Source organism: Eubalaena glacialis, chromosome 11 (assembly GCF_028564815.1).
Source record: "Eubalaena glacialis isolate mEubGla1 chromosome 11, mEubGla1.1.hap2.+ XY, whole genome shotgun sequence".
NCBI lineage: Eukaryota > Metazoa > Chordata > Mammalia > Artiodactyla > Balaenidae > Eubalaena > Eubalaena glacialis.
Window position 1 is genome coordinate 2,021,496 of NC_083726.1, and position 576,716 is coordinate 2,598,211.

Consider the following 576,716-nt stretch of genomic DNA (forward strand, 5'->3'; position numbering starts at 1 on the left):
CTCTTCCTTCCTGGCAGCCCTGAGCACAGTCGTTTCCTAACGACATGAGTTAATGATGATGATAATAAGGAAGCTTCCAGTGAGTCCAGCCTGCTGTGGTCTGTTTTGTTCTCTTATCAGATTTCCATTTGCTCTCTTGCTTCCTTACCTTACCAGGCTCTGTTCCATAGTGGCCTTGCTCCAGTTTGGGAAGGATGGGTCCTGTGGGACAGGAAGCCGGTGGGCCCTCGTGCAGCCACCGCACACACCAGACCCACATGGAGGTCCTCAGCCTCCCGGCACCATCCACCCACCACCAAGTGCCGCGGGCCACCATCCATCTCTGGTAGCCGGCTGCCACCTAGAAACTGCTTCTAACCGCTGCTGCTCTGGCCCTGCCAGATGGGTGGAATGAAAGGGAAAACCCAGGGCAGCGCCTCTTGGGCCCTGGCAAAAGGACCCTCCAAGTTCAGATGTGTCCACAGATGCAGACTCCCTCCAAAGAAAGCAGAGGACAGATGAGAAACAAGGGAAATGCACAAGGTTTGGTGTGCATTTAAGTTGCACAAGGCTTGACTCCCCCCCTCCCTCCCTCCATCCTCCCTCAGTCCCTCCCTTCTTCTTTTTCTCCCTCCCTCCCCCTCCGCCTCATCCCCCCTCCCTCCTAGGTCCTTCCCCTTTTCCAATCACCCTCCTCCTTTCCCAAACCCCTGGGAGAACCTAAGTGTCAGAGGTCCCAGGTCCTGGAGGCCCCCCAAGATGCAGGCTCCAGGACACACCGCCACCTCTCCTCTCTCCCTGCCTGTTCTGTGGGGTCCTGTTTACAGAATGGAGCAGGGTGTGGCCCTCCCAGATGCTCTCCATCAGCTTAGGTGGAGGTGAAGCCCTGAGATCTTTCCCTTCTGCATCTGGCTGCTGTGAGCAGTGAAGGCTGCCTTCCTTCGTGGGCTGGGAAACCCACCGACTTGACATCCTGTGTGATGCCGGCTCTCCAGACACTGGGACCACATCCTCGGGTGGTCTCCAAAGAACATGCACATAAGCATTAGCCTCAGGACCTCTTTAAAATGCTGTGGCCAAGAGACAGTTCCAAACCCTTCTGTGTTCCCATTCTTCTCTGAGAACCTACCAGATCCCCACAAAGACCCTCCAGGCCCGAGACCCCTCTGTGCTCATCTTCCTCTTGTGGGACCCCCTCCCCACTGTTCCTTCAGCACATCATGTACACATCACCTCACTTGCTCCCCCCGACCCCTGCCTGGGCTCTGTCTGTCTGCACCCTCAGCCCTCCTGGTTTGGGTTCAAGGGCTACCTTTTGGGGTGGGGGGCTTTGATTATTCCATCTAAAATGGCACGCGACCCCACCCCCATGCTCCCCTCCCCTTTCCTGCCTGAGCTTCTCCCCAGCACCAGCCCCTGTCTGCCTCTCCATGTGCTGCCGTCTCCTCCCGCTGGGCTCAGCTCCAGGACCCGGTGGGGATGCTCGTCTGGTCCGGAATCTCCGGGCCTGGAACAGCCACGTGCGCAGGAAAGTGTGCTGAGGAAATGAATGAACAAAGGAGTGAAATAATGAAAACACACCTTTGGCCCAAAAAAGGAGGATCCAGAAAGTGGCTCATCCTTGGTCTAAAGTCTTGGAACCCAGACGCCAGCCTTGTACCGTATCTGGAGACGGCTTCTGCAAAGCAAAATATCAGTGGAGGCTGTGCTGGGCTCCGGCTGCGGGAGAAGCCCTGCGGGTCAAACGTCCCCATGCTCACAGGGACCTTCTATCCGGTTCATAAATTTAGTCAACAGCAGAGTTTCTGAAAGAGTATAAAGTAGAAATAAAGCTCCCTCCGGACAGAAGAGCCATGGTAAAAATGAAACACTCTTCCTCTTGGGCCTTTTATGAGGAGGGAGACAGAGGTCCTGCCGCCATCTATCCCAAATCAGAGCTGCGATCCTAAATCACTGTTGCGGGCTAGACCAACGTGAGCTGTATTATTCCAATGTGCTTCTCAACGAAATGCAAAATATGCCATCATCATTATTCTAATGTCATTGGGGGCCTCTTGGTCAAGTGAAGATATTTCAAATGCTGCATTTCCAAGTCTAAACTGGCTACACAGTATTTAGGTGACTCCACAAAAGAATTGCCAAGCCATGAATCAGAGGCGCGGCACCCGAAGGCTTTTTATACCCAGACAGGCCTGAAAAAAAAGGGGATAAATTTTCATTCTTTTCACTTACTCCATCATCCTCTCCATCTTGAGTGCTGCGCTTGGGTGTCCCTGATGCTGTCCCCAGGCCAGGTTTCTGCTGCGAGCCTTGTCCCTGTGCCATTAATAATCACCAAGGTCGCTTGCACGGCAAGGGTACGCTCACTGCCTTCCTGAGCTCCCTGGGGCCCACGACCCAGCTGCAACTTGTTTCCTCTTCGGAGAGCTGGAGAGACACTTGATCTCATTTCATGTGCTCCCTGAATGAGCCCCAAGGTCTCCAAGGCAGAGATCCACAGACTCTGGCCTGCCTCTGCCTGTTTGTGTGAATAAAGCTTTATTGGCATGTGCCCCACCCCCATCTGTCCCTCATTATCTACGGCTGCTTTTGAGCCGGTTGCAAAGGAGGACTTGTGGTCCTCAGAGTTGACGATGCTCACTCTCGGGTCTCTAAGGACACGTGTATGGCTCCTGCTTAAGTTTCCCCAGTGACACAGTGGAGACTTGGGGGAAGGTGCCACAATTCCTCACTCCTTGCTCCGAATGTCCTAGGTCTTTGCCTGGGAGGCTCTTCCAGAGGAAACTATTCGTCTTCAGGCCCAGGACACATGTCCCCCAGACATGAAGGATTTTCTGATACTGTCCCTGTGAGCCACCTCCTTTCCCTCCACTTTCCAGAGCCCCCCAACCCCCCCACCCCACCCACACTGCCAGCTCCTGGGCTGGAGCCCACTGTGCCTGGCCCCTTTCAGGGGTGCACCATTCAAGAATGACGGTAGGATGGTACCCAGCACCCACAGGGAGGTTGTGTCCTCTGCTTCCTTCCCTCCCATCCAGTCCTGTTCCTCCACTCTCTCCAGCTTCTCCTGGGATCACATCCCACTCGGATGTTCAAGGTCTGTCCCAGAAGTGCCCAGAGCCCAGAAAGCCACAGACTGGGTTTATCCAGCGGTCGCCAAGCTTGCCCAAAGCCACTGTGGCTGGAAACATTTTTATAGGTTTGGTTGTATGATGTTTCAGCCCTGGGAGACCCCAAGAACAACTTCTGGATTTCCTTGGAAAGCGGGGACCCAGAGGAACCCCGTCTGGGTGGGGACGATGTCCCAACAGGTAGAGGGCTTTCTGAACGGGTGCCCTGTGTGGCAGGGGCAGGAGGGAGAGAGAGCAGGGGCAGGAGGAGGGGGAGTCTGGAGCAGGAGGCAGGACTGGGGAGTGGGAACTGGTCCCTCAGCCCCTCCCTCCTGCTGCTTTCTGTCACCTGTGCTCCCAGCAAGGGGTATTCCAGCTACACACTCACCCTTAAAATGTGCGTGCTGAGTTTTGGGGGAAAACTCTAAATCAGGAAAAATCAGTTTCTAAGGCTGCACAGAGACTTGCTGAGTTATAGGAATGCAGAGGGAAGGGTGAGCTCTGAGCCTGCCCCTTGCAGGGGAGGGGGCCCAGGAGTGGCCCCAGGACAGTGAAAGGGCTTCTGGGTGGGAGACGAGGAGGAGAAGCCGGTGGGGAGTGCTGGTGGCCAATAGTTCCCACCTTGTAGGGGAACCCTGGCTGTGCTGATAGCCAACAAGGAATTAACAAGCACCCACTTCTCCCCAGGAGCTCAGTCCCCCAGGATGCGGCTTTTGGCAAGCCCCATGTGGGCCCTTGACTGTCATCTGACCTTGATGTGCTGACCCCTGTTTTAACCCCTCTATTTGCTTTTAGGTCCTCAGAAGCAAACAAATAAACAACCTTCCCCCCCCACCCAAAAAAAAGAAAACACCAGAAAACCTGGCAACAATGTAAACAAATTCTGAACCAAAAGTAACTCTAGAATATGTGAGAGGAATTTTCACAATTTTCTTTTAAAATAAGAGAGACATATAGACTGCCCATTTTATTTATTTCATACTGAAAATTGCTGGTAGAAATAACACAAAATAAATGTGGCAAAGAATAAAACTTCACACAGTAGAATGGACTGTAATCATTTTCACAAAATTTAATTAAGAAAATTTGATCTGTGTGGAAATAATGCACTTAAGGAGCAAAGGCAGTGTTTATCTTTGGTATAATTGGCATAATCTTGTATGGTCAAGCTGATTGTTGAACTAGATATTTGTTATAAAATTGATACCAAAACACCTGATACCCACAAAATTAATTTCGGTAAAATAAAAATGAAGACAAAACTAGCTATATGAATTATGAAAAAAATAATCAAGGAATTATAGTAGATGGAAACATTCTGTTTTTTTAAAATCAAACTTGGCTAATTAATATTTTATTTTACTTTATTTTTTTAACATTTTTATTGGAGTATAATTGCTTTACAATGGTGTGTTAGTTTCTGCTTTATAACAAAGTGAATCAGCTATACATATACATATATCCCCATATCTCTTCCCTCTTACGTCTCCCTCCCTCCCACCCTTCCTATCCCACCCCTTTAGGTGGTCACAAAACACCGAGCTGATCTCCCTGTGCTATGCGGCTGCTTCCCACTAGCTATCTATTTTACATTTGGTAGTGTATATACGTCCATGCCACTCTCTCATTTTGTCCCAGCTTACCCTTCCCGCTCTCCGTGTCCTCAAGTCCATTCTCTAGTAGGTCTGCATCTTTATTCCCGTCCTGCCCCTAGGTTCTTCATAACCATTTTTTTTTTTTTAGATTCCATATATATGTGTTAGCATACGGTATTTGTTTTTCTCTTTCTGACTTACTTCACTCTGTATGACAGAATCTAGGTCCATCCACCTCACTACAAATAACTCAATTTCGTTTCTTTTTATGGCTGAGAGGAGGAAACATTCTGTTTGACAAACTTTGATCAATAGTTGTAATTCTATTTTTAATATTTATATTTATTAAAATTGACTCAAATACCCATATGGGTTTAAAATATCCTCTTCCTGTAAGATAGTCTTCCATCTATTCATCCACTCATCAATCCATCCACCCACCCATCCATCCATCCACCCACCCACCCACTCACCCATCCATCCATCCATCCACCCACCCACCCACCCATCCATCCATCCACCCATCATCCATTCACCATCCACCCACCCAATCACTCATCCACACATTCATCCATGCAGTTTTTTATCCATCCAATCATCTCACTGCCCATCATCCATTGATCCAGCCAGCTATCCATTCATTCAATCCTTAATTCATTCCACAAAGTTTGAAGTCATTTAGAGGAAAATACGTAATCAGTAAAATAATCGGTATGTTAGAATATGGGAAAATACCATCGGAATCAGAGCTCAGACCAGTGGACAGATGGGAAAGAAGCACTTTAGGTCTTGGGTCCTGGAACAGCACCAAATTGGAGCCATGTATTCAGCTCTGAACTTCTTGGTGGAAAAAGCAAAGACAGCCAGTTACGTATCCTTACTGTCTACTAGGAGAAAATGCATTAGTGTGTCAAGGAAAGTAGACCCTTGCTTGGCATTCAGATCCGTGATCACATTTCCATTTGTGATGCCTCCCTGGGGCAATCATCGAGCAGATAATACCTTTGAGCACCCCCTTGGGCCATGCAAGTGTGGTCCCTCTGCAGCCGTGGTAGGCACCCTCTCAGTATGGAAAGATGTGAGGACACGTCAGAGCAGGAGGAGCAACCTGTGGGCTCTTTAGATCTGCTCTCCAGAGCTCAAAATGATGAAGTTATATGTCTTTGTAAAAGGCAGTCATTCAGACTCTCCAGTCCCTGAGAGCAATCTTTTCAACAATGAGTTTGAATTAGTGAGATGAGGTCAGATTGCTAAAAACTATCCCTGTCCCTGGACCCTCACTCTGGTTATCTCCTTAAATCATGGTTTAATTGATGAGTGAATGATACCAGGTGTAGTGGGTAGGACGGTGCCCCTGCCCCAAAATATGTCTACCTAGAACCCTGGAATGTGATCTTATTTGGAAAAAGGGTCTTTCAGACATCATGACATTAAAGATCTCAAGATGGGATCATCCTGGGGTTTCCAGGTGGGCCTGAATCCGTGGAAGGCTTCCTATGGGACAGAAGAGGAAACACAGAGGGAGGAGAAGCCTCACAACGTGAAGTCGTGAGGTTGGAGGAAGGGATTGGAGGGATGCCCGATAAGGACCAGAGGTACCAGGTCACCTGTAGCACCAGAGGCTGGAGACACAGCAGAGGCTCCGTCAGGGTCTCCAGAGGGAACAGCTCTGCCGACACCTTGACCATGGCCTTCCGGCTTCCAGAACTGCAGTTTGTGGTCATTGGTTATGGAAACCCCAGGAAACAAATACACCATGTTTCAGGTACTTGTTTAGTTAACATCCCTTTAGGTGGAAGATGGATGCCCTTGGATTTGGAATGCCAGCTAGTGTCAAAGAAGTCTACAAAACAATAAATATTTTATCTAATGGACTCACAATCTCTGTGAGATTTTCTTCTTCCCCCAAGCCCACCTACCTTAAAATAAGGATGGTGGACTTAGGCAAAGAACGATAAACTGTCTCTTCCAATGCCTTGGACCAAAAGCTGATGATATGTCCCCATCTACTAAGCAATGTAGAAGGTTTGTTGTATGCCAAGCCCTTGGTGTGGTGTCAGTGTTGGGGGATGAGGGCACAGGGGTGATTAGGGAGGGGATGAGGCTGAGAGTAAAGGAGGAGTTTGCTCAGCAGGGAGGGGGTGATCAAGTCCTCAGGCTGGTCTGGATCTGGATTAGAGCGGGGGTGGCAGGTGTGTCAACATGGGAACCTCTAAGGTAGAGACAGTGTTGGGATTAAAGGGACCACCTTTTCCTGGATAATTTTCGGTGAGTCTTGAAATTCCTGAGATTTAAGATAAAAACTGTCTGAGCCTCAGACTTAAGAACACACCTCCCCTGCCTCTTCCTCGTCCTTACAAGGCAGGCACCCTTTTCTCCTGCCTGAAGATGTTCTCTCCCCCAGCACCCAGAGCGCTGCCTGGTCGGCCTTCATCCAATTATCTCACTGCCACTTGATGGGTCTCCCTGAGCTTCCTTTTCTGGAACCATCAACTTTTGTTGCTAAAATTACACTTGGCTATGCTGAACTTGGTTCAATTATAATTCTCACTTCTGAAGATTTATTTCCTACAAAAAAGCTGCTCCAAAGCAACGGGGAACGATTTCTGCTCCCTCTTGTTGCTGCCTGCTAGAGATGCCTGGTCCCCCCTTGAGATGGGGGCACGGCCTCCTCTCGGCCCGGCCAGGCTACCTCGTCTTCCAGGAGCTTCTAGTGGGCACACAGGGACCTCCTCAGACCCTTTCAATGGAACCTATAAAATAATAGATACTTTATCCAATGGGCTCACTATCTCTGTTATTTATTACATGTTATTTATTATATATTATACTTATTTGTTTCTTTTACTCCCAATCCTCTGACTATAAAAACAGCAGGACTGGGTAGAGTGAATTAACGAGCTCCAGAACTCAGGGGATGATTGGAAGCTGTATGCAGATAAATAATTGCATCATCCTGTTACTGAACCAAATTTGATTCTGCTCGCCTACACGCCATAAATCCTATCTATTGACACTGGGTTGTGGTGAAAGAAAGTGTGGTGTTTAGTGTAGGTGCCAGATAAGGGGTCCAGACAGCTAGTGCTCAAAAAACTTGAACTCCCAGATGAGTTTCAGGAAAGCATTTTTAAAGGCCAGGTGAGGGAGGGAAGTTGAAAGGTGTGTGATTAGCTCTTGTACAATTCTCTGATCGGTTCCTGGTGAGATAACAGGGTGGGGTCACAGGGGTTAACATCATCAACCCTCAGGGTCCAGCCGGTCTGGGGTCTACATGCTCACAGTCATCATGCAGTTAACTTCTTTCATTTTGTGGGGGTTTTAACATCTGTAAAACAACATCAGGAAGGTGCATCCAATACTGTTATCTAGGTACTTCAGGGAGGAACTAAAGATTCTGTGACTGCCATATGGCTGATTCACTGTTTAAATTGTTACCAGCTCTCCTGGCCCAACTGATACATCCTTTCAATCCTTAATTCTTGAGTCAGCCTTTTGTGACTCAGGGGAGGCCTTTCTACAAACAAGAGGCAGGCAGAGGACATGGGGGGAGGGGTGTGTGGTGGGAAGACCCCCACGGGGTCCTTTTCTGTTACAATTCCACCTTCCCCAATGACCCTGTGACTATGGCTGAGTCCCAGAGACCCTCCTAGTGTCATGTACCCATCACCTTCAGGACTTACTTCAGCTTCCACACAGGTGTGGTTGTGTTTTGCCCAGAGGAGGGATTAGTGGTTTGGTTACCTCTCAAGATCAAGGTCATGAGATTAGGGATTTAACCCAAGCCTGTCCAACCAGGAGCCTAGCCCGGCACCATGGGGCCCCACAGCAGAAAGTCCTGGTTGGATATTTCGCAGAGTCACCCGCTAAAGAGACACCATGGAGCAGGCTTATTGCCCTAAGACGTGTGTGAATCCCAACACACAGACCCCTTTGTGAGAGGCTGCCACAAACAGGAGTATTTTAAAACTCCAAGTGATATCATATGATATTTGATGATATCACTTATATGTGGAATCTTAAAAGAATGGCACAAATGAACTTATTTACAAAACAGAAATAGACCCACAGACATAGGAAACAAATTTATGGTTACCAGAGGGGAAAGGGGGGATAAATCAGGAGTTTGGTATTAACATATACACACAATTATATATAAAATAGGCAAACAATAAGGACCTACTGTATAGCACAGGGAACTGTACTCAGTATTTTATAATAACCTATAAGGGAAAATAATCTGAAAAAGAATACACACACACACACACACACACACACACACACACACATAAAACTGAATCACTGTGCTGTACACCCAAAACTAATACAACCTTGTAAATCAACTATACCTCAATAAAAAAGTAAACAAAACAAAACAAAAAAACTCCAAGACATACCACGATTTAAAAAATCACCTGAATTCATCACTTGCTTGTTTAAAAAATAGATAACACCTGCTAACACATCCAAACTCATGTCCTGGGGCCAAACTCATGTAACAGTTTTTCCTCTACCCTTCTGAGTTCTTGACTGAGACCCCCTGTGATCAAAAGCTGATTAACAAGAGAAAAACAGAAGTTCATTCACACATACCTCATGCACACATGGGAGAGACCCAGGGAAACTGAGTAACTGCCCGAAACGGCGCTTATAAATCATCTTGAGCTACAGACAAAAGAGCTATTGTGGCGGGTGAACAGTGAGGCGAGGTACCAAGAAAAGCACCGCCAGCAAGGATGTGCTCACTGCACAGATTCAAGGAGGGCCTTGTCCGTGGATGAGAGACTCCTGTGATTCCGAGCCGCGGTCCTCTTCCTGGTGCAGCGGAAGAGCCCCTCGCACGCGGGCATTTCAGACCTTCTCCTGCCCACATCTGCTGTTGCTGAAAATAATCAGCTCACAATCATTCTTATGTCAGAGGCATAAAATACTCTGCTCCCTTCAGCACGTTGGTTGAGTTCGTTCTGCAGGACAGAGCTGGGAGCAGACCCTGCACCCCAGAGGGCTTCAAGCCTGGGAAGCCCCCCTGCCCTGTGCCTGTATTTCATCCTCTCCTCTTGAAGCCAGAAACTGGCCAAAAACCACCGTCTTAATTTGGCCATCTTCCTTGAATGGCACTGTTATCTTTTCTCCTTATTCACCAGCCCGGGTTAGGGGAACTCCCCTTCTGAGACTCACGCCTCCATCTTTGAGCTCTGTCACCAAGGAAAATATTTGCCCATGACCTGTGATGAGCTGGGAGACGTTGGCCGGCCACCAGCGATTGGGGAACACAGTGGCCTTGGAGGGAAGCAGGGACCAGGAGGGACCTCGCTGGGCTGCGCTGGCTCACAGGCTCCCTAGACGCAGTCCTACCTTCCCGAAGCCCTTTGGGGGCTCATTCAACTCACTGAAGGAGGGCTCCTCCCAGCTCTGTGCTCCTAGAGGTAGGTTCCAGGCCATCTGCAGAGATTTCCTCTTGTGGGGCTGACAAGGCAGAGCAAGGAGAAAGGCCTCACCATCAGAATGCCCAGGTCTGCATATACGAATAAAAAGGAACTTTTGGTTCTGTTTTGACAATAGGAAATACATTTACTATTTTCTAATTCATTACACTTAGTCTAGGTTTTTGCTCGTTTGCCTGTTGTTTTTTTTTTTTTTCCTACCAATATTTCCTTATATCTGTTCCTTCTAAAAGTTGCCAAAATTGTACTCAGGCTTGAATTTTTACTCATGGAAACTACAGAACATTTGAGGTTTCTAATATAGTAGCGATCCCTAACTATCTGAATATGAAGATACTTCTTAATTTCAAAAAATATTACAGATTTGTTACAGGATATAATATATAGCACAGGGAATGTAGTCAATATTTTATAATACCTTTGTATGGGGTATAATCTATAAAAATATCAAATTACTATGTTGTATACCTGAAAGCAACATAATATTGTAAATCAACTGTACTTCAATAAGAAAGAGAGAAAAGAAAGAAAGAAGAAAGAAAGAAAGAAAGAAAGAAAGGAAAGAAAGAAAGAAAGAAAGAAAGAAAGGAAGGAAGGAAGGAAGGAAGGAAGGAAGGAAGGAAGGAAGGAAGGAAGGAAGGAAGGAAGGAAGGAAGGAAGAAAGAAAGAAAGAAAGAAAGAAAGAAAGAAAGAAAGAAAGAAAGAAAGAAAGAAAGAAAGAAAGAAAGAAAGGAAAGGAGAAGGAAACAACACGCAGGTCAAGTCCAGCCTCTGCATCAAGCTAAGTGCCCTCAGCAGATACTTATTCCTAATCTTAAAATCGCTCACTTCCAAAGGCAGGTGACAACTGGACCTTCCTCACAGGCTGAGACTTAAACAGGATCAAGCATCTCAGTCTCCGGCCTACAGACAGGGCTCAGGAAGTGCTGGGGCCTCTCTGCTGCCTATCCTGCCTGGGCTCTCTCTGCTCTCCCCTGCTTGATGGATGCGGCCCTTAGAGGCTGTTTATTAATTTGCTGGACTGGGTCACCTCCCCTCCATGCCCCTCCCCTGCAGGTTCCACCAGAAACCCCACCTCGGTCCTGGGCCTCTCTGGCTGGATCCCCTGGTCCCCCTCCTCTGCCCTGCCCTGAATAGAGGGCTCCGCAGCTGGGGTTTCAGAGCCAGCTCCGACTCAGCCGTCTGGAAGTGAGCTGCCCTTTTCTTGGTCCTGGTTCAAGGACTTTATCTCTGTCACAGTCCCACTAAGTGCTCCAGAGTGCATGATGCCTTCATGAGCTCACCCGTGGACAGTCCACTGTCCACCAGGGCCATGTCAGAGGGAGGGAGTGCCACTCCCAGGCAGGGGTGAGAGGTTCCCCTATGATGTCAGGCTGTGCGCTTGGCACTTTCTCCCCTCCTGACGGTGGCCCAACTGCAGGCTGGAGTCACCTAACTGTTCACAGAGCCAAGTCAGGAGCAGGGCCTGCTTTCTGCTTGTTAGGAAGCTGCTGTTTTCAACATTGATCCTCAGATGAATGCCTTTTGGGGACACTGGCATGAGATTCATCTGAGGTGTTGACTGAATAAAATGCACAACCTAGAAGTTGAGAGTTATGTTTTACTTGGTGGACAAAACTGAGGATTTAAGCCTGGGACACAGCATCTCAGATCACTCTGAGGAACTGCCCCAAAGAGGTCAGGGAGGAGCCAGGATCTATAGGAGTTTCTGCAATAAAGGGCAGGTAGTTGGAACATCAAAAGATTATTGTTTATTAAAGAAAACCAGACATCTCAAGTTAAGGAATTTCACACTTTTCTATGTACGGGAAGATGGAAGAGTCTGGGCTTATTGAAATCATTCCTTTGATGTGCACCTCAGCTTCTAGGGCTGGTATCCCGTGCTTTCCCATCCTGAGGTCTCTCAGGGCTCACCATCAAGATGGCTGTAGTGGCTGAGGGCTGCAACATCCTTCGTTTACTGTTATGGCAGGCGGCATTCTTAGTCCACAGAAGAACAAGAGGATTTGTGTCTGGCGTGGACGCTGGCAGCTTTGCGAGGCTGGAGTTTAATTTGACTTGAACTGTGAATAGAGACAAGTCTAGTCTGTAAAGAGAGAAAGCAACTGCACATGGACTCTCTCCTTTTCCCCGATAAAATCCTAATTTCTACCTCATGTGCTCACAACCCTGTGTGTGCATGTGTGCGTGTGTGTGTGTGTGTGTGTGAAGACTGTGTGTGCCAGGTTCTAGTCAGTTCTCCAAGTAATGGCGAACAGTACAACAAAGTTCCAAGTCAAGTGGCAGCTTTGGAGGGTGAAGATGGAGGATGGAGCTTTGGAGAAAAGGGCAATTTTTATATCAATGGTTGCATTTGTGAATCTTTAGGCAAATCACCGCAGAGACAAATGAACTCATTTGAAAGTCCCCTCTCTTCTTGGTCTTCCTTAAGAGTAAAACTCATTGGAGCCTGGGTACCAGTACTCTAGACATTGTAAACTTGATGTTGAATATGCAGAAGGAAAAACAATCAGCTCTGGCTCCTTAGTGGCTTAGACAGGTGTGCAGAGCTGTGGGGTTTGTAATTCACAGCTATTAAATTCTTTAGAAAGGTGATAAGAACTTTCTCTTGGGGCAAGGAAGTATGACAGAAGATGAAGAGAAGTGTAAAAACTATCGTGTATGGGGGGGCTTTGAGACAGTTTTGTAATGCTAAGTGATGCATAGCTATCAGCCTGGAATTCACACCTAATCAACTCAACAATTAATTGGATACACTGTGCGTGCCTTCAGGGGATTATCAGAGTGGGAAGATAAAGGGGGAGGGGGGCAAACTGGGAAGATCTCTGGGCTTTAGTCCCAATGTTAAGGGACAGAAAGAACATATTTTTTAATGCAAAATATATTCTTTATATTGGCCATAAAACCACTTGGTGTAAAAACATAAATTCAGATGTCAAATTGCATTAAAAAAAGAAAGCCTTGCCCTGTCCACAGAGACAGCGACCCAACTGATTGGATAAACAGTTGCATTAAAATAGCTCAAGCTGCCACTCGAAGCTCGGGGTGTGTGTGTGGTGGGAGGGGGGTCCACACTCCCACCAACTTCCCAGCCCCACCACCACTGTCTATCTCTCTCTGCAGCCTGGGCACCAAGGATGAGATCAAAGACCTTCCACCCAGAGCAGATCTTGCTGCTTGAATCTGTGCTGGTGTCATCCCTGCGAAGTTTCTAACTACAGAGGGAAATTATGTCTCTCTCGATTTATCTGGTAAATAATCATGCTCTGACTTGAGATATATTTTGAATTTCATGCTTCCTTCTCAGAAAAATCTCAATCCAATATGTTAACTGTGGGAGAATGCCACCAGATGCATAACTTAAATGTTTCAATTTTTAACCTGAAGTTTCTGGATAAACAGAAGGATTTTGAATGTGCTATCATTCTTTGTTTAAACAGAACCAGCTTGTTAAAATATGGAGTAGAGAGGTGATATATTCTCTCAGACAATTTTGAAAGTGGTTTATAATGAAGACAGAGAAGAGGATCTTTAATTTTTATATCAGTTTCTCTCAGAAGACATCATGAAAAATACTTGAGTTCCTGCTACTTTGCCATATCTCAAATTTGGGGGAGGCGCGGCAGGCCTGATGCTGACCTTTTGGGGACCTGAAGCAAGAACACAAAAAGGGCACCCACACTGTGTGTCCGAATATCTGAGTTAAGAATCTGTTAAAGGCGTTCTGTTCTAAACTCCAACTTAGATGAATATGTCATCATGATGACCTGGAAGTTAAGGGTTGAATTTAGAATTCTCAGATACCCAAGATCCTCGTGTGGGAACATGGCCACAGGTGGAAAAGCAGTCTGTGGCCTGGGTGCTGGCCTGTGACCATTCTGCCCACTTCATTGGGCAGAATTCTGGGTCCTGGGCAGCAGGACATGGGGTAGGAGGAGGGATACGCAGGCTCTGGGTAACGATGCCCATGGGGGGTTGCAGCCAAGCAGGGCTGGGGAGTGGGGTGCCCCTGAAGTTCCTGGTCTAGTGGGAGAGCTGGAATGACCTGCCTCTGGTTGCCCTAAAAGGAAAAGAAATGGTCATGGTCACACGGGGTGAACATCTCATTCAGGGCAGGTCATGACTGGGTTGGGTCCATGGCTCTTGACCTGAGAGAAACTCCTTTATTACCAACATTCTCAAGAGGGGGAGGGGTGTGGGGAGACCTAACTCTCTGTGTGGACCTTTGCAACAACTCATTTATGAAAGAAACTAGTGGGGGTAATATCTGATTATTATTGAATACAACTTTGAACAGCAAACAGACATGAGAAAAACCTTTTGAACAAATTCTAGTAGAATTCTGAATCATTTACTCAAATTTATAAAGAGAAACTTTTTATATACTAGCATCCATGAGGAAGAAAGGGGTTCCTGATACTTAGCCAGAAATTCCCCTAAAAGATTGGGTTGGGATGGATTTGTGAGGCTCCGAACATGACTCTTCCAGGTGGTGGGAATCCACCCACAGCAGCTGTGCCAAGCGTCCTCGTGTGAACGTCCCGGCCCCCATCTCTGTGTAGCTCTGAGGATGGGTTTTTTGGAAGTATGATTGCGGCATTAAAGGGTATAAACTCTTTTAACTCTCTTCCCATATATTACCAAATTGCTTTGGAGAGAGGCAATTCTAGTTGATATTTCCACCAGCAGGGAAGAATATAGCTATTTCACTCAACCCTCCATCAAATATTATGTTTCTAAATTGCCAATTTGAAAGATGAAAAAAAGTCCCATAATTGTTCCCATTTGCATTTTAAATTACTTGTGAGGCTGAGCATTTTTCATATGTTGGGTACTTCTTCTGTGACTTTTCTGTTCAACTCATTTGTCTCCTTAGTGGTAGATAAGCCCCCATCTCCCCATGAAATGCTGGGGATATTAAGCCTTTGCCATCTTTGATGCTAATGTTTTTCTTAATAAGCTCTGTGTTTTAATGACAGAAGGAAGACAAAATGTTACTTTATGACAATAAATATTAATGAGTTAAACTCTCTGATTAAATGACAAAGACTAGCAGATTAGAGTAAAATGTAAAGTACACTTACAGAGAACATACATAAAACAATGGTAATTTAATGTTAGTTATTATAAAGAAAATGTTACCATGTGTTGGCCTTTAATGACTGCATGAATCATGGGGTACTTCTTGGGGAAGCCTTTTTTGATTGAACTTCCTTCTCATAAATGCTTGTACTACCTCTTAGTTCGTATTGATGGCACTTTTATGAAGCATTTACCCTCACATGCTTGATGCCTGTTTTCCATCCTGTTGTAAGTCCCTAAAAGTAGAGCAAGTGTTGTTTGCTCCTGGATTCCTGCATCTGTGATGGGGCCTGGCACTTGTGTGCTCAGTCAGAAATTGGTCACTGACGGACTCTAAATGCACGATCTCAGTTAATTCTTAAAACAGCTCTGCAAATAGCTATTATTGCTACCAAGGTACAAGTGAAGGACCCGGCTCTGAGAGGGTAAGTGATTTTCCTAAGGTCGTGCATATCCCAAGGGATGCAGCCAGAATGGAAGCTCCCATTCGACTGATGGCAAAACACTGTCACTGCAATGGGAAGTTTGGAGATAAAACAACAGGAAAGATTCATTGAGCAGAAGCAAAGGGAAAAAAAGGAAGGCTGGTCATATGAATATAAAATAAAGGTCAGCAAATCAAATCTACAATGAAGTATCACCTCACACCCGTCAGAATGGCCATCATCAAAAAGTCTACAAACAATAAATGCTGGAGAGGGTGTGGAGAAAAAGGAACCCATCAACATTGTTGGTGGGAGTGTAAGTTGGCGTAGCCACCATGGATAACAGAATGGAGGTTCCTTAAAAAACTAAACATAGAGTTACCATATGATCTGGCAATCCCACTCCTGGGCATATATCCAGAGAAAACTCTAATTCAAAAAGACACACGCTCCCCAATGTTCGCAGCAGTACTATTTACAATAGCCAAGACGTGGAAGCAACCTAAACGTCTATTGACAGGGGAGTGAATAAAGAAGATGTGGTATATATATACAATGGAATATTTTTCAGCCACAATCATGTAGTGGACAAGGAGGGTTGCTGTGTCGATAAGAGGACATGATATCGCTCAGTGAGGATGGATCTGTTGAATATTTTATACTAAATACCAACAACTCAATACACAACCAAACCCTTTTAGAAATACAGATATAGGTGAGCAGAAACCCATTCATAGGAGATTATGTGTCAAATAGAGAATGTATAAATGAAAGACCTCATAAGTTTGAATAGTCTTCCTAAAATGTTGCATTAATGCATTTTTATCAAACGTAGTATCATACAAAATTATTGGTTCATCCTTTTATGCTGCTATGAGACATTTGCAAAGTAGTGATTATATGTTAGACCACAACAATAATATCAGTTAATTCTAATGCATTAAACTAGAAATTAATTTAAAAATTTCTCACACAGAGTATATTGCTCATAAACTTTAAAAAAAAAAAACTTCCATAAAAATGAGTCTTGAATCCAAAGACACATAAAACTAACCAGAGAAGGCCAATGGGGCTGGGCTCTCAGAACCACAAATGAGCCCCCAGTGTGAAGCTGATGGTAGGAGGTGCCCACAACGTATGCTCAGTGCGAAGCTGGAAAAACCCTTACGATTGGCTTTTCCTCTTTGAAAATCTTTCCTCCCTCTAATTTGGCTTCTGTGCACACTTCTAGCATCTCACAGAGTGAGAACTACATTCCCAAGTACCATCCCTCTGCTGGGGTGATTTCCTTCCTCCTTCTCTGATGTGCTGGTGGCAGGTGGGGGCTTGGCCTCTGTCCTCAGCTGGAACTTAACCCCATCCAGGAAGCTCCCCTGCCCCAGGGCCAGCCTGGGGAAGGCTCGTCGCATCACTGCCGGAGCAGAAACACTGTGGACAACTTACTCTTAGAGCCACAATCCTCACAGCAAGTAGTTCTTTCTTGATTTCAATCCCTCCTGAAGGAAGTTCCTTGACAGCACAGATCTTGACATTTCTGAAACCCCAGAGCCTCGCAGAGGATGGCCACGAAAGGACTGATTGAATGGACAGATTAACCAACTAACCAATGAATTGTCTTTGAGATTTAATAGTTAAAGAAAAACATCACAACATATAGCAAAGACTATTGGGGACGTACAGTTTCAGCTCCAACGTGTAAAGACCTTGGACGTCAGCATTCTCATCCTTACAAGAACAAACTGGAAAATTGGAAAATCTTTTTAAGACCCATCAGAGAATGACGGTCACAGGGCAAACCTTCCAACACAACACTTTGAGAGAAAGGCATATCCGAGAAATGCAGCTAAGACCCACTTACCTGGAGCAGAAGGCCCTGAGCCATAGACAGGTAGGAATATTTACACGGTCGTTTGAGCGAATTCCTGGAGGATGAGTGTGGTCTAGCATGAGAGCGAGAAACTCCTGGGGGTCGTGTGTTTGGGGGACCCCACACCTTTGAGGTTTTTCCCTGCAGGAACCTCACCAGGTTCTCACAGTGGGGCTCAGAGGAGGATCCTTGTGGCTGTGACTGGGGAAGGAGGAAAATCCTTGTGAAATATGCCCACAACATTCTCTGTACAAATACCTACTCTCCAGGGAGGACTCTGCCAGGGGCAGCTCTGAATTTTGGTCCCGGCTGGAGAAAAGCATCCTCACTCTAGCCCCATCCAGCCTTCCTGCCTGACCTGAGGGGGAACCATGGCACAGAGCTTCAAGGAAACAGCTTGGGATGCTTTGTGTCCGTGGAGGAGGGAGAGAAACACTTGGGAAGAACACAGCCAGGATCCACTGCTCCAGCTTCCTGGGCCGCCATAACAAGGTGCCACAAACTTGGTGTCTTCCAAAATCAGAAATCTGTTCTCTCTCTGAAATCAAGGTGTGGACAGGGCCATGCTGCCCTAAGAGTCTGTAGGGTAGGGTCGTTCCTTGTCTTTTCCAGCTTCTGGTGGTTCCAGGCTGCCCTCAGTGTCTCATTTTATAAGGCTTATCCCTGCCTCCATTGTCACATGTCTTCTCTGTGTGACTGTGTCCTTTCCTCTCATAAGGACACACCATTGGATTCAGGATCCATCTAGGTAATCCAGGAGATACCATCTGGAGATCTGTAACTTAATCACACCTGCAAAGGCCTTTTTTCCAAATGAGGTCACGTTCACAAGTTTTGAGGGTTAGGATGTGAACATATCTTGTGGGGTCACCATTCAACGATGGACACTCACCAAAAGGCTGAGACTTAATTAGAATGTTACAGAACATTCTCTGTACCCCACACCCTACCTCCATGGTAACGGGGCTCTGGTATAATGACAGTGAATTATTCAGTATAATTACAGCTAAAGGTGCTGCAGGGCACAGACCCTTCTGAGGAGGAGCGGTAGGCACAAGGTCAAAGGGTTACTGAGGCAGAACCCAGGACCCCGGATGAGCAGGAATCCTCCTGTACCTGCAGCCGCCCAAAGGCTCGGCTCAGATTAACACAAACACGCAGCAACTATTGTGCTACACAGCATGCTCAGCTTTCAACAAATTACAAGGGAGACCAAAAGGCAGGCGCAGAGGGGAGACCACGGGGGGACACAGGGAGAAGACGACTGTCCACCGCCAGGAAGAGAGGCCTCCGGAGAAACCAGCCCTGCTGACACCTTGATCTTGGACATCTAGCCTCCAGGACTGGGAGGGAATAAACCTCTGTTATTTAAGCTGCCTGGGCTGTAGGGCTCTGTGAATGCCACCCGAGCTGCCTGACGCACGTGGCCAGTCAGTGCACATGGTCTCCAGCCTCGCCGCTGTGGTCAGGGGTGGGGACATGACCCACATAGGGGGTTTTTGAAGCCATTTGGGAAGAAGAAGCTCCTGTCCCCATAGATTCTGGAGCAGGCAGCGTCTAGGGTGGGGCAGCTGGTGGCCAGTAGCATCACTCGTGGAGGAAGGCTGCCTGAGTGGGGTGAGTGCAGGGACATGGAAATAGTCCACTCCGAAGGCTGGCGTGTCCAGGTCCAGCTGTGGGGGCCATGGGTTGCCCCTGGGGTCCCTTAGGCAGGGGATGCTCTGTTGTCGGGGGCTGCAGCCTGGACCCCGTGTGTGTGCAGCACCCCCGGCCTCCTGGGGCCTGGGGCACAGTGTGGGGGTGGCCCTCCTGGGGGAGTTGGTTCAGGTTCACATCCCAACAAACTCCTCGCCCCGGAAGTGTGGGCAGCGTGATGGGAACACGGGCCGACACGCGTGATGTGACTCTCCAGCTCTGTCTTGCTTTTCTTAAGCAAGTGGCCTGATTTTTGTAGAACACGGCTTTTCCCTGGAGGGTAAAGAGAGTGGATTTCTGGAGCTTGGAACGGCAATAGTCGTTAAGTGAACCTGCTTCCCCTTAGGACATCTTCCTGCTTTGTTCTGAAAGTGACAAGAGCAGCCCGGCTGAGCATGGGTCCCGGGCCTGGAGAAGGACACAGTTTCTGGGATCTGCTAGGTTCTCCATGGATCCCTCTAAAACTAATTTCTGTCCTATCATAATATTTACTTCATCAGGATAAGCTCTTCAATTTTCCCATCATTTCAACGGGATGTTATGGCAAGACAGACTTGCCAGAGAAAATTAAATCTCGTGGGGCATGTTTTGGGGAGGTGAGGGAGGTAAGAATGATAAATGTGCATGAGAGTAGACACTGGTGAAGTGATTAAAAACTCATTCATTAAGAATTGCTAATCATGGGAGGCTAAAAAAACCACCCGGGACTGTACAGATTTCAAGTCAGGGGAGAAATTTATTAGAGGGAAAGATGGTCTTAGAAATTTATAAAAATGTGAAATCAGAGGCTGCTGGTGGTCCAGTGAGGCCGACCACGGTGGGTGGGGCTGGGGTGGGGCTAGGGGTGCCCTGTTTGAGCACGGGGTGCTGGGGGAGCCGAGGGAGGCCTCCGCCCCAGGACTCAGCTCCAGCCCACGGGGGCCGTGCCATCTACACCGCTGAGCCGGGGGTGCCGTTCATCGGGAACTCACTTTGTGCCCCACCGGAAGCCTGTGCAAAACTTCCCTTAACTCTCTGCAGCCTCAGAGATCTCAGCCTCTCAGAGCTGCTCAGAGAGGTCGCCGGCCGCTCCCTGACCCAGCTGCACAGCCCGCCCTCTCCGCCCACATCCCCTCCTGACACTAGGTCCCTGGAAGGACGCACCATGGTCTTTTCTGCCTGTGCATGGAGGAAACTTGTTGCTATTCAATTAGCAGCATTTTACTACCTGTGAGTAAAAGAAACATGCTGAGAATAGGGTTTTAGGTCACTATTTGTGATATAGAGAGGTTTCGTTTTCACGTGGTTTCCTTTGAACTTCAACCCCTTATAAGACACATTTGTCCCTGCTTTAGGCAATGTTTACGGAGCACCAAACAGGCGCTGGGCATCGTGGTGATGGACGATGGTATTCAGGGAAAATACAAAAGCAAAACCAAACCACAGCCCCTGCAGGGTCCCTACTCACAGCCCAGGGGCAAGACAGAGACTGTCAGTCTTTCCTCCTTCCTTTCTCTCTGCCTGTCTGTCTCCACGCAGGTGTGAGGCCGAGGGGGACATTTATAACGGGCGCATCCGATCCATCTTTGATGCGGCTCTTGAATTAAACGCCGTCCAAAGGACACGGCCCCACCTGTGAGGTGTTCTCGTCAAAAAGTAAGGCAGAGGCTGACCGTGCTCCGATGACTAGCTTACAGGAAACACAGGGATAGAGGGGCATCTTCCGGAAAGCAGGAGGAGGAGGATGGGTGTTGGAGCCAGGCTCGTCTGGCAGCTTACGACTGATTACGAGACATCGGATGAAGCTGCTTCCTTTGGAATCTGAAGCCTCAGGTGTAAGGTGGCAGGGGGTGGGCTTACCTTAGAAAGCCACAATCTGTGAATTTATTCAATACATCTGTCTGAGTGCCTGCTGTGAGCCAGCAGGTTCTAGGGACTAGGGATATGGCCGTGAACCAAACAGGGACCAGCCCTGCCCCTGATATCTGACCTCCTGGTGGGAGAAGAATCAATGCAGGGGAGTCCTGGGAGCCAGGGGGCTGGGTCAGAACTTCTATTGTGATGTCACACTGTGGGTGTGGAAGGATGTGACACGGGTCGGCCGTCTGCCAAGCGACCCCGTCTGAGGATGGGCCCCACGGAGGTCACCCCTGTTGACAGGCTCCCGAGGACGTGTTTCCAAAGTGGAGGAACTGACCAGACACCATCTGCAGAGAGTTAATTTAGTAAATTATGGGCCATCATTTGATGGAATATTATGCAGGCATTCGAAGCTATAATTACAAAAAAAGCACAAAGCCACATAAAAATGTGTATGGTGCAAAGTTGCATGCGTGCTGTGATTGTAACTGAGTGAAAACTCTGTGTGTGTGTGTGTGTGTGTGTGTGTGTGTGTGTGTATACACGTCTTGAGAGGGGGCATGCAGACAGAACAGTGCTTGTCCCGGGCTTTGCCCTGTGGGGTGAGCTGCACCCCCTATCACTCGAGGCCTTCCTACCAGGTGAACCCTGAGATGCCTGCCCCTGCCTTTATCCAAGCCAGGCTCCCAACTGCCCTTCACCTTGGAGCTATACGATGAACTTCCAGTCAAGGTACTTCTGTTTATATCAGACAGAGCCAGATTCCACTGCTACACCAAGGACCCTGCTGCCCGCGGTGGCTGGCACAGGGGCGGGGGGTCGAGGAGGTGGCCCACTGTGGACCCGTCTTCACCGAGGTGGCTCCAGGGTGACGGGGACTCCTGGCTGGGCAGCAGCAGGACAGCAGGTGAGCCGGTGTCTTGCGTTCTCTGGCCGAGGCAGCACACGTGGAAACATCAGGGTGTCACATGTGTGGCTCCGTGGGACCCTGAACCCAGAGATGGCTTCCAGTGGAAACAGATCCATGGAAGCAGAGAGGGAGGAAAATACCAAATTACCAAGAAAAACCCTTTTGCCCGAAGTCCGAAAATGAAAGCATTCTAGGTATGGAAAACAGGTGCTTTGTAAAAGAGCTGGAAGGCTACGCTTTCACCCAAGGCTAACCTGGCCCGAGATCAGCAGCGAGCAGACAGCAGAGGAGGAGGAAAGATCAGACTTAGGATCCAGGCCGCCCGGCACCCCACGTCCCCTGCTGCATCCTAGGGGCCTTCTGCCTGCCAAGGGGACACTCGCTTTTGGGGGGCGAAGGAAACGCAACCCAAAGGTGGTGCCAGATGGAGACACAACGCTGAGCGCCAGAAGATGGGCAACCAGTGCCCGGAGTCTGTATTCCAGCCATTGCCTGGTTTATATTCCACGGCTACGACTCAGAAACGCCTCTGCCTCCGGACACTTGGCCGTGGAAACAATTGGAGTAAAATAGATCATGAGCCACAGGGCTGGGGGGACCCAGCTGCTAGAGACAGCTGTCCTCGCTGAAACGTGGGCCTCCGTCTGCACCCAGAGGGGATGTGCCCAGAGAAGAAGCCCCCAGACTCAACACAAGCCCTTAGTAAGGGGAGGCCAGGTTCCCAGTTGCATTCCTACCACTATAAACACCCACGTGCCTCGTGTCTGAGAGCACCTGCTTTGGAGTTACCTGGGCCTGGCTTAGAATCCGAGCTCCATCAGTTACCTTGCACGTTTCCTGAGCTTGAGTGAAATACTGAGCCCCCCAGGTCCAGCTTCCTCATCCGTAACAGGGTTGAGGAGAAGCGTGAACAGGAGGGTGACGTGCCCAGCTTCTCAGCACCAGGGACAGAGTGGCAGTCAATTGGCACGCTGTCCCTACCTGTAGGACACAGACCAGCGGCTCTCCTCCAAGCCAGACTCGCTTCTTGTCCCCACGTGTCCTTTCTCATCCTTCCTCTTTTGCTGACCATCACCATGGTTGTCCACCCTCCAGGCATGACCATCTGGCATTGCCTTCCATGCTGCCTCCGTTCCGGGTCCCGCATACTGTGGTCTACGTGGTCAGGTGCTGCGTGGATGCCCGCAGGCCCCTTTCCTTTCTGATGCATGCTCTTCTGTGCCTGTGGCTGGTGTCTGCAGCCCTGTGGGGACTGTCCTTGGGCTCTGGGCACTGTGTCACCTGCACACTCAAAGGGCCAGACGTGCCTGGGACATGGTGACCTGGCCTCTGCCCCCTTCACCGAGTACCCTAAGCCTGACCGACTTGTGTGGGGTGGGAAGGCCCACACCCTGTCTGGGTCAGGACATCTCAGAGGTGTGGCTTACATTCAGAAAGCGCCACCAAGCCTCAGGCGGGAGATGCCCTCATGGCCTTTTGCCTGAAATCACATCTCTGCCAGGTTTCCTCCTCTTCCCACCCTGTATCCTCCAGGCCCCAGCCGCTCCCAGCAACTCTTCCTTATTACTGCACAGCCCTGACACAGGCATCCTGGTTGCAGGGTCTGTTGGGGAGCCGAGCTGAGACAGCAGTCTTGTGGCTCTGCCCGCTTCCTTCAGGCTCACTGCCCTGCTCTGGGCAGATGACTCTCCACACGCACAGGCTATACCACCAGCTTCCCGGGGACTCCTTGTCTTGGTCTACCCTCCGCACTCACCTGCCTGGCACCTGCCCTTCCACGCCCAGCTCTGATGACCCATCCATCCAGCAAGTCTTTCCTGGATCCCCACTGATGCTGTGCTGAGACCAAAATGGGCGAGGCTGGCGAGATCCCTGTGGCTTGGAGCTTATTCTTGGTTATTTATTTTACTTTATCACTCCTTTATCTGGAAATCTCCATTTGACTTGTTATCAACTGAACTAAGACCAGATTCTTCATTCGGCACGCAAAGCCTCAGTATCTGTCGGTGAACGAAATATTGTGACCTCAGCACAGAGTCGAGCTTTCAATAAGTATTGCATGAATGAGCAAATGGATGGAATTAGAGTCAGAAATCCCTCTCAATGCACTTCTCCACCTTCATTCACTTCCTTACCCTGGACTCAATGGGTCTTTTTCTCTTTTCTTTTTTTTTAAATTTAATTGAAGTATAGTTGACTTACAATATTGTGTTAATTTCTGCTGGACAGCAAGGTGACTCATTTCTACATACACACATTCTTTTCCATATTCTTTTCCACCATATGGCTTATCACAGGATATGGAATATAGTTCCCTGGGCTCTCCAACAGGCCTCTGCATCACCTCCTCTCCTGCCCCCCATTTATAACCCTGGATTGTACTGAAGCTGACTGTTCATTTACTGTGCCCAGCTGGTCTCAGCTTTCTTACCTCTGGCTCTAGGTTCTGCTAAGAACGATTTCCTTCCCTCCCCTCTCCACCTGCTTTTTTTTATCTCCTTCCTGGTCCCAGGTGTGGATCCCATAAGGTTCTCTCTGGCTCCCTGGTAAAGCCGGCCTTGCTGTGTCCTTCAGTTCCCTGGCTGCATCCCCAGGCTTCCCTCCTCCACTCTCTTGCTCATCCTCAGGATCCAGCCCTGTGGTCTCCTTTCTGTCCCTCTAACACCCTGCCAGGCGTCTGTGCAGTCACCCCCTCTGCCTAGATCACCCCGTGGCCTTCCTCTTGCTCTGTGTTCACTTGGTATCTCAGCTCAGGATCACAACTCAGGGAGTCCTCCATACCCCCTGGGCTGGGGCAGAGCCCCTGTCACAACTGCTCGTAGCAAAGATCCCAAGTCTCAGGTGTGCATGTGATCAGTTTGTAAGTGTCTGCTTTTTACAGTCGTCCCTAAACTGCACGACGGGTGCATCTCCCCCTTTCAGCTGCCACGATACTCAGAGTACTGAGCCCAGCACTGGCGGCATGTGAGAGACCAAGAATGTGTTGTTGATTGAACAAATGAATGACTGAAATCAGGCTGGGGTATCTCTCAGCTCTGCACCGACAACTCCATCCTCACGGCCTCTGTTTGAGCTTGTGGTATCCTGCCCTTCCCTGTGTGTAGACGGCTGGCCCTATTCGAGTTCATCTACCTCATTGATATATACATATCATACATATATATACACACACATATACATAAATAAACATATATACATATATGTGCATATATGTATGTATCCATATACATCTACATACATAAAATACATGTAAACATATAAATTATATAATAATTTATATGTATTATATGTTTATATATGTTTATGTGTATTATATGTTTATATGTATTTATATATGTAAATATATACATATAAATTATATATGTTTATATGCATTTTTATATGTATATATATGTATACAGATACATATATACACACATAGATACATACAGCAGTAATGTAGATGAGCTCAACAGGTGTGCTTATGTATATGCATATATATTTCTTTAATAGGTGGAGGGAGAATATATATACACACACACCTATTTGAGGATATACATGTATATTTTTTTCCTTCCACCTGTTAAGTGAATATATATATATATATATATATATATATTTCCAGGTTTATATAATATATATCCAGGTATCACAGCCAAACAAGAGTAGTGTCCCTATGAAAGCTTTCATAAACCGAAACAGCGTAAAGCAAAGAAGCACTTACTTGAGGGCCTGTCTTGCTCACAGACGCACAAAACGAACGGAGATGAAGCACAGATGCTCACAGACGCAGTTCACAGCTCTGGCAGCTGATGCTGGGATGCCGAGCGTGGTTCCCGAGAAGGAGCTTGACGGGGCGGCTCTCACTGCTCAGGTGGCGCTGCCTCTGTAATGCTCACTGCAAAACAAACACTGACGCTGTTGCCACTTTTTGTCTTTTTTCATGAAAGTGAAAATCTTTGGATTTCTTTTGGTTAGCGAAACAGGCACTAATGTAGGTCTTTCGTAAAAGTGAAGTAGGGTAAAGCGAACTTTTGAAAAGTGGGAGATACCTGTCTCTGTGTATAAATCTATACATATATACATAAAGACAATAAACCTACTATATGATATGTAAGTATATGGACATATGCATTCTCCCCCCACTCCTAAAGAATCTCTGATGACCCCCTCCATTTACTAGTTCAAATGACAATGTCTTTTCCACCTGTTCAGTGTGGGCTGTGCTTGGTGACTTCCTTCTAATGAGGACAGTGTGAAAAGCTGGGAAAAGTAACTACAGTGGGGAAACCTGACAAGCGCACGTCAGCCAGGTGATTAAGGTCAGCCTCACAGAGATCAGTCACGCTGACAGCACGTGTCCTGATGTGATGGTGTCATCGAGGTTCTGTACCTCTCTGGTCTTCAAACCCAAAACCCATAACCGCAGTTTAACCGTGGGAAAAACGTCAGACAAATCCGGACTGAGGGACATTCTACAAAATGCCTGGCCGGTGTTCCTCAAACTGTTAAGTTAGGGTCGTCAAAAACAAGAAAACTCCAAAAACCAGTCCCAGTGTAGAGGAGTCTGAGTGGAGTGAATGTCACGCTGCATCCTGGACGGGACCCTGAGCTAGAAAAGGACGTTAGAGTAAAACAAATGACAGCCGAGCATGGACTTTAGTTAACCACGATCTATCAATCCTGGCTGCTTACTTGTGACTGATGTGCCACAGTAATGTTAACAATAGGGGAAACTGAGTGTGGGTGTGTATGGGAACTCAATGGGCTATTTTTGCAACCTTCCTCTAAATTCTAAAATAAAAAGTCTATTTAGGAACATCCGGTTTCAACCACGACAAGGAAAGCTTGGAAGTTGTCACTCTCCTCTTTATATTAAGCCAAAAAAAGCTGAACAAAATGAAAACCAACGACTTTCCATGAGCCATCAGAGAGTGGAGGTGGCAGGACAAACCGTCGCCCAAAATCTGCAGGAAAAAAAGACAAAAAGAAACATGGCTGAGGTCAGTTTATTTGGAGCAGGAGCCGCTAGAGCTGCAAATTGATAGCAAGACTCAAAGACTGATTTTGACAAATGCTAGAAGCTGCATGTGGACGAGTCCTGAGGCTTCAGCCCTAGGGGGCCCCACATTTCATGGGCTTTACTGTAGGGATCCCAGTAGGTCCACACAGTGAGGGACCAAGAAAAATCTCCCAGTAGCTCCTGCGGTGGGAGGGGGAAAGTAACCCTGCTGAAATAATTCAGAGTATTTTCCATAACACTTCCGACCCTGTAAGGAAACAGCTTTAGCGGAGACTTCTCTCACTTGGACTGAAGGGGGAATTGTGATTATCCAGCTCCAGCCCCCGTTGCCCTCTTGCATCATCCAAGAGGAGGAAGGAAGCTAAGAAACCCTTGTGAGGGTCACAGCTCAGGACACAGCCCCACTAAAAGACTGGGATTTTGAATTAAGACCAGACTCTTCCCTCTTCCCACACCTCACACCCCATCAATAGGACTCCATCATAATAACAGAGGATTATGGTAAAAGAGCTGAAATGTAGAGGCTCATAGTAAGAAGGAGTTCTTAGGGAAACCCAGAGACATCAGGGGAGGCAAAAGCAAGGACATTACAGGAATTTGAAGCCTCTGGTACCCAGAGCTGCAGTGAACATTAAATATAGCCCAACTCCTAGCCAGATTAACATAACACCAACTAAAGGCTTTTCATCTCAGTTTCTACCCAATATACTATGCCCAGATTGCAGCAAAAAATTACAAGGCATGTGAAAGGCAGGGAAAAACACCATCTTAAGAGAACAAATAAGGACTTCCCTGGTGGTTCAGTGGTTAAGAATCCACCTGCCAATGCAGGGGACACAGGTTCGAGCCCTGGTCCAGGAAGATCCCACATGCTGTAGAGCAGCTAAGCCCGTGCACCACAACTACTGAGCCTGTGCTCTAGAGCCTGTGAGCCACAACTACTGAAGCCCATGTGCCTAGAGCCCATGATCCGCAACAAGAGAAGCCACTGCAATGAGAAGCCTGCACACCATAATGAAGAGTAGCCCCCGCTCGCTGCAACTAGAGAAAGCCCGCATGCAACAACGAAGATCCACTGCAGCCCCAAATAAATAAATTTATTTTTAAAAAAAGAGAGAGACCAAGTAAGCTGCAGAATACAGCACAGATTTTGAAATTATCAGGTAGGGAATTTAAAATCATCATGATTAATATGTTAAGGGCTCTAATGAAAAAAAGCTGTCACAGGTAAGAACAGATGAGTAAACTAAGCAAAGAGGTGGAAACTACAAGACAGAATCAAAAGGAAATGCTAGGAAGGTCATTCATTTTTTCTGAGGTATAATTGACATACAATATTATGTCAGTTTCAGGTTATGATACAACAACTCGACATCTGTATATACTGCAAAATGATTGCCACAATGTCTAGTTAACATCCACCACCTCACATAATTACAGAATTATTTTTCCTGTGATGAGGACTTTTAAGATTTACTGTCTTAGGAACATTTAAATATGTAACACGGTATTATTACCTATAGTTCCCAAGGAAGGACATCTTTCATCCTGTAACAGAAATAAAGAATGACTCTGGTGGACTCACAAGTAGACTGCTGAGAAAAGAATCAGTGAGTTTGAAGATATGTCAATAGAAACTTCCCAAACTGAAATGCAAAAGAAAAAAATAATGAATTAAAAATGGGGGGGGGGGTGGGCAAGGAAGAATATCCAAGAACTGTGAGACAATAAAACAATTATAACATATACTTAATGGGATAACAGAAGGAGAAGAAAGGAGCAAAAGGAATATTTAAAGTACTAATGGCTAAGAATTTCCCAAAATTAAGAACAGACACAAAACCATAGATCTGAGAAAAGCAGGATAAATACTAAAAAAACTATACTTAGGCATATCATATTTGAACTGCAGAAATTCAAAGACGAAAGAGAGTATCTTGAAAGAAGCCAAAAGAAAAACAACATCACCCCTAGGGGAACCAGGGTAAGAATCCCATGGGACAGCGCTTCAGAAACCACGAGAGTAAGAAGAGGTGGAACAAAATATTGAACGTGCTGAAAGGAAAAAATACCAACCTAAAATTCCATATCCAGTGAGTTATCTTTCAAAAGTGAAATGGAAATAAGGATTTTCTCAGACAAACAAACAAAAAACAAAACAAAAAAACCTGGATGAATTCGCAGCTAGCAGACCTGCCTTGCAAGAAACCTTAGGACTTCTTCAGGAAGAAGGAGAATGATGTAGGTCATAAACTCAGATCCACGTAAAGAAAGGAAGTGCACCAGAAAATGTATAAATAAAGGTAAAATAACTTAAATGTTTTTCTTGTTTTTCATTGATCTAAAAGATAACCATTGAAAGCAGTACCAGTAATGATGTATTGGGTAACTATAGCATGTGGATACATGAAATGAAGGACAGCAGTGTTATAAGGGGCAGGAAGGATGAATTAGAAACACTCGGTTATAAGGTACCTGTGGTACATTTGAAGCAGTATAGGGTTATTTGAAAGTAGACTAGGATTCATTGTAAATGCATCTTGAAAACACTAGGAAAAGCACTATAAAATTTAAAATAAGGATTATGATTCATATGCTAAGAAAGGAGAGAAAATTGAGTCATATGAAATGCTCAAGTGAAACCAGAGAAGGCAGAAAAAGGGGAAGAAAGAAAACAAAATACAACGAATAGGAAAGAGCTATAAACATGGTAGATATTAATTCAACTATATCAATAATCACTTTAAATGTGAACAGTCTAAAGACATCAATCCAAAGACAGAGATTGTCATAGTGGATTAAAAACATAAGGTCCAGCTATATGTCATCTGTGAGAAACCCACTTTACATATAAAGGCACAGATAGATTAAAAGGATGGAGAAAGATATACCATATCAGCACTAGTCCAAAGAAAGCCAGAGTAGCTATATTAATTTTAGACAGGACAGACCTCAGACAAAGAATGCTTTCAGGCATGAAGAGGGGCATTACATAATGATAAATAAGTCAATTATCCAAGAAGATATAACAATCCTTAATTTGCACACACCTAAAAACAGAATGTCAAAATACGTGAGGCAACAGCTGATTGAACTTAAAGGAGAAGTAGACAAATCCACCATGACAGTGGGAGACTTTAACACGGTCTCTAGTAACTGGTAGATCCAGCAGGCAGGAGATCAGTAAGAAGAGTTGACATGAACGTCTCCATCAACCTGCTTGATCGAACTGACATCTACAGAACAGTCCATCCAGGAACAGCATGGTTACACATCGTTCTTAAGCTCAAATGGAACATTCACCAAGAAAGACCACATTCTGGGTCATAAAACACACCTTAACAAATTGAAAGTAATAGAGATAATACAAAGTATACTTTCAGACCGCAGTGGAATTAACATAGAAATCGAAACCAGGAATTAAAAGCTGCCATATCTCAAAATATTTGGAGATTGAACATCACCCTCCTAAATAACACATAGGTCAAAGAACTCTCAATGGAAATTAAAATAATATATTTTAAACTAAGTGAAAATTCAACTGATCAAAGTTTGAGAGATACAGCAAAAGAAGTGCTTAGAGGGAAATTTTTAGCATTAAATGCAAACATGAGTAAAGAAGAAAGATTTAAAATCAATTATTTAAGCTTCCACCTCAGACTAAAGGAAGGAAGAGCAAATTATGCCTAAAGGAAGCAGATGAGAAGAAATAATAAAAACTATACAGAAAACAATGAAACTGAAAACAGGAAAACAATAGACCACCCAAACCAAAAACTGGTTCTTAAAAGAGATCAAGAAAATTGATAAAACTCTAGCCAGGCTAATTAAAGAGAAAGGTGTGTGTGGAGGGGAGACACAAAGTTTTAAAATCAGAAATGTAAAAGAGGTCATCATTATTGATACCATGGACAATAAAAGGATACTAAGAGAATACTATGAATAACCCTAGGTCCACAAATTTAACACCTTAGATGAAATGGACAATTTCTTTACAGAGAAAATCCACCAAAACTCATAGAAGTGTCAAAAGTTCAGAAAAACACAGAAGTAAAACCAATGAACCACTGAAGTAGTAATTAGTAAAAATTTATTGTGCACACACCAAAAAGACAGTTTGTAAACAGGGGCGACTCCAAACAAAACATGGAGTGAGGCTCACAGGTATATTATTATAAAGCAACTTACATAGTCTGAGGCAATTTGTGTTTATTCTTTGCAGGATTGGTACCAATATTAGAATTTCGTTAAATGAAAGGGAATTGGTTAGTGGTTACCTCATGTCAATTTTGGGAAACTATTAAGTTTTGCTTATGATTTTCAGAGGCATAAGCAAGAAGTGACCCAGATCAAGTTAACCTAACTCGTCTTGCAAAATAAGCTAAATTAAGCTTTGCTTGTATAAATAACTAAGCTGATTTTGCCTGTTCAGGGAGTTTTCAAGCCTGGTCTCCTTTTGTGTTTGATATTAACAGAAGGAAAAATAGATGATTGGAATGGTCTATATCTATTAAAACTTTGAATCAATAATTAACAGTCTTCCATTACAGAAAATGTCAGGCTCAGATGGATACCCTGATGAATTCTACCAAACATTTCAGTAATAATTTACACCGATTCTCTCCCATCTCTTCTAGAAATTAGGAGAAAAGGGAATAATTCCTTAAGTAATTCTATAAGGCCCACATTACCCAAACACCAAAACCAGACAAGACATTACAAGAAAGAAAAACTTCAGGCCAATATCACTCATGACCATTGATGCAAAAAACCTCAACAATATATTAGCAAGTTGAATCCAACTATGTATAAAATAGATTATACACCATGACCAAGTGGGGTTTGTCTCAGGCATGCAAAGTTGGTTCAACTTTTGAAAAAGTCAGTTAATGTAATCTATCACATCTACAGTGTAAAAAAGAAAAATCATATGTTCATATCAATTATGCAGAAAAAGCATTGGATAATTTGATAATATCAATCTGTGATAAAAACTCTCAGAAACCTAGGAGCAGAGGGGAACTTTCTCAACTTGATAAAGACTATCTATGAAAACTCTACAGCTAATATCATACTTAATGGTGAGAAACTAGATGCTTTCCCCCTAAGATGGGGAACAAAGTAAAGATGTCTTCTCTCAAACTCCTATTAAACATCTTTCTGGAAGTCTTAGCTAGTGCAAGAAGGCAAGACTGGGGAAGGGGGAATATACAGATGGGGAAGGGGGAATATACAGATTGGGAAGAAATAAAAATTTGTTCACAGATGACATGATTATCTACGTAAATTCCGAAGAGTAAACGTAATAACATCTAGAACTAGTGTACGATTATAGCAGGCTGCAGTATACTAGGTTAATATACAAAAGCCAACTGATTTCTTATGTACCGGCTATGAACAATTGAAATTTGAAATTAATAAAATCAATATCGTTTAATAACATATCTCCCCCCAAAAGAACCCCGAAATGATACAGTTAGGTACAAACTAAACAGAATATGTACAGGGTCTATAGACAATAAACCACAAAACTCTGAAGAGAGAAGGCAAAATCCTAAATAAATGGACAGATATTCTATGTTCATGAGTTGGAAGACTCAATATTTTTTTAAATGTCAGCTCTTTCCAATTTCATCTGTTGATTCAATGCTACCCCCATAAAAATCCCTGGAAGCTATTTTGTAGATATTGACAAAGTGATCCTAAAGTTTATATAGAAAGGCAAAAGAGCTAGAATAGCCAACACAATAGTGATGAAAGCAAACTTGGAGGACACACGCTAGCTGATTTCAAGACTCATTATAAAATGATCAGGATGGCATGGCCTTGGTGAGAGGATAGACACAGATCGATGGAAAAAGAATAGAGAATCCAGAAAAGACCCACAAAAGGTAGTCAACTGATCCTTGAGAAAAGAGCAAAGGCAATTCAATGCAGAAAGGATAGTCTTTTTAACTGATGATGCTGTAAAAAACGCAATACAAAACAAAACTAGACACATACCTTATACCTTTCACAAAAATTAACTAAATATGAATCATAAATCTAGAGATAAAATGCAAAACTACCAAACTTCTAGAAGGAAACATAGGAATCAAGGTGACCTTGAGTTTAGTGATGAGACTTAAGCTACAACAAGCTAACCTGATCCATGAAGGAAAAAAATAAGTTGAACTTTATTAAAATGATAAACTTCTGTTCTGCAAAGGACTAGTATAAGAAGATGAAAAGACAAGTCATGGGCTGGGAGAAAATATTTGTAAAAACATCTCTTATAAAGGAACTGCATGCAAAATACGCAAAGAACTCTTAGAATGTAACAATAAGAAAACAACCCAACTGAAAAATGGGAAAGAGGTTTGAACAGACACCGCACCTAAAAAAGCTGTATAATAATATAGCTTATATAATTTCCTTCTATCATAAGGAACGAAGCATATGAAAAAGTGCTCAACGTAATTTGCATTCATGGAGTTGCAAATTAAAACAATAATGAGATACAAATACAGCCCGTTGTAATGGCTATAGCACACACACACACACACAAACAAGTGATACTAAGTGCTGGTGAGGATGCTGAACAACAGGAAATCTCATTCGTGGCTGGCGGGGATGCAAAATGGGACAGCCAATTTGGAAAACAGTTAAGAAGTTTCTTACAAAACTAATTACGTCTTACCGTACAATCCAGCCATCATACTTAGTGGTATTTACTCAATTGATTTGAAGACTTGTGTCTGCACAGAAACCTGCACATGAATGTTTATAGCAGCTTTACTCATAATCACCCAAAACTGTAAGCAACCAAGACGTCCCTCCATAGATGAATGGATAAAAAACCCATAGTGTGTCCAGACAATGGAATACCATTAAGTAAAAAAACAAATGAGCTATGAAGCCAAGAAAAACAGGGGTCAACCTCAAAAACATAATACTAAGTGTAGGAAGCCAGCCTGAAAAACCAGCACACTATGTAATACCAATTATATGATATTCTGAAATAGGCAAAATTATAGAGGCAGTAAATAGATCAGTGGTGGCCAGGATTTCAGGAGGAGTGGGGAGAGACTTGAATAGATGAAACACAGGGGTTTTTTAGGGTTGTGAAACTCTTCTGTAGGACAGCTGCTGTGTGCATGATAAATTATCTGTATAATATGTATAAATGTATGATGGATGAAAGATTCTGTGAATAGATGATATGATGCATCTGTCAAAACTCATAGCATTTTACAGCACAAAGAGTGAACCTTAATGTATGCAAATTTGAGAAATCATTTAGGACATTTTGAGATCCCAGGAAGGCGTACGCAATGCGAGAAGTGAAGATAACCGTATTGCAAATGGTGAAATGACCTCACTGCTCTGGATGGGGGGAGGTGCTGACCTAAGTAGCCTCGGACACGAGCAGAGTCTATAAAGGCAAGAGGGTCCACACAGGAGCCACGTTCCAGTTGATGGAGTCCCCAGGGGGAATGGCTGACATTCTGAGACTCCTGTACATGCAATTCTGCTATTGGACAAGTTAGTAAATGGGTAGCAGATGGCGGGAGCCAGGTTTGTCACTGTTGGAGTGGAAATTCACAGATAAACAAGGAAGGAGACTAGAAATATTCTCATGCTGATGGAATAGAGTTGGAGAATCGATACAAAGTCACATTTAACTCAATATAAATACAGATGGTTACAGACAGAAATATTTGTCACTATGTGTGCACATAGGTACATAGGTTGGTGTACAAACATATATTTCCTTGCTCTGTCAGCTCTTGAGAGACTTACAGAAATGGCAGTCCAGCAGCAGTGAGCACACTGTGAGGCCAGATCTTGGTTTCTGACACTATTTCCCAATAAAAGGACCCGGGCTTCTTGGAGAAATGCCTGCTCCAAGTCTAGGGCTGGGGAAGAAATTATATGACTATACAGTGCCTGTAGCAGTAAGTGAAGAAGTGTTAACAAACCAAACAAACCCCAAACCAAAAGTGCATTGATGCAAAAATGCAAAAAAAAAGGCAAAAAAGGGCATTTCAGAGGGACACAGAAGCTAACAGAAATTGCTCGCAAAGCCCAAAGGTGGAATAATTTGAGCAAAAAAAATGAATAAATTCATATTAGATCATAATCCAAAGTATAAAATAAATATCCAAGTTTATACCCACAGGAATAAGTGATTATAAATTCAATAAATGGGGGAGAAGAGACAGACCTCCCATGTAGAAGAGTTCCTCATACTTTATGTAGACCCTCCACCCTCAAAGAGGGGGCATAACTGCACCCCCCTCCCCGAAGTGTGGTGTCCACCTCTTTCTTCTGAAGAGGACAGGAGAAAGGGGAGGGGGAGGTGGAAACTGTACAGAGAAGGAAGATGACAAGCACCGCAGCCAGATCAAGGTCAAGGTCGACAGACAGACATCACATTGATAGCATGGACCCTTCATGGGATGGGGTGAGAAGGGCCTGGAGGTGTGGGCAGGGAATGTCGCCAACCCCGGGAAGGTGCCGCCACCCTGTGGGGCCTCCCTGGAAGAGTGGGAGGTGCAGGCCGGGATGGTCATCTGGGCGGACCGCCTCCAGGGCTGGGAGTCAATGCCCAGCCCCTCCCGCCTGACACCAGCCATGGAGTGATGACCACCAGAGGGTCTCAGACCTCGACCCTCATGGGTGCCTGGCTCCTCGAGGTCCTCTTAATTAAGTAAGGAAAAGATGCTCGTGATGGACAGATGAGAACCTGCAGGGACACGGAAAGGGAAGCATGGTCCCACGAGATGGATTTTAATGCAGTCCAAGTTTAAAGAAAAATGGGAGCACGTCACCCTCTCTTTAAGCTTTAGACCATCTCTGGAACATCGTCGCACTTTAGGGGACCTTCCTCCATGGTCTCCACCATAAGCAGCTGTGTGGCACTACCCAGACCAATGGGAGGAGACACCGAGATCTGATGGGTGCCGATTTGGCCCATTACTAGAGCTCACCACGGGCCAGGCACTGTCGTGAGCACTTGACAATGACGGGCTTTTACTTCCCTGTGGAACAAGCATTTGCTGCCATTTATCAAATGAGGAAACTGAGGCACAGGAAGGTTAACTTGCCCAAGGTCACACAGCTAATCAGGAGCAGAGCTGGGACCCCAACCCAGGAGGGCTGGCCCCAGAGCTAGCTCTTTAACCAGTGAACGCCACTGCCTTGGCTGATTTGGGGATTAAGAGCAGGTCCCTGTCTTGATGGATCATCTGACTACTTCCTGCAGATAAAGAGGCGGGATTGTTAAAACAAAGCGCATGGGCGTAGTCAGTTGTACGAAAGCATTCGGATGTCCAGGAAGCAGAAGCATCGTAAGGACGCCGGTGTTCTCATCACTGTTCCAGCTGTCATCCTTCTGCTGCGTGAGTGTGTGGTCCCCACACCTCTGGTCAGCAGCCCCTGCTGCTCTGAGATCCAGCCTTGCGTCACGTGGAGGACACACCTCCCAGGGGCCTCTCCAGCCTGGACTGAGCACAGCATAGATGCTGATCAAGGCTGGCTCCCAGGGACCGGGGACCCCTCTGGTCTTCCTGAGCTCTCCTTGTTGAGGTCCAAGACGCTGCCACTGACCCTGGTGTACCCCACCCCCTTCTCCCCTCTGGGTCCATGGTTCTCCCAGCCTCCCCATCCGCCTCCCCATTTTCTCCAATTTGGAATAATGACTGAATTTCCCTACAGAGCAATGCACTTAACGCATGAGCCATTTTGACATGGCTTCCACAGGCGCTGACCCTAATATTCATTCTTTCATTGATTCAGTAACTGCCTACCCTGTGCCTGGCCCAGTCCTAGGCTCCAGGAATTCATTCATGGATGAAACAGGCAAAACTCCTAACCTATGTGCTACATAAATAAAATGCCAGGTCAGGGAAAACATAGTGTAGAGAGAATCAACAACCAAAGAACAGGGAGAGTGGTGCTCAGCCTGCAGATCCTGGGGTCATGCAGGGCTGTCAAGGCTGGGCTGCATTTGGTGCTGTGCTGAGCTTCCTGGCCGCAAAAGCAAAAATGGAAGCAAGATGACTGCACAACGTGCATTCCCCGTGGGCAAAACGACCAAACCTGCTTCTCATCTTCCCTCTCTATTCATGTCTGGCTGATTCCCAAAAGGAATTTGACGCTATAAAAGAAACAGAGAAGGAGGCTTACTGGGGCCAGATCCTGTAGGGCCTGAGTCTATGTTGGGGCTTTTGGAAGAAATGCAGTGAGCACTGGGGAGCTGTGGAAAGATGCCAGATCAGCCCAGAGGACATCTTCAGTTAGTTGGTTTGATATTTCTTCTAATATTAAGTGAATTTGAACAAGTTGCATTTCTTCTTTGAGCCAGCATTTCTATAACAATGAAATAAACATCTCTACTTTAAAGGTTGCTTTATTTAATGAATTACTGTATTTGAGAGTACTTTTTAAATTGTCAAGTGTTAGAAAAATGATGATGATAGCACTTCTATTATTTTTATCTTTGAAGTGGAGAAAGTGGATGAGATGAGGGTTTGGGGGAGATGGAAGCAGGAGACGGGGTGGGGTAATCAACGCCCACCAGGTGCACCTGCAAGGAACTTTCACCTGAGCCTTTTCTGACAAGCACCCACCTCCCACTGCCATCCCAGGAATGAGGCAGAGGAGAGGGCAGAGCGGGACAGGAGACCTAGCAGCCACCACCAGGTGGTGTGCTGGTTAGCTACTACTGCGTAACAAACCACCCTGAATTTGGTGGTGTCAACCACAGACGGTTTTATGACGCTCATGACTTCCGCAGGTCAGCCTTTTGCACAGGCTCAGCAGGGAAGGTTAACCTCTGCCTCGTGATGTGGGAGCCTCAGCTGAGAAGATGGGAAGGGCTGGGGTGTCTCGAAGGTTGGGCTCAGCTGGGACCGGTGACCAGACCTCTTTCATGTGGCCTCTCCACATGGCCCGGGCCTTTCCCAGTGTGGTGGCCAGGTCCCCGAGAGGAATCAGAACAAGAAAGCAGGTTTGGATGTCAGGTACAAGATAGCTCTTCCCGGGTCATATCATAAAGTGACTGCAGTATCGCCTCCTGGTAGCCTGTCTGCAGCTCCCGAGGGTGACCAGGTGCTCTAGCTGCTCCTAAGCCTCTTCCCCACAGTCAATCCCCTAGTTTCTTCCAGGAGCTGAGCTGCTTCCGGGAAGAGGGGCCGAGGCGAGAGCTGCCATCTCCCTTCCCCACGTCTGTCCTTCTAACCCTCCTTCCGGCTGCCTAGAGGATTGTAGGGTGGAATCACATGCCTCATTAGGAAATGCCGCCTTTAATTAGTGATGGCTCCTCTCAAACTTTTCTTTGGGGTTGCCACTTGCATCCCCAAACAGAAAGATGCTTTTCTTAAATTTAATTTTTATTTTATATTGGAGTATAATTGATTTACAATGTTGTGTTAGTTTCAGGTGTACAGCAAAGTGATTCAGTTATACATATACATGTATCCATTCTTTTATAGATTCTTTTCCCGTATAGGTGATTACAGAATATTGAGTAGAATTCCCTGTGCTGTACAGTAGGTCCTTATTAGTTATCTATTTTACATATAGTAGTGTGCATATGTTAATCCCAAACTCCTAATTTATCCCTCCCCCCAGACCTCTCCCCTTTGGTAACCATAAGTTTGTTTTCGAAGTCTGTGAGTGAAAGATGCTTTTTGTTTCACAGAACAGATAGAAACAATGTTAAGTTCATAGTGACACCAATTCCAAGGAGTGCTTTGAAAACCTCTGGTACTAAAATATATTGTTTCCAAGCTATTGACATGAATGCCTGGAAGGTGAAAAAATAAGGCTGCAGAATCTGAAGACTTCTGTCCTTCCCATGGGGCGCAGCGCGGGTGACATCACTTCCCTTAAAGTTTCCAGAACGCAGCAGAGACCTTGGATTCCTCATCAGCAAGAGAAATGTGTCTGGGGTGGCGGGTAGTCCCCACTCGCCCCTGCAGAGCTGGGGTCAGGCAGGCCGGTGGGGTTGAACCACTGCTCTGCGCAGGGTCCCGAATCCTGGTACTTCCTGGGCCTCCGGGTCCCTCCTCCACTAGGTCTGTTGGATCCCAGGCTTGCTTTCTTGCTCCCAAGAATCTCTCCTGGGTGTCTGATGCCCAGAGACTCTAGGGTGCATGCCTCCTGGAGCTCCTTCTGCATAATGTCAGGTACACAGAGAATGAAGCCCCAGTGACTGTGTTCTTCTCACAGTACAGGCCTCGGAGAGGTGCTCTCCCCAACAGCACTTAGCTCTGTGACCCCCCAGGCCCTGAGCCAGGGGTGTTGTCTTCCCGGGACCCACAGCTGTCCCACTACACTGGGACATCAGGATGCTGATGACAGCCTGGGGGCGCTGAGATGGGTGGTGGGGGACATCTCCTGCATCCACAGCCCTCCAGATATAAGGGGACCATCTTGTTCTCTTCTATTGGTTGCATTTGTGAAATTCAAACCTAGTGTTTTGACCTCCCATGAGATCTGAACCCTCAGTCCTAAGTTAGTCAACAGCCATATTTTGGAGAATTTCTGGCTGAGCTAATTAGTGCATTGTCTCTTCACCCGTTTCCTCTGCTGGAGAAGCAGGAGGCCTGAAAAGCATATTTAACCAAATGGATTTTTTTTTTTCTCTCGGAGCCATTGAAGCTCTAGTCCTGCTGCAGGCACAGAACTTCCTATTTATATGACAAATAGGCCTGCTTCCAGCCTCGGAAAAAACCGGCTTATTGACTCTTTCATCTTGCGGAAACATCATATGCTGCTCTGCTCAGGGATGTGGGAGAGGCACTGGGGATGCATTTGGGGTGACGCCTAAGGCTCTCTGATAAGGCAGGAGAGGACCCCACCTGGGCCCAAGCCTCCCGCAGGGCCCCCGCGGGGACCCACCACCTTGTAGCTAATGCAGCTCACGTGTGGGTGTGGACCCTGGGGAGCTGAGCTTCAGGCCAAGGGGAGCCGCTTACCCGAGCCTGGCCCCGGAACGTATTGGGCACCTAAATTTGGGGAAGATGCCTAATCTCGCTGAGGTCAGTTTCTGAGACTGAGCAGGACCCTGTGGGGGATGGATTCCAGCCTCCAATGACCTTCCCTGAGTTCCAAAGGGCAGATTCAAACAGTTGCTAATCAGGGAAGGGAGGGGATGCAGAGACAAGGAAGGAGCAGTCAGGAAACACTAGTGCAGCCTTGGGCCTCGTCCTGGTTCTGCCTCAAGAGATACACATAAGAGTATCTTTAAGCTCTTCTGCAGAGCTAAAACCCCCCAACAAATGGAAGATGTTCACATTCTTCATTCCAGGGAAGATCACAGTTTGATAACCTAGAGAAGCTCATCAGGAGACACCTGAGGCCAGACGAAAGGAGTGCAGGCCCTGCGCACACCCTGATCCTTATCGGCAACCCCGCCCTTGAACCATTGCTGTAAAACTCCTCAGCAAATCCTCTCAGGTTGGGACACAGTTTTTCAGGGAACGAACCCCCTGTGTCCCCCTTTGCCTGGCAAAGCAATAAAGCTATTCTTTTCTACTTCACCCAAAATTCTGTCTCTGAGATTCAATTCGGCACCGGTGCACAGAGGCCAAGTTTTCAGCATCATTTCCTCATTCATAAAATGGGATTTTCTTTCTCATCCAGGAGCCAGGATGAAGTGACACAGCACTTCCCACGGGACCCCCGAGTGAGATGGTCACTCGGAAACTGCGAGACTGAGACAAGATCAGATGCACGCAAAAGACTAGATCACAGAGATTCATTGTAATTCCCCCTGTTCCAGGAACACCGGGGCCTTCGGGGGCAGCTTTGGAGACGATGGGGTGTGGAGGAGCTCCAGGGCGTGGGGACAGACCTGCCAACCCCGTGGGCACTGACTCCCTGGCAGACATGACCTTGTGCCTCTCAGGTCCCCGAAGGCCAGTGCTGTTTGTTTTTCCACTTGTAAAATGAGGCTAATGACCCTGCTTGCTGAGAAGTCGTGGAGATTAGGGATGTGTTTGTGAAGCTTCTACGGGTCTCCCTCCCATGCAGCACCTCTGGGGGCCGTCTGGAGGCCTTGAACTCCAAGTCCCTGGGGCCCCAGGAAGCTTCGGTGCAGACAGGAGCCTGGGGTTAGGAACTGTGAAGATCTTAATTTAAATGTAGATTTTTGATTTTCTGCTCTTGCCTAGTTTGGAATACTAATTAGAGCAAGTGCTCGGCTAATTTAAAATGCCGCACATTTGCAGATTTGACATTTTATTTCTCTCTCCCCGCCCCGCTCTTTCTCTCTCTTTTGAGTTGAAAGAAATTTTTCTCCTTCAGTCATGTTGAAAGCCTAAAGTAAAACTCAAATTGCCCCTTTCTGAAATCTAACATCACAGGGCTTCAGTAAAAGGGGTCGCAGGAGTCGATGTCTGCAAGCTCCCGGGGTCACACCTTGAGGTCAGCGTTCCCAGATTTCGTAGAACCTGGGGACGCCCCGCCACACTTCCGGGCGACCGGAAAGCATCCGCACACACAGCGGGCGGAGGGTGTCAGGCGTCTCAGGAAAGGACTGCCGGGAGATACACAAGACATGGTGAGAAAGTGTCTGTTTGTTAAAAACAGAGGAAAAAGAAAAAGAGAATGTTAGCCAACAGCCGGGCCGGCATGGATCACCCTCTCCGCCCCACCTCTCTCTCTCCTTGTTTTACTCCTATTTGGGAAAAAGAGACACCCCCTTTTCTTTCTTGAGTGACGCCCTCCACATCTCAGGTGGTTAAATGCTCAGCCGTCTGCGGTCTATTTTTAGGCCTTTCACTCTTCAGGCAGTTCGGAAGGCATCTTGGCACATGTAGGGTGCGAAGGCGGCATCCAACTGGTTTTTCCTGTAAAGACCGGTCATCCCAGCTCCCTTTGGGGAACGAGTCATCATCCCCTCATTTCTTTGTAATCTTTTCTTCGTCCCGTGTCAAGCAGGCAGGTTTGGGAGCTGCGGATGCTGTTCCATGAATGTCTCCTATTCTTCCCTCGTGGTTCACGCTTTTATCTATAGCAGGTTTGTGATGAATGCAGGCTGCTATCTGGTAGGCAGGCTCCCCCTCGCAGGTCTTTGTTTACATACTTAAAAATATTAGGATATGCTTTTGTATCCCTAATAAACGTAGGAATAATCTTATCACATTTTCGCAATAATCTCTACGGAGTTGTTTTGATTGGAGTTACATTAGATACGCAAATTAACGTAGAACAAATAATATCCACTGTTTTCTTCTTATTCCACAGCTCCGTTTAGTCAAATCACCTTTACTCCTTTCAATGAAGACGTGTCCTTTCCTTCACTTAAGAACTGCTAACTTCTAATCAGTATGTTTCTCACGTCTCTTACGAATACTCCGTTTTCCCTGGCCTTTATCTAACTTCATTAAGAGACTTGTCACAGTAAAGGGACCAGAAAGACACCTCAGCTGGGCTCGGCTGCTGGCGGAGAGCCACCTCGTGTGCTGGAAGGCCGGAGAGGAGGCTTCCAGCTTGGGGTGTCAGCCCTCTGCCTCCTCATTTTCGCTGCTTCTGATTCTGTTGACTTTGCCTCCCCCGGGGGTCAGCCCTGACCTCCGGCCGCTGCCCGCGTGCAGGAGGCTGGACGGGGTGGGGTTTGCGGGTGATTTCCCACGGAAGGTTTTCTGCATCCGGGTCCTGCGGCCGTGGCCCCCATCACGGGCCCCTCCCCACGGCCACTGCGATAGAATTCGACCCCCCCCCCGGGGTGCGGGTCCAGGTGACCCCCCCGGAAGTGTGGTGACTTCACAGTGCGGAGGGTGCCTGCAGCGGAAATCTGCACTCTCAGAGCGGGGTGGGACGTGTGAATGTGGATTGGGAAAGGAAATCAACAAATGTCTACAACATCCGGAAAAACTGGAACAGGGGACGTCAAGTTAGAGAAGCGCACGATGGGGGAGCCCGGAGGATGCTGACAGAAAGCCACTGCGCTGCTACTGGGGAGGACGGCCTGATGTCCCTGAGGGTCAGCGGGCAGGGCTGGGGTAGGGGGGAAGCTGGGCCTGTGATGGGAGAGGAAGGGCACACGGGGCCGGCTCACATTCTTACCCTCTACCCTGACCCCGCGCGGCGGCCTGCAGTGCACCGCTGCACGGTGGGGACGGGCTGTGATGGTGCAGCCTAAGAAAAGATAAGGCGTGAGAGCCCGAGGTACCACGAGAATACTCGGGGGAACCCGCCTCAGCTTTGGGGGACAGAGAAAGTGCCCCGGGAGACAGCCTCGCAGGTGTCTCTGGATCCGCACAGGGCATCCACAAGACACAGGCCGGGGCGTCCAGGGCAGAGGGCCTGCTTGTGCGCAGGGACGAGAGGGGTGCTTGGAGGATTTGGGCGGTGGAGGAGGGGTGCAAAGGGGGAGCTGGGGCAATGAGGGCGGGGGATGGGGGCAGTCACTCTTCCTTGGGGAACTCTCTCTTTATGCCCTGATGCCAAGAACGGAATGTTCTCCTCCCCACCCGCTGGCCTTTTACCTGAAGAAATTAAGAACTTCACCTCAGAAAGCAGTTCTGACCCCATCCCCAGACCTTTGTCATGTACACTGTGTGTCTATCTCTGTGTGTTTGCTTTTACGATAAATTCTAATTTAATGAACGAATGTACTCCGTGCATCTCCTGCTTTTGAACATTTGTTGGGATTTTTGTAGCATCAACTAAGATAAGTTTTGCAGTGTCCCTGAATTATTGGAAATAATATAGAGTCTATATTTTGCTGGTATTATTTTGTTTCATAATTGCATTATTCCAATGTTTCGAAGCTTCATCAATTTTCTCCATTCTGTTAGCATTTTCTCCATTCTGTTAGCATTCTCCATGCTAAAGATTGAGAGAGAGAGAGATTCAAGAAATTCAACAGGGCTTTACTAAATGCTCGGAGTTTCTTTCATTTCCTTCAGGTCTTTCCAGGAGTCGTAGACTTTTATTTCCATCTTATTTTGCTTAGCCTGTGGGGGATTACAATACAGCTGCAATGTGGAATTAAGATATTAACAAGGTGCATTGACACCTTATCCCATTTAATTCTATTTAAATTGAAATATGCAGCATTAAAAATTAACATGGCCAAATCCATGCTTTATTTGCTTTTGTCCAATAACTCTTGGAGGATAATGAACGATTACATCCTGATGTTGTTTTGGGTTATTTGCGTGTGGAGTGACTCCTAATGCCAACTCCACAGGTTCAGGGCACCGTCCTCTCCGAGACACCCTTACTTCAGATGGCAGCTGCAATGCTGGCTCCCTGGCCTCACTTCTCACGGGCAGGCTGCAAATTGGGGGTCTCCACGGACTTCCCTGGGTTTGCTAAATCCCTAGAACCATGCAGAGAACGCAGGAAAGCGCTAATACCTGAGTTTATAGTTTTATTATAGCAAGAGGACACAAGTGAGAGCTAGCTGAAGGAAGGATGCTCAGCAGGGTCTGGGAGGGTGCCACACCTCCCAGAAGCTTCCATGGTCCCTAGAGTCACCTTTTCCTCCAGGTACATCCTTGGGTGACAACACACAGGACATTGCCAACCAGGTAAGCTCATCTGAGTTTCAGTGTTCAGAGTTTTGACTCGGGGTTTCATCATGTAAGTGAGGTTGACTGAATCACTGGCCAGGAGGTTAAACTCAATCTACAGCCCCATCTCCTCCCCAGAGGTGGGGAGGCTGGGCTGAAACCTTGTGGCTCAAAGCTCCAGCGCTCCAATCCCATGGCTGGTGTTTCGGGCGAGGCTAGCCCCCGTCCTGAGTCACCTCCATCACATAGGCCATCTGCGGGCCCAGGGACATCATCTCATGAGAATAAACTCGGACGTGGTCCAAGGCCCACCGTGAGTAACACAGACACTCTACCATTCTGGAAATTCCAAAGATTTAGAGGTTCCCTCTCAGGAAGAGGGGACAAAGGCCAGCCATGTTCTGTATAATACGGTGTGCTGCAAATTGCTTCCTTCTGTTTGAGCCTGACCTTAGAGGTTTAAGTCTGTCTCTTATAAGAAAAGGTGAAACTTTTCACATTTAATGCTGTCAGTGAGGCCTCCAGTTTCCATTCGGCATCTGTCTTGTGCTTCCAAGGGCAGGAGGGGTCCCGTGTGCTGTGGGCAGTTGGCGTAAAGCCTTGGTCCGCTCACTGACCACGGGGCAGGGGGCAGAATTTCCCTCTCAGTTTTATGATCTTTTGAGAGTCTTCCTCTCTCTACCCTGCTCTTACAACTTAATTTGTGGGCTATGCTCATCTCATTTCGTTGCTATTCTGGAAATTTCCATCCTGCACATTATAGGCAGTTGCAGTCTGTGATGGGGGTAGGTAGGATGTTGGGGAGTGTGAATTTCATCTCTGCCACTAACCAGCTGTGTGTGTGTACGTGTACACGTGTGTGCAAGTGTATGATGTGAGCCAGGGCATCCCCTCTGCACCTCTGGTTCCGCCATCTCCATCAGGGATGACATCCTGGTGGCCCCTCCGTGAACGGTCGCTGTGCGCTGGGCTCCCGTGTGGTGTCTGGTGCCCTCCAGCCCTGTATCCTCATGTCACAGATAAGGCTGTGGCTCAAAGGTCAGAATATGCTCAGGGTGACACGAAGGGGGGTCTGGCCTGCACCCCTTCTGTCCAGGGTGCCCGAATGCAGGGTGGCCCCTCCTAGCCTGTAAGAAACAGCCTTCCTTGATAAACACAATTCCATGTTCTCCAAGGCCACAGATCCCCAGAAGTCTGAGTTGAGGAGCTCCAGGGGGCGGCCAGGAAGACCCGCCTGCCCCGTGAGTACCCCGATTCCCACCCAGGCATCTTCTTTGTTCCCCTCCTGCCCGCCTCCCGCCCAGGACACTCGGCGCTCTGATCACAGGGCCGCTCAGACACCAGCCTCTGAAACTTCCCCTGTTCTCAGCACAGCTGAGCCAGTCTGGAATTTTCCAAAAGGCCTTTGCTGAGATCTAAGGGAAAGATCGAAGGGAAAGAAACAAGAAAGAAACAAGCACAGAAGCACAGGTGGCCCATAAATAGACCAGCCCCCAGCAGCCGGATTTCTGGTCCTCAGCCCTGTGGCCTTGGAGCCCCGCATGCCGACCCCCTGGATACCCCCCTGGCACGGGCACCCCGCTCACTCTGGCCCCCGGCTTTGAGGTGGGCACCCACGCCTGCCCACGGAAGGGACAGGCCCGCTCCCTTGAACCTCTCTGTGATCCTGGTGAAGACCTGGAGGGTCGTGCTTGCTATTTTGAGGATGGTGGGGGTCTGGGAACTGACTGAGGCTAGCACCTCCCCTCCCCCACCTCAGGGACCCGTCTGACCTCAGGAGAACCCCTCTGCACCACAGCACACGCCTGGGGAGGGGCCCGCCAGGTCCTGCAGTGACAGGCCCAGGTCAGAGGGCATCCCTTCCCGCCGCCCTGGGAACCAGGCAGCAGGAGGCAGGGGTTCCCCGTGCATGAGGCTGGGAGCTCTTCAGTGTCTCCAGCCCTTTCTTTGGACTGTTCCCCATGCCCGCAGCTGCCTCTGAGCAGGACACCCGGCCCCTTCCCAGCTCCTCTGATGAGGGCAAAGGACACTCAGCTAGGGTGGAGACCCCACCCCGGGGCCCACAGGGGGCCTCTGCTGAGCCTGGAGCTCGGCCCACCCCATGCTGACTTGTCCTTCCAGGGCGCTCTGAGCCACCTGCCTGCTGTCTCCACAGGGACGACAAGTGGGCCCATGGAGACCCTGTAGCAGGTGGGGGAGCCTCACTCTCGGCGTCAAAGGCAAGCGCCAGTGGGAAGAAAAGCCCACTCCCAAGAGCGTGCTGTCCACCCACCTGCGTTAGAGTGACAATGGGATCAGTGCTCGCCAGCCCTCGTCCCCCTGCTGGGAGCTGTGCTTGGCTCACAGCTCAGAAACCCCAGCTCAGAAGAATCCATCCATAAAAACCAGCAAGCACTCAGCTGCTTTCCAACCAAAAGCCAAGTCCTCTAGAATTGAGATAAACAGGAAAAGCATTTTCCAGAAGAAGCCCTGTGAAATAGCTCACCTTCATCCATCCATCCATCCATCCATCCATCCATCCATCCATGCATCCATCTGTCTCTCTCTCCCTCTATCCATTTATATATGCGCACATACATATATCCATACATCCGCAATCTCTCTCCCTTCTTTCCTCCTTCTCTCCCCCATCCACTCATCTCTCTCTCTCATCCATTCATCCATCCACAATCCTTCCCTCCTCCTTTCCTCCACCCACTGATCCATACACCCCCCCATATTTATTGGACTCCCTTTTGATGACTTCTCTCTGTCTACCCTACTATGGCCACTATGACTGACTGGCAGGTGGTACCTGAGATTCCAATATTGGATTGTTGTTACTCTTGCTAAAATTTCTCATCTCTCTTAAAAGGAAATGCTTCCAACAGAGACTTTCAGGGTGATTAAATTTAGGAGGGTAAAGCCGACACCCTCCATGGCCTCCTTAACAGTTACACAGAGCTCCTTGTCTCCAGGGAGCTCCCCAGGGATGAGGGGTCCAGGCAGGACAGTGCCCACCTCACCAGAGGAAGGAGGCGTGATTGATGTAAGTCAGTCCGGCTCATTTCATCTCTCCTGGCCACGGGTTGGTCTTTGCAGGGAGCATGGCCTTGTTCTGGCTGAGATATGGGAGGAAATGTGTGTGTGTGTGTGGGGGTGCTTCCCTTCTGGAATAAAGACAGAGCAGCCTGAGAAGAAAGGCTTTGTCTGTCCTTCTTCCTGACAGATACATGCCTGGAGGCAAAGAGCCATCTTGCAAACACCTGCTGTAGATGGTGGGATGCAAAGAGGAAAAGAGTTTGGGGTGGTGATGCCACTTTTGAGCTGCTGCACCAGCCCTGGACCGCCCACCCCAGGGTCTAAAATTTCCTTATTTCTTTAAGACAGTGTTGGCCAGGCAGCCTGTTATTTGACCTGAATGCCTTCCTAACAGATACAGAAGAGAAAAAGAGGCTTAGAGGGGTGCCTTTGCCACTGAGGTGGGGCGTTTAGGTAACTTTTGCAGAAGAAAGCTGACAGCACTGTGAGGGACTGGGGGCCTTGACCTCTGAGGGGCGTTGGTGGGACTGGGGGTGCTCAGCTTATAAAAGAAGCCATCACTCTGCACCCTGGAGAGAAGGGGGCCTTCAGAGTCAAACAGACTGAGTTTGCATCAGCATCTCCTTCTCCCTGAGAGACCCCGGGGGAGCGGTTAATCTCTCCAAATCCAGTGTCTTCATCTCTAAATGGGAATAACCGTGCTTTGAGCCAAATAACACGCTGGGTGTCTCTGAAATGAGAGCCTCTGAAGTGGCAGTTTTTCTCTCCTAAGGTTGCTGAGGTGGTGAGGGCACAGGGGAGATGACAGCCACTTTCAGACATGCAAGGGTCTGTCCCCTTTGCCGAGGACGAAGGATATATTCTGTGCAGCTGACTGTGGGGAAGAGACACAGCTTTGACAGATGGAAGCGTCAGGACAACAGGTTCTGATTAATATAAAAAGAACGCTGTGACTTTTGGAACAGTTCAGATGTGCTGGGCTGCCAGCAGGCTCCCGGTCCATGGGTGACTTTGAGCAGAAGGTGACTGTCCACTTGTCAAGGCTCATTGGGAGGCTTCGTGGATGGGGGGGGGGGGAAGGATGCTGGCTTTGGAGATGGCCGAGGGCTAGGACAGCCCCAGGAAGCCAGGATGCTGGGAATGGAGGGAAGATGGCAGATGGTCCAAGATGCACCTTGCTGCTGTCCTTGGTACACGTCCTGGGATTGTGCCTGGAGATGAAGTCCTCACTTCTCAAGGCACCCAAAGCTTCCTGCTGTGACATGAACTTGTCTTCTCTCTGGATTTTCCTCCCATCACAACTTCCACCCTCTATGTTCCAGACAAAACAAATTGAGGCTCCCTAATTCCCCACCAGACCAGGGACCCCTTAGTGGTCTCCAGGGAACTCAGCACAAGCATCTCCGCACAGGAAAGAAGGGGTGTTTCCAGGCTCACGTGCCACCGCATCAGGGGCAGGACCCACATCTCGGACCTCTTTGTGTTGTGGGCGTACATCCAGGGCAGGTGTCATTATCTGGGTTTGCCACCCGGCAGGGATCTAGGCTCTGTGTGAAGAAGCTCTCCTATAACCCAGAAGTACAATACTAATTTCTGTTTTCATCCCCCAAAGCCTTATTTTAAGTAAACCTTTTAAGTGGATTAAACCCATAGCAAATAATCATCAGCACCTTTTTATTTTTAACAGGTTCATTTGGGCTTCATAGATGCTGGATGTTCAGGATATTAGCAATGTTCTTCCCCTTCTTCATGGCTCTGAGGTTCCCCATAAGGACAGCCCTTGAATAGGAACCTCCGCGTGGGGCTTGTGGTCAGGACACCACCCAGGCTGTTGTGAAGCTTTATGTTGGGATCCAGGGGCAAAAGGCTTGACCCTTGGGGGGAGGAACAGGGATTGAGGACTGGTCAGCAAACGTGGGATGTCAGTCGACTAATATCTGGTCTTGGATCCCAGACTTGGGGAGATATGGGAGGAGGAGGAGGCCTGCCCTGCTTTGAGTCTGGGCTGTTTAGGTCAGCTGGACCCTCACAAGCAAAGTCCTCTTATCTCACGACGTCCAACTTACCTTCTCCAGGACGAGGGATTTCAGGTGGGAGATTGGGGCCAAAGCCTTGGGTGGATAAAGTGTTGGGCTCTTGCTAATCTTGTCTCTCTACACCTATGAGATACACCTGAGCTTGGAGCTCAGGGGACCTTGGCTCCATCTCTGGTTCTGCCACTCGGAGAATGACTAACAGCACTACAAGAATGTCCACGTGTGAGGCTGTGCAGAGCTCAGAGTCTGCAGGTGGCTCTTCTCTTCCAGCAGAAGCACCTGTGGCCCCCTAGTCCTTCCTTTCCCTTTGTTTTGTTTGGAGCTCTCCACATCTCAGTGGCTTAGCGAATGGTCCTCTCCCAAGCCTTATCCCCTCCCACGACACAGGCATGCGGCCCCAAGGCCCTGGGGGTGTCTACTTGGTTGCATCAGCTTTTCCAGGCTCCCTGCAGACCATCCTATCCCACCCCCTCCCATCCCATCCCCTCTCTTCTCTCTGCCACTCCTCATTCCCTCTTTTACCAATCCAGACATAACTTCTACACTTGAAGCTACTGCAGAGATGGGATTTTGCCTGCTGCTTTCCACTTAACACTATATCATGATATTTTCCAGTCTCTTTGTAGTCCTTGTAATTAATATTTAATGACACAAAAATAGTCACGAGGAGACACACATGCAAAAAAAAACAAAAAATGAATCTAGACACTGACCTTATACCTTTCACAAATTTAACTCAAAAATAGATCATAGAGTTCAGTGTAAAATGCAAATTATTAAATTCCTAGACGATAACATAGGAGAAAATCTAAGTGACCTTGGCTTTAGTAATGAGTTTTCAGATATAACACCAAAAGCATGATCCATGAAAGAAAAGATGAATTGAGCTTCATTAAAATTAAAAACTTTAGCTTTTCACAAGACACTGCTAAGAGAACAGAAAGACAGGCCACCAACTGGGAGACAATATTTGCAAACACGTATCTGATGAAGGACCTGCAAGTCCCAAATCTACAAAGAACTATTAAAACTCAAGAATCAGAAAAGAATCCAATTAAAATGTGGGTAGAAGGTTTGAAGAGAAACCTCACAAGAGACAATATTCAGGTGCAAATAAGCACATTGCTGTAGGGAATTGTAAGTTAAAACAAGGAGATGCCACTGCACACCTGTGAGAATGGTGAAAATGCAGACACTGACAGCACTCCACCCTGGCGTGCTCCTGGAGCTACAGGAACTCAGGCATTGCCAAAGGGAATGCAAAATGGCGCAGCCTCCTTGGCAGACACTCTGGAGGTTCTTGGAAAGCGAAACAAACTCTAACCATGTGATCCAGCAGTCGGACTCCTTGTTATTTACTCACGTGAGTTGAAAGTTATGTACACACAAAAAACCACACACTTCTGTTTACAGCAGCTTTGTCCATAATTGTCCAAATTTGGAAGCAACCAAGGTGTCCCTCAGTAGATGGATGGATAAATAAACTGTGGTCCACCCAGACAATGGAATATTCTTCAGCACTAAAAAGAAATGAGCCATCAAACCATGGAAAGACCTGGAGGAGACTGAAATGCATATGGCTAAGTGTAAGAAGCCCACCTGAAAAGGCTACAGACTGTATGCTTCCAACCCTATGACGGTTTGGAAAAGGCAAACTATGGAAACAGTAAAAAGATCAGTGGTTATCAGGGGTCGGGGTGGGGAGAGATGAATAGGCAGAGCACGGGTTTTTAGGGCAGTGAAACTACTCTGTATGATACTGTAATGGTGGATACACGTCATTATACATTTGTCCAAACCTATAGAATTTATAACACAAAGAGTGAACCCTATTGTAAACTATGGATTTTTAGTCAACAGTTATGTATCAATATTTGTTCAACTATAAGAAATTCATCACACTAAGACAATAAGTTAATAATAAGGGAAAGTGTGTGTGTGTGTGTAAAATATATAGGAACTCTCTGTACTTTCTGTTCAATTGTTCTGTAAACCTAAAACTGCTCTCAGAGATAAAATGTATTTATTTTAAAGAGTATATTCACAAAAGAAGAAACATAATTTACTTAGTTCATTTAAAGTTTAGTGAGTGGATTTATGACATTGATACACATTACTGGTTGTGAAGGAGGCTGCTGGTTGCCCCCAACACCCATTCTTTCTCTCTTCTCTCATAATGGTGGCCCCCCCATTTTAGGTGGGTGCAAGGTTGCCCAAAATAAGACCTTTTTCCCAGCCTCCCTTACAGCTAGATGTGGCTGTAAGACAAGGTTTTAGCCAAACAGTGGCCAAGGGTGTGTGTGTAACCCCTTAAAGGGAAGTGTACCTAATCTTTCTTTTTCTTCCTTCTGGCTGGTGGGAATGCAGACATGATGGCTGTAGCAGGTGCAGCCATTTTGTACCATGATGTGAACCTGGAAATGGAGGTCATGTGTCCTGGAATAAGGAGTGGCTCGCACCATGGGCCGTGTACACTGCACCCTTTCTCACATGAGAGAGTAAGGAACCCCTGTCTGTGTAGGACGCTCCACCCAGCTGGGTGTGTCGGAGGTGTGCATGGACACTCATAAGAGAGCAAACGAGTATTTTCATGTAAAGCTTCCCTTTGTTGGCCACAGCCATTAGGAATGAGACTGGCCAGAGAAAATGTGGCATAAATTGAAAGAACATTGACTAGCATCACAAAAAAAGCTGAAGTGAGCGTGAAAAATGTGCTATGATGGAGGGCCTGGGCTCCGGTGTGGGGGGGGCTGCCCCTGGGGAGTGAGCCCCGTGTGTCCTGCCTCAAGGGCTGTGTGGTAACTGCAGGCTGGTGAGGCCCAGGGATCAGCTGGGCCTCTGCAGTGACAGTCACTCTCAGAGAACACACTGCATATGTATGTACACATATACTGCTTTTCAAATATTTCCATAGAAGCTTATACAAATTTCAAAAACACAAATGAAGCTAGTAGGTATTTCTTTCACAAGGAGCATTTTTCATGTTTCCTGAAACATCAGGTTTCATGGCACCAGGGTTTATGAAATGTGGGCACCACCGTCGTTTCCCGAATTCTGTTCCTGTTATTTACGACACAATCCCCACCCATACCCACACCCCTGGGCACAGAGTTCACTTTGTCTGTTGGTTGGAATAACCTGAATTCAGTGAGTTTTGGGGGAGAGAGACGATTGGATCAACACATGGGAGCATCCTTGAGACAGAGTTCAGTCTGGAAGGCCCGTGGGGTCTCCTCTCATCCCCCAGAGGCTGGACCACTTTCTGCCCAGCATGGTCTCCAGGCAGGAGTCCCAGAGCCGTGGCAGGAAGGGCTCCAGGGCGTCTCCAGGCCCAGCCTCAGAGCTCACACGCCCTCACTGCCACTGGTTCTACAGATCAGAGAAGTCACGGGCAGCCCAGAGCCAGGGTGGGACTCCAACTCCTCGTGTGATGCTCTCCGCCTGTATCCTTGTGCCCCTGGGGGTGGGTGACAGTCTCTCTCCCTCACTTCAAGGCAGAGCCAGGAGGGACGTGTGGCTGCCTGAGGCCACGTGGCTCAGCGGTGCAGGCCGCATGTGGCTCTGCAGTTTGGTCCTCAGCCTGTGCATCTCCTGCTGCAGGGCTGGCAGCTGCCGTGGGTGATGCCTTGTAAACAGGAGGTTTTAAGAGCTCTGGATGCGGACACCTGGGAGTGAGAGGCTGTCGCTGTGTGGCTTCAGGTGGGAACGACCTGAGTGGCTGCTTCACCGCCAGAGCCGCGGTTTCCTTTGTGGGTCAGGGGAGCGGCTGGTATGGACGACCCCCGGGACCCCTCAAGGTCGGGGCTGCTGTGAGCCTCCGTCCCTCGGCCCACAGCTGTAGCTGATCTTGACGGGGATAAATTGACCTCTGCAGGAGCTCTTGTCCCGGAGCCCTGTCTCCATCATTAGGAAGGTCCTTTTGTTCCTGTTGTCAGGGAAAGCTCTTCAATCACGTGGCACAGTGCCCGGGGGTGCTCCTGTGCTGGGGAGGCTGCAGGGGGCCAGGCTGACCCTTCTTCTCCCCTCCTCAGCCTTTCTCGCGCACGCGTCCCCCAACTACGCATGTTCCCCACTGGGGGCCGAGACCTGATGGCGCCCCCTCCGCACAGACCCTTCTGGGCTCCACATTCCTGGGCGATGCTTCTCAGGTGCCCTGGACATGGCCCAGGCTCCCCTGTCCGGTCTGGGGATGACACAGTACCGCAGCGGGGATGCTAACTTCACTGCTCTCTGCCCGGTTGACTCAGAGTCCCCTCGGAAGCCCTGGTACTGTCACCCTGTCCTCACTCCTAAAATCCTGGAAGGCAGCCTGGAGTAGGTGAGACCTGGACATGAAGCTGGAGCTGGATGGGTTCCGGTGGGCATGTGCTGGCGGCATGGCCTCGGGGAACGACCTAACCTCCCTGATGTGCACTTTCCTCCCGTGTAAAGTCGGAACCTCGATGCGGTGAGGATGGAGTTAGAGATGGCGGTGATGCTGGGCAGTGCCCCGCACACAGTAGGTGCTTAGCCAGTGTCCGTTCCCGTCCTTCCCTCCCTGGGCTCGTCTTATTCCTGGACCTTGAACCACATCTTCATGACTGATATTGTTGACCTTGTGGTTCGACATAGGAAGCAGGCGGAGCTGAGCAGACAAGAGTCGGTTTAGATTCCTTTGCAAGTTTTCCCACGTGCTGCATCTCCTTTGTGTAAGGAAAGTAGGGGATCTGTTCTTTTCTCTCTGCCTGTCTTTCTTCTCCGTCTCTGTTGGTCTTTTTTTAACCTGTGTTGAGCCCCCTTCTCAATACTGGAGGACCTAGGATTGTTTCTTAGAGGCAGAGCTCAGAAAATGGCACCACCCACAACACACACGAGTCAGCCAAGACGCCCCACCCTGACCCTCTACACCCCGGTGTCTCCGTGCCAACTGGTCAGGCCTTGAGGGCCAGATGCTGTTGGTCCTGCCAGTTGCCTCGCTTAGGTGTGAGAGGCAGCATGGGCACCGGGTGTATTTTTAGGAACGAGGGCTGATTGGATACAGTCTCAATGTTAGGGAATCGTAACGCCAGACTGTCTAAGAATACCCTGCCTGAGACGTGATCTCCATAAACAGAGGAGTTAACTTAGCCTGTGATCTAGTTATTCTGTCCTGGTTGCTGGTCTCTCGAGTGTTTATTAAATGAGTGGTCAGGCCCTTGGGGTCTGAGAGCAGGGAGTCTGAGAGCTTGGATGATGGGCCCGAGTTCTGGGCTTGACTCTTAGCTGTGTGACCTCCGGAAAGTGACCAAACCTCTCTGCCCCAGCCCCCCCATTTGGAGCGGGAGGATAATTAAGCAGTCACTTCGTAACTTGGAATGCCTTACTGTTTGCATAGTGTCTAAAACACAGCCACACACAGTAGAGCTTCAGCACTGTTTGCCCATAAATGTCAGTAGTTAGTAAAGCATCAGCTCTGTGGATGGAGAATGTCGAGTTCATGCAGGACTCTGGTAGTCGCTTTGAGGAAGACCAGTGCCCGTGGACCAGGACCAGGAAGAATGGGGAGGAGATGATAACAGTTGTCATTTTTGCAGCTACCAGGGGACAGACACACTTGACACTAGCACGTCACTCAAAGGCTGGGTTGGCTGGTCTAGCGATTTCCTCTTAAAGATGAAGGACTTGCCCTCAGGAGTTAGGGGTCTCGCCGAGGTCACATCACTGATACATGAAAAGCTTGAATGCGTGTTTTTTCTGGGGTACCAGGCTTTAGTCTGGGGTGCAGAAAACCTGCTTGTTAAAGGGACACACAGCCCCGGAGTGCCCCACTATTGATTTGGAAGAGTGTGTGTTTGCTGTTGCAGCAAAGATGGAGATGAAGATGCAGCCACACACAGAAGAGGCCTTTGTGTACCAGTCACATTTCCCCAGGAGCAGAGTCTGGGCCGAGACTGGAGATGCACAGAGCGGAGGGAGAACGGCTACACCGTAGAGGGCAGAGACAGCTGGGGGGAGAGGCGGTAACCAGGTAACCAGCAGGACCCGGGACGTGATGGAAAACTGCCCCCACACGAGGGTCAAGGGCAGGCCAGGGTATTCACACCTCCACGCCCACCAGCGTTGGCCCAGGGCTGGCCCCAGGATTGCAGGGAGGGGTCAGGCGTGTTAGTTGCTGGTACTTGCCCCTGTCAAGCAGTGGGAGATGGGCTCTGCAGTCTGAGGGCAACCTCCCTCCCAAAGACGCAGGTACCAGCTGGTGGGAGTTGGCTGGCAGCATATGTAGACCGTGGAGAGGCCTCGGGGTGTCTGCTGTCTATTGACTCAGGGCACGCTCCCTAGCAGGGCGTGATCAGGCCCACTCTGCAGACCCACCTGTGAAACCAGAGGTCGATAGAAGGGAGACTTTGGAGCCCAGTCTCAGAAGGACAGAGTGCGAAGATGCTTCTACTTCCTGGAATTTAGTTTAACTAACGCCTTGGTTTTTATTCTTCATCAGAAGCCAAATCCTGAAGACCCACATCTGATCCATTGACTCTGCCATTGTAGAGGAATCTCTCAAGCTGGGCTTGTGCCAGACGTCATGACTTGCTTCTGAAACATTGTACACCAGAGAGAATCAGTCGAGGGCTGCATACTAAGCCTGGGGCCAGTTGTCTCTATCTCTGGGGCTTGGTCATCTGGATCACGAAGGGGGCCTTCAGGTTCGGTCCAGATCTGGAGTCCCAGCATCCCAGGGGTGTCACCTCCTGTGCTATCCCTCTCCACCCATCTCTCCATGGACCCTGTGGAACATGGTGCACAACGAAGTGATCGCCCTGGCCACACGGCATTGCCACTGCCTGGCCATCTCCTCCAGGTTCGTCTCTGTGACCTCAGGACCCAGCACTGACCCGAGTATACAGTAGGTGCTTTCTAGATGCTTAGTGAACAAATGCCACAAGTGTTCTTGTCCTAGAAACCCAGAGCGCTTACACGTTTCTCTAGTGATTTCATACCTCTGGTCTCCCCTCTACTCTGTGCTTCTTGAGGACAGAGTGGGCTCAGGGACCTCAGTGACCATGGCTGGGGCTGGTGCAGGGCTGGGTGGACCCCTCCTTCTCCCTGGCAGCCCCCGAAGGTCAGCAGCCCCTGATGGTCAGCCACTGGAAGGTCAGCTGCAACAAGATTTCCCTTTCACAGCTCTCAGGAACAGCTCTTGGAAGATTCCAGGGTTTGAGAATGCACTTTCCTTTCCTGTGCCTCACACTTGAACTCCGTCTTCAGCACCCATGACTCAGCCTCACCTGGCCTTACTGACTCTCCAAGGACTGTGAGGCATATTCACAATTTCCCAGAGCAAGTCTGTGCTTCCTGCTGCAGTGCAGGACCATGGAGAGTGTGGTGTCCACACTCAGGCCTTGTTCATGGAGCCCCTGCCAGATGAAACTGCTGACCCAGGACCACAGGACTCTGCCTGCCAAGGACACAGGGGTGGGCAAGACCCTTAAGACACCTGGTTTAGCATCCTCCCCACCTCCAGCAGGTAGGCTGCCGAACCCTGTTCACCTGCTGCTTCAGGGTCACTCAGACAAAGATCTTTGCCCTGTATCTTCCATCCCTTGTGGCCAGGGGTCAAAGGTGAGCACAAGAGCCGTGATGGAAACACCCAAGGTCCTCCCAATAAATATTCGAGAGTTTCCAAGGAACCCAGTATCTCCAGTAGCATTGTGTGTCTCCTAAGCTCTCGGATAATATGAAAGATGATCTCAGAGGACATTTTCCTCATATTATCAGGTGACGCGTGGACCTAACCCAGGTAGATCGGATGAGTCTCTTTGTCTTCTGAAGGGTGGGAGTAGGGAGGAAGGTTCTGCCTGAAATGAATTTGGGTGGAAAAGAGCAGACTGGAAGCTGCATAAGCCACTGCTCAGTGGTGGCCCAGGCAGGACACATACCCTAGTTTCCATTCCCATCCCCAAGACCTCTGTGACGGTGCATGAGACTAACCCTTGCTCCCCACTCCTGTTAAACGCCAAACTCTGATTTTTAGAAGGAGGACTTGGCCTTGGGGGCAATCCTGTTGGTAGGCTTGCTATTTTTACAAGGTTCACCCTATTCTTAGTTACTTTTAAAAATAAAAATTTCAACAGCTTTTCCTTCCCCTGTAACATTTCTGCCACAACCAAAGATCTTAATGAACTGTGCATTCAATTACAGGAAGGAGGGGACCAGATGAGTGGGTGGGACCAGCAAGACTGTGGTGAAAAAACTCCCGAGGAGAGACGTGTGCATTTATAGGAGATGGCTGTCACCACGGAGAAGTCTGCGCCTCGGGAAGGCATGTGAAAGCAGCCAGCTTGTTGTCAGCCCTGACGGTTTCGGTAAAAATGGTTCCCAAAGAGAATAGACCTATTTCTGGGGAGAAAAACACCTCTTCTTACCCCAGCCTTATAGAGGCAACTCTCAAGCTGGGAGGGGGGGTGATAAACATACCTCAGCTCTTCGGTGGGTCTGGACAAATCAGGAAAGACAGCAGGGGTGACTTGGCTTTCTGCAGCCACCGTGGAGGTCCAACGGGCAGCACTGTCCTGGGAACAGTGGCTGCTCTCACCATCCTGCAGTGTCATCTTGCAATTAGGAGGACAGCTCCTGATGGCTTCCTTTCATCATTACAGTGATTCCTTGACCAAGCTGGTTGTCTCTTCCAAGTCTCATTTCCCTCATTTGCAATCAAAGTGATGATCCTTGCCTGCTGACATCACTCACTCCTTCATTCCTTCACTGTAGCCAATTGAGGTCCCTGAAAGCAGACCCTGCGATGGAGTTTGGCACGTGGGTGTTCACGCAGTGCCCTTGGGGACTGCGTGGGGCAGGGAGAGGCGTGGTTGACCCCAAGGGTGACTTTTGAAGGCTGTGTGGGATGGTGCTCCCGGAAGCTGGCGACACGTCCTTCCTTGAAGGGGTCCTGGCGGCACATCCCAGGGTCTGCCGTGCCTATTCACCCTTTACGCAGTTTGTTTCGGGAGCTTGTACAGCAGCAGTGCTGGAGGGAGGTGCTCATGTGGAGGATGCGGCAGTGACCCTGGCGTGACCTCAGCCCCTGTGGGGCAAAGACCACCCACCCGGGAGTGTGATGAGGGGGATGAGTGAGGACCAGGCTCCACTGCCCACGTGCAGAGGGATGAGGACAATGCTGTACCCTGGGGGGCAGGCGGACAGAGGGCCGGTCATAGGCAGAGGCGCGTTCTCAGAGAGAAGCACGAGGCTGCAGGGAGCTGGCCAAGGTACTGACAGCCATCTTTTTTTTTTTTAAAAAAAAGAAGGATATTTATTTTACTTTTTTTTTTTAAAGGAATTCTTTTGTTTTTATTATTTATTTATTTATGGCTGTGTTGGGTCTTCGTTTCTGTGCGAGGGCTTTCTCTAGTTGCGGCAACCGGGGGCCACTCTTCATCACGGTGCACGGGGCTCTCACTATCGCGGCCTCTCTTGTTGCGGAGCACAGGCTCCAGACGCGCAGGCTCAGTAGTTGTGGCTCACGGGCCTAGTTGCTCCGCGGCATGTGGGATCTTCCCAGACCAGGGCTCGAACCCGTGTCCCCTGCATTGGCAGGCAGATTCTCAACCACTGCACCACCAGACAACCATCTTAATTCAACGCGTTGACCGTGAGCTTCCGAGGGCGGACACCACACCTGGCTCCCCACAGGCCTCTCAGCTCGTGTGAAGATGAGCCATCCAGTGGAACCAGGGAGGGAGGAAAGGATAGGTGACGAGCACAGTGGATAACCCAGATGCCAACAGGGGAGTGGAGGCTGGCACACAGGCTGGCACCGGGAGGGCCTCGGGGGTCCCACAGTTGCCTCCTCCCGTCCTCACGCCAGCCGGCTGAGGGTGTGGGGGGCTCTGCTGGCCCACATTTCAGATAGGACACTGAGGCTGGTCTCGTGGCTGCAAAGCAGGGCAAGCAAGGCTCTGACTCTGCTTCGGGCTCCCTCTAGTCTAAGCTTCTAGGGTTTCCTGACTTGGAGAGAGTAGGTCACAGCATCTTCTGGGTCCTCGTCAAAGCCTGGGATTTGAGGATTCCCGGCCCGGGTCAAGTTGTGGAAGCTGGCCCCATCCCTGTCCAGCCCTCTTTCAGCTCCCAAGGACCTGTCTCCCGGTCTGCGGACCCCGCTTCTTACTCGCCTGGCTCGGCCGCCCTGCCCATGTCTCCGCAGGCCCCATGTTTGCTCCACGCCAGGCCTCCTGCAGCCCCCAGCCCAGCCCTGCCACTTCCCACCCTTCGTGGTCCCACCTGAGCCACGAGCCCTCAACTGAACGGTGGGGCTGCAGCCTCTCATTGGGCAGAAAGGACTCAAGGGGAGTATTTCGGGAAGTAGGTGCTTGAGCCAGTTTGAGCACAGCCAGCGTGATGAAATCACAACCAACAGAGCATCGCTTCTGAGCGTTCTTTAAGACATTGTTTGATGACTAAATAGGGAGATTTGTGGTTGATGAACGGGGTGTCTGGGTGCGTTTGTCAGCCGGCAGCAGCGTTTTGGAGAGAAACGGCATAGCCCTGAGCTAAGCATCCTGGTGTCACCCTCCAAAGCTGGTGGGCTGGGAAGGTCCCCTAAATTCGCTGGCCTCCCTGGCAGGAAAGTGGCCAGCCCCTGGTGGTGGCATGCACGTTTGCATGAACATGGGGAGTGCCTGCCCTGCGCCCTTATGGAACTCCTGTTCTAGAACATTCCAACCCTCCCTCTCTCCCCTCCACCCACCACTGCCTTCCGTCCACACAGTCCAGAGCCAGACCCAGGGGTGTTTCTGAGAGGGGCCCTGGGAGAAATCTGGGGGACCTTCGCCACAAATGGGGGCAGCCTCAGGGATCCCACTTGAGAACCTTCTTTCCTCTGGTGCTCCTGCGTGCCTAGGGCAGGGGGTACCCGCCCATCTGAGCTTGAGGGTGGGCCCAGGTCCGTCCTGCCAGCACCACTGCCCACCATGGCCCCACGTCCAGGCGGAGCAAGGGGGCAGGAGGTCACCCTCCCCTCAGCTTGTCATCAGGTCCCCATTACGAGGCTCATTCATGTGTGTTAATAAAAAAATGGAGGAAGGAAGGGGAGTCCCGGGGAGACAGGCACAGCCAGCCGCGTGGCGGGACGGGTCGGGGGAAGAGCTGGGGCCGCCCCGTGCCTCCCCGTGGCCTCCCAGCTGCTGAGCACAGACCACTGTTTCAGGGGTTTTTCCAGGTCAAGGAGGGACCACAGGGTCCTGGGCAAGATCTGAGGCAAGTCAGTGGAAATGGGCCGGGGTGGGCGGGGCTGGTGCAGGTAACCCCCTTTCAGTCACTGTCTCACCTCTGCCTCACCTGAGCATTTGAGGGAGTGTTCCCTCCTGTCACACCTTCACCCAGGTGTGTCCCCCAGCAGCATCCATGCTCAGATGGGCAGCCCGGGCTGTGGCTGGCTGAGCCTCCTGTGCACAGCTCACGGGACCTCTCAGACCTCCTTCCTGTGCCCAGGGCTGGTCTCACCTCCCCACCTCCCCAAGGCCCTCCGCCCTGCATGGTGGTGACCTGGGGGGAGTAGCACCCCTCTTTTGAGGAGTTTGCATTCCGGTTGGAAAGACGAGCCCCCCCACCTCCCCCCTCTCTCTCCCTGTCTCTCTCCCTCCCTCCCTCTTTCTCTCCTCCTCTCACTCTCTCCCCGTCTCTCTCTCTACACACCCCAGAGCCATCATCACCTGAGGTAATTGCAGCTGTAAGATGAGGCTGCCCGAGGCCAAACCACATAAGAGAACGAGAGGCCTATCAGACGCTTCTTTCTGCATGCGCCCACCTTCTGCATCTCAGGGTGCAGCATGCCCTCCCCCTCTGCCTGCCCCCACCCCAGCCCGGCCCAGCAGCAGGGACCCCAGCATGGGAAGCTGCGTCCCTCTCTCACCAGTACCTCGTGGGGTAAATGTCCAACTGCAGCCCTCCAGGGCCTGTATCCCCAGCACATCCTGCATGAGGGGCTCCATAGATGTCTGTGGGTGTGTGATGGGTGACTTGGGCCGGCTCTGCCCCTGTGGTCCGGGCACTGGTGTCCCTCTCCTAGGGGTACAGCTAAGTCGCCACAGGTACAGGCTGGGAGGAGGGATTTTCTTTCCTCTGTGCAGGTGCTGTTTGCTGGCCTGAGGTTGGTCTGGAGAAGACAGAACCCAAATTCAGAGAGATGGGAAAGACCCCTCCCCTCCCCTCTCCCGCCCTGTCCCACCAGCCCAGACCCCCAGCCGGAGTCCAGGTGCTGAGGGTGAGGCCCGAGACAGAGTCCGCAAAGCTCCCGCAAGAGCGAGGGGCGGTGCTGGCCTCCTGGGGACAAGGGAGCGGAGAGCGGTCAGTGGGGTCTGCACAGCCTGGGCCTGGCTGGCCTCTGTCAGCGCTGCACCCCGTCCCTGTCCTGGCTGAGCATCAGAGGCCAGGACAAGAGAAGCCCTTTGAACCCGGGCCTGACGAATCTGCCCATGCCTATGTGGGCCATGAAGACCGTTCCCAGCCCGGTCTGCCCAGCCAGGCCCCTTCCTCTCTGTCTCCTTGGAGGGTGCACGCCACTGCGTTTTATTAGCTTGGCCTCAAAAATAAGTGACGCCTGTCGCAGCGCTGCCTGCTTCCTTTGTGGTAGAGAAAAGTGCTCAGAAGGCAGGGAGCCAATGATGGTGCTTTGCTTCTGGGGGGCTCTGCCCACTTCCTGTGCGGTGACGAGAGCGGGGCCCAGCTGGGGTGCGTGTCGGGCCGGAGAGCCATGGGGACGGTAGGCCGTGCCCCGGTGCGGCCTGCACGAGGCCCAGAGCTGTGGATGAGGAGCTCTGTTAACCTCCGGCCTGGGGGCCCACGCCCTGCTGCTCCTCTCGGCGCGTGGCCTCGGCAAGGCAGGGGCCGTCCTTTAAACTTGCACATTCCCTCCCCTGGAACTGTGCGCAGGCAAGGGTTAATGAGGGTGGGGGGCCGGGGCCGACCGGGGCCACTGGCATCCTCCCTGAGGGCCCATGGGTACCTGACGTCCAGACCAGGACGGGGAAGGCCTTGCCCAAGGTCCACACACCCCGGGGAGTGGGGGACACCAGCCCAGCTGGGAGGTCCCGCCGCCCAGCATCCCTCTGCCCAGGTGGGCAGCCCTGGGTTCTGATTCCAGTGAGAGGGCCGCACTTTGTTCCCTTCTCTGCAGATTCAGCTCACGGAGGCCAAGGATGGAGAGGGCGCCGGGGGCGGGGGGTCTCCCGAGTCCCTGTGCCCCCAGGAGCAGTGAGGATGCTGAGGGGAGGCCCCACCCCCATCGAGGGGAGTGGTAGCCCCAGAATGAAATCCAGCAACCTTGGGTTGGTTTAAATAGATGAATGGGACAGAGCTGTGACCGGTTACCAAGGGCAACCATGACATTTTGGGGACGTCGTTACTTGGAGAGGGTGACTGCTTGGGGAAGAAGTGAGCCTGCTGTCACTTCAGGGGGAGGGAGAGGCAGCCTGGGCCGCAGGGCCAAGCACAGGGCCGAGTGTTTGGGCCCCGGAGGCCACCCGGCTCAGCTCAGAAAGGGTCGTCAGGTGCTTCCCAGATGCACACGGCTCTGCACCAGGCTGGGCACCTCCCCTTCAGCTGCCTCCTCTGGGCCTTGGGGATCTCCGTTGTGCCCGTGAGTGGAGCCTTTTCCCTGGAAGCCACGCTGATCCCGCAACCCTGGCCTCTCGGCAGGGTGTGGCCCTGTGGCCAGGGAAGTCACCCCTCTGGGCTACTCTTTCATCCTGTGCATCCCTGGGAGAAACACAGGGGTGCATTCCTGAGTGGGGGGTCAGGGTCCCAGGCACTCACGTGTAACTTCCTTCCACCCCCGGGGGCTGATTGAGCCCTGACTGCATGCAGCCCCACCCCTCGGGACCACGTGTCAGGAAGAGACAGACAGGCAGATTCTGTGGCTTGGGCCCCCACGGGTGGGTGGCTGGGTCCCCAGGGCACCTAGCAGAGATGGGAGCATGAGATGGGCCAGGGCTTCCAGCTGCCCTGGATGGAGAGTGGGATTCCCGGATGTGAAAAGACATGGGAAGGTTCTCGAGGGCATCACAGTGAGAGACCAGCGTGAGGAGGCCCAGAGCTTGGAAGGAGCACGTGTGAGGATGAGACCCACGTCCGTGCCTCTCAGATGTGTCACCCCCCCTGCCCCGGGGCCTTGGACGCTGCCGCTGTCACCGTTCCTAGACCCCTAGGTCTCTGACTGTCCCAACCTCTCCCAGAATGACAAGACCCCTGGCACAGCCGCCTCCGGGAAGGTCGAGCCTGGCTCCCAGGACTTTGGATACAATGTTGAACACAAGGGCCCCCCGCCCCCTGGAGGGCTGGGGTTCGGGTCACAGGGGGTATGGGGTGTGGCCTCCTCAGCAGCTCCCAGAGGCAGAGTCAGCCTAAGCCAGACCCCGGCCAAGGAAGCGATGGGTGGGCTCCTCTGTGCCCTCGAAGACGTCGGCCACCAGGTGGTTCCTCCAGGCCGTCCCGAGAGCCTGCATGGCCAGTGCCCAGCTGGGTTTCCCCGGGAAGCTGGCCTCGCTCCCACTGAGTCCCTGGCGCCCGTCTTCCTCTCCCTCTGCCCTGCCTGTGTCTCTCCCTCACTCTCCCTGCCCTGGGCTCACCTCTCCCTCCAGAGCCTGAGAGCGTGCTCTTGGCCGGAGGCTGCTCCCTCAGGAGCCTGGGTGTGAACTGCGCCTGGGGTGGGGACCGGTGATGGAGGTGGATGGGAGGAGTGTGCTGGGGTCAGAGGGGCATAGGCGAGGCCTCCCTCAGTGCCACCATCAGCCAGTCTCCTGTGAGAAGGGACCAAGGTGGTCCCAGGACCTGAGAGTGGGCGTCCAAATACCTCCAATTGCCTGGTGCGTATCTACCTGCGTGTCTTGTCAGCACCTCAGACTCAGGTCCCGACTGAACTCGCGGTACCGGTCAGCAGCCTGTTAGGAACTGGGCCGCACAGCAGGAGGTGAGTGGTGGGCAAGTGAGAGAAGCTTCATCTGCCGTTCCCCATCACTCCCCATCACTCGCATTACCGCCTGAACCATCCCCCGCCCCCACCATCCGTGGAAAAATTGTCTTCCAGGAAACTGGTCCCTGGTGCCAAAAGGGTTGGGGACCGCCGCGCTAAACGGCTGAGAAGTGGAAGAGCCTTGGATGCTTTAGAGCCGCGATGCAGCAGGAGGTGATGGAGGTGAGAAGGCTCTCAGCCAGGGCGGCCAGAGGCAGCTGGAGTCACGATCTGCAAAGCTGGGCCATCGTGCGTGCCTGTGAGATACCTCATCCATCACATACATCACACATCACCTGTCATCCCCTGGGAGGCCCGGGGCGTCACCAGGACAGCTGAAGAAGGGAAGGAGGCTAAAAGGGGAAACAGGGAGTGTCAGCAGGAGGGGCAGGAGTGGGGAGAGTTTGATGGAGTGAAAAATCATCTGAAGGCAGAGGGTTCAGGAGAAGAGGGGCACGAGTGTGCACCTTGCAGTGTGGGAGGGGGAGTGTAAGCCAGGGCACCCCCAGATTCTCCTCCAAATGCTTCTGGAATTCACCCAGTTCCTGCATTATCGTGTCTGTCCCATTAACAATTGGGAATCTTAAAACGTTAGGCTAAGGAGACACTTCACAGAGCTCATTGCACTTCTGAGTGACAGGCATCAGCCCCAGGCTCCAGCTGGTGGCTGTCAGAGCCCCAGCTCCACCCTGGCATGGAGAAACAGCCCAGATGAGAATTAGCAGAAAAAGACTTTGGTCGTGGTGATGATTCTCTGAATGTTTATTAACATAGGCAAAGGGACTCTGATCCCTTTGTGCTTTAATGTTTTTGAACTTTCACTCGTAAGGTTTGACCTTTAGAATTTAATTCCTCCCTTAGGATAATCATAATTGTGAGAAAGTTTATATTTGCAGGTCCTGTCTTTCTATGTTTTTGGCATTTTGTGATGGAGTTTCTATGTCTCTATTTCACATTTTATTATTGAAATACCTTTAATTCCACTGCAGAACCTCTGGTGGGTTGTATTGGATAACATCGCAGGACATAATTGGGGATAGTGTATCAGCTACATACTGCTGGATAACCAACAACCTCGCAGTTTAGCAGCTTAAAACAAAATATCTTCGTTACTGTACAGGTTCTGTGAGTTGGAAATCCAGGTGTGGCTGGGATGGATCTCCAGGCTCAGGACTCTGGTGAAGTTACTTACACTGTTGGCCATGACTATGGTCTCATCTGAAGGCTGGACTGGGCCAGGGTCTATTCCCAGCTCTCTCACACGGTCAAAGGACAGATTCAGTTCCTCGGGGCTGTGGGGTGGTGGTGCCTACTCTCCCCTAGTTGTCCCGTGAAGGTCTCCCTCAGTTCTTTGCCACGTGGGTCTCTGCTTAGGGCAGCTTGGAGTGAGTAAGGGAGAAAAGAGGAGGTTCCCAGGATGGAAGATGGTCTTTTCACAGAATAACCCCACAGAAGTGATGTCCTGTCCCCTCTAGACAGGTTAGAGAGAGGTCATTAGTCCGGCACGCACTCATAGGAGGGGGTCACATGAGCACCAGAAGGTGGGGCTCATTGGAAGACATCTCAGAAGCTGACCACCTCAAGTGGGAATGGACTAAAGGATGCGTTTACAGTTTGGGGCAGCCTTTGCATAGATTTAGTTGAATCATCTTCTGCACAATTTCAGGGACTTCTGGGGGAAAATCCACACTGACTATGAGTAGCCCCAGGGGGTTATAAGAAGCCAGAGGCTGGCTCTGTGGGAGTGGTTTATAGATATGGTAGTAGGAACATCCTGGTGGACACTGTTGGCTGGAGATAGGCTGGTGGAAGTTCTAAAAGGTTAAAAGGAACCAAAAAGCTGAGGATGTTGAGGGTAATGTTTATTCCCACTTCCAATGTTTCCTTCCTGTCCTTCACCCTCTCCTTCTAGGGGACCCACCTGGTGGGTGAGTTTGGAAGGAGAACTGAGGCATCTCCTCCAGTTATCAAGGGCTAAGCAGAAAATCACTCAACACTTATCAGCTCAAAACCATAGCAATTATTCACTTTCTCTCATGGCTTCTTTTAGCCAGGAATCCTGGAAAGGCATGGCTGGGTGGTTCTCACTGGGAATCTCTTTGACAGTTGCAGTCACGTGTTGGAAGGGTCTGCTCTCATCTGATGGCTCGAAGGGGGCTGAAGGATTTACATCCAATGTGACTGCATCATGTGGGAGCCCCTGGTGCTTCTAGAACTTGAGCTGAGCTCCTGGGTGGGAGCAGGTTGGCTGCAGTGCTGGGAGCCGGGCATTAGGGCAGAAACGGGCTCTTCCCATGGGGCCTGCTGCTCTGTGGGCAAGAGATCAGGTCACCCCACAGGGGACAGATGTATTATAACTGACAATAATGCTCAAAGGAGTGAAGTTGAGGGCTGGTTCCATCCTGTGTGTGTACACATGTGTGTTTGTGTGTGCATGCACGTGTTTGAGCACACATGCATGGTCACAGAAGGCTTTTTTGAGAGCGCAATACTTAAGCCATGACGTGAACATGAGCGGCTAGCCAAGGGAGGAGGGGGGTGGAAGAATATTCCAGAAAGGGTCTGTGTGCCCAGGGGAAAGCCTTGCAGCAGTGAGCTGGGCAGACTCCCTTGGAGCTGGGCACTGGCCACGTGTGCCAGAGGGAAGGGAGTGGGGCACAGCTGTTGAGGGTCCTGCATTGCAGTGGCTAGATCCCAAGGACCACGAGGAAGTCCCATGGATTCTAAGCCAGGAAAGGAGAGGGTGACCCCAGCAGGTAGGAGAACCATCGGTCCAGGTGTGTCCTGGTGAGGCAGGTATGGGTGCTGCGGCTGGGTCGGGGGCCCTGAGGTTGTGGGCTGGAGAGACAGGAGGCTGTGTGTGGGGAGGGTCTGCTTTTGGGGTCTGGGGTCTCCAGCACTGCCAAGTCCTGGGATGTGTCAAGGGCTGTGTGTGTGGGTTCTGCGGGGGGAAGGAAGATGTGGTGGAGGCAGGCAGGGGACGGGTCTGAGCAGCCACATGTGGGGCCTGAGGTTGCTTGAGGGGGGGCGGGTTTGGTGTGGGGAGGGCTGCCCGCGGGGCTGAAAGGCCTTCCAGACGGGGGAGTGGAAGGTGGGCAACACAGGGAGACCCGACGTCTGTGTAGATGACTGTTACCAGGGTTGATTTTGACCAGTAGACACACAGCCTTGACTGAAGTGAGCGTGGAAATTAGAGACCTTCGCTCATTAAGGGTGAGAAGGAAAAGAATGTGGGCTGGGACTCCGGATCCTCCCTGGCTTCGTTACTGCGAGTGTAGACGGACAGTGGTGGTTTCCTCACCACACACTGCCAGTGCCGCACTTTATTCGGAGTCAAGTCTCCTCTATTTAAATCAAAGTCCAAATAGGAAAACTGGCCTTTCAAACAGTGGTATTAGTGGTCATTATCTGCTCTGCAAAAGGATTCACAGCTCAGGTTCCAAAATAGAGGCTGTTTTACAGCACTTACTGGCTTTGGTTCACAGAGATTTATATGCACAGACGTGTGGACACACAGGCAGTGGGGCCTCGGGCACCCCCAGCTGAACACCTCTGACCTCAGAGGAGCTGGAAGCAGAGTCCCTTTAGGGAACAGTCCCACCCCCAGGACTGGTCACTCATCCTGACAAATACATGCAATCCCGTCCACCTGGACTTCTACCCAAGGAGAGATCTGTTTCCAAAATCCCTGGCAGAGGAGTGGTGATGCCAAATCAAATCTCTCTTTTCAAAGACAGTGTTCCATTCTACTAAGCCTGACCTTGGTCACCCCACAGTGGTCCGACAAAAGGTTTCTGCAAAATTACATAATGGCAGCTAAATACGAAATCCTGAATAGGAAACCCAACTATTTTATCTCTAGGAAGAAAAGAGATGAGTTGCAGCGAGGAAGAAATAGACAAGATTCCCAAAAGGGAACTAAAGAGCTTGGCTCTACATGCAGGAAAGGAGCCGGCAGTCCACTCTCCCCGTGGAGCATGGGGAGGGAGCCCTGGGCCAGGCTGTCTAAGGAAAGGTCACATCAAGATGACATCAGGCCCTCTGTAGAGGCTGTGCCTTCCTTCCAATGGGCATCCCTTCAACATCAGCCCCCTCCGGGGGGCTTTGCTTCCTTCCAGAGCCGACATTGTGAGTCAGGGGAGGTGGTGTGTTGTCCTGGGGCTGCTGTAACAAAAGACCACAAACCAGGTGTCTAAAAAGTCAGACATCCACTGTCTCACGGTTCTGGAGGCCAGAAGTCCAACATCAAGGTGTTGGCAGGGCTGCGTGTCCGCTGGGGGCTCAAGGAAAGAATCCTTCCTTGTCGATTCCGGTGGCTCCTGGCTTTCCTGGGCTCGTGGAGTATCACCCTGATCCCTGCTGCCCTCCTCTGCGTGTGTCTATCCTGTACATCTCATGACACACATCATTTGCTCTAAGATCCCTGATCCATGATGATCTCATCTTGAGATTGTTAACCTAATCACGTCTGCAAAGATCCTTTTTTCAAGCAAAGTCGCATTCACAGTTTCCAGAGATTGGTAGGTAGACATATCTTTTGGGAGACCACCATTCAACCTATTACATATAGTGAATGTTATGATATGTGTCCCCCCAAATTCATGTGTTGAAATCCCAAACCTCAGTACCTCAGAATATAATCATTTTGGAGATAAGGTCTTTAAAAAGGTGATCAAGTTAAAATGAGGCCAGTGGGGTGGGTCATTAATCCAAGATGAGTCATGTCCTTAGAAGAAAAGGGAGAGACACCAGAATGTGAACAAAGAGAAAAGGCCATGTGAGGACACAGTGAGAAGGCGGCCAAGGAGAGAGGCCTCAGGAGAAACCAACCCTGCCGACATCTTGATCTTAGACTTCCAGCCTCCAGAACCATGAGAGACCAAGTTTCTGTTGTTAAGCCATACACTATGGTATTTTGTATGGTTGCCCTAGCAAATGAATGCAGTGACCTAGCCCTTTTGGGGGATCCATTATATGCCAGCTATCCTGTTCTCTGCATTAAAAATCGATGCAGTGGGAGAAAGCCCAGACCCTGAGGTCAGACACAGGCTCCAGTGGGTGGATTCCAAACTGGCCACATGATTTTGGGCAAGTTGCTTCATTGATTTAAGTGTCAGTGATCTTATCTGTATGAAGGAGACACTAGTACCCACCCTGCAGCCTTATTACAAAGAGTCAACACAAAAATCTCGCTTGTGCCTGACACCTGGTACAAACTCAGTGACTAATAATTGCTGTTATAGTTGTTTCCAGAGCATTGTCACAGTTAATCCTTGCGATTCTGGGGAACAGCTCTCTCCTAGGTGAGGAGAGGGTGGCCCGCTCATGTGAGGCCACTTGCTCAAGGTCAAATGCTCTGCGGGCAACAGGGCAGGGACGAGAATCTCCATTTGGTTCCTAGAATCTGATGGTTTTTCTCCCCTGATATTGGTCTCAATGACCAAGTGTCCACCACTGCTCATGAGTGTTCTCAACGAGGGTAATAATATGAACACAGATGTGGAATAAGGTGAAAGTGAAGTTTATTCGTGGAATGAGGTTTGAAAAGAAATTTATTTTTTTCAAGGAAGAGAATGATAATTTTGCTTGTCTCTGAGAACACATAGTATATTGATTCTTCTGATATCCTCTCAAAGGGTTTCCATCTTTTCGTGTAGAGAAGAGATATTCCATAGATGAAAAGTGGGGATTATTTATCCTGAGTATCAGGTGATTGGCAGCCAAAAAAAAAAAAAAAAAAATATCATTGATTTGATAGAAAAGAATCCTATTTGCATAGGAAGGTTCAGATGAGCCAATTACTAATAAGACAGACACTTTTTTAAATTAAAACTTTCCTTCTAATTGAAGATTTGGCATTAGAATGCAGAAACAGGCATTTGAATTACATACAAATCATGAAACCACTTTCAGTTTCTTATATAATGCCACAAATGCCTGGAAATATCAAAGGAAACACTAAATTGCCATTGTATAAATTTATATTTGAAATTAATTTCAGAATTACACAAAATTGATTCATATAAAGAGTTAAATCTTTTTAGAAAAATTGCTCTACAAAAATTGCCAACTGTTTCTAAATCTTTTTAGAAAAATTGCTCTACAAGAATTGCCAACTGTAGATGTACTAAAATTTATATTTCAGACTAATTTATCAGAAATTTATCAGTGTTGTCATAGCCTATAAATACTTGTAACAGCTTCAGTAACTATTGCACTAACACAAAAATCTTTCGCAAAAGTAAAAGTTATCAAAAATTATTTGTAATCTTCCATTTGCCAAGAACAATTGACATCATTTTCAGTTACATTGGTGAAAAGTTGCTGAAAGTATTGGTTTTGGTGACCTAATAAATATATTTGCAGTCAGAAAAATAATTTTATGATGAATCAAGACATTGTATTAATAAAGTATCATTATTTATTATCTTACATAAAATTGAGTCCCAAATATTATTATTTTGCAATTTTGTAAGTTTCTCTTGTTACTTGTGTGTCACTTGTATCCCTATTACACCCTAGAGGTAATACAATATTTTAAAGAATAAAGCTTTACATTTTAGGATCATTATCAGCACTTGTTTCCTGCCTTTTGAACGAGAGACAACAAATTTTGCATTTTTCACAGGCCTGACAAATTATGTATTTGACCTTGATCATAAGATCACCCTGGAGATAAGATTCTCCCCTCATCACTGCCTGCCCTGCACATGTCTCCCACCCTGACGGCAGGGTGGGAGGGCAGCCCCCGTGTCTGTCCCAGGCACCCCCTGCCTTCCCCAGCTGACTCTGCTCACAGAGCTCATCCACCTCCCTGGTCTCCCCAGGCCCCCTGGGAGCTCCTGGGGGGTGGGGCTGGAGGTCGCTGTGGACAGCACACCAAGACTCTGCAGAGGGACTCGGCGACTTGCCCAGGGTCTCCGTGGGGTTTGCCTTGGTTCTGCTGCTCCAGCCTCAGAGCCAGGCCTCATCCACTTGGCATCACACTGGCCCCAAGCAGGTAGGGGTCCCCGTGTACCTGGCAATCCCAGTGGGAGTGACAGAGGCTCAGGTGCTGTCTCTGCTGCCCTGTGACCTGGGCAATCCACCACCATCCCGGCCTCAGTTTCGAGACCAGTGAAGGGGGTATTTTCATCAGCTGATCTTCAAAGGTGTGCAGCGATTCAAAGTGAATTCAGGTATGAATGGGCTTGGGAGCTTGAAAGCTGTTTTCATGGAAGAGGGGTTCTCTCAAGGCCTCTAACCCCAGTTTGCAAGAATCCCAGAGAGAATCCACGATATCTTAGCAAAGAAGGAAAAAAGACGGGACACGGAGAAGCCCATCTAAGAATCCGTTAAGCTTTGACGACTGCAAAGAACTGTGTGTATCTGAACTGCTGATGAATACTGTCTATTTCTACTCCTTATGTAAGTCTAAAAGGATGCGGCAGAATCTGCTGAGTATATCAAAGACCCATTTTTAATTCATGGTGGGCTGGAGAAATAAAACGTACTTTTTTGAGAAAGAAATCTACAAGAAGTTTTTGGAAGCCAACCAGCTTAATAAACACAGCCTCTAAGTAAATAGCATAAAGAATTTATGAGAATCGCTTTCTGCATTTATGTATAGCCAGTTGCACGGGGTCCAGCAAATCACAGCTTCCCATTCTTTCCAGGACGCGTGGTCTGTTTCTCACCCTGCATGGCCCAAAGTGGCCCAACTGTGAGAAGCCATCGTGAGAGATGATGTTTGTTTAACATGGAGAGTGTTGGCATTGCTGTGTCTGCAGGCTGAACCCCCAGGGGCGAGAGCAAGGGAAGAATTGCCGATGACTCAGGTTGGGGCTTTAGAGCCTGTTCTGGGTGGCAGCACACTCGCGGGCTCTGGGCACATGGGAGACGCGGGGTCTGCTTGGGGCTCAGCAATTCTCTGATGGCCTGATTCATCCTCTGTGCTCCCACCGCCCACAGCTGCTTCACAGCCTCGCCAGATGCTGAGATGCTGACCACCCCCATTGCACACCCTCCCCAGACCTGCCTGAACTCCAGGTTTCAGGAGCAGGAACTCCGTGTTCTGGGGGCAATTGATGGTCTCAGGTACTGCTAAGCATCCCCCCTCCCTGCTAGACTCAGGTAGGGACAAGGTACGAGAGTAGATAGAGCCCCTGGGGCTACTCTCATGGGCCCCACGGTCACTCACGGTCTGGTTGGTTTCCCTCGTCCTGCCTGGGAGTGAGGAGGTTGGATGCAGGAGAAGACATTGGAGGTGGCCTTGGGAAGACAGACGGTGGGAGCGCCCCGTGAAGAAGGGGGGCGTCCCCCTGTTGGGCTGGCTGGTGCTGAGGCCTGAACTTGCCTGAGGGCTGGGGAGGGCTCATGGGCTGCAGGCGGCAAGAGCGCCAGGATGTCAACAGTGTTTCTTTAAAAAAATTTTTTTTTATTGTAGTAAAATACACAGAACATAAAATTTTCCATCTTAACAATTTTCAAGTTCACAGCTCAGCGGCTTTAAGCACATTCACATTGCTGTGTGACCATCACCACCGCCCGTCTCCAGGACGCTTTCATTGTCTCTGATGGAAACTCTATCCCCAGGAAACATTCACTCCCCGTCCCTCTCCCGAGCAGCAGGGCTGAAGGGGCCAAGCGGCCCTGGTGGGTCTGGGGTATGGGGTCTGGTCCTGGGCCCGGGGCGGGTTGAGCTGGGCGGGGTCTCTGGCCGTCCTGGTGGCTGGAGGAGAAGGGTCTTGGCTTCCCCGCCACCCTGGTCCCCGGGCTGCCAGTACCATGGATGGTGCCAGGAACCAAAAAGGAAAATAAATAAGCCTGTGTTCATTTCAAGCCCCATTACAAGCACATTAAAAACGAATCGATACTGGCCTTGTCACTTGGAGAGGAGCGAGCTGGGCCCAGGAGGCCTCTCATCTTGGCTCTTCCAGTGTCCAGTAAACACAGTGACAAGATGCCCGAGGCCAGGACTCGGCCCTCTGCTTTCTGTGCCTTGGGACACCCGCTGCCGGCTTCCGCTCCCTCCCTGCCTTCCCCAGACCCTGGGCTGTGGGCACAGCCAGGGACGCCCCCAGGGAGCAGGGCCAGCCCCCGGGCAGAGTCCACTCAGACTCTCACGCAAAGGGAACGCTCCTCCATCCACAGGTGGGGGAGAGAGGGCACGAGGGGCCCTGCAACCCACTGCTGTCAGCCCCCAAGTCTCCGCCAGATTCCAGAAAGCGCCCCAGGGAGGGCAGCCTCACGGATGCCAGCGGGGCACACTTACCTGCTGTCCTGGGTCCCCAGCAGGGCTCCCCTTGGGTCCCAGTCACTGGTGTGGGGAGATGGCTACGGGGCCAGCTTCACGGGCTCAGGCACTGGACATGCTCCCCGATGGGTGGGCAGGCTGGCTCTGCTCCGGGGGAGCGTTGGTGCTGCCGTAGCCACCACAGCCCCAGGGGATGCAGGCGAGGTCCCATCTCATCTGCAGCTACTGCGCAGACCGCTGGCTGACCCAGGCCTGGGAGAGCGGTAAAGGGGCCCGAGCGCCCAGCTGACGGGGTGACGGCAGCTAAGTGGGGAACACCCTGGACGTGACCTCAGAGGGCTCCCCAAAAATGAGATCCAATGGGGCCAGGTGGGAAAGGGGCCCCCAAGGATGGCAGAGGTGGAAGGGCACTGGTGCCTCCTGGTTCCCTGCAGCTCTCCTCCCTGGGGGCCGGCCTGGCGCTGGGGACCTGGCTTCCTTCAGGGCCCTGTGTGCAGCCCACGGAGGGCAGCCACTGGCCTGATGGCTCAGGGTGGCTGCAGGGGCCAGAGGACCCTCCCAGGTGGGGTGATGGTAGAGGGGGCACACACCTGCACCTCAGGGCCCCATCTAACGCTGGGCTCCGAGCTAGAGCCCCAAGGGGAGGGGCGGGCAGCAGACCTGGGCCTCCAGCGGGAAGGGTAGATGCAGCCAGAAGCTGGGACAGAGACCGAGACTGTGGCTGGGGGACTGGGCAGGACTGGGAAGGCCACACTCTGGGCAGTGAGAGCTGGCCCCGGGGACGGGACGCAGGGTTCTCACTGCAGGTGGGAGGCTGTGGTCCAAAGGAGTCCCGGCGTCCAGAAGAACAGGAGGCGCTGGCTGTCTTTCCTCTGAGTCAGCAGGTGTGTGTGTGTGTGCGTGTGTGCGTGCACGTGTGTGTGTCTGTGTGTGTGTGCGTGTGTGTGTGACTCATCCACACCTCATCTGCAGTGTTTGGATCCAACTCCGCCCCCAGGCGCTTCTTCCCACTGCAATGATGGGCCTCCTCTCACCAGCTGCCCCCATGTCGTCCTGGACCCAAGCTTGCCTGTGCTCCTGTTACAATCGCCAGGACTCACAGAGTGACCGTTTCCTGGGCTCTTACTCTGTGAGGGGCAGTGCCCACAGAATAACCTTACAAGGTCAGTACTGTCGACTCCCCTGCCATTTTACAGATCAAAATACCCAACTGAAGAGACCCCCGTAAGGCCACATGCGTGGAGGGCACAGACTTGAATCCAGGCCCGGTCACTCAGAGCCTGGACGCAGGCGTGGAGGCACCACCTCTCACCCCTGACGTGAGGCCCTGGGAACACTGCAAACCAAGTGGCCACGGTGGGAGGGCCTTCTTGCGGGACAGGCCTGGGCAGCGGGCACTTGGCGATGCCAAGGGCTGGGTGTGGTCTGCAGAGGGCGCCGGGGCTTGTCCTGGGGCGCAGAGAAGGGCTTGGAGGACAGCTGGGGTGCGCAGCTCAACTCAGCTCACGTCAACAGACGCTGGCTGGCTCCAGCTCGGCCCCAGAGCCAGGAGCAAGGCCTGGTTCCTGGACAGTGGAGGTGGGCACAGAGGCTGGGGGCTCCGAGCTGGACACCTGTCTGGGCGGTGACTGGCTTAGGTGACATTCAGGCCCCTTCCAGCCTGGAATGTTTTAGGACAACGCAGAGCTTCCCTATCTCCTGGAGAGGCCAGAGGGACCATGGGCAGGCTGCTGTTTCCAGAAGCCTGGGGACCAGATCAGTAAGTGCTGGACGTGGTGGAGCATGGAGTGTGGTGGGCGGGCTGGGGGCGGGACGCATAGGGGCCAAGGCGTCCAGCGTCTTCTGGCCTCAGCCATTCGCCCGTTGTCCCTCGTCTGCTTCCTCTCCTGGACCTGGTGGGGCTTCAGGCATGGACACCAGTGGCAACCCTACCAGCAAATGACAGCAGCTCAGCAACGTCAAGGCAGGAGGCATTTGGTTAAACCAAAGGGAGAAAAAAATCAATGTTCCAATACTGCCTCTTGAAGCGATCTCTTGAAGCTGATTCAAAAATAATATTTTCTGACATTCAGAGGGGGCAGCTCACATTTCCCGAGCACGTCTCCCTATCACTTTCAAGCCTCAGGACAATCTCGCTGCAAAGTAGCCTCACTTGACGGAGGAAGAAATGAAAACACGAGAGGGTAAGTAGCTCATTGGGCACAGCAACTCCTCCTGCACCAGGAAGGGCCGAGCTCACGCTGGGCTGGGTGGATGTGTGTGTCCCGTTCCCACCCCCAGAGCTGTCCCAGCCTCTGCCTGCCTGCCTCTGTCCTGGTGTCGGGAGCGCACAGGGTCTGCTTGATGAGGGTCCTGTGCCTGCCACGGGGGAAGGGCTGATGCTGCAGCTGGAGTCCTCAGCCAGGCTGCCCGTTGGATTCCTTTCTGCTTGGGGACATCAGTCTTCGTTCTACTCAGGCTTTCAACTGATTGGATGAGGCCCACCCACATCTGGGAGGGCCTCTGCTTCTGCTTCATGAAAATCCAATTTAAATGTTAATCTTATCTGAAAAAGCATCCTCCCAGTAACATCCAGAAATGTTTGACCAAACGTCTGGGCACGGTGGCCCCAGTCCTGTTGATATAAATCTAGCCATCCCCCCTTACCTGGCCTAGGCCCCCTGTCTCTCGGGGGCCCCGCTTCTGTCCTTTTGCCCTAACACCAGCCCTGTTTTGACTTCCATGCACCGAGATGCCCTGGAACGGTGCCAGAGGCAGCATGGAGGTTTCTCCCGGACAGCAGCTCGCCCCCTCGACTTGTGGGTGCTGGCTTGGTGCCCCTCATGGAGGCTGGGCTGGGAGGGGGCTGTGCACCTACTTACCGTCCATGGACACATGTTGCTTTGTGCTGTGTGCGCCCTTCTCCCCCCCAGAAGAGACTGGGTCACGGCTGTGCCCACCTTAGCCCTTTGCCGTCCCTGCCGCTGCCTCCACTACAGCCGCCCACTTCCTCTGCTGACCCCAGCGGCTCACAGCTCCTCCCACACCGAGACCCCCACTCCAGCCCCCACCCATCACTGGACGCGGCCTGGTGTGGAGTGGAGAGGCCCACCGTGCCTTCCAAGCCTTTCTGAGTGGCCTTGAGCCGGGGCACCCGTGTCCCCCCTGTGACTGCTGCAAGGTCGAGAGCGAGGGGTGGCTGCCCGGTCGTCCAGATCCGCTCTCAGGGGAGGGAGGGCTTTGCCTCACTGTTGCCAGCAGGGCGGGGTCCTCCTGGTCCTGCTTAAATGACCGGTCGCAGAAGCCCGCTTTGGAGCATCGATGATTAAAGTTGGATCCAGGCTCCAGGCAGAAGGCAGGCCAGCCTGCAACCCTGGGCACCTACCCTCCCCGAAACCTGATTCAGCAGGACAAAAAGTCTGGCCAGTTCACCCACCGAGTGGCTGGTCACCGGCCTCCCCTGATGTCCGAGCTGGGGGCGGGGCATGGCCCTGCCAAGGCCCTCCCAGGAGCGTGTCCCTGGTCCCCTGAGCAGCCTGCCTCCAATGCCCGGGCCACCTGCTCCCCCTCCACTTCCGAGGGCGGTGTGCCCACCACGTGCCCAGGCTGTGTCATCGGGAAAGCTTCTGCTCGGTCCAGTGGACCAGGAGCCCAGACAACGTGGGATCTGCCAGAACACCGGGCTCCTCGGAGCTCGACGGAGGGAGCAGAAGGTGGTATTAACTGAGGTGGGCCCAGACTCTGGTTCCAGCAGCCCCATCCCGGCCCGTCTCGTCCTGCCAATTAGTCAATGAACTACAACCTGCGGGACGCCGGGCGCCGCTGGCCGCCGACACCAGGGATGGATGTACCGGAAGAGAGAACATATTCCCATCAGCCTGGCGGGCGTCACGTCCGCTCCTGTGAGCAGGCTGTTTGGACGCACACGCGATGCTTCCCACGCCGAGCCTGATGCTGGTGGCTCCACAGGGCAGGGCACGGACGGCTGGACAGCCAGTGGGGCTCGCATGCACTCTGTCCCTGCTGGTTGAGTTGAGATGACCAGTGATCACCCTGCTGGGGCAGCTCCCCTTCTCTAGCCAGACTCCAGGGCAGGAGGGTGGACCCAGCAAAGGGAGCTGAGGGGTGGAGCAAGGAAGTGCCAGCAAGGAGGGGGGTGAGGACGCACCAAGGTGGCCTGTGGAGTGAGTGGGCAGGCAGGGCAGGGGGTGTCCTCTTCTGTAGAACAAGGGCTCAGAGCTGGGCCACAGGACGTGGATTTAGGGGCGTGCAGGATTCAAGCTGACGTCCAGTGCTGTGTCCACAGTGGACATCGCCCCTGGATGACCTGCAGGCCAGCTCTTGCCTCTCTTCCCTCTGACCCAGTTTCTGGGTCCTCTGGTGGCTTTGCAGAGCAACCTCAGGCTCGGCACCTCCTGGTGTGTCCATCCTGGATTCTGCTCTGTGACTGTTTTTTTTTCTCAATTTAGTCATAAAGTAAGGCACCCTGGAGAAACTGGAACCCTAGTGCTTTGCTGGCAGAATTATGAAATGGTGCAGCCACTCTGGAAAATGGTATGGTGTTTCCCCAAAAACTTAAAAACAGAATTACCATATTCGATCTGCAGTCTCACTTCTAGGGAGACACCCTAAAGCACTGAAAGCAAGAACGTGAGCTGACATTAGTACACTGATGTTCATTATTCACAATCACCCGAAGATGGAGACACCCAGGGTCCACTGATGGATGGATGGATGGATAAACGAAATGTGGTCCATCCATACAAGCGAATATTATTCAGCCTTCAAAAAGAAGGAAATTCTGACACAGGCTACATCATGGATGAACCTTGAGGACATTATGCTAAGTGACATAAGCCAAGCAAAAGGACAAATACTGTATAACTGCACTCATATGAGGGCCCTAGAGGAGTCAAATTCACAGAGACAGAAAGTATACGGTGGGGGCCATGGGCTGGGGGAGGGGGATGGGGAGTGAGTGTTTAATGGGAACAGAGTCTCAGTTTGGGACGATGCAAAGGTTTTGGAGGTGATGGTGGGGATGGTTGCACAACCATGTGAAAGTTCTTAATGCCATTGAACTGTACACTGAAAAGTGGTTGAAACGGTAAATTTTATGTTATGTATATTTTACCACAATAAAAATGCAGTAACATGACAACAAAATATACCTGGGATGCCCAGCCCCGAGTTCAGCCTGGGTTGATGTGGTTACTTCCTTCGGCCACTTCATTCAGCAGAGCCGGTGTCTGTCTGGAGCTGACCCTGAAGACAAACATTTCGTCCCATTCAGTCTATATATGTCCCCGGCTCAGATCTGGAACCCCTGACGCATTATAGAAACCACCCAGTGATACGTCTAAACAGTACATCTATTGCTAAAATTATGCCTCTGAGAGAGAGATTTCTTCATGTGTAATCCCCACCGTCTAAAATTATGTTTTCATCTACAATTAAGGACAAGAATTTATTTTTTACACTTAAATAATTTTCTTAAAAATCACACATTTCCTTTCTTTTCTCATGTAAGCCCAATATTTTTGCCTGTGAACAGATGGTTTGGAGAATTTCATAAATGACTTCTCCCTCTTTCTGACACACGTTCTTCTGTTTTTGGAAGCCCCCAGTGAAAATGGCCAGCCGAAGTCAGGACAAAATTTGTGTTGTGCTGAAAGAGGTCTGAGACAAAAAGCCGGGTATCTGTAAACGAAGAGACAATTTTCCCCACCCAATAAAATCTAAAGTAAAAAAGACGGGGATTAATTTGGCAGAAATACTGTTAAGTGTAGCATGAAAATGGGAGTCTTTGGGAAGTTTTCAGAGTTAAATGAGACAAGCTAGGATCAATGGTGAAAGATGAATCTGGGTGCATCACCAAGGCTGCAGAGCCAGGACAGGAAGGCAGAGCCTAATTAATTAGCCACCTGAATGGAGAGCGAAGCTGGCCAGAGACCTAGAGAACAGAGCCGAGGAGACCAAAGGACACTGCTGAATGATAGGTCCCTGAAGAGAAGAGCCCAGAAGTCTTCCAAGGTCTCACGTCAAACCCAGAAATGGTGCACAGGGATAAATAACACGTCTTTAATAATGCTAGAAAGACAATAAGAACCTGCCTTCAGATGGGCCATCAATTGTGACCAGATGGTGGTTGGAATCCACAAATATTTCACTCTTCCACCTGCTCCCTTCATAGCATCCTCTTCGACGAGTCCCAGGAAGGTGGGTTTGCCTCCAGATTTTGTCATTAGCTTCAGGTCGAGTTGCTTCATTTGATTCACGGGCCATTACCAGGCAGCTGGCTGTGGATGGCCGTGGTTCCCGGTGGGTCGTGGCCGGAGGAGCCCCTTGGGCCAAACTGCCTGTTCTCTGTACCCCACCAGGCCTGCCTCGCTGCTCCGGCGGGGAGGAGAGAATCCTGCCTGTCTTGTGTCCTTTGCTCTCCTCCACCCAGGACAGAGGGACAGACTCTACTTGCCTTGAGTCTGAGAGGACGTCTTTCTGTGCAGAGCTACGCCCTGGCTGCTGAAGGAAATTATTTTCTCTTGTTTCATCTGCAGAGAAAGCTGGTCTCTTCGTTCATTAGTTCATCTGTTTGCTCACTTGTCCATTCACTGTCTGTCAATATTCACTAAGCCCCCACGATGCTGCGGAGCCCACCAGCCACACGCTACTGATAAAGCAAAGAGCTTCGCGGGACCCCTACTCCCACTGAGCCTACAAATTGCCCCGTCATGTTTGTCTAACAACCTCATTAAAAACACCCGGCACCTACTGTGTCCAATATCGTATGTCAGGAACAGAGGGGATGTTGAGGGGATGAGAGGCAGGAGGGATCCAGCCCAAGGCGGATGCAGACTTGAAGAGGGGTTCACGGAGACCACGCTTCTTGGAGTGGGGAGGAACCTCAGGAGTCACCTCCACATTTCAGAGCCTGGACCCCAGGGGAGGCGAGGGATGCGCTTGAGATTTCTCTGCTAATGAGCATCGGAGCCGGGGAATGGACCCAGCATTTCTGAGGCTTCTGAGTGTCACCTTCCCCAGGCACAGGCACCTGGGGTCAGGATGACCTCTGCAGAGGCCACTGGCGGGAGGGTCTGGGGGGTGGAAACTGCAGGACCAGAATCCAGGTGGAGGAGTCTCACAGGTGGGGGTCCTGGACGGGGTGCATGTAGGGCGACGGCAGGGCGGAGGGTGGGCAGGAGCGGAGGTCGTCACCTGTCCTGCAGGCCCTACTCCTCTGTAACACCCCCCTCTCCACCCCCCCACTGAATTTCCAGAGACTTTGGGCCAGCAGAGCCCCAAGAACAAAGCCTTCAGTGCCCAGACCCTCCGCGGCTCCCTGCACAGAGCACTCACCTGTCTGTGTGCTTTTCTTTCTTTTCTGGATAATTGTTGGGGTAGCAGGACACTGCTGTGGGGTGAGCAGGCGTGCTCTAGTGCAATCCTTTTGACACACCTTCCTGTCCCCATTTTAGGAAGCAGGAGACCAGGCGAAGGCTCTGAGACATCCCAGTGTAGTTGATGAGCCCAGGTCCCTTCCCATCACCCATGCTGAGGACCTGCCCTCCTTCCCTCCTGCCTGCTTGGAGCAGCCTGTCCATCAAATCCACCTGCTGCTTCCCTGGAGCTGCCACTGGAGGGAAAGGTCTGGAAGACGCATTAAAGAACCTGGTTCTCCAGCCCCGGGCACCCCGAGGGAACATCCAGCCCTGAAACAGCTCTCTGGTCGTTGGCCAGTTTGGGACAGTCCCTCTGGGGGTCTGGGAAGAACGTGCTTGTGTACCTGAAGGCTGGGTGCTGGGTGGAGACAGAGACCCTGCTCATCTGTCCCTTGGGATGTATTTTCTGGCTGGTCCAGGGGGAAGGGTCACCGCCTGGATCTTGGCACAATATGCTAATGTTTTATTTAAATCGGGAGGAGCTGATTTGCATGTGGCAATGTTTCCGTATTCCACGGAGATCTCCTGTGCCTTCGAGTCCTCTCTTCCCCTCTCTGCTCCTCTCTAATTTCAAGGCTGTTGCTCCTTCTGCAGAATTTATTAGCTGCCTCAAGGATGATAAAGAAATCAGTTTATTACACCGTCTTAAATAAGACAAACTTAACCTTGGGGAGCGTGGGGGCAAGGGGAGGCGGATGGACCCTTGTCTCCCAGGAGCTGCTGGCTCCCTCCAGGAGGGCAGCTCCCAGTTCCTTCCCGGGGACCCTGGGGACAGGGCAAGGGGGACATGCAGAGCAAGCGCCTGGCTCACTGGTAGGGATGGGGCCGTGGGCCCTCACAAGGCCCTGAGCCTGTGAGGTCATTGCTTTCTTGCCTAGAAAGGTCCTTCCGAACGTCAGAGTGGGGGTTCAAGTTCTAAATACCTGGTTAAAGGACTTAACCCAGGGGTGGAGACTCCAGGGCTTTCAGGTTTCTCCTGGGCATCCTAAATCAGTGAGGGGGCCCGAGGGGACCTTGGAGAACAGGACACGACACACACGCCTATCCAGGCAGTGTACCAGGGGCCATATCAGAATCCAAGGCCACTGGAGGCCAGATGCCAATTTCTGCTCGAAATCGCTTACTCTCAATGCCCTCTGGTTTTCAGGAGCTGGTTTCTGGGTTGGCTGAAGCATGTGGGCCATTTGCAGCCTGGGGCTGGTGCTCTGGGCTGACCTGGGGGTGGTGGTGGCGGCCACGTCCTTGCAGTGGTTCCATCCACAGCCTTGCCTGGAGGCCAGTCAGGGAGATGCCTGGACGGGCAGCGGTGTAGCAGCCGTGGACCAGCACCACCCCCTTCCCTTTGGGAAGAGCTTGCCTTCAGCCTCAGGAAGTGTGGTCGTCGATGACCTGGCCTCCTGCTTCAGCACCTGCAGGATCCTGCTCAGCCTGGCGCTGAGGCTGTAGGCAACCAGAGCTGAGCGAGTGCTGGGCTCCAGAGCCCCAGAGCTTGGCCTCTGCCCAATGCTGGATGGCCCCAAGGTGTCCCAGGGTTCTTTGCTCTGCAGCTCCCATGGGTGAGCCAGGACCCCCAGGTCTGCATCACAGCCTGAAACCTTTCCTGCTCAGATCTACCTTCTGCTGCCCATCACTCACCAGCATCTCCCCCCAACCCCCCACAATCAGCCCTTGTACTCCCAAGTCTGCTCTGGCGTCTCCTTTCCGGAGGACCCCCAGGCCCCTCAGGGTCCCCACCTCACCCAACACTGGAAGCATCACTTGAGAGAAGACCATGGAGATGTCCCACTCTGTGTTTGTCAGGTGTCTGCCCCCTCCAGGAACAAGATTGGAGCAGTTCACCTTCCCAGCTGAGTTTGCAGCCTGGATGGGAGAGGACATAAAGGACCACTTCACAATGTAGGGTGTCAGGTAGTGTGAAGACCTATGGGGAAAATCCATATCATAAGGAGGACAGAGAGATGCGATGGAGGGAGTGTCTGTGTTGTATGTGGTGGTGGGGAAAGATTCTTTGGTAAAGTGGATTCTTGAAGTGACTTTAATGTTTGGTTAATAAGGTGATGGTGGTGGGTTGGGGGAGATGAGTGAGGGAGGAAGGGAACATGGGGCCTCTGTGCTCTGGATGCAGACAGTGACCTAGACTTGAGGATGCCCCCAGGCATGGGATGCAATGCAGAGCCCTTGGTGTGACAGCACCATGAAGAGCCCTGGACCAGCCCGGAGGACCAGGATAAGCCAGTTCTAAAAAAGATGAACTAGCTTCAGATGAACTGGCCTATGACCCCGTCCCCACAACCCACCCCTAAGAACCACAGCTACAGATGGAATTCAAGGGAAGACAGACAATTTCTCTTAAGGTGGGCAGAGAAGAACCCAGACCCCACCTGAGCAAGAGGAAGAAGGGAAATGCATGGGAAATGAGCAAACTCATGGAACAAAGTACAAAAATGGCCATAGAAGACCCTGATCTGCAGCTCAGCTAACCCCGTGAGCCAAAAACAATTCTCCAGAGGTCTTCTGCTCTATAGAAGACCTTATTAAGAGAGATCTTTAATGATAATTAAAAAACATAACTAAGAGCTAAAAGACCAGTTGATGAAACAAATGTGAAGGATGGAAGGAAGAGGACAGAGCTGAGAAAAAAAAAAGAAACAAAAAAGAAACAGAAGCTCAATCAACACCAACAGAGAGCCAATAAGTAAATTAGAAGTGACAAGGAACAGAATGAACTTGGCTCCACTGGAATTACTGACATTAGGAAAAGCTTGAGATAATCACAGCAACATGGAAGAAAAATACAGAGAGGACAATTAAGCAGTTAATAATACAAGTGGAGGACAAGTGAGTAATTGTTGCCCCTGTAACAGAGAGAACAACTAATGTGAAGGGGGTGTATTTAAAGGGAATACTAGAGAGGAAAAAACAAAACAAAACCAAGAAAAACCTTCCCTGTAGTGAATAAACAGAAGATATTACCAGAAAATCTGATTCAGAAATAGCTCAAGATGTATCTTGATTAGATTATTGGATCTTGGAGATAATAAAATAATCCTTTGGATGTGTAAGCTGAAAAAACAAACAAACTCAATCACCCACAAGATGGAAATATCAGGCTGATGTCAGGCTTCTCCTCAACAGTAGGCTCAGGTGTGGTGGGGGAAGCAGTTCAGGATCAGAGAGGCAAATTTTGGGGTCTCTGTGCTTCCAAGGGCTCACCTGTCCCCACCCTGGGCTCAAACCAGAGAACAGTGTCTGCAGCATTTTAAGGGGAAACAATTGTGACCTGAGAGTTTTGTCATTTAAATGTAGAATTTTATATCTAACTTTTGTTATTTAAATATAAATATAGGAGTCAGACATTCTCAAGCATGAAAGATCACCAATGAGCACTTCTTGAAAAAATATATAAATACATAATCTGGGCAAATTAAGAGATGGAAAACGAAGACAACAAATTCAACACTGAACTTCAACTCAGAAGAACAAAGGTCACTTATATCCTGAGGGGGAAAAAATATATTGACTAAAAATTTTATACCCAGCTAAATCGCCTTTCAGTATCCAATCAACCTGCAGACCTTCTCCAGCCTGAAGGAACTTAGGAGATAGGCTTTTTGAGCTCTTTTCAAAAATGAAACAGCCCAAAAAATGCCTCATTAGAGAATCAAAATAAATAACTAGGTTGTGAAGACACGGGTTTCTAAGGCCTGACAGTGAGCATTGAGTCCTTTAAAAATTAGGACAAAATGAAAATTATTGTGTGAGTTATCATCCCAGAACAAAACTTACCTTTATAAACCTTGACAGTTTAAAAATGAAAGTTAACAGGGTTGGAAAAAATCTGGAAATCCAACGGTGAGGGGGACTGGGTGGCCAGAATGTTTGATTCCTCATCTTCCACTGGGAGGGGTCACAAAATAAAATGAAAATATGTTAAGGAAAAATAAGGTCAACCTAAAGTTTTCATGTTATTATTTTCCCTCATCTCAGAGGAAAACTTAGAATAATGATGCTGGAGGTCAGGAAACACACATTATATTTGCAAAGTCTATGATGTCACTCTAAACAGAAATAGAGGAAGGCTGGTTTTGCTGCTCAGGGCAGCTCACCTGGGGAGGGTACCTGGGCCTGGATCTCACAGCATCTTCAGCCCATCACTCGGGGTCTGTTGGCACATGGCAACTCCCTCTAAGCCACTATCCTCCTTGTTCAGGTTGTTTTGGACACGGCGTGAAAGACAGCTGGAGCCAAATACATTAGCCCATCTTCAGCTCAGCAAGCTAGGAGGATGAGGGGCCTTTGGCTCAGCCAGGTCCCCTGCTCTCCACCTGCTTGTCCACACCTGGGAGACACAGCACCTGGGCCTCCAGGTGGGCGAGAGAGGGACAGAGAGCCAGGGGGCACAATGAAGAGGAGAGTCACACCCCCTTAATTGCAGGGCTTGTCACTTACCATCATCTCCCTGCCTAGACTGCCAGCTCCCCGAGGCCAGGAGCTCCTTCCTCCTCTGACAGCTTCATCCCCCACCCACGGCCAAGTGCAGAGCAAGTGCTCAGGGTCTGGTAGTAGCAGGAATGGATGGATTTAATTTGGTTACGCCTGCTAGGTACAGGCCCCCCAGTTCCCCTCTCCAATAAGCAATCCTCCCGGGTCCCGAGTGCCTGTCGGAAACCTCAGCCCCTCACAATTAAATTGCTTTCATTTCCCTTTATGAACTGAAGCCTGTTTAAATGACCTGAATTTCCATGCGTTCGAGAGGCAGTTTTCTGGGGGGCCTTTCCCCTCACGTTTTCCTCCCTCTCCTGGGTTAAAGAAAACATCAGGAAAATGACAATGTAAGTGCTATATGCCACTCGGAACAGCTCAGGTTGCCTTGGAAAAGGGGGGAAATGGGAGCTTCCAGAGCATTTGCTCCCAATAAAACTGCTGAAGCAAGGTCAAACATTTCCACGAGGAGATAAAATGTTAATAAATGGCGGCCGTTGTCCCACATTTCTGAATTTATGCAGTACATCTATATGGCAGTGTTCTCTACTTGGTTAAATTCAGTGAGTAATTTCTGACTGTATTCATTGCCAGAGGATATATTTCTTTAGAGTTAAATATCACTAGCTGTGCATTTTGATATGAGAAATACAGTCTGCAATTTATAACCGACAAGATCATCAGTGAATCTCGGGCTGTGCTGAGAAGCAGGGCACAAGAAATGTACGCAGGCTCCAGAGTGTTTATTTTAGAATTCATTTGGGAGGAAACATCATTTCCAATTCGGCTGTCAAGTCCTAATCCGGGACTGCTCCTTCCATCAGCAGACGTCCAAGCCTTCAGATGAGGGGTGCAGGGACCTCTGACGGGCCCTGCCCCCATCCAGCTCTCCACTCATCTGACGGGGACCTCACGGCTGAGCAGCGTTCTGAGCAGGTGAGGTGTGATGACCTAAAGCCCCGGAAGTGGACAGGTGAGGAGAGGCAGCGGGGAGCTGGGGGCCACAGGGTAGCTCTGGGGCCAGGCCCTGAGCTCATGCGGGAACTAAGGTCTACTCCAGGCCCTTCTCAGGCGGGGACCTGAGCCTCAAGGGGAAGGGGGTGATGCCCTGGGTGTGTGAGTTCTGGGCTGTGCTGAGAGCTACAGGGGCTGGAGACCAGGGCTCCGGAGAGGCACAGGGAACCAGAGCTGCAGGAACTGGTCCTCTGAGCAGCTGAAGGCACCCTCTTTCTGCCCCCCCACCTCCCTCCCTTTCCCTCTCCCTCCCCCTTTCTCCCTCCTTCTCTCCTCCCTCCATCCCCCCACATCCTTTCCCTCCAGGCCACACCCGGGACTGGGGGCTGGGATGCAGCAGTCCCTGCTGTCTGGTCACAGGTTTTGGGAATCTGACACACCAGCGACTTTCCTTCATCTGTCCTTTCTCCCTTTGCTGTAAGTGTTCACGAGCCAGGATGCTCTGTAGAAGCCTAAGCCAGTCCATAACTGTAAACCTGCCCTCCTATGAGGCAGGAGCACATGGGGCCCCGGGGAAACAAGTAGACTCTGCAGCTTCATGGTGCCACCCAGGCCAGCCTGCTGAAATGCAGTGGCTTTGGAGCCACTGTGCCACCACCTGTTCCCTGTGTGACCCTGGGCAGGTGTCCTAACCTCTCTGAGCTCCAGCACCCCTCAATGGCAACATGGGGATGATACCCCCAACCTGGGAGACTTGCTGTGGGAGTCAAGCCGATTGTCTGGGACACAGCACGTACCCGGTGGTGGGCGTGGGAAGCTGTCTGGGTGCCGGTGGCCTCTGGCAGTGACCCAGTCTGTGTCTGTCCCCTGATCGTCAGGGATGCCCCCAGCTGCTGCCCTCAGTGGGCCCCGGGCCTGCCTACCAGAGGGCTAAGGATGTCCTCACCGCCCACACTGGGGTGATGGTGTGGTAGCTTCCATCCAGTGACTCACTAATTCTGCACTCATGGTGTGACGTCCGTTTTATTATTTTAAGTTTTCCTCCCTGTGAGAGGGCGGGTCACACCCCCAGGGACACCGGCTTGTGCAGTCACAGGTGACCGTGAGTCCCTCTGAGGGCAGCATCCCTGTGGCTGGGCGAGAGGTCCACCGGCTGCCTACCTTCATGACACCGAGATACCATCTGGCTCCAAGCTCACCCCAATGCATGCTGTTTGAAAATAGCACAATTCTGAAGCCTTCTGACAAATTTTATGGGTTTTCCTCCCTTGTTAATTTATGGAAAAATAGCTCTTAACCATTTATCCACAAAAGGGCGGCCTGAGCCATGGCTGTAAAAATCCGCTGGCAGGACAGCTTCTCCCTTTTCAGGAAATGACTGTGTATTAAATGCAGACACCCTGGTAAGAGGGCTCTTCCCTATTATAACGCGTCAGGGAGTTCCCCTCCTTCTTTCCGAGGGAGCCGGGAACATCTCAGAACCTGTGGGCAGAGACCACGCATGGATGCTGTTGCCCTGACCTGGCTGCTCCCCAATCTGACTCACTTTGGGCCTGGAACGCAGAGCCCCGAGTTGGGCTGGGACCGGCCACAGTCACCTGTGTCTACATCTCCTCTGTGGGTCCCCCATCCAGTTCAGCAACGGCCGTTGCCTGGTGTGGGGAGACACCACAGGACACAGAGGCACCTCCAACGCTCTCTCTGTCCACCAGGCTAAGCTGCGGAGGAGCTCTCCGTGGATCTCTGCTACCTCACATCCACCCTATAAAGTGAGGGTGAAACGGGCAAAAAGTGAGGGATCTACCTTGTGACAGTCTGGAGCAGGGACGCGGGGACCTTGCTCGGTAAATCACAAGGGTCACGATGGACCTCACTCCCATCCTCCTTTTGCAGCCCTCACAGGCCACCTGCGCCTCCCCTTTTCCCTCTCAAGCTGAATTATGGGCCTGAATAAAAACTCGGGGTTTACCTAGATACCTGGAGACAGTGCAAGTGGGAACACCTGGAAGTAAGAAACATATACGGGACACTGGCTTGAGAATGCCCCGGAGAAGGCAGAGTGGGGCTGCTGTCCGCAGCGGAGGAACGTAACTGAGACCCGGGATGCTGACTGTCTTCCCAAGTCACCCAGAGGGCAGATGGCGGAGCTGAGCCTGGAGCCCGCTGGTCCTCAGGCTCCCTGGGCAGGTGGACAGAGGGAGACAGAGCGAAGGATGTGGGGGGAGAGGGGGGGAGCTGGCACAGCCTCTCTCTCCCGCCCTGCTCTGCCCAGCCTCTCCGCGGGACCCTTGGCTAGAGGCACGGGCAGCCACCTGGACTGGGGTGAGAGCTCCCCGTTAGGACGGCCGAATCGGGGTTCCCGGAAGTTCCCAAGGTCAGAGGGCGCTCACTGTGTGCCGGGCCCTTTCTGTGTTGTGTGGGACAGAAAGCCCAGGAGATGGTTCCTGTGATTTCCTCACCTCACGACGGAGCCCAGAGTCCAGAGTAGCCAGGACGCCTGTCCACAGCGGCCCAGCCAGGGGGGCAGGGTGGGGGTCCACCTTGAAGCCCCTCTCATCTCCTGGACTGGCCCCTCTTCCTTCTTCCTGAGCCAAACTGGCTGAGCCATCAGGGCCCAGGGAGAAAGAGCCAGGGCCCACCTTCCCGGCCGGGCCTCAGTTTCCCCAGCTGTCAGTGGACACAGAGCGCCCTGTCGGCAAAGGGCTGGTTACAACATGTGAGGTCAGGCCCAATTTCGCCAGTGTCACTGAAAACCACTTCCTCTCTGAGTCTCTGCCAGGGCTGCAGAGCTGGCAGGGTGACAGTCCTGAACGGCCGCTGGTCATCCCTGCGGGTGCCGGGAAGCAGCAGCCAGGGAAGAAATCCTGCCGAGATATGCAGAGAGACCTGACCCTGGGCGCTGCGGAGCCTGCAGCAGCTGGACCCCGACTTCCTGGGTGGATGGAGGGGCCGTGTGCAGCCTGCGTGGTCCACAGCCTCTCCGGGCCCTTCTTCAGCCAAGAGAGGTCCTGGTTGTGAGGGGCGAGGGACAGAGGGAGTTCTGACCTGGTCCCACATGGACCCAAGTCCCTCCCTGTCAGGATCCTTCCCCTCAAAGGGCGCAGGAGATGGATTGAGGTGACGATGCTGGGGGATTTTACAAAGATGAAATTCTATTTTAATTTTTGATTCCTCTCAAAACGTCTTCCTGTCAAAATAGCTGTATTAAGAGACACACAAAAATCCCAGGGATGCCACGCTGGGGCGTGGCGGGAAGTGGGTGAAGAGAAAAGCCACATGAGCTGCCTGGGGTCCCCGCGGGTGTGGGCTGGGAGAAGGATGCACAGAAAGCCCGGTGTCCTCCGAGGCTGAAAGTCCACTGAACATCAGAAGACTCGGGGCCTCAGCCCTCCTGTCCTCCCTTTATATCCGATGTGAGGGGTGACCAGGGCCCCTCGGTAAGTCTGCAAAGGTTGCAGGATGTGGGAGGGAAGATGCTGAACCTCGGGTGACCCCTGATAAGGTAATTGCTTGCCATACGAATCCCAAGGGGCAGTGATTAGAAGTGCATCTGGGGAAGGCAAGCTTTTTAGGCTTAAACAGACACAGAGAGAGAAATTCAGGGAGTGTGAGTAGCGGGCCAGAGGCTCTGTGGTCCCTCCTCCCCCAGGCTGCTGAGCTGGGCTGAGCGGATATGCGTGATCTGCAAATGTGCCGGTGGGTCCTGGCGAGGGCTCAGGGTCGGGTGTCGCCTGCCAGCAGCTCCCGGGATAAAGTGACTTGAAGTGGATTTATCTGGAGGGGAGGGATGCTCACTTGCCCCCCGCCCCCATCTGCCCGGCCTGCTCTCCTCCCCAGCGCCTGGCCCTGGGGCACTCACGTCATTTCTTAGGGGTATTTTTCCCTCCAATCATAAAAGTATTTTGTGCACATTGGAGAAATGAGAAAAGTTAAAAGAAAATAATACCTAATCCAGTCACTTAAGAAAACCTACCATGTTTGGTGGGGGGGGTATATTTCCTTCTAGACCTTTTCTTTGTACCTAAAGAATAAAATGAAAGAGTGGCTGGGCCCTGGGCCAGGGCTTGTTCTCAGCACTTTGCATGCAGGGCTTTCTTGCTCCCATCAGCAGCCCCAGAAGCAGGTGTTACTATTTTACACATAAGAAAGCAGAGGTCAGGCTGTTACCTGGCTGCCAGGGCTGCTGACTGAGGGATGTGTTGAGACTACAATCCAGGCTCCTAGCTCCAGAGATTCCCCCAAACGATCGCTCTGCTGGTCCCCCGCCCCAGAACCTCCCCATGACATGAGCACCTGTGTTCGTCCTTACAAGGAGACCACAACTAAAGATCTGTGTTCTGCTTTGTCGTTTAGCGAGGCCTGGAAACAACACTTGGTAGATGTGTTTATGACGCGGGTGCACACAGGACAGTCTACTATCTCTCCCTGTGTGGGATTTAGGGTCTTATGATCAGTACATCTACCCTGTGGACTTGGTCTCACACCTTTTGGGATCTCAGGTTACGTACCAGCCGGGGAGCTCCGTGGTCTGGGGACAGCCGTGCTCTTGTCTATTGAGTGGGGTGCGTTCATTGTGGCTGCATCGCGGGGTCCATGGAGTGGTGTGGTCGGCAGCGTCCTTCTCCCTGTTCTGCACACGAATCTCAGACTCCATCACCCCATGTTGATGCAACTGCCGAGTCACGGAGCCCCGAGTCAGACCCAGGTCTACCTGGCTGCCAAGCCCATGTCCCTCCCACCAGACAGAGGTGCCTCCCACTCATCCACCCATTCATTCATTCATCCATTCATTCATTCATCCACCCATTCATTCATTCATCCATTCGCTGGTACCATGGCAACACCTCTTTTGTCCAGGAGCTGAACTTGGCGTGGAGTGAATACCAGTGCATGAGATGAGCAAGGCTCCCTGCACTCGGGGAGCTTATATTCCTGTGTGTGTGAGTGTGGTGTGTATGGTGTGCGGTGTGTGTGTGTAACCACAGACAATAAGCTAGTAAGTAAGTGTATAAACAAGATCAGCCCTGAGTACATGAGGTGGGAGCAGAGAAGCGGCGCACTATGGGGGGACACCTGGAGAGGAAGTTGGGGTCCAGGAAGACCCCCCCAGAGAGGGTTATGTAAGTTGAAGACCCCTCATTCCAGGAAACACGTTCAAAGGGTGTCGATGACTTCATGGCCGGTGGCTCCTATCCAGGAGCAGGGGCTGGGGACGGGTGTCTTCCTCCCTGGTACCCAGTGACCCCGGGCAGGTGCGCATGGACACAGATGGATGGAGGAGTGAACTCCACAGCAGACTTCTCAGGCTCCGCTGATCACAGAGGCCTGCGTGGGCACTGGTGGAGCCCTGGGCACTTCTGGGGAGCCTCTGGTGAAGTCAGGGGTGCAGAAATCCCAGCCAACCCCCGAGGCGACCGCCAGAGGCAGACCCACCCTCAGTTGCACGCAGGACAGACAGCTGTTTGGGGCCAGGCCGGCCTCCTGACACCCAGGCCACGCAGGCAAGGGCCCTGGCGGTCTGCAGGAGACCCCATCTCTGGGTGCCAGCGGGCCCAGACCGAGGTGGGCCGCCCGCCCTCTGCCCTGCCAGCCAGGCTGCAAATCAAGGCTGGCAGGTGGGAGCTGGTTGGGCTGCTGTGCTGAGGGTCCTGGCTGGGGGGTGGCCATGGGGCGTGGGAGTCCTTGTCCCCAGAGGGCAGGGGTGAAGGGGGCCACACCTGGGGCTTGACTCGCCTGCAGGTTCCTACCTGAGGGTCAGCAAGCACGAGGCGTGCCCAGGGTCGGCTGGACCCTGTTGCTCCCTCACCACGGGGGGACCAGGGGCCCCTGGAGGGCACATCCGCAGGGTTCAGTATCAGGACACCAGCCTGGGGCACAGACTTCAGGAAAGACCCCCGAACTCCCACCCGTGGCTGTCACTTCCACGCAAATCCACAGTGGGTCACACCATGTGAGCCGTGGGTACCCTGACGGTGCCCAGAGGCCTCTGCATCTCCCCACTCGGGGGCCGGTCTCCCTTTCCCAATGTGGAGTTCCATGAAGCGTGGTCTTGGCTCCTCCTGGCTGTTCCCTCGGACCCTCCTCAAGAGCTCACCTGGGTGGGCTGCCGCCACCTGCGGGGCTGGCACAGGACTGACACAGGCTCTCCAGAGGCTGCAGCTGAGCAAAGACGGGAGAAGATGCTCCTGTGGGCCCCTTGGCCATGTCCATGAAGATCCTCTTCACCTCCCCCAGCCCAGTCATCTCCCCAAACCTCCACCTCACGGGCTGCCTCCTGAATGTCAGGCGCTCTAGACACAAATCTCGGCATTTTTCTTGGCACGTTCCTCTCTCTCCCTGCTCCCCAGTATCCAGTTAACCAGCCCGGCTTGCTGATTTCCTGACTGTAACTAAAACCCTCATCCCTTCATCCCCAGTTTCACCCCCTCAGTCAGAGCCACCACCGTGTCTGCCCGGCACGTCTGCAGGTGAACCCCTGACTACGCTGGTCGCTGCTTGCCTTTCTCCCGTGGCCTCTCCTTTGTGGTCAGCTCGGGTACCACAGACTGGGCGGCTTAAACAATGCAATTTACTTCTCAAGGTTCTGAAGGCTGGGGTCCAAGACCCCCATCCGCGCTCCAGCCTCTCTGGCCATCTCTCACTTCCTAAACAGGGCGCTCTGTCCTGCCCCAGGGCATTGGCACCAGCTGTTCGCTCTGAAACACCTCCTACATCTCCACTATTCAACTTGAAGGGCTCATGGGAACTTAGTGCCTTTTCCCCAGGGATCTTCCCTGACCTCCTCAATGTCCCCTGAATTACATACAGTCATCTCAGCTCACATCAACTCACTAGACTCAAAAGCATGCAGTGTGTATAAAGAGAAGACAAACCTTCCTCAGCCAGGTTCTCTGCCAGGAGCTCCATCCCAGCCATCCGGACTCAGGACAAAAGTGTGGCTTCGCACCTGCTGCAAGGGGATGGGAGGGAGATGGTCCCATGTGTCAGAATATAGCAGGAAAACTTTGATCTGTGCATCACAATCACTGCAAAAAACAAAGAGCCACGTTCCTTCATTGCCTATTTACTTAATAAATTACTCATCAAATGTTTAATGAGCACCCACTAAGTACAGAACTCTTTGCTATGTGCTGCAAACTCGACACTGCGTGAAGACAGGACCTGGGATTTCCCTTCTGGTGATGGTGGGCTGAGCAACTTGGTGGTACAACCCCTTGAAGACAACAAAACAGCTTTTTAAAATAGAAACCACAACCCATTAAGAGACACAAAAAGTCAACAAGATACTGAGGAATTTCAAGAGAGAAGAATTCATACTTGGAGTAAGTCCCACTTGGTTGTGGTGTATAATTCTTTTTATTCATTGTTGGATTCCAACTGCTAGTATTTTGTTGAGGATATTTGCGTCTATGCTCATTAGAGGCATTGGTCTGTAGTTTTCCTTCTTTTATAATGTCTTCAACTAGCTTTGATGTTAAGGAATTGCTGACCTCATAGAATGAGACAGGAAGTGTTTCCTTGGCTTCTAGTGTCTGGCAGGGATGTAAAGAATTGGTATCATTTCCTTCTTAAATGTTTACTAGCGAACCACCTGAACCTGGTGCTTTCTTTTTTTGGAATGTTATTAATTATTTGATTCAATTTCCTTAATGGACATGAGCCATTCCATTTATCTGTTCCGTTATGGATGTTTTTGTAGTTCGTGTCTTTGAAGGAATTGGTCCATTTCATTTAAGTTACCAAATTTTGGGTATAGAGTTGTTCACAGGATTCCTTTATCTTCCTTTTAATGTCCATGAGATCAGGAATGATGGCTTCTCTTTCATTTCTGATATCAGTAATTTACATCTTCTCCCTTATTTTCTTGGTTTAGACCTGCTAGAGGTTTTCCATTTTAGTGATCTTTTTAAAGAAACTATTTTTGGTTTCATTGGTTTTTCTTCGTTGTTTTCCAGTTTTCAACTTTCATTGATTTCTGCTCTAATTTTTATTATTTATTTATTTGCCTGCTTGCTTCAGGGTTCAATTGATCTTTTGTCTCCAGTTTTCTAAGGTTGAAGCATAGATTATTAGCTTCAGATTTTTCTTCTTTTTCAACATATTCATTAAATGCTATAAATTGCCCTCTAAGCACTGCTTTCACTGCTTTCCACAAATTTTGATGTTTTATGTTTATTAAATAAACTTTAAAAATCTTAGAAGGGTTTTAGGTTTATAGGAATATTGCAAAGGTACAGAGTTCCCATAGATCCTGTTTCCCTTATTATTAGCATCTCACATTAATGTGGTACCTTTATTACCACTAATAAAGCAGTATCGATAGAGTATTATTATCTAAAATCCATATTTTATGCAGATTTTCTTAGTTGTTAAGCAATGTCCTTTTTCTGTTCTAGGAACAGAAAAATGAGTTGTCATGTCCCCTTGGGTTCCTCTTGGGTGTGGCAGTTATTCACACTTCCCTTGTTTTTGATAATCTGGACAGTTTTGAAGAATACTGTCAGGTCTTTTATAGAAAGCCCTTTGATTTATTGTATTTTCATTTTCATTTAGTTCACTTTAACTTCTCTTGAGACTTCTTATTTGACCCATGTGTTATTTAGATGTTGTGTTGTTTAATCTGAAAATAATATGGGATTTTTCAGTCACTTTCCTGCTATTTATTTCTAGTTTAATATTATTGTGGTCTGAGAACACCCTCTGTCAGATTTCTATTTTTAAAAATGTATTAGGTTGTGTTTAATGGCCTAGAATGTGGTTTGTCTTGGTGACTGTTCCATGAAAACTTGGGAACAAATATGTATTGGGCTGTTGTTGGATACAATAGTCTGTAAATGTCAATCAAATCAAGCTCATGGGTAGGATACTCAGTTCAACTGTGTCCTCACCATTGATTGGATCTATCTATTACTAACAGAAGAGTGTTGAAGTCTCCAACTGTCGTAGTGAATTTATCTGTTTCTCCTTGCAGTTCTATCAGTTTTTACCTTGTGTATTTTGATTCTCTGTTGTTAGGTGCATATGTGTTTAGGCTTGCTATGTGTTTGTGGAAAATTGACCCCTTTATCATGATGTCATACCCCTCTTTATCCCTGATAATTCTCCTTGTTCTAAAGTCATCTCTGTCTGAAATTATATGGTTATTCCAGCTTTCTTCTGATTAGTGTTAGTTTGATATATCTTTCCCCAAACCTTTAATTTATTTTTCTGGTTAAGGCAATATTTTATTTTATTTTTATTTTTATTATTTTTATTTATTTATTTTTACAGTAGGTCCTTATTGGTTATCTATTTTAGATATAGCAGTGTGTACATGTCAATCCCAACCCCTTACTTTTAACCTCTCTGGGCCTTTATAGTTAAAATGAGTTTCTTGTAGACAACATATAGTTGGGTCTTTTTTTTTTTTAACCCACTATGACTCTCTCCCTGTCTTTAAATTGGGGTGTTTAGACGGTTCCAATTTAAAGTGATTATTGATGTAGTTGGATTCATATATACCATGTTTGGAATTATTTTCTACCTGTTGCATTTGTTTTTAGTTTCTTTTTTCACTCGTCTTTTTCTGCCTTTTCAGGTTTTAATTGAGCATTTTATATGATTGAACTTTATGTCCTCTCTTAGCATATCAATTGTACTCTTTTTAGTAGTTGTCCTAGATTTCTCAATATATAGTTAAATATTTGAAGTCCACCTTCATTAATGCTACACTACTCCACACACAGTGTGGTTATATTCCTAATCTTCCTTCCCATCATTTATGATATTGCTGTCATTTATATTAATTATCTATATGCTATATTATCCAATACATTGTTATTATTTCAAGAAAATAGTTATCATTTAGATCAGTGAAGAAAAAAAAATAAAAGACTTTTACCTTCATTCATTCTTTCTCTTTCTTCTTTTCTAATATATGCATTTGATGCCATAAATTTTCCTCTAAGCATTTAGAAATATTAAAAATTTTTTCTTTAGACTTGTTTGATCCATATATTATTTAGCAGTGTGTTGTTTACTCCAAATATTTTGAGATTTTCCAGGTAGCATTATGCTATTGATTTCAAGCTTAATTCCACTGTGGTGTGCAAGAATGTTTTCTATGATTTATATTCTTTTAAATTTGTTAAGGTGTGTTTTATGGTCCAGAATGTCTATCTTGGTTAATGTCCCATGTGAGCTTGAGAAGAGTATGATGTATTCTGCTGTTGTTGGGTGAAGTATTCTATAAATGTCAATTAGATCCAGTTGATAGATAGTGCTGTTCAGTTCAACTATGTCCTTTCTGATTTTGTGCCTGCGGGACCTACCAATTATGATAGAGGGGTATTGAAGTCTCTAACTCTAGTAGTGGATTTGTCTATTTCTCCTTGTAGTTCTATCAGTTTTTGCCTCACATATTCTGACATGGTCATTAGGTATATACATATTAAAGATTCTTAAGTATTTGTGGATAATTGATCTCTTTATCATTATGTAAAACCTCTCCTTATTCCTGACACTTTCTCCTATTCTGAAGTCTGTTTTGTCTAAAACTAATATAGCCACCTAAGCTTTCTTTTGATAATTATTATCCTGGTATACCTTTCTCCATTCCTTGACTTTTAATATATGTGTGTCTTTATATTTAAAATGGGTTTCTTATATATAATATGTAGTTGGATCTTTTTATAAAATCCACTCTGACAGTATCTGCCTTTTAATTTGTTTATTTAGACTGTTCACATTTAAAGTGATGATTGATATAGTTGGATTAATATCTACCATGTATAACACGGTTTTCTATTCATCACATTTGTCAGTTGTTTCCATTTTTTAAAATCCCCCCGCTTTTTCCACCTTCTCTGGTTTCAACTGACTATTTGATTATTCTATTTTCTGTCCTTTGTTAGCATATCAATTACATTTCTTTTAAAAAATTTAGTGGTTTTCTTAGAGTTTAGAATATACATTTACAACTAATCTAAGGCCACCTTCAAACTACATTATGTTATCACTTCACATGTCGTATAGGTTCCTTATAACAGAGTGTTCTGAATTCTTCCCTCCCATTTTTCATAACATTGCTGTCATTCATTTCATTTATTCATATGTTATAATCACTCAGTACATTGTTGCTATTATGAATTTGAACAGTTATTTCTTAAATAAATTAAGAATAAGAAAAATAAAGGATTTTCTCTTACCGTCATTCTTTCTCTCATGCTCTTCATTTATGTAGATCTGAATTTCTGACTTGTATAAGTCTTCTCTCTGAAGAATACCTTTTGCATTTCTTTTTTTTTTTTTTTAATTAATTAATTAATTAATTAATTTTTGGCTGTGTTGGGTCTTCGTTTCTGTGCGAGGGCTTTCTCTAGTTGTGGCGAGCGGGGGCCACTCTTCATCGCAGTGTGTGGGCCTCTCATTATCGCGGCCTCTCTTGTTGCGGAGCACAGGCTCCAGACACGCAGGCTCAGTAATTGTGGCTCACGGGCCTAGTTGCTCCGTGGCATGTGGGATCTTCCCAGACCAGGGCTCGAACCCGTGTCCCCTGCATTGGCAGGCAGATTCTCAACCACTGCGCCACCAGGGAAGCCCCTGCATTTCTTGAAGGGCAGGTTTTCTGTTGAAAAATCCCCTCATTTTTTGTTTTTTGAGGAAGTATTTCTCCTTCACAGTGTAAAGGTAACTGTGCTGAATGCAAAAATCTAGGTTGGTTGATTCTGCTTTCAACACCATGAATATTTGACTCCAATCTCTTCTTACATGCATGGTTTCTGATGAGAAGTCTGAGGTAATTCTTATCTTTGCTCCTCAAAATGGCAAGGTTTTTTTCCTCTGGTTTCTTTCAAGATTTTCTCTTTGTCTTTGCTTTCCTGCAGTTTGAATATAATATGCATATGTGCAGATTTTTAGTATTTATCCTGCTTGGTATTCTCTAAGCTTCCTGGATTTGTGGTTTGGTGTCTGTTATTAACTTTGCAAAATTCTTAGCCATCATTACTTCAAATATTTCATATTCTCCAGCATCTCTGTTTCTTATCATTCTGCTATTCCCATTACACATATCCAGCTCCTTTTGTAATAGTTTCACATTTCTTGGATATTCTGTTCCCTTTTTTTTTTTTTCATACACTTTTTCTCTTCCTAATTCAGTTTTTGAGTTTTTATTGACACATTTTTCAAGAACCTCTATTCTTTCTTTGTCTGTGTCTGTTCTATTGTGATAGCCCATCAAAGGCATTTCTTTATTTTGGTTAACATATTTCTGATTCATGTCAGTTCTCTCTGATTCTTTCTCAGACTTTCCATCTCTTTAATTAAATTGCCCATCTGTTCTTGAATGTTGTCTCCTTTTTCCATTAGAGCCTTTAACATATTAATCATAGGTATTTAAAATTCCTAGTCTGGTAATCCCAACATCTGTGTTATATTTGAGTTTGGTTTTGATGCTTAACTTTGTGTCTTCAGACTGTGTTTTTGCCTTGGCTTTTCGCAAGACTTTCATTTTTTTTTTGTTTTTTTTCTGAAAGCTGGGCGTGATGTATCTGGGAACAGGAACAGAGGACATCAATCTTTACTGTAAGTTTTTATGTTGCTCTGCCTTCGTGTGGTCCCTCCTGATGTGCCAGATCTTCTGGTTTCTTTGCTTGTTGTTTCCCCTCCTGTTGTCTTGGGTTTACCTAAGAACTCCTTGTTAAACAGAGTCTGTACTTTGCAGCTCGTTCTATTGTAACCCCTGCTATCATATGGGAGCCCTGTTGGTGGTAAGGTGTCAGGTAGGAGCAGTGTTCTATGGTCTTATGATTAAATTTCAGGTTTTATTATTGGGTCTGAATTCTTGAGCTATGACCCTCAGAAGTGTTTTTAGTCTTTTTTATTCTTGCCTTAGTGAGACAAGAGGGCTAGAAGTCAGATAAGGCTCTGGTAAAGCGGTTTCTCTTGAGGGCAGGCTTTGTTACAGAAACAGAACCTACTGGGTCTGTTTGGTTACTTTGCCCCTGTCCTTCCCTGATGCATAATATTTCTTTGATCTTCAGATCTTCAGTCTGAGACCCAGCTGGAGCTCCTGGCAGTAAAGTCTACAAAAGACTGGGCCCCCAGCAAGTCCACACTCAGCCTCCAGAGATTCTTCAGTCACTGTTTAAGTGTCCTGCCAATTCCTGGTCCTTCTGGCTTCTGCTCCCAGGAAGCTGATCTCAGCTGCAATTCTCTGCATCCCCTGTGTGTCTCTTCAGTTTGCCCTGGGACCTCAATTCTCTGATGGAGATTTTGATTTGATTGATTGCTTTTCAGTTTGCTCAGTTTTTTTTGTGTTGTGAAGACAGGAGTGATGACCTCCAAGCTCTTTTTATGTTGGAGATGAAGTTGGAAGTCTCTCCATGTATTTACAAAGGCACAATGTGTAATCACAGCAGCCCAGCAGGTGCTTCCCTACAGCCCCCTGGTAGGAGGAGAGAGATGCTCATGACTGGTCCCAGGTTTCTTACTGGTGACGTGCCTTCCACCCTCCTTCCTTCTTGGCCTGACAGAGGAATGAGGACAGAATACAATGAACACTGAAGCAAATGGTGTAGCTCACAGGCTGATTATAATATTGGTGCTGTTGGTAAATCTTTCTCTGGGCATAATTCTATCCCAGTGGTTCCTCAGCTAAGCAAGCATCAGCCCTAATTAAAAGCCTGCAGGATCTGTCTGACTGTGTCTGAATGTGACCTAACAGGTGTGATGGGAAGTGGAAGGAGTTAGGATCTCTCCCCAAGGTCAACCAGACCTGCTCAGCAGGAGGACTGCTTGTGGGCACGAGGGGAAGGAAGACACCGTGGCCAAGTGCTGTGACTTCTGTCTGAGTGGTGGCTTGTGATTGGTGCTGCCCTTCTGGCAGGCCTCATGTGGGTCCCCCCCCTTAGCTCCTGGCTGCCCCCCTGCTCCCATGTCCAGGGTGTCATGGTCCCTAACCCGCACTGCTGCCTACAGCCTCTGTACAGGACACCTGCCCTCCACCCTAATTTGTGCATGGCAGTCAGGGCGATCTTTAAGAGGAAAGATTGGCTACCGCTATCTCAAACCTCCAAGAACCTCCCACATTCCTGAACCGGAATCCAAGCTCCCTCCCTCGTTGGGTTGCTGAGGCCTCGCTCATTTCACCTGCCTTCCTGTGTTCCAACCACACGGCCTCCCTGCCTCACCTTAAACCCTCCAAGCTCTCTGCCCCTGACATTTTCCCAGCCCGGCCCTCTGCCTGAGCAGCCTTCCCTCGGCCTCTGTGCTCCTGTCCCCTGGTCTATGCTGCTCTCTGCTCCCACGTCCCTCCCCAGAGCCTCCCTCCTGGCCACCGCATCCTCACCAACCTGGACGCTCTCAGCCTTCCCCCTGCTGGGCCTCATGCAGAAGGAAAGCATCCACATTTATCACATATTTCAAGAGACAGCAGTAAAGCCAGCCTGGGCCCTCAGGTAGGGGCCCTGAGTCATACCTGTTCCCTGTATACGTGTTTACTTGTTTTCTTTATTGTCTCTTTCTCTTTTCTTTCAGCAAATAAATATCTATCTTGCTCACCTCTGTGTTCTCAGCACCTAAAGTGTCTCTGACCCTCTGCAGACCTTCAGAACCTATTTATTGAATAAAAGAATGAAGCTGGCGATGCTGCTGTCCTTTAGGGTGGCTGAAACCCAACAAGGGACAAGACCCTGTGGGTCGGGGTGGGCCCTGGGGACGGTGGTGCCCCACGCTCCCTGTAGGGACTTCCACAACTCTCTCCGGAGGGCACAGTGGAGGCTGTCTTCAAATCCCCGTGCAGAGAAGGCAGGAGAAAAAGACCAGATTCTGGGTGGGGGCAGGAGAGTGAGGGAGGATGTTAAGCCAATAAAAAAACCCTTTTACATTTGCTGCTGTAAAACTTTATAGAGATTTCTCAACACACGACATGAATAATAACCATGCTTTCTTTTCAGTAATTGCCAAACCAACAAGCCTGTGAGGCCCTTTGCGGGCAGGATAATCCCTGGGCAACAGCCCTGGGCAGGAGGCGCCCGCAGAAGGCACTCAGTGTCCAGGCGGGCCTGGGAATCAGGCAGCCGCTTTCAGAGGGAGCCAGCTGGGCATCCGCCCACACCGGCCCTCTCGGCAGGCCCGACTGCCTGGCCCACAGCAACCTCCGGCGGCAGGGGTGGAATTGTTCCAGTCTGTTCCAGAACCTTCTCTCCCCCAGTCTGACTGGGGTGACTGGGGGTGGATCTGTGATGATCTCATGCCCTGTATAGGGCTCGATTCTCCCACCATTGGTGGGGGTGGGAGGTGGCGAGCCCCTCCCAACTCTGGGCCTCGATCTCTCAGCTGGTGAAGGAGGGAGAGGACCCGGCAGCTTAGCTCAGGGAACTCAGTCCACACAGGGAGCCCCAGCCCGGCAGAGGTGAGCACGGCCCGCTGAGCAGGAAGCTGGGGTCTGGGCCTGGGGTGGGGATGGTCAGAGAGCAGGGGGCTAGGATCGGAGCCGGGAGAAAAGATGCTCCTCTGTCCTCCCTCCTTCCCTTATGAGCTCCCTCCCTCTCGCCACAAATTAGATGGTTCCTTAGAATTTCTCTAGATCAGGCTCACTATACAAAGAGAGCAAATTTAAGTGTCTCTTCTCCCCTTCATCCTATTTCCATTTTCAGTTCCTGAAATGTCACAGGTTGTCTCTCCCCGGCGCCCACGCTCTATGGCAGCCTATCACACAGGTAATAATTTATGCTGTGACACCCAGGTGTGGGCTCGTGGGTCTGATGCCCGGGCTGCAGGGCTGGCAGCGCATCTACACCTGCAGAGCTCCCTCCCCGCAATCCTTCCACCCAGGCTGCAGCTCACCTGACAGTTGACGAGGCAGCGTCTGGGAGGAGACCAACATGTTCACTTTCATGGGTGTCCTGCCCACAGGCCAAGGCTTCTTCCACGGCCCATGCAGGCAGACAGGGCAGGCGCCCTTCTCCCTGACAGCCTGGGGTTCAGAGTATGTGTGTGTGTGTGTGTGCGCGCGCGTGCACGAGTACGCACGTGTATACGTGTGGGGTATGTGTGTGCATGTGTGTGGGGGGTATGTGTGTACATGTGTGTAAGTAGATGTGTGTGCATGAGTGACTGAATGTCTATGTATGGGTGGATGTATATTTGTGTATGTGTGCATGTAGGTGACTGTGTGCATGTGTACATATATGTGTGAGCATATATATCTGCATGTATGTGTGGGCACGTATGCATGTGTGTTTGTGCACATGCACACAGATGTTTGTTATGTGCATATATATGAGTGTGTATGAGCATGCATGTGTGTGGCATGTACATTTGTACGAATGTTTGTGTGTATATGTGTGCATATGTGCATTGCTGAGTATGTGTGCACATGTACATGCATGAGTTTACATATCTGTGTGTGCACATATACACTGTGTCTGTGTATGTGTACATATCTGTGAGTGTGTGTGCACACGTCTCAGAAGAGAAAGGAAAGGCAGCCACACCTGGGAGGCTCATCCCGGTGGTTACCTCACAGGCAAGCCTCCCATGCGCAGCACCTGCACCAACAAACCCTCGCCCTGTCATTGTCCCCGGGGCCTCCTTCCTGGCACCGTCCCCGCCCGGGGGCCTGGGGTCTCCCCGCCCAGGGCTGGCCCTCCTTCCTAGGTCCTCGGAGTGGTCCATCTGCCTTTCGAGCTGGCTCCTGAGGCAGCATGCCCTCGCCTAGCATCTCTGCCGCCCAGGGTCTCTGGAACCTGCAAGTCCAGTGGCCCCTGGGGTGGCCCCGCCCCAGCCTACCCTCTCATGGGCCCAGAGCCCGGGAGCCTGTGCTCGTCAGCATCGCAGAGACATGGGCCCAGGCGTGGTCATCTCGCCGTCTGAGTTAGGCTGTGAGCTCCCTGGTGATGGGGGGGCTGCTGCCTTGTGCTTCTTGGCCCCCCTCCCCACCCCATCTGCAGGAAAACCCTTCAGAAACGTGGACTCGCCTGCTTGGCTGAAGACTCGGGCAGTACTGGACGCAGGTCCTTTCTCGCATCCGTATTCCATGTGGCCCCAGCTGGAGCTGTTCCCAATGTCAGAGAAGGGCATCTGTGCTGCCCAGCCCCCAGGGAGCGGCTGCACGCACACCACGGCTGGCTCTCCAGAACGTGTGGCCGCCCTCTGTGGACAGGACCCTGAGCGGGCCCAGGCTCCCTGTGTGAAGCCGGGCAGTGGGAGGCCCTTGGAGGCATTGCACCCGCCTGTCACTGCCTCCTCTTCCCCAGGCCTCAGACCTGAACCCACATGGAGGCCCAGCCCAGGTGCCGCGATTTCCTGGTGAGCCTGCAAATGGCAAACACCCACTTCTGGGGCTTTTTGTGACGGGCTCATTTCACCGAGAGGGGCGTTTTCAAGGCTCCTCCTTGTGGCAGCCTGTGTCGGTCCCTCCTTCCTGTACGTGGCTGAATAACGTTCCTTCGTCTGGATCGACCACGTTCTGCTCAGCCATTCTTCCATGGATGGACACGTGGGCTGTTTCATCTTCCGGCAGCCGTGCACCTGTGTCTGCATGTTTGTGTTTCACTATTATTTCAAGTCACAAGGAGCACACGTGTTCATGAGCCTCAGGAAGAACACCAGCTTCTTACAGACCCACTCAGTCTGTCCCCACCAGCTTTAAATCTGCGAAATTGGGCACCAGCTCTGCAGTTTCCCGCCCACAATGTCTCAAAAACCCCCAAACCAGAGACCACCCCGAGGCTGCAGCAGGGCGATGGTCCCTCCTTCTCTGTGATGTACGACATGCAGGTGAATTTCCCGCCCGTCCCAGTTTCTGTCACTTCTGTTCTCGTGTGTTCTCACCTCATGCTTGTGAGAGAATGTGGTTAAAAGCAGACTCATTGCAGGGCATCGCACAGGAGACTGGGGAGGCACTTCATCATCTGCCCGTGACAGATGGATAGGAGCTAATTTCCTTCCCTGTGTTCTGACAAAGCGCCCGGCTCACAACATCTCTCTTATTTGTCAAAGGGAAGAACAATGGGGCTGCGTGCCACCCCCTTCGTGCGGGATCCAGCCCACTTTGTCGGATTCGGCATGAGCCTCATTTTCATTACCCATGCATGTGTTCTGATAAAATATTCATGCGGGTCACCTCCCCAGCAGACTTCAACGATGCTGCATGGAGCAGAGAGGAGGGCACTGCCAAATACATAAACACTGCATGGGCACAGCGTACATGAGAAACCGCCGAGACACAGGAAATCAAGGCCAGAATTCATCTTTCACGCCGCTTAAAGGCACAAGCCACAGAGAGCATCGTCCTTCGTCGCCATGGGCCGGGGACGCCCCGTTCTCGACATCACCGTCTGCAACTAAGATAACAACCAGCATCCCGAGGTACGCCCCTGCCCAACTCAAGGCCTGGGGTCTTGGAAAAGGCAGGCTGCACATCGGCTCCAGGAGGCTGGGGGAGGGGGGTCACCACCTTGTTTCAGGTCCACGCTGTGTGTCTGGAACCGTGGTCTCAGGTGCCAGGCACGCGGAGCTGTTTCCTCCTGCACAGAGATCTAGAGGGGTTACAAGGCCACTGGCTCTCGGTTTTGGAGGGCTCTCTCCCTGGCAGCTTCCCCTCAACTTCTCCCTTCCTGTGCACTCTGCACTCTCTCCCCCCCGCCCCCGCCCCGAGAAAGTCAGAACGGAGCACCCACACCCTGAGGCTTCCGTTCCTTCCTCTTCCTCTCAGCGCGTGTACCTCATGAATCTGTCTCTGCTCTCATTGCCTCTGAGCCCAGACCTCTCACCACTGAGCTTTGCAAGCAGGCCCTTTTAACTAACCAAAGATGGCATGAGAGAGCAGCCCACGTGGTATCCATGGCTTAGAGTGTATTCTCTGCAAAGGTAACTGGGAGGTCAGAGGACCACACGTTTATTCAACAGGGAGCTCCTGAGCGCTTGGCACGGGGAAGGGCTGAGCTTGGCACCCCGGGTACCTAACAACAAACAAGACACCATCCCAGTGGCAGAGGGGCTCATATTCCAGTGGGAGGGGATCCTCTGTGTCTGGGGTATGATGGAGAAGGTGAGGACATGAAGGAAAGACACATAAAATCCGATGAGAGGAGAAAGAATGCACCTGTGTTGGGGATATTTAAACTGGGTTTTGAGGGATGAATAGAAGTTCATCAGGTAGCGTCTGTAGCATCTTCAAAGGCTCAGAGACACACAGCAGGACAAGAAGTTCAGTGCTTTGCAGGTGGTCGCTGGAGAGGCTGCAGGCAGGTGTGTCTGGAGGGAGGGTGCACGAGAGATGAGGTTTGAGAGATGGGCGAGTATTGATAATTATGTGGTTTGTGAATAACGGAAAATCATTTTAAGTTTCTAAACAGAATGTGACGTGGTCATATTGATTTTTAAAAATTCATTTATTTATTTTTTTGGCCACGCAGCATGCGTGATCTTAGCTCCCCAACCAGGGATCGAAACTATGTCCCCTGAAGTGGAAACGTAGCGTCTTAACTACTGGACTGCCGGGGAAGTCCCTGTATTGATGTTTTAGAAGAGTTGATTTGGTAGAAGCCTTGAGGCTTCTCCGGGACGATGCACTAGCAGTGGACCATCAGTGACCTCGGAGAAGGGTTTCCCTGGGCCCTGTTTCAGAATCATCGCCTCTGGAAACGTGTAAATCCACCGCGGCTGTTTGCCCAACATGCTCCTCCAGGCTGCACACCAGACAGAGGGTCTGGACTGCGCTTGGAGACCCCGCAAGGCAAAGCACACACCGTGTCCCAGAGCCCCCCACCCAAGGATCCCTCAGCCCCCTGAGAGGCGATCAGAAGGGCAGCACCTGCAGGTGACTCTTACCTGGTTAAAGGCACATGGTGGTGACCCGCTGATGCCTTTTCTCTCCCCTCTTTCTGTCCTTCTTCCTAGTTCTCCTGCCTCTGTGTCCAGATTTCTTCAGGGGCAGGTAAGAGAAAAGCGACTTAAACCAGATTAAACCAGACTCTCGGGTCTCAAGGTAAACAAATTTGGGGGCTCAAAACCCTTCTGTCCCTCTGCCCACCCTCTCCCCCATCTCTGCTCCTTTTGCACATTTCCATGGTCCTCCTGGGAGATAGCTGGGCCTCCTCCAAGCTAGACAACAAGGCAGCAAGCAGAGCTGAGCTTTCACCTTCACCTTTTTGCAGCCAGAGAGGAAAGACAACCCTCTCTGAGATCCAGTTTGGAAAAACCCTAGAGAAGATGTCCGACCTGCATCATGTGCCCACCCACTGGACTCTAGGGTCTCAGGATCGAGGTCCTGGAAGAGTCCTGTCTGGACAGTTTGCAGAGAATAGAGTCACTGAGTCTCTTAGTGTGAGTGTGTGTGCATGTGTGTGTGTGTGTGTGTGTGTGTGTATGTCTGTGTATATGTATGTGTGCATGTGTGTATGTGTATATGTGCATGTGTGTATTTTATGTATGTATGTGTGTATGTATGTGTCTCTGTGTGTCTGTGTATATCTATGTGTATGTATGTATGTGTGTGTATGTCTGTGTATACGTATGTGTGCATGTGTGTATGTTTTTATGTGCGTATGTGTATTTTATGTATGTATGTGTGTATGTATGTGTCTCTGTGTGTCTGTGTGTATGTCTGTATATACGTGTGTGTGTATGTCTGTGTATATGTATGTGTGCATGTGTGTATGTGTATATGTGCATATGTGTATTTTATGTATGTATGTGTCTCTGTGTGTCTGTGTGTATCTATGTGTATGTCTATATATGTGTGTGTGTGTCTGTGTATATGTATGTGTGCATGTGTGTATGTGTATATGTGTGTATGTGTATTTTATGTATGTATGTGTCTCTGTGTGTCTGTGTGTATGTGTATGTCTGTATGTGTGTGTGTGTATGTCTGTGTATACGTATGTGTGTATGTGTGTATGTGTATATGTGCATATGTGTATTTTATGTATGTATGTATGTGTGTATGTATGTGTCTCTGTGTGTCTGTGTGTATCTATGTGTATGTCTGTATACGTGTGTGTGTGTGTGTGTGCAGGGGACAAAGCCCTGGCCATCCTCACTGGGAGCCAGGCATTCAGATGTCTGTACCTCATGCTAATTTCAGCTCATCCACCATCAGCTGTGAACTACACGCAGCTAAAACAGGGCAGCAAGGCGTTTGGCAAACTTGCTTGGACTCGGGGCAGCAGGCTGGGCGTGCTGGGTCCTGCTGGGTCATAGACCCTCCGAGTCCTGATGCTTGCATGAGGAGTGGGCAGACCCTGGGGCCCCTGGGGTAACGTGCACCTCTGGGATTTTCCAGGAAGTTCACAGACTTTCTCCAACACACTCTGGTCATACTGGTGTTGTCATAAAGTTAACGAGAACAGGGAGAGAATGAAAGGATCTTTGATTTATTTTATTTTTTTCCAATTTGTAAAATCATGCCCTCTGAGAGCACGTTGCCTCCAGGCTCGAGCACAGAATTTAAAAACATTCAATTAAAAAACTCAGAGCAGGCTTTTCTGGGGCTGCGGTGAGCAGAGCTGCTCTGGAGGCAGCCCTGCCAGGGCAGGTGGAAACCAGCCTTGGTGGAGCTGCGGGCTGGCCCGGCTGCGCGGGGTCCACGGGGCCAGATGCGCAAGCTCTCAGGCGGGCAGAGCTGCAGTGCACAGCCGCGCGAGGTGGCCGCCTTGGGTCAGGGCTGATTGGAGGCTGGCGAACAGTCAGACTACACAGCCAAGGGTTTGTAAACAGACAGGCAGACAAGGTTTGCTGCTAGTGGGCATGAAGGTCTGGGAGTGCCTCCTTGTCCAGGAAGGCCTCCCTGCAGCTTTGTCTCGTCTGCTCTCCTGGTGCTGGGCTGGGTCAGGAGTAGTCGAGACAGCACCCAGGTGGCCGTGATTTCAGGCTCAATGAGCAGGTCTCCTGCAAGATGAAGCACCACTGCTGATCTGCAGAGGAGTTCTTGATGTCTTCATCCTCATCCAAGAAGTTCTCTTTAACAGCTGAGGATTCCCCTTCATTCTGGGTGGCATCCTTGTTGTAGCTGAATTAAGACACCTGCCCCAAATTCAAATGTTCGGTCCTAACTCCCAGAACCTCCAAATGTGACCTTACTTGAATATAGGGTCCTTGCAGATGTCATTGGTTAAGATGAGGTCAGTAGGGTGGGCTCTGAACCAGTGTGACCCGTGTCCTTATAAAAAGGGGAAATTTGGACACAGAGACATGCACTCAGGGAGAATGCCATGGGCTGAGGCTACAGAAGCGGCAATTCAAGTGATGTTTCTAAAGGCCAAGGACCACCAGAGACGGCCAGCAAACCAGCAGAAGCTGGGAGAAGGGCCTGGAGCTGATTCCCCTCTCAGCCCTCAGAAGGGACCAATCCTGCCAATACCTTGATCTCAGGCCTCCAGAGCAGTGGGAATAAATGCAGGTGGTTTAAGCCACTCAGTCTAGTGCTTTGTTATGATAGTCCTGGGAACCTAACACAGTCATAAGCAAAAGAGTGGGCACCTCCCATGTGCCAGGCAATTTTCACAAGCGCCACCTGCCCCAGCAGGAAAGGAATTTATCCACCTTCTCCAGAGAACGTGGAGTCTGACAGGTGCTGAAAATGAAAAGTCTCACTGAGGGTGGAGACGGGAGTCTGCAAGGTTTTCGGCCCCTGGAGCCGAGGATCCTTTGCTCTGCCCTCCTCAAAGCCAAGCTGCTGCCTGCAGGGGGACCCAGGACCCGGGCAAGAGAGGCCACCAACAGCCTGGCTGGTGGGTGTTTCCTTACGTTTGCTCTTTTTCCAGCAAAACTCATCCTTTTTAGGTGTGCGGATCTATAGATTCTAAAAAAAAAGAACACAGAGATGTAACCACTACTACAACCGAGATATGGAACATTCTATCACCCAAAAACTGCCCTCAAGCCCTTTGCGGTCAGCCCTCACCTAAACCCCAGGCTGTAGCAACCACTGACCTATTTTTGTCCCTATAGTTTTGCGTTTTCTGGGACGTCATACGAGAGAATCATACAGCTTGCATCCCTTTGAGTTTGGCTTCTTTCATTCACAATAATGCTTTGGGAGTCACCTGTGTTATCGCAGGTACCAGTAGTTTGTTCCATTTTTGTGTCTCAGTAGTATTCCCCTATGTTTGTTCACCAGTTGAGGGACATCTGAGTTGCTTCTGATGTTTGGCTATTTTGAATAATGCTGCTATGAATATTGCATACATATTTATGTACAAACATATAATTTCCTTTCCCCTGGGTAACTACCAAAGACTGGAACCATTCGGTAGTGTGAAAAGTGTCTATTTCAGTTTTATAAAATCCATCAAGCTAGTTCCTAAAGTGACAGTGCCATCTTGTTTACCCCCAGTTGCTCCATTGTCACCGACATTTGGTTTTATCTGTGTTTTTGTTTCTAGTCACTGTTGGATGTGCGGTTGGTATCTCATCTTGAGGTCAGTTTGCATTTCCCTAATGACTAATAATGCTGGGTATCTTTTCACATGCTTATTAACCATGTGTTATCTCTTCTTTGGTGAACTTTCTGTTCAAATGTTGAGCCCATTTTCCATTGGGTTTTTCTTAGTATTGTTACTGAGTTGTAGGAATTCTTTATATATACTGGACACAAGTTCTTTATCAGATATTTGATCTGCAAATATTTTCTTCCAGTATGTGGCCTGTCTTTTCATTGCCTTAGAGGTGTCTTTTGAAGGACAGAAGTTTTTAATACTGATGAAGTTCAATTTTCTTAATGGATTGTGCTTTTGGCATCATATCTAACAAAACTGTGGTCAATCAGGTGTGTGTCTCCCTTTGTTGGGGGAGACCCACAGTCTCCTCAGGGGTCCTGCTCATGATTTTAGGGGTCTTTCCCTTAAGCCCTGGCCCCATCGAGTACCCTCCCAAGGCCCCTGGTAGGACGCGTGACTTCTGCCTCCAGAAGTCTTAGATGGACCAGAATCGCACTTGGATTGAAGCATGTGCCTTCCTCTGAATGGGCGTTTACTGCCCATTCTCTTGAGGAGTTATACACTTAACTCATCAGTATAAATTACCAGCGGCTATGCAGTAGCTCAAATGTCACAAATAATAGAGTGTCGGTGACTTAAAAATGTGCCCAATTAGAAAGCAGACTGTCTCCCACTGCTTAAGACTGAGGAGAAAATTTAAGTACAAATATGAAATAGTCTTTTAACGTTAAGCCCAAACTTTGCATGTTCAAATACAAAAAAACGAGCACTTGATTCCCTTCGCCTTGCAGTTTGCATTTGGCTGAGAGCAGCCGTGTTTCTGCAAAGTTTGCCTTCCTTGTCTGCTGAGTCTGACCTGGCTCTCCCTGGAGAGACAGGCTCCTATGGACCACTTGATCAGAGTTAATCCCACCGGGCCTGTCTCGTGCCCTTGTTTTTAAGCGAGCAGAGCAAGCCCCACACTCACAGAATGTAGAAAGCTCCATGCTGGTCACCAGCCTCTAGGGCAGTTTTCCCAGGGAAAGTGATGGTCCTGGAACCAGGTGTTTGGGACAGCTGAGGTCCAGGTTATTGTGGCCAAATGACTCATGTTGCATGAGAGCCGGGGGGTAGATAGAGGGCATGGAGAGAGAGAGAGATTTTCTGGTTTCAGCCTAGTCGGAGGCCGGTCGGTGGATCAAGTTGTCTGCGGTCCATGGTCCTGGAATACTCTTCCTGCAGGCAGGTAATGTCGACTGAAAAACAATGCACAACCTAAAAGTTGCAAATTGTGTATCATTCGGTGGAATTTCTGAGGACTTAAGCTTGGGACGCAGCCTCTCAGATAGCTGTGAGGAACTGCTCTGAAGAGGTCAGGAAGGAGTCAGGATACATGGGAGTTTTTGCAAAAAAACCCAGGTAATCAGAGCATCAAAAGAGCACTGTTAATTAAAAAAAAAAAAAACAACAGACATCTCAGTTAATGAATTTAGCATTTTTCTAGGTATGGGAAGATGCAAGAGCCTGGGCTCATTGAAATCATTCCTTTGATGCTCACCTTAACCATCCAGGAGCCAGCATCCTGTGCTTTCCCATCCTGGGATCCCTCAGGGCTCGCCACCGGGGCAGCAGCAGTGGCAGAGGGCTGATGGCTGCAGCATCCTTTGTTTACAGATATGGCAGACGACGTTTTTCATCCACAGTAATTATGACCATAGGTCGTTACCCTGTCTGGGGAGGGGGCAGAACACACTTAAGTAAAAACCTGCAGCGCGCCCCCCCTCACTTACCTATTTCGGCCTGAAGTCCTCTTTTTTCATCCCACTCAATGAAAACGCAGTAGCCTGTGTCCCTGGCACCCACTGCCCCCCCTCTTCCTCGTGAGCAGGCTTGGCCGCTCTGACCTTACGTGGCCTTGGCAGCTACCTGTTGCTCTGCAGTTGCCGGGTCCTCTGACACTGTCAACCCCATGCCGGTCTCCGTCTGAGAGTCTCCCTCATCAGATGCCTCGGCGGACCCTGCCTCGGATGCCACAGAAGCCACCACACCCGGGAGGCTGCGGATCAATGCCTGGGCCGTGAGCTCTTCTCGACGCTGCCTGTCCTAGGTCTTTGAACAGACGGGGCCTCGAGTAAACGAGGCCTCTTTGGTGGTAGCAGATCCCTTTCTTGCGGTCACATCTTTCTTCTGCCCTGAGAGATATGTCCCCATGGCTCCCTTTCCACGTCCAGGAAGCCTGAGCTGTCACATTTCTAACCTGCCGTTGGAGTTCCCTTTGTCCTCCTCTTGCAGGAGGATCGTGAGCGGTGGTGAGCGTCTCCTGCTTCTCACTTGCTTTTGATGTGGGGACTCAGAATGTGCTCTCTCCTCCTCCAGCTTCTGCTGTTCAGTTCTCCACTGGCAGATGAGCATTCAGGAGCCTGGGGTCTGGGCGGACCATCCAGGGTTCTCACAAGGCTTGCTCTCCTTCCGCTGGCTGGGCTGGGAGCCACACGTACCCCGAGACTGGCCTTGGCACCTGCAGGAAGACTGCAGGGCTCCTCTCTCCCCCCATGCTCCTGGGCCCGTGCACATGGATCACGCCACACCTGCAGCCCACGCACGGAGCAAATGTGTCACCGTGAGCCCCCTCCAACCCATCGGGCGGTAACACACTGCTTGTCATAGTTGTCCCCACATCTGCAAGCGAGGGCTCAGTTTTGTGGGTCCTGTTCTCTGGGGGGGGGGTCGTCCCTGGGATCCGCCCTCTAAGTTTCCACCTCTCTTTCTCTGTTGATTTCTTTCATCAGAGAAAGCATTTCAGTCCTTCTTGCAACAAAATACTCCCCGTTTCGGTCCCATCTTTAAGAGACCTAAATGTGGTGTAGCTCCTTCATACTGTCAAGTTTTCCTCTTGGGGGTGGGGTCCCTCTCTTCCTTCAGAACCTGACACTCACCCTACTTTCTCTCTGACACCCAGAGCTCAACCCTTCCTCGGCTCACCTGGACACCCTGGCAGTTCCTTGATCTGCCCCCCAAGCTTCTTCCCGGTTCTGAGGCATCAGATCTGTACATCTAAGGCTTCCTGTTGTGGGGTTTGGACTAACGGTGAACTATATCCCTAGTGCAATAGCCACCTCCCCTCCCCCGGCAATTCCTCTTCATCCCATTCATGAACACACCCACCAGGCTTTCACAATTCCAATCCAGAAGCTGCTTGAGGTGGTGCTGTAGAGAACACGTCCAGGCGTCTGTGGTTGTGCTAAGACATCATTCCATCCCCTCTTTGGCTCCGGATGCTTTTCAAAACAAGATGAAGAGGGGTGGGATTGAGGCAGATATCTTGTGTCCCCTCATGCAACTTCTTACAGCCTAGAGGCTCCAGCCTCACTCATTAGTTCTCTGTAACCCAAACACCACACAGCCGCCATTGTGTCTCCAGGTCAGCAGGTCCTGAAGACAAAGGTCCTGTGTCAGGACCTTCAGGCAGGTCCTGAATCTCAGTCCGTCTGAGATGCGTCTCTCAGGACCTCACTCTGTGCCCCTCAGTCGCCTGACCACTTACACAGAAGATCCTGCAACCCAGGCTGTGGAGATGCTGTGTCCGTGCAGGTGAGGGTCAGCCATCGAGGCCAGGAGACCAGGGCTCACGGCGGCCAGTGCGGTGGAGAGACCTCAGTCAGTTTCCAGTCCCCTCCCTCCGCCCCAGCCACACCAGAAGTCACGGCCACCCCACTCTTCCTCTGCTTTCTCAATGCCAGTCTAGTTGTCAAGGATAATGACCAAGGTCTCCTGGAAAATGTACTGCATGTAGGGGTTTGGGGGGGAAACTTAACTGAGTGTCTTTCTCTTGATAAATCCGAAACCAATCGAGGGATAATCAAGGGATGCTTTTTCTAGAGTCTTACCAGTGTGGGGAGAGCCTGTCACTGTGAGCAGAGCACAGGCAGGAGAGGAGGGCAAAGGTCTTTCACCAGGAGGACCTGGAGAGCAGAGAGGGCAGGCCCCACAGAGCACAGTTTTGCACCTGGACCTTGCCCTTGGGAGCACAGCTCATGGGAGGTCCAGATGCCCCCACCCCACCCACTGGACAGGCAGTCATCCTGGCAGAGAGGGTTGGGAGGCAGGCTCCTGAGGGATGCTGGCGGAAGCTTCCTGAGGAAATGTGGAAGTTCCCCACAAGCAAACTCTGCGCTGGGGTCCAGGGAACCCTCGACTCTGTCCTAAGCTCTGAGCAGCCCTTTTTCCCACCAAGATCCCTTGGTTCCAGAAAGGGACACAGTCATCGCTCCCTTGGAATCCTTCCCCTTTTATCTCCTCCATCCCTCACTGTCATCCCCGGTTAACACTCCCTCCTGCCAGCGTCCGCTTCCAATGAAGGATCAGAGAGAGAAGACGTCTGCATCATTTGATGAATGTGTTTGGTCCAGGAAGTGTTTGGGGTCTGGTTTTGAGAAGCTATGGAGAATCGGGGGCAGTTCTATCCAGGGCTCCCTTAGTAAAGAGGTGGAGGGGGGCTGGGGCAGCCTGGCTGGAGTCCCGAGGGGGCTGTTTGCTGAATCTGCTCCCTTTCAGCAATCAGGTCAAGAGAAAACCAGACTGTGTGCCCTACCATCCCCAGTGGGGGTGATGAGATGAAACCTCGATGTACTAAATGTCAAGGTATTTTCAACAGGAAGTCTGTGTTGTGTCTGAGATACCAATGGGATGGTCATCCATTCTTTAAACAAAAATTAAATGAGAGAATAACAAAAACAGCAAGAACCACAAAGATGGTGATGATGGTGGTGATGATGGTGATGATGATGATTGCATTGCATACTCACCACATACCAGGCACGAGGCTCACTCAACTCCTTTGTCCTGAAGGCAAGGGACTCACACACCCAGAGGCACCAGGTGGTCGGGGTTAGCAGCAGCAGGGCTGCCATTGGAGCCTTGCTGCATGCAGTCCTAACACAGGACTCTTCACATCTCATCCCAAAGACTCGGATTCTTGAGACAAGAAGGCTGTCGGCATTCCTTCCCAGTTCTCATCCAGGAGTTCCGCGTTTGCCTGTGAATCATTTATGAATAACCAGTGGGGCGTCTCATCACAAACGCTCCACCACATTGGGCTCTGCCCAGAGCTGCAGATGCCACCTCCCGAAGTGGCACAAACAAACAATTATCGAGGTCTTACAAGATATTGCACTCAAAATTGTCTGTCAGACTTGGGAATTTCACTTCTCTGTTTTGCAAGATCATTTCAGTATGCACTGCAATTGGATTCTACTTTGGTTTGTAGTATCACTGAGATGTAATAAGGTTAGAAATGATTGCTGAAAACATTCGTCATTGAGTCTTTTGAAACAAGTACCGCATTTGGGGGAAAATAAAAAGGTTGAAATGCATATAATAAATTTGCAGTCAGAGTTGGCCGAGGACTGAGTGCTGAGTTGCAGGGCTGGCAGGCAGATGCTCTCCACATCCGGGGTTTCCAGGACCTTCCATCCTTCACTCGTGGGGAATACTCACCTCCTTCTTGGTGGCATGTCTTGCATTCATCAGGGAGCCTGGCCTGGAGTTGGGAGGCTGAGTAGAAGGTGTGGGCTGGGGAGAAAGGGTGTGGACTTTTAGGATAAGTCAGGCTTGGGCACAAATCCCACCTCCTTTGCTGGCTAAATGTGTGGATTTTGGACCTCAGCTTCACCTCGCAAAATGGGGGAATGGAACATAACCCTTGGGTCATTGCAAACATTTGAACAGACAGGGAATCTAAGAGTCCTACCTGTTTTGAGATGAGGATTCCCCTTGTCTGGGTGAGCTGCAGACCCTCACCAGCTCAGGACCACCCCACAGACTGGGTCTTCATTCAGATCACACTCAGGTTAACCCCACACCTGGCCATCCTTGAGGGGTTAGTGAGGCCCCAGCAACACAATGTATCAGAAGGATGCTAAGGGGCTAATGTAAGAAGAAAAAAATCCTCATTTTTTCCCCAAAAGATTAATTGTTTACTCATGAAGAACTAAATTTCATATTCAGAAAACCTACACCTGCATCTTGGCTCATTAATTTCTTATTGGCTTGAACTCTATGAAATTGTTATTTGTGTAGGTCCAAAAATAGTTGAATATTGGCAATTTCAGACAGTTCAACTTGATAGCCCTGTGGCTTCAGCCAAATCACCTAGCTTTTCAATGGCCCAGTGTCTGCCTGTTCAGCAGACATCCCAGATAGTTGTGAAAACCAACCCCAAGGGTGGACGATGGGTGCACACTTGTCAAATCTGAACCCTCGTTATAACATGTGAGGCCGTGTTCTGGGTGGACCATGGTGAAAGGAGTTTCCTTCCATGGCAAGAATAGCTAGAAATTGTATACAAGCCTACATCATCCTTTTGGCTGAAAATTTTAAAAAAGGACAAGACAAAGAATGTGTTTTCCAACTTGAAATTTCAGACAGAAGGTTTTCCTTCTCTCATAGGACATCACTTCTGAACATATGTGAGACCACAGCAAGGCACCATACAAGAGTTTGGCTCTTACTTTGGAAGATGACCTCCCTCGGTGCTGGTCCAGATGTTGTACAGTGAGGCTGCCTCTGCTTTGAAAGACAGTGGAAAGATACCATCTGGGGATGGATTTTCCTCCAGCTGGACTCGACTTGCAGATAAGGAAATCTCCCTGTATCCACCACCCGCACCAGTGCAGACTGGCATGGACTCTAGCCTTGGGTTCACATGGTGTGTGTGGTCAGACTGTGGGTTCGTGTTAAATTTGCAGTCAAAGAATCCTCCTGGGCCACCAACAGCATAGCTGCTGAAAAGAGACGAGGCCCCATCACATGGGAAGCAAGTGTTAATTGTAGTTTCCAGACTCAAGCTTAAAACTTTACATCCATTCCTGTTTAGTGTCCACTTTTCCAAACTGGCCCTTTGCTCCAGCTCTTTGAGGTCATTTTTGTTCTCATCTGTCACCAGGCAATGCACATTCACCCTTTCTCCTGCACGTTGGATCAGAATGCAATATGTATCATCTTCTTTACCAGCCATTAACTCGTCATCCATTTAATTCTCTGTTCATGCAAAAATATTTAGTAAGCAAAATTTCAGACAATATTATTAAGAATTTTCCATGGCAGGTTTGGGCTCTGTTTAGCTATCTGTGCCTTTAGATATGATTGTGTAATTGGGTTGAATTCACCCAATTGCCCACTTTCCGCATCTGTACATAAGAAATGTGTGTGGGTTGGGTGGTTGATTTTATTTGTCCCAGAGTTAAAGCATTCTAGGATTTAATGAAGAATCGAGTGTTCCTTTATTTTCCCCCATTTTATGACAATACTCAAGCACGCTTCAGTGTTCCACGAACATAAAGGTCTGTTATTATTAAAATCACTTTAATTATAGCAGCAATTTCCTGTTTATTACACTGTGATTGCACGGAGGGCATGATCACACCTCCCCCTGGTGTGTCTCAGATTCCGCTATCTGACTGCACGACTGTTGGGTTCTACTCGACATCCAAGGAAGGCATCCAAGGAAGCCTGTCTTCCTGAGTCTCGTTTTCCCTCTGGGTGATGACTATGACTGATTTCAGAATCCATCAGAGGGCCAGGCACGTGTGAACATCCTTGGACGAGGGGATGCCTTTGAGCTGTGGTCCAGCCCACTTCTGTCCGCAGAGGTTTGCTGGTCTGACTTCCGTTCCTCAGTGAGGACTCCAGCACAGCAGCTCTTCTCTCCTACGATGCACACAGGTTTTCCACCCCTCCTGGCTGACACTGCCCACTGGGCCACCTGCCCTCCAGCATCTGAGCAGAAAATGACCTCACGTCCAGTACAAAGACATGCCCCTCTGATGAAATAACTTCAAAAAGCCCCGTTTCTGAGCTCCACTGTCAAGGACAAGATGCAATAGTATTGTCATCTGTCCTCAGCATTGAGCTCCAGCTGGTCACATGCTGTCACCACCTGAGGAAGCAGAGGTCAGGGGGGCTGGACATGCAGGCCCCATGGGGAGGGAGCACAGCATATGGGACATGCCATCTTCCACATGCAGGAAGGCAGGAGGGCGGTCTCCAGAGAGAGGGGGCAGAGCAGAACCCGAGAGCTGGAGGATGGTGGCACCCGCGCCAGCAAAAGGACATCTGGGCATCTGAGCTCAGACTGCAGGGGAAGGCGCCCAGGATTTCAAAGGGGGATGTGGTGGGGGAGATCTGGGTGCTGGACAAGGGGCCCAAAAGCGTCTCTCCTCTCCCCATCGCTCTGTGTGGGGTCTGCACCTGAGGGTAACATGTGTCATTCCAGAAGCTTCGAGGTTCTTTAATTTCTCAGCTCTCTCGACCCACCCCCAGGAGAATACAACGCCCTAGCCTCCCTGGACGGGAATGCAGAGTGTAGTCAGCTGCTGGGCTCGTGGCCGACCAGCCGGGGCAGGACTCCTGAGCGGGGTGTGGACATCTCAGTTGAGTAGGGTGTCTTGCTGAAGCTCCAGGCCGAGCAGCCCCTGGGTGAGACCAGGCCCTGTGAGACCAGGGGCTTGGACAAAGTCGCAGTTCTCTGGCTGGCCCCCCTTTGTTCTTTCCTGCAGCCCCTGCCCACAACAGCCCCTCTTTCACTATCTTTGGGAACAAGCACAGATGTCACACATTCCTGGTGGCCTCTCCTGAACACCGGCTGGCCCCTCCTCCTCTCAGCTTCATGGCCCCTGGGACCCCAGCCTCACTCTGTCATGGCCCTCCTGAGCAGTTGTGATCACTCTTCCTGGCCTGTAACCCCCTCAGTGCCCCCCACCCGAGGGCAGGACTGTCCTTGTCATCTCCATTTCACAGGTGCCCAGTGCAAGGCCGGGTCAGAGATAGGGCCAAATCTTTACTGAATTGATCATTCCATCTCACTCCTGCTGTTGGAAGGGCAAAGGGCAGGCTGTCTGAAAGCCTGGGCTGAGTCCTGGCTGGGACCTCAGCAAGACCCAGTGTCTGTGGACATCAGAGTCTTCCTCTGTCATCCGTGGTGACTGATGACACCTTCAGTGCCAACTGGCACAGCTGTGTGGGCGGCAATGAGCCAGGGTCTGAAAGCTCTTTATGAAGAGCTGGCATCGCCTGATTTTTTATCCGTGGTTTAGAACACAAGCTGCCATCTCTTGTGTGATGTGGCCTTGCTCTGGGGTCCCTGGGGTCTGGCCCCAGGCCTGCAGGACACTGCTCCATGTGCTGTGTGCTCTCTCACTGGCAATGCCATCAGTGTGTCCTGAGGACGGGTGTGCCCTGGTCTTCGTGGAGCTGCCCCAACACACAGGTGTCCCCACAGCCCCCAGGAAGCCATACCACCTGGGACAGCCTAGTGTGGACACAGATAGGACATGGGCCCTCGGGTTACCTGGGAGGAGTTTGAATCCAGCTCGTCCACCACAAGCCCTGGGGTCCTCAGGCCACTGAGCCTCCATGGGCCTCAGCAGGAAGCAGACAAAACTGAAGGAGGGTCATTTCTGCAGCCTGGCAGGATTCTGGATGTGTCTGCATAGATCCCCACGCATTACAGGCATCAACGTGTGCTACACATCCACCCCCACTTGGGAAATCTGTCCTGTGTGGGATGTACACACTACAACACACCCAGGATGTGCAAAGCCAGATCCTCAGGCTTATCGCTCCCAACATCCTCTCCCAGCCCCACACAGGAAATACTCCACTTCCACCTGCCCTCCCAGAGGGCACCTGCCCCTGATGCATTTGCCTAGAGTGTTAGAACAACAGCTGTAGCTGCATTTATGGGGCACTTCCATCCACACACTTAACTCATGGGACCCTTAAATCAGCCACTTCAACCTGATACGAAGCACCTGTGTTGTAAGTGGGGAATCGAAGCCTGGGGGGGCATTGGTGGTTGAAGGGACACAGCCAGGGGTTGATGGAGATGGTGCTGGACCCAGGTCTTGCACGAGTTAAAACCCCACACTCTCAGCCTCTGGACCCACCCGAACACTGTGTGTCTTAGAACAGCCCTCCACCATGATGGCGAAGGTCCCTTGGATGGACTGGCTCAACGGGCAGCCCTCTGCGGGGCTCCCATGATGATACCATCAGAGGTACCGGGGCTGGAGACAGTGGGAGACTCCGGGCTGGCCATCAAGACAGCTTGTCCCGGGGAAGTGGCCAACATGGTAGAGTAGGAAGACCTGGAGCTCACCTCCTCCCAGGAGCACACCAAGATTGCAAGTATTTACAGAGCAACTATCCATGAGAGCGACCTGAAGACTAACAGAAAAGACCTTCTACAGCTTATGATGTAAAAAGGAACCATGACGAGATGGATAGGAGGAGCCAAGATGTAGTGTAGTCAAGATCTATACCTATACGCCCCAAATGGGAGGATAATTGTAATTGCAGAGGCTCTCCCCAAGGATCAAGGGTGTCTGAGCCCCACATCAGCCTCCCCAGGTTAGGGGTCTTGCACTGGGAAGATGAGCCCCCAGAACATTTGACTTTGAAACCTAGTAGAGCCTACTTCCAGGAGAACCAGTGGGCTGTGGGAAATAGAGACTCCACTCTTAAAGGGCACACACAGATCTCACACATTCCTGGACCCAGGGTAGAAGCAGTAATTTGATGGGAGCCTGGGCCAGCCTCACATGCTGGCCTTGAGGGCCTCCCAGCTCCCAGAGAGGCAGGAGCCAACTGTGCTCAGCCCGGGGACATAGATGCTAGCAGCAGTCATTTTTGGGAAAGCATCCCACCATGAGGAACTGGTGCTGGCACGTGCCATTTTGGATCCTCCTCTAGCTTATTAGCACAAGGACCTGGCCCTGCCCACCAGACTCTCAGCATCAGTCTCAAGATGCCCCAGGCCAGGCAGCTAGCTGGGCAGGGGCACGACTCCACCCACCAGCAGGCCAGTGGCCATAGGATCCTCTAAGGTCCCAGCAGTGCTGGACCTGGTCTCACCCACCAGTGGGTAGATACCAGCCATGGGACCACCTGGGACACAGCCAGCTGTATCAGGACTCAGTGCCCTTATCAGCAGGCTGGCATCAGACCTAGAACCACCTGGGCTCTGGCCCAGCCCACCTGAAGGTTGACACCAACTCTGGGACCACCAGGGCCCTACAACCAGAGATCCTGGGACCCAGATCCACCTACCAGTGGATGGCACTAGCCCCAGGATCCCCAGAGCCCCCACAGGTAGCTGCTGTAGGACTGGCCTTGGCCACCAGTGGGTTGGTTCTAGCCCTGGGACCACTGCAGCCAGCCAGGTCAAGACCTGGCGCACCCACCAGCATGCCAGCACCACCCTGGGACAGCCTGGGTTCTGGCCCCACCCAACAGCAGACCAATACCAGCCCTGAGACACCTTTAGTTCCTCAGCCAGTCATGTTAGGATACAACCCCACTCACCAGTGGGCCCTCACCAGCTCCAGGTAATGCCTGATCCTTCACCCAACCATATCAAGAACTGACCCCACCCATCAACAAGCTGATACCAGCCCCAGGAACCCCTCCCTCTCTGGGGCTATGGCAACACTGATCAACAGGCCAACACTAGCTCCAGGACACCCTGCTCCACAGCCAGACACCCCAGGACCCAGGTCCTCAACCAGTGGGCCAGCATTAGCCCCAGGGTCCCCTGGTACTCTGTAGCCAATGACCTTGTGACTTGGCCACATCCATTAGGAGCCAGCAGCCTCTGCACAAAGGAGGGACCAGGGGTCAGCCAGGTCTACCAGTGTCCACACAGTAGTCAGCTCACCATAACAGAAGGACTCACACAGCTCACATGGAGGGTACCCCTAAAGCATATAGCTGTAGTGAACATAAGCAAATGTGCTTCTGGGCCACATGTTATGTCTCCTACATAAAGCCACTTCTCTAAGATTGGGAAATGTAACCAACTGACCAAATACATAGAAATGAAAACAGTGAATTAGGCAAAATGAGGCAACAGAGAAACATGTTACAAAAGAAGGAACAAGATAAAACTCCAGAAGAAGAACTGAATGAAGTGGAGATAAGCAATCTACCTGATAAAGAGTTCAAGGTGATGATCCTAAAGATGCTTAAAGAACTCAGGAGAAGAATGGATGAACACAATGAAGTTAACAAGGAGCCAGAAGATATAAAGAAGAATCAAACAGAGCTGAATAATACAATGCAAAAAAATGAGATAAAAATACACTAGAAGGAATCAGCAGTAGATTAGATGATACAGAGAAATGGATTGGTGAACTAGGCCCATCTGTTTTTTTTTTTTTTAAGTTTCCCTCTTGCTTATGCTATTTTTTTATAGTATTTTTAAAAATTAATTATTTATTTATTTTTGGCTGTGTTGGGTCTTCGCTGCTGCACACGGGCTCCCTCTAGTTGCAGCGAGCGGGGGTTACTCTTCGTTGTGGTGCATGGACCTCTCATCGCAGCAGCTTCTCTTGTTGCAGAGCACAGGCTCTAGGTGCATGGGCTTCAGTAGTTGTGGCATGTGGGCTCAGCAGCTGTGGCTTGCGGGCTCTAGAGCACAGGCTCAGTAGTTGTAGTGCACGGGCTTAGTTGCTCTGCGGCATGTGGGATCTTCCTGGACCAGGGCTCAAACCTGTGTCCCCTGCATTGGCAGGCAGATTCTTAACCACCGCACCACCAGGGAAGACAAAGTAGTGGAAATAACTGTCTCTAGGAGACAGAGTAGTGGAAATAACAAGATGAACAGAAAAAAAGAAAAAAAGAATTAAAAAATGAGGACAGTTTAAGAAACCTCTTAGACAATATCAAGTGTACTAACATTCACATTATAGGGGTCCCAGAAGGAGAAGAGAAAAAGATAGGGGCAAAGAACATATGTGAAGACATAATGGCTGAAAACTTCCCTAACCTGGGAAAGGAAACAGACATCCAGGTCTAGGAAGCACAGAAAGTCCAAACAAGGGGAACCCAAAGAGGACCACACAAAGACACATTGTAATTAAAATGGCAAAAATCAAAGGCAAAGAGAAAATGTTAAAGGCAGCAAGGGAAAACCAAGAAGTTACATACAAGGCAATTTCCATAAGGCTATCAGCTGACTTTTCATCAGAAACTGCAGGACAGAAAGGAGTGACACAATATATTTGAAGTGATGAAAGGAAAATACCTACCACCAAGAATACTCTACCCAGCAAGGCTTTCATTCATATTTGAAGGAGAAATCAGAAGTTCTACAGACAAGTAAAGGCTAAGAGTTGAGCACCATGAAACCAACTTTACAGGAAATGTTAAAAGGACTTCTCTTAGCAAAAAGGGAAAGGCCACAATTAGAGATATAAAAAATACAAAAGGAAAAATCTCTTTTGTAAAGGCAAATATACAGTAAAAGTAGTAGATAAATTACTTATAAAACTAGTAGAAAGGTTAAAAGACAAAAGTAGTTAAATCAGCTATATCAGCAATAAGTAGTTAGGGGATACAGAAAATAAAAAGGTGTAAAGTAGGATGTCAAAAACAGTAAATATGAGCAGGGGTTTAATAAGAAGTGTTGTTAAAATGCTTTTGTTTGGTTTTTTTCACTATTGTTTCTTTAATGAATTGCTAAATTCATAATGATTAATAATAATGATAAGAGTAAAAATAACATCTGCCATCTAAGGGGAACTTTGACTATGTTCCTGGCACATAGGTGAAGTGAATACATTCAATATTCACAATAATCTTGTAAGATAAAAACTTCTACAACCATTTCAGAGATGAGCAAACTAAACTAAGAATGGCAAGCAATTTGCCCAAGATCACATTCTTAGTACATGGTATAGCCAGGAGTTAAACGCAGGTCTTTTAGGACTCTTTCCAATACACTCCATTACCTACCATGGAAAATAATTTCATTGTTAGCCTGAACCTGGCATTTCTAGGAAAAATAAATGTTCTGCAGAGAAAGTTATTCATTCTAAGGCCAAAATATTTATTTAAATCATCTTGTTTATGTGAAGCTATCTTTACTTAACTCTAGAGAGATAATCAAAGAGTTGTAGAAGTTCAAAATGCATTTGCACTTAAGAGATCAGCAGCTTAAAATAATCATATATGTATGTATATATATTTGTATATAGCTAATCTATGTATCTATGTATTTAGCTCTATATATGTATATAGATATACAAACATCACAGTAACAACAAACCAAAAATCTAAAATAGATACACAAAAAAGAGAAAGGAATCCAGATATAACATCAAAGATACTTATCAAGTCACAATGGAAGAGAGCAAAAGAAGGGAACAAAAAAGACCTACAAAAACAACCCCAAAACTACTCACAAAATGATAAAAATTAGATAACTATTAATAATTACTTTTAATGTAAATGGACTGAATGTCCCAATCAAAAGACATAATGTGCCTAAATAGCTACAAAAACAAGACTCATATACATGCTGCCTACAATAGACTCATTTTAGTTCTAAAGACACACACAGTCTGAAAGTGAGGGGATGGAAAAAGGTATTGCATTCAAAAGGATATAAAAAAATAAGCTGGGGTAGCAATACTTATATCAGACAAAGATTGTAACAAGTGACAAAGATGGGCATTATATAATGATAAAGGGATCAATCCAACAAGAAGATATAATAATTTTAAATATATATGCACCCAACATAAGAACACCTAAATACACAAGCAAGTATCAACAGACATAAAGGGAAAAATGACAGAGACACAATAATAGTAGGGGACTTTCACACTCCACTTACATCAATGGACAGATCATCCAGACAGAAAATCAATAAGGAAACAATGGCCTTAAATGACCCATTAGGCCAAATGGGCTTAATAGATAGATATGGAACATTCCATCCAAAAGCAGCAGAATACACATTCTTTTCAAGTGCACATGGAACATTCTCCAGGACAGATCACATAGTAGACCATAAAACATGTCTCAGTAAACTTAAGAAAATTGAAATCATGTCAAGTTTCTTTTCTGATCACAATGCTATGAGATTAGAAATCAATTGAAAGAAAAAAAAAACAGAAAAAAAACAGAAACATGTAGAGGCTAAACAATATGCTACTAAACAACCAATGGGTCACTGAAGAAATCAAAGAGGATATCAAAAAATACCCAGATGTGACAGGGTGAGAGAGTGTCATGGACATATATACACTACCAAATGTAAAATAGATAACTAGTGGGAAGCAGCCGCATAGCACAGGGAGATCAGCTCTGTGCTTTGTGACCACCTAGAGGGGTGGGATAGGGAGGGTGGGAGGGAGGGAGATGCAAGAGGGAAGAGATATGGCAACATATGTATATGTGTAACTGATTCACTTTGTTGTAAAGCAGAAGCTAGCACACCATTGTAAAGCAATTATACTTCAATAAAGATGTTTAAAAAAAAAAAAAAATACCCAGAGACAAATGAAAATGAAAACACAATGACCCAAAAATCTATGGGACACATCAAAAACAGTTCTAAGAAGAAGTTTATAGAGATACAAACTTACCTCAGGAAACAAGAAAAATCTCAACTAAAGAACCTAACCTTATACCTAAAGGAACTAGAAAAAGAAGAACATACAAAACTTAAAGTTAGTTGAAGGAAAGAAATATTAAGGTTCAGAAGAGAAATCAATGAAATAGAGACTAAAAAAAAAAAAATGGAAAAGATCAATGAAACTAAGAGCTAGTTCTTTGAAATGATAAACAAAATTGATAAATCTTTAGACAGACTCATTATGAAAGAAAGAGAAAGGGCCCAAATCAATAAAATCAGAAATGAAAAAGGAGAAGTTACAACCAACACCACAGAAAATCATAGAATCATAAAAAATTACTATGAACAATTATACACCAACAACATGGACAACTTAGAGGAAATGGACAAATTTCTAGAAATGTATGATGTCCCAAGACTGAACCAGGAAGAAATAGAAAATATGAACAGACAAATTACTAGTAAGGAAATTGAATCAGTAAGTAAAAACACAAAAACACAAAAAAACAAAAAACTTCTAACAAACGTTAAGTCCAGGACTGGATGGCTTCAGAGGTGAATTCTACCAAACATTTAGAGAAGAGTTAACACTTATCCTTCTCAAAATATTCCACAAAGTTGTATTGGAAGGAATGATTCTGAACTCACTTTATGAGGCCAGCATCAGCTTGATACCAAACCGACAAAAAGAAATCACACAAAAAAGAGCAAATTATAGAACAATATAACTGATAAACATAGATGCTAAAATCCTCAACAAAATATTAGCAAACTGAATTCAACAATACATGCATCATACACCATGGTCATGTGGGATTTATCAGTAATGCAAGGATAGTTCAATAACTGCAAATCAATCAATGTGATATACAACATTAACAAATTGAAGAATAAAATCATATGATCATCTCAGTAGATGGGAAAAGATTTTGCCATAATCCAACCTCATTTATGATTAAAAAAACTCTCAACAAAGTGGGTTTATAAGGACATATTTCAATGTAAAAGGCCATATATGACAGGCCCACAGCTAACATCACACTCAATGTTGAAAAGCTGAAAGCATTTCCCCTAAAATCAGGAACAAGAGAAGGATGTGCACTCTTGCTGCTTTTATTCAACATAGTATTGGAAGTATATATACAATACAATTTTACTCAGGCCTTAAAAAAGAATGAAATCTTGCCATTTATGACAACATGGATGGATCTAGAGGGAATGATGCTAAGTGAGACAAGTCAGACAGAGAAAGACAAATACTGTAGGATTTCACTTATATGTGGAATCTAAAAAACAAAACAAAATAACAAAGAAAACTAAACAAAAAGGGAGTCATCAATACAGAGAAGAAACAGGTGGTTGCCAGTTGGAAGGGGAGGAGAGAAACAGTTGAGGGACATTGAGAGGTACAAACTTTCAGTTACAAAATAAATGAGTCACAGATATGAAATGTAGTGTGTGGGGAATGTAGCCAATAATTATGTAAAATCTTTTATGGTGACAGATGACAACCTGACTTAGGGTGATCATTTTGAAATGTATAGAAATATTGAATCACTATGTTGTGTACCAGGAACTAACATAGTGTTGTAAGTTAGTTACACCCTACAAAAATACAAACTGACAGAAAAAAAGAGATGAGATTTGTGGCTGCTGTAGGCATGGAGAGGACTAATGGAACCTAGATGCAGGTGGTCAAAAGGTACAAACTTTAGTTTGAAGATAAATAAATGCTAGGGATGGAAGTTGCAACATGATAAATGCAATTAACACTGCTGTACATTATCTATGAAAGCTGTTAAGAGTAAATCCTGAGGGTTCTCATCATAAGGAAAAACATTTTTTTCTGTTTCTTTAATGTTGTGTCTATGTAAGATGATAGATGTTTGGTAAACCTATTATGGTAATTATTTCACTATATGCGCAAGTCAAATCATTATACTGTTTATCTTAAACTTATACAGTGCTGTATGTCAATGATATTTCAATAAAACTGAAAAAAAGGCAGCTGGCCCCAGAGTGGAGAATGGATTCTGTGGGCTGGGATCCCAGCTGGGGCAGAGGACTGGCATATCCTTGTGAGTCATGGCAGCCGGTTCCTGGAGGTGGTGTTTCAAGAAACCAAGGCACAAACTGCGTGGAATTGTTGATGGAGTCGGGATTCTGGAGGTCACTTCCTCCACATGCCATTGGTCAGCTAAGTCATGAGCATCAGCACAGTTTCAAGGAGATGGGAGTCAGTTTCCCATGTTGATTGACCAGCAGCATGTCAGCAGGGGAGGAACCGAGGGCAGCCAGTTCTGGAGACCACCTACAGCACCTGGTGATGAGGAGGGTGTTACTGAGGCAGATCAGGGGCCACTCTTCTCAGTTCATCACTTACTTTAGCTTACTTCATCCTCCCAACACCACCCTTAGCACCAGGGCCCTTCACTCAATGATGACTCAGCATGGAATCTGTAATCACATTGCCCTGAATGCTCACTTGAGGATGTCCTCACCCTCCTTCAGGTTACCTTGTGTAGCTCCACATTTCCTGGGTAGAAGAGAATTCCCTAGGCTCCTGGAAGATGTGAGGATGTGCAAGCTGTAAGTGTCTCCGACAGGCTGGAGAAGTTTGAGGTCCAATTGTGTGGCAGCCTCCCATTGCAGACACACAGTAGGTTCATGGCCATTAAGCAAACGAGATGGGAGGACGTCCCACCTCTTCCGGGAGCCAGCCTACCGAAAGAGCAGGTGCAACGGGACGCTTCTTGGAATTAAACATAGAATTAGCGAGCTGTTATTCCTGCCTTAATGACAAGGGCAGGCAACTCAACCGAGTGGTAGTTAGCGCTGACTGTTCTGCCGTTCAGTAATAATATCTTAGAATTTACAAAAATAACTGAAAGGGGGGAGTTGCCCACGTGAATTAAACATGCTTTGGCGAGTCTGGAGCTCTCCCTGGAAGTTGGGTGAGAAACACGCTCCAACATTTCGGTGGCCGGTGCAGAAATGCACAACGTAGGGACGACACTGTGGAATTCCACTGGGATGTTTTCTTGCCACAGTGCTAGCTGTCACGTGGGGGGTGCGTGCTGGCACAGGCTTCCCTGTGACAGATGGTCGATGGCTGTCCTGAACACTCACCCAGCACGTTCATCCTGATAAAGCATTTTGGATGTTCATGAACGCACTTTACAGGATCATTGTGAGATGCCTGTTTGGATCCTGAATACTTTGTACAACCCCAAATGGTTGTTTTTCAAGAAACATGCAAATGGGCTATGTTCTCTCTCAGCTGGTCATCTGGGTACATTGGAAAAGATGTCAAAGGGACAGGTTCCTTGGAAAGGGAGCAGCTCAACAGCAAGACAGCGTCAGACTGGGTGCTGGCACATCCTCTTCTCTTTATTGGGCCCAGATCTCTACTCCTTCATCCTCACCTTTTGACCTTGGCAGGGATTTGTCCTCTCTGACCCCCTGTGTCTGAATCTTTAAAGTAGGATAATGCCATCTGCCTTGAAGTGTTGTTGGAGAGATCAGATGAGATTACAAACAAGAAATGTCTGATGCTTTCAGTATTCAAAAACAGTAAAAATCATTAATACAGGAGCCAAATTGTCCATCCAAGACTCCAAGGGTTTCTCAGAGGCAACAGCACGCAGGAGCAGACCCCAGCTGTTTGCCTGATTTTTTGCTCATTTCCATGGGAAAGACATAAAATATGATGTGGAGTGGAGGTGAGGAGGGGCTTTATATAATTCAAGTGTGTGATGGGAAATCCACACCATGGGAATGTTTATTATCCCCGTGCACATTGCAGTCCTGAATGCAAAGTTATCAAGAGGAAATGCAAATCAAAACTACCATGAGGTGTCACCTCACACCAGTCAGAATGGCCATCATCAAAAATCTACAAACAATAAATGCTGGAGAGGGTGTGGAGAAAAGGGAACCCTCTTGCGCTGTTGGTGGGAATGTAAATTGATACAGCCACTATGGAGAACAGTATGGAGGTTCCTTAAAAAACTAAAAATAGAATTACCATATGACCCAGCAAGCCCACTACTGGGCATATACCCTGAGAAAACCGTAATTCAAAAAGAGTCATGTACCACAATGTTCATTGCAGCACTATTTACAATAGCCAGGACATGGAAGCAACCTAAGTGTCCATTGAGAGATGAATGGATAAAGAAGATGTGGCACATATATACAATGGAATATTACTCAGCCATAAAAAGAAGCGAAATTGAGTTATTTGTAATGAGGTGGATGGACCTAGAGTCTGTCATACAGAGTGAAGTAAGTCAGAAAGAGAAAAACAAATACCGTATGCTAACGCATATATATGGAATCTAAAAAAAAAATGGTTCTGAAGAACCTAGGGGCAGGACAGGAATAAAGATGAAGACGTAAAGAATGGACTTGAGGACACGGGGAGGGGGAAGGGGAAGCTGGGATGAAGTGAGAGAGTGGCATGAACATATATACACGACCAAATGTAAAATAGATAGCTAGTGGGAAGCAGCCGCATAGCACAGGGAGATCAGCTTGGTGCTTTGTGACCACCTAGAGGGGTGGGATAGGGAGGGTGGGAGGGAGACGCAAGAGGGAGGAGATATGGGGACATATGTGTATGTATAGCTGACTCACTTTGTTATAAAGCAGAAACTAACACACCATTGTAAAGCAATTATACTCCAATAAAGATGTTAAATAAATAAATAAAAGACAAAAAAAGACGATAATAACACTCATCATCATTTAACAATATCTTTTAGGCATTGAGTGATATTTGTACAGGCTTATGATGACCCCATGGGCAAGGCGCTGCAGCACCACTAACCCACTTTACATGTGCCTGGAAACTCAAGTTCAGACCAACATCTCAGGCGTCACGGTCGGCAGACCCCAACTCAAAAGGCTTTTGGACCCCAGGCTGCACTCCTTCTGCACCAGCTCGACAGGTGCCCAGAGCTGGAGGCACTGCTGTTTCCTCCCCCAACAGGTCCTACTATGTGCTGCGAGCATGGGCAGATGACCATTCAGCTGCTGTCCTGTGGTCCCCTCAGCATTGTTTGGACGGTCAAGCTCATGACCACAACAGCCTGAACCAGAAGATGTGGGTTGTTCCATGAGGAACATTCCCAAACCCCATGTGTGGTCATTTCAGTGTTCAGACCAGCAAAAGGACAGGATAGCAGCTTGGAGCCCCTTGAACTTGGCCCCCGTGAGGCTTGGCTTGGAGGACCCACTTGTCCACTCTTGTGGGGACAGAGACAGGAGCAGGTGAGGACACAGAAGGTTATAGGATCCCAACTTCAAAGGGTTTCCATGAAGCAACGCTCCCTGTACATCAAGAAATCATTTAATGCCCTCCATTAAGGAGGGAAGTAGCAGATTTTTTTTTCCTGCTTCCTTCAACAAAGATAACCAAATGCTTTATTGTTGGACCATGTTGGAGTTAGCCTTTTTTGCATTACAACGCACCTAAAAACTCAATGTTTTAAGACAACGACCATGTATTTACTCCTAGTTCTGAGGGTTCACAATTTAGGTGGGGCTCAGCAGGCAGGTCTCCTGGTCCTGGCTGGTGAACACATGTGTCTGTGGTCAGCTGACAGCCGATGGCCTCACTCAGGGGACTGTGGGCCAGAGGGACGTGAATGGCTGGGCCACGTGTCTCTTGTCCCCCTGCAGGCCAGGTGGAGCTTTCCCGTGTGGTGGTCGCAGGTTTCCAAAGGCAAGAATGGAAGTGTGCATGGCTTCATGCGACCGAGGTCAGGATCTGCATATCTCTTCATTGGCCAAAGCACGTCCCAAGGCCAACTCAAATTTCAGGGCTAAGAGGAAGGGAGGAAGTTGCAGCCTTCGGGCACTACCGCAAACTGACACAGAAAGTGAGTTACGCAAGCCGAACTCAGTCTTGCGTGAAAGAAAAATCAAAACTAAACTAAATTTCCCTTTAAAGATGCCTTAGCACACATGTTCATGAAACACGAAACACTAAAGCTAAATCGAACATTATCTGACATTGAAGAAGGTACCTGGTGTGGCCTGAACTCTGTGTCTCAGTTTTCTCCCACATTCCATAACATGATCAGGTTTTATTCGTTTCTTGCACTATGGATTCAAACACAGCTTCAACCCAAGTTTAATCCAATCTCTATATTTAAATCTGAAAGCTCCTGCCAGCTGAATTGCATGTTTTTATAGAATTAAGCTTAAAACCAGGGAGTGATGGGGTGGGGGTGGGGGAGAATGTTTCCATGGAAACGGCACACAACACCCCTCATACGAGTCAGATCTGTGCAGTGTTGGGTTTGGAATAAGTGGGCGTTAATGGTTCGGGGAGGACCCTGGCTAAGATACACAGCACCCATCCCAGTGACTCAAGGATTTTATGGAACAATACCTTGCAGTTGCAGGATTCCCACGTACTATAAGGGGAAAGAAGCCAGGTGCTAAGAGCTGAGGTAATTATCCTCCAGAGACGAACTACACGTTCTGAAAGGCAGTCATTGGAGGCCAGGAAGGGGGTGGGACTAAGATTTCTCTTCCCTGAGAAACAGGAGAACCACAGAGGGAGCTGGCGAATGTGTGCCCAGCGGGGATGCCTGTTGCCAGTTTTTCTCAGAATTTGCAACCCATGAGCCAGGCAGGAATGTTCCATAACACCTGTCTTGCACCTCCCTGGCCCCCAGGACCCCCATTCCACCTGGGAGATGGTTTGAAAAGTTGATGACTCAACACCTTATATTCCCTCTGTCATATCGACGCCTTCTCCAAGGGGCGTCCCGCCACTGGCTCAAATTCCAACGTCTGTTTTCTTAGATGCTTGCACATTCTTTAGTCCATTCACTCAGGAACTTTTCAGACTGCGCTGATGGGGTTGAGAGAGACAGAGGGTGTTACGATCCCGTCCTTGCTCTCTGGTTCCGTGGGTCCCGCCCTCTCGGGACTGAGTCCTCCTGCCCCTCACTGCAGACTTACCACGTGCTGTGCACTTGTCCCTTTGTTGCTCTGTCCTCTTCCCTAGGGACGTCCTCACCTACACTTGGTCCTCGGGCTTGTCCCCAGACCTGCCCCTCGGGAAATGTGTCCCAGATATTTGCTGAAGGAGCAAAGGGCCCTCCCCATTAGGGACGGCGAGCCTCCTTATCCCAAGCGACCAGAAGATGATCATGTGACGTGTGTTTAAGGCCATGCTGTCAGGGTGACTTCACACTTGGTCCCATACTCCCTGGCTCCATGTTCAGTGTCTTTTCCAGCTTCTAAGACAGTGACCGTCATGTGTCAGCTTGTTGGAGAAAAGTCCTAGAGTTTGGATGAAATTTCTGCCTTTCCTCCCTGCCTTGAATTTCTGCAGGGTTGCAGTGACGTCTTGGCTCCCCAGAGAGCAAATTTGCTGTCCCCCCAGTGGGCAGTCCCCTGAGAAGGCCAAAGCCATGCCAGACTGAGGCCCTGCCTGGTCACGGTGAAGAGGAAGCTGGTGTGAGAAGCGAGGCTGCATGCACACCCGCTGTGACAAAGCGCGGTGTCACTTGGAGCCCCTGCGAACATTTGTCTCCGGGTTTCCCCAATCAGCTGCTGTTGGAAAGCAAAGCGGAGAAACCCAGGAGAAAACCGGCTTCTGTTAACCCAGGAAGCACGCGGGGGCCATGGTAAAAATAGCCCTGACGCCCCCGTAGCCACCACCAAGACATCGCGGGCCCACGTGCCCAGGGTGGAGAAATAGCACAGGTTTGCCGCTGCAAGGAAATGAGCAGATCTGTGGAGTTAAGTCGATGGTAAAGCTTCTTTGTAAATGCAACTTGTTTGTTTATTTTAAGAGGTTTTGCCTTCAGCAAAGTCACTGCCGCGGAGCGGATGATGACGAGGCTGGTGTGTGTCGCCTCTCGGAGCAGATGCAGAGCGCCTGCGTTTCTGGCCCGCGATTCCCAGCTCCGAGGCCCAGGCATGGCTGGCTCCGCGGCAGTGTGTCCTCAACCGGGAAGGCAGCGGACGCCTGTCCGTGAGGTCCCTAGCCTCCCTGCTTAGTCTCCCTGCGTGACGAGCTGCGGGGGCCATGTCTGCCTCGGCCTCTGTGTGCGTCCCGCGGTGGCCTCTGGAACAGACACCCCATCGTCTTCGCATAACAACCGCCCACGCGATTCCAGATCAGCCTCGGCTTCGGCTTGGGAGACCCTCTTTGCCTCCATGAGAACGACGTCATCCCTTGGACAACATCAGGGGGTGGGAAGTGGAGTCGGGGTCCTGTGAGGACAAAAGGGCGGCCCCTCCTTCTCTCCTCCCCTCTTCCTTCCCCATCTGTCTAACGAGCCTCCTGCCTTCTAGCTGCTGCTGCGATGCTGGAACCACCTCAGGGAAGGACTCACATCCTTGCGGTCACAGGGTCAATAAAAAGGAGGGAGGGACAGAGTTTGCTGGATGCGGGTGTGGCCGCCTTGCTCGTGAATCGGAGATGAGGTGCGAAAGCCAGAGGGGAGCTGATGACATCCCAGGAGTTTGGCCTAAGAGATGGAGAGAACATTTTCCCGTTTTCAGAGGTGGGGCAGACAAGGAGAAGCAGCTTCTGAGGAGAAATCAAGAGCTTGGAGTCACACGTGTAACAGTTGAGATGCTCATGAAACCTTCAAGTCTGCAGAGTGCTCGGTTGGTTGTGAACTTGAGGAAGGAAGGAAGAGAGGAAGGAAGGCAGGAAGGAAGGAGGGAAGGAAGGAAGGAAGGAAGGAAGGAGGGAGGGAGGGAGGAAGGAAGAAAGGAAGGAAGACGAGCCCAGAGATGCAAATTCGGAATCTCTGCAGATAGACAGTTCTTAAAAGCCTGTGACTGGATAAGACGGCCGGGGAGGGGGTGAGTGTCCACAGAGGAGAGGGCGTGGGGGGCTGGGCCTGGGACACCCACATTTCAGGTCACAGATTGAGGATGAAGTAGGATGGGGCAGGATGAGGAGGAAGCAACTAAGGAAGCAGGGTGCCTGGAGGCCAAGAGGAGGGGGTGTTGAGAAGGAGCCAGGGAAGGACAGGGTGTTTCCTGAGAGAGGGAGCGATGGAGGCCGGAGACCACGGACAGCAGGACAGCTATGCCAAGTTCTGGCAGGAGCTCTGCTCCGGGATGGTGGCAGGGATGGTGTCCGATGCGTCTTGACTCTCCCCTGAGGAGAGGTTGTAACCTGTGCACAGAGAGTGCCTAGCAAGCACTTGTTATCTCAAAAAATGAACAGAGGGCTTCCCTGGTGGCGCAGTGGTTAAGAATCCTCCTGCCAATGCAGGGGACATGGGTTCGAGCCCTGGTCCGGGAAGATCCCACATGCCGCGGAGCAACGAAGCCCGTGCATCACAGCTACTGAGCCTGCGCTGTAGAGCCCGTGCGCCACAACTACTGAGCCCGTGTGCCACAACTACTGAAGCCCGTGCACTTAGAGCCCGTTCTCTACAAGAGAAGCCACCGCGATGAGAAGCCTGCGCACCACAATGAAGAGTAGCCCCCGCTCGCCGCAACTAGAGAAAGCCCACGCGCAGCAACAAAGACCCAACACAGCCAAAAATAAATAAATAAAATAATAATAATAAAAAAAAGAACAGAACACACTTGACCAGGGGGGTGGGGAGCCTGACCACGTCCTGCAGAATGGGGAGCCCAGCTGCATTGAGGGGGGCCCTTCCTGTCCCGGGAGCCCCGGAGCACAGCTGGCGGAAGGGACGGGAGGCCTGGCTCGGGCAGGCGCTGGAGGACAGGCTGAGGTGTGTGGGTCCGGAGAGAGGACCGGATGGGGGCTCCAGCTCCTGGGAAGAGGGGGTCGGCCCTCAGCGGCGATGGGAAGAGCCCCTCCGTCCCTGTCTTCACTTGCAGGCATTCGCCAGGGTCAGGATATCCCCGAATGGAGGAGGCCAAGAGGGGAGGGCCCCAGCCGCCCTTCAGGAGCTTTTGATGGGGAAAGGGGATACCTGAGAGGTAGCAAAGCGGCAGTGATGTCCCTGTGGCGTCAGAGGCACTGCCAGCTCTCTGGGCTCCAGGTCCCTTCCAGAAGCAGTAGTTAAATATTTGTATTTAAAACGATAAGAAAATTTCCCAGGCCCTTCCGCATCCACGGGGTAGGTGGTGTGTGAACAAAGGGCGGTTTTGCACACTCACAAGCCCCTGGTCCAACAGGCCTCCTGACATGTCCAGGTCACATTGTGCCTCCCAGAAAGATCTGGTGACGCCCCAGCGCTTCCTGCCGCCCTTGCGGGAGCCCAGAGCTCCTCGTGTCCCCTCAAGTGCGTGTGTGGGGAACGGCGAAGGTCAGAGCGACTGAGGCAGAGAGAAGGGTTCCTTTCCTGCCTCGGGAGCCTGGCCGAGGGTGAGCCAGGGAGCCGGCAGAATTGAGAATTTTTGCTTTAGGCATTTTCGCTTGCTTCTGAGCCACGGTTGTTCAAATCGTTCTGTTCTATGTGATATGTTTTTCGAATATAAGCACGATTCCTGGAAAAGTTTATGTTACTGAAAGGCACAACCTCATGGAAATCGGTGGTTTCTCTGTCCCACAGGAAGTCTTTGGCCTGATGTTCTGCCCCCCACTTGCCAAAGTCACAGAGGCCCTTCTTCCTGGGGTTGGGGCCTCTTAGCCCGGTTCCCAGCCTGCACCATGTGGGAGGCAGGGAAGTGACTGTCCCTGGGCTGTGCTGCCGGTGCTGGGGGGCTTCCTGAGTGACCCCATCACTCCGCACCCAGCTGTGCGGCCAGGTGTTGCTGGTGCCGTCATCCCACTCAGGAGGAGACAGGCTTGGACCAGGGCGGCCGGCCCGAGGCCACGCACTGACCAGCCCCAAGCCATCTTCAGCACGAGGTTTCTTCTTATTCAGTAACGAAAGAGAAAAGGTGCGCTCGCTTTGCTCTGGCCTTCTTCCTGATTATTTAGACTTTATTTCTTGCACGTGAAGGGTGTATAAAAATTGCATCCAGCTTTCCTGTTGGTCCTGCCCAGCTGCAAGCATCTCCGAGGAGAGGCCAAGGAGCAGAGCCCGAGCTGGGAGGGAGCCCACAGGTTCTGTGCCAACCTGACCCATTTCGATGGCGTCCTGGCCCTTGGGAGTGGTCCAGGGTAGACTCCCTGACCTCCCAGTCTTCCCAAGACTGGCCTTGCTGTCTCCAGGGCATGGAGAGGGTTCCAGTGGGCAGAGCCTGCCCAGCCACGGTGATGGGAGCAGGTGAGCTCTTATTTTCAGTCTCCCTCTTTTTAAATTATTAATTTTGAAATAATTTCAAACTTAGAGAAAGGTCAGTTTAAAGAGAGCCCTGTTGTACCCCCTTTTATGCAGTTTCCCCAATACACAATATTGTGCCTTATTGCTTCATCTTCTGCACTCGATTTACATTATTATTATTTTTGTTGTTGCTGTTTGAACCTTTTGAGGGTAAGTCACATTTCCTCCTTGATACTTCAGTGTGGGTTTCCAAAGAATGGGGACATGCTCTCAAATAATCACAACATGGGTGTCATATTAAAAAATGTATCAGTGGTTAAATTATCTAATACGTAGCCCACATTCTAATTTCACCCATTGTCCCGCTACTGTCTTTTATAGCATCTTTTTCTGGTTCTGAATCCAACCCAGGGTCCCATTTAGTTGCATTTAGTTGTCATATCTCTTTAGACTCCTTTCATCCAGAACATTTGTCAACTGAAAAAAAATGCACACCGTGAGAGTTGTGGGTTAAGTTTTATTTGGGGCAAAATGAGGACTCTAGCCCAGGAGACAGCATCTCAGAAAGCTCTGAGGGACTGCTCCAAACAGGGGAGGGGAGGTCAGTATATAAGCAATTTTGGTGATGGGGGAGTACATGCAGCCCAGCACAGAAGGTTCTGCTAGGATCATGAAGGTTACTTCTAGTCACGAGGAGCAGACGTCACCATGAAGGGTTCTAGTGCTTTCCTAGATATGACGAGATGCAAGAATTGGGCTCATAAAATCTTCTCCTGAAAATATCTAACTATCTGAAGACCTGTTCTGCCAGTTTTTCCCAGAGCACAGAGCGCCTCCTTCCTGATCTCCACCCTGAACTCCTTTCCGGGGGTGTGGAAAGTCAGCAGCTGCAGCGGCTCAGGATTTGATCCTTGTAGAGGTAGCTGGCGAGTGCCAGTACGTAAGCTGGCACATTCCTCAGCTTTCCTTTGTCTTCCTCCTAAAAGGGGCCCGGGGTTCCTGGAGAAAGATGACTCAGGAGCTGCGGCTGGAAGGTGCCCTGCTGAGCTGTGAACATCTTGTGCCAGAAACTAAGGAGGTGCTCACAGGTGCAACAGGGGCAGGTGAAAGGACAGAGGCTCTGGCTCAGAGGAGCATCCACTGGCCAAATTGGGGACAATCTGGACATCAAAACATGGAAAAAGTTGTGGATTAATGCCCATAAAATAAAGCAAGACCCCATGAGTCCATACTTACAAAATATATATAAATACATACAAGCAATCCACATATAAATTAATAACTGAATAAATAGAGGAGAATTGGGCTTTCCTGCGTGGAATGCCCACTAATAAACACCCAAGGAAGGAGGAAACTAGAAAATGTCATTTGCAGTCATCAGTAGTAACAACTGATTCAGGCAAACTCTCCGTGATTCCAAAGTCTGGGAGACAGAGTAATATGTGTTGAGGAACAGGATATTTCAAAAAATAATAATCTCCCTACAGATTAATTACTAATTTCAAAATGAAAACTAATAACTATACAGTGGAGAATCCAGGCCACCTTTTAACCAAGTGCTCAAAATTAATATGGAGATTAGGGGCAAACACACATGTGTGCCCGCTGTGGTTCCCTAAGAAAGCCAGAGGTCACTTCTGCACTATTTCAGCCCAAGAAGTGTAAACCAAATCTAATCACTGGAAAATAGCAAACAAACCAAAATTCAGGGACGTTTTATAAAGTAACTGATGTGCATTCTTCAAAAATATGTGTAAAAGCACTGCTGAGTCATAGGATTTAAAAAGCAACATGTCCATGGAAGCAACCTAAATGTCCATCGACAGATGAATGGATAAAGGAGACATGGTACATATATACAATGGAATACTCTTCAGCCATAAAAAAGAATGAAATAGTGATATTTGCAGCAACTTGGATGGACCTACAGATTATCATACCAGGTGAAGTAAGTCAGAGAAAGACAGATACCATATGAGATCACTTATATGTGGAATCTAAAATATGACACAAATGAACTTATTTACAAAGCAGAAACAGACTCACAGACATAGAGAACAAATTTATGGTTACCAAAGGGAAAGGGGTTGGGGGAGGAATAAATTAGGAGTTTGGGATTAACAGATACAAACTACTATATATAAAAGAGATTAACAACAAGGTCCTACTGTATAGCACAGGGAACTATATTCAATATCCTGTAATAAACCATAGTGGAAAAGAATATATATATGTGTATAACCGAGTCACTTTGCTGTACACCAGAAACTAACACAACATTGAAAATCAACTATACTTCTATAAACAAACAAACAAAAAAACATGTCCAGCTCAGATGGTGAAAGACAGGTGTTTCATGCACTCTCCAGGCAGCATCGAATCGCTTTTTCAAGAACGTTCTACAGTTGGGTTAACCTAATTCCACATCTTTCTAAGGACGATGTCTAGGACACTCAATTAAAACAAACCCAAACTCCAAGATCACCACCCAGATTCCTCTGTGTCTATATTTTAGAGCTCCCTGCAGGCAGCAAGAGCTAGCGAATGGATCTCCAGGGATGTATCAGAGGATAAGTTAAATTGTGTTGCAGTAAAAAACAACCATGGGATCCGATGACAGTTTGCTTATTTACTGGTTCTGATTAATTTGGCAGAGGCTCTGCTTTCTTGAGTCTGGACCACATTGAGCTCAGCCTCCTCTGCTGCCCTGGTGGGGCAGGGGTGGGAGCGGTTAATTTAGAGAACGACACATCTGTAGCAAGTGCACCTGTCACCTCCAGGTACAGCCCATCGGTCCCATCCAGACACCCGTGCCACTTCATTGCCAGGGGCTGGGGGCACAGTCTGTCCTGGGTCTGGGCGGGTAAGGATGCTTGGACACTGGTGAGCGTGAATGCCGCCTGCCCCAGGGTTAAGGAAAGGAGATGAGGAAACTCTGCATCATCAGGTGTCCCCAGGATCTTCTCCTCCGGGGACCGTCAGGATCAAGGCACAGGTCAACAATGTGGATGCCTTGTGGAAAGTAAAGCACATTCTGCAGAATTAGCCACAGACACTGGTGACCCACAGGCAGGAAGGATGCTACCTTCCTTCACGAGAAGGACTTTACAGGAACGTTCATTTACATGTGTCTGTCCTGGTTCTTTACCACCATCCAATACCATCATTTCCCACAGGAAAAATCTAGGTGTTTTTCTTATACAAAAATTTCTTCCTTGGTACCCAGAGCTGATTGGACCCATAGTAGGTACACAATAAATACATGTTAAATTGCAATATTTAAGCTTTGCCACTCACAGCATGAGGCTTAATAACGTTTTAGAGGAAACTCTAGGTGATATTTTGTTGTGTTTGCATGTGATTCCAGTTTAGAAAAAGTAAACACACTGCAGGGGAAGGTTTTTTTTTTCTTTTTTTAATAGGGAAAAAAAAATTCTCTTCTTATCATTTGCCTTAACTGTCATTCTAAACTTCTGAGAAATATGCAGGCCTTTTATCTCATTCAGGACAGAACTGTCCCCGAACTAAGCATTTGGGGATAGGGGTTGTTTACCAAGAATTGTTGAGCATCTTAACAAACCACATTTGCATTTGGGGAATCTTCCAGTGACAAGCAATCCCTGAATGCGGGAAGCACAGGGAAGTGTCTTGGTGACATGGGTCCACAGCACACGGCTGCCTTCCCGCCCACTGGGGGGGTCACGGTCACTGTCGAGGTGCAATGAAAGCGGGAACATCATGTTAGCAGGAGGGGATGGCAGGAACCAGCAGAGGTTCCCAGGCTCCAGCTCTGACTCAGTGAACGTGCCTACTCCTGGTTAATTGTGGGGACGAATTGTTCTAACCAGAGGCCCGGGGACTTCGCAGAGTGTAGGGTTCAGACCACGCGGGGTCCTGGATCTGAGTGCGGGGCTGGCACAGTGGGGCCTGGGGACATCAGGGTGTCCTGACAACTGAGGGTTCCTTCCCCAAAGTGCCATCAGCCACGTTGCTCATGAGCAGAGAAACCAAAGAGCTGAGGACCTGGTTCCTCTCCCTCATGGTCACATTTGCATTTGAGGGAATGTAGATTAAGGCCAACTAGACAAGAGCACAGGTAGGCACCTGAGGAACCATCCACTAAGAGACGACGATGGTCTGGGCCAGGCTGTGCAGAGGGTGGACAGAGGCAGGGACGGCCAAGATCTCTGTTCAGTCACTAAGTAAATATACACTTAGTGCCTGCAGTGGGTACCATCCTTGCCCTGTTCTCTGATAACCACTTGGAGAGAACTTATGGAGAAAGATAGAGTCTTAAGGATGCATGGGGTGGGTGCATCCGTAAGTGATGGGGGGTGGTGTCTCCGTAAGTGACATTTAAGATGTGACTTGAAGGCAAACAGAGGTAGTCCAGGCAGAGGGTTAGGAGGTGGTGGTTGAGTTGCCCAGACAGAGACCAGCCACGCGGAGCCCCCATCACCACCACCCCTGGTGAAGGAGGCGCTGTCCACGTGGCCGGTGCTGACTCCGCCCATCCTGGGGGCTCCGGGTGGCAGCAGGCTGCAGGGGTGACCCGGCAGCCCTCCGGCCACACCCACACCCTCCTGTAGGATGTTACCTGGGGGATGGGAGGACAACGGCACACACCCAGGAACTGGGCTGGCACTCACCGCGAGGCCACTGTGTTCCCTGATGGGCACAAAGCAGCCTCCCAGGACACCAATGGAGATGAGGTCCCTCTGTGACTATGACAAAGTGAGACCAAAAAGGAGGCTACGCCCAAACCACATCTAAGCACAGACACAACGAGGCCACCAGGCAGAGCACAGACCCAGCACCTCTTCTCCCAGCCCAGCTGTGCAGTTAAAATTTAACACAGTTTGAACACTCCCCCAATGTCACCCACGAAGCCCAAACCCCATCAGTCCTCGTGGACACCCTCTAACTGAGCCCCCCGGTCCCCGTGCCTCCTTCCCACAATGAGCAAGGGATCCACCCTCGCCACTGCAGGGGCCTGGGGCCCGGGACGTGGCAGCACAGACATCCGGCCCGTTTGCCCTGAGCACATCCACGTCCGCGAGGGCTGGGATAGCTCTGAAGGAACCAGCTCGTTTCCGAGGGTACAGGTTCAGAGCATCACTTCTGCTCCTAACCCTCAGGCCCGCCAAGGCCACGGCTGGTTCACCAAGCAAACACCTGCCAGGCTGAGCGGTCAGAGCACGTGGCCATTCCCACCAGCCCTTCCCGCTCCCCCGGCCCTGCTGCAAGTGTGTGGACTGTGCAGGGCTTCCCCGGGTCCCGCGTGTGCTCCACAAAACCCGCTGACTCTCCTGCACTCAGGACGCAGTAGATGCAGTGACCATCCACGTGTCTGCGCTGCCCTCTCTGAGGGGCAGATGGCCCTGCCCGGTGACTGCCAGGGGGTTCCCGTGATGTGCCTGGCCAAAGGTGCGTGTCATTCTGCACAGATGCCATAAAAGCCAGTGCACGGCTGTCCTGGCTTCCTATCCGTATGCTCTCAGACGGTGGCAGGGATGTTGCGATGGAGACCCCGTCAGGCTGGGTGTCTTGGCGTCTGTGAGAAATAAGGTCCATCCAGCCTGTGATGGGCGTGCGCTGGGAGCAGGAAGTGCACACCTTGCAAAGATGCTGGTATTTTTAGATTGTGAGTGACACAGCTGCCTTGGAGGCTTCTATTTCTACCAATACGATCCGGCCCCAAACAGGAAAACAACCAGATGAGGTCTGTGATTTGGGAGGATTACGTGGGCTCCTAGTGCATCATCCAGGTGACGTACGTATCAGGAGAGTGACAGTGGGAGTGAGGAGAAGTCAGGGGACGAAGAGCGGGTGGGCCCGTATCTGACTGATAAGGAATGATTGCTCCCAGCTGGGTTGGAGGGGCTGCAGTGGAGGAGCCGGGGACGGTTCCCAGGTTTCTGCACGGGCAGCTCGATGGAGAGGCTTAATGGTCAGAGTAAGTGGTCAGGGCCGCGGCCAGGAGGCGTCCACTTCTGTGTGTGTGGACTTTCAGCCCTGAGCACACACTGGTGCCAACGCTGAGGTGGGAAGGAAATGAAGAATGAAATGATCAGAGTCATTCTTCCGCATTGCATTCAGGGTCGGCGGGAAAAACAGCCCAGAGGAGACGTCCGTGCAGACACAGGACAGACACTGGCTGCCGGGGCTGTGGGGTCTGGCCAGGACAGTCTGCGTCCACAGGGCAGGTCTTCGAGAAGGTCAGGCCGGAGCCCTCTGCAAGGTTTCTTCCCCGTCAGGGAATCCTCTGCTCTGCTCTTAAGATCTTTTGACTGATTAGGTCAGGCCCACCCGGGTTATCTGGGATGATTACACAGACAGACAGGGATTTTAACCACGTCTGCAGGACCCTTGCTCTCTGTGTGGCTCTACCTCCTGAGGCCGAGTTCAGAAACTCAGGGAGGACACCGAGCTCACCACGTTTCCATCTCTCAGGGTCACGGCCGCACCCTGGCTTCCAGAGCCTGGCGCCGTGGAGTTATATATGTATGCAAAGCAGTTGACGTGCACATTTTTTTTTTTGAATTTTATTTTATTTATTTATTTTATACAGCAGGTTCTTATTAGTTATCTATTTTATACATATTAGTGTACTGATGTCAATCCCAATCTCGCAATTCATCCCACCACCATCACCCCCTGCCACTTTCCCCCCTTGGTGTCCATACATTTGATTTATGGTGGGAGAATAAGGCAGATATCTGCTTAAATTTTGATTAATTCAAAAATGTTTCCTGCTATATGGTGTTAGATGAGGGTCACATGCCATTTTTATATCGTTTTCCTTTTCTGGTCTCCACTCCAATCGTGTTCTAAAAGCGTGCAGATACTCACACAGCACTTTTCCATGGCAGAGTGGCACTCCCGGCAGCGGTAGGAGATTGAACTGGACCACAGATGCACCACCTTACCCTGACAAATTCTCACAGAGTCACCAAGGCTCCCTCCATGAGCATCAGGACAAGGGCCCCGTGGCTGCAGGTGGAAGACGTTGTTCCTCCACGGCCAGGTGGGCACCTGCAGGACCAGTAGTGATTCTGGGCTTGCTCTACGATCCACAGGTTCAGAGACCCCACTTCTTGCAACCCTCCATGGATTCTTCCTCATGTGAGACTCGTATTGCCGGAAAGCTGAAGGTTTCATCAAATAGGATGAAACAGACACACCATATGCTAACAACATCCCTGCCGAGGCTGTGTTTCTCTGGTGATGGTCCAGAGGGTAAATCTGACTTTGTATCACCTCAAGGTTCATGCCCTGCTTCTCCTCCCAGGATCAGGACTTTACCAACTCAGATGGGTCCCTATGGGATAGCGCTGACGTTTCCCGGCTAAAATTAGTTGCTAGTCTTTGTTCAGCCACTAAAAACATATCATGATTGGCCCCTAACTGGCCAGCAAGGCACAGGGCATAGAATCTGAAGAAAAAGAGAGCTCCAGTCTCCAGGGAGCCCCGCTTCCTCTCGGCCTTGCCTGGGGCGAGGGTGCTGCCGTCAGCAAGTCAGTGCTGGATCACGTGCCAGGAAGCGTGAGGAGCTCCCGTCCACCCCCTGTGCCCGTGATTGGCCATCAGTCTACTCGGGGCACCATGGCCATGCTGTGACTTGGCTTTCAGCCTCCGTCTCACCCTCTTTCAGTAGAAGCTGAAAAGCTCACATCCACACTTCTGCCGCTTGGCTCCCTCACCTGGAGTTGGAGGAATGGGGGCCATTGTCCTTCTGCTTCACCTCTGACAAGGGAAACCATGTGATGGAAAGGTCGGCAGCGGCCGTGATGGCCAGAGCTGGCCTTCCCGAGTCTGGCCCATCCTCAGGGATGTGGGAGGCAGGCTGGTGGTGGCTGGCGGTACGTGCTGGCTGCAGCTCCCACCCTGCTCCTCCAGCTGACCTGCCAGGCCCCACCTTAGCCCACGAGGGGGGCAGTGTCCTCCCCGCCCACACCTGCAGCTCTGAACTCACAACTGGCCCCCCCCCCCAGATCTCCCGGCAGACACAAAGGGGTGCACGGCGCTTCTGCGCTCACCGTCTGAACACCGCTTAATTAAGGCACACTGGAGGAGGTTGGGTGGTTTTTAAGCCCTGGGTGCTCAGGGTGACCGCCCAGTACAGACCACACCTCCGAAAGCTCAGAGCACAGTGGCTGACTCCATTCAGGACCAAAGAGGCAGAGGCACTGCCTTAAAGCAAGGTCTCAATTATGGCCGATTATTCCAGAAACGAGGCCTCATTCCCCAGGGCACACAATCCACAATGAATGAAAAGCCCGCACGTTCTTGGGGAGGCCCTGCAGGGCTGCTGCAGTGATTAGATAAGGATCTTTTGTAATCGGCCCTGTCATTCTTTGTTCTCGGAAATGATTTTAAAGCCTTTCTTCTCAGTCGGAGGAGCTCTTCCCCGTTTATCCTTCTTCCCACAGATCACCAGTCCACTGCCTGAAAGCTTTCCTTCGTAGCCGGTGCAGGGTTACCCCAGGCCGCGTTCCCCCGCAATGTTTCTAGCCCGGGATTCTGGAGGTGCACGCTAGCCCGGTCCTGAAGCGAGGCTTCCAAATCCTCTTCTAGATTACAGATGTGCTGTGCACACGTCCCTGGGAATTACTGAACTATAAATATCGCCTAAGGGCTGACAACATATCCTGATGGGTTTGGCCAATGCAATTTAGGGAGGGCAGGAGGAACAGGCATTTGAGATTTGATACCAAGGCTGAGAGATTAGGGGACAAAGATCTGGCAGGGGGGCTGCCCACAGAGGGGGATAGCAGATGGGGACACTTATTTCCCGTGAGCGTCTGGCAGGTGCACAGGGCTTGTTACAGCTCTTGCAGGGTCCTTGCACTCTGTGAGTTCATCCCCTTCAGCTTCCAGCACACCAGGTGCCCACCTCTCAGATGATCAGGGCATGCTGAGTGCCTCAGGACCGCGGTGTGAGCACAGGTTCTGCGTCCCTCCTGCTGCCCAGCTGTTCCCACTGCAACAGGAGCCTTGCTCCTGACAGAGGAGAGATCTTCCTGCACAAAAGGTCAGCTGAGCTCCCAGACACATCAGGGTTTAAAAAATGTAATAGCATCCCAGTAAGAAAGTAGGCGACAAAGAGCAGGTCGAAGACCCACGTCCGGACAGAGACCACTGCAGCTGATAGGATGCTTCTGCAAGCGGCCCCTGACCCTTCCGGACCCTGGAGTCCGGGTGCAGGGCTGTGCTTTTCGGCACAGGCACTGACAACAAAAAGGCCCCCAGGGACCCCTCTGGGGAACTTGTTTTATAGTCTAGGAATAGAACAGTAGAGAAGGAAAAAGGAGAAAGCACTTAGCAGCCCCCTGCGGGGCTCTCCGTGTGAATGATGTGTCACAGCCACCAGCACTGAGCAACCACCCACGCTGCCCTCCAGGTGGAAGAAGCTGCAAGTCGGGGCCTTGGAGACAAGCCTCTGGGCACAGCAGCCCTAGCCACCCATACACTACTCCCTTGTCCCGCACGTTCGCCTTATCGGTCAAGTTCAGTGGTGCCCAAAACTGGCTGTTCCTCAGAATCCCTGCAGACACTTCTTAAAAACACAGGTTCATAGGTCCCATTATAGGTTGAATTGTACCCCCTAGGATTCATGTATCGAAGTCCTATCTCCCAGGACCTCAAAATGTGATCTTATTTGGAAATAGACTCATTGCAGATGTAATTAGTTAGGATGAGGTCACACTGGTGTAGGGTGGGCCCTTAATCTAATTTGCCTGTTGTCTTTATAAAAAGGGGAAATTTGGACACAGAGATGCACAGAAGGAAGTCCACGTGAGCAGACAGAGGCAGAAGGTGGCCATCTACAAGCCCTGTGAGAGCCCTCAAAAGGAACCAACGCTGATAACACCTTAATCTTGGACTTCTGGCCTCTAGAACTGTGAGAAAATAAATGTCTGTGGTTTAAGTCCCCCAGTCTGTGGCACTTTGCTATGGCAGCCCCAGCAAATCAGGGTCAAATAGCAAGGGTCCTGGACTCATCTATTCAACAGCCATGGAGCAATGGTTATGGACATTTGGACAAGTCCCATGGACAGGATGCAGAGCTCTTGGGACTTGAATGCATGTGTGGATCACCTGGGGATGCTGATAACATGCAGATGCTGGTCCAGCAGGTCTGGGGACTGAGATTCTGTACGTCTACAAGCTCTCACATGACTCTGATGCTGCCGGTCTGTGCACCTCATCTTGGATAGCAAGGAATCAGTGTTTGAAGGTGCCTGGTCCATCAGATGCCTGGTCCATACAAATGCATGGTCCATCTAGATGCTTGGTCTATCCACAGTTGTGGTTCATCCAAGTGTGTGGTCCATCCAGATACCTGGTCCATCCAAATGCCTTGTCCATCCAAATTCTGGTCCATCCAGATGCCTGGTCCATTCAGATGCTTGGTGCATCCAAATGCAATAGCCATCCAAATGCCTGGTGCATCCAAATTTGTGGTCCATCCAAGTGTGTGGTCCATCCAGATGACTGGTCCATTCAGATGCCTGGTGCATCCAAATGCATGGAATCCCACCCCCACCCCACCCATGCTAAAGCTGAGCAGGTCCTCCAGGGGTGCATGCCCACTTCCCTCCCTATGTAGACTCTGAAGGTGAGGCATAGAGAAGTCAGGGGCTTTCTACACTCGCACCTCCAGCTACTGGGAGAGCTGGGATCTGCAAGGCTTCCTCTCCATTCCTGGTCCCGTTATCCTTAGGCACATCCCGGGTACCTGGGCCTTGGTTAAATGGTGTGTGGAATAAAAAGTGGAAACACAACTCTCTCCTAAAGAGTTCACAACCCAGTTTGGAAGACTCGAAGCTAGTTAAAGAGAAGTGGATGATAGAGGCAATCAAGCACTAAATTGAACTCAATTATCATGAAGGCCATTCATTTAATCAGCCTTTCCAGGGCTAGCCCAGACCCCCGGCCTCCCGCATAGGTGGACCTGTCATGTGGGAAAACTGGAGCTGCCTCACATCTGTCCCCATCCCTGAGCTGCTTCTGGCTTCCTCAGGAAGGGGGTGTCATACTTTTCTGTGGCACCCCCCCAGGGCTGGCACAGCACTGGCTAGTTTTTCCCACCTCCAGGAGCTCACCTATCTCTTCCGGGGGCTTTGGCGACATCCCATTTAATTCTAGATGGAGACAGTAGAGGGTAGTGGTCAAGGTCACGGCTCTGCAGCAAACTGGAGCCTCCATGTTCAAGCTGGAGCCTCAATTTTCTCATCTGTGAAATGGGAATATCAGTACCACTTCCCTCCTGGGGTTCTTGGGCAGATAAGAAGAACCCCCAACAGAGAGAAGGTGGCCATAAATATTAGCTCTGATCAAGTTTTTGTTTCATTTGTTATGAGTCTGTTTTTATTACAAAGTGTTACATCCATCCCACTTAAAAATTGATGCATGTGCACACCCAATATATCTGGTAAAAGTATAATAAAACAAACAGCAATGCACCTGCCATCAAGGTGGAAACACTGAGCAACACCAGTGACCTTCCTGTGGATGTCTGTCAAGGGCAAACACCACTGTGGATCTCAGATTTACTATGAGTTTTACTTTTTTCCATGATATTTTCCTCTACTTGGGGTTATCCCTAAAAGGTATATTGTGAAGTTTTCAATTTGGGAACTTTATTTACATGGCATCATTTCTCCCTATAGTCTTACCCCATGCTGTGTTTTTGAGACTCACCCTAGGTTTCTATTCCTTTTCACTGATGGATGCATCCCATTGCTGACCACACCACGATCTAGTCCTTACTTGCTGGACTGTAGCCCCTTTTTTGTCATTACACACAATGGAACTATAAACAGTCTTGCCCACACTTTCCCCACCCTAAACCCAGCGTTCATGTACAAATGATCCTCTCCGGGCTGTGCCCAGGAGTGGAATCACTGATCACAGGAAAGGCACATCTGCAGCACACTTTTGGGTAACAAATTTTGTTTTCCAGTATAATTTTACCAATTTACGTGTCCCACCAGCAGTGGGTGAATATTCCCATTCTCACCAACACTTGGTATTGTCTGTCTTTTTCATTTTAATCTTGTCTGTCTTTTAATCAGTCTGGTGGGTGAAACCAATCTTAATGTGATTTTAATTTGCATTCCTGTATTAATAATGAGTTTGACCATCATTTAAAATGTTTATTAACTATTAATGTTTTCTATTTTGTAAAAGGTGTTTTTACATATTGTCTCCAGTTTTCATTGGTTGGCATTTCTTTTTCTTATGGGTTTATAAGAGATTGCTATTCTGGATATGAATCCTCCCTAAATTAAATACATTATAAATATCTTATTGCATTTTTGTGGCTATTCCCTTACTTTTTAATGATGCCATTTCTTAAACAAAGGTCTTTGCTTCTAAGATGATTTACGGTTATTGCTTTTGTGTCTTGTTTAAGCAATCCAAGGATTCCTATAATGTTGTCTTTTAAAATATTTATAACTATGCTTCTCACTTTTAATTCTTTAAACAATCTATAATTGATGCTTTTAACATTGTAAAGTAGGATGCAATTTCTTTCTTTCTTTCTTTCTTTTTTGCCCATGTGGATAAATGGTTGTCCTGAATCACACACTGAATATGTTTTCCCTTTCTTGCTGAGCTGCAGCACTGTCCTTTGCTTTACCCTTTCTTTGGGTTCTGTATTCTGTCCCATAAGTCTCTTTCTTCTGTCCTTGCACCAACACCCCGCTGCAATCGTGAACGTGGATTTATGAATCTAGATGTTGGCTTCAGGAGCATCTTGGCTGGTCTTGGTCCTTTGCTCTTCCACATAAATGTTAGAATTATCTTGTCAGTTTCTACAGAGATCAGCACTGGAATTTTCATTGGATCTCTAACTCAGTGTATGGAGATTTGACATCTTTAAATATTGAATCTTCCTCACCATAAATATGAAACACATTTCAATGTATTTCTGTTTTTCAATAAAGATGTGTAATTTTCCTCATATGAGGTTTTACACATATTTTACTAATTTCTCCCTATGCACCTTATGTCATTGTTGTTATAAAAATCTTTAAAAGTGACATTTCAAACATTGATGATTAATAGCAAAGTAATTGTGTTTTTATATTTCTTAATCTTATATCTAGTGCTTTACTAAATGCATTCTAATTTTAATCAATTTTTTGGAGAATGTATCAAGGATTCTATTTATATACTCTAATACCTACAAATAATGACAATATTTCCCTTTCCATTTTCTTATACATTTTACCTTATTTTATGAGGCTATCTAGAACCGCTCATATACAAATAGTGGTATAGGACTTATTCCTTCTTATTCATGATTTTCTTTTATTTTTAAAAAATTTTTATTGGAGCACAGTTGATTTACAATGTTGTGTTAGTTTCAGGTGTACAGCAAAGTGAATCAGTTATACATATACATGTATCCACTCTGTTTTAGATTCTTTTCCCATATAGGCCATTACAGAGTATTGAGTAGCGTTCCCTGTGCTATACAGTTGGCCTTTATTATCTATTTTATATATAGTAGTGTGCGTATTTCAATCTCAATCTCCCAATTTATCTCCCCCCATTCATGATTTTAAATGAAATATTTCTGCATTGTATTATGAAGTAGCAGTCGTCCTGCAAGCCTTTGATGGATTCCTGTGCCGAGGGTTTGCCTATTACCTCTCAGCTAAAGAGCCTGCCCTCTGAACCCTGCCCTGGGATGCCACAGCCGAGCGTCTGTGAGTTAAATCTCCCAGACTCCCCTGCCAGCTGGCTTCTAATTAGGTTCTGCTCTTGGGAAGATCTGATGGGAGATAGAAGCAGAAGGAGGGGAGAAGAGACTTCTTCCTGTCTCCAGACCCCGTCAGCATTGCTCCTGGAGCAGAAATCCAGATCCTAGAGCTCGGCATCCGTCTCTCTGCGTGCTCCCAGCACCAGCCCCTCTAGGACCCTTGAGATGAGCCATCACTAGTTAGCCGCCCCCTGAGAACCAGCTGTGTGACCCCAGTGTGAGGGCTGAGCACCAGCCATTCAGTGTGTGTGTGTGCGTGTGTGTGTGTGTGTGTAGGGGGATGACTTTCTGAGCCACTAGATTCATCCCCAGCTGTGATGTGAGTTTCTGCAGTTGTCAATATTATTATATTTGAGTTGGCTCAGCCCAGTGGTGATAACTGCTCCTGGAATATATTGCCTTGGGGTACCTCATTAAAAAAAATATAGGCCTTCCATGAAGCAACAACCCCTGTATTAAATTCTCTCAGTTTAAAATACCTAGTACAGTTTTTGTATTCTGACTAGATACTAATTTATCGAATCACCTTTATTAAGTAAGAAAATATTTTTAGTCTTAGTTTTTACCAGGATTGATGTCAAATTTCATTCCTTAATAAATATGAATGAATGTCAATAATGTCATGATTTCCTCCTTACTTGTGTTAAGTTACATTTGAGTATCCAGATCATACTAGTCTTGTAGAATGTGTTTTCCTAACCTCTGACAGATTTTTAGGTTTGGAAACATCTTTTCATTGGAAGTTTGCCAGTGTCCCCCTCTTAAAGGAACAAGTTTTTTTTTTTTTTGATAAACTTTTTTTTTTATTATCAAGTTAATTTCATTAATGTATCAGAGATCTGAAAAGAGATTGAGATATGAAATCCATTTTAAGAGACCGGGAGAGTAAGTGGATGAGAGAATTACAATGACAGTGCCTGGCAGGGTCCACAGGAAGTTAGCGGTCAGCAAGACTGTGTGTTTTCTCCAGGTCCATCTACCTCTGCATTATACTTAGAATAACACATTTATTTGAAATATATACAACTACTTTATGGCCTTTTGAGTGGCCAGTTTTTGTAAATGTTCCAGGTGTGTGTAAGAAGCCTGTGAACTCTGGGTCAGTGTGGCATGTGGTCTCCACCCCTTGTAGGCTCACTTGGTGGTTAGGCTCTTTTCCATCTTGACCTCCTCTTCACTGCTGACCTTTTCTGTCCCCATAACAGGTGTGTTGACATCACCAACAACCATAGTGTATTTGTCAATTCCTCCTTGAGGTTAGTTTTTATAAATATTGAAGCAATTTCTGTAGGTGCCTAAGTTTAGAACACTTGTACCTCTCTCGCTGATGGAAGACGTGCCAGCGTGACCTCTTTATCCTATAACTGTGTTCAAGTGTGTGTTTTGTATCAACCCAGCTGCCCCAGCTTTCTCTCAGCAAACATATGCTGGGTATGTATCTTTCCTTCTGTCTTTTCACCTTCACCAGTTGTTTCCTTTTGTTTCAATTTTGTATCTAGTTTAAAGCATGTAATCGTATCTTTTGTCATGCATTTTAGCAATGTTTACATTTTAAACATTTGATTTTCTTCATTCAAATTTCTTGGGATAATTGATACAAAGGGATTCATTACTGCCATCTTATTTTGTGTTTCCTACTTGCCTAAATGTTCTGTTTCTTAGTTTCTCTTTTCTTATCTTCTTTTATGTTAGCTTAGTCTTCTCTTTCCATGATTTCCCATCTAAAGTATTCAGTTACATTAAGAGGTTACCCTGCCTAATAATCATTATCAATAGGAAAGGTAATCAATAACTTGACCCTTTATGAGTAACAGGAAGGCATTTGACCACTCTAACCCCAAAGCCTCACCCCAACCCTACCTAAAAGTTACTTTTCAGTGTTTTTAATAGACCAGGTATTATTATTTTTAAATCTAATAACTTATATATTATTATTAATCTCACAAATTCTGTATTATTATTATTTGTTCACAGTTATTCACATTTCACCAGTGTGGTCAGCATTTATTCTTGCATCATGTTCTTCTTCCACATTTCATCAGTGTTTTTGCCAAAACTTCTTCTTATATCTCATGTTTTTATTCTGGGGTCATTTTCCTTCTTTCTGAAGTACATCTTTTAGAAGTTCTTTTGCTGAGGATCTGTTGATATTTTTCTTCTGAAAACGTTTTATTACCCTCTTGTATTTTTATTGGTTATAGAATTCTATGCTAACATGACTTTTTCTTTAACATCTTGAGTATGTTATTACACAACTATTCTATGGTTGCTATTTAGGGATCTGCTGTCAATATAATTGTTAATCTTTTCTGGGTGATCTGTCTTTCCTCTGTAGAGGATTTTAAGGACTTTGTGTTTTATGCAGTTTCACTACAATGAATCTAGGTGTAATTTCCATTTCATGTATCCTTCTGGTTGTGTGTTTTGCTTTTTGTATCTGTGGATTCATGCCTTTCCTCAGTTCCTCAGAAAAAACATCAGCCATTATCATGTTGTTATTTTCTTTCCTCCTTGCTCCAGTCTCTTTGCTGGAATTCTGATTGCATGTACATGAGATTTTCTTGTTTTATTTTCTGTGTTTCTTCACCTTTGTCATGTGTTTCATCTCATCTTTCTCTTTGCTGCATTTTGGTTATTTTATCTGATCTGTCTTCCAGTTCTTTGATTTATTTTTTAACTGTATATAATCTGCTGTGTAACTGAGTTATTGTACTGCTCATTTTAGCCACTATGTTTTTGTTTTTGTTTTTGTTTTTTTGACCTTCCAATTCTTTATTCACTTTATTAGGGTATAATTCACATATCATAAAATTCACCATTTTAATCCATTTTCTTTTTCAGGCTTGCTTACATTTATTCCACACGTCCTGATCATCTGAAATGGTACCACTCTATAAAGGAAGGTGCTTTGATTCAAACTTGTTCCATTGACATAAAGCATGGGGGGGAGGGGGGAGCAGGGAATAAAATAAGAAACCTTAACCAGAAATGGAATCACCATAAAGCTAAAGGAAGCTTCAGCTTTGGGGTCTTCAGTTGCAGGGGTCATTTCCAGGCCCTGGGGATGGGCAGCCCAGCAATGTATGCCCAGGGTCATCTTCATTCTTTTTTTTTTTTTTTTAAATCTTTATTGGAGTATAATTGCTTTACAATGGTGTGTTAGTTTCTGCTTTATAACAAAGTGAATCAGTTATACATATACATACGTCCACATATCTCTTCCCTCTTGCATCTCCCTCCTTCCCACCCTCCCTATCCCACCCCTCTAGGTGCTCACAAAGCACCGAGCTGATCTCCCTGTGCTGTGCAGCTGCTTCCCACTAGCTATCTATTTTACGTTTGGTAGTGTATTCATGTCCATGCCACTCTCTCACTTTGTCCCAGCTTACCCTTCCCCCTCCCCACATCTTCAAGTCCATTCTCTAGTAGGTCTGTGTCTTTATTCCCGTCTTGCCCCTAGGTTCTTCATGACCATTTTTTTTTTTTTTTTAGATTCCATATATATGTGTTAGCATACGGTATTTGTTTTTCTCTTTCTGACTTACTTCACTCTGTATGACAGACTCTAGGTCCATCCACCTCACTACAAATAACTCAATTTCATTTCTTTTTATGGCTGAGTAATATTCCATTATATATATGTGCCACATCTTCTTTATCCATTCATCTGTTGATGGACACTTAGGTTGCTTCCATGTCCTGGCTATTGCAAATAGAGGTGCAATAATTTCCAGAAGTTTTATTACTTCTTTATGAAATCTGGTCATTTATGTAGTCTATCCCTTCTTACTCAGTTTTTTTTTTTTTTTGAACAAGGCTCTTTATTTATTTGGCTGTGCTGTGCAACATGTGGGATCTTAGTTCCCCAACTAGGAATCGAACTGGTGCCCTCTGCATTGGGAGCATGGAGTCTTAACCCCTGGACTACCAGCAAAGTCCCCCTTCTTGCTCATTTTCTTATGTCATATTTTAATTTTTGAAATTTTCATATAGAACTATTTTACATTCTTCTCCTAACGGTTAAATGTCAAACCTCTCCCTTTTTTCATGCTGCCTCTTATTTCTGGTGGCTTCTTCTTTGTGTTGTGGGTAAATTTTATTCTATATTATTTTTAGTTAAATTTTGTTTCACCTTCATGTTTGGCTGAATTTAACCTATGGTCATTCTGAGAGATCTGCATTGAGGATGTATTTATCCAGAAAAAAAAAAATTGTATTGTTACTACCAGGTACCAGAGGAACTAGCAACCTAAAATCTCTTTAATTCCTCAGCCAGAGTCTGCAACTGTGGAGGTAAAGTGAAACATCAGAGTCCTGTGAGAGCAGGTTGGTAATTATAAGTAATCGATAGAGACAATTGTTACTGGCACTATGTTTTTCTACCTGGGACTGTATCAGAGAAGACAGAGTCCATGACCACTTCCCTTGGGCTTCAGGTAAATTCCATCCCACCCTTTTTCAGGGAACATACCTCCCAAGAACCTGGCTTCATATGGAAACTACAGCTTAGCTCCAATAGCAAGCAGGGGAAGCATCCTAGTCCTGACACCCCCAAGCTGCCATTGACCCCCCCAGATTCTAGCTTCTTGATATCAGCTGCTCCTCCAGAGCAACACTGGCTTGATGGTTGCAGCATGTTCTTCTACCAACCTTTGTGGTTTTGACATGTTCTTACTTATTTCTTCTCCATAGGTAATCTCAATTTATTTTTCTGAACCTGGACAAACATTTACCCAGAATCTGGGAGATTTCTGTGTCTGAGGGTGTCTCAGAAGACCCACTCCTCCAAGCTGCTCTGAATATGTCTTCATATTTCAGATGCAATGGAGGCAACGTAGATGGTGAAGAGCCTTGTGGTCAGGAGCTGGGTGAGACATCTTCACAATGTCATTTGGTAAAGATCGGAACCTGGGCCTGACAGTGGACTTTTCTCAGCTTTGTATCTTCATGTCTAAAATGGGGCTGGTAATAATCTATTAGGAAACCCATTGTAGGGGTTAAATGAGATCATGTATATCAAGTTCAGGGGACAGTATCTTGCACACAGTTTTGTCCCAAGTCTTGTTGGGAGGATACATGATGATGTCAATAACTGCAGTGTCCCCTCCATGAAAGCTCATCTAAGGTCTCTCTCCCTTCTTGACTGAACCAGGTCCTCTACTGTTGTCCACACTCTGTTCTTTCCAAAATGGCGGTAATTAAACATCACATGTGTGGTCACAGGCCAGTCACTGCAGGCACTTTTTTTGTTTGTTTCCAGTGTCCAGCCCCTGGAACAGGGTGAGGGTTTGACTAGGGAATGAATGAGTGAAAGTAAGAGCACACAGGGATCTCCTAACAATCACGCTCATGTTTACATAATACGGGGTGATTTGTTGCACTAAGCGGGGTGACTAATAGACACTCAGTAAAGTCTCTTGATGCCTTGTATGCACTAGAAGATGGTCCCCAGACAATGGTGGTTCTTGTGCTTTGTTGAAGATGCAGACTTCGAGCTGATGGCAGGGACTGCTCACCACCCACCCAGAGGCCCCTTGCTCCCCTACACCCTGTGTTTAAGCCCCTCGTGGATGGCCAGGACTTCCCTCCCTGGTGCTGACACGACTCTGTACTTTGGTCCGAAGTAAGAAGCATCCTCACCTACCTACCAGGGCGTGTCCTCAAAATAAGCTGGGATCTGACTTCCTGGTCCTTCAAGGAGATTTGAACTCTGATCTTGGGTTACATGCATCAAATATACCCTCAGTTAGGAAAAAAAAAAGCGTGGTCTGTGATTTTTAAAATGTCTTTAGTACAGGTTGTATTAATGTGGGATTTAAAGAAGATGGGTGGATGCTGAGTAGCAATCCTGAAGTAATAATTCCCTCAATTTATTTTTCAGGAACCAAAATTAGAGACAAATGTGTCCCCAGTCTCCTTTCTGGAAGCAAAGCCTCCTCAAACCAGCTATGTTTAATTTAGATAAAAAGTTATTATCACTCTTAAGTCCTTGGGGTTTCTTGTGCACCTGTAGCTCCTGTTACTTTGATTCATTCCTCCTTGGAATTCATTCGGATCCTAGAGGTATCTTGTTTTCAAGGTTTGTTTCTATGTACTGGTTTGTTTGTATAACTTCAACAAAGATTTGCAGGGCACCCGGGGAGGGGAGGCATGGTGTTGTGTGCTTGGGGTACAGAAAGGCATGAGGCGGGGTGTCCAGGATCCAGGTCAGGGGAGGGGGGACATGGCAGGGGACTCTGGCCCAACTCTCAGGCGTGTGGTTAGCAGATTTCAGGCGCTATAGGGATATGGAAGAGGTGCGGTTGAGACTGTCTAGATGGACTTCATAGAGGAAATATGATCAAAACTAAGTCATGGAGGTTGAACAAGAGCGAAGGAGACAAACCCAGAAGGAAGGGAACACCAAGCAGGAGGAACGTCAAGGAAGAGTCACATAGGCAACACATGAGCAGAGAACAAAGGATTTATCCTTCAAATCAGAATGTGTTCCAGATCAAGGGAGACACTGTAAGTCACTGGCTGGGACCACGGGCGTGAGTGAGAGTGGCCCAGGCAAACTGGGCACCTGGCCACTGTGTGTGGAGGAGCCCACCGCAACCTGGCAAAACGCACATGGCGCAGGGAGCTGTCTGGTCCCGGCATTTTGTCCCTGGCTTTCCACGCAGGTCAGGTCAGGTCTGTGCACACTGAGGTAGGACCACACCCTTTCTTGGGGCTAGGCTCCCCTGCATCTGCCCGCAAGCTGGGTCTGGACGGCCCCACCAGGATGCAGATTCTCCTACATGGATGAGGGCCAAAGCAACTTCTCATTTTTAACTACTCACCCTCTTTTCCATCCATCTAGTGCCCGTTGCTCTCTGCATTGCACTAATTCCCATGAGATTTTAATAAAAATGCTTGAGCATCCATTTACTCACAATTCTTTTGAATAAGAGATTCACCTAATATTTGGAGTAACAGTGACTGTGTGGGCAGAGGTGGAGCAGGGGACCTAGTGGAAAGAGCATCGGTACCGAGACCCCTGGAATCTAGTCCCACTCGCAGTCTGGAGGGGGCAGCTCTCTGATGCTTTTAAAGATCCTTCTCTTCACCGTCCAATTTATTTCTCGTTCTGTGGTGAGGACAGCATTGCTGGGCCATCAGGGGACTTAGCGGGAATGCCAGGTGGGATGGAGTGATAAACCACTCCTGTAAATCAATCTCTTGAAGCTTTAAGATTGCTTTTTCAACTTAATCCCAAGGAATTTCAGGTCAAAGCTCCCTTTAATGTGAGCTAGAACAGGGTCCAGGTGCCTCAGGTCCAGGGCATACGTTTCTTATCAATTTTACTGATATAAAATATGGTGGCACAGAATTAGCAAATAGTAATGCACTACACAGTTTCCTTTATTGTAAATTCCACGCAGCCAATTGATTCTCATGGAATGCTTTCACTGATTTTTGCTGGTCTTGTATGAGGAGCCAGCCTACAGTTGCAGCTGATGAAAGGGTGTAGCTCCAGGAGGAATGTTGGCTGATATTTTCATTTGCATTAATTAGTAATACATAAGGTAAAAGTGAGACAACTAAGACCACTGGCCAATGACTCAAGTGATCCCTTTCTGAAGTGGATGACCATTTTCAGGTACTGGTGGGCTCTTTCTTTGTCTTCTATGCTATACAACATGCAGCAGCTAGTACCACACATACTTTTTTATTCCTCTATACCGTGGGCTGTCTCTCTTCACTTTACCTCTAGACAGTCCACAAAACAACAAACCAAGCCCTGATCTGTGGCATTTGTCTATTTCCATGGTGTGAATATTCCCACCATGGCAGATTTCAAGCTACAAACATGACTCCCTTGAACGTGGGGTTTGGAAGCAATGCTTAGCCCACATCATTAGAGGACGTTTCCACCGCACAGGAAAAGCAGATGTAAATAAGAGATCAGAAGTGAAAATCACAGTGAGATATAGTGAAGCAATTAAGAGGTGCTGAGTTTTAAGTATATATTGTCCTTATTTTAATTTATTTGATAGTAAATTTGCATAGTATAATTCTTAATAATGCCTATTGTATTAGCTTCCTAGAGCTGTCTAAACAAATGACTACAAACTGGGAGGCTTAAAACAACAGACTTTGATTCGCTCATAGTTCTGGAGACCAGAAGTCTGAAATCAGGGTGTCGGCGGGGCCACACCCCCTCTGACGGGAGGAATCCTGCCTTGTTCCTTCCAGCTTCTGGAGCTGCAGATGGTTTTGGCCGTGGCTGATCACTCCATCTCTGCCTTCATCTTCACATGGCCTCCGCTTCTGGGTGTCTGAGTCTCAGATCTCCTCTGCCTTTCTCTTATAAGGACACCTGTCTCTTATACCTCTCACCTCCCCCAAATCCAACACGACCTCATCTCAGGAAGCCTTAACTTAATTACGTCTGCCAAGACCCCTTTTCTAAACCAGCAAATTCACATGAACAAGTTCTGAGGGGTCACAGTTCAACCCACTTCACCTAAATTTAAGCAACCATCTCATAACACACCTGAAAAATTAACAATCTTCTCTTGCAAGCTGGTGTGAGCCAGCCCTGGCACACTCCCGGGAAGGATGCCCCTTTCCATCACACTTTCAGAGGAAATAAAACAAAGCCCATTTCTCCATTTATTTGATCAGCTAGTTACTAGACCCCCCCACCAGGTTCCCACTAGGTGCAGGGTGTGGCAGGGGAGAAGGCTGGAGGCCCATCACCCCCAGTTCTGCTCCATGATGGCCCTGCAGGATCTGGCGGGAGCAGGTGGTGGCCACTGTCCTCCAGGGAGGAGGTGGATGGAGCAAGTGGGCTCGAAGGACTCCCCCACCTGCGACACATGGGTCAGAGCCCAGAAAGCAGGCAGGGGCCCCGGAGGGAGGCTCATTCCACCTAACGGCTGCATCTGGGCTGCATCTCTGGAGCATCGCTGCTCTTTGATCTTGAAGCTGGGCAAGCTGGTGACGGATCCAAAGGGCAACACTGGGAGGAAAGTTGAACCGTGAGGGCCAGACTTCCCTGCAGCCGGCCTTTAGGGCAGTTGCTGAATGGGGGGCCGTCCGAGCCTCGGGCAGCCTGGCTCCTCAAACGCTCCCTGTGCTGACAGCGATGGGCTCCAGCGCCTGAGTCATTGCTGTTGAGAAACTGTGGGAAAATCAGGGAAATTGTCCAACCCGGTGACATTTTTCCTTAACAGGGAAATCAGTGACAACAATGCTCTGCCAATGTCTGACAAAGGAAAGCAGGTAGGGAGCCGGAGGGGACATGGTCCCGCGTGGTGGGGAGTTCCTGCTGCAGGACAGGCTGGGACGCAGGTGAGGGCTGGCCCTGCACCTTGCTTTCCTCTCCTGTCAGCTTCTGCTGCACTAACTCCTTCCAGGGGGCACCCGCGGATTAAATGAGGGGATGGCTGTGAAGGAATATCACGAGTATAACACACCCTGAAAGGTCAGGGTGATTGAATCTGCCAGACACCAGAAATGAGAGGACCAGTTTTGTTAGAGCTGGTCCCGGCCTGGGTCAGAAGCTCCAAAGTCTTGCATCCTGGCTGGTGGCTGGGTGCTCCCAGAAAGCTCTGCTCTGTGTGTCACTCATCCTACCAGGTGGCCCAGCCCTTCCCATGGCACTGACAGGATTCCAAGAGAGAGCAGAAAGCATGGGTGCCCTTTCCCAGACTCTGATTACACCACGTTAGCTGATGTCCACTGGATGTGGGCGTCACGTGGGTGGTCTCAGAGTCAGAGTGGGAGATGCTGAGGAAGTCACAGCCGAGGGCACGGAGGGAGGACACTCCTCATGGGGCCATCGGTGTAACCCAGCTTCCTCCCCACACAGGAGGGGTGGTAGTAACACCTTATTCACAAGGTTGTTGTTGAAGATGAAATAAGTGAACACATGCCGCATCTGAGTAAGCACCACTCACTTTCCAACACCAAGGAGGGGCTAGAGCCAAGGTCTTCCGTTTCCAAATTTTCTGCCCTTTCCACCAAGAAAAACCCATTTTCTGTCAAAACGCATTGCTTGATCCCAAAAACCCATGAATGCTCTGCCCTGAGCCCACAGCCACCCACACCTGGTGCCCTTCCATCCAGGATGTGGGATGCCCAGCTAAGCTCCGGTTGAGTCCAACACTCAGAGCTACTGAAACAGCAACTCCTCAACACGAACGTCCATTTCCTTCTCACAACTGGTTTTGGATAGAGAATCATTGAGTCTCCTCCTGTTGTCTCTCATTATTTGATGGGCTAAATCACCCTTGATTTGTAGCACTAAGGACGTTCTCGCCCAATTCCCAGGTACTTGGTTATCATTGACCAAACAAAGTGAGGTCATTTTTCAATGTGATTCCTTGGCATTTTGAGTTTGTCTGATTGTCTGGTGTGTGTGTGTGATTTCTAAAGGAACTGACAGCTTTTCACTAGATTATCTCCCTAAAAGCCATCATCTAATAAACACTCGTTAAAGACCTGCTACGTGCAAGCTGGGGTGTGAGGAACTGATGGGGCCTGGGCCCTGCCCCCACCCCTGACCTCACAGTGTGTACGTGCCATGTGGGGAAAGTGTGCCTGTGATCGCCACTTTGCCTTAGAATGGCAGCCCAATTAAGTGGAATTTGGAGTGAACTCAGGACCAGGCTTTCCAAAGACCTCTCTCTCTCCACTACATAGAGCTGTTGGATTGAGATCAGCAAAGACAGGTTTGATGAGCCTAACGGGTCCGTTTGCAGAGGGCTTTCCATGCTGGGCTACTGAGTGCATATCGCGTGTCATGAGAGAGGGAGCCTTGTTTGGGAGGAGGGTGTTGAGTTGCAGGAGGCCTGACCCTTGCTCTTGGGTGGTTCACTCGGAAGTCTTCTAGAAGCAGGGGTACGGCCACAGTGATCCATCAGGAGCGCGCCTTACCTGTAGGGCTGAAGGCACAAGTCAGGGGCTCTGATTTAATTTTAGCACCTCTGGCCAATGTGGCTCTTACTGTGGGTTGACAGCACTGGCTGAGAAATTGGCCTGGATCTCACCAAGGCCAGTCCTGGTCCAAGTCATGTGTCTCCTGCTAGAATCCAAGGAGCGGTCCTCACCGAACGCAGAGCTTCTCGGGCTGTCTCAGTCCCCCACCTGAGGTCCTCTGTCAACAAGGTAAAGTGTTAATAAATAGGTGATAAATGTAAAGCAAGTCCCAGAGCCTTGATAATAAGGTTTCGTAATCTAACAAGTTTTTTTTTTTTTTTTTTTTTTTTTTTTTACATGAACATTTATGTTTAATACCAAGATCTGTGAAGTCCCCCCAAAGGGAACTCTTCTTTAGAATGTTTATTAAAGACAAGGAAATTCAACTTTAGACAGTAGCTTTGTACTCTGAAGAGTAAGAAATCCATAATACGATCACATTGAAGTCCCTTCAGAAGCGTTCTTCCATTTGACATTTAAAATGCTTTTTATGTCCATGAACGTCATTTTTGGGAAAAAATGGACATTTTCTGCCATATATCTATAGAGCTTGTTAAAGAGCAAATACATGTTAAAAAGTGTGTTTGAATTTCCAGGATGTTAATTCAAGCTGGTTAACATCTTTCTTTGCTTACTTCTTTTTTTTTAAACATCTTTATTGAAGTATAATTGCTTTACTCTAACAAGTTTTAATCTCACGTCTCTGAGAGACGTAATCTCTGTCTTAGGAGCTGCTAGATATTTTTGCCATGATTTATCTATTGATTTTCTTAAAGAAATTGCTCTCAAATGTGTTCGTGCTTCAGAAAAGCCACAGACACAAAAATACCATCTTTATTATAACACATCATTTTATTTCCTACCACATGAGAAAGAGTCAAGGCAGAAATTTTTATTGTCCAGTTATTTTTACATTCAAATAAATTGCAAATCAGCCTGTCAGGACAGTGTGTCCTGTCTTAAGTATTTAGCTCATTCTTATGGGAAACAGTGAGCCAGATGTGCTTGGGAACACTTGGAAACACGCCTCTCACTTGGCCTCAGGACAACACCTGGTAGTTTTCCATTCTGCCATCTTCTTGAACCAGGTCAGACTCAGGACCAGGAAGCTGGCAGCCAAGGCTGGATGCAAAGGCTCTGAGTCAGTCCTTGGGATGCTGGGAATGGACCCAAACCAGAGAGCTGCCCTCAGCTCTTCCCTCTTCCTCCACTTCTAGCTCAAGTTTCTCCCCATGATGGACGTGGATATCCAAGGTCAGGGTGCCCCGGGAGCTCCCAGGATGAGCCTGGGTGGCAGCCAGGACGCCCTGGAGAGCCTGAAGATTTGCTGTGTCTTGCAGATGCTGAGAAATGACTTAGAAAGAGAAGGATGGGAGAGGGCAGGGGGCACCCTGAGTAGAGGAGCCTGGGGAAATAAAGACATGGAGGGCTGCATGGAAGGAAAGCCAGCACCAGAGTCAGATGGTACAAGGGGAGCAGGTTGAGGCTATGTCATAATAATGGGAGCATCTACCTTGGGCCTCATGCCGGCATGGTTCAAATCACACTGTCCGAGTTGCTGATCCCTGGCGCCATGATGTGGGGAGGCTGCTGTCCCATTTACTGAGTCACAGGGCCACTCTGCAGTGCACCCGGACACAGTGCCCAGCTACTAGCAGAGCCAAGATTGGAGCCCAAGTGGTTCAGTTCTGGAGCCAAGTACTTTCCTACAGTTGTCTGCCAGGAGGGGGGTCAGTGGGAAAGCAGCTGGGACAGTACTGGGGCACTTAGCAGCTCTCAGACCAGCTCCCCACCACTCTGTCTTCCCATATGGCCCCATCTTGACTGGTGGGGCCACCACCAACCCGGGCCGGGAAACTACTCTGGGGTCTTCTCCTCCCTAACTGGGCCCCTCCTTCCCAACGCAATGACCACCAAGTTCTGCTACATGTATCCGAGGTCCGCCTCAGCCCTTCCAGCCCCACTGCCCAGATCCTGGCTTCGTTGTCAGAGGGCTCTTGTGAGGATAACACAAATCAGTTCACGAGCAGAGCCTGGCATAGGGCACGCTCTCACTTGACGTCCGGTGTCAGGGTAGATATGCCATGTGTCTACTGTGCCCTTTCATTTCCTCCTGTCCCACCACTGGCCTGTATTCCCAGCCTCTCTTGTGATTAGTGGACTGCATGATTGAGTGCTGGCCAGTTTTTAGGACTGACCCCCCAAAACATTCTTGTGATCTGTGCTCCTTGCCTTTTCCCCCTTTTGCCAGCCAGATGAAAAGAATCCAGCAGAGAACATTGAGGCCCTAGGATGCTGGTGTCTCAAGAAGAAAGGACCCTGGACCCACCAGTCTCTGCATGGAGACCCTCCAGCCATCCCCACCAACCCACCATGGACCGGGGCATGATGGACCACCTGTACTATGACACAGCATCACTAGAAGTACACATGACATTAGTAGCATCATTATCATCATCTTTTTTACATTTTTAATGTAAATATTTATTTCTTTCATTAGAAAAAATAATGCATTAAAATGAAATGCATACATATTTGTGAAAAGTTTGGATTTTGCATTGAGGTGCTCTGGGATAATGGATTAGTGCATTGAGAAAAAAAGAGAGTTATGATTTTACTTCTCTATAAACACCCAAATTAATTCTGGTTATGTTAGAATTAATGATAAATATGAAAATCTACAATAGCACCTTTGTCAAAAACCAATTGACAAAATACATGTGGGTTTATGCCTGGTCTCTATTCTGTTCCACTGCTCTATTCATCTCTACTCGAGACTGTATCACATTATCTTGATTCCTGTAGCTTTATATTAAATTTTGAAATAAGGTAGTGTAAATCCCCCAAATGTGTTCTTTTTCAAAATTTCACTGGCTATAGTAGACCTGTACATTTCTACATATATTTTGGCTTCAACCTGTCAATTTCTGTTAAAAAACATTTCTCGAGATGTTGATTGGGATTACTTTCAATTTATAGATCAATTAGAGGGAGTTTTCATTTCAACAATGTTTGCTGATTTTTCTAGATATATTATCATTAGGGCTTTTAATTTAATTTAGTTTTCATCAGGTAAACTCTGTATGATCTGATTCAGTTGACATTTATTGTGACTAGTTTTATGACCCTCCATCAGGCCTGTTTTGGCAAATGTGTCATGTGCACTTGAAAAGAAAGTGTGTTTTGCAGTTGTTGGGTGTAAGTTCTACAAATATCATCTAGGTCCAGGGGATTAATTGTGCTGTTCAGGTCCTCTTTGTCTTCACTGTGTGTTTGGTCTTATTCTTCTATCAATTGCTGAGAGAGGGTGTTAGTTTCCAACTATTGTTATGGAGTAGTATTTTTCTCTCTTTCATTCTCTCAATTTTTGCCTCATTTATTTTGAAACTCTGTCATTAGATGCATGCACATCTGATTTTGGTTTGTGTTTTTTAACGTCTTAATGAATTTTCCCAATTTTCACTATGAAATGACCCTCTTCATCTCTATAACACCCCTCTCTTTGAAGTCTGCCCTGCCTGATATTAAAATGGCCTCACAAGTGTCTTTTGCTTATTGCTTGCATGTCATGTCTTTTTCTATCCTTTTACTTTCATCCTAACTGTGTATTTTCATTTAGAACATCGCTCTTGTAGACAGCTTATGCATATCTTACGATTTTTATATAGTCTGACAGACTTTGATTTATGATTGGAGTGTTTGATCCATTTACATTTAATGTAACTGTAGATGTGTTTGGGTTGTGTGCACCATCTTGCTCTTTGTTTTCTACCTCCCCCTGCTCTTTGCTTCTTGGTTCTCTCTTTCCTGTTTTCTTTGCTTTAGTCAAGTTTTTTTTTTTTTTTTTTTTTGTATTCTATACTATGCCGTAAATTGGCTTTTTATCATATCTCTTTTTTCCTCTCTCACTGCTTTCTCTAGAGATTGCAATACTCATCTTTAATTTATCATAGTTTATCTGAATTAAAATTATTCAAGAGCCTTCTATTCAGCCTGCTTACCTACTGTGTTCTTGTTGTTGTATATATTACTTGCATATATGATATAAACATCAAAATACATCATTATGTGTTTGCTTTAAATGCTCATTTCTTTAAAGGATTTATGAGAATAAAAGAAACAGTCTTTTTATATCCATCCAGTTAAATTTGGATATTACTCTGTATTTCCCTTTTTGTCCAGCATTGAACATGTCCAAGTTCTGACAACGTCTTAAAACAGTTGGCTTTATAATTATCTAGATATTTATCTTTACAATTGGTCTAAAGTTTATAATAAATTTATTGATGGGAAGATTAGTCCAGCATCAGGTTCTTCACCATTACCAGAAGCCAAAAGTCATATAATCTATTACAGTATGAATCACCTTAAAGTGTCTATACAGTTTTAACTGCCACAATATTTACATTTCTGCTTCTGAAGGGCACATGTGCTAGCTTGAACAATGTTAGTTACAGCCTTTTCTATAACAACTTTATTGAGATATAATTCACGTGACAAAAAGATCACTCCTTTAAAATCCACAATTCAGTGGATTTTAGTATATTCCCAGAGGTGTGTAACCATCACCGTTATCTTCTTTAGAGCATTTTCATCACCTCCAAAATAACTTTGTACTCGTTAGCCATCACTCAGCCTTCTCTCCTGACACCAGCCTCTGATGACCACTATACCTACTCACTGTGCAGATTTGCATATTCTGGACATTTCATATAAATGGAGTTATATAAAGTGTGGCCTTTTGTGACTGTCTTCTTTACTTAGTATAATGTATTCAAGATTCATCCATGTTGTAGCAAGTATGACTGCTTCATTCCTTTTCATGGCTAAATGCTATTCCATTGTGTGGACAGAATGCAGCCAATCCAGGGAACATCAGCAAACCCACGTACGTGATCACCTGCTCTGGCAGCTCCTCCAGCCCAGCTTTTAGGTGTAATAAAGCTGTCATTTCCATTCCAGCCATCTGAATCCCGAACCTCTCTCTAACTTGAGTCACAACAAGGGTGGGGATAATAGGGTGTATTTGATAGGACCCTTCTCCCCGACATGAAGTCCTGATGGTAACATGATAGCATCAATCAAATCTGAAAGGTGGGTTCTTGGATTTACATTGTACAATTTACAGTAATTTTCTATATGATGGAAACATTTTTTACCAAAATTATTTTAGCAGACTTGACTGTGAAAAGGAAATATTACAAGCACATTAAGAAATATCCCATTTAATTGTGTTAATACAATTTAAAAATTCAGCTTGTGGATTTATAGCTCCGTGAAGGGTGAGGAAAGTAAAGAAATACACGAGACTAGACATGGCAAATTTATTCTGCAGAATAATGCTGGTTTCCTTCCACTGGAAAATCAAAGCTAAGGTCACATTGACATTCTTGAAGCCTGGGTGGTATGCGTCCATTATCAAAGTGTGTGTCACAGAACTGAGATAATTTGGTGCTGATCCACACAAACTAGGAAGGAAAAGATATTGATTTGTAGGACTGTCAATATTTTCTCCCTATAAAGGAAGAGGAATTGAGCCGATTGTAAATAAATCCTCACACTTCTCAAACAAGCCACTGAAAGATGGGTCCTCTGAGTCTGATGTAACAGTCCAGGGGAGGAGGAGCAGAGCAGGGCAGCCATGCTTCTGCTGGACTCGGGGAAGGGTCAAACCTGGCTACAGACACCACTGTGTTGGGACCACGTGACCTGCGAGTGCCCCTGGATGGAGTTCTGAGCTTGTCCCTTGGCCAAGAGCAAATGGGCACAAAAATCCCAAAAGGGCAGAGGAAGGACTGGGCTGGGTGGGCCAGCTCCTTCCCGCTGTGACCACTGGCACTCAGCTCTGGGAGATGACGCCCCAGTACCCATCCCTATGGGGAGGCTATGACCTGAGTCATCATGTCTGATGGCCCAAAGTTCATATGCTCCTAAGAACATTCTATCTTGGGCCAAGAGTGGAAGAACTGAAATGTGAGCAAACCAGGGCACCTCTGTCTCTTCATACCTCCCAACACAACAAATTAACAGGCCTCTTCTCTCTCTTTTTTATTCCACAGTGGAATTCACTTTCTTCTTATTGTCAGAATTTTTTTTTTTAGGGGGGAAAAGGCATTACTGGTGCCCTAACACTAAAAATGTATAAATGCAGTTTCCAAAATTTCATTCTAAGACTTTCTTTTTCCATTTAATTTATTTTTTGTATATGGTGTGAAGTGAGAGCTCAGCTTTATTTTCTTCTATCTGGATGATAAGCCATCATTTTTACACTGACTTAAAGGACTTTCTTGGTTTTATATTAAATTCCTCAAAATATTGTGTTCTATTTCTGAATCTCCTTCTAGTCTGCTCACCTCTCTGTGTGTCTATTTTTAGGCCATTTCAGATTTTTAGTAATGATAATGGTTTTGTAGCAGCCATCTGTTGTGTGGAGGGCTTTCTCATTATTTTTTGTCATATAGTCTCTTAGCTAACTGTGGACATTTATTGTGCCATGAGATCTTTATAATTATTGTATTCTATTTTTTTTTTTAAAGAGAGTTTGAAATATGTACCTGTTCATTCTTGTTATCATTCATTCACCAATGTTTATGGGGCTCTCATTGGTTGCAGGCCTTCTTCAGACTCTGGGGTTCAGGTTGGGAGGAGACAGACAGTCCTGGTGGAGCTCACATCACAGTTGGAAAGAAGAAGGACCAGGGCAATGAGTGCAATGTGCATCACATTAAAATTCCGAGAGCAATAAAGCGGGGAAGAAGCCATGAAGGGATGAGTTTGTCCTCCATCGTGAGCCCTAAAGATGGTCCTAAACTCCAGAAAGGAGGGGCCTCATAAAGGGCCACAGGGCCCACTCGGCCCACCCAGGCCTGGCAATCACAAATTAGGGTGAGCAGGTGTGTTAGTTCACCAGGGCTGCCAAAACAAAGTGAAATGAATGGGTGGCTTAGAACAACAAAAATGTCTGGTTCCACAGTTCTGGGCACTAGAAGTCTAAAATCAAGATGTTGGGACTTCCCTGGTGGCCCAGTGGTTAGGAATCCACCTGCCAATGCAGGGGACACGGGTTCGAGCCCTGGTCCAGGAAGATCCCACATGGCACGGAGCAACCAAGCCCCTGTGCCACAACTACTGAGCCTGCGCTCTAGAGCCTGCAAGCCACAACTACTGAGCCCACGTGCCACAACTACTGAAGCCCACCGCCTAGAGCCCCATGCTCTGCAACAATAGAAGCCACTGCAATGAGAAGCCCGCGCACCTCAACAAAGAGTAGCCCCCAGTCGCCACAATTAGAGAAAATCTGCATGCAGCAATGAAGACCCAAAACAGCCAAAAAACAACAACAACAAAGAAACAAAATCAAGGTGTCGGGAGGACCCCACGACCTCTGAAACCTGTAGGGCTTCAGGACCTTTCCTGCCTCTTCCTAGCTTCCAGTGCTGCCGACAATCGTAGGTGTGTTTTGGCTCACACATGCATCCCTGCAATCCTCCATCCTCACCATCATCCCCCGTGTGTGTGTCTGTGTCCGAATTTCCCCCTTTTATCAGGACACAGTCCTATTGGATTAGGGTTCACCCTGATGAGCTCATTGTAATTTGGTTCCCTCTGTAAAGACACTGTTTCCAAATGTGGCACATTGAGCAGTGCTTGCGGTTAGGACTTCAACATACATTTTTGGGACAGAAAATTCAACCCCCAACAGTAGGGCATTGTATGGCATGCAGAATTCATCTGATTTTCGAATATAGAGTCTTGCCTGTGTAAAATGACAGGAAGGTCCCCTCCTTACCCCTTGGAGGTCTGCATATCCCAGGGTATCTTGTTCTGTCTCAAGATCAGTGTCGGGGCCTGGAGAGGCCACACCTGCAGACTCCAGACACTTCCCACTGTGTCCACATAATAACGCCCAAGACCTGCTGTCCACTCACATCTCCATATTCAGTAAAGTTATTTTCCCCTTCTACCTTCTTTGGATTTACCTTGTTCTTTTCCTCATTTTTTCAGGAGGACATTGCAGTCAGTAATTTTAACATTTTTCCCTTGTCAAAAATGTTCACGTGAAGGTATAAATTTCCTCCCAAGTCCTGCTGTAACACCACCACACAGGTTGTGATAAGTAACACTTTCATTACTTTTTAGCTTCGAATATGTTCTTTTTTCCATTCGTATATCTCCTTTCACCCACAAATCATTTAGAAATGCATTTTTATCAAGCTGTCGTCAGACAAGATGATCTGTATGATATTGATCTTCTAGTAGTTTTGAGACTTCCCAGTGACTGGGAACACGGTTGAGGTTTGTAACTTCCGTGGCTCCTGGAGAAGATGACTTTTACTCGACTGTAAAAGGACTGAGCAGGTGTGGCTCAGTCCTTTACTTTGATCGGCACCCTCATTACGCCCTTCCCAGATTCTGCGTCGGGGTTGGCAGACTCTTACTGTAAAGGGCAGACAGAAATATTTCCAGCCTCCTGTCCATGTGGTCTCTGTCACGGCTACTTCACTTTTTCATTACATATGGGCAACCATATGTAAATGAGGGTAGCCGTGCTCCAATAAAACTTTATTTAGAACAACAGGCTTCTTCTGTGTCCTTAGGAATGGTCAGTCTGCTTGATCTGTTACCTAGCTAGTGGTGCATTCAAATCAACCATGATGGGGCATGTGTGTGTTTCAGAATTTCCTGTAACTCCACACAGATCTCCTGTAACTATTTCAAGGCTATATTATGAAGTGCATAGTGGTTCAGGTTTATTGTTTTATTCTCCTGAATTGGTCCTTCAATCATCGTCAAGCAGCCTTCTTTATTCATAATAATGGTTTTAGCCTTAAGGCTTGTTTTATATGATATCAATATAGTTACTCTAGCTCATTCTGGGATTTATTTTTCATTTTTATGTTTGGCCTGGAGTGGTTTATTTCTGTGTCCACACTGTAGACCTTTTAGTGTCTCAGGTGCATTTCAGGCACTTGTGAACAGCATACGTGGACACCTGCTTTGGGGTGTGTTTTTTTACTTAGGACTTTATATTGTGAGTTCAACCCTTTTGCATGAATTTAAATGATTGAACTATTGGAATTCATGTCTATCTTTCTAGTCTATGTTTTCTGTTTGCCATGGTTTTCTTTAGTTTCTTAATTTTATCTTCTCTTTTCTCTGTGTTGGTTTTATTGAATTGTCTCATTTCCTTCTGTTTTGTTTACAATTTAAAAGTTATACAGGGACTTCCCTGCTGGTCCACTGATTAAGACTTTGCCTTCTAGTGCAGGGGGTGTGGGTTCGATCCCTGGTTGGGGAGCTAGGATCCCACATGCCACACAGCCAAGGAACCAAAGCATAAAACAGAAGCAATGTTGTAACAAATTCAATAAAGAGTTTGAAAATTGTCCACATCAAAACAAAGAAATTAAAAACAATAAAAATAAAAAAATAAAAGTTATATATTTTATTTTTTAAAAAATGCAATGGTTATTCTTAACATTATACCACTCTCAGGCTTAGTAAAGTCCAAAGTTAAGCAGCGTCTCTTCCCTCCTCCAAAAGTACAGGGATGTTAGATAACGTTGACCGTGACCCCACATCACTACTTTCACCTTTGGTGAAAGATGAGCCATCTGCCGGGACGGGGTCACACCCCTGCTTCCACTCCAGCCGCATCCCCTCCTTCGGGTCATTCGCCCTCTCAGGCCACTCCTGACTCATCTTTGCAAAGGAGACTGATCAAGCCAGATCAAAGAGGTATTTGCTTTTACACAAAGGTTACAGTCTCCAGTAGAAACAGGTGCCAGGAGCTTCCACGAGTGCGAAGCCCCTTCCCCTGCTTCTTTCTGGGAGTGAGGCTGGGCCGGATGAGGGTGGGTCCAGCCCCACCCTGAGCACTGGCAGAGCCCCACAGGGGCAGGCCCCAGGCATGATGACACAGCACCACACGCCATCCCTTCTCTCCCAAGAAAGTTGTGGGAAGTGAAACATCTCCCCAGGTTGCCTTCCTGAAGTCCTAACAAGCTGACACAGATGTGCAGGTTCCTGGTGCTCTGTCACCATTTGCTGAGATCTTGGCTGGCCTTTGAATTTGCCCTCAGGCACCCACGGATGCGCAGCCTTGGGAGCAGGTGGGCAGTGGGGAGGCCTGTTTGCTCTCAGGCCCGGCAACCTCTACACTCCACTCCCATAATTAGATGTGAAAGGAAACGGTGATATGACATTTTCCCCATTTGAACCCCGTCAGAGAGAGAGGGCGAGCCAGGAACTTTGATGTGGGGGATGAAACACAGTGTAGGAATGCAAATCCAGGAAGGTGTGTGGTTTTTAATGGGAGATGCATTTCCCTCCACGTGCTCGGCATCCTGGGTCACAGAAGGATGCCTGTGGTGAGGGGAGCCCTGTACTGCACTGGCTTCTTCCCACGTGCCCTCCCTCGGCTCCCTGCCCAGCCTGAATCTCCCTCCCCCGTGGGGCATCGCTCGTCCCAGCCAGGCGAACCCTGCTAACCTCCTGCACACTTATCCCACGCCCCCTTATAATAATAATCTCCCCTTTCTACTTTACTCCACACTCAGCAAAGTGCCCTTCCAGCCACAGCTCCATCAGGTAACAAGGACAGAGTTTCCCCTGCCTTCCTCCCAGTTGAGGGTTTGTGGCATATTCAGAAATTGACCCCGATTCTGTCCCCCACCCACGCTGTACCCACGCTGTCAGTCACTCTCCACGCTTCCCCTGGGGGCAGACCAAGCAGGTGGACACCTGCAGCGGCCAACAGGACTTCCTCAGTCGAGGCCTCCAGACCTTGAAGGATGCTTCCAACTGGACCTGCCTGCCCTTGGTCCTCTGCTCTGTCATGAGAGCATCTTGGGCTGCAGGCCCCCCTGGAGGATGGGGAACATGTGGGGCAGAGCCCCCCGAAAGGCCAAGCCAGGACCGGATGACTCAGACCTGTGGGAAATCGTTTGTGTGTGCTGTTCTCTGCCACAGGGTTTGGGGGGCTCTGTTACAGGATTTGAATTGTCCCTTCGGCAGGTCTCAGAATGGGCGTGGCATTTTTCTGTTTCCAAGTCCTGCCTTTCTACTTTCTTGCCTCTGCTCAGGGAATGCGACCTCATTTAAATGTCAGAGTCACACACAGAGAGGAAAGGTGACCGAGGGAGGACCCGACATGCAGGGTGACTGGCATCTGTCATGTTCTGGCTTTCCCGGAGTCTGCACCCTGTTTCCTTTCTGTATGGGGGGGTGTTCAAATTCAAGAGTCAGAAGATGGAGCTGGGGGTGGGGGTGGTTGGGAGACCTCCTGGTTGGGCGTGATGGTCTGGAACTTAGGAGTGGGTGTTGAGCAGTGGTTGAGGGTGCACATGTAATCGGGTACCACCTTGGAAACTCTTGGGTCGCATCTACTACAGCTGCACACACATTCCAATCACCTGGCGGCCTCCCTCTCGTGTACACACTCACCAGAAATGTATCCATGTCTCCACCATGAAACATGGACCCACATGTTCTTAGCAGCACTCTTGACAATTATAAAACCTGGAAACCACTCACACTCTCATCCTCAGTAGACATGATGTAGCCGTACAATGGGGTACAGCACAGCAGTGAGAATCAACAACCTACAGCCAGGCCCCAAGGGCAACAACACAGACAAATCTGCACGGGTAGTCCTGAGTGAAGCCAGCCAGACTAACAAAATATGTCCTGCGTCCTCACACTGTATAAAACTCAGAAACAGGGCATGTGCTGAGTCAGAAGTCAGGACAATGGATGCCCTTGTAGGGGCAGTTCCTGGAAGGGCCTAAGGGTCGCTTCTCAGATGTTGTCAATTTTCTGTTTCTTTGACCTGGATGTTGTTGACATGGGTGGTCTGCCTATGAAAATTCTTACAGGGGGTCCCTTACACTGTGTGCACTTTTTTTGTGTATATGTTATATAGCAATTTGAAGTTAAAAAAAAGAAGTGCCAAGCTTGGAATCAGAGAGCTGGGGTTCAAAAGCCATTGCCACCACTACCTTCTTTCCTGGCAAGACCGAGCAAGTCAGCTTTATGTGAACCCGTGGACCAATAGACCACCGGGTGTCTGGGGGACTAAAGGAGACAGAGAACAGAGCGGTTTCTGGCAGGTGTGTGGTGCCTGCAAACCACTGTGGGCTGTTTTCATTGTTGTTATTACTTGTTTTTGTAATTTAAAGGAAGCACATCTGGAAAACCTACCCTCAAAGTAGGCTTGAGGTGTGGAAACAAGTCAGTAATGTAGAATAACCTTCTAAGCGTTCAGAGAGCCCTAGATGATGCAAGATGGCAGAAGGGATTGATTGAGGGCTACCTGCCACTCTTGGGAGGAGACCAGAGCCCCCATGGCCTTGGGAGGCTGGTGTAACCACACAAGCATCTCTTGTGACGCCACAATGCTGGGCCTCGGAGTCCTGGCATCGGCCACGAGTGAGGCAGGCCCGTGAAGAACTATAACAGAAAAGTTTCCAAATCACAGAATATCTCTTTCCCGTAGTTGCTTAATCGAAGAGGCTGAACTTGGACCTGGCGGAAGGCATCTTTACGGCTGAGTTAGATGGCGCCGCTGTGCGCGGGGCCTGGGCGGCGGTTCTGCCATCCGTCAAGGAGTCCAGGCCGGGGCCCTGCCAATGACTCGGTGAGCGAAATCAAATGGGAGTGGGTGCCTTCAGAGAGAGGCGTCTATTATGGCCCCCACGCTGTAAAGGACGGGGGAGGCCGGGCACGTAAATTAGTTGTAAAGACCAAACCAAGCACTCAACTTTTAATTTAATCTCGTATTTATCTGGCTTTATGGCTGAACGCGGTGCTTTTTCAAGAATATGGTTATTTCTGCCATAACATTGCAACTGCAGGGATGAAATGTGGGCGTTTGGAGCCAGGATGCCGAGGAGGGGTGATGCAGAGCCGAGGCTGGATGCAGTCGGGCCCAGGTATGCTCCAGCCCCTCAGGATGAAGCCCAGGGCATCTAGAAAGAAATGTACTTTCTATTAAATCACCTTCCTGACCCAGGGTGGGAGGAAGGGGGGGATAACTGAGTGTGTTCCAGGTGTAGCCCACTTTATGGATTATCTCATTTGATATTTTGAACAGCAAGATTGTTAGTGCAAGGATGTTGATTTCAGGTTTTTAGGTTTTAGTACTGTGGGGGTTTTTTTTTGGTGAGGAAAGAGTTAATTAAAAACAAAAAAAACAGAGCCCCAAATCCAGGAGAATATCCCTTAGACATGATCTTGCCAAAAATTAGCACCCAGGGTTCTTCTTTCTGTGAGAGGCATGGTCAGAGCCGCTGCTGAGCTTCAAAGTGCTGTGACATTTCCTAAAGACTCCAAGTCACAGGACGGGTCTCCCCCCAACCCCGGCTGCTTTGCTGATCCTCAGCTGATGTCTGTGTCTTCCTGCTTTGCACTCCTAGCAATTTATGCTCAACTTCTTATAGACGTTTGACCCACGTTGAGGTCTATGGAGCCTCATTCCTGGTGTCCCACCACCCCACCCCCTGACTGCCTGCCTCCTGCTTCCCCCGGTTCAGTTTGTGGAATCATCACGCACCTGTGCTCACAAATGGGAATTCAGAAACCCTGGGGCCTGCTTTCTCATTCAGCTGCCTCGTCCTGCACAACCTACCTCCCGTCTTCTGGGCCGTGTTCTTCCCTCCTCCCCACTCCCAAGGCCATTGTGAGTGCCGGCTCTGTCACCAGGAGTAATGCCAACAGTTGCCAGCTGGTCTCTCTGCCTGACGCGCCTCCACGAAGACAAGGACGTCTGACCTCAGTGGTGCCCCGTGTGAGGTCCTGCACCTGCTCTGGCTGTGGCTTCAGGTTCTTGTCACTCTTCTGTGCGAAGTCAACCCTGCACCCTCCCAGCCTCAGGGTCCACCTACCCACGTTTTGTTGACATGTTTATAATCCCAGGTTGCCCGGCAATCCCAGACCTCCATGCTTTCACACATGCTGTTTCTGTTCCATGAAATATCCTTTCCATGATGACTCCTTAAACACCTGGTTATCTGTCTAAACCTAACCCTGACCCTGACCCAGTGGATTCAGGTAATCCCTCCTCCCTCTCCAGTTTGTGTGATGGTTGTCAGGTCAGCCTCCAGAGATGGCCCCTGAGCTCCTACAGAGCGGGGATGTGCTTGCCTAGCTCTGTCTTCCTGACACTGAGCTCAGCTCTGCTCACCAGCCAACTAGTAAATGAATGAATGAATGAACGAGCAAAAGTAAGTTTGTTTTCCTTCCATGCTTTTTAACTTCATCTCTACCACCAACCGGACTCTGAGGTTCTTGGAAACCACTGTAGGTTTCCACGGGCACGCTAAGCCCATGGAATGGATGTGTTAAGGACCCCTGGTTTATTTTGCCACTGCTAAGACCCCCATTCACAGCATCTCATGTTCACGCATGCAACCAGGAATTGGGTTCTGATGGGTACTTCCAGTCCCCAGCCTCTAGAATCACAACTGGCCCATGATGCACCTGGAATTAATGAAAAATGAAAAAGTGAATGGATGGGTAAATACATAAGTGAAAGATTTCCTGGAAAGGCTGGGGTTCTTGGAGGGAGGGTGTGAATCTACAAAGTAAAGCAAATGAAACTAAACTTACACAACTGCATTCGCCTCTAATAATTAGTGATGTTGAGCATCTTTTCATGTGCCTCTTGGCCATTCGTATGTCTTCTTTGGAGAAATATCTATTTAGGTCTTCTGCCCATTTTTTGATTGGGTTGTTTATTTTTTTTTTGACACTGAGCTGCCTTAGATATCATCTCACACCAGTCAGAATGGCCATCATCAAAAAATCTACAAACAATAAATGCTGGAGAGGGTTTGGAGAAAAGGGAACCCTCCTACAGTGTTGGTGGGAATGTAAATTGGTACAACCCCTGTGGAGAACAGTATGGATGTTCCTTAAAAAACTAAAAACAGAGCTACCATATGATCCTGCAGTCCCACTCCGGGACATATATCTGGAGAAAACCATGGTTCAAAAGTACACATGCACCCCAATGTTCACTGCCGCACTCTTTACAATAGCCAAGCCATGGAAGCAACCTAAGTATCCATCGCTTTGTGACCACCTAGAGGGGTGGGATAGGGAGGGTGGGAGGGAGGGAGATGCAAGAGGGAAGAGATATGGGAACATATGTATATGTATAACTGATTCACTTTGTTATAAAGCAGAAACTAACACACCATTGTAAAGCAATTATACTCCAATAAAGATGTTTAAAAAAAAAAAAAAAGAAGATATGGTACATATATACAATGGAATATTACTCAGCCATTAAAAAGAATGAAATAATGCCATTTGCAGCAACATGGATGAACCTGGAGATTATCATACTAAGTGAAGTAAGTCAAATATAATATGATATCGATTATATGTGGAATCTTAAAAAAATGATACAAATGAACTTATTTACAAAACAGAAACAGACTCACAGACTTAGAAAACAAACTTATGGTTACCAAAGGGGAAAGGTTGTGGGGGGAGGGATAAATTGGGAGTTTGGGATTAACATATATACACTACTATATATAAAATAGACAACCAACAAGGACCTACTGTATAGCACAGGGAACTCTGCTCAGTATTCTGTAATAACCTAAAAGGGAAAAGAATTTGAAAAAGAATAGATATATGTATAGCTGAATCACTTTGCTGTACACATGAAACTAACACAACATAGTAAATCAACTATAGTCCAATGTAAAATAAAAATTAAACTAAATAAACTTACACAAATACAGAAGGAAATGCTGTCATCAACTGTCAAGAGAAATGATGGGGAAATAGATGGAGAGTATGACGTCATCAATGAAGCAACGGAAGTGAAGTGCTTGGGGTTGTTCAGAAATAAAGCACTAATGAAAGAGTCATTAAAAACAGAGCTAGAGAGAAAAGCAGAGATTAAGAATTTAGAACATCTGTCACATACAGTTGTGGTTGTCATACCCCTCCCTGAAGCAGGGAAGACTCATAAATTGACAAGAAGCCTAATTCCCAACACACAATGGTTGATGATGGTCCCAGAACTGAAGCTCATTGAGAAGTGTCTTATCCTTACAGAGTACTAGGTGTGGACTTAAAACCAACACCCTGGTCTCCAGACACCCAGTCCCCTGCACGATCTGATACATCAGTGGTTCCCAAATAGTGATCAGCTGACCTGCTGGGCTGGACTCATCCAGGAGGGCTCTGAAGCATCTGATTCTCAGCCCAGGTTCTGAGTCCGGTGATCTGTGATTGGGTCAGAATCCATCTGCTTCTAATGGTATCTCACCTCCCTCCTTCTTCTCCATCTATCTATCTATCTATCTATCTATCTATCTATCTATCTATCTATCTATTATCTACCTATCAATAAATCAATCAATTGATCTCTATCTCTATTATCTATCTATCTATCTATTATCTACCTATCTATCAATAAATCAATCAATTGATCTCTATCTCTATTATCTATCTATCTAATCTTTCTATTTAGATCTATCTATCCATCTACCTATCTCTAACTCTATTATCTACCTAATCTATCTACCTATATCTACCTTCTATATCTAATATTCATCCATCTGCATATGTATTTTTATGTCTGCCCATCTTTCCACTGGTCTCTCCATCTTAAAAGGACAGCGATTTTTAAAAATTTGTTGTAAAAATGACACAAGCTTACTATAAGACCATCAAGTGACTCAGAGCTGACAGAAGAAAAAGTAAAGATTCCACAATTCTCAGAACCCAGAAATAACCACAGATAATATTTGGAGAAGGTTATTCTAGACTTATCTCTATGAATATATAAAGATGGAAGGATGCATTGATAGACTGGCAGGTAAATGCATAAGCCGGATGAAATGGGCTCATGAAATGAAAATGGCTCTGACCCATCAGTTTTTAATAAAAGACATATTTTACTTGGAGAAGAAGTGTGGCGTCAGGGTTAAGAGTACAGGCTCGGAGCAAGACAGACTGTGCTCAGATTCTGGTGCTACCACTTACCTCCAGATGAACAAGTAAGTCTTCCCAAGTTTCCTCCTCTGTAAAATGGAGATAATAATAGTATATTCCTCATGGTTGTGGGGAGTAAAAGAATTAATATTAATATATGGAGGTGCTTCAAATAGTGCTGAGCATACAATAAGCAGTATACATAGTAGATATGAATTAATGGAAGGGAAGTCCAGTTGATGAAAATTTAAAATTTCCAAAGAGATTTATTACAAATAACTCAATAGAGTCTGTCATACAGAGTGAAGTAAGTCAGAAAGAGAAAAACAAATACCATATGCTAACACATACATATGGAATCTAAAAAAAAAAAAAAAAAAGCTTATGAAGAACCTAGGGGCAAGCAAGACGGGAATAAAGACACAGACCCAGTAGAGAATGGACTTGAGAATACGGGGAGGGGGAAGGGTAAGCTGGGACAAAGTGAGAGAGTGGCATGGACATATATACACTACCAAACGTAAAATAGATAGCTAGTGGGAAGCAGCCGCATAGCACAGGGAGATCAGCTCGGTGCTTTGTGACCACCTAGAGGGGTGGGATAGGGAGAGTGGGAGGGATGGAGACGCAAGAGGGAAGAGATATGGGGACATATGTATATGTATAACTGATTCACTTTGTTATAAAGCAGAAACTAACACACCATTGTAAAGCAATTATACTCCAATAAAGATGTTTAAAAAAAAAAAGATTTATTCATGAGAGTTTCAAAAATGTGTACACATTTTAGTACAAAATGACTACTAAATGTGTTAGGATATTAGAGTTATTGTGTATTTTATCACAGCTTAAATTGAGATATAATTGACATGCCATAAAAAGCATTCATTTAGAGTGTACAAATCAATGGTTTTATTATATCCACAAAGCAGCAGAGACTTCACCATCATCTAATTTTAGGACATTCCCATCACCTCAGAGAGAACCCTGCACCTAGTAACTCTGTTTTATCCTCCGTTTCCTCCAGCCCCAGCTCCTGATGACCACAAATGTATTTTCTGTCTCTACAGATTTGCTTATTCTGGACATTTGATATAAATGAAATCATACAAATATGTGGTCTTTTGTGACTGGTTTCTTTTACTTAGGGTAATATTTTCAAGGTTCAGCCAACTTGTGTCAGTACTTCATTATTTTTATGGCCAAATAGTATCCATTGTATGAATACACCACATTTTGTTTAACCACTCATCAGTTGATGGACGCTTGGGATATTTTCACCTTTTGTCATTATGAATAATTCTGTTGTGAACATTTGTGTACAAGTTTTCATGTGGATGTGTGTTTTCATTCCTCTTGGATGGATATATATATATATATATATATATATATATATATATATATATATAGAGAGAGAGAGAGAGAGAGAGAGAGAGAGAGAGAGGAATTGCTGGATTATGTGGTAATTCTATGTTTAATATTTTGAGAAACAGCCAAACTGTTTTCCAGTGTCTGCACCATTTTATATTCCTGCTCATAATACAGGAGGGTTCCTATTTCTCCACATCTTCACCAACCCTTGTTAATGTTTATCTTTTTAATAATAGCCTTCCTTGCGGGTATGAAGTGTTATCTCATTGTGGTTTTGATTTGCATTTCCCTAATATCTAATGGTATTTATTACCTTTTCATGTGCTTATTGGCTATTTGTATATCTTCATTAAAGAAATGTCTATTTACACCCTTTGACTATTTTAAAATAGCATATATAGGAGTTGTAATAGTTCTTTATCTATTTTGGATACAAGTCCATTATCAGATATATAATTTGCAAATATTTTCTCCCATTCTAAGGATATTTTCGCTTTCTTGACAGTATTATTTGAAGTATAAAAGTTTTAAATTTTGTTAAAGTACAATTTACCTATTTTTTTGTTTCATTGCTTATGCTTTTGGAGTCATATCTAAGAAACCATTCCCTAAGCAAAGATCACAAAGATTTACACTTATGTTTTCCTCTAATAATTTTATAATTTGAGCTCTTACATTTAGATCTATGATTCATTTTTAGTTAATGTTTGCATACAGTATGAATTAGAGGTTCAACTTTATTCTTGCCTGTGGCTGTCCAGTAGTCTCATCACCATCTGTTGAAAAGACCATTCTTTCCCCCATTGAAAGAACACCCTTGTTGAAAAACAATCATTGTGTATTTTTACATATGAGTTTGAAATTTATATGGTAGTAATTACTCTCTGCCATCAAAGTAAAAGAATGAGCACAATTACACTTCGCTCGTATTTCTATTATGCAATTATTTTACTTTGTTTGTACTGATAACCATCCCTCCTGGTTGGAATCCAGCCCACAGCTCCCACAGTTATTTTGATTTAGTTTAATACTTAATAGTTCCAAGGTTCATCTTCAGTTCGACTCTGGAGTCTCCATTTGTGTTTATTTAGATTCATCTCTTGGTGAGGTGGATTTTTTTTTCCCCAGGAAAAGTTTTGGGGTCTTGTTTCTGGATTTTTGCACATGGAATGTCTATCTCTTATCTTTTTATTAGAAGGACTGCTTGCCCTCTTTCCTTCAGAACTTTGTAGATACCGTCCTACTCTTTTAAATTTTTCCTTGGTTGTTGCTTTGAGGACATCTGTGGCCAGCCTGACCCCTCCACCAACTCAGAGACCTCCACGTGATGCCCTGGACACTTGCGTCTCCTTTGGGGCACGGGTTCAGCTCTGATCTTCTGCTATCATTTTCCCCTCAGGCTGTTACATCCTGTTTTTGTTTTGTTTTGTTTTGTTTTTATGTTTCTTTCTTATCTTTGTAATTGTTAGTTAACTTTTAACATCTTTATTGGAGTATAATTGCTTTACAATGTTGTGTTAGTTTCCGCTGTATAACAAAGTGAATCAGCTGTATGTATACATATATCCCCATATCCCCTCCCTCCCTCTTGCATCTCTCTCCCATCCTCCCTATCCCATTCCTCTAGGTGATCACAAAGCGCTGAGCTGATCTTCCCCATGCAATGCGGCTGCTTCCCACTAGCTATCTATTGTACATTTGGTAGTGTATATATGTCCATGCCACTCTCTCACTTCGTCCTAGCTTACCCTTCCCCCTCCCCATGCTTTGATCGGCACGTTCAAGTGCTCCATTTCTTCAGGAAAGTGTCTTTTTTTACATGTTTGCATACATTTTCTGTTTTATTCTTATAAATTACCAATTATGCATTGTTTTGTCTTTGTACCTATGACATATCTCCCATCTGATTGCAGTCAGCTTCCCAAAATGTTATTGCTCCTAATAGAGCTGTTATTTCTAAAAGATTTTTTATTTGTTTTCCATTGTTTTCTCTTGTTGTCTCATAATCTCTCTTTTAAATGGTTTTATTCCATTTTTGAATTGTTTCTAAAGATAGATGGGGTGATCCCCAATGTCTTTGTGACATGGAAAGATTTTCAGTGAATTATAGACTCACCATAATTCCCTGCGAGAGATTATCTGGGGAAGGATGCCTATCTTTTCCTTACATTTGTTTCTTCTTCTTCTTCTTTTTTTTTTTTTTTTTTTTTGATGCCAGAACTTTAATGATAGAAGAAGGCCTGTAGAAAGACCCTCAGGGTCTACTCAGAGGAGTGTTGTGATGTTCTGAAGCCCTGATCCCTGAGGGACCCCAGGAGAGGTCTTGAGGTCAGCCTGGGGTGGGGATCAAGGGGTCAGCCTACCCCAGAAAGGCAGGCAGCCTCGAAGGGTGATAGCAGACTTGTCCAATTGGCCAAACAGCACCTCTCCACGCATCACATTTCCCACCTTATCTGTCTCACTGATCATTAGAGTTTTGGTTAAGTCAATCTCATTTTCGTTTTTCAAAATCATGTTGTTAAAAGTCCATTTCTTGTACCGTTTCTACTCTCAAGTCCCTCTTTGCTGACAAAACCCAACCATTCGAAGTGATTAGGGAGCCAAGATCCTATCTGGGGCAGGGACACGCAGCCTGACCCTTTAACAGGACAAAGCATTGAGCCCATCACAGAAGAACACTGGACCAAAGACTCGTGTATCATCTTCCTCTCATCCTAGCCCAACTGCCTTATCCCAAATTTTAGTTACTGGGGTCTGAGTTATGAGGAATAGGGTATAATTTTGACCCTGTTTCGTTTCAGGTTGAGAACCATCTGCTTGACGGACTGCTGTCCCTGGGAATCCACATTAGCCCTCCCCCCAATCCTCCAGAGGACCCCCGCCATCCTCCATCCACCCACCCACATCCCAGCCCTTCCAGCCTCATTGTACCTCTCTTACTCATGGTCTTGCAAGCCCTGCTTTAACCCACGTGTTCCCTCTGCCTCATTTTCCTTCCCCACCCACCTGCCCGCGACATCTCACCCATCACCCAAGTAGCAACCCAGACCTCACCTTCCCCCCAAAGGTTTCCGGATGTCCTGGTCCTGCTGTGCTCTCCTCTCCATGTGCACATGCCTTCAGTGTATCAGGACCTTCTCATTGTTTCCATAGCAGCCTCTCTGCACCACAAGCTGTAAACTGTTGGGAAAATCAATTTCTGCATTTTCTTGGGCATGCACTAAGCTGCACTTCTCAGGATCCCTTCTGTCAGGCATGGCTATGTGTGATCTTGTGATTTATAATAAGAAATATGTTTGGCCTTTGACCCCATTTCTGGCACAAAGCTCCCCAAACTGTTGGAATTTCCTAAGTGATGAGAGCAACAAAAGTATCATTTGCTACATTCACAAGGTGACTTTTGGACCTCATCTAAGGGTGGGGGCTGGTTGCCAAGCATGTGATTAGAGGGTTGGAACTTTCAGATCCCCCATCCCAACCCCTGACTCCAGGGAGAGGAGAGGGGCTGGAGATTGAGTTCAACCACCAATGGCTAATGATGTAATCAATTACACCTGTGTAATAAAGTCATCGTAAAAACCCAAAAGGACAGGGTTCAGAGAGTTTCCAGGCTGGTGAACACATGGAGCTGTGGGGAGGGTTGAGCCCTGGGAGGGCGTGGAAGCATCCTTCCCCCACACCTTGTCCTGTGCACCTCTGCACCTCTTCCATCTGGCTGTTCCTGAGTTATATCCTTTCATAGGAAACCTGTGATCTAATGAGTAGGTGGGTTTCCTGAGTTCTGTGAGCAGCTCTAGCGAATTAATCCCACCCAAGGAGGGCATCTTGGGAATTTCCGGCCGACAACCAGACAGTCAGAAGTGCAGGTGTCAACCTGGGCTTATGACTGCCGCCTGCAGCGGGTGGGGGCAGTCTTGGTGGACTGAGCCCTTAACCTGTGGGATCTCCAGGTAGATGGTGTCAGAACTTAGTGAATTGTAGGACACCCAGTTGGGGTCCAGAGATTCCCTTGGTGATGAAAACACACCCCCTCCATCCCCCACCCACCCCTGAATGAATTGGAATTAGGATCTGGACATTTTCACTGTGTGACTTGATCCAACTCAATGGATGGCCAGTGGAAATAACATACGTCACTGCCCAGCCTGACCCATAAAAACACCCCTCGTGCCCTTTCCTGATCTTCTTCTCCTCCAGCAATGGCAGGACAACCCTGAAAGCCGTTGTCTGCCCGGATACCTGAAGGGCTGTGTGCAGGAGGGTTGAGTTGCCGTCCTGAGCACCGGTCCATGTGTTAATGGCAAATGAAATAATTTTCTTGTTTTTTTAAGGCATTAAAATGTGGGGGTCTATTTCTGATTTCTTCCTAACATACCCTAATTATTACAGAAATTGGTTTGTGGAGGTGGGGTGCTGCAGCCTTGGCTTTTATGAGGGTAGCAAGCAGTAAGGAAATAAATACCCCTCAGGAAGGATGGAGACCCGCACCTGTATGGAGAAGGACCAAAACAGGAGTATGTGTTGGTGACTCCTTGTCACTTACAGCAAAGATTTTTAGGAAAGAGATAAACTCAGGCATTAACTTATTTAGTCTGCAAATAAAAATTAGAGAAAACAGAGAGAATCCACAAGTTTGGCTTGGAAAAGCACTTCTGGATCCCAAACAGTAGGAGATAAGATTGAAAAGGCATTGAGCTTCAGAATCCCATTAAGACTTCCCAGTTAAACAGAGGAATTTAACCAGGCAGCAAAGAACAGATTAAGGTTACTGTCTATTTACCAAAACTTCTTTTCCCCCCTAGTAGCCTCAAGGAAGCTGCCGTTAAATTGACAGAGAGAGAAAGATTTGGGGACAGAGAAACTAAGAAATAATGGAGGTTTGTAAATGATATCTGGGAAAAACAGAACTCTCGGTAGGGTTATTGGCACGTGGAAATGATGTTTCCAATTTTGCTAAACCCACTGCGTGTTACTGGTAAAGAAGCCACACACTGGGGCTACAGAAGGCTTTTACCGCATAGGCATTTGCATGGTCTTGGGGCTGCTGAACGTGGACCTGTAGGAATTCAGCTGGAAAAGCTGTGCGGTGCCCCAGGGAGACGTGCTTGGACGTGGCTATGGACAGTGGTCGACAGAGAGCCATCTAGTGTGTGAGAACAGGGGCCATGGAAACGAGGGACAGAGGAGCCCCCACCCTCCGTGGAGAGCAGACCCCGTGTCCAGTCATGACATTGCCCACCGTGTGCAGAGGACCGCCCACGTCCTTCCCGTCAGTGTCTCATTGCTGTGGGCCAGAGCTGACTGTGCCTGGGTCTCCTCGCCCTGCACCGCCATCCTAGGTTGGATGTGTGTGTCCAGAGGGAGAGAAGAGAGGCCTTTTTTCTTCATACTTTCTAAAACGTGGAACCAAGAGGAGCCACATCGGGACCAGAAGAGTGGGCCTGAGCATCCTCTAGCCATTCAGGGCTTTGAGCTGGATGAAGGAGCAAAATAGGACATTCCATGTCTCCATGGTGGGGGGAGGAGTGTATTCTCTATGTGATGACAGGGGCAGTTGGATATTTGGTGACCAAAAAGGGACCCCCTGGCAATGATGTTCACCAGCATCCCTGTGCTTCCCTTCCTGGGCACCCAGTGGCCCCATGTGCCCAGATTCCTTTGCAGATGGAAACCACAGCCTGACTGAGCTACAGTCAATGGAATATGAACGAAGGTTATGTGTGGCATTCCCAGTTCTGGCCAGAACACCCTCCCTCCACCTCTGGGGAGTGGTGTTGTCAGGAAAACTTTGGAAGCCCCATGCTGGGCTGGCAGAGGGGCCGCCAGCCAGGATCCCTGAGGAGAGCTTCCCATGGATCTGAACATGAGCCCAGGACTGTTAACTGGTTTCAAAAACCCTAAGCCATTGATATCTGGGAGGTCTATTGTTGCTACTCTTCAACCGACCCTAATTAACATGCTTCCTCAATGGACTGTGATATTCTTGAAGGATTTGTCTCCATCTTATCTTAAAATATTTGTCAATGGCTTTTTTTTTTTAATTAATTAATTTATTTATTTATTTATTTTTGGCTGTGTTGGGTCTTCGTTTCTGTGCGAGGGCTTTCTCTAGTTGTGGCAAGCGGGGGCCACTCTTCGTCGCGGTGCGCAGGCCTCTCACTATGGTGGCCTCTCTTGTTGCGGAGCACAGGCTCCAGACGTGCAGGCTCAGTAGTTGTGGCTCACGGGCCTAGTTGCTCCGCGGCATGTGGGATCTTCCCAGACCAGGGCTCGAACCCGTGTCCCCTGCATTAGCAGGCAGATTCTCAACCACTGTGCCACCAGGGAAGCCCTGTCAATGGCTTTTCATTCTTAGGATTTCCATCTGAAGAAATAGAAAGTGCCCTTCTACCACTAAAGCTATTGCTTCAGAAGCTGATTATATACAGAAACAGAGTCTGATATTGAACTTTTTTCCCTCACAGTAAGTTTTGGAAATACATATCAGATATATCAGTCTTTTTTCTTTTTAAAATCACTTTGTTGAGATATGATTGATGCACAGAAAAACTGTACATATTTGATGTAGAACTTTAGGAGTTTGGAGATAAGTATACAGCCATTAACCCATCACCACCGTCAAGGCCATTAACTTATCCATCACCTCCAAAAATTTCCTCCTGCACCTTTATTTTTAAAAATTTCTGTGTCAATCAAAGAGTACAAGTGCAAGTTATGCAGGATGAATTATTTCTGGAGATCCACTATCCAATAGACCCTGTAGTGAATAATACTGAATTACATACTTAAAACTTGCTCAGAGGGTCGCTCTTACATTACGTGCTCCTCTCATGAAAGACATCTATCAGTCTTGACAGCCAGGGCCACAAACAAGCAAGAGGTTGGTTTTAGAGTTAAGGACAGTTATTCGAGGTCCCTAAAACCTACGACCTTGAACGATCAGAGCACGAAGTGTGTGTTCTAAACAGTAACTGGCAACATGTTTTGGAGGTTGGCCATTCTCGAGGTGAAACCGTCGAGCAACGGAGTCAGTCACTGGTGGGTCTCTGAGGAGGCTGGAGAGGCAGGTAAGGCTGGAAACCCCATGGGAGATGCTGAAGGGGCGGGTCTTCCCCTGTGTCCAGGGGAAGCCTGAGCAGGGACCACGCTTTCCCAGAGACTCAGGTGTGACTGGTGCAGAGGCCGACCCCAGGTGTGCGTGGTGGCCGGAGGGGTTCGGGCGGAGATGCCTCGTCTCCTGCAATTCCAGCTGGAGTGGAGTAACATTCAACATTGCCCTTGGGGTAAAAAGTGGGAAGAGTGGAAGAAGATCTCTGGTCGTGGCAGAGGATGCTCCTGGCAGGTGCACATGGGTCCTACAAACTGTAGGCCACGGAGGTCTGTTGTCACCATTTGCCCAAGCTGAGTGGAGGGAGGATGCTTTCAACAGTTCTCCTGAACTGAGATATCACCAAGGAGTGGGGAGGAGGCCACAGCTCTGTATGTTTCCAGTTGAAATAATCATGAGGCATCCCAGTGTGATTGAGTGTACCTTAAATTGTCCAGACTGAGATTTCTTTTTTTTTAATTTTTATTTTTTTAATTTTTAAAATATTTTTATTGAAATATAGTTGATTTTTAAAAATTTTTTATTGGAGTATAGTTGATTTACAATGCTGTATTAGTTTCTGGTGTATAGTAAAGTGATTCAGTTATACATATATATAAATACATATATTCTTTTTTTACATTCTCTTCCATTATAGGTTATTACAAGGTATTGAGTATTGTTCCCTGCACTATACAGTAGGTTCTTGTTGGTTATCTATTTTATATATAGTAGTGTGTATATTTTAATCCCAAACTCCTAATTTGGAGTTCAGACTAAGATTTCCATGTCAGTGTGGTGGAGTGGGAGCTTCACATAGAAGTCAAGCTCATTTGATTAAAGATGAAGGATGCTGCATTTTGGCGTAGCTATGTTGTAGTCTATGAAAATACTATCTACCACATGCAGACCCAGTACCCAGGGGAGCCAGGGACCACTTAAACGTCCAGTTAATATTTGACAAACAAATGAAACAAATCCTCACACATTATTCCTCTTCTTTCTCCCATTTAGCCTATACTGACAAATTAGAGAACCAGGAGATTCCCTTTGTAAACATCACCCATTCATCCAAAGAGGTGTCAGCATTAAAATCACATTGCTCTTGTGTGTGTGAAAACACATCTGTGAAAAGAGTTTAAGGCACACCTGACCTGGTAGGAGTCATTGAAATTTAATTATAAAACTTGTCACGGAACCTGAACGTGATGTAAACTGATTTGAAAAAAATCCAGATTTCACTTGACAGGCGCTTTTAACACGCTATGTTACACCAAAGTCGACGCGGTGTGCTGGAAATGATAAGCTGAGCCCAAGAGGAGAAAAGGAGGCTTTGATTGGACCAGCTTCAAAGAGCGCTCCACACAGGTGATGCCCTGTTCTCTCCCTTTTCTCTGTCTTCACATTTCAACGTTGAATGGTTGGGTGGCACCTCTCAACCCAGGAATGCTTTGACACATGGAAAGTTGGAACTTCAAAGTTAGCTCGGTGCTTTGTGACCACCTAGAGGGATAGGATAGGGAGGGTGGGAGGGAGATGCAAGAGGGAGGGGATATAGGTATACATATAACTGATTCACTTTGTTATACAGCAGAAACTAACACAACATTGTAAAGCAATTATACTCCAATAAAGATGTTTTAAAAAAAGTGAATAAAAATTTTAAAAAAAGGTTAGCTCGTCAGAACCATCCAATTCAAGGAGTGTCTGACACTGTTCTTTCATTCCATAAGGTTTTGGTGAATTGAATTGGTAGAAAGGAAATAAGGCTCTGGACTTGGATCTAATCAGCTCTGTATTGCAGCAAAAGCACTTTTCAGTTACTTCGCTAACAACTTGTATGGTCTAGTGCGCTTAGATTTGGCCGTAGACTTTACAACTGGGGATTTTCAGGTTTATATTTTAATTCTGGCTGTGAAATGACTTAGTTCTGGGGAATGTCGCAATGTTTCACATGAGCTGTCTAAAGGAATACAGACATCTTTCTTGACTCATCCTAAGATCATTCCTACCAGATGTTAGCTCTTTAGCAGACTTGACTGAAACCTTGAAGTCAGCGTGTGTGTGGGTGCGTGCACGTGTATGTACATACACACTACATCCCATTATCATAGAGTAACATCAGAAAATAAAACAAGCTGTGACTGCTCTGGTTCCAGGTAAGATGGCGTAAGCACACTCCATTCCATCTCTTCCACTGAAGGTGCTGAAGGACCTGAACAGAATGTCTGGACCTGCTGTTTGAGGATTCAGAAAAGTAAATAGCAGTGGGAAGATTGGGGGGGGAAAGGTCAGAATCCCAAGTACCACCTACAGGGAGTGAGTCCCTCTGCCACACTCTGTATTCCTGCAGCCTGGACTCGGTACAGCCTGTAACCCTGAGCTGTGTGTGTAGACAGAGCCCAGGGACACTCTCTAGTCTCAGCTTAAGAAGGAGGCCAGGTAACACCTCAGGCTCAGAGAGGGTAGTGAAAACTGCTTGTTTTGCTTTTTTCTCTCCTCTGTTCTCTCATGTCCTGGTCCCCAGCAATCCCACGGTGGCAGCAGAGCAGCTGCTGTGGAGCCCACAGCAGCCAACAGCCCAAGGGAAGGAAACTTTCTCTCTTACCAAAGAAGCTGTGGTCTCAAGAGGGTGAGGCAAAATCCCTTTGCTTTTTCTCTTTCTATGTTCTCCTGCTTGCCTCAATATGTGGGTACAGTTGCAGGAATGTGTGGAAGAATGGGATGACTGGCCAGAGGAACAAGGAGGGAATTGGAAACACCAAGGAAGTTGTGAGGAGGGAGGAGTTTGGGAAAGTGACCTCTTAGAGCTGTGTATGAACTCCTGGGCTCATCCCCGAGATGTGCGTGTGTGTATCTGATTGCAGACAGTACACATAGATGTTGAGAAATGAACTACAGAATAGACTACCCCCCAAACACCAGACTTAGGGTAGATTGAAAAGCTCTGCAAATTTTTGAAAACTAAATTGATCCTCAAGGCACAACTCACTAAAGGCCTGTTGGGACTGGAGACCTGAACTTCAACTGGGCCAACTGCCCACTAAAACAAAAATAACATTCTTTATAGGATTTAAATAAGACCCAAGGTATCACAATGAAATATGTACAACATCCAGGATATAATCCAAAATTACCTGGGAATAAATATCAGACGGTGACACCAACATGAAGCAGATGTTGGAAATACCTAACAAATAATAAAGGAGCTATTATAAATATGCTCCAACAAATAAGGGTAAGCATTCATGAAACAAATGGAAAGAAAGACAATTTCAGCAAAGAAATAGGAGATGTAAAGAAGAATCAAATAATGATTTTTACAACTGAAAAGTGTAATAACCAAAATTAAATACTCATTAGTCTCAGTTGCAGACTGGAGATGATTAAGAAAATAGATAATAAAATTATCCAATGTGAAAAAGAGAGAGGAAAAAAGATTTTAGAAATGAAATCTACAACCATACACATCATAATGCAACTATTGAAATGTAAGGACAAAAACAAATATTGATAGCATCTAAAGAAAATTCATCCATTACGTATAGGGTAACAACAGTTTTTTCTCACTGAAGCTTCCTCATTATAAATTATGGAGGCTAGAAGGAAGTGAAACATTTTTAAAGAGCTGAAAGCATTTTAAAGTGCTGTCAATCCAAAATTTTAAATACAGTGAAAATATCCTTCAAGAATAAGGTCATATAAAACCATTCTCCAATGAAGGAAAACTGAAAATTCATTTCTGGCAGACCTGCTTTAAAAGAATTTATAGAGAATTTCTTCAGACAGAAGGGCAATGATACAAGAAGGAAACTTGAAAAATCAAGAATAAAGAAATAGCAACAGAAATGGTAAATAATTGAGAGGATACAATAGACTGTTTTCCTATTGAGTCCTTTAAAATATGCTTGACAGTTGAAAGCAAAATTGTACCATTCATTGTCCAGTAGGGTTTTCTATGTACATAGATGCAATAATGAGATAATAACAACATGAAGGGATGGAAGTAAAGGGACCAGAGCACTACTAAGGTTTTAATATTCCATATTAAGTGGCTATTTTAATATCAGATAAATTAGATTTTATAACAAAGAAAAATACCCGGCATAAAGAAGAACGTAACATAATCATAAAGTATCAACTCACCAAAAAGACATAACAACCATAAATGTGTATGCACCCAACAAAAGTGGTTAAAAAATGTATAAAGTAAAACCAGATAGAACTGAAAGGAGAAATAGACAATCCACACCTGCAGTTGGAGACTTCAATACCTCTCTCTCAGTAGATAGAAATGATGAACCGGAAGTAAATGAGTATCTAGGAGAATGGAAAACCATCAACCAACTGAATCTAATGGACATCTTTAGAGTACTTCACCACCAATAGCAGAATACACATTCCTTGCAAGGGCACATGGTGCCCACAATCAAGTAGAATTTATCTTGGAAATGCAAAGTGTTTAATGTTTGAAAATCAATTAAAGTAATGTACTGAATTATTAGTTAATGAAGAAAAATCATTTATTATATTACTGGGATCAAAAAAGCATGTGACAAAACTTCACATAAAAGCTGTTAGCAAGGGAACCCCTCCCACACACACACCGTAGTTTCTGTGGGGCTGAAGGAGAGCTCATCCTCCACCCCACCCATCCCTAACCCCACCCAGTGGAACCAGCTGGTGATCTGACTCCCCTGCAGGGGACAGGGGCAGAGGGACATTGCCACCCCGACCCAATGAGAAAGCATAAGTGTGTGTGTGTTGGGGCTGGTAAGCCCTCCCCTCCCCATTCCTGGTGTCAGCAAGGTCCAATCCTGACACAATGGTGTGAGCCAGCCCTCAGCTCCCCCCTGTCATGGCGGCCCACTTGGTGTCCATGGTGATGAGATAATGGGAGGAGGTGTCCACTGTCACTGGGATGTGGCCAGGGGATCAAGGGGGACTGAGCCCCACCCCATCCTTTGTTGATGAGGCAGGGGGTCAGAACCCCACATTTGCTGGGATGGTGTGTCAGGGGCCCTGCGGGAGCTGAACATACACTCTGGCTCTGGCACCAGGGCTCAGCAGGATGGCTTCCTGCTAAATACGTTCTAGATGCTAAGTGGTTTGCAGATATTTTCTCTCAGGCTTCACCTCGCCCTTCCATCCTCATAACAGGTTTGTCCACAGAACAAAAGTTTTTACATTGGATGAGGTCCAAGTTATCACTTTTTCTTTTATGACTCGTGCTTTTGGTGTCAAGTTTTTGCCTAGTGTAAGGTCCCAGAGATTTTCTTTTATGTGTTTTTCTGAAAGTTTTATCATTGTAACACCTATCCTTAAGCAGCGGGGGGAGGTGGAGGTTCTGCGGCGCCCTCCACGCAGGGACTCAGGCCAGGCAGCCACAGTGCCAGTTTCTGAAAGGGGGTCTCTCACTTGCTGTGGGCCGAGCCAGAGGTTAACACCCCGGTCCTGTTTGAAGCAGTGTCCAGTCCAGAGCCCTGCCAAGTCCTGAAACCCGGGGCAGCTCTCCAGGGTGCTGAACCAGCAGGCATCAAGGAGCAGAGATTTCAAAGAGGGGGTTGGGGTGGTGGGGGGAGCTGCAGCAGCGCTGAAAGCAGGTCCTGTGGAGCGAGCTGACAGGAAGGTTGTCAGCGGGCCAAGGTCAGGACCTCTGAGGGCTTTTCCACCGCCTGTGGGTACATATCAGGGACACAAATAGCTCTGCCAGGGAGACAGACAGCTGTCTGCAAATGGGGCACAGAAGATGAAGCTGAGACCACATGGTCCTGACAAAATAGCAGGGCTTCTCATCCAAGGCCTTGCTGTCTCCAAACATTCATCTCCCCTCCTTCTGCCTCTTTTCAGCCCGAGGTGGAGCTGAGCAATGCCTGCAGCACAATGGCTGTGCCCAGTGGCCAAGGCAGCCCCTCATCTCAGGAAAGACGTGGCACAGACACATGAGGGGATATTTTGAGCCAGTGTTACTTAAAGGAGGTCTAGTCCATGCTTGGGGGGGGGTGCATCAGATTTGCCTGGGGTGTTTCTCTGACCCCCGCCTGATGGCATATTGATCAGAAGGTTCTGGGTGGGGGGGCACCAAGGGAATGGAATTTTAGCAGCACTTTTATGTTGTTCTTACTCACAGTAGAGCTTGTGAGCAGCAGTCTCCATCAAATTCCAGGGAGAAGGGGGCCTTACATGTGGAAGAAGGCGTCTCTGCATGGGAGCTGCTGAAGATAAGTAACAGAGACAACGCTAGATCAGGTTACAAGGCCGAGATGGCAGAATTCCAATGCAAGCGCTCTTGCCGGTTTTGAGGAAACTTAGAAGTTTGGCTTCTGAAGCTTCCTGGACGGTTCTCCTCTTGAGAGGAAACTTTGAAGTCCAAATATGCCTGTCTTTCGTCTCCCTTTGAAATGGCAACTCCAATCGCTCCATTTTAAATCAACCCTATAATTAGTGATGCTACACAACATCTCCCAAATAATTAGAGAGCAGTCCGGGAATCACCGGTTATGAGATGGAACCAGGGTTCCATGAGGCTTTTAATTCGCAGAGTTATAAATAATGTTAAATGCCCAGGAGTTTCAATTAAAGGATGTTTACTTGTATAAAATGAAAAACGTGATGGGGAAGCAGGGCTCCTTGTTAGCAAGGACTTGAAAGAGGAGAGATGAGGCGGGGCTTCAGCTGCTGGGTGCCATGTGCAGGAGGTGTGTGCTGTCCCTCTCGGAAATCTTCAAAGTCAGGGAGGAGTTCTCATACATTTCTGAGTCAAAAACTGGGACAAACACTCCAGTAGCTAAATCAGTCTTCAGTTGCTTCCTCACTGTCCTTTTGAAACTTGACAGTACGGCAGCCAGTTCTTCACCCCAAACTCGGTGCTCCGTGTTGGCAGAGATGGGTCAGGAGGTTCCAAAGTTTGTCAAATTGTTCTCTCTGCCTTGAAGGCTTTTGTGTTCCCTCTCGTCCCAACCAACCCTGTCATCCTTCCCTGAACCGTGCGCCTCTCCCCCTGGGCTCTGTTAGTACCTGGCTGGGCTCCGTCGTAAGATTGGCATCCCTGCTACCCGCCTCCACCACTGTCCGTGCATTTCCTCAAGTTGCAGGAAGCTGCCACGTTGGTGAAGGTTTGAGGGATTCAGGGGTCTGTGGTGTGTCAGAAAATCCCCTCCACACGGATGGACATTCTGTTGACCCTGGTCACTCCGACCATGAGAAAGAGTTCCAACACCCGCCGGACTGGTTTTAGATTTCAGGGGCAACATACACCTCCACATGCTGCCCTGGCCCATTTCCGAGTAACCCACAGGCCTCTTGTTTCGAGTGATCCAGACAGGAGAAGGCACTGCAGCTGGTCCGGGCTATCGGGCAAGCTGCTCGGCCCTTTGGACCATAAGTCCTGGAAGATGGATGGTGCATAATGTTTCTGAGGCCAAGACCATGGATCCCAGCACAGAACCTTCAGATTTTGGGGCAATGCATGCCCTTTTCTGTTCTTCTTTGAGAAACAGCTCTGGCTTGTTGCAGGGTCCTGGTGGAGACTGAAAATTTAACTATGAAACAAGTATGTCCGTTGATTACGTTGTTGTGACAGATCAGCAGAAACTTAGTGGCTTAAGAAACAACACAAATTTATTCTCTTTACAGTTCTGGAGGTCAGATGTCCACAGTGGGTTTCACGGGGATAAAAGCAAGGTGTGGGCAGGGCTGGTTCCTTTGGGAGGCTCTGGGGAGAAGCATTTCCTTACCTTCTGCACCACCTGGGGTCCCCCACTTTCCTGGGCTCGTGGCCCTGCGTCAGTCAGGAATCTGCCTCCACCATCACATCCTTATCTGACCTCCTCCTCCCTCTCTCCTTATAAGGACCCTCTGTGGTGTCACTCCCTGGGGGACCAGCCACTCGTGAGGTGGCAAGGGATTAGATTGGACCACTTCCATCCCAGAAGGAGCGGTGATCTGTCCCCAGGACAAGCCCTGACTCTGAACGTGGGTCTGCCTGTCCTGCTCACTGTGATGCTGTCATAAGCCCCAAACATCCTGGGACGAGCTGGGTGCCTCATTGACTTCTGTCGCTGCTGTAGCAAGTACCACAAACCTAGTGGCTTGAAACAACTGAAATCTCCTCACTCACAGTTCTGGAAGTTAAATGTTCAAAATCAAAGTGTCTGCAGGGCCACACTCCCTCTGAAACCTGGAGGGAAGGACCTTTCCTGCCTCTTCCACTTCTGGCAGCCCTGGACATTCCCAATCTCCCAATCTCTATGTGGTCTTCTCCTGTGGTCTCTTCACATGGTCTTCCCTCTGTGCATGTCTTCTGTGTCCAAATGTCCCTCTTTTCTATGACACAAGTCACATGGGATTAGGGCCCAGCCTACTGACCTTGTGTCAGCTTGACCACATTTGACAATAAGGCCACATTCACACTTGCAGGAGGCTAGGATTGCATCATATCTTTTCTGGGGGTGGGGGGACAGAATCCAACCCATAGCAGCCAATGCTCTGTAATGATGCTGTTTTTCCCACAGCCAATATCCACGGGTTCAGAAACAGAAGCCAGTAAGTGGGAGAGGTTCCTTTCTCTATTACCTAAAATCACACACTAGTGAAACCTTAGCTTTCTGGCCCCATGATTTTGGGCTCTGATGGTCTAATGGTCTTAGTTCCCAAGGGAGATGTGTCTATCAGGGAAACAACAGTGGTCCCATTGGCCTGGAGGCTGAAAGTGGCCACCAGGCCACCTGCTGTCTTCCTCTCCCTGAACCAGCAGGTGGGGAGGGGATGTTCTGCCCAGATCCTATGGGGGCGTAGAGAAGTGAGCTTGTGTCTCAGTCTGCTCGGGCTGCCACAGCAAAACACCCCAGACTGGGTGGCTTATAAACAAGAGAGACGGATTTCTCACAGTTCTGGAGGCTGGAAGTCAGATCAGGGCACTGACAAGGTTGAGTTCTGGTGAGGATCCTCTTCCAGGTTGCAGACTGTAGACCCTTTGCCCTGTCCTCACAGGGTGAGAAGGGTGAGGGAGCTCTCTGGGGTCTCCTTTACAAGGGCACTAATCCTATTCATGAGGGCTCCACCCTCATGACTTCATCACCTCTTAATATATTGGAGGTTAGGATTTCAACCTACGAATGTTGGGGACACATATATTTAGCCAATAGCAACCTGAAACCCAGGACATTCTCCGGCACGTCTCCTCCGGCCTTCCATCCACTGGTAAGAATTCATGGACAACAGCAATAAACTAACAGAGGCAGGATGACCCTGACCCTTAGGGACAAAAGTTTTGGTCATCCCACCTTACAAAGATCTGCAACCAGCTGAGGCTCAGGGGAAACGGGCTCTGAAGTGAATAATGGAGGAAAGAAGTTATAAATACCAGCTGTGGTCACATAACCAGGTACAGAAAAGAGGATAGTAGCAGTTCACTGTATTTTGGCGGAAAGTATGCTTAAGAGCATATGATGCATAAATCATGTTGCTTCGCCCCCTTCTCCACTCTCTTAGTGCCCCATGTAACGTGCGGTAGTAGGATTAGCCCTGTGTTTCAGGATTGAAGTTACAAAATATCAAAGAAGAACTATGTCTGAGCTAGAAGGACATCCCTAGAGACAGATGATGTGGAATTTGGGGTCTGCCATTCTAGACAGAGAGAGAGAGCATCTTCAGATCTACGAGGAACGGTTCAGCTTGTCAGACTGGAGCCTGACGCTGCTCTGGGCTTGACATGGGGGTTGGATGTGGGGAAGTTGTCAGGATGCTGAGCTGAGGAAGCAGTGGGCACTGCCAATGATCCAACGTCTCTGCATCACCACTAGGCCCTGATCTCCAAGGGAGAGAGAATCCAGAGCTGCATCTCCCGCGTCCCCTCCCATGCCAGCCCCTCCCCTGGAGCTGGGTGTGAGGTGACCGGTGGAAGAGGAGCAGGACCAGGATCCTCAGGGGAGCCCGGACCCACACGCGGGCAGACGTGAGACCCACGTGGCTTCTCACGGAGGTTTCAGCCCACCTGCCTTGCTGCTGCTCCCAGGAGAGGTCTGGGGACCGCCCACCACGGCCTTGGGCTCCAGGGCTGTGGCTCTCCTGACTTTGGGGGACACTCCTGAACCCCCTGACACTCACGTGAGCCCCGAGTCCCAGTCCTCTTAACCCAGAACACAAGGCGGCTTGGTTTCCCTGACAGCCCCATGCAGAGGTGAGCCCCTTCTCCTTGCTCCCCCGCTTCTGGGAGGCTCCTCTCTGACTTGTATGCGATGTTTATGTTTCCACCTGCTTCCTTGAGCTTCTAGAAGCAGGGACCAAAGCACACATCTTTGGGGCACTGGGGCCTCCCATGGGGCCGCACACCTTGGCTGAATGAATGAATGAATGAAAGTTGGGCAGGTCTCACAGCACGAGAGTTTCTGCACCCAGAGCAGTGAGTCCAAGCTGCCCTGGATTCTCCCTGTCGAAGGTCAGGGTTTATCAGCTGGTGGGGGAGCCACCCTGATGTGGGGCAGAGATAGGAGAGGAATCTAAGTCTCTATCTCAGGCTGAAGGGCCAGGACAGGCAGCCTGGACCAGTTTCCTTGGCTGCTGTAACAAAGTAACACAAACTGGGTGGCTTGAAGCAGCAGAAGTGTACTGTCTCAGTTCTGAAAGTCAGAAGTCTGAAACCAAGGTGTCAGCAGGTGCTGTCTTTGAAGACTCTGCAGAAGGGTCCTTACTTGCCTGTCACAGCTTCTGGAGCTGTGGCTGCATCACTCCAAGCTCTGCTCCATTTCCACATGGCCGTCTTTCCTGAGTCTGTAGGTCCAAGTTTCCCTCTTCTTGTAAGATCACCAGTCACTGGATTAGGGTGGGCCTAGTCCAGCGTGATCTCATCTTCACCTGACGACATCTGCAAAGATTTTATTTCCAAATAAGTTCACATTCACAGGTACAGGATTTAGGACTAGAACATAGCTTTTTTTGGAAGATACAAATGAACCCATAACACAACACAAAGCTGGTGACTCTTGATCTAAACCCTGGCTATTGAGTAGGATTTATCCAAAAAAACAATATAAGAAGGTTAATCCAAGTAATGTCAACAGCACATGCAAATGCAGTGGGGGCTAGTCGCCAGGATGGCTGGGATGCAGAGTGCAGGACCCACGTTCTGTGCTGGGCTAGCAGAGATGGCTAAATTCTGACTGTGCTTGGAACAGGCTCACTGTGGACCAGCAGGGACCAGAGCTGCAGAAACACACTGGTGTTTCCCTGGAGCTGGAGACAAGTGGAAGGGGCCCTTTACTCGGGAGAGAGGGAGGGAGGGAGGGAGGGAGGGAGGGAGAGAGGGGAAGGATTCACAGGTTCCCTGGGGCTTGACCTGGGACTGGAGAACCAGCAGGGTCCCCAGGGGAAGAAGCAGGGGGAGGACCTTCTGCAATAAACCCTCCACGTTTGAAAATCCTGATGCCTGGGCCAACCCCAGGGCCAGCTAAGGCAGATCTCCAGATGGGATCCGGTGGCCCAATAGGCATTGGTTTTGAGACCCAGAGCTCCTGATGTGGGGACCAGCCTTGAAAATCCCAGTGAGCGCTAAAGGCTTTCCAGGGAGTTCTGCATCCCTGCAGCCTGTGGAGCTTAGGGAGACCCTGATGGGCAGGGGGGTAGGGTGCAGAGATGTTATCATGGACCACAGATGAGGGGTGGAGATGTAGATGTGAGGGGCGCTGCTGAGGGGCTTGGGGAAGCCAAGAGCCATCTGGAAGAGGGGAGGAAGGCCACTACAAGTTTATCTTCCACAAACCCCTCTCCAAACTCCAGCAAACAAGCTGGAAGGGAAGGGGCTGGATGCAGGGAGATGCTCAGGAGGCTGTGATGGAGGAGGACAGGTGGGGACGGCCGCTCCCCTCCCACCTCCTCCTCCTGGTGTTTTGGTCGCTTTCGTCTCTCTGTAAGCTCATCACACGAGAGAGGTCTCTTCACTTCCCCACGAGGCTCCTTTTTTCTCTTGAAGCAGCGTGGCCTCGCTCAGGATAGAAGTGATGATGGATAATAGACTCGGAGAGCAGCTTGGGTGCCGAGGAGTGAAGCAGTGGATGTCCCAATCAGTGGCACACCGGCAATTCAGACAGAAAATATACCAGCTGACATTATGCTGGGAGATACTTCAGACTGACTTACTGCATCAGCACACCTCCGCACGAGCCTGTAGCAGCATCACTGCTTCCCAGGAGGGATCGGCCACCCCATGGCTGGCAGCTGGGCTGTCTCTGGCCTGCGGGGCAGGGCGGGACTGGCCCAGGAACCAGAAAGCCGAACTCTCCCTGCCCACTTCCCACACTGGTTGTTTCCTTCACCAGCAGCGTAAGCCAGGAAACCTGAGGTAGGAGGGACATCGAATTTGAGGACAGTGGCATTTTAAATCGTAGAAAATCTAAGCCAAAAAAATAAATTGTAAATTATTTAGCCCGAGCTGTTTATTGTACAGAGAAGGAAACTGAGGCTCTAAAGTAGAAATAACTTGCCCCAAACCACACATTCTTTTTCCAGGTCTCCTGACCTTCTGATTATTGGAATCACTTAGGAGGTTTAAAATATCCTGGTGCCCAGGCCACAGCCCAGATCCACCAATGCAGAAGCTCTGTGGGTGGGACCCAGGCTTCTAGATGTTGTCAACCTCGTCCCACCATGATGCCAGTGGGCGAGCCGGGCCCCAGCCTGGGTGAGCTCAGCGCCAGCTCCCGCACCTGGGCTCCAGGTGCCCAGGGCCATCTTGGCTCCAGAGTGAGGGCACCAGATGGCTTTCCGTCCAGGGAGAGATCACGTGGCCCCTGGTGCCATGTGGGTGGTTCCTGCCCCCGAAAGATGCATCCTCCACATCGAGGCTCCCCAAACCTCTTACCAAATAGCTCTGTTTCGTTTCCCCTGTTTCTGGGTGACGAGAAGCACAGAGTTATAAATAGTCACGATGCCGGATGTTTGCGGCTCTCTGAGGCTGTCAGAACCGGTCTTGTCAAAGCCCTCGTGTTGACAGCCTGGATCCAGCGCCCCACTCTGCCTGCTGCTCAGAGCAACCCTGGGGAGGAGGGGCTGGCGGGGGGGGGGAACCCCTGCATCCTCCTTCCTCAGCCTGGGATGTCTCCGGCGCATTTGCCCTGATTTCTTACTCACTCTGGTACCTGGAAGGCTGTTTCATGCCCTTTCTGCTTGGCTAACCCCCAGCCTGTCCTCAAGACCCAGAGGGCTCTACAGATGAGGAGCGTTTCCTGTGTGGGAGTGAAGGTCGCTTCCCTGTGGCGGTCCTGTGCACACGCCAAGTGCTGAAGCTGATGGAACGTGGCCGGGCCTCAGCACTCCGAGGCTCCTGACTCAGGCAGACGTGGGTTCCAGGAGGCAGCGTGGTCGATTGTCACCATGTCACGTGGTACTGATGTACCCGCTTAGCAGGAAGCCCCGAGGGCACCGCCATTGTGCAGGTACCTGCGGAGGAGAGCGGGGACCCTTGCCTGCGGTCTGACCCTCATAATGGAGTAGAACCTCCGGTAGCTCAGCTCCTCATCTGCAGAGGGGTAAGAAGAGACCCCTCACGCCACCTCAAGGGTTCACAACCTTGTGAAGTGTTTACCATGATATTTGGAAGATAATGTAGTGTGTGCGCGCTAAGAAAAGAGTAAATAAATCCAGTCCACCCAGGGACTTTGCAAGCACTCTCCACCCACGATGTCAGCCTCTCCCTATGACTTTTCCCTCTCCATTCCCCCCATGGCAACTGCTGCCTCCCCAAGACAGGGGTCCTTTTCCCATCCCTGCCCCACATAGTGCCTGGCGCCCAGGACTTGCTCAGATGTGCTCATGGGCTGATGAGGGGACCTCTGCTTCCAGTGCGCAGTGGCTGTGGTTTGCTGAGAGGCATCTGATCCGATTTGGGAGCTGGAACCTCTAGGTTAGAGTTCTCTGTCCATCATTGCCTGTGCTTGGGAAATAGCATCCTGACCCCTGTAGACCTGTTTCATCACATCTGCAATGGAGGAGGGAGAGGATGTTGGTTCTAAATATTGGTGAGCCCTAGTGCACCAGAATCAGTGTGGACCAAGAATCTGGGCCAGTGGACTTGCTTTTAAATCTTGCCACAGACTCAGTGTGTGACCTTAGGCAAGTCTCCAAATCCCCCAAGCCTCAGAGTTCTCATCTGAAAAGAAAAGAAAACAACTCTCTGTGTATCACAGGGCCGTGGGGCAGACTTCACAGGTGGGGCAAGTCCCCAGCCCTATGTGGGAATTGCTTTACGTGAGATCGCGCGTGTGATAAGGTTTACAAGGAGGGTGTCACTCACTCAATGCCAAGCGGAGAAATGCCTGTTTGCATGGATCTCAGCCTGAGATCCTCCTGGACGGTGAGCCCTCCCTCAGGAAGGTCAGCAGGCGGAGGTGGAGGAAGCCCCAGGAGCTGGAGCCGGGCCAGAAGAGAGAGGAGGGGGTGCGGATGCAGCGGAGAGAGAGAGGCAGAGGCGGGACCACGGCGGAGGCAGGGAGACCACGCCCAACGCCAGACCATCCAATAGAGTGGAAGCCCAGACGGATGCTGTGCAGGCCCAGCGACTCCCTGTGCGGCAGTCAGAGCCTTTGACGGCACAGGGGCCCCCCGGGAGGTGGAGGAGCAGCCCCTGGAGGGGTCCGCAAACACACAGCAGCTGCCGTAGCGAACCCGAACTCTGGAAGCCTTCGGGAGACCTCGGCGTGTCTCACGCCAGCATCCAGAGAACTGTAGCCCAGCCCGCTGCCATTCTCCCCGAAAGCCTTTGGTGCGTGTCTGACAAGAATGCTTTCTTCAGCGCCTGGTCCCGGGAGAGACGGGCCTCTGGGAGAAACTTACTGCACAAACATTTCCCTTCCACAACCCAGCTCTGGTGTCCCACTGAATGGATCAGTTTCTAATTTATTGAGTAAAAAGGTATTCCCTTCAAAAAGGGCTTAGGAATTCTGCAGCTCACTAGGAAATCTGATGCTCATGACAAATTAGAAAATAAGTGATTACCTTTTAGGGATGCAGAGACATTTCTCAGGAAAACTAATGCATTCCACGGAAGATGGGAGAAGAATGCTGACTCGGAGTCAGTCTGGCCTGTGATAACAAGGGTCCAGCCTTGTTGGCGGCCAGGTAACAGCACCAGGCATTCGACAGAGACTCCAGCAGGGATGCAGCTGATACGAGAATTGGGTCCGTGCAGGAAGGAAGGCAAAGATTTGGGGGAAGATGACTCCCGTCTTACAACGTCTCTGATGGGCTGTCATGTGAGGAAGAGAGAGGGCCTCCTCTGTGTGGCCGTAGGGATTGGAACAAGACAGATGGAAGGAAGTGGCAGGGGAGCAGATGTAGATGCAGAAAGAGGAAAAATTATCAGAGCTGCCCAACCGTGGCGAGGAACCGTATTGAACATTTGTCAAGCAAGCGTGTTGTGTGCCAGGCACAGGACTGAGCGCTTTGCAGGCGTGATTTCCCTGGATCTTTACCCACCCACCCGCTTCTTGGGTAGCTGTTATTGAGGAAACAGAGGCACAGACACTTCTGCAGCTTCTCTAGGGCCACCTGGGTAGTCAGTGGAGAATCCAGGATCCAAGCTCTGGCCAACTTCCCCCCGGGCAGGTTCCCAGTGACCGCTGCAGTACGCCGCCCCTCGGGGGATGTCTTGGAGGACTTGGGGCTGAGCCAGGATGAAATCCTGTTTGTTCCTTGCCTGCATGGCACGTCCTTGTGAATGATTCCTCCTAGTTTATGCTCTACCATGAGATTACACATACAAGGTTTCAAAATTAGTGGTGAGAAGAGCAGCAAACAGATTTATTGCCAAGGAATGAGCTGGATTGTGGAAACAGTGGATGATGCTCGGGCAGAGCTGGCCACTTGCTGAAGGGCACGTAGACTAAATCTGCACTAGGAAAGCTTGCTGTGAGCACATCATTAAACACGAATTGGGGTGAATTCCGGGGGGATCAGAGACACCAGTGAGGCCGGCACAGCTGTGATTCCAGGCAAGTAAGTCAAGGCAGGTGTGTTACTTCAGCCACACACCACAAAGTAATAGGTTTACTTCTCCCCAGCTCTAAACCTTCTGCATAGTGGGTGGTCTGCTGCCATCCTGCAGCTGTGCTAAGTGCCCCCAGGAAGAGAGATGTGGTGGTCCTTCCCTGCCTCTGCCCAGAGCGGTCCACACCACTTATGCTCTCAGATCACATGACCTCCACCTTATGGGTAAATAGGGCGCCCCTAGAAATTGGGGGAGCAGTCCCTGCCACCCTGGGAAAGAGACGATGGGGGGGAATGATGAAGGGGCCAGAGTCCAGACACACTTAAAAGAAGGTTGGATGTGAGGGATGAGGGACAGAGGTGACTGGAGCTTTCAGGTTGGGGGTGGAGTACACGATGGTGATGCTTATAAAACCAGTGTTGGGGCCACAGGTCTGGGCAAGGATCAGGGCCGTGGGCATTACAGAAGGGTTCTTGGGTAAGTTCCACATCCCTTTGAGACATCTCAGGGGAAATGTTCATGTGTGTTTGGTAGAATTCCCCAGTAAAGCCACCTGGTCCTGGAGTTTTGTTTGTAGGGAGGGGTTTTTTTTTAAATTACAGATTCTATTTCATTTCTAGAGATTGATCTGTTCAAGTTGTCTATTTCTTCTTGATTCAGTTTTGGTGGGCTGTATGTTTCTAGAAAGTTGTCCATTTCTTCTAGGTTGTTAAATTTGTTGGCATATAATTGTTCATAGTATTCTCTTATGGTTTTCTGTGTTTCTGTGGTATCAGTTGTGATTTCTCCTCTTTCGTTTCTTATTTTGTTTATTTGGGACTTCTCTCTGGCAATCTATTTTATAGAGAATGGATAAACAACAAGGTCCTACTGTATAGCAGAGGGAACTATATTCAATATCCTGTGATAAACCATAATGGAAAAGAATATGAAAAAGAATAAATATATGTGTAACTGAGTCACTTTGCTGTACAGCAGAAACTAACACAACATTGTAAATCAACTATAGTTCAATAAAATTAAGAAGAAAAAAAAAGAAAACGTCCAGCTTGATTTACAGATCTGAAGTTCAGAGGGCTGGTCTTGGGGGAAGGTATCATCTGCTCACTTGGGTTCCTACTGGCTACCGAGCTCTTCCATCCTTACTGTTCAGTTTCAATAAGAGTATATTTTCTGTGAAACTGCCCATTTCCCTAAGGTCGTGGTGACTTCTGTGTTTCCCTTGGTTGCTCTTTGCCAACCTTGCCAGCCTTTCAAAGTTCCAGCTTTAGCTGTTCCCATGCTCTAGATTGGATCATTTTGCCTGTGTTTCCTGAAAATATGCTTTTGTTCTTTTACTGTTTTGCTTGGTTTCTTCCACTTTCTTTCTGGGGTTTGGGGGGCCCTGCAGAACTCAGAACACTTTATCACCAGTGTCCAAGAGGCCTTCAAGGTTGATGTCAGGTGATTTACTCAGATGTGGTGGGACCAGGCTGCCGAGAAGGGCAGGAAGAGGAGGGGGTGCAGGCGATCCACAGGGCCACCCAGCCCAGCCTGCAGGACTCAAGGTGCCTAGGCCCGCAGCAAATGCTCATCAAATATCTCTGGCTGGGCTTTCTGGAGCTGATTCCAAGGGAAGGCAGACTCTCGTTAAAGGGGCAGTCATGCTCTTATGGTTAAATTCTCTTTTAATGTGCCTTTTACTGCTGATGCTTTCCGTCTTTGGGGTTTAGGAGCTGCCATGCCACACAGAGAAATCATACTGTAATTGTCCCATACTCCCACTGTCATGGAGCCATTCATCCCTCTCTGCCTTCCAGAAACACCAATGGAAAGCGACCCTCCCGGAGCCTGTGCTTTTCCAGGACACAGCTCTCCCCTTGCAAGGCTGCAGGAGCCATGGGGGCAGTCTGGTTCCACTGTGGAGACCCTACCACCTGCCCTTTGAGCCTCAGACAGCAGCCCAGAAATGCGTGTGTGTGTGGATACCTGCAGCCTTGTGACATCCAGGGCTTTTGTGTCCCCTTCCCCGAAGGTCATGTGGCGACCCCAGGGGAGGAATTCCTCCTTTGGTACAAAAGATAGGATCAGAATCCAAAATGCTTTCTCAGGGGTCTTTGCCATTGTTCAGGGGCAGCGATCATTCCTGGCTCGGCCGGTGGATTAGTTTGTGGGAAGCACGTTGATTACACATCAGGATCTCGGAGCCCGCTTCTCTGTGCATGGCTGGGGAAGGGGTTCTATATCTCCATTACTTTTAATACATATTATTAGAAAATGGAAATGAGACACAAATCTTGACCAAGAGGAAGGACAGATTTGGAACCTTTGCTTTCTCTCTGTATCCTGACTTGGGGTCCCCTAGCCAGCATCCCTAAATATCCTCACCTGTGAGTATGTCCTCTCTGAGGTTATACATCTTCCCCTCATCCCTTAATTCCTCGTGTGAGGGCTTAGGTGCCCACAGCTCACCTCCCCAGTAGACATGGTCTCCCAGGACTCAACAATGCGTCCTGCCTCTTCAGACAAACTGGAGCAGCTTAGGGGTCTGCCTGCTGGTTTGATAGACAAGGTAACTGAGACCCTAAAATGTCATTATCCCAGATCACAGGGTCCATGTCCAGCTCAGGGCCTGGGTCTCAGGATCCTCATCCCGTGTTCTCCACGAGAGCAAGAAGCCTCACCCTTCCTGCCGTTCTACCAATCATGTTGGTCCAGCATCCTTCAACGGACTGGTCACAGCCAGACTCCTGGCCAGCCTGTAGCCTCTTCAGCCCCAGAAATCTAACGGGCTGAAAGCTGCAGACCCACAGCGCATGGACAGCCGGAAGGAGAGCCAGTGCGTGGGTTACGTCAAAATGTGCAGAGAGGATGCTGAACGTAAGTAGCCTCCCTCCCAAATGAATGTCCACACCGTACTGGGGTGTCTGTCTGGGTGGGAGCCTGGCTTGGGCACGTCACGCCCCCTTGCTTGGCCGACGTGCACCCCTGGAAGAGCCACCAGCAGTGAGGATGCGGGAACCCTGATGTGCTCTATTTATTATTTATTCAACTCTGACACCGCATTAAGCAATGTCCCTCGGGAAGTGCAATTGGATTCCCATGAATTAAAGCGTATACAGGGGTGAAACCACAAAAGGAACAATTTTGTTTAAAATGATAGAGCAACGGCACTTGATAAGCAGAGGCCAGCTTCCGAATGAAACAAAAAATAGATCTTCTGCAGAAAGCAGGAATGAGAACCCCAGCCCCTCCAACAGAGGAGCCCTCTGCCGACACTTAGGACATCAAATGGGTGCTGGGGAGTTTTCAGCTGGATTGCACACAGGAAAATACCCATGGCTCCAGGATCAAAGGTAAACCACTGAGGCTGGCATTTGAGGCACTGGAAATCCAGGCTCGTGCTGTACCCCCAGCCCTACTTCCCCAAAGCCCACCTCCACCTTGGCTCCGAACCTGAGAACATGCTCTCTCCCCGATGGGCTGGTCCATCGTTTCTGGATTCCTCAGGACAGAGCGGTGGCAGCAAGACCTCACAGACCCTGGTGAGTGGCCCATCCTTCAGCGGATGCGCTATAAGGATATCTTCAGCTTCTGGGCATTCCTTAACTCATCCTGTGGCACTATTGATTTTTGTCTGCTTTTTATGTTTTTCAACATAAGGAGTTTGGGATTCATCTACAGAGAAAGTGATTTACAACACAGATCGTGGCAGCTGCTTTCCATGTCCCTAATCTCAGTACTAGAAGTGGGCAGCTGAGCGCATTGCCCCTCACGGCCCCCTGCAGATACCGAGCACAGCCCCTCCTCCTGCCTGCTTTGCCCCCAAGCGCACGAGCCCACACACAACCCTGTCCTGATGCCTGATCCTAACGCACCCTCCCCCAGTGCACTGAGTGTCTGAGATTTACAGCCCGGTGCCACATTCTGGAAGGTTCTATCTTTTCTTTTGTCACTTAATACAGGGACTGTGTCTGTGGTCAGAGGTAAATTTTGGAGAACTTATGGGGATAACACACATCAAATCCAAGGGGATTTTCTGGGGGCAGGGTGGGCTTCTGAAGGCTGCAGGAGAGGAAGTGTAGAGATACAACACAAGTGCCCTAGGTTCCCTGTGTGGAAGCTGTGATCAGAACTCGCTTGTGTTCTGATGGAGTGGAGATCAGGTCAGAGATGCTCAAGGCGTAAGACCATGGGCTGTAGGAGCAGGAATCTCCAGCCTCCAGGAGGAAGTGCAGCTCAGGCTGTGGCAGAGAGCTAGGAAGAGCTGTGAAAACACTAGGGCAGGTGTTGGAAACACAAACCAATTAAACCAACAAGTTAACCCCCACTGTTTGCCCAGAATGGTGCTGGGGTTTGTGGAAGATAAAGAAATAAAATCGAGATATTACTCACAGCCACATGGAGACTGATGTTTGGATAAGACGTCTACTTATAAAATAACCAAGGAGGGTTAACACAGAAGTGTAGACGGCATAGTGAGCATTATGTCCTCACGGTGAAGGCAGGGGGTCTGCTCCATGTAATCCCAGAAAGCCGGGAAAGATGCCATAACTGACTCCCTCACTGTGGACTGATTTAGAGTAATTATTGTAGAACAAGTGGAATTGAGGGGAGGCTGCAGTGATCACAGAAGAGGCTTTATGGAATAAGAAGGAGACAAACAAAAAACACTAGTGAAGGACATGGAGCAGAGTATTCTAGAATTCCCATCTAGCACACAGGAAACAAGGCAAGGCCAGGCCTGGCCTCCTCACCCAGCAGAGACATGGGAGCCCCTCCTGGATTCAGGGGTTAATTCTGACACATGTGGCCTGATGTGCCAGCCCTAATCACCAGAGAGGGCTCCAGGGCCTTCCTGCAAGGCTGGGTCTCAGGCCCTGCACTCCTGATCCTGGGTAGCTTGGCTGGAGCTGCCATGCAGCAGGCTTGACTTGATACTGGTGTTAACACATGACTGTCTTCCAGGTAAGCTGCTGGCTTGTAGCGGAGGAAGCCAGGGACACATGTTTTTCTCCATCTCACCCTCACTCCAACATCTACCCAGGTGAAAGCATAGGTGAGCTCATTGTGCTTGGCTTAGTGTAAAGAAAGGAATGGAGAGAGAGAGAGGGAAGAGGAAGGGAAGAATGGATGGATGGATGATGGATGGATGGATGGATGGATGGGTGGTTGGATAGAGAGAAAGAGGGAGGAAGGAGAGATGGTTGGATGGAGGGACGAAGGGATGGACAGATAGATGGATAAAGAGATGAATGGGTGTTGGGTAAATGGGTGGAAGACTGGAAGGATGAAAGGATGAATGGGTGGGTGAGTGGGTAGGTGGGTGGATGGATAGAGGGGTGATGGGTGGATAGGTAGTTATTTGGAGGGGGATGATGGACAGATGAACAGATGGATGGACAAATGATCTAGGGGAGACAACTGCCCCCATCTGGCACCATCCAATGGAAACAGTGACAGAAGAAATGACCCCAAGTGCAGGTCATAGAGCTGGGGGGGTCACCATTTCTTAGATGTGGAAGAGACTTCTAAGGTCCATTAATTCTCACTTCCCATTTTATAAAAGAAGAAATAAACCTTCCCCCTCACTTAGATAAATCTCTAATGTAGATTTTACTACAGAATGAATTTTGGAACAACTAGAGCACAGAGAAACTGGCACTCACTGCCTGCAGGAAAAAGTTTGACTCCTCGATGGGAACTTTTCCCAATTCCTGCAGAAGACCTAGATTTGGGGGGTTGTTTTAGCCATAAATGTAACCCTAACAAGAAACAACACCTTGGTAAAGAGTAGATGCCAAATAAGTGTCTGTTGAATGACTGAGTGAATTAATGATACCCTTCACAGCTGACCCCTTCTCTCCCAAAATGCCCCTGTCCATCCCTACAGGCTGAGCTGACCACCTCTTCTTGATATACCAGGCTTGTGGACATGGAAACTGACAAGACTGGAGACAGCAGGCATTTCGAGGATCGGGGAGAAGTTCGGTGGCCCAGAATCTGTCCCCCAAAAGATCCCAGCTCATTTCCTAAATGGTCCAACAGGAGACCTGGCAGCTTTTCTCCTGAGTCCCTTGGGAGACCAGCCATGCCCTGAGCACTGGGAAGGGGCGCAGCCACATGGTCCCAGCGAGGAAATGCAATCACGGAAACAGCACAGCCTGGACCACCGGACCCAAGCATCCACTCAGCCTCACTGAGCACCCTCCTCCTTCCTTCCACCTCTGCCGCCTCCTGTCTGCTTGTCCCCACTGGTGGAGGAAGGCTGTTTCTGCAGCACCCCCGGGACCAAAGCTGCAGCAAAGCAAACAGACCTTCGGCACAAATCCTGTGCATCGTGAACACGATTGTAAACAATACAAATCGTTTGACCCCTACGAGTTTCTGCTTCAGTGTATGTGTGTATGCCCGTGAATAGCAATGTGGTGCCTCAAGCATGCAGACACATAAGCTCAGGTCCACGCACCCACACATACACACACAGTGTTATATTCAATTCCTACAGACCAATCAATGCAAATACCATATCGGGGCTATTTCTGAACAATGGTCTGCAAAGAATATATTTTCACACCTGCAGGTTGAGAGCCTGTTCCCAAACTTTCACTCTCTGCCCTGTCTCTCGCCCCCCTTTCATCCACTTTTTGTAGCCTTCGACGGCTTGTCAGTACATCCACCCCCTTGGGACCACCGTCAATTCAGCATCAGCCCCAGGACAAGTGTCCTCTGGCTCCCAAAGGCCTCCGCTGCCAACTTAAGTGGTCCGTCAAGGACCAGAAGGGGTAAGGATCTCAGGAACTTTAGGGTGTGAAACAGCAATCATCTACATCCTCAAGGAAGAGTGGTGTCTTGTAGCCACTCCATTGATGTCATTTACTGTAGCTGAAGGATGAGACTCAGCACGGCCACCCTAATTATCTCCCAGGCTTGTTGAGTTCTAGTATGTGCTGGATTTCAGCTCGAAAGATATTTCTCTCTTTCTAAACTGAAGTATAGTTGATTTACAATGTTGTGTTAATTTCTGCTGTACAGCAAAGTGATTCACATATATATATATACACACACATATATTCTTTTTCATATTCTTTTCCACTGTAGGTTATTACAGGATACTGAATATAGTTCCCTGTGCTATACAGTAGCACCCTGTTGTTTATTCTGTATATAATAGTTTGCATCTGCTAACCCCAACGTCCCAGTCTATCCCTCCCCCACCCCTCCTCCCCCTTGGCAACCACATGTCTGTTCTCCATGTCTGTGAGTCTGCTTCTGTTTCATAGATAAGTTCACTGTGTCATATTTTAGATTCCACATATAAGTGATACCTTATGGTATTTGTCTTTCTCAGTCTGACTTACTTCACTTAGTATGATAATCTCTAAGTCTATCCATGTTGCTGCAAATGTCATTATTTCATTCTTTTTATGGCTGAGTACACACACACCACACACACACACACACACACACATCTTCTTTATCCATTCATTCAATAGCTATTTCTGAGTGCACGTAGCAGCCGGGCATCGTACGAGGACGTACTGGAAATGCCAGGATAAAATCAAGCTCACAGAGTGTTAGGGAGGTCAAAGTTCACCAATAGTCCAAACAGACAAGAAAAGAGCATATAGAGCATTGGAGGCATGAGGCCCAGCCTGGAGGTGTACAACCCTGACCAAGAAAACACAGGGAACTTGTAAAACAGCACCCAGTAGTCAGGTTCTGTCAGAACTATTTTATTTAAAAACCTGAATTAATAGGAAGGAAATGACAAATGCCGTACTTGCTGTGAAATTGTTGAAAACCACTGGTTTGAATGTTTCCCAGCCCAGCCAGGTGCTTCAACCCAGTGCCGCAGAAACCACCTACTTGTTTAACAGATACTTTCCACCCCCCCCCCAAAATAGAATAAAATCCTTCTCTGAGTCTCAGTTCCAGGACTTAGCTACATAAATAAAAGTTCCAGGAAGAATAAATCTTTAGAATCAACAGGGAGACGAACATTTTCAGACAGTTTCATAAACTTATGAATGATACTTAAATATTGAGAATGTGAGCCCAGCTGGGCATGCTCTGAACTCCTCCGTCATGACAGCCTATCACAAAAGCTGAAATTCATAAAACAATGGTCTGCCCCTTACTGGGTCACAATTCATAAATCTCACTGACCCGCTGTCCTAAACCCCATGGCTCCAAACCCAAACCCACTTGAGTGTGCGCGGGTATGTGTGTGTGCATGTGTGTGTACATGTGTGCACATGTGTACTTGTATGTGCAGCTCATTTTTTGATATGTATCTATTTATTTTTTATTGAAATATAGTTGATTTACAATGTTGTGTTAATTTCTCCTGTACAGCAAAGTGATTCAGTTATACACACACAAACACACACATATATATACATTCTTTTTTTATATTATTTTCCATTATGGTTTATCACAAGGTAGTGAATATAGTTCCCTGTGCTTTACAGTAGGACCTTGTTGTTTATCCATTCTATATATAATAATTTGCATTTGTTAACCCCAAATTCCCAGTTCATCCCTCCCACCCCCACTCCCCCTTGGCAACTACAAGTCTGTTCTCTATGTCTGTGAGTCTGTTTTGTAGATAAGTTCATTTGTGTCATATTTTAGATTCCACATATAAGTGATATCATATAATATTTGTCTTTCTCTGTCTGACTTACCTCACTCAGTATGATAATCTCTAGGTCTATCCATGTTGCTGCAAATGGCATTATTTAGTTCTTTTTTATGGTGCAGCTCATTTTTAGACATGTCATTTCTTGGCTCCTTCTCCGGCTGGGAATTTTAAATGGTTTGTGTTTTGAGAAAACCTATAAGGTTGAACATGTGGATTTTGGAGGGTGAGAACAAATAAGGAATACTGATACATTCTGGTTGATTATTTTGACAGTTTTGAATCCCCATAGTACTCTTAAAACCAAATCTTGTGAAAGTGTTAATTCTGTTCAGTTGCCAGAATGAAAAACAAACCCAAGGACCACCTTTGTGTTGTGTGTTGTGTGGTACTTAGTTTGGGCCCTTGGGCTACGGAAACCTGTCCACATCCATGGGGTGACCATCAATACACAAGTGGCATTAGCAACTGGCCTTGATTTGGGGAACATAGGGCTGAAACTCTGGACATCAGAGGGGGTCCTGACCAACGAGGGTCCTCCCACAACTTTTAGAAGGTTTCTCATCCTTTGGATGGGAGTCTTCACGTTCTTGTGATGCTCAAACTAGCAATCAGTGTCTATCCAGAACCAGGCAACCGTGAGATGTGAGTACTATTATTTTTAACCTCACCATGTGGTGTAGAAAATCTAGGGCTTTTACCAGGTGGCTTCATATGAATACTATGTGTGTGTGACATTGTGGGATATAAACTGTGGGTAGAAGAAGTGATCTGGAGTTAGAATGAGACCACATGTACATACAGGAGATAATGCATAAAAAATATGTTCAGGATTTGATAAAAATGTGTCACCGGCCTAGAAGCCTCCCAGATCACTCACAATGACTCAGAACTGGAAACCACCTGAGAGGTTACAGATGGGAACATTTAGGTAAGGAAAGACTCAGTATATTACCCAAAGCCACTCAGTGACTAATTGGCTTCCCTGCCCTTGGGCAGCAGGGGAACTCTGGGAATTGTCACTGGCTGCTGTGAAGTTTGGCCACCATCTTGGTCATGAGTCCCGAGCTCTCAGTCACTGAGGCTTCTCTGAGTATCCTTGCATTCCCATCATTTACAGTTAGTCCCCTACATACAAACAAGTTCTGTTCTGAGAGCGCATTCGCAAGTCCAATTTGTTCATAAGTCCAACAAATTTAGCCTAGGTACCCACTAACACAATCAGCTGTATAGTGCTGTACCGCAATAAGTTTATGATACTTTTCACACAAATAATACATAAAAAACAAACACACACCAAAAAAAAGAAAACATTTTTAATCTTACAGTACAGTACCTTGAAAAGTACAGTAGTGCAGTACAACAGCTGGCCCACAGGGGCTGGCATCGAGTGAACAGGTAAGTGAAGAGATATTGACTGGAGGAGGGAGAGGAGGTGGGAGATGGTAGAACTGAAGGGTCTTCAGCAGTAGGAGACGGAGGGCAAGCTGCAATTTCACTCACACCTGACGCTGGTGGCAGACGTTCTGGTTCCTTGCTGGATTCAATTCTATCTACCCTCTTGAAAAAATGATCCACTGATGTCTGGGTAGTAGCTCTTTTTTTTCTCATGATAGATGACATGGTAGCACTGAATTGCATTTTGAACATCTGTTGCAACCTTCATGTACAGTTCTATGTTTAGGTCCTGTGCCTCAAAAACTAACAGTGCCTCCTCAAATAAAGAAAATCCCCTTGCCATTTCCTGCATTGTGAATCTCATCAGTTCTTCACTTACTTCTTCTTCCTCTTGTTGCTCCACTCTCTCAATTATTTTCACTTTTGTTTCCATCGTTATCGCTTGGCACTTCTTAGCAGTACCAGCTACATCACCGCTGCTCTTATGCTTGCTTCCGGACATCCTGGGCTTGAAATAAAGATACTGTACTACTGTATTCTATACAGTACTGTACAGTAAAGTACACAAAAGCACAGCCACTTGTAGAGGATGCACGTATGTGACAATGTACGCCAGACGTGTGAGTTAACTTACGTGATTGGACATGCGAACGCACGTTCACACCTTTGAAAGCTCACAACTTGAAGGTTCGTATGTAGGGGACTTATTGTACTTCTCCCTTGCTTATCTCAGAAGGTTGATACCAATCTCAATGGAAATAATGGAAAGAATGAGCCACATACTTGTAAATTATATCATTGTCATGAATATGATGGTCTATTTTATCCTCTGCAGCACTCATCAAATTTTACTCCTCAGTCAAATCCTGCAAAAACTTTTCAGGACGTTTCAAAGAACTTCCCCTCTAAAGGAAAATGCAGTAGCAACTCTGCTCTAAAAGTGCTGAGGAATGAACAGCGCCTCTGGCTGTAAAACTAATGTCTGCAATTTATTGTGAACCCATCATAGGCAGTAAAATAAATACGCCACACTGCATGGACACAGATAAAGCTTTGTCATGAAGGCAGAGCATGCAGACAGTGATCAGGGTGTCATGAAAAAAAATCTGAGGTGTCAGCAAGCCAGTTATGAGCTGTGTGATCACAAGCAAGTCACTTAAAAATCTCTGAGTCTCAGGTTTTACCTACATGATAAAGTGGGAAAATATCTGCTACGTCTGGAGTGTAGAATAGCTGTGAGGTGCGATACATCATGGATGAGAAGATGCTCGTGATATGAAATCATTCCCCTGGGAGGGTCCTGTGCCGGGTGCAGGAGACTCAGAGCTGGGGAAGCCACGGTCCCTGTACTTGAGTGGCTGACGATAGGGAGGGTAAACAAACATGGAGAGAGCCGTGGCTGAGATGTGTCTGAAATACACAGGGGGACTTTTTTGTGGGACACATGGTGGGTTTCCCACCCTGGAAAACCTCCTACAACTCAAGGTTAAACATGCTGAACTACATGTTAAAACAGCATTTTAAGTGTGTAGTCAAGCTTCCATGAAAGCACAGGGAGTCCTCATGGCACAAATTCATGCTTTGCTGATGGCTGTACTGCCTCAAAGGGATTCTATGACCCTGGACCCTGGAGACTTCAATTGTGAGGGAGACATGGGGATGGCCCCAGGAGAGGGGGGGGGCTTGAACTGAGACTCTTAAATAAATGCTACCCCCTCATAGAGAAAGTGGACGAGCAAAGAAAATACTCTCCCCACCCCTCATGCCAATGGAGACCAGAAGGTAATTTTCCTTGGGTACCAGGGATAAAACAGGAGCTACCACTGAGAATGAGAAGCTGGGTCCCAAGTGGATGCATTTGTTAACATCATTCTCAGTTGCTGTCTCTCCCAGGTGCTTGGTTGAGGCAAACACATGCCCTCCCTGGTGGTACCCACTCCCCTCAAAAACTACCATCCATGATTTCAAAGAACAAAAACACTCAGCTTAAGAATAGAAATAACTAAAATCAAGTAAAACACATCAAGAGTGAAAGGTATGGGTGGGGGGCAGAAGACTTATATATACAAGGCTTAATATTTTAAAAGAATATTAAACAGATATGTTTAAAGAAAATAAATTTTTGAGTAAAAATGTTAAAAAGAATGAGAAAATCAAAAAGATCAGGCATAGCTGAAAAGCAAATAGAACTTTCACAGTGAAGCATCTCATCAATGGAATTTAATTCTCAATGGATGGGTTAAATGGAAGATTTGAAGTACTTGAGCAGAAGACAGGTAGAATGCAAGGTAGGTCTCAATAAACCACCCCAAATTCAACACAGAGAGACTCAGATATGGGAAATATGACTGTTTAAGAGAAGTAGAGGATAGAGTGAGAAAAACCATCTACATTTAAATACGACTTCTAGAAAAAAAGGGAAGGAAGGAAAGAAAGGAAGAAAGGAAGGGAGAAAAGAAGGGAGAAAGAAAAAAAGGAAAAAAGCAAAATTGAACATAATGGCAAAGAATTTTTCAGATTAAGACCATAAATCATCATATACTGACAGTTTAATAAATCCTAATCCAAATAAATAGAAATGAATTAATATCAAGACACACCAATGGAGAACCCTAATCCAGAGGAAAAGGAGAAGATTGTAGAAGCCTCCAGATTACCTGCAAGGAAATGACTTGAAACAACAGCTTATATTCCAACAGCAACAATGGAAACCAAAGGAGAGTGGAATTCTGTCTCTAAAGAGTTACACTCGCATTTTCACCTGTGAAACCATTATTCAGCAATGAGGATAAAATACAGTTTTAGATAATTAACAGTGAGAGAGTTTATCTCCCTAAAGAAATGTCTAATATACTTATTTCAGAGGCAAGGGAAAAGATGTTTAAAGGATTGTTGAGCAAAAAAATGGTAAACATGTTAGTAAACCTAAACAAATATTGATTATAGAGAATAATCATGATGTGTAATTTTTGGAGCTACAGTGCATTAATTAATCATTAAAATAGAATTTTAAGACATCTCCTAGCCATACAGGTGTGATTCACCAGGAAGATGGAACAGTTGTAAAACTGAATGGTGGGGCACGTGCCTTGTGCCAGACATAGGGATTTCAGAGAGGAAAGATACCCTGGCCCTTCCCTTGAAGAACCCAAACCCTGTGGAGGTGAAGAACCTGCAGACAGGTGACTGGCACACTATTGCTCATGTCATTGGATGTCCGGTGCCCTCGCTCTTCATGTGGCTGATCTCACGACTTCTCACAACGACCCGTGAGAATTTCCTGCAGGCTTGTTGAGGGACTGGTCCTCCTGGCTTTCCGCATCACCCACTTCCACTATTCACCATCCTGCAGTCTTTTCCTCAGATGCGTGTTCCTTTGACGGGCTTCTCACAGAAAATTGCTTTAAGGGAGCATCATTACCTTCGAGGTTAACTCCAGGCTCCTTTGTATGGCATCTGTGGCTCTTCAGTTCTGATCTTCCCAACCTCAACTCCCAACTCTGGGAATGGTCCCCAGGCCCAGCTCTCCTCCACCACAAAGGCACGGGTGCACATACACACACGCACGCATGCACCCGGGTGCTTGCATGCATGGTCACGTGTGCACACAGGCAAGCACTCACATGCACACACTCACACACATGATTCAGTCTGGTTTCCTCCATCACCGACATTCTTTCCACTCTCCAGGTCTTTGCACTTGGACTTTTGTCCTAGAGACCCTACTGTCCTCTGTAAAACCTACCCCCACAAACACCCTTTGCTCCTCCCTGCCTGGGTTGTTGTTACAATGTTTGTGTCTCCAAAATTCACATGTTGAAACCCCAAACCCCTGTGTGGCTATATTTGGAGATGGGGTCTTCAAAAAGTAATAAATGTTCATTGAGGTCATGAGGGTTGGGTCCTGATCTCACAGGATTGGTGCCCTTATAAGAAAAGACATTAGAGAACTTCTCTCTCTCTCTCTCTCTGGGCACAAGTACCAGGGAAAGACCATGTGAGACACAGAGAGAAGGTAGCCACCTGCTACCCAAGGCGAGAATCCTCATCAGAAACCAACCCTGCTGGTACCTTGCTCTTGGTCTTCCAGCCTCCAGAACTGTGAACAATAAGCATCTGGTGTGTTTTCACAGAGGCCCGAGCAGATGAGCACAGTTGTGAATGCCCATCTGGGTGCTCGTAGCTCTCTCCACACCAACTGCTCTGCACGTCACTTGTCTAGTTACTTATTTGTCCCCTGTGTCTACAAGCGACTTTAAGGGCCAGCCTTGTGTTTTATTGACTGTATCTTCTGCACAAGGCAGAATTCCAAGAACAGAGCAGCCCAAGTGCTCAGAAAACATTTAATGAGAGAACAAAATGTTCCCACGGTCAGGACAGCAGTCTGGCTAGGGCACTCGGGCACAAAGATTGGGGGTGTCCATTGAAGAGGTAACCATGTATGCGTTTCTGATTCTGTACAAAGCCTCCCATGTGTTCAAAATGATCTGCCTTCTTATTGGTATTCTACGTGCTTCTTGGCTTCTTTGTCATCCAAGATTAATATTTATCTGAATAATTATTTTCAAATAAGATAAAAACCAATATATCAAGCAGAAGCCTTCTGATGCATGCAAGGAATTCTGCATATTTTCAAAACCATTCATCAAATCCACTCTGGCTTGAGACAAGTAAGAATAAGTCTCTGGAGTTAGAATTGTCTGATTGTTTGTTCATTCATGTACCTACCACACATGGCACATAGGACACAACAGAACTCAGAGTCTCTGGACACTGAGTGGACATGGAGATCCTTGGGATGTCTTGGAGGTTGAGGTGTGTCCTCAGACATGCATGTCATCAGGCTTGTCCAACTTTTATCATTTTAGTGTAGAAAATTCTTCCTAGTGTGTTCGTTTGAAAACATTCTACTCCACACACCTCTGAGGAAAAGACTTTGCTTCCCTTCTTGGACCACATTCAAAGCAATGACACTTCATTTGGTTTTTAATGCCTCTGAATGGGTTTGTTCATCAGGGCTGGGCTGGTTGAACCTTTTGCTTGTGACCTTTGCCAATTTGGAACCTAACCTGTGTTGAGTCTTCTGTAAAGATCATGAAGTGCCTGTCCCTGTGTTGACTTCCCAGTGGATGGCACAGAATTGCAAAATTAACAACATATTTTTCACCTAGCAGAGGGGCAGAAGAATGCACATGATTCTAAGATTTAAAAAAATTTTTTTAAGATATAAAAACTTCTTTGAAAGAATGTTCCTTATTAGGAGCACAGCAAAGAAAAACCCCAAGCCTCTGGGGAGGTATTTGAAACCCAAGTTCTGTAATGATTTTCAAGTTCAAAGTTGGGCTACTCTATTCCTGTTAATGAAGCACTCCAGCCCCGGGCTCTGCAGGTGGCTGTGATGGCCCCATTAAAACAGAAGCACCTGTTTCCTTATTAGAGTGTCATCTGCCAGCCCTTCTCCACTTGGGGTGAGTCAATTAGTATGGGCAGCGATGATGAAGACCACAGAGACTCCAGTTTTCATCACTCCTGCTCCAGAGTGGGGAAGGGGTTGAGGGGGTCAGGGTCAGAGAGGCAGGGGTTGAGGCAGAGAAGCACCTGCCTCCTTACTCCTGAGAAATACGGCTCCATTTTGGGGAGACCTTCAAGGAAACTCACTTGGTCTTGACAATCAGCCCCATGAGAACACAACTGCACATCATTTGTCACAATTTGTCTCTCTTCAAATAGGGCTCAGTCTGGGACAGAAATAACATAGAGTCCAAATGATTTCACCTTCACATGGGGGCTGGGATCATCATAAGAGATCCTGGATTTGAGCTCAGAAATCGCCACCTCCTGCCATCCTGCACCCGAGACATTTGCAGGAGAGTTTCTCTTTGCAGAGAGGCTCGGAGTGAAGACATCGCCCCTTCCCCACTGCTTGTTCCCCCAAAGTTAGCTTCCCAAGAAGCACCTTAACCCAACCCTCCCTTTTTCTGTTCTCTGGGCTCCAGAGTGAACCCTGTGATTTCAGCACCAGCTCTGTGGGCACAGGTGAGCCTGGCACTGTGGGGCACGCAGAGAAAGCAGGGCCTCAGGCGAGCTCTCTCCTCCATCTAAAGATTCTGCCGAGTCCCTCTTTGCCTCCCTAGATAAATCCTGACAGTCTTCTGATGGAGTTGAAAGCTCTCAAGACTTCAGATCCTCTCCCAGCCCACTTCTCCGGTCTCAGCTGGCCTCACCTTCTTCCTCCCAGATGTGCCATTCTCTGAATCTCCATGATTTTCAGGTCCTACTTTCTCTTCCCCAAATCTCCTCTCCATTCTTTAATCCATCCAACCACTTTTGACCTCTGAGTCTGGCCCTTTGAGACCCTCCCTGGTCTTCCAGGAGAAGTGGTGTCTCTTCTCTGTGGAGCCTCTCTCAGGGTGTGGGGGACCTTTGGGAAACCCCACCCCTCGTGTTATAAGCATCTGTTTTAAATGGTGGCCCTGCTCCTGGAGACCCTCTTCATTCTTCATGACTCAGCTCAAGGGCTGCTCTTCTAAAAACTTACCCAAAAGCCCCTGTTTCCTGTCTGCTCAGGTTGCTTGTTATAGTTTAGGAAATGCCACGGACTGGGGAGCTTAAACATGCGTTTATTTCCCCCAGTTCTGGATGCAGGAGGACCAAGATCGAGGCACTGGCAGCTTTGGTCCCTGGTGAGGGCTCTCTTCCTGGTTTGCAGACGGCTGCCTTCTTGCCATGTCCTCATGTGGTGAAGACAGAGCTTCTCTCCTGTCCCTTTTTATAAGGGCACTGATCCCATTTATGGGGCTGCACCTTCACAACCTAATCACCTCCTTCAGCCCTGCCCCCAACACGTTCACATCGGGGAGTAGGCTTCAAGGTATGAATTTTCAGGGGACACGGATGTGCACCCACAGCACCAGGGGGATGAGCATCACTCTTCCTGTGATTTCCTGGTCCTTGATTTGTGCTCGAGGTCCCTCTCCTGGTGCCTCTCCTTCCCATTACAGTTCTTCAACAGCCTCCCTGTCTTTACACACAGGTCTGTGCCCTGATTTCCAGGAAGGCCCCTCCATTACTTAGGCCCCCAAACCTCTCTTTCTCTGGCCCTTGTTTCCTACTTTAATCAGAGCCACACGCTGAGGCCTCTGAATGTCCACTATTTTAGTTTTGCATGACCAGTAACATCTTGAACTGTGGGTGGAAAGGACCATCACTTCATTCCTGTCCCCAACTAGACACTTGGCTGACTCCACAATGAGAACGATCCCAGGTTCATAGTGGGGCGGACCAGGTGTAAACCGGGCTGGGGCCCAGGTATTTCTGTGCTTGGGAAGCTGCCTTTCCTGAGCCCATCTTCAGAGCCCAGGAGGAGACACATCACTAGTGCATCAATGTGCCCTGCCAGGGTGCCCTATAAATGTCCAACCCTGGCATCACCCATAGGCCCCAAGTGACACCTGTGTCATCCAAAGAAACTTGAATTTGGTCTCGAGAAGCTCGTGTGAGTAAAATAGAGCAGGCTGAGAAGGGAGGGGAGGAAGCAACCAGTGTTCACAGGGTGTCTCCAAGGCTGTTTGTGTTTTGCTGGTGATTCACTCTGTCTTCACCATGACAACCTGAAAGGGCACTAATATTCCATTTTACTAGTGCAGGAACCAGGACTTAGGGAAAGTGGCTGGTAGTAGAGGCTGGAATGGAGCCCGGGTCCAGCGGTCCCCAGCCTCAGACCCTCTGCGCTCTGGGGCCGGTGCAGTGTAGCTCGGTGGAGTGTGCGTGTGTCATCAGGGCATTTCAGTGCTGCTGTGATGGAAACATCCCGGTATCAGCCCCCAACCCTGAAACCCCCCTTCCAGCTCCCCTCCCTGCCCCCTGCCGTGTGCTGTGTATCCACACTCTGACGCCTTCGTCCTCTACCCAGGACCCTTCCCGTTAGCGAGGCAGGCTCTGCTAAGATGGCTTTCAGTCCACGTAAAATTTAGGAAGTCTTAGCAGGGAGGGAGGGTTGACCTTTTAATGTGTGTGAGCCGGCGGACTGACTTGAAATCAGGCCAATTCACTCAGGACACGGTTTCCACGGCCAGAGGCCCCGGGGCTGAGCCAGCATCCACGCCACTCGAGGCACCGGTACTGCACTCCGGGACATCTTCCTCCCTTTGGCTTTGTTTCAGGCAGGTTTTCTGTCTCTATTCTGCTGGGTGACACCCGTGGGGAGTGACGCATCCCCTCCAAGTGGCACAGGTGGCTTGACGCAGGCTTTCTATCCTGGCACTCTTTCAGTGGCTTCTGCAGAGCTGCCTGGTGTCCTGCCAGGGGCTCCGCCGACCTGGGCTTGCCCTCTGCTCCACTGGCTGTGGGACCTGCAGCAAGTCCTTAAACCTTTGGAGCCCGGCTTCCCCCTATGTGTGGTAAAATGAAATGATGGAACCTTTGGGAGTGTCCAGTACATGGCAGGTACAAAACAACACCACCTACCCTTGTTTACAGCTCCCGTCCATGTTCAGCTCAGAGCCTGTAGATGCTTCAGGCCAGAGTGGGCACCTCCCGAGGGCAGGACACGTGGTGGCCTCATTTCAGGGCTCTCCCTGGCCCCCAACCCTCTGCTCCAGTGGAGAAGCTGCCCAGGAGCCTGAGGCTAACGGCGGAGCTTGCCCCTCTCCTGCCCTTCTGTCCCAACCGGCAGGTGGGGTGGGATGGAGATGGGGGTCCTCACCCTCCCAGTCCCAATCTGGGGGTCTGGAGCCATGTGTTCTGGGTGCTCAGCCTGGTCCCCCACCAGCCTGCCTCTCAAGTGCCCTTGGTGTCTCCAGGAGACAGAGCAGACATGGCTGGAGGCTTCACACCTTCTCCCCCATCAACAGGCAGGAGAAACTAGGGCCCCTCCCAGCCGTGGCTTCGGACCACAGGCGGGGGTCTAGGATGGGGCAGTGGGGCAAGGGGTCGGGGCACATCAGGCTGCAGACACCTGGGCTGGGGCTGAAGTTGGAGTAATTACCTACCACTCAGTAAATCAGTAAATGATTTCTCATTGCCCTTTCAGAGGACAACAAAACTATTGTTCTGGGCCAAGGCTTTGGGTTTCGTTTATTAATTTTTTTCAATTTAAGTTTGAAGGAGTGAGAGTTTGATATATATATATATATATATATATATTTGTGCTTACTTTTTTATTTAATTTTTTCTCTCAGGATCATAAAGTGAAAGTATTGAAATTCATATTTCAGGAGATAAAAGAAGCCTAACAACTTTCATCCACTTTATGCATTTTTACTAATTTTTATTTAACATTTTGTACTGGCATCTTGAAGGGTGCAATTTCATGAGTCAGGGGAATAAATAACAGATAAAAATAAATGTAGTTCTCAGCAAAGGTGTGAGCTTTCCTTAGGGGTAAAAACATAAATGCTTGGAAGAGGTAACACAGCCTTTGGACAGAACCCAGCAGGAAGTGGGGTGAAGGGCACGGACAGTGCGTGGAGTCAGCTGCCCCTGAGGGACCACCTCCGCCCAGGGAGCTGGCCCCGCCAAGGACGCGCTACCCTCCAGAGGAGTTGGGGTGGTGTCGGGAATGCCCTCACATTTTACAGGCTGAGAATCTTGCTTTGGATGCTCCATTGGACACTGGGGGATGCAGGACTTCAGGGGATGGAGATGATTTTGCTAACGGAGACCTTTTTAGAGCTTACGATGTGTAGGCAGCACTCTGAGCATCTTATGTGCATCGTCCGATTCCACCTTCCCGAGATTTAGCTCATTTACGGCTAAGTGGAAATGAGCATCCCTTCCTCATAATGTCTCTGGATTTAAGGTCATGCACGTGCAGAACACCCTGGGCAGTGAATGTGCAACACACAACAGTCACGGTCACCACTGTCACTCACCAATGACCCCCAGAGGTACCTGTGCCCCAGCTCTGCCCAAAGCCCACCCTCAAGCCCTGAGCTCAACTGGACGAGAACACTAGGTGTTCTTGATTGTGAGAAATGAGCAAAGGGACGTCCCTGGTGGCGCAGTGGTTAAGACTCTGCGCTCCCAACGCAGGGGACCCAGGTCCCATCCCTGGTAGGGAGCTAGATCCCACGTGCATGCCGCAGCTAAGAGTTCGCATGCCACAACTGAGGAGCCCATGTGCTGCAACTACGACCCGGCGCAACCAAATAAGCAAATAAATAAATATTAAAAAAAACAAAACAAGACAAACAAACCCCCCCCACACAAGATTTCATTTAAAAAGAAAAGAAAGAAATGATCAGAGTCCTGGGTGATGCTGGCATCCTGGACCCTGCAGGGAACAGCCCGGGGACCTCCAGAAAGGCACGTTCCTCTTTCCCCCTCCGCCCATGTCAGAGTCACAGTTAGAAGCCCTCATTCAGCCTTCCAGACCCTTCCATAGGGCAAAGCTCCTCCAGATGTGGGTGCTAAGGACCAAGGAAGCAGCGACAGGCTTTGGATTAGTGAAGCGCGGCTGAGCTGGGCCGGGCCCATCCACCCTCCTCATCGTCCACCCTCTTTACAGCGCCTTCAGGCTGGATCCTGAAAGCAGAGTGTTGGAGCAGAATCCTGAAATCTCTTTAGTTTTGACAGTTTCAGGGTGAAACACCACACGTGGCTTGTAGGTCCTGAATTGGAGAGCGAGATCTGGGCAGCCGGCTCTCCCGGAATCTCCTGGAAAGTGCTGTCCAGCACATCCTCAAAGCTGGTCCTTGGGCCTCAGAATCAGATCTCTGCCCCCAAGGTCTCCTGCCAGGGATGCTGGACCAGCCCCAGGGGCTCAGACATGCCCCGCAGGACTCGGAAGACCAGCCGGGGCAGGAGGGATGCGGGAGGTTATCTCCAGGCTGACGGGGATGACGGTGTGAGCGCCGGGGTGAAGGCAGCTCTGTGGAGGCTCACGGTCCCCACGGGCTCCTCATCAGGGACAACCCACACCTGACAGCCCCACGGTGCCTTTCTGAGTGCACGCCGAGAATAGAAGCAGCCTAATAAGGTAAAAGCAGACTTTGTAGTCTTATAATTGTGAGAGATCAGCTACAGGAGGAAAGGCTGCTGCTGACTTCAGCGACGTTGTCAGTGGAAGAATCTGTCCCTCCAGGAACTCTGAGCTGGCAGTCCCCGGACCACGACCTCTTCCCAAAGCCGACTGAGGTCCTGGGGGTTCGGGAGCAGTGCCAGGTGGGGAAGTGGGTGGGAGGCCCTCTACCTCTGGTCCTGCATGTGCCGGCTGCTTCATGAGGCATCTGCCAGTGGCCAGGGAGGGTCACACGGCAAACATGGGACCTCGAGGGCAGGTGGGGGGACAGGAAGTCCTGGGGGTCCTGTGCTGGGGGTGAGGCTGAGCACCTCCAGGATGCGATGGACAGCCGAGGTTTGCGCCGGCCACTGGGCCCCAAGAGCAGTAGCTGGAGGCGGAGTTAGCCAGCTGTTGTGGACAGAGCTCCAGGAACCGAAGATGCTCAGAGGGGTGGCTGGAGGGAAGGGCTGACCCTGAGATGCCAGCCCGGGAAGCTCCGTAGCTATCACCACCCACCACATGCAATCCCCATGCAGCCAAGCAAACCTGGAGCCTTTCCATGGTTGCCGGGAATCGAGGCTCCTTTTCCTTTCTTGGGAGATGAAAGGATTGAATCTCACGACTCAGCACCTCTAGGTTGTGGGGAGATAGCGGCCCAGCGGCTCACACCCTGCGGGCCTGGCAACCATCGCTCCGGCCACACCGACGCCTCCCAGCATCTTTCCACGAGGCTCACAGCTACGCCTGGCCCGTCCACTGGCCCAGGAAGCAGAAGCCCTGCCAGACGGGTCCTCGCCCCAGCCACGGCCCTCTCTTCTCACGAGAATGGCAGGTGTAGACGTTCAAAGGGCATCAGGCAGGGAGGGCGAGGCCTCATTGGACAGGCTCCTGCTCTCGGCCCCACCGAGGCACGCGCAGGACAGGGCAGTGCTGTCGGAGGACTGCACACGGGGCACCACGTCCGCATGGTTTCAGACGTGGGCCGGGTCTGTGACCCTGGCACGGTGGGAAGACGTGTGTGCACATCTCCCTCCTAAACCGGCACCCTCACCCTGCGGCCCCAGCAGTGAAGGACCCTGCTGTGAGTCCCCCAGGCCTGGGACCTCCCTCCTCCCCGTGTTCCAGTCTCTGTGGATGGAGCTGAGCTGCAGCTCCGCCCAGCGCCTGGACTGAGGAGGGACCACGCCCAGGGACCTGAGAGGCAGGGAGACGCCCGGACAGCCTGATGCTGGACTGAGACCCAGGGGTGAGCAGCCGCAGACTCAAGGAGAGGGGATACTCCGAGCAGATCACTGCTGTCTGCTCAGCTTCTCCATCCAGAGACTCAGGCTTTGATCGCTAAGCTCCTTTCACCCTGGGGGGCGGGGGGGGTGGACCTTGTCCACCTGGTGGTGGCCTGGCGCCCTCACTCTGGGCCAGGGACTGTGCACGCAAGAACGGCATCACCTGACCCCTGGAACCACCGTCTGAGGGTCTCAGGTCAGGGATGCTCAGAGGGCTGCGCCTGGGGCTGGGGTGGTCCTGGAGGGGGTGCAGCCCCTGCTCCTCCAGGCGGGAGCCATAGGCTCTCATGAAGCCCAGATTGGCCCCGCTCCGGCCCGGACCCCGTCCCCACCCTGATTTCCAGGCTGCGTCACCCTCCCGATGAGGCCCTGTGTTCGTTTAGATGCGGGGATAAAACAACCTCCCTTTTGCCTCTTTGTTTTTGGTTTTGCTCTTTGGTTGAAATGAGGCCACACGTGCTCTGTGCTCTCTCTTCCACAAACCGAAGGATTTCCAGCTGGTTAAGGAGTGGGCGGTTGGAAGCAGGACACGCTCCCTGCCGACACGTGTCCCCACCGTCTTGTATGCAGGCCTCTGAACTGAAGGACACAGAGGGGCATGTATCCCCGCGGGGGGCAGGAGTTAGGAGAAGTGGCCACTGCCTGTGCCAGCGAGGTTGAGTCACAGAGCTGGGACCCCGCAACTCCTCCGGGTCTTCTGAGGCACCTCCGTCTCCCTCATTGGTTTGGAGGCCTCTGTGACCACACACACAGCTGCAGCAGCGCCTGCGGGTCCCCGGCTGGGGACGCACTGTCTCTGCAGCAGTGGCTGAAGGCAGTGCGAGTGCGAGGGCAGAGTCCCGGTGCCGCGGCAGTGCCAGCCTGTGCACGGCTTCCAGGCGGATGTGCCCCCATGCACGGCAGGGCTCCCAGCCAGGGCGCCGCTGGCATGGCCACAACCATCCCAGAGAGCTCCAGCTGCCCCTGAAGGACGACTGTGCGGGGCTGGAGAGGGCAATGCCCGGGGTGGGTGAGATGCCCATCTGTGGTGGCCTGAGGCTCAGACAGGCAGAGGGACGGCCCAAGAGAAGGCTCGTGGACTCCGACGTGTCCTCAGTCTGAGTCCTCCCAGAAGCAGCCAGGACCCTGTCCGGGGTGGAAGTGTGTCCAGTCTGAAAATAAATCAACTTGGCCATGCAGAGCAGCAGGTCAGTGGGAAAGATGTTTTGTCAGAAGTCCATAGCGTGGCTTTACAGACGGATGCTGCCATCCAGGGGAGGAAGGCCAGCCCCCGATCAGATGCTCACCACAGGGCAGCCAGGGAGCAGCCTGTGCGCTGACCTCTGGGCCAGGCTCTTCACCCACTGGCTAAGCCTCCCTTGGATGCCAGCCGGGCCAGAGCCTCGACGGGGTGCCCTGCTCCCAGCATGGGTGGGCCTGACCCTGCCAAGGTCACACAGCAGCTGAGCAGCAGCTCTGGCTCAGACCCACAACCTCAAAGCCACCCTCTTACTTACCCGCATGCCTGTTCTGGCCTCTTGAGGAGTGACCGTCCCCTGGGGCACATGGCTGACACAGCACCGGGATTCCCCAGGGACTGTGTTGGCCCTCACTCTCCTTCCCCATTCAGGGTCCCTGGTCCTGGAGCAGACCTCCCCCACCCACAATTGGGATGGAGTGTGCACACACGTGCCAAAGTGTGGCTGATGCATTTTGGAGATCATGGAGACCCTGGGTGAGACACCCCGGCTTCAGGCTGATGTCTTCCATGCCTTGGTCATTCTGCACCATAGCTTTCCTGGCCTTAACTCACCATGAGAATTCCCAGAGCACAGGCCCAGGCCCCAGGGAGGCCTCACAGCTGTCCATGCACCCCCTTCCGGGCCACCCGGGCCTGAGCCAGCTGGTGGGTAAAGTCAGCTACCTGTACACACCCTGTCCATCAACTCGAAGCTCTATACCCTCCCACACGCCCACCCTCCGAGATGCAGGTCCTGGACAGTCCCAGGTCCCCACCCTCAGCTTTCTCTCTATCTCCAGCCCTTAGGGTGAATGCCCGACCCTGGTCTCTGTGGTCTGGCCCTTGCTATTCTCTGAGCTGGTAGCTTCCACTCATGCTCCTTTCCTGACCAGAACTGGGGGGCCCCCCCCCAGGCCTGGGGCTTTCTCACTGTGACAGGGAACTGACTGTAGATGTAGAAATGACTGCAGTCTGCTCCCACTAGGCTGGTCAGCTAAAAGCCAGCCCACTGCCCTGAGGGTACCAGCTGGAGGACCACCTCCTGCACCTGCCTGGCACTGGCGCCCCAGGACGACCGGGTGGAACCCTGATGTAGGACGCTTACTCTCCTGTGACTTTGGGTCTTTGAGCTGGATTTTGCCCATCTCTACAAGGGGTTGGTGACAAAGGACTAAACGGATATGATGATGATGCTAATAAAACATACTGCAGAGCCTGGCCAACTAAGTGGGCACTGAACATGCGCTGTGGCCGTCATCAGAGGAGCAGTGGACGGCAGGACGCCAGGAACCACAGCTGATGGAGAGCAGGGGTGAGTGGGAGGGAGCTGGAGCTGACCAGTGGGGGCTCTGGAGGGGGGCTGAGCAGGTAACACGGGAGAGGCTTTCCTCCCACCGAGGAGAAACAGGACCTGATCCCTCACTCAGAGGAATTCACTTGTATCACATGCAGATCCCCTCCAGCCCTGCTCCAGCCTCCAAACTCCGCTCTGTGGAGACAGTCAGCAACAGCTTACAGGGCATCCTTCCTGCCGACTTCTATGATGTGCGCAAAACGCTCTCAAGGACATGCTGTCAGTTTCAACACAGACTCTAGCATGGGTGCACTGTCCTGCACCCCCTCTGTCACCTAAAAGTTACTGGAGAGGGTTTCCTTTTCAATAAATATGGTACTTTTTTTTTTTTCTTTCTTTCTCTCTTTTAAATAAATTAAAGACTACAGAGCATTTCATTGTAGGGCTGTATTACAGTCTATTTAAACATTCCTCTCTGTTCACAGACATTCCCTTTTATCCCTATTCTTTTGCTGCTGTCAACTGCGCTGCCATGAATATCCCTGGTCATATATTATCTGGCATATGCATAAGAATGTTTGTACAATAAATCCCTAGAAGCAGAGCTGCTGAGTCAAAGGGTGGATACCTTAGTAATTTCACAACTGTTGCCAGACCACGTCAAAGTGGTTGGAAAATTTTACACTCTTCTCAGTGATTTATAAGCGTGACTGTCTACCAGCACCCTGACAATTTACAGAGACCCCAGTGAGGTTCTGGGGGTTTTGGTTTTTTGGTTTTCCAACCTGACAAATTCAAAACAATGTCTTATTGTAGTTTTTTTTTTTTTTTTTTCTAGTCTTCTGTAGTGGATTGAGAAGCCCTTCATTTGTTTAAGTGACATTTGCATTTCCTTTTTTGGCCAAATCTTCATTCATATCTTTTAACTATCTTGAGTTTTTAGTATTTTTCTTAATGATTTGATAACGATCTTGAAATTTTAAGAAAATTATCTCTTTATAATAAATATAGATATAAATCTGTATCTATACAGAGACATATGTCTACACATTTTTTGTTTTATTTCTGTCTATTGGCTTTCTTTATGTTACTTTTTTTATCATGCTGCTTAAATATTTATAATTTTAGTAGAATTCATTATTTTTTTCTTTTAGTTTACAGTTTTAGTGATAATCTCTTAGAAAAGGCTTCCTTACTCTAAATTTTTTTCAAAAAACATCCTATGCTTTTCAAATACCTGTGTTGGGCCAGATCACTTAGAAGCAGAACTTGATCTGGAGATCACTGGCCAGTGATGAATTGAGGGCGGGCGTTTGGTCTGGCAACTTAGTGTCAGAGAGTGAGGGGCAGAACCGTGCCAGAGAGGGCAGCAGATTCCTGGTTTCAGGAGCCTGGTCTCTGCCCGGCCCCATGGGGGCTCTGGAGTACAGGCAGCACCATGTTCCCCTTCCCCCAGGGCAGGGGGTTGGCAAAGAGGATGCACTGTCCCTCCCAAGTGTCATTGGCTGCAGGTGGCTCCGGGCACCTAGTGTCCCCACAGACAGGGGGACCCTCTGGGGAAGAGTCAGTGGGAGCCCTTGGCACCCACATCTGCAGCAGCCAGGGAGGCAAGAACAGCCCGGCAATGGGGTCTGGGCAGAACATCACCAGCTACACTTCCTGTCTCCTCCCACCCTCCCTCCCTTTCATCCTTCTTCCCTTCCATCCTTCCTTCCCTCCTTCCGTCCCTCCTTCCTTCCCTCCTTCTTCCTTCCTTCCCTCCCTCCCTCCCTTGCCTCCCTTCTATCCTTCTTTCTTTTTTACCTTTAAGCAATCCACGGAGAATTTATGTGATGTGAGTCATAAGGTAAAAATCTCACAGGATTATTTTTTCTTTACAAATAGCCATGCTCGTCTCCACGCATTTATCAAATTTTCCATTTTTTCCTACTGTTTTGAAATAATGCTTTTATCTTATATTAATTTACTATATGCACTTGGGTGAATTTCTATATTATGCATTTTGCTTAATTGATTGATCTATTTATATTCCAGTACCACATTGTTTTATTTAGTGTATTAATTGGTGTAAGTTTATGTTATGATATCTGGTAAATAGTGCAAATTCTGACTCTTTTTTAAAACATATCTCTCTTGGATATTCCTGCTAGTATATATGGATAGTTCAACTTGATATTACATATATATTATATATATAATGTGTGTGTATATATACATATACTGTACACATATACACAAACACTCACACCACTGGAGATATAAGAAAGTATGCAACCATAATTGGGATAGTATACATTGGTGAGATCACTTTAAACTCATATATTTCTCAGGGAAATCATATATTTCTCAGACATCTAAAGGTATCCAGGCTGCTTTGCCAAGACCATTCTATGACTTTCCATTTGTTCGAAGATTTTCTGGGTGAATCCCTTAGTACTGTTTAATACTCTTCTTTGCACAATACTGCACATTTCTATTTGGGTTTATTCTTACACACTTTTATAATTTGATATCCCTAGTATAAAGAGAATATTTTCTTTAATTTCATCTGTCTATACTTTTTAAATGTGAATTTTTGACACATCAAAATGATGTAACAAGCCCACATACATATACAAAAGACAGAAAATCATGAACAAAATTACAGAAATAAGAGAATAGAGATATCAAATTATGGAAATATAAAAATAGAAGATGGGCTGGTGAAAATTTTAGCATCAACTCTGACAGGAAAAGAGATACCAGAATTCTTGGAGGGGAAAATAAATTTATGAGCAAAGAAATGTGACATGGGAGCTTTGCGAATTCGTGTCTGGAAACAGTGAATCTGAACAGGCAGTTTCTGGTGATAATTTCCTGGGTATGCGTTATTTGTGGTTTTTATCAGCAGGGTTTCTCTCATCCTCACCATGGGGACCTCTGGATAGCCCCTTATAAATGGGCTCATTTATAAGTGGGCATGTGACCAGTTCCTGAATCAAAGATGGAGAGACCTGGTCAGTGTTGAGTCTGGACTTCATCTTTAAACAGACCGAACAATTTGAAGGTGAACTCCAAAATCCACCTGTTCATATTGGAAAATGAAGGGTGGAAATAGAATATTCCATAAAGAAAGATTTTGGGATTCAGAATAGGACAAGATAGATAAAAGATTTTTTAAAAATCCACATACAAAAGTAATACTTTCACACATATATATATTGATACTGAGATTGGTTTATAATTTTCTTCTGTACTCTTGGACTGTTTAAATAACAAGGGAGACCGAGTCAGAGGAAAGGAACCTTTGTGCCTCAAAGAAGGCTTTTGGAGCCAACTAGAGTTACAGGGAACAGTGATTCAACTGTGGAAAGCGTATGGCATTTTATTAACGTGGAGGGAGAAATAGAACAAGGGAGCATGGTCTTGGGAAGAAGGTTTCTGGGAGAAAAATGCTGAGATTTATCATTGTTCAAGAGTCAGAAATATCTTTTGGAAAAAAAAATGGAAGATAAAACAAACTCAAGGGAAGTAATATAAATAGCAAATCTTTGTGTTCCTGTATTCACATCAAAAGCTTGTCTGAGGATATCATGATTTTTTTTTTTTTTTTTTTTTTTTTTGGGTGTTGAGAGAAATCCAAATATGGGCAACATGAAAATAATTTAAAAAGTAGCATTAGAGGATAAAATGAAATGGTGTTAGAAAGGATTTCGTAAGCCATAAAGCGCTGTTAAAATGTTAGGAAACACATTTGCAATTAGGCAACCAGGTTGTACCAGGGTCTGAACACTGTTTCATTAAAGGTCATCATTAATTTTGTAGTAAATTCAGGTAAAATCACACCATTATAGAGTGAAGTAAATGAGAGCCTGCCAGCTAGTTTGCAAAAGAATAAGATTTTCACAGCAATAAAATAACTTTCTAGATGATGAAATACATATATTTCTGGATGAAAAAATATATATTTTCCCCCCTCTGGTGATATTTTGGAAATTTTATTTTTCCCTTTTTGCTTTTGTTTTCCTAAGTTACAGAACTAAGTATTTTATGTTTAATTTTAACTTTTTAAAGAAATGAGTGTATATGGTTAATAAGATGCTGTTATAATAAGACTTATGACCAGCAAACGGCCCCATCCCTTTCCCTTTCCTATTCCCTCCCTCCCTCCTTCCCTCCCCCTTTCTTTCTTTCTTCCTTCCTTCCTTTCTTCCTTCCTTCTTTCCTTCCCTCTTTCTTTCTTTCTTTTTCTTTCTTTCTTTCTTCCTTTCTTCCTTCCTTCCTTCCTTTCTTTCTTTCTTTCTTTCTTTCTTTCTTTCTTTCTTTCTTTCTTTCTTTCTTTCTTTCTTTCTTTCTTTCTTTCTTTCTTTCTTTCTTCCTTTCCTTCCTTTTCTTTCTCCTGAGTCTTCCCCAGAGGCACCTAGTTTCATCTCTTATAGCTCTTTCATCTTTTACTTGTCTCCAAGATTCTAAATTATATAATTGCACTGCTCTGTCTTAGTTTATAAATTGTAGACATTTCCTACTGTATACTCCCAAGCCCGGTGTAGCAAGAGTCAGAAGATGAGGATCTAACAATCTCCTTCTCCCCCGTCTCCCACCCCAGGCATGCACTCCCCTTCCTCCTGTCTGCCCAGCACCATTGGTGGTGCCACCGTGTTGGTGGAATCAGCCTTCAGTACCTACTGCATAATGATCATGTCAATATTGTAGTGTTCCATGACCGCTTTCCCTATGGTAACCATTGCTATTTTCCCTGGAGCCAATAATGCCTCATTTGCTGATCTAAATATGACCAAGAATCCTTCACCAGATCCCCTTAGAGAGCTGCAAACCCATCGCCATGATGTCACAGGCAGATACACCAGTTTCTCTATGCATTTCACTTCTGGTCCCTGCATGTCTCCCCCTCCCTCAGGTGGGCTCACAGAGTCCTCTGAGATGTCTTTAACTCGCTCTTTTGGTGGATCCCCGATTTCCTGGATCACAGGTCTCCCGTGAACTACTCCCTTGCTTTCTTGGAGGTCATCCTGAGAAAATGTGTAATCACTCATTCACCCAACTTATATTTATGAGTATATATTATGTAACAAGCAGTGTTCTAGGAGCTAAAGATATACATCAATATATGCAAAAGAAGATACATTATATGTTTATAATAAACCAGCTCCTGCTCACTCACCTCCCTGCTTAGGAAACAGAATGACAGAGTTAACGTTTCCCATGTGCTTCTCCCTCATCCCAGCTCCATCCCACCAAGGTACCAAATAATCTGGTCTGGGTTTCACGAATCTTCTAATTTCCTTTATTATTTTACCAAACTAATATATATCCCTAAGCTACAGATTGTTTAGTTTTTCTTGCTTGTGCACTTTATACAAATGGTACCAGTGTTTCTGCAATCTTCTGCAATTTGCTTTTGTCACTCAACGGTGAAGGTCTAAGATTCATACATATAGATGGACATAACTCTATTCAATGTTTTTGTTATATAGTGCAGAATCTTTTTATCACAATTTATTCATTCATTGCCCTATTGACATTTGGATTGTTTCCAAGTTTTATGCTATTACAAGTAAAGCTGCTCTGAATACTTTGTATGTTTCCTGCTGTGCTCATATAAATTTTTGTGTTCTGATTATTTCCTTTTTGGTTCAGGTGTATATAATTAGAATGGTTCTGCTGAGTCATAGTTTATGAATATGTTTAGTTTTTACAAGATAAAGCCTAATTGTTTTCACTACCAAAGTGTTTGTAACAAGCAGTATTTAATCAATGTTATTATTTTACATATTTGCCTACAAATGTCAAATTTTTAAAAATTTTGTCAATCTTTTTGGCTTAAAATATATATGTCATTTTAAATTCTCATTTCCCTGGTTATTAATCAGGCATATTGTTGATTCATGTATTAATTGTCCTTTTCCTCTGCTATAAAATGCTTATTCATATATTTTGCCAATTGGATTTTTTTAAACTATTGATTGTTGAAAAGTTTTTTGTTTCATATTTTGAATTTTAGTTCTTTATAAATCACATGAATTGCTAATATGTTTTGTAGATTGAATTTTCCCTCCCTTCATGGTAACTTTTCGAAAAAGAAGTTCTCTTCTTTTATGATTTGCACTGTTTTTATTATTTTTAATTTTTAATTAACTTACAAAGTATTAATTTTAGGTGTATGTTTACAATGTTATTTTTTTTTTCTTAATTTATGTATTTTATTTATTTATGGCTGTGTTGGGTCTTCGTTTCTGTGCGAGGGCTTTCTCTAGTTGCGGCAAGCGGGGGCCACTCCTCATCGCGGTGCGCGGGCCTCAATGTTATTATTTTTAAAAACCTCTCCCTGACATTCTCTTATATTTTCTTTTAGATGTTCAAAGTTCGTCATTTAGATTTCAGTGTTTAAATCAGCTTTGTACTTACATCAAAGTAGAGATCTGTTTACTTTATTATTTTCTTATAGTTACTGGTGACCTAGCACAATTCATTGAAGAGCGATTCTTTACCCACTAACCTGCAAAGTTTACTCTGTTATATGTCAAGTGGCCATGTCCTGGGTGCTAAGAACAAGTATCTGTTGTTTCTATTTTCATAAAGGGTGTAGCTGGCTAGTAGGTTCTTGGTCTCTTTCTCTTTCTTTGCGGGATATTTTTTCATTGTGTTGAGTATTACAGTTGAGAAGTCTTAAGCAAAGAGATGTCTCTCCCCTTTCAGATGACTTAATCTTTTAGCATGCATGTTCAAAAATTATTTATTTTAAAATTCAATGAATTTTATTATGATAGGATTCAGTGATGATTTGTTTGACATCAATTTTTCCCAGATAATGAGGTGCCCTTTTAATGGGTGGATTAAAGATTCCTTTAATGTCTGAAATAACATTTTGAATTACTTTTTTTTACATTTTCAAAGACACTATTTGGATTCTTTTTTAAGGGACACCACTTATCAGTAATGTTGGAATTCATTTTTTTCTGCTTTCTACATCTCTGATTTTTCCTTCCACTTCTGAGCTCTGGTTTTTATATTTCATTTTTCCTCCTCCCCACACCCCTGTTTTGGGCGATGCTCATTCATTTGTTTAAGGAATGCATATTGAACGTCATTCCGTGCCAGGTACTGTTCTATCACAACCCTGACAATATCCCTGCTTTTATGGTGATTAATTTTAACAAGGGAGGCAGATCACGAGCAACAAATACATTATTTAACCTCAGATCAATTAATTCCATTAAGACAAATGAAACAGGGTACAAGCACAGAGAGTGACAGGGAATCTCTCCGGAAAGGATGGCCAAGAAAGCGTCTCTGAGATGATGACGTGCAGAAAAACCTGAACTGAGAGGACATTTGAGTTTCCCAGTAACACGCTCCAGGCACTACACAGAGCAAGTACCATCGGCCAAGAAAGCGACCACTGTGCACAGTGAAGTCCAGCCAGGTGGCCAGGCCTGGACGGGACGGTGGTACGGAGGGGTTGGAAACAGGGAACCTCAGGCCTGTCTGCTCTCCTGTATGTGGCATCCGTCCCACTCTTCATTTTTGTCATGTTTTTATTTTTCTCTTCAACTTCTATTCTGAGCTCTTCTGGCCCATCTTTCTTCTCCTGTTGTAGCATCTCTGACTATAATAGCTTTTTTTTTTTTTTTTTTGTACTCTGCTTCTTTAGAGGAATCATTTCATTTTGTTTATTGTCGTTTTTCTTCTCTTCACGGTGATGTGGTTGGTTAAAATGTTTAGACTCTTCATGCAATTTTTTTTTGGTGAATATTTTTAGTCTGCCTTTTCTGGTCTATAGTTTTTTACTCCTTTTTCCTTTTATTTTTCAGGCTTTGTACACATCAAATGCTTGTTCCTTGTTGATTGTTTCTCCTTTTTAATGAGAGAATTTTTCTTGGAAGACTTAAAGCGGCAAGGTTCATGCAGAGTATGTCTCAGCTATGGGAATCTCCCTGGAGATGTGCCTTGGGAGTAGGGCTGTATGTATCAGCACTTGGTTACAGCCTTTTCTTCTCTCCCCTTCTTTTCTGCAAGCTCTGCGTCTGTCTCCCCTCCCCCAGTCACTCCCCAGGGTGACTGCTGGTCAGCTCTGTCATCCTCTGTGTCCTTAAGGCCAAAGTGGGGCCACTGACACTCATGCCATCAGTCTGCACACACTTTTCTGGGGATTGTTGGTTTATCCCTAAGTTGTGTGGCCCCATTTTTTAAAAATAAACTTTTAATTTTAGAACAGTTATATTTACAGAAAAGTTGCATCCCTTTATTTTTAAGGTTCCCAATAGGCACATGTGCTCAATTTTTATTGTTTTTATCCTTACTTAAAAGCACCTCATGCTGTATGTAATCATCCTGGCCTAAGTGCTTTGCTTATCTTATTTCCAGTGTTCATCAGCATTTCTCCCATGACTGTGATGTATGCATTTTGACTGTTACAAGCCATTTCCCTGTCCCCCTCTTAACAACACTCACCAATCTGTGTCCAGCTTGGCTGTCGTGAACTGAGATCTCAGGGACAATTTTGAGCACATCTGGTATAGGCATGCGAGAGTGTCACTTGGATAAACACCCTGAAGTAGAATTGGAAGGCCAGAGAGTATATGAATGTGCAGCTTCAAAATATGATGCCAAACTCCGTGCACAAGAGACTGCAACAATTTTTTCAGATTTAAAAAATATTCTCAATCAAACACGTGTAGAATGTGGTCTTCAGTTGCATTTCCCTGTTAGGTAATGATGGTAAAGTCTTCATATATTTATTGGCTCTCTGTGTTTGCTCTTGAATAAAATATCTATTCGTTAATGTTGATCACTGCTGCATGTTTTCTTTTGTTTCTGCTATTGAAATGAAGAACTTCTTTATACATTCTTTTTTTTTTGAATTTTATTTTATTTATTTTTTATACAGCAGGCTCCTTTTAGTTATCTATTTCATACATATTAGTGTATATATGTCCATCCCAATCTCCCAGTTATACATACTTGATATCAATTGGTTTATTTCTATGTTTTCCAAATTTCGTCTCCCAAATTGTAACTTACTTTCTGACTTTCCTTAAGTTTATTCTGATAAACAAAAATTTTAAATTTAAATATACTCAAACATTTTCATTTAAAGTTTTTAGCTAATATATTTTGTGTGTCATTTAATAAATCATTCCTTATTCCAAGGTATAAAAGATATCCCTATTTTCTATGAGAAGTTTTACAGTTTTGTTTTTGACATCATTAAATACATTAGCAAGGTACATTTTTTACAATTGATAAACCAATATTGATACTTTATTATTAACCAAAGATAATAGATTCATATTTCCTTAGTTTTCATCTAATGTTCTGTGTTAATCTTTCCCATAAAAATCCTTCTATAGATTAGATTTCTGTGCTAACAATTACTTACTCTGAAATTAATAATGATTTTAGTATTTTCTTTCCATTGTATGTCCTTATTTTTGGTGTTGTTTATTGGTATTTGTGCTGATTAGGACTTTCACTTCAGAGTTAACAAAAGTTCTGATAGCTGACTTTTATGTTTCAATCTTGATTTTAAAGGGACTGTTTCTAAGATGTCCCTCCGTAGGATAATTTCTTTCTACATATTTCTGGTTTTTTTGCTTGTTTGCTTATTGTAATACACATTATTTTTCAGATAAGGATATCTTGTCATTTTCTTATTTAGAAAAGTGTTTTTTAAACCATAAATGAGGGTTCATATTTTTAATGTAACTCCTCTCTGATGTATAACATACCTACAGGAGGGGCATATCACATAAATGTACCACTCGATGGATTTTCATAGGTGTGTAGATGAGCACACACGTGTAACCAGCACCAAGACTAGGAAACAGAATGCTGCAGGTCCCACAACCTGCCTCATTCTCCCCACCAGTTACTATCCCATCCTCAAGGGTAGCCAGGTCTAACCCCATAGTTTTGCCTTTTTTTGTCCTTTGTGTAAATGGAATTGTGCTGCACACACTCTCTTGTGTCTTGATGTTTCCACTCAGTAAAAGGAGCATTCATATTTCTGGGCATCATTGTGGACTATTGAGTCTCCTGCTGCAAGGATGTCATACCTATGAGTATCCTAAGGCTGATGCATGTAATCTACTTAGGAAACTTCTAGCTGTAGACTCTAGTGAATAGTGCTGGTATAAACTCTTTCTATGTCTTGTGAAGAGTCTGTGCATACATTCTGTTCGGTATGAACCTAGGAACCGAATTGCTTTGCATAAGACATAGATTTGTGGAGCTGCAGAGAATTCTTCCAAATGGCTTCACAAAGCAATAGGACCACATTCTATTCATTTACTCCACATTTTTGTCAAGACCTGCCATTGTCTGTCTTCTGTATTTTGAGCATTTTGGTAGATACATATTGGCAATGGATTGTGCTTTAATTTGCATTTTCAGGATGACTAATGAAGAGCAGTGGATTTTCGTATACTTTATTGACCATTTGAATGCTTCTTTTTATGAAGTGTCTCTTCAATCTTTGGCCTAATTTGATTTTGAGATGCCTGCCTTTATATTGTTAATTTGTATGTATTTTTCATTATGTTCTAGACACAAGCCCATGTGTTACATGTTTTACAGGAATTTTCTCCCAGTCTGTTTCTTGGCTTTCACTTCTTATGGTGTCCTCTGGTGAACAGATGTCCCAATTTTAACAAGGTCAAATATAGCCATTCTTTTTCCTATATGTTTATCAATGTTTATATCAAGATTAAGATCATTACCTGCTCCAAGGCCATACAGATGTCCTCCTATGTTTTCCTCCAAAAACCTTTTTTAACCTTTTATATTTAGTGTTAAAAAAATCACTTCTGATTGACATTTGCATATGGTGTGAGGTAACACTGATTTTCACTTCCTCATGGATATCCAGTTGGCCAAGCATTATCTACTAAAAATCTTATCCTTTTCTACTTCACTGCAGTATGACTTTTGTCAGGGGATTGTAAATGTGTGAATTTGTTTCTAGACTCTGTTTTGTTCCATTCATCTGTTTACCTACCCTTGTACCTATACCACACTGTCTCAATTAATACAGTTTTATAATAAAATTTTTCATGTAGAATTGCAAGTGATCCAGCTTTGTCTCTTTCCTTCCAGTTGCCATAGTTACTCTTGGTCTTTTGAATTGGTCCATATAAACTTCAGATTCAATGTATCAATTTCTATACACTCAAAAAGAAAAAAAACTCATGGAATTTTTATTGAAGTTACATTAAACCTATTGAGTGATTCATAAAGACTGTCACGTTTACATTATTGAGTCTTCTAATTAACAAACATGGAGTACTTCTTTATGTAGGCTTTTAATTATTCTCAAAAAATTAAAGGTTTTAGTATGCAACAGTGCTTCTCAAACTATCTGTAGTGAAGAACTAGTTTTCTGTTTTTTTTTTTAAAAATATCATTTAAATTATTTTATATTTATGTTTTCTTGATATGCAAAATATATTGAATTGTATATATTTATTCTTATCCAGCATTTTTGTAAAATTAACTTCTTAGTCCTAATTGTTTAGAGTCTGCTCCAAATACATAATCATGTCATCTAAAATAATAGTTCTATTTCTTCCTTTTCAAGTCAAGTGGATTTTATTTTTTTTTCCTTACCATATTGCTCTAGCTATGGCCACTATTACAATGTTGAATAGATGTCATTCTATTCTCAATTTGTCCCATTCTCAATTTGTATTTCAGTGGGAAACCTTAAGTATAGTATTTAAGTTATTTTTGCAGATACACTTTATTTGATTAGAGAAGTTCCCTTCTATTCCTATTTTGCTGAGTTTATTTTTTTCCTTGTGTTTTTTTTTTTCTTTAACACAAATGGATGTTGAAGCTTTTCCTACATCTAGTAAGATAATAATATGAGTTTTCTTGGCGAAGTAAGGCTGTCCAAAACTGTGTAGTAAAGGCATTCCCAATAACACATTTTTTTCCATCAAGGTTTACTTTGTTATATATTAATGTTGCAGTGCCAAATTTGTTGGGTTAATATTTGCCAGAAAGTGTTCTTCTTTTTATTCTCAGACCTCAGTCATATTTTAAATCTGATAATATTAATAGCATGCATATGGATTTCTGGTCTTAAGACAATTTATCATTTCATAATTGGTGCAATGAATTTACTTACATTTATTATGCCTGTTGACATATTTGATCATTTCCATTGATCATAATTAATCAAAATCTGTCCATTATTTATATATTTTTCTTTGTTCCTCTTTTAAAAATTAATATATTTAGCATTTCCTAATGAGATACTGAGGTTTTTTTCCTCCTGATGCCAAATCCATGGTGTCTTTTCCAACACCACTTCAACTCTCTGTCACCAGCTGTGTGTCCTACAATCCAATTCATTTCTGACACTAACCACCTAGAGCTACTGCAGACCCCACAGGTTAAGGGCTCAGTCCCACAAGACTGCCCCACATCAGATGCCAACTGAAAACAGGTGCCCAGGCTACCCACAGTTCTGCTCAGCCAAATACAGATTTGGATCTGTTCCCATCCCACAGAACTCAGGAAAACACTGTACTTTCTTTTACCAGGTTATTATAAAGGATACAACCCAGGACCAGCCACACGGAGAAGCATAGGGAAAGGAATTGGGGCAGGATGTGTGGAGCTTCCACTCCCTCTCTGGGACACCACCCTCCCAGTGTCTCCACATGTTCACCAACCCAGAAGCTGAACCCTGTGGTTTAGGGCTTTTTATGGAGATTTCATTACGTAGACAAACGTGATTAAATCATTGGCCTTTGGTGATTGAATTCCATCTCCAACCCCTCTCCCCTCCTTGGAGTTGTGGTTTGGACTGAAAAATCCAGACCTCTAATCATGCCTTGGTCTTTCTGGGGACCAGCTTCCATCCTGAGCCTTTAGGGTGCCCCCACCACCAGTTATCTCATTAGCACACAAAAGAGACTCATCACCCCAGAGACTCCAAGGATTTTAAGGAGCTGGGTGAAGGATGGAGAGACCAATATTTATTATTTTTTATTATACCACAGACACAAACGTCAGCAAGCTCTTATGTCTACTGTTGAGGCTTTGCCAAAACCCCTATCGTGTTGATTGTATCTATACCTTAATTCCAAGTTATTTTAGATATATTTTCTCTTTTTACTTAGTCTTAGTTCTCTCCTATTTTGATAAGAACATCCAAGTTTCCCAAGATATTTGACTGTCTTTATTTCAGCTACTTCCTTTAACATCTCCTTTTTTATTTAAAAAAAAAAACAACTATTTTCATTATGGTTCTTTGTGCGGCAAAGCTTCTGAGCTCTTGTATTCTTGAGAATATCTTACTACGCCCTCATATTTGAATGACAACCTATTTGGAGAAAAATACTATTTTCCACGTTTAAAGTACTTTCCTTTAATGTTTTGAACACACTACCCCATTATCGTCTTATACATTCACATATTATAGTAATATTCATGTATAAAAAGAACAAACAGGAAACTTTAAAAGCTTACAAAAATAAAGAAAAGATCACTTACAAAGAAACAAGAATGAGATTAATAGGTTTTTCAACGGTAACCCTGGGTGCAGGAAATACATTTATTAGATGAATTTTAATTTTTGATCAGTTCTTACATTTTTATTTCTAATGCCATCTGAAATCCATTTTCTCTATTTTTTTCTCTGAAATAGTTGTGCTCAAATGCCTTGTTATTTCAGCTCATTTTCCCCCAGAGGAAAGGTCAGGCCCTGTCCGTGTTAGCTCAGGAAGCTCAGAGGATGAGGTGGTGAGTGAACCCCAGGGTGGGACACAGGTGACCTGCCAGTGAAGGCTGACTGCCCCCCGGGTGCCCCAGGGAGGAGGGGCAGTGGGAGGGCACTGTCTAGATTATTACACTCCTGCTTCCTGGAAGTTAGCTGGCCTCTACTGCTTTTTCTCAGCTTCTCACAGGAAGAAGTGTCATTGTTTCCATGGTTTCCTCCTGGGTTCTGGACCTGAGCTTCCAGGTGGAGCAAAAATGGAAACCCTCACTGTCCGCCCCAGGCCCACGTTGGAGGAGCAGGTGCAGGGCTCCACCAGCTTCCCCAGCCAAGCCAGGCCCAGCCAATGGCCACCTCAGGGGTCCCTCACAATTTTCTCCATGAGGGGTGCTCCCCTGTGTCTGCTCAGAACCAGCAGTGAAGCTGGTGGCACTCCTGGTGACTGATGCTGCCACTTGAGGAGGGGAACCTGACTCAGACCCGGTCCCTCTCTCCACCTGCCACTTTGGAGCTGCATGTCCCTGTGGAGTCACCTGCATTCCGGGGTCATAGTTGTCCTCTCGCAATGCTCCTACCCTCCTCTGACTTCCACTGTGTTGGGCTGCTCTGTCTCAATCTTGATTCAGGGCTCTGCGTGCTTCCCCATTTTGGGTTTTGGTTTCTCTTTCTTATTATTTTAGAAAAAGATCACTCTAAAATTAAAATATAATATGTCCTTTAAAACCAGAAATGAAAAGTGACTTCTGAATTGAGAACTGGAGCCTCATCTAGTCTGGGACTGACGTAAGCAGATAAAGTAGGGGAGAGAGGGCAGCGGGGGGTCAGAAAGGACCAGCTGGGCGAGGAGACTCGCAGCAGCGTGGCTCGGGGTGGCTGGTGACCGGGCCCTGGCCACCAGCTCTTACCCTGAACAGCTCTGCAGTTGTGGACAAATTCCTAGGGCCTCAGAACATCAGTGTCTTTACAGAGGAAATGAAGTCTGGGGGTAAAAACTGTTAAACTTTGTACTTTGCAATGTTAAATCCTATCAATGCCCATCATACACACAAACACCAAGGAGGTGGAAAGAAGCCTCTGGTTTCTAGAACATATCTTTCCAGGACTTTAGACCCCAAGGATCACAGCTGAAGTGAGTCAGGCAGAAGGTGCTAGAGAGTGTAGGTCCAGCTGCTAAGGGCACAGTCTGGGGGTGGACGCCAGGGTGGAATGTCTGACGCCACTTGGAGCAGTGGACCCTCAGGGTAAATTCTCAACCCCCTATGCCTCCCTCTCCTCCTCTGTGAAGTGAGGGTGGTGGCTGATCCCATCTCTCGGAACTGCGTGGGACACCTGGGTGGTGCCCGCCATGGCCCTGCATGCCCTAAGCACTCGATAACTCCCTCCTATTGCCCTCAATCATCGTGTAACTTTTGCTGTTGGGGACCAGTTAGGAAAACGTGTCACCTCACAACTATACAATTTTACGATGAACCAACTGTACAAATATTGATTCTCTGTAATAAAGGGCTAGGTCTCCCTAAAAGCTGTGTAGACAAGGGAGTGGGCTACTCCCCTATCCCTCACTCCAGACCCCCGTGGCTGCAGGGCTGCTTCCTGGGGATCTGCCTGCTCTAGTCACAAGCACTTCACACAGGTGCCACTCAGGTGCCATGTTTATATACACAAGTGTGTATATAATTAGTGTATATTATTAAGAACATATAATTATTTTTACACAATTGATACTGTATGCTTTTCATCAATTACTGTGTATTTGGGAAAGTTGAGGTCCATGGCTTCTCATGGCTCCGTGAAACGCCATCCTGTTTTCAGTTACTGTAATAGATGCCCTACAAGGCTCCCTCTCTCCCTCCCACCTCTTTTTTCTCCTTCTTCCCTCCCCCTCCTTCCCTCCTTCTCTTCCTTCCTTCCTCCCCTGTTCCTTCCTTCCTCCCCTGTTCCTTCTCTCCCACCTCCCTTCTCTCCTCTTCCCTCTCCCTCCTTCCCTTCCTTCCATAAACAAACTTCCCCGAGTAATGGGATGACCAGGCACCATCCAAAGTTCTTGGGACTCTGAAATGGATCCCGGAGGTCCTGCTATTCAGAGCTCCCATGGATTGCCAGTGTATTTTTGTTTATTCATGAATTACGCTGGCACCAAATGTCAGTGCTCCCAATTGTCACAGCTAATGGGCTTATTGTGTGCAGGGGGTAGTCAGAGGTTGTGCCTCCAAGCCAGGCTGGGAGCTTTGAGAGCACAGCGGGTGGGGGTCATCCCAGGAAAGGAACTCAAGCAGGTGCCTGGGCAACAGGGACTTTATGTAAATGAGAGAGAAAGACAGAGTTACTGTTTCGGGGAGAAAATGGTCAATCTGCACATCATCCTATGTTTAGACACAGACCTGAGTTAGATGGTTGACCCTCCTTGAGAAGCTTCCAGACAACGTGCAGGTGGTGACATGTGTGTTTCCCCATCATGTGGAAAACCACCTCAGCCATCAGGCAGCTCATCTGCAGGGTCCGAGGATCACCTTTCAAAAGGGAGACCTGGCATCTCCATCCAAGGAGGAAAAGCCCACGTGCAAATATTGAAACTAAACTTGTATGAAAAGGGCAGATTCCCAGCCGTGCCATGTGAGGGTGGGAAATAAAGACACGGAAATATCGAAGGATTCACGGGCTCCCTTTCCTACTTTCCCTCCCGGGGGATTAAAGGGCCCACTAGAAACACATTTCTAATCTGTGTAATCAGGCCTCCCCGGCTGCCAATTGAAGCTCCGCAGTTCAGTGCCATCCGGCTAACTAGGCTGACCTTAGAATTTATGTTCCCCTTGTTGAGAATCAGGCCAAGACAGAAATTTCAAGATGAACTCGGAGCTATTCGCATTATTAGTCTGTAATTCTCATTGGCAATTTTTCTCTATCTTTGGCCATAAATTATCTAATCCCTTTTATTAGAGAGCGTTTATTAAGCACCTATGCAGTTCCCAGAAGTGTGCTGAGACCCAGGGGATGAAGAATAATAGGGCAGAATCTCTGATGAAGTTGCAGACGCGAACATGCCAAAGTGGGAGGGAGGTCCCGGAGAGACTCGGGGGGACGCCCCTAGTAGGGCCTCAGAGGCTTCAGGAGCAGACAAGATGCAGGCTGGCATCCACAGGAGTTACAGCCCCCGGTTTTGCCCCTCAGTCCGGGGGAGGAAAGAAGGGCTTGCGGGCAGCCCAGCCAGCATACCTGTGAGCCCCTCCAGAGGGCAGCCGTGACCCCACCGCCCTGAGCCTCCCACCCTGGTGTGTGCCAGGCCCAGACCAGGCGGGTGAGGGGGATCTGCCAGCGGGACAGCCCAGAAACAACTACTCCAGGGCCAAGGGCAGGGCCACTATGCCAGACATAAACTACAGAGTGCAGACAATTCCTTCTGGGTGGAAGACTGAAAGATGCTTGTGGAAGCTCTGACAATTCACCTTGGTCTTAAAAACGGCTTACGTTCTAGAACGTGGAGAAGTGTGAGAGGAGCATTCCAGGCAGGAGACCACTGTCCATCACCAGCAGGGGTGTCCGGGCACCAGAGCATGCCAGACTTCAATGGAAGTTCCTGGATTTGGGTCAGAGGACCCAGCAGGAGTGAATGGGGCAAGTAGAGGACTTGGGACGGCGGGGCGGGGTGGTGGTGCGGGGGAGGGAGTTGGAGTTATTTCAGGGGAAAAGGGATCAGTCGCAGGTTTTGGAGGAAGACAGGACGTCCACAGTGATATGCAGGATGGACGGGAGAGTCTGGAAGCAGGGACGTTCCAATCCTAGGGGCGTCACCTGGACCTAAATGAGAGAGCCGGGATGGAGACTGTGGGGCAGAGGAGACCTTGGAATGTCTCAGCTGGGGACCTTGGTGATGGGTTTGACGTGTAGGGCATTCTGCAGGGAGGAGCAGAGGAGGGCAGAAACATTAAACCTGGGCTGGCTAAGAAAATGGTGACTTCATGAAGGAGCCAGCGGCCCATGGGAAACGCCTGGGCGGAAGGGAAAATCAGCGTTGGGGGGTGCTCTGCGCTCTGTTGGGTGCGGCCTCAGGCTGGGGGCCAGTTGCCTCCTTCCCCCACCATTCACTAAACCTGTGCAAATTACTGAAATAGCAGAGAGCTGTTTTAGGGATTTAAAAAATAGTGCTGATTGTTTCCTAAATACAAAGTAACATGCATCCATTGTGAATGAATTGGGAAATACCAGAATGCACCAAATATACGGTGATAGGGAAAAATAGGAATGCTAAGTCTAAACATCTCCCACAGAGGGTGGGTCTTGTTACCTAAGGGCTCCTTCTCTGCTGAGACCGTGCTGGGTTGGGGTGGGGATGGGAGGTGGGATAGCTGTACCGCTCTGGGCAGAAGGAGAAGAATTAGAGCTTTCTAGGGAGCTCAGGTAGGCGTGAAGATCTGGATATGAGAAGTATGAAACAGCGGGAACTGAGGCGCCATTGCCCTGTGCCCTCTGTGGCCCCCAGTCACCCTCAGCTGCCAGCATGCTCTTGACATGCTGGGGCAGAGTAGATTCAGTGAATCAGGGTTGGGGAAGCCCAACCCTATCACGCTCTTAGATTCCAGAACCCAGAACAGAGAATGAGGCCTGGAATTGACAGACATCGTGGGGAGATCTGAGTTTCTCAGAGGTTATGAAGTTGGGCTTTGATGGGTGTTAGCAGGAAAGACATCTTGAATACTGATCACAATGGAAAACAAAAACTCAACCATAGCTACCTGGTTTATTCTATTTATGGTTAAATTATCCACATGTAATTTGGTTCATTTTTATTTACTCAAAATATTATTAAACATCAACTTGTACCACTCCCTACTCCAGGCAGAAGAAACAGTAAAATAAGTGAAAAAAAGAAAATAAGAAAATAAAATAAGTAAAATAGTTTAAAAAAAAAGAAAAAGAAAAAGAGAAAGGATGCCAGCCTTCCCCCACAGAACTTAGATGTTGGGGAAAATGATATAAACCAATGCAAGTAAATATGTAAAACCCCTCACTAGCAAATCCAACCATCACACAAGATACAAGTAATAGGGGTGGCAATTGCCTCTAACCTCCTATCCAGCTTCCATTCCCAAGTGGAAGGGGACTGAATTTCTTAGCTCCATAGACAGGGAGAAATGGACCAGCCAGGTTGGGGCGCAGGGTGGGGGGATTCTCTGGGTCTGAGCTTCCTGCTTTGAGCAGCTGAGACACCTGCCAACTAATCCAGATACTCCTAGGACTGTGGCCACTGGGCTGGTAGAGTTGGTGACCCTGTGTGATGGTTAGTTGTGTTTGTCAGCTTGTCTGGACCACAGGGTGCCCAGGTATCAGGTCAAATACAATTCTGGGTGTTTCTGTGATGGTGATTTTGGTGGAGATTAACATTTGAATCAGTGGACCCTCCTGATGTGAGTGGGCTTCATGCAATCCATCGAAGGCCTGAAGAGAACAAAAATGGCTGACCCTCCCCCAAGGAAGAGGGAATTCTTTCTGCCCATGGCCTTTGAACTTGGATGTCAGCTTTTTTCCCACCTTCGGCCTAGAACTACACCATTGCCTTACCTGATTCTCAGTCCTTTGGGCTCAGACTGGAACTACACGTCAGCCACCCTGGGTGTCCGCCTTGCCTATGCAGTCTGAAGGTCTTGGGAGTTACCCATCTCCTATAACCCTGTGAGCCAATTTCTTATAATACATCATATTTTTACATTCTATTGGTTCTGTTTCCCTGGAGAACCCCGAAAACACACCACAGGGTCCAAGATCATCTCCACTGATATTGACAGGTGCCACCAAACTTGGGCAGGGTCTGGGAAGGATCTGAATTGTGCAGTTGGACCCCCAGACACCAAGATGGCTATCTGTATGGACTCACCAGCTATCCGGTAACCTTAATCACACAACTGGAGTTATTGGATTTCACACGTGATTGGGTTTTACTATATATGGATGTCAGAGGATGATAGATACCACAGAGAAAAACAAAGCGGGTGATCTTCGACAGTCTCACTGATAAAGTAACATTTTCTTTCAAGTTTCCCCTGACCCATACATGCAAACTTTATTTGTGTAGTTTATAGCATGCTGAAGATCTAATTTCATTTTATAATGTAATTTATAACAATTCAGTTATAATTCACATATCATAAAAATCACTCTTTTGATGTGTACAGTTCAGTGGGTTTTAGTATATTCATAGAGCTGTGTATGATCACCACTGGTTGTTAGAGAACATTTTCATCACCCTGAGAAGAAATTCTGTACACTGTACCCACTGGCGGTCATCTGTTCCCTCCTGCAACTCCTGGAAATCACTAATCCACTTCCTATCTCTATGGATTTACCTATTCTAGACATTCTATGTAAGCAGAATCTTTGGTGATTGGCTTCTTTCAATTAGCATAATGTGTCCAAGGTTCTTGCATGTTGAAGCATGTGTCAGTACTTCATTCTTTCTTATGGCTGAAAAATATTGTATTCTATATATATGCTACTTTTTATTTATTCTATATCCGATTGATGTGCATTTGGTAGTTTTGCACATTTTGGTTGTTAGGAATAATGCTGCTATGACCATTCATACACAAGTTTCTGTGTGAACATATGCTTCAATTTTGGGTGATATTTACCAAGCAGTGGCATTGCTGAGTCATATGGTAACTCTGCATTACCATATATTTTAAGAAATAGGCAAACTATTTCCTAAAGTGACATTATCATTTTAAAATCTCACCAGCAATGTACAAGTATTGCAATTTCTTCACATCCTTGCCAAAACTTCCTATTGCTTGTCTTTTTTTTTTTTTTTAATTTTAGCCAAGTGGTATCTCATCGTGGTTTGGATTTGCATTTCTCTAATGATTAATGATGTTGAGCATCTTTTCATGTGCTCATCTACCATTTATATATCTTCTGTGGAAAAATATCTATTCAAATTCTTTGCCCACCTTTAAATCTATTTATTTTTATTGTTCAGTTGTAAGAGTCATTTATATATTTGAATACAAGTATTTTATCTGATATATGATTCACAAATATTTTCTCCCATTCCATAAGTTTTCTTTTAATGAACTTTTGAAACACAAAAGTTTTAAATTTTGATGAAGTCCAATTTGGTGTGATATCTAAGAAACAATTGCCTAAACCAAGATCACAAAGTTTTACTCTGATGTTTTCTTCTAAGAGTGTTACAGTTTTATCTCTAGTAAGAGCCAATAATCTTATTTAGAAGAGTCATATTCTAGAGTCAATGGTGAGTTAACTTTTGTATATGGTGTGAGGTAGGGAGTCCAACATCATTCTTTCACATGTGAACACTACCTGTTCCAAACAAAGGTTTGTTTCTGGACTTTCAATTCTATTCAATTTATCTATATTTCTATCCCTATGCTAGTACCACACTACATTGATTACTGTAGCTTTGAAGGAAGTTTTAAATTTAAAAAATGTAAGTCTTTTAACTTTGTTCTTCTTTTTCAAGGTTGTTTTGACTCTTCTGGATCCATTGTATATCCATATGAATTTTATGATCAGCTTGTAAGTTTCTACCAAAAAAAAGACATTTGGGAATTTGATAGGGATTATGTTAAATCTGTAAGTCAATTCGGGGAATATTATCATCTTAACAATCTTAAGTCTCCTGATCCATGAATATAGGGTTTTTTTTCCATTTGTTTAGATCTTTCTTAATTTTTTCAGCAATGTTTTGTGGTTTTCAGTAAACAAGTTCTGCACTTCCTTTGTTAAATATATTCTTAAGTATGTAAGTCTTTTTGTAAATGGACTTGTTTTTAATAATTTTTTGGATTGTTTACTGCAAGTGTATAGAAATACAATTGAGTTCAAATAGTCATCATGTACCCTGAAACCTTGCTGAACTTGTTTATTAGTTTTAATAGTTTTGTGTGTGTGAGGGTTCCTTAGGATTTTCAATATGCATGATTAAGATATCTGTGAATAGAGATAGTTTTCCATTTTCCATTCCAATTTGGATGTTTCTTATTGCTTTGTCTTGCCTAATTGCCCTGACTGGGCCTCCAGTAAAATGTCTAATAAAAGTAGAGAGAACAGACATCACTGTCTTATCCCTGATCTTAAGCGGTATTTTACCATTAAGTATGACATTAGCTGTGAGATTTTTGTATATATCTTTTATCAAGATGAGGAAATTTCTTCCTATTCCTAGATTCTTAAATGTTTTTTATCATGAAAATGTGTTGGAATTTGTCAAATGTTTTTTCTTCATATACTGACATGTGTTGTTTTGTTCTTTATTCTACTGATATGGTGTATTATATTGATTGTTTTGGGGATGTTTAGCTAACACTGAAATCCCATTTGGTCATGGTATATAATCCTTTTTATATGTTATTGGATTAGGTTTGCTAGTATTTCATTGAGGATATTTGCCTTTATATTCATAAGAAATATTGGTCTGTAGTTTTCTTGTGATATCTGTGTCTGTTTTATTTATGATATCTGATTTAAAGTCTGTCTACTAAGCCTAATGTCTGGACTCCTTAGAGAGAGTTTCTATTAACTGCATCCCCATCCACTTTTGTACATATATTCAGGTTTCTTTGTGTGTCTCTAAATTGTTTTTTTCAGTTTTCTGGAGAAATAACTGACATAGGTCATTGTATAGGTTTAAGGCATACAGCATGATGGTTTGTTTTACATTTATTGTGAAACGATTACCACAGTAGGTTTAGCTAACATCCATCTTATAATGTAAAAAGAGAAGAAAGAAAAAAAGAAAACAATATTCTATTTATGATGAGAACTTACAGGACTTACTCTCTTAATTTTCATATAGATCATACAGCAGTGTTAGCTCTGGTCTCCATATTGTACATTACATCCCTAGTACTCATTTATCTTATAACTGGAAGTCTGTACCTTTTGACCACCTTCCTCCAATTTTCCCTCCTCCACCATCCACATCTGGTAACCACAAGTCTGATCTTTTTTTCTAAATTTGTTTTTTTTTAAACATACATACGAGTGAGTTCATACAGTATTTGTCTTTCTCTGTCTGATTTATTTTACTTAGCATAATGCAAAATGCCTTCAAGGTCCATCCATGTTTTTGTAAAAGGTAGGATTTCCTAATTTTTAATGGGCGAATAATATTATAGATAATTTAATATATACACAATATACAAAGAATATATACTATGTGTAATATATACAAGAATATATTGTATATACAATAACAATAATATATTGATTTTTTTTGTGTGTCTCATAATTTTTTTCTGAGAACTGTACATTTTAAATAATATAATGTAACAATTCTGGAAATCAGATTGCCCTTCAACCCCCATGCTTATTGTTGTTTCTGCTGTTTGTTAAGTTACTTTCTCAAACTATTTCTGTAAAATTTGTGTTCTTTGCTGTGTGTGGCAACTAAGGTCTCTCCTTGGTTAGTTCAGTTTTCTGCTAATGATTGGACATAGATTTCCTTTAATGCCTTCATCAATAAGCCTCTCAGGCTTTGCTGAGGGGCTCTGTGTGTCTTTGGGCTGCACTTCCAATTCTTTGGCAGGCAGTTTACTACTCTGCCTCAGCCTTCACTTCCTGCATTCACAGAGCCTCAAGGTCAGTCCAGGTGAGAGACTGAGCCCTTCTCAGGTCTTTCCTGGGCTTGTGCACAGCCCTGCACGTGTGTGTGGCCTTCTAGATCCCCAGGAATATTTCAAAGTTTTTCAAAGCCCCTTGTGGACATTGTGTTCCCCCAATTTTCCTTTTAAGATTTTTAAGTCAGTTTCCTTTTTCTGCAGCTGGTGTCACTGCTTCAGGCAGCTGCAACATTAAGCAGTCACTGCTGATTGTTTCTGACAAACATCACGGGTATATAGCTTGTTTGCACAGGGTGAGTTCTGAGTCAAGTCAAATACAGACTATCCCTTTGAGTGGTTGTTTCCAGTTAACTGTCAAACAGGTCACATAGTGATAGTTCTCTAGCTTTGGAGATTTGGGGGGAGCTCCAAACTCATTCAGTCCCTGCTAATGGCTGTCAGGCTGCTAGTTTTTATACCTACCATGGTTATGAGGCTACTGATTTTCACCATATGTGATGGTTAATTTTATATGTCAAGTCGGCTGGGCCCTGAGGTGCCCAAACATTTGGTCAAACATTACTCTGGGCATGTCTGTGAGTGTTTCTGGAAAAGATTAACATTTGAATTGTTAGGCTGAGTAAAGCAGATTGCCCTCCCCAAGGTGGGTGGGTCCCATCCAGTCAGTTGGAGACCTGCATAGAACAAAAAGGTTGAGTAGGTGGGAACTCCTCCTGCCTGTCTGGTTGAGCTGGAACATCAATCTTTCTTTTCCTGCTTTCAAGCCTGAACTGAAAAGTTGGCTCTTCTTGGTTTACAAGCCTGCTGGATCTCAGACTGTCATGTGCACTGAAGGCTCTTCTGGTTCTCAGGCCTTTGGACTTTAATTGGACCTGGAGCTCCACCATCAGCTCTCCTGTTCCATCTTTTTTTTTTCTGTTTTAAATCTATTTATTTATTTATATTTGGCTGTGCTGGGTCTTCATTGCTGTGCGCAGGCTTTCTCTAGTTGAGGTAAGCAGGGGCTACTCTTCATTGCGGTGTGTGGGCTTCCCATTGTCGTGGCTTCTCTTGTTGCAGAGCAAGGGCTTTAGGCACGCAGGCTTCAGTAGTTGTGGCATGTGGGCTCAGTAGTTGTGGCTTGCAGGCTCTAGAGCACAGGCTCAGTAGTTGTGGCGCACGGGCTTAGTTGCTCCGTAGCATGCAGGATCTTCCCGGGCCAGGGCTTGAACCCGTGTCTCCTGCATTGGCAGGCGGATTCTTAACCACTGCACCACCAGGGAAACCCCTCCTGTTCCATCTTGCCAACTGCAGATCTTGGGATTTCTCAGCCTACATAATCATATAAGCCAATTTCTTATAGTAAATCTATTTTCTATATTTATATATAGAAAATACATACTAGGTTATATGTAACTGTGTGTGTGTGTGTCCTATTGGTACTGTTGGCCCTGTTTCTCTGGAGCCATCTGACTAATGGACCATGATTGCAGAGGCATTAAAGCTGTTGGCTTTTAAACCTGCCACAGAGTAGGGGAAGGGAGGTGGGAATGGTGTAAGTCAAAAGGCCACAAAGTTTACTATTTTTACTAAGATTCAGTCATTTTTCCTGAAAAGAAAAATTTCTTGAGTTGTTGCAAGACTTTGTTTAATGTACAGAGTTCCGAAAAGGTTGATTTTGATAAATTTTTCCAGCGTTCTCATTGCTTTTACGGAAGAGTGGATTTTCCGAGGCCCATGCCCCATCACCCAGAGTGCTTCTCTGTCCCCCACATTTCCCTGCTATCTATCTGGTTCTCCTGAGAGAGAATGAACAGTGGAGGTTTTGCCTTGGGTGGATTAATTCAGAAGCCAAATGCAGGATCTATAGGAGCAGAGAGAATTGGGGAGTATGCTGATTTGGAAGGGATTTGACTCATCCAGGAATGACTATGCCTCAGTCTGGGTTGCTGTCAGGGAAAATGTGGAAAGACCAATCAATAAAGGCTTGGCATCTTGGGCAGAAGAAAAAGGCAAAGGATGCCTGCAGTTTTGAAAGGTCCTAGTCCATTGAAAAGGGAAGCTGTAAGGACACCGTGTACTGAATAAGCCTGGCGTGCCATGGGCCAATCAAGAGAGATGACCTACAGCTGGACATGCAGGACCTGTGCATGGGGAAGGGAGCACAGGTAACTGGTCAGATCTGGGAGCTGTGCTGAGACCTTAGAGGTGCCCACAGGGACAGTGCACCCTTCACTGGGGGTCTTGCAAGGCAGGGAGTCCTGGGACTGGACAGGATTCTGTGTTAACAGTGATGAACCAGACACCAACCAAGCCAGCTTGACAAGCAAATACATCGTGATGGGGAAAGTAGCACAGTACCTGAGAGACACAGAGAACACAGGCTGGGAATGTCAGGGCTCCGATGATGTGATTTGAGAGCAGAATATGTAGTGTCTGCTGTGAATCTCCTGAAGTAAGTCAGTTTCCAGATGGACAAGTGGTATTTGCCGTGTAAGCAGACACTGCAGCCGTGACTCTGAGTTTCCTTCCCGTCATTCCTGTAATCAAGGGTTAGGTCAGTATATTTATTCCATAATCTTTCCAGAGTGCCTGCTCTGTGTTCCAGACACTAGAGAGAGACCCATAAAGCAAAGAGAAATATCCCTTATCCTCCTGGAACTGTGGGGTGAGGCATCTGGCATCCAGCAGGCCTGTGCTCTGGTTGTTGCTGCCATTATCCCCAGGAAGGGTTTGCTGAGCATAATGTGGGCAGTCTGAGCCATTGTCAGGTGGGGTGGGAGAGGTGGCACCAAGTGGGGACCCTTGATATTCTGCTTTCAAATCACATCATCAGAGACCCTGGCATTCCCAGCCTGTGTTCTCTGTGTTTCTCATGTTCTGCTCTACTTTCCCCAGGACACTCCAGAGGGCAGGACCTGGCACCTGCCCCAGCCCAGCTTCCAGCCCAGTGGGGAACTGGACACTGACCCAAAGCCTGTCACAGCAGAGCCAGCCTGAGCCCTTGGGAAGACCAGGGGCCCACGGGCAAAGTGCTGTGGCCCTGCCCGTCCAAGGGCCCTGCCTCACCACAGGGCCCCTGTCTCAGTCTGCCCAGGGCTTTCCGGGTCCTATGCTAGGCCAGGGCTGAAAAGAGCCAGGATGTCATGCTTCTGTCTGCAGGGGAGGGGTGTGGGACCCCGGCACTTGGAGTGCATTTGTGAGCGTTTGTTCATCCTGGGAGCTGTAGGCTTTGGGCTGGAGACCTCCTGGGTTTAAATCCCTCCTTTGTCACCTCCTTGGGGTGCTGCCCTGGGCGGGGACATTGTGTCCCGACCTCCATATGTGCAGTGACACTGCCACCGCAGGCCGTGTGTGTGTGTGTGTGAACACACGAGGGCCCCTCCCACCTAGAGCTGTCCCCTCCTATGTAAGGGGGTGTTTGGTCGCTATCCACCCTGAGTCCCTGCTCAGGACGGGCCAGAGCAGGCTGACCAGTGAAAGCGGGGTGGGAGCAGGATGAATGGAGGGTGGATGAACGTCAGCAGGCCAGGCAGCAGACTATCTGTGCGGGGGAAATCGTGGATTCCAGCCTCCACGTCCGTCAGCAGTAAAATATCACTTGGGACCAGACCAGCCTGTTTTCCTCTCTTTGTCACGTGTCCAGTCCTCGGCGCTAATTTGTGTGTCTGCCTGTTACTTCTCAGAATGCAAATCAGGTCACGTGGCTTCCCTGTTTGAACCCTGATGCCTTCAGGGCACCTTGGAGGAAAGCCGGCTCCTTGTCGAGCGAGCAGAGGCTCCCCGGCATCCAGCCTGGCTGCTCCGGCCTCTGGCAGGACCTCCGCAAGCCACTCCGCCTCTCCCCTGCTCCCTCCTCCAGGCAGCCCTCAGCTCCTGCAGGGCGGCTCCCCTTGCCAGAATCTTCTGTAGCCGCTCTAACCCCCGACCCCCAGCCCCTTTGCTCTAAGACATTCTCTCTCCCTGTGATTCACGCCACTTTTTCACAGTACGGGATTATTTTGTGTTTCCTTGTTTGTCTCTTTCCCCCAGTTAAATGTGATTTCCTCAAGTTGCCTGCACTTAGCTCCTGGTCCAGCACAAACTGGCTACAAGTCACTACTCCTTGAATAAATAAATGCTTGTAGTCTGTGGATGTATGTGTGCCCTACTAGGGGCCCATTTCTCTCCAACAGAGGCAGCAAATGTTTTCTCTAAAGGGCCAGTGAGCATGTAGTTTTGGCCCTGTGGCCCTGCGGCTGTAGCCTCCACCGGCTACAGTGGGAAGGCAGCCACAGTAGGACTCTAGTTATGGACACTGAAATTTGCATTTCATATCATTGTCATGCATCATGAAATATTATCATTCATAATTTTTTCCAATCTTTTAAAGATGTTAAAAAAAATCATTAACCCACAGACCATACAAAAACAGGCATCAACCCACATTTGGCCACACAAGCCATAGTCTGTTGGTCCTTGCCTGACCAGATCATAGAAGAGGGCAAATACATGGTCACTCGGTCCATTGATATCCTAGAATGACGACCATGGGCCCCACCCAGGATGTGGGGAGGAGTCAAGATGAATTAACCGTGAGAGTCCTGCCCAGATGCGGCGTGCACCACCCAGTGGGCATTCCAGCCTTGAGCCGGGGGCTTCTGGAAGCACAGCCGAGCCAAGGACAGACCAGGGAAGTCCCCCCTGGATCGGCTGGAGGCAACAGGGGTGGCTCCTCGGAAGGGCAGCACATGAGCTGGGCCTTTAAGAGTTCCAGGGGGGCGCTTCCCTGGTGGCGCGGTGGTTGGGAGTCCGCCTGCCAATGCAGGGGACACGGGTTCGGGCCCTGGTCTGGAAAGATCCCACGTGCAGCGGAGCGACTAGGCCCGTGCGCCACAACTACTGAGCCTACGCTCTAGAGCCCTCGAGCCACAACTACTGAGCCCACGTGCCTAGAGCCCGTGTTCTGCAACAAGAGAAGCCACCGCAATGAGAAGCCCGCACACCACAACGAAGAGTAGCCCCCGCTCACCACAACTAGAGAAAGCCCGCATGCAGCAACGAAGACCCAACACAGCCAATTAAAAAAAAAAAAGTTCCAGGGGGGACCTAGAGAGGATCATACTAAGTGGAGTCAGTCAGACAGAGAAAGACAGATACCATATGACATCACTTACAGGTGGAATCTAACAAATGATACAAATGAACTTATTCACAAAACAGATACAGACTCACAGACATAGAGAACAGACTTGTGGTTACCAAAGGGGAAGGGGGAGGGATAAATTGGTACTATGGGATTAATAGATGCAAACGATCATATATAAAATAGATAAACAGCAAGGATTTACTGTATAGCACAGGGAACTATATTCAATATCTTATAATACACTATAATGGAAAAGAATAGAAAAAAAGAATATAGATATATACATATATATGTACGTATAACTGAATCACTTTGCTGTACACCTGAAACTAACAAAATATTATAAATCAACTGTACTTCAATTAAAAAAAAAACAAAAGAGTTCCAGGAGGACCTGGCGATGAGGGAGCATTGCCGGCTGAGGGAGTGACGAGGACGGAGTGTGGAGGAGAGGCCAGGAAAGATGCGGCCACCCGGGTGTTTATAAGGTGCATCGTAGGAAGATGCAGCCAGCAGCACCCTGAGACTGCGGTGGGTGCCGGCAGCCAGGCCAGGCGGGTTGCAGGGCAGCCTGCTCTGCCGCGTGCGTTGGGCGACGGGCCTCTGCCGCCAGGTAGCGGTCGAGCTGCCAGCACGGTGGTGCCTGAGTGTATTGATAAATGGATCAATGTCAAGGCGGAGGGAGGCCTCCAGTGACATGCCCCGTCCTGCCCTGGCCCCGTCCAGCGTTTCTATCCATGACCAGGACAAAGGCGTAACAGGCCTGCTTGTCAAATTTGCAGATCAAAGCTCAGAGGGATAGCTAATGTGGTGGAAGAAATACTCCGGGTACAAAAAGCCTCCTGACAAGCTGAAACAATGGACTGAAGTGAACAAGATGGAATTTAGCAAGGTTAAGTGTGAAGTCTGGCTCGCTGGTTTAAAACAAAATCAACCACAAGTGCGGGACCAGCTGTGGGAGGGAGGGAGGGAGGGCCTGGCCTATGTGCGGTTCCTGCAGTGCCGGCTTCAGGCTTGAGCTGTAGACAGGCTGCCCCCGACCCCCTGGACCCCAGCCCAACAGCAAGGCCCGGCCCAGGGAGGAGCGGGTGGTCTGCCGGCTGCAGAGTCACAGCCGTGCCCAGGGGTCCCCGCCCCTTCCCGGGGACTCAGGCTGCAGGAAGTCACCCAGGGCTGAGAACCAAGGCCCCGGGCAGTGCGGGGCAGACAGAGGGTGCGGGCTGCTGAGCAGCGGAGGGCTCCGCCGAGCCACTCAGGGCCTCTCCGGGGAGCGGAGCCTTCCCTCAGCAGCCCGGCCAGCAGCAGGGAGACAGAAGTTTGGCCGGATTTGAGGACAGACCTGCTGACAAGAGCTGAGCTGCCAGCTGTGACGGGTAGAGGCTGAACGCCGTCTGTCAGGGACCCGGGGGCTCCCCTCGGCAGATGGGGCTGGTCCAGACCCTCATCCCACAGATGGGACGGCAGAGGCCGAGGGGCCGGGAGGTGCCCAGGAAACCCCTTGTCAACTGCTGGGCCTAACCGTTTTGGAACTTAGCCTCTTGAGTTCTTCCTTTGAGACCCAAACAAAGTTTATTTGAGACACACAGAGGGGGAGCAGTGTGTATGTCGGGGTTTGGGGTGTGAAACATGGAGCAGGTGCACCGCTCCTGTCTCTGGGTAACGTAAACGGTGTGATTCAGGATGACAGCATCACCACGTCCCTGTGTCTACAGGTCAGGGCTGGGGGCGTGTGCCCGGCCACAGCTTTTCCTCAAGTGAGAGGAACATCTGGAAAGCGGGGTGTCCTTCCCAGGGCAGGGCCAGGGCTGCCTGGTCAGGGGAGGCCAGTGGGAGAGCCGAAGGCTCCAGCCAAATGCTCACATTCTGACCTGTCACTCCCTCTCCTGGAGAAGCAGGACTGAGGGGAGGGGGAGGCTTTCCAACACCTCCGGGTAGGGAAAGTTCCTGCTTACACAGGGAGGTGGACCGAGGTCTCCCTCCTGGTCCCATGTATGCATTTCCTCAATGACTTGCGTAGGCTGCGTGGGTACAGAGTTGGGGGGTCCTAGAAACACCAGGATCGAAGGAGGAGGAGGAGGAAGGGGAGGATGGGGGAGGGGGAAGGGGAGGAGGGAGGGGGAGGAGGGAGGAGAAGGGGTTAGGGCACTGGGATCCGCACTCAGCATTACTGATGGCAGGAAAGACAGGCTGGAGTGGACCTAAGGAGAGGTCAGTATCTTCCCGTCCATGTCTGGGTTGGCTCGAGGGAGGAGGAGACAGGGGAGGGGCCGTGACATGAGGGAGACACTCCTGCTGGACAGAGGGTTGGGGAGGGAGGCGCAGGTGAAGTAGTGTCCTTACGGGACACCAGGATGGCCCCAAAGCTGGAGGGCACAGGGCTCAGCAGAAGAGCAGTGGGCAGCGCCTTCCTGGGTCTCTGAGGTGGCGGCCCTGCTGGGGTTCAGCCGGCCTGAGATCCCCCTGCAAAGTCTTGGTCCCCAGGAGGCAGGGGCTGGGGTGGGAGGGGCGGTCCCGGGGCTGGGCTCTGGGATCTCCCCCTGCCCTGTGTCCTGACCCTGTACTGGGCTCCCGCAGAGGGAATCAGAACCCGGAGGAAACCGGGCAGGTTTTCACTTCCTTGGGCTTTAACTGCCAAGGAAAAGGAGATTTCAATTTGGATTTTAATTGTTCTCTGGAAACACAGTCATTGGACGTGTCCTCATGGCCCCGAGGAGGCCCTTACTCACCTTTTCATCCTTAGGGCTCCTTGAAGCGTCCCTGAATGCCGGCGGGGACATCGAGGCCCAGGGTTCGATTCAGCAGACCCCTTTGTGGCCCGTGTGGGAGCCTTCTGGATGCGAAGCTGGGCCCGCCAGCGTGGACTCGAGAAGAGTGGATTTCCACTGGGGGCCACGGCCGGTGCCGCCCCGCCGGGGTCTGTGCTGTGTGGAGAGTCAGTGTGGCCCTTCCCAGAGCTGGCTGTCTTCAGTTTGGGGACCAAGGCAGCAGGCCTCAGGGATGAAGCTTGCCCACTGAGACTTGTGACCAGAGGCTCGGCAGTTTGAAGTCACTGGAGTTTTGTTAGTAAAGTTTTAGCCAGATTTGTCTCCTCCTCTCACGGAATTCAAACCCCGAGAGGGAAGGGGACTCACTAGGCGCCCCAGCCTTCAGGGATACCATAGCAAGTGCCCGGAGAGAGAAGATGGGCAGGAGAGGACCTCTTCTCTGGGTGGCGGTGACCTGAAGCTGGGAGAAATGGGGGCTCTCGGAAGCACCCCCTGGCTGGGTGGCAAGAGTTCGGAGCTTGGTGTTCAAACCACAGCTGTGCCTCTCACCAGCTTTGGGGACCTGGCAAGTTCTCTGTCCTCTGCACCTCAGGTTTCCCACTTTGAAAGTGGGAATCGTGACAGCACAGACCTCGCAGAGATGCTCTGAGGACCAAGCGAGTTAATAAGTGAAAAGCACGGTCCGCAGTCCCCGGCACTCAGAACTCACCATCAGAGCGCCAGCATTTCTCAAGTCATTCACGTTTTAATCAAATTAGATGAAGACAAACTACTCATTTGCTTGAGTATCTGAACCAGCAGACAGTGTTTACCTTAGCACAGAAGGGGTTTTTTTTTTCCAGTTTTTTTTTTTTTTAATTGTAAAAGTAGGGGCTTCCCTGGTGGCGCAGTGGTTGAGAGTCTGCCTGCCAATGCAGGGGACACGGGTTTGAGCCCTGGTCTGGGAAGATCCCACATGCCACGGAGCAACTAGGCCCGTGAGCCACACCTACTGAGCCTGCGCGTCTGGAGCCTGTGCTCCACAACAAGAGAGGCCGCAATAGTGAGAGGCCCGTGCACCGCGATGAAGAGTGGCCCCCACTTGCCGCAACTAGAGAAAGCCCTCGCACAGAAACGAAGACCCAGCACAGCCATAAATGAATAAATAAATAAATAAATAAATGAACAAAAAAACAAAAGTAGTAAGAGTTGATTAAAAAACATTCAGAATATCCAGCCATTCACACCCCTCCTTATACACATTCCTGGAAGCCATCATTGTTCACAAGTCAATGTGTGCTTTCTCTGGTTTCACATATTAACACTCGCGGGCATTTTTTCCTGAAGTGGTATCACAGCAAAACCCTTTTCCCGCACAGCCGCGGGTGGACATGCCCACAGGTTGCTGGGCGCAGACCCACTTCCCTCTTTCATTTCCTCACTTGGCCATTTCCATCACTCATGTTTCTTTTCTCAGTGTTTTCTATTAGAAACAGCATTGGCATGAATGCGGTTACGCATCAGTCTCCGAGCTGCCTGTGTCTTTCTGGCTGGACTCCTCAACGTGAGGTGTTTCGCACGGCTTACATACTGATGTGTGCTCTCCAGTTGCTCCCCAAAGCGCTTTCCAGTTTGTGTTTCCACGAAAAACTAAGTCCCCAAAGCTCCACGTCCCTTTCACTGTCATCGATGTGTTAGTTGCTTGGCCCTTGCAATGGATTAAAACCATATTTTGTTATTTTTGTTTGTATGACTGTTCATTTTGAGGTTGGATTGGGGAGTTATTTTTTCCAATCTCACATAAAAGGCAAGAAGAGATGAGATGATGTCATCATTTGAGCCCCAGGTTTTGCAGGGGTTGGAGCTGGAGCAGAGCTGCTCCAGTCAACCTGTGGGCACTTGGATGTGGACCTGGGGCCACCAGCGGAGGTCGGCACTCAGCTGCACTCCACTCCCCTGGGCAGCTGGCACTCACGGGCCCTCGGGCTGTGTTCATTTGAAAGGCTGAAACACCCTCCCTGAACTCTGGAATCAAGGGGGCTGGTCGCAAAGGCTTGTGCAAGTAGGCCTTTTCCTAACAGAGCCTGCCAGGATTTGAACCCAGGGCTCTGGGAGTCAAGGGCCCTTCCTTTTTCACCTGGTGGATTCCTACCTTCTGCAGTTCACAACCCTACTCAAAAATTCCACCTCCCCTGGGAGCCCTTTCTGACCTTCCTAGAGAGCGCTGACCGTGTCCTGCTCCGGACCTTTGCACCTATGATGAAGGGCGCCCCATGCCTGCACCTTTCCCTGCAGATGGGTGTCCGTCTTTATTCCCCCAGTGCCTGGGACGGTGCTGGACTTCAGTCACCATCTGTGGGATTGGAAGGACAGGCCCTTCTGGTCTCATTTTGAAATAGTCCCAGGGCCAGAGAGGGCTGGGAGGCAGTGGAGATGCAGCAGGAAGACTTCAGAGACCCTGGTTCCCTGGGGCCTGGGGCAGTCTGGCCTGAAGCCCTAACTTCAAGTGGGATCCAGTGAGGACAGTGAGACTTGGAAGAAGAAAGCAGATTCTTCCTGACAAAGCAGGGGGCGGGGGCAGGTGCGAGAGCAGGGGGCCCCCTGGTGTGGAGCTGGCTGCTGGGAGGAGCCCCTGGGGGGGCTGCAGTGGAGGAGGGGAAGGGGCGGATTCTGCTGACCAGCGGGCAGGCAGGGGTCTCTGGCAAACGCAAGGGGCAGAACCAGGAGCCCGCTCTGCAGCTCCAGGTGGGGTTGTGGCTCCCCCAGGCTGGGCACGGGCAGGCAGGCAGGCGTCAGGGCCCTCTGGCCAGACGTTTCCTCCTGGTACACTCTGACTTCCACACACTCCAGGGGTGCAGGGATGCAGCATCTCTCATCCTTCCAATCCTGGAGGAGACACTGGGGCCTCTTCACCCCTCTTTCCATCACCAAGTGCAAGCTGTCTGCTGCTGACCCACCTGGAGCCATGGTGGGTCTGGGAGAAGCAGCCTGAAAGCTGCAGCATCATTCTCTAACCCTGAGGATATTCTCAGCCTGAGTTTATGGTCCGTGGAGTCTCCTCAATCACGCACCAAACCACAGTCACACTCACGCTCACTGCAAGATGGGTTCCAGATCTTCCCCCAGGCCGGGTCCCCAGAGCAGGCTCTGTGCCAGCTCAGGATGGTCTGCGGCCTGGACCACAGAACCTGCAGGAGTGGACCCCAGAGACCCAGCAAGACAGTGGGATCTCAGCGCCATCTCCCCCGTGGCTTGTCTCCAGCTGCACTTGCCCCTGTACCCGAATTGTCCCAGGCGCTGGGGGTCCCTAAACAAGAGCCTTGCAAATAGTTCAGAGAGCCTGCCTTCATTTCAAGAGAATCCTCACCAAATCTTAAATTCCCACTGGGCAGACGCTGGGCCAGTGCTTTCCTTCCTGTTGAAGAGGAAGTGTTTGCCTCCAGGAAAAAAAAACACAAAAACAACATCCCTTTTGGCTAAAGCCTGCTGGTTCTATCCTGCTCATGGAATCACTGAATTCAGAGCTTTTAGCTGTTCTTTCCTGGAAGAGCCATGTCCCAGATCACCGCAGTGGTGCTGTGTGTACTCAGGGGGAAAAGACTCTTCCCCAAGCCCGTTTTTTCTCTTCTCTGGATACCTGTTCCCCCACAGTCAGCATCCAGCTTGGGATCTTGCGTGCAGACTTGGAGCAGAGGTAGCAGCTTCAGGAGAAACCAGGAGATGCCCCCGGACACTGAGCTCTCCACTTCCTAATTAACCATGGAAATGAGGTCTGCATTTCCATTCTCATTAGGAGGGCTATTCTGTTTCCAGAAGAAAAGTCAGCTCTGCATGGCTTCAGGAAACGGGAGTGATGTTCAAGTATCTGGGTCACTTCGAGTCTCTCTTGGTTTCGAATGAACCCAGTGGGGTGGATCCTGCTGAGAGTGACCACCAGCTGCATGGCTTCGAGCTCTCCCGTGAGAAAGGCTCAGCCTCCTTCGCTGGACCGTTCGTTCGTTCATTCATTCATTCATTCATTCATCAAACTCTGTGTCAGTTCTTGTTAGATGCCGGCTTCTTCAGCAGATTTTTTAATATTAATTCATATGATACCCAAGGGGGAGTCATGGGATGGTGTAAACAACTAGGATGTCCGTGTCCCAGATTTGAGCCCTAACTCTGCCATTTGCTGAAAGACGACCTCAGGCAACTGATTAAGTTCACTTGACCATATCCAAACGTCCTCAGTGTCTCAAAGTGTCTTTTTATATGTGTTTTGCTTGAGTCCACATCAGCTGACGCCTGCATTCGGCTGTTATGTCTGTTCAGCCTCGTTTCATCTCTAATGGTTCCTCCTCCCGTTTTCGGAGGTGGGTGGTGTTAAGATTTGGTGTGGAAGCATCAGGTCAGGTCATCGGACCTGAAGAGTATTTCAGTTCAGTGTATCATTCCTTTTTTTGGTGTTATTTAGAATGTTTCTAGAATTCTTGAATTTCCGATAAATGGTAGTTAGATCCAGAGACTTAGATTTTGGCTTGATTATGTGGGTTGTGCCACTTACTTAGGTCAAGATTATGGGTGGGTCAGGTGCTGCCAGCCTGATCCCTCCATCATAACTGCCCCCTCAACTCCTGGCTACAGGTGTAGCATCCATCGATGACTGTAACTGGAGCCACGTGTTCTTTGTTGGTTGCAAAATGATGACTTTGTAATTCTATGATTCTTTCTGAATCTATAACCTGAAGTATTTCTTTCTTTTTTTTATAAATTTATTTATTTTATTTATCTGTTTTTGGCTGCATTGGGTCTTCGTTGCTGCACGCAGGCTTTCTCTAGTTGCGGTTAGTAGAGGCTACTCTTCCTTGCAGTTCGCGGGCTTCTCATTGAGGTGGCTTCTCTTGTTGCCGAGCAGGGGCTCTAGGCACGTGGGCTTCAGTAGTTGTGGCACGTGGGCTCAGTAGTTGTGGCTCGCGAGCTCTAGAGCTCAGGCTCAGTAGTTGTGGCGCACGGGCTTAGTTGCTCCGCGGCACGTGGGATCTTCCCGGACCAGGGCTCGAACCCGTGTCCCCTGCATTGGCAGGCGGATTCCTAACCACTGCACCACCAGGGAAGCCTACCCTGACGTATTTCTATAAAATAGTTTTTCCATCAACTTTTTATTTACCCTGGAACATACTTCCTACAAAAAGAGCAAAGTCAATTGTGATTCTTCTCTCCTTCCTTTCTTCAATTTTCAGAGGAATGAGTGGTTACATTAGCAATCAACAATGATGACTTCTATTTTGTTTTTGAGTGTCCTTGTCAATTATGAGTGCTTTCAGTCAATATCGGCCATGTTCTTTTTGATGCTCAAATTATCTCCTTCAGCCCCATGTCCCTTTGACACAACCATAGTCACGATTGGTAGCTTCATCAACTTCTGGTTTAGGATATTCCCCAGGCTCATCGTACGAAGCTCTTGCCTGAGAACTGGACTTAGCCATTTTTCAGAAAAAAACGGATTCTTTCCAGTGGGAAACTGTGTTTATTTATTTTTTTAAAGCTTCTTATTTTTATTTTTTTAATTTTTATTTTGTTTTTATTTTTTGGCTATGCTGCATGGCACATGGGAGTTTAGTTCCCTGACCAGGGATCGAACCCACGTCCCCTACAGTGGAAGTGTGGAGTCTGAACCACTGGACCACCAGGGAATTCCTGGGAAGCTGTGTTTAGAGAGCATAATCCAGGTCTGAGAGTGCTCATTGCTCCAGACTGTCAATGCTTCTGGGCATTTTTACTAGACTAACCTGGGAAATACATACCAAATATATCTTTAAAGAGAAAAAAACATTAGTTTACCCCATTTCCAGTTCAGAGTTAAGACTGCTGGGTTTTTCTTTAACTTCTTTTGTGTTACACTTGCATCTGTTCTCTATTCTGCTGGAAATCTTGACTCCAATGACATCAGTGTAATTACTAGTTGTTTCTATCATACAAATATACAAGAGATAGTTTCAAAGTAACAATATGGCTTCTACCAACAAGACTTCTGAATGTGTTCTTTTGTATTATGATATATTCCTCTAGGGAGGTACAGTCAAAATACTGAATTTAAAGTCAATTATAATAATTTTTTTTCCTGTGTGTGTAGGCCACCGGCTTGAAATACAGGTTATTTCAGGCTGTTTTCACATTTTTATGGTTTTATTTTCTCTTTGATTTAATCTTTTAGAAGTACTTAAAGATTTATGTGGTTTCAAAATCAAATCTTTAATAAAAAGTGTTTTCAGAGATGTCTCTCTTTTCTCCCTCCTTCCCCCCCCCTTCCCCGTAGGTAACCATTTTAATTCATTTTTGATTTATTGTTTCATTGTTTTATTCCACTTCTTTCCATTTCAACAGAAAAAAAATATTTTAGACCATTGTTCTTTTGTGTTTTTTTTTAATTTAATACTATATCTTGGCAATAACTCCCTAATAGTACAGAGAATTATCTCTTAATTCTTTGTACCCCTGCCCTGCCCCTACTGTGTGCATGGACCAACATTGATTTAACAAGTCCCTGTTGATGGGCATTTGGACCAATTCCAGATTTTCAGTATTATTAATAATATCTCAGTGAATGATTAGAAGATATTTGTAAGAGAATGCATGACCTAACTTATATTTTAAAATTTTAAACTATCATTCTACTTGCTCTGTGGTGTCTATCTTGCCGTGAATCAGAAACAGGGAGACCACTGGGAGGCGGCTGTGCGAGTCCAGGCAGGATGTTGGCTTGGACCAGGCTGGTGGCAGTGGAGATGGAGCATTATGTCCAGATTGCCGTGACATTTAGGAGGAAGTGTCAACCGGCTTGACCATATGGTGGAAGGATTATTGTGTAGGAGAGAAAACCTTACATTTGTTTCTTGCAGCTCTGCCCCTTCACAGGTGTCCACTCCTGGTCTTCTTGGTCCCTTGTCCTGGCTTCTGACCACTGTCAGGGGACAGTGCTCAGCCCTGAGGTAGAAGCTCTCCTTGTCCATTCCTTCTCTTCTCTGGGCCCAACCCTGCATCTGCCAGTTTGCTGGCTCGACCAGAGAAGATGCAGACCAGTCAAGGGAGAGATGTCCTTTGCCTACATTGAACATAACTTTTATACTATTAAACAAAATGCTTAACGTCACGATTTGAAGGATCTGCATTTGTGTTCATCTCCTGATAGAGTGGATTCCCAAGGACAGTGGGTGGGCACTTGCCTTGAATCTCTTGATAGACAATGTTTACCCCAGAACGAAGGCAGGCCCCGTTTGAGGACCACTGTTGTGTCTGCCATGGTGGACACAGCTAGCGCGACTACATTCCCTAATCCCCTTTGTGACTAGTTAAGGCCATGTGACTAGTTCTCCCAAATATATTGACATTCCCGGCTGACAGAGTTAAGAAGCACCTCTTTTTCTCTCTATTTCTTTTTACTGTGGCTAAAAGCAGAGGTGACTGAGGCCTTAGGGGACCACACAGCCACAGATGTAAGGAGCCTGGTCCCTGAATCACCATGTGGAAGATCTCCATGTGAAAAAGAAATCTCTGTTACCTTATGCCACTGATGTTTGGAGTTTATTTATTAAACCAGAGTGTTACTAATCTTACTAATGCAGAACATGCTATCAGCATTGCAAGGCAAGGTGAAGCTCCTGGCACTCTTGAAACAACATTTTGTATGTGGACAAATTCCAGCCCATCACGCGGCTGGCTGCATTTCCAGCATCGGTTGAATAGGCCCCATTCCCCACCAGACGATGTCAGGCCTCCAGGGCAGGGCTGGGTGTTTCCAGCTCCTAGCACAGCCCGTGCACACAGTAGCTACAGCAAAAAAAAATTGTAAATGAATGTAAGGGTGATGCATTAGAACAAAATACTTTTTATAAATTACTTTTTAAATAAATTGCTTTTTATTTAATTTGTAAATAAAAATTAATTTAACAAAAACAGGCCACTGCAACATAAAAGAAGACTCCGAAATATTAGAAACATGGTGAGAAAACAGATCTAAACCCCTGGCAGGCAGGGTCGGCCAATATCCTAAGAAAGAAGCTTCCAGCTCCTGCATGGAAGGAACTGGGAAAGCAGGCCTAATGTGAGCTCACAAGGGGCCAGAGAGACTCTGAGATGGAGAACCAGGTGGTGTGTGTGGGCGGCCACGTGGGAAGGAGGGGTCCCGGTCTTGCAGGATTTGCTGGGCATCACGCTGAAGAAGGCGGCCGTGGGATTTCCAGGCTTCCAGCCCAGGAGAATGCCAGGTACTGCAGACCTTCTCTCTCTCCTACCTTCCCGCTATGGGCAAGGCTGTGCAGGCCATGGATCCTAAAGCTTTCCACCCACACCTTGTCACCTGTTCTGCCTGCTTTGCCCACAGAAGGGTCCACGGGCTGGTACCTGACCCAATCCCTTCACATGTGCCCTGAGTGAGTGGGCCTGGGCCTGGTGCTCTGGGCTGCCTTGCTCACGTGATTTCCTGTTCCTGCAGGTGTGGAACAGGCATCCTGGGAAGGAAGGACCCACAGTTTGCCAATGAGAGGACTGAGCCCAGGGAGGTTACAGGACTCCCAGGTCTTGGCGGGGCTCCATCCCTGGTATCCACGAACACACAGGTGCACAAACTGAGAACACGCTACTTTGGGTGCCGAGAAGAATAACCTAGTGTTTACTGCATCCACGCTCAGCAGCCCTGAGCGGTAGGGGCTATTTTTACTCCCCTTTTACAGAAGAGGAAACTGAGGCAGGAGTGGTACCCAGAGCCCCAGCATCTGACCTGGGTCTGCTCTGGCTGGCATTCCGCTGCTGCATCCTGCTGGTCGGGAAAGGACCGTGAGTCATCCTGGGCGACATTTGAGTGGGAGGACTTTGCTGAGTACTGCTCCAGACGTGTGACATGTGATAAAACAAAACAAAACAAATCCAGAGCCCTCAGATTATCTGATTTGTGGTTTAATTATGTGCCTTTGGAGATGATTTAGGGGCTTAGGAACGAAAGCAGTAGCATAGGCTTCTGTATATCCTCAGCCTCGGGGACGTTGCAGGCACCCTCGCCCTCCCCCTCAGAGAGCTGCCAGCTCAATGTGCACGGCCTCCCTCCCAGGAGGGCAGTGTACCCAGGACCGACCGTGCAGATGGCAGGTCCCCAATCCTGACCCCACAGGGGTCCCTGGACACAGCTGTGCAGCAGCCATGGCCAAGCCTGGGGCGAGGGCCACATCAGACCGCTGCCGTATCTGTGTTGGCCTCTCTGGAAGACTGATGGAGCTGGAATCAGGACAGAGGACAGCTCTTGGGGCAGTGAGGATGATGAGAGACTCCCGTCCAGGAGAAATCTAGGTCCAGAAAGCTGGGAACTTGGCAACAGATCACACACCCTAAAGCAGATGAGTTGGGAGGGGCTGTGTTTGTGGGATCCCCTGCTGTGTGGATTTGCATGTAATGTGCGCAGTTCAAGCGAGCTTCTTAGCGTGCACATGCCCCCTCTGCCTGCCTCCCCAAGCTTCCTGACCTCCCCTCCCCTCCCCAGCCAGCCCTGCTCTGTTCTCCAGGAAACCCACACTCTGCTCTCAGACCAAGGCATCCACCCCTAGCCCTAATCCTAACCCTCAGCTTCACGCATGCACCATCCAAAGCCCAGCTCAGCCTCACCTGCTCTGGGAAGCCTCTCCCAGCCCCTCCTGTCACCAAGGTGCTACTGCTTCTGGGCTCCCACATCCCCATACAGGTAGGAGCTACTCGGCCACTCTCATGAGATCCAAACCCAGCCCGTACCTGCCATCCCTCTGTGAGCACCCGTGCTGGGTTTGGGTCGCTTAGGAGTGGGGTCACACCGCATCCCTCTGTGCCTGGTTTCCTTTGCTCAGCGCCTGCAGGGTGTGGCCCACTCATGTGGCTGCTGTATGGAGAGCACCCCCCCCCCTTGTTACTGCTGTGCAGCCTTCCCCCCTCCACGTGGAAATCTGCACAAAGCATGCCTCTGCCCCCTCCACTGCCCAGCACGTGACAACAGGTTAGATGAGCAGATAACACCATGGAAGTTCTTAAGGAAGAGGAGACAGGATGCCAAGATAAGTCACCCCCATTCACATGCACTGAAGTTCATAGTTTTAAAACAATGGCCCACATTTAGTCAAAACTCTTATGTGGGAAAACACACACTAAGCAACTGGAAAGACTGCCAGGGGTGGGTGGGGCAGGGCAAGATGCTCTGGGGGATCAAAGGAAATAAACTTAAGGGAAGGGTCTCAGGCACCTCATTCTTCACCTTGGATCCCATCACTCTGTAAATGTCTCTCCTCTCAGGACCTGGAACTTAGTCTTTCCAGGATGGGAGGGTTTTACTAACTGAATGAATAAATGAGTCTTCTAATGAGTCTCCATAATCATCTGGAAAAAAACTGCCCCTACGCATCTCAGGCTGCCTAGTGCCCCCGGACATTGACATGTGCTCCCCACCTGCCTGAGATCCTTTCCCTCAGGTCTCAGCCCTCCCTGCAGGGGCTTCTTTCGGAGCAGCTCAGGCATCCTTTCTTGAGGAAACATCTCCAGCCCACCATCCTGAGTCTGATTGGTTGCAGAGCCAATGCCTCAGGCCACACCCCTCACACATCACCGCCTGGCCTGCCCACTCCCCCCCTCATCCGTCCCTCCCACCAGCCTATGCGTGATGTCGTGGAGGCTGAGGTCTGAGCTGGAGCCCCTGGACTCCAGGAGCACGAGGAGGTCCCCATGTGAGGGGTGAAGAGCCTGTGTCCTGGTCTGGAGATGGCCAGGGGAAGGTAGACCCAGGGATGGAGGTGCCAGCTGAGGCTGGAGGGTGTCTGCAAGGCAGACGCCCAGCCGTGGCTACCTGGAAGGCTGCTTCACGGAGCCTGCAGCCCTTTAGGTGCTGAAGAGGCTTCAAAGTGCAGTAGCCAGTCTCCAGCTGTGGGCGGAGGCCTCCCGAAGGTCTCGCTGGAGGAAGAACTCCTTGTGTGGCCTCTCCTGTGGCCTGTTTGGCAGCTCTGTCTGGCTTTGACCCTTTTTCTTTTGAGTCCAATGCAGTGAACTTGAGTCCTGCCTTAGGGTTGACTCTGACCTGCCGAATGGGAACTTTCCTCCGGTTCCACCTCAGCTCGCTCCACCTTTGACTCGGGGCAAAAGTATTCAGCAAGATGTATGGTAGTAAAATTGAACTGTGAAACTTTATAAACAACCACTAATGGGCAGCTTGACCTGCCAAGACCTTGGGGCAGGGGTGTCAGGATAAGATCATGAAAAGGACATGGGTTTTGGCTTTAGACCTGGATCCCCAGCACCTCCCCCTTGCAGCTGTGCTGACCTGGGCCCGTCCTCCTGCCATTCTGAACCTTTTCCTCTGTCTTTCACGCGCAGATGCTAACACGTGTCTCCGAGGGCCGTGGTGTGACCGGGGTGATTCACATCACGCGCTACAGAGCAGAATGCCTGGTCCGTGACAGACACTTGTCTAACAGTTGTGAAGCGCCCGTATTTTAAGATGCGCCTTAAAATGTTTCCTGTGCTACATAGGAAAGATGTTGTATCTAATGCCAGGCTCATCTCCACTGTCTATTTCAGCGCGGAGAGAGTCAACACGATGAAGATGCTTTGTTTAGCGTTTTTCCCCACATGTGTTTATTTGATGCCTTCTCTTTGAACAATCGAGGTCCATTTGGTTTAGGGCCAAATAATAACTTAGCTGAGGCAGAGCGTGCTTTTAAGATCCCTAGATGTCCAATGACACAACTTGAACTCAATTAAGCTGGTCTGGGACAAATTTCCATCTGTGTTTCATAATGGAAAGTGGAGTCAATGAAAAAGCAATCAGTATAAATACGTAAAATGGCCATCCTCATAACCATCGGGTCATTGCTGGAAATTAAAAAGAAGCACACGAGTCCTGCTGCCTTGTGATGTACTGCAGGGCTCCCCAGACTCGAATTGGGGGCTAATTAAAGGTGTGCAGGAACGGGATCCATAGAGTTTGATTACGTTGCTGAATCTGGAATTGGGAGGGTGCTGCGCTCTTGACAATGGCTGATTTTCTTTGTGGAATTCAAAGGTATAGAGACCAGGGCTTTTACTGATAAACTATCGGACACCTAGTTGCACATTAATTTCCACTGGCCATCTCAGGCAAGGTGAAATGAATGCACAGCCATGGGAGAATTAAATGCATTTTTCATCGTCTGTGAACCTTGGAGGAGAAAAAGGCTTCGGTGACCTTCATAAGGAGTAGAGGATGTCCCCAGCAGCCCTGCATCTCTTGGTCAGTGCAGCACAGAGACAGGCCTTCTAGGGCCCTGCTGTCTGTCCCCGGGGAAGGGAAGCAGCAAAGAGCTTCCTGGGGCAACAGACACAGGGCTGGGGTGCTGTGGAAGCTCTCAGCAGAGCGACTTGCCACTTACATCCAAATGGCACTTTGTAAAGCGGGACGTTACCTCTCTTCGCCTGGTCTGTGGAAGATGGCAGAGAAAGCTGCTTCCTATGGGTCCCCTGAGGATGAGACAGGCCCCCAAAGCCTGTGGGGGACCCAGCACAGCCTTGGCACTGCCTGAGGAACAGAAGCGCTGGTCTCCAAGTGTCAGGAAGCCAGAACTTGCTTCCTCTGAACTGCGTGGCTTCAGGAAGACAGAGTGGCCTCCCGCCTCTGAGACAGGCAAGGTGGTCCCATATCTTTGGCCAACATGCCCGTCCAAACCCACTGGCCACACAGATTTCAACACCTTCACTGAATGAACATCTCGGGAAAGAATTGTCATCAAGGCGTGATGTCAATCAGAGTGCTGGCTAGAAATGAATGATGGCTCAAGATGTTTAATGTCCCCTCTGCTAACAGGGTGCAGAAGGGTGAGGGGGCCAGTGAGGAAAGGTGAGCACCCCGGTCCAGCAGCAGAGGGGTGCTTCCCTCCCAAGTGCCCCCGGAAGCCGAGGGAGAGGCGCTTTCTTCCCTTGCAGAGAGTGGCTGCCACGGAGGAGGGCCGATAGCGGGGGCACAGGGGACCCACAGGGACCACCCACAGGAGGGCGCGGGCCTGTCAACCCTGGCTTCATCCTTCCATCTTCTGTATCTTTCCTGTCCTCCCTTCAGCTACACCCATCTCGGGAGCAGAGGGCTGGGAGCCTGCGGACGTGTGTGCACAGGTCAGCCTCCGGGACCCAGGGCAGGGGGCTGGCGAGCAGAGCCGTTGGGTCTGCCCATCCCAGACTCCAGGGCCACTCTGGCTTCATCTCAGCATCAGCACCGGCGGAGATGCATTTAAATCTCCTCACATACACATCCTCACGCAGACAGGATGAGGGCATTGGTGGGGCACGGGGGCTCAGGCTGACCTTGCCAAGCCCTCCACATCCTTCCACGGGCCCTGACTCTTCCAGAATGTTCCCAGTATGGGAACAGGCTTCTCTTTGCTGATTCCATCTCATTTCCAAGATGGGGCTCCAGGAAACACCCCCTTTCACTTGTCTGAGGGAAATCAAACCTGTAGGGCCTCCATCCTGGCAACCTCAGGGAGGATGGCAAAGGGCCAGAGGGTGGGCATCTGGAGCCTCCTGACAGATGAGACCCAGGTGCACATAGCCAAGGACAACACCTGGTGTTTGTGCCGAGGCCCAGCTTTGACCGTGCTCTAAGGGACGCGAGGATAAAGGGAAGAGAGAAGAGGATTTGGGGAAAAGGGGCTCAGCTGGCTTCCTGGGGGAGCGGACTTTGCTGCCCGCATTCATGAGGCAGGGGGCTCCTGCCCACAGCAGCTGTGACAATGTAATTTTCGGAGCACGGAGCAGCTGCAGCTGTGTGCGGGCTTAGCTCTGTGCATGTGGTTGTGTGGTTGTGTGTGTGTGTGTGTGTGTGTGTCACGTGCCCCCTCCGAGATGTGTGGGCCAGAGCACAGGCCCTGCGTTCCTTACCATTCGGTCGGGACAAGTCGGAAGTGGTCCCAGCTGAGTCTGGGGCCAGCTGTGGGTCATGAGCCATCACGGCCTGTCCAGAGGAGGTCGGGCACCTCCCACGATCCCCAGGAGGCCTCCAGATGCCAAACACCCACGGGACCTCTGTCTCCCCCTTATCTCTTTTTCCGCAAATGATTTTACAAAACTTTGACTTTGAAAGCAAGGCTGACAGTCCCACGATCGCCCCTAACTTCTTTTCCTGGTCCTCGGTTGTTGACGTCTGGTTGCATTCTCTTCATTTCTCCCTCTCCTTTGTTTGCTGAAACATTTGAAATCAGGTTGCAGACATCACGTCCCTTCACGGGGCAGGCGTTGCCAGGAGAAGAGTGTCCCTGCCAGAGGCACGCTGTCACCTCCCCCAGGAGCTGTAAATGAGTGCAGCCCTCTGACGTACAGCCCTGGTTCAAATTTTCCCAATTCTCTGTCAGAATGTCACCAACAGCTGTCTGCTCTTCTGTTCTTTTGTTCTTCTAAAAATACGGAATTCAATCGAGCGTCTTGCATGAGGCTCCCTTTCTCCCTGGTCAGTGCAGTTTCCTGCACCTGCTGCAACAAATAACCATACCCTCGGCAGCTCAGACCAACGGGAATGGACTCTCACAGTCCAGAGACCAGAAGCCTGAAATCAGGTGTGGGCAGGGTGCATTCCTTCCGGAGCCCTGAGGGAATCCATCCCGGGCCTCTCTCCAACCCACAGTGGTGCCCGCATCCTTGGTGTCCTTGGTTTGTAGACGCATGACTCCAGTCTCTGCCTCTGTCATCACATGTCACATGTCCCATGGCCTTCTCCTTGTGTCTGTCTTCATGGTGCTTCCTCTTATAAGGACCCAGTAACTGGGTCAGGGCCCGCGCTCATAACCTCATTTTAACATGATTACCTCGGTAAAGACCCTGTTTCTAAATCAGGTCATATTTGCAGGCACCGGGTGTTAAGACTTTAGCAGATCTTTGCCGGGGAGACACAATTCAGCCCATAACAGAGACTTCAGTCAGGTACATCTACCTGCCTTTTGTGTTTTCGTGACAGTGACATTTCCAAAAAGTCTGGCCCACTTTTCTTGTAAAGTGGTCCACATAGTCTGGAGTTGTCCGATGCTGTCCTCCTGTCATTAGATACAGGATCACCTTCCGGCAGGAGTACTACGTGGGGATGCTGTGTGCTTCCTGGCATCACACTACACCAGGAGGTTCACCGTGGTCCTTCCTTCCACATCTGCTGATGCTAAGCTTGGTCACCTGGCTAAGGTAGTGACCACCTGCCCCCTCCCTTCAAGGTGCATTTTTCTTCTTTGTAAGAAACAGTCTATGGGGGACACATGGAGACCCTGCCAGTATCCTGTTCCCCAACAAGAGTTCATCAGTGGTTTAGCAGCCACGGATGCCCCCCACCCAGATCACCTATTTCCTGAATCCTTCCCTATTCTGAATTTATTCTTTGGCATTCCCTTCTTTTGAGTCTTATTATGGACTTTCATATTCTTAGTGTTTTCTAGTATTTCATGGTCAATTATTCTTTTGATGGTCAACTTGTCCCAAATTTGGTCCAAGTGAATCCCTGTCTCTAGGACCTGGTGTCCTTCATGCATGTCTTCATTAGTCTTTGAATCCTTCCTGGCTTTCTGGCACCACTGGTTTCCATGCTCACCTTGAACTTTCCCGTCCCATGCCTGGAGTCACCGACGTCTCCAGGGAACTCTGGCTCTTGTTCATGAGGGATTGAATTTAGAAACCAAGACCTGGGCGCTAGGTGTACTCCTTGCTTCCAGTCTCTTTCAAAGGACAGAACCAGGAACGTTTTTAGATTGTTTTTAAAAACAGGAGCTCATATGAACACCCCCCAATGCATGTACAAATTCTCAGCGCCTCGCTCACCTTCCCACATTCCAAATCTGTATGTTTATTTTCGCACTAAGAGATCCCAGCTCCTCCGCACAGCAGCGCAGGGCCTCCTGTGGTCCACCCTCCCAGGTGCGTGAAGGAGGCTTGGTGTCACTACCCCAGCCCTCCCAGCCACGATCAACCACCTCCTCAACTTCCAGTTTGCTTAGCAGTTCTTTCTGTGTGTGGAAACGCCATTTTAGAGTTTGCTTTGTAAATTACTTCTGAATGAATCTACTTTGGAATGATGTAAAACACCACGTACCTGATTTCAAATGTGAACATTTACATCCTTCCAAAGGCAAATCCCTATTCATACACGTCCTTTGGAGCATCTCCCACCCCACTCCTCCCCTCCCGTCACTCCCATCCCCCCGTGAGGCCCCATGTTCACCTGCTTCTATTTTATCTTTTTCATTTGAGCAAATACACACGTGTTCTAATTTCTTACACAGAAGGAAGGATCTGCACTAGATATACTATTTGTATCGTGTACACTCTACGTGTTATGTACATTCTTTGCACCCTGCTCTTTTCCACAGACCACAACTATCCTGGCCACAGTACCACGCTGGCCCAGAGAGTTCTTTGCTCTTTCCTATGAGCACATGCTGGCCCACTGAGCGGACTCAGCGTAGACTACTCCCTCGTCCGCAGGTGGGCATCTTGCCTCGCTTTGTGCTGTGCTGCTAGATAACAGAACAGCCTGCTACTCCTGTGGGTTTGTATTGATGGAGGGGCATCTTTAGGGCACCCTGCGAGGCGTGGGTTCATTGGGCCAAGAGTTCCTCCCCCCAAGCCTTTTTTTTAAATTGGAGTATAGCTGCTTTACACTGCTGTGTCAGTTTCTGCTGTACAGCAAAGTGAATCAGCCATACATATACATATATCCCCTTTTTTTTGGATTTCCTTCCCATTTAGGTCACCACAGAGCACCAAGTAGCGTTCCCTGTGCTATACAATAGGTTCTCATTAGTTACCTATTTTATACATAGTAGTTTACATATGTCAATCTCAATCTCCCTGTTCATCCCACACCCCCCTTCCCCCCCTTGGTATCCATATGTTTGTTCTCTATGTCTGTGTCTCTATTTCTGCTTTGCAAATAGGTCCATCTCTACCATTTTTCTAGATTCCACATATATGTGTTAATATACGATATCTGTCTTTCTCTGTCTGACATTTCACTCAGTATGACAATCTCTAGTTCCATCCATGTTGCTGTAAATGGCATTATTTCATTCTTTTTTATGGCTGAGTAATATTCCATTGTATATATGTACCACATCTTCTTTATCCATTCCTCTGTTGATGGACATTTCTTCCCCCAAGTCTTGATAGATATTGAGAGGACAGACTTGAGTTTGGTTCTGTGTGTGTGTGTGTGTGTGTGTGTGTGTGTGTGTGTGTGTGTGTGCATGAAAATGAAAATGGGGCTGTGACAAAGCTTTGTCTTCTCTGGGATGCTCTCTGAACACCTGGCTCCCACTTCAATAATCCTGGTGGCTTGAAGACCATGATGGGGAGCTGCCTGGGGAAGAGGAAATAGCGGGGCTGCAGTCAGGGGCTCCGGAGCGCCAGGCCTTGTATGCCTGTGGGACCTTAGGCACCTGTGTCTCTGGGCCTTTCCGTTCCCTCACCTGAAAGTGGGAAAACAATGCAAACCCTCCACGGTCCTGTTTCAGGATTAAATGACAGTCGGATGACAGTCTGTTGAGTCCCAACAAACTCCCCAGCCCTTCTCTGGGGAGAGACAGGGGCAGGGACTAAACACAAAGGGACACAGTGCGTTGGAGCGCCAGGTCCCAGCCAGCAGCTGTCGTAGGCACCTTCTTTCCCAGGGGACAGGCTGAGGCTGGAGCGGGGACAAACGACCATTTCTCTCTGTTTCCTTTGCTCCCATTCTGATCACATTGGCTCTGATGGGACATTTGGTGGAGGAAGAGAAAGTGTGGGTCCCAGATTTGTGGTCCAGACGCCAGGCTCGTAGACTTGTTCTGCCCCCAAGGTTGGGTGACCGTGAAGAGTCATGGGTGCCCTGAGCCTCTGTCACATCTGAAAACTGGGCTCATGGTTGCCATCCTGGGATGCACTGATGGACTCACAGGCATGCCGGGGACCATGTCTGGACCATTACTGGGTCATTATTGGAGGGTGATTTTCTTCACCACTCCTCTCACCCCCCTGTGTTATGGGTTAAGACATGTTCAAGCCCCGTACGTATGAATGTGACCTTATGTGGACATAGGGTCTTTGCAGATGTAGTCAAGTTATGATGAGCTCATTAGGGTGGGTTCTGGTCCAATCGCTGGGGTCCTCATAAGAAGAGAAGAGACACAGAGAGAGATACACGCAGAGGGAAGACGCGGGGAAGAGACACAGAGTGGGAGGCCATGTGAAGAGGGAGGCAGAGGTTGGAGTGATGTTCCCACAAGCAGAGGAAGCTGTGGCCACCGGGAGCTGGAAGAGGCAAGAGCAGATCCTCCCTGAGAGCCTCCAGAGGGACGCCCTGCTGACACCTTGGTTTTGGACTTCCAGCCTCCAGAACTGTGGGAAGATAAATGTTTTGAACCCTTTGCTGTGGCCTCCACAGGAAACAGACAGCCTGACTTGCTTGTTTAGGGTGGGCATCGAGTGGGGATCTGGAAGCAGGCACACACATCAGCGTTCATGCCTCTGTGTTCCAGGTCCCAACCCTCAGCCCCAGTTCGTGGACGTATTAGGGATGAGCTTTTTACAAAGGACATTCACCTTCATCACCTTCTGCACCAGTTCAAACAGCTGCATGAGATCATTGCCCCGACCAGTGCCCCCTTTAGAACGTACAGGCGGAGACGGTCATCTTCTACCCGTAGGACGGGATTTGGCTGGTGGAGTGGGACGAGATGGCCCTCCTGACCTGGCTGGCTCCAAGACACCACAGAAAGGAGCATGTTAATATTCGGTGCAGAGACCCCAGGCCGCATGCAGGCGTGATGATGGGGTCCCACTCTTTCTGCTGATGGGTTGCATGACCTTGAAGGAGTCACTTGACCTCTCTGAGCTGTGGCTCCCCAATTGCTCCCAGAGAGAGACCTTTCCTCCTGCCCTTTCCTGTCCCATGAGGACAGATGAGGTCACCTCTATAAAAGCACCTGGAACTCTGGAAAGGAGGCAACACCACATAGATCCAAGTTAATACATTTATTATTAGACTAGAGGTGTCTTCTTCCCTTTAGCTAATAACTATACTTTGTCTCTGCAGTATATTAATATGACAAGCTTTTAACTCCTGCTCTTAAAGCAGAAGAGCAGAAACCCTCTCCTTGCTCTCCTTCTCCACTGGGTCAGAAACCCCAGCAGAGGAGTCCAGCCACTGGCAGCACAGCAGTGGGGGTGTTCAGGCAGGGAGCCAGCTGTCAGGATGAGGCTCCCAGCCTGCTCTTCCTTCAGGGCCAGATCAGCTGCCCCTCCTGAAGGGAGCCTCCCAGGTGTTGGGAGGGCAGTCAGCATTCCTGCCCCCGCACACCGACCGGGAGCCACACTCTCCTCCGTGGTGTTTGTACAGAGAGCCCAGGTTTTGTCAGGGGAGCGCAGGGAGAGGCAAGGGAAGCTGGGACCCAGAGTCTTCACCTGTGAATCCTGGATGCTTCTACTGTGCAGGATTCGTCAGCAAAGTAACCCTGTGTGCAGCTTCACCGCCCCCCACCGGGATCCGCGATGGGCCCAGGCATCCACCAGCAGGTAACAGTCTTTGTCTTTGAAGGACTCAGTCTGATTAAGGAAATAGATGGTGAGACAGAATCTTTTTTTTTTTTTTTTTTTTTTTTAAGGAGATGGAGCAATCTGCTTTCTCTGTCTTTTTTTTTTAATTAATTAGTTTATTTATTTATATTTGGCTGCATTGGGTCTTGGTGCTGCACGCGGGCTTTCTCTAGTTGCGGCGAGCGGGGGCTACTCTTCGATGCAGTGCGTGGGCTCCTCATTGCAGTGGCTTCTCTTGTTACAGAACATGGGCTCTAGGCGCGCGGACTTCAGTAGTTGTGGCTCGCGGGCTCTAGAGCACAGGCTCAGTAGTTGTGGCGCACGGGCTTAGTTGCTCCACCACATGTGGGATCTTCCCGGACCAGGGCTCGAACCTGTGTCACCTGCATTGGCAGGTGGATTCTTAACCACTGCACCACCAGGGAAATCCCTGAGACAGACTTATAGGCAGTGTAATAAAAATGTGGAGATGGGGAGACATAACTTAAATATGAGACGAAAAATAGCTTCCTGAAAAGTTAAGTAACTGAATCGTCTTCTGCTTAGAGGAGGGAGATGTCTCCTGGGCCCACAGAAGCACGACCTGAGGGCACTGAGATCCCTGGGGTGCAGGGGTCTGAAAAGAAATGCAGGTGGGACTGCAGAGGCCAACAGAGAGAGGCAGGGCTGTGGCGCTGGGTGGAGGTTTCCAGCTTGGTCCAATCCTAGAGGTGTGGGAGCTTCTGCTGGCTGGGTTGTTCTCTGCAGTGTGCTGTGGCGGGCCTCCTGCCCTCTCTGGGCCTCCATGAAATGCTACCCAGTACAAGAACCCACCTCCACACCATGCTCTGATCCTGCATCTTCCAGCGGCTTCCTCAGCATCATGTCAGCCATTCAGGCACTTGAATTGTGGGTGAGTTCTCCAGATAGGAAAGGACAGGGGTTTCATCCCTGGAGGAATGATTTTATTTTGCTTCAGCCCATGTGGGATGAGTCACTGTGAGTCTGACTGGGAGGGGCTAATCCATGAGGATCACAATCATATATTCTAACTTAGGGGCAAAGCAGAGCACACACACTGTGGCTTTGTCCACTGCTGCCCATGGCAGACATCACTAATCGATCTCAGCTTCTTTCCCATTGAGTCTTAATCCCCCTGGAGATCTTCCATGCAGCCTCCAGGAGCTGGTTTGGGACGTGATCTGTGTTGACCATCCATGCTGTAGGGAAGCCACGGGGTGTCAAGCTGAGGGGCCTTCTGACTTCTCGGCGGGTCCCTGCTCCTTGTCCTCAGGTTGAGCCGGCACACTTCGGTAGAAACATGGCAACAGGATGAGAACGTGGGTTTTGCTCCCAGTCCTTGCTTAAGCATTTTCCTTCCCTCCCGTGTCTGCTCCCAATTTACTCATATCCTAGCTTATCTCCCTGGTTCCAAGTGCTTAACTCCAGACACGACTGTGATGGCCACCTCCACCTCCAACCGGATCCTGTTCCTGATCTGTCCGCCTGCTGCTTAGAGCCCACTTGTCTCCAGACAGTGTCTTGCACCCTCTCCATCCTGCTGGTTCTTGTAGGTCCCAAGCTTTGCTGTTGTGATCATCACCACCATCATTCCAACACCTCCAATGATCGAGCGGCAATGTCACACATATCATTCTATCGCTTAACATTAAACGGCAAAGTATACATGCTAATTTCCAGCCTACAGATGAGGACACTGAAGGTCAGGAAGGAGGCTAGGGATTTGTGCAGGGCCACACAGAGCTGGACGTGGAACCCAGGCTGGTCAGGACCAAAGCCTCACTCCCTGTCTGGGCCATGACACTCATATCACATTGGTTCACCTATTCAACAGATAATTACGATGAATGCTCTGAGCAGAAACCCAGGCGTGGTCCTTGAATTCGTGACATTTATAAGACAGTGAGTCTTGTCTGTCACTGTCTATTCACCCATTTATTTCCCCACCTCCCACTAGACGGCTTCTCCAAGGCTGGGACTGATAAATTTGTATTCCCAAATATACTAGCCAGGCACAAAAGAGTTTACAATAAATCTTGGATGGAGGGATGGAGGGATGGCTGGTTGGAGGGATGGATGGTTGGATGGATGGATGGTTGAGTGAATGAATCTAGAAGCTGGAAGAGACCCTAGAGGGCTTTTACTCCAATCCTTTTGGTGATGTATTTTTTCTGCTAGTTCACTCAAGACCCTTCTTGAACACCTCCATGGCTAGAAAGCTAACTAGTCCACGAGGAAACCTGTTTGGTGGTGGTGAAGTACCAGCTGTTGGTCAATTTATTTATAAAAATAACATAACTTTATTTTTGAAGACCTGGATTTGACGAAACATCTTTTTGGACAGGAGACAGTGGTGCAAAGGGTGCACGGTTGGTTTATATGTGACTCATACTTAACCCTGGCCTCCGGGTCTAGTTTGTAAGCAGGATAAGCAAGAAGGACTCCTCGGTGTCGTAGGAGAACCTCTACCTGCCCAGCTCCCACACCCGCTTCCTCTTCCAGGATAGGAGTCTAGCGTTCCAGAGCCAGGCAGCCCATTTTCCTCTGGTCCCTGCATGCAGCTCACCGGTACCTGAAAGGAATTAAATTCCAGCTTTGACTGGTTCGGCTGAAGACACGGGAGCCTGAAGGTTGAGTACAGCATCCTCCGCTCTGGCCCCGGGACCCGGTGTGCACACAGGGGTCCACCCTGCTGGCAGCCCATCTCTGCTGACTTCCTTCCTTCCCTCCAGGCCTGCCGGCTCTTCCCTTCCCAGGGACACAGCTGGAATTCCTTCCCCTCTTCATGGCTCCCGCAACAGGGAGACCGGGACCGGGCCGCCCGGGTGAACAAATACAGCACAGGATGCCTTTATGTCTCTAGGTCAAACGTACTCTAGAAAATGATGCATGTTCACCAGAAACTCAAATGTGCTTGGGTTTCCTGCAACCCCTGCAGCCCCGATCGGGAGATCTCGGGGTCCTCTCCTATCAGGAGCGCGCACAGGGCACCCAGAGGGTGGGGCTGGGACATGCTCCTCTGGTTGACAGACATTTAAAAATTCCCTCTGCTTTACACATAATGAAAACAAAGAAAGTGCCAGTTAAGCAATGACTAGACCCTGGATTGCAGAGCAGAGCACGCGAGCAGAGCAGCGAGGGTGTCTGGGCCACGCATCTTCTCCACGTGGGGGTCTGGGTTGGGCTCCCTCCTTGGAAAGAGTGCACACTGCCATCCTCAGCGTGACTCCTGTCCGCAGCCCAGTGCTTCTCCTGTTTCTTCCCAGATGGAGGGAAATCCAGAACCTTCGTCCTCAGGGCACCCCCTCCCCCAGTCATTTATCTCATGGAAGGAAGAGACGGCCAACAAGCACTGGGGGAGGGGAAGGCTCTTCCTCCGCAGATCACACACGCGGCACGCCCAGTGCACACCCAGCTCACATCCACCCCCCTCCTGGCAGAGCAAAGGCTGCCCCAGGCTGGCTGGGGTGAGCTTCTCGCCAGCCGAGGTTTGGGGCTGTGCACAAGGCTGCGTATGGACCAGGCTGGCCTTCCTAGGAACCCTGCCAGCGCCCTCGGGCCAGCTCTGGGCCTGCCCTCCCCCAGTCACCAGATGAAGTTCGAAGTGGCTTCCGGCCCTGGAATCATGAGAGCCAGGTGGCCTGTGTCCTCTGGCAGTGGCGAGGTCCCTGGTGCCACATGATCCAGGACAGACTCCTGAGCTTGGCATCGAAGGGCTTTGGGAATCCAGCCTAGGCCTTCTTTCAGCCTGACAGCACTGGGTTAGTGCCCTGCACCAGCCATCGCTCTCTGGCCAAGTCGCTTTGGGGAACAGGACAGCATATTGTCACCAATCTGATCAGATACGTGGCCAGACATCTCTGGCAGATCAGGGCTGCCAGGCTGATCTGATTAGGCGGGATGGATGGCCCCCATGCTGCCTCGTGCAGGCCCGGCCCTCTGGCTGCCCTCTTCTGACCACCTCCACCTCCACTGCGTCATGGCACTGTGGTCCCAGTGCCAGCGTCGGGGTGATTGGGAAATGCAGCCGCGCTGGCAGGAATGGCCACGGAGAATCAGCCCTGCACCTTCTTCCTCTCCTCCTGAAAACACAAAGAAGGTGTTAACTTTGCAGAGAAATCTGCAAGTACCTGGGCCAGCCCACAGACGAGGGTCCCAAGAGGGGACCCTGCTTGGTCACAGGGAGGGGTGGTCGGCCGATGTGAACAGACTGGACCTGGTGGGCAGCGGGCCTGGGCGCCAAGCTGCGTCCAGTGCCGACAGCCACATGGCTTTAGAAACTCATGCCTGAGCCTCAGTGTCTTCATCCATAGAAGGGGATGGTGACCCTTCCCCCCAGGAGCAGGGCCTGCATTAGTTGATAATCTAAGTAGACTATTTGGTGGGTAGGAAGGGAACACTCAGCAGGCTGATATCAGGAGTGAGGTGTGGATGGAACCCTGTGTTTATCGTCAGGGTTAGACTCGGGGGTCATGCTTTCCATGTCAGAAAGCCAAACGCCAATGCTGTTAGCATCTTTGACCTTCCCAGTCCGAGACCCTACAGATCCAGAGACTTGCCCCATGGCAGGCAATAAAGGAGCATGGCCCCCAGGGTGGGGCTGTTCAGTCCAGGACAGGCCGTAAAAGGATGCATTGTCTGTAGAAAATTTAAAAACAGGAATAGAATGGAGAAAAGTCAGTAGGCTTTTATCGTTACTTTTCACCTCTAATTCTGAACAGGATAAAATATCCTTCACCCACCCCCCAAATAATACCCTTTTGTTCTAGGTGCTAAATGATTACTCTGTTTACTGTGGAGTTTTCATTGTATATGTGAGTGTACACACACACACACACCATACACACATACATATACACTCACGCACACCATACACACATATACAAACACACACATATACATACTCTCACACTCACGTATACACACAAACACACACGTATACCCACACACTTACAAAAAAACTTCAAATTAGCTGGTTTTTATTATTCCACCTTTCATAAGTGCCATATTCTACATGGATTTTGACTTTTAAAAATCCCGGTTACAGCATTGGCCCTGGCACATTTGGACTCATTGATGTGGGCTCATTGTGAGTGAAAGTTCTGGACAGTGTGGAATTGTTCCTCGGAGCACAGTCTGTGCCCTGCCACCCACATCAGGACGCAGGCTTTCATCTGAGCAGAAGATCTAGAATAAGCAGCAGTGCGTAGCGTAAAGAGAAAGATCCATAACGTGAGACCTGGAACATGAAGTGCTTCAGCTCCGTCGTTCTGTGGGACCACCTGAAGTTCCCATTTGCATTTGAAACTTAAAACACGAAAGTAGCCTGTGAGCAACAGGTGTGATATTTTTGCTTGGCACGTGCAAATTTTATTTCACACGTGAACAACTCCATTGGGTTTGGATACCCTTAACCTGGAAATGTATTCTTCTAAAATTGTTAATTGTTTTAGAACTGAAGAATGGATCAAGATTTTAACACGATTAGGACTTAAAGTAATTTTGGAACTTCGGGGAAAGGGCGGTTAACATGGTGCACTACTGTCCGTCTGTCAGGCAGGCTGAGCTGCTGGCCGTATCCCGGGGTCGGGGTCCGGGCAGGTTAAGGGGCCTCGCTGTCTCCTAAAGTGGGAGACCCGCTGTTTATTTCACGGGATTTGTGCATAATATACACAGCTCTCATCAGACCTGCAAAAAGCGTGTTCTCTCAGAACAGATGGAAAAAACACGAAATTCACAGTGGAGCTGGGACTCGTACCAGGGCCCACCCTGAGGTCACCTGCCTCCAGGCCCAGGCTGGACCCACCTGAGTGCCAGGTGTTCAAAGGGCTGTGTCTTCTGTGCCTGGGATGAAACATCTGTGGGATGAGTGAGGCACCCTAAGAGGTCTGCCTCTCTGGCCAGCAACACCTGCCTGGCCTTTCAGAGGAAGGTTGGATTTAGGCTAGTGTTGCCAGATAAAATATAGGAGGACCAGCTACATTTGAATTTCAGTTAAACAATGAACATTTTTAGTATAATTTTGCCCCATGGAGTATTTGGGACTTCACTGTGGACTGAATGGTGTTGCATAAAATTTAAAGAAGTAATGAAGGTTAAGTGAGGTCAGAAGGGTGGGTCCTGACCTGGCAGGATTCATGTCCTTAGAAGAAGTACCAGGGACCTTGCCCTGTCCCTGCACCTGTGCAAAGGTGACATCGTGTGAGGACACAGGGAGCAGGCGGCTGGCTGCCAGCCAAGGGCAGACACGTTGGAATTCACCCTGCCTCTCAGCACCTTGACCTTGGACGTCCAGCCTCCAAGCTGTGAGACGATAACTGTCTGTTGCTTAAGCCGCCCCATCTGTGGTACTTGTTCCCTAAGCAGACTAATATAGACTTATTTCTACAAAAACACTAATGATGCATTTATCTGAACTTGAACTTTAACCAGGCATCCTAATTTGTTTTGCTTTCCTGAATGGGGCAGCCCCCATTCAGGCTATTGTCTAGATTGAGGGCAGGGGCAGCAGCGGATGTTTGGGGGCTTTATTCCCGTCCGGCACAACCCTTATCAGAGCCGGGCCTGTACCAGACTGTTGGTGACATGACCACGTATGTCCCTGCCGCCCCATGAGTCCAACAGCTGCACCTGGACCAGAGGATGGCTCCCTCCTCCTTGACCCTCCCTGGAGGTTCGACACCCTTGCCTTGAAAGGGCATGGCTTTCACATCCAAGATTCAAGCCCTGGGGTGCTCTGTCAACACAGCCAGCAAGGCCAACTTCCTCCCTCTCTTCCTCCCCCCGACCCGGGCCTTGACACGCCTTAGGGGAACTGAGTCAAGGGCGGGGGCTTGCAAAACTGTCCGTCAGTTTTAGAGGCTGTTATGGACTGAATCCCATCCCCCACAAAATTTGCACGTTGAAGCCGTAACCCCTAGTGTGGCCTTACTGGAGACAGGTGAGGCCACTGAAGAAGTGAGGAAGGTAAAGTGAGGTCGTACGGGTGGGCCTTAATCCAATCTGGCTGGGGTCCTTCTAAGAAGAGGAGATCAGGACATGAACGTGTACGGAGGGATGACCATGTGAGGACACAGGGAGAAGATGGCCGTCTACAGGCTCAGGAGAGAGACCTCAAGAGGAACCAGCTGTGAGACACCTCACAGGTCCTTTGTTACGACCGTGAGCTGGCTAAGCAGAGTGGTGAAGGCCGGTGTTGGGGACCAGAAAGAAGCACAGGCGTGTTGGGGAGTCATGCGGCCCCTCCTCTCTGAGAATCTTCATGCTTTTCTGCGTACAGACAGAGCAGATCCACTTTTTAACATGATAGTGATTTTCTCCCCTAAAGTGAATCCATACAAGCCAGCAAAAGCAATGAGATAATACTGGGGGTGTAGTGTGCTGAATGGTGACCCCTCAAAAGATCTTCTACATCCTAACCCCTGAATCTGTGATGGTGAACTTATTTGGAAAAAGCGTCTTTGCAGATACAGTGAAGGATCTCAAGATGAGATCATCCTGGATTCGAGAGGGCCCAAAATTCAACGACAAGTGTCACAAGAAAGGGGAGGAATATTAGGCCCTGTGAAGATGGAGCAGAGATTGGAGTGATGCGGCCACAAGCCAGGAGCCACCAGGATCTGGAAGAAGCAGGAAGGACACTCCCCTGGAGCCTTCAGAAGGAATGTGGCCCCGTAGACACCTTGATTTTGGACTTCTCACCTCCAGGACTGTGAGAGAATTGATTTCTGTTGTTTCAGGCCACCAGGCTTGTGACAATCCGTTACAGTAGCCACAGGACACTCATACAGACAGCAAATACACAACTGGAGGACATACATGGCCTCTTCGCAAGAAATGGAGAATCTGAACGCTGCCGTGGCATTGATGGTGGTTAACAAAAAGAAAAGAAACGGGGAGGAAATCAGGGCTTAATGGGCAGTCCTGGAGAGAGCTGCCAGCCAAGGGTAATCGCTTCTCATTCTCGCTCAGCCAGAGCTGTCAGGCCCTGAATGAGCGCTTTCTTGCTATTCCAGAAAATATTCAAACATGGACAGAAATAATCACATTTTCAATGAGCTGGAGGTCGAGGCTTCTGTTCCAGATGATTAATCAGACTTTATTTGCCTCCCAGAGTTGGAGTGTATGTAGTTTTGGAAGTGGCTTCATATTTTATGTACCATCTGCTGCATTTTTAATAGTGGACAGATCAAGTTGGCAGCTACAATGGGGAGGTCAGGGACCCAGGAGAGGAATCCAGGCATTCTGATGTCTAATGCTAGGAGACAGTCGTGTGTGAGATTTGCCACCCAGCTCCGCATCTGGGAGGGAAGACCCCCACTTCCAAGACTCCCCAGTCCTCCCAGGAGCTGGGCGAGCATCCCAGGTGGGGCAGCTTCTCAGACACGTGGACCAATAACTAAATTTGACATTCACAGTCAAATCACTGCAGATGGATATTAGGATGAGCGTTGATTTTCAAAGATGCCCTTTCCTTCTTAGAGTGGAAAACATGGCTTCACTATGAACCTAAAGAAATGGTCTCTTTTCTCATAGAACAAGTTGGAAGACACATTTTGGAGTGTGTCTAACTCTGCCAATCTGTGTTTGTGATGACACAGGTGAAGAATATTCTGGTGAATAGAAAGTTTGATGGCCCCAAGGAGAAGGACATAGTTAAGGCTAATTCCTAAGACAGGACACGATCTCTCTATGGCTTCATTCTCAAAGAAACCCAAAGCTTTCGTTGTCGGTAGCTGTTGTGGTGAGAGGTTGCCCCCTGCCGAGGGAGGCTGTGCAGCCTCGGGATGGGGACCCCCCCTCCCTCCACCCCGGGCGTGGCGTGAGTCTGGGAGAATGCTGCTCTGCCCTTGGAGTCCTCCGCTGCAGATTCTGAGAACTTGGCCATGGTGTCGGGGTGGGGGACCAGCAGGGCCTTGGGGTGTGTGAGACCCACCTGGTTCCTGGGGGAGGAGCTGGCATCCTCAGCAGTTCTTCTCGGACCAGGAGAGGGGGTCACCCAGGAGCATGTGAGCCCCCAGCCTCGATTCCAGCACAGGGTTTCAGGGTCAAGGACGGTCAAGTCTGAGTTTCCTTCAGCTTCTGTGACAAATTTCCACAAACTGGTGGCTTCACACACACACATTCTCTTCCAGTGGGAGAGTCTGAAGTCTGAGCTCCAGCTCACACGGAGCTGGCAGCGCTGCATTCTTTCCGCGGGCTCTAGGGGAGAATCGTTGTCGTGCCTTTTCCAGCTTCTAAGTCCACAGGCCTGGGCTCGCGGCCCCTTCCTCTAGGAGCCTCTGGCTTCACTTGTCATGTTACCTTCTTCTCCTCTGTGATCAAATCTTCTTCCTCCTCCCTTGGTTAAGGACGCTTGTGATTGCATTTACGGGGTGTCTGGATATGCCAAAACCAGCTCCCATCTCCCCATCTCAACATCCTTAATTTAATCACAAGTGCAAGTCCCTTTTACCATGTAGAGGAACAGTCGCAGGTTCTAGGGGGCAGGACCTGGTGTGTTTGGGGGCCACAGTTCAGCCCATCACAGAAACTAATGGGGGCCTCAGGATCATTCTCTCATATTCTCTGCAGAAGTGATTTTTTTTTTTACTAAAGAAGCAAAGAAAATGCCCAAGTCACACAGCTGAGAACTCCCTTCATTCATCAAGCAAGTGTTTATTGAACACCTAGTATATGTCCAACCCCGAGGCCCAGACGGGGAACACATTCACTCAATCCTCCCAACATCCCCCCACTCAGCAGACACTCACTGAGTGATGATGTTTCCCAGGAACTTGGTGACGCCACGGGGAGCACTTGAGGGATAAAATGCAGGAAGCCCTGCCCCCAGAGGCCAGAGGTAGGAAGCTACATTACAGGCAGCGAGCTGTCCGGAAATGAGAGCACAGTCCTGGGGCACCGGGAAGGGCCTCCAGCCAGGCTTCTGGGGCTCCCCTCAGACCAGGAGCCTCAAGGAGGCAGTGATGGGGCAGAGATCTCCTAGATGGGTCAGAGCTGGCCAGGCCACAGGGAGGGAGGCTGTGGCTTCAGGAGGGAAGTGGTGGCTCCCTGGAGATCCCCAGTCATGTGCCACAGTGAAGGGCGCACACCCACGGAGATGCCTCCGGGCCTCTCTGCCTCCCTGGGGCCTCCTCACCAGCCCCCATCCAGACCTTGACGCCTCTTCTCGCCGCCCAGTTGCTCCCCGCCAGGCGTCTGGAGCGCACCCAGCTTGGGGCCCATCCCACCCGTCCCCCAGAGTGACCAGCCGGGTTCCCAAGGCAGCACCGCTCTGACTCCCAGCCACTGGAGAACCCTGTGTGCAGAAGCAGCTCCGTCCAGGCCAGCTGTTTGCAAAATGCACATCGTAAACATGCCTGTCGCGTGGGCATGGTCTCGGGATCAAATGACCTGGCACTTACGAGGGAGTTTCATCAATCTTAACGTTATACCGAGAGCTTCTTCTGGGGTCGTTGGTAGAAGGAGTGGGCGCAGGAGTGGCTGGTGAATGTGGGGGGCATGCCACGGCCACGTGGGGAGCAGGAGGGTAGACGCCGAGTGCGTCACCTGTAAAATCATTAGAGTTAAATTTTCTTGTCCAGGTAAGCAGTTGACTCTTAGTGAAACCTCAGAGAAAATTAATTAACCTCTTTGTTCCTTGATCTTCTCTTTGGTGATGGGGGTAATGTCCTCATTTGCAAACGCCCTCTTTTTCTTCAGAAATTCCTCAAGGCTGGGTGACCCCATAGCTCTCTAAATCACTCGATGACAATGAAAAATCCAGGAGGCGGTGTTCTGGACCCAGAGATTTCCAAATGTCAAGGAGACTCCAGCAGCATCCCTAGGAGCCGGGAGCAGGAACGGGCTCAGACGGGGGTCCCCCTCTCAGCCAAGGGGGCTCAAGTTTCCTCCAGTGATGCCCGGCCCCCGCGCTCCAGCCTAGCTGTCAGGCCAGCTGAGCTGCATCTCAAAACCTTGTCAAACTCAGCCCACCTTGGACACAACCTGGAGTGATGCCCATGGCTTTCCCTCCCCCGCTTCCAAATCCAAGGCACAGGCTCCTTCCCGTAACCACTTTCTCAAATCTCCCTCAAGGGCCAACGTCCATCTGGTCCACCTGGTCCACCTGTCTTGAGCCTCTGCTGCGTGCTCTGAATCATTTTACAGACAGAGACCGGGAGGGAGCTCTGACCCTGGAAGGAGATGGGCTCTATGACCTTGGGCAGCTCGTGTTCACCTCAGTGTCTCTGTCTTTCTCTCCTGCAAAAAGGGATGAGAATAGTCCCCACCTGTAGGGATGTTTTAAAGATTAGGTGCTGATTATGTAAAGTGCTTACCTACCTGCTGTGTGCATTTCAGCTCTTACCTGTTCTCAACAACCCCGTCTGCTTGCTGCATTCCCAACCCTTGGCTGTTTCACAACCCGGCTGTTGTTCCTTCTGTTCCAAGTTCAAAACTTTTTCAGCCACATCCTTCCGGAAAGCTCAGTCCTGGGCCCAACGCACCAGGCTCCAGGCTCCTGGGATGAATACCGCGAAGTTGTCCTGTGTCATGGTTTCCAGTTGACACGCTGCTGGCCTTTCCCTTACCTGTCCCTGAGTAACATGCCTTCCCAAGGCCCCGCAGTGGTTCACCCCTTGCACATGAGTCCACAGTCCGGCCAGCATGGGTGGGGGTCTGCAGCCATGGGCAGGGCTCAGCTAGTTTCAGCGGGGCGCGTGCACATATCCAGGGGCGCTTTTGGTCTCAGCAGTGGCTCCATGGACCCCGCAGGAATGTTCTCTGCGATGGGGGCTGAGCTGGGGCATCCAGACCCTCCCAGGCAGCGTTTCATCCCCAGCCAGACTGCCCGGCCTGCTCCCACCATGGAGTCAGCCTCTCAGGACAGGGAACGAGGGCCTGGGGGGCCTCTTCAGGTTGGCACAGAATTGGCATTAAGCACTTCTGTGCCCTTCCAAGAACGTGCCTCGGCCAGCCCAGACTCGGAGGGTGGGACCGTGACACCCTGTTGATGGGAGGAGTTGCAAAGTCACATCAAAGAAGGTGGGGGATCTGGGACGGGGCGCTTGCACCTGCTGCCATCAGTGAGACTATTTTAATTCCGTGTACGTGTGTATATGTGTATATGCATGTGTGTGTGTGTATGCATGTATGTGTGTGTGTGCATGCATGCATGTGTATGTGTGTGCATGCATGTATATGTGTTATGCATGTATGTGTGTGTGTGTGTGTGTGCGGGCATGTGTGTGCACGTGTGTGTATTTGTGTGTGTGTATGTGTGTGTTATTGTCTTCTCCAGCGTGGGCACCCAGCTTACACCAGCCCCCTCTAATGATCTACGAGGGTCCCTCTTTCTATTTCTGAGGACTCTGAAGTGTTGCAGCCGGGGTAGTTGGCTACCAGGAGAGGTCAGGTCCAAGGACCCTCACATCCTGGTGATCTAACTGCACACAGGTCACCCGGCTCCTGCATAGGTCAGCGTGTGTCCCTGCTCTGTCAGAAGTTCTCCTGCAGGTTGGGAGGTGGAGTTTGAGACGAGGCATGCCACCCCACTCTCTAAGAGTCCAGGTTAATCGCAGATGCTGAGGGAGGGGAAGAACACCTCCCCACTCTGAGAGAGAGAGAGAGAGTGTGGGTGTGTGTGCACACTGGTTTTTGTAAATAATCGCATCTCCTTAGTAAAGGATGTGCAACGTTAAGCCTCAAAGACGTATGTGTTTTCGCCCAAACTATATCAGTCGTTGAAAAGAGTGCATGAAATGTGCTCTCACGTCCCACCGTGGTGATGAGGTCAGTGCAGTGATCTTGGGGGGTGGCGGGGGGTCAGACTCGTCAGCTGGGAAGCTGAGAGGACGCACACCCGGGATGCACAATTCCCCCTTGTACCAGCTCCCCCCTCAGGGCCCACAGGGAGGCCTTAAACAGGGGTGCTCAGTAAGAATAAATGGCAGTGACTTACGGGGGCCAGGACTGAAGTAGGAAAGGGGGTTCCACTTCCTGAGTCCAGCAGGAGCATCTGCGCGCTCCCCCACCAGTGTCCTAATCACCGTTGTGGGCTTTGGGCTGGGACAAAAGTGTTCAGTCTGACTTCTGAGGGACCCCCCTGCCTCCGCCTGCAGCTTCTACCTTCCACACCCAGGGAGTGGCATGTCCCCAAGCAGGAGGATAGACAGGCAAGGGCAGAATCGTCTCAGCCCAGAGGTGTCCTCCACGAATTTGCCGAAACCTCTGTGCCTGGCACTGCCTGTCTCTGTTAGAATCTATGATAACAAGGCATCAGCTTTCATATAAGTTAATAACTTTAGTTTCTCAAGCTTAATATATCATGATGTCTTAGTGGTCTCCCGAGCACATTAAAAATTTTCAAACTCCAAAATCATTAAAGTCCCTCTTAGCCCTGGTTTTCTGGGATTCCAGAGACATGTGGATTTTTTTTTCCTGTCCTCCACTGTAATTCATAAAACCCCGTGGAGAATGAGTTCAGTGTGAACCCTTGTCCTGGAGAAATAGAAACTTCCCAGCAAAGAGTTACTGCATTGTCCATTCACACAAAATGGGTAACAGGCGGGTTTGTATTTTATATCATTTTATAAAGACAGGGATTCTTCTCGTTGATTCTGTGTGTGTGTTGGACTGTGAGAGAAATCTAATGATGAAGAAATGGAAGCAGGAGGTGGAGAGGCCCCGTGTCCGCAGTCCCCGCAGACGTGGGGGTGGGGGGGGTGACTTCAGGACGACCCGCTTCCTGCCACCAGGGCTGTTTTTGGCAGAGACATAGCGAAGTTTTCAGGCAAAGGATGAAAATTCCACATTCTAATGATAAATGCAGAGGGAAGGAAGAGGCTCCCCAACTAAGGAAATAGTTGCATGTCTGAGCACAGTGAGTGTTTTTCTTTCCTTCACACATCCCTCTAGCAAGAGTGAACCGTGGTCCCCTCTGCCCTTGGCAGATACATTCCAAGACCCCCAGTGGATGCCAGAAACCTCAGATGGTACCCAACCCTATTTATACTATGTTTTTTCCTATATGTGCATACTTATGATAACGTTTAATTTATTAATTAGACACTGTAAGAGATGAACTACAATGATAAGATAGACCAGCTCTAACAATATACCTTAAAAGTTATGCAGATATGGTCTTTCTCTCTCAAAATATCTCATTGTACTGTACCTCCCCTTCTTGTGCTGATGTGAGATGATCAATGCCAGGTGATGAGATGCAGTGAGGTGAATGACGGAGGCATCCTGATATAGACTCAGGCTACTACCAACCTTCTGGATGAGTCTGAAGGAGGACCACCTGCTTCGGGTGAACCTGGGTCATCAGCCGGGACCACGTCGAAGGTTGGGAACCCAGGCGGGACAGAACAGGATGGTGTGAGATTTCATCACCCTGTTCAGAACTTAAAATTTAACTCACAATTTAAAACTTACGGATTATTTATTTATGGAATCTTCCATTTAATATTTTTGGAACTAGGTTTACTGCAGGTCACTGAAACCTGGGAAAGCAAAACCATGGATAAGGGGGTGACTGGACTGAGCATTCTCTGTACATAAACTATTTCTTAGGCATCAGGACCCCAAGAGGAACAGACAAAGCCACTCCTTCGAGAAGCTCAGGGAGAAATCTTGGGGGTGCGAGGGGGTGACCACTGAACACTCGAGATCTGGTAACACCTTGTTCCCTTTGGGGGGACTGTCCCAAAGCCAGTGCCTGAAGCTGGTGGGTCTGTTTCCGGGAGGGCTGGGCGTGGGGCAAGGGTGCAGGTGGGAGGTGGGTCCTGGCTGGACTCGCTAAAGGGGATTCAGGCTCACAGTGTCCAGCCCCCAGGCTGCTGTGTTTGCAGAGATTCTCTCACTTAATTCTCCAGTCATCAGCCCACGAGGTGGGTTGTGATCATCCCAACTTCACGGGAGTGGGGACTGGTCTCTCAAGGTCCTCTGACCTCACACAACCCATAAAAGAGAGCTGGCTGTCCGACCATGGCCAGGTGACACCCAGCCCGCCTGCAAGGCCACCTCCTAGGGAGACTGAAACAGTCCCCCGGGCCACCGCTGGGGCCCTGGTCCTCTCTTGGGGTCAGCATGGAATTCTAAGCTAGAGTGGGCACGGGTCTGGGGGGAGGGAAGGTCTCATTGCTGGAGCTTAGATGCTGCAGGTCAACAAGCTCCCAGGGGAGGCCAGGTTGCTGGTCCACGGCCCACCTTTGAGTAGCAGGTGTGGAGGAAGTGGATCTCCCAAGGGTGGGGCTTCGGGTCATCCAGAATACACCCTACTTTTCTGGTCACAGATCCCGCCCTTGGGTTCTCCTGTACCCAAGACTCAGAGACCCTTCCTCCTGGATGGAGCCCAAGCCAAGCTCAAGATCAGCTCCGCCTGCCTTTGGGTTCGTTCCCTGGCAGTTGTCTTGCAGGTCACGGGCTGCCCTGGTCCGGTCTGCTTCTCTCTCCCACCTGACACTTCCTGTACCTGGGGGTCCCCTCCCCACAGGGGCTTCATCCTGGGGCAGGTGAGAGGGCGGGTACACAGCGTCCAGATGCCCTCTAGCTCCTGACCTCTGCCCAGCACCTTCCACCTTCCACCCCTCCCCAACCCTCCCCTCCCCTGTCTTTTGTTGGTTGCCTCTGCCCTGGCAGTTTCTCTGGAACTTTCTTCAAAGGAAAGAAAATAGTTTCTTTTTACCTATTTTGGGTTCGACTTCACTCTGAGTTTCTGCAGACTTCCAGTTCCATCTCCTTTATTTTTCCCAGAAATCTTCAAGCATTCTGTCTGCTTGTGAGGTTTTCCTTCATTGGCTATCCCATAATGTCATGGATTTTCTCTGTCTCCTTCACTATGTGTTTTTTCTCGTTTCAGCTGGATGGGGTGGAAGGTCAGAGAGGTGGACGTGCTCCTCTGGCAGCAGACGTTTCTTGCCCAGCTCTGTCCGCTGCACGAGTAGTAGTTTGCTGGCTTCTCGTCCCACCTCCCTTTCTCCTGACTTGATTTGCCATTTGGGGGGAGTTTCTCAGCCAGTGGTGATGCCTCCAAAACCTTTTTCAAAGCCCTGGGACTCTCCCCAGCCCAACACGGCATCTCTCTCCCACCCCTTATGTAACTGGGCTCCACACAGACCCCACACGCCCCAACCCGGCTGCTCTCCTCCCCCAGCCCTGACCCTCCTCCCAGGCTCCCTTGGGGATGGAGCCGCCCTCCCCAGGGGCCCAGGAGAGCCCAGGGATCACCCCCACCCCCTTCTTCTTCATGTCACTGGAGGACTCAGGTGCTCCATCAATGTGACCTAAATGTCCCTGAAATATGCTTCCTGCCCTCCCTGCCCACAGCCTCAGCGCTGGGCCTCTCGCCTGGACCAGCATCGCAGCCCTGAGCCTTGTCCGGCCCCTTCTACATGTCCTCTCTCAGATAAACTCCTGACCATCATGCCCTGCCCGCAGACCCCCGGGGGTCCCTCAAGCTGTCCAGCCCCAGCCTGGCCGGGCTGTGCTGTGGCCCCTGCAGCCTCACCTCCCTCCCCGCTGCCTCCGGGGAACTCAGCATCTCCCCGTTTTCTCAGCAGCTCGTGGTCCCAGATGTGTGGTCTTTTCTCCTCTGCTCTGTGCCTTTGCCATGGGACTCCTGTTTTCCAGAAGGATTTCCTTCTTGTCCTTCCCTGTTTCCTTCTCCCCTCAGGCTCACGGCAGGTGCCTCCGGGCCCCGTGAGACGTCCCCCACCCTGCTCCCCCGGGCACAGCTTCCCTCTGCCGCCCTCACGAGCCCAGGAGCCTCCGAGCTCCATCTGTATGTCGTCTGAGACCGGGAGCTGGGATGGGTGCACATGCTCAGTAAGCACTGGTCCACAGAAGGAGGGACCCGTGGACCCCTCCTGAGCCTCCCACAGGATGCCTGCGCCCCTATTAAACTCCCTGTAGCCTTCCTCGGTGTTGGGGGAGGGAGATCCCAATGAGCTCATAAGCAAGGCCCTGGACCCAGGCCCAGGCTCCCTTCTCTCACGTCTAGGCGGCCCCCCCCTCACTGTCTGCAGCTCTCCCCTCCCTGTCCCTCTGTCTCATTCCAATTTTCCTCTGGACACAGATGAAAGAGTGTCTTATCATCTGTGATAACTTCCTTGTGACTGTCAGATATAAGTGCCTCCGTCCTTGGTGTTTGCAGGACACATAACTCTAGTAATTTTTTACGACCCCTTTAAGGTTGTGGTAAGAGGCATTGGACCTCACCCGAGTCCGCGTTAGACGGTGCTTCCTCCAGGGCAGAGCTGACTCAGCTGTGTGCTCACAGCCAGCGGGTCTCTCTGAAAGATTCTGAGTGGTAGAGGGCAACTCTGCAGCCCTCCCTTTTCCCAATAAGGCCTGCACGTCTGCTAGGAGATGCCACATCCCTTTAGGAAGAGCCCAGACTTGGAGTCTACAGACTTGAGTTCTAATTCCCGTGTGCGAGCCTGGTGGAGATGCTCTTGGATGCAAATTCTCCAGCAGTAACACTAGGATCTGAATATGCCCTCCTGATAATAGTGTGAGAAATAAGTGAGCTAATGATGGGAGAATCTGAGCTGAGGCTTAGCATCAATCAGGCTCTCAATACAGGGAAGGGTACAGCCTGGCAGCAGAGCACCTGCCTGGCCCTTCCCTCACATCGACTGACGTAGGAGTGTGGAGGAGGGGCGCACTCACCGGCCCAGGCGTTGCCGTCCTGCTGGAATGACAGAGATCTTTGGTGTCACTTGTCTTCTGCATCCCAAAGCCATCACATGTTTATGACAAAATGCCAAGTGCTGTGTTAAATAAATGGAATGCTTCTTTCTAGGGCAAAATTAGAAAATAATCTCACAATTTAGCCAGAGAATATTTTACTCATTCATTAATCTCTGGGTCATCATTAAGTGGCCAATATCTGTCTTGTCCTTGATTCAAAGTCATTTTCAGTATTTATTTTAAGAAACAATGTTGGATTTGAAAGGACCATGACTCAGGTGGGGTTGGGAATTGGATGGTCTCATCCAGGCCCCTAAATAATCACTCTTGTTACCTCATGGCTAGACCTCATGTTTGCTCCATCATAGCAAGAAAAGAAGTAAGTCCATCTTGGTGTCTGGCCACTTTCCCAAAGTGTGGGCCTGTCTCCCCTGCCAAGCTTTCTTACACATCCACCAAAGGATGGAGTGGCCTCAGCTTCATCTGGTGCCTCTGAGGGAAGGAATGGGTTCATTCTGCTAAAAACGGTGGCTGTCCCTGAGTGAAATGCCATCAGCAGGCAGCATCCTTTTAGTATCAGGTAGAAAACGAAGTCAGAGGAGAGTCCAGGTGAGAACTGATGAATCAGGGAATGCACTTCTGGATGCTGAGTCCAGCATCCTATGATGGGGCTTATAGGCAAAGCAATAAAACAAGTAAAACAGAAATAAAGAGTGAAAGCAGAGGTGCTAGTCTCAAGCCCTGCTCTCCCTTCTCCTCTGCTCCAAAGGCCACCATATAGTTCAGAACAGTTGGAAACTAAGCTATTTTTAAGGACAAGAGGAAGCTTCCATCCCCCACCTCCCCACCCGCCATCACCCAGGAGATGGCTACATGGCTGGGCATGGTCTGTCTGCCCCTTGTGAGGTTTGCTGCCATGGCAGACGCAGGCCTGGACGCCCTTACGAAACCCAAGGTCACAGAGAGCCAAGGGGCCCCTTGCCTTCCTTCTCCTGAGCTCAGGGCAGCCCTGTCCTGATGCTCTGTCTGGAGAGATTTCTCTGCATCATCTGTAAACATCCACAAAGTGAGGGCCTTTTCTGTTGCTGAAATTGTTTCACACTCTCTTTCAGGATAATGAGCTTGGGTTTTCTGTAAGTGTACCCCTTCCTTCATTTCTGTACAGGTCTCGCGTGCTCCTGGTCTCCCCTCCCTGGCTATTTCATGCTGATTGGTCTTTTCTGCCTTGGCATTGCCCAGATTCTTTCTCTGCTTGTGTGATGAGGCCATGCCTCCCGTGTCAGGCCCCTACATACTAACACGCCCCGAGGTCCATCCTTCACTGCCGCGCCCTCTGCACCACTCTCCCCGGCTGCGGCTCCCACTGCTTATTTATTAGCTCATTTAAAAATATTTATGAAGTGCCAAACCTGGGCCAGACCCGGAGAACACAGCTGTGAACCAGCTTGACATGGGCCACACTCATCTCTGGCAGAACCTCGCACAGACCCCGCAGAGCCAGGGCGGCGACTGGGGCCTGGCATCGCTGTGAACATCAAGGGTAGGTCGTGCAAATAACATCTGGCTCTGCCTCAGCGATAGCGTTTATGGGCTGTCTGACCCAGGGAAGGTCACTGAAGCACAGGGACACTCATTTTCTCCAGCTGAAAACTGAGAACCATGACACCGACCCTGCTGCCTGCTTGAATAACCAGAGCTGGTGTATGTGAAGCCCTTGGGCTCCCGATCATGGTGGTTCCTTATTAATAGTATTTATTTGTCACCTGTCCCAAGCCCAGGACTGGCAGGTCCCATAACCTGAGCCCCACTCCCTGCAGGAGCAGCTGCCAGTTTGTCCTGCAAGTGGCCGGCAGCCTGAACATAAGAGTTGCCTGGGTGTGGTATGGGCCGAGTGCTGCACTTGACTGCGTGGATGGTCTCAGGGGCCTTCAAGGCCACAGCATTTGAGGGGAAGAACCTGGCCACAGAGACTCCAGCTACGCTGCCTGGGGTCTCGCTGCTGCCTCTCGGTGTAGCAGGGACGCCCTTGGGGGTCTGTGCTCATGACCATTCGCTGTGTCCGGTGAACTTGGGGTGGGTCTTGGGCAGCCCGTCCCTGGCGGGGCAGAGCGGACATTCAAAGCTCTTTCTCGGTAAGGTGCTTCCCTGAACATTTGACCCTTGGCCCTCGGGTTGCTCCTTAGGGTCCCAGGAGACAACTTGAGACATCCTTCTTTCCTAGGACACAACGATCCCGTCCCCAAGATCATCTTCCGTCCAGGCTCTGAACCTCCGGCCTGACTTGAACTCTCACCCACCATAAACCCCGCCCCCGGTGGCTCCCCTTTGAGTCTGGTGGCACCGCCATTCAACATGAGTCCTGGAGCCACCCACCAGCGACAGGGTGGGCTGTCCCTTCCCTCCAAGGACCTCAGGGTCTCCAGACTGGAGGCAGCCACACCTCATCCTGGCTCAGGAGGACCCCAGGTTTCTCCTGCCGTGTGGCCTTTCCCTCCACATCCCTCCATTCATGCTGGGCCACCTTTGGGTCCAAGTGCGGGATTTGACATCTCATAGCAACGGTGTTTTGAGCACTTCCCATGTAACAGGTCCCATCCAAGCACTAAGATGGATCAGCTTCTTCTTTCCTCCCCACCTGCCTGGGAGGGAGGCACTAACAGCATCCCCATTTGCCGATGCGAAAACTGTGGTCCAGAGCGGGAAGCAAGAGGCCCTTTTCCGATGTCTGACCCCATCTAATTACTCAGCTTCTCGCACGCGCATCTGGCACTAAATAAACGTTTGTGAACAGGGTTCCCCAGAGCAAAGCGCCACTGGACCAGAGATTTTTTTCCAAGCTAAGAACATGTATCCGCTCCTTTGGTTGGGGACTCAGGGAGCTCTCTGTCCTCAAGCGTGACAATGACATAGGCTGCTTCTCGTCGATCACGGCTGCTGTGCAGGTGACGAGCATGTGCCATCCAATCCTGATGGTCACTCGCAGGTGAGGGGAGGGACTAAGGAGGGCTCAAGGTCAGGCAGCCCCACTCCTAAACCTGAAGCCAGTGTGTCCACGGTGAAGCCACATCCCACCCTTGCGCATAGCTGCCTCCTTGTCATGGAGTAGGCAAAGGCACTGCTCGTCCTCTCGTCCACAGAGAGTCACGGGAGGCTTTGTAAAGCTTCTACAGTCCAAATGTGCAGAGTCTGCGGCCAGGGCGGTCTCAGGCCATGAGAGAAGCCTGCACAGCCCCTGCACTCTCATTGTGCCTGGGCTGGTCCCTGGGCAGGACCTCTAGAGATGCTAAAAGTAGAAACAAAACCAGAGCAAAAAGAAAACAACAACAAAGAACAAACACAAAATCTGTGCCACGATTCCAGGAAGCTCTCCCGGTCCTGGGGTGCTTATGAAAATTCCTGACTGTGAGTCTCCAGTTCACAAAGATTGTATAATATTTCATTTCAGGCAAACAGCCTGTCCAGGGCCAGTGACTCAGCCAGCTCTGCTCTGCGCCTGCCTGGATCTCTGAAGGTGACCCTCGGGCAGGTCCTCACGTGGGGACATCTCCCTAACCCCCTTCTCACTGCAGCTCAGGCATCTTGGCTGGCAGAGTTCCAGGCACTTGGGTTTTATCCCGAGTTCAGACCACCAGCTTTACTGGCTGCCCCCCAAGGCATGGTGGGTTCAGGCCCTTTCTCCTGCAGCCCCCATGATGCTGGGCCCTGGGGTGTGAGCCGGGGTTTGTGGGCAGGACGTGGGCCCTCGTACAAAGCCCCGTGCAGGTCTGCCCCAGGCTGCCCGTGTTGAGGCCTGTCTCCCTGGACCAGCCTCGGACGCATCACCCCACCTCCCAACACCAACCTGCTCACCTACACAGTGAAGGCCTGGCTGCGCCTCCTCGGGAAGCCATCCTGCTTCCTTGGCCCACTGCTGTCTCTATCATAGCAAGGACCACCCGCTCGTCTTGCTTGCCCACCTGGGGTGCAGGTTCCGTGGGGTGGGGTCTGCCCCGCAGCCCTGTCAGAGATGGCTGGAATCATGTGTGAGGAGGAAACGTCACTGCCGCTGGTCTGGTCCAGCCGTTCATGCACCCATCGCAGCTGGGGAGCCACACTGGGCAGCCTGGCCTTGAGGGCACCCTTCTTCCATCCCTCCCGCCAGCCTTCCCCAGACATCTCATGAATTATCCCCACGTGCTCACCCCATAGCTACAGAGAGAGAGAGGGAGAGACAGAGAGAGAGACAGAAAGAGAGTCCAGCCCTGGACACACGTGCCTCCTTTCCCGGCCACCTGGGCGGTCCCACTGCCCACCAGGTCTGACAGGGCCTCTTGTGTCTCAGGGCATAAAGGACCCCACTTAAATCAAAACTTTGAAACCTTCAGAATAATGTCTACGAGTCCTCCCTTCTCCTTGACCCTGTGGACCCAGCATCTAAGGGTGCAGCCCTTGGGGGGCAGGGGTCTTGGGGTGCCACCTGGACCCCCATCATCTTGCCTTCTTTCTTGATGCTCGGGGGTCTCTTCGGACTGAATCTTGCTTTTTCTCTTGCAACTCAACTTCTCAAAGAGAGAAAATGAAAATGTTACTTTCTCTAGGCAAAACTCTCATACTTTTTTACATTTTCTCCATAGGCTAGAACAGACCTTTGTTTTTTTCCTTTAGAAAAATTGAAGGTGGCTTTCAAATGTCAAACTTTCAGACTGAGGACACACTGCCTTTTAAATATCCCATTTTCTAAAATGTACCCTTTCTTATTTTGTCTCCATCATCTTTCTCTGATCACAACCCAAGTCACAGCAGCGAGAAGGTTCAGAGGATGCATGTTTCCCCACAAGTGTACGATGACAAGTTGTCAAAGGAAGGTATTTGGGATTAAATAAAGGGAAACGTTCTTGTAATTGGCGATGATGAGGTAGCAGGCTCTCACTCCTAAGCGAGGGGGTCAGGAAAGTTCCCACTCACTCCCGACGGAGCTTGGCACATGCTCCAGCCCCAGCAGGTCACGTGAACATGGCTCTGAACCCTGAGGTGACAGGATGTGACTGGTCCAGGGTGCAGGTGTCAGCAGGGCACCCCTGGGCTGAGCCCTACTCTGCTCTTTCCCAGAGAGTGGCCTTACACAAGAGATTTCATTTCTTCCTGCCTCGGTATCTCTGCTCACAAGTGAGGGGAGCCCTGGTGACGTCATTGACTGCTGGACCACCAGGGACATGAGCCCCTCAGGCTCCAATGGGCTCAGGGTGGGGCTGCCACCAACCACTGCCATTGGTCCCCGACTTGAAGCAGCTCTGCCATAGCAACAAGCAAGGCTGCAGATCTGGCCAAGGGGAGGGGGCCAGGCAGCAAAGGAGCCCATCAGGATCAGTCCGTGGGCAGGAGCCGGGGACAGGACGTCACCTCTGGCCTGTCCTTGGCGCTGAGTGTCCATGAACTCAGTGCGGAGGAAGCAGCCCCTGCGCTCCCACTGTGAGCCAGCCAGACTCTCCTCCAATGGATTCCAGCCAACAGGCAATTCCAACAGGAGGTGGGGATGCAGGGCAGGGAGGCTCCTGGCTGTGGATGAGGATGTGTTAGGGTCCTGGGGCTGCATGACAAATTAACACAAGCCGAGGGGCATAAAACCACAGAACTTTATTCTCTCTTCTTGTCCTGGAGGCCAGAAGTCTGAGAACAAGAGGTCGACAGGGTTGGTCCCTCCTGGAAGTTCTTAGGAGCATCCATCCCACGCCTCTCTCCCGGCTCCAAGGGGCTCCTAGCAACATTTGGCATTCCTTGGAGGGCAGACAAATCACTCCATTCTCCACCTCTTGTCTCCATGTGGCCTCCCCCTGTGTCTCTCGCCTTACAAGTCACTAATCACTGGATCCAGGGCCACCCTAATCCAGGGTGATCTCATCGCAAGATCCTTCACTTAATACATCTGCAAAGACCCCATTTCCAGATAAGGTCACATTCACGGGCTTTGGGAGTTAGGACTTGGACATATTCGTGGGGGTGGGAGGCACCACTCAACGCAGTAAAAGGACTGAGACCTAGCTCCACCTCCAGGAGAAAAATGTCCTCCTCCCCCCCGGAGGAAAGAGTGCTGAGCCTCGGTTTTCTGAATAGAAAAATGGGAGTAATAATAATAAAATAATAATAATCTATCTTGCTTAGGTTTCCTGTCAGGAAGGATTATGAAGAGCAAAGAAGTGAGTATGCACAGACTAATATTTTTAATAATAATGTTATCTCCCGAGCTGCATCTCACACTTAATGGTAATTCTCATAATATTGCAAAACCCTGATGGCTGTGAAAATCAAATTTAAAACTCATACAGAACATGGTGAAAGCAGCATTTGGGGTAGGAGAACCTCACTTCCACACATTCCAAAATAGAGATCTTGGAGGTGGTTATGAGTCTGGTAGGAGGGACAGTACCCTGAGGAAACCCACGGCCCCATTTCCTTGGAACCCAGAAGCCCCCAGGCCTCAATGCTGCTTTGGTAGAAAGGCTTCTAGGAAGCTGCTTACTGTTGGGGTCAGAGGGCGCAGCCAGAGTGGGCCGGAGCTCTGCAGTCCAGCCCTGGATGGAGGAGCAGAGGATCCTCGGGACTGGGAATGGCCCTGTTTACCTCCTTGGGCTCATGGGCTCTGAATCCATACCCCAGGCCCAAGTTCATGGGTTTCATTGACTGTTTTCTATATTTTTTTAATAATGAGAAGAAATGGATGCAACTATTCTGCAAAAACAGGAGCTAGAGAGTGGAAATGTTTCAGATACTTAGCTTGAAGCAGCATCGTTTCCATACCCTGCTGTGATATCTGCGTGTTCCTGAGGGCACTCGGGGGAAAGGCAGAAAGCCATCATGGTCATGGATAAGTCTTCATGGTTGTGAAAAACCATTGCTCCACAGCCAGGAGGTGGGTGGGGAGGCTCTGAAGTCAGATCCAAGCCCTGACATCTTTCTCTGAGCTGCCATTTGACAGATGCAAAAACAGAGGTCTGAGAGATGCAGCTACCGCATGGGGGTCTCACAGCCAGGCAAGTCCAGAACCAAGTCTACAACTACCAGAGCTCAGAACTTCTGAACGGCATCCCAAATCTTCTCACCATGCTCTGGGCCCTCGCTGTAATGGGGGCCCAGGCAACTGGACAGAATCCATCCTCTTTCACAGGAGAGAAAAGTCAGCAGGCTAGTTGGTGTGGGACCTGGGCATGAACCTAGCTTTAGGTGTCTGCAATTTCATGTCTACCATGTGTCTGGCACTGAATTAGGTGCTGTGAAGATTTCATCTCACTGAATCTCAGAATACCTCCAAACTTAGGTGGCCCAGACCCACTGAGGACCCCAGCTAGGGGTTGGCCTCCTGCACCCCCATCTTTTGCACAAGAAGCAGAAGGAATTCTGTGATAGGTTTCATCCCATTGTTTTTAATTAATAAAAAACTTGATTTCCTCTCTACTGGTATGATGATCTAAATTCCTGGAAAAAAAGCTTCCCAAAAAGCTCATTAAAAGACCCATTTTACAGATCAGGAAACTGTCATGACAATGGTGCCTGATGCATTTATTCAATTCTTTCATCTGTCAGAACCTTCAGCCTGAGACTTCCAGATAATTAAGATAACAGGTGCATGTCCGCTCTGATTTATGCAGTTAGTCTCTCACACAAGAACATCATGTCCAGGAGAGGTTGTCCTAAGCATCCAACCCTTTCATTTTATAGAAGACCACACCGAGGCTCTGAGAAGACCAATGCCTCACCTCACCCGAGGCCATGGGCGTAAATAAGAGCCAAGCCAAGAAGAGAGAACTGGTCTCCTGAGTCCCCATCCTGTCTCATTTTCCTGCCAGGCTCTCGGATGAGTGCCACCAATGCCTTCTCACACCCCCTGCTCTGTGAGCTGTACAGATGAATAAACTAAAGTTCTGAGAGTTCTTATACGCTCCATGTCACATAAACACAGGACTGGGGATTGTCACCACTATCAACATTAATTACAATAAAGGGAAAACAGCATTTCACTGTCACTCCAGTGATGCCAAAATTACTAATGTCTCCAGCAAATATTCACAGAATCAGCAACGTCCCACTATCCCTGCTTTATTTATTTTATATATATGTGAATATATATATTATATATATATATACATATATACACACACATATATAAACATATATACATATATATAAACATATATATATATATGTTTTTAAAAGCCAGCTCCACGAACACAGATGTGATCTGATGCCTGGCAATGTGTCTGCTCCTTGGCCCTGAGCCATCAGGGTTATTGGCAGGGTCAGGGTGCAGCAGGGGGGCTGGGAAGGGGGTGGGAGTGTTTTAGAAGTTCTGACTTCAGATTCTTCGCTGGTGCCACGGAAAAGCTGGGTGCTTGGATGCATTTTATCTATTTATCTATTTATCTATCTATCTATCATCTATCCTATCATCTACCTATTATCTATATTCTACCTATTTATCTATCTACCTATCTCTATCTATCTATCTGTCCTATCATCTACCTATTGTCTATATTCTATCTATTCATCTACCTACCTACATCTATCTATCTATCGATCTATCTATCTGTTATCTATCTACCAGCTATTTATATCTATCTACCTACATCTATCTATCTGTCTATCTATCTATCTACCTATCTATCTATCTACCTGTGTGTTTTCATTGGGGAAGAAGGGCGTTCTGAAAAAGAAGCATTTAGAAGCCAAAGTCTCCCCTGGGGCCTGTTGGGAGGACTGGGTTAGAACCTTCCGTGGGCGCCGGCCTCCTCTAGCAGGATTGTGTCTGTGTTGAGCTCGACATTGCCCATCCTGTTTGCCCATCCTTTTTACTTCCTATGTCCAAGGCGCTTCTGTAGTCCTCGCTTGCAGGATGAGAAATGAGGAACTCACATAATGCCATTCATCAGGGCAGGCATGGCCGCAATGGAGCTGCACAGTGTTTATCTGAGCAGGGATCTCTCAGGCTCCACCGTCTCCTCTTGCCCATTGCAGGCTTCTCCATGGGACCTGCCTGAATGAGGCCCTGGTCATCCTGGAAATGAGTCTGTCCAGGAATTTGGACCATTATGCCAGTAGAGAGGAAATCAAGTTTTTTGTTAATTGAAAGCAATGGGATGAAACCTGTCACAGAATTCCTTTTTCTTCTCATGCAAAAGATGGGGGTGCAGGAGGCCAGCCCTTAGGGGGTTCCCAGTGGGTCTGGGCCACCTAAGCTGTTGATTTGATCTTGGAAGCATGACAAGAAATGCAATATCAGAGGAAGTGTGGGAGTGGCCCACTAGCCTGCATTACAGCCGGACGCAACTCCGCTGTGTTCTCATCCCGAGTGTCCACAGGAAGCCTGGAATCTCGTTCTGTCCTGAGACTGCATCTCCTTCCCTTTCCCTCACAAACATGGAGCAGAGAGAGAGTTCAAGTGCCCCCGTCCTTGCCGTTGTGTGTGTGCCCTGTGGTCTTGAATGGCCCCTGGGGAGAAATGAAGAGAAGCTGGCGTGGGGAAGATGCTTTTACCATCACATCACATCCTCACTAGGGAGTCCATAGTGAGGATGGGGCCAGGGTCTTCTATGTGAGCTGATTGTGAAAGTGACCAACTTTAGGCTGAGAATCTGAGCTGCAAAAAAACATGAGGAGCTATTTCATGGCAAAGGACATTCAGATGGCAAATAAGTACAAGGACAGCATCAGCCAAATCAAGGGCCTGTGTAGCTGTCAGGCTCCCTTTGCAGCCCTTCGAGATGTAACGTGATGACCAGTAGACCCTCCCAGAAAGGGCCTAAGAGTCCTTACGGTGTCTTCTTAGGGAGAGGCCTGTCTGCAAAAGAAGGTGCCGGTAGCTGATGGGCTGTGCGGTGAAGGTTTTTAAGGGACATTGACAATTGACAGTGAATGAAAGAGGCCTCTGGACCCTCTGTGTTTTCAAGGCCGGAAGAATTGAGACCTGCTCAGCTGCAGTTAATTCTTTTATTTTTTCTAATTTTAAAATTCTATTTATTTATTTACTTATTTATTTATTTTTTATTGAAGTATAGTTGATTTACAATGTTGCATTAGTTTCAGGTGTACAGCGAAGTGATTCAGTTATACACACACACACATATATATATTCTTTTTCAGATTCCTTTCCCTTATAGGTTATTACACAATATTAAGTATAGTTCCCTGTGCTATACAGTAGGTCCTTGTTGTTTATTTTATATACAGTACTGTTGTATATCTGTTAATCCCAAATTCCTAATATATCCCTCCCCCCACCTTTCCCCTTTGGTAAACATAAGTTTGTTTTCTATGTCTGTGGGTCTGTTTCTGGTTTTTAAATAAGTTCATTTGTATCATTTTCTAGTTTCCACATATAAGTGATATCATATGATATTTGTTTTTATCTGACTTACTTCACTTAGTATGATAATCTCTAGGTCCATCCATGTGGCTGCAAATGGCATTATTTAGTTCTTTTATATGGCTGAGTAATATTCCATTGTAAATATGTACCATATCTTCTTTATGCAGTTTCTTCTTAACCAGGGCATCTCATGGGGCTGGGCCAAGATTCACGGAAGACAAGGGATTAGGGCACCGCTCCCTGGGAACAGGACTGGACCCTCAGAAAGACACTAGGGGCCTGTAACATGAGCCTGGCAGGGCCTTGCAGGTGGTGGCTGCTTCGTACTCTCTTCCCCTCTGTGAATGGGAGGGTCTGTTGTGATGACTCCCTTCCCACCCCCACCCCAACCCATCTCACCACTGTCCGTGGCAGTAGCTGGGCAGGTAGCTGGTCTTTTCAGTTTGAAGGTGTCTGGAGGAAGAGGGGCCACATGCAGCAGCTGCATTGGAGGATCCTTCTCCATGGATGGAGTGGCCGTGTGATTTTGCTGGAACCAAGGGAATGTGACAGAAGGGATGCTACTGGAGCTCTGAGGACTGGCCTTAGGCTTTCTGGTTCTCTCTATCTCTCTCCGCCCTCCAGAGCACTTCTGCCATCATGGTTTGTGTTGCTATCCATCTCCTGGAGGGTGAGAGGCTACATGGACAGAGAAGAATGGAACGGTATCCCAGTGGAGCCCAGCTCTCACTGACCCACCAGCTCTGTGATCCACTTGAGTGGTCCAGGTGAGACCAGCAGGGGGACCAGCACCCCAAGCTGGGAATCATGCAATCATGTGTTGTTTTAGCCTCTGAGATCTGGGTGTGAGCGATGCAGCCATTGACAACTGATACAGGCTGAGTGGTGGTGTACCCTTGGTGCTGGATGTCAAGGATGGACAAACCTGGGATGAGAGGGTGCCCTCACCCCCTCTCTCCAGGGTCCCCATCTGACAGCTGTAAATCAAGGCAGGGCCACACGTGGTTCAACAGCCCGCAGAGAGGCATTTGTCTGTCGGGGAGCAGGACCCGGGCTTCCTTTTCAATCTCATCTATTTACAAATGTGCCTCCAGGTTCTGTGGAAATTTGTCTGAGAATTTATGGCCTCAGCAGATGGACCATCACTTGGATCATTCATTTTCCTAAAGCTCACCTCACAATAGGAAGGGAACCCAAACAACTTTATACCGAATGATCCATCAACATCATGGGCTGTACCGTGGACTGATCGACGCCCAGAGGCCTTGTATTTACAATTTTGCAAGTTATGCCTGTAATACTCAAAAAAGGTGGAAAGAATCCTGAGTATTGTTCAGCTGTGAGCTGCAGACAGGAAAATATCTCACACAGAATAACCAAGGCTTGCATTTGTTTAGAACTCTATAAATTTCAAATGGTTTGCATAACAGAGAAGATGAAGATTTTTGGTCTTAAGGGAACCTCCCTGAAGAAGGAGGACATATTCTCGTGCCCACTTCTTAGACAAAGAAACTGAGGCATGGCCCTAACACGTGAGGACTAATAAACAGCAAAACTGAGCAAACTGCCTATCTCCTAAATGTAAAATTTCAATCGCTTCTGAGTTCACTTTCTATCTGTCAAGCCAGGCACATTAGAGATTCTCAAAGCATATTTGATAAATATGTTTTGTCATAAAAGTACCTTGTTTAACCTGATAACCTGAACCCCCAGTAGACTGGCTGGTACATAACAGGTGCTCAAGTGATGTTTTTTGAGCAGAACTGACTGAGTTAAAATTAGTGAACAACATCTTAGAGCTGTTTCCTTTATTGAAATATTTTTTTTAAATCACATGCTAATTTGGTCCAGCTCATCTGTTGGATACCCATGTCCTAGGAAACATGAACATAAATGGGGTCCCCAAGGAAAGGTATAGGCTGATGGTGGAACCCAAATCCAACACTAAAATTCACCAATCTGTTTGGCAGTTCAAACACATCCCCACTGACAGCTGTGTGACTTGGATGATCACAAATGCCCTCTGGACTTCAGACTTCCCACCCAAGAACCGGTCGTTCTGGGGATTAGGGGTCCCGTGAGGTAGATGTTCTCAGTGAGCACCTGTCACAAAGGCAGATGCCCTTCCTATGACGGATTACAGAACGTCAGCAGTGCCAGTGTTTCAGGCGACAAATACTCTAATCAGAAACAAAGGCGCCATGTTACTAGACGGATATGGAATCAAAACTGCCTCCTCACTTGTCAAGACTAAGCCTAAGACCACCTTCCCATAGACATCACCTCGTTCCTTCTCCAAAGGTAGGACCCTGCCCCGCCCCTGGTGACTCCACTCACCCCCTTGCTGTGGCCATGTAGACCTTCCCACTGTGGCGGCGCCTTTCCGCGTCTGTGCCTGGATCCTGGGCTGCGGGGACCCGCCCCCTTCACCTCTCCCATCCCCCAAACTCAGAGCTCCTGGTGGTCCAGTGGCTAATGTCAGCTGTGGACATTAGTTACGAATAATATATCAACACTGGCTCATCCATTGTCACAAACACACCACATTCGTGCAAGATGTTAACAACAGGGAAACTGTGTGTGAGGGGGATTTATGGGAACTCTGTACTTTCTGCTTAATTTTTCTGCAAACAGAAAACTGATGAAAATAGTCTATTCATTTTTTAAAAAATACACTTTAACTGATATTTCAAATTAAAAGAGACACATAAGAACTGAGCTGCAGAAAAGTGGTGACAAGCAGACTACACAGAGCAGGGGCAAACTTCCTTGCCCTTCAACCTCTTCCTACCCCCTGCATACATCAGAACAAAAAGAAAAAAGAAGCACCAATAATAAAACTACCAACAGCCCACAGGCCCAAGACTACTGGGTCCAGTAGAGCTGCTCTTTGCCAATCCCGTGGAGGGTTTTATCAGTGCCTTTGAGCCTTCCCTCTCTCTGGATCTTATGACTTGTCAGGTGCAGGTAACAGTGATGACAGCTTTCTCCTGAGCATCTTCTCCAAGGTTGGGTAAGAGGAGGTCAGTTCCCAGTGAAAACATTCTCCAGTGGGTTTGCTTGCAGGGCTGGGCCTGCCTGAGATCTACACCTGGGGAACACATCTCACAAAGTGCGGGGCCCAATCTTGGTGGTCCGGGGAAGCCCAGGGAGTTAGGACGGCACCCACCGCTCTGCTCTGCTCAGCCCTGGTCCAGAGCCTTGGCCTAAACAGAAGTAGAATTTGCCCCTTTTTGGTGGAATAGAAAGTACTTGTCTATGCAAGCAATTGTGAAAATTCTTTTCCTACCTGTGGTTGCTGGAAATTTAAAGGTAAGGTGATCGTATCATTTGTCAGTAAAACTAGGACACATTTGAGAATAAATGGTAGGGAGAAAGACAAATAATTTTTTAAATTATATATACATGACTTTTAAAAAGAAAAATATGTATATGTGTATATACTATATATACATATATGTATGTATTACATATAAATACGTATATATGGACACAGATATATGTATATACGCATACGTATATACACACACAAATCAATTGGTTTTGTTATTATTTTGATACACCTATAAAATAATTCTATTCAAAAATCATTCTCAAAAATAAAATTCTTTCCAAAAAGCAGCATGTATTTGTGATCATTGAAGCACAATTTTAAAAGTTTCTTCATGTTGATTATCTTAATTTTAAAATAAAACAGCAGGTTGATAAGTATCCGTGTGCTTTGGTCTACTTCTTAGCTGTATCTGTGTCAAATATATGTTACTAGTATTTTTCTGAAGAATGTATTTTTTTAGACATTTATTTATTTATTTACTTTTTTGACTGTGTCAGGTCTTAGTTGCAGCACACGAGATCTTCGTTGTTGCATGTGGGATCTAGTTCCTTTACCAGGGATTGAACCCGGGCCCCCTGCATTGGGAGCATGGAGTCTTAGCCACTGGACCAGCAGGGAAGTCCCTGAATAATGTATTTTTAATGTGGTTTTGATTTTAATATTTTTGAAACAGGTCTATAATTTTTTCTAAGATAAATTTTATGGATAATACACTTGAAAGTGATGAAAAATTCAAATGACCCTTCTTTTTATACCATAATATTTTGTATTGAAAAAATCTTTTCTCTACATGTACTGAGTTACCTGGTAAACTCAATTTTTTCCAAATGTGTATATTCTCATGTCTAATTTTTTATTGAAATATGTAAATATATCAACCTACATAGTTTCACAGGTGTACTCTATACTAAATTCTTTAGGCTAAACAGAAATACTACAGAATGGAAACTTGAATCTTTAGGAAAGACTAAAGAGAAAATATGTGCGTAAATATATTAGACTCTATTTTCTTCTTTATTTCTTTAACATACATATGATGGTTTAAAGCAAAACTTGGAGTACTGTATTATGCAATTTATAACATATTTAGATATAATACATATGATAACTGTAGCACAAAAGACCAGGTGAAGGTAAATAGACCTACAAATCTTCAAGATTCTTATATATGAAGTGACACAATTTTGACAGTAAATATACTGTAAAAAAAATTAAGGGTACAAATAATAATCTAGAGCAACCATAATAGATATACCCAAATACCTATATCTATATCTGTATCTTTTTAACTCAAAATAAAATATGAAAGGCTAAACAGGGGGGAATAAACAGGTGGAGTAAACAGCAAGTTGATGGACTAAATCAAACTATTCAGTGACTGCATTCATGTAAATTGACTAAACACTCCAAAAAAGTTCAGGGATTTTTCAGAATAAATAAAAATGCAAGACCCAACTATACACATTCTATAGGAAGTGTTCTTGAAATATAATGATGCAGATAGGAAAGTGCATGTAAATGGATGGGAAAATATATGTCTTGCAAACAGTTAATATAAGAGGACTGGAATGGCTTTTATTGTCAAATAAAGTATACCTCAAGATGAAGAGGATTAGGAGATATGAAGAAGATTTCATAATGATAAAAGGGCAAATTCTTCAGGAAGACATAACAATCATACAGTGGATATGCTTTTAAGTAGAGCTTAAAATTACAAATTTAAACACTCACAAGTTTAAAGGGAAAATAGACAAATATACAATCATAGTTGGAGATTCTAATGCCTCTCTCTCAACAATTAATAGACCAGGTAAACCAAACATTAAGATTGACATGGAAGATCTGAACAACACTATCAATCACCTTCACCAAATTGATGCTGATAGAACATTACACACAATGACTTCAAAACTTCTTTTCAAGCACATACATGGCATGATCACCAAGAGAAAGCATATGCTAGACCATAAAACAGGTATGAGTAAAGGTAAAATACTATGAAATATGTTCTCAAACTAAAATGGAATTAAGTTAGAGATCAACAACAATGTAATATCTAGAAAAAAACCATATAGAGAGAAATTAAAGAATACATTCCTAAATAATCACGGGCCAAAAATGACATCATAAAGGAAAGAGAAAGTTATTTTTACCAGAATGTTAATGAAAATATAACATATTAAAAACCTTCAGGATGTATTAAAGCAGTGCTTTAAAGGAAACTTAAATGCTCATATTAGGAAATAATGGTGCAAATTCAATAATATGAAGGTCTATCTTTAGTAGCTAAAAATAGAAGGAAAGTTAACTCAAAGTAAGAAGGAGGAAATAATAAAGATAAGAACTGAAATCAATAACATAGAGAAAAGAAAAACAACAAAGAAATGAATGAATCGACTAATTTGTGGATTCAAAAATTTGATAAGCTTCTAAATGATTCATGAAAAAAAAGAGAATACAAATTAGGGATAATGTGAATAAAAGAGGGGACATAACTGTAGATCCTATGCATACTTAAAGGAAATAAGGGAATATTGTGAAGACTTTCTTGCCAATATATTTGACAAATCGGGTAAATTTATTGAAACAAAATGTATCAGAACTGACTCAAGATAAAATAGAAAACCTGAAAAGCCCCAAATCTATAATAAAAGGGAGGATATACCTTTTCCTCCCTTTTGGGGAGGTGTGAAGACTCAATCTATGTGTTAGCTATCACTTCCCCCAAATTGATTTTTAGATTCCATGCAATCCCTAAAACAATTCTACAAGGCATTTTTGTAGTATTTGCCATCTTGGTTCGATACTTTATAAAGAAATGTGCAACATCTAGAATACTAAAAGAAATCTTAAAAAAAAAAAAAAAAAAGAGTACTTGGTAAACTTACACTGCCTGACTTCAAAACCTGCTCTAAAGCTATAGTGATTAAGAACATATGGTATTGGAATAAGAATAGGAAGACTGATTACTGAAATATAATAGAAAGCCCCCAAACATTGTCCATTAATTTTTGACGAATAACATCAAAGTAATACAATGTGGAAAGGAAAGTCATTTCAACAAATGGTGCTGGAACAAGTTATCTTTAGGAAAAAAGTAAATCTCAACTTTGGAGCCTCACAACATATACAAAAATAAAAAATTATAAAGGTTCTAGAAGAAAACACAAAAGAATAACTTCATGACTTGAAGTTATGTAAAGTTTTCTTTATATGCCGAAGGCAATGCACATAAAAGAATCAAAAATAATTAGTTGCATCCAATTTATGCCTTCTTCTCATTGAAAGACAGTCTTAAGAATGTGAATGAGTAAGCTGTATATTGGAAGAAAATATTTTTTATCAAGACTGTCTAAAGAACTCCTAAAACTCAATGATGAAAAGACAAACAATCCAAGTAAAACTGAGCCAACGATTTTAAGGAAGATATACAAATGGTCAATAAGCACATGAAAAAGTGTTCAAAATCGTTAGCTATCAGGGAATGTAAGCTTAAACCAAAATAAGGTGTATCATTCATTCACAATTAACAAAATAGCTGAAGCTAAAACTATTGACAACACCAAATGCTGGTGAGGATGTGAATCTGTCAGAACTTTCCTACATTTCTGGTGACATTTTAGAATGCTACAGCCACTTTGGAAAATATTGGGCAGTTTCTTCCAAAACAAACATATGCCCATGAAGTGAAATCATATGTGTATAAAAAGACTTACTCAAGAATGTTCCTAGCAGTTTTATTCATAATAGCTCCAAACTGGAAACAGCCCATGTGTCCATCAACAGGGTAATTGATACACAAACCTTGGTATATTCATAACATAAACAAACTGTTGTATATTCAGCAATGGAAAAGAAAAAAAAAATACTAGTGTTATACACAACCACATGGATGGATCCCAAAATCATTACGCTGAGAGAAAGCAACCTTTCCCCAAAAAAGTCTATACCATATGATTACATTTTTACGAGGTTCTAGAACAGATTGAACTAATCTATGGTGAAATAAATCAAAGAAATGGTTGCCTCTTGGAATGGAGGTGGAGTGGAAAGAAGAAATGGGGAAATGAATATATTCTGTACCTTTTTTGCTTAGCCAGTGTATTTTCCAGAATTCGTCAAATATTACCCTAAAAATTGTGCACTTAACAGATCACAAATTCTAATTGAAAAGAATTATGAACATATATAATGTCGAGTTAGTGGCCTGCATGCAGAAATATTTAAGAATAAAATGTACTGATGTCTACAACTTACATTAAAATGAATCCAAAAAATACAATGGGTTGATGAATGAATAGAAAGATGGACAGATATGTGAAAAGCAACTGTAATAAATTGTTAGTGGTATGACAGAGGTGATGGGTGTAGGGGTGTTCTCTGTAGAATTCTTACAGTTTTTCTGTGCACTCGACTTTCCATAATAAAATGGTGAGGAAACAAGAGTTTCACCAAAAACTTCTCATATGCTCATAGATTCCAAAATGCAATTATAGAATGTCAGATTTAAATGTTATTACCCGTTAAACTCTCAGTGTTTAATATAATCAGTTTCTTGCTCATTTTAGGACAGAAAAATAGCTAAATAATTGCAAATTGCCAAAAGCTTTAAATCTCAAGTTATTTTTGGAACTTCATATGTAGAATTATTTCATTAAAGGTTTCTAAAATCAAAGGGTTTTGAACAAAGTGTAACTGAAACGTAGAGGATTTCTTTACAAAAATGTTCACACCGTTGTGGGGCACTTAGCTTGATATACAATACTTCAAGGCCCCAATATTTTTAAGACCCAGTTGAGTATGGACTACAGTGGAAGCGCTAGTATTGTTTTCACATCCAAAATCAGTTTTGTTACCAAAATATGCTTCAGTTGACTTGACGTGTGTATGAATAAAAAATATATTGTAAATATTTGGTACGTATAACATCACAATTTGAATGATGTTAGGAATTGTAAAAGCTCCATAGTTTCTCAGTCTAGTAAAATATTTTTTCACCGTAACTCTACACTTCATCAGACTTCATAAAATTTCTGTACAAAACCAAATGATTTTCTTTTAAATGTTTAAATTTTTAACATAATTTACAAGAGTCTTCACAGTAAGGTGAAAAGAATTTTGACACAATAAGGCTTTAATTTTGTTATGTGCATTAAATAAAACCTCATTTAAAAAAATAAATTAACTGACGTACTATTTCCAGAATCTGATGACACGGATGTAAGACTCTCATTTAACTATTTACAATGTTCTTTTGTGATAACCCACCCAACATATTAGTAGTTGTTGCTTTACCTTTCAGATGTACACAAGAAAGACTGGAATCCAAAATGAACAAGATTAAATTAAGAAAGGCGTCAGCTGATCAGATTGAACAGCAATGCCTCTCAGAGTGAAATGGAACTCTGCTTTTGCACTGCCCAGGATCTGCTTTCCTCTTTGAGGATACACATAATGACCGACTTCTGAAGAAGATGCAGATGCTCTTTTGGGACATCTGTGTCTTCTGGTTTTTACATGGGGAACAATACCAAATATCTTACTGAAGACGCACGCACACCATGAAATTCCTGGAGAAGCAGAAAGTCATTTCTTAATTTTTATTCTTAATTTTTTTATTAATTTTTATTCTATGGGTGCTTTATTTTTTAATGTCTCAATGGTGAAAGTTATTGCAAAATAAATGTCTTCCAAAAAACAATATATAGATTTATAACATATAGCAAAAGACAAACTGTACCAGGAGCATTCAGAATGCTGTCTACACACTTGACAGCAGGGCTTTTCTACTCCCATTCCCCATCCCCATTTCACAAACATTTCACACTCCTCTCACCTATGAAGTCCCATGATGAAGTTTTCATATTTAATCACTGTCCTAGCTCTGGTGCTAGACAGGAACACAGCAGAAGCCAGAAGTGCAGGTGGAAGGTTACCAGCCCACCTGGCTTATTTTAATGCAATTGTTAATGATGTTTCATTTAAGAATGAAACACCTGGCAAAATGCTAAACTGAACAGGAGTATGAGACTGTCTTCAGCAAACTGGGACATGTGGCCGTCCTATTAAAGGGTGTTCCAGATCGTCCCATGGAACAGGCAGACCTGGGGGTCAGATCAATCTGCCTGTAGACCTGTCTCAGGTGAATGCTGGCACAACCAGTGTGAACAAGGCTTGCCCAGACAGACTCTGCTCCTGTTTCTCAGGACAAGGAAGGCGAGCCTAGCTATATTCAGGTAAATGACTGATGTATTTTCCAGGTATATGTAATTAAATAGCTTTCGTGTATAATGAAGACATAAAACCTCATTTATTTCAGAGCAATCTCCATGGACTTCATAGAAAGAAGGCATTATCTTGCATTTAGTTTTTGAAATATTGAATATTAGACATTCAGATTCTGCTGGTCTGTGAATAATTTCCTGGGTCCCTCAGGTACTGAATGGCTGGGGCTCAGAAGCTATGGGAGAAGGATGTGCACAGCAGAGGCCAGGTCCACCTTCTGTAGTGCTTCCCCAAAGGGCCTGGAGAATATGTTTGGGGGTATTTGGAGGCCAAGTGTACAATGATCAAATGCCAAGAAATATTAGCAGATCATCTCATTTTTTTTCTCTGGCATCATTTTCAAAACCATGATGTTGAGCTTGAAATTAAATCTTAGACATTGTAAGACACATCAACAATTTAATTATGGATTTTCTGGTTATAAAGGGAAAATGACACTTCACATAAACCTTGCTTGTAAAACATACCCCAATATTAGAAATAGTGAACTGTGGAGAAAAAAAAGAAACACTGAATATTAGAATACAAGGTGCATACACGTGGAAGTGTTAGTTTCAGGACAATCAGCCCTTGGTCTCTTTGTGGTCACTAGTTAGTGCATACTAGCTACAAGGGTAGCCTACATACACCTCAACAGGAACTTCCAAGTTCAACCATGTGAAATGCCATTTTCAAATGTCAAAAACACTAGGATATCCACAACTTCACATGATTCAACCTCATATAATACAAAGAATAATGGCTTCTGATTATGGGTCTATTTTCATGTGCAACACACTTTAAATAAATTTTGCTAAATCTTCACAAACCAAAACATCGCTATCCAACTTTGGCTGGTGAAGAAACTCAGATGCAGAGTGTGTGAGCCCTAACCTCTGTCAGGTTGTACGAGCTCCCCCTCCATTTCTCCTTATTTCATCCCTCCTGTGCTCTGCCTCTCAGCCCCTGCACCCTCCTTGGGCTCCAAGCTGGAGAAAGATTCCCCAGCGTCAAATGGGGCCAACCCGGCACCTGAGGTGCTGCATCCTTGGTTCTTCTCTGAAGCTGGTCTCCATCAGACCCATATTTTCTTCCTTCCAGCTTCAACAATAAGGTTTTAAATATTAAAGCCTGTAATTATGGTTAATGTTGAGGTTTTTTCCCCAATACATAGTATTTATCTGGTTAGACAGTTCCTTTCCTATCTCAGTTTGCAAAGAGTTTCTCTGTTATCATGTAAAATTATTTTACTGTACTTTACAATTGGACAGCTTTTAACATTCATCTGTTAATATGGTAGATTAGTTTAACTTTAATGTTACACCAAACTCGTGTTCTAAGAATAACCCCCATTTGTCACAATAGATTGCATGTTTTATATGTTACAGGCATACTCCAGAGATACTGCAGGTTTGGTTTCTGACCACTGCAATAAAGAGAATATCACAATAAAGTAAGTCACATGAATTTTTTGGTTTCCCAGTGTACATAAAAGTTACATTTACATTATATTGCAGTCCATTAAGTGTGCAATAGCATCAAATCTAAAAAGTACACACTTTAAAAGTAGCTTATTACTAAAAACTGCTATCATCTGAGCCTTCAGCAGGTCATATTAGTAGCATCAAATATTACTGATCACAGATCACCATGACAAATATAATAATAATGAAAGAGCTTGAAATATTGCTAGAATTACCAACATGTGACATGAGAGTCACGAAGTAAGCAAATGCTGTTTGAAGAAAAATGGTGCCTTGTTCAACACGTGGTCACCACACATTTTTAATTTGTAAAGAAACACAATACCTGTGAAGTGCAATAAAGGGAATTGAGGTGAGCCTGTACTGGATGGAGTTTACTAATATTTTGTTTAAGATATTTGCATTTGATTTATCATTAGCATTAGCCTGTAATTTAATTTCTTGTACTATCGATCTGGGAACTTGGTAACAATACTCTAGCAATCTCATAAAGGGAAAGGTCAAGTGTTTCTTCTTATTTCATAATCTGGAAGAGGTTGGGGAAAAAATGAATTTTTCTCTGTTTAAAATGGTTGAAGCACTTCTCTAAAACTGATTGGACTTTGAGGAATCCTTATAGAGATATTTAAAATTACTGTTTCAAGTTCTAAAATGATTTCTTCTTGAGTTGATTTGTAATTCATACTTTTCTAAGATGTACCATACTAATTTTCATTTTTATTTAAAATGTAATTAATAATATCCTCTTTTTATCCTTTTAACCTCTGGCAGCAATGCTTTTCTTACGTTTCATCCTTCTTGCTTTCTGTGCTTCAGTCTGGATATTTTCTACTGAGTTATATTCCAGTTCACTAATCCCTTCTTTGATGAGAAGAGTTGGCTGTTAAACTCATTTATTAAGTTCTTAATTTCAGTTTTTAATTTTTAAATTTCCATTTCATTAGTTTCCTGTTTCTGCTATAATAAATACAACAAATTCAGTGGCTTCAAACAACACACATTTATTATCATACAATTTTTCAATGTACCAAAACATACTTAAGGATTTGAAGGATCAGGATGTGAACATCTTTGGGTAGGGGTATTATTATTTCTACAATGGTCTGTCTTCTGGCCTCTAAAGATTTGTGTTTGTCCCACATGCAAAATACCTTCAGATCATCCCAACATCCCCAGAAGTCTCAATTCATGGCAGCATTAACACAGAGTCCAAAATCTCATCTATCTCTTATCAATCAGTTAATAGTTCTAAATTTTATCATTTAAATTATCTAACATTTAGGATAAAGATCTGCATATAATCCATCCTGGGGCAAAATTCTTCTCCAACTGTAAATTTGTGAAACTGAAGAAATAGGTGATCTGCTTTAAAATACAATAATGGGACCAAAAAGGATAACAGTTTTAGACGTTTCCATTCAAAAAGGGAGAAAATGGAAGGAAAAAAGGAGCGCTTGATCCCTTCTAGGGATTCAACTGAGTGTCCTAGTTGCTCAGTAAAGACTTTCTATTCTGGCTGGTCAGAACATGAACAACCCTGGAAATATTTATTTCCCTAGTCCTAGTGTAGAGAATGTGTTTATGTAGAAATATATTGTCCTCTAATTCTTAGAAGGTCTATTCTTCAGGAACACAATGTCAAGTTGACAGTAATTTTTTCTTAGCACATGAAAAATATTTTCTACTAACTTCTGGCACCAGTGTTTCTTTAGATAATTCAGTTGCCATTCATTACTTTTTTGTAGGTAATGTTTCTTTTATTTCTGATTTCCTTTGAGATCTTTCCTTTGTCTTTGTTTTCCTGAAGTACTACTATGTTTTATCTAAGCACAGACTTATTTTTATTTAGTTCACTTTAGATTGATTGAGATATGGGGGGATCATTATCATTCATAAATTCTGGGAAATTCTTGGTTAGTCTCTCTTTGGAATATCACTTCTCTCCCATTTTCTTTTCCCTTGCTTTCTGGAATTCCAGTTAGAGGTATATTAGAACTCCTCTTTCTATTGATATTTTCCAGGTCTCTTAATCTCTCTTTCACACTAATCTGTCTGAGTTACTTGTAATTTCTTGATATTTATGTTCCAGTTCACTGATGTTATAGTCAAGTGAGCATAAAATGCTGTTTAATCCACACTCGAGTTTCTAAATTAAAATATTATCTTTTCATTTTCAAATATCTTGTTTGCTGTATTTTGTTTTAATCTGTCTGCTCGGTTTTAATAGTTTCCCATTCCTTCTTTATACTGTCAATGTCTTATTTTTTTTTTTTTTTTGGTTGTGTTGGGTCTTCGTTTCTGTGCGTTTCTCCAGTTGTGGCAAGCAGGGGCCACTCTTCATCGCGGTGTGCGGGCCTTTCACTGTTGCGCCCCCCCTCCCCCCTCCCCCTCCCCCCTCCCCCTCCCCCTCCCCCTCCCCCTCCCCCTCCCCCTCCCCCTCCCCCTCCCCCTCCCCCTCCCCTCCCCTCCCCTCCCCTCCCCCTCCCCCTCCCCTCCCCCTCCCCCCTCCCCCCGTCCCCCTCCCCCCGTCCCCCGTCCCCCCTTCCCCCCCTCCCCCCTCCTCCCCTCCCCCCTCCCCCCTCCCCCCCTCACCCCTTCCCCCCTCCCCCCCCCCCGTTGCAGGGCACAGGCTCCAGACGTGCAGGCTCAGTAGTTGTGGCTCACGGGCCTAGTTGCTCCGCAGCATGTGGGATCCTCCCAGACCAGGGCTCGAACCCGTGTCCCCTGCATTGGCAGGCAGACTCTCAACCACTGCGCCACCAGGGAAGCCCCTTATTTCTTTAAATGTAATTAACATTTATTTAACATTCACTAAAAATTCTGTGTTTCATAATTTCTTATTCCTCATTCTGTGCAGGTTTCATTCTGTGATTGCTGTTTCTGCGGACTTTGATTCATGGAAGCTGACTTCTTGAAGTGTTTTGTGATTTTGTGTGTGTGAGAGAGAGATTATATTTTGATATTATCCATGAGAATTCTCCTAGGACTGGAATTAAAGACTGTTCTTCCAGTGAGGATTTGTTTTTGTTTCTGGCAGGGGCATTGGGTTATTACAAACTCAAGGTCCCTTTAAAGTAAATTTTTAATGTGGCACTTTGCAGATCACATAGTTAGTATGATCTCACACCCCACATTTTGCTAGTAAAGCTTGGATTAAGAATTCTTGTGTCCGAACTATTTTTTTTTCTACCACAGCTCAGGCAGATACTATTCCTGTCTTGAATTTTTTCTAATACTTCTATTGAAAATACCCCTTGGTTTTATATAGAGGATCTCTGAAATAACCCACAGTGATGGTTAATTTTATGTGTCACCTTGACAAGGCCAAGGGATACCTAGATAGCTGGTGAAACATTATTTTGGGCTGTGTCTGTGAGGGCATTTCCAGAAGAGATTAGCATTTGAGTCAGTAGACTGAGTAACCATCACCCTCACTAACGTGGGTAGTTTTCATCTAATCCACTGAGGACCTGAATATAAGGAAAAGATGGAGGAAGGGCAAGTTCTCTCTCTGTTTAAGCTGGGATTTCTGCTCTTGTACATTGCAACTCCTGGTTCTGGAGCTTTCAGACTCAGGACTTGATTACGACTTACACCATTGGCCCCCAATTCTCAGGCCTGCTAAGTTAAATTAAATGATGCAAATTCGTTGAATGTCTAGATCATTAGACAAGTCTAAGTTTAACTGCTAAACAAGTCTAAGTTTGCTTACTTTTGTCTTATTACCAAAAAAACTAAAGATGCTTGGGTCTGTTAGCCACGTTTTGTGCCACATTAAAAAAAAAAAAAAAGCTGGTATAACAAATAATTGCTTATTTTTTAGTTTTCACTAGAAATTGTCTTCTAAGGGTTAAAAGTTTTTAATGAACATGTTTAATTAAAACTACTACAATTAATAAGGAAAATATCTTTGTATACAAGGGAATTTTTTAAAGGTATAAGAAATGGAAATGTTAAAGGAAAAGAAAAGCTGGTTATTTCTAGATGAGAAAGAAAACAAGGAACAAGTAAAATGGACATAGAAAGTTGTAAAAGTTCTGTGAAAAAAAAAGAAGTCTTTAGAAAGGATTTTTTGTGTGGTCATGACTGGCTAAAATTGGAATAAATTTAATTAAATGGATGAGTTTTAATATCAAAAGTAAGCTGGTGCAAAATTAAAATTTGGTTTTTCTCTTTATTAAAAGGACAAAGCTTTTTTTTCCTTTTGTTCTGATCTTTATAATAAAAGATTATAAAATGTAGATCTTATGTTTTGTCAAAATAACCACTTATTTCTATATTGTCTTTATCAGGACTTTAATTACTGAAGTTAACTAATTCTCTTGATATTAAAAGAGCTAAGTTTTGATCAGAACTATATAACCTTCTATATTTGCCTATGAAGTCTTTGTTATTTTGGTTAAATGGTTAACTAAGCATTGTTTCATAGTGACCCATGATCCTATTTGACCAAGTGTTTTTAAAACTTTTGATATTTTTGACAAACTTCCCCAAATCAAATTCTAAATGAAGTCTTTTTGATTTAGAACTACCTTTGAGATATGAAATATTTCAGAGAGTCCATGAAATATATCAAAAATTTGTTCTCTCATGGATGGATCTAGAGACTGTCATACAGAGTGAAGTAAGTCAGAAAGAGAAAAACAAATATCATATATTAACGCATGTATGTGGAACCTAGAAAAATGGTACAGATGAACCGGTTTGCAGGGCAGAAGTTGAGACACAGATGTAGAGAACAAATGTATGGACACCAAGGGGGGAAAACCGCAGTGGGGTGGGGATGGTGCTGTGCTGAATTGGGCGATTGGGATTGACATGTAGACACTGATGTGTGTAGGACTGATGAGTGATGGGAGCCTGCAGTGTGAGAGAACAAGCGGGCAGACAAGGAAGGCAACTAGTACTGAACTTTCTTTGGGTTGTTTGTATGGAAATATGTTAATATAAATGTTTCAGACATTAAAAAAAAAATTTGTTCTCTCTTCTTATAAAAAGGTAGATGTTAGACTAATGAAGTTTATTTGATATGTTAAATTACATGGGAAACAATGTCAGAAAAGAAGTAATACTAAGGCTTCTTTATGATGTGTCTGTATACATGTAATCAGTGTTTCAAAAACTATGTGAAATTCCTGGAAATCTGATATGTCCTGGTATAGGTTATCATCATAATTCTACTTAAAATGTTTCACATAACAGAAAAAACCTAATTCCCTTGTCAATTGCATTGTAATCAGATATTCAATCATGCCATTTTAAAGTTTTTCTCATTAACAGAGAGTTATTATTTTACTCTGATGCTTTTACAAATGTTTCATCTTCAGAGAGATTCATGACACTTACTAAAGAGTGGAGTTAGAGTCTGTCATACAGAGTGAAGTAAGTCAGAAAGAGAAAAACAAATACAGTATGCTAACACATATATGTGGAATCTAAGGAAAAAAAAAAAAAGGTCATGAAGAACCTAGTGGCAAGACGGGAATAAAGACACAGACCTACTAGAGAATGGACTTGAGGATATGGGGAGGGGGAAGGGTGAGATGTGACAGGGTGAGAGAGTGTCATGGACATATATACACTACCAAATGTAAAATAGATAGCTAGTGGGAAGCAGCCGCATAGCACAGGGAGATCAGCTCGGTGCTTTGTGACCACCTAGAAGGGTGGGATAGGGAGGGTGGGAGGGAGGGAGATGCCAGAGGGAAGAGATATGGGAACATATGTATATGTATAACTGATTCACTTTGTTATAAAGCAGAAACTAACACACCATTGTAAAGCAATTATACTTCAATAAAGATGTTTTTAAAAAAAAAGTACAGTTTTCTGATAAATTTTCAGATCATACCATTGAATTGGATAAAAATTTACAGAACTCTAATGAAGAAACTAATGGTTTCATAAAACTCCTAACAAAAGATAAAAGATCAAGAATTTTTTCTATGGAACTGAATAAACTGATGAGGATGAGTATAATTTTTATGACTTTTTATTTTAAACATTGCCAGTTCTTTTATGTTTTGCTCTTTCAGATTTAAGGAAACATGTTCTCTCAAGCTATCTATGACTTGCAACAATTTGATAAAGTGTACCTTTGTAAACAAAGATGAAACATATATCTTTTTCTTCCTACCTGATCTCTCCAGACTTCAGAAATTCTTAGCGAGTTCTCTTATTTTCATAACAATATAATTATTTGTATAAGTTCACTAAGAATCTGTTCTCCTCATAACAGGACACACTGGAAACATCAGTTATATTACCAAGGCTTTGACTGGAATGTCTTATTTGAGAGAGACATGCATAGACTCAGATATGACCAGACAGCTTTAAGGAACTAAGACTGACTTTATGGAGCCAATAAAGATCCTTGAAAAAACAGCCTGGGACCTTGCTTACAGGGTTCCCAGTGGCCTAAACATGTGAGTAAGGAAAGTCACTTTCTGGCAGGTGCAGAAACCACAAGATATTTTATGGACTTCCGGAAGAGAAGAGTTCACCCAAATCTATAAGTATTGTAGGCAAAGTCTGATGGTAAGTCCTTGGCTTGGCTTTCCTGGCCTCAAGAGGCCTTTAAAAATTCAAGCTGAGATTTCCTGTGAAAAGTTCCAGCGAAGCATATTTAAAAGAGCCTATATGATCAACTGCTATTCTTGATACACTTATGTAAATAATCCAGGCAAATTTATTAAAACCAGTCTTATTTTGAAAACAAATTAATATGAATTTGGCTATCTTTGGTAGAAATGAAGGTGACTTTAGAGTGACAAATTGTTTCCATAGTATACCTTTGTGGATATTAGAATCTAGCATTATTATTTGTCTCTGAGGTTTTGGCATTTACCCGATAAACTGGACTAGATCCTGAATTCTTCTAGTTTCCTCCTATATCTAGCTATGACTCTCCAAACTAGCATTTCCAGTTTTAGTCCCATCCTTTTGACTTGGAATCATTGAGAACTACAACTGCCCTTTTTCCAAAGCCATGCAAGCTAAAGTTGGACAACTTGACATAAACTTCAGAGAAATCACTGTAACTGCTAATGTATTGACAATCCTCATGCCTGTTGCTATATGATCTACTCAGAGAGTTTACCTAAACACCCGATGACATCGTCAGAGACATTTCAAACTACAAAAGGTGCTTCGATCCTGATATCTAGATATTTTCGGCTGGCTCCCCTCTGGACTTGGTGCTTTATTGCCATACAAATTGCAATTCATTATAGTAATCATTGTTCTTATTTATTCTCTTTGTTGTTTTTAAACCATTTACACTTTTTCTCTCTCACTGCTGTACTCCAATGCCCTCCACTGGAATAATGATAACTTGACATCTGGAGATTGTTGACCACACCTATAAGATTCCTTCTAATGAAGAGACATAAATTTCTCCTTTTTAGAACGCCACTTAAGACTCACTTCCTAGATGGTTCCTTGTTGCTCAGATGTGACCATAAACTCTCTGAAAGCACACCTCTCCCTAAATCACCTCTTTTCCCTCCTCCATGGGACATGAATCTCTGGGAATGAGCCTTCCCAGCACCAAGAATTTCAATGCCAAGGCCAAATAACTACATGGTTGATCATCAGTGCCCTCCAAAGGAAGATCTTGATCAAAAGGAGGAAATGTGAAAGGAAAATCAAACTGGAGTCAGTATTGCTAAGACTGTTCTCTAAAATGGAGCCAGGAGGCCACTGAGGACGTGTGACTTATGCACATCTTAGCCTGGATGGAATCTGATTTTTGACCACTTTTTGCCCTAAATGAAGGCATCCAGAACATCTGCCAGAAACTCAAGATACTTATTGAACCCTCACCCTACAACTACTTGTGACCGCCATCCCTTAAGGATAAACATTTCCTTTCTTGCATCAGAGCACAGCCTCATGGCTTTTGCCTTTATAAGCTCTTGACCCTTTCTCTTCCCTGAAACATTCTTTCAGTTTTACCCAAATGTGTGTCCCCTGAATTGCAATTCTAAAGGCATCAAATAAAGTATTTTCTTATTTTCAGCCTTCTGTGTTTTTTTAAACTGGCACTCACTCCCCAATTTAACAATTCAGAAAGTTCTAGTAGAGTGATGATCATGTATATTGGTGAGATTGTGTCAGCCCCAGCCTCAACCCCTTTTTAACCGAATCTTAGCAACTGTGGTAACAATTAGAGTCATTTAAAATAGTGTTGACTAATTTGCATGTTTCTTTAGGGAGAGGAGAATTCAAATCCATGAAGGATATTCTTATTGGCCTTCTGTTATTTTCCTCTAGCCTGATGTTTATCACATGTTGGGTGTATTTTCTCTGTGGCTGATAAACTGGTAAGAAGACTTCTTTGGATTGAGGTGGGAGGAAGCATAAGAGAAAATGCATTCTGGAGAACAGCATTTTCAGGCAACAAGACCTGGATTCAAGCCTAGGACCCAGTCCTGTTCCTCTCACTGGACTTTGACAATTCACATCACCTCCTTGAACTTGGTGTCTCTGTCTATAATGTTTCCAATGAGATACTGAGTGTGGAAATGCTTTTTAAATACAAGGTGATATGGAGAAGGGGTTGGAGTGATCTGAATAGCAGACATGAACTGAGTGCTGTCCTGTGGGTTAGGTAGACATCAGGCCCTGGGCGTGCAGTTGCTGACAAAGGAAGGAAAGCCTGCTTTGTCACATGGTTCTTCTCTTCAACCTTACAAGACAGGAAGCAGTGGAGGGACATTGAAAGCATTTTAAGACAAAAATATTTGGATTCAATTATACTATATCCTGCCCAGTTGGCGTCTGCAAATGAAGTCAAGGAAAAAATAAGTCTCAGATATGCAAAAGCTTTGAAAATATAGCAACCATATACCCTGTCTGGAAAAATCACCTCACAATGCATTTTAGTCAATTGTGAAATGAGTTCAAAAAAAAAACTAACCAGGGGTAGAGGTGCTATGGTGTAAAAGAGATAACAGTGAACCCTGAAACCATTTAAGCATATGATTCATATGTGCTGTGCTCCAAGTTACATATTGTTAATAATTCTTAAAATAGAATCTATGTAGAGAAAATGTTTAAAAATCAATGAGCTTTGTTTAATTCCAGAATTTAGCAATAAAACATGAAAGTTTGGAAATTGAACTCTGGAAGAAATTAAGAGTGAAGATTTCTGGATCTTACAAAGGTGGAAGGGCCACTAAGAAACTTAGTAGACACTGATAACTAGAGAAATCTGTAAGAGTTAGAAACAGCATTAAAATTGCCCAGTCGAAGAACTGGCATTGTACAGATGCCTTCAAAATCACTGTTCTCAAAGAGAAAGAACATATGACAAAGATAAAATGAAGACAGCAATAAGAAAACTAGAGATTAGAAGCACAAAAATCAACGGTATAAAAATCAGACAAAACACGGTGCAGAAACTTTAAAGGGATTACATTTATTACTAAAGGGTGACTGGAACAAAACCAAAGTCTGTTTATACATTATCTAACAAGAGTCCTGTCTAAAGCAAAGAGGTTTGGAAAGATTAAAAGTGAAAGAATAGACAGATACCTACCAAGCAAACAAAGCACAGGAGACAATAATAACCTAAGATAAAGTACGAGTCAAAGTAAAAGTAAAAAACTAAACACGACAAAGTGGGTGATGTTTTATTAAGTGTTCATTTTGACACAATGAGATGACAGTTATGAACCTTTATGTGCCAAATAACACAGAATCAAAGCAGATAAAGAAAAATCAGATTGAAATATGAAGAGAATACGTCAGACACCCAATAACAGCTGAATAAAAGTCTTCTATTCTTTGACAGATCAAGTAGGCAAAAAAGTAAATAGGGGTATATAAGCTCTAATTATTATAAATAATATAATGTATATAATAGTCATTATGAAATGCAATACATTGTCTCTATAGAATAATGTTTATTTCAACACTTATGTGACATAAGATTAGACCATACTTAAAATTCAAACTAAACCTCTCTGACTTACAGAAAGCAGAAATTGCATAAGGTGCCTATTTTGTGATCATAAACAGCAACATTCATAATCCAACAGTTATTAAACAAATATTTATAGGGTGCCTTCTATGTTCAAGGTTTTGTTCAAGGTACTAGGATAAAACAATGACAAAAACAGGTAAAATTCCTTCCCATATGTTTGCATTTTAATAGAGACAGACGCAAAATAACCATATTCTTTGTATATTCTCTATCTTCAGGCTTGAGATCCAGCTGTTCCTTGAAAGCACCACCATCCCTGTCTCTCTGTCACTTTGAGACTACTCAACCTACACACCTGGACCTCAGCCCTGGGATTTGGGCAAGTCTCTTTTTACACTTTTGTTGTGTACAAACTCATTTTTCAAATTCCTAGCTTCTTTAAAGTGTGTGTCATTCCATTAGGTGCCCAGCCTGTGTGGACACCACCTGAGGTCCAGTCCGTCCCAGTGTTTATGGCATATGCTGGACCCTGCCTTTCCACCTTGATCTCCATGTCCGCCATCCTCCATGATGTCAGCATCCACAGGAAGCATCTCTCTGCTCTCTCAGTTAATCAGTTTCCTAATTCCTGGTCATCTCTTCCCTTGCCCCATCCTCTCCCATGTCAGATCTTAGGCAATCTCATCTCCAGAACTACAAGAGCATCTTACCCATGGATTACCACCTCTCTCTCCAGCATCCTTATTCTAGTGCCCGACTTCACCAGTCTTCACTGTCACATTCAAGTTCGTGTCATTTTGATGTTGAATTAATTGCACCACCAACCACTTTTTGAAGACCCACCACTCCCCTTATGTCTTGGCTTTACACTTTGCTCAGATTAGGTCCATCATTCTAAATCCTCTTCTTAATTTCAGCTCCCTTGCCTCTCATTTCGTCTGACATACTGACTCCCTTTCTCCACCTACTCTGCACTTCACTCAGGCTGCTGAACATAGTGACAGTAAAACACTGAACCATGGTTGCAGGACTTATTTAAATGCTCCATCAAGTTGGTTGGCAAAATTGCCCAGCGATCCCAACCCATTTTGTAAAACGTTAATTTCTCCTTTTTGTAAGTTAAGTATTTAACGCCTTCTCCCACCTCTGCAGTCCATAATCATCATATATCTCACTGAGAGCTGCCTCCTCCTTTTGCTCCCAAATCCACCAATTCCTACTCCTGTGCTCATCCTTCTACCCTCCCTTTTATGTCCTAAGGAGTGCGCCCATGCTTATCAGAGACTCAGTCCTTTTGCTGTCTCCCCCGGCCTTCTCAGGGATAAAATTGTTCATTTGTAGTGCCCTTTGCCTTTGAAATCAGTGCATTTTCCCCTACATATGGGCCCTGGTAGGTATACCATCTTACACAAATAAAGTATAAACACAACTTCTCTTGGCTTCGTATTTCCATCTAGCTACTACCTCATTGTTCATCTTTTCTTCCCAGCAGAAGGCACACATAAATATCATCAGTATCACCAGCTTCACTTCTTCACTTCATGTCCTCTTCTAAACTCACTTCCCTCTGGCTTCTGCCCTCTACACTCACGACCCTGTCCTATCTCATGATCACCAGTGACTTCCCTGCTTTACATATGAATGTATTGAGTTGATCACTCTACCTTCTTGGCTTCTGAGACAACAAATGCTCCTGGCAGTCATCTCTTCCCAGTGACTGCTCCCTCTCAGCTGGGGCTCCAAGCCCTGGAGAGCTTTAAGACTCAGCCCCAGCCCATTTCCTAGAGGACCCCATTCAGTCCTGTGACTATGAATACCATCTATCCACTGATGACTCCCTAAATTCTACTCTTGGCCAGTGGGCTCCAGGCTTAGTAAATCTAACTGCCTTTTTGACATTGGATGTCTAATGTCATCTCAGATTTATTATGTCCAAAGCTGAACTCTGCATTTCCCTCCTATAGGGTCTCAGTGCCTCTGTGAACCACCCCATATCTATAAATGGCATGACAGTCCAGTTGCTGCAGTACAAATGTATAAATCCTGGATTCCTCACATTCTTACACCTTCTCCACCACCCCACCCCTCACCAACACAACCAATATCAGCAGATCCTGGTACCCTTTCCTCCAAAAATATCTGAAGTCACTTCCCTTCTTTCCAGGCCAACTGCCATCATCTGGTCCAAGCTATCATCCTCTCCCAGATGGACAAATGTTATAGCCTTCCAAGTAACGTCTCTCCTTCCACTCTTGGACGTAGACCTATGGTGAAGAAAGAACAATGGCAGTAGTGAGGCCTGCTACCTAGCACGGCACATCAAAATGAGGCACTGAGATCAGCAGTCCCATGTCCTTAGTGTGGCTAATGAAGGCAAGAAGAAACCTGGCTGCCCAGTTTAATCCAAGATGAGGCAGGCTTGCAGCAAACTGGGCCAGTTGAGATTGGCCTAAAGTCAAAGAGCATCATGAGCAGGAAGTGAGAAAACTTCACTGGAATTTAATGCTATTTAGATTGTGTTTCCAGTGTCAGAAAAGAGCTGGCTTCAATATGGAGCAGAGAGCAATTTTTACCAAATAAATGATGGGAATGTCATCCCCTGAGACATTTAAAAATCTCTTTGGCATCTGGTTTTAATCGTACTATCTGTTCACCATCATCCCCAAGATGGCATTTCTCTGGATTCCAGGATATAATGCCTATTCTGCCATTCAACAACATTTGCTAAGTGCTGATACTGTAACACGCACTATACAAGGTACTTGGCAAAACAAAAATGGGTTAAAGATGTGCTGACAGTATATACACTTAGTAGACTTTGTGCCCGTGCATTTTACTTTAAAAAAGAAAAAGTAAACCGAATCTTAATAGAGTCATCAAATACTAGATTTGAAAACATCTTCAGAGTGTCCTGCCTTGACCAGGATTCCTGTCCTGGTACCTCCAGCATCAGAGTGTGCCTTCCATGAGGACAGTCACTGCCATCTCCTCCCCGACCAGCCAGCAGCCTCTGCCATTCCTCTATCAGGCTGGCAGGAGGGCTTGTTAGATATAAAATCAAGCAGGGTGGTGAGCAGGCATCAGGCACCAGCCTCGAGCCTCTGGGCTTCAGAGCCACAGAATCCCTGCTTGGGAGACACTATAGGTATAATACCAGGAAGGAAATGTAACTCTTGCCATGGTCTCCCTGAAACTGCAGCCAGCACTGTCAAAGAGGATTCCACAGTGGGCATTTTTCCTGCAAGATGATCTCACAGGGAAAAAGAAAAGTATCTGAGACAGCACAAAGAGGGGAGGAGAAAGCCTTGTGTTTGGGCAATTTGAGCCACAGGACTCAGTCATGAAAATAAAGGTTCTGAGACTTCTAGCAATTGAAAAAAATTGTTTAGCCTTACTTATAATTTTCCAAACTTATTTGACTGTAGATTTTCCCCACATAGATCCTCTTCTAGCCTCTCTCTTATGATTCCCACCTGATGTGCTTGTAAGACAGCCTTGAAATTTGCTTGCATAAAAACCAAATGCAATCATGGAAGTAAAGTATAAGGGGAAATTTGAGGAGGACATTCCTAATTGAGATAGAAGAGGTTTGCAACTATTTCATCAGTTACAAACAGTGCACCCTCGGTTGGACTTGGGGAGAGGTTTGACTCAGACCATGGACTAGGTCTTATGCCTGAGTGAGGAAACTTGCAAGGATGAGATGGAGAGCTTTCTGCCACTTGGAATTCACACCCAGTAGGCAGAGAACTTGACATGCAGATTGCTTGCTGGGACAGAGCCAGCCTACATGAGAGGAGAGAGGGCAGGAGGGACACTTGGGAGATGAGATGTGTGCTGAGCCAGGCACAGGGGTGGGAGCTTGTGTGAGCTCTATTTCCTGAAGCCTGCATCAACCACACAGCAAACTTCATGCCTGTTAGCTGATCCTCATGACAGCCTTGTGAAGTCCAGGAGTTATTACCCTTAACTTAGAGACCAGGAGTTCAGGGTCAGACAGGGCTAGCAGCACCTCCAATTCACACAGGACAGTGAGGAGGCAAGAGCTGTCTGACTCCTAGCCAGGTCTCTCTTCCGCATCATGCTACCTTCAGAAAGTAGCCAAGGGGTGAGAGGGTGAGGCAACAAGACAAGGGCAAGGTTCTGGGAACAGGGTAGGGACTGAATGTGCCATGTGTCTGCAGGAAAGATGTGGCAGCTCCTGCAATTTGCCTGAGCCTGATGCCACTCAGGGTCTGGGGCAGTGGGGAGAGGAAAAAGGACCAAGAGGCAGGCAGGCTGGGAAAACCAGAGGTGGGCACCATGGCTATTTCCAGAAGATCCAAGGACTGTGGGACAGTGTCAAAAGATATAACATATATGTGTAATTGGAATACTAAAAGGAGAAGAAAGAGGTATGCAAGCAGAAAATATATATGTATATATGTGTGTGTATCTATATCTATCTATATATCTATATCTATATCTATATCTATATCTATATCTATATCTATATATATATATATATATATATATATATATATATAACTAAGAACTTTCCAAAATTAATGACAGATTCCAAACCACAGATTTGAGATGCTCACTGAACAGTAAGCAGGATTAAAAGAAGAAAAAAATAATACACCTAGGGACATTGCATTCATATTTTATTCAAACACAAGGAAAAACTTGAAAGAAGCCAGAGGAAAACATAACACCTTACCTATATAAGAATAAGGATACAAATTCAGTAGACGTCTCATCTGCAACCATGCAAGCAGGGAGACAGTGCAGTGAAATATATAAGAAGTTAATTTTAAAAATCCAGACTTCTACATTCAATGAAATTATCCTTTAAAAGGGAAGAATAAGGACTTTTTAAGACAAAAACTGAGGGAATTCATCACCAGAAGACTTGCCTATCAATGTTTAAAGAAGTTCTTCAGGAAGAAGGAAGATAATATAAGTCAGAAACTCAGACCATAAAGAAAGGAAAAATGTTAGAGAAGGGATAAATGAAGGTAACACAAAATATTTAATTTTGTTTATTCTTAATTGATTGAAAAGGTAACTGTTCAAAGTAATAATAGTAACAATTTATTGGGTGAATACAGTGTATGTATAAGTGAATGACAAAAAGGAACAGGAGAATTGAGAATATTCAGTTATAAGGTATCTGCCTTACACATGTGACCACATAGTATTACTTCAAGGAGGACTTACACAGAGAAGACTAAAAAAGTAACATAGAATAAGTGCAATTAACAGAAAACTCTTACAAACAGGACAGATATTATATTTTAAATGTCACTTTAAACGTGAATGGTCTAAATATAGCAATTAAAATACAGAGAGTGTTAGAGTGGATTAAAAAAAAAAACTAAACAAGACCCAAGTATATGTTATCAACAAGAAACCCATTTTACATATAATGAGTCAGCTAGGTTAAAAGTAATTAGAAGAAATATGGAATAGCTGAATTAATTTCAGGCAGCTGACTTCTGGAAATATGAGAAAAGTTATCAGGAATAAAGAGAGAGAATGATAAAGGAGTCAATGCTTCAAGAAGGCATAACAATCTTAAAAGTGTATGTACCTAGCACCAGACTGTCAAAATTCAACAGGTAAAAAGTTAAAAGAAGAAATGGACAAATCCTCTATTACACCGGAAGAATTCAACACCCATCTGTCAGTAACAGATAGATCAAGAAGGCAGAAAATCTTTAAAGGAATGGTTGACCTGAACAAGACTATCAATCAACTGGATCTAATTGACATTTGTAGAATACTTCATGCAACAACAGAATACACATTCTTCCCAAGTTCAGATTAGACATTCACCATGATAGACCACATTCTGGGCCATAAACACACCTTAAAGATTTAAAAGACTAGGAATCATACAAAATCTGTTCTCAGGTTTGGAATTAAACTAGAAATTACTAATAGAAAGATAGATGGAAGAATCTGAAATATTCGGAGATTAAATAATACACTTCTAAATAACACATGGGTAAAAGAAGAAATCTTAAGAGACATTTTTTAGAATCTAAAGTAAATAAAAATCAGAATACAACTCATCAAAATTTTAAAAATAGGATTAAATGCATATCTTAGAGTCTAAGAAAGATCTAAAATCAATCATCTATGATCTCACATTAAGAAACTAGAGAAAGAAGGGCAATTTAAGCCTAAAGCAAAAACAAGAAAAATTATAATAAAACAGAGCAGAAATCAATGAAATTAAAACCAGGAAAACAATAGAAAAAAATCAACAAAATTAAAAGTTAGTTCTTTGAAAAGATCAACAAAATTGATAAATCTCTAATCAGTCTAACCAAGAAAGAGATAAGACACAAATTACAGGTATAATACATAAAATTAATTACTTGTCAGAACATAAAGTGTTATGGCCACTTTGGAAGACAGTTTAGAAGTTAACACAAAGCTAAACAACGTTGTTTTAGCAGATGATCCGGTAAATGTATTCGTAGGTATTTAATCAACTGATATAAATATTTATGTCTGTGAAAAAAAAAAATTCATGCAAATATTTATAGCAGCTTTATCACCCAAAACTGGAAGCAAACAATATAGTCTTCAGTAGATGAATAGGTAAACAAAATGTGATCGGTCTATTCAATAAAATATTATTCAGCAATAAAGAGAAATTATCTATCAAACCACAAAAAGACATGGAAAATTGTAAATGCATATTGCTAAGTGAAAGAAGTCAGTCTGAAAAGTGTCCATACTATATGATTCCAATTATGGAATATTTTGGTAAAGGTAAAACTATAGAGAAAGTAAATATATCAATGTTGGCCATGTGTCAGGGAATAAAGGTGAGGATTGAACAGGTGAAGCACTGGGTATTCTTTTAGGACAGTGAAACTAGTCTGTATTATATGGTGATGGTCGAGACATGCATTTTTCATGGAGGCTGGAATAATCCATGTGGAAATGTAGTAGGGTTAGAATGACCAGGATGAAATTTTGTTTAGCTTAATACAGATACAAACTGTTACATATAGAAATATGTATAGATATGTGTATACATATGGATTAGTATACACACATATATTTCCTTGATCTATCAGAAGCAACAGCACCTCAGTAGCAATGAGGATACCTAGCATCCAAATATTGGTTTCTAAATAGGTTTCTCCATGAAAGGAACCAGGGTTTCTTGGAGAAATGGCAGATGCAAGGATTGGGGCAGGAAATATATAAGATGTACCTGAAACTCCTTGCAGTACCAGAAAGAAGGAAGTGCTAAACACACACTTACACACACACACACAATGATGGGAGTACATCACAGAAACAAAAGAGCCAACTAAAATAGCTCCCAATGGTCAAATCTGGAACATTGGAACATCTGGAGCAACAAAATAAATAAAGTAGTATCAAATTGTAATGCAACATGTAAAACAAATATCCATGTGTCTGTACTGATATAAATGATTGGATGGATAAAAACATGGAGAAGAAGAGATGACTATCCATGCAGAAAAATCTCAAATAATTTACATCTATATTCCATAATTTATGTAGATATGTGTAACTTCATACTCCTTAAGTGCAGGCTGCATATAATGACTTCCTACCAAAGACGATAGTATGGAAAGTGGGGCAAGAGTACCTTTCTAGAAACTTGGCAAATCCACCCCACCCATGTGATCAAAGTCAACATCACCAGTGATACCATGTAGCCTTGATAGAATGTGACGAAAATGGCACTTCACCTCTTTGGTCTTTCTTCCAAAGCCTATAACCCCAGTCTACTCATATAAAAGCATCAGATACATCTCCACTGAGGGACATTCTATTGTACAACACACTGACCCGTACTCCTCAAAACTGTCAAGATTATCAAAATCAAGGAAAGTTGAGAAACTCTCACAGCCCAGAGAAGCCTGGGGAGACAGGACAACTAGGTGTGATGCTCTGGATGTGGTCCTGCAACAGAAAAAGGACATTAGGTAAAAGCTAAGGAGAGCTGAATAAATATAGACTTAGGTAATAATAACATATTAATATTGGTTTACTAATTTGAACAAATATACTAATGTTTGATTTAATAATAGGAGAAACTGGCTGTGGGGTATATGGGGACTTTCTATGCTATCTTCACAGGTTTTTTTTTTTTTCTGGTAAATCTAAAACTGTTCTAAAATAGTTTATTTTTAAAAATGATATAGTAATAATTCCAGAAAAAAATTTTAAAGGAAAGCAAATAAAGGACAAACTGTATTCTGTGAAAATAAAATCCTTCAAATCTAAAAATATTAGTAGTCTATAGTTTCCAGAAATATACCAACATATTTTTCAATCATCAGAAAATGGGAAGTTGGAGCATTATTTCAGGCGGGAGGATGTAGAGGAAAAGGAACCCTTGTGTACTCTTGGTGGGAAGGTAAATTGGTGCAGCCACTGTGGAAAACTGTATGGAGGTTCCTTAAAAATTAAAAATAGAACTACCATATGATCCAGCAATTCCACTTCTGGGTGTATATCCAAAGGAAATGAAATTAGTACCTTAAAGAGATATCTGCACTCCCATGTTCATTGTGGCATTATTCTCAAGAGCCAAGACATGGAAGCAGCCAAAGTGTGTCTGTCGATGGATGACTGGATAAATAAGATGTGATATAGATAGATGATAGATAGATAGATAGATAGAGATATAGGTAGATAGAGAGAGAGATGATAGATAGATAGATAGATAGGGGGAGATATAGATAGATAGAAAGATACAGATAGATGATAGACAGATAGATAGATAGGTAATAGATGATAGGTGATATAGATAGATATAGAGAGATGTGATATATATACAGGCATATATATATATATATATATATATATATGATGGAATATTATTTTAGCCTCAATAAATAAAGAAATCTTGCCAACATGGAACAACACAGATGAACCTTGAACCTGCAGGACATTATGGTAAGTGAAATAAGCCAGACAGAAAAAGACGAGTATAGCATGATCTCACTTACATGTGGAACGTAAAGACATTGAACTCACAGAAAGAGTAGAACTGTGGTCGCCAGAGGCTGGGGGGTGGGGGAAATGGGGAGATGTTTGTCAAAAGGTACAAAGTTGCAAGTAAGCAAGACGAATAGGTTTGGAGATGCGGTGGGTGTACAGCATGGTCACTATCGTTAACAATACTGTATTGTACAGTGTACTGGAAATTTGCTAAGAGGGTAGGTCGTAAGTGTCCTCACCATCACCCCTGCCCCCCCCACATACAGGTAACTATGCAATGGGTGTGTTAATTAGATTGATTGTGGTAATCATTTCACAATGTATGTATATCAAAACATGCTGTATACCTTAAATATATACAATTTTTATTTGTCAATAACTTATATCTCAATAAAGCTGGAAAAATTTTTAAATGAGAAATACATTATTTTAGAGATTAATATTTGAATTTGGCTGAGTAATATTCCATTGTATATATGTGCCACATCTTTTTTATCCATTCATCCGATGATGGACACTTAGGTTGCTTCCATGTCCTGGCTATTGTAAATAGAACTGCAATGAACATTTTGGTACATGACGAAATGGAGGTATTTGTAATGAGGTGGATGGAGTTAGAGTCTGTCATACAGAGTGAAGTAAGTCAGAAAGAGAAAAACAAATACAGTATGCTAACACATATATGTGGAATCTAAGGGGGGAAAAAAAGGCCATGAAGAACCTAGTGGCAAGACGGGAATAAAGACACAGACCTACTAGAGAATGGACTTGAGGATATGGGGAGGGGGAGGGGTGAGATGTGACAGGGTGAGAGAGTGTCATGGACATATATACACTACCAAATGTAAAATAGATAGCTAGTGGGAAGCAGCCGCATAGCACAGGGAGATCAGCTCGGTGCTTTGTGACCACCTAGAGGGGTGGGATGGGGAGGGTGGGAGGGAGGGAGATGCAAGAGGGAAGAGATATGGGAACATATGTATATGTATAACTGATTCACTTTGTTATAAAGCAGAAACTAACACACCATTGTAAAGCAATTATACTTCAATAAAGATGTTTAAAAAAAAATACTAACACACACAAAAATATTTGAATTTGATTGGCTTAGGCTTTGATAATACTCTTACAATAAATTAATTTTTAAATGATATTGTTATCCTCATGCTGTAAAGACCATATTGATCTAGGTCGAAGGGAGGGCGATGGAAAGGAAACTAAAATAGCCAGCATTTCTTAAGACTATGTAAAAAACTAAAACAAATCTATGTTCTGATTTGGAGTAAAACTTGCTTCACCTCTCAGATAATTATTCAGATATTTTGAAACCCTATTCTGAATCATTTATTCCCCAAATAAACAAGATATATTAGTCTATTTTATTGTTATACTAAAAAATCTATTACATTATAGTATGTAGTTATACTAAAATGACTAAAGATATTTATAAAATTGTAATCTTTAGCTCCAGCGGTATAACTGGTAAAATATTCCTCATAAGAATTATGAAGATTCTCTTTGTAACTTGCACAGTCTAAAAATTATAGGACTAGGTACTTGGAAATTAACCTGAAATTTGATTTCAGCCTCATAAGATCTAGAGCAAGAAGGTATGTCATTAAAGCAAAGGAATAAATTTATGGGTAATAATAAAAAAAATCCTGACAAAAAAGACTGCTATACCCATTTCACATGTGCACAAACTGTGTCCAAGCCCAGCAGTCGCTAAGGGCAGGCGGCTCAGAAAGCAGGCCTTCTGCCATTTGGCAGGACAATGGTGGTGTGTCAGGAAGACCAGGTGAAGAGGAGGGTTGAGAGTCTCCCAGTGGAAGGAAGTGGACAGGGAGAGAGGCCACTCGGGGCAAGTTTTACTCGATGATTGGCTGCAGAAATGGTCATCGTTACTCCTGAGTTTCTGCAGGACAGCATTCAAGTCACACCACACAGCTCTGGGGTTGGACACAGCGGATCAGTTCGCCTCACCTGTGCTCTCCAGCTGGGCCCCTTCACCCCTCCCAGGCCCTTGGTGTCCCCGTAAACAAAGGGAGGTCAGCCCCTCCGTGCCCGCTCCTGGTGAGAGTGAGTGAGTGGTAACGAGATTTGTGCCAGCAACCCAGGTATGGCAGGAGTCCGTGGTGAGCTCAGGGCACCCTGAAGCCAGATGCTAAGTCCACACAGGGGCATGTGGTCAAGAGTGGACTCATTGGCTCAAGGTACGTTCTTGGTTTTGTCCCCTAAAGACCTTGCCCTCATTACTGAAGCTTGTGGAGGTGGAAATCACTTGTGGGCAGGGTTGACTTAATAAACCTTCTCTGTGCTAGAACTGAGGGGATGGTTTTCTCCTTGGTAGACCTTTTTTAATTTTTATTGGAGTGTAGTTGATTTACAATATTTTGTTAGTTTCAGTCATCCAGCAAAGTGATTCAGTTATAGTTGTGTGTGTGTGTGTGTGTGTGTGTGTATACATAGTATGTATGTATTCTTTTCCATTACAGGTTATCATAGGTTATATCTATCATATAGATACTGAACATAGTTCCCTGTGCTATACAGTAGATCCTTGTTGTTTGTCTATTTTATACACAGTAGTGTGTATCTGTTAATCACAAAAACTCCTAATTTATCCCTCCACCCTTCCCCTTTGGTAACCGTAAGTTAATTATCTATGTCTGTGAGTCTGTTTCTGTTTTGGAAGTAAGTTCATTTGTATCATTTCTTTTAGATTCCACATATAAGTGATATCATATGGTATTTGTCTTTCTCTTTCTGACTTACTTCACTTAGTATGAGAATATCTAGGTCCATCCATGTTGCTGCAAATGATATTATTCCATTCTTTTTTATGGCTGAGTAATATTCTGTTGTGTATATAAACCACATCTTCTTTATCCATTCATCTGTCAGTGGACATTTAGGTTGCTTCCATATCTTAGCTATTGTAAATAGTGCTGCTATGAACACTGGGGTACATTATCTTTTCAAATTAGAATTTTTATCTTTTCCAGATATATACCCAGGAGTGGGATTGCTGGATCACATGGTAGCTCCATTTTTAGTTTTTTTGAGGAACCTCCATACTGTTCTCCATAGTGGCTGCACCAATTTACATTCCCACCAACAATGTAGGAGGGTTCTCTTTTCTCCACACCCCCTCCAGCATTTATTATCTGTAGACTTTTTATGATGGCCATTCTGACTGGAATGAGGTGATACCTCATTGTAGTTTTGATTTTCATTTCTCTAATAATTAGTGATGTTGAGTATCTTTTCACGTGCCTGTTGGCCATCTGTGTGTCTTCTTTGGAGAAATGTCTGTTTAGGTCTTCTGCCCATTTTTTGATTAGGTTGTTTGTTTTTTTGATACTGAGCTGTATGAGATGTTTGTATATTTAGAAATTAATCCCTTGTTGGTCACATCATTTACAAATATATTCTCCCATTCCATAGGTTGTCTTTTCATCTTGTTTACAGTTTCCTTTGCTGTGCAAAAGCTTTTAAGTTTAATCAGGTCCCATTTGTTTATTTTTGCTTTTATTTCCATTAGTACTGGGTGGCCAGGTAATGTTATGAAAACCCACCTGCAGCCGTGTTGAGCAGGTACCAGAGTGCCTAACCTCTTCAGGACCAGCCCAGGTTGCTGTGGAAGGTACCTGGGATGTTTCTGTTTCGTTTCATGCTTGCAGAAAGGAGAAAAACACAATTCTTCCCAGGTCACAGACAAAGCGTGAAGGAAGATTCCATCTCTCAGCTTGCTTCAGTCTGGTCTCTAATAAAATACAGGACCCCCATAGCATTCCAGTGGGTGGTTCCCGTCAAGGCTGGACCATGTGGCAGAGGCTGAGCTTGGGGGAGAGGAGAGCCATCAGCAGCCCACAGAGCTGACACCCTTCCATCCTCCTTTTCCAAGTCACCATGAGCAAGACTCACCCAGGTCCAAGGCTGGGGTACCCAGATGCAGCGTGCTGGGTGGAAGACACCTAGCACTGGGGGCTCTGGGAGGAGGAGGGATGCCCAAGGAAGGTGATGACGCAAGGAGGAGTGCGTGCATCTCTGATAAGACAAGGTGGAGAGAAATCGGGGTGGGGGCACGAGTACCGCCGCTCTTTGCTGAGGTCTCAGCTGTGCCAGGAGGGTCCATCTAGTCTCAGTCTGTCATCCTAACAAGCCCTCCTCCTGAACACTTTCCCTACTGTGCGGGGAGAGGCGAGAGCTGGAAACATATGGGAGCTTTCCAAGACCACCAACCAAATAAGCCACTGAGTATGGATTCAAGCCTGCTTGACCTGGAGTGTCCAGGATGGTCAGGGAGAGGAGCCCGAGAGGAGGAGGGCAGGCCTGGGCTCTCAGAAGTGGAGACCTGGGTTCAAGGTAGGACCCTCCTGCCCATCAAACTCCCTGCGTCCCAGGCAAGCCACTCAGTCTCTGAGACTCTGTTTTCTACTCTCTAAGGACTCAGATGGAACCATGCGCATCGACAGGAGAGCCCAGCGCGGTTCCCAATACTGGGCAAATGTCCCCCTGGTGTCACGTTTCCATTTTGCACTGGGACCTGCAAATGCCTCGGGGGTCCTGCACAAAACAAGGGGTTCAGGGTGAGGCAGCCTTCTGAGCGCCCAAGGTCGATGCAGCGGAGAGAGACAGAGATTGGACTGGACGTGGACCTGGACGTGGATGTGGACAAGGCCTGCCCCCGGCCACCACGGTGCACAGTCTGGGGAGGGGAGGGCGCCGACCCCCACAGGCTTCATCCTACGGTTTAGGGTGAGGTCCTTCCTTCCTCAGCTCCAAGCTGGGGAGACCACACCATCCCCTCCCCAGGTAGTACTCCTAGGCTCAGACATGGAAAAAGGTCGCCAGTGCAGATGTGAAGATAGGGTCCAGGCAGAATGGACCCGCTGGCAGCTCCAGAATCCCAACCAGACTTGGGCGTCTGTCCCAAGGAACCCGCGGAGGCCCTTAGCCAGGGTGAGGAGGTGAGTCTGCACCCAGACTGGCTGGACCCCAGGCTGCCAGCGCCAGGGAGTGAGGCCAGCCTGTTGTGGAAACCTTCCAGATGAGAAGTTATTTAAAAGTGCGCTGAAAGCCATAAAGTATTAAAGAAATGTAAGGTATTATGAGGTCTGGCATTTAATACAACACCATTAAAGCCGTTACAGTTTATTTTTAATTTTATAAGCTAAGCTAATGCTTGTCTAATTTTGAGGTGTTTCCCAAACCACTGTCGTGAGTATATAAAAGGCTAAAATGATGGAATGTGTATGACTTGGAGCTCTGTGAGGCAAGGGGCTGTATAAATCCTGGGAACAGCTTTCCTTCACTAGTGCACACTGGGAAAGTCCCACCTCAGCAGGAGTCCTGCCAGCTTACAAAGTTTTCTCTTTATCGGGAGTTTAGGGCAGGTAACTGCACACCTTGCGAGATGAAGGGGTTTCTTCGGAGCCGCTGAGTGGGGTCCCAAGTTCTCACTGCTCCAGAAAAGAGGTCTCAGCCCCTCCCTCTGGGCATGATTAATCCAGTTTTGCATGCAATTCGGTTCCATGGTTTTTGAATTCTAGACAAGCCAGAATAAGGGGCTCGTAGGCAAGATGTGCCATGAACACACACACGAGAAGCAGAGGAGAAAGCCCAGGACACAGAACGACAGCGACAGATCCAAGAACTAACAGAGCCCTGTCGGAGCCTCGCAGGGCAGCCTTGAACAAGCTGAGAGCGTAGGACTAAAGCCGGCTCTTCACTGCATAGAATCCAGGACCCTCCAAAGAGCAAATGCTCGGGATAGCTAGGTTTCTGTAGCCTTTAATCCTTGGAAATTGCTCTTCTAACCAACGTGTGTGGATGGAAATATCTCAAGTGTGCTGCCTGCATCTTGGTCTTTCTGGAGGACGTGCCCCTTTCTGGATGAGCCGGACTCCCGTGTGGCCCCAGGAGGTGCAGCCAGAGGGGGAGGACCTGGAGTTCCCAGCACATCCACGAGTGATGGAGGATGTGTTCTAGGCACCAGCTCGAATGGCAGAGCTGAAGCCTAGCCCCAGCCTTCTGTCCCAGGTCCTCGTGCTACTTCTGGGGCCTCTGGGAGCCTGTACCCAGCAGTGAGGGGTGAGGTATGGGTCCTTTTCAAGGTCTACCATAGGAACCACCTCCTCCAGGAAGCCCCCTAGGGATTGAATGGGGATGATCAGGGTGCCTCGAACTGCAAGGATGCCCTCTAGACTTCCAAGGAGATGTGAGGTGCTCTGAGTCCTCCTCTCCGAGTCTCTCCATTGGCACGTAGGAGATGGGTGTTGCATGCAGCCCAGTTGGAGTGATCTGAAAGCGGGGGAGGGGGGTCGCACAGCACAGTGTTCCCGTTACAATAACGTATGCCCTCACTCAGTCACTCAGTCGCTCTGCTGGCAGCTGGGGCACACGATGGCGAGCAGACCAGAGCCCAGCCTCCTGGAGCAGGGGACCCTCCCAGAAAGCCAGGACACGCCCCCCCCACCCCCGCCCTCCTGCAGTCAAGTCCCAGAGCTTCCACACGCTGGCTGGTGGCCAACCCCGGCCTCCCCAAGCACCATGTGTCTCATCTTCATTATAGAGGAAAAAATAGAACTTCCTGGAGATTTGCTGTGAGAACGGAATGAGCTAATCCTCATCAACCTCTTCGCCCGGAGTCTGGCACAGAGCGCTAAATAAATATTAACTAATACTAATGTGGTTCTTGCTGGGTTTATGGAGGAGACAAGCGTTAAATAAATAAGGGAAAGAAACATGTAGCTACACATCGGGAAGGGTGGGATGAAGTCAAGGGAGGCCCCCAGCGCCTCGGTCTCCACGGCAGTGCCATGTGGTTGCCTCCTGTAGAGGTATCTTCTTTAATTCTTCTATTTATCCACTTTTGCCCATCTCCCCCCCCCCATCAGGGTGGGGTCTCACGCTTCTCCACCAGTGTCCCCGGAGCCTAGCAAAGCCCCAAGTGCAGCGGCCACTCAGCAAATGTTTACAAATGAGCTCGAAAGATGAGTCGCCGCCCCAGGACTGAGGGGCCTCCGGGCGAGCAGACTTCAAGAGCTGAGGGTTCCACGCCAGGGACTCGGCCCACAAAGAGCCGGTCCCCAGGCGGACATGAAGGCACCACGATGACCTTGTGCGGGGCCCGCAGTGGCAGCACACAGGTCACCAGGAGAAGCCGAAGGGCCTGCCGGCCCGAGAGGTCTCAGTGTGACTGAGGAGCAGAGTCAGCTTTCGCCAGCAAGGTCAGAGAACGGGGACCCCCGGGGCCCCCGCTAATGCAGAGGTCTGGCGGGGGGAGAGCAAGGCCCGTGGGCATTTCCCTCCAGCTGCGAGGTCAGTCCAGGGCTGCTGGAGGGGCGCCAGAGCCCAAGTGGCCTTGGCAGGGCCGTGCCTGGGATCCCACCCCAGGCAGTGGGAAAGGGTCTCCCTTCACAGGACAGTGTCCAGCCAGCCTCCTGCAGGAAGGGGGAGCCGGGGATGATGCCAGGCTGGGGTTATAAGGACTTGGGACACAGCTGAGCCCCCATGAGGGAGCCCGTGGGGGTCCCTACGCCACTGGGGTGGTGGGTGTCCCGTAGCCTGCGGGGGGCGCTCTGCACGTGGTCCTCATGTTAGTTTCCATGGGCCTCCTGGTCATGGCCCCGCAGGCAGGGGTGCGGGGACACGAGGGCGTGGGTGTAAATCGCCACGGGGTGCCTGCACACAGTAGGCGCTCAGCAAGCGTTCGTGGAGGTTTGGCAGGGGCCCACCCTGTCCCATGGCTCCAAGGCTGTGGCGGGTATCGTCGTCGGTGTCCCCAGGAATCTGCACGGATTGTCCCGCTCGGCCGGCCCGCCCCGCCCCCCACCGCCCCCCACCGCCCCCCACCCCCGAGGGTGCAGGGCCGCCTCTTGCTCTCATCTCAGCAGGTGGGGAGGGTGGTCCCCAGGACCCTGGGAGCAAAGCAGCCCCTGACGGCTGTTAACAGGCAGCCCAGGATGCCAAGAGGGCAGAAAGGAGTTGAGAAACGCCCCCAGTGAAGCGGCTTAATTCCCGGGTGGGACCTACTCAGAGGCAGAAACACGCCCACCCCCGCCCCCGCCCATCCCCTCGCCCTCGGTGGGCGATCACTCCCAACACCAGCTGCATCGTGGCTCCTTGTCCGTGTCTCCGTGCCGAGTTTCACTCCTTAAAAGACAATCAGAAGAACTCGCTTTTGGGATTCAAGTCTCGCTGATTCATACGCCCCTCGCCGGCCCGCGTGCCCCGGATCTCACGCCTGCTTCTGAAACGTCTGCTAAAAGCTCCCTCAGGCTTCCCTCCCTCTGTCTGCCATCCACTGCCTCTTCCCGAGCCCCTCCTCCTCCTCCTTCCACGGTAAGAAACCACGGAGGGGTCCTCTCTGGTCCAAGGACACTCCCTGTGGGACCTGTGTACAGAGCCCGGTGCACTTTAACAAGCTTTTAATGAGCACCTACTGTATGCCAACCTCAGGGCCAGGGCTGGAGGTTACAGGTGCCACAGTTAGTGGACGGATGCTCCTCAGATGCACAGAACAGAAGAGAGATGCAGGGAGGACTCACATGCATTTCCTGGGGCTGCTGTCCCAAAGGACCACAAACTTGGAAGCCCAAAGTGGCAGACATGTATTATTCTCTTACAGTCTGGAGGACAGAAGCCCGAAATCAAGGCGTCAGCAGGGCTGGCTCCTTCTGAGACTCCCAGGGAGAATGTGCCCAGGCCTGTCCCCCAGCTCTTGGTGCTGCCGGGGCCTGGGCGTCCCTTGGCTTGTGGACGCATCACCCAATCTCCGCCTCCATCCTCACGTGCCCATCTTCTGTGTCTCTGTACCCTCTTCTGTCTCTTATAAAGACACGTGTCATTGGGTTTAAGGCCAACTCTAATCCAGGATGATCTTATTAAGAGATCCTTCCCTGAGTGACATCTGCAAAGACCTTGACTCCAGATAAGGTCACCCTCTGAGGTTCCAGATGGACATAATCTTTGGCGGAAGGGGAGCCACAACTGAACCCACTTCAGCTGTGAAATAAATGGGGTGTGTACTGAGCACAGAGGAAATGGGAAAGAGGGCAGCTGCCCATGTCCTGGGGGTGGGAGGACCCTGGGGGAGAGCCTTGCCAAGCTGAAATAAACTCCCTGCCACCTTCTCTTTCGGGTCAGCATACAGAACCACCCTGGTTTGGAGCTGGACTGCCCAAAGATTTGCTCTGGCCCTCATTTCTTCCAGAATGAGGATGTTTCCATTAGACACAGCCCTACTGTCCCTGATGGCAAATTCTCAGCTTCCTAGTGAGCTATTGGCTTAGAAGAGAAGCAAAGTCATACCAGCCCTGCATCCCCACATCCCAGGGATGGGCTCGAGAAGGCATATAAATGGGGGTGAGAGGGCAGTGGGTTTCCAGCTCCTGACATGTGATCAAGCAGAGCTCTTGGAAACCTCAGGGAGCTTAATTTTCTTGAGACCCTTTTAATGGGGCCTGAGGATAGAGCTGTGCCGTCCAAGGCTGCATTGCCGGGGCGGGCGCCTTGAGCCCTAGAGGGACGTGTGGAGAAATGCTGGTCATTGAAAGTGAAGCCGAATCTGGCCTCTCTCCCCCGACACTGAACTAACTCTCGGAGACAAGAGTTTTGGATTAAGTAGAAAAGAATAGCTTTATTGCTCTGCCAGGCAAAGGAGGCCACAGAGGGTTCATGCCCTCAAGACTGAGTGTCCCACCCTGGAGGGGGTAGTAGTGAGGAGTTTTAGAGCAGTGGTTCAAGGAGCAGGGTGTGGTCAGCTTGTGGACATTCTTCTGATTGGTTGGTGGTGAGGTAATCGGGAGTCGGCATCAACCTTCTGGTTCCAACAGGTCTGGAGTCTACGTGCTGGTGGGCAGCATGCAGTTAAGTTCTTCCACCTGGGGGGGTTTTATCTGCAAAACAGCTCAAAGATAGTGTAGTGTGTATCCCCTGAGGGGGTCCAGGACCCTGCCCCCAGGCTGCACTATTGTTTCTTGGCTGCCCCTCCTTTGTCTCTGCATCCCCTCCCTTCCCTAATTAGCATCTGTTTGAACCTGCCCTTTGGAACTCAGGGAAGGTCATGGAGGCTGAATGAAGCCGATTTCCTGTAATTAAAGGACTGGGGGACACAGAAAGGCTTTTGTGCCCAGGAGCCCCACAGGGCCCTGCTCAGTTTCAAAAGTGCTGTGTAAATGCCAAGAAGAGATTGAAGCATGCCCCTCAAAAGGCAGGAGCTCAGAACGGGGGTCCACAATGGAGGGTGCAAGTCCCAGCGCCTTCCCCTCGGGCCAGCACTGAGGCCAGCAGCCGGCCTCTGGGGAGGGAGGAAGGCCGGCCCCCAGGGGCGGAGCACAGGGACACTTGGTGCACTTGTCGGGCATCCCCCGGCCACATGCTCTGACCCTCGTACGTGGCCTTGCCCATCGCCTTGCCTGCTCTCCTGCTGGTACCCCCTTCTCCTCCCCCAGCTCAGAGAGCACTTCAGGTGGCCCTTCTCTGTCTCTTCTGTACACCGAGCTGGCTTCTGGGATTTTCCCTGTTGATTCACATCCCAGAGGTGGGGCCTGTCTGCCTCCCTCTAAAGGGTCCTGGCACGGCAGACACTCAGGGGATATTTGCAGAATGAAGGAACACAGTTCCAGGGTCCCTGTCTTGGCACCAGTGAACTGCTTTGGATAAGACAAACTTGAATTTTTTAGGGGCGCATGTAGATGCCTGGGCAGGGTGATGGCCATTCAGGGTCTTGAATGTTCCCTCCTGTGGTCCAAGGGGAAGGGGCACCAACCTGAGGGTGGGCCCCAGCTCCCTGGGCTCTCAGCAAAGAGGGTGACCTTCTCTCTGATGCTCCCGGGACTGCCCCTGGCTGGCTGCCCTGGTGATCCCCTCCAGTCCTGAGAGGCCAGGGGAGAAGGAGGCACCCACAGGTGGCCCGGCCAGGTCTTTGGAGGCCTGAGAAGGGGTGGAGGTGAGCTGTGTCCTCCTGGCTCTCACAAGGTGAAGCCAGCAGCCCCAGCTGATCAGGTGTCCTTAGCGGGAGCCCTGAACAAAGCGACTCTCCTGTGCTCCAAGAGGCACCCTGGGGACCCACAGGGCCAGGGAAGGCTGAAGGCAGATCTGGGCATCTGGCCACCCTTCCTCTAAGGAGGTGAGGCAAGCAAGGTCTCTGTTGCCCAAACTCTCCACTTAGAGCATCCATCCCTCAGCTTGGGCTGAAAGTGGGATGTATTTTAACACAGGAGCCATCATTCTGTTTACAGAACCCAGACCCCAAGCCCTGAGCATTTTCTTTTGCGTTTCGTCTGATCCAGTCATGGGAGGGGGTCGTGGTTGTCCTTGATTTGAAAGAGGAGCAGATCCACGTTTACAGAAGTGAAGATATCAAGTAGCTTGTCCAAGGTATGCCCAGTCCTGCCGCCCCCTCCAGAGGCGGCTTCTCCCCTCCCTCTGCCTCTGTCTTCCACACCCGCCTCCTACTCTCTGATCCACTCAGCAGGCCGCCTTGTCGGTCCTTCTGGCGAGGGCACAGGGGCCTGGATGGTCCTCATGTTCCCAGCAAGCTCCCCGAGACGGCTGCTGCTCTGGGCGGCAGGGGTGCCCACAGTGCCACCCTGGGTTCACGGCTGAGCTGAGAGCCTGCCTGGGCTGCGGATTTGGGTTTTGTCTCGGCCGCCTTTTCATATCAGAGAAAACTTGTCACAGCACTTACACGTTGTCACCGAAGCCTCATTACTCTGAAATGTCACTTCACTTATGAACATCATTATGCAGGAACATATGTTGCCAACGACAGGTATTGCAGGAAACTTGAAAAGACGTGATTTTTTTCCCTACAGCCACATGTTAGCAGGGACCGTGTCAACATTTTGACATCTAGGAGACACTCAGGAGTGGATAGGACTCTTGCTAATCTCCTCACAGGTTTCAAGAGTGTATTTTAGGCCTGGGGAGTCATTGCTCTCCAGAAAGATGGGGATGGATCACCGACAGGGGGAAGGGCAAGGGGCCAGCTGGGTCGGAGGGGTCACTTTCTGCCCAGCAGGGCCATCAGTCCAGCCTGGGCCCCTGTACGCTGAGGGAAGGAAACACAGGCTTGTGCTGAGGCGTTTGGGTGCTTTGTTTTCTCAGGCAGGCGTCTGGAATTGCATTTTCATTTAAGGAGCAGAGGTGAGGGGCAGGGCAAGGACACAGCGCTGAAGGTCTTCAATCACATTGGTTTGGGAAAGAGCTGATAGAGTTATTTGATCCCTAATTCATTCCATGGACCGCTGCTGAGCACTGGCTACATCCATCTTGGTGAGAGGTGTGGTTGGCAAGTAACTGAAAGGTGCCCTGTGGTCCAGGGCTGCCCACAGCAAAGAGGCCACGTGACCCAGGGGCACCAGGGATGCTGGAGTGGGTCACCCTGCAGGAGCCCCAGGAGACGATGTCACCACCCCCACCTGCCCCAGCCAAGAACTGGGATGCAGACCAGCCGGTCCCCATCAGGACGCAGAGGGTCCCCCGAGTCCACGTGAGCGAGGACGGTGTGGAGGAAAGAGCAGTCCTTGCAGGGTTGTTCTGCGTGGCAGCTCTGCGGGTAGGTGGGGAAGAGAGCCCCGTGCTCCCCTGGGACCACCCAGGATCAGGCACCCCGACATCCCCCCCACCCTGGGCCTCTGCTCTCTCTCTCTAATGGCCCCTGTCACAACGCACAGCCCTCGCCCATCATCACCCTCTTGTTCACATCTCTCCTCTACTGCAGAGTAACGCTTAGGAGGCCCAGACAGTGGGTGTCTCGTCCATCACTGTTGTGCCCAGCACAGCACCCAGGACATAAGGTTTAATTAACATTTATTAAATACATGATTGAAGAAGTTAAGCATTACAAAAAACTTCATTCAACATGTGTAAATGAATGAAGAATAAAAATGACAAAAAATTAAAGACTCTATGTAAAAGAAAAAGCTAGAAGCCAGGAAAGAAACCAGAGGAGGAGTGTTGGTGAATGTGACCACGGGGCCGTGTGTGCCTGGCAGGGCCTGACTTCTGAGGAGGCTCGGGGCCGGTGGGGTGCTTCTCCTACAAGGCTCCCTGCCCACCCTTCATCAGCTTCGCGTGGTCCAGCTTTGAAACAATCTTTTTTTTTTGAATTATCTACGCCATTATTAACACATAACTAAATTACAAACTTGCACTCAAGAAGAAAATGTATCTTTTCATATATAAAATTTATAGAGTCAATTAACAGTTATTTCATCCAAAATAGCTGTGATCTTAATCATCCAAAATAGCCGTGAGATGTAGGCGAGCGTCTGCACATCCCTAAACCATGCCACTCACCCTCCTCTGCTTTACGGGCTTCTGAGCCAGCCGGCAGCACGGGGCCTGCCTCAACTGCCCTCTGCTTTGTGGAGAATGGAGATAAATCAGAGTGCTCATTTATATGTGCGATAGTTGCTATTTAGTACTTTCTGTAGAGAGTTTATGTATTTCCATTTTGGCTGCTCTAAAACTTTTTAATTTTTTTTTTTTTTAATTAAGGCTTGTTTATAGGATGTTCCAGATCAGAGAAATATGTTTTCTGTAGCTGACTTTGCTTCAGGGATCACTAGGGGAAGAAGATGAAACCTTCTTTTTAGAGACATCATTCATTAATCCAGAGAGTGTTTGCAGAGGACAGTTTGTGTTCAAACTGTGGAGTCTGAGGGAGGGAGGGAGGAAGGGAGGGAAGTTCACATGTCTCCTATAGGCGGGAAGGATGGGCTGGGGTCTGGAAGGTGGCAGGTTCAGGGTGGGGTCCCAGTGTGGTTCATGGGAGCTGACAGCACCTTTTCCTCAGTGCTTACATGGACCAGACATCATCTAAGCCCTTTATGGGCATTTTCTCATGTAAGCCTCATCATAACCCTTCAGGTAGTTTCTGTGTTTTAGCCTCATTTTGAAAATGAGAAAATCAAGGCACAGAGGTTCTCAGACTTACTGGTGGGTGTCACATAGCTGGCGAACGGTGGGGTCTGGATTAGAACCCGGGCAGGTTGTTGGACAGTGATGGCTCATTTTATGTGCCAAGCTGACTGCCCACGGGGTGCACAGATGTTGGATTAATTCCAGATGAGATTAGCATTTGAATCCTAGACTGAGTAAAGCAGATTATCCTCTCCATTGGGGGAGAGGGGGCTCATCCAATCTATCTGTGGCCTGAATACAACAAAAAGCATATGAAATGTTTACTATCAATAGACAAATTAAAATCAAATCCAGTGACCACCGCCCGCCTGGTTCAAGCTCATACTGGATGACTGACTTACATCCCACGTCCTCTGTAAGAAGAGGTAGTGAGTCGTCCTTCTCTATTTCCACAGCCCTCCCCAGGGAGTCTCTCTCTTAAGCTGTCTATACATTTACTTATCCAAAGAAACCAAGTAAAGTTTTCTGTGCCTCATTTTTAGTTCACAAGCTGTCTTCTGCTGTACTTGGGGTCAAACAACACATTTTCTTTCTCTGTGTCATGCGAAAATAAGATATTTTTTTATGTCCCAACTGTCCTCCATTACATCCTAAGATATAGACATCTCAGTGGAGCGCTACGTGTGCAGCTGGCGATAGGGCACCCAAAATGTGAGCTTATCTTCACTTTTGGATGATGTGTTGATGTTGGAAAGGCATGGCAGGAAGCGCCCAGAGGTGACTGTCATCTTCCCCTGTGCCTGAAATGAACTGGTGGATATTCCCATCAGAGAGACCCAGGTCGGCTATATTATACACAATAAAACATTAACTTTTCATCCGTATAGGTTACTTAGAGACTCTAGAGTCATTTGTACAGATACATGCGTTTTGTGTTTTTTCAGAACAATACACATCTGATTCTCTGACAAAGCATGACACTCTTCCAATCCAAAACCTCCCTTCAGGAGTTTAGTTCTCCTCAAGGGGAAGTCTGTATGTGCAGTATTCTCCCCATGCTTGGGAAAGGTTTGTGTATTTGCTGTGGAGGGGGTGCTGTTCTTACATGATATTTCTATGAACATCAAATTTCCCAAAATTTTGCAATTCATATACCAGACAAGGGCTAATTTCCTACAGTCCCTACAAATAAATAAGAAAACCTACTCACAATAGAAAAATGGGCCCCAAAAAAGTATGCACAGTTCCCAGAAAAAGAAATTGAAATGGATCTTATACAAATTAAAAGATGTTTGAACTTATTTACAGAACAGAAATATACCCACAGACATAGAAAACAAACTTATGGTTACCAATGGGGATATCAGGGGTCAGGAGGGGGATGAGATAAATTAAGAGTTTGGGATTAACATATACACACTACTATATATAAAATAGGCAAACAACAAGGACCTACTATATAGCACAAAGAACTATATTCATTATCTTATAATAACCTATAGTGGAAAATAATCTGAAATAGAATATATATATGATATATATATATCTGAATCACTTTGCTGTATACTTGAAACTAACACAAATTGTAAATTAATAAACTTCAAGAAAAAAATTAAAAATAAAAACAGATGCTCAGCCTCATCATAATAAGAGAAATGAAAAGTTAAATGATAAAACATTACCACTTTCATGTATAGATTGGTAAAGATCAATAAGTCTGATGATATATCTGGCGAAATCCTTTTCTTAAAAAAAAAGATTTATTTATTTATTTAGGCTGTGTCAGGTCTTGCACAATCTTCATTGCGGCATGTGGGATCTTTTTTTAGTTGCAACATGCGGACTTCTCAGTTGCGGTATGCAAACTCTTAGTTGTGGCATGTATGCGGGATCTAGTTCCCCGAACAGGGATCGAACCTGGGCCCCCTGCATTGGGAGTGCGGAGTCTTATCCACTGGACCACCAGGGAAGTCCCTGATGATATATCTGAATTGGCAAAGATACAGAAAAGCAGGTACTGATAAAAAAAATGAGAGAGAAGAACAAAAAGGTAGAACAAGAGAGAATTTTCTCTCCCTGCCTGACTGGTTTTGAGCCGGGACATTGGTCTTCTCCTTCCTTGGAGTAGAACTTAAACCACTGTCTATCCTGGGTCTCCAGCTGGCAGACAGCAGATGTGGGATGTCTCAGCTTCTAGAATCATGGGAGCCAATTCCTTGGAATTTCTCTGATTGGTTCTGTTTCTCTGGAGAATGCTGTTAATACATCTCTAGAGTCTACACTCTTACCTTGACAGGGAAAATCCCTAAAGTGTAACGGGTATCCAGGACACATTTGCTAATGGATGGTGTGTCCAATCAGTGGACGTGGGCAGTCATCACACCATAGCAATGACCAGTGGATGATATCAGACTCGACTTAAGAATACGATGTTCCTTTGCAGACAGCTGTAGTCTGCTTTGGTGGGCACCACACAAGTTGACCGCACCCTTGATACTTTAACATGTATTATTTCTTTTTTCCCTTCTAGCCATTGCCCCCTCTGCTACACACAATGTCAAGGCTAGCTCAAGAGAGTGAAGGTCAACATGGAGACAGGGATCCCAGACCTGGGGTCACAGGAGTCATGACAATAGTCATAAAGTACATCCCCACAGCAGAGTCCTTAAGTGTTACATCAGTGTAGATGGAGCCCCACACAACCAGCAGCAGCTTGAGTCCTCACCACACCCCAAACCACATGGAGGAATGGCCAGTCCACTCCCTCGCACCTGCTCCAAAGAGGAACATTTTCAGTAAGACTCATACAGTCACCAAAAACTTTTTGTTTTCTGTGTTCTGGCTCCTTCCTACTATAATCCACATCTCAGGATTGGCAGGGTGAGAGGGGCATCCCCAGACGCTGCCCCCTGACCCTCAACCCAAGATGCTCACTTGTCCCCTGTCAGGTGAGGGTACCTTGGGACATTCCTCCCTAGGCTTGGCAAGGCACCTGCCCTCCCAGCCACGCTGAAGTACCACTAGATCATGGGTCACCTGTAGTCCTAGGCCCGCAGGGCTTAAAGTGGGGGGGGGAACCCAGAAAACAACCAAATTCCAGCTAAGGCCACCTCACCAGGTCTGCTCTCACTGCCAGAGGAGATTCTTGTTCCCTGCAAATGAGCCAGTGAGGAGACTTTGACTGGAACAGATGTTTCCATGTCATCTGACAAAAGCTGCCAGCGGCCTCCTGGTATAATTCTTCACAAACAAAAGCCTTCCTCTCAGATGAAAGCATAGAACAGCTCGCAACTTTGATTTACTTTGTGAAAGCTCATGGTTAGTGAATACAAGGATTAGTGTGTGTCAGCCCCGGTATCCAGTGGACAAGTTCTGAATTTATAGGGATTTTGTGGTTCCATGTGCTGAACGTGAAAATGGAAGGGGTTGCCAACACTGTGAAGCCAAACTTGGTGCCAAAGGCCTCTGTTTAAATTCCCATCAGTGGGTGCCTGAAAGCCAGCTCTTATGGAGATGCCATATGGCAAAATGAAAAGAGTATGGATTCTAATCCCTGTTGTTCTACTAAAAGCCTTGTAATCTCAGGCCAGTTACTTAACCTCATTGAGGTCTAATTTCTTCATACATGAAGTAGTCAAAAAGCTTGTACCAAAGATAGTGTCTACCTTATGTAACAAAGTCAGTCCTCAATGTAAGACTCAAAAAGAAAAGATAATAATGTTGTAAAAGTATTGATATTTTGTATACCATGAAATATCACACAGCTTTCAGACACTGTCACTGTTACCCATCATTGTATGAGCACAAATTAAGCCAATAACGAGTGCCAGACACTGCACTGAGGATCCAAAGATAACAGGTTGCCAACTTGCATATTCAACATGCAGGAGCCATCCGGGGCAGCATGTGCAAGTTACTGGAGGGTTACAATGCGAACGTTGCCCTAACAGATTTGAGCACTAAGGTTATGAGGGGTTAGGGGTTAGAGGGTGGGTTAAGGAATTCAGATGAGCTTTTCTGGAGCTGAATCTTGAAACACGTTTAGGAGTTCACCAGCCAGAAAATGGTCGGGATGGTTGAATCTGCTTCCAGCTGTACAAGCAAATGACCTCAAGGCAAAAGCTTCATCTGAGAGGTGTTTGCAAACCCAGTGTTGCAAAGATAATAAGAACTCTTTATGGAGAAGAGTAGTATCTCAGGCAGTTAATCCCACATTCTGCATAACACACTACCCCAGAAGCTATTTGTTTTTTTACTCAAAGTTTGGCAGGTTAAGGATGTGTCAGAGGGAGGGCAGTTTAGCTGATCTGGGCTGGCCTCAGCTGCTCTTGGCTTTGCCTGTGTGTTGGATTTTTAAGTGGAAACTGGGACTAAGAAGTTGAACAGAGCTTTTGGTACTTTTCTGTGGCCAGGAGATATAAATGTTTTTTTAAACCTTTCTAAGGAAAAGCCCTATAAAATAATCCAAATTTTAATTTAGGATTTCTGGAGGGGCTACTGAAGAGTAAAAGCAAGCCAAAACTAGACCAGAATTTGCAAACATTGAAACTCAGCTCCAAATAAACGAATTCATAGCTTGGAACTAGCCCCAGCAGAAAAGCCTGCCAGAAGCAGTGGTAAATGCTTTTTGAGGGAAAGTGGTAGCATTTAATCATCTATACAATTTTTATATACAATTTCTGACATTTAACCAAAATAATTATCAGGCATATCAGCCTGCAATACAAAACCAAGGAAACAGAGAAAAGAGAAAAAACAAATATTAGAAATAGATCCCCGAGATTTCTATATAGAAGCTATTTTATATAAACTTTAAAATTACTAAAATTTAAAAATATAGAAGATAAAATGGAAAATTTTATAAGAAAACAAATATACTTTTTAAATGAAATAATTTAAACTACAGTAGTAGTAGAAATCAAGATCTCAATAGATAGGGTTTTAAGGAAAATAAAGTTTGAGGGAGAATTAGTACAATAATCAGGTAGACATAGCAATGATAAACACACATGCAGTTCATGAAAGAGATGGAAAAACTGACAAAATTGGAAGGAGAAATAGACAATTCAATAGCAATAGCTGGAGATGTCAATACCCCATTTTCAATAATAAGCAGAACAACTAGAGAGAAGATTAACAAGAAAATAGAATAAACCAACTAGACCTAAGAGATGTTTGTAGACCACTCCACCCAGCAACAGTAGACACACAATTCCATTTGCAATAACATCAAATGTGTACATGAAGTGTTCTCCAAGATAGACTATATGGTAGGCTGTAAAATGTCTCAATAAATTTAAAAGGATTGAAATCACACAAAGCATGTTCCCTGACAACAATGAAATGAAATTAAAAATCAACAAAATGAAGCAATTTGGGAAACTGATAAATATGTGGAAATCAAACAACTCACTCCTAATTAACCAGTGGGTCAAAGAAGAAATAGCAAGGAAAATTAGAAAAAACCCTGACATGGATTGGAACACAACCTACCAAAATTTAGGGATGCAGCGAAAGCAGTGCTCAGAAGCCAATTTACAGCTGTAAATGCTTACACTAATAAAAGAAGAAAGATCTCAAATCAATTACCTAAACTTCCACTTTAAGAAACTAGAAACAGAAGGGCAATTTAAACTCAAAACAAGATAAAATAAAGAAATAACGAAGATTAAATTATATATAAACAAAATAGAGACTAGAAAATCAATAAAATAAAAAGCTTTTTTTTTTTAATCATAAAATTGACAAACCTTTACCTAGACTGACCAATTAAAAGAAAAAGAAGACCCAACTTACTAAACTCAGGGATAAAAGTTTTCTAGATTGGAAAAGAAGGGAAACTATCTCTAGATGCAGATGGCATAATCTTATTTATGAAAACACCCTAAGAATTCACCTCCCCAAAAAACTATTAGAGCTAATACATGAGTTCATAAAGTTTCAGGATACAAGATCAATATACAAAAATCAGTTGTGTTCCTATATACTGTCAAAGAACAATCCAAAGATAGAATTAAGGGAACAATTCTATTTACAATACTATCAAAAAGAACAAAATATTTAAGAATATATTTCATAAAATAAATGCAAGACTTGTACACTGAAAACTACAAAACATTGTTGAAAAAAGTAAAGAAGACATAAACAAATGGAAAAATATCCTATGTTACTGAATTAAAAGACTTAATATGATTAAGAAGACAACATTCCCCAAATTGTTTAACATATTCAACATGAGTCTCATAAAATTTTGAACTGACTTTGTAAAATATAAAAACAGATAAGCCAATTCTAAAATTCATATGAAATTGCAAGGGAACCAGAATAGCCAAAACAATCTTGAAAAAGAAGAACAAAATTGGAAGATTTGCATTTCCCAATTTCAAAACCAGCCACAAAGCAGTAATAAAGGCAGTGTGATGCTGGCATAAGGATAGACATGTGGATATGTTGGGTGAACTTGAGAGTCAACTGATTTTCTGCAAGGGATTTTCTAGAACCATTCAATAGGGAGAGAATAGTCTTTTCAACAAATGGCACCAGGACAGTTGAATATCCACATGCAAAAAATGAATTTGGGCCCTTCCACAAACAATTTATAAAAATTAACTCAAAATGAACAAAAGACTTAAATGTAAGAGCTAAAAGTATAAATTTCTTAAAGGAAAACATAGGTGTAAACCTTCATGATGTTGGACTAGGCAATGATTTCCTAGATATGTCACCAAAAAAAGAAATATTAGATAAACTGGACTTCACTGAAATTAAAAACTTTTGTGCATCAAAGGGCACTATCAAGAGAGTCAAGAGACCAGCCCCAGAATGGGAGAAAATATCAATATTTGCAAATCAAAGATCTTACGATGCTTTAGTATCCAGCATATATAAAGAACTCCTACAGCTCAACAACAAAAAGATAAATAACCCAGTTCAAAAATGGGCAAGAACTTGAATAGACATTTCTCCAAAGAACATACACAAATGGCCAATAAGCACATAAGCAGATTTTCAACATCATTAGACATTAGGGACCACAGTGACATACTTCATCACACTCCCCAGGATAGCTATAACCAAAATATGGGAAATAAGTTTGCCAGTAAGTGGAGAAATTAGAACACTGGTACATTGTTGGTGGGAATGTAAAATGGTGCAGCTACTGTGGAAAGCAGTTTTGCAGTTCCTCAGAGTTAAACACAAAGATGCCATATGACCCAGCAATTCCACTCCTAGGTATATACCCAAGAGAATTTATAACAAGTGTTGTATACAAACATTCCTACTAGCACTGTTCACAATAACCAAAAGTGAAAACAACCCAAAAGTCCATCAATAGATGAATGGATAAACAAAATGTTAGATATCCATAAGACATGGAATATTCAGCCACAAAAAGTAATGAAGTACTGACATTTACAACAATATAGATGGACCTTGAAAACATTATGCTGTGTGAAAGAACCCAGTTACAAAAGATCATGTATCATATAATTTTTTTGTATAAAATGTCCAGAATAGGCAAATTCACAGAAACATAAAGTGGATGAGTGGTTATTAAAGTCTGGGAGTGAAGGGTGGGTTGTGAGGAGTGACTGTTATGTGTATGAAGTTTCTTTGGGGGTGATGAAAAATGTTTTGGAATTAGATAGTGGTAATGGTTACACAACCTTGAGGATATACTAAAACCACTGAACTGTGTGTTTTAAAATAGTGAATTTTATAGTATGCAAATTATATCTCAGTTATAAAAAGAAAAAGCAATAACAAAAAACAACTAACATACATTTAGATGTTGAATCAACAATCAACTATACTAAATATTATGCAAGTGTGTATATGAAGTTTAGGGTAAATCTTCATTAATAGCATATTATACAATTCAAGAAAAAACTGAAAACAATTTAGCTGAAAATGAAGGCAAAGTCCTTTGGAGGACTATCTTACATGACTCAACTGTTACTTGAGTTGTGACAAAGAGTGATGCCAGGGGAACATGAGTTTAAATAAAATTATTTTGTGAGGTTGAGAATGCGTAAAAGCAGTATTTCTAATTTACTAGACATTTTATATGTGTTCATAAATGTGTGTCTGGATAACCAAATTCATAAATATTATAAGTAAAGAGGACGACTAAATGAAATGACAGTTTATCAGAAAATATCTGGACTAAAGCAACAGACAGAAAAGGATGGAAAGTATTTTAAAAGGGCATAAGGAGACATACAAAACATGATAAAAAGTCCAGCATGTAAGTAATCAGAATCAAACAAAGAAAAAAGAAAAAATAGAACAGAGTAATATTCATCTAATGTTTTGCACAAATTGACCAAAAAATCAAACATACACGCATACACACACTTATTTAAGTCAAACTTGTAAAAAACAAAGGCAAAGAGAAAAATCTTAAAAGTAATCAGAGAAAATAAATTACTCTACCTTAAAAAAACCAATAATAAGAAAGAGGGTTCAAGAAAAATGTCAGAATCCAAAAGACAGTGGTATCTCATAGGGATGAAAGAAAACCCAGAATTCTATATGCTGAAAGAATATCAAAACTAAAGATAAAATGAAGACATAATTAGACAATTACTGAAATAATTGGTCTCTAGTACAACATTCACTATGGAAACTATGGAAGTTGTTCAGGTAAAAAGAAATGACTCCCAGTAGAAGCATATAAATGCAGGAAGAAAACATATATGTACATTGTATATATAATTGTAATTTTAGCCATATAATCACATATGTTTATATGTAAATATGTATAATTACATATGTAGTAATAATTGTAATTATAATTGCATATAGTAACAATTATGAGAGTTTTAAATATATACAATTAAAATATAAGGCAATAATGGTGGAAAAGTAAGGAAGGGGATTAAAGTATTGCACTGTTTTTATGTTCAAGTAGAGATAAAATATTCTAGAAGTTGACAAGTCAAGAATGGAAGTAATCCTCCACACAAGTTAAATACATAGTAAAAGGAGACATAAATAATGAGTTAAGATAATGGGAAAAAAGAACAATAAAAATACTGGAATCAACCAAAAAATGTTAAGAAAAGAAAGAATAGAAATAGATCAGATATGATATGTCAAAATATTAAGGCAGGAAATTTCAATCCAAAAACATCAGTGTTTACATTACATATAAACAGACTAAGTACACTGATTAATTTACAAAGATTTTCATAGTAAAGGAAAAAATACACTATATACTTTTTATGAGTCACATCTTAAAACTAAAGATACAGAAGGGCTGATATTAAAAGATGGAAAAAGATAAACCAAGCAAAACTTAGCTGATAACAACAGTAACAATGCTCATCATAATAATGGCAAAGTGATGTCACTATCAAATATCAGACAAGGTAGACATTAAGGCAGAAAGAATTTCTAGTTAAAAAAGAAATATTTCATAGCAATTAAAGGGTCACTCCTCTGGGGAAATAAAACAATTCTACAAATACTATCACCTGTGAACATAGCCTGTATGTATGCATAACCAAAACTGATAGAGCAAAGAGCATAAATTGACAAAGAAACAATCATAATGGGAGATTCCAACATATCTCATTTCGTAACTAAAAGCAAAAGTAAAAAAATGATCATTTATCGTATAGAAAATTTTGACAACATGATTAACAAATTTAACATAATTAAAAATGTAGACCACTGCATCCATCAAATGTAGATTACTCATTTTTTATGTGCATATGGATCATTTATCAAATTTACCCTTATGTTGAACCATAAAGCAAGTCTCAAGAAATGATTGAAGTTATACATGGCATATTCTCTGACCATAGTAGAGTTGATGTTTTCAAATATCTGAAAAACTAGTAACACATTTCTAAATAAATCATGGCTCAAAGAAAACAATTCACAAAGGAAACTGGGAAATATTTTGTCAAGTATGGTTATAAAACTACAGTGAAAAATACGTGGGATATAGCTGTGTTTCGAGGGAAATGTATGGACTTAATAATCAAAAAGATTAAAGGCTCAAAACCAATCTAAATATCGTTTTCAGGTAGCTGGGTAAAAGAATAGTAAACTAAATTTAAAATGATAGTTAAGTACAAAATGAAGCTAAAATTAGAAATTAAAGAAAAAAGCAAACTATTATAATGAAATAAATTAACAACAGCAAATATTGGTTTCATCAGAAAGAATAATACATTAGATAAACGTCTGACAGTACTGAATAAGGTTAAGAAAAAGAGAAAGAGAGAGAGAGAGAGAGAATGAGAGAGAAAGAAGGCAAAACTTAAAATATCAAAACCACAATTGACTAAAACTCATTCAAGAGGACATAGAAAAATCTAAAAAGCTGCCTATTTATTAAAGTAATAATTAAATCTATAATTAAAATTTCTCCATTACCCCCCAGATATCTTCTGAGTCTATGTGCCTTTACATTCTTCTAAACATTTACAGAACAAAATATACAAAACTCTTAAATACAAAATACTCTTCCAGAGAATAGAAAGAGAGCAAACATTTCCCAGTTGTCTTGATGAGATCAGAATATCTTGATAATAAGACCTTATGTGTACTTTACAAATAAATATTGTTTAGGGACTGTGGTAGGCTGAATCATATCCCGCTCCACTACCAAAAATGTCCACATCTTAATCCCTGGACCTGTGAATATCTTATGGTAAAAGGGACTTTGCAGAGGTGATTAAGTCAAGCATCTGAGATGTGAAAATTATCCTGGATTAGCCTGGTGAGCTTAATGTAATCACAAGTGCCCTTACTAGGGGAAGGCAGGAATATCAGAGTCAGTAGAAGGAGTTGTGAGGACTGAAACAAGAAATTGAAACAATGAGAAGAAGGGGCTATGAACCAAAGAGAGCAGGTGGCCTCTAGAAGCTAAAAAAAAAGCAAGGAAGTAGATTCTCTTCTGAAGCATCAAGAAGGAAGCAGCACTGCTGACATATTGATTTTAAACTTCTGCTCTGCAGAACTGAAAGGCAATAAATTCATGTTTTTTAAAGCAATAAGTTTGTGGAAATTTGTTACAGTGACAATAGGAAACCAATACAAAGACTAATGTCTCTAATAAATGCAGATGCAAAAATTCCCAAAGTAGGTATTAGAAAATCAAATCCATGATGTATAGAAATAGACAATAGGTTACAATCAAGTTGAGTTTATTGCAGGAGTGCCAGTGTGCAGGAATACAAAGGGAACATTTGAAAATCAGTCATTTTAAATCACCATTATAACCAAATAAAGAAGAGAAATTATATGATCATCTCAATAGATATACACACAAGAAAATTTGATGAAATTCAACACTGATTCATGGTAAAAAACCAACAAAAAACTAAGATATAACCACAATGAGCATTATAGTTAATGAGAAAACATTGATGGTGTGTTACCTGATACATATTGGGAACAAGACAAGCTACCATCACTTCTATTCAGAAATGTACTGGAAGATCTAGCCAGTGAAATAAGGTAGGAAAAAGAAATTACAGTTTTAATACTGGGTAAAAGTAAGAAAACCATTATTATCAAATGATAAGATTTTTATGTAGAGAATTCTAGGGTATTTATACATAAACCAGGATAATTAATAAGTAAATTTAACAAGGCCTCTGGGGACAAGGTCATTATACACAGCTCAATATTATTTCTGTATACCAAAAACAAATACAAAATAAAATAGAGTTTAAAAGGACACCATTAACCATGACTTGAAAAATCTAAATTCTTAGGAATAACAAAATATGTGCAAAGATCTCTACACAGAAAACTACAAAATATTCTTTGGAGAAATTTTAAAAAATAGTGGATTGAAATATATAATACTTAAATATCAATTATTTCCAAAATGATCCATAGGTTTAATGTAATCCTACACAAAATCTTGGCCAGTATTTTTTTTTTGAAATAGAGTTATTCTAAAAATCATTCTAAACTGATTCTAAAATTTATATGAAAATGCAAAGGACCAAGAACAGCTAAGACAATCTTAAAGAAGAATGCAGTTGGAGGAATCACGCTAGCAGAAATCAAGATCTATTGTAAAGCTGCAGTGATTAAGACAGTGTTGTAATGCAAGGACAAACAAGGAGACCAGTGGAAGGGAATATAGTCCAGAGGCAGATATAAACTTTATAGACAAATGATTTATAATAACAGTGCTTCAGAGCAGTGGGGGAATGTTTTTTCAGTAAACGATGCTGAGTCAATTGGAGATGCAGATGGAAAAAATAAATCTTGTCCTATTCGCATCTCACACAAAATTCATTTCCAGAGATATAAATCTGAATGTGAAAGAAGGACACCTTAGGAGAATACCTGAGTGATCTTTAGTTGGCAAAGATTTCTTAAGCAGGACACAAAATGCACTCACGGTACAGAAAAGGCATTATAAAGTTCTACACTAAAATTAGGAAATTGTGTTCATCAAAAGACACCAAAAATAGGAAATTCTCAAACCATTGAATGAGAGAAGATATTCACAATACCTATAACAAAGGACTTCAAAATCAACAAGGAAAAAACAACCAAAAATACTCAATAAAATATTGGCAAGAGACCTGAACAGTCACTTCACAAAAGAAGACGTCCCAAAGGCCAAAAATATGGGAAACAGTGTTCACCCTCACTACTAATCAAGAAAATGCAAATGAAAATCACAATAAGATACCATGACATATACTCTGAAGATAAAATTGAAATGAACAACACCAAGTGTTGGCAAGGAGTGTTCTAGTGTTCTAGTGGAGCAACTAGAACACTCCAACTCTGTGAGAGCTTTATGTTTTACAGCTAGTTTTGGGAAACTGTTGGACAGTATCTGCAAAAGATAAACATACACAAAAGGTGGAGTCCAGCAACTTCACTCATAGATATATACCCTACAGAGCCAGATATATACGTGCACCAAAGGCATGTGTAGAATCATCATGCTGCATCACATAAGATAGTCTCTAACTGGAAACAGCCCCCATATCCATTGACAGTAGAATGATTAAGTAAATTGTGGTATAATTACACAGTGGAGGACTCTACACTAATAAAGATGAATAAATTATTAATCAACAAAACTACGTGGAAGAATCCCACAAACATGAGATTGAGTGAAAGAAGTAGACACAAAAGAATATATACTCTATGATTGCATTTCTGTGAAATTCAAAACAGGTAAAACTAACCTAGGTATTAGTAGTCAGAATGTGGTTAACTTTGCAAAGAGGAAGGTGGTCCTGGCTAGAAAAGGGCACGGGGGGGCGTCTGGGGTCCTGGTGATGTGAAAGTTGACGAGGGTGGTGATTTCATGGGTGTGTTTGCTTGGTGAAAATTCATTAAACTCTACACAGAGTGCACTTATGACTCATGCCCTCTCCTGTTTGTCTATTTTACATTATAATTAAAGACTAGTGAAGTATTGTTTAAAAAGGAATACGGGAGAAACTTTGAGGGCATTTTAGCTTGTTTCATGTTGGACATGATGAGGCTGAGATACCTGGTACCATCCAAGCCTCCATGTCCAGCTGGCTGTTGGATTTTTTGACTGTGCAGACAGGAGAGAGGGTCAGGGTTAGGTAGAAATTTGGATGTTTTCAGCACATCTGAGTAGCTGAAGCTACTTGTAAATGAGTTGCACCGAAACTGTGCCTAAGGTAAACTGAGAGGGAGGGCACGCAGTGTCAGACCTTGTATTAGGAGTACGCATGGTTCAACAGAGAACTAGAACAAGTAGGATGTTTTGTGTGTGTTTATTATATAATAAAATAAAAATAAAGTAGATTTAATAGAAGTACAAATAAAAATAAGTTAGAGATTTTTGCAAAGAGTTGGCTCGCAGGGTCGTTGGGAGGTGGCAAGTCCAACACCTGTAAGACAGACCAGCAGGTTGGAGCTCTCAGGAAAAGCTGATGCTGCATTCTTGAGGTATAAGTTCTTCTTCTTCAGGGAGACCTCAGTTTATGTGCTGAAAGCCTCCAACTGATTGGATGACCCACCCACATCATCAAGTGTCATCTGCTTTACTTAGAATGAACTGAGATGGTAGGTGTTAATCACATCTACAAGATACCTTCACAGCGACAACTAGATTAGGATTATATTGAAAAACCAGGTACCATAGCTCAGCCAAGCTGATACAAAAAACTAACCATCACAGATCCCCTGGTGATCAGCACTAAGGTCATCTTCCCAGAGTGGACTTCTCTGAACCATGGCCATCTCTCCTTAATTCCCACCTGTCACTCTAACAGCACCTTATTCATTTTCTTTAAAATAATTGGAGAGCAATAAAATCACATTTGTTTGTTTGTTTTATTATCTACCTGGTCTGTTGGAATCTCCACCAGGAGGACAGGGGTTTGACCTTCAGTAGGTTCCACTAAACAGGCAGCCCAGTGACCATCAGTGTGTGAGATGACCCTGGAGGATGCTTCCTTCTGTCCAGAGCCCTACGTCTCCCATCCCCAGCACCACATCAGCACCCAAGTGTCCTGGGTTTTCTAACTCCACTGCCCTGTGCTCTGCCAAGTCGTCCTGCAGAGACGTGGAGAGAGAACCCACCAAGCTGCTCTTTGCTTAATTGCAAATTTGGAAATTAAATAAAAAACATCCACCACATTTGGCTTAGCCAATCATGACTGTTTTGAAGAATTAGCTATAAATTAGTCTCTGCTCTGCGTCTTTCTTCCCATCAGTCATTTTCTGAGGTGAAATTAGGGAAACAATGAAAAGATCACAACTGTCTGACATCTGTCTCCAACACTGTGCTGGGAAGCCCTGGAGAGCAGAGGCAGGTACACCCAGATACCAATGCACAAGCAGAAGCAGGCAGCTTATGTAACACACTCACGCTCCGACTTCCAGAGGGGGGTCGGTGCTATTCCATAAGGAGCCTTGTTGCTTAGCAGTTAGGTCCTGGGGGCCACCCCGTGGCAGGAGCTCCAGTGCAAGGTTTCCTTGGTGGGGGCAGGGAAGACAACATCCAAGACAGGTGTGACCTAGTGGGAGCATCCCCCCTGCACGATTCAGGAGACAGCTCCACCCATCACTAAGTTAACTGGCTAACTAACTAACTAACTAACTAAACAAACAGCACAAGCCAGACTCAGCATCACGTTGGGACTATTGCTTTGGAAAATCTGCATCCCACAAGAGCAGACCCCACCCCGTGCCCCACAGGTGCCCCTCATCCTAAGAGCACCGGTAGCCAGGGCAGAAAGACTGAATGTATGGGGCCCACGTTGGAGTATGGCCCTCACAGTCCCTCAGCTGAAACCTTTCGATGCTGTTTCTGGAGCCCCAGCACACGCTGTCCCTGTGTGGAAGCCTGGATGAAAGGCTGAGCTGCAGAGTGGCATCATCCTTCATGTCAGTGGTACTGGGGCAAGGTGGTGCCATGGCAACCTGGGGTGGGCTGTCCAGAGGGAGGGGCTGTGGGAGGCCCGGGTAGGTCTGGGGAGGCTTGTGCAGGGAGTGACTTTTGAGCTGTCAAAGAAAAGTAGCTGCGGACACTTGTGAAAGGAAGCAGGACAGATTTTATTGAGACTCCTGCAGTAGGAAAGAGACTCTAGTGTCAACTGCACTGGACTCCAAGACAGAGGTGATCGGGGTTTGTAAAGGGAGAACAGAGAGGGACTGAAATGGGATCATGAGAACGTGAAAAGGGGGAACAAAAAAGGATGGGGGCTGTGTGCAGAGAGTGGGCAGTCACAGAAGGGGCTACGTGGAGAATTCCTGAGGCTGGCTGGGCAGTGGGGTGGGGACACTGCACAGCCTGTGGCTTGGCCACACTGTGTTTTCTTGAGCAAAGACTCAGCACGGGGGCTGGGGGCACCTCTGGGGACACAGCCTAGTGCAGGTGGAAGCCGGGCTCAAGTCTGGTCAAGGGGCTTCACACAGTGTCCGTGGAAGTCCTCCCTGCCACCTGCAGTGGGAGATGGGGTCTCAGTCCCGGATGGTGGTTGAGGTTTGCATGGAGCAAGGACCTGCGGAGGCTGGGAGGGGAGACAGTGGTCTCAGAGCACAGGAATCCATGCACTGTGCAACAGATCGACCAGGAGCCAAAGGATCAAACTACGATGCCTGCCGGTTTATGAGGCTGATCTTTCCCAATAAGCGACAAGGGAGGAGGGCCCACCTGGGGAGGCTTTTCTGCAGTGGAATCTGGTACCGTGGCAGGATCTCAGGAAACTTGGCATGCACTGAAAGAGCTGCATTGCCACCAGCAGCTGGTGAGACAGGAAAATAGCGCCCATGGGCTCTTGGGCGTCTGCTCTGGGCCAGGAAGCCCCCTGGTGTCCCGTCTCACAACAAATCTGAATGGGGAAATTCCTGTTATCAGTTACAGAACAGCACTGGCCAAAGAAATGTCTTCAGCAATGGGAATGGTTTCCAATTCATGCAGTCCAACATGGCAGGTGCCAGTGGCAACACTGAGCTTCTCCTAAACCCTGTGCTCCTGGGAAACAGAGAAGGTTAAGAAATCCCCCCACCTTTGTGTTCTGGGAAACAGTTTCCTGCAAAAACCTCCGACAAGACTCATGGATGCCCCGCAGTTCCCCCGGGACAAGGTCAGACATGGACCCTCCAAGGCTGATTCTGTGCCTCGTAAATGATTAGCTGACGGCCTAGTCCCCACTGATCCAAGAGACTTTTTAACCAAACTTTGGTTAAGACTTTCTGCTCCTGGGCCCTGAACTTTGGCCCACACTCAGCTCAGCTGGCGTTTCCTCCCTCTTGGGACCTGGTTGGCCTCTTGACAAAATCTTCTCTGCTCTACGACCCGATCATGCCACCCTTTCACCCCACTTCACACACCAGCTCTTCCTAGACTTTCTTGTGCCCTTCAATAAAAGACTAACCCTCTTGCAGACCATCAGGGCGTTCCCCCTTCTGTGATACAGTCCTGCCCCCACCCCCTTAGCAGCAATAATCTTTAGGAATAAAGCATCTTTTTACTAAATCTGGATTTATTTTTCATTCGATGTTGGCCACATGTGGCTATTGAACTCTTGAAATGTGGCTAGAGATGCTGTGGAACTAGGTTTTATTTAATACAATTAATAGAAATTTAACTAGTCACGTATGGAAAGCACATTTAAAGGAGGAAACAGGCGGGGGTGCGGGTGGGACGGTGAAGTGCCCTGACCTGGCCCCCAGGTGAGCACTGACCAGGGCCCCCAACTGAGCAGTGACCTGGACCCCCAGCTGAGCACTGACGGGGGACCCGAGCTGAGCAGCGACTCGGCTGCACATACCCCAGCCCTGCCCCATGGAATGCCCACACTGCTTCACCAGCTGGACTCTGGTGCTGAGCCATCAAACCTTGCGCCCAGATAGAGGGGAGAATGGGCTACAGCCCACTCTGATTCCCCTGCAGTGGTGGTGATGCATCCCTGATTCTCCTCTCAAACTGCTGGTCGTAATGACATTCTTTCTCTCTCCACACTCAGCTCTGATCTCTTACCCTTTTGTCCCACAGACAAATACAGATTTTTTCTTAACCTTTTAGAGAATGGTTTGAGATAAGAACAATTTATGTCTCAAACACAGTAGCAGAATAAAGCCTTGTATTTCAGTGGCTCTTGTCACTGAGGACCCATTGTCTAGCTCTGAAGCCACCCAGGGCTGGGTGGCAGGTGGTAAAACATTCTTTGGAGGAGGAGGAGACATTGGCTGCAAATTAAATGGATTCTTGGATTAAGCTCCTGGCGGGGCTGAGGAAGTCTTTGCGGTCACACTGACCACAGTTGAGAATTTTTCACTGGGGTAGAAACATCGTCCTGGAGCCAGAGGCTCAGACTCTTGGTCTGTCTTCAGCTGGCCTGTGGTGGCCTTTGTACAAACTCTTTAACTTTGTGTCCAGTTTTCTTATTTGTAAAATTGGAGCACAATCGATCTCTCTTGCCTAATTCTTGAATGCAAATGGGACAAACGAAATCATGATACTTTGAAAATCTAGAAAGTGAAAAGCGGGCTTAGATGCTGTTCCCCAGAAGCAGAACCTGCTGTTTCTCCTTCAAAGGTTTGTTGAGGGGCTCAGGGGGCCAGGATGGGGCTTAGAGAAAGCAGGGATGGAGCTGGGGGAACAGGGACGGGGCTGGAGGCACACAGGATGAAGCTCGGCAGAGAGCTGACCAAGAACGCCGCTCTGGAGAGGAGTTGAACTTCAGAATCTGCCCCTCCTTGAGGTCAGGATCTTGGCATCTCGTATTCTGTGTCCACCAGGCTTTGGCAGAGGCCTGCGTGAAGGGACTGGGGATGCATAGGTGAGGCTATACCTGTTCTCCTGTTGGGAAGGAAATCCTTTAGAAGGGAGACCTGGGATTGTCATCAGCCAATAAAGAGAATGGGCAGGCCACCATCAGCAGTGTGACAGTTATTTTTCATTATTTGTTCTGAGTTGTTACAGAGTTATTACAGGCCTTTCCCACAACAAGGACGTGAATCTTTCCAGCACTGCAACAGTGCCTATCACTTAGTTGGTAGCCAAGAATGAATAAAGGATGGATAACTGGATGGAAGGATGGAAGGAAGGAAGGAAGGGATGGAGGGAGGGAAGGAGGGAAGGAAGGATGGGTAGACACGGGAAACATGCATAAACTAACATGTTACGTAGGCATTTTAAACCTCCTACCCGCACTAATTCTCACAATAGTGCTGTGGGTGGCTTAGAGAAATTCTGTCACTTTTGCAAGCTGAAAAGGCTGGTGGAGACAGGCCAGTCCAATGCATAGAAAAGGACTCAATAACTGTCTAATCATTTACCCAGAGCGATTGGGCAAATGTTGTAATCAATAGAGTACATTATGCCTATTAGGGTTACCAGAGTTAGCAAAATAAAAAGACAGTATTTGGGCTATACTTATGCCAGAAAAGTATCTGCTGCTTTTGAAGTTCAAATTTAACCGGGTAGCCTATATTTTATCTAGAAACCCAACTCTTACACAGGAGACGTCCAGTCAGTGGGAATCTATGTGGACCCACAGGTTGCCTCGCTCTACTATTTACTTATTGAAACCATCACCTGTAAGAGGGACGTTTATACCAAGACTGGGGCAGAGGTGAGCCTGGCAAAGATACAGGATTACTTCACTCCTGGCACCACTGTTCGAGGCGCCCCTGTCCAGCTTGAGTTCTCTCCCAGGTAGGAGGCACTTTCAGAGAAACAAAGGCCAACATTTTGCCATGGACTCTCGTTTAATCTTGCGGCTTGTGCCTAACAGTCAGGGGCATCACTGCCCTAATCTTGGTGCCTTCTGGCTTTGCCAAGAAGAGTGGAGGGACCACTGTGATCTTGCCACCGACACGAGGCACCTCCAGGAGTACATTTTCGGGGTGGTTGAAGACACAGCTGATTTCATTCTTGATATTAAACAAGATCCTTTTCCAAGGTGTTTTTCTAATGAAAATGTCCTCATTGCTTCTCAGGAAAGACTCTTTCCCAATTTGACTTTGTTCATTAAGAAACTGCATCTGTCTTTGGCCACCAACTCAAAGAGATGGATGCCGTGTTATCACTGGGAACAGTCAGGATGTATTGGGTATTTCATAGAGGAAATGTGCAGCTCTTCGGAAATTCAATTCCATTAAACGTAGCAAATATCCATTGAGTGCCTATAACTGCCGATCATTTTGATGAGGAGCAGCCCTTCAGGATTACGTTTCAAAGCAGAGTGTTCATTAATCAAGATATGAGATGTCCAGCAGAAACTTTGGTCGAGAGACTGGACATTTTTTGAACCCCTTCTCTATTGCAGTCCTCCATCAGGGACAGTGGAGGGGGCAGTGGTCTGAGTGACACAAAGGCTGCTGTCCTAAGAATGGTGGTACAGTGGGAGAAATGGCCATGGAATGGGCTCAAGGAGACCCTAGTAAAAGCTGGGATGGAGGTCCTGATTTTGGAGCTGAGGAAATCAGGATGCAGGTAGGGTAAGTAACTTCCCCAGTATCACAGATAGTAAACGACCTGGCTGTAGGAGAAGACGAGCTGGCCAGGGTGTCACCAGCCAAGGTGAGGGCATGGTGGTCCCATAAGCTGTCACGTGGGTGCCCAAGTTGGGATCTCATGTGGGTCATAGCCAGACCTCAGTGGGTCTGGGCACAGTGAAGCCGGATCAGGGCTTCTCCCCTAAATTGTCCTTGTCAAGGCCACAGGTCAAGGTGGTAATAGTTATGGGTGCTCCAGCAGGTGGGGTGACAAGAACTAAGGTCAACATTAGGGGAAAACATGGTGAGAAATCTCAGCCCAAAGTTGCTGTTGGAGCAGCAAACGTCCCCTAACCCATGAGGAGACAATCTTTGCCTTCAAGCATCTCCTGCATCACCTGCATCACCTAGGGCATCTCTATCTCCTGCATCACCTGCATCACCTAAGGCATCTCTATCACCTGCATCACCTGTACCATCCAGAGCCCCTGCAGACCTGAAGCACCCACACCACCTGCAGTACCCACAGTGCACGGAGTTCACACAGCACCTGCCCCTTCCTCCAGGGGCAAAGACAAGGAGACAGCCTTAATAAGAGATTCGGATTTTGATTCAGAATTAACACCAGAGAAACCAGGTTAACACAAAGACACATCGTTACCCCAAGAGAGACAGGTATTGCGCCTTGCCAAGCTCCTTCCCTCCCCCTTTCCCCCTCTGCTGGAAAAGGGGCACAAGAGCCAGGTGAGGTCAGATGCTAGGAATGGAGCGGAGCCTGTGCTTGCCTGCTGATTTGAGAAACAGAGAGTGTGTTTGGACCCCGCTACACCAGGCTCCAGGCTGGGATTCCAATAGCTGGTGGAGCCAGTAGACAGAGGTAGGGTATGTGTTTGGGGCATTGTGGGGTCAGGCATTGAGTTCCATTTAAGCCCGCAAAGGGTCGTGTATGTAAACCCAGGAGCAGATCTTACGTTGTCAGAATGTCAAATCACGTGCCAAAGGCTCTGGACATCCTTTACCAGGTTGCACGCAGATTCAGTTACTCCTTTACACTGTCAGAAGCAGTCTTAAAACATTCCCAGAACACTCGGTGGGGAGGCGGGAATTAACATGGCGTCGTGGTAAGACAGATGCAACCTAACATGATACACGGGACTCTTTCCAGTGGGTCCTCAAAACTCAGTGGGATTCATGCTTCCCATGCTGAGACTAGGAAGGATGTCCGGGGCTGGGACCACAGAACGTGGGTGGGAGTGTGGCTCATTGGGGAGAGGGAGAGTCAGAGGGGAGGAACCAGAAAGTGCAGAGGGCAGTGGCTGGGAGAACTCACAGGCCACCTGTGCTAAAGTGCTCACACTTTGTCCTTTAGAAAATGGGGGTCTATTTATGCAATTGATAAACATATCTTGAACCCCTACCAGGAGGCAGGAGAGTGTTAGATGCTGAGGGTCATTGAAGGCATACAAGCAGAGGTGAAGGGGTCAGGCTCTAGGCTTTCTGTCACTTGTGTCAGGGAGGCTGGGAGGGGCAACACCCAGGCGAGGAGATGAGGGAGGGGGCCACAGCAGGGGTCCAAGTCAGGGGCTGATGGATGTGCCACTGGGGATGGGAAAGAAAGGGGACAAAAGAAACATTCCTCCAGGCTCGCCACCTCCTCCGTGTGGTGCATTCTGATGTGTCAAGGTGTTTCCAGCTTCACCCAGATTTCTCCATCCCTGCCAACTCCTTGAACAGAAAAGCATTTCTCAGATGACCTCAGTAGGCTGCCTTTCATTGCATAAAATAAATTTCTGATGATGCACTGACACTTAAAAAAAAAAAGATTCTAAGTCAGGGAAGGTGGACTACGGCTTTTGTGTTCAGGAATTGTGTGGTAAATAATTTGCTTCGGGTCACTTTGGGTGTTTCTACGTGATCCATTAAAGGAGATGTGACTGTTTGCCCCTTATATTAATCCAGACTCCCAAATCTGGATCATAGTTCAAAACCTGGGGTAAGAGTTGACATCATTGATCCAACTGTCCGGAAAATTATATTACAGCGGTCCTTTTCCTAATAGTCCATCAGAAAAAAAAAAAAAATCATTTGGTTCGTCTTGAGTTCTGGTACTCTCAAAGTTCGACATTCCCCATTACCCTGCCGTTGATCAATACAAAGCTAGATTCTTAAGTGTGTTTTTAATGACTTTTTGCCATTGTTGGGAACAATTGGATGGAATGAATGGGGGCTGTTCTCACCAGCACTTGCCATCTGTTTCCATCTCAGGCTCCGGGAGGCTTTTCTTCAGTGGCTTTGTATCAGGCAACTGTTGCAGTTCATGGAAATGGACTCAAACTGAGGTGTAGATAAATCGAAAGTTTAAAACACAAATCATTGAAGTTGTCTTGGAACTTAATTACTTCTTTGCCATCTGACATTTCTCCTTCACTGTCAGTCTCCAGGGATAATATCACTCAAAAAGTTCCGGCCAACTCTGGATGTCTACAAATGAGCGATGGGGGGATTCTAAAGACCCAAAGATGAGCAGACCATCAGGGCAAGAAAAGAGATGAGAGGCAGGCTGTACGAGGCCTCACCTGGAGGCAAATAAAATGGCGAGTGGAAAGGACAAGTCAGGGGTCACGCAGACAGAGGACCAAGGCCCAAGCCCCCTGACTCTGGTTCTGTGCCCTCCAACCCCCATGCCTTTGGCCAGCCAGCCCTCCCAGAAGTATCTCCGTGGCTGTAGGAACGTGTCCAATGAAGGGTGTCAATCTATACCAAAAACAGTGGACAGAGTTGGGCCATTCTCCACTCCGAGGAGAACGGCAGAAATGCTTCACTTTTGCGTTGCCTTCTGAAATCTACAAGGGAGTATTAAGCTTCTAAACAGAAGGGTGTGGTCTAAGCAGAGTGCCAGTGAAGATGACCTCTCTCAGGTCTTGGTAAGGAAGACGATCCACTCTCATACAGTGTGAAAGCCCAAAAAGTCTTCCCAGTTCACCATTCAGGCAGCAGCGCTGGCCTGGGTCAGGATCTCTGAGTTAAAATATAAGTCCTACAGCCATTTACCATGGACATGGGGCAAGCTCACCCAAGGCCTCAGTTTCCCATCCTGTAAAATGACACCACGATTCAGTTAAGGCACTTTCCAGCTCTACTATCCTGTAATTCTACTCCCTTTGATTTCTTCTATTTTTCACAAGTGCTCAATAGGAGAAAAACAGCTGGCATTCTCATCCTTGTCCCATCCACCTCCGTGGTTGTTGACTGCCCAGATGTGGTCCTCGGGGAGTTGATGAAACACATCCCAGCCACCGCCCTCGTCTGTTTGCTTTGATGCTACCTCTAAATGCCTTTCACAATCCTACTTACACTCAACCCCTCACCTCTCTGAGGATGAAATCCACCCCTGAATATAGAGACCTATCAGGTGCCAGTTTCTCTGGGCAGACCCCTGTGATTACCCAGAATCACACTGGCTTTTCCTTACTGAGCACATTTAAGCAAAAATGTCTCTGCTTTCTGGTGAGCACAAGCTCACACTGGGTGGTCGTGTAGTTCATTTTTTCCCTACTTTTTTGCATTCTGTTGTAGAAAAGACTATTGTCTTCTGAGTTCCCTTCCACGGTAACTCATTTGTTTGGTGTTCTGTCCTGGCATATTTTACATAAAACTGGAAGGCGTAGTTAAAGAGTAAAACCTCGAGCATAGAGGAGAAGATGATTATTACTGGTGTTATTTTAGGAACTTATTCCTGAATCTAGGCTTGTGCAAATGGGGAGCATAGCTGTATCAGATTGGATTCAACTGTAATATAGTTTATTTCAGTAAAGCCACGGAGAGATGAAAATCCTGATATTATCTCAGTGGTAGATGGTGAAGGCAGAGAGAATAAATCAGAGAGATAGAAATCTACAGTTTTGAGCAACAAGGCCAAGTCATCTATCCACCATCCATCCATCCACCCATCCATCTATCATTTATTTAATGAATATTTAGTAAGCACTTTGATTTTGCCATCCCTGGGCTTGGCTCTAGGTATGCACAGAGCACCATCAGCACCCCACAGGCTCCTCATGCCTGATTCTGGTCACCAAGGGTAACCATGATCCTGACTTCAAACAGGATGGAAATGTTTTGCCCTGACTTGTACTTTATGCATATTCCTTGTGTTTGGATTCTCTTTTCTGCATGTTGTGAGACTCACCCCTGTTGTTTTGTGTAGTGGTAGCTCCATTACTCCTGTTTCTATGTAGTATTCCATTGCATGGATATGCCAAAACTTTCTGATCCACTCTACTGCTGATGGATCTCTGGGTTATTAGCATTTGAGGGTATGATATCCCACACATTCTTGCTCATGGCTTTGGTGCATGGCTGCCTGTATCTTTCCTTTTAAATGTCTTCCTAGAAATGTAATTGCTGGTGCACAGGGTGTATATGTGATATTAGTGAATAGCCCTAACCAGTTCAAAAATATTTGTGCCAATTTACACTCCTACCAGCACTACTTGTGAGTTCTATTTGTTCCACATCCTTGCTAACACTTGGTGTTGACTGTCATTTTCATTTTAGCCATTATAGTGAGTCCAAGCATTTTTTAATTATTAATAGTATTAATCTTTTCTCTAAAACATATTATATCCATGTGTTGAAGAAAAATGTAAAATCAGAGAAAGTTTAAAAATATGTTTAATGACCCAAAATCCTGTATTTTTCTAAACTTTATTGTCTATATACTTAATTTAAAATCAGGAGTACTGGGATCACCTGATATACAGTTATGTAGCCTTCACTTTTTTTTTCACACAACACTGTACAGTGAGCATATTCCCAACCTATTAGATAGGCATCGAGGTTGTGACTTCCATAGCATCAGAGTATTTATCGGGAGGACTGTGCCAAAATTTACGTATCCATATCCTAACAAAGCTTATATAAAAAAATAAGTCAGATGGATGCCAGAGAGCTTGACTGCAGCTCAGATCAAATCACAACAATATTTAAAGAAGCACAAAAAACTCTAGTACCCAACAACTTAAAATCACAATATCCATAATACAATCAAAATCACCAGCCATGCAAGGAAGGAAAATATGAGCCCAAACTGAGAGAAAAAATATCAGACAATGGTAACAACCAGGAGTAACACAGATAATAGAATCAATAATATAGGATTTTTTAAAACTATTAAAATATATTCTATTTGTACAAAAAAGATAGAGAAAATATAATTATTACAATTAAAGCTAATCTTACTAATAATTAAATTTAGCAAGTTTTAGGATACATGTTTAATATATAAACTATCCCTTTAAATAGTATCAAATAACATGAAATATTTAGGGGTAAATCCAACAAAATATGGACAAGATATGTGCACTATAAGCAACAAAGCACTGATGAGAGAAATTTAAAAAGTAAATAAGTGAAGAAATCCCAGGTTTGTGGGTTGAAAGACTCAATATTTTAAAAATTGTGTTGACTGTGTTTTCTTATTTTCTGTGTTCTTGAGGCTCTTGCATCTGGGGCCTTGCTGACAAGGGAGGGACTGGCCCTTCCAGGGCTGGTCAATTCCTAGAGATGGCACACAACCCTCCCAGGAGTCTTGCATATGCAAACTAAACAACCCAGAGTCCAGATTCTGAGCTACCAACTGTGCCTGATAGCAGGCAATATTTCCCTACCCTAATCATCACAGGACCTAATACCAGACAGCCAAAGATAGCACCCACACCCCAGAACCCACTGAAATTATTTCAACTTGCCAATCTTAAGCCTGCTTTCCTGGCCTTGCCTTTCTCATGGAAACCACAGTAAAGAACTCCTGGCCATGCTCTGCCCCGTATAACTTCTGCCTCCAGACTGACCCTGGTGCTTCACTGTGAGCTTCCCCCACCATGGTATGGTATGGTCCTTTCTCTTGGCAACTGTGAGTAACAAATTATCTTCTCAATGGAATTTGTCTCCTGATCTGTTGGCCTCACCATACTTCCATAATAAAAAAACCCCTACATTTTAAAACAAAGATGTAAATTATCCCTAAAACTGATCTGTAGATTCAACACAATTCCAATCAAAATCTCACTTTTTTCTTTTAGAAGTCAGCAAGCTGACTCTAAAATTTATAGAAATACGAATGACAAAGAATAGCCAAAACAAATCTTAGAAATGAACAAATTAAAACTTTTAGATGAAAATTTCTAGAAGAAAACATAGAGAACATCTTCACAAATTTAGAGAAGGCAATGTGTTTTTGTTTATTTTCTTTTTGTAAAATAAGACACAAAAAGCATAAAGTATGAAATAAAATATTGAAAATTGGATTTTACAATAGCTGAAAACTTTTGTTCCTAAAAAAATTCTATTAAGAGAATGAAAGGACAAATCACAGACTGGAAGAATATATTTATAAAACATATATTTGATCAAAGACCTGCATCTATAATATATAAAGAATATTTATAACTCAAAATTAAGGAACAATAAAACCTAAATTAGAAATGTACAAAATATATGAACAGACATTTCATGAAAGAAGAGACATATATGGCAAGTAGACATGTTAAAAGAAGGTCAGTATCATTAGTTATTAGGCAAATGTACATTAAACCCACAGAAACATAACATCATAAACCTAAATAGAATGGCTAAAATTAATAAAACAGACAGACAAAATGCTAGCAAGGAACTTGAGCAACTGCAACTTTCATACATTACTGGTGAAAATGCAAACAGTATAACCACTTTGAAAAACAGTGAAATCAATTCTACTCCAAGGTATTTACCCAAGAGAAAGAAAAACCTATGTCTACACAAAGATTGGTATGTGAATGTTTACAGTGTCTTTATTCCTAACAGTTGTAAACTGGAAATAATACAAATGTGCAGCCTCTGATAAATGAATAAACAACTAGTGGTATATACAAACTATGAAATTCTAATCAACAATAAAAAAGAATTTTAAAGTATAAAAATCTGAGATATAATATGGTAGAATTTTAAAATTAGGAAATAATATTGTTAAAATAAGTGCAAATCAAACTGTTATTACAATAAATGTAAATGGACTAAAATTTCTGGAAATAAAAAACAATCAGAATGGAGAGAATAAACATGATCTAATAAAGTGTCTTAGAGAAACACCCATAAAATCAAAGAGTATAGAAATATTTTTAAAAGTCAGGGTAGGACTTCCCTGGTGGTGCAGTGGTTAAGAATGCACCTGCTAATGCAGGGGACACAGGAGTTCAAACCCTGGTCCAGGAAGATGCCGCATGCTGCGGAACAACTAAGCCTGTACACCACAACTACTGAGCCTGTGCTCTAGAGCCCACAAGCCACAACTACTGAAGTTCCCATGCCACAGCTACTGAAGCCCATATGCCTAGAGCCTGTGCTCTGCAACAAGAGAAGCCACCACAATGAGAAGCCCACGCACCACAACGAAGAGTAGCCCCTGTTTGCCACAACTAGAGAAAGCCCATGTGCAGCAATGAAAACCCAACGCAGCCAAAATAAAAATAAATAAATAAATTTAAAATAAATAAATAAATAAAAACAAAGAGCAGCTACATTAAAAAAAAAAAAGTCAGGGTAATACGAGTTACAGTGCATATAAGAATAAAGATATTCCAAGGAAAAGAGATACTATATATATAACAATAAAAATTAAGGTTTTAAAATAACCTGAACATATATGAATTTAATATAATTTCAAAATAGATAAAAACAATGGAAACATTTGGAAAAATAACTTTATCAATGATTGTACTTGAATATTTTAACACTACTCTTTCAGAAACTGAGATAAAGTATTGAAAAAGAAAGGTAAAACATTAGGATGATTTCATAAGTAGATTAATGGGGTTTAATATAAATCTCCAGACATATACCTATATGAGCTAACCAACTCCAAAAGCATGTCAAAATTAACACAACATAATTGACAGGATTTATCCTGGTAACAGACAAATCCACTAAGATAATACACCACAATAATTAACAAATAGAGAAAAAGGCACATCATTCTATCAATAAATACTTCAAAACAATATGATAAAGTTCAACCCTAATTTATGTTATAAACTCATACTAAAAGTATAAATTATTAAATAATATGATCATCTACTGGAAACACAGAGTAAAAAGTAGTGCTGTTAGAATTATTAAGAGAATTCAGCAAGGTTGCAGATGAATTTACTTACATGAATAATATTCTTCTACATCAGAATTACCTAATAATACAATGAAAAAGGGATCTAATTCACAGTATCAATTACCATTGTAAAGAACTAAAATTATTCTAAAAGTAATGCATGTACTTTATGAGAAAAACTAAACTTTATTAAATAACATAAAATAAGGACAGTAAATGGAAAGAAACGTTGATCAAGGATGAAGCAATTTACCGTTATAAAACTTAATTTTTTCTACCTTACACTAAAACTTTAGTGTAACCCCTATCAAAATTATAATTTTTAAAAAATAAAGTCAACACATTTATTCTAAAAATTTACATGGGAGAATGAAAATGTACAGATTACTAAGTAGATTTTGGAAAGGAAACAAAGGTGGATGTATTATCCTACTAGGTACAGTGACAGTCTCCAAAGCCAACATAAAGACACCAACAGCACGGTGACAATGGTATGGACGTGGAGATAGGCAAAGAGGACAATGGAATTCAATCACATACCTGTGAGTTCCTATGCGAACTGGGGATATGATAAAGTTATAAATTCTGCCACTTTTTATGCCTGGGGGAACCTTTCACACTGATGATACAATCTTCACAAATGTATGCATGCGTCCATATTCACATCACTACAAACCAGTGGGGAAAGAATGAGTTGTTTTATGGATTGTGTTTGAAAGAAAATGATATGGAGAAAAGCACAGCTGGATATCTACCTCTTATCATGTTCACAAGTAAATTCTATACAGATTTCAAAAACACTAAATGTAAACTGTATAACTAATGGGAGAAAGTGGTGGGACTATATTTGTAATCTTTTGGTGTGGATGAGTCTTAGTGAAGACTTGAAAAGTACAAATCTCCAGATAAAAAGTGATAGATTGAGAGGACACCATAATTAGATTTTCTTTTAAAAATGACGCCCTAGACAAAGAATGCAAACAAATGAAATACCGAGAGTAGTTATTTATAATATCTAAAGCTGACAATGGAATAACAACTTGAATATACAAGTCTCCTCTGAAAATCCACAAGGAAAAAGCCAAGAAAACTAATAGAAATATTGGCAAAGAATGTGGCAGACAATTCCTACAGAAGCAAAGCTGAATGGCTAAGAAATAGGTGAAGAGATACTGAAATTACCTAAAAACAAGACCTCAGAAAAATGAAGATAATTCCAGCTGATAGCAAGGATGTGGGGAGACAGGACTTTCTGTGGAGATCCAGACATAGTGGCAAACAATTTGGCAGTTATCAGGGAAATTTGATTACAACTGCCCCATGATCCAGAAATCTCACTCTCATTTCTGTGTGTCTATGAGGTACTCTCCCATGCACAAGGACAGAAATGAGGATATTTATTGATTATGGCTGTAGTGTGGCTATGGAGGCATGGACAAATAAAATTCACTGAAGACATTCGATGAACCACTTTGCAGAAGTCAGGAGCAATGAACTGGCTATACAAAGAGCAAAAGACAGGCAATACTCTATGTGCTTTGTGTGTATTGATTAAATATTCTCAAACAAATCTATGATACTCATAATCATATTCTCCTTCAAGGATGAAGAAACTGAAGGCTGAGAATTTAAGTAAGCACCATATCACACAGCGAGGAAACAGCTGGTTTGAATTGAGATCAGGATATTCCCCAGAAGTTGTACTCTTTTTGTTTTTAATTTTATTATAGAAATTTCAAATATACACAAAGATAGAACAATATAATGAACTGCACTGTAGGCATCCCCCAACTTTTGTGTTAATCAATTCACAGCTGACCATGTTTCTTCTCTGCCTCTGTGCCCTCACACTTATCCTGTTTCATATTATTTTTGAAGCAAATTACATCATTTCATCTTTAAGTATTATGGTATGCTATTCAGAAATATGTTTTCCCTTTTTGAAAATATCACAGTATTATAATCCTACTCCACAATTTTCAACAATTTTTACTATCATCAAATACACTGTTGGTGTTCACATTTCCCTGGTTGTTCTAAAAATGATTTTTAGCAATTTATTTGGTTGTGTAAGTGTAATTTGTATATATATATATATATATACTTATACAGCCGTACATTGCAACTGGTTTCTCTATCAACCTCTTAATATTTGGATGGGTCCTCCCTCACAACTTTTTTTCCCTCTGTGAATCTGATTTGCTGAAGAAACCAGGATGTTTGTCCTATAGTGCTTCCCATAGTCTAGATTTTGCTGATTGCATCCTGATAAAAGCATCTAGAATGTTCAGATGTCCCCTGTATTTTCTGGAAATTGATAGGTCTAGAAGCTTGATCAGATTTAGGGTTTGTTTTTTTTTTTTGCAAGAGTGTTTCATAGGTGATATTTTGCATTTCTAACAGAAGCTACAAAGTGTCTGGTTGCCTCTTATGTTGTGATATTGGCAGCTATTGATGATCATTGCTCATTAGGTGTAATTATTTTATAAAGAAAGACTTCTTCTCATCAACTCCTTGGTGACCTTGAGGTAAAGTCAAACAAGTCAAGCAAAGCAAACGTTGATACTTTCTCAATACTTCCCAGTTTTCAAGTTAAATGCATTTATTCCCTAGTATCCCCCAAAGTTGATCAATGAGTTATTTTTTTCAGTATTATTATGAACTCACAAATTTAAATCTATGTGATGTTTTCCAATGCATGGCAGTTAATATCTTCATTGACTTCAAATTCGTTTTCTGAGTACTTCTTATGTGACTCAGGTTGCTTTTGATAGCTTCTCTGCTGTCAAGTGTCAAGAGATAATCCAGGCTCTTCTTAATACTTTCTGTCCCAGACTTGGAAATGAGCAATTTCTCCAGTGGGCTCTAGTTCCTTTCCATGGGGAATGAGATTTAGACAGAACTAGTCTGAACCACTACACTACACCATCTCTCTGATTCCCAAACTGTAGAGTTGAACAAAAACATAAGAAACTATAGAACAATACCACTGTGTACATTTTAAAATGTGCAAAAAAATTCTGTATTTCATAAGTATTATCATTTATCATAGTTAACACCAAATATAGTTAACATGAAACATCTTAATGAGTGTCAATGAAAGGGAAAGAGGGGGTAGGATCTGAGAGGAAATGGATTATTTAAGAAAAAAAAGGAAGAAAGAAAGGACAAAAATAGGCTCATGTTTTATGAACTGAGATATTGATTAATTTAACTTCTGTCACCTGAAGGTCAATAAGTTAATAAACAAAATCTTCAAAAGGAAAGAAATATAGGCAAATCCAATCAGAAAGTAGATCTGTGACTGGTGCGGGGTGATGGGAAGTGACTGCTAATGAGTGTAGGGTTTCCTTACGGGGTAGTAAAGATGTCCTGGAATTAGATTGTGGTGAGGTGTATATACTTGTGAACATACTAAAAACCACTGAATTGTACATTTTATAAGGGTAAATTTTATGACATGTAAATTATATCTCAATTTAATATAAAGAAAGAATAATATGTTCTATTACCCTCCTATACAAATCCTAGAGAAATTCACACACAGATTTGGGTCCTTGGTAGTATTGGGGTTTCTAGGACGCCTGCATGTCTATTTTTGGGGCTTGACTAACTAACATTGCAAGATATATAACAACTTTCTATGCAGCAGCCAGAACCCATGATTATGAGTTATAGAGCAGCAAAGAAGAAGCTTAAATACATGGTGTTTTGTGTAAAATGTACAAAACCAAATGAGATATATAGCACACTGATTTACCTAAACTTTAACGTATTTTTATATGTGCATACATACACACACTATTTTTCAAAGTCACACAGCTATATAATTGCATATATCAAACACATCAGTGTGGATGCCAGGGCAAGAAGCAAGAATGGCTGTGAGACTAAGCCATGGAGGTGAAAACTACTGAATAAAATGAAGAAGTGAGCCTTGCTTGAACACAGGATTGTAACGAGCTAGCTATGAACGAAGGACGTGAGGAACCCTCCCTGCACCTGAGGTCCAAAAGAAAGAAATGAACAACAATCTCAATTTGATTCAAACCCTTGCTGTTATTTCTCTCTAAGAATATCAGACAGATGGAAGTATATTCTTTTTTTTGTCTGTGTTGAGTGTTCATTGCTGCACATGGGCTTTCTCTAGTTGCAGTGAGGGGGAGCTACTGTTCGTTGTGGTGCACAGGCTCTAGGCACACGGGTTTCAATAGTTGCAGCACACGGGCTCAGAAGTTGTGGCTCTCAGGCTCTAGAGCACAGGCTCAGTAGTTGTGGCGCACGGGCTTAGTTGCTCTGTGGCATGTAGGATCTTCCCATACCAGGGATCGAACCCAGGTCCCCTGCATTGGCAGGTGCATTCTTAACCACTGTGCCATGAGGGAAGTCCAGAAGTATATTCTTAATTGACTGCAAAATGCCTTCAAAATGTTCTCTTCGCTTCTGCCCTCAATATTCTTGCCATAATGGGCTATTAACTTCAAAAACCTCTTTATGTAAGACTGGACACTATAAAATTCTTAGAGGAAAATATAGGAAAAACACTCTTTGACATAAACCACAGCAAGATCGTTTTTGACCCACCTCCTAGAGTAATGAAAATAAAAACAAAAATAAACAAATTGGACCTAATGAAACTTAAAAGCTTTTTCACAGCAAAGGAAACCATAAACAAGATGAAAAGACAACCCTCGGAATGGGAGAAAATATTTGCAAATGAAGCAACGGACAAAAGATTAATCTCCAAAATATACAAATAGCTCATGGAGCTCAATGTCAAAAAAACAAAAACCCAATTAAAAAATGGGAAGAAGACCTAAATAGACATTTCACCAAAGAAGACATACAGATGGCCAAGAGGCACATGAAAAGATGCTGAACATCACTAATTATTAGAGAAATGCAACTCAAAACTACAATGAGGTATCACCTCACACCAGTCAGAATGGCCATCATCAAAAAATCTACAAACTATAAATGCTGGAGAGGGTGTGGAGAAAAGGGAAGCCTCTTGCACTGTTGGTGGGAATGTAAATTGATACAGCCACTATGGATAACAATATGGAGGTTCCTTAAAAAACTAAAAATAGAACTACCATATGACCCAGCAATCCCAGTACTGGGCATATACCCTGAGAAAACCATAACTCAAAAGGACACATGTACCCCAATGTTCATTGCAGCATATTTACAATAGCCAGGACATGGGAAAAACCTAAATGTCCAATGATAAATGAATGGATAAAGAAAATGTAGTACATATATACAATGGAATATTACTCACTCATAAAAAGGAACAAAACTGGGTCATTTTTAGAGATGTGGATGGACCTAGGGTCTGTCATACAGAGTGAAATAAGCCAGAAAGAGAAAAACAAATATCATCTATTAATGCATATATGTGGAATCTAGAAAAATGGTACAGATGAACCTATTTGCAGGGCAGGAATAGAGATGTAGACATAGAGAATGGACACGTGGGCATGGGGGGGAAGAGGAGGGTGGGACAAATTGGAGATTAGGTTTGACATAAATATGCTACCACGTGTGAAATAGATAGCTAGTGGGAACCTGCTGTATGGCACAGGGAGCTCAGCTAGGTGCTCTGTGATGACCTAGATGGGTGGGATGGGGGGGTGGGAGGGAGGTCCAAGAGGGAGGGGATTTAGGTATACATATAGCTGATTCACTTCATTGTACAGGAGAAACTGACACAACACTGTAAAGCAATTTTACTCCAAGACAAAAACAAAAACAAAAAACAACCCTTTTTTCCCCTCATCCTCACCTTCTAACTTCAAAATCACCCAGATTCTCTGAGCTCTTGTCTCTCTTCTCTTTGGAGAGCAAATTTCACCTTCTTGGCCAACCACCAACTCTTATTTTTCCAGTTCTGTTCTCTCTAATGCTCACACAAATCCTACACACAAGTCCAGGAAGCAGGCAGGCAAATGCTGCCTTATTGTCTGGGGGATGGGGGGCCTGGTGGAGGAGGGGCTCCCTCAGAGGTGCAGCAGCTGGAATGTACTCTGTCCTCCAAGTTTGACCTCCATCTCCATGGGGCTCCTCAGGGCTCCTAGGATCTGATAATCTAGCCTCTGCCTTGCTGGTCCCCCAGTTCTAGGAGTGGTGTTGTATTTTTTTAAACTTCAATTATTATTTATGACTTGCTACAGTGTCTCTGTTTGCCTTTTCAGCCCCCTAATACCTGTGTAGCCAATTCCCTATGTTAAATCCCATCTGCTGAAATGCCTGTGCAACTTGTATTTCCCTGAGTGAATCCTGTATGTTATAACATTTAGTTCCAGAAGCTCAGGACATAGACCCTCAAAGATGGGATGCTGGAATTGACTTGGTCATATCCTTGGCCTTAAATGTAATGCTGAGCTCATTAGCATTGAGAAATCAGGTACGATTAAATCCATGGTGAGTTAAGGCATCAGAAGGAAAGAATCTCCTGTTGTTGACCACGACGCAGTACCTGTAGAACCCAGTGCTGCAGTCACATGGTGGCTTCACTTGGCCATAATTGTGGTAAAGATAATACAAGGATTATGGGTTAAGAATTCTCCTTTTGGAGGGTCTGGGCAAGATGGCGGAAGAGTAAGACGTGGAGATCACCTTCCTTCCCACAGATACAGTAGAAATACATCTACACGTGGAACTGCTCCTACAGAACACCCACTGAACGCTGGCAGAAGACGTCAGACCTCCCAAAAGGCAAGAAAATCCCCACGTACTTGGGTAGGGCAAAAGGAAAAAGAAATAACAGAGACAAAAGAATAGGGACGGGACCTGCACCAGTGGGAGGGAGCTGTGAAGGAGGAAAGGTTTCCACACACTAGGAAGCCCCTTCGTGGGCAGAGACTGCGGGTGGCAGAGGGGGGAGGCTTCGGAGCCACGGAGGAGAGCGCAGCCACAGTGGTGCGGAGGGCAAAGCGGAGATTCCCGCACAGAGGAGCGGTGCCGACCAGCACTCACCAGCCCGAGAGGCTTGTCTGCTCAGCCGCCGGGGCGGGCGGGGGCTGGGAGCTGAGGCTCGGGCTTCGGTGCGAGCCGGGAGGGAGTCCGGGAAAAAGACTGCAGCTGCCAAAGAGGCAAGAGAATTTTCCTTGCCTCTTTGTTTCGCGGCGCGCAAGGAGAGGGGATTCAGAGCGCCGCCTAAACGAACTCCAGAGACGGGCGCGAGCCGCGGCTATCAGCGCGGACCCCAGAGACGGGCATGAGACGCTAAGGCTGCTGCTGCCGCCACCAAAAAGCCTGTGTGCGAGCACAGGTCACTCTCCACACCTCCCCTCCCAGGAGCCGGTGCAGCCCGCCACGGCCAGGCTCCCGTAATCCGGGGACAACTTCCCCGGGAGAACGCACGGCGCGCCTCAGGCTGGTGCAACGTCACGACGCCTCTGCCGCCGCGGGCTCGCCCCGCCTCCTCCGTACACCTCCCTCCCCCCGGCCTGACTGAGCCAGAGCCCCCGAAGCAGCTGCTCCTTTAACCCCGTTCTGTCTGGGCGGGGAACAGACGCCCTCAGGCGACCTACATGCAGAGGCGGGTCCAAATCCAAAGCTGAACCCCGGGAGCTGTGCGAACAAAGAAGAGAAAGGGAAATCTCTCCCAGCAGCCTCAGAAGCAGCGGATTAAAGCTCCACAAACAACTTGATGTGCCTGCATCTGTTGAATACCTGAATAGACAACGAATCATCCCAAATTTAGGAGGTGGACTTTGGGAGCAGGATATATTAATTTTTCCCCTTTTCCTTTTTTTGTGAGTGTATATGTGTATGCTTCTGGGTGAGATTTTGTCTGTATAGCTTTGCTCTCACTGTTAGTCCTAGGGTTAGGTCCGTCTGCTTTTTGTTTGTTTGTTTTTACTTAAAAAAATTTTTTTCCCTAATAAATGTTTTCTTAATAATTTTTTCCTTATTTTCTATTTTTAAAAAATTGAAAAAAATTTTTTTTAATAAGTTTTTTCATATTTTTTATTTTAAAAAATTAAAAAATTTTTTTAATAAATTTTTTCTTAATAATTTTTTTCTTATTTTTTTATAAAAAAATTAATAAATCTATTTTTAAAAATTAAAAAAAATTTTCTTAATAAATTTATTCTTAATAATTTTTTTCTTATTTTTTATTATAATAGCTTTGTTTTATTTTATTTTATCCTCTTTCTTTCTTTCTTTCTATTTTTTCTCCCTTTTATTCTGAGCCGTGTGGATGAAAGGCTCTTGGTGCTCCAGCCAGGCATCAGGGCTGTGCCTCTGAGGTGGGAGAGCCAACTTCAGGACACTGGTCCACAAGAGACCTCCCAGCTCCACGTAATACCAAACGGCGAAAATCTCTCAGAGATCTCCATCTCAACATCAAGACCCAGCTTCACTCAATGACCAGCAAGCTACAGTGCTGGACACCCTATGCCAAACAACTAGCAAGACAGGAACACAACCCCATCCATTAACAGAGAGGCTGCCTAAAATCATAATAAGGCCACAGACACCCCAAAACACACCACCAGACGTGGATGTGCCCACCAGAAAGACAAGATCCAACCTCATCCACCAGAACACAGGCACTAGTCCCCTCCACCAGGAAGCCTACACAACCCACTGAACCTACCTTAGCCACTGGGGACAGATACCAAAAACAACAGGAACTACGAACCTGCAGCCTGTGAAAAGGAGACCCCAAACACAGTAAGATAAGCAAAATGAGAAGACAAAAAAACACACAGCAGGTGAAGGAGCAGGGTCAAAACACACCAGACCTAACAAAGGAAGAGGAAATAGGCAGTCTACCTGACAAATAATTCAGAATAATGATAGTAAAGATGATCCAAAATCTTGGAAATAGAATAGACAAAATGCAAGAAACATTTAACAAGGACGTAGAAGAACTAAAGAGGAACCAAGCAACGATGAAAAACACAATAAATGAAATTAAAAATACTCTAGACAGGATCAATAGCAGAATAACTGAGGCAGAAGAACGGATAAGTGACCTGGAAGATAAAATAGTGGAAATAACTACTGCAGACCAGAATAAAGAAAAAAGAATGAAAAGAACTGAGGACAGTCTCAGAGACCTCTGGGACAACATTAAACACACCAACATTCGAATCATAGGGGTCCCAGAAGAAGAAGAGAAAAAGAAAGGGACTGAGAAAATATTTGAAGAGATTATAGTTGAAAACTTCCCTAATATGGGAAAGGAAATAGTTAATCAAGTCCTGGAAGCACAGAGAGTCCCATACAGGATAAATCCAAGGAGAAACACACCAAGACACATATTAATCAAACTATCAAAAATTAAATATAAAGAAAACATATTAAAAGCAGCAAGGGAAAAACAACAAATAACACACAAGGGCATCCCCATAAGGTTAACAGCTGATCTTTCAGCAGAAACTCTGCAAGCCAGAAGGGAGTGGCAGGATATACTTAAAGTGATGAAGGAGAAAAACCTACAACCAAGGTTACTCTACCCAGCAAGGATCTCATTCACATTTGATGGAGAAATTAAAACCTGTACAGACAAGCAAAAGCTGAGAGAGTTCAGCACCACCAAACCAGCTTTACAACAAACGCTAAAGGAACTTCTCTAGGCAAGAAACACAAGAGAAGGAAAACACCTACAATAACAAACCCAAAACATTTAAGAAAATGGGAATAGGAACATACATATCGATAATTACCTTAAATGTAAATGGATTAAATGCTCCCACCAAAAGACACAGACTGGCTGAATGGATACAAAAGCAAGACCCATATATATGCTGTCTACAAGAGACCCACTTCAGACCTAGAGACACATACAGACTGAAAGTGAGGGGATGGAAAAAGATATTCCATGCAAATGGAAATCAAAAGAAAGCTGAAGTAGCAATTCTCATATCAGACAAAATAGACTTTAAAATAAAGACTATTACAAGAGACAAAGAAGGACACTATATAATGATCAAGGGATCGATCCAAGAGGAAGGTATAACAATTGTAAATATTTATGCACCCAACATAGGAGCACCTCAATACATAAGGCAAATACTAACAGCCATAAAAGGGGAAATCAACAGTAACACAATCATAGTAGGGGACTTTAACACCCCACTTTCACCAATGGACAGATCATCCAAAATGAAAATAAATAAGGAAACACAAGCTTTAAATGATACATTAAACAAGATGGACTTAATTGATATTTATAGGACATTCCACCCCAAAACAACAGAATACACATTTTTCTCAAGTGCTCATGGAACATTCTCCAGGATAGATCATATCTTGGGTCACAAATCTAGCCTTGGTAAATTTAAGAAAATTGAAATCGTATCAGGTATCTTTTCCGACCACAACACTATGAGACTAGATATCAATTACAGGAAAAGATCTGTAAAAAATACAAACACATGGAGGCTACACAATACACTACTTAATAACGAAGTGATCACTGAAGAAATCAAAGGGGAAATCAAAAAATACCTAGAAACAAATGACAATGGAGACACGACGATCCAAAACCTATGGGATGCAGCAAAAGCAGTTCTAAGAGGGAAGTTTATAGCAATACAAGCCTACATCAAGAAACAGGAAACATCTCGAATAAACAACCTAACCTTGCACCTAAAGCAATTAGAGAAAGAAGAACAAAAAAACCCCAAAGCTAGCAGAAGGAAAGAAATCATAAAGATCAGATCAGAAATAAATGAAAAAGAAATGAAGGAAACAATAACAAAAATCAATGAAACTAAAAACTGGTTCTTTGAGAAGATAAACAAAATTGATAAACCATTAGCCAGACTCATCAAGAGAAAAAGGGAGAAGACTCAAATCAATAGAATTAGAAATGAAAAAGGAGAAGTAACCACTGACACTGCAGAAATACAAACGATCATGAGAGATTATTACAAGCAACTCTATGCCAATAAAATGGACAACCTGGAAGAAATGGACAGATTCTTAGAAATGCACAACCTGCCGAGACTGAACCAGGAAGAAATAGAAAATATGAACAGACCAATCACAAGCACTGAAATTGAAACTGTGATTAAAAATCTTCCAACACACAAAAGCCCAGGACCAGATGGCTTCACAGGCGAATTCTATCAAACATTTAGAGAAGAGCTAACACCTATCCTTCTCAAATTCTTCCAAAATATTGCAGAGGGAGGAACACTCCCAAACTCATTCTACGAGGCCACCATCACCCTGATACCAAAACCAGACAAAGATGTCACAAAGAAAGAAAACTACAGGCCAATATCACTGATGAACATAGATGCAAAAATCCTCAACAAAATACTAGCAAACAGAATCCAACAGCACATTAAAAGGATTATACACCATGATCAAGTGGGGTTTATTCCAGGAATGCAAGGATTCTTCAATATACGCAAATCAATCAATGTGATACATCATATTAACAAATTGAAGGAGAAAAACCATATGATCATCTCAATAGATGAAGAGAAAGCTTTTACAAAATTCAACACCCATTTATGATAAAAGCCCTGCAGAAAGTAGGCATAGAGGGAACTTTCCTCAACATAATAAAGGCCATATATGACAAACCCACAGCCAACATTGTCCTCAATGGTGAAAAACTGAAACCATTTCCACTAAGATCAGGAACAAGACAAGGTTGCCCACTCTCACCACTATTATTCAACATAGTTTTGGAAGTTTTAGCCACAGCAATCAGAGAAGAAAAAGAAATAAAAGGAATCCAAATCGGAAAAGAAGAAGTAAAGCTGTCACTGTTTGCAGATGACATGATACTATACATAGAGAATCCTAAAGATGCTACCAGAAAACTACTAGAGCTAATCAATGAATTTGGTAAAGTAGCAGGATACAAAATTAATGCACAGAAATCTCTTGCATTCCTATATACTAATGATGAAAAATCTGAAAGTGAAATTAAGAAAACACTCCCGTTTACCATTGCAACAAAAAGAATAAAATATCTAGGAATAAACCTACCTAAGGAGACAAAAGACCTGTATGCAGAAAATTATAGGACACTGATGAAAGAAATTAAAGATGATACAAATAGATGGAGAGATATACCATGTTCTTGGATTGGAAGAATCAACATTGTGAAAATGACTCTGCTACCCAAAGCAATCTACAGATTCAATGCAATCCCTATCAAACTACCACTGGCATTTTTCACAGAACTAGAACAATAAATTTCACAATTTGTATGGAAACACAAAAGACCCCGAATAACCAAAGCAATCTTGAGAACGAAAAATGGAGCTGGAGGAATCAGGCTCCCTGACTTCAGACTATATTACAAAGCTACAGTAATCAAGACAGTTTGGTACTGGCACAAAAACAGAAATATAGATCAATGGAACAGGATAGAAAGCCCAGAGATAAGCCCACGCACATATGGTCACCTTATCTTTGATAAAGGAGGCAAGCATATACAGTGGAGAAAAGACAGCCTCTTCAATAAGTGGTGCTGGGAAAATTGGACAGGTACATGTAAAAGTATGAAATTAGAACACTCCCTGACACCATACACAAAAATAAACTCAAAATGGATTAAAGACCTAAGTGTAAGGCCAGACACTATCAAACTCTTAGAGGAAAACATAGGCAGAACACTCTATGACATAAATCACAGCAAGATCCTTTTTGACCCAGGTCCTAGAGAAATGGAAATAAAAACACAAATAAACAAATGGGACCTAATGAAACTTAAAAGCTTTTGCACAGCAAAGGAAACCATAAACAAGACCAAAAGACAACCCTCAGAATGGGAGAAAATATTTGCAAATGAAGCAACTGACAAAGGATTAATCTCCAAGATTTACAAGCAGCTCATGCAGCTCAATAACAAAAAAACAAACAACCCAATCCAAAAATGGGCAGTAGACCTAAATAGACATTTCTCCAAAGAAGATATACAGATTGCCAACAGACACATGAAAGAATGCTCAACATCATTAATCATTAGAGAAATGCAAATCAAAACTACAATGAGGTATCACCTCACACCGGTCAGAATGGCCATCATCAAAAAATCGAGAAACAATAAATGCTGGAGAGGGTGTGGAGAAAAGGGAACACTCTTGCACTGTTGGTGGGAATGTAAATTGATACAGCCACTATGGAGAACAGTATGGAGGTTCCTTAAAAAACTAAAAATAGAACTACCATACGACCCAGCAATTCCACTACTGGGCATATACCCTGAGAAAACCATAATTCAGAAAGAGTCATGTACCAAAATATTCATTGCAGCTCTGTTTACAATAGCCAGGACATGGAAGCAACCTAGGTGTCCATCATCGGATGAATGGATAAAGAAGATGTGGCACATATATACAATGGAATATTACTCAGCCATAAAAAGAAATGAAATGGAGGTATTTGTAATGAGGTGGATGGAGTTAGAGTCTGTCATACAGAGTGAAGTAAGTCAGAAAGAGAAAAAGAAATACAGTATGCTAGCACATATATATGGAATCTAAGGGAAAAAAAAAAAAAAGGTCATGAAGAACCTAGTGGCAAGACGGGAATAAAGACACAGACCTACTAGAGAATGGACTTGAGGATATGGGGAGGGGGAGGGGTGAGATGTGACAGGGTGAGAGAGTGTCATGGACATATATACACTACCAAATGTAAAATAGATAGCTAGTGAGAAGCAGCCGCATAGCACAGGGAGATCAGCTCGGTGCTTTGTGACCACCTAGAGGGGTGGGATAGGGAGGGTGGGAGGGAGGGAGATGCAAGAAGGAAGAGATATGGGAACATATGTATATGTATAACTGATTCACTTTGTTATAAAGCAGAAACTAACACACCATTGTAAAGCAATTATACTTCAATAAAGATGTTTAAAAAAAAATTTAAAAAAAAAAAAAAGAATTCTCCTTTTACTACGTTGTAAAGATTCTAGAAAAAAAAATAACTCAGAGTTATAAAGTCTCAATTTGTCACGGTCAGAGAACCAGAGAGATTCCAGGGTAGCCCTAAAATAACCTCTTGTTTTTTGTAGCTGCAGTGAGGAGTTTGTTAAAAATCAGGAACAAAGTATAATCACACAGGTTACAGAATTATAAGTTGAATTCACAAGACTACTAACTCTTATGTGTAAGTTAAAGAATTGACCGGAAATAAATAGGACTTTCAGTGTTGCAATGAGTGCATTTGGATGGACTTAGATAAAGTTGAGAATCTTTAGCATCTCTGAGGGTCCCTTTCCAGTAGAAGTCGTTCCTCTTCCTGAGTCTGAGGAGTCTAGTGAACTCAGCTTTGTGCAAAGATATTGCAATATGCTCACCTGAGGGAGGTGACTTGTAAGGAGATGCCTGTCCTCCCCAAACCCACCCTCCTCACCCCTTCATATAACTCATATAACTAGAGTTGGGTCTCTCCATCCTTCAGTGGGAGGCAAGTATTATGTCTGACATGGAGGAAGGAGTTAATAGTATGAAAGAATCATGAGAGCTTGCTAATTTTCACCAGTAGAAATATGAGGAATTGTGTGGAAATGAATTTGAAGGGTGTCAGACCAAAGAGGAAGGAAGGTAAATTGGGATGAGACCACATTTACCAGTAGCAGTGTACACACCAGAGATTCTGGATTTAATGCATTAGCTCAAGAAGCTGAAGGAGTTTCTACCAATTTTCTCGATTGATTGCTTGACTAAAACTTGGACCACAGAAGACCTCATTGGAGATGCCAAATCTTCCCTGGCATAATGTAGAAAAAGGAAATAAATGGCTGAGAACACCGAGGATGCTGGAGTGGATTTGTTATGTGTGCTTGCATTTCTCCACGGCCCTCCCTGAGAGAGTCCTGAAGACACTCACTAAGAAATGTATTTGCTGGAGGGGCAGTGGTGTTCTTGAAACACTCTTGGCCAGCTTGAGATGCCAGTTGCAGGGGGAGGTGGTACCACCATGGAATAGGGATGATGGAATCCAGAGAAGGAGAGACCAGAAGGCAACACCTGAGTAACAGAGACACTGCCACAATGGGCAGAAGGGACAAAGCGCAGACCACTTTTTACCACAGGCATCGTTAGTGGTGACTACTCGTCATGATGTCTTTAAAACGCAATACATGGAAATCTCACTGAATATTATTTAAATATTAAAACTCTATAAAGAAAAACTCTACATAGAAAAACTCTACATTCTGGTGAGCAGAAACCTGATGTTAGAGCCCACAATGGAAAGTCACGCTTTCTCACCCAGTTTCCACATTGGACCCTCTTCATAGACTCAGAAATCCTTGGTTGAAGAACCTGGAATGGCTTCCGGTTTTGACCGGACCCCGATGAAGGCCTCCTTGACCAAAGCCCCAACGACTAGCAGCCTTAGCATAGGGGTAGGTGCAGGGAATGGGGAAATGTTACCTAGGAATAAAGTGTTAAATAATATACAGAATAGGCATGTTAATTTCTAAATCAAAACCCTGTTTTGTGACTTGGTGTATAAGGTCCGTTTTTACTGAGCAGAAAAGTCATGGGACCTGAATTGTACTGGGAGGGGGGAGGGCAGCCTCCCTCCCCCGTTGATAATTAAAGGAGCCTTGAGAGACAGAAAGTAAGTTGTGATTTGATCCCTCCAGCGAGTCATGCCTCCAATGAATTGTTTACCCTGACACTGATTGCCATTAAAATCAGTCATCTGATTATTTGCTTCAGACCTGGGTTTTTTTTTCCTGCTACATTCTAATTCCTTGAAACTGGGATGCCATGTGAAACGTTCTCTTCTTTATTCCCCTTAGCTCACAAAGCTCATGGTGCCTAGTAGGTGCTCAATATTACCTGTGAATTACGAGTGAATAAATAAATGAATTCCATAGAGAAGGAGCTGAATGTCCAAGCAGGGGCGTGATGACTGAGATTGACAGATGCTGCAGACTCAGAAGCCCAACCCACCTCTACACAGTCTCTACTTAGTGTTTTTCCAGCAAATCAAATGGAATCTCTGCCAGTCATCGTTTCTAATACCAAAAAATAATACATAAATATCTTCTTACTGAGAAACTTTGACATGCTGATCACCAAATCCCCGTGACACGGTAAGAAAGGTATGCTGTCCCCTCTTTATGAGTTTGCACACAGTCACAGGGCAGGCTGGCTCCTTGCTCACTGCCAATGAATAATCAGGGCCAGAAAAGGAACATGAAGCTCTACGGAGAATATAAACTGCCAGGAAGGGAAGGACTTTGATTTATTCACAGACGCAGCAATTCTCAAAGTGGGGTCCAGAGCCAGCAGCCACGGCATCCGTCAGCACTTGATCAATGTGTGATGAATCTCCACAACTGCAGACCTTTCCCTGGGACGTAAACAAGTTCACCACTTCATTAATGTTCCAAATGTAGAATCAGAGAACTAGTAACCCCCTTTAAAAAAAAAAAAAAACGATGTTATGAAAATGATTAAAAAGGCTTTACAAATAATGTTAACTCAAGTCCCTTATCCATGGTATGGTTTTCCCCCATTTGTAAAGGAAGGCAAACAAGTTTCCCATAAACAGCCCTTCCCCTTACTGGCTTTGCAGTACGATTTGATTTATAAAAATTCAATTTACACAGGACTTTCAAGAGAGATGTTTATTGTGGAAACATTTGGTTCTAAGATCGATAAGTCTGGGGCTGTTTTGAGTAAAGGCCGAAAGCCTCTGTTCTCGCGGCTGGGCTGTGGGTACAGGGGGGCCCTTTGCTCTGAGCCAGCTGAATCGCAGGCATGATTTCCCACTATGCAGGATATATTCAGTGGTAAGCAATAAATCCACAGAGGGTCAAGCAGTTTCAAGAAGTCTATGAAGTGTGTATTTACAGATTTTGGCCAAATTGTTAGAGGGATTAAAAAAGAAATCAATTCCTATGATCTGTCTATCCTCAGAGAGTCCATCATATAGGAAATGATCAATAAATGCTGTACAAAATAACAATAATGATAATTATTGTTATCATCTTCATAACTGTCTCCCCAACAAGATAAAGATAAAACCAAATAAAAGGCAAATAAAGATAAAACCAATAATAAAAGGCTTTGTTTCACTCACTTTTGAATGGTTGTCCTTCAGAGTCCAATAATTTAGGTATTTAATTTCAGATTTCTCTCTCTAGTTCCCAGACTAGACACTGTATAGATTTTCTAAAGTTCTGGGAAAATGCTTGAAGGCACATGTTTGATCCTTTCCACCCCTATCCAATTGTGAAAAAAAAAATGTAACCCAGAAAATACAAGTATGTGAAAACCTATGTAGTCTCAATGGCTGAAATACTGAGACATTTTTTGCTGAGTACAGACCAGACCAGCAAATCATCCTTTAAAGGCGTGAATATTTAGAGGAGAGCCTGAACCCCAGACACCCACAGGCCTGAAGGGGCAGGAAGCATGAGGAGAGGGATGCTTTAGAGGAAAGCTCCTCTCAGGTCCCTGAGGATGGCAGATGGATGGGCAGGTGGGGAGGGACAGTGCTGGGGCTCTGCATGGACACTGTGGCTTGGGGCACAGTCCAGCTGGGTCCTCACATAGCAACAGGGAGTTGTCAAGCTGGGCTGCAGTCTCATCTGAGGCTCGGCTGTGGGTGGATCTGCTTCCAAGTTCACCTGGTTGTTGGCAGCATTCAGCCCCTTGTAGGCAGTCCCACCTGGGCCTCAGTCTCTCATAGCCTGTCATCCAGAGGCTGCCCCCAGTCCGGCCACATGGCCCTCTCCTTAGGACAGCTCACACATGGCTCTTTCCAAGTTAGCGAGGCGAAGGTCCCCCACAGTCTTAAGTAACATCATCATGGGAGTGATGCCCCATCACCTCTGCTGTAGTCTATGGGTTAAAGCCAGTCAGAGGCCTACCCACACTCAAGGGAGGGCCACAGTGGGAGGTAGGGATCACGGCAGCCCCTGGAGAGTCTGCCCACCTCAAACATCAAACCTGCAGCAGTCTGAGCATCAACTGAAGGTCTGAGGCTGCATCTCGGTGGTTGGTGAGGTGCTGAAATGTTCTTCCTTATGAATAACTAATTCATAATTCCTTCCTTCATTCTTTCCTTCCTTCCTTCTTTCTTTCCTTCCTTCCTTCTTTCTTTCCTTCCTTCTTTCCTTCTTTCCTTCCTTCCTTCCTTCCTTCCTTCTTTCTTTCCTTCCTTCCTTCTTTCCTTCCTTCCTTCCTTCTTTCCTTCCTTCCTTCCTTCCTTCTTTCTTTCCTTCCTTCCTTCTTTCCTTCTGTCCTTCCTTCCTTCCTTCCTTCCTTCCTTCCTTCCTTCCTTCTTTCCTTCCTTCCTTCCTTCTTTCTTTCCTTCCTTCCTTCCTTCTTTCCTTCCTTCCTTCCTTCTTTCCTTCCTTCCTTCCTTCCTTCTTTCTTTCCTTCCTTCCTTCCTTCTTTCCTTCCTTCCTTCCTTCCTTCTTTCCTTCCTTCCTTCCTTCTTTCTTTCCTTCCTTCCTTCCTTCTTTCCTTCCTTCCTTCCTTCTTTCCTTCCTTCCTTCCTTCCTTCTTTCCTTCCTTCCTTCCTTCCTTCCTTCCTTCTTTCTTTCCTTCCTTCCTTCCTTCTTTCTTTCCTTCCTTCCTTCTTTCCTTCTGTCCTTCCTTCCTTCCTTCCTTCCTTCCTTCCTTCCTTCCTTCCTTCCCTCCCTTCCTCTCCCCCTCATCACAAGACGCTGCCTGGAATGTACAGTGTGGCTGCTTAGGGAGGACAGTCCTTTGCCTGTGATGAGGACATAGGTCCTAGGACCAGGGGAAGCATCCTGGACAGCAGAGCAACATATACACACTCAGGACACACATTCACCGTGCACATGCACACACCATCCACGGACTCATTGACTTAGTTATTCGTTGCTGGAGTTGGTGGCAGGGAATTAATACATAAGGAGATAAATGGATAGTTTAATGTCAGGTGGGAATTAGTTCTCTGAAGAAGACCTCAGACAAGTGGCAAAGGCTCTTTAAGTTGGAGAAACTGGAAACCAGCCAACTACCCCATATACGTACCTGAAAACAGTATCTCCTGAAAGAGGTGGGGGAAGACCATTTTCAACTACAAATTGGCACTCGCCAGCTACCTCTACAAGGATTAAACCATGAGCTGCTGCAGCTGCTGACCTTCAACCCCCCGAAAGGAGTTCAGAGTGGAGATCAGGAATGAGACGCTCTGTGCTCCGGGAAAAACTGCAGAACAGGCCTTCGGATAGTTAGATACTCTCAGGAGCTGATTTTATGAGCTCATTTCTTGCATCTCCTCATATCTAGAAAAGAACTAAATTCCTTCAAGGTGACATCTGCTCCTCGTGACTAGCAGAAACCTTCTGCAAAAAATATGTGCTTGATTGCATGTATTCCCCTTCACCAAAATCACATATATACTGACCTCCCCCCTGCCTCTTTGGATCAGTTTCTCAGAGCTATCTGAAATGCTGTCTCCTGTGCTATCATCCTCATTTGGCCCCAAATAAAACTTAACTCGTAACTCTCACGTTGTGCATTTTTTTTAAGTCAACACCATGTTTTGTTAAAAGGCTGACTGCAGGAAACAGGAGCTCAGCTGGCCGCTCAGGTGCTCTTATTGGGAAGGAAAAGGTGAGGAGGCAAGAAAAAGTACAGGGGCCCCCCAGAGAAAAGGGAGTGACATTCTAAAACCAAGCCAGCGGTGTCAGAATTGGAAAATTCAGTAAAACAGCAATGAACAGACTCAAACCTTCTTAGCCCAGTGAGAATATAAGTGGGTGTTGTTTCAGAAAAATCCAGAATTACACCGGGTACACATAAGGGTTTGGGGACCTTAGAAAACTGTGGTTCTGCAGCTGAGCTCGGGTAAAGCAGCCCCTGCAGGTTGCATGGAGGTCTGCTACCTGCCAGGTGGTCTCAGCACCAGACAGAGCCCTGGACCAAGGGAGACAGAGCCCTGCCCCCAAGGACGGGGTTGGGGGAGATGGGGGGAGGGAACACTGCTAAAATCATGGGAACAAAGACACAAGATAATTTCAGTTACTGAGCTGATCCAAGCTGTGAAGACAAAGTGAAGCACCGTGGCTGGAGCTGGGGGTGGGGCTAGTATCCCTCCAGCTAGGACGCTCTGGAAAGTTCTAAGGCAGCCATGCGAAGTGGGGAGAGCTCTCCTGGCACAGAGAACTCAGGGACCTCGGCCTCCTCGACTGATGGGCCAGCCTGGAGGTCTCTGGGGAACAGTGAGGAGTCCCCAGTGGCTGAAGCAGGGGGATGGGCCGTGGAAGGAGGGAGGGCTCAGTCTGAGCTCCCCCCACTTCCAGCCAGGCCCGTGGTGAGGGAAGGACCGCGGTGAGGAAGATGGATTCCATTCTGGTGGCGAACAGGAACCATTGCCGGTTTTACTGGGACATAAGCCATATTCAAAGACGTAACTCACACACTTTCCAGGCCTGGAGAAATTTCTAAATCTGCATATCAAAAGCGCTCATTAAATATCAGGCAAGCCTGATGAAAGAACTGCGGCCAGGTAAATGCCACACGTGGAGCAGTTGAATTCCAGGGTCCGGGCAGAAAGCACAGCTGGAGGAAACAGACGACAGCCTGGCTTCTGACTCAGGCTGCTCAGAGGAGGAGCTCTACCAGCGGGAGGGAGAGGGGTCCATTCAGACATCCCCCCAGGCCGCTGCTCCTTTGCCGAAGCTTCAGGAGAGACGGAGAGAGAGTGAATTATCTGGGCACCGTTCCCAAAATGCCACCCCGTAAAGTGAGCCGAGCAATGGACCGAAATGAGGGGAGGCCAGCTGTGGGCACCACGGGGAGAGTCCGAGTGATGTCGGGCACCAGCTGCAGCCACATCTATAGAACCAGGGGAGGTGAGAGGGTCCGCCAGAGTCACGGTGAGTCTAAACTCACAAGGAACCATAGACTAGGACCAGGGTCAGGCCAAGGGCAATGGGCATAGGACTCATGCCAAGACCTTGGGAGCCTCACTGAGCAGTGGCCAGGTGGGCAGAGGGAGGAATTTCCTCCTCGAGCTGCTCACCTGGCCGTCCTGGCCACAGGTCCACGGTCAGGGAGGCAGTGGTCAGACGGGGGAGCCCAAGTCTGCACCTGCCTTCAAGCTCGGACCCACGGTGACCACAGGACGTCTCCGCAGCCGACCAGCAAACTCCTTTTTTCTTTGAGTCTGTGGCCAGTCTGGGTTGGGTTACTGCCACTTCAAGACAGGGGTCCTGGGACACAGAGGCCCTCGTGCCAGGTGAGCGCACGTCCGGGCAGGTGGATCTGTGTGTGGAGAACCGCCTTCATGGGCGGACTCAGCACAGATCCGGGGTCCCGAGGTCTCACTGCTCCTGGAAACCTGATAAAATCTGGCCCCAAAGGGGAGGCCTTTCCTCAATTTGATGATGACTGGCCAGCAGGTGGGTGGTGCTAAGATGCCGGTGAGGAAACGGATGACAGCGCAGCATCCTGCGTGCGCCCACCTGGTCCCAATACTTCTCCTCTGGACCCCCACCCCTGGGCCTCCGGTCCCCCCAGTGCGGGACGGCCACACGGCTATGTGATCTCCAGCTCCGCCTTCTTGTTTTTTCACAGAGAAAAGGAGGAAAAACACCTAAACCGACCATGGACATTAAAATTGGCCTCACAAGTAATAAACTGATTTGATTTTGCCTCAGGGATGGGGAGCAGGGCCATCACCCGGAGTGGATGCTTCGCCACTGGGTGAAGCCCCCTCAGGAGGCTGCTCCCCAGCGGGAGGGGCTGCCACCCCCAGTGTCCAGTTGTGCCTGGTGGATAAGGCCAGGTTAGAGCAGGAGGTGGCATCACCATGTGCCTGGATTTGCCACGTCCAAGAACCCTGAATACAAATGGTATTTCATTCCCATCGGGGTTACTGTTTCTTTCTTCTCTTAATTTGCTAGAATAAAGAGAAATAACGTTGATTGGTTCCTCTAACTTTCAATAATGAGTCAGAAAAGATAAATATGAAAGGCCTCAAATTAATTCCAAGGAGCTTAATTATTTTTTTTCCTCGGATGCATTCTGTCTGAAATGAGTTTTCCTATCTTCCGTGTGTTAGAGCAGCCCCCTGGCATGGTGAAAGTTTATTTTGGGCTTGGGGAATGAATTTGCAATGAAAAACTTGCTGTCATAATCATCCGCATTTGCATAATATGGGCCCTTCATTAGTGCGCAGAGAATAACATCAGTCTGATAATCGAATCAGTTCCTCTGCTATTGGCTTAGAGTTGGTGAGAGACCCATAGTGTCTGGGCTGATAGACGGAAAGCAGAGGCGGTGAGGTTGGGCTGACTGCAAGCTCTGAGTCGGGCTGTCCGTGGAGATGCTCAGAGACAGAAACCTTGTCTTCCTGACCATGCAGGTGGCTCCCCCAGGCCCACAGGTAGAAATGCTGCCTTTGATGTCATCGGTGTTTTCATGGAGTGGCATAAATTCTGGAATACGAAATAGCTCTCCTGAAGTCAAAATTTCCCAGGATGGACTTTCTTAGCAACCTGCACCAGCAAAACTGTGCAGGAAACTATGCAGAAGTGCCACCATCACCAACCCCCTAGACACACACATGTGCACATGCACACAACATATACACACTCAGGACACACATTCACCATGCACGTGCACACACCACACACACACAGGTACGTGGCACACGGCACACACCTATGTACAGGCTCTTTGTGCATACACACATGCACACACACACACACACACACACACTCCCTTCAGATTGTCCTCACCCCTGATTTGTTTCATTTAGTGCCAAACTGAAATTCAGGCCCAGCGTGGGCTGGATTCAGAGCCAAGTGCAAAACGTGGAAACTATACATTGATTTCCAGATAGGGAACTGCAATTAGAAACAACTAGAAATAGAAATAATTGCTCCAAATCCAATTTCTTTTAAGAAAGAAATGTGTAATCACCAAGGTAGAAAGTCTTTCTGGAGCGAAACTACTGTGTATAAAGAGCAGTGCTTGGTGTTGGGGGGAAAAAGTACACCGCAGGGGACCCGCCCTGGTCTGGAAGATGCACACGGGAAGGCACAGCTTGAAGCTGTCGGGAGTCTTCAGAGCCCAGCATGGCCTTGGTCCCTCTCACTCCCTTCCCCTTCCCTCCCTGATCTCCAGCTTCCTCTGAACCAACGATGCTCTCACTTCACAGGTGTGGCGGGACCCTCTGCAAGGAAGGCTCTTCCCTGGCGTGCACATGCCACCCTCACTCCCCCAGGACGCCTGCTCCTAGGCCACCCATTGGGAGGGCTCCTCTGTCTTAGAGGGCAAGATCCTGGCTTTGCTGTGCCCTGTCCCTGCTGCCTGGAGGGTCACAGCCATGCTCCATGAATATTTCTCGAAGGGCTGAATGAGCAAAGAATGCTTTGCTTCCAATATATATATATATTTTTAATATTTATTTATTTATTTATTTAGGCTGCACCGGGTCTTAGTTGCAGCACGCAGGATCTTCGTTGTGGCATGTTTAGTCGCGGCATGCGTGTGGGATCTAGTTCCCTGACCAGGGATCGAACCCGGGCCCCCTGCATTGGGAACACGGAGTCTTACCCACTGGACCACCAGGGAAGTCCCCCAATGTGTTTTAAAGATGAGAAGTTAAGGAATCTAATTCCTAGAGAAGCTGCCTGACATCCCCAGAGGCACATGGCAGTAAACCACAGAACGTAAGCCTATTTGCTGATTCTTGGTAGCAAAGCCTTTTAACCCCTCTGCCATCTTGCCCTCGGGATCTGAGTGCTCAGGGAGGAGAGAGAAGGATGTGCAGAAGAACGGGGGAGGGGCAGCAAGATAAAGTGATTGGTTGCTTTTTTATTTGCTCTGATAACGGCTGCCTTTTAATTGGGTGTTCAGATCATTTGTATTTAATGAAATTATGATATGGTTGGGATTTAACCTACCATTTGGCTATTTGTTTTCTATTTGCCCTGTTTCTGGATTCCTTTTTTTTCTTCTACTCCCTTTATTTGGATGAATTGATTATTTTTGTGAGTGCATTTATCTCTTTTATTGACTTACCTATAATTTACAGTTGTGTTGTTTTTGTACTTACCTTGTGGTTATAGTACAGATCTTTATTCTCTTATGGTCTACCTTCAACTATTCTCCTAGAGTGTAAAAACCTTACAACAATATACAGTTGACTTGAACAACACAGGTTTGAACTGTGTGGGTCCACTCTATGCAGCTTTTTTCAATAAATACCTACATGATTACACAATCCTCAGTTGGTTGTCTCCAAGGATGCAGATGCACAGATACAGAGGGTCAACTGTAAAGTTACACGTGGATTTTTGACTTCAAGGAGGGTCAGTTCCCCTAACCACTACATTGACCAAGAGTCAAAGGTACTTTCATCCTGTTCCTTCCAGGTTTTGCACTATTTTTGTCATTTATTTTACTTCTACAAATGGTATAAACCTCATAATACTTTGTCACTATTTTTTCTTCAAACAGTAAAGATTCTTTTAAAGAGATTTAAGTAGTAAGAAAAACATGCCTTTAATATTTCCCCATGCAGTTTCCATTGCTGACATTCTTTAACCCCTTATGTAGACACAGATCTCCATCTGCCTATAGGACTTCCTTTAGCATTTCTTGTAGGATAGGTGTGTTGGTGCTGATTCTTTCAGTTTTGCCTGTCTAAAAAGTCTGGTTTTTCAAGGTATTTAATCAGGCTAAAATTTGACAGATTCTTTTCTCTTTCAGTGCTTTAAAGATGTTGCTTTTCAGATTATGGTTTTCTCTGGATATATGTCCAGGAGTGGGGTTGCTGGATCATATGGTAATTCTATTTTTAGTTTCTTAAGGAACCTCCATACTGTGCTCCATAATGGTTGCACCAATTTACATTCCCACCAACAGTGCAAGAGTGTTCCCTTTTCTCCACACCCTCACCAGCATTTATTGTTTGTAGATTTTTTGATGATGGACATTCTGACCGGTGTGAAGTGATACCTCATTGTAGTTTTGTTTTGCATTTCTCTAATAGCTAGTGATGTTGAGCATATTTTCATGTGCTTATTGACCATCTGTATGTCTTCTTTAGAGAAATGTCTATTTAGGTCTTCTGCCCATTTTTTGATTGGGTCATTTGTTTTGTTTTGTTTTGTTTTGACATAGAGCTGCTGAGCTGTTTGTATATTTTGGAGATTAATCCCTTGTCAGCCGCTTCATTTGCAAATATATTCTCCTGTTCTGTGGGTTGTCTTTTCTTTTTGTTTATGGTTTCCTTCATTTTGCAAAAGCTTTTAAGTTTGATTAGGTCCCCCAATGTTTACTGCAGCAATATTTACAATAGGCAAGACATGGAAGCAACCTAAATGTCCATCAACAGAGGAATAGACAAAGAAGATGTGGTACATATATACAATGGAATATCACTCAGCCATAAAAAGGAATGAAATAATGCCATTTGCAGCAACATGAATGGACCTAGAGATTATCATACTAAGTGAAGTAAGTCAGACAGAGAAAGACAAATATCATATATCACTTATATGCACAATGTAAAAAGTGATACAAATGAATTTATTTACAAAACAGAAACAGACTTACAGATATCGAAAACAAACTTATGGTTACCAAAGGGGAAACTTGGGCGGGGGGGCAGGGGGCAGGGATAAATCAAGAGCTTGGGATTAATATACACACACTACTATATATAAGATAACCAACAAGGGCCTACTGTATAGCACAAGGACTCTACTCAATAGTCTGTGATAACCTATATGAGAAAAGAATCTGAAAAAAAAAAAGAATATATGTGTATGTATAACTGAATCACTTTGCTGTACACCTGAAACACAACATCGTAAATCAACTATACTCCAATATAACTTTAAAAAACACTGAAGAAAAAAAAAGAAACATTGAAAGTAGAATTAAAAGAAAAAAAAAAAACTAAAGATGTTGCTTAACCATCTACAGACTTGTATTATTTCTAAGTTAAGTCAGCTGTCATCCTTATCTTTGTCCCTCTCTACGCACTGTGTTCCTTTAACCTGGCTATTGTTTTTAAAATAAAACAATTTTGAAATAATTATAGATTCATAAGAAGTTGTAAAAATATTACAGAGGTAACAGGTGCTCAGAATCCTACAGTGGATTACATCTCACATAATTGTAATACAATCTCAAAACCAGGAAATTGAACTTGGTACAATGTATGTGCATGGTTTTATGTCACTTTAGCATAGGTGTGGATTATTGCAACCACCACCAAGTTCTAGATACAGAACTACTCCATAGCCACGAAGATCTCACTCATGCTACACCTTTATCATCACACCCACCTTCCTTTCTTGCACCATCCCTAATCCTTGATGATCACTAATCTTTTCTTTTTTTAATCTATATGAGATTATACAACATGTTACCTTTTGAACCCAAGTTTTTTCATTCATCACAATGTTCTTGAGATTCAAGACTCACATAAGATTTGCATATTTCAAAGTCTGATCCTTGTTTATTATTGAGTAGTATTCCATTATATGAATGGATCACAGTGTTTTTAACCATTCACTTATTGAGAAACATTTGGTTGTTTCTAGGTTTGGGATATTACAAACATAATTGCTATGAACAATTGTCCACAGGTTTTGTGCAGACATAAGTTTTTATTTCTCTGGAATAAATACCTAGGAGTGTAACTTCTGGGTCAAATTGTATGTATACATTCAGTGCAAAAAGAAACTGCCAAGTATTTTCCAGTATGACTGTACCATTTTTCACCCCACTAGCAATGCATGAGTGGAGTTTCTTTCATCTATGGCAGTTTTTGATATTGTAGTTATTTTTTATTTTAACTGTTCTGATGAGTGTGTAGTGATATCTCATCATGGTCTTAATTTGTATTTCCCTAATGATAGTGATGTTAAATATCTTTCATGTGTTTACTTGCCATCTGTGCATCCTATTCAATGAAATGTCTTCATGTTTTTTGTCCATTTTCTATTGGATTTTTAAGTTTGGGGAGGTGGTAATTTTTATTTAATTTTTTAATGGTGTGTTTTGAGAGTTCTTTATAGATGTCAGACACCTGTCTTTTGTCAGGTATGCAGTTTGCAAATATTTTCCCCCAATCTACAGTTTGTATTTTCATCCTCTTCACATGGTCTTTTGCAGAACAAACGTTTTAATTTTGATGAAAACCAATTTATCACTTTTTTTCTTTTTGAATCATGTGTTTTGTGTCATTTCTAAGAAATTCTTACCATGCCTTAGGTTTCAAATATTTTCTCCTATATAATCTTCTAAAAGTTTAATGTTCTATATCTCATGTTTAAAGGAGGATACATTTTGAATTAATTTTTGTGTAATCTGTGAGGTTTAAACGGAGATTGTTTTTCTTTTCTCCCTTTTGTATGTGGATTTCCAACAGTGCCAGCATTTCCCCTTTGTCATATATCTATTGACTATACTTGTATGGAACTTCTTCTAAGTTCTTTGTCCTGTTCCTTTAATCTGTGTGTCTGTCCTTCTGCCAATACCATGCAGTCTTGACTACTGTTTCTGTATAATAACTCTTGAAATCAGGTAGAGTGATTTGCCCACTTTATTTTTCTTTTCCAAGGTTGTTTTGTTTTCTAATTTCTTTGCATTTCCATATAAATTTTTGAATAAACTTGTGTATATCTACAAAAGTATCTTGCTGGAATTCTTATAGGAATTAGATTAAACTAGTATGTCAGTTTAAGGGAGAATTGACATCTTCACAATGTTGAATCTTCAATCCATGATTATCGTATGTCTCTCTCGTTATTTAGATCTTCTTTGATTTCCTTCACCAGCATTTGGTACATTTCAACATTCAAGTCCTTCACATATTTTGTTAGATTTACACCTAAATACTTATTTTTTGACCAATTATAAGTGGCATTGTATTTTTTTTTAAAGATTTATTTATTGATTGATTGATTGATTGATTGCTATGTTGGGTCTTCGTTTCTGTGCGAGGGCTTTCTCTAGTTGCGGCGAGCGGGGGCCACTCTTCATCGCGGTGCGCGGGCCTCTCACTATCGTGGCCTCTCTTGTTGCGGAACACAGGCTCCAGACGCGCAGGCTCAGTAGTTGTGGCTCACGGGCCTAGTTGCTCCGCGGCATGTGGGATCTTCCCAGACCAGGGCTCGAACCCGTGTCCCCTGCATTAGCAGGCAGATTCTCAACCACTGCGCCACCAGGGAAGCCCGGCATTGTATTTTTTAAGCTTTGGTTTTCACATGCACATTGTTAGTGTATGGAAATACAGTTAATGTTTGCATGTTGACTTTGTATTCTGTGACACTGATAGATTCAATTATTAGAAGTAGGTGATTATTATTTTTGTGTATGGATTCCTGTGGAGTTTCTATGTAGTCAGTCATGTCATCTGTAAATAGCAGCCATTCTATTTATTTCTTTCCAACTTGTACAGTCCTTATTTCCTTTTATTGACTTATTTTTCACTGGCTAGCACTTCCAGCACTGCACTGAATAGGAGTGAGGAGAGAAAAAATCCTGGTCTTATTCCCACTCAGGAGAAAATCACTCAGTCTCTCACCATTAGGTAGAACCTTATTTAGAGGGTATTTTGTAGATGCTCTTTATCAAGTTAAGGAAGTTCTCTATTCCTAGTTTTCCAAGAGTGTTTTTTTTTTAATATATATAATGAATGGATGTTGAATTTTGGTAGATGCTTTTTATGCATCAATTGATATGACTGTGATTTTTTTTCTTTAGCCTATCAATATGGTGTATTGCATGTATTGATGGTCAAATATTGAGCTAGTTTTGATCCCTGGACTAAATCTCACTTGGTCACAGTGTATAATTCACTGGTATATCATTGCATTATGTTAATAATTCTTGACAGTATTTTGATAAGAATTTTTGCATCCATAGTCATTTTGAATATTAGTCTGCAATTTCTACTTTTGATTTTTTTCTGGCTTTGGCTCTGGTATCAATAACACTGGCCTCAGAAAATGAGTTGAAAAATATTCCATCCTCTTCAATTTTCTGGAAGAGATTATCTAAAATTGGTATTAATTCTTTAAATGCTCAGAAAATTCTCCAATAAAAAGACTTAGGCCTGGAGGTATCATTTTTGGTCTATTTTGCTGTGATTCTTTCAACTTACTGAAATTGAATGTTTATGTGTTTTGCCAAATCTGGAAAATGTTCAGCCAATTTTTTTGAATACTTTTCAGCCCCACCGTCTTTCTTCTCTCTCCTGGGACTCCCCTGACACAAGTGTTAAATCCTCTGTTATATTTCTCCCTGTCCCTAAGATTCTGTTGATTTTTATTTAATTAGTTAATTTTTTAAAATAATTTTTAGTTATTTTCTCTGTTGTCCAGATTGGGTGATTTCTATTGTTCTATGTCCAGCTCACTGATTCTTTCCTCTGTCTTTTTCATTCACTGTTGAGCTCATTGAGGATTTTTATTTCCATTATTTTATTTTCAGTTCTGTAACTTCCATTTTCTGTTCTAAATTTTTATTTCTGAACTTTTTGATTTCTTTGCAGAGACTTTATATATTTTTCATTTGTCATAAATGATTTAAATTGTTCTTCGAAGTATTTTTGAGATGGCTTTTTAAATATCCTTTTCAGACAATTCTAACATCTGTGTCGTCTTAATGTTGGCGATGATTTTCTTTTCTCATTCAAGTTGAGATCTTAATGGTTCTTGGTATGATGAGTGATGTGCAATTGAAAACTGGACACTTTGGATATTATTTTATGAGATTCTGGTTCTTATTTAAATCTGGTGTTTTAGTAGGCCTCTCTGGTGGGGGCAGGTGAAGCACCCTGCACCCCATCACTGGGTGGAAGTCCAGGATCTAAATTGGCCTCCACTCTGGGAGGGAGCTTCTCATGCTGCAGGGGATATGGGAGTTCAGACCCTCCCTTAGGCCTCTGCAGACCCCTCCCTGGCTGCTAGGGGGAATGGTGTGCCTTGTTACTGCTCCCCACACAGCCCTCACTGACCTGTGGCAGTGGGAGGTGGCCTCCATTCCTCTGAGTGGTGGTGGAGGTCCTGACCCGCTCACTAGGCCTTCCCTGACAACATCCCTTTGGGAAGGGGGAGAGGTTTCTCACTACCACTGGGTGGGTGTGGGGCTCCTCCCTGACACTGGGAGGTGGGGAGGCAGGGGTTTCCCTACTCGGCCTCTTGGGTGTGACCCCAGTGGGGTAGAGGAAGTGTTGGGATACCTTCTTACAACCAGGAAGAGAGGAAGTCCACAATCTCTTCTCATCCTTTGCTGGCACAGGTGAGGCTACGGCCACAGCTTTTACTATGGTTCTTGCTGGAATAGAGCAGTTATCATCTGAAATGTTTCTGTCTTTCTAGCCTTCTCCCTCCTGTTCTTTGGGGAGATTTTTGTCTGAGCCTGATGGTGTTTCTGGGTTGCCAGCTTCTCCAGTCTGGGACATATGAGCCAAAACAAAGCCCAGGAACACATTGCAGTTTTGTTTTCTCAGTCCCGAGGTCCCTAGACAGTCTGTCTTCCCTCTACCTTTCAGAATTGTATTGTGTTTGTTTTATATATGATCACCAGGATATGTATGTGTTCTTAGCAGGAGGAATAAGAACAATTATGCCTACTCCATGTTTCTGGAAGTGAAGCTTCCTCCTCTGGCTTCCCTTAAGATTTATCTTAACCTCTGCCTTGAAGCAATTTGATTTTGATATTGTTTGGTGTAATTTCCTTCATGTTTCTTGCACTTGGGGTTCTTTGAGCTTCTTGGATCTGTGGGTTTATAGTTTTCATCAAAATAAAAATTTTTTCCAGCTGTTATTTCTTTAACTATCTTTTCATCCTTCTGCTGTCTTCTGTCTATCGGGGTCTCCAATTGCACGTGTATTAGCTTTCTTGGAGCTGTCCCACAGCCTGACAATGCTCTGCTTAATTTTAAGTTGTTTTTGTGGATGTGTCCTCAAGTTTATTAAGCATTATTTCTTCAGCATCTAGTCTGCTGTTAATCCTTTATGGAATACTTTTCATATAAGACATCATAGTTTTTAATTTCATCTGGGATTTGGTTTGATTTGGGAGACATTTTTATCTTTCATGTCTCTATTGAACATAATCTTTCCTCTAGGTCTTCCGACATAAGGACCATAGTTATAATTACTATTTTAATAAACTTGTCCACTAATTCTTTTATCTTTATCAACTCTGGGTCTGTTTTTATTGACTGATATTTCTTCTCACTACCAAGTCAAACTTCTTGTGAGTTCTGTACTGAAGGCTCTGTAAGGTGTGCGATCTTCTACTCTGGCTGGTGGGAATGGAAACCCTTCCTGCCTTGTGTGAGCTTTTGGGATTGTTTTTGCTGATTCTCTCATTTTCCTCCCACTGTGTTGGGTAGTTTCTTCACATGCTTGTGTGGATCAGTAGTCAGTCTGAAAGGGAAGCTTCTTTACTTCTTCTGAGTTTTCTTGCTGACACTGTGCCCTGCAAACTCTGGCTGCCTTGGCCTCTCTGAATGACCAGTCCCATCTCCTTGACTCCAGGAGCTGGCCATGAAACCAGCAGAATGTGTCTCAGGACTTCTTCTGTCTCAATACAGAAAGAAGTCAGTGAGAGGCAGAGTGACAGGTAAGGAAAGAGTTTATTAGAATAAGACACTTGTGAGAAGTACAAGTGGGCAGGCAAGGGAATGCCGCCCCAAGGACTTAGTTGGCTACAGTTTTATAATCAAAGGAAGAATGGGGAGGGGGAGAAGACCACCTTCTTCCTCATTCTTTTTTTTTTTTTTAATGGGGATATATGTATATGTATAGCTGATTCACTTTGTTATACAGCAGAAACTAACACACCATTGTAAAGCAATTATACTCCAATAAAGATGTTAAAAAATGAAAAAAAAAAGAAAAGAAACAGGATAAACAAAAGTGTGACAGAACTTCAGCTAAGTGATTAGAAGGTAGGAAGAATGGGGGCAAATGAATAGGCCACTGGCCTGACTAACCCAAGACGTCTTCACAGGCAGCACTAGAGTTCTGAAAGACTTGGGTGTACCTTGTGTAAAGCCGACAAAACTCCCTAAGTGGAGGGAATATCATGGATATGAAGTAGAAATCAGCTAAAGACATTTATTGAGTGCCAATTGTGTCATATGCTAGTCACTAGAAGAACATGAAGTAAAGATACTATTGTTATAAACTAGTAGGGAAGATTACATGTTCTCATGGAAAAAAAAAAAGACAACCCATGTAGTAACAGATGCCAAATACAAATAGATGCCAAATATTGTAGTGAAAACGAATACCTAATTGCAGAAGGAAGGCTGAATTAAATGGAAGGGACTTTGAAGTGGGATCAGGGCCTAACATGACAGAGAGAAAAGGAGAGATATGATATAACTCAGAGATGAAATCTGGGGGCAATGGGAATTTGCTGGGAACAGAAGGATCGTGATAGGATGGTGATGAATATGTTGCTGCTGGTGAAGATGATTTTATTTATTTATTTATTTTTATTCTTATTAGTCATCCATTTTATACACATCAGTGTATATGTGTCAATCCCAATCTCCCAAATCATCACACCACCACCCACACCTCCATCACTTTCCCCCCTTGGTGTCCATACGTATCTTCTCTACATCTGTGTCTCAATTTCTGCCCTACAAACAGGTTCATCTGTACCATTTTTCTAGGTTCCACATGTATACATTAATATACGATATTTGTTTTTCTCTTTCTGACTTACTTCACTCTATATGACAGTCTCTAGATCCATCCACATCTCTACAAATGACCCAGTTTCGTTCTTTTTTATGTCTGAGTAATATTCCACTGTATATATGTACCATATCTTCTTTATCCATTCGTCTGTTGATGGGCATTTAGGTTGCTTCCATGACCTGGCTATTGTAAATAGTGCTGCAATGAACATTGGGGTGCATGTGTCTTTTTGAATTATGGTTTTCTCTGGGTATATGCCCAGTAGTGGGATTGCTGGGTCATATGGTAATTCTATTTTTAGTTTTTTAAGGAACCTCCATACTGTTCTCCATAGTGGCTGTATCAATTTACATTCCCACCAACAGTGCAAGACAGTTCCCTTTTCTCCAGACTCTCTCCAGCATTTGCTGTTTGCAGATTTTCTGATGATGCCCATTCTAACTGGTGTGAGGTGATACCTCATTGTAGTTTTGATTTGCATTTCTCTAATAATTAGTGATGTTGAGCAGCTTTTCATGTGCTTCTTGGTCATCTGTATGTCTTCTTTAGAGAAATGTCTATTTAGGTCTTCTGCCCATTTTTGGATTGGGTTGTTTGTTTTTTTAATATTGAGCTGCATGAGCTGTTTATATATTTTGGAGATTAATCCTGTGTCCGTTGATTCATTTGCAAATATTTTCTCCCATTCTGAGGGGTGTCTTTTCGTCTTGTTTATGCTTTCCTTTTGCTTCCTTTGCAAAAGCTTTTAAGTTTCATTAGTCCCATTTGTTTATTTTTGTTTTTATTTCCATTCCTCTAGGAGGTGGATCAAAAAAGATCTCGCTGTGACTTATGTCAAACAGTGTTCTTCCTATGTTTTCCTCTAAGAGTTTTATAGTGTCCAGTCTTAGATTTAGGTCTCTAATCCATTTTGAGTTTATTTTTGTGTATGGTGTTAGGGAGTGTTCTAATTTCATTCTTTTACATGTAGCTGTCCAGTTTTCCCAGCACCACTTATTGAAGAGACTGTCTTTTCTCCATTGTATATCCTTGCTTCCTTTTTCATAGATTAGCTGATCATAGGTGTGTGGGTTTATCTCTGGGTTTTCTATCTTGTTCCATTGATCTATATTTCTGTTTTTGTGCCATTACCATATTGTCTTGATTACTGTAGCTTTGTAGTATAGTCTGAAGTCAGGGAGTCTGCTTCCTCCAGCTCCGTTTTTTTCCCTCAAGACTGCTTTGGCTATTCGGGGTCTTTTGTGTCTCCATACAAATTTTAAGATTTTTTGTTCTAGTTCTGTAAAAACTGCCATTGGTAATCTGATAGGGATTGCATTGAATCTGTAGATTACTTTGGGTAGTATAGTCATTTTCACAGTATTGATTCTTCCAATCCAAGAACATGGTATATCTCTCCATCTGTTTGTATCCTCTTTAATTTTTTTCATCAGTGTCTTATAGTTTTCTGCATACAGGTCTTTTGGCTCCCTAGATAGGTTTATTCCTAGCTATTTTATTCTTTTTGTTGCAACGGTAAATGGGAGTGTTTCCTTAATTTCTCTTTCAGATTTTTCATCATTAGTATATAGGAATGCAAGAGATTTCTGTGCATTAATTTTGTATCCGGCAACTTTACCAAATTCATTGATTAGCTTTAGTGGTTTTCAGGTGGCATCTTTAGGATTCTCTATGTATATTATCATGTCATCTGCAAACAGTGACAGTTTTATTTCTTCTTTTCCAATTTGTATTCCTTTTATTTCTTTTTCTTCTCTGATTGCCATGGCTAGGACTTCCAAAACTATGTTGAATAATAGTGGTGAGAGTGGACATCCTTGTCTTGTTCCTGATCTTAGAGGAAATGCTTTCAGTTTTTCACCATTGAGAATGATGTTTGCTGTGGGTTTGTCGTATATGGCCTTTATTATGTTGAGGTAGGTTCCCTCTATGCCCACTTTCTGGAGAGTTTTTATCATAAATGGGTGTTGAATTTTGTCAAAAGCTTTTTCTGCATCTATTGAGATATTCCTATGGTTTTTACCCTTCAATTTGTTAATATGGTGTATCCCATTGATTGATTTGCATATATGGAAGAATCCTTGCATCCTTGGGATAAATCCCACTTGATCATGGTGTATGATCCTTTTAATGTGTTGTTGGATTCTGTTTGCTAGTATTTTGTTGAGGATATTTGCATTTATACTCATCAGTGATATTGGTCTGTAATTTTCTTTTTTTGTAGTATTTTTGTCTGGTTTAGGTATTAGGGTGATGGTGGCCTCATAGAATGAGTTTGGGAGTGTTCCTTCCTCTGCAATTTTTTGGAAGAGTTTGAGAAGGATGGGTGTTAGCTCTTCTCTAAATGTTTGATAGAATTCACCTGTGAAGCCATCTGGTCCTGGACTTTTTTTTGTTGGAAGATTTTTAATCACAGTTTCAATTTCATTACTTGTGATTGGTCTGTTCATATTTTCTATTTCTTCCTGGTTCAGTCTTGGAAGGTTATACCATTCTAAGAATTTGTCCACTTCTTCCAGGTTGTCCATTTTATTGGCATAGAGTTGCTTGTAGTAGTTTCTTAGGATGCTTTGTATTTCTGCAGTGTCTGTTGGAACTTCTCATTTTTCATTTCTAATTTTATTGATTTGAGTCCTCTTCCTGTTTTTCTTGGTGAGTCTGGCTAAGGGTTTATCAATTTTGTTTATCTTCTCAAGGAACCAGCTTTTAGTTTTATTGATCTTTGCTATTGTTTTCTTTGTTTCTATTTCATTTATTTCTGCTCTGATTTTTATGATTTCTTTCCTTCTGCTAACTTTGGGTTTTGTTTGTTCTTCTTTCTCTAGTTCCTTTAGGTGTAAGATTAGATTGTTTATTTGAGATTTTTCTTGTTTCTTGAGGTGGGCTTGTATAGCTATAAACTTCCCTCTTAGAACTGCTTTTGCTGCCTCCCATAGGTTTTGGATCGTCGTATTTTCATTGTCCTTTGTCTCTAGGTATTTTTTGATTTCCTCTTTGATTTCTTCAGTGATCTCTTGGCTATTTAGTAATGTATTGTTTAGCCTCCATATGTTTGTGTTTTTTTTGCATTTTTTTCCCTGTAATTCATTTCTAATCTCATAGCATTGTGGTCGGAAAAGATGCTTGATATGATTTCAATTTTCTTAAATTTACTGAGGCTTGATTGGTGATCCAAGATGTGATCTACCCTGGAGAATGTTCCATGCACACTTGAGAAGAAAGTGCAATCTGCTGTTTTTGGATGGAATGTCCTATAAATATCAATTAAATCTATCTGGTCTATTGTGTCATTTAAAGCTTCTGTTTCCTTATTAAGTTTCTGTTTGGATGATCTGTCCATTGGTGTAAGTGAGGTGTTAAAGTCTCCCACTATTATTGTGTTACTGTCGATTTCCTCTTTTATAGCTGTTAGCAGTTGCCTTATGTATTGTGGTGCTCCTCTGTTGGGTGCATATATATTTGTAATTGTTATATCTTCTTCTTGGATTGATCCCTTGATCATTATGTAGTGTCCTTCCTTGTCTCTTGTAACATTCTTTATTTTAAAGTCTATTTTATCTGATATGAGTGTTGCTACTCCAGCTTTCTTTTGATTTCCATTTGCATGGAATATCTTTTTCCATCCCCTCACTTTCAGTCTGTATGTGTCCCTAGGTCTGAAGTGGGTCTCTTGTAGACAGCATATATATGGGTCTTGTTTTTGTATCCATTCAGTGAGCCTGTGTCTTTTGGTTGGAGCATTTAATCCATTCACGTTTAAGGTAATTATCGATATGTACGTCCCTATGACCATTTTCTTAATTGTTTTGGGTTTGTTTTTGTAGGTCCTTTTCTTCTCTGGTGTTTCCCATTTAGAGAAGTTCCTTTAGCATTTGTTGTAGAGCTGGTTTGGTGGTGCTGAATTCTCTTAGCTTTTGCTTGTCCGTAAAGCTTTTGATTTCTCTGTCAAATCTGAATGAAATCCTTGCTGGGTAGAGTAATCTTGGTTGTAGGTTCTTTCCTTTCATCACTTTAAGTATATCATGCCACTCCCTTCTGGTTTGTAGAGTTTCTGCTGAGAAATCAGCTGTTAACCCTATGGGAGTTCCCTTGTATGTTGTTTGTCGTTTATCCCTTGCTGCTTTCAATAATTTTTCTTTGTTTTTAATTTTTGTCTATTTGATTACTATGTGTCTCGGCATGTTTCTCCTTGGGTTTATCCTATATGGGACTCTCTGCCCTTCCTGGACCTGGGTGGCTATTTCCTTTCCCATGTTAGGGAAGTTTTCGACTATAATTTCATCAAATATTTACTCGGGTCCTTTCTCTCTCTCTTCTCCTCCTAGGACCCCTATAACGCAAATGTTGTTGCATTAAATGTTGTCCCAGAGGTCTCTTAGGCTGTCTTCATTTCTTTTCATTCTTTTTTCTTTATTCTGTTCCACAGCAGTGAATTCCACCATTCTGTCTTCCAGGTCACTTATCCCTTCTTCTGCCTCAGTTATTCTACTATTGATTCCTTCTAGTGTAGTTTTCATTTCAGTTATTGTATGGTTCATCTCTGTTTGTTTGTTCTTTAATTCTTCTAGGTCTTTGTTAAACATTTCTTGCATGTTCTCGAGCTTTGCTTCCGTTCTTTTTCCGAGGTCCTGGAACATCTTCACAATCATTATTCTGAATTCTTTTTCTGGAAGGTTGCCTATCTCCACTTCATTTAGTTGTTTTCCTGGGGTTTTATCTTGTTCCTTCATCTGGTACACAGCCCTCTGCCTTTTCATCTTGTCTATCTTTCTGTGAATGTGGTTCTTCCTCATTCTTGAGTAGATGTCAAGCTTCCATCATCAGCTCCTCTTCCACGTCAGACAGGGGAGTTTTCTTGTCCCTACATGGTCAAGCCAGGACTGTCATGGCACAACAAAAATGAGCAAAAAGGCAGTAACATACACTAAAATATGGTAAATAATCTCAGGTTTCAGTATAATGTCACCCTTTCCTTATTTTGTTTTTAGTGCACACAGAGGAGGGTGTCCTAGGAATCATTAACTTTCTGAGCTCACTGGGAAGGATGTGGGTCTCATTTTACCATTGTTTTATTGTTTTGGGACATGTCTCATGCTTCTGTTGCATGGTTTTGTTGCTAAGCAAGCCTGCTTGGTTTTGTGGTTAAGCCTGCTTGGTTTTGTGCTTTCTTGAGTGATCATTAACTTACAGGCATCTGCCATACTTTTTTCTATTTACAGTCCAGTAGTGGGATTAACTATTTAATCACATACTTTGTCCCTTTACTCTGTCCCTATCAGCCGGGCTCTGCCTGGATGCATCCTCCCTGGCTGCAGCCTGGAAACTCCTCCTGGTGTAGCCTCAGCAGCCATAGTCTGACCATGTGGGTTTCCCATCTCTCAGGAATCACCATCTGGGGCTTCCTGAGACCCAATGTCTTTAAAACCATGTTTCATACATTTTATCCAGTTTTTCAGTCGTTGTATGTGGGAAGGTTAATCTGGTCCCTGTTCCTCCATCATGAGCGTAACCAGAAACTCCTGGTCATTGATGTAAATACAGCACACCAATGCTCTCGGTCAGTTCCTGACCTCCCCAAGCCCGAGAAATGCAGGACGGCAATCCTGGAGTCTTGTGGGCCTGGGGATTTAACACTGCTTCACTCAGAGGCTCAGGGAAACCCACTCTGCGATTCATTTTGAAAAGTATACAACAGAAACGGGGGCGGGCATGCGGTGGTGGCACAGAACCCCGTCAAAGACAACACTGGGGGCAGAACACTGGCTTGGCTTTGCCTAATCTATTTTTTAGTTTTCTGCTAATGGCAGTGATGTCAGGGTCATCTTGGGATCACACAGAGAGCTTCAGGATAGACATTCCTGGGAGAAATCCTGTTACCATAGGAATGAGAACACCGGTGTAACAAACATTTCTTGATGGGTTGATTAAGACCTGATGTCTTCTGGTCTTCTGTAGCTTTGACGCCTCCAAACCATCTTCTCTATGGCTGTGAGAGTAGGAGCTCTTTGCCCACTCCCTGTTTTAAAATATTTTGTGGCTCTTGTCCCAAAACATAAATCTGATCTTATTTTTGGCCTTTAATAGCTTTCTCAATCTACCTTTCCATCATCACCTCCTAATGCTTTCCTCATAACTCTTGCAACTTCTTTATTCTTGGCCTCTGGGAAAACATTGGTAATTTTCTCATTTATCTTCCTTGCCAGTTAGAATGGCTGCATAGAATGCTGTACTGTTACCACACACTGATTTCCAGTGTTCCTCCAGCTTTGCATGTACTTGAGAACTGAGGGTAAACACCTACCCTGGGGAGAGCACAGACCTACAACCAGTTCTAAATAATGAACATACTGCTGGGTTGAGTGATGGTGCAGTCGCTGGCTGGGAGCTTAGGATGAGATGGGGAGTTATCCCTGTGGCTGGTCCCCAGTACATCCTGCCCATGGCTCACTGATGGCCAGCAGCCCTGCAGGTGAGAACCAGCTTTCCTTTGAGAGAGGGAGTTTAGAGCCTTAGGTCACACATGGGGGTCATTGGCCAACCCAGCCTCATTCTAGAGGAGGTTTTCAGGGAGAAGGAGATAATGGTCTGTACACCGAGTGGGTAAATTAGTGGGGTGGAGGCACCCAAGAACAGGGATGATAGAATGCGTGCTTGGGGACAAACACCCAGATAGGACATGCTCCCGAAGCCTGGCTGGGCTAGGAAGCCAAATCCAGCTGGAATCAGAGCACAAAAACATTCAATGTGATGTTTGCTTAGAGCGGACCAGAGACCAGTGTAGCCCACGTCCTGGCTGAGCTGAGTCTTTAGTAATAGTAATAGCAATTTTGACAACAGTCATAATAATTTCAGCCGAACTTCACTTCCCTACTTAGGAAGTATTTTCTTAGACACTATTTCATTTCATTTCATCCTCTGAGGGTTACCCAACCTTCATTTTCTTTTTATTCTAAATTCGATTTATTATATGCATATTTTACAAATAAGCATTAAAGTACATCATTTATTTTTCGAAATGCTTAATTTTTATTTCTTTTCTTTCTTCCCTTTTCACTATCTTCCTTACACCCCCAATATCCACTGCCCACCCCCCCCCAAACTTCAGCGTTAGGAAATCCATGCTATCTAGTCTTCCGAATTCAGTTACCTATTATATATATATATATCTCCCCACACATGCATGCATGCACACATGCATGCATGCACACATGACTGTCACATGCACAAATGAGCAGTGCATGTATATGTAAATACACATATGCATATAGACCCCCATACATAATGGGCAGCCTTTATATTGTGTCACTGTTTTACAGCAATGACTTTTATCAAACATGCCTTTCAGCACCTTGCTTTTCAAGCTCGGCAATGCCTTGTCAATCGCCTGGCAGGGCTCCGGTTTACCCTCCTGAATGACTGCTTACTGTTCTACGTTGTGAATTTCCACAAAGCTATTTACTTTCAAGTTTCCGTTTCGACCCTTCCATGTGAACATGAATGCCGTTGAATGTGAACTTTGTAGCAGCTGCACGCGCTTTTCTATTAAAAAGATAATCGCACTTAGGTTTTGTTTTTCTTCTTAAAGATAAAACTTCAGAGAGCCCTGGTGTAAAAATACAAAATTCATAAACTTCATGATGAGTTCAGAAATCAAGTGGAGTTTGCAAAGCAGCAGCTCAGTGAATTGGAAGAAGTTCCAAATCCCTTTGAAATGCAAGTTTTAAGAATTCAGACCGTGCAGGGTCTAGGAAAGTTAGTGCTGCTGCTATTTTTTTTTTTTTTTTTTTTTTTGGTCTCTCTCTGTTTCTGAACTTCAAACCATTTTAAGAAGCTGTAAATTATTTTTCCCCTTAGTAATATCTACTTAGCTCCTGCTATGTCCGTAGCTGTGCTGCGGACTGGCGGGAGAGAGACAGTCTCAGACCCAGCACAGATGCGCCTTGTGCTTCAGACCCTGGTCAGGGGATGCAGGACATGCATCCTTGCTGAGGTCTGAAGGGTCCTGATGGGGAGTCGGGCACAGAGGGGAGGAGAAGAGGCCAGGGGTTTGGTGGGTTAATCACCACCAAGCATCTGCAACTTCCCTGGGTCCTGGGGAGTCAACCTTCCAAGAACAGATGACAACCCCGCCCTCAAGGAGCATGCTGTCTCCTGAGAAACAGACTCTCTCTGGGTCCGTGGGTGCTGCTCCAGAAGCACTCATGGGCAATGGCACAAATCTCCATCGGGTGGGGATGACATTCGTGCCTCGGTGGACACCACGGGGTAAGAAAGAGGGGGAAACAGACCACTGCAAGCCGAGCAGGATGGAGTCTCACCCTTTGTTATCTCACTCAGATGCTTCCCAGGGCATGGAGGGTGAAGCCCAGTGTACCCGTGGAGGTGGAACAGAAGGCAGAGGACGGTGCGCCCACCTCCCTGGCCACCGCTCTCACCTGTTCCCTGACCTCAGTCACTCAGCCTCCTCTCTGTTGCTCTATATCACCAGCTCTTCCTGTCCGCTGCTCCTCATTGTATGTTTCTGGCCTTTTATGTTTGCAGCCATGTGATAGGAACACGGGGACCCTACTCGCCCTGGTCCCCCACCCCACCACATGCACAATTTTGGAGGCATGGTGTCTACAAAAGCAAAATGCTTAACTGACAATTTGGCTTCACAGTTCAATTACATGATCAGGAACATCAGGACGAGAGACAAGTGACTCTGACACCACATCAATAAGAAATTAGATGGAAATCCAGGAGGGCAGGTGGGAAATTCCTCCATGCCGTTCTGCACTTCCAGAGAAGCACTGAGGAAAGCTGGAGTCGTGGAGTTCTCCTCTGACACAGCTGAACAGCCGTGGGGCAAGTTAACCCTCACCCAGAGGGTCAGTGAGGGGCTTGAACCCATCACTCCCCAGGACCCCCAGGACCCAAGGTGGGCTCTGGAGGCCAAGTTGTTTGTCATCCATCTCTTAATGTGGTAGCAAGATGCTGAGTAAATGAAGGTCACACAGGTAGGGGCTCTGTCTGTGGTCTTTTCCCATCGCCAAGGTTGAACCTCATGGACTTGCAATAGTCAAGCTAGGAGTTGCCAGTGTCATAGGGCTCAACAAAATATTCCTTTATCCATGATTAATTTTCCCCAGAAATTCTGCTGTGATGCTCCCAGAATAACATGCAAGCCTGATGACGTGGTGATAGTTGACCCCCTCAAACCTGCTTGCTTCCCAAAGCACCCTGAAAATCAGGTAGAGAAACCCCAGAAGGGAATGTAGGATCAGGACCCCCTCCCCAACCAAGGTGGTATCCAAATGTGGAGGATCCTTAGCTGGTGGCTCTGCACAGAGCATAGGATCATGTCATGGTCAGCTATATTTAAGCCCAAAATAAGGCATCGGAGGGGGAGGAGTTGCTTAGCTGTAAGAATGGGGTGGTGGTTTGGGTGCAGACACTTCGATTTGGGTGAACTAGAGATTGCCAACACCCCACAGTGATTCTTTCACCCAGCAGTCGCAGGACCTCAGCACAGCCCTGATGGACACCAGCCCTGCTCCTCAAGGCAATGGTCTATGAGCGGCATGGCAGGGGTCACCCGTTATGCCCAGTGCAATCACCACTTCACGCAGGCCCGCCCAGTTGATCGACCACTATCTCCCGTCCACCCTGACCTCCTCAGGTGTCTGCTGGTCATCCCCACTCTCCATCTCCCCGGACACCTCCACCTCCTGTGTGGTGTCCTGTCCCGAGACCAACACAGCAGCCTTCTAAGCACCATCCTGCCTCTGCGGCTGGACCTCCTCACCACCAGCTTTCCCCAGGCCCCTGCAGGGGCATCTGGTCACAGTGCCCCAGGCAGAATTGCGGAGCGGCCAGGACTCTGGGTCCTGGGTTGCATCTGGACTCCACGCCCACCGGCTCTATGATGTCAAGTGCATCATCTGACCCTTTGTGTCCCATCTCCTCACCTGTGGAATAACAGCATTTACCTCCTGGGGTTGCACTGGGACTCAAGCTGATTAAAATGTCAAATGCTGTACAGGGCGTGGTGAACATCCCAGAAATGTCCACTCCTGGCATTTATGTGCATTCACTGAAGCCCTGGTCGCAGGCATTTTGTGAGGGTCAAACAGCATCTCTGCTGCCGGGAACCCCTGGGCTCCCAGGATGAAGGGAGAGCTCCTGTAGAGCTCCAGGGATCTAGGCCCAGCTCCCCCATGTTCCAGCCACACAGAACTTCTGCTCTTCCCAGAGGAATCTCATCCCCCTTCCAGGACAGCCTGTTGACCTCAAGTGGGATTTCATCTTGACCTCCATCTGGGAGGAGAGGCAGACAGAGGTAACAAGAGAATAAATGGCATCAAAGATTCAGGGACCGGTGATTTGCAGAAGGAGTCTTCTTCAGGTCCTTCTATGGCTGCCCAGCCGCAAGGATTTTACCCGTGGGTAGGAGTCTTCATCTGGCTGGCAACACCACATCCCTTGAAGAACCCACAGTCGGCTGTTTCTGTCCACAATTGTGCAGCTACCCTCCTCTGCTCCTTTTCTGTTTTCAAGCATGAGGTGTATGTTACCTCTGTGTCCTGGCAGATGGGAGCCGACGAGATTATCAAACAGAATAGGGAACCCTGGGCACCAGAAACGAGTAATAGGGGATTGAGGGCCTGATTAGAGGCACTGATCCCAGAAACGATGCGGTGGTTTCAGCTCCAAGTGGTGGCAGGAAGGTAATCCCAGGGCTGGGCACAAGGACATGAATGTATGCTCCGGATGTGAGAACCTCTTCGTGAAGACGTTGCTTAGTAACATAGATGTTAGCTCGCCTTTTGACCCCATCCCGAGTCTCCAACGTGGACCTCCTCCACGGCATACTCACCCCTGGTCTGCTCTCTTTCCCCTGGGAGGCAGACCCCTCCAGGCGCCCAATGAACCTTTTGGGTGGTTCTGGGATGCAGCCTCCCCACCAGAGCACCGTTTCTTGGAAGGGGCTTCCTAAGGCTCTTAGAGAGGAAGGAACACGGGCCAGGAGCCCACAGAGCCACGCCCAAGTCACAGCTGCTGTTAACCCACTGGGAGAATGGGAAAGTAGTGGATGGGAGCCTGCAGCACGCAGACGGCAGCCCTCAGCCTGGCTGCTGGACTGAGCTCTGTTTCAGCCTAATAGGCGGGGGTTCTCCTGCTCCCAGAACCCTTGGGACCAAATGAGTTTCAGAACTCAGCATCCTTCAACATCTAAAATATACATGATGCACATAAAACATTTTATGTAACAGCCCCGGGGGTACAGACAACACCTGTAATCAAACACAGACATATGAATAGTCATGCCAATTGGGTCAGTCAAAGGCCATAAAGAACCTCAGGCAGCTCAGGTCAGATTTGTCCCCAGAGGCCTGCAGGTCGGTTGGGTTTTGCCGTTACATAAGATCCATGAGTACTTCAGGCATCCGGGCCTGTGAGGGTGCTCGCCCTGCAGGTGAGAGATTCTGAGCCTAGACCACCTGTCGAGTAACCCCAGGGAAACTATGGCTTATGGGGGCAGAGCTGGCATCGCAGCTCACTTGTGTCTTACTTCAGTCTGTGTGGGGCTCTGCCACCCAGCCACACAGTCCCTGAAAGCCCAGCGTGAATAGTGACGTCCAGCACACAGGTGAGCTGGCCTTGCGGGGAGGCTGGATGCACAGGTCACTTCCTTGTCGGCTGTTCTGTTTCCTCACCCAACAGGGAGAGTGTGTCACCTCTCCTCAAGTCTAAGACATGTGCTTCTGAAGTTGGACATCTTGTTATGCGTGTGTACATTTAATTTGAGAGGATTTTATTTCCCACTGCCCCAAAAGCTCTTACTAAGACTCTGACATCTTACTCTCTGGTACCATAGAACAGTAGCTGGTGTCAGAATATGGAGGTCACCTCTGGGCCCAGCTGCCAGGAGATTGGACAGGTAGATTCTATGTAAAGCACCCAAGACAATTTTGGGGGGGGGGCAAAGGGGGACATTAATAGTGCTCAGGAAGTGGCACGTTCCATGAGTAGCATCTGACCTCAAAGAACTCAGGCTCCAGAAGGAAGGAAGTCAAGGTACAAACAGCTCTAATAGGAGGCGGAAGGAGGTCGGTGCTGGGCTAGTAGGACGGCTGAGGTGCTGGGGGAACATATGGGCTGCAGGGAGGAGGAGCTGATTACCAAGGATGGCATTTGGGGGTCCTCTGAATCTGAGAGCCTCTGTGAGTGGAGATCAGGCCCTGGGTGGAGGGAGATGGAGTGGGATGGTCAGCCCTGGGGTCCAGCCTTTCTGAGATGCTGCCTAGAGGTGTTCTGTGCACACTCGGTGTGTCCTTAAGGTGGTCCTTCAGGTCTGAGCTGTGCTGGACTCACTGAGAGGTCAGTTCTCTGCATCCTCTGGAAACCCATCTTTTTCAGAAAACTTCATATACTGACACCAGTGACCTTTGGGACTGATGCTCACAGGGGTACCTGGCTTGCCTGGGAGAACAGGTCCTGGATCGGAAGGCAGAGGCCCTGTTCCAGCCCATCCCAGGCCTGGGCTCACCTGCTGTGCAGCTTCCCCTGCCCCTCACCCTGCTCCCATGTGCAGCCTCATCACCTTTACTGAAGAGACCCCGATTACCCAAAACTCTCCAGGTCACAACGAGAACTCCAGGAGCAAAGGAGCATCAAAATGCCCTTGAAGGGAAAACACCTGTGAGAAGCATCACTCCCTGTCTAGTCCCTTATAAACACCTGCACAGGTGCTTTTGTGCTCCAGGCTGGGCACCATGATTCCCCAGGCCAGGAACCAGGATGTCCCCATGGAGACACCCCTGCTGCAGGACCAGCAATACTGAGCTTGTCCCTGCACAGGCAGGGCTTGATTTCCTCTGGACCTGAAACTGGCTTTTATTTTGTGGAAAGAGCATGCAGGTGGGGTCTGAAAGCCTGTCATCTGGCACCTGGTGTGTGTGGGAAGTGATCTCTCTCCACCTTGTGCCATGAACATGATGGCACCTGAAAGAAAGGATGCTCAACAATGGGTGACAATCCTTACTTGATTTTGTGTCTGCAAATTTCAGTGTCTGCCTGGAGATATTATTCTGTCTGATTTATGGACACTTTGCTGTCTGCCCACAATAATTGCTTTCCCTTTATAGGTGGCTTATTTGGGTTTATTGGCAGATTTGAATTCCAGTGGACATTTAGAGAACCATACAATAAAGCACTTAACTAAACGTTGTCACAGGAAACTGTGCTGAGGCCGGCCTCTGACGTAGGACCGCAGGCTCAGCCATAGGAGACCGCCTCAGAGGATTCCAGCCAGGAGGACTGGGATGCAGCGCAGCCAGAGCTGCCCAGGTTCCCTGTGCTGTTGGTACCAGGATCTGAGCTCAGAGAGTAGCAGAGACTGGGAAAGGATGGGGGTGAGGTGGGGCAGGGCAGGGAGCAGAAAGAAGATTCCATATCATGGCAGGAAGGGCAAGAAAGATGACGGTGATGCTGCTGCTGTTGCTGATGATGACGGTGACGATGGTGATGATGGTGATGACGATGGTGATGACGATGATGGTGACGATGGTAATGATGGTGATAATGGTGATGATGACAGTGATGGTGATTGGTGATGACGACGATGATGGTGATGATGGTAATGATGGTGATAATGGTGATGACGACCTTGATGATGATTGGTGATGACGATGATGATGGTGATGATGGTGATGATGACGGTGATGATGATGATAGTGATTATAATAAAAATAATAATTGTCATGTTCAGAGTTGTGGTAGTCATAGAATCACTACTGGTGCTTAGTGACTGGGAGCGAGCCATGTGCTGGGCATTGCATGCTACTTTCCAGATATCCATGTTTAATCCTCTCACCAACACTGTGAAGCCGGGACCAGTATTATCCCTGTTTTGTAGATGAGGAAACTGAGGCTCAACCATATTGCCCGTCAGAGTCCAGGTCTGTCTGAAGCCCAAGCCCACGTCCTCACTACTGTGCTCTCCTCCCTACGGTGCAGCAGGAGAATGGGACCCATAGAGGAGAACCCTGAAGAATTACAGGTACAATCCAGGTGGGGAAGTTTAGAGAAGGCTTTGAAGGGCAGGCTGAGGATTTGGGGCTTAATTCAAGCCAGTGATGGGAAACCAATTTAAGAATTCTTACCCTACTGGAACAGGAGCCGAACTTCCTAGGGTGATTGGCAAAGGGCTGGGAGCCCTGTAGGTGTGTGCTCAGGTAGAGAGACCCAGGCTTGGGTAGGAGAGGGCCAGGCAGGTTTCCAACCTCAGCGGCTTCATTGCGTGGGTGCATTTTTTACCTAATAAGCTCAGTCAGAACTGAATTCTTAGCTGGGGTGGGTGATGTGTACAGTGGGACCCCCGTATCCTCAGGTTCTGCCTCTCCTGGTTCAGAGGCAGATTCAACCATCCACGGATGGAAGGATCAAAAATATTTCCACCCCCCAAATCCAGAAAGTTTCAAAAAGTAAAACTTGAATTTGCTGCATGTAGGCAACAATTTACATAGCATTTACATTGTAGTTACAACTATTTACATATCATTTACATTGTATTAGGTATTATAAGTAACCTAGAGATGATTTAAAAGTGTAAAAGATGATGTGCATAGGTTATATGCCATTTTATATAAGGGACTTGAGCATCCGTGGGTTTTGATATCTGTGGGGGTCCTGGAACCAATCCCCCATGAATTGTGAGACAACCGACTCTATCTGGTTGTCCACTCGGAGCTCCATGGCCCACTTCCTGCGTGTCAGTGCAGGAACAGTGCATGGAGGAGTCTTCTACGAAGAATGTAAGGAAGACTTCAGGACCACAAGTGAAGACAGTCCACAGTGGAGAACACTCCACCTCTGCACAGGAGCCAGGGACATTGCGCTGACACTGACAGCCAAGGCTTCCAGCAACATGCAAGGCGGAAATTCCACGATGGCAGGAAAAGGAAGACAAGGCTTGAGGCCAAGTGGGCTGCGTTTCCTCTCTGCTCGTGGTCGGAGCTGTGTTCATCGTCTGTCTCCAGAGCTCGTGCTGCTCTGGGCCGGGTCGGGTTCTGATTCCCTACTCTCAGCCCTGGAATACATGCTTGCTTATGTCCTTCTAAAGCATCCGTTGACCCATGTCCACGGGGCTTGCTTCTGTCTATGGCTGTAAAAATACTGCTTTCCACGGTGCTGGTCAACCTGGGGAGGGCTGCCAGTGGCGAGCCAGGCTCCACGGCCCCATCCTCCACCCCTGCACCAGGAGCTTCCCTCTGGGAGGCTGGGTGCAGAGGCTGCCCTTCGCCCACCTGGGTCCAAGCCCAGCTCAGACAGGGCAGGCATGAGTGACCTCCTGGCACCCAACTTGGGCGCCTTTCTTGATAAGGAGGAGCAAACAGCCAGATTCTGGGGCAGTCGAGAGCCTGATCTGGATTCCCAGGTGGCTGGGGCCCAGAAGGAGCTTTGTACGGAGGTACATGAGCAGAAATGCTGCTTAGCCCATTGTGATCCTATTAGGAGCGGAGAAGTTAATGAATAGTGTGTTCTTTCTTGCTTTCCCTGTCTGCCTCCGGCACATTGTGTTTATCTACTTACTTATGGAAATCCAGGCCTTCTTAGCAAGCAGAGCAGAGAAACAATGTCTTGTCTTCCTGCAGCGCTGGCTCAGATCACTCTGCTCAGGCACAAGCCTTGACTGGGCTCCTTAAGACTCAATCAGATGTCCTTAACCCTTCCTCCGCCCGGACGCTTGTTGTTTTATGTGGGCTCTTTAAGGATGTGAGAAACAAAGAGCTGCTCAAAGAACAAAAAAATTCCCTGGGAAGGACTTTTATTAAATTTTATTATAAGCTTCTAGAGGCACAGAGTGAGAAGAACAGCTGCAGAGTTGGGCTACAGAGTAAGGAGCTCGCCAAGGGCATTCAAAGTCAAAGACGCTGTGGCTGAGCCATCTGGCCATGTTCCAAAGGTACAAAGGCTGGCTCCCGCCCTGTGGTTGTCCTGAGTGCCTCGCTTCCCCCAAGGACTCAAGTGCAGTGGATCAGAGCGAGAGTCCAATGGTGTTGGCCAGTCTGCCACCATCTGGCAGAGTCTTCTGCTGGGTAGAGCCTTCCCCGGAGGATGCTGTGGGTGTGGATTGGGCCCAAGGGAAGATGCGTCCTGGAAGATCAGGGACAAGTGTTGGAAAATGGAACTGCCTTTATGTGATAATGACAGCAGTTACTTCTTTTTGCGCATTGATCACGTCCCAACACTGTGATGAGTGTCAGGTGCAGACACCCAGAGCTGTGACAGGTGACCCCAGCGCTTAGTGACAAAACCCGCCATTAACTGTGCTTACAGATTCCAGGACTTCTGGGCAATTATGGCCTGGGGTGTCCCATGTGGCTGCAGCCAGATGTTGGCCAGGCCGCAGTCATCTAAAGGTCTGACAGCCACAGAGGATCACACAGGCCACGTTTGGTGCTGGCTCTTGGCTGGGGGCTCCATTCCCTTCCACGTGGACGTCTCCTGGGGCTGCCTAAGCATCTTCATTGGATGCTGGCCACCTGCCCTCAGAGCAAGCTATCTGAGATCCAGGTCCAGGTGGAAGCAGGAATGGCTTTCATGGCCTGGTCATTCTGAATTCTGGGGTCACACAGCCCTGGCTCCACACAGGAGGGCACCATCCGAGGATGAGAGCTCCGGGAGCCATGGCTCTTTGGGGCTCCCCGGGGTGGGGGGGCGGGTACCACAATCTCTCCTCTGGTTCCCAGTGATTACATCTCTCTCCTAGGCAATCCTGGAACTTTCCATCACTGTGTACCAGGTGCCCCTGCTTCCACTAGAATGACCTCCCTTCACTTTGAGCCCTCACCCTTGCCTCCTAGACACACCACCTAGTGGGGGTGGGGAAGCAGCTGTAACAATTACAAGATGGGACATTATGAGAAAAAGTAATACAGTGTTACCATTATAGCTGGTGTAGGGGGGCATTGTTGAGAAAATAACCCACTTACCCCTGTTTTCTTTATAAGGCCCCAAAGAGGGATTTCTCCCAGGCCATAGCACGGGGGAGGGTGGGGGCATGGACTCGTACAAGCTCCTGAAGATTTGTGTTTTTATTCTAATAGACACTGAATCACACAATTTTCATTCTGCTCTGGCTGTCAGGTGATGCACTCCAAATCCGCATCCCCCTGTTAGGGCCGTGGAGAGGGCAGATGAGCAGCTCTCAGAGCCGACCTTGAACATGCTTTCTCACCACTCGGTCTTTACACTCCCCCCAACCAAGCAGCACTGATGTAAAACCCATCGCAGGCTCTGGGGTGTGTGAAGGCAGCAGAGTCCAGGGGAAAAGCACCGCCTACTGTGTGCTACCACCCATGTCACCTCGGGCCTTAATTAACCTCAGTGTTTGTCCCCGTATCCATCAAATGCATCCTGACGACGAGGTACGGCTCAAGCACCATCTCCTCCAAAAAGCCTTTCTCTCCCACTCTCCTCCCTCCCAGGACCAAGTGTGAGTGACCCTTCCCTCCTGGGGACCCTGGGGACATCCACGTGGAGAGGAACCGAGACCCCCAGCCGAGAGCCGACAACTAGCTGTGCGCATGGACCCTGCCTTCTAATGAAAATGCTGATAGGAACTTACCTGAGAGTTAGGTTTCGAGGTGCCAGACTCACATCCATTATTTCATTAACTCTACGATCATTCATTCATTTAAAGAGGTGTCTGCCGTGAAGGTCTGTGCCATGTACCCAGCTCCTTCTATGCTCTGAAGGCCTGATGATCAGGAACTTATAGTCTAGGAAGAGAAGAGGGCCATAAACTAAAGCCAAGCAAAAATTAATGCAAATTAGACATGCTCCCAGGTAGCCGTAGGCCCTGTGTAGAGATGCATCTACGTGGTTTGTGGGTGAGGCGATGGCACCCTAGCTTACCCACTGGGGAAGCCTTACTGACACTGTGCACTTCGGTTTGAGATGTGAGTGAAAGACAGGGCTGCTTGGGTAAACATCTGGAGGAAACTGACCTGTAGGGGCCGGAAGAGCTAAGGCAGAGCCCCCGAGGCCGAGGGAAGGAGAGAAAACCAGTGAAGCCGCAACAGAGACACACCAGGACAACGTTCTGTTGGTGACACACTCAGCCCCCCAATAAGCCCTCCCACCTGCAGGTGAGGACCCCGTGCACCCACTCTTCTTCCTGCCCCACCTCCCTCTTTAGAGGCGCTGCCGTCCTGACTCACTTCTCAGTGGACGCCGGGCCCTGAGTCTTACTTTCACCGTGTCTGTCTGAACGTGGTAAGTTATTTCTCTCTTTATAAAACTGTCCACTTTATAAACATGTGACTCTTTCTGCAACCTGCTTATTTTCTCAACATTATATTCATGAGGATAGTGTATGTTGTTATACATAATCCCAGGTCATTTATTTTCTCTGTAAAGTGTCTTGTTGTATGAATATACTACAATTTATCCATTTTCCTCTTGGTGGATTTCTGCTGTTTCTGATTCTTTTCTTATGTCAGACTAATTTGAACTGCAATGACGGATCCTATATGGGGTTCCTTATCACTTGTTTAAAGGTTGAGTACAAGACTATGAATGAAATTGCTGGGTGGTGGGAAATACGCATCTCACATTGACCGGTTATTGATAAATTTCGCTCCAGAGCAGTGGTACAAACGCATTCTCTTGCCAGGGGCAGATGTGTCTCATCGTTCACATCTTCCCCACCCCAAGGGACTGTGTACCCTTTTAATTTCCTGATAGGTGTTGTCTCAGGCTGCTTGAGCTGCTGAAAGAATGTGCTATAAGGATGCCACAGACTGCATGGCTTATAAACAACAAAAATTAATTTCTCACAGCTCTGGAGGCTGGAAGTCCAGCCCCATGTCAGCCCGGTCAGGGATTGAGAGCCATTCTCCAGGTTGCAGATGGCTGAGTCCTTTCTGTGTCCTCACAGGGTGGAAGGGGTGAGGGAGATCCAGGGCCTCTTTTATAAGGACACTAATCCCATTCATGGGGGGTCCACCCTCATGACCTCATCACCTCCTAAAGGCCCCACCTTCTAACACCATCACATTGGGGGTTAGGATCTCAATATATAAATTTGGGGAAGACACAGACGTTCAGAAGACAGATAGCAGGTATGAAACTGTAACTCACTGAGACTGTAAAATATATTTCCTGAATTATTAGTGAGTTTGGATTTTTTTGATATGTTTATTCAATATTTTAGTTTCTTTTTCTGTGAAACATTTCCTCACATCCTTTGGCTTTCTTTCTCCTGTGGTTCTTTGTTCTGTGGATCAGTGGGAGTTCTCTCTGCAGTCTGAGGTCTGATCTTTCATCAGTGATACACATGGCAAATATCTTCTTCCAGGTGTGGTCTTTGTTTACAGTGTCTTTTTTTAAAATGAAGGTTTTGATTTTTAATGCCATTGAATTTATTCATATTTTCCACTGTGACTTGTGTAGTTTAAGGCTAATGTAAGAATGCATTATTCACCCTGAAGTCATAAAGATACTTTCCTCTATTTTCTTCTAATATCTGAAGTTCTGCATCTGTCATTTGCCAATGTCACATGATCTTACTTGGGTCACTTTTATAGTAAATCATTATTTCTGCTGTGGCAAAATGCTCCCGGATGTTCTGAACCCTTTCTTCTTCCATATGAAGTTAGAATCACTTGATGTAGTCTATGAAGAGCCCTGACAGCATTTTGACTGGGCTTCCTTCAGCTCTGGGGATGAATCTGGGAAAAGGGACATATGTTCCATACTGAGCCTGCTTCTCTACACACGTGTATCTCCCTCCATTTATTTAGCTTTTTAAAAATGTCCTTAATCAAGATTCATATTTTTGTCCTCAATAAAGTCTTATACTTCTTTTGCTAAATTTATTCTTCAGTATCTTGTAATTTTTTTTCATTGTTGTAATCACCATTTTTTGTTATTGTTTTCTGTACACAAAAATGAAATTTTTTATTGCTCTTGCACTTATAATTTCTCATTTAATAATTTATCTGTAGATTCCTTTGGTTATCTATTTTTCTCATAGTATATTCTATGAATAATGAGAGTTCTGGCTCTTCCTTTTTTAATTCTTGTAACACTTACTTCCCTTTATCTTATGATTTCTTTCCCAGCATTTTTCTCTGACCTGCCTCTTAAAGCCTTACCTGCAGACTCATATTCAGCCAGTGTCTCAAGGGAACGTCCATGCAGATTTCTGGAGCTTTTTCTCTGAGTAACCGCCTCCTCTCCATACCCTGCCTTGCAAATCCCAGCTACCGTGGCCTCAATGATGTTTGTTTCCCCTTCTCCTGGCTGTGTTGTTTCTGATGAGAAGTCATTCTTGTGATCGTTCTGCTTTCTGTGATGTGGCAGTCCCTCCCCAACCCCCGCCCGCTCTGCCAACCGCTCTGGCTATGTTTATGATTTTCTTTTGGTCTTAGGTTTTCAGCATTTTAACTGAGAGTCAATCCCTTAGACGTCATTGAGCTTCTCAGACTGTGGGCTGATTTTCCTTTTTATCAAATTTAAAAAAAAAATTCAGCAAGTATTTCTTCGAATATTTTGCTGCCTCACTCTCCTTTCCTGTCCTTCTTACACTCCAATCTCAGGTATATTAGATGCATGTTCCTGATGCTTTGGTCTATTTCTTAGTAACATTTTTCCTCCCTGCTTGGTTTTGGAAAATTTATATTGACCTATCTTCAACTTCACTGATACTTTCTTTTTCAGTCTCTAAAGTGCTTTAAACCTATTTATTTTTTAAAAAATTCAGTTGTGTATTTTTCTGTCTAGAATTCTATTTGGTCTTTTTTAGAATTTTATTTTTGTTCTGAACTACTCTATCCCTTTATCCCATATATATATATAATGTATGTATATATAGACTATCTATATATATGGGTAAATTTAAAGACTATGTTTTGTTCTCTTGTCTTAAATACTTAAAAGAAAATTGACTGCTTGAAGCAAAAATAATAGGAAGTATGAATGGTAGAGTGTATAACCTATAGTAAAACATATGAAAATAAAACACTATATATAATATCTATTTGTTAATATCTGTGTATCAATATCTATATGCAATAATAGACATACAATATATATAATATTATTTTTCCTTTCAACTACTAAACATGTATGAAAGACATTTTAAAGTCCTCGCCTATTAATTATAATCCATCAGGCATCTTTCCCCGTTTCTACACTTAGCTTTCTCACGAGTGTTTGAAAATATTGTAAGACTTTATTTCAGACATTGTGCATTAAAGAGCACTAGAGACAGAGATATTTTGTTCCATCTTGTTATTTGGAGTCTTTCTGGTTTTCTTCCCAGAGAGGCCCTCCTGTGTCTGGTGGTTGGTGTGGGGCTGATAACTGGGCATCAGGTAGAGCTGGGTCTGGGTTGCCACTTGACTCAGGCTGATTTAACTTGTGGCTCAGCCAACCCCTAACCTTCAAAGTCATAGCGTGTTTTCTCTTGTCAGTATTAGATCTGGAAGGGGTGTCTTCGCATTCAACCTTGGCTGTGCACACCGAGGCAGCAACGGTCTTCCTCTGTCTGCCAGCCCCTCCTACCTGACTGCTTTCTGGGCAAAACTCTATGAGGGGAGAAAGCTGGAGTCGGGGCTGGGGATGACTGATGGGTCAGTTGATCTTTTCTTGGACCTGAGCTCTTCCAAACCCCACTCCACCCTGCCAGCCCACATGGACATCCAAACCTGGTCTACATTTTCCTCATTCTTTCAAGGTCTCTGGGGCCCCTATCCATGCTCAGAGCAGGCACCTGCCCCAGGTAGGCAGGTATGGAAGGTGACGGGCTCTCTGTGTACCCACGAAGGACTTACCTCTCTGGAAGTCATGTCACCAAGATTTCATCCACTGCTCTTCGTCCAGGTTTTTCTTGGTATCACTCTGGGAGTTAAGGTTTTTCACAACCTTCTATGCCCTAATCAGGAGCAGTAATCACTGATACACCTGATTTCTGGCTAATTGGCATAGTCAAGCTTCCCTTTTCCTTTTGGATCTGTATAATAAATTCTACATTGGGAGGAATTACTCATTTTTGTCTACACTTACAAATTTATTAACATAAAGTTTATTTTTAAAACTGTTGTATTATTATCATTTCTTTCCTCTACTGGATCATTACTTTAGTCTTATTTTTAATGTCTACTTCTTAAAATTGTCCTTTCTTCTTTTCTAAAATATATATTCAAGGCTTAAATTTCCCTCTGAGCACTACTTTAGCTGCATTCCACAAAGTTTGACATGCTAGATCTTAATAACCAAAATATTTTCAATGTCTCCCTTGATTCTACTATGATTTTTTGACTCAGAGATTATTCAGATAGGTAATATTCAAATTCTCAGAAGTTAGGGATTTTCTAGTTACTTTTTAATTGATTCCAAGGACCTCTAAACTCTAAACTGAAGCTAAGAGAGTCTGAGGAATACTTCCAAGGCCATACCTTGTGAAAAATCAGAATAGGATTTGAACATATTTTTCTCAGGTCTAAAGTAAGTAACCAAGGTTATTGTGAGGACTCAAGATTCTATATGTGAAGGACTGGGTATAACACTGGACACATAGTTTCCTTTCCATGGATGCACATAGTCTCCACTTTGCCATTTCATGTTCATGCGTGTGTGATACATGTGGAAGGTATGCCCTCAGGCAGAGGCCGTGAGAGCACATGGAAACCCAGGGAAATTTCCAGAATGAGAATGTAAGTGTGCAAACGTCCCATAGCAGAATTCCTCGGATCTCTGGAAGGGGAGACCAAAGGGTCTCATGGGGGCAGGAGCACTGGGAATTCCTGGATTCCTAAAGCAGCTGCTGCCCTGGGCATGAGTTAGCGGGTGGCTAACCTCCTTGGGGTTGGCCTCAGCCCTTTAGGTACACGCAGGTGATCAGGGCATGAGGCTGAAGTGCTCTGGCCAGAAGACCTGAGGGCAGTGCCCTCGGGACACACAGGTGGAGACTCCCCGCTGCTACTGGGTACTCAGGGAGAGGTCAGGACTGGAGACAGAGCTGGAAATCGCACTCTGGATGTGACGGAGGAAGCTCCTGGCATGGATGGTAATGAGAAGGAGGTAAGGATTGATAGGTTGGAGCATACAACATACTAACATTTGGAAAGAAAAATCTAAGAAGGAGAAAAAGATGATGAGAGAGATGATGACCAGCCAGGCTAGGACAATTCCTTAGGGATCAATAAAGAGAGGCTGGAAAGCAAGGGTCAACAAGGTGGCACCAAGGGTCAATGAGAGGTCCTCCCCCAATCTCCTAGAGCAACATGGAGGCAAACATCAGTGATGCCAGTGGGCAGGTTGGCTTTTGTCAAAGTACACACCCGGCTTTGTCCTTGGGCAGTGGAGATGGCTCAATAGGACCCAAGCTGAGGGAGGTTCCTTTGATGAATCCGGCTCTAAGCCTTTACTTCCCCCACCCCAAGTAGCAGCTGCTAGGAATTTGTCTGTACATGGATGGCGCCCTCCCCACACTGCCAATAATTGATGAGAACCCTAGATTTGGGGAAGGGGCAGGGAGCGAGATTTGTTGTAGGAGATGCTAATCTAGGCAAGAATTTTTCTTATAAGAGAGAAAGGGGAGGAGAAGTAAAGGAGGTAGGTCATATGCTTAATTCCTTCATCTTTTATTATTTATTATATATTTAACATATTGATGCATTTTCATTTTTAAAAGATTCTAGAAATATATGGGGGAAAAGTAGAATGTCTCTTTCAACTCATGCCCTCCCTCTTATGTACCCATCTGGCCAGATGCCATCAAACTAACCCACCTGGTGTGCATCCTCATGTTCTCTCTCCTTCCTCACCTCCTCCCCCATGGATGTGTATATATTGATATATGTATTCTAATATTAGTGGGATCATATTTTACCCTTTCTATAACTTGCTTTTGTTCACTTAACAATATATCTTATTAATTTTGCAAGTCAGTCTTGTAGATGTAGCTCCATTTTTAACTACTTTAAAACTCCATTGATTGGATCTGACATGATTAATTTAACTATTTTGCTCTTGATGATTGTTTAAATTGTTTTCATGATTTGCTACTACAGATAATGCTGTGAAGCATTTCTTTTTACATGCATGATACATGTCTCATGCACATGAGTTGGTTCTTTTTTACATAGATTCCTAAAATGTAAATACTGGATCAGAGACTATGCATCTTCAATTCTGCTTGACTGATAAACTGCCCTGTTAAAAGGCTTTATCAGTGCATGCTTCCCCCAAATTCAAAGACAGTGCATCCTGCCTGACAGTTCTTGTTATGATTTTTTTTATGCTTTTCCCTTAATATAATAAGTGAAAAACAATCTTTAGTTTGTATTTGAGAATAGTTTAATGTGTTTGTTGGCCATTGTGTTTCATGTTCAGCAAACTTACACTTCATATTCTTTGGCTATTTTCTACTGGGTTGTCTTTTTCACGTTGATTTGAATCTTCTCTAAGTTCTGAATATTAATCTTTTGCTGTTTCTATTGAAAATATTTTTGTCATTCTGTCAGCTGCCAATTACCTTTGTATATTTTGTCATTTATTGCAGGGAATTTGTCAGTCTTTTCCCATATGGTTTCTAATTGTTTCATATCACTAAGCTTTCACCTGCCAACAGTCATATAGATATTTTAAGACATTTTTAATCAAATTGAAATGTATTTACATATACTATAAGTTATGATCCATCTACACTTTTTTTAGCAAGTGGAAAGTGAATCATCCCAGCATGATTTATGAGATAGACTCAGAACATACTGACTGGCAATGCCCACTTTTATTATCTATTAATTTAATCTTATGTGCAAATTCCCTGATGTGTCCATTTGTTTCTAGATCATCTATTCTGTTCCATCATGTATTTGTGTTGCATTAATATCATGATGCTCTTATTATTCTAACTTTGTGTCCCATCAAGTAGGGCAAACTCACATCCACAACATGCCCATGGTGTATCTTTTCAAAATGATAATGGCCATTCCCATACACTTACTGTCCATACAAACTGAAGAATCAAGCCATCTGTCTCCATGATAAAACCTATCAGATTTGCTAGAGATGTAGATAGAATGCATGGATTCTTGAGGAGAAATGACATCTTTATGACGTTGAGTCTTGTCATGGGTGGAAGACCCTTGTTAGTTTGCCAAACCACTTTTCCTTTCCTCCTGGATTCGGGGCGGGTGACACGTCTACCCTCCCTCACGTTCGGGTGTCACTGCATGAGTAGATCCAGACAATGGAAACTTGAGCTACCTCCGTCGGCCCAGAGAAACCCACCGCACTGGGCCCCACCATCTCTTCCATCTTCCCCCACCTGTGTGCAGAGCCCATCAAGGGAACCTGGGGCCATAGGATGTCAGAGCTGCAAGATGGAAGGATTCTGGGTCCCTGGATGGCCACATGGATGGCCACATCCTGGAAACCCACACAAAACGATTATTTAAGCAAGAAAAAAAACTTATATTTTGCTAAGCCACTGAGATTTTTGGATTGTTGACTATAGTGTTGTTCTATTCTGATCAATCATCTATGTCCCTTCTTCTATTCAGGCCAATTTTCTTTTTTTTTTTCAGCAGGTTAGTATCATCTGGAATTCTTTTATAAGATTATTTTGGCTGTGAATAGAATGTTTTTACTTCTATCTCATTTTCTATTTGGTTGTTGCTGGTTCTAGAAAAACTATTGATTTTTGTAGGTTGATATATTCAGTCCCAGGTTCCTGAACTCTCATGACTGGTTGGAGCAATTTACCAGTTTATACTTCTGCATTCTTGTAGAAAAGAACATTCTCATACACACAATGTTATATTTCTTATGTTTTTTTTTTTCCATTTTTACACTGGTTAGAACCTTTGGCACAATATTAAACAGTGATGTATAGTGAGCATCCTTGCTGAACGGACTTTTAGAAAATATCACTAACGTTTCACTATTAAGTATGATGCTTGCTTCAGTTTTCTGGTAAATACATTTTATCAAGATAAGAGTGTTTCATTACTGTCTTTGTTTTCTAAGTGGTTTTTATCAGGAATGAGTATTGACTTTTATCAAACACTTCTTCAGTATCTAATGAAATCATTAAAGTTTCTCCTTTATTATCTTAGTGTAAGAACAACTTTGATAGGTTTTTCTAAACACTGTTATATTCCTGTGATTAACTTATTGTGGTTGTAATGCGTTATTTTAATACCTTGTTGATCTTGATATTAAATACGATTTAGGATTTATTTATCTGTTTAAAGTGGACATGAATATATATTTTTCTTCCTGTGCCTACTTGTCTAATTGTGGTGTCTTACTTATAGCAACTATTTGAATGGAATAAGTATCTATCCCTCTTTTCCCATTCTCAGAATTTATAAATCTTGTGATTTAATAAATGTGTATGGGCATTTGATGTAAATGTATATATCTTTCCTTTTAGCTACTACTGTTTATAGATTTTATTTATATATATGTGTGTGTGATATAGTTATAGAATCCATTTCTTAAATATTTACTTCTTATCAAAGTTATGTAATATGTGGTTTTAAAAGCTGTAAAATTCTACAACTCTCTTATGCCATCATAGCAGCCCCCTGCACCCCTACTTTCTCTGCCTGCTCCCCAGAGGTAATTACTTAATCTATTTTAGCTGTTTCTTTTAAGATTTCATATGTCTAAGTAATGCATTTTTACTGCCATTTTTGATTCATCATTATTAGATATTAACTACTCTCTTCCTATCAAAGAAGTTGGGGATTTATTTTCTTATGATCTCCCTAAAACCTACATACACACTTTCCCCCCAACCAAACTCTATTGCCTGCATATAATAACTCCAGGATAGGTTTATGCTCAATATTTACATAATTTTGAGTATGTAAACATTTTTATATGTGAGCCATGTATAAAGTTATTTACTGTTTTATAATATTTTTCACTTGTTCTTAAGTTAATAATGATGGCCTTCCTCATTTCTAAAATAATTAGTCCCAAACTCACCCCCAGATCTGTATAACCCTCTCCACACATTCGAGTCAAGGAAGGGTTTCTCTATGGAATTATTACACACACACACATGTGCACACTCATGCACAAATGCATATGTCATAATATAACCACCTAATAAATTGTCACAAGTAGACAGACCCATGTACCCACACCTCAGGGCAAAAAATAGAACATTACCATTATCCAAAAAAATCTCTTGTGACTTCTTCCCACGATTAAACCCCCTCCCTAAACTTAAACCATTAGCTTGGATTCTGACACTACAGATGCTTTTGCCATTTCTAACACACACATGCACTCACACACAAGCATGTTTATGCACATGTGTGCCTGTGTCTGTATTCTTTCACTCAAAATAATGTTGTTGAGAGCCATCCATGTTGTTCCATGTCACTGCAGCTTGTTATTTCATAATTGCTCTCATATATGACTGCAGAAGTTTGCCATGATGTATTAAACCACTTTACTGTGATGGGCATTCAAGATATTTCCAATTGTTGACACAAAAAACAATGGGATATATTATGCATGCCCACTGGTGATTCTGATGTTCATTCAAAAATTATCTCTGATAAATAATGTAAGTTTTAGTGATTTATCACTCACATGTAGATCTAAGACATATCTGGAATTGCTTTTTGTATATGATGTTAGGTAGGAAATCAAAATATATATTTTTTCCATATAGGTATCCAATGACTCAGAACTACTCTTTAAAAAAATATTCTGTCCAAACTCCGCAAGAGGGTATTTTTGTCACAAATCAAGGCACCCATAACATATCTAGGGCCCAGGTTAAAAGTACAAATGAAGGCTCTCAAAGCATAGTTGTAAATATTTAAATGTTGTAAGTCAAGCAAACAAATTATTACATAAAATATATTATATCACCCTATATTGACACATGCACACTTTTCTTTCTTCATATTTCTATTTAATAAAATAGATTTCCACTTAAGCATTAGTTTAGACTTATAAATTCTACTACATATTATTTGTATTAGCATTTAGTTCAAAACATTTTCCAATGTTCATATTAATTATTTTGACCAGAGTTATTTTAAAGTGTATTGTTTAATTTCCACATGTATAAAGATTTCCCAGTTATCTTTTTGTTATTAATTTATCATTTCAGCACTTTGATATGATAATTTTTCCATTGTCTTATGGCTTCCATTTTCTCTTAAGAAATTAGCTGTTAGTTTTCATTGTTTCTTTGAAGGAATTCTCATTATTTTTTTGTTTGCTTGTTTTTTAATTTTATTTTTGTGACTTCTAAGCCTTTCTTTTTGTCTTTGGTTTCCAGAATTTTTTGATATTGTGATTAACTGTGACTTTATTTTTATTTATTCTGCCTAGATTTTACATTTGGTATGAAAATATTTATACTCATGTTTGGAAAATCTTTATCCTTATTGTTTTCAATATTGATCCCTTACAATATTATTTTCCTCTCCTCTTGGAACTTCAGTTACACGTATGTCAAACTTTTACACCATATCCCCTCTGTCTTTTATTGCTTTTAAGTATTGTTTAAATACTTTTATGGCTAAGTGCATGCCTGAGTATTTTCTTCTGATCTGTCTTCCAGTTTTCTAATTTTCTTTTTAGCTGTGTCTAATTTTGAATTAAAATCCTTCCCTTAAATTATTAATTCTCTTTGCTTTTTAAAAACAATTCTATATTTTCCATTTGTTTTACTTTATTAGTCACCAATTTACCACATAAATTATTAATCTTGTCTTTTATTTCTTTGGGTATAGCAAATATATTTATTTGAAAGTTTACATGATAATTCATTATCTAAATCCCCTATGAAAATGTTCTTTTTACCTTTTGTTTCTTTTGGTTTGGGGTCATGTTGTCTTTTAGTAAATGCTGGGCACTGAATGTGAAAAATTGTAGAGATTATTTAATGTTCCGGACAGTATTGTCTTCCTCCAGAGAGGAATTCTATTTGCTTCTGGCCAGCAGCTAGGCTGGAAACACTAGTAATCTCAGAGCCTTATCAATGCATGGATTTAGAGAGTTTGATCCTGGTCTCCTACATTTTAGGGCCCTCTCTTTCCAGTGAACTCCTACTTCTAAGGTATATTCCTTTCGGGCACTAACCCAAAGTTAAGGGGAGCATTTCCAAACTCCTGTCTTAGGCAGGACTCCTCAGGAAATGGGTTCTGAGATACAGGTGTGTGTGCAGTTTTATTGGGAGAGTTCTTGGGAAAGATTCTGAGACAGCAGGGAAGCTGGGTCAGGTAAAGGGAGAAGCTGAACTGGGATGCAGTTACAGCAGAAGCCTCGGCTGATCCCACAGGGGGATCTGCAGCTACAGTGCCCTTCGTAGTTGTCCTCTATTTAGGCAAAGGATCCAAGTCTTTATCTTTCATCAACCAGGCAATGGATCTGTACTGTGCCAGTGAGGACCTGTAGCCCTGGACAAAGCAGGTCCCTTCAGCTAAGAGCACTTCATCTGTGCCCTGTCAGCAGCCAACACTCCTGGAAGCTGGGGAGTGAGTCAGAGGTTGAAAAGCTTCATCTACAAAAGGCCAGAGAGTCAATATTTAAGCCTGTGCAGCCCATGTGGGATGTCTCACAACTACTCATCTTTGTTGCTGTGGTATGAAGGCAGCCACAGGCTCTACGTAACCAATGGGCTTAGCTCTGTTCCAGTAAAACTTTATCTACAAGAACAGGCAGTGAGTTGTATTTGGCTCATGGGCCATCATTTGCTGACCCTGGCCTTGGTCACAGAAGGAGGCTTAGTTGCCCATAACATCATCCTTTTCACCCCCTGTTCTGAGCAGGCTCTGGGCGCTGATATCTGGATTCTGTCCCCCTGTTCCAGCTGTCAGCTTAAAGCTCCCATCTGCCTCCCAGCCTCTCACTTACTTTTTCCAGATTTGGCAAATGCCTCTGGAGTGGTGCTACCCAATACAGTAGCCACTAGTCACATCTAGGTATTTAGATTTAAGTTAACTAAAATTAAACAAACTCTAAAATTCAGTTTCTTGGCCACAGTAGCCATGCTTCAAGTATTCAATGGCCACCTGTGGCTCATGGCTACCATATTGGACAAAGGAAATGTAGAACCTCTTCATCATCAGGAAAGTTCTGCTGGACAGTGCTGGTCTAGAGAAAATGCCTCATGTGCCAGGATCACCTCCATGAGTTTCTCCTTCTCCCACACCTTGGCTGCATCATACTTCTCTCCCTTGATACGTCTCTGATACCTTCAAGCTTATTTTTTTAATATTTTGTTCTGCTTTCTTAGTTGTTTTCAACAAGAACGCTGGTCCTCGTTTTTTGGTCCATCATAACCAGAACCAAGACTCTATACTATTTTCTAGGGTTCTTTTCATTTTTGATGTAGTCTGCTCTTTGTGTTACCCATTTGAGCATATTAAATACTCTTATTCCAAATTCTATTTGCAGTCACCCTGTTTATTTATTTTCTTGTGTGGATTTCTGAACTGGTCTTTATTTTTCATCCTCAGTGGCAGTTATATATTGTCCAGGGTTTCACATGTACTTGTCTTGCTTGTCTTGGGGCCCTATTAGTTCCACTGTCCTGGGATAAGTGTGTATGTGTGTTCTGTGTGTGTGTATCCTGTGTGTGTGTGTATACATGAGCACACTAGGGGTTTCTGTATCGCCTTTAGCAGAAAATCTATGTCCTGTACCCACTAAAAGTACAGGCTCAAGTTTTGTTTTATCAAAGATGCTTTGCTTCTATTGATGGCCTGGGGAAGTTGGCTCACTTCTAAGTTGAAAGACTTGGGCCATCAAGTGTAAATTTTACAGTCCCTTTTTAACGAAGGTTGTAGTTCATTATACAGGAAGCTAATCCCCCCATGGGGCCTTCAACTTCAGACCCTGATGAGTATGTCAGTACCAAGTGGTTGGCCATGAATCATTTTAATTTTTGGCTAGAAAGTATATCTATATTTCAAGCATGTAGTGAATTCTCCTTCTTATCTGCAGTCTGACCTATATTTTCTACATTCAATATGTGTTTAATCCAAAATTTCTGTGTTTGAAGTAGAATCAGAGGATTCTCTACATCTGTTCAGTCTTCTATCTTGAGTAGAAATCCCATATATTTATTTTTCAAACATTATCACTTTCCATTCTCACATTGGCCCTAAAGTTGGTAACATAATCATTATTTTCTGAGGAAGGAAAAAGGCTTAGAGCAGTTATTAGCTGTGTGACTTTGAAGAGCTACCTGATATGGGATTCTATTTCCAAAGCCTATCATCTTCCTGACATGCTGTTCTAGCACCCATCAAAAGCTCTCTGCTTCTAAGCCCTGGGAGGCCAGGAGGATAGGCATTTACCACCACTGACAACAGTCCCACCAGGAGCTACTGGAAAGCCACAAGTTCAGAAAGAGTATCTCTGACAGGGAGCTTTCATCTGGCTTGGCACATGAAATGAAGTCAGTAAATATTTGGGGAACGAGTGCTCAGTTTCCATTAAGAATATGCTAGGCAGTAGAGGCAAGATGATGTGGAGTTGTCAGTGCAGACAACCTTTTATCCTGGCTTCCTCTGAAGACCTAATAATGCTGCTGTTTGCCCTCCTGTGAGTGATTTTGGGTGATGGACTCAGAGAGGGGCTCTGGGCTTCTTGAGCAGTGGAAAGATATGAGCAGTGGGCAGTGAAGAGCATTTGTTTTTGGAGAGCAGCTAGTGTGCTTTGAGCACAGTGTCTGGAATTCACTGAGCATCTGATAAATAGTCATTGAATGGATGGATGAACAGATATATGGATGGATGGATAGATGGATGGATGGATGAATGGATAGATGGATGAACACATAGATGGATGGATGGATGAACGGATGAAGGATTAGTATACAAAATCAATTACATGAAGCTAAAATGAGGGACACCTGCTATAGCAGCATTTTACGTGGGGATAGGTAAATCTGCTATTTACTGGGCACATGTTGTAATAGATATTTTTGAATTTTCCATTTGATCTGGTTTCGATAAGAGATCTGTAGGATACTATTTCCCAGTTTCCAGGTGAGATGAATAATCTCACACACAACCAATCCTGAAACTTGGAGTTTTCAGATTCTGATATCTGCACAGAACATGAGATTTCAGTCTGATCGTAAGTTCTCTGTTCTACTTTTGAGACTGTGTCTAGGAGTTGAGTGGAAGGATGGCTTACAGACCCTGAGATGGGCAGGGACAGTAGCGGGGGTGGGGCATCAGGCAACAAGGAAGGGCATTTCCTTTCCGTGCTGGGCTGGCTGGACCCAAGTGAGGGTGCCATGTTGGTTCAAGGCACAATGTCACATAAAAGTCAGTGGATGATCACTGGGGTGGATCATACAGTCTGAAAACCAGGTAAGTGATACAACAGGACAGAGGGAGATTTTAGCCTAGAGAAGAGGCATGTTCTTCCCATGCCTGGGGGCTGTTACAGGGCAGAGGGACCGATCTTCTGCAGGGTGATATATTACTTCAGAAGCCTAGTTTCATGACATTTCCATCCACTTCCTCCATGGGAACCAATGGTGTTGACTTGTGCTTGTATCACCATTTGTTCTCACCTGGGAGAAGGCAAGGTGGAGAGATGGTTTCTAAAGACCTTTGAAAAACCATTATCTCGAATCAGGAACAAGGGCCGGTTTATTCTGTTCTCTCTTCTTTCTTCCTGAAATATCAACAGTTATAGCTCATCTGGCTTGATCTCTTCTGGGCCAGGCCAGTAGGGAGCCCGTGGGCTTGGCAGGGATCAGCAGTAATTGCCTTGCTTGAGCAGATAAGAATGACACACAAATTACTCCCTGCAACCCAGAATAACAGATGACAAGGAAACATTCTTACAGCAGCATTTCCCGGGAAGTTTCGAACAATCATCAGGGTCTTCAATCGCCTGAGTGGTCCCCACGCAGCAGCAGCAGGCCTTGGTCTGGGGTCTCGGGGGCTGATTCCAGCATCTGCTCTTGTCGGCTCATTCATGGGAGCTCCTAAGATGTCAGCTCAGGGAAGTCGGCTCTGCTCAGTAGAAATTCATGTCCCTCCAAACCATTTTGGAAGTTCCGTGACCACAACCATCCCCAGATGGGAACAGTGAGCCATACGGCTCCTGCTGCTAGAAGTTGCAAAGTGGACTTGTGTCCGTGGCCTGGCCTGGGGCCTCGCCTGGGAAGATGCTGGCTGGTTAATGACAGGTGAGTCTGAATCTGATAGAGAAAGCCTCACAACAGAAATCTGGACGTGGAGAGGAAATACCTGGATTCCCTGACTGGGGCAGACCTAGGCTCGGCTGGGGCCTTATGCCCTCACAGCCCTGCCGACTAAAGGCAAACCAGTCTTCTCAAGCCAGAGGGGCCTCTTTTGAATGGGGTCATAAACTCTGATGCAGGGACATATCAGGAAAAATTGTGATAAAGGGATGATGGAAGTGATGTGCTTCACATCGTGCCTGGTGGAGGTGAAGCCCTAAGCCTTCCTGCTTGTGGGTGAGGTTTGCTCCCTGTGATGACTACCTAAACCAGCCAGAGCTATTCTCATAGACCATGCACCCCTACATGACTCCCCATCCATCCCTAGGCACGGCAGCCTGGCCGTATGTAATTCTTACGTAGGACCTGCACGGACCAAGGCAATGGGCTGTTGATCTCAAAGAGAAGTGGCCTCCTAGTGTCCTGGGTTGTCCCCCTCTGGGCCTCTCCTGCTCTGTCTGTAGACAGAGCTGCCCTCTCTGCTCTGGGTTTTTCTGCTCCCCATCATTTTAGCTTGAGAATGCATCAACATGCCGGGCCCCTGATCCTGCCTGACGCGCCTGCAGCAGCTCCACATCATCTGACTTCAGCCCAGAGACTCTTACTCAACCTTCTTAAAGAGATCTCAGCTTGGTTCAGCTCTCCTGGTTCACTTCTGGGCATGTAGCAGGACCTCAGTAAATATTTGCTAAATGTAATTCAACTGAAGGGAAAAGCCAAGAGAAAAGTGTGTTTGATGTTTGTTCGTGACCCAGCTTCTCCATAAGTGGCACGTTGAACCCAACATTAGCACGTGCGTTCAGGAGTTGGAAGGGCCTCCGTAATGGCAGAAAATCTGTAAAGACAGCAGGAGGTGATTACGTGCAGTTTCACAAGTGCTGAGAAGCCAAACCAAGTGGGAAACCAGCAGTCGAGAGCAGACCCTATAGTTCTCGGCCACACAGACCTAGGTCCCTCCTCTCTGCCTGGGCTCCTGAGTATTGAACTGAAAGTTTAAGTCCTGTGAAGATTACAAACAGAGAGTCCCTGGGAGAATCCACAGAGTGTTCTGAGCCAGCTGCAGGTCTGGATAGATCTGGCGCTCGTGCAGGGATAAAGGAATGGGGGAGGGGAAGTGAACATATTATTCAGCATTGATGAACACTATGCAACAGATAAGTGAAGCCTATTTTTATTCTACAAATACTTACTTCTCGATAAGCCATATTGTTGAACCTCTTCTTCTGGATCAAACTCAAGAATAGACTTGTATGTGCTGGCTCCTTCCTGGGCAAAGCCTGGTAAGAATTTTCCTATTTTCCCTGCCTCTCTCCCTCTCTCCACCTTCCACTGTGGGTGCTCAGGTAGGCAATTTTGCATCAATAGGTTAAATGAATACTGTTTTCATTTTGCTCCCTGCTTATTTCTACTTCTCAGATTTTCACACCCGCGATGCCCCTTCCGTGAGGCCTGGGAATGTGCTGATCCCTTTGCTGGAACCCTCCTCCTTAGCTGGTACAGGGATCGATCCCTTGTATGACTAAGACTCAGCTTACATCTCCTCCGCAAAATCTGCCCTGACTGTGCATGGAAGGCAGTGCCCCCATCACGAGGGACCCACTCCCCCAACTGTACTTTGCTCCTGGTGCTGAATCCCTTCTACACCAATCTTAACCCAATCTCACAGTGACCGCGCTTTGCTTCTCTCTTAGGACGGGAGCCCCGGGACAGCAGGGGCCTTGCTTCTCTTTTTCTGCTGTGTCCCCACACCCAGGGGAGGCCAATCTCTGTTGGCCAATGGCATATATGAGTTTATCGAGGTGCCAGCCCTAAACTGTAAGTAGCCACTGCCCTTGACCTCCCAAGACAGTGAGGAAAGCTCACTTCTATCAAATAAGATAAAGTGACCACAGTCAGATGATATTCTGAGATGAATTGAGAAAAATGCCAATTCATAGACTGCATATCGATCAGGGTTTAACAAGAACAGAAAGTAAAGATAACGATAATGAAGGAAGATTGGGGAACGCTTCCCAGAATGAAGAGTAAAAGGGCAACATTGAGAAAGAGCTCTGAAAACACGAACGACGCAGAGGACAAATAGTTTGATTCCAGCTACAGAGCACAGAGGTGTTGGGGAAGCAGCACGTCAGATGCAACAGAAACCATGTCCATGTAACTCACAGAAGGAAACCTCCTTGAACCCAGCAAGTCAGGAGGGATCTCACCGAGCAGACACTACAAACATGTGGATGTATCTTTAAGAAATGATTCCATTTCAGGAACCTGTAAAAAATAAATATACTGTGAATTCAACTCAACACATTAATAAAAGGGAAACAGAAATGTAAGTGTAAACAAAGATACACCCAGGTCAGAGCAACACTAAATAGATAACAGCAAAATGACAACACTGAAATGAAACAAATCTATAGAATGATTTTCTTTTTTAAAAAAAAACAACGCTGCAGACTAATTCAGAAAAAGAAGAATAAAAAGTCAAAGAAAGAGGCGGTGGCAATAGATGAAGGGAAAATAAAAGGGATTGTGAGATACATTTTTCTAGAATCTGTGCAATATAGTTTTAAAATGAGAGTTTATTAGGGCATTATAAACAGACTGCATCAGAAAGAGGTAAAGTGTCTGGGCCGCTCATCAGACAGCATCTTTCTGAACCTTCGCTCCCAACCAGCGTGACCTGCAGCCCCTCCCCCACAGAGCAGCCAGCGTTGCCCTTTCAGCTTGGGTCATGCCCACCCTTGGTGTGATCCCTCAGTGGCTACTGCCTCACTCAGAATCAAGTCCCCCCTCGTCACTGCAGCCAGGAGCTCCCAGAGCCTCCCTCACCACCCTCTCTCTCACCCCATCCCCCTTCCACCTTCCCCAGATCAGTCATCTGCAGTTGCCGGGCCTCTTTGTTCTGTGCCCACCTGCCCCAGGGCCTTTGCACATGCCAGGCCCTGACCAGGAGAATACCCCAGACCTTCTCCCCTGTTTGCTTGGAGTGTGATAAACTATCACCTTCCCAGTGAATCCAAAATGGCACCCCCATCACTGACCCTGTGTCTGCATTATTTTCTTTTCATCATCTAATAGGTATTATGATTACTTTTTCACTTTTAAATCAGTATCTCCCTCCCTTCCTCTTTCCCTCCCTCCCCTTTCTCTCTTTCTGTCTCTCTGTCTCTGTCTCTGTCTCTGTCTCTGTTTCTCTCTCTCTCTCATACACACACACCACACACAGTTGGTGCAAGTATTTCAACATATAGATTTAAGGAAGCGATTCCATCCCGCCGGGAGTCCACGTGGTGGGTCTTACTTCAGCACCAGAACAGGAAGGCGAAATCGCCCTCTCCCTGGACTAGAGCAGGAGGGCACCCCCAGCCCCTCCCTGCCAGGCTCCTCTGTTTCAAAATCACCGTCCGTGGCCTCAGATGGCTGTGTGTGCACGCATTTTATTACAAGGAGCCTCCACTCAACCTCACTGTGGCCCCGGGACAGAGCGGGAAGCAAGGACAGGCCACCAAGCTCACGTTCGTCCATACGTTCCTTCATGCTCCTTTAGTCTGTGGTCTCTGAGTGCCTAGGACTTGATGGGCTCTCTCCTAGGGCATGGGGCTGAGCAGTGAGCGAGGGGACAAAACAGACCAGGTCCCTGACAGTTCCCAGCAGAACCAACATTCGAAGGGGCCAGTAAGTCATGAACAGGGGACCTCTGAATTTGAGAGATGCTGTGAAGCAAGGGGGCAGGGGGATGCTTTGAGCACCCGGGGAGCGCTGTCCTGACTGGGAGGGAGGTCAGGAGAGAGCTGGTGATGGGAGCTGAGAGTGAAGGAGAGGACCCAGCCTGGGGAGATGGTTCTTAGGGCGCTGGGTGGCCAGGGCAGGGGACGAACCACTGCAGACAGAGGGACCTTCAATAAGAGCAAAGGTCCAGAGACAGGAAAAAGCACGCTGAATAGAGGAGCAGAGTGGACACTGAGTACACGGGGCTGGGGAGAGGGGATGCCTTACGGATTCTGGTCTGTCTGCCTCCTGATTTCTGCTTTATGATGCTGCTGTCGCTGCAGCTGATTCTGCTGGCATCGGGTTGCATGTGCACATAGAGGGCAGAGCCAGGCCTTGAAACTCCCAGAATCCAAAAACAGCATGAGAAATTCAAGAACAGGCCGATGGCAGAAAGGCAATCACTCAGAATCAAGTGCGTTGGCACTACTGAGGGAGATGGATGTGGATAAACACAGGACTCAGGCTTGGGAGTCAGGCTTGGGCAAGCTGCTGACCCTCTCCCAGCCAGACCTGGTCTGTCCTGCAGCTGGAGGAGCACCTCCCCTGCCCCCTTTGCAGGAGAGGAGCAGGATGGATGTGGGAGCCCAGATGTTCCAGAGGAAATTTCATGTAAGATGCCAGATGTTATTTCAGCCATTGCCGTGGGGCGAAGCCGGTTCATGGGCAGAAAAATCTCATCCTCCCACTTGTAGGTAGGCAGATAGATACCCGAGTTGATTAAAGGAAGCTTCGAGAAGGTCTCCCCCACCCCCATCGTTGAGACCTGGCTTCCAGCCCAAGCGCCAGGCCCTGCCATTAACCTTCAGGGCCCCTCAATTAGCAGCAGTGAGGGGGGCCTTGGCAGGTGTCAAGAATTTGCAGGGATGGGCCCCGTACATCGCCCCAGGCTGCCTTAAAAGGGTCTAAGTGTTCTGTTGGAGGGAAGCCCAGGAGACATCGATCAGCTGCAGGTGGGGCGCCCCTGCCAGAGGCTGCTTCCCCAGACCCCATCCTCTGTCCAGAGAAGGTTTTCAGTGGGGCCGAGACCCCCGTCACCCCCTGCTGCCTCTTCCATGCATCCTTCCTTCTACGTGGATGGAGCCCGTGCAGCCGAATGACAGCACAACTCTGGGCATAAAAGGAAGAGCTTTGTGGACTTCAATAATGACAGTTTTGTTTAATCAGCAAACTCGGAATCGGGTGGTTACCAGAAAAGGAGATCAGCCCCTCACCTGCTGCTGCGTGGCCCTGAGCCACAGCTTCCCCAGACGTAATGAAGGTGCTGACACCCCCCATCCCAGATCTGCCTCTAAAGAGTCACGTGGCCTTTAGCAACGTGCGAGCTACCCTGGGACTCAGTTTCCACATCTGACACTGCGAATAACAAAAGCGGCATCAGAAGGGCATTTTGAGGGTCACACGAAATGATCTGGGAGTGTTGTACTCTGGTAGGCTTGTGCCAAAGTCCCTGACCCCAGGGTGAATTTAGAAAGAGCCCAGAGGTAAGTCACAGGTTTGCAGTCCAACAGGAAAGGCCGCGAGTGGGAGCTTGGGGTGGATTTTCCCTGAGATGCTTCAAGGCAGTGACCCTTCGGATCTTAGCTCCTGCCCCATCGCACTCTCTTCCCTCAAGCGGGACCCTCTCTGCACTGGCCCCATTTCTCAGGAAGTTGGGGGTTGGGAAGGCCCTGGTCCAGGAGGACATGGGATCCCAGGTCTATGGTGGATGTACTCCCCTAGGGCTCCTGTCAGTAGGACTTGACTTTGGGGGGGCTCCAAACCCAGGATAGTGGGTTCTAGCCCCCATGCCCTTACCTCTTCCTCCCTCTCCACAGAGTTTCATAAATTCCCCTCATTAAAAGTCTATCTTGGTTTCTAAAAGTCATTCTCCAATAACAGGAACAAGGCTCCTCGGAGAAACGGCTGATTTGAGGGCTGAGCAGGAAATACATACAGTGAGCCTGGAGCGCCTTGTAATCCCTCCAAAACAAGACGTGCTCGCGTCACCCCTGAGCTGAGGGTCCGTCAACTGAAAGAGTTCCTGAAGGTCGAAGCTGGGACATTTTGGCCAACAAAATAAAGTGGAATTGCGTTATAAGCCAGAGAATGAAATAAGTGCCATGAGTTCATATGATGTAGGTAAATGATTGAATACATAAATAAACAGGGGAGAGAAGACAATCTCTCGTACAGAAGACTTCCAAATTATTTACGTGGGCACTCCACCCTCAAGAGGTGGAGCCTAAGTGCCCCCCTTTAATCTGGGTCCAGCATTGTGACTTCCTTACTAAGAGGATGGAACAGAAAGGGTGAGAGAAGAGGGATCCTACACTGGGGAAGCCTGACAAGCACACCTCAGCCAGGTGACCACAGAGATCAGTCATGTTGATGGCATGAGCCCTGATGTGTTGGGATGGGGGCACTTCACCTCTGGGGTCTTCTTCCCCAAACCCAGGACCCCAGTCTAACCAAGAAAAACATCAGACAAACCATTTGAGGTGCGTCCTACAACATACTTGCCCAGCACTCCTCAAAACTGCCAAAATCATCAAAAACAAGGAATGTCCAAGAAATCCCACAGCCCAGAGGAGCCTAAGGACACAGGACAACTAGATTTTATACGGGGTCCTGGAACAAGGGACAAAAGCCAGTAGATTAAACACAACAACAAACAAACAAGTCAAAAAGAAAAAAAAAAAACCTAGAGAAATCTAAATAAATGATGAAATGTAGGTAATAATAGCACACCTATATTGGTTCTTTAATTATGACAAATGTACCATACTCATACAAGATGCTAATAGCAGGAAATCTAGGCATGGAGCCTATGGGGATTTTCTATGCTATCTTTGCCATTTTTCTGTAAATCTATAACTGTGCTAAAAATAGTTTTTGTTTTTTTTTTTAATCACCCTATAGTTAGATGTGCTCATCCATTCAAAACACACCGGAGGCTGGGCTATGGGGCCGGGATCTTTCTACTGTGAAAACCTGACAATCTGTGCTGTCCCCCTCTGCACACGCTTGCTGAGGATCCCCTTGCTGCCAGTGACATGGAGGGAGGCCCCCGTGGCCAGCACCCCCTGGAGTATGCACTCCAAACAGTCCCTTCCCTCATTGTCCTTGAGGGAAATATCTGCCCAGGAGATAGTGACCTACAAATGAACACGTTGTATTGCCCGGAAGATCCAGCTGCCACTAGAGGCCTATGGTGAGCTCAGCTGGATCCCATGGATCCCTCTTTCTGCCAAGGCAAGGAAAACCTCAAATTAAAGCAGCCCAGACCGCCTCCTGTGCTCCGTGCCATGCCCACTCCCCCACCCACACACAAGTCTCAAACCTTCCCTGTTGGCCCCAAAGCCTAGATCAAACAGGACGTTGGTAAACCTTTCCAGCCAGAAAGCCCAACTGTGTCTCCAAGGAGGCTTTTAAGGTCTCAGATTCTGGATCAACTCTGCCTGCCCAGAAATTTTAGGCGCAAAAGGGGCACACGGTTTGCTGTGCATGGATATGAGCAGAGGGGGGAGAACCAGAGAGAGGTCACCTTAGATCCTGTCCTCAGGAAAGTCAAACTCACCTTCGCAGAAAGAGCCTGGCAGCTACAGGGCTTCAGGCTGAGGATGGAGGGATGGACATCTGGACTGGAGGCCATGGGCACTTCTCCCGGGAGCTTGACACGAGTGCCCCAGCCGCTAAGAGGGGAAGTGGACAACACAGCAGGGCCTGCCCGAGGGACGGGCAGATTTCTAAGCCGCTCCTCGTAAGTAAGAACCTGGTTCAGGCAACACACCCCCAGCAAGAGAGAGAAGGGGAGAGAAGGGAGGCCGCGAGGCCTAGGGGCTGGTGAAGCTGGCCACGCCCCCTGCACCTGCCGCGGGGGCTCTGCCCAGAGCAGCCCCAAGGAGCAGTGGGAGACGACCCCACTTTCAATCACATTTAAAGTTTTGATTATCACACCAGACCGAGCATACTAATAATCAACTTCCGTAGCTTTTACTACCTGAGATGACAAGGAATTCCACGGTGCTTCTGGCATTTTCATACAGGGCAGGGGAATAAAGGACCCTGCAGACTGAACTTAAAGGTCAGAGAGAAAAGAAAGGAATCCTGCTGAATCACAGCAACCTTCGATGAACCACCCACATGACGGTTACATGAGACATGCGTGCACATGCTGTACATGTATGTGCAGGCATGTTATCAAAAAACCTTGAAATCACAGTGTACACAATGCTTTGTGATATTATAATATAGTGTGATTTTTTAAAATTTATTTATTTATTTATTTTTGGCTGTGTTGAGTCTTTGTTGCTGCGTGTGGGCTTTCTCTAGTTGCGGCGAGAGGGGGCTACTCTTCATTGTGGTGTGCGGACTTCTCATTGCGGTGGCTTCTCTTGTTGCAGAGCACAGGCTCTAGGTGCACGGGCTGCAGCAGTTGCAGCACTCGGGCTCAGTAGTTGTGGCGCACGGGCTTAGTTGCTCCACAGCATGTGGGATCTTCCCGGACCAGGGCTCGAACCCGTATCTCCTGCATTGGCAGGTGGATTCTTAACCACTGTGCCACCAGGGAAACCCCAGTGTAATGTTTGTAACCAAACTTCTGCTGATGGACCTCTAAGCTGTTTTCCTGTTTCTAATAAACAGGGATGCTGCTGGGATGAGGCTTTCACAGCCTTCTCTTCATGTGCCGCCAGGAGCCACAGCTCCTCAAACGGATGCCCTACCCTCCACCAGCAGGTGCTCCAGCTGGGGGCTCACGACCTTCTCCCCCTCCAGCATGGGCCTGGGTCTTGTTTGGCCTGCATGTGTCCTGGGAAGGGGGGCCTCGCCCTCCATCCTGGCAGCACTTTACCTCCTCCAGGCCCACAGTCTTCCTGGCACTGACAGCTGCAGCCTGAAAGCCCTCGGCTCCCAGCACTCTCTGGGTTTTCCGAATGTGTCTTGTGTGTTCCCAGGGGAAATAAGGCACGGAGTGGTGCGGATCCTGTCATGAGCTCCTAATTGACACTGTTCCATAAGGAAATGACAACGTTCTGCGTTCTGATGTCCCCAGGAAATGCTTCCCCTGAGAGCTCAGCAATGTCTGTGTGGCCCCTGGACAGACATCAGATGAACAGGCAGCAGTAATGACCCTCCCTCGGCACTGGGCAATTACACACAATATTGGCCTCTTTATTACGTCTGCACTCATCACATCGTGACTGAAACTATAAACCAACAACTTTCTTAAATCCTCAGAGAACGAACCTCCACAAACTCATACAGCAGCCTATTTGGTCCCATAGATCGAGTGCATTTCATGCATTAGACATCATCCCAGGCCCGGGAGAAACAGTCGTGAATAAAAGACCTTGGTATACAATTAGGTGACCAACAGGCCAAAGAGATAAGTGCCTCCAGATACAAAATTGTAAGCCAGGAGAAACCAGGTGAGTGTGCTTAGAAAGCAAAGAAGAGTGGGGACACAGTTTAGAGGGCAATACCGGGGTCAAGGACTTTCTCTGTAATGGGATGTCCTTCAGGCTGAGACCTGGAGGATGAATATAGTTTAGTCAGGGCACTAAGTGGGTGGGGTGAACCACAGCCATTGGAGAAAACTCCAGGGAAAGAAGGTGCTTGTGGTTTGTAGGCACAAAAAGAAGACCAAGGGGCAGGGCGGTGCATGGAGAAGCAGAGGCTGAGGGGCCGGAATGGTGGGTTGAATCGTGTCCCCCTAAATATTCTGAAGTTGTGAACCCAGTACCTGTGAGTATGACCTCACTGGGAAATAGGGTCTTTGCAGATGATCAAGTTAAGATGAGGTCTTTAGGGGGAACCCCAATCCAATAGGACTGGTATTCTTATAAGTAGAGGGAAATCTGGACACTGAGACATTTGCACAGAAGGAAGAAGGTGTGAAGACATAGGAAGAAGACGGCCACCTACAAGCCAAAAGCCAGGCCTGGAACAGATCCTGCCCCCAGAGCCCTCAGAAGGAACTATCCTTGTTCTCAGACTTCCAGCCTCAGACTGAGACAATAAATGTCTGTTTTTTAATGTCTTTTCTCTTATTTGTAGGAAAGCTTTAGCCTCCTAGGCTTTCCCCAAGTTTTCAAAGAGCAAATTTAATCAGAGAAGTGAGAAAATGCAGAAACAAAGGAAAACAGTCAAACAGGACAAAATAATAATAGTTTAGCCATAAAACAAAGTCAAGGACATTTAGTTCCTCCTCAAGGGGCTACAGATAATACCCTGAGCCATATCCTTGAGCTGTTTTTGCAGATATGGAAACCCTCACCAGGTGGAAGAAGTTAACTGCATGCTGACCATCAGCACATAGACCCCAGAATGGCTGGAACCAGGAGGCTGATGATTGAGATTCCTGAAACATCACCCTGTTACCTCACCACCCAACAATCACAGAATTGTGCACAAGCTGATAACACACCCTGTGACCCTCTCCCTCACACTGTCTTTAAAAATCCTTCCCTGAAATTCATCAGAGAGTTTGGGTCTTTTGAGCATGAGCTGCCCCTTCTCCTTGCTTGGTCCTGCAATAAACGCTGCACTTTCCTTCACCACAACCCAGTATCAGTGGATTGGCTTTGCTGGGTGTTGGGCGAGTGGACCCAAGTTTGGTTGGGTAACAGCCTGTGGTACTTGTCATGGCAGATGAATACAGCCAGCAAAGGCCAGTCATGTGGGGCCTTTCAGCTAAAGTCAGAGTTTTACATTTAATCCCCAGGGTAGGAAGGCTGTGAGGCTACTGAGGAGAGGTAAGCAGGTGGTGAGGTGAAACGATCAGAGTCAGGTTTAAGAAGATGCCCTGGTGGAGGTACCACCCGGACCACAGGGTCAGTGACCACGATGGGATACACACAAGGTCACCTGTTAGGGCAAGAATCTGCTACTCTCCGTAAAATGCACCACATTGTCCAGAGCAGAATACAAATACAGTCAGCCATGAGAACAAACAGGGAAATGTCACTCTTAGGTAGTAGAAAAGCCATCAAGAAAAACTAGTGCTGAGGGATTTAGATGTCAGGATAGCAGACAAGGGCTTTTACGTAAGCTAAAAGATGAACTGGGCTACACTTAAAATAAAACTGCTTTTCTTCAAAATGTACCAATTAGAGAGTGAAGTCAATGCACAGACCTTGGCTTCTGGTCATCGTATCATTGTAGAGTCACTGGTAAAGAACTTGGTCTTGCCCCTTAAAGAACCACAAATCAGGTTCCAGACACTGGACAGAAGGCAGAGCAGAGCTGCGTCCTGGGAACGGAAACACAGGAGGTGAGCACATAGTGACCCTGGCTTTCTGCCTGTGGCCAGCTTCTGGGCAGTATCAGCGAGCCAGTGCCCAAGCACAGCATGGACTGCCTGAGATGAGGCAGAGGCCGAAGAGACCTGGGAAGTGGATCCTCAGCCAACAGCAAGGCTACAGACACCAGGGTGAGGGTCCGGAGACTCTGGGACTCACCATTGGCATTCTAGACTGGCCGGTGCAGGTGCTGACACCTCCCCAAGCATCCTGGGCATCTGGTAGAGAACCCAGAAATATCTCAGCCAAGAGTAAGAATAACACTACAGAAAAGAACCACACACTCAGACTAAGACCCACACTGAAATTTACTTGCTGTAATAAAATAAAAGAAAGCCTGACAAAATAAAATAATCTGCTTCTAGGAAAACAAACAAACAAAAACTCGACACCCTTTTAAGGAAGAGAGTGTAATCTACTCTCTCTAAAATGTATCACCACAATGTCCAGAGAATACTAAAAATATTATCAGCCATGAGACGAAATGGGAAAGAATGCCCCTTAGGTAATAGAAAAAGCATCAAGAGAAACTGATGCTGAGTGAGTTAGATGTTGGGATAGCAAACAAGGGCTTTTAAATAGCTATTTTCAATATGTACAATGATTTAAAGTGAAGGATGGCTATAGTGAGTGAACAAATAGTGATATCAACAGAGAAATAGATACTATAAAAATAACCATATAGAAATTCCATAACCAAAAAGTACAATATATGATTTTTTAAAATTCACTGAAAGAGATTCCTTTTGCATATTGCAGAAGGAAGTGTGAACCTGAAGACAGAGCAATGAAAATTATCTAATTCGAAGAATAACAACAAAAAAAGATATGCTAGCTACATACAAAGGATCCACAATATGACTTCTCATCAGAAACACTGGAGACTAGAAGAAAGCTGAACAGTGTCTTTAAAGTGTGAAAAAAAAAGACGAACTCTTAAACCAGAATTACAGAAGCAGCAAAATATAATTCAAAATAAATGTGAAAGAAATAAAGACAATTTTTCCTAGAAGAAAGGTGGGAAAATTAGTCACTGATGAACCAAAAATAAAAGATATGCTAATAGGAGTTCTTCAAGCAGAAGATAATGATATGGAATGAAAACTCAGATTTGCAGAGAAGATTGAAAAGCATTGGGTGAGTGACTGTTAAGATAAGTCATATTGTAATAACATTGTACTGTGGAATTGATAATGTATCAAGGTGTAAAACATATGATGACAATAGTGCAAAGTACAGGAGGAGACTTAAACTGCTATTGCTGGAGGGTTCTTAAATTTTAGATGAAATCATTTAATATTAACTCTCAGAGCCTCTGATAAGGTAAGGATCATATTGTAATCCCCAAGCACTTAAAACACACACACACATGCACACATGCATTTACTTGAATGAAGTAAATAACAAAAAAAGGAGCAGATTAATTAAATAGAAAACAATTCAAATTTCGTTTTTTGAAATGATTAATAAAATTTTAAAACACCTAGCCAGATTGATTAAGAATAGAGAAAACACAAATTATCAATACAAAGATTGACAGAATAGATGTTACTGCAAATAATACAGACATTAAAAAGATAGTAAACTTTATGCCAATGACAATTTGAGGAAAACAGACATATCCTTTGGAAAGTATAACTTAACAAAATTGACAAAAACACTACAAAAAATAGAAAATTATAGGTAATGTTCATGGCAGATGTAGACAAAACAATAATCCTTAATAAACTGTTAGTAAATTGAACCTAGCAATATATGAATATGAAATATACTAGAAACAAGTAGCCATCAGAGAAACACAGAGTTGGTTTAATGTTCAGATGTCAATCAATTAACATTCACAGAATAAAAGAGAAAAGTTTATGATAATCTCATTAGGTACAGAAAAAAATATTTGACCAGCATTCAACAGCTATTCATAATGAAAACACTCAACAAACTAATAGTGATTGAGTGCAATCTGCTAAAGGATATCTATAAAAAATACCTACAGTTAACATAACTTAACGGTGAAATATTGAATGATTTCTCCTAGCATTTGGGAACAAGGCAAGGATGTCTGCTCTGTTTATATTGAATACTGTGTGGAAGATTCTATCCAGTGCAATAAGGCAAGGATAAGAAATAAATGCATAAAGATTTAAAGAAAACCTACACTTACTTCATTTTCAGAAATGATTTTCATGTGAGAAAACAAGGAATCTATCAAAACAAAAAAAAATTCTCCCACTGATAAGTGATTTTAGCAAGGATGAAGAATACAAGGACAATATGCAAAACTCAATTGTGCATCTCTAGAATATTAGCAAGAAAAAGGAAAATGAAAAATATTATATTTACAATAGCATAAAAACAAAATATATTCAGAAATAAATAAAATATCTGCAAAATCACTACACCAAAAGCTATAAAACACTGCTGAGATTAATTTAAGAATATGTAATGAATGGATATATATATTAATATAAGTTTTTCATAGATTGGAAAGCTCAAACTTATATCATGTCAGTTCTCCCTAGTTTAATTAATAGATTCAAGCAATCACGATCAAAATTTTTAAAGTTTTTTTTGTAGAAATTAGGAAAAACTATGTAAAGTTTCTAGATCTCAGAGAGGCAATGATTTCTTAGAGAAGACATAAAGAACAATGAACTTTAAAATTAGTTAAAAATTTTACCAAGATAAAAGCTCTGCTTGTTAAAATAAACATTAAAATTTTAGAAACATGCCACGGATTTTATATATTTATATAATACTTATATAAATTCTATCTCTCTATATAAATTATATATGCAACTTAAAACCAACGAAAAACCACTTCATCATACCCATAAAGATCACCAGAATTAGAAATACTGACAACAACAAATATTTTCAAAGATTTAGAACAACTATATCTTTCATATATTTTTATCCTGGAAATGAAAAAGGAAACTACTACTTTGTAAAAGGTTTTGCTAATTTCTTAGAGTTAAACATACATTTACCCTATTGCTCTCCCATTCCACTTAGAGAGATAATGAAAATGTATGTCCACAAAGTGGCTTTTATAGGATTGTTTCCAGCAGGCTTAAACATAATAGTCCAAAACGGGAAGCCACACAAATATCGATCCACAATAGAACGGATAAGCAGATTGTGGTTTATCCATGCAATGCAAAGCTACCCAGCAACAAAATGCATCAAGTTCTGAAAACACATGACTACTAAACAGATGCACCTCAAAACACGCTGAGTGCAAGAAGCCAGACACAAACTTACACCTGCTGTAAGACTCTATCCACATGAATTTTCAGAACAGGAAAAAATAATCTATGGCGATAGAAATCAGAAGAGTGATTTCCTGGTTAGGGGGTGTGCTGGGAACAACTGGGCCGGGCTAGGAGGCAACCTTTGGCCTGAAGGAAATGTTTCACATCTTGATGGGGGTGTGGACCATGTGGGTACATGCATCCATCAAAGCTTCTGGGACTGTGTACTCAATATCTGTGCATTGCATGGTTTGAAACGTATTCCTTAAGGAAATTAAAAACAAAGATCCATGCCCTACCATGGGAGGACGTATTTTAATGCAGACATCCAGAATGTAGCAGATATTCTACAAAGTAATAAAAAGAGATGGAGACTCCCAGAGAGCCATGGACAAAAGACTCGTGCAGGCCCTTCTTAAAAGAGGATCTCCAAATGGCTAAAAGGAAAAAAACATAGGTGCTCTGCCTTGTTGGCCATCAGGAAAACGCAGACTAAATCAAAAATCAAAACGAGAAAACACTCTACTCCCACCAAAATGGCTTAAATGGAGACAGAAAAAGAGATAGTACCAAATGTGGAATAGCCTGATGGAAGTTGAAATTCCATCAATTCCTTAGGAAGACTGGGTATGTACCTGGCAAGCCTTACCATACTGTCAAGTCCAGACCTAGCGACTCTGCTCCTAAGTAAATACCCAAATGTTTATGTATACTCTCTAACAGGCATGCTCAGGATTGTTTCTAGAAGATCTATATGTAGTAATCTAAAATTGGAAAGAACTGAAAAGCCTATGAACACTGCACTGGACTCACAGATTGTGCTATATTCACGCAGCACTTTGACTATAGCAATTATCTCCTCTTCCACAATTGACAGGTATGGATCTCACAGATATCATGTTGAGGATGGAAGCCAGTCCCCCCAGAAAACTTCATGAATGCAAGATTGCGTTATATGGAATTCAAATTTCACACAGCCATGTCTAGGAACACAGAGAACTTGTACTATTCAGTGTTTTTAGGAAAGCATGGGGGTTAGAGATGGGTGAGCTTTTGCAAGTGTAGTGTTGCTGATTTATTGGGCTGTTTTATACCAATTCTTTGGTTAGTAGTTTAAGCCTGGGACTAGGGACAAGACATCGTCAGCCTATCTTGAAGGTGGAGAAGGCTGAGTGCGTTTGTTCAGGGGTTATTGACTGTGTGGACAATTAAGAGGCACTGAGGTGCTGGCGATATTCCGTATCTTGATCTGGACTGAAGCTACATGTGTGTTTGCTTGTAAAAAGGTCCCCAGGCATTAGATGTGTGCAATTTACTTAAGTTTGCAAAAAAATATATTCACTAAACATTTAGAAAAAGTCTTTATAAGTGAAAAGGATCGTTTTAACTAAAAAGTTAATGTGTGTTTAAAACAAATTAGAAATAGCTTTAAAAAAGAAAGAAAAAAGAACTATGAATCTAGAATATGAACCTAGAGGGTATATATGACAAAATAACCCAAATGCAGCTCAGAGAGATAAGAACACAGGGAGTTTAACAGGCAAGTTAAGAGGCAACATTAATATTAATAACCACACTAACAAGAGCAGTAGGCAAGATTTATATAGTTTTTAAATATGTTAGTGTCATCCGTTTACTCCTCACGGCTAAAATCATACTCGTTTTACAGGTGAGATTTCAGAAGGACAGATTTTAAGGAGCTTGCCCAAGGCCGCACAGCTAGGAACTTTTGGAAACAGGATTTAAACCGTTCTGCAGCGATCTTGCATTTCACCGCCATTCAAGATTGTCTCCGGATGAGAGAATGAGAAAGTCTAATATTTTTTTCTTCCCACAAAGCAAGAGAAAGAGAACAGGGAAGAAGACATACCAGCAGAGATACATTTCCATAATGTTAAAAGAAATGAACCCACCAGTATAAGAAGTGCTGCATATCCGAGCAGGATAAAGCAAGCTCCACGCCTGGGCATATTGTTAGCAGAAGTGCAGTCCAATGTGACAAAGATAGTCTCTGAACAGCAGCCAGAAATAAAACAGAGATAAAGGGAATGGTTATTTCCACTCCACCTGCTCCCTCCTATCTACTTTCCCGGCTGTGACACCAACAGACTGTGAATCGACTCTCCTGGCACTGGCTCCTGTTGGTTTGGCCAATGGAGGGTACCACGGGGGACAGGAGGATGGAAGGGGACATCTCTCCCCTTCTCCCTCCACTCTCCAGCACCTCTTCTCTGGAAGCCCATGCCTTAGGGCTCCACCTCCTGAGCTGCACCCCTCAAGAGCACCAGATCCCACAGGGCCCTCGTAACACGGCTTCTTCCCTTGCCTGTTTGGTTCTTGAGGTGGCAAAGTCTTCCTTTTGTTGGTAACCCTTGGCTGTTTCATGGCCCCCATTTCCTTCCTTCATGCCCCCTATACTCTTATGAGTTGTTATTTCATTCAGGTCTCTCCATTTAAACCATTCATGTGAATTTTGTTTTCTACCAAGATCCTGACTGATACAATTTTTGCTACCAAGAAGGGACCAGGAACTAAAATCTCGAAATGGGATTTGGAGACTGGGTTTCTCACCTTGTTGATGAAAGCATGGGTGGCCTCCTTGCTGGAGAAAGTCCTGAATAATAATACCCCACGTGCAATGACACCACACTTACTTGATGCATCCCTGATGGCAGCAGGGGATAGAGTGCTCGTATATGGCAAGGCTTTGAGTAGGCAAGTGACTGCTGCCCTTGGGCCCTGTGGCTACAGTGACAATGACCAAGATTGTTGGTAACTGTGGGGTGTGCTGGCTTCTGATCACATCCCCGGAGAGATTATAAGAGCAAGTTAAAATAAGGGTCTTGCACCTACAAGAGAAGCCTGGTTGGAGAACCAGGAGGTTTCTATGGCAGCCATGAATGAATCCGTTATCATGCGTGGCCGGTGTGACTGAGGATCAAACCCATCACAGAAATGGGTGGTTTGCAGTGATTCAAAGTTGACATTCTATGTTAACGCACACATTTTCCTGGTCTCCATGCTGAGATTAAGAACTGATTGAAAAGAAAGGAGACTTGAGGAGATGTTTGGAAATATGCAAGGGAACTGGGAACCTTGAACCTCTAAACGCAGGTGAAGGTCTCGTGCTGGTGGAAGTTGCCTGGCTCCTGCTTCTGATGAATTAATCTCCTGCTGCATGAAGACCTTTCAATGACCTCACCTGCGGTAGCTGCCTCATAAAGGGATGCCAATTCGTTCATGGCTTCTCATTTCCTCCAAACCTGAAATGTAGTTAAATCTCAGCTTAGCCCAGAGAAAATGTTGCCAGTTCTGCCCTGGGAGAAGATCGAATACACACCAAAGCAATTGTAAAATCTTAGCAGTTTGTATCAGCGGGACCTGAGAAGCCTGCTTAAAGATGGATTCTGAGCAGCCTAGACCAAAACAGATGAAATTTAAGTTTGGACCGGGGCACAAGTATTGATAAGGATGCATTCCACTGGGATTTAAAAGTCTTCACTTGAGCAGCTAGAAGTTCTGAGTAGTTGCTTTGTTTGGATTCAACTAAGTTCTACACTCTTTAAAAATGAGATACAGAAATTTTCCCTGCCATATTTTAGAGTAAGGAGTCTGAAGTAAGGGGACATGCTCACGCCAGTTTGCCTGGGACTTTCTTGGTTTTAAAACTAGAAGACCTGCATCCTGGAAAACTCCTCAGTCCCAGGTAGACCAGGACAGTTGGTCACCTTCGTGTAAAATCGGAGTGGTTCTTTAATGTGCAACCAGCTCAGCTACACCTAAACTATATCTCTCAGGTGGTGAAGAGGACACATCCTTCACCAAAGCCTTAAGAAATCCTTGCTAGGGCTTCCCTGGTGGCGCAGTGGTTGAGAATCTGCCTGCCAATGCAGGGGACACGGGTTCAAGCCCTGGTCTGGGAGGATCCCACATGCCGCGGAGCAACTAGGCCCGTGAGCCACAATTACTGAGCCTGCGCGTCTGGAGCCTGTGCTCCGCAACAAGAGAGGCCGCGATAGTGAGAGGCCTGCGCACTGCGATGAAGAGTGGCCCCCGCTTGCCGCAACTAGAGAAAGCCCTCGCACAGAAACGAAGACCCAACACAGCCAAAATAAATAAATAAATAAATAAAATAAAACAAAAAACAAAAAAAAACAAAAAACTCAGTGGAAAACACTGTGGTTGCAGCCCTGACTCTGGCCTAAACTTTAAAAAAAAAAAAGAAAAAAGAAATCCTTGCTAGTGTGGAGGCCACCCTCTGAAGCCTGGAGATAATGGTGGCAGATTCTGCCACTGGGTTCCAAGTAGTCGTTAAGAATAAGGATGACAGAGTTTGATCTGTAGGAAACTGTGCTGGTGGCTATTTGATCACAGGTTCCCTGTAAATGAAATAGATGGGCAGTCTACCAACTGAGGTTTTTCTTATTCCATGTTCTGGGAACAGCATCTCATTCTGGTAGCAAGACACCTGGTTGTGCCTCTATAATAACCCATGACCTCATGCCCTGTCCCTAGACTTTGGTTAGCTGACAGATCTGAGACCATTTTGGGGAAAAGTCCAGTCCCTTTGGGGAATGACCTTGTGATGCAGTTACATGTGTGTACTGTTACTGAATCAAACTTGGGTCCGTTCGCCCAACACACAGCAAAGCCAATCTACTGACACTGGGTTGTGGTGAAGGAAAGTATAGCATTTAGTGGAGAGCCAGGCAAGGAGAAGGGACAGCTCAGGCTCAAAAGACCCCAACTCTCTGATGGCTTTCAGGGAAGGGTTTTTAAAGACAGCATGAGGGAGAGGGTCACAGGGTGCCTGATCAGCTCATGCACAATTCTCTGATTGGTGGGTGGTGAGGTAACAGGGTGATGTTTCAGGAATCCCAATCATCAACCTTCTGGTTGCACCAGGTCTGGGGTCTACGTGCTGGTGGTCGGCATGCAATTAACTTCTTCTACCTGGGGAGGGTTTCCATATCTGCAAAACAACTCAAGGGTAGGGCTCAGGATATTATCTGTAGCCCCTGAGAAGGAACTAAAAGTCTCTGACTTTGTTTTATGGCTAAACTATTATTATTTTGTCTTGCTTGGCTGTTTTCCTTTGTTTCTGCATTTTCTCACTCCTCTGATTAAATTTGCCCTTTGGAACTTGGGGAAGACCTAGGAGGCTAAAGCTTTTCTATAAACCAGAGGAGGAGGACACTGGGGTCCATCTTCTGGAAGGCTGTGCAGGGTCCTGCTCAGTTTCAATACTGTGACGGTTCCTAACCCTTCCCCAGAGGGAAATGTGACCCTTTACCAGGGTAGCTGTCAAGAAAGGGAAGTACTTACCCCTACCTTCCTGGGTTTTACTCAATACTATTCAGAGTTGATGCTAATCCTGGAGACCCAAAACACCACAGTGGCCAACCAGGCTGTGCTTGGGCTTATGGGGGTCAGACGACACATGAAGTTTGGCTTAAATTGGTCTCATTCGGGGACCAATGGGCCAGGAGGACCTTGCTGTGGTTATTTATCTAGTTTTTGAATGTAGAGTTGGAATAGATATTCATAGCAAGTGGCCTAATCCCACAGGGTCCCCCTGACCCACAGGTGAGGTCTTTATGGCAGGTCAGGCCAAGGTCAAATCTTGAACTATTTTCTCCCACAACCAAAAGGATAAAAGTGATATCATGTCCCTGGGGATTGCAGAGATCGTCACCATCAACTTAGACTTGGGAAGTGCAGGGGTGGTGCTTCGTCCAGACCCATTTAACCCACCAGTTTGGCCAGAAGCCAGAAGCATGTTTAAAGACTAAGGATGATTTTAAACCCAAACACAGGTGGTTGCTAGTCTCAGCTGCTGTTCTAGATACAGTAACAGAACTGATCAAGTCAGCCAAAATGTTGATTCCTAGGTGCTACTACTCTTCACCTGGGTCAGGAGAAATGTCAGTCGAGTCTCATGTCCTTGGGTGCTGGGAACCTCCTTGAATTACTAATTCCCTCCCTCCCACGATAGTCTCTCCTTCTGAAACTTGTCATTAGGATATTTGACATCCTGCACTTACCTAATTTGCCTTCTTTTTTTCTAAGGCTCTCTCCTAGTCTGCTTTCTTTGTTTCTAGTCCCCATTTCCTCAGAATTCTTTTCCACCTTTCTAACAGATGTGTGTATTCTGTGCTGGCTCCCAGATTCTCCCCATCAACATCAAGTCCTACTTGTTCGTCGTGGGAGCTGGCTCCATAATAAGCTGTTATTCGCACCTTCCTTTCCTTGTCTCACTTCCCCACTCCCTTCTAGGTATTCCCTGCTGCCCTAAAGTAAGTCAGTTGCAGTGAAATCTTTGTCTCAACTGGAAGGCAAACCAAGACATGCTGGTCTGCTAAGTTGCCTTCACCCACCCCCTCCTTTCCCACTTCCAAAATGATGTTGCTGTCATCTGTCTTCTTTGTTCAGGTGGCCTTTGGAAAAGTCCCTTAATTGTCACTTGAGGGCTTCCCTGGTGGCACAGTGGTTAAGAATTCGCCTGCCAATGCAGGGGACATGGGTTCGAGCCCTGGTCTGGGAAGATCCCACATGCCACGGAGCAACTAAGCCCGTGTGCCACAACTACTGAGCCTGCACTCTAGAGCCTGCGAGCCACAACTACTGAGCCTGTGTGCCACAACTAATGAAGCCTGCATGCCTAGAGCCCCTGCTCTGCAACAAGAGAAGCCATGACAATGAGAAGTCCACACACCGCAACAAAGAGTAGCCCCCACTCGCCACAACTAGAGAAAGCCCGCGCACAGCAACAAAGACCCAATGCAGCCAAAAATAAATAAATAAAAATAAATAAATTTATTTTAAAAAAATTGTCACTTGAATGGGTCTTTGAGAGGGAACAGAGCTAAGCCAGGCTGTTACATTTGCCGTGTTTAACCAGCAGACGTCTCTTACCCATCACGGTGTCGGTAGCATCCTTGCCCGGTTGTCTGTCCATTCACGAAGACACAAACAAATGCATTAACACATGACTGAGAACTTGTAACTTCTCCCCTTCAAGGGGAAAGATGTAATTCTGACCTGTCATCTGTGATTCTTCAAAATTTACTGGAGTCCGAAAGGAGGTCTCCATGCCAAGAGGCAGTTAGCTTTGCCCAGGTATGACGGTATTTCATCGCTGCAGCAGTTGGGAGCCCGTCACTTTACCGTGGGAAGTGGATGCAGGCTCACAGCTGCTACTCCCCCTCGCGCCCCTGGCAGCCCTTTCATCCCTGGACCGTGAAGCCATCCTCATTAGCACTAAACGCGACGCTGCCACCAGCAAGGTCACTCAGAGAGATGCAGGCTCCTTGATCGCCGCACAACACCAAGAATAATGAAAAGACCAGCTCCCAAATCAGGTTCTGGTAAGGCCCATGACGCCCTGATGATGACATTAGGACAGGCTAAATTGCTTTCATTAGAACATTAAAATGCAGCCCCTTACTGTAGATGAGAAAGGAGCTCCTTGGAGGGGGATTTCAGATGTATGCCTTGTTTCACTGAATTATGGAAAATTAAGGTGCTTCCACCTTTGCTTCCTAAAGGTAATCATGTGCCCTCAATTCGAGGACGGAGCTCGCGTGATGAGGGAGCCAGGAGAAACGGGGCATATGTCTAATGCTGCTTTCAACAACGGCAATGACAACAAAAATAATACCGTTCGTTAACAGCAGAGAGAGAAGAGATATTTATGTATGAAACGGGTGCTTTTGATTTGATCCCTGGAGTGAAATGTCATAAATAGCTGTTAATTTGGGTCTGTTTGCTAAAAATTTAATGCCTGCAGAAAATCTATTTGACTCATCAGAAATGTAATAATGTCTACCAGGAAGAAGGCTAGGAAGACAGGAGCAATTTGGGATGAAACCCCAGTGTTTGGGAGCTGGTGTCAGCCGAAGTGCAGCGTAATTAATGTTGATGTGCTTCCCACCGAGCGGATTCAAACCCAGCAGAGCATCAGTTAGAGGGACCAGCCCAATCCTCAGGCCTGGCTGCAGCAATAAACATCTTTTTTCCCCTAGTACTAAATGTTAATGCTATTAATATGTGGCCCTTGAATATTTTCTTAACTCTCCTGATGAAAGGGGTTAATTATCACGATGATTATTTCATCATATGATTTTGTTGCTCTGCCTGGAAAAACAAAAGACTTTTCCTGGGACAAGAGGAAGGATCTCCAATAAAGTTGTTGTGTGTAGACCCCAGGGAGCTGACTCTGACACCTGGCCGTGCTCCTGATAGTGGTGTCTGCTATGAATGGCTCTGGGGGCAGATCAGGGGCCTTTGATCCGGGCTCCTGAGCCAAGCAGAGAGGAACAGAGGCCTTTTGTTTTTCCAGATCATCCAAAGGCAACACCTCCCCATGTTCCTTCTGCTTTTGGCATGTTCTTTCCTTCGAGTATTTCAAAAGCTATAGCATCTGGGTCAAGGTATCAGAGAAAATGACCTTACTTCTGTGTTCCTTTCAGCTGTGCTAGCCCGTAAGTGCTGTGGGGTGTCCTGATGGGGACTCCTCCTCACCACCTGCAGGGAGGACCCAGCACCTCCATGTGACACATGGAGGAACAGCAGTTGGAGAGCTGCTCAAGGTCTTTACTGGGATGCGCACCCTCAGCTTCATTTCCAAGCTCGTTTGCTTCCGACTGTCCTAAGTCACTGCCTCAGTCTCCTGACACATCCATCAGAGCCCACAGGCCTGGGGCCATGCTTTCGGCTGTGGTGGGTCCCTGTCTGGGGACCCCACCTGGTGGCCTGGAGATGAAGGAACTGCCCCACCCCATGGCCTGAGGCTGGCTCAGCCAGACAGGGACTCAGCTGTTCCTTTCCACACGGAGACGGAGGAATGGTCTCTGCTCTTCTTTAGGTCATGCGCCAGAGGTCTTGGAGTGAAACCAGTCTCAAATTTCAAACTGTCCACCCTCCACTCAGCCTCATTCGGAGTGCATTTCTTAGCATCTAGGGTTTTCCCATCTCCTAGGGTCCTTGGGGCTCCATGCTGCGCCCAGAGCAAGCGGCTGGCTGTGGCTCTCTGGAGCTCTCTGGAGCTCCCTCTCTGTCCCAGTGAGGGCATGTTCCCATCCCCTCACTGGGACAGCTTAGCTGCACCCAGCCCCATCCCATCCCATCTCAGATTGGATTCTGCTCAGAAACTGCCTTTCTCCCTGTTTCCTTTCTACTGATGTTGTGGGCACAGAATCTCTCCTCTGCTGGGCTGGAGCCAATCTTCCCAGCCCTGATGACTTTTGCTTTCTCCTCCTCAGCATGATCCTTTGAAGACAGCTTGTGTCCACCTCTGTGCCCCATGCCCAGATGTGATGGAACAGTCCAGCCATCTCAGAAATGCTGAGACTTTCTCATCAGCGTGGACCGCACAGAAGTCAAAGGCCAGCTTGGGTAACCTGCCTCTGGGGAATTGAACAGGTGTTGATGGAAAACCAAGAGGTCTAATCAGAATCAAACACAAAGCAAGGCAGAATGCCTACCAGGTATAGTCTAACTTTCTAATTAGGATATGAACAAAGAGCGTTTAAAATAATTGTCAGGGTACCTCCCTGCAAAAGCATCCCCCAACTCAGGTGCTCCAAATATGGGCAGGTGGAGGGTCCAAGCTCCAGGACCCATGAGATGGAAGGGATGGTGTCTGCTTTCCCAGCTCCCAGTCATGGTGCCTGGTGGATGGCAGGAAGGCAACAGTGATGAATGAATAAATGAACAGATACATAAAAATACAAGATTGAAATAGAAGAAAATTGAAATATCCGCTGCTTCGGACCCTCGTGGTTTTGGCCAAATTCAGCCACTCCCTGCTTCCCACTCAGGATCTCATGGGGATGCTGTGAATCTGCTCTAAGCGAAGCCTTTCTGGTTCAATATCTTGCATTTATTGTCAATGATCTCTTTGACTTACAAAAGCTTCTGTAATGTGGATCAGGCTGTCAAGCTGGTTTGCTACGCTTGAAATAAATATATAACAGCCCTTGTATCTTGAAGTTGTCTTTAACTTGGCAGTGGACTCCCAATGGCTACACAATCGCTGGCACCTCGGAGCTCCTCTCCCGTCACAAAAATACACAAACGAATAAAGAGAAGGAACAAGAAGCCAGTCATCAGAGCTGGATTTGCTACATCTGGTGGGTGCAGAAGCTGGCTTGTACCAGCTTGAGAGAGCCAACAGCAATGTCTGGTAATGCCACGATGGACACATGATCAGCCACGGTGGGAGGATTCACACCATGGACATGGGACCATGCTACAGATCAGGCTTTTAATTTCTGGAGAGTGGGCAGGCCTGCACAGCCTGGACAATCCACACTCTTCCCTTCCTGTGCCTTCCCTTCTGTGCTGATCTGCACCCTTGAACAGACACACTTTCTGCAGGATGCCCTGCACCAGCACGCGTGTGGCCATGGTTTCCATCGCGTTTGTTGGTCTTGATCAGCGATGCAGGGCAACAGTGAAGGCTGAAATAGTAGTCATGTGTCATTAAACAGTAGTCTTCCTTCCATGTTGGAACAGGGGTCTTGGGCTCAGCCCAGGACTGGTGGGGGATTCCTGTTTCTAACGAGAAGAGTTCATTAGGAGAGAACATCGATGGATTCCATCAAATGTGCTGATTCCTCTCTGGACAACAGGGCCCGGTGAGGCATTCTGCGCTTGGCAGGACAACAAAGTCCCATCCAGTGGGCTCAGGGGGCACGTGGTTGATCCCATGACTTTGAGCTCAGCTCTGGACTTCACCATTGTTACAGCAGGCGCCTGGACCTCTGTGCTTCTCCGTTTGCTCCCCTTCACTGTGGAGGTTCCACAGAATCTCGGAGATGAGGAAATACCCCTCGAGGGCTCAGAATGGGACCTGGATACCCGCTGTGTTCCTGATCATTGTGTCATTCTGTTATGTTAGACCAGTCCTGCAGATATTATGCTAAAGCAAGTGTGGTGAGTCATACGAACAACAGCAAAACCAGGGAAACAATGTGCTGTCTCTGCACCCTTGCAGGGACATCACGATACGCATGAGTGTCTGAAAAGCTCAGAGAAGCCCTTTGGGGAGGCTCTGACTCACCGCGCTTCCCATCATTCGGCTCTCGGTGACCCCAACGGCGCTGGAGAGCTGGGAATTCGAGAGGCTTCGTAGGAGTCAGGATGAAATTCCCTGGACTTTGGGCAAGCATGTGATGCCCAGTGCATGTAATTTGCATCAGGGGACAGGGATGAGGTGGGGGAGTCTCATGAACACCCAAGGGGGGAAGATGAGTAAACAGACGGGTGAGGACCTCCTGGGGTCCCGGGTGTCCTTTGTCCCAGCACTGGTCCACGGTGTGGCGACATCAGTCCAGCGTCCAGCATACTCCTTAACGCGTAAAGCAGTGCCATCGTTGCCGAAGGAGTGAATGGACACATGGATGAAGGATGCGAAGGCCGGAGTGTGTCCTGGGGAGGGGGCTCAGAGGAGGCTCAGCACAGGCTGGTCTGACCGCATCTGGGTGGGGAAGCGGAGGCTGCCGGCAGAGGCCGGGAGGAGGCCAGCGGAGCGAGGCCGTGGGAGGGAGGGCCCTCATGGGAAGACTCTTCCCCAAATAGCATAGGGGCTGAACCACAGCCCCAAGCACAAGGACGGGGGAGAGTGGGCAGCAGGAACGGGCAGGGGGCATCTGAGAGACGAAGGGGGAGGAGGAGCCGGCATGGGCCTCGACTTCAGGAGCCTGGTCTACAGGTGGGAGGGATGGAGCGTGCGTGGGAAGGCTGCTCCTCAATGATTAGGATTTCAAATTCTGGCTGAATCCATCTGTGCCCAGGAGCACAGGAGAGGAGCCCTGGTCAGGGGTGTGGGTCTAAACTTAGAGAAGAAACCCAAATACACAAGGAGAAGTTGGATAGAAAGCACGTTTTACAACATGAAGCAGTTCTCTGAAATGCTTGCTCAATGAGCATCTATTGAGTGAACCCTGGCCCTGAGGGCAGCCTGTGCAGGAGATAGAGGGGACGTTCCCAGGACTCTTCCTCCTCTCAGTCTGTCAAATGAGCAGGGAACTCCTCTGCTGTGTGTGACAGGCAGGGAGCCTCTGGTCCACGCGAAGACATGGCCGTGGGTGACTGAACTACGAAGAACATTCAAGTTTCCTAAGAGAGGCTGGTCACGGCTCACAGATAACAGAGGAGGCGTTTGGCCCAGATAAATCAAGGTGGGCTTCATGGTGGAGGAAACATCTGCAGAGGATCCCAAAGTTCCAAGTCACACATTGTGAGCTGCACAAGGCTATCAGGGAAAACGTTTCCCTCACCCCATACTCGCCCCATCCGATACCCACATCCCCATGCCAGCCATTTCCTGCACTTCCATCTAATTTCCCATGAACCCAAAAAGAGAGATAGCAGCAATTAATATTTTTATGCAAATGTTCTGTGCCTCAGGGCACATCCTTGCTGTGATTTATGAACAATGATTAAAAATAACTCATTTAATGTAATCTAACATGAACAAATACGAGAAGACAAGATTAAATTAAATTTCTTCCCCCTGGAAAAAGAACTTTGAAGGTCACCACCCTCTTGGAAATAAAAATGGCCTCCTTCATTGGTCTTCAAGGTTTCAGGCCCCAAAATGAAGCTTTAAAAATAAAAGGAGCTGCATTTCATATGTTGTCCTGCATTTAAGTCTGCTTCTTGTTTATCTTCAGTCACCTTTCAACATCTCTGAGCTCTTTTTCTGCCCACAGAGCAAGGTTTTGAACTGGGATGAGCTGGTAAGTTTTAAAAGCACAACCATCTCCCCTGGACCCAAGGGGCCCCTTTCCAGAAAGCACTGTGTCTGAAGGAACAGCCCCAGTCATAGACCAACAGGTCTTCTGTGCTTTTACCTACGTGAAAATGACTGAAGCTTCCAGCTGCAAACTTCACATAGGATTTCCCAGAAACACAGCAAGGATGCAAACCCATAACTCAGAATGAGGTCTCCAGCTCTCCAGGCCGGGGCCTGAAAGTACATCACCGTTTGCATTTGATTAATCGGCACTATTACGTGATAGAGGGGCACTTAAGTGGGAAAAACACAGGGAGAGTGCTTTGCATCAGGAAGTCATTCTTAGTCTGAGAACTGAGAGCTGATAGGAAGTACACATCATAGGATATAGCCATTTACTTATTTATTTTAATTGAAGTATAGTTGATTTACAATGTTGTAAGGAAGTAGCTATTTAAACATTTATTTGCCATCTGGAACTGTGCAAGTTTGCTCAGGCATCTTTTTTTTTTTTTAATTGAGGTATAGTTGGTTTACAATGTTGTGCTAATTTCAGGTGTACAGCAAAGTGATTTAGTTATATATATATATTTTTTTTTTTTCAGATTCTTTTCCCTTATAGGTTACTACAAAATACTGAGTAGAGTTCCCTGTGCTATACAGTAGGTCCTTGTGGTTTACCTATTTTATATATAGCTCTGTGTATATGTTAATCCCAAATTCCTAATTTATCCCTACCCTGCTTTTCCCCTTTGGTAACCATAAATTTGTTTGCTGTGTCTGTAGGTATATTTCTGTTTTGTAAATAAGTTCATTTGTATCATTTTTTATTAGATGCCACCTCTAAGGGATATCATACGATATTTATCTTTGTCTGACTTACTTCATTTAGTATGATCATCTCTAGGTCCATCCATGTTGCTGCAAATGGCATTATTTCATTCTTTTTTGTGGCTGAGTAATATTCCATTGTAGGTATGTACCACATCTTTATTCAGGCGTCTCATCACCGCTGTGGCTACACACACACAGGAAGATGTGACACACCATCACTCCAATGAGGCGTGTCCCAAGTCAGACAGCAAGCACACACACTGTTCCAGACGCCACCCGTGCTACCAACTGGCCAGGGGGCCAGACTTCATCAGGAAGGAGGAAGGATCTGCAGCCCGGGGGCATCTGTGTTCTGTGGCTCGGCATCCCTTCAGCCTCCTTCTGGGAAAGTACTGACATTCTGGGTTTCTATGGGTTTTTCAATTATTTTTATTTTTTTAATTGACGTATAGTTGATGTACAATATTGTGTAAGTTACAGGTGTACAATATAGTGATTCACCATTTTTAAAGGTTATACTCCATTTATAGTTATTATAAAACTTTGGCTGTATTCCCTGTGCTTATTTATTTTCTACATAATAGTCTGTACCTCTTAATCACCTCCCCCTGCAGTGCTCCTCCCCCCTTCCCACTCCCCACTGGTAGCCACTAGTTTGTTCTCTATATCTGTGAGTTTGCTTCTTTTTTTGTTGTATTCACTAGTTTGTTGTTATTTTTTAAGATTCTACATATAAGTGATATCAGACAGTATTTGTCTTTCTCTGTCTGACGTACTTCACTTAGAATAATACCCTCCAAGTCCACCCATGTAGCTGCAAATGGCAAAATTTGATTCTTTTATATGTCTGAGTAGTATTCCATAGTGTATGTGCACATGTGTGTGTGTGTAAATATATAAACCACATCTTCTTTACCCACTCATCTGTTGATGGACACTTAGGTTGCTTCCATATCTTGGCCACTGTAAATAATGCTGCAATGAACATTGGGGTGCATGTATCTTTTTGAATTAGTGTTTTTGTGGGGTTTTTTTGGGATATATACCCAGGAATGGAATTGCTGGGTGATACGGTAGTTCTATTTTTAGTTTTTTGAGACACCTCCGTACTGCTTTCCACAGTGGCTGCACCAATATATTATGTTTCTTGTCTCATCTCATGATGGCACCAGTGGGCCTTTATTTCCAAGAACATGGGCTATGACACCAAGAATCCCAGGCAGGTAGAACACAGGAAATGCAAGCCTCCATGTTGGAGCACCCATCACAACCATCACGAACCTCAGAGGCCCCAACAACTACTGTTTCTTTATGATGACAACTATCCATCCATCGATTCAATCATCCTTGCACCACCCCCCCACCCATTCACTCAGACACCTGATTGCACACTATCCACGTGGGTGCTGGGCACCAAGTGGGTCACTCACTCTGTCCTGCTGTCTGGCTGGGAAGCAAGAGGAGGAATCATTTATTTCTCAAGAGCTTCCTTTATGTAGACAACATGTCAATACTACCTCACTTAGTACCCTTAAGGACTCATAATAACTCTTATCTGAATAATAATCATAGTTATATTTCATTGAATTGAACTTATTCATCCATTCCCTCCTTCAACAAATACTTACTGGGCATCTACTTTGTTCCAAGCAGTTTCTAGGTACTGGAGACACAGCATCGACCATAGAGAAAATGATATTATCCTCACTGAGTTTACATTATCATGGAATACCAATTATGCAGCACTTTCTGATATTCACTGTCTGTAACATAAAACAATGCCCCCATTTCATCAAGTCTAGGAAGATTCTTTGTTCACTTTTTAACATCTCTGAAGCCTGGATGTGCTTTGTCATGCCTGTTGGCCAGAGGGTGGTCTTATCATAGTGGTCATTGCCTGTACGTGTGCACTGAAGCTTGCAGAACAGGGGCAGTGCCTTGGAAGGAAATCCCCGACACCCAAGTGGATCACTCATTTAAGGCATGATACACGAACCCTTGTGATGGTATAGAGGAGGATGTCATGTGGAAGAACAAAAATACAGGCAATTCTTTAAAAGTTCCTGAGAATCAGGCTGCAAATATGAAGCAGTGTTAAGAATACTAGGGTTGGTGGGCAGACAATGGCCTCCAAGGATGTCCATGTCCTAATCTCCAGAAGCTGTGAACTTATTAAGTTACATGACAAAGAGAGATTAAGGTTGCAGGTGGAATTAAGGATGCTCATCAGCTGACCTTGAAATAGGGAGAGTATCTGGCTGGCTTTGAAGGGGAGGCAGGAGCCGTGAGCCAAGGAATGCGCCTACCTCCAGAGGCTGGAGAAAGCAAGGAAGCACATGCTTTCTGGAGCCTCCAGAAGAAACCAGTCCTGCCAACACCTTGGTTTTAGCCCAGGGATATCCACATCAGATGTCTGACCTACAGAATCATAAGGTAATAAATTAGTGATCATTGGTTACAACATTGATTGGAAACGAATACCAGTGCATTACCAAATTGATTTCACTTCTATTTTATGAACACACAAAAGTGATATAGGATAAAAATCTATAATATGCAGACTAATTCTAAGTGATAGGAGAGCACTGCATCTAAGTACCATTGGGAGACTTTCTTGTTATGGTACAGAAGTAATCAATGTCAATCAAGGACACCTTAGATCCAATGAATAAGTAGCAACAAAGCAACAGAGTTATCCATATTCCCATCTTCAGATGTGGAAACGGAGGGTAGTGAGCAAGGAGCCATGATCTCATTCCTCAGCCTACTCCAAAGCCCCTGTCTCCCCCACAGCATCCTTCTGGCCTGAATGGTTGTGCCCAGGTCTCAGAAGGAATATATTGACCTTGGATCTCAGACTTAAGGGGCATCTGGGGGACTTGGAATCTAAGCTACAAGATGTAAAGGGTGTGGGGCCCATCCTTGTTATCCGAACCCAAAAGAGGAGGGCTGTGCTGGCCAAGATGCATCCCCCAAAGTCAGCCTGGTGTCCTGTCCCTCCTGCACAGGATACTGGGGCTAGTTATGACTTTGAGAGTTCAGATGGATGTGTTTATCTCTCGGTGACCTGGAAAAATGAAAACCTTCACTGCTTACGGCCCTGGGCTGGATCTCTGAGCTGTGTTTTCTAAGAGACCAGGCACCGAGCATGAGTTTGTTCTTGCAATTCACCGGCAGTGACCCCCCCTGGAAATAATTCTCACAAGAATGTCACTTAGGGATCTTTATGACTCAAGCCATTCATTTGTCTTCCCAACAGGTCAGCTCTTGACTACCTGTGAAAAAGATTTTTCAGAAAACCTTCTCAAGTAAACCCCTAATTCCTTTTCTCTAACAACTTAGAAGAACAAAACTTTATGGAGTTGAAAAGGAAAAGCAGGAGGAGGCACCTTTCTTGAGGCCCCGTGGGCACAATGTGCACCTACACTCCCTCTTCCCTCCCTAATGGGCACCTCTTCCCACCGTGAACATCGGGCAGGTGCCTTCAGCAATTCCCCCTCGCTGAGATCCCTCTCTCCTGGAGGTCACCAGAAGCACAAATTATGTGCTGACCCACCTGGAAGTGAGTTGCATTCACCCTGGACCATCCTTGATGGGGCACGAGTACCACGGAGCTTTCTCACTGTCACTGAGGGCTCAGGACATCTCCCAGGAACCAGAAACCAGAAACATGCCCTCGATCTGGGCTGCCAGGCACCCACCTGATTTTCACTGGTGGGGCGGGGACGCTGAGACTGCCTGCTCCTCTCTGCTACTCCGGCCTCTTCCCAGGAGCCTTGTCTCAGACAGAAATTATGATGAATTCCCTGCAAAGGAACAGCTTAAAAGAGAAAAAATAACAGAAGACAGCCTGCAGTCTGACCCCTTCCAGGGCTGTGTAACTCCAGGCAAACTATTGGTCTTTCTGAGCACTTGCGTTCCTCATCTGTAAAACGGGGATAATCACGGCCACCTTATACACCCTCCAAGACTGTTTGACATAGAAAGATGCAGCTCTTAAAAATAATAGATCTGCAGGTGGAGGTGAATGCCTGCCTGTCAGGGGCCTGCTGGAGGAAGCAAAGGGATCCAGGGATCAAGAATCAGCTCCCTGAGCCCAGGTCCTGCTGAATCTACTTGCTCCTTTACGAGGGGGCGGGGAAAAGTATATCCGCCACATCCTGGGGCACCCGCTCCCCTGACTGGGCTGGCCCTGTGATGGGTCTGTGAGCCCCAGATGGCTGGAGCTCCCCCCCTCAATAGCGGTGGCCCCCAGTCCCTGTCATGATGAGGTCTTTACACCGTCGGTGGCCATTTGTGATTTTGAATAGATGCCTGAGCTATGGGGATGCTGGGAACAGTAGGGCAGCCTCTCCTGTGTTCCGGAAGGTCCTGCTCCAGCATCCCCTGTGCTGAGAGAAATGGGAATCAGAATGTCTGTCCTGGGAGTATTAATAGTGGAGTTTGGGGCGGCGGGTGGTGGGTGGGGAAGACAGAAATGATTGGGACCATGAGTAGAGTCAACACCAAATTCCTCACAAGAACTCGTTTCCCAAGAACACACTCTCCTTGACTAGGCAGGGCCCTCACTTGGGAGGAATGCGAGCCCCGCCCTTCCGTAGTTTGAACCTGAAGGAATGAAGGCAAGCAGGGGTCAGGAGACTGGGTTCTCGCCAGCTTGGTCTCTGATATGAGTCCCACGTAGGCTGTAGAGAGGACACGCAGAGCTATTGCGTACCCGTGGACCCTCACGTGGAAGGGCAGGGGTGCCGGGGCCCAGTGCTGGCAAGGACAGTCCCAGGGTGGGAGGAAGAGGGCACTCCCTCCCGATGCAACCTCTGAATGCATCCGGCCCCCCAGCCTTGCCAGCTGCCTCGAGAAGGCCTGTGTCCTCCTGGGAACACTGGTCACGGGGCTGCACCTCGACAGGAGTGGAAGGTGTGCAGTGGGTCGCCGAGGCTAATTTGATTGGACTGGACCTAGGAACCACGTCTTCAACAGCCCAGTGCTTGGCCTGAGCTTGTGGTCGAGGAGAACGACCCTGATTTTGGAGAAGGGGCTGGAGGGGAAATTACAGGTGCACACGGAAGGTCAGGTAGAGATGTCACCAAACAGCCAGACGCCTACAGGATGGTCCCTTTTCAAAGGAGGGTGTGCCCTGGTCACAAAGACCTGACACGTTCATGTCCCAGGGAAGAGGAGACCAGGTATTGGTGTTCTCCAAACGTTAGAGCAGAAGAGATGGCCACTGTGGCAGTGACGGGACACCCTCCTTGACCAGCTAATGTCACCCCCTGTGAACCCTCTTCTCAATTGTGCTCCATCTGTGGGCTTCGTATCACCCAGTTTTAGCAAAAATCCTGTCAAGTCGATCTAGCCAGAATCTCTTACCCTCCGTATCTAATCAGTTTCTTCATCCTCACCATCTTCTCGGTGGTGCCAGGTCACCCTCAGTATCTGACCAAAGTCCTCATCCCACCCCTCTCCCAGGTGATGTCTGGTCACCCTGGCCTGCCCCCAGCAAAGAATGACCCTACCATCTCAGTTATTTTCAAGTCACCTGCAGCCTGCCCCTGGGCTGTAAGTCCCCACTTTTCCTTGTTGTTGTAGCAATTGAACCCAGTTCCACACCAAGGTCTCTTTTCTCCTCTTGCAATGATTCCTGAATAAAACCTGTTTTTACCACTTGACTCTCTGGCTCTGGTTTCCTCCAGCAGGGGAGGCTGAGGTGTGCCCTGCAGCAGACAACGGCAGAAGGGGACACCCGGGCAGGACACTGACACGGAAAGGGCAGCAGTGTCCCGGGAAGTCCCAGCAGCAGCAAAATCAAGAATAGCACCCAAGTTAATAATGACGTGGCAGCACACTAGAGCCCCAGAAGAACACAGGTGCAGGACACTTTAGAGACAATTTGGCAAAAGTGCAAAGGATTATTAGGACTGAACCTCAGTGAGGGTGTCACTTGTTCAGGGTCGGTGCCAGAGGCAGGACCCAAGCCCGATCCTGAGACCTGTGCCTTATCCTGAGCTCTCTCCTTCACACCACAGGCTCTCCCTGCCCCGTGGACAGGAGCAGGAGTGGTCCAAGCCCAGGAGCCTGCGGTGGGGCGAGGAGCCTTGGGCAGCGGAGGCAGGGAACCCGGCCATCTCAGGGCTGGCAGGAGTGCGGGGGCATGGGAAGGGGACGGTCAGGCTGAGCAGCTCCACCAGTGCCCGCCCAGGGCAGGCAGGCTGGACGGGAGAATGGATGTAGGAGAAGAAGCCAATTTCAGCCAGGAGGAGGAAGGAAAGGCAGAAAATGGGATGCAATCGGAACGCTGCCAGGGCAGAGAGAGGATAAATCGAGTCCATGGTAGAAAACACAGAGCCCCACCTGAGGTCCGGGTGGAAAAAAGGAAGAAAGATGAGGAAGACTTTGGGGAAATTAAGGGCTGGCAGAAAGCCCCCTCGGGACACTCCCAAGATTATCTACAGGACACGTAGAGCCAGAGGCAAGAGAAGGCAGAAGCTCTGAGTAACTGAGGCCAGCATAGGCTTGTCCCCACCACGTCCCCAAGAGAAGCCCTTGACTTCTCCATCACTCCCTCGGAGCTTCGCGACCTCAGACCAGGTCCATCATTTCTTTGAGCCTCTTTCTTCTTCTGTAAGCACATGAACAATAACATGTGCTTTTTGCAGACACCTTCTTTCACTCATTCATTCATTTATTCAAGGATGAATAAACTCTCCAGCATTTGAATTGCATGCACTATAGGAGTAACTGGGTAGGAAAGATTCATTTCCTCCAAATACCCAGCACGAGACCCTTGGCACCTGGAAAGTGCCCACCTGCTTGCTTCCCTAGTAACTTTATACTGAGAATCGTTTTGAGCCAGGAATATGTAGAGCTGTGACTTCACAACCTGAGATTTATGTGTCATTAAGTTCCTGCAGCACATGGTAATAAATAAGGGCTAAGTACCCAGAGCTCCCACCCTGCTCTGCCAGGGGAAATGGGGGGTGGGGAGTTGGATGGGGGGGCTGTCTTCCACTGTCCCAGGTGTGAGTGGCTGGGTGCCTGCAGAGCCCTCAGAAAAGGGCAGAATTGCTAGAAAATAGGTGCAGGTGATCCCAAGGAACGGCAACAGATGCCTGGGTGCCCTGGCTCACGGGGATGGATTTAGAACATCTATAATCTGTCGGGGAATGGAATCCAGTGCTGATTCTTGCCCAGAAATCAGTTCAGTGGGCACGAGGTGGTGGATCCTTAAACAGAAGGGCACTCTGTTAGTCAGGACCCACTTGGTTGCAAGCAAGATACTCACCTTGAAGTTGCTTAAGGAAAAACCATGTCAACTCATTAGACATTTTCTAGAAGAAATAAACAATAAACCCCAGGAATATGGACACGGTGTGATTCTAGGTGCCTTGAGGTCTACAGCTAGTAATTCTCACATCCTTGAGTCTATATTTTAATATTTAATTTAGGGAGGAAATTTCATCCTTTTTTAGTGTATTGTTTCAGCCAAAAGTCTAGAGAATAATGAGTATTTTCATACCCACTGCTTGGTTTTCTGTGTTTGGTTTAGATGACTTTCTTTAAAAACAAAATGTTAATGAGAGGATTGAAGCATCCTATTTACCTCTCTAATCTCATTGTTTTGTACTTTTTTAATTTTAGAAGAATTATTTACATTCTATAACATATTGGATTTATACATTGAAATTCATACTTCTGATCACTATTACATTTTTGAGATTTAGATGATGTATCCAACTTTGATACTTACAGGTATAATTTGCACATCCTGTGTCTTATGTAAGACCCCATTCCCTAGCCAGAAGTGGTAAAGATATTATGTTGAACTCTGAAAGCTTGAGGATTGTGTGTTTCTTGTTTATATCTTTAATCGACCTGGAATTTAACTTGATGTATGATGTGAGGTGGGATCTATTGCATTTTTTTAACATCTTTATTGGAGTATAATTGCTTTACAATGATGTGTTAGTTTCTGCCTTATAACAAAGTGAATCAGCTATACATGTACATATATCCCCATATCTCCTCCCTCTTGCGTCTCCCTCCCACCCTCCCTATCCCACCCCTCTAGGTGGTCACAAAGCACCGACTATAGAAATGATCCTTGAAAGTATAGTCTTTATTGCATTTTTATTTCATATGGAAAACCTAACACCCCAAAACCATCTATTGAATGGCCGTCCTCTGCCTGCTGATGTGTAGGGCCAGCTTTGTTTCACACCAGCATACACAGGGACCTGTTTCAGGGCTCCTTGTACCATTTCCCTGTTTGTCTGTCCCCACAGAAATATCATACTGTCTTCATTACTATTGTTTTACAATAAACATTGATATCTGGTAGGTAAATGAGGCTGTAACACAACAGAATACTAAATGTGCTAACAGTAACCACACACATCTCTGTCCATCTTTCTAAACTGTAATTCAATAGTGAAGATAAATAAAGACATGTTGAGACAAAGCTTTTACCTCTGTGTGCTTCCTCCTGGTTAATTTCCATAGTTTTATCTTTCAGTTTGTTAAGTCTCTTTTACACTGTCTCTAATACGGTGGTCAATATGACCAACGAGCTTTAGATTTTGCATATATGTATAATTTTTATTTCTAAGACATTCTATTTGATTTTTCTGCAAATCTGCTTATTGATTTCTACTTTATACTTTTATGCCCTTAATTTGTCCGATTATATTTATATTCTTTTTCAGGTTGTTCTAACCTGGTTCCTCCTATCTGCTAAGGGGACACCTGAGTGGGACCTGAAGCCTGGGAGTGAGTAGATCCCACGTGTGTGAAGGAGGAGAATTCTGGGCAGAAGGCGCAGTGGTGCCAAGGTTGAGAGGGGCGTGTGCCCGGGTGGCTCAGAGAGGAGGTGAGCGCAGAGGGACAGCCAGGGGCCAGCTCACGGAGGCCTGTAAGACCAGACAGACCTTGGACTTCAATCCAAGGGAGCTGGAACACCGCTGGGGTGTTTTAAAAGAGGGATATGATTTGGCCAACTTCCACTCATCATTCCAGTGGCTGCTTTAATGTAATTTACAAAAAATGCCTGACTCTGCTCCTCTGCTTCTCACTCAGCATCCCAGCCCCACTGACTGCTAGCACTTGGTTCTTTCCCTGGCATCTGCTATGGCAATGAGCAAGTCCTCATGCGTCTCACCTTCTGCACGTACAGTCTGCACGTAGGTAACTTTGTGGGTTCTTTGATGCTTGTCTCACAACTAAGCTGCACACCCAAGAGGTCAGACCCATCTGTCTGGCCAGGGGCTCTGTAAGTCTGTCTGCTCTCAGCCTTACTGTCCATCCCCTCCTCAAACCTCCCTGCTGTGCCTCCTTTGACACCGTACCCCTGAAACGGCCGCTCTGTGTGCTCAGCGGCTGGACCTCTCACCCACTGTGTGACTATGGGAATGTTTTTTCATGGCTCTACATTTTAGCGTCACCCTCTGTAAAGTGGGAACAATAACATTACAAACCTCACAGGATGCTGTGCAGTTTGGGTGAGTTCTGAGAACACAGCTGCTAAGTTCTCAGTACATGATCTTGGTTCCCATCTTGTTTCCTCTGTGTCACTGCATCAGTGTGTTGGAGCTGCTGGGACAGGATACCATACATGACACCTGCTATGGCATCTCTCCAGCAAGTTTTAAAATTTTTTGTTACTGTATTTTTCAGTTATATAATTTCTGTCTGATTCTTTTTTACAACTTCTATCTCTTTGCTGAAACTGTTTTTATTATTAGTTTCAAGAAAATGTATAACTGATTATTGATGCATTTCTATGATGAAATGCATGAAAATTTCTTTGAAATTTTGTCAGATAATTCCAGCATCACCTTCGTCTTGGTGTCGCTGTCCGTTAATTATCTATTCTCATTCAAATTGTGATTTTCCTGGTTCTCGGTGAGACAGGTAATTTTCAAGTGTATCACAGACATTTTGTCTATTATGTTAAGAGACCCTGGGTCCCATTTAAATCTTTTATTTTAGCAGGCGGTCACCCTGTTTACATTAGCACACAGGTCCTGGCCTCCTTTGGGAGGTGATGGTTCCAATGACAGTTTAATTTCTGGAGTTTTTGCTGTATTATTTTGGGCTGCTTGGCTTACCTGGTGCTGTTGGAGTACTGTTGGTTCCACCTAAGGGGCTGAAGGGGTTTCTGCAGACCAGCCCCTGTGTGTCTCTTGATGATGGAGGGAAGTCTCGGCATTCCCTGTCCAGGCAGTCATCGTGGGGGGAACCCTCGCTGGTGCCCCCAGGCTCCCCACTGTCGGGGTGGAGGAGGGACGTCTCAGGCCTGCGGGGACCAAGAGGGCTCCCAGGCTGCACCATTTGCTTTGGTGCGGTCCCTCTTGCGCTTCCCCCAGCATCCCTGTATGTCTAGGTTGGGGGCAGCCTCAGGTCTGGTGGGGAAGGAGAGTGTCTCCCCTGGCTACTTATTTTTGGCAAAGCTCCCCATTGATCCCCTTGGCAGTGGTTCTGGGATCACCTGGTGCTGTTGGAGGACTCGTGTTTGATCCAGGGGAGAAATGAGTCACCTGGGCTGGCCTCTGCTGCTCACCTGGGGGATGGGAAATGCCAGGGTCCCTTTCTTCTGTGGGTGAGGAGACAGGAGGCCTCCTGCCACTGTGCTGTCCTTCCCTTCCTTGGGGTCCTAACCCGTTTGCCGGCCTCTTGCAGATTTTCAGGGACCCCAGGGCTCACCTCCTGCATTATCTCAGGGTCGTAGCTGTGCTGCACAGAGGCACCCTCTCGTCCAGACCAAAGTCCTCCTTGTTTCTGTGGGTCCGTCTCTTCTCTGAGCTCTCGACTCCTTCGAGACTCTGTCAAGGCCCCCCCTTCATCTCTCCTTTTCCTCTGGCTACACGTTCTCCTTGGGTCACCCACCTGCTCCCCTGTCTTCGGGTAACACCCGCCTGCCGATGACTCCCAAGTCCCTCCCTGCAGCCGGAGCCACAGCCTTGAGCGCTAGACGCGTACACCCATCAGCTACTTGCACGGCATTTCTCACCTGATGCTTAACTGCACCACACTCTTACCTGGCTAAGCAGGCCATTGATTTTAGCCCCTAGATCCACGATGACTGTAGCTTTCTCCACCTTAGAAAACTGTAGCCTACCACCCCATTGTTCTGACCTGAAACCAGGGAGGGTCATTGAACGGCGTCTTCTTTGCAGCCCACACACCATGCATTAGTGTCCCATCCCCTCTACTCATGGTCACAGCTACGACCTCAGTCCCAGCCAGCTCCTGCTTCACTAGGATAGCCTCCTCTCGGGTTTTCCTGCGTCCTCTCTGCTCTACAGCAGCCGAGTGAATGGTTGGATGCATAAAGCACCCAGGTCACAACTCTTGTCAAAACACTCTGGTGGTTTCCATCACACCAGAAGCAGAGCCATAGGAGCCCCACAAAACTCATTTCCAGTCCAGGGTGTCACTTCATGGTCTTTCTGTTTGGGATGTTTTCCCCCGGATTTCCTGTGGCTGCTCTCCCTTCAGGCCCCGACCAACCGTCCCCTTCTCAGAGAGCCCTTTTCCTGTGGACCCGAACCTCTACTCAGCATCTCCTCCTTCCCCTCCCTCAGGGACTGTCCTCTGGGACGTTACCTAGCCTGATCTTTCCCAAAGCACAACAAGTGCTGGACGTCCATTATTTGTTTACTTATTTAATGTGCTCATTATCCTTTTCCTCTCACACGGACCCACACCCTTGGAGTCCAAGGGCCCTGTTTGTACCGTCCACTACTGCCTCCTCATCTCCCACAATAAATGTTGGCTGGAGAGTGAATACAGTTAATGAGAGCACCAGGTGTGCCGGGCAGGTGGTAAGGAACCAGGCAAGGTATCTGAGCAGAATGGCCAGCATCCTTCCCACCGATCAGTTTCCTCTCGGCTCAATCGTGAGCCTTTCCTCCAACCTTGGAGCGACCTCTCCAGTGGAGAGAAAGAGTGAGAGAAACACGGGTGAGCAGATTGAGGGGCTGGGGAGGGAGGAGAAAAGGCTCAGAAAGAGCTGGCTTGGTTTCTGTTCTTACCAGACCCTGTCCCAGCACCCAGATTTCTGGAGACCCTACGAAGCTGAGCCCCTGTCTCCAGTTGTGTTTCTAAACCAGACCCAACGGGACAAGGCTCCACTTACAGGTGCCCCAGATCTGGGGACCAGGGCTCTCAGCACATGACTGTTTTGACTTCTCCAATTCACAGACATCTGGCCAGACCAAGGTCCCCACATTTACTATGGGGGGAGGTAGAGAGAAACGGGGGAGGGAGGAGTCCTGGTAGGGAAGGAAGGGAGAATCCAATAAGCAGAAAGAGGCAGAGGCAGGATGGGAGACATAAAATGAGAGAAATAAATCTTAAATTGGATGCTGGCTCTGGCATGGGTTTTATAGCATATTATGAGATTCTAATGCAAACCAGTGCCTCTGGGGTTTTTTTTTTTTTTTGGTTTTTTTTTTTTTTTTTTTTAAATGTAGAAAACCGACTGAATGATCAGCGTGGAGATTCATGAATTTGAACTCCTGCAGATCTAGTGTTCGGGAGTAGTGGGTTGTTCTTTTCTTACCTCTGCATCCCCTAGTCTTCAGTGTGTGTAGCTCTCAATGGGGAAATAATCTTCCCTTTGATTTCAAACGGTCTCTGAGTCTTTCAGAATCCTTGGGGCTGTGGTAGGAAGTTGGTAAGTCATTCACTCCAGAGCCTGGCCTGGTAGATATGGATTTATAGACACAATGTCTGTAGAAAAAGAGTCTCTGGATCCAGAAGGACTGTGAAGCAATTTCACTGCAAAACATGGTCTTTTTTATTAGCCTCATCCATTCATTCATAAGCTATGGTATCACAACTGTGCAAAGACCCAGCCATCCATCCCCTCATTCATCCAGGGACAGGAATTGAATATCTATTGTGTGAAGAGGACACACGGGGCTTTGTGGAAGATGGAGGGGCAAAGGAGGCTTGCCCGCTACTTGGAAAGACCAGAAACAGAGTTTGCAGCCACTGAGGACCATTGCCCGTTGCGTGATTTCCCAAGTGTAAAACAAGGCGGGCACCTGCTTATTATGCGAGTCTAGTGATGTACTTCGGTCTTGAACCTTTCCCGATGACCCCAGCTCTTCAGGTCTGACTTCCCCATTGACTGTTGAAAATATTTGCTGCATAGTTAGGAGAAAACTATTTTACTCACTAACTTAATCACTTAAGACATATACTCAATGATTTCTTTTTTTTTTTTATTTGATGCAAAATTTCAAACGTACCTGAAAGTAGAGAGGTCTTATTTTTCACATTTACTTCATTTATTTGTTTGTGAATTTTCCCTTTTTTAAACCTATTTTTTTTTTGCAAATGCCAGATATTGATTGTATCATTTCACTCATAAATGTGTCAGCGAGTATCTCTGGAAAATGGGCATTTTCATTTATAACCAAACCCCATATCACATCTGACACGATTAATAATTTCTTGCATTTATCCAACCCACAGTCCAGACTGTTCCTGAGTGTCTGTATAGGGTCGGTTTGTTTGAATCAGAATCCAAACAAGGTTGATACATTGAATGTGGTTGTTAAATCTCCTAAGTACCTTTATTGTTCTGGCGTCTCTCACCCCCTTTTATTTGGTACATTAATTTGTTTCAGAATTTAGATCAATTGTCCTGTATAACATGAACCAAATGGGATTTGTCTGTTTGCTCCTTGTGGTGTCATCAGGCTGATCTTCTATTCCCCATTTTTTTGTAAATGGAAGTTTAGAGGCTTGAATCGTGTCAGATGTAATATTTTGGGGAAGAATACGTTATAGGCAGAGCTATATGATCCACGCTGCATTACATCAGGAGACGCACTTTACGACCGTCTTTAGGGATGTTAAGATCAGCCAGTGGTTTTAAGTGGTAGCATCTTGATCTTCCTATTATCAAGTTTACTGTCCTTCACCTGATGGATTCACCCATTGATAAGCATTGCCTGGATCGATTAATTCTACAGAGGCTGCAAAACAGTGATTCTAAAAGTTCTCTAATTCCTTCTACAGTTAACAACTTATGGCTTGAATGAATAAAACTAAAAGGGACTTTTACATGTACTCAATGGTGTATCAGTACATTAATTTCTTTTTATGTGCAGCGGAGAAAGGAGCTGAGCCTTTCTAGCTCTGCATTTTCCCAAGAGGATGGATGCTCATTTATTTCAACTCTGTCCATGTTTACCAAGAGGTAACTCTGTGCAGGGGTCTTAGGCGAGTGTCTGGAGATCTGAGATGCTTTCTGCCTTCAGGGAGCTCATGCTCAGGAAGGGAGAGAGAACACAACAGTTCCTTTATGCTCCACCTTTAGTAACAGAGTCCTGTACTAGGAGCAGGGTTGGCAAAAGAGAAGATATGAGCAAATATGCCTCCACTGAGCAGGAAAATTTGACAAAAATAGGACATGGGGGTTCACCCTTGAAGGATGAGCTGTGTTTCCAAACGGATGCGGGATGGAGTGCAGAGACGCCCTGCAAGGGCAGAATGGTGCAGAGGCTGCACGTGTGAGACAGTTCAGTGTTACTGGGGAACTCCACGTGGTCTGGTTGGGTGGAACATAGAATAACCATGTAACTGACCACCCAAATCAGGACCTGCTTGATAATGAAAGGGGTCAAATCCTGGACTATCCAGGCAAACTAGGATATATGGTTACTGTGAACATTGGCTCAAAGTAGAGAGTGATGGAAAATAAAACTGGAGAATTAAGCAAGGGTCAATGAAGGAGCCAGCTGTTAAGAAAACAAAATTGGTGGATTGGCGTGCTTTGGCAGAATAATGACACCCTTCCTCTGCCCCCCCGAGATGTCCATGTCCTACTCCCTGGAAACTGTGAATATGTTCAGTTATATGTCAAAGGGGAATTAAGGTTGTAGATGGAATCAAGGTTGCCAATCAACTGACTTTAAGCTAAAGAGATTATCCTCAATTATTGTAATCACAAAGGTCCTTAAAAATGGAAGTGGGAGGCAGAAGCAGTCAGAGAGGATGTGACCATGGCAGGGAGGTCAGAGTGCGGCAATGTGCCAGGACTTGGCCCTTCATTGCTGGCTTTGAAGATGGAGGAAGAAGCCACCAGCCAATGAATGCACACAACCTCACGGGGGCTAGAAGGAGCAAGGAGATAGATTCTCCCTTAAAACCTCCAGAGAGAGACACAGCTCTGCCAGCACCTTGCTTTTAGCCCAGTGAGACCCATAGCAAACTTCTGGCCTACAGAACTGTAAAATAATAAGTTTGTGTTGTTCTAAGTTTGTGGTCATTCGTTAGAGCAGTCACAGGAAACTAACAAAAGGGTCAACAGGTGACCCTTAAATTTCATTTTTGGAAAGCTAGGTGTATCATGGGGCCATTCATCAATAAAGAATCCTATTCAAGGATAAAGATGATAAATTCAACTGTAGTAGATGTAGTAGATGTCATTGAGAATCCTGAGCTAAGCAGTACAGGCAAAGACCAATTGACTGGATGGATCTCAAGAGATTTTTATAGTCCACGTGGTATTTAGCACACTATAGGGTTGAGAAAATGCCTCAAAACCAGACTCAGACTGGGAAATCTTCATTAACATTTAAAATCCCTCACATCATAATACCATTTCTGGGTTCCTTTCCCTGACCATGTCAAGGGATCGATCTTGATCCATTGCTCATATTTTATGATTTGAATAACTACAAAATTGATCAACTCTTGGCATCTTGTGATAACTGTAGTGTACATTTATTGCTTGTATATCCAAACAAAATCATCTTCATTGGGGAAAAGATTTGTTTTAAACCATAGCTTTGTAAAGAAGACTACTCCTTCTAGCCTCAAGATTGTCCCATTGCCTATTCCAGGGTGATTATAGAGATCCATTTCTCATGCCAGAGATTTGTTCCAGAAATGCACACCTGAGCCCTCACTCAGTATAGCTGACACTTGAGAGGGTGAGGAAAGCTGGTTCCATGGGTCACAGGGTATTAGGATGTAAACCCAGTGTCTCCAGCATCAAAATTTGTCCTCGTGGAGTGAGTCTTGTACCAGTCAGCTCAGGCCAATTGTGCTGCAGTAACAAGCATCCTCAAAGTATCAATTGACTCGAGACAAGAATTTCTTACCCACATTGCATGCCAGCTGATGGTTTGCTGCTCCGTATCTTCCTCATTCTGGGGTTCTAGAAGAAGGAGGAGCCTCCACCTGGACTACCCGTGAGCCCAAGACAGATGGAGAAGAATGATGGTACAACCACACAATGGCTTGTAAAGCTTCTGTCGGGAGGTGGCAGAGTGAATTCTGCCCACATTCCACTGTCCAAGCAAGTCTGGACCAGCCAATGTCCAGAGTACAGGGACATGTCATCCTTTTGCTAAGGTGGGGGGGTGGCTGGGATCTCTGTCACAACCCACTGCGGTGTGACACGAGAATCGCAAGAGGTGGTTTGTTGTGTGTGCGTGATATTTTTGGTTGCTTTGACCTTCTTCCTACTCTCTGGTCCTTCCACCAGCCTCAAATCCTCACCACTCTTGGTATCTGTGGTTGTGTATATTCAGGGAAAGATTCCTACAAGTGAGATTGCTAGATTAAAAGGCAACTACAGTGGGTACATTGAACTAGAGTGGAAAGATGCCTTAAAAATGCTTTAAAGTGGGAACAATGGTGGGCATCTCATGCAGGCCCGTGAGTGGCCTCACAGATGGCCCAACTTTCAGCACTGGGAACGCATCACCAGGCACTACCAGATGAGGCACAAGAATTATTGAATCATAGTCTCTGATCTCAGATTCACAGTTTTGTGGAGAGCCAGGGCAAGGAGATTTCTATGGTATCTCCTGGCTTCTCAGAAAATACCCCGAGCTCCTGGGAAGTAAAGTTTCAGCTGTGTGGCTGACAGGGTCTTACTGCTCTGGCCAGGTGTCAGGCCTGAGCCTCTGAGGTGGGAGAGCTGAGTTCAGGACATTAGTCCACCAGAGACCTCCTGGCCCTTCTTAATATCAATTGGCTAGAGCTCTCCCAGAGATCTCCATCTCAACACTAAGACCCAGATCCACTCAATGACCCGCAAGCTCCAGTGCTGGACACCCCATGCCAAACAACTAGCAAGACAGGAACACAACCCCACCCATTAACAGAGACGCTGCCTAAAATCATAATAAGTTCACAGACACACCAAAGCACACCACCAGACATGGTCCTGCCCACCAGAAAGACAAAATCCAGCCTCATCCCCCAGAGCACAGGCACCAGTCCCCTCCACCAGGAAGCCTACACAACCCACTGAACCAACCATACCCACTGGGAGCAGACACCAAAAACAACGGGAACTCTGAACCTGCAGCCTGAGAAAAGGAGACCCCAAACACAGTAAGTTAAGCAAAATGAGAAGACAGAGAAATACACAGCAAATGAAGGAGCAAGGTAAAAACCCACCAGACCAAACAAATGAAAAGGAAATAGGCAGTCTACCTGAAAAAGAATTCAGAGTAATGATAGTAAAGATGATCCAAAATCTTGGAAATATAATGGAGAAAATACAAGAAACATTTAACAAGGACCTAGAAGAACTAAAGAGCAAACAAACAGTGATGAACAACACAATAAATGAAATTTAAAATTCTCTAGAAGGAATCAATAGCAGAATAACTGAGGCAGAAGAACGCATAGGTGACCTGGAAGATAAAATAGTGGAAATAACTACTGCAGAGCAGGATAAAGAAAAAAGAATAAAAAGAATTGAGGACAGTCTCAGAGACCTCTAGGACAATATTAAACACACCAACATACGAATTATAGGGGTCCCAGAAGAAGAAGAGAAAAAGAAAGGGACTGAGAAAATATTTGAAGAGATTATAGTTAAAAACTTCCCTAACATGGGAAAGGAAATAGTCAATCAAGTCCAAGAAGTGCAGAGAGACCCATTCAGGATAAATCCAAGGAGAAACATGTCAAAACACATATTAATCAAACTATCAAAAATTAAATAAAAAGAAAAAACATTAAGAGCAGCAAGGGAAAAACAACATACAAGGGAACCCCCATAAGGTTAACAGCTGATCTTTCAGCAGAAACTCTGCAAGCCAGAAGAGAGTGGCAGGACATATTTAAAGTGATGAAAGGGAAAAACCTACAACCAAGATCACTCTACCCAGCAAGGATCTCATTCAGATTCAATGGAGAAATAAAAACCTTTACAGACAAGCAACAGCTAAGAGAATTCAGCACCACCAAACCAGCTTTACAACAAATGCTAAATGAACTTCTCTAGGCAGAAAACACAAGAGAAGGAAAAGACCTAAAAAAAAAAACCCCAAAACAATTAAGAAGATGGTAATAGGAACATACATATAGATAATTACCTTAAATGTAAATGGATTAAATGCTGCAACCAAAAGACATAAACTGGCTGAATGAATACAAAAACAAGACCCATATACATGCTGTTTACAAGAGACCCACTTCAGACCTAGGGACACATACAGACTGAAAGTGAGGGGATGGAAAAAGATATTCCATGCAAATGGAAATCAAAAAAAGCTGGAGTAGCAATTCTCATATCAGACAACATAGACTTTAAAATAAAGACTATTACAAGAGACAAAGAAGGACACTACATGATGATCAAGGGATCAATCCAAGAAGAAGATATAACAGTTGTAAATATTTATGCACCCAACATAGGAGCACCTCAATACATAAGGCAAATGCTAACAGCCATAAAAGGGGAAATCAACAGTAGCACAATAATAGTAGGGGACTTTAACACCCCACTTTCACCAATGGACAGATCATCCAAAATGAAAATAAATAAGGAAACACAAGCTTTAAATGACACATTAAACAAGATGGACTTAATTGATATTTATAGGACATTCCATCCGAAAACAACAGAATACACTTTCTTCTCAAGTGCTCATGGAACATTCTCCCGGATAGATCATATCTTGGGTCACAAATCAAGCCTTGGTAAATTTAAGAAAATTGAAGTCATATCAAGTATCTTTTCCAGCCACAGTGCTATGAGACTAGATATCAATTATAGGAAAGAAAATGTAAAAAATACAAACACATGGAGGATAAACAATACACTACTAAATAACCAATAGATCACTGTAGAAATCAAAGAGGAAATCAAAAAATACTTAGAAACAAATGACAATGAAAACACGACAACCCAAAACCTATGGGATGCAGCAAAAGCAGTTCTAAGAGGGAAGTTTATAACAGTACAATCCTTCCTCAAGAAACAAGAAAAATCTCAAATAAACAACCTAGCCTTACACCTAAAACAATTAGAGAAAGAAGAAAAAAACCCCAAAGTTAGCAGAAGGAAAGAAATCATAAATATCAGATCAGAAATAAATGAAAAAGAAATGAAGGAAACAATAGCAAAGATCAATAAAACTAAAAGCTGGTTCTTGGAGAAGATAAACAAAATTGATAAAACATTAACCAGACTCATCAAGAAAAAAAGGGAGAAGACTCAAATCAACAGAATTAGAAATGAAAAAGGAGAAGTGACAACTGACACTGCAGAAATACAGAGGATCATGAGAGATTACTACAAGCAACTCTATGCCAATAAAATGGACAACCTGGAAGAAACGGACAAATTCTTAGAAAAGCACAACCTTCCAAGACTGAACCAGGAAGAAATAGAAAATATAAACAGACCAATCACAAGCACTGAAATTAAAACTGTGATTAAAAACCTTCCAACAAACAAAAGCCCAGGACCAGATGCCTTCACAGGTGAATTCTATCAACATTTGGAGAAGAACTAACACCTATCCTTCTCAATCTCTTCCAAAATATAGCAGAGGGAGGAACACTCCCAAACTCATTCTACAAGGCTACGATCACCCTGATACCAAAACCAGACAAAGATGTCACAAAAAAAGAAAACTACAGGCCAATATCACTGATGAACATAGATGCAAAAATCCTCAACAAAATACAAGCAAACAGGGGCTTCCCTGGTGGTGCAGTGGTTGAGAATCTGCCTGCCAATGCAGGGGACACGGGTTGGAGCCCTGGTCTGGGAAGATCCCACATGCCGCGGAGCAGCTGGGCCCGTGAGCCACAATTACTGAGCCTGCGCATCTGGAGCCTGTGCTCCGCAACGAGAGAGGCTGTGATAGTGAGAGGCCCGCGCACCACGATGAAGAGTGGCCCCCACTTGCCACAACTAGAGAAAGCCCTCGCACAGAAACGAAGACCCAACACAGTCATAAATAAATTTAAAAAAAAAAATCCAAAATACAAGCAAACAGAATCCAGCAGCACATTAAAAGGATCATACACCATGATCAAGTGGGGTTTATCCCAGGAATGCAAGGATTCTTCAGTATATGCAAATCAATCAATGTGATACACCATATTAATGAAGTGAAGAATAAAAATCATATGATGATCTCAATAGATGCAGAAAAAGCTTTTACAAAATTCAACACCATTTATGATAAAAACCCTCCAGAAAGTAGGCATAGAGGGAACTTACCTCAATATAATAAAGGCCATATATGACAAACCCACAGCCAACATCGTTCTCAATGGTAAAAAACTAAAACCATTTCTACTAAGATCAAGTACAAGACAAGGTTGCCCACTCTCACCACTATTATTCAACATAGTTTTGGAAGTTTTAGCCACAGCAATCAGAGAAGAAAAAGAAATAAAAGGAATCGAAATTGGAAAAGAAGTAAAACTGTCACTGTTTGCAAATCACATGATACTATACATAGAGAATCCTAAAGATGCTACCAGAAAACTACTACAGCTAACCAATGAATTTGGTAAAGTAGCAGGATATAAAATTAATGCACAGAAATCTCTTGCATTTCTATACACTAATGATGAAAAATCTGAAAGAGAAATTAAGGAAACACTCTCATTTACCGTTGCAACAAAAAGAATAATATACATAGGAATAAACCTACCTAAGGAGACAAAAGACCTGTATGCAGAAAACTATAAGAGACTGATGAAAGAAATTAAAGATGATACAAACAGATGGAGAGATATACCATGTTCTTGGATTGGAAGAATCAACATTGTGAATACAACTATACTACCCAAAGCAATCTACAGATTCAATGCAATCCCTATCAAACTACCAATGGCATTTTTCACAGAACTAGAACAATAAATTTCACAATTTGTATGGAAACACAAAAGACCCCGAATAGCCAAAGCAATCTTGAGAAAGAAAAATGGAGCTGGAGGAATCAGGCTCCCAGACTTCAGACTATACTACAAAACTACAGTAATCAAGACAGTATGGTACTGGCACAAAAACAGAAATATAGATCAATGGAACAAGATAGAAAGCCCAGTGATAAACCCACACACATACGGTCATCTTATCTTTGATAAAGTAGGCAAGAATAGACAATGGAGAAAAGACAGCCTCTTCAATAACTGGTGCTGGGAAAACTGGACAGCTACATGTAAAAGAATGAAATTAGAACACTCCTGAACACCATACACAAAAATAACTCAAAATGGATTAAAGACCTAAATGTAAGACCAGACACTATAAAACTCTTAGAGGAAAACGTAAGAAGAACACTCTTTGACATAAATCACAGCAAGATCCTTTTTGACCCACCTCCTAGAGAAAGGGAAATAAAAACACAAATAAACAAATGGGACCTAATGAAATTTAAAGCTTTTGCACAGCAAAGGAAACCATAAACAAGACAAAAAGACAACCCTCAGAATGGGAGAAAATATTTGCAAACGAAGCAACTGACAAAGGATTAATCTCCAAAATATGCAAGTAGCCCATGCAGCTCAATATCAAAAAAACAAACAACTCAATCCAAAAATGGGCAGAAGACCTAAATAGACATTTCTCCAAAGAAGATATACAGATTGCCAACAAACACATGAAAGGATGCTCAACATCACTAATCATTAGAGAAATGCAAATCAAAACTACAATGAGGTATCACCTCACACCAGTCAGAATGGCCATCATCAAAAAATCTACAAACAATAAATGCTTGAGAGAGTGTGGAGAAGAGAGAACACTCTTGCACTGTTGGTGGGAATGTAAATTGATATAGCCACTACAGAACAGTATGGAGGGTCCTTAAGAAACTAAAAATAGAACTACTGTACAACCCAGCAATATCACTACTGGGCATATACCCTGAGAAAACCATAATTCAAAAAGAGTCACGTACCACAGTGTTCATTGCAGCACTATTTACAATAGCCAGGACATGGAAGCAACCTAAGTGTCCACCAACAGATGAATGGATAAAGAAGATGTGGCACATATATATAATGGAATATTGCTCAGCCATAAAAAGAAACGAAATTGAGTTATTTGTAGTGAGGTGGATGGACCTAGAGTCTGTCATACAGAGTGAAGTAAGTCAGAAAGAGAAAAACAAATACCGTATGCTAACACATATATATGGAATCTAAAAAATCTAAAAAAAAAAAAAAAAGGTTCTGAAGAACCTAGGGGCAGGACAGGAATAAAGATGCAGACGTAAAGAATGGACTTGAGGACACAGGGAAGGGGAAGGGGAAGCTGGGACGAAGTGAGAGCGTGGCCTTGACTTATATACACTACCAAATGTAAAACAGATAGCTAGTGAGAAGCAGCCGCATAGCACAGGGAGATCAGCTCTGTGTTTTGTGACCACCTAGAGCGGTGGGATAGTGAGGGTGGGAGGGAGACGCAAGAGGGAGGGGATAAGGGAATATATGTATATGTATAGCTGACTCAGTTTGTGATACAGCAGAAACTAACACACCATTATAAAGCAATTATACTCCAGTAAAGATGTTAAAAAAAAAAAAAGAACTACAAGGGGTGTGCACTGAGATGGAACAACAATGGTGTCCACGTTCTCGGCTGCAAATGCTCCCAAGAGCTGTTGTGACTAGATTGTGGGAAATAAGCCAACCAGTTTATTTTGCACGAGGGTGTTGAATTGGATTTCCATCCTTGGTATTACAAACATCCTGGTTGATTTTTACTCAATCCCCACAAAGATGAGGTCAGCCATGGAAGTTTTGTAAAGCTGAAATCTAGGATAAGCTTATGTGGATGTGACCTTAATTTTTGCCAACTGTTTCTCTCAAACAGTCATATCACGAGTCTGATACGATGATTTTAAAATACTTGGTCTAAAACATCTTTGCAGGCTTTTAATTGAGTTAGAACATAAATGAAGTAAATTGTACAGATCTTAAGTTTACAGCTCCTGCTATTTTATAAAGGGAAATGTGTAGTCAGAGTTTTAAAAATTGGATATTACTGGCATCCCAGAAGGCTTCATCATGTCTCTTCCAGGATCAACACCATTGAATTTTATATTAATGGGGGGGCTCACACACAACTTCATGTGGGTAAGATCCATCCATGCTGCTGTATTTAGCAGTATTTTGTTCTTTCGTTGCTGTATATTTATTGTATGAGTAGACCACAATTCATTTGTACATTGTGTTGTTAGTGTGCATGTTGGTTGTTTCCAATTTTAGGTTTTTACAACTACATTTGTTGTGAGAATGTCCGCCTTCTTTTGGTGTTCCTGTGTTTCTATTTCTGTAGAATAAACATATATTTGGGCTGGTGCAGGTGTGCCTGGGAATCCATACTCAGGGATGACTCCATTTCTTCTTTTAGTTCTCTAACTGTTAGGTTTACATATGTTGAGGTTGCATTAGGTGGATTGCCATATTATTTAGAGCTGTTGTATCTGCCTGTTGAATTGACCTTTTGATCATTAGGAAATGTGCCTTTTCCGCTATTATTTCTCACCACCTTCAGTCCACCATGTCTGATACTAACCCAGTCCTACCAGCCTTCTTTCAGCTGGTATTTGCATGATGTACTTTTAAAATATCATTTTACTTTCAATTCTTCTTTGCCCCTCTCTTGGATTTAATATGTATGGCTGTTGTTTGAGTTTTTGAATCCAGTCTGATAATCTTTGTCTCTTATTTGGAGCATGCAGTTAATTTTCATTTAATGTATTGGATTGAACCATATGGAATTGTCAACACTTGATAAGTTTAACCAACAAAAAGACAATTTCCTATGATTCAACCTAGTGGTTTCTATGTATTTGGTTTCAAACTATTATCCTCATTCCTATTTCTCTCATTTTTTCCCTTTTCCTTTACTTCTTGAATTATCCAGTATTAATCCAGTATGTTGATTATTCCATTTTCTCTGCCATGAGCTTATTGAACATCCTTTTCTTGTTATTTTAGTGATTAAATAGAGAGATTATAATAGGCACCTTTTATGTATTACAACCTTCCTGAAATTAGTAGTTTTACTAAATCCTGGAAAATACAGGGGCTTACCACACTTAAATTTCACTCACCAGCCTGCCTCCTTTGGGACATTGTATAGGCTATTATTCCTAATTCTTCAATCCCTCACTGTAACAGGATTACAGTTCTTGCCACTTCCTCCCACTCCAGGGGAGGAATATATTTCCTCACACTGGGATACTCGGTGGGTCACGTGGACCAGAGAGTGCACCAGTGCTGCCATAACACCTGGTGAGACAGCAAGTGTTTTCCATTGTTCCCCTTGTGCTTCATCCATTTGCCACGTGTGGGACATGCCCCAACTGTCCAAGGAGTTCAAGGAGAACTAGCAACACTTGGGGAGAATCGGACCTGCCTCTCCGCCTGGGGCCAGACTTGGGGAGCCCAGTTGTACCCAACCTGTTGGTAAGCATGCAGTGAGTCACCATTTTTGATATCCCATTTTTCATTTCTAGCATTTGCATTTGGGTATTTATTTAGCTTCCATCTCCAAGATGAGATTCCCAGTTTGTTTCCACCTCTCTACTCCGTCCTTCGACATAGCTGTCATAGGTATTTTAAGGTCCCTGTTGGATAATCCCACCATCTAGACCATCTCTGGATGCTTATATAGGCTCTTCCTTCTCAAGACCATCAGTCTCACTTTCTTTCTTCTTCTTCATGTGTCATGTGATTTTGTGTTTTATCCTGGACATTGTTTGCTTAAAAAAAAAGATAGAGATCAAAAATAAATAATATTTAGATAATAGTTCCCTTCAGAAGAAAGCTTGTCCCTCTCCTGCCAGACCATAGTGTGTGGATAGTTCCCTTCAGAAGAAAGCTTGTCCCTCTCCTGCCAGACCATAGTGTGTGGATAGTTCCCTTCAGAAGAAAGCTTGTCCCTCTCCTGCCAGACCATAGTGTGTGGAGTTGACGTGGGTGAATCCATCTACTCCTCCATTGAGTTGGGTCTGGGCTGTGCTGAGGTCATAATCAGATTCTGTTCACCCCCAGATTGGAATATTTTCAGGGTGATATCAGCAGCTTTCTGTGAGCACCACTGTGATCTCAACACTAATGAGATTCCAGAGATCTCATTGTGCTTTAGAGCCCAGACATCAGCTTTCCAAACAGTGGACTTCTCCTTTTCTGCTTTTCAACCAACCAGCCAGCTTTGGAATGTCGTCTTTTCCCCACTTGTGTCCCCAGCTTTGTGCACCTCACGTGTCCCTCTCACCTTATGCCTCACACCAGCTTTCAGCCTGCTCCTGTGGTCATTCAGTGAGGGCCTGGGGTGCCTTGGAGACATTTCTCCTGGTCCCCTGCCCTGTTCCTAGATGTTGATGGCCATTGCCTTGCACTCAGTGGAAATCTGCAGACCTGTGAGCTCCACATCTTAGACAAGGACCAGCTTACACCCTGCAATACGCCAGCTCCCATCGAAGCAGCTCGGCTCTTAACTTATCTGTGAACTACTGAGAAACACCATCATCTCAATATTCTACAAATACCATGTGCTGTCCCCAGTGGGAGGGCCTCAGACCTGGAAACAAGAATACACAATTTGAGGAGAGAGCAAGTAAAGGCCACTCAGGCCATTAGAATCCATTTTGACTTTAATACCAATTCCCTCTAGAAACCGTTTAATCGTTTCCTGACTGACTCTAGTATTTTGACTTGATATTGGCTTCCTCTCTTATTTGCCTTGTATGACCTCTTCTCTCTGAGCCCAAAATATTACCTCCACCTCATCGACACCATTTAGGACTCAAGGCAGCTGAGTTGAATTATCGCAGAGTAGCTGACTCCCTTGTCTGTGCAGAGGAAGCACTGTCAGCTAGTCTGCAGAGGCATCTCTTTTCCTCCCAGAGCTATGACTTTGTGCTTTAGTCTGATTTGCTTTACTTGGAGCCTAACTCAGTGTCTACACCCTACTTCTGAAGGAAGCACATCAGAGGAGCTGAACTCCCCTTGTGCTCGTGGCAGCAGGGCTGTGATGGCGGGCCAGTAGGACATTTTCTGCTCTGTTGCCACTGGGGGAGGTCTGGGCACAGTTTACCCCACTGTCTGCCACTTCCAGAAGCTCAGCCCTGGTCAGGCCAGGCCCCATCCCAGCACAGGGCTCCCCTGACAAATATCTCCAGGCATTGGAGGTCACCCCCTCCTTAGCAACAAGGTCTCACTCACCTTTCCAGATGTGCACGCCTGGCTCCACTGTGCTTTTTCTCTCCCGCCACTTCAGATCTCTCCCTGGACCTGGTCTTGTTAAAAGAACAGTAAATCTGCAGTGCGTGGGGAGAGGGCTCAAGACCCAGACCCTACAGAAGGGCCTCAGGGCAGGGGAGCTCTTGATAATAAGGTGTATCGTAAATTCCTGAATGTTTTCTTTCCTCTATGTTCTGTAGCTACATTTGTTTTCAAGCAAAATAAAGATTTAGATTACCACTGAGCAATATGAACTCTGTGAAATAAGGCGAGGAGAGTGCTTATCCCCTGAGGTTATCCGAGGCTGAGAAAACACGGGCCGGGGTCCAGCGCAGACGCACACTCGGTAAACGTTAGTCACTTTGATTATCTCAGCGCCGCCGGGTGCTGATGGGGTGGGAATCTAAGGAGCGAGGAGGAAAGGATGGAGGAAGGAGTCTCTTGAGTGTGGGCCCCCAAGCAAAGGAAAAGGAAAACAGAGGAGGCCTTAAGATTCGACGAGTGTTCATCCTGCGAGAGGTGGAGAAGGAAGAGCCAACAGAAGAAGCAGGTTTAATTAACTGCTGTGAACATTCAAATAGGAAAGAGCAAGAGACATGACACAAGGGAAATGAGTCCCTGGAGGCAGAGCCTGTTGCTCTAGGAAGGAACTGACTTAAGTTACCAAAGACCAAAAATCCAAACCTGATGGAAACCAAGGTCTGGGAAAGGTCAGGTCAGAGGTCACTCACGCCCCCTGGTCCCTCGGCGCAGGGATCCTCCGAGCACTTTGCCCGCCCTAGAGAGCCCGGGAGACTGGGGTGATCTCGCCGGGTTCTCGATTAGACCAGGCTGGAGCCCCTGCCCCTGTGCTTCTGGGGAGTGGGTGGGCAGTGGGGTGGGCTGTGCAGGAGCACCCCCATACCTCCCCATCCTGATCACCCCTCAGGAGGGAGACTTACTCCAGCTGAACAGGGCCTGGGTGGCTTCAACCAGTGGCCCGCCCCCCAGAGCCTGCCCCAGGATTCAACTCCTGCTCCATCTCTGCAGGAGGGCCAGGCCTGCTGCATCTGGTCTCCTGAGGATGCAGGTGAGACCGGTTAGTGCCCTCTGTCTTCCCTCCATCAGCTCCATTCCCGGGGGAAGCAGGGGCAGATCCCACTAAGAAAGAGCCAAGCAGACCCCAGCATCCTCTCAGGCTGCTCCTGAGCCCAGGTGAACGGGGGGATGCAGATGTCACCACTGTGGCTTCAGAGCCCAGACAGCTTCTCCAGTCACTCTTGACCAGCCCTCCCTCTTGTGGTTGCAGGGTTCCAGTTACCTCCGTGATCCCCAGTTCCATCCTTGGGTTGCTTCTCAACTGGGTAGCACCCAGGGGCTGCGTAGGCACCTGGACACACTAACCATCTAACAAAGGACCACAGAGCCCTTGTCCTCAGTGGAGGAGATGGGCACATGAACTAGTAGCTACAATACAATGAGTCAAGTGTTATGGGATGGTCCTCAGGAGAAGCGGGAGTCACCTTGATCTCCCCTCTCACCCCGACTCCCCTGCTGATCACAGGTGCTGTCCACCCTCCAATGCATCTACAGCCCACCCTTGAGTGCCAGCCCTGCCTGGACCAGGACAGCATCTGTCTCACCTGGTCGGTGGTCTTCTGACTCCTCCTCCTGTGGGCATGGGACAGTCTGGCCAGTGGTCTAAACACGTGACTCCATCCTCCTAAGACCCCTTACTGGTCCTTCCTTATATACAACTCAGAATGGACAAGGCTCCCCAGGGGAAGCCCCCCCCCCCCTCATCCATCAGCTCTGCTTTGTCTTGGTCCTGCCATCCCCATGGCCAGGTGTGGTCCAGCACATGGCCGATCTCACCATGCCTCCCTTGCCTCAAGCATCACTGCTCTCCCAGCTGTGGGCCGTCACTGGGTCATTTCTTCTCTTCTGGATTCCTTTTCCATGATGTTTGGCCTAAAACGTTCCTCTTTGTCCATCAAGACCCAGTTCAAATGTCCTTTGTCGTACAAAACATTCTCCTACATCTGCAGGCAGATTTTTAAAAATAATAACAGCAGATTTGAAACACCAGTGGTGCAGAGCCCTCGCCTCCCATGTGCCAGGCGCTTATTGAGTGGCTTATGGGCCAGCGCTCCCTACAGCCCACGATCCCCCTGGCACCATGCTGGGGATGGTTCGGCAGACAAACAGAAGCACCCCAACTCCCAGAGCCAGCAGTTGAACTTTCGGGAATTCTGCACACCATGTTAAACATAGCCTTTATTAAAAATTAAATAATATAAACTCACAAGTAAATAAATTTTTTTGAGAGTGAAAGTATTAAATACTCAAAACTCATCCCTTCCTGATTTCCTTCTACATTTCACTATTAGTTAAGCTGTTGAGATTACTCACAGCTGTTGTATCTCCAGGGTGGAAATGCCCTCAAATGGGGGGATGCTGCACAGCCTTTCCCAACACCCTGGTCAGTGATGTCAGGTTGGCAGCTTGAAACTGACCACGCTGGGAACGTTCACCCTGTGGGAATCAGCAAGTGCTACTACCCAGAGCTTGATTTATTAAACTTGATTGTCTAGATTTAAGAAAACTGGGGAGAAACTGTTCATAATGTAGACTGAACCTAAAACTACATCTTGTCTATATAGCTCATACCCTGTGAATAGAATAAAAAAATGAAAAACTCTTCTCCAGGTGTTGGAAAACCATAATCTGATTCAGCAAAGAACTGAGTCATATCGTTGGCATGTGTCTTTATTGCTCCACTTGTGTTTCATTAGTTAACCTGAACAAAAATATCAGCCAACATTCATGTCGGAACTTTGTTAGTCAATGACGTGAGCAACTTCTTTTCTGAACTGGACTGTAATTGATCATTTATTTGTAGTAAAATTTATCATAAACTTAGGTACACACATGTGCACACACACACGCACACGTACAAAGCCCATTGTTAAGATATAAATGAACTTATTTCCAAAACAGAAACAGACTCACAGACTTCAAAAACAAACGTATGGTTCTCAAAGGGGAAAGATGGGGGGAGGGACAAATTAGGAGTTTGGGATTAACATATACACACTACTATATATAAAATAGGTAACCAACAACCATCTACTGTATAGCACAGGGAACTGTGTTCAATATTCTGTAACAACCTATATGGGAAAAGAATCTGAAAAAGAATAGATACAGGTTAGTATACAACTGAATCACTTTGCTGTACACCTGAAACCAACACAACATTGTAAATCAACTATACTCCAATATAAAATAAAAATTAAATCAAAAATTTTTAAAAAAACATTTCCCGGACTTCTCTGGTTGCGCAGTGGTTAAGAATCCGCCTGCCAATGCAGGAGACACGTGTTCGAGCCCTGGTCCGAGAAGATCCCACATGCCACGAAGCAACTAAGCCCATGTGCCACAACTATTGAGCCTGCAGTCTAGAGCCTGCAAGCCACAACTACTAAGCCCGCGTGCCACAACTACTGAAGCCCGCACGCCTAGAGCCTGTGCTCCGCAACAAGAGAAGCCACGGCAATGAGGAGCCCACGCACCGCAACAAAGAGTAGCCCCCATTCGCCACAGCTAGAGAAAGCTCGCAAGCAGCAACGAAGACCCAATGCAATCAAAAATAAATATAAATAAATAAATTTATTTTAAAAATAATAAAAAGTAAAAAATGTTAAAAAAAAATTCCCAGCACCCATTAAAATAACCCTAGAGAAGCAGGTAGGATCCTTATCATCCCAACGTTACAGGTGAGGAAGCAGAGGCCCAGGGAGGGGGCACAGTTAGCCAGGGGCAGCAGGTACACAGTGACGGAGCTGGGAGTGGAACCACAACCCTTTGCTCTCACTTCCTGAGCTGAATTCCTCTGGGACTGAACGCCTCCCTCCTCTGCACTGGCGAAGCTCTTTGTGCACCCCCGTCTTTCTCTGTAGTGATAATTCCAAGATAATTCACTGGGTTCTTTTCCCCTAGTAGACGTCTTTATTTCTCTTCCTCCAGGGGCTATGGCACAATCCCTGGCAAACGGTAAGCACTCAATAAATGCTTAAAGGCACAGATGAGTCCATACATAATTAACGTGGTCCCATTTGCTCTTGACTTCCAGCCTGAAGACTTCGACTGTGCTGGTTCGTCTCCTCTGAGCCCCCATCTCTGCCTGCAGGAGAGACCCTGTCCCCAGTGCTGGTCCCCAGTGGGGCATCCTCCAGCCGCCTGCGCCTGGGTGTCTCTGCCCGCCCACAAGATGCTCCCATACCCTCTGCAGGCAACCCTCATGTTTATGTGTGCATTTCACTTCCCTGCACCTGAAAAGCTTCCCTCTTGTAGATGGAAATTGCTAGACAGGTCACCTCACAGGGCGCATCAGGTGTCCTGATGGCTGAGGGTGACTGTGAATGAGGTAAAGGCAGACTTGACCTTCCTGGGGAGTCCTGCCTGGGGCTCCCGTTCATCTGTGGGTCTCCCTTGCTCCCGGGCAGCTCCCTCTGCAGACGCACCCTCCATCTGAGAGAGGGTGAGAGGGGCTGGGGCACGCAGGGCTCTATCCCAATAAAAAGGTCCCCTCTCTGGCTTTGAGCTGGCTGGAAGATGAAGGCATCATACATTCAGATGACAAACACACCCCTGGGCCCTGCGCTGGGGTGTCCCAGCTGATGCTTGGACAACCGTGACCCCTTGTGCATTTACACAAACACTGGAATCTTCAGCAGCACCAACTTGAAATGGCTGTGGGCACAGGGGAGGGCTGTGGGTAGGTGGGCTGAGCCCTGGGTGGAGGGGGAGGGAGCGAGGCAGAGAGAAGGCAGTGGGGCTTGAGCAAGTGCAGAAGGCCCTGCCCTGCCAAGCCCCGCATCCTGAGCAGGTTCCTGGGGTGACCTGTAACCCTTGGCCCCCGCCTGGCTGGCAGGGGAGGGGAGGGGACCAGAGGCCTGGGGATGTCTTGTGTCAAATGCGTCTTGCTTGCCTTTCCTCAGGAATGATACAAACCCTGGTCCAGGCAGACAGGATGGAGAATGGGGCTGCTGGAGAAAATCTCAGAGGCCCATCCTTCCCCTCACTCCGTCCCGGCCCCGTGCACAGAAGTGGCCGGCCTCACATGTATGCAGTGGTACCTGGACCGAAAGGAAAGTCTCAGCTGGGAGCCTCCCAACCCGCCTCCTCCAGTCCTGGATGTGCGGCTTGGAAAGGTTGCTCTGCCTTCCGGAGACTCAGTTGCTTCTGTTGTACAAGAATTTAGTGATTCCTGTCGGGCAAGTGGTGGGTGAAAAGGCCTCATTTATGGGGTGCCTGGCGCTGCTCTCCAGGCAGTGCAAGTCCCCCTCAAATTGTACGGTCATCATTCCTTTATCACCACTGTGCTTTTTACACCCAACATCGTGGTGCCCCCCAACCAGCACCTGAAGGCAAGCTGCAGATTACCTTGTTTTCAACACTTACATTTGCTTTTAATGACAGAGGGAAAAAAAGACGAATTCTTGTTGCCAACGATTCCAAAGACGGAGGTCAGAGACGCCCTCGGCCCGGGTTTCCCGTGGCTTCCTCAAAGTGACTCGTGGTTTCAGGGCAGGGGGCAGTGGAAAGGATTTTTTTCAATCTCAGAAACCAAGTGAGAAAGCCGGTGTCCAGTGCCTTTTTCCTATTACTCTTTGCGTCTCTCCTCCTGCGAGGTTAGGGGCTGGTGCTTCCTGCCTGCCCATCTTTGTGCTCCTGTCTCTCCTGGTGATTATTCCCAGCCTATGAGCTGCTGGGATGACACAGTCCCCTGCAACGGCGCTGGTGGCCACCTGGCTGCTGTGTACAGATACGCCCAGCGCAGGGCCTCACGAAGGTCCCAAAGGAACGTCGCACGGATTGAGAACCATCTCCCGCAAACCCACGGTTGGCCAACAGAGAAACTGAGGACGCAAGGAGTGGGAAGGGTGGAGTTAAGACTATGACGCATCTCTTGACTTCTGAGCCAGTGCTTTTTTTTTGTTGTTCTGCTTTTTTTTCCCACTATTCCCCAGTGCCTCAAAAAATATGCAATTATGTAGTTATGCTTTCAGCCTATCTGTAACCCCTGAGATCCAGGTGAAGTGGAAGGGAGTCCCCAAGTCCAGTCCTACTATTACCTCCTTTTACATTTACTCGGAGAGGGAGGGAGAGAGAGACAGAGACAGAGATACAGACAGAGACAGAGACATTTGAAGAATAAGTGAAGTAAGCCAGACAGAGAAAGATAAATATCATATGATATTGCTTATATGTGGAATCTAATAAAAAGATACAAATGAACTTATTTACAAAGCAGAAAGAGACTCACAGACATAGAAAACAAACGTATGGTTACCAAAGGGAAAAGGGGGTGAGGGATGAATTAGGAGTTTGGGATTAACAGATATACACTCCTATATATAAAACATATAACTAACAAGGACCTACTGTAGAGCACAGGGAGCTATACTCAATATTTTGTAATAACCTATAAGGGAAGAGAATCAGAAGAAGAATATATATATGCATATATATGTATAACTGGATTGCCGTGCTGTACACCTGAAACTAACGTGGGATTGTAAATCAACTATACTTCAATAAAAAGATAAATTAAAAAAAGAACATTTCTTAATTCCCACTTTGTCTCCAGCACTGGGACCCACACCAGGAAATCTCAGCGAGCCTGGCAAGCCGTGATGCTGACTCTGAAATCAGCACGGGGTACATTAAGCCCTAATCGTAACTGCTTTTGTCTCCTGAAGATGTTTTGTCTTATATGACAATTTCTGCAGAAATAATTGATTTTATGCCTGGATTTCATTCCTTGCCTATCATGTTGAAGACATAAACACATAATGAGAATGTGGTCTAACATTCAGCGAGTTAAACACCAGCAGAGTATGTGGGATTAATCAGCCCTGTTTCCTTCATTAGATTATCTGGAGCAAGGCAGGGGTTTCCTCAGGACTCAGCTGCCAGCCTGTCCCCAGCAGATGTGGCCCAAGAGTGCACGGTGGATCCCAGGCAGCCTGACTGTAAAGGGCTGTCATGCAGCAGATTAATATTAGAGTGATATTATGTCCAGGGTGCCCTTACCACCCAGATCCTGCTTTGTCCTGGTCATTCCTCCTCCTAATAAGTTTCTGGATGTGTGTCATGAGAACACGCTTGGGAGAACCACAGGCCTAGAGTCAAAGCCCCAGTTTTCACCACTTTCCATCATTACCCCAATGCTGGGCTTCCTGGCAGAGCTAAATGCAGCAAGTGACTTGGGTTCACAAACCAGGCGTGAATTCTCCTTCCTTCTAGGGGTGAAATGGAGGGGGTAGGGGGTGGGGGGTGCACAGTGCCGCTGTCCTGCTGACACTTCTACCCACTCAGTGTATCAGTGTCCAGGGGCTGCCATACAAAGGACCACAGGCTGGGCGGCTTAAACAAGGGACATTTACTGTCTCACAGTCTGGAAGCTGCAAGTCCAGGATCAAGGTGTTTGCAGGGTTGGTTTCTCCTGAGGTTGGTTCTTCTGGGCTTGTAGATGGCAGTCTTCTCCCTGTGTCCACACATGGCCGTCCTTCTGTGTGTGTCTGTCTGTGTCCTAGTCTCCTCTTCATATAAGGACCCCAGTCATGTTGGATCAGGGCCCACCCATAGGACCTCGTTTTCCTTAATCACCTCTGTAAAGACCCCATCTCCAAATACAGTCACATTCTGAGGTCCTGAGGTGAGGACTTCAGCATGTGAATTTTAGGGGAGGTCACAATTCAGCTCCTAACATCAGCTTATGACTTAAAAGGGAAAACTTTGCATGAGTGTGTGACCATCGCCCCTTTGATCCCACCCACCGGAGTCCACCCCCTCCCCGAGACGATTCACTGCAGTAACACAAACAACACAGAAAGGTGCAGGATGCCCAGATGCCAGGACGAGTCAGGCATGATCTCACCCTCGGCGGGGCGGGCACACAGCCCTCCAGGTGACACACACGAATCATTCTAAATCAAGGCCGACCAGGACTCAAGTTCAAGAGCAGTGAGATGCGGCAGAGCCCCTGGGAGGAGGTGTCAGGACACCACGTCCACCTGGGCAGATTAGGGAAAGGTGTGGGAGGGAGGCTGGAGGAGGTTCTCTGCTCTTGTTGACTTGCTGGAGACATGTCCCCCATGGAGCAGAGGAGACAATGCTTGAGATGAAAGAAGGGGCAGAGTTTGCAAAGAGACAGTCAGCCAAGGGCAGCTGCCTGCAGGTGAGTTTCAATGCGGATGACACCTTGGGGGTGAGGGCAGACACTAGGATGATGGACCAAAAGAAGGGCGGGCCTCACAGTGGCTTTACGAGGTGTTGGCATTGGCCTTGACAAACCCCACAGACCCCCTGCATCATACTCCACGGACATCGCCTCATTTAATCCTCCCAAGAAAACTCCCAGAGGAGCTCTTGTGCAGCAACTCCACGGACACTGAAGCAGAGTCCCAGAGTCACCTAAAATCACACAGCTGGGAAGGGGTGGGCTCTGAACCCAGGGACTATTTCCTGGCAAATGCCCATCACCTTGGTGACACATGGGGCTGGAGACGGAGCGGAGAGGCAGGAAGCCTGGGGAGGAGTAGGAGCAAAGGCAGTCCTGGGCTGTGCAGAGAGGGTCCCCCAGTCCCCTCAGAAACTCCCACCTGCCCCGAGGTCTCCCCAATCCCCCCGCAGAACACACTTCAAATCCCGCAACTCTCCTGGCCTCAACGGGAGGCGACCTCAAGCCCCTTGAGAGCAGTGACTCCGCAGACAGTTCCTTGAGAGGAAATTCTGGTTCCACCGCGTTTTAAGTGTTGGTCGTGGGCAAGTTCACGCATCTCTGGTGCCACACAGTTTCATCCTGTATAAAATGGAAGGGGGTAGAGGGAAATGGAAACAATAATCAGACCTATTTTATGGGGTCATCTGGAAAATTAAATGAAGTTTTATGCATGCACACGCATACAACTTCTCAGAGTTAGCAAATAAAAACGCAGGACTTCTTATAACAGTCATAATTTATTAGTATAAATATGGTCAAATATTGCGTGATATCCACTAAAGCAAATTTTGTTGTTTGAGATTCAAATCTAACCAGACATTCTGCATTTTTTTCTGGCCACCCTAACACACACACACACACACACACACACACACACACACACAGTGTCAGGAACATGCTTCCCAAATCATAGGAAATCATTATTCCCTCCTCTTTTGTCACCAGGAGTCTGGCAATAGAATCTCATAGGCTCTGTCCCTTTCTCTCTTGTGCTCTCTAATAGCTATTGATTAAAAACCCACCTGGTATTTCCAAATGACACATCAGACCCTGACTTACCCCTTCTGGAATGGTTCCATGGATTTCACTGCATCGGCAGGTCACGTACCCCTCATCCTGCTGGCAGGTCTGATGCTGTCAGTCCCCTCCCTCTACCCCCTTTGTCTTTTTGCCCAACTGACCTACTGCCAGATCATTCATTCATTCACAAATATTTTCTGAGCACCTACTATGGGCTCTGGTCTAGAATGAAGTCACACCCCCTTAGAGCTTAAAATCCTGGCTCCTGAATTATGCAGGTTCCCCACCCACACCCCCAGGCTTGCCCCCCTGGGGCTCCCCACCTTCCCAGGGTTATTTCTTGAGGATGGGAATGCTGTCATGTATAGAATATCTCCTCTGTGCCAGCGACTGGGCCAGGGCTTTGTCTACATTACTTTATTAAATCTTCACAGCGCTATGAGACATCATTTTTATCCTTATTTTTCAAGCCAAGAAACTGCCGTAGGCCCAGAGGGATAAACAATACACCCAATACACCTACAGCTGTAGTTGGAACATGACTGAGTGGGGACTCCCAGGCCCACCGACTCAAAGTTGGTGTCCTTTCCCATGGGCTATGTTTCCTCTTACATTAATTTAAAAATCTGTAAATATCCCTCATTGGAGGCCAGTGATGACCAATAAAATAGGTGCAATACACACATGTTGACAACATCTTTAGGACGACCAGTGAGAAAAACTCATCCCTGAATCACTGTAGATTCTTGCTGTGACCCAAGGTGCCTAGCAGCCACCAGAGGGGAGGCCCCCAGTGAGCCGAGCCTGGGACAGGACCAGCCCCGGTGGAGGTGATGGGCAGGTGGTCACGTGCTATTGGTACAGTGACAGCCATGGAGCACAGAGGAAGGAAGGACCACTCAGGGCTGGAGAGCCCAGAACAGGCTTCAACGAAAAGGTCCTTGTCCACCGGGGGTGGAAGGATGGCCAGGATTGCAGCTGGCGGACACATCTGAGCGTCATCGTTGGGAGCAGAGGGTAGGTTGGTTTAAGCGGAACGCTGGGCAGACTAAGTCCCTGGAGACAGGAAGGTGAGATGCAGCCCAGGGACATGGAAAGGACTGGTGCACCAGACCCATGGGGTCGATCCTCATCCACAAGGATGTCACCCACTAGAGCTGGCGGGACAGGGAGGTGACAGTGACAGGAGACCTTGCTGCTGGCATAGAAGGGGAGAGGCTGGGTGCCGACCTCTTTGAAAGGAGGTGCATGCTTTAGGGGAAAACAAGTCCTGGGCTCACACTGGGCTGATGGCCAGGATCAATTGGGGAGTTTACAACAAATAAAAGACCAGTTCCAATCACCACACCCAAAATATCTATTGACTCTGTACCTATGAGAAGGGGCCGAGGAAGCCATTTTGGAGGCGGTGCCGATTTCTGGTGATTGATCAGCTTTGGGAACACCTGGCTGTGCGGGGTCCCCCTGGGGAGGCATCAGCACCTCAGAGGTACTATTACCTCTGGACACGCAGGATATTTGGGGAGTTCTGTCTTTGTACCATTTGGCTTCTGTGAGCCCTGCATGACCTGCAGGAATCTGGGGACAAGCTAATACCTTTAACAATTTAGAGACTTTAATTAGCTTCACATACTCAGGCTATCCCAGCCTGTTCCCCCAGGTGGCTCCTGGTGGCGTGCAGCAGCAAGCACAGGTGACAAGTCTGGAATCGATTTGACCATCACCATACCTGGTGGAAGTCCTGTGGATTAACTCCACTGATCCCGATTTAATTAAGACCCAAGGGACATCCATGTGAGGCAAGCCTTCAGGTACTTAGGTCACGTGTGAGTCGAGTTTAACATTGTCTCAGGGGAGACACCTGGACTCACCCTTATGTCTTGAGAGCCTGTGTGGTCCAGCATCTGGCTGCTCCCTGCTGAGGACACCGCAGACGGCCCTGGTTGGAGGAACTCACTAGGGACCCACCAGCCGTGGCCACCTTCTCACCATGGCAGCTACCAGGTAGAAGCCTCGGGACGGACTCCTGTAGGTGGGTCCTCTAGGATCAACCCACATTCCCACTGCCCCCATCAAATGCACACACACAGACACACACACACACGCCCACACCTCTGCACACACGCTCATTCCTGAGGACACGCCCAGCTTTCTCCACATCCTTCTGTGCCCGCTTCCGCGTGAAAATCAATGAGTTGTAGGAGTTGGAAGCCTCGCTGGGGAGGACCTCGCTGTGCAAACTCACTCTCCAAACAGCTAAGTAAAAAGGAGGGGCCACATCTGTAAATTCATACATATTTTTGACTATTTTTTGCTTTTTTATACAGATGTTTGGTATCATAAAGACAGTTTTGAGAGACATATTTCCAAACTCTCATAGGAAATGGGAACAAGGGACAGTGCTTCCTCCTGTGACCTTCAGAGGATTTGCCCAGGAGATGCCCTGGAGACACAGTGAGTGGGCTGGGCTGTGTCCACATGGTGAGGGTGACGTCAGTGTGTTGGGTTGAATGCGTGCAGGCACTTGCCCATTTAGTCCTTACGGTCGTGTAGAGACTAGCAATGACTCAGTTTTATAGTCAGGGGACCGAGGCTATGGAAAGCTTTCTTAAAAAAGAAAAGTGTTATTTAATATTAGAGTATAGTCGATTTACAATGTTGTGTTCGTTTCAGGTATACAGCAAGGTGATTCAATTATATATATACTTATATCTATTCTTTTTCAGATACTTTTCCTATTTAGGGTATCACAGAATATTGAGTAGAGTTCCCCGTGCTATACAGTAGGTCCCTGTCAAATCCATCTCCACGGAGCACACAGACCACACAGACCTGAGAACCACGAGGGGGACCCACTCAGTCAATAAATTAATGGCAGGGTGTGCCAACGTGTGCCCGTACATCTACGACCACTGGCTGTCACTGAGCATCCAGCCTGGGCAGGCTGAGGGTCGGCACAGAGAACGCAGGGCAGTCCAGGGAGAAGCACCAAACACCTGCAGGAATCCTTACACGGCGGGGCTGCAAGAACTCTCGGCCGTGGGCTGAGGAAGGGCAATATGGGAAGGCACCCCACCAACGCAGCAGCCACCAGACTAAGAGGCCTTTGCTTTGGACCTTGAAGGGCAGGTGGAGTGCGGGCACGGGAGCAGGTAGAAGAGCATCCCGTGTGTGAGCGAAGGCATCCCTTCCTCCCACATGGGAGGACCTCCCATCATTCTCCGCTCTGGGCTGTGTGCTGGGGGTGCGGGACCAGTGCTGACCTTGAAAGTCTCCAAGGGCAGGGGTGCAGGATGGTGCCATGACCCGTGGGAGCCATACATGAGGCTCGAAGGGCAGTCAGGGTTCCACGCCTGGAACATGAGAGGGATGGAGGCGACAGTGGGCTGCAAGAAGGAAGATGTGACTTGTCGGGTTGTTTTGGAAAGTGCCAGAACCCACCAGCATTTGCCCCCTGTCATGAAGCGGCTGCTGGCCGAAGTTCCCAGTGATATTGCTGTCCAGACACTTAATATAATCAAAGCCCATTGCCATAGAAACATCAACAGTAAGGCTGACGTGTGGCAGTGTGCTCTGAAGCACCATTGGTAGAAGCCGCATCCCCACGTCTGCTCCGGGAAGAGTAGGGGGGCGGGGGCAGAGCTTCCCCTGAGGGCAGTCGGGCAGAACCCACGGTCGGATGTGGCCCCTCTGCCAGCATCGCCTGGCTCTTGCCTCCTGCCTGCTGTTCTGGTTCCAAGCAGAGGGAGGCAAGGTGGACGGGCACCTCCCGTGGACGAGGCACATTCACCCACGACCTCCACCCGCCCCTCAGGGAAGCCTTCACCAACCTCCTCGGCAGACGCACTGCCCCAGGCTCTCTGTGCCACGGGTCTTGCCAAATTTGTGGGCAATTGTTTGCTGCCGTGAGTCCCTCACCAGCAGGGCTGCAAGGGCACAGGCATCCCCCATCCTGACTCAGCGCCCCATCCCCCAAGGTGTGTCTCCAGGGACCCTTGGGGTCTCTCTTCGGGTCTGCTGCCCTGGTCCCCTAGAGGTCCTCTCTCCACACAGCTGCTGGTCAGCACACTTGGTCCGTGCCAAGCTCATCTCTCAGACAGAGCCTGTCGCACACCCAGGGGCTGGTTCCAGAGGCTCCCAGGCCATGAGGTCTAAATGCCACGGAGGCCGGCCCCTATGGACTTCTGCCCGGACCCACACTGGGCTCTGGGCAGACGCACCATGTGGTCTCCATCCCACTCTGTTACAGTGGGCCACCTGAGCTTTGAGGAAGCAGGATGGGTGCTCTCTTAGCTCCTTGTTCACCATGGACCTGGGCCAGGTGGGTGGGGGACAAGTGCCGAGAAGTACTATCTTGTCTCTGTTCGTCCTGCTCCCTAACCACACCCAGCTCTGCAGGAAAAGGCAGACTTTGTGAGCAGGCCCCTGGACTGATCCACCATCCTCTCAAAGACCTGGACTCTGACCCCCACTTCCGCTCAGCTCAGGAGAGTCTCAGCTGTGCACGGTGGCAGGGAGGGACCTGCCCAGGGACACACCCCTGAAGGTGGTGGAGAGGAAACAGAACCCAGCTCTGCCCAGCTGTCCAGCCCACCCCCTCCCCCGGGAGATCCAGGCCGCGGTTTGTAGAGCACGTGGGTGTCATGTCCAACTCTGCTCCCCTTCCTGGGCCTCATGGGAAGACTTCCCAGATGCCCTGTGGTGAGTTGGAGCCCAGTGACCACATGTGACCAGTGAGCTGTGATGAAAACAATGCCACTTGGGGTGGGAAGCAGTGACCCTGCAGGATGAGGGTCCTTGACAAAGCTCCTGGATCCCTGAGTCACTGCCTGGAAGGGAGCTGCCCTGAGCGTAGCCACAGACCTGCAGTGGACTAGCCAGTGAGGAATCTGAAAAGTGGGGCTGACTCATTACTGCAGCACAGTCATGCCCTTCCTAGCTGATGCAGGCTCCAAAGGAAAGAGCCCTGAGCCCTTCATGAACCCCAGGAGGACCATGTCTGAATCTAGGGACCCATCTGGGAAGCTGGGAAGCAGGGTGGGTCCCAGGAGGGGAGCCAGGGGTGCAGATCATGGGACCCAGGGTCTAAAAGCAGACCTCCATGAGGGTGTGGAGAAAAGGGAACCCTCCTGCACTGTTGGTGGGAATGTAAATTGATACAGCCACTATGGAGAACAGTATGGAGGTTCCTTAAAAAACTAAAAATAGAATTACCATATGACCCAGCAATCCCACTACTGGGCATATACCCAGAGAAAACCATAATTCATGCACTTGTCCCCCACCCACCCCAATGTTCATTGCAGCACTATTTACAATAGCCAGCTCATGGAAGCAACCTAAATGCCCATCAACAGACGAAGGGATAAAGAAGATGTGGTACATATATACAATGGAATATTACTCAGCCATAAAAAGAAACAAAATTGGGTCATTTGTAGAGACGTGGTTGGACCTAGAGACTGTCATACAGAGTGAAGTAAGTCAGAAAGAGAAAAACAAATATCGTATATTAACACATATATGTGGAATCTAAAAAAATGGTACACATGAACCAGTTTGCAAGGCAGAAATAGAGACACAGATGTAGAGAACAGACGTATGGACACCAAGGGGGGAAAGCGGCAGGGTGGGGGGGGGCAGGGTGTGGTGTGATGAATTGGGTGATTGGGATTGACATGTATACACTGATGTGTATAAAATAGATAGCTAATAAGAACCTGTTGTATAAAAAAATAATAAAATAAAAGTCAAAAAATAAATAAACAAATAAAAGCAGACCTTCACAACCTCAGAGTTGCCCCCTAAATGTCAGCTGATTCCCTGCACTCCCAACAGCCTCTTGGCCAAATCAGTGTCCCAAGTCCCATCTGGGGTGGTATTCCTGGGGCCACAGACACTGAGCATCAAGGCAGCACGGAGCACCTGCTGGTGCCCAGGTGGTTGTTCTGGGGAAGCTCTGTTGTTGGTCGGCGCCCAAGGGCAAAGAGGGCAAGTGAGGGGCTGGGGCATCGGTCCCTCACAGAAGCCTGGAACCTGAGTCACCTGCTTCGCCCAGCGCTGAGCCCAAGCGGGCCTGAGGCTCTAGGCCACCAGGCTGCAGAGGGTGTGGTCGGACTGCCCATTTGGCCAGTCCCTGACTACTCATTGAGCATTTCTGGGGACAAAGATGAATCCAGCTTCACCCCTGCCCTGCAGGAGACCCTTTCTGGTGGGAAGCAATTGGAGACGGAGCTTCCCTCTGCAAGGTAACCCACCCATCCCCAGCCCCTGCTTCCCCTCAACACATGCCTTGCCCATCTCCCCAGGGAACAGCAAATCTGATAAATCATCTGGCTCAGGAGATGCAGCTCTCAGAGGCTGGGGTCTCACTTCCAGACCACCTCCCCCCAGACTGGAGCTCCACCCCGAGGCAACGTGTGCTGCCAGCACCCAGGGTGCGTCTGGTCTCCACTGGTACTTATATGTGATGTGAGCTCTTGAAAAAGTCCCCATGTGGGGTTCCTATTCTCGATTTTGGGTCCTTAAAGCTAGGAACCGAGTTTGTTGTTCCCTAAGCCACTCACAGCCCCTGACACAGGCTCAGAAAACACTGCGCAGTCAGTCTGATGGTTATGTGACTGGATGGATGGGAGAAGAAATGAACGAAAGGACACTAATAACTTTCCCCCTCAACTAGCCCAGGCTAATGAGCTGAAAATGTCGATAGAGGAATGTACCTCGGATTTCTGAGCTACCACGAAAGAACGGGATTGCAGATAAATGAGAGTCAACCTGGGGGAAAAAATCGCAGCCTAATCCTTCAGGGAGTTTATTTTAAAAGACAGACAAAAAGCACATTTAATTTAATGTTATGCTAAAGCAGCAGTGATGTTCAAAGGCTGTGCATAGTCAGAGAGCAGCTGCTTCTGCGCCCCTTGAAATAATAAACCTCAGGAAGAATCAGGCAGCTCCTCTGCGTGTTCCGTGCAAGCATCCTTCTCCTCCACTCCTGCATGCCCACCGCACCCCAACTCCAGAATATTCATTCCCTCAAGGCCAGCATACCCCACCCCCTCAGGAGCCTTCATACGCCAATCCCTAAGCATGGCTGACATCAAATGCCTCCCATTCTTCAGGGCCCTCCCTTCCCCTCCTGCTCTCCCTCCTCCGGGGCAAGAGGTGTCCAGGAGCTGTCTCACTTCTTCGTTACACCAGCCTCCATCCATCCACTCAGCTGTCCCCTACAGCCAGAGGACAAATTAGATAGTGCGTTGAAAGCCTCTAGAAGAGGCAAGGCCCAGAGTAGGTGCCCAGGAAATGGCAGTGAAATGCAGCCGCGGTGGTGGCGCAGGGACAAAGGTGTCAGAGGCGGGTGGGGGCCCAGCAGGGATGGAGCCAAGTGCAGAAGCCTCTGTTCTCACGGAGCTGAAATTGTAGAGGTTCGCTCACATTCTTGCAAAGAAGTTCTCGCCGTTCCTATCTGGGGATTAGAGATCGCTTCCCCCAAACTGGGACATCCTTCTGGAGGTTCTCATGCTGACATCTAAGCCTCTGGAAGCCGCTCCAGATGGAGAGTTGGGTCGGGTCTGACTGATCTTGGTACAAGTAGACAGCTTAAGTAGACAGTCATTGAATGTTTCACTGGGTGAATTAGTCCAGGGACAGGCTGTGGCCGTGCAGGCAGCCGACGCCAGCAGACAATCAACTTTTTCTCCAGTGACTGCCCTGCACTGAATTCCTACCAGGAAAATTAAACTCCAGCAGCTCTTTGTTTCAGTCTGGGTTTAATTAGTTAGTAACCTATTAGTCAAAAATGGTAGAACCAACATTCTGTGATTTGGAAGAAAGTTCAGACCTGAAGAGAAAAACACCTTGGCTCTACCAGACCCTGGGCAGCCAGGGTCACATGGCTTGGAGGATGCTGGCAATTTGGTACAATCTTTAGCCTCTCTGGTGCTAATATTACCTCAACGAGATCATTATTTGATGTGTTCTTGTACATTTTGCATATATCCTTCAGTACTCTAATACTCAAAACAAGTTTTTGAAGCTGCATAGGTTTCCCTACATGATGAACATTATAAAATTTATTGGAACCCATGTCTTATCAAAACGCCTCATAAGCATCAAACAGCTTTGCTCCAATGTGTCTGAGGTGGGAAGACCCGCGGGAAGGGAGTGTTGGCAGTAAGGCTTGTAGATAATAGAAATTGACACTTGTGGTGGCCTGGGTGTGCAGAGGAGATCTCTCTCGGCGAATCAGTGTGATTGTCTTTTAATTATCCTTGAAATAGAAATATGCTCAAGCATGGAAGCCTTTTCCAGTGAACTGCAACAGAATGGAGGTGCCCTCTTACTATAATAACATTTTAAACTTGATAATGTATTTAACATTTGTCCAGTGCAAGTGCCTATACGTGCTAGAATACGCTGGTTGTGTTAATAACATCAAACAACAGTCTTGAGCTAAGGACGGTGATGAGATGAGGACATCTCACTCAGGTAAGCTCCCCACCTCTCCTCTCAGGGGCTCGAAGCGGGTCCTGCGCTGGGAAAGTCTCTACCTGGCCTCCTTCCAGCTTTGAGAGGCTGCCGTGCTCTGCACCGAGCCTGTGGAATGTTTCTGAGCCAGGCTGTGGCTTCACAGACATCAGCAAGCTGGGTGGCCCGCCCTCCAGGGTCCTGCCAGCAGGGGTGGCGAGGTGGGTCCACCATGGCAAAGAGAAAAGCCAGTCTACCCTGGAGGGAGGGCTCTGACTCTTGCCTTCATCTCCATCCTGGAAGAGCGTCCTGACGATGCTCAAATCCCAGTGGCTCAGCTCCAAAGCCAATCACAACCCCTCTCTGGCTAGAGCTCGGGGAATGCTCAGGGACTCGGCCCCTTTTCTCTCGTGTCCCCTCATTCTCCCAGGAAGCCTCCACTTCGCCCTCTGCAGCCAGCTGGCAAATGGAGAAAGAGGAGGCGTGGGGAGGCTGCAAGGGGCAGTGTAGGGGCAGGTCTGGAAGTGCTGGACCCCATCTCTGCTCTGGTCTCTTGGCCGTAAGTCGGATGTTCAGCCCTGTCTGTTCGGAAATGTGCATCCAGGAAGAAAATGTAGGGAGTTCTGTGGACCAGAGCACCCTCCCTGCCCCGTCGACGCCTGTGTCTGTCTCCACTAATGGGTCCCTGCCAAGGCAGGAGGGGGGCCCATCATGTCTCTGCCTGGAGGCCCAGCCCGAGGAGGCATTCCGTCCAGGACGTGTGCATCTTTATGTGGGTGAGTTAGTAAAACAGGTGCCTCTGATGAAAAGTACAAGGCAGGGAGGGAAATGATGGATATACGAGGCTGTCCCGGTTGGCTCTCTGCAGTGTGACAAGAGGCATCAGAGCCCTGAAGGGACTTGCTGAGATCACGCGTGCCGTCCTTGGTGAAGCTGGGAATGGAACCAGAGCCCTTGCCCTTTCCACCGATGTTCCCGCGGCTGCGCTGAGCGCTGTGGGGAGAACAGCTGCCCTGGGGAGGCCCCAGGAGGAGATGCAGCATCTCGGGCACGCTCAGAGAGGTGGTGATAAATTGTTTTCCTTCCCTCTGTCTGAACCCAGAGAGACCCCTGCCCCCAGCCCACCCTCCACACACCTGATGAAATGCCAGGGCTGCGTCAGCCCAGGCCCCCCCACACTCCACGCTTCTCTTGGGGAACTTCAGTCTGTTCTGTGCGCTAATTACGGCCTGTCATCTGGAACAAATACCTCCTATGACAAGCGAGATAATTAATATGCTGAGAGAAAACTTTTTTTTAATTAAAACACGCAATTCCCTTTAAAAGCCAGAAAATATATTTATTGTCTCGAGTCAGCGCACATACGTATCAAAGTCTGCGGAACACTTCTGTTTTGTTATATGGTGCTTTCAAGGGGTTTTTTTGACATACATAAATAGTTAGCAGTTAACATTATTTTTAGAATAAAAATCGGCCTGAAATTGTCAGATGAACAATAATAATAACGATGACTATTGTTATCATGGCTATTGTTATATTGAGGGAGCATCTAATATGTACGAGGCATTTTTCAAACATTATCTGTAAGGACCAGTCCCTCCACCTGGAATTGGTATTATCCCAATTTTACACGTAAGAAAATGGGGGATCAGGGAATTTTAAGACCGTCACGTTGTTATGAGCTTGGAAATGGCAGAACAGGACTCAAAGCACAGATGCTCGTGGCCTGAAGCCTGGTTCTTCCTTCCAGGCCATGCTGCCCCTCTGGGAATGGCACTGAAGCAACTCAACAGCCCCAAATGCTTTGGGGCGCTGTTCGGTGCCAGGCGCTGCTCTGCTGGCTGCCAAGCATGTGAGCAGACAGGCCTGTCCTCCTGGGGGGCATAGGAGGCATGCATGCTGCAGGAAAAAGAAGGGCCGGAGAACCAGAGCTCTCCCTCTGACCCTGGGGGTTCCTGACTGTCCCCATGTCCAGCACAGAAGAAGCCAGGGGAAAGTGAACCGGCAAGCAGCCATGCCAGCAAATCCCAAACAGATGATCACACCTGTCACTTCGGGAGAGACTACTCAGTCCTGATCCCCCCTCGGGAAGCAGAGTTCATGCACTGGTTCCCCTGCCCAAGGTCACTCCTGAGAAGACGGGGATAAAGTTCTCATCTCTTAACATCGAGTGCTTTATCTCTTCCACGTGGAGACAGGCAATCCAGGCTTCGTACGTTCTGATTTATGCTCTTTCCTCTTCTTGAAAAATGTTCAATTGTATGGCTTTAGCCATCAAAGGAGAGGGAAAGAACCCACAATTTCTTGTAAAAGGCTCTCCCAAGCTCACAATTCCTTTTATCCTCTTAAGAAATGGAGAGAGCGGAGCGCCAGCCCCCCATGAGCCACAGCTGGCAGCGCCCACGGATCCACTAGGTGTCACGTGGCAGAAACCATTGTGTCTGGGGGCCGGAGGGTATCCAGGAACTTGGAGAACCACCATCATCGATCTGAAGTCCTCAGGCCGGATTGGGTTTACATGGAAAGGACCAGGTTCATCTGGGGGTCGCACACCTGGAGGGGCAGGTGCAAAGGACTCCCTAGTTCTGCATCCCTAAGAGGGAGCCACCTAGCCTGGCTTCGGGTCAGGGGCGCAGGAAAGGCGGCTGTGTGTGTGTGTGTGTGGTCTGAGGTGATGGCGACTCAGGGATCAGGAGGAGATTAAAGCCCATGCCCCCCGATGGGAGGGTCCAAGAGTACCGAGGGACTCCTGGGCTCAGCCCTAGCACAGCCTGTCCCAGGAGGCTGGCATTGCCCATCAAAAGACATCATGCAGCAGAGACACAGCAGGGCCCAGCCAGGAAGGACAAAGTCCCAGTTTTAGATTAAGGGTCCATCGTATTGGTTCCTGCTGGAAGCTGAGGTCAGCCAGGGAGGGGAGATGAGAGGTAGGGGGCTAGGCGAGGGGTCCACAGCCCTCTCCATGACAGAGTGCAGCCTTCCCTGGCACAGGCACTCTGGCAAGGTCATGGGTCCAGCCCAGGAGCCAGACAAAGGAGGAAGATCAGAGTGGACCCCCCAGAAAGAGGGGCATCAGCCCTACAAAAGGCCCAGGAGAGATCAGCAAGAAGGAGAGGGGAGAGAATGATGGAGAGCCTAGAATGGGAGGCCTGGGGCTGAGGGTGATCCTGGTCAGTGCAGGGTGACCCATAAACACCCTGATTCGGCCAGGGGTCAGCACTGTTCCACAAGGGACAGGACTACGTCCAGGTGGGGAGGACTGAGCAGTGCTAGGTATGACAGGGGCAGGTGCATGGGTGAGTAGGATGGTGGTACATGCTCCTGAAGAAGAAGAAGACCCTTCCCTTTGCTGAAACTTCAGTTTAAGAATCCCCCCATCCACTCAGCACCACTTCCCAGCTCTAAATGTTATGGCAGAAGGCTTGTGCCCTGGCCTATTTGGACACTTACTGAGGGAAGAAGAGACCTGTCCAGGTGATGAATTCTATCCAGCCACCCAGACACGCCCACCTGGCCCCAGCACAGCCTCCGAGCTCCATCACAGTCAATCAGGGCTGACTCAGCACCTGGACGGAGGTTGCCCAGTGCACCTGGCCTTATCTCCCAAATTCATGGAGTCAGTGCTGCCCCCAGCCCCTGAGGTTGGCCTGTCATGTGATCAACTAGCTCAACGCCCAGAACTGCCCAGTGAGGAGTGGGCATGACCACCAGGCAACATTCATGAAACAAAGGTTAACATTACTTAACCTTTGTTTACAAAGGTAAAGTGTAACATTACACCTGCTGCATGCCAGGCACTGTTCCAGGCACTTGTGGTGTGAACATGAGCAAAGAGATAAGCATCTCCATCACCAAAGAACTTATACTGTGGTGGCAGAAACAAACAACAAACAAGATAAGTGAAAAATAGGAAGAGAAAATATACACACATATAGTAGAAGAGGGGATGAGCCCTGTGGTAAGTAGGGAAGGAAGAAAAGGGATGTAGGGAAGGGGCTTCAGGGTTTTTTTTATTTCCTTTTAAATAGACTTTTTCTTTCCTTTTAAATATTTTTAGAGCAATTTTGGTTTCACAGCAAAATTGAGTGGAAAGTACAGAGATTTCCCATATACCCCCTTGTTCACATGCATGTGCACACACACGCAGGCACACATGCCCCTGTTGTCCTCATCCCTCACTAAAGTGGTGAATTTGTTACAATTGATGCACCTGCACTAACACATCATCATCACCCAAAGCCACAATTTCCATTAGGATTCACTCTTGGTGTTGTACTTTCTATGGGTTTGGATAATTGTATAATGACATGTATCTATAATTACAGTATCATACAGAGTAGTTTTACTGCCCTAAAAATCCTCTGTTTTCCATCTGTTCATCCCTCCCTGCCCCCCCAACCCCTGGCAACCACTGATCTTTTTACTGTCTCCATAATTTTGCCTTTTCCAGAATGTCACAGAGTTGAGTCATATAGTCCATAGCCTTTTCAGATGGGCTTCTTTCACTAAGTGATATGCATTTAAGGTTCCCCTATATCTTTTCATGGCTTGGTAGTTCATTTCCTTAAAGCACTGAAGAGTATTCGATTGTCTGGATGGACCACAATTTATCCATTCGCCTACTGAATGACATCTTGGTTGCTTCTGAGTTTTGTCTATTATGAGTAAAGCTGCTATAAACATCATTCGTGTGGACATAAGTTTTCATTTCCTTTGGGTAAATACCAAGGAGCATAATTTCTGGATCATATGTAAGAGTATATTTAGTTTTATAAGAAATTACCAAACTGTCTTCCAAAGTGGCTGCACCATTCTGCATTCCCACCAGCCATGAATGAGAGTTCCAGTTGCTCCACATCCTCACCAGCATTTGATGTTGTCAATGTTTTGCATTTTGACCATTGCAAAAGGTGTGTAGTGGTGTCTAATTGTTGTTTTAACTTGTATTTCCTTAATTATATATGATGTGGAGCATCTTTTCATATGCTTATTTGTCATCTGTATATTTTCTTTGGTGAGGTCTTTTGCCCATTTTTTATCAGATTGTTTATTTTCTTAGTGTTGATCCTCTGAAAGAGATTGTAGAGAATTGGTATCATTTCTTCCTTAAAGGTTTGATAGAATTCACCAGCGAGTCCATCTGGACCTGGTGCTTTCTGTTTTGGAAGGTTATTAATTATTGATCTAATTTCTCTAGTAGATATAGGCCTTTTCAGAGTGTCTATTTTTTGTGTGTGAGTTGTGGCAGATTTGTGTCTTTCAAGGAACTGGTCGATTCCATCTAGGTTATCAAATATTGGCATGGAAATGTTCTTAGAGTTCCTTTATGATCCTTTTAATGTCCATAAGATCTATAGTCATGTCCCCATTTTCCTTTCTGGTATTAGTAATTTGTGTCATCTCTCTCTCTTTTTTTCTTAGTCTGACTAGATGTTAATTGATTTTATTGCTCTTTTGAAAGAATCAGTTTTTGGTTTTGCTGATTTTCTCTACTGATTTTCTGGTTTTAATTTCATTGATTTTTGCTCTAATTTTTTTTATTATTATTTTACTATTTACTTTGCATTTAATTTGTTCTTCTTTTTCTAATTTCCTAAGGTGAAAGCTTAGATGATCAATTTTAAACCATACTTCTTTTCTAACATATGCATTCAATGCTATAAATTTCCCTCCAAGCACTGCTTTTGCTGTGTCCCACACACTGTGAAAAGTCGAGTTTCACTTTCATTTAGTTGAAAATATTTTTTAATTTTTCTTGAGATTTCTTCTTTGACTAATGTGTTATTTAGAAATGTGTTGTTTACTCTCCAAGTGTTTTTTGAATTTTCCAGCTGTTATTGATTTCTAATTTAATTCCATTATTATCTGAGAGCAGACATTGTTTTATTTCTATTTTTTTTTAATTTGTTAAGTACGTTCTATGGACAAGAGTGGTTTATCTTTGTGTATGTTCCATGGGAGTTTAAGAAGGTGTACTCTGCTGTTGGATGAAGTCATCTTTAAATGTCAATTACATCCAGTTGATTGATGGTGCTGTTGAGCTCAACTATGACCTCACTGATTTTCTGCCTGCTGGGTCTGTCCATTTCTGATAGAGGAATGTTGGCGTCTCCACCGGTCATAGCGGGTTCATCTATTTCTCCTGTGGTCCTATCACTTTTTGCCTCATATATTTTGGTGCTCTGTTGTTAGGTGCATACACAGTATGGATTGTTATGTCTTCTTGGAGAATTGACCCCTTTATCATTATGCAAAGAGGTGCTTCAGTTTTAAGTGAGGTGGTTAGAAATGGCCTTTCAGGAAAACTGACCAAATAAGTGTGAAAGGTGAGGGAGGAGCCACCTAGACACCTGCTGGCAGAGCTGACCTGGCAGCTGGAACAGGAAAGGTGAAGGCTGGCAATCATGTGTGCCAGAAGCAGCCAAAGGGCCCCTTACAATGCAGACTGGATCCTGCCTCTGCTGGCTGAACCCCCACTCCTGGGTTTTCATTGACCCTAGAATAAGCCAATCCACACTGACCCACAAGACCTGTGGGATCCAGCCCTGGGTGCCCCATCTATCCTTCTCCCACGACTCTTGCCCTCCTTCCCTAGGCTCCAGCCACCAGGACCTGCTCTCTCTGCCTTTGACCCATCCAGCTGGTGATCACTTCTGGGCCTGCATCCCTTTCTCTCTGCTGGGGATGCAGGTCCTCCTGCTCGATACCCCATCAATGCCTGGTTCTACAGGTCTCAGCTTCCAGCCCCCTCCCCTCAGCTTCCAGCCCCCTCCCCTCAGCAGCCCCCTGCTGGGGATACAGGTCCTCCTGCTCGATACCCCATCAACGCCTGGTTCTACAGGTCTCAGCTTCCAGCCCCCTCCTCTCAGCAGCCCCCACCAATGGCTCCATCTCACATTTGCTTGCACACCCCAACTTGTTTCCATCAGAGGAACCACACAGTTGAGATGGATCTGTCACTAGATTGCTTTTTCCCTGAGAGCAGGGATGTGGTCTGTTGTGTTTTCCTGCTGCAACCCTCAGGGCGAGGAACACAGCAGGCCCTCAACTTCTGTGCTTGGGATGAATGAACGCCTGTGAGGACAGAGCCTGGAACAGCGCCTGGGATGGATCAGGCCCATAAGAGTTGCTATATATAATGTCATTCACAGTGGAGGGTGGTCCTCAGAGGGTTAAATCATCTTCCTCAGCATCTCCCAGCTTCCAGGAGCAGGGCTTGGATTTGAAACCACAGCTCTGGACCACATCCTGCACCTCTGCAGCAGGGCTGCCTCAGTGCTGATTGGAAGGATTGCTGACCGACTCCTCAGGACAAAAGGCAGCAGCCCCTCTGCTGCTGAGTGGGGTCTCCTGAGCCAGGACTCCCACCATGGTGACAGGCATGTCTATCTGGACGCCCATACACACACACACACACACACACACACACACACACACACACACACACACTCTGTCCTCCCCAGGGCTCCCTGCAGGGGCAGCTGTCTCAGCATTTCTGTGGCAGGATGCTTTCCTGTATGTATCCCAGCCCTGCTCCCTCCTTAAATAATTCAAAGCGCCAACCCTTGCAGATCCTGCAGGCTGGGCATCCTCCCGGGAAGCAGTTGGAATAAGAAGAAAGGGCTGCTGCTCAACCCTGAGTTCAAGAGCTGGCCAAAGCTTTTAATTTAGTTTGATTGATTTAATATCCTGCATCCTGGGAGCTGCACTCAGTGTGATCCTGGCTGCCTCTCTCTGAGCTCAGCCGACAGTGGAGCAGTGCATCATGGGACCTGGAGCAGTAATAAAACGCTCTCTCCTCTCCTCCTGGCCCATCCATCCGCCAGGGGCTATTTGCAGGGAGGAGCGATGAGCTCAGTCACCCTGAGCTGGGCGAGCCCCTCCCCTGTGCTGTAGAAGGCACAGCACGACTGTACCACCTCCTTATTCTGGAAAGATGCTTGGAACCACTTTTTGCTGCCACCTGGGCAATTTTTCAAAAGGGTCTCTCCTCCACTTTATCCTCTACCCCCACCAATGAAGACATTTACCACTGGGGTCTCCCCCAGTGCACGTGCCTCTTCCTCCAGGAAGCCGCTGGAGACTTGATCTTTGCAGCTCTGTGGACCAAACGTCATCAACCCACCAGCAGACAGGTCCTTTGCTCCCATTGGCTTAGACCCCATCATCTCCTTCTGGAGCCAGAGGGTGTCCTGCAAGTAGGACAGGCCCCAAGCCATATCATCCTAGTGTCTCAGACTGAGCCCACATCCATGGCAGGAATTAGGCAAGGTGAGGCCAGGGAATGGTTACAACTGCTTTGCTGGACAAGCCTGTGGGGTCAGTGAGGGGAAAGCAGGCTGGACCCCAGCCGCGACCTCCTCTCCAGGCCTCTCCTCCCAGCTGAGACTCCCCGATCACATGACCTGCCTCTAGTAAGAAACATAGTAATGGGGGTAGGGGGGGATGGATTGGGAGTTTGGGATTAGCAGATGCAAACTATTATATAGAGAATGGATAAACAACAAGGTCCTACTGTAGAGCACAGGGAACTATATTCAATATCCTGGGATAAACCGTAATGGAAAAGAATATTTTTAAAATGTATATATATATATATATAACTGAGTCAGTTTGCTGTACAGCAGAAATTAACACAACATTGTAAATCAACTACACTTCAATAAAAAAAAATAATTAATAAAGAAAAGAAACATCCACGTCAGTCTCCCCGTGCCTCTTCCATGAAGGCAGCCCCTCGGCCTCAAACTCTCCCCCTCCAACCAGCCCATCTCAGCCAAACAGTACTCCTTGGCCTCCCTGGGCTGCCAGCTGCGCCATCAAGGCCCCAGGAGATTCCCGCCCTGCTCTCCTCGGCAGGTCCAGGGCGCTCTGCGTGCTGAGCGGGTGGTCCCGGCAATGCCAGGGGTCCAGGGAGACACGAGGCCCCAGAAAGTGGAGAGGGGGTGCCCTCTCCCCTGTACATGCCTCGTCATGAACCCTCACCCTGCAGGTGTCCTGGCAGGGGCGTGTCACTGTCCCCATGAACACGGTCACACCACGCGGAAGGAGAACATGGAAGGGTCCTTCCTGGGCCCACTCCCCAATAAATCAGGCTCTTCCAGCTAAGGAGAAGGATCCATGGCTGCCAGGCCTCCTCCTGGAAGGACTGTCCATCCCTCGTTCTCAAATCTCCAAAGCTTGCCCCTCATGACCCCACTTCCACGGCCAGCCGCTTATCCACAGCTGGCCACTCCTGAGCTGCCCATGTTGACACAGCAACAGGTGGAAAGCTGCACCCTGCGAGCGTGACGGCTCGCGTGAGCGTGAGTGGGCCCCAGTGAGCCCCCTATGCCGGCGGGACCCTGGGTTTCTCCTGCTGGTGGTCTGCGTCATGTCTGTCACTGCCAGACTCAGGTCCAAGGACCCCACCCTGAGTGTCCATGAGGCAGCTGGTCTGGTCTGCCTGGGATGCTGCCATCAGCAAAGGAGGAGCTGGGGCCAGCACTGATGCTGTGTGACGCTGTGACGTGACACAGGATGAGGGTGCCCAGGGCACCTGGCCTGACCCACAGCTGCGTCTGTGAGTCCCGGCCAGCCCCCGGCCTGTAGATCAGAGGCAGCTTGTTGTGTGTCCCTGCCTGATGACCACGTGAGTTACTTGGCCCTTACTCAGCCCCCTGTGCCGGGCACAGGGAGACAGACATGGCCTTGCTCTTTGGGATCCTGTATCTCGGTGTGTGGGGGGCTTCACGTGGAGGCCGCACCTGCCCTCATTGTCCTTGTCCCCCTGGGAAGGCGCTTCTGTTACCCTGTTGTCACCACTTTGGACAGAAGGAAGCTCCACTCAGAAAGGCAAGACAAGGGCAGAGTGGGATTTGAACTGGGGTCTGGCTGGCCTGTCCACCCACTGCTGAGCTTTATCTCAGGACACCTTGTATTGGGAAGAAACAAAATATAACAAGTCATCTTTGAGCCATTTTGCTGGTACCATGTCTAGCACTGCCACAGAAGCAGAGTTCATCATGTGAGTGTAAACAGGCCTTACTGGGTAGTGAGTGCTCCTCGAGGTCTGGCCATTGTTGCTCTGTCCCATGTGTCCCCATCTGCAAGCTGTAAAGGCAGTGAGACCAGGCAGATGAGAAAGACCATGGCCAGGGGTCCTGCTACCAGGATGCAGTGGGCCCTCCCTGATTGATGACCAGTCCAGACAGGTGTCCAACATCATCGGGGCTGTCTGGAGCCCCAGGTGTCCCCCAGTGACTGGTCCCAAAAGGTCTACAGCACAGGGTAAGGGGGCCGAAGAAGGACACCTCTCTCCAGGCAGGATCCTGGCGAGAGTGAGGTTCCTCTTAGCCTGGAGTCGAAGCATCCAAAGTCGGCTCAGGATCAAGCGCTGGGCTGCTTGCTCCCCATGAGGCTTGGACAGGTTACCCCAACTCTGATGTGGTCCTCTCATGTGTTTGATGGAGAGAGTAATAGAAACTCCACCTTAGATTCGGGGATAAGATGAAGTAAAAACTAAAATAAGTATGCCAAGCATAGTCATGCCCAAGGCGCGTGAGTGTGGTTAACAATTATTCTTGACGCTGAGAACACTGGGATAATTTTTCCATGCAGGGATGGGTGAGTGGGTCCAAGGACTCTGCCCGAGGGTGGCAGTTGTGAACTCCATGATAAAGAAGGAGGAGGAGGGAAAGCCTTGGGGACCACCCAGGCTGCAGAGAGAGGTGGGGAGGGAGAGGTGTGGTCTGGGAGGAGGAGCCGGGAGACAGGCAGGGCACTGCTGAGAGCCAGTGGAGAGATCGGCCACGGGACCAGCATCAGGCAGGTCCCTTCGAATTCCAGTCTCCTGCCCAAGGCGTGGAGGCCCTTTTCTAGGAGGAGACCCCTGGATAAAGCAGCCATCCCAGACGCAGCCCCGATGTGTCCAGGTCTAAAGATGAAACACTCATCTTCCCAGGGTGGGCCCCAACAGAAGGGCCCCTGTAGGCTTTGAAAGATGTGACAAGTGTCAAATCGCATCTTAGCCTGAGGGACCCACGGGAGACGGGTGGCTCCCAGTGGCAGTTTCCTGGAAGTTGCCAGGAGGAAGCCTGGGTCCCTCCAGACAAGATGCTTCTCACCTCAGCCTGAGTGCCCAGGGAGGAGCTGGTCAGAGTCAGTGGAGTCCCTCAGCCATCCCCTTCTGGTTATTTTTTTTTTTTGGATTTTCCTACAGGATGGTAGTTATTATTAGTAGCTCACACTTATTTTTTTTTTTAATTAATTAATTAATTTATTTATTTTTGCTGTGTTGGGTCTTCCTTTCTGTGCGAGGGCTTTCTCTAGTTGTGGCAAGCGGGGGCCACTCTTCATCGCGGTGCGCGGGCCTCTCACCATCGCGGCCTCTCTTGTTGCGGAGCACAGGCTCCAGATGCGCAGGCTCAGTAATTGTGGCTCACGGGCCTAGTTGCTCCGCGGCATGTGGGATCTTCCCAGACCAGGGCTCAAACCCGTGTCCCCTGCATTGGCAGGCAGATTCTCAACCACTGCGCCACCAGGGAAGCCCCCTTCTGGTTATTTTTGAACCACACTTTGCATCTTTCCTCCAAGAAGACCTAAACTCTACGCAATGCTTTGTTGTCTTGTAGAGGCTGTTTTTTTCAGACAGAAAACAGTGATGTGACTGTGACCTTTTCCCAGGATGCAAAAGAAGAATCATTACCCATTTGACCAACATTTAAGCCCCTCGCTTGGGTCCACAATCTCTTACCCGAACCCTGGACCAGACGCATTCCAGGGTCAGAATCTTCTAGAAAGGGAACAGGGTGCACCTGCCCTGTGCCATGAGAGGTCCTCGGCTGGGTCTGGGTGAGCCCCCCTCCACCAGCATTTCAACATGTCTGCAGTAAATTACACCCATGTCCTTGACACACAGGATAAATTAAGGCTATTTAGGACTTCACGGTATTTCAGAGCAGCTTTTCTTCCTAAAGGAATTTCTTTATTTTCCATATGGAAAACCAAGTGGTAGTTCATCCTTGTGAGACACTAATATTGACAAACCTACTTTATATTTTTAAAATACATAGATTCGACTAGATATATTTTTTTTCATTTGAATATTTTTGGTCTGTATTATTTTGCTTTAAATATGCCTCCTTAAATACCCTTAACTCTGTCTCCTCAGAGTTATTTTCCCATTCTTATTCTAAAAGGTTTATATTTTTAACTTGAAAAATTTAGATCGATAATCTAACTGGAATTAATTTTCAAGTATGGGGCAAAGTAATTCTTAATCTTCTTCTCCTTTTAAAAAAAGAATTTGGACATCCAATTGACCAAGAGCCAGTCAGAAACCATTAATCTTTTAACACATATATTCAGCTTACTATTTTTTGTAAAAGTCATAAAAATCAGTTATATTCTTCTATTGAAGAAAATAAGACCTTTAGTGTGTTTCGATTTTCTCCCTTTTTCTCCCCTCTCCTACCCAGTTCTTACTACTGTCACATGGAAATCCTCTTTTTTAATATTTAAAATACTGTGTTCTCTATATAGGATCATGTCAACTGCAAATATTTATTTTACTTCTTCCTTTTTGATTTGGATGACTTTTATTTCTTTTTCTTGTCTGATTGCTCTTGCTAGTACTTCAGTGTTATGTTGAATAAACGTGTTGAAAGTGGGCATCCTTGCCTTGTACCTGATCTTAGAGGCAAAGCTTTCAGTTTTTCCCTATTTGTTATGATATTAGAGGCAAACTTTTCATAAATGATCTTTATTGTATTGAGGAAATTTCCTTTTATACCTATTTTTTGAGAGTTTTTTTTTAATCACGAATGGTTGTTGAACTTTGCCAAATGCTTCTGCATTTATTTAGATCATCATGTGATTGTTATCATTCACTCTATAATGTAGTGTATCACATTTGTTGATTTGAGTACATTAAACCAATCTTGCATCCAAGGGATAAATCCCTCTTGGTCACAGTGTGTAATCTTTTTGATGTGTTGTTTAATTCATTTTGAACCTATATGCAAAACCCTAAAGCTTTCATTAAAAAAACTATTATAACTAATAAACAAATTCAGTAAAGTTGCAGGATACAAAATCAACATACAAAATTCAGTTTTGTATCTTTACACCAAGAATGATTTATCTGAAAAGGAAATCAAGAAAACAGTCCCATTTATCATAACATCAGAAAGAAAAAAATACTTAGGAATAAATTTAACCAAGATGGTGGAAGATCTGTACACTGAAAACTATAAAACATTGATTAAAGAAATTAAAGAAGACACACAGGGACTTCCCTGGTGGTCCAGTGGTTAAGACTTCACCTTCCAATGCAGGGGGTGCAGGTTTGAACCCTGGTCGGGGAGTAAGATCCCACATGCCTTGGGGCCAAAAAAACCAAAAACATAAAACAGAAGCAATATTGTAACAAATTCAATAAAGACTTTAAAAATGGTCCACATCAAAAAAAAGAAAAAAGACACATGGAAAGCTATCTTATGTTCATGGATTGGAACAATTAATATTGTTAAAAAGGCCATACACCCAAAGTAATACATAGATTCAATGCAAATATTACCAAGCTTTTAATGGCATTTTTCACAGAAATAGGAAAAACAATTCTAAAATTCATATGGAACCACAAAAGTTTCCAAATAGCCAAAGCAATCCTGAGAAAGAACAGAGTCATCATACTTCCTGATTTCAAATCATATTACCAATCAAAATGATATGGTACTATCCTAATAACAGACACATAGACCAATGGAGCAGAATAGAGAGCCCAGAAATAAACCTAAGCATATACAGTCAACTAATGTTCAACAAAATTGCCAAGAATACATAATGGGGAAAATATAGTCTTCAATAAACTGTGTTGGGAAAACCAGATGAAATTCTTTTTACCCTTATACTGTACACAAAAATTAACTCAAAAAGAATTAAAGACATAAACACAGGACCTGAAAACATAAAACTTCTAGAAGAAAACATAGGGGGAAACTTCCTTGGCATTGGCCTTGGCAATGAAATTTTTGTATATGGCATCAAAATTTCAGGTAACAAAAGCAAAAATAAACAAGTGTGAATACCTCAAATTAAAAGGCTTCTGCACAGCAAACAATCAACAAAATGAAACAGAAATCTATGGATTGGGAGAAAATGTTTGCAAACTACATATCTGGTAAGATAAGGAGTTAATATCCAAAATACATAAGGAACTCATACAACTCAATAGCAAAAAAACAAATGGCCCAATTTTTAAAAATGAGCAAAGAACCTGAACAGACATTTTCCTAAAGTAGACATACGATTGGCCAACAGCTATATGGAAAGGTGCTCAACATCACTAATCATCAGGGAAATGCAAATCAAAACTAAAAGATATCACCTCATACCTCTTTGAATGGCTATTATCAAAAAAGTAAAAGTGTTAGTGAAGATGTGAGAAAAAGAAAATGCTTGTGCACTGCTGGTGGGAATGTAAACTGGTGCAGTCACTGTGGAAAACAGTAGAGGTTCCTCAAAAAGTTAAAAATAGAACTACCATATGATCCAGCAATCCCTCTTCTGGGTGTGTACCCAAAGGAAATGAAATTAGTACCTCAAAGTGATATCTGCACTCCCATGTTCATTGTGGCATTATTCTCAATAGCCAAGACATGAAAACAATCTAAGGGCACGTTGACAGGTGAATGGATAAAGTATATATACATATATGTATGTATATATACTTTATAAATATATATACTTATCAGCCTTAAAAAAGGAGATCCTGCCATTTGCAACAACACTGAAGAACCTGGAGGATATCATGCTAAGTAAAATAAGGCAGACACAGAAAGAAAAAAACTGCACAGTCTCACTTATACATGTAGAATCTAAAAATCTCGAATCCATAGAAACAGAGAGTAGAACAGTGGTTGCCAGGGGCTGGGGGTGGAGGAAATGTGAAGAAGCTGGTCAAGGCTATAAAGCTGCAATAATGGAAGATGACTAAGTCTAGAGACCTACTGTACAGCATGATGACTATACTTAACAAGACTGTAATGAGTAGTGGATACTTGCTAAGAGAGTACATTTCAGGTGCTCTCATCACATATACAAAAAATGGTAACTATGTGAAAAAATAAACGAAGTTGCTTGACTGTAGTAATCATTTCTCTATGTATATGTACATCAAATCATCATACTGTATACCTTAAATATATACAATGATTATTTAAAATAAAATAAATAATATGTTCTCATTTTAAATATTATACCTAAAAATTCATTTACATTAACTACCAGCTTGACTGGTTTCTTCCTTACCATTATTCTTGATCCCAAGTCCATCTTCTTATTGGACTCATGATTTTTGTTTGCTTTTGTTTTGTGTAATGGATTCAAGTTATTTTTCAAAAAGTGCCCACAGAAGGTAAATTTAATTTTCTGTTTCTTCATGCATGGAAATTGCTTTATTTTCCCTTCTACTTGAGTAATAGTTTTCCCAGGCATGGAATTATAGAATCAAAACTCTTTTGGATCTTTAAGGACATTTTTTCACAAGGTGTGGTGCTGCTTTTAGAAATTTGCCACGAATGTGATTCTTGTTCCATTATGGGAGTCTGTTTCCGTCACAGTTATGAAGATCTTTGGACAGTTTCTTAATTTTTGGACTGCTGGCATTTATCCAGACTGTATCCAAGTGCTTGCATTTTTTTCTTAATCTATCTTGTCCTGTAATAGACACTTTGGATGGAAAAACTCATAGCTTTCTCAATTCGGGAAAAAGAGACTCTTTTCATCTATGAGCATTTTTTCTCCTTTAGCTCTGCTCTCTCCTTTTCCACTCATTTTTTTGTAAAATTTCATAACAATCATCTAGGTGGGTAATTCAGTATTCAGCTCTAACTGTTCTGCTATTTGGCCATTTGGGGGGATTTTAATGTTATCAAATTTCCAAGAACTCTGATCATTTTTATTGCTAATTTGTTTTTCTTGTGTCCTAGGATACAATCTGGGAATGTCCCCTGAATGGAATCCCAGCATCTCGGCTTCCTGAAAATTTACCTGGAAGGCACACGCTCCCTCGAGCAGAGCTCTGCTTCCCTTCTGTGGACCCTTCTCTGCCCTCATCAGCCTCATTCTCAGGTTACCGATCTTCCCCAAAACAAGCCCAATAAAAATTAACATCCAGTGATGCTGAGAGCGAACCAGACACCGGGACTTAGACATTCAATATTCTCGTCCTAGGGACCTTGGGCAGAGGTGAGATTCAGACCCAGAGAGGCTGATCTGGAGCAAACAGGCTCCACTGTGATGCCACACAGCCTCGCCAGGCCCTGGTTTTGTTCAGAAAGGAGCTTCAGATGCTCCTTCCTGGGCCCATTTGTTCAGAATTCCCTGGAGACGGCTCCCACAAGCCTCCTCTGCCTGACGCCGGGCTGCGGCTCTTGGGGGTAGGACCGCTCTGATCTCAGCAGTAGATTCTCACCGACGGTTTGCTCTGGTTTCCCCATCAGTCTGATGCTGCCCACCATCCCCAGAAATCCTACAACACTTCTGCTTCTTTCCTGACATCCCTTCCTAGTTGTCATCCCCCTTGTGTATCATATTCTCATTTGTTCTTTCTTATTCTGTCATTTCTATGGCATTTCTGGTGGGGAGGGGAGAGTGATTGTGTTGTTTGGTGGGTCATTTTGGTCCAATAAAGTCATCTTTCCGAATGTACTATTGCCTCATTCAAGGCGCTGCGGGTTCCACATTGACGCTGGTATCTGGTCTAAACTCTCTAACTGGGCTCAGGGTACCCTGTAGGACTGGACCCCCTGGTCTCCTCTGGCCCTGGTTCACCACGGCCAGCCCTGCGCCAGGGATGCAGGACATCTCCTAAATGTGTCAGAGGGACCACACGCTGGCCCCATGATGAGCTGAACAGTCACGCACAGCATCTCCCATACTGTGTTGTTGTAGTGGACTAGGGTCTTTCTGCCTTTTCCAGACTTTCCACCTCTGGAAGGCAGGGATCGTGCTTTCCAGGTCCTTTTGCAGGACACGCATGCAGTGGGCATTCACTTTTTTGAACACCAGTGCCTCTCCCCTGTGAAATGCCTGTCTGTCCCCATGCTATTGACGCCTGTCATCATCCTATTACTTCTGTAATAGCGGCTTGTACGTTTCATTAAAATCATTCCTTCATGCATCTTTATCTGACACTAGAGCGGGGCTGTCTTGGCGCACAGATTTAGGATTGCATTGCTACATTCTTTGAAAATAACGGAGCATGCGGTGTGCAGTTACTGCTCAGTTAGTCCTGCTCAGCGGATGAAAACAATTCCATCCTCAGCTCTGCCCCTGCCCCTCCAGTGCCGTGGTCTCCAGCCCACCCCTTCACATCTCTAACCCCCAGGCCCTGCAGGTGCAAGTCTCTGCCCTGTAGGACTGCAAACTCTCAGGGCTGGACTGGACTTCCCCACAACTGCTGTACTTCAGCTGTGCAAGGCTGCTTCCCCAGCTGGCGGGGAGGCCCTTTGAGCAGAGATGATGATACTTTGGGTGTGTTGTGCTCTGTCCCCTCTTGGCCCATGGAAAATGCCAGACAAAGAAGAGTAGCTCATGGGCTTCCCTGGTGGCGCAGTGGTTGAGAATCTGCCTGCTAATGCAGGGGACACGGGTTCGAGCTCTGCCCTGGGAAGATCCCGTGGGCCACAGCTGCTGAGCCTGCGCGTCTGGAGCCTGTGCTCCGCAACACGAGAGGCCGCAATGGTGAGAGGCCCGCGCACCGCGATGAAGAGTGGCCCCCGCTTGCTGCAACTAGAGAAAGCCCTAGCACAGAAACGAAGACCCAACATAACAATCAATCAATCAATCAATCAATCAATCAATCTTTAAAAAAAAAAAAAAAAAAAAAAAAGAGTAGCTCATTACATCCCCAATGCCAGTGGAGCACAGTGGAAAAGGCAACCCCATGGATGTGACTCTATTCTGAGCGTGGTGGGACTGGGACCCCCAAGCACCACAGCCAACCCCAGAGTCCACGTCCAAGCTTGGCTGTGACGAGGCTCAGACCTCCTTCCAGACCACCAGTGTGTAGGGACAAGTGCGGCCAGGCCAAGAAGAAGGCTGCCCCTGACTTGGGCGGAAACCTTTCACTCCCAGTGACTCACCCATCTGTTACCCCATCTGCTCAGCTCTTTCAACATGATCGTAAGGCTGGTACCATCTGCTGAGAGCCTCAAATGTGATATCACAAGGAGCTCCCGGGCCTCACCACCCACTTTAATGATGTAGAATTGGAGGCTCAGGGAGCGAGGGAACTGGTCAGAGGTCTGGCTGAACTTGAATCCAGGGCCATTCGATTCCAAACTTACCGTTTCCCCCACTCCAGAGAGCTGCCTCCCTGACAAGTAAAGATCACAGGATGCCTGGAGTTTCCAAGTTCCTTCCTGAATTTTTTAAAAGGTCATAAAAGTTTAATACTCAAAAGCGTTAAGAAATACCATAAAAATACTGTCTGTCTCAAGACCAGAGGTGTGTTTCTCTCTTGGGATCAAAGGAGAATTATCCTCTTGTGTGGGAAAACGTGTATCGGTTAGATGAATGAAGCCCACTAATAAAGCAAATTAAAGATTGAAAACCCAGACCAGCTCCCGCGATTCACAGACTCATGATGTCTGTCTCTCAGTTTCCGCCCCAAATGCCTGTACCCACCCCCCGTGCTCCCCCGTCGCCGTCCATCAGGGATTTAGGACACGTGACTGGCAAACAGCCTATGAGCAGGACTCCCCACAGGCGTCCCTATGGGGAATCCTCACCTTCAAGCAAATGCTCGCTGTGTAAGTGGGTTTTTCTCTGGGGAGGGAACAAAGGAAGGAAGGAGGCATGGCCTTCCTCCACTGCTCTGTGCCAGGACCAACATCGCCCTGGAACCCTGGAAAGCCTATGACTGATGCAACAGCCATGGGACAGGCAGGAGGGGAAAGGGTGACACCAGAGGAGGGTGACTCCCTAGCCCCCAAGATGGGCATTATGGGCTGAGATGTGCCCCCCAAGTTCTGTGTTGAAGTCCTAACCCCGAGGACAGCAGAGTGTATTTGGAGATGGGTCTTTACAGAGGTGATCACAGTAAATGAGGTCACAGGGGTGGGGCCCTGATCCAATATGACTGGCGTCCTTATAAGAAGAGGAGATCAGGACACAGACACACATGGAGGGACGACCATGTGAGGACACGGGCAGAAGACAGTGTCTACAAGCCCAGGGGAGAGGCCTCGGGAGGAACCAGCCCTGCTGACACCTTGACCTTGGACTTCCAACCTCCAGAATGTGAGGAAATCGTTTCTGTTGTTTAAGCTGCCCCATGTGTGGGCCTTTCTTATGGCGACCTGAGCTGACTAATCCAAGGAGTAACTCAGACATGTCACAGGGGCCTCTTTGGAGTAATCGAAGCCTGGGTCCTGTAACCACTCTGGCCCCATGTATGAAAGGCGGTCTTTGAAAGCAAGATCCCTGTGGCCTTATCGGGCAGGACAAGAACTCGGGCGAGGACACTCAGGCAGGAAGAGACACACATCCAAAGGTCTAATGGCTGCTTCCCACTGGAGGAAAAGCCAGGCCAGCAGGCTAGGTAAGGGACATTGAGGGGCCACTCAGAAGAAGATGGGGAAGGAGAGGGTCAGGGCTTGAATCTCACCCTAGAATAATATCACCTGCTAGTTCACGTTGACACCACGGCGTCCCTCCACCACCTTGGGAGGAGTTATGTTACAGGACCCAGTGGCTGCAAAATGCTCTGGACCCATTTGACCCCGAGAGCCTGGTCCTGCTCCCTCCCAGATGACAGGCCTCCCTGATGCAGGGTAGCCGTTCTGCCTGCTGTGTGACGGTCATTAACCCCGCAGCAGCACTGAAGGCCACTCCCATGTAGGGTGGCACCACGGAGCAAGCAGAGGTTCCCATTTTTCGCATTATCTTCTGGGGGTTTACCCCAGCAAGAGGGGCTCCCCAGGCTATGAGGCGGCACCGGGAGAGGGCCTGCTGTGAAGAGGGCAGGGTCCAGGTTGCATTCATCCACGAAGGAGAAGCAGAGCAGGCGGAGGCCTCAGGGAGGCCAAGACCACCCTGGACGGTCCCTCTGCCACTGCTCTGCTTTCCCTGCCAGCTTTCGGGGTTTTGGTCTGCCGCCCTCCTGGGCAGCTGGTGTCCTGTGTTCGGCCTCAGTGACTAAGGGAGGTGACCGTAGGGGTCCTTCCTGTCCCTCTGTGGCATCGATGCAGCTCGGTGGGGCAGCCGTCTGCCCTTCGGCTTTGGGAGTCACACAGAACCTGCGTCCAAGCCCCCCCCCTCACTCATCAGAAGTCTGGTCTGGGATGTGGACCCCGCCTGAGGCTCGGTCCCCTTGTCTGCCGGTATGGACTCCCTCAGCCACGCACAGAGGCGCGTCATTGCAGGTGAGCAGACTCCTGTGTAAGCTGTGGCCAGGATGCTGTCCCAGGAGAGCCTTCTGCCCAAGTCCCAGGGTCCCCACCTGGTGAGTGATCAGCCCCCAGGGCAGCCTGGGAACCACAGAGCCTTGAATGCTCCCGCTCTGGAGCTGGGGAAGAGCCCTCTCCCCACAGCATCAGGGCCCTGGACTCAGACCCCTCTTCTCAAATAGCCGAAGGGCTGGCTGTCCTGCAGAGAACTGCAGGGCAGGGGGTCAACCTGCATCCTCTCCCCTGGGGTCCAAGTCTATCCCAGGACAGAGACATCTGGTCTGTCCCACCCCCACCCTGGGGGCCGTTACCCTGCCCTGGGAGCTCCCCGCTTGTCGTGATGCCCCGTTACCCGCCCTGAGGGAGAGGGGAAAGGCTGCAGTGGGCACTGCTCTCTCCAGGCGGGCCCTGCACATGAACTCCAACCCTTGCCTAAAGTAAATTCGGAGACACCAAGGCTCAAGTAGCAAATAGAAGCTCCAGGAACGCAGAACATGGGAGGAGCGGGGCATTGAGAAGGAACACCCCCCCCCCACATCCTGGTGGGTCCCACAGGTAAGTTACCTGCTCCTCACCTGGTGAGCCAAGTGGGCTTCGGTTGGGTCCCAGGAATGAGGTCCTTCTAGGGAGAGTCCTGCCCACCAGGCTCCACCTGCTGTTCCCCACACCTCGAGGTGCACGCAGGGGAAGCCAGACCCTCCCCACCCTGGGAGGACTTCCTGGCAGCCTTCGCAAGGTGTGGAGACAACCCTGAGACCCTCACCCAGACACCGAGGCCAGCTTGGTGCCCTCACCCCAGTGGGAACCCGAATCTGGGTGCTGAAATCACCCTGAAGATGGCACCCGGCTTCCTGGGGTCTCTGGGTTGTGACCTCCCCCGCTACGTCTACCTCTTCTGCTCCCCCAGCCCCCTCAGATCAGCTCATAAGCTGCTCACGCTCTGTCCTCTGAGAACAAGTTAAGAAAAAGGCTCTCGAAGCCCCAGTCCCACATCACTCTCTCTCCCTCACCCTCAGGCTCATCTTGCAGGAATGATCCCGGGGTTACCACTCTGTCCTCAGCGTGCACCCACGCTGCCACCAACGTCCGCAGAGAGGTTTTCATTTTGGTTCAAAGCGGAAGTCTCAGCCCATCTCACAGAGACACCCAGCAGCCCAGGACGCTGTGGCCGCTCTTGTTTTCTCTCCCATGGTTCCTCCTACTGGTCTGTCATCCCAGGCTCTCTCTGTCCAGCTCCATGGTTCCCCAGAAATCTCCCAAAGCTCTGTGTGCAGGCTTTGTGCTTCGGGCCTCTGCCCTGAGCGTCCAGCATCTCCCCCGGCCGTGTCCAATGCAGCCCCTCCTCTCCTCTGTCCCCAAACACTGCCCACTCCACCCCCCAGCTCCCATCCCTCTGCCCCAGCTCTCCACTCCTGTCGCCGCTGGCCGCTCAGACCGCCGGCTCCATGCCTGCATCCTTAGCCAGCCTCCGACTGTTCTGGTGACTCAGAACTGCCCTCACCTCCCCCGCCCACCAGCCTGCTTATCACCCCGACAGTTCCTCCATGTTGGACGAGATGCATCCCTTAGATCTCAACCTCCCACCTGTGTTTTCTGTGTCACTTCCTGGTGTGTAAAATGGCCACAAGTGACAAAGCCACACGGTGCTTTGTTGTCGGATCAGGACAAGTTCATTCACTTGAAATGCTCAGAACCATCCCCAGTCCACGTGAGGACTCAAGTCATGTTGGATGCTATTCTCATGCTGTGTGTTACACTTCACCATGGTGTTACCATTTAAGGCCCAGGGGGGACGCATCCTCGCTAAAGAATCTGCTGTGATGACGCCGCCTCTTCCCCACGCGGGATGCAGCCCTGCTCTTCACAGGTCACTGGCTCTCTTGGTCATTCGTTCCTTCCACAGCTACCTGCCATCACCTGCTGTGTGCCAGGCACTTTCCCCTCCACAGCCCCGCCCTATCATCAGATGGATCCTGTGGAGAGGTCAGTGGGGGCCAGCCTTGCCCGACTGTTTCCTATGCCAGAGCCCAGCCTGGACCCGGAGCCTCAGAGCGGGCCCTGGGGCATCGAGGTCACACGTCCAGGTAAAGAGTTTTCCTTGTGGGAGTCCCTTGTCCATGTCACTTTCCACTGCCCACAGCTCTGTCTCCGTCCACGTCCGGGGCGGGGGGGTTCGGACAGGCTGCCTCCAGCCCTGAGGCCAGACAGGGAAACACAGCTCGGGGTGGACACAGCAACCAAGCCAGAAATGCCGCCTCAGTGCCTCAGCCTCTGCCAGGGACGGAAGCTGGAGAAGTGCTCCCGCCCGGAGCCCTAAGCCACGTCCGAGCACAGAAGTGCAGCGGCCAAATCAACCATCTGCAGGCTGAACCCCGAGAGGGGCACACAGGGCTGCCCCAGCCCAGCCGTTAAGTGGAGAGAAAGCAGGGAATTAGAGGAATGGGTCCCACTCCCTTCATTGCGCTGGGCCCACGTCTGCTTCCGACCACGGTGAGCCCCATGGGGGCAGAACCCCTTGTCTCCCTGTGACCCCGTGTCTAGTCCAGAAGCCACCGCGGGCCAGCACGTGGGCAGCTGGATAACTGTTGTCACCAGACAGGCCAGCGTGCCTCTCTCTGACTCCTGCTGTGCCCACGTGCCTCGTGCAGAGCCTGGCACAGGACGGGTGCTCAGTAAACAGTGGGGAGCGCTAGGCACTCGCTCACCATCCACTCGTTAAGCCAATCAGCCCTGGCGGCGAGCACACTGAGCTCAATGGCCGCGTGGTGTCGTTACCTGCAGCTCTGGCCCCGTACTGAGGCCCCAGTGCTCCTGTCTGCAAACTGCAGGCCGACATCAGGGGAGTCAGGGAGGGGCCGGAGCCCGGAGGAAGCCCAGGAAAGGGCCCAAACACCCTTACTGCACGGCCTGGACGTTCAGGGGTTTCCAGCTCCATGGAATTTTCCATCATGTCAGACGCCATGTCTCAGAACCCAGCCCACTGTAGTGGTGTCCCCACTGTGGCCCTGGTCCTGACCTCATGGACGAGGAGGCCCGTTTCATCCTTTTATGGGGAGGGGAGCATCTTGCTGACGTCAGGGCCGTGCGCAGACCCGCCCTCCAGGTGCGGTCCAGAGCTAGAAATGCATCCAACTGGCGAAGAGATAAAAGACAGTCCTTGTCAGTGAGTCGCAGGCCACGTGGAGCAAGGCGGCTGGCCTACAGAGGGCGGTCTGAAGGCGGAGGCGGCAAGGCTGGGGCCGTGCTGGGGTTTGGGAGCCTGTTACCACGATCTTAGAAAGAGGTGCTGATGCTCTGAAGGATGGAATGACAATGGGAGTGAATGGGATATAACTTGCCAACCAATAACCCTCTCTACAGGGAGAGACTGGGAGGTTTCCGCTTCCTGCCTCGTAGAGTTGAAAATCAAAGCACTGCCGTGTGGGTTTTACACTTGTCTCTCGTGAGCTGCCCATCTATATGTGATCAAGTCTGAGCCCCAGGGGGCTACGTCCAGACCCTGACTGACGGCAACTTCGCTGAGACAACACCCACCACCAGCAAAGCGCAGCACCCGCTGAGCTTCGCAGGTGCCAGGCACTGCCCTCGGAACCAGACACACAGCCAGGACTAGGACACATCTGGCCCCAAAGAGCTCGCATTGTCATGAAATGTCTCCTGGGGAACCCCAAACTCCATCCGCCACTATCTTTCCGTCCCTGCCAGGGAATTATGTAAGCAGCCTTTGAAACTCAGGAGTAGGGTTTCCTGCCCAGAGTTCCTCCCACGATGATGTCTTCTTGGTGGAGATTCACGGGCCTTTCCACTGTGGGGAGTTGGCAGCCTTCAGAAGCCATCACGCCTCGGATGACTCAGAAAATTATTTCCCCGAGGATCAGATAAAGTGCACTGGCACGGTCCCCACTGGGCTGTCACGCAGAGATATCCCCGAGCCCCGCAAAAGTGAGCAAATCCCAAGATGGCAACATGATCAAATGGCCAGTCCCAGCGATAAGGTCCTTATCGCTCTGAATCTGCAGGGCAGTTGCAACTTCTCTGCAGGAGGATGGCCTTCCTTTTCTCCCTCTCACACTGTTCATCCGAATCCAGCTCTTTCCTGGAGACAGGAAACCTGACTTTGTTCAAGTCACAAAACCTCCAGGGCAGGGTTGCTGCTTGCTGCCCTTGGGGTGGGCTAAAGGAGCGGATCAGCACCCTCCTGATGGGAGGGGGAGGGCAGGGGTTTCCCCGCATCACTGAGCTGAATGCACCTTCTGTCCCTCTGTCTATTCTTGTCAACAGTCATGGGGAAATGTTTTTAACTTGCTTCTCTCAGTTTTCTTATTTCTTCCAGGAGAGGAAATATATTGCAAGGCAGAAGCTGTGGCTGGGACCAGATCTCAGAAAACCTGTGTCATCCTAAGGAGATGACGGCATGAGCTCTGTGGCCATGAGGAACCACCCAAGGGTTTAATGCAAAGAAGAGATGGTCAGATGTGTGACCCAAGGACTGTTCTGGCTTCAGCGTGGACATGGCTTGGCAGAGACAGCCAAGAATCCATTGCAGTGGAATACTACTCAGCCATAAAAAAGAACGAAATAATGCCATTTGCAGCAACATGGATGGACCTAGAGATTATCATACTAAGTGAAGTCAGTCAGAAGAGAAAGACAAATACCATATTATATCACTTGTATGTAGAATCTAAAATATGACACAAATGAACCTATTTACTAAACAGAAACAGACTCATAGACATAGAGAACAGACTTGTGGTTGCCCAGGGGGTCCGGGAGAAGGATGCATTAGGAATTTGGGATTAGCAGGTACAAACTACTATATATAGAATAGATAAACAACAAGGTCCTACTGTATAGCACAAGGAACTATATGCAATATCCTATGATAAACCATAATGGAAAAAATATAAAAAAGAATGCATATATATATATATGTATAACTGCATCACTTTGCTGTACTGTAGAAATTAACACAACATTGTAAATCAACTGTACTTCAGTTAAAAAAAAAAAAGAATTCGTTGCAGCCTGGCAGCATCTATTCAACTCAAGCAAGGGACACACACTGGCTGAGTTGAGAGGATACATTCACTTCCTTTTTTCTTTCATTATTGTATTTGATTTTTAGATGCCATCCTAACAGCTGAACATGGCAGGCAAAATTATTCTAACTTGTCAGAATTGAAAAAATATCACTGAAATGTTTAAGTAATATTTATATTCTAAGGAATGTAAAATCAAGTTTATATGCCTCTTTCTCACTCAACCTTATTTAATCTTTGAAAAACCCCACCGGGCAGTCACGTGACTCGTGTGTGACTGATGGAGAGGCTGAAACTCTGAGAAGCCACACCATGTTTCTGGTCCAAAGCCGGGCTCATCTCCCTGTGAAGCCTGGACACGTTTACACAAAACCGCAGGGCAGTCTGACCCCCTCGCTGCTGTGCCCAGATGGGAAGAAAACAGACAATAATCGATTGTGAAGGATTTCCCTCTGGAAGTGCCCTAAAAGGAGCCTCTACCATCCCCTTCCTGCCCTCATCCTGTGTCCAGGCCCCCGGGCCCAATGAATACATGTCTCAGCCATCCTGAGGCGCTCGGTGTCACTGAGATCGACAACGGGGTCTTCTATGGACTCCAGGGAACCGAGACAGCACGGGACCCCCAGGCAGCAGTGGTACAGGCAGGGGTCCCGTGATTTTGTTCCGTTTCATGCTCTCCCAGTGGGCTCCCCCTCTTCCAGGATGCTCTCCTTGCACTGATGAGAAACAGAGATGATAACTGTCGTAACTGCTGGGCGCACACCCATGCTACCTGTTCCGTGCGTTATCTCGTGACGGGTCAATTGTAGTATTTCCTAGAGCCCCTGGGTACACCCAGATCTTAAGACACAGCGATGAATGGGTCCTGGAATGGGCCCTCTGGGGGCTCGGGAGCCAAAGCAGACAAGGGAAGCAGCACACCGTAAAGCCAGACGGGCTGACATCCTTGTCACACTGTGTGGACCTCAGACGTCACATGTGTCAAAAGGGAGCAGGGACGATTGTGATGCTGGCGTGAGGGACAGGGAGAGAACCTGCAAAACTGCAAATACCGTTTAAAACGCTATCGCTACTAAAACACGGGGTGTTCATTTGCAGGTTGGGCAGGAGCTTTCCAGGCAGAAGGAACGGAATTTGCAAATGCACTGAGTTATTAAAGTACTTGAAATGTCTGTGGGACTGCAAGTGAAGGCAGCTAATATTAATTTAGTTCTTGCATGACGGTGTAATTTGCAAGGCAATGCAAAAGCAATCACATATAATAATAACAACAATATAGCAATAGGAGCCGTAGTGACTGATTTCTCATGGCCAGGTAGGCTCTTGCAAAGTTCTGCACAAGACTTTATCCTCCCAACGCCCCTGTGACCCTGTGGGGGAGGGGATGCCATCATCCCCGTGTTCCCTGGGCTCAGTCTCGGTCTGAGGACGCACAGCTACACACCAGCTGTGGCCACTGACCTGTCCTGCAGTCCGTACTCCCCTCCTGATGGCGATCCCTGCCCTTTCTAAAGCCCAAAGTGTGGTGGTGCCATGATGCTGGATCCCGGTCTCAACCTCCAGCCTTGCCCATTCCGTGCCGTTTAAATGAGGCTGACCCAACCTCTCCTTATCCCCACCCATCCTGATGTCAGGCCACAGAGGTGGCCACATGACCTCCACCTGGCCAATCAGCTCATGGACCAGAACTCAAAATCCCTGACAGAAAAACACCTGGTGCAGGAGAGATGGGCATGTGACCTAAGCAGGACCTTTCTCACAGTTGTCTTAACAGAACTTATGGGAAGTTTTGCGCCCATTCACAGATACAACAATGGACCTTGGAACTGCTGGTGACTATCTTTCCCCAATGTAGAGAGGATAAGACCACACAGTCAAGCAGGACCAATGGAGGGTTAAAAAATAAAACCAGAGTCCTGATAATGCCATTAGGGATTCTGGATCAAACCATGCCTGAAGGCAAACTGTCCTTTGGACTGTTCAGTTACATGAACCAATACATTTCATGGTGGGTGTTGTTTAAGGCAATTTAAATTCCATTTCCTTTCTTGTAACAAAGAGTCCTAATAGCAAGGGAGAATCAGAATGCAGACCCATAGCAGCACTATTCATAATAGCCAAGACATGGCAACAACCTTAAAGTCCATCAACACATGAATGGATAAAGAAGATGTGAGAGATATATATATATACACACACACAATGGGATACTACTGAGCCATAAGAAAGAATGAAATGATGCAATTTGCAGCAACATGGATGGACCTAGAGATTGTCATACTAAGCGAAGAAAGTCAGACAGAAAGACAAATACCATATATCACTTATGTGCCGAATCTAAAATATGACACAAATGAACCTATCTATGAAACAGCAGCAGACTCACAGACATAGAGAACAGACTTGTGGTTGCCAAGGGGGAAGAGAGGTGGGGGAGGGATGGATTGGGAGTTTGGGATTAGCAGATGCAAACTATTATATATATGTATAACTGAATCACATTGCTGTACAACAGAAATTAACACAGCATTGTAAATCAACTATATCTCAATAAAATTAATTTTTTTTAAATTAAAAAAAAAAAGAATGCAGACCCAGAGCCCATGTTCTTAGCAACGATAGTAGAGAACATAAAAATTTGATGTCTGCACCTGTTTTTAGTAATAATAGGAGTTCTAGGATTAGCTCTGCATGAGAAACGGCAAGGAGCCTTCACCTTCTGTGCTAACCTGAATCGCCATGGTTTCCTTTTTACCATAACTCTGGGATGTGGTGGTTACAATGGTCCCATTTTACACATGAGGACGCTGAGAAGGAGCAGGACTGGAGTGGAGCTTTTGAGGGTTTCATATAAATGCAATCATAGAGAATATAAAGTTTTGAGATCAACATTCTTCCTTCAACATAATGTCCTTGAAATTCACCCATGTTGTTACGAATATCAGTAGTTCATCCCTTTTTATGGCTGAGTAATATTCCCTCGTATGGGTATCACAGTTAGTTTATCCATTCACCTGCTGAAGGACTTTTGGGTTATTTGCAGTTGGAATGATTATTAATGAGTTGCTACGAGAATCCCTGCACATGTGCAAATATAAGTTTCCTTAGGAATAGAATAACGGGGTCATGCAGCAGGTGTTTGTTTAATTATGTAAGAAACTGCCAATCTGTGTTGCAGAGTGGCTGCATCATTTTGCATTCCCACAGCAAAGTATGAGACACCCAGTCTTCCCAACACTTGGTATGGCCGGTATATTTTATTTTGGTCATTCTAATAGGTGTGCAGTGGTATCTCGTTTAGTTTGCCCTTTATGAGTGGCAAGTGATCTAGAAATCTCTTCATGTAATTATTTTCCATCCTTATGTTCTCTTTGGTGACATATCTGTTCAAGTCAGTTGTGTGTTTTTCAGTTGGGCTGTTTACTTTTCTTACTGTTGAGTTTGGGAAGGTTTTTAAAAATGTCTTCTGGATACAAGTATTTTGTTGAACATGCAGTTTACAAATATTAAGTATTTTACCCCAGTCTGTAGTTTGCTGTGTAAGTTTCCTGTGGCCACTGTAGCAAAGTACCACAAACTCGGTGACTGAAACAACAGACGTATTTTCTCACAGGTGTGGAGGCCGGAAGTCTGAGATCAAGGTGTCATTTCCCTGTGAGGGCCAGTGGGAAGGATGTGCTCCAGGCATCTCCCCTGGTTTGTAGACAGCCGTCTTCTCCCTCTGTCTCTTCATGTCATTCTCCCTATGTGAGCATCTGTTTCTGTGTCTATCACTCATCAATGATATTGTATTACAACCCACTCTAATGATCGTATTTTAACTGGATTACCTCTGTAAAGACCCTATTGCCTAATAAAGCTGCATTCTGAGGTCCTTGGGGTTAGGACTTCAACATGTGAGTTTTGGTGGAACAACATTGAACTTATAACCCTTTTGCCTTTTCATTCGCTTAAGTGTCTTTTACAGCAACAGCTTCAAGTTTTGATGAAGTCCAATTTATCCTCTTTTATTCCTTTTGGTGTCATGTGATGTCTAAGGACACTTTCCTAGCCCCTGGTCTCCGATGGTTTCTTTCAAAGCTTTTAGACTTGTATGTTTTATACTTAGAGCAATGATATTTTCTGAGTTAGTGACTGTACAAGGTTTGATGTTGTGTAGGTCCCCATCTATTGATAATGACGCTATCATCCAGGAACACCTGTCACACTCTCCTGGGCCTGTATTACTCTTAGGAAGTCCCACAGACATTCCCCACTAGTGTTGTGGCTGGACCGGGCCTCGTGGGTCTTATTATGATTGCAGAATGCACTTCTGCAAAGACCATCAGGAAACTTTGAGGAATAACATTTATTACTCACAAGTGCTGGAGGGTACACGGCACCCCCAGGGACCCACAGGGAAGTCGAGGGTAGAGAGAGAGAGCACCTGGGAACCTGCGGCTCTGCCTTTATTAGGGTCCAGAGGTATTATATCTAGGGTTGTGTGGGTTCACTCTTTGTCAGTGAATTTATTTTTTTAATTTATTTGTTTTATTTTTTTAAATTTTTATTGGAGTAGAGTTGATTTACAATGTTGTGTTAGTTTCTGCTATACAGCAAAGTGAATCAGTTATACATATACATATATCCCCTTTCTTTTAGATTCTTTTCCCATATAGGCCATTACAGAGTATTGAGTAGAGTTCCCTACACTCTACAGTAGGTCCTTATTAGTTATATGTTTTATATATAGTGGTGTGTATATGTCAATCCCAATCTCCCAATTTATCCCTCCCCCCATCTTTCCCCCTTGGTAACGATAAGTTTGTTTTCTACATCTGTAACTCTATTTCTATTTTGTAGATATCATATGATATTTGTCTTTTTCTGACTTACTTCACTCAGTATGACAATCTCTAGGTCCATCTATGTTGCTGCAAATGGCATTATTTTATTCTTTTTTATGGCTGAGTACTAGTCCGTTGTATATATGTACCACATCTTCTTTATCCATTCATCTGTTGATGGACATTTAGGTTTCTTCCATGTCCTGGCTATTGTGAATAGTGCTGCTATGAACATTGGGGTGCATGTATCTTTTTGAATTATGGTTTTCTCTGTATATATGCCCAAGAGTGGGATTGCTGGAGCGTATGGTTTTATTGGTGAATTTAAAGCATAAGAGCAGGAACTGGGATATGAGAAGGAAGAAGCTTGGTCACTCAGATGGTTAGTTATCCAGATCACCCAAGGCTTTCTGAGAAAGGAGCTTCATGAGTGGTGGCAGTCTAATTCCCTATCTGGTCGTTTTGCTAGTAGCACTATCGTACAGCTGGTTGGCAATGTTGTTCACTTCTCTATCCTCCCTGAGCTTCTGTCTCTAGTTCTGTATCTAAGAGAGGACTGTTGAAGACTCCTGATACCATGACGGATTTATTTATTTCTCCTTTTACTTTCCCCAGTTTTTGTTTCATGTATTTTAAAACCCTTTAGTTAGATGCATACACATTTAGGATTGCTGTGTCTTCTTGGTAAATTAACTCCTTTACCATAATATAATGCCCTACTTTATCCCTGGTAAATTTATTTGCTTTGAACTCTATTTTGATTGATAATATAGCCAATCCACTTTTTTTGATTAGTGTTCACATGGATAACTTTTTCCATTCTTTTACTTTTAAACTACTTGAAATGAGTTTCTTGTCGGCAGAATATGGGTAATTCTTGCTGTTTTACCCATTCTGACAACCCCTGTCTTCTAATAGTGTATGTAGACCATTTTTTATTTATTTGCTGTTAATAATTGGTATATAGATATAGTTTTATCATTTTATTAATTGTTTTCTGTTTGTTTCCTCTATTTTATGTTTCTCTGTTTCCCACTTCCTTGCCTTCTTTTGGATTATTTGAACATTTTTCATATTATCTATTGTGTTTTTCACTACCTCTCTGTGTAGATTAATTTTTCAAATTGGTTGTTCCAGGGATTGCGCTGTACATACTTCACTTTTCAACTTAAAAACAATGTTATCAACTTCCAGTGGAACGTAGAACTCTTACCTCCATATAGGTCCCCTTAGCCCCCTCTTCATGTGATAGTCATCTTATATATTATATTACGTAAATCGAAAACTTCTTCAGACAATGATACAATTTTTTACTTTTCACTATGAAACATATTTTTAGTTACTTTTTTTATTGAAGTATTGTTGATTTACAATGTTGTGTTAGTTTCAGGTGTCCAACAAAGTGTTTCACTTATATATATGAATATAAAATTATATTCATGTATAAATTATATACTATATATAATATATATATAAAATTTCTCAGATTCTTTTCCATTATAGGTTATTACAAGTTACTGAATACAGTTTCCTGTGCTATACAGTAGGTACTTTTTGTTTATCTACTTTATATATAGTAGTGTGTATATGTTAATCCCAAACTCTTAATTTCTCCCTCCCCAAACCCTTTCCCCCTTTGGTAATCATAAGTTTGTTTTATGTGTCTAAGAGTCTATTTCTGTTTTGTAAATAAGTTCATTTGTACCATTTTTTAGATTTCACATATAAGTGATATCATATGATTTTAAAGAATTCAGAACATAAAACAGTCTATTTACCCACATATTTCCCATTTCTGTTTTTTTCTTCATTACTGACTTTCCAAGTTTCTTTGTGCTATCATTTCCTCTCTGTCTGAAGATTTTCCTTAAGGAATTCTCTTGAAGCAGTTCTGGTCGTAATGAATTTTTTTTAGCTTTCCTTTAGCGGAGAACATCTTCTTTTCATGTTTATTCCTGAAGGTATTTATCTCTGGATATATATTTCTGGGTTGACAAGTCTTTTCTTCCAACACTTTAAAAATCCTGTGCCACTCCACCTTGCCTCTGTGGTTTTGAATGAGAAATCCACAGCCAGTTGAATTGCTTTTCCCCTATAGGTAACACATATTTTTTGTGGCAGCTTTCAAAATTCTGTGTATGTCCAGTTTGCATCAGTTCGATTATGATGTGTCTGGGCATGAATTTCTTTGAGTTTATTCTCCTTGGGGTTTGCTGAGCTTCTTGATTCTGTTGGTTTATGCATGTTCCCAAATTTGAGAAGTTTTAGTCAATATTTTTTCAGTATCACACTCTTTCTCCTCTCTTTGATTCTGATGACACAGATGCTAGAACTTTCTTGTTGACCCACAGTTCCCTGAGGCTCAGTTCATTTTCCAAATCTTTGTTTCTGTTATTCAGATTGGATAATTTCTATTGATCTGTCTTTGAGTCCAGTGACTCCTTTTTCTATCATCTCCATTCTGCTATTGAGCGTATCTGGAAGGTTTTTTTTTTTTTTTTAATTTTATGTACATTTCTTCAGGACTTAAATTTCCATTTTCTAATTTTTTAATGATTTCCAACACGTTTGTGATTGCTTGTTGGGAATATTTTAATAATAACTAATTTAACATATATACACTTCTATGTATAAAATAGATAACTAATAAGGATAATAACTAATTTACATTCTCTGTCAGACAATCCCAATATCTGGTCGTCTTAGTATTGGTGTCTGCTGATTGTCTTTTCCCATGAAAAGTGAGATTTTCCTGGTTCTTCACAAGCCAAGTAATTTTGGATTGTATCCTGGACACATACAGTGTTATGTTGTGAGGCTTTGGGCCATTCTCTCATGGAGAAGGCAAGTTGGCCACAAGTTCCAACTTGCCTTCTCTGGACTCTCTGTGGTGCATGGTCAGATCAGGCTTCCAAGCCTTTGCAGTTCTATTATACCTTTTCCACACACGTGTCCCTCAGCAGGACCTGATCTGTGGTCTCTCTGTTAGTTCAATCCTCAAAATGCTGGAAGGTTCTGCAGGGTGACAACCATGTGTGCACAGCTAGTTGGTGGAGGGAGGTGTTGAGCCGGGGCATTCAGTAACTATCCTATAGTGTCACTTTCCCAAGGTCCTCTGGCTAAAAAACTGAGACCCTGCTCTCAGATCCCCTGAGCTGCTCTGCACTCCTTCAACTGCTCTCATTTGAGGTCAAGCAGCCCGGGAACAGAGAAGGAGAAGCAGCATTTGGTGTGGCCTCCCGGTCCTAGAACTCCAGATCCACAGTGTGGAGAAGACAGTTACCCTGCCTCCAAGTACAGGTTCCTGCATACTCTTGTTTCCGGCTGCTGCCATTGCCTCCAAGTGATTGCTTGAGGAATTGGGGAATGGAGAATTTAAAAACAGGGAAGAAAATGGGACTAGTGAATTGTCTCTGTGTTAGGAGTCCTCTTTCCTGATCCTTGAGCCGTAGCTGGAAGGTCTCCTGGAGCTCTGTCTACCTGCCCATTTCTGGGTTTCCAGTGCATTGAATTCAAGCTGGAGGAGACCAGAGGGGGAGAAAAAAACAGTAAACTCTCCTTTCATCTGGTGGCGCATTAAATTTTGGAGTTCTTTCCCAAATTACCTGCTACTACCCACTTTCCCGAGTCTTTAAGTAGTTGGCTCACATATTCCAACCAGCTTTTATGGGTATAATCAGTGGGAGAGTCAAGGAGGAATGTGCTTAATCCAATGTACCCAGATCCAGAGCTGAGTCTGCTTGACTTTGCATCAGAGACGTTTGCACACATATTTTTCTTAAGCTTCTTCTGTACAGCCCTCATGGTTTATGTCTGCTCAAACCAGAGCTGTGAAGCTCTACCTGGTGGTGTCAAGTACCATGTTTTGATGAAATTTTCTACATTTGTTCTTTGTAAGATTAAAATATATATTTGTGTAGTTTTATTGATTTTGATTTGGAAACATTTTTGAACACTTTTAACAGAATTCTTGTTCAGTGTGTCCCAGACCCAAGTGTCTGGTAATAAGCTGAGAAAAATTAAAAAATGGATTTACTTTCCTTTTAAGAAAATCAATAAATCACAAAAGATGAATTTACTTAAAAAAACACAGAGAAATGAAAGTTTCTGCCTTATTATAACGTTCATGTTGGAATAGGAGACGGTGTCTGTGAGTCCATCCACGTGGGGACTGTGGAGGTGGCCGCCTGAGTTCAGAAGACACAATCGGGAAGACTGATGACACTGGCCTCAAGTCTTATTGGTGAGACCTCACCTCAGATAAGAAGAGTTAGGATGCAAGGGAGCCGGCTGACCCTGAACATGGGATCCAGAGAGCAGGAGGAAGAACGTCAGGAATGAGGAGCAAGGGAATAAGGTCAGCCAAGAGCTGACCACAGAGCCTCCCCCGATCTTGTGCTGAGTGAGGCAAACAGTGATGAAGGACCCATGTAGTCAATCCTGAAGGCCCCAGGGCAGGAGGGACAGGAGGTCACTGGTGTCTGGGGAGAAGCAAAGGATGAGGATTCACTGGAAGTGCACTCAACTACGCAGCTCTCACTTTATTCCCTGGATGGAGAGGTGGATGCCAGAGGAGGTGCGTCTTGACCAGTGCACGTGGGAACCATAGCTTGCACTCCACTCCGTTTGTTGGAGCCTCAACTCTCCACCCCCTCTCCATCCATTCCCCTTACAGTGTGCAGATCCTCTTTAATGAGAGGCTGTGGGAGCTACTTATTTCTAACTCATGAAATCAAAGAAGGCTCCCTGTAAGAGGAGTTATCTAAGCCAAGTCCTAAAGGAGAAATAAGGAGGCAGCCAGATACAGCAGAGAGAGGAGTTAGGGAACCCAAATAATGACTCTCTTTCACTGAGCACCTACTGTGTGCCAAGCACTGGGTTAAGCAGCATTTACTGCCACCATTTCTAATGTCTACCAAACAGCAGCCCTGGAAGGTACTCACCATCATCCCCAGTGGTAAGAAGAGAAAACTACGGCTCAGAGATATCAACTGACTCACTCAGGCCACTCAGTAAGTAAGTAAGGCAAAAGAGAGCAGGACTCATTCAGGGAACTCAGGTAGACCAGATGGCTGGAATGTGCACTATGAAAATGAAGGTGGAGACTTTCTCCCTGAGGACTCAGTGGCACGCAGGAGTGGGCAGGTGGGCAGGCAACAGAGCAGGCAAGGAATTCGGAGCCCAGCTCAGTGGAAGTGGGGCCATTAAACAGAGGCCGGATGTGATCTGAATTGCACCTGGGACAGAGCCGTCTGGCAGACTGGAAGGGGCACTGGTGCAGAGGTGCAGGAGTCGGGGCTGAGAGCTCAGGGCCATTTGGCATTGGATTCTGCACTGTGGGCTGCAGACGGTTCTGTCCCACTAGCCTCATCAGGGCCCAGCCTGGCTCGAGGACAGGGAGGACCCGGCAGGAGGCAGGGGAGGTGACTGACAGGGTGGACACTGGCTTCCTGCAGGGGCTTTGCGGGGGCCCAGCGTGGACTTCCTATTGCATTCGGGTTGGAGGACAGTCGGGTCTCTTCTCCTGGTCAGCGAAGTGCATGGCACTCGCCACCACTCTGATCCAGTCAATGGTCAGGATGGAGGGAGTCAACCCATGTGCCTGGCATTACCCTGGGCAGGGTGTGGAGGGGAGAGCCATGTGCTGTGGTCAACAGGGCCCTCGAGCTAGACTCAGGTGGGGGATCGGCCCTCTCGGGTCCTCACTGTGGATCAGTCATGAACCCATATGAAAGCCATGAGCAGCATAAGGACTGATGGTGTGTGCTCAGGAGGGCCCGCATGAGCCCTGTGGGGAGCTATACATCCACACCCCCAACCCCCCTCCCCCACCCCGCGCAGGCAGGGCCCCGACCCCCGCGGTGTGCTCTCCATGTACCCAGAGAGTCATCTCTCATTTGGCTGGAAGTCCATCACCCAGGAGCTGCTCCAGTGCAGCCTGTCACACTCTCATTCTTGACGGGCGCAGGCCGAGGACGCCACGAAATCTTCTATAAAAGTCATGATTGGTCAGCACGGGCCTATTTTAGGGACATCTGATAGTAACTGACTTCAGGTACAGAAGTACGTTGGCAGCAGGTGACTGATTTGAAGAGCGGGATTTAAAGACACATGTCTCCTCAGATTTAAGTGTATGCAAAGCACGTGGGGAGAAGAGGATCTCCTCTCTTTTTTCCCTTCATCTGCCTAAAAGTGGAATCCCTCACTTTATAGCAATCTGTGAGCTCCTGGCTTCCCACAGAAATCTTGCTCCCAGGAAGGAAGTCACGGTAGGGAGAGCAGTGATGTCTGGAAAGCAAAACCGAGGCCAGAGATTTTCAAAGATTTCAGTCCATGGAGAGCGGCCTTCCACCCCACAACCTGAGTGTGATTAATGCAACACACGGTGAGACCTTCATTCTCCAACTCAGCCTTTGTGGTCCAGCACGTTCCACGTCCTCCAAGGTCATCCAAGCAGCGCCGAACCAACTTCCATGCTCAGACCTACACTTACTCGCCATCGATCTTGTCCTACCTTTAAATATCACCTTTACTCTGGGGACCCACAATCACGTCTCCAGCCTAGACCTCCTCCCCAACTCCACACTTGTGTGACAGCGGGTCTTCCTGGCTGTTATCTCTGCTGGGATGACCTATGGCCATCTCACTCTCATCATGACCGACAGGGATCTCGACCCCTGTCCACCCAACCACTGCACCACAGCAGCAAAAGACAAACTTGTCCCACCCACCCAGTGGCTGGAAGCCCTGGAATCATCCATAACTTTCTCCTCTTTCTTTTCTTTCCATAACCCCAAGACCAACTCATTGGCAAACACTGTCAACTCCCCCTCCATGATAGATCCAGAATCCCAACATTTCCTCCATAACTCAGCTTCTGCTGCCTCAGTCAGGCCACCACAGCTCTCAGCTGGACCCTTGCTGGATGCTCTGACCTATTTCCTATGGTCCTTTCTGGACAGAGCAGCAGAGTGTTTTTCAACCAATATAAATCAGATCATGTCATTCCTCTGCACAAAGTCCTCCATTGGCTCCTACAGGAGAAAAAGATTCTCCAGGATACACATAGAAGATTCCAGACGATTCATTCTGTGCTTGAGCTGGGAAATCCAATCCCTGAGCTCATCCTTTTCTTCCCTACTTTGTCCAGTGACATCAGGAGCCACCAACCACTGTCATTATACTCATTAGTTTTCCAAAAATATTTGAAAGTATCATATACAGAACCACCTAGCTCCTTGCTTTTTATAAGCAGTTGATTAAGAGTATCCACTGCAGATATTTTGTGTGTCTACTGCTACTTCACACCACGTGGGCTACCTGTGCTCTCTTTTCTACCAGAAATAGAGTCACTGGAGTGACATCTTTAAATCTGATCAGATTAGAGAGCAAATTCCAGAAACCCCAGAACCAATTCAATAAAACTCATCCTTAACATCTTTAAAAATCCTCTGGAATCCCTCTCACTACCAAAATCTGTATTAGTCAGGGTTCCCCAGAGAAATAGAACCAATAATATATATAGACATCTAGAAAGAGATTTGTGATGAGGAATTGGCTCATACAAATGATGGAGGCTGAGAAGTCCCGTAATCTGCCATTTGCAAGACAGAGGCCCAAGGAGGCCAGTGGTGTAATTGGAAGGCCTCAGAGCAGAGACTTGAGATTTGGATTCCAGTCCGTGTCTGAAGGCCTGAGAGCCAGATGATGAACATTTCAGCTCAAGCTGTCAGGAAAAGGGAGCAAATCCCCCCTTCTTTCACTTTTTTGTCCTATTTAGGCCCTTGGTGGATTGGATAAGACCCCATCACCTTGGGGTGGACAATCCGATTTATTCAGCCCACCAATTCAAATGCTGACCTCTTCTGGAAACACCCTCACAGGTACATTCAGAAAAAATGTTGGGCCTTGTATCTGGGCATCCCAGACCCAGTCAAGTCAACACGTACAATCAACCATTGCACCATCTCACTCAAAACAAAATCCAAACTAGTGAACACAGCCCCACCGGAAGCCCCTCCAGCATGCCTGGCCCACCCTCGCCTCACTCCCTCCCTATGGGTCCTGCCTCTCTCTCTCTCTTTCTATTCTCCATCATTGTGTCATCAAGTACCACAAACTTAATGGCTTAAAACAACACACATTTGTTATCTCACCATTTCCAAGGGTCAGGAGTCCAGCATGACTTAATTGGATGCTCTGTTTAGATGCTGCTAAATGCATTGGCCAGCTGTGGGGTCTTCCTTGGAGGATCGAACCATGAAGGCTCTGCTTGCAAGCTCCCTGGGGTCATTGGAGGAATTCATTTTTTTATGACTGCAGGACTGAGGTGCTGGTTTCTTGCTGACTGTAAGCTGGAGACCACCCTTAGCCCCTAGAGGCCACCCACAGGGGATCCCCCAACTTGTCACTGAGATCTCCAACCAGCAAAGAGTGTGCTAGCAAGATGGGTCTCACCATATCGTAGGAGTGGGAGGGATGTCCTACCAGCTTTGCCATATTCCATTGCTAGCAACCCTTCACAGCTCCCTGACCCAAACTCTGAGGAGGGGATGATACAGGGAATGAACACCAGGAGGCAGGATCATGGGAGCCACCCTAGGGTCTGTCTGCCCCACCTCCTCATTTCCCTCCATCTCATGGAATCCTGCATGCCTCGGTCCATGTGTCATCTGCCTTAGATAGATGTGAAAATAGCTGAGACCCTAGTCAGATTGTTGGGAGTCATGCCACATGCTCAAACCCTATGGGAGAAAACCTCAGGCTCAATCTAAACAAAATAAAGTAACACTGACTATTTTATCTGTTTTCCAAACTTAGCAAACATGATATGAAAGGTTCTCAAATAGTTCACAAATTTCTCCCATAGGTTCATTGTTCAGGATATTCTATTTAGTTCCTATCAGAGGTAACTTGAGTTTTTACTTGCTATTAGTTCTCGTCTAGATGGTTGAAGATGGAGTTTTGGATGGTGATAAATGAGATTTCCAGTGTGGTCCTTGCCATGTTTAAACAACCTGAGACTTAAACTTAATTTCACCAGATTTTGTTTTCCAATCTTTTTGTCTGTAATAACAAGTCTTCATATTTTCCACCCTGGGAATAGTTTTTCACTGTTCAGCTGAATAACACGTCTGAAAGATGTAATTTGTGCTGGGCAGTCAATCGCGTATGTGGAATTTAATACATGGTAACTCAGACTCCTTAACAAAAAAGAAAGTGCTTAGTCCATTAGTAACTTCTGTAAAACTGGGCTGGATCAAAAAGGACACAGGGATGAGGACCAGTATCCAGGTGTCAGGTGTCTTGTTACTAAATTGTTATCTCAGTGTCTGATGTCATCATGTGGACTTCAGGTTTATGTCAATCTAAAATGCAAGTCATTTGACCTCTCTAATCCTCATTTTCCCATCTATAAAGTGTGGATTAAATTATACCTACTTCATAGACCTTTTTTCCACATTTTGTGAATTTTAATTTGATGGTTTTTATGATCTACAGAAGTTAAGAATTTTATGGAGTCAAATCTATTTTAATTTCTTCTGTGATTTCTTCCATTATCCCTACAAGGTCCTTCCCTGCTCTAATATAAGTTGATTACTTGCACCCATATTTTATTCATAGATTTGTTTACTTTAAACATGTTGCATTTTTAATATATGTGCACATTTTGGTGCATAGTGTTAAGTGAGGATTATCTCTTCCAACAAGTCAGTCTCATCAATGCCATTCATTGTTTAATCTACCTGCATTAGTCAGTTTTTCTTGTAATGATGTAGCTTAACAAACAGTCCCTCAATATCTCAGCAGGTTAAAAACAACAAACACTGATTTCACACTAACAGCTCAGATCCTGATACTTCAGCTCCGGCAGGGGTGAGGTTCAAGTATGTTCTGCATTTATCCAATTCCAGGGCCTGGGCCAAAGGATTGGACTCTCTGAGCTGTGATTTCTCCTGGTAGAGGAAAGAGCACAAAAGGAATAATGGAAACTTGTCTCTTAAAACCTTTGTTTGGTTTGCTGTCATCTCCATGCACGTTCCAGTGGCCAAAGGAAATCAGATGGTCAAGTACAGTATCAATGATGCAAGAAAGGATTCTCTTCTTGGGCAGGAGAAGGGGGGCAGAATGTCAGCAGAAGACAGCACATGTCTTCTGACTAATACTGCAGTCCCCAAAGTCAACCTCCTGGTCTGGCACATGCATCTCCTTCCTCCCTAGATAAGACATCCCAAAAGGATCAACCATCAAGGATCAAGGCTTGAAAGCCCAGATGCTGTAATTATCTTTTTTTTTTTTTTTTTTAACATCTTTATTGGAGTATAATAGCTTTACAATGGTGTGTTAGTTTCTGCTTTATAACAAAGTGAATCAGTTATACATATACATATGTCCCCATATCTCTTCCCTCTTGCATCTCCCTCCCTCCCACCCTCCCTACCTCACCACTCTAGGTGGTCACAAAGCACTGATCTGATCTCCCTGTGCTATGCGGCTGCTTCCCACTAGCTATCTATTTTACGTTTGGTAGTGTATATATGTCCATGCCACTCTCTCAGTTTGTCCCAGCTTACCCTTCCCCCTCCCCGTTCATCAGGTTTGGATGTAACTCCTCTTGACCTGGGGACCTGGGGATTATTTTTTTAATTATCTGCCTCCCAAACAGCCAAAAAATAATGGTGGCCCAAAGACAGGTTGGCTGTCTTCAACACTTGTACTGGAATGGGGAAGAACAGCACGTACCCAGAGTCTCTGGTCCATGATCATCCTGAAATCCAGGTGTCTAGTGATGTCAGTCTTCTAGTCTAGGGTGAATTTTTTGCTTTAAGCCCAAGATGTGTTCTATTGTGGCTCTTGGCTTCTCCCTCAAAACATTTCTTCTTTAATTATTTTTCTTCCAGGCAACATCTTGAGAAGCACTAGAAATGATGGCTGATCATCTTTTTTATCTTTCTTCCCGCCTTTAGAAATGTGGGTGTCAAAGGTCATTTTTCACATCAAAACTTAGAGGAGGCACTTGGAACTTATCTGGCTTCTCAGGACCACATTCTTTCGCTGAAACATTGGGAAATATTCCACCACAGACTCAGCTGAGGCTGTAGATCTTTCCTTCACAAGGATTGTTTGAACAGCATCCACACTGGTGCCACACAGGTGGCCTTTGCACTCACCTCACTAGAGCATCCTACAAGGGTGGGACAAAGAAAACAAGAACTTTCTACAAGTGAAATATTAGTAGTAGTAATATGAAGATAAGCTCCAAGAGAATACAATATAAATATGTGGACTTTGCTATCACAAAAAGAATTAGTGGATATTCCACAAGAGAAAAAAATATTAGGAGATTTGGGGCTTAACTACTTCTCCAAATTCTCTAAAATTTACAACTCATTTCTGCTCCCTCTTTGACCCCAGTGAGTTGGTGTACTTGTATATCAATTTACATTTCCTTGCTTAACTCTTCAGAAACAAATTACCCCAGAAGCTTTGGAAAATGCATTAAAAAGGGGAATCCATGTTGAAGATAAAACAACCAGAGGCGAGAATCAGATTCTGAAATGTCTAGCTCACCTGTGACTGTACACAAGGCTTTCAAACGTTTCCTTTGACACACAGTGAAACTCACGTCCTTTCATTTCCTAACTCTTTTTGGAATGAGCAGTATCTACAAAAACAGGGAATTTTTAAAAAGGTTTTAGAATCTTCACAATGTTTTTATTTATTACCAATATGCATTTTGATAAAAATTTTCAATCCAGGTAAATAAATGAATACATAAACAGGTAGATAAGTAAAATGTGAGAATGAAAAAGAGGGAGACTGAATTGTTGATAAGAAAATAGAAATTCTTGGGGGAGGGATAAATTAGGAGTTTGGGATAGATTAGCAGATACAAACTACTATATATAAAATAGATAAACAACAAGGTCCTACTGTATAGCATAGAGAACTCTAATCACTATGGTTTATTATTGTAATAAACCATATTGGAAAAGAATATAAAAAAAGAAACATGTTTTTCTTCAGCTTTTTATGAAATATAAGAATAAATATTATCATTGCCATTAGGTGTAAAAAAAAAAGAAAATAGAAGTTCTCATGTCAAAAACAGTTAATCTATAAACCTTTATTAAGTGTTCATGGTGTGGATTAGACAAGAATGTTTTGGCTATTAAGCCAGAAGAGGGAGGCCTTAAGGGAACACCTCCTCTTACTTCCAAAGAGGCACTAGTGAATTAATAGCAATCTCAGGATTATCTTGTGTTTGGAGAGTGCATTTCCCAAGATCTCATGTAATCCCCACACCCTAACCAGGTGAACTGTTATTAACCAATTTAGCTGATAAGTAACTGAGGTTTTGGAGAGGAACTAACTTGGTCACATAATAAGACCAATGAAAAGCAAAGGTGAAACAAGAACCTAGTGTTCCAACTCCTCCTACAATACCATGTCACCTGTTTTCTTGTTATTTTGTGTTATTTCCTTCTCTTCTTTGTTCTTTTAAATCCACGTCTGATACCTCTGATCTACTGGTCACCCATGGGTCTGATTCTATTGTCAGTGTTTTCTCTTTTTCCTATTTCCTGATATTCCTGCTAGTATTTAAGCTGGTCCCAGCCATGTGTGTGGAAATTTTAGAGGTTCTGTATGTTGTCTTTCCCCAGAAAACTTTCACTTGGTCCCCTTATAAGGAATTTGAAGAGAGGAGAACACGTCCATTAAATCAGGCCATGAGCTGATTTGAGGCTGGGGCTCAAGTGTTTTCTAGCCCAGACCAGCCCTGGTGTGTCTCTGATGCTAAGCTATAGCCCTTCAAGTCTCAGCTGATATCTGGGGTTGCCTGCCAGGGTCTGTTCTTCTTGGAGTGTTCTACACCCACCTTTGCTTGCCAACTCTGTGTGACCACCCAAACCTCTGCCCAGCCTTTCTGCAGCTTTCACTCTCAGCTACTTAACATTTGGCAAATGCCTTGGGAGAAAGGTCGGGAGCATTAGTGTTACTTTTCTCTACATTCTTTCTCTCTGGGAACTTAGCCCTTCAAATATGTCTACCTCTGTGTCTTTCTAATGCCTCCCAACATTTTTTAATCCTTATCTTCAAGTTTTTAATTGGAAGGATGCTCTGTTACTGCTACTTGGTCATAGCTGGAAGGGGACTTCATCCTTCCCAGGGTTTCTGTGATACTAAAATGAGAAATGTGATTTGTCTCAGAGAATATTGTAGAGTAGGTGCCCAATAACACAACCAAAATAGAATTAAAATAATAAAAAATTATTACAGTGATGATTACTTCTACTAATTTTTAATGACAATATTTCAAAATCAAAACTTCTGATTAAATTTTTTACTGTTATAATTGAGCTTCACATAGACAGCAGATATTGGTTTTTCCAGCTTACTTGATAGTTGTATTTCTCATTGTGATGTACTACATTGACATTATGATCGATGCAGTTATTTGTAAATTTGGTATGTATAATAGCAATATTAATAATGATAATTATAACACAGCAATAACAACTAAAATGTATTAAGCAATTAACGTATGTCAAGTTTGGTTCTAAATATTTTATGTCAATTACTTCTTCTCCTCACAGCAAACCTATCGTGCAGATACTATTGTGAGCCCCATCTCACTCAGAACGAAAGAGACAAAGAGATGAAGAGCTACCCTTAAGGTCACACAGTTAGTAACTAGCAGAGCAAGGGTTTGTGCTGAGGCTGCCTGACTCCAATCCCAAGCTCTGAGCCACCAGCTCTGTTGCCTCCCCGGAGTCACACAAGAGCCCCAAAGACTGAAACTCTACTGTGCAGCAAAAAGATGCAGATTTTGAAATACAATCTTTGGTACCCTGGGAGGTCCCATGCAGACAAGCAACAGATTCTTTTGTCCTCTTTAAGTCCACACATATGAAATAAAACTACTTACTAAACATATTTATATGTAATCACGGTATTAAAATCTAGATAACAAAAGTAATACATGGTCCCTGTCCTTACTGAGTCATCATCTATGGAAATGAAACACTTCAATCAAAACTTATACCTGCAACTTTTAATTGCAGTTAAGTAGAGAATGCCAAGAAAGAGCATGACCAAGGGTCCACACTGGTCTGGAGGATCAGAGATGGCTTTCTGAAGGAAGGGACATTTCAGCTGAGTCCTGTTAGGAAGGTGAAGAGGAACAGGGTTCAAGAGCATGACAAGCAGGTGAACCGGCGTGCACAAGGGTCTGAGGCTGGAAGGTGTCTGGACCATTCAGGGAAATGGAAGAAGGTCATCCTACTGCTGGAACCTAGTCGGGAGGAAAACCCAGAGAGAAATGGAGGAGGGCTCAGCTGGGGCCAGATCATGTTACAATGATTGGAATTTAGCTGAGGAGTAATCCCATTAGCCCTGAAGGGATTCTAAGACAGGAATGGCATGATCAGAATTGTGAAGTTGCATTTTTAATGGATCAGTCTGGTTGTATTGTAGAAAATACATTGGAGGAGAGAAAGACTTCAAGCAGTCAGTAGCCCAGGTAAGTGAATAGCCCAGGTGAGCAAGTAGGCTAGGTGAGTGAATAGCCCCAATGAGTGAATAGCCCAGGTGAGCAAGTAGCCCAGGTGAGTGAATAGCCCCAATGAGTGAATAGCCCAGGTGAGCAAGTAGCCCAGATGAGTGAATAGCCCAGGTGAGTGAGTAACCAAGGTGAGTGAATAGCCCAGGTGAGTGAGTAGCCAAGGTGAGTGAATAGCCCAGGTGAATGAGTAGCCAAGGTGAGTGAATAGCCCAAATGAGTGAATAGCTCAGGTGAGCGAGTAGCACAGGTCAGAGTAAGTATCCTGGGTAAGTGAGTAGCCCAGGTGAGGATGCAGCCCAGGTGAGCAAGTAGCCCAGGACAGAAGTCTTGGTGGCTTAGACTAAGGAAGGTGTTGGCAGTGTTGATAAAGAGAGGAAGAACAGCACAAGAAAGATTTAAGAGGGAGAACTAGCAGGATTTAGTCATTTGTTGGCTTTGGGGTTTCAGGAGAGGCTGATATGAAATGCACTCTCAAGTTCCTGGCATGAGCGACTGGGGACATAGGGGTCATCCCCTGGGAGGAGAGCACCGGTTTGGAAGGGAAGTTTCTGAGATAAGTTTTTGACAGATTGAGCCAATGCTGCTTGGGGGACATCCAAGTGGAATTTTCTGGTCGGCAGTTGCAAACACCTGTTTGAGCTCAGGGGAGAGATCCCAGCCAAACAGAAATTCAGGAGTCCACATCCTACAGACTGTAATTTAAGTAATGGGAGATGAAGGAATATCTCAGAAAGAGCAGAGAACCAGATGCAGGGCGGCCAAGCCTGGCGACCCGATGGACTCAAACATTCTTTAGTCTTGGTCCAATGTTGCTGACTCTATTCAGCATCTTCTCACACATCTTTCTTCTAATTACTTTTCTCATTACTTCTGGGGGTACAAGACTGGACTCCTTCTTTTAGCTGCTCTTCCTCAAGTCCTCAGTGACCTCTCTCTGAAGGTACAAGCCTCCAGTCTGTCTCCCAGGTTGGAAACACTTCTCAGCCGTCCACTCACCTCCGTGGTCCCTGTCTGGACACCCCAAATCCAGACCCCCTTCTCCCTTACAAGAATATCTGTGATAGGTTCCCAAAATCTCACCATTGCCAACCCTGACAGGATTATGGTCCCTGGGTCAAAATGAGCCACGCCTTCCTGGACCCCGCACCTCTGTGCTAACTTGCTGTGCATCTCTGTCTCCTGCAAACCTCTGCATCCTCAGCTCCATCCTCCCTTACTCACCAGCTCTCACACAGCGGCCACCCTCAGGCCACAGCCCAGAACACCATGTGACCTACCGCCTGGCTCATCCGTACCTCTAAGTCTTTGCCTAACTTGTTCCCTATGCCTGAAATGGCTTTCCTTAGTTTTTCGGAGGTGATGCTACGTTTTTGCACGTTTCAATTCCTCCACCTCTCAGGAAGACCACATCTCACACCCCACTGCATGTGGGTGGGGACGTGTGATTACCTCTGACCAACAGGAAAAAAATGATGGTATGAAACTTCCATGGGCTGCCCTAGAAAACACTCCTGAAGTCAAGCATTGAGAAGGACACCATCCCAGTACGGCAGAAGGAGCACCGGCCCCTGGACAGCTGCATGGAGGAGGCGCCCTTGCCCCTGACCACCAGCCTCTTGGGGGGGCGATGGGAGAGGCTTGAATGTTTCTTGTGCCGTGTGCCTGAGATTTCATTGTGTATTTGTCACACAGCACAGCCCACCCAGCCCGACTGAGGCACCATTACCCTTGCCTACCAAACCTCCATCCACCCCGCAAATCCCGGGAAACCTCTGTGCTCCTTACTCAGACCTAGAGGTTCTCCCAGGTTTCTTGTGCTGTTTGCTCACAGAGGATTCGAAACTAGCATCTAGCACATCATTTGGTAATTTTCATATGACTTCTCCCTCGGAATGCAAAACTCCGAATGGCAGGGATGTGTTGTCTTCGGTTCTGTGCTTCCATGTCTTGGCTTTTGCCCTGTGGCAGCCGCAGAGCACGTGCTGGGCCTGAGAGGTGATAAGGAAGTAGATTTGGGGGGTCGGGCTCGTCCAGCAGCTCCCACCTCTTTTCTTGGTGTGATTTGCTGCCCTTGCCAGGACTGTGAATTGCAGTGTCACCCCCACCCAATGCCCCACAGGTGTGTGCTGGGGACCAAGGCCAGGCCAGTCATCAGTCCCTGTTCATCCTGGGCACACACCAAGGTGAGCACACGGGAAGCCTGCTCTAAGGCTGCCATATGTTTGATACCTGGGATACAGGCACACCTTCTTCTGCCATCATAAGCTCTCTGATGAGACCCTGGTGCTGGCGGCCGTGCCCTCAGCTGTCAGAGGAACCGGGGAATTCAGTTGGATCCCAGAGAGAAGCAAAGATGATGGTGATGAGACAGAGTCCCAGCACAGTTTGGTCCTGGAACCCCGCCTGTCCTTTCCAGGTACCTAAGGAATAAGTCCCTCCCTTCAGAGAACATAGCTGGAGTCATCAGGGTTATTCATCTGGAACCAAAGAGCTCTGATTAATACAGACAAGCTGATATCAGAAATGACACACGACCCTTTTTCTACCTGCTCATTTTGCCACATGTATGAACCCTCAGTTCTCAGATGTACCTCAGTGCTTCTCAGTGATGCACCTCTGGTGTGCAAGAGGTACAAGGTTCATCTGGTGTTTCTCCTGCGTTCACCTTAAGATTTTCTATGGAAATGTGTGTTTGTAGATGATGACAGGGAGATAGATGGATAGAGATGGAGAGACCCTGTATGTGTACTTTTAGGCATCCTCAGCCCTTTGTTTCAATGATTTGAGATTTCTCCTAAGTGTGCAATAGTAGTACATGATAAAGTTAACAGAAAAGAAAATCACAGCGTTTGCTTTAGTGTATCAGATTTGTCCCATATATCCTTTGCGGTCGTTAGAGCTGTTTTCAGTAAAGTTCAAAAAAACTGTAAAATAATTATTTACTACATGTTCAATGTACCCAGCCTAAAATTCATCTATTTCTTAACACAAATATCTAGTTTTTAGAGATTTCAAATCTCTTTGGTTCAAGCACTGCCAGGAAAATTCCTTACTGTTTTTTTTTTTTTCACTCTTTCTTTTTACGTTCCAAAAAGATGCAGAAGCCTGCCTGTTTCTGCACAAGTATGGAGAATTTGAGAAGCCTTCCAAAGTGTAACGGTGTAACTCCATCCATTTTATATGAGAGTTTTAGAGTCACGAAAATATCATATTGCCTCATCTTGGGTCAGGGAACATAATCTGAATGAGTAAGTTATTCAAATGTGTGAGATATATTTGTGAAATTCACGTGAATTACTGGTAAAATTTTTTAATTAAATTTTGTCCAATGTAATCAAGCATTTGTTTACTCTAAGCATATGCAATGGTTCCAACAATAAAAATTAATAATTCCCAAAAGCCTTTGTATATCCTGAAGCCCCATCTGACTGGTTAGATATGTCCACCGCTAGAAACTTCCCAGGGCCGTCAACAGCTCGTGCAGAAAATCACAGTGGCGCTAGGATACGCCAGCATCGTTCTTCTTCAGGAAAAGTCTGTTGTGGAAGTTTACCTGTGCAATGATTTGGGTTGAAAAAAAAGTATTTTCTCTGAACAAATAAGAAAGAATAGTATAATAAATATATCAACACTGGTGATTTTTTTTCAACATTTTTGAGAGTCTGACAGAGGAAAAGAAAAAGTCATGAGGTTCTCCATCCAATTCACTGGCAATTGTTTCATCTTTGTGAAAACACCAGCTCCGTGAAGAACTGCTTCATGTGGAGACAGGATTTCTAGGCAGTTTCCTATGCTCATCCTCACAGACAGGGCATCACACTAGCCGTGAGGATGAAGCTCCAGCTGGGCGACTGTGCATGTCCACACTAGGGCACAGGCACACAAAATGCTTCCAAGTAGTAAGACCCTCACATATGTTCATAATCTCACATGTATCTAGGTTTTGCTTTCTGTATTACCCTCAAATGCTGCTTTTTGCCTAAAAAGCCCAATAACACAATGGGATCATAGAAATTAGAACCAGGAGGGACTTTACTGAGTGCTTAATCCAGACAAAACATTGCTTTTTCAGCAAGACTTTGTCCTGAAATGCTATACGATAGTGTGTACTTTTGTATTAGGTTCTTAATGTCAATGACTTAATTCCATGAACACTTTTAAATCTATCAAGTCCCTTAAACAACTCAGTAGACAGTGAGTTTCCCCTTGGTGAGAGCTAAAAATAATCGCTACGTGTGGAGTGTGCCCTGTTACCTTGCACTGTTGTACGGCTGCACACAGTGTGATGGTTCGTTCTGTGTGTTGACTTGGCTGGGCTGTGGTGCCCAGATGTTTGGCTGAACACCAGCATGCATGTGGCCGTGAAGGCATCTTTCAGCTGTGATTACCAGCTATAGTCGGTTACTCTGTAGTCTGAGTAAAGCAGATTGCCCTCCATAATGTGGGTGGGCCTCATCCAATCAGTTGAAGGCTTATGCTGGATCGTGTTTGCCAGTGAGAAAGCACTGACTCTGCCTTCAGTTCTTGGCCAGGCCTCTGGGCAGAGAGAAAAATGCCTGGATCTGGAGGCTCATATCCCTGCCATGGTGCTGCATGAATGAGGCCTCATGCTTCCCATCACAAAATGACATCAACATTTGCCCTGCCTCCAGCCCAGGCTGGGGAAGAGCAAAAGTGAAGACCTGGGAAACAGCTTTGGGATCAAGTGGGGTGTGTGTGTGTGTGTGTGTGTGGTGTCTGGTGTGTGTATGTGTGGTGTGCGTGTGGTGTGTGTGTGTGTCTGGTGTGTGGTGTGTGTGTGTGTATTCTGAGAGAAAGTTACTTCCTGAGATTTACGGCTTCCAGATACAAATGCTGTTGTGGAAGACTTTTATATTCATATAAATCACAATTAATGGGAATGGAGAAAAGCAAAACATTTATTTTGGTTAAAAAAAAAAAGCCGTTGCAATAAGTAAACCTCCGGACTATTAAACACGGAAGGAGGGAAGGAGGGAAGAGGGAAGGAAGAAAACACTGCATTTCTCTCTTTGGGCCTGGATATTGATTGAATCATAGTCAGCAGAGCGGGAAATGAAGAAAGACACTTGTAAATTCCTGGGAGACTGTCCTACTTCTCCAACACAGGTGCAGGCAGGGCAGGGCACTCAGGAGTGTGTGTGCCCTCACACTGGCATGTTCACACACACACATGCACACAGCTTTCCCCGACCCTGGATGGGATGGGATGCGATGCCCCGGGTTCTCTTTAAAGTCAAGGTCGGGCAGGAACTTGACAAGACAAAGCAGCCCATGCAGTTGCACTTGAAAAGTATCCCCTGGCACAGACCACCTTCCCACAGGGACGGGGATGGGGTGGCCAGGCCACCCTCCAGGCTGCCCTCTCACCAGGCTGGCTGCACCGAGAGCTCAGCCCAGCGAGGAATGATGGGCTGGGGTTCATGCATCCAGGATGGGGTGCGAAGGGGGAGGCCATGGAGGCTGGAAGGCTGAGGAACCGTTAGCAGTTCTCTGTGCATGGGGCAACACGGAGGGGATGGAGGTTGGGAGGAGGTCCCAAAGCCCCCCTCTGCAGAGATGGCCCGTTACTTCCCATGGCCTCGATCCCCAGAATCGGAGTAAACAAATTCCACGTGTCACAGGTCAGGGAATGCCCGGCTCACAGAGAGCCTCTGTGCCCTCCTCCAGACAGTGTGGCCCTCCGTCCAGCAGCCGCAGGACGTAGATATAAGTGCAGAGTCTCAGACGCCACCCTGGCCCGAGGCCCAGATTGTGCATGTCAACACAGTGCCCAGGGGATGTGTAAAGGCTCCGGAGTTTGAGAAGGGCTGCTCTGTACGTCTGTCACTAACGTTATTTTTCACTGCACACAGAGAGAGCTCATGTGTTTTTGCCACCCTGTTAAACCCCCAGCCTCCAGGAGGCGGGTGCCATGCCCCCAGGACAGGGGACACCTTGGCTCCCCTCCCCCTCCACCATGGCTCCGTGGGGACATGGACGTGACAGTCTGCCTGAGGCTCTGCTGCTCTGGTGGTATGTCACCCACCCTCCCGGCCAGGGTTAGATGGAGCCCACGCTAAGAACTCCCTGACACACACAGAATTGCTTATTGAGATATTATTCTGCAATTAATTCTGATTCTACAATCATCATTCTTTTATAGGTGAGACAACTGGGACGCAGAGACCTTCCATTCTTAGACACAAGTGACCCTTTGTGGGTAATGGAGCCAAGACTTGAACTTGAGTCCATCAGACCCCAACACCTCAGTGGTCTCCACTGGACCCTGTTGTTTCCTAAAGTGCCCGGGTCATGAGGTGGCCATCTCACAGCTTGGAGCTCCCATGTCCTTCCCCTGTCCCCATCCCCACAGGTCAGATCTCGGGGGTGGAAGACAGAATGAGTACAAATGCTCCTGGCCTCACCTGAGGGTCCGTGTCCACCTGGGACCAGTTCCGGAGCCTGGGACCCCCACCCAGGAGAGAGGTGACAGCATCAGGAAATCAAAGGACCAGATGGGGATCCCGGGGACCTGCTTACTACCTAGATTTCCCCCACTGAGTCCAGCTGCTAAAACACGCTGGTACCTCCTGCCCTCAGACCATAGCCGTCCTGCCCCAGCCTAGAAAGCTGAGGACAAGAGAAGAAAAGGGTCGCCAGCAAATCATAATAAGCTTTCCCCTGAAGTGATGATCACTCTTGCTCTGGTCAAGGGAGCTGCTTCTGGCTATCAGGTTTCCAGAGCAGAGAGAGCAACCCCTTTAAGAACGGCAGCAACCCTGAAAACTCACAGCAGAGCTCCTCCCGAAAGCGATGAACCGACAATGAAGAGATACAGTGGAATAGATCTAATGTCCCCCCGAGAGACCACCACCTGCAGTGTGTCTTTGTCAGGCCCGCCAGGATAACATCGAAATCTCATAGAACAATACGGGGGAGCACGTGAGACTTAGATGCTCAGAGTTTACAGGACAGCGAAAGTTTTGATTTACTGGAAAAGATCAGGAAAATAGCTCACCATTTTCAAAGCAGTTTTCAAGAGGAAGAACAGTCCATTCTGAATGACAGCCTGCTCCTTGCCCAGGACATTTAAACCCACGGTGATGCTGGGGTGCAGAGCAGAACTAAAAGCTCTCAGTAATCCTGGGGGCGGAGGACAGGATGAAGGGCCTCCTCCCACCCCATCACTCTGCTCACGGCAGCCCGGAGCCTAAACCACTAGGGCCATGCTTCATCTCTCACGAAAGCCCCACTCTGTGAGCACCAACAAGGCACACACGGAATAAAGACTGACATGGACGAGCACCGTCCTCTGCATGGAGATGTCTCTCCAATGGGGAGCATGGGGCAGACACGCATGGAACCCCTGCTACAATGGGATGTGTTCCCTCCCTGAATCGCAGCTAAGATCCGAGGTCAGGTGCCCCCGACCTTGTGTTCAGAGGTGCAGAGAAGTGGTCCACGGTACACCCTACCTCTGCTCTCCTTCTCTGGGCTACACAGCTAAGGAGAGGGGGCCACTCACCAGCCCAAACATGGACATTCCTTCAGAGAAAACTGTTGGAAGCTTGTGTTTCTGCCAGGCTGGCTGCCAGGAGGGTGGGGAGTACATCTTCTGCCAATCTAAGTGCCGGGGCTTCAGAGGGCGGGTGGGGGAGAAACCGTCACCCCAGAGCTGCCACAGGCAGAAGTCATTCTGGCGGTCAGACGGAAAAAGAGTTTAATGAGGCGTCCACACAAATGCCTGTGAAGTCCTGAGAGAGACAGACACAGAGACAGAGAGAGCTGGGGGGATGCGCCAGCTGGGGTGTGCAGGCTATGTCTCTGGAATGGGACCCCTGTGTGATCCTGGCTCCTTCACCTGAGACCTCCGGGGCCACAGGTAAGTTACTTCCTCTCTTTCCATCAGTTTCCTTGTCTCCAAAGAGAGAGTAATATAAAAAGGAATGAAATAATGTCATTTGCAGCCACATGGATGGGCCTAGAGATGATCATACTAAGTGAAGTAAGCCAGACAAAGACAAATGTCATGTGATATCGCTTATATGTGGAATCTAAAAAAATGATATAAATAAACTTATTTACAAAACAGAAATAGACTCACAGACATAGAAAACAAACTTACGGTTACCAAAGGGGAAAGGGAGTGAGGGAGGGATAAATTAGTAGGCTGGGATTATCATATACACACTACTATGTATAAAATAGATAAATAACAAGGACCTACTTTATGGCACAGGGAACTATACTCAGTATCATGTAATAACCTGTAAGAGAAAAGAATCTGAAAAAGAATATATATATATATATACACATATACATATATATGTATGTATAACTGAATTGCTGTGCTGTATACCTGAAACTTACACGATACTGGAAATCAACTATATACTTCAATTAAAAAAAATTTTTTTTTAAAGGGAGATTAATAACAGCAACGTTGAAGGACTGTGGAAAAGAGCAATGTAACATGGAAACACCTAGCAAAGATCCCAGAACCTCCAGATGATACGGAAGTATGCCTCCCACCTCCTGCATCTGGTGAGGCTGGTTCCAGAGCCAACAGGTGACACTGAAGCTCTGTAGGTTCTCTCAGGCTCCTCTGCACACTTTCCTGACCAGTCTCCTGACACCCCCAGCTACGGCCTGGGCTCACTCACGTCTCTCTGACCACAGACGAGTCCCCTGCCCCTGCCCCTGGCGCTGAGCCCACCCCTCACAGCCTCCCTCTGCGTTTTAACTGAGTTGTCTAGCAAGTTAATTTGATTTCCCACATCCAGTTTTTTTCCCCCTTTAAATACAACTCAAGTGTGACTCACGCCAGCAATAAATTGTGCTCACAGCACGCGGGGATTCACCCCTCAACTTCTCCTGACTCACCCAGAATTAAATAACGGGGCTCTGGGCCCATCCTAAACTCCAGCCAAGAAGATGACTCAACCACCCCTGGTCTGAGGGCTGACGTGGGATGGGGCCAGGAGATGCAGGGCAAGGCTTGGTGCCTCCCCACTGGAGCCGGGCCTGGCCGGGGGGATCAACCAAGCAAATTTCTGTGAAATTGCTCTTGTTCTAAGAGGAGACTTGGATCTTATTTAAAGCAAATTGCCCAGTGATTGGAGCAGCTGGTAAGAGGGTGTCATCCTTAATCCTGTACCCTTATTAACGTGTGCTCCTCCACCCCCTGCTCGGCAAAAAGCAGACTGAGAGATTCCTCATCTTGTTCTTGGTGGAGGGACTAGGCAGGGTGATTTAGGATAACACCCATGTTCAGAAGTCTTTTATTTAAGTACAAATGAACTTTTTCTTTTCCTTTTCCTTTCTTTTCTTTTCTTTTCTTTTTTTCTTTTTTTTGGCTCCTTGAGGGAGTAGCAAGAGCCAGAGTTTTTTCTGTCAACACCTCAGAACCACACTCCTGGCCTGCCTGGAATACCTGGCATACCTGTCATACCTGGCATACCTGTAATACCTGGCATACCTATAATACCTGGCATACCTGTAATACCTGGCATACCTATAATACCTGGCACATCTATAATACCTGGCATACCTGTAATACCTGGCATACCTATAATACCTGGCATACCTGGCTTCAGGTCCCCAGGACAGGACGGGGCTGACATTGGCACAGCTCATTTCTCAGGAGTCCCTGAGAAGCATAGGTGGCAAGGAAAGGTCCAGGTGGCTGTGGTCTTCCCTGCAGGCTCCACCTGAGCTCTCCCCGTTCTGTCCCCTGAAAGGACCACTGGGACCCTCACCTCAGTGGTTACACATGTCCCTTTTTTGACACCGTAAGGGTGGGACAGACTCTCTGAATGGATTTGAACTGATTCTCCAGTCTATTTCCCTGCGAATCACACTCGTATCTAAGGTACGAATGACGATACCAGGGCCATATGATTCATAGACCTGCCTGCCCCCAGCTGTCATCGTGCAAACTCTGCCTCCGGTTCTTGGGAGAAACTGCACCGATGCCAGGGTCTCCTACCCTGTCCTTTTGCAGCATCCCTGGTGTCCAGCTGGGCATTCCTTGGCCTGATAGATCTACCCAGAAACCCCTTTTAGCCTCTCAAGACTGAGCTCCAGCCCCAGGTCATCTGAGGGTCCTTCCCTCAACTTTCCATGCCGAGCTGGCCTCCCTCTCCCGCCACACCTTACACAGCACACACGAGATGGCGAGCCTGACACAGGGCCTGGGGCTCCTCCACCCCACTTGTATCTATCATTCTGCTGCTGGCATCTCTCAGGCACTTGAACAAAAACATGGGTTGAATCCAAAGAAAGTTGAGTGATTGACATCACAAGGAGGTTATCTTTTCCTTTCTTTTCGTAAAGTGGGCTCTGAGCCAAACATGTTCCCGGATAACTCACCCTGTCTACGTGTCTGAGCTCCCGGAAACAGGTACCTCTGAGCATCTTCTCACTAATAAAAGCAACCCTCATGTAGCAATACAAGAGAAGGATTGTTGTTGGTATCGTGCTCGTGCCAGGCAAATCAGATACACTCTCTTCCTGAGTCCTCTACAGCATTGCAAACAGATGCTATCCCCACGCACATGGACGCAATGGGAGCTCAGAAAGTAACTTGCCAAGATTACAGAGCTGGTGAATGAGGAGCCAGATTTCAAACCCAAATCTGTCCGCTTCCATCCACAGCAGTTCATTTCCAGTAGTCCCAGGAAGTTCAGCCACGGCATTTATCACTGCTCGATTTTACAATGAGCAGTGCGATTTTAGAAAGCAATGTCCATCTTCCCTGCTGAACTGTAAACCCCATGAGGACAGGGGTTTTGCCAATCTCATTAACCATTTCACTAGGACTGCCCAGCATGGGGCTCACACTTAGTAGGATCTCAATAAATACCTGTGAAGAAATAAATGAAAGAATGATTGACCGAGTGAATACTTCGACGTAGACATAAGTCCATCTGGTACACAGTTAACAAAACCCACGATTCCCAATTCCCTACACCTGTTCTTGCAGTTCTCTGTCTCCATCAATCCTGCCATTGTCCAAATCTCACTCTTTTATCCAAGGCCCAACATAAAGGCCACTTCTTCCCTCAGCGTCCCTCTGGTCCCTAGCTAGAAACTGACCCATCCTACCTGTGCCCCCACAGTGCTCCCTGCGGTGTTAGATACTTCACACCGTTTCTTCCTGGTGCTGTGATTGCATGTGTTCTTATATTTCCCCCTAATGGACTGGCGTTGGGGGCAGTGCAACTGCACGAAATCATGAGAGTTACATACAATTGGATGGGGCAAACTTGAAAGAATAGGGAGGCTGTGTCGAGAAGCTTGCCTACCCCTTGGCTGGTATTTGAGTGATTGGGGGTATTTAAATGAGGGTTTGACATGATACAGGTAATATTTGCTTCAGTAGAAAGAAAATTCTTTGTAGTAGGATAGATAGTTCTTCACCAAGAACAAATTTTCAGACACTTGCCTGTGAACCTCGGGGGAAAATCTCCTGCTTAGTCCTTCTTTGGGTTCTAAGGAGTCACCAGAGTTCATGCTGGTTTTACCAGCAATCGACTTACTAAGTAAGTGCCTGTCATAATATCCTGAAGGGTTCAACAGCATGCAGATGTCTTCAGCCCCGCCTGTAGACACTACCCAGTCAATCTGGTGCTGCCTGGCCCACCTAGCATGATTGGGAGTGGGCAGGAACATCTAATGTCAAGTGGAAATAAATAGAAGAGACTGGGCTTGGGCAGGTCAGCACAAGCAGGTGTCTCACACTCACCTGGCACCAACTCTTGTTGCATCACTCCCTTGCCCTGAGGCCATGCCCATGGCTTCCTAGGGTTTTGAACCAATCCCTGGGGGACCAGCAGGCCACATGGTGACAAGTGGATTACATTAAACTGCTCCCACAATGGAGGAGGCAGAGAGTCATCCTCACAGGAGTAAACACACATTATGGATATGGATCTGCCTTTCCTGCCTGGAATGCTTCTTCCACCACCATCATTCCTGGGCTCACAGAATGCATTATCTGCCACAATTGCATTCCTCCTAGGCTTGCAGCTGGTCAGGGAACTCATTTCAAAACAAAGAGAGTGCAGCCAAGGGCTCTTACCCATGGAATTAAGTGGTCTTACCCCATTGTCCATCATCCATCCGGAAGCAGATGCCCTAATTGAAAGGTAACTGAAGGCACGGTTTTGGTGCAGTGAGATTCAAGGTCCTGAAAGGATGGGTTAAGTCTTATAAGATGCAGTCATGTTTTAAGTCAGACTGTTATATGGTACATTTTCCCCATAATACACGGGTCTAGGAATCAAGGAGTTTAAGTAGGAGTGGCCACTCTCACTACTACACCTACAAATCTAGCAATTATATGTGAGCAAACTCATATACCTAAAACTAAAAGATGACTAACAATGTTGTCAATTCAAAATTACAATTTTTAAGCAAAAAGTTCCATTAATATTTTCATTTTCACTCCCATGACTATTCATGACATTGATCATCTTTTATGTTGTTTATTGTTATTTTGTATTTCTCAGATGAAATTTATGTATTTAGCCAAATGTTTTGCCCATTTCTACATTGGGTGACCTTTTCCTTGTTAGTTAATAGGTGTTTTTCTGTTTTGTTTTTTTTTTACATCCCAGGTAATTATAATTTTCTCTCAGATTAAAACATTTCTTTTGATTTTTGTTTATGTTGTCATTTATTATTCAGAGATTTTATTTTTATTTTAATTAGGTCAAATCTTTCTGTATGTCTCATTTCTCATTTTCTCATGGTTTCTAAATTCTGTACTTTGTTTTGGAAGAACTTTTATATACCAAATAATTGCAACAAATTCTAATCTTTTCTTCTACTTTTTCATGATTTGTTTTAATGTTTAGCATTTAATGTCACCTGTTATTTATGATATTATATTTCATTATATGATTAGACATTTGTTCCAATGTCATTTACTTAGTAATCTAACCTTTCTCCATGAATTTGAAATGCCTCTTTTACAACCTCACCGTTCACTAAAAGTTGATATTTACACGACTATGTTTCTTACTCTTATTCTATTCAATTTAATATTTTTATAGCATCAATAGCATGCTGCTTTAACTACTTCAGCATTGTACTACATTTTGACATCCTATAGGGTATCTCTTCTCTTGTTTTGCTTTTTAAAATCAAAACAGAAAACAATGATTTTGGCTACTTTGTCTCACAAATTTTCTATCATACAAACTTTAAAATTAATCTGTCAAGTGGTACACAAGTTTCATTGGAAATTTTTAGAAGAGAGATTTCTTTGATCCTGTAGATTAACTTATGGAGACCTTTCATATTTGAAATATATTGATAAGGAAAGTCTATTTAATACGCTCGTACAGGAAGTCTTTTCTTAGGAGGTGAACTTTGAGCAGAGACTGGAATTAATGAGCTAGTGAACCATGAGGAAGAACATTCCCTGCAAATGTTACAGAAAGCAGAATGGTTTTCAGTAGAGAATGAGCTGGGGTGTTTGAGAGACAACAAAGTGGACAATGATTCAGAACTAGAGTGAGTGGGGCAAACAACGGGAAGAGATGAGGTAGGGAAGGCAACAGGAGCAAGATCCTGTATCCCTTTAAGGCCATATTAAAGACTATGATTTTTTTTTTCTTCTAAACATGATGAGAAGCAGTTGGAGAGTTCTGAGAAAGGGGAATATGTGGTTTGGTTTTTATATTTTAAAGAACTGGGAGGTCCAAGAGGGAGGGGATATATGTATACATATAGCTGATTCACTTCATTGTACAGCAGAAACTAACACAACATTGTAAAGCAATTATACTCCAATTAAAAAAAAAAAGAATCACTCTGAACAACTCCATGAAACATAGAGTGTAGATGGTCAGGAATGGAAGAAGAAATATAAGTAGTGATCTTGAGTAGGCGTTGTGTATATACGAGTCTAGATTTCAAGAAAGGAATTGGGGATTTGTGTATGAGGAAACATTTTATCGTATGTTGATTTTTTATCCAGTCCCCTTACTGAGCTCTTTTATTACTAAAATGCACTTCAGGTGTGTTTTTGTTTTCTTTTGTTTGATACTTTTAACTAGACAAACAGTTTATCTGCAAAAAAAATGGCCACTGATTCCTTGCTTATTACATATTACTTCTTTTCTTGTCTTATTGCATTGGGCAAGATATTCAGAAAAATGTTGAGTAGCAGCATATCTGCATATATATGTCACTTCCCATTAAGGATTCTAAATTTTCACTATTTGGTAGGTTGTATACCATGGTTTCCTGCAGAAGACCAAGCTGAGTCATTGTATTTCTTATATCAGACTATGAAGTTAAAGACTTTGTCATTGTTATTGTGGCAGTTGTTGTTGTGGTTACCTAACTCAACCAAAGGGTGGTTTGATACAACTGTTTGCCAATTCATAATGTTAATTTTCAAAATATCTAAGTGTTCTTTGTGGTTGTAGACTTACATTTCCAGCAGATGACAAGGAAAGAAATTCCCTGCTTGGAGGCTTCTGAGCTCACATTTTCCTGCCAGAACTCATTTGCAATTAAAAATCCTAATCAATTCTCAATTTAATCAATGTGAAAACTTCTGCTAATGGGGAACTGGTAGCTTTCTAAGGCAGCTATTTTGTTGATGTGTAACTCTTCCTGTGGTACATTTTTCCTTATCTTGAGCTAAAATATTCTTTCATATGATTTCCATTCCTCTGGAGCTTATGTGCACTCTAACAAATCCCTTCTCTCCCAAACTCCACACAGCTGTTTCTTATCTTTTGGTTAACCTTCCCCAGTTCTTCATGTCTTCATGGCTACTAGACTCCTAATTAAACACATGTTTATTGACTTTGGCTAGAAGAGGCAAAACTGTCAAATCTACTCTGTAATCAGGCCAGGTTCCATCCCATAGACAGTTTGATTTCCAATATCTCTGGAAAGCAAATTCCACAGACAGCCAAGTAAGGGTAAACACATCAAACACCCAGAAGAAGACCACAGAAGAACTAAAGGAGGAGCAGGGGGAAAAGGAGGTAGATGGAAAAGACAGAAAAGGAAGATGAGGGTAAGGAGGAATGTGTTAGGTTTTATCTGCTGAGAACTAGACCCCGAAATGGGATTTGAACAAATGCCTGTGAAGGACAAAGTGGGGAGCAGAAGAAGATAAGGAGACCCTTCAGACCATGATGTAGGTCAAACACATGAAGGAGAGGAAGTAGAAGTGTTGAGTAGAAAGAGTCTTGGGCTGCAGCACAATTCTAAGAAAGTTTTGGCCAGGCTGATGGCAAGTCCTCAAGCCAAAACTGCCCATCAGATGAGTCCCCTTCTTGCATGTGTGGGCCTGAATTTGTAGCCCTGTGGTGCTCAGCCACTGGCTGGAAGCAGCCTGAGAGAAGATATGGGGTCACCAATGGCGGTGCACCCACAGAGGCACCAGCTGGGTCCATGAGTCAATCAGGATCCCCTCAGCAGGAGAGCTGAGCAGTCCATTTTCATGACTGCCACAATGGAGAAAAGGAGGAGGAAGAGGAAAAAATTAATAAAGTGGAAAGAATTTATAGAAGAAATCATAAATGTGTGTATTATTTTCATTCCACTTACATTCTTGAAAAATGACAATATTGGATTTCCCTGGTGGCACAGTGTTTAAGAATCTGCCTGCCAATGCAAGGGACAAGGGTTCAAGCCCTGGTCCGGGAAGATCCCACATGCCGCAGAGCAACTAAGCCTGTGCT